This window comes from Heterocephalus glaber, unplaced genomic scaffold (genome assembly GCF_053883595.1).
Source record: "Heterocephalus glaber isolate CG9 unplaced genomic scaffold, H.glaber_assembly_v1.0 deba00001690, whole genome shotgun sequence".
NCBI classification, from domain to species: domain Eukaryota; kingdom Metazoa; phylum Chordata; class Mammalia; order Rodentia; family Bathyergidae; genus Heterocephalus; species Heterocephalus glaber.
Genome location: NW_028258415.1, coordinates 3,965,470 through 4,538,169, shown reverse-complemented (window position 1 = coordinate 4,538,169; position 572,700 = coordinate 3,965,470). Strand labels below are relative to the sequence as shown.

Below are 572,700 nucleotides of genomic sequence, written 5' to 3'. Positions count from 1 at the left end.
CATATTTTCTGAGTCTTTTTTTTTTGTACCAGAGATCGAACTCAGGACCTTGCATTTGTGAGGCAGGTGACAGAACCACTGAGCTAATCCTTAGCCCTTTGTGAGTCTTCTATTAAACATTTTACCAATTAGCAGCAAATCACTGTCTTCAGAGCAACAACAAAAGTGAGTTTTCAACAAATGGCCCGAACAGATGGCAAAACTAGAAAAAAAAAGTCTTCTTTTTTCTATTTAGTTAATCCACCCTTCTTTCTGGAATGGAGTAAGAATGATTTCAAAGATGCACTTTTGGGGCCAGGGATTTAGCTCAGTGGTGCCTGCTGCCACCTGCCCCACAAGCACAAGGTCCCAAATTTGATCTCCGGTACCAAACAAACAAAACAAAAAAACCGCACTTTTGCTGTGCTATGAGATTATTTCGTGCTGTGTATGAACGAATACAAGCTCGCTATTCAGCACAGCAACTCTGCTGTTGTCTTAAAACACAAACAATTCAAGGACAAGTGACCTTGATAGCCTACTATTGTATCTTGAATGTATATTTGGTATTCACAGTCCTAGTCTAAAGTATACATTTGAAGAGAAAAACAGAAAAAGCATGTGAATATAAACTTGGGTATAAATTCTACTCTTATCATTAAACATTGTCTATTTGAAAACATTCCCAGGATATAAGCAGTGATTTATTTGTTTGGGGAGGTAAGCATGGAAATTCTCCTCCTTCTAACTAATCAGTCTCATTCGAATTCTTTGTGTTCAGTAAATTCAAAGCACTGGGGAATACATTTTCCTTCCAATAACTCAATATGTTTTGCATTAGTCCTTAATAAATATATTATGATCTGCTATATACCTCCGTTTGTAGCTCTAGAAATCATTGTGTAGCTTCCTTCTCACCACTTCCAAATAGGCTATTGCTCCCAAGGTGAATAACTGTGTATCTTTTAAAATTAAATTAGTATCCTTTTAAAAAATTAATCATCCTCACTTGTGCACCAACCCAGACAGAGTACTGACCTCCTGTAAGCAGTTTTGAAGGTTATTCAAAGTGGTAGTGACATTTTCAAGTCATTTTTCAAATGGATTCACTTTTGAACTCACTGGATTCTGCTGTTGGTGAAAGAGAAGTATCACAAAAGCATTTATACCATGTGAAAACAGTAATGCCTTTAGTTGGGTTCTAGGTAAAATTATCTAAAACAGTTTGACTGTTGAGCTTCCCAGTAAACTATCAGGTTCTTTTTTTTTTTTTTTTTCCCTTTGCAAGGAGAAGAGGCCAGTGATATTTTAGTGGTACAATACTGACATCCAATGGAGAGACAAATTAAACCTTGTTTATTCCCTTTGAAGAGACAAAAAGAGTTATTTTTTCTATTTCTAAGAAATTTTCCACACTGAAGAATTAATTCAATTTTAGATCACATAGGGTTGTGTCTCTATATTGTCCCTTCAAAACAGCATTGCAGTTTTCTACACAGTTGTATAATACGTCAAAAGGTTTCACTTGTAATCTTTTTGTTGTAATTGATCATTAGAAACTCAGGGCAAGCAAACGTGTGTCTTTGTTCATCTGGCTATGATCATTAAGTTAACAAAAATCATTTACTTATATATATAACTATAGCATGACACTAAAATGAATTTTAAAAGATATGTTGTTAATCCCCTCATGATTTGGCAGGATTAGGCTGAGTCAATGTTGGGTTGATTTCCTAATATTGCATAATGAGGTATGTTTTAACAATGAAGAGAATATGGTAGAGCAATTAGTGCTGGTTAGTAAATCAGAGCCTGTGTGAACAAATGCTTCTAAAAAGCCACTGAGAAGTCTGCAAATGTAGCAGAAAGGTAGAGCATGTCCCAGAATGTTTAAGGATCTGGCTACTGGAAAATAAGTAAAAATAAAAAGACATTGATACTAGTGAAAATCAGAACTTTGAGCCACAGTTTTCTCATGCAATGTGGATATTACTCAGCAGGCTTGAATAGATATTTATTCAAAATCCAGATAATTTTCATGGAGAGATCAAGAGCCATATTGATTTTTTTTTTTTTTTTTGGTATTGGGGATCAAACTCAGGACCTTGTACCTGAGAGGCAGGCAGTGGAACCACTGAGCTAAATCCCCAGCCCGAAAAATATTGAAAAAGGTACCTATGATGGGTATCTTTGTATGCATATGTACTTATATGCACATGTTTTCCATTCGTCATGTCTCCTCATTTATTTTACAATGGAACCACTACTCATTGTGGGGTTCCATGTAGTTCAAGTGGGGAAAATCCTTGTCACTGACAGAAACATGCCTGTGTCTCCATTCTGAGCGACCCATCCCTGCCTATAATTATATGTGCAGGGGCCAGAACAAGGACATAACAGGAGCTATATTTTCAGACCATGGCATGGTTGCTAATCCTATAGGACATGAGCTTTAGACTCAATGGCTCTGCATCCCTGGATCCAGCTCTACCTGGAAGCAGCAGCACTGGATCTATTAGTTGCCAGAGTTGGTCCATCCATTTGTACATGGAAATTAGTTTAAGATAGGTATATCTTTGTTGTTGTTCCTTGAAACAGGAAGAAACCTGAACAATGTGGTAAACCATGTACTGTTGATTGGCATGAAATTTTTTTTTTTTCTTTTTGGTACCGGGGATCAAACTCAGGAACTTGCACTTCCAAGGCAGGCGCCAGAACCACTGAGCTAAATCCCTGGCCTTGGCATAAAATTTTTTAAACAAATCAGGATATACTTCTTTGCAACCACAGAAAGATGCTACCAGAATATATAAGTATTTCTATTTCACAAAGAATCATTTCACAGAATCCTTCCTGAAGGCAAAAGAAGACTTGTGCTCTATTATCTATGCAGGCAAAGAGGTAGAACAAATGAAATAAAAGTGAAACACAATAAGACAAAAATACTGAACTATTCATAGGGTAGAATCTATCAATAGTGGGACTTTACTAGTCAATTTAGTGATCTTGAACAGATCACTTTCTTATGCTTCCGTTTCCTTCTATGTTTGATGAAGGAGATGAACTCCTTAACACAAAACAAACTCATATTGGGTACTGGAGCATCAAGGCTACCAATAGAAACTACGTTTACCAATGTCAGATAATCTGCACAAAGCCAATCAATCAAAACAAAGAATGAGAACTGATAACAAAGAAAACACTAACCAATAGAACACTAAGTACACAATATATGTATGAGACTCTTAATACTCCTACCAATTGAAGGTTTTGAGATTTATTGCTACTTGAAGTACACTAAAAAGGAACTTGAATGAGAATTTTCTCCTTTCACTAGTATAGCAACTCAAGAACTCAATCATGTATTGTGGGAAATTGTAGAATTTAGTTATCTAGTTGTAAGAATTGATCACAAGAAGCTAGTTAACTGAGAAAATTAAGGAGGCATTTCTGGGAACTTCCACAAGTCTGTTTGTTAAAAGAATTCCAGGAAATTTTAAGAGATGTTGTTAAAGTTTTATGGGAGAAAAACAGGTTTTCCTAGTTTTCTTATTAACCATTGTCCAGGATCAGAGAACCATGACCCAATGACTCTACGGGTGGTGAAAGAGATACAATTCACTATGTACATCTGTGATATTTTTGGTGGGCTGGTGGGCTTGATTTCTGCTGAAGTCACTCTGCTTTCTTGATACCATCTGATAAGAAGAGGGCTGCTGTGTGCTCTTAGATGTATGGATTGGTGAATGGAAACAAGGGATGTGTAAATTCGCCTTAGCTTTTATGAGTCACTTAAAGTCACTTGTTATCATCAGATGTTAAAACCAGAAAGACAATAGCCAGAATAACTAAGCTGCTTTCCTACATGTATAAAAGCCTTACTTCTTTCCTTTGTGATTGTCGAACATTTCCAGGAGAATAAACTGCTGTTCATCCTCTAGGCTGTCTCCTTTTCTTTCTTTAAAGCTTGGTGCTCTCCGGAGTCTCTGGTCTCCCTCTATAGAGACCACACACAAGTTGTGCCCGAACAGGGACCTCAAATCCTCTCAGCGGAAGTAAGGTGAAAATAAGGGAGCAATCCACATTCTGTGAGTCAGGGAAGACTTGGGAATTTCTGGGTAACAGTGGGACAGGGGTCTTCACAGTTTGGTGACGCCATTTCAAACCTTAAACTTTTATTAAAGAGGTTTGGATTTAAGATCCATAAGGAGGATCTAAAACGATGTTTGCATACAGTAAACAGATTTTATAATTTGGCTGGATTCAAGGAGGGCTGGTCCAAGGATAAATGGAGTGAAGTGCTTGCTTGTGTTCGAAAGGCTTATAGAAAAGGGATAATGATTGATGGATGACAGGTTTTGGGGAACTGCTATTGCAATGCAGCTTGTTCTTCATTGTGCTGAAGGTTTAACTGCATGAACAGAGTTATTAGATCAGGCTAAATTAGCTCTTAAAGAACAAGGTTTAATTGAGGAAGATGAGAAAAATGCGACAAATGATTTAATTCAAATTATACCTCAGGATAAGGATGATAAATCTGATGAAGAAGGGTTTCCTTGTCCTTTGGCTCCTTTACCTCCCCCTCAAGTTATACCCTTGGCTACTTCTATGCTAATTCCAGCTGAAGATAAAATTAGAAACCTTTGTTCCTCAGCCCAAGGAGCAAAAATGTCTAATAAAACTATGCCCATGCAACAAGATCTTTTAGGACCCATAGATCAGCCTATGCTGTTATTTAAAAACAATAATAAATCTTTAAAAGCCAAATCTAAAAAACAGCCCATGACAAAATCATGTCCTTTCTGAAATCGCAAAAGACAGGAGTTTAATACTGATTTTTCTTCCTCCTCAAAAAGTAGCTCAGGGGAAGATGGCGGTGAAGGCTAGGTGAGGCATTGGCGACTGAAGTGCCCATGTGGGCGGATGCAGAGTGAAGATGGCCTGCCACTGTGGCAGGGGGTAGCAGGTGCCTGGTGTGGAGTGAGCATGATGGGCCAGCACTAGCTGGTGTGGTGGCTGCTGGACGCACTACTCTGCCTGCACCACTCTGCCTGCACCACAAGCTGTCTGCCCGGTTGCGTGCCCTCTTTGGCACCTAGATGTTGGCCTGGAGGCACTGCTGCCATGCAGCCACCATGGTCCTAGCACCGCTCGGCTTCATGGAGCATGAGCCCCCAGCACCCGGGAGGCCCCAGCGCCACCCTGTTAGGGCCTGCGTGGGCTGTGCTGGCCTGGCCTGGCTGTGCTGGTGCTTGGACGGCCGCGTGCTGAGGAAGCTGCTGGTACATGTGGGGCTGTTGCTGGCTGAGGATGAGCATAGCATGCTGGATATAATGGGAGTTCCTGGATCTATAAAAACAGATAATGGACCTGTGTATACTAGTTTAAAATTTAAAAAATTTTTACAAAAATATCATATTAAACATGTTACTGGCATTCTTTATAATCCTCAGGGACAAGCACTTGTAGAACAAGCTCATCATACGTTAAAATTACAATTAAATAAAATAAAAAAGGGGGAATATGGGGAAAAGGAAATTGATTCTTTAGGTGAAGGACAAAATGTAACCTATAAGAAATTTATGAAACAATTAATACAAACACCACATCAACTTTTACATATTACTTTATTTACATTAAATTTTTAAAATATGCCACAAGGAGACATTGAATCTTGGGCTGAAAAACATTTTAAAGAAATTGACTCAGAATCACCTCAACCAGTCTGGGAAAAATTAGATCATGATAATTGGACACCAGGACAAATGCTTGCAAAGGGGAAGGGATATGCTTGTATTTCCACAGATGGTGGAATGACCCAAATCTGACTTCCTGAATGAAAAATTAAATTCTGGAGTCTGTTCAGTTAACCTGGACAATGGGTCTCCAAGAACAAATAGTGCTTAAACCACCTTTAAACAATATTCCAGAAGGATCGGAAGAAGAGGTTGTTCAAAAAATTAGAAAGCTCTCTCTTAAACCAAAGAGAAAAAGAAAGAAAATGTTTCATGCTAAATACCAGCCCAAACTCCCTGATTGGGATATGTTAACTAATCTGGTAACAGAGACTCGAGACTACATGTCATCTATGGGCCCAGCCTCCACCCCCTCAAGCCTAGACGCTCAGTACTTTTCTCCCTTACTATGATATCTCTATTAAATTCATCTACTGCTCAGGTAGGTGTAAGTATGTCGGATTATGATTATTGGGCCCCTCAAAATGGTACTAGTACTACTATAATTAAAGATTGGACAAATGTAAAACCTATAATATATATTCATGATTCCTTTTGGACTCTCCCTCTCTATTCTAACAAAATGTTCTTAGATTCAAGCAAAAACTTTTATAAAGTCCAAGAGGTGAAAAGGGAAACTGATGGATTCCTTTTGTTGGGAATGATAATGTTTACTATATTGACCCATAATTTGGCATTTATTATGATCATTATTTTTAAGTCATTATTTTCTGGAACATAGGCAATATTACCTCAAAAACAATTAGACCTTACTGGTAATGTTTGGATTCAGCTGGCACAATCACTTAATGTCTGAGTTCTGTTTAAATGTAGATGTAAATTTACATTATATATTAGGGAGTTGTCTCATCCCGGTGTGCACTCCCTTGAGTCTGATACAACCTTATACCCTGTCTAAAGACATCCCAGGAAAAAATCTTATGTATGAAGATAGTTACAATTGGGGGACCCCCTCTTATTTTAAACCAAAAAATGCTATTAAGTTATATACACCTCCGATGATTATGTTAAACAATATACAATGTGCTATATATAAAAATTGTATTACCAAATATCTAAGATTATAAAAGTTAAAAAAAAATGACCTGTTACGAGGAACAAAAAATCATATATAATGATGGTCATATACCTTTACCATCAGGATGGTTTTATGCATGTGAAGGAATAACCTTTAATTATATCCCTGCCTACTTGTCTGAGACTCAGTGCTGCCTAAGTCGCTTGGCCATAATATTGCCAGATCGAACTGATTTGATAGTGCCCCAAAGAATTAAATGTTGGTCACCCTAAACTGAACCAGGATGTGATGATGATGTAGGTCTCTTGACAGATGCTCAAGTGATACCTATGATAGTATCTGTGCTTGCTCAGCCTGCCATAGGAATTCATGCAGAAAAGGTGGTACAAAAATTGGCATGCAAGGTGGTCAAAGGTCTAAATGCTACCTCATCTGCCTTGGCATTAATTAATCAGGAGTTACAAGAACACCGACAGGCTATACTAGACAACAGGGCAGCAATAGATTACTTACTCTTGTTCCATCATCAAGGATGTGAGAAAATAAAAAATATGTGTTGGTTTAATATGACTGACAATAGTCCAGGGATTCGAGAAAAAATAAAACAATTAGAAGAATTGACAGAGAAAATACATAATGAAAAATTAGGATGGGATTTGTTTCAATGGTTGCCTAATATGCAATGGCTAAAACAGCTTTTTCTTGTAGTCATAATTGTTATCATATGTTTGTTGTTATTGTGTTGTGGCATACAATGCCTACCTTATTGTATGGGATTGTGCCCCCAAAAAGGAATTACTTATATGTTAAAACAAAAACAGAAACCATCTCTATTCCCTTTATACAATAATTAATGGATTTAAAGATGATGTTTGTCAATAATATTTCCTCTTTTGTTATATGTCTTGCTGTTTTATAAAATTATAGAAGGACCAAACATCTAATTGAGCCGGCATAAGATGTCTACCTTCCTGGCCTTTCAAGATCCCATCTCTTGATCTTCTCAATGTTATAATCAAGAATTTAGCCTAAATAAAATAAAAAAGGGGGAAATTATAGACTTTAGTTATCTAGTTGTAAGAATTGATCACAAGAAGTTAGTTAACAGAAAATTAAGGAGTCATTTCTGTAATTTCCACAAGTCTGTTTGTTAAAAGAATTCCAGGAAACTTTAAGAGATGTTGTAAAAGTTTTATGGGAGAAAAACAGGTTTTCCTAGTTTTCTTATTAACCATTGTCCAGGATCAGAGAACCATGACCCAATGACTCTACAGGTGGTGAAAGAGATACAATTCACTATGTACATCTGTGATGTTTGTGGTGGGCTGGTGGGCTTGATTTCTGCTGAAGTCACTCTGCTTTCTTGATACCATCTGATAAGAGGAGGGCTGCTGTGTGCTCTTAGATGTACAGATTGGTGAATGGAAACAAGGGATGTGTAAATTCGCCTTAGCTTTTATGAGTCACTTAAAGTCACTTGTTATCACCAGATGTTAAAACCAGAAAGACAATAGCCAGAATAACTAAGCTGCTTTCCTACATGTATAAAAGCCTTACTTCTTTCCTTTATGATTGTCGAACATTTCCAGGAGAATAAACTGCTGTTCATCCTCTAGGCTGTCTCCTTTTCTTTCTTTAAAGGTTGGTGCTCTCCAGGGTCTCCAGTCTCCCTCTAGAGAGACCACCCACAACGTATCATCTGTTCCATGTCCTAGGAGATTAGAAGTTACTGGGTTAATATCTGCTCTTGACAAATATTAGGCATCTTAAAAACTAACCAGATTAGTGAGCTGGTGAGAAAGATAAAAATTGGATGCAGTCACTCATGGTCTGATTGAAACAAAAATGAATATGTTCACTTTATAATTGAGTTAGAAATACTTGATGGGGGAACAACAATTTTGGTGGATAATTTGGTAGAAAGAAGGTATGTAAGGAGCCATATAGGCCAAATACAAACTCGGTGAGCAAGCTGCTGAAACTCAGATACACATTCACATAAGAGTGATTTAATTTTGAATGTAACATATCAATACCAGCTGCCAGATTCTTGGTTACTCTCTGCTGTAGTGTCTGAGTTGAATAATCAGGTTGCATTAAGCAGCATATCGTACATTAGGGAATAGTGGTGGTGGTAGTGCTGGGAGATCTTTCTTTTAGTACTGTTTAAGACTTTTTAATATACACATATTGATTTTACTATTATTTTTCTATTTGGTATAATTCTGAATGCAATCTGTCCTATTTTTAAAAGATAGCTCTTTATTTTACTCAAATTAAATATATATTCTATTTTTCTGCTTAGTATAACTATGGATATCTCAGAACACTATTCTGCAGGAACATAAGCTGCATTTATCTACTGCTTTTCCAAGACAAACTATGGTTACATTCTGTGCCACTTATCACTGGATACTTTCATAGTCATCTAAGATGAGGGTCTTTGCAGTGTTTAAACCTGTGGACAGAGATTATTAGGGATTACATCACCTTAATAATCATGAACTGTTTAACAATATGTAAAGATTTACACGGTAATGCTACTAAGAGAATCAAAGATGGAGAAATATGCTATTGTTGCCTAAGACAATAAGCTATTGTTGCATAATGGCTTCCAGAGTAAGGAAAAAGCACTGTGTTCTGATCACTCCCTTCCTCATTTCTACATGCACTGTAAATATTTTATGAATATTCTTTTCCTTACTACAATTGAAAGCACACAGCTGCTCCCCAGGAAACTGAAAGTGTAAATAAGGTATAATAGATAATGTCAAATAGGAAGAAAGGGGGCAAAGGGGAAAGGGAAATGGGAGGTGTAGGGGAAAGGAAAGAAGGGAATGGGATTAATATGAGAAAAAGAAAAAATGGAAACAAAATCTTTGTAAATAGGAAGAGATGGAGGGGTTGAAGGGAGGGCAGGGGAATTGGGAAAAAATAAGAACCAAGATGGATTATGTAAAGGTGCAAATTTCCAATGATGAATATCATTATATTGTGCACCTTAAATGTACCAATATAATTAATAAAGAGAAATGAGAAACATGGATTTATATTAAAAAAAAAAGAAAGATAGCATTCTTTTATTTGAAAATGATTTAGTATTATTACCAAAACCTAATAGAGGTCTTGATAGAGAAGCACTGTAACTATTTCCTAGCAGAGAGAAGAGCTGCAAATATAATTTTATAAAATGGTCATTATTGTATCAGGTTAAATGTTTACATGCAACCATTATCATGTAGTAATTAGAATATGCAAGCTCATTTTGTGCTATGCATGGTATACTCAGCATTTTTCTATGATTTAAATTACAAGTATGCTTCATGGTTTCCAATTTTGAAGGTTGCTTTCCCAGTTGCTGTGTATAAAAGCACACTTTGAGCTGCTATTTGATGCTAATGATACTCTTAGCCTGGGGTATTACCTGGCTCACCTTATAACAAAGAGGAGCAGCCCTGCTAGTTAGGTGCATGCCCTTTCCAGGACTCTTAATTTTTACAAGAGGATGTCAGCCCGCTCCCAGCTTAACAGCCTAATGAAGCACGCTGTACAACACTTAACTCCCTAGTAAAAGCCACTGAGCTCAAGGTCTTTTCCCAGAGTCTACTCTTGACCTTGCTGCCTTTTAGTAGCTTCCAAAAGCTTGGCTGAGATGTGTAATAGTTGTAGAGTACTGCATCAAGATGATAGTATCCATTCACTCAACTAGACCCATACTTTTCAAAGGTTTTTGCAGTAGCAGAATCTTTTGATTTAATGGGATTTTTCAAACAACTCAATTAATAAAATGGATTTTTTAAAAAGGCTACCCCCAGGATTCCCATTTAACCGAGATGAGACCCCTGGAGTCTTCAATGAAACCCAGAGCTATACAATGAAGAATGTGCAAATGATTGCTGTAATTGGGGTTGCAAGACCTAAGGTCTTCAGGGGCTCACTTAGGTAAAAGTAATGAGTCGATGTCAAACATTCACACCCATCACATCTATGTCTATCTACACATATATACCTCATATATATTTACACATGTATATGCAAAAATGATGCATATTTCTCAAAGACATTATTCAGATGTGATTATTCAGATGTGATCTGCTTGTGCTAGTCAAAGAACTTGCTTTTAGGCCTCTATTTTTCAACACCTAAATATTCTAAAATATATCTCTAAATAGCTGCATTGCCTGGAACAGTATCCCATCAGTAAGGCATGTAATTTATTTTACTTAACTGTGTTTGGCATATTGCCAGCCACATGACTTACCTTTATAGGAAAGAGCATCATGTGTTTATTATTAAGATTTCTAAACTAGTGTTTGTCAAGGGCTGATAAATCTACCTCTGTATCAGAAGCCTATGGAATGCAATCCTTAGCCCTTAGACTTGCTAAAACATCATACCTGAGAGTGAAGCCCACAATTCTATTAAAATTTGATGACTAATATAGAAAAACCTTAAATGCATATCACTACATAAACAAAGTCCATCTGGAAAAGTTACATACTGTACAACTCCAACTATTTGACATTCTAGAAAAGGCAAAACTATGGAGATCATGAAAAGATCAGTGGCTTCCAGGGGTCTGATGGGAGGATAAATAGTGCACAATGGAGTTTTAGTGACACTACTCTATGTGACATTATAATGGTAGATACAAGTCATTACACAGTTGTCAAAATCCATCGAATGTACAACACTACAAATGAACCTAATATAATATACTATGTGAACTTTATGTGATAAAAAGTCAAGGTAGGTTCATGTATTATAACAAATATGCCACTGTGGTGCAGGATGTCAATCATGGGAGATGGTCTGTGTGTAAAGAAATGGGGTAAATGGGAATATGGGAATGTCTGTACTTAAATTAGATGAGTACGCTAGCAATATACTTTGGATATTATTAATGCATAATTAAATGACATCCTATAGAGCTAATAGAAACTATTCTCTGAACTTGGTCTTGGACATAGTAATAGTTATGCTTTTATTGAACAACTTAAATCTTTCAGAATACTCCCACTTTTCTAAGTGGTAGTATTTTCTTCTTTGTACAGGCTGCTGATAAACTTAGAACCAAATGTAAGGATTTTTATTTGCAAGTGCATACCAATTCAAGGCTATGAATTGGTATTTTGCTAAACTCACTCCTGGCTCCATTTTACTTTTTCTTTTCTAAAGTTATTTCACTTACTATTCTTCAATTATTTAAATTTCATTTATCTATCTATCTATCATCTATCTATCTATCTATCATCATCATCTACCTGTGTGTGTTTCTGATTCCTTATAACATATTTTAAACAGTTTTGTTGGATAGTAACTGTGATGGTTAATTAATTAGTGGTTAACTTGAGTGGAAACACCCATCTGAGTTGCATCAGCGTGGTTCTGGGCATGGAAGACACACTTGAGGCTTGTTGCAATGGTATGAAAGGAAAACAAGAGGGGAGGATTTCATGCTGATTTCCCTTGGAAGAGCTTCATTGCTGCTGGTTCCACCTGCTTTTCTTTGAAGAAGCTTCAGCTGGTCTCTTTAGTGGAGCTCCGGTCTTCACCTTTGCCAGGCTGGCTGCTGTTCTCTTGGGAGGAGCTCTGATCGTCATCTTTACCATGAGTATCTGCCCCTGGTTCTCAGCACAGGCTCTTTGGCTTCCAGCATCTGCCTTTTAGCCTGCAGACTTTCTAGGTCCCAGCACCAGCTTTCTGGCAAAAACCCTTCAGTCTTCCCTCACAGATTCCTGGGCCTCCTGATAGGGACTTGCCCAGGACATTGCTGTGGGCTTTAGGCCTTCAGCTGGACTTGAAGGGGACATTGGTGTGGGATCCAAGCCCTCAGCTGGATTCTTTGGATCTCTGGCACATGGACAGTTCTCTTGCACTCTTCTACATTTGGCTCTGTGGGTAAATATCGTAAATTACTCTTGTAAATTTCTGTGTCCTGCATTAAATCTGTTCTCTTGCAAACACTGACTAATGCAGTAACTAATTGTATAACCTAAGATATATAATCTTTCTGAGGTCCACTCCCATTTTCAAAGTGGAATACTACTACTCAGCACATAAGTTCATTGGGTAATGAAATGAGATAGTATTTATGAAATGTTAGCAGAGTGCCTGGCATACAGTAAGAACTCAATAACTGTAACTTGGTAGGGAATACTTTATATCTAAAATAATATATATCAGTATCAGAGCTAATAAAAATGATTATGTTTAGGGAACTGATAGCTTCATTTTTTACTTTATAAATATTTTTAATTTGCTGAGCTATTATGAAGTGAATTACCAACATCACATTTCATCTCTTAAATACTAATGGGCATCTTTTAAAAAATAAGGACCCTTACAGTGAAAATAACATCATCACATCTGAAAATTATAATTCCTTCATGTCACTCAGTAGACTCCACTCTCAAATTTTGTCAGTTATCCCCTAAAGATATTTTATAATTTGTTTGTTCAGATAAACAATTTTAAATGGGAGGTAATTAGTGAGTTGCTTTCTATATTATCTAAGCATCATTTGGCCATTTCTAAGCAATTAATTTTATGTGAGTTGGCCAGGGAAGAGGACAAATGTTAGGCAAATGAAAAGGGCAAGAAAAGATCTGGGCAGAGCTGACAGCTATGCAGGATAGAAGCCAGAGCTTTTGGTATTCCTGAAGTTGTACTCTAATGTCACAGGAAGAGGAGTTGTGCTTTTGGAATTTTTTCAGCAAGTAATAAAGCAATAAACAACAATACAAACCTGGGAATGGACACTGTAGGACAAAGAATTCATGACTGTCTCCATAGAAAGAACTGGTCTGATAAATTATGCATATGATTGCACAACTGGAGGATTTTACTTTTCATTTCATGAGGCTCTAGTATAGTGGACATATTCAGTTTGTAAATACATTCAAATGGACAGTATGCTTCCTATGAGGTGAAAAATATGAGAGTGCAGAAGGCAAAGGCATTACTTTTTTGAAAGTTACTAATATTTCTGTGTAATGACTCAATCACAATAAAACTAAAAGAATTAAGCACCAAGAAAATCTATTGATAAGAGATGTGATTGAAACATATGGTAAACATTGAAATTTAAAATATTGTTACAATAAAACATACAATGACACCAATCTCCCTCCAAATACCCTCCTGCCCTGCTTCCAACCACACCAAGATTGTCACTTTCTGAAGCAGCTCTGGATGTCCTCGATCGTGAGTGTCTTTAGTTATCTATTATGGCTACCTTGATGTCCTGAATCCATTCAAAATGTTTACCTTGTAAACTTTATAAAAGTTGTTGTTTTGCAATGTTTGAGGCAAAATCTAATTGGAGTGGTTTTAAGAAAAAGTTGGGGGAATGGAGATGAGAAATTGAAGATAATGTAGAAAACTCATTATGTGGATTTGGTACATGAGAAACTCTCTCTCTCTCTCTCTCTCTCTCTCTCTCTCTCTCTCTCTATATATATATATATGTATTGAGCAAAATAGAAGATAGATAAATAGGAAGTAGAGAGAAGTTCAAATAATTCCCCAAATTGCCTATTCTATTATTTCAAAAATAATTTAACATATATGCTAGTTTGTTTCATTTATGGTACGAGTTTCTCTTCATTGAAAAGAAAGTTTTGTGCTGTTATCTGCTTCTTCTTTGTAAGAGAGAACCTTTTTTGTTCATATCTCCTACTGAGTAACTACTTTGAAGGTAATGACACATAGTGTATTAACTATTGTTATTTTCTTATTTTGTTATACAATTTTGTTTTATTACATTTACCTTTCATGCTCATTTTGACTTTGAGGAAGAGCCAAAAGTTACATAGGTCCCAGATCCAGTGAATAAGGAGGATGAGAGGACACCCAAATGTTTTTAGGAGGCTGACTTTCCCTTGGATGGCACTCAGCAGCAGCATTCACCATACACCCGTATTCAAAATACAGCATCGATGTGTATTTTTTGTCACATTTCATAAAGACACTCACAAAAGAGCACTTTAGAACTGTGTCAGAAGGTGGCAAGAATGATGGGCTGAGTGTGTTTGAAGTGAGGGGTCTATGTTGAGGTAGATTAACAGCAATGAGTCTTTAATAATTTTTAAAAAATTAAACATTAATCATATATTTTAATCATGCCTCATACAAATGAATAAAATTTTAGTAAAAACAATATTGTTCAAATTTTAGACTTCCTATAAAAATGATTTCGCAAAGGATTATTTTTTACTTTTGAAATTGAATGTTAGTTGTTTGATTTTTGAACTGTTGACATGTATTTCTACTTCTTATAGTTTTGTCCTTTGTGAGAGATTCACTCCAATCAGAGATAAGAAACAAGAGTGAAACTGAGCATTTATTGTTTGTCTTTATTTTATTTATTATTTTACTTTAACCTGGGATTTTCTAAATGTACTAGCTAGTTTACCAAGTGGAGTGAATTCCAAAAGATGCCTGATCACTGAAGATAAGACAAAATTTGTAACTGGCAACTTTTTCCCTCTTCTAGCTCCCTATCAAATATTCACACAATCACACTAACACAGTCCCTGTGTAATATTTTTTAGAAGTAATTTAACAACAATCACCTGCATGATTTTATTTACACATTAAACGATTTATTTAGAGTTTAGAAAGGAGGAAACAAGTCACTTATTTTAACTATTTCTTCTTAAGGTCCTTTTCTGTCTACACTGATCAATGTTTTCTCATTTTAAGCATTCTTTCTGAGTTATATCACTTATTATGTTTCAATTATGATAAGTTTTCTTATTCAAGAAACATAATTCAAAAAAATATAATTGCATTCCTTATGTTTATTAGTCTTTTTTCTATACACTAAGAATACAGTGGTAGACAAGAAAGCCAAAAATATCTGTCATCACAAAGCTTGAATTCTAGGGATCACTGAGAAAATAATGAAAATAAACAAATGAGATGTATAAATTATATGCCCTGGGGAAAAATAAGTCAGAAAGGAAGCAAGAGAATTCTGGTGAGGCAAAGGTCCAGACAGAAATCCCAATTATCTAAGGTAGATGGAGAAGGTTCTTCATGTGCTAAGTAATACAATGTAATGGATTAATAGAAGACATAGAGGAAGAGAAGGTTTGTCATTTTTTTAAATCAAAAATCAAATGGAAGCCAGGAGTGGTGGTGCACACCTGTGATCCCAGCACTCTGGGAGGCTGAGATAGGAGGATCTCAGGTTTGAGAGTAATCTGGGCAACTTAGTGAGACCCTATCTCACCTTTCAAAAAAAAAAAAAAGAACTGGGGATGTAGTCAGTAGGAAGGCTGTGGGTTCAATCCCCAGTACTATAAAAAAAAAAAAAAAGTCAGATGGATTAAGCTTGCCAAAGTCACACTGACTTCAACTTCCCTGCTTTGGAATGAGAGGTGACTGATGGTGTCTGAGCTGAGGGAAGTCAGGGTGTGGCTGCCATAGCCAAGCAAGCTGTGACCAGTTAGACTGCAGTAGATGTAGGAGAGAAATGGTCAGATTTGGAACATACTTTGAAAATAGAACAAGCAGAATATGGATATTAAAGACATAGAATGGTCAAGGTTGTCATATGAAAGTTTTTGGACTGAGATGTGAAATGTAAAAAGTTCAAAAGAAGCAGAGTTGGGAGAGAGAGAGAGAGAGAGAGAGAGAGAGAGAGAGAGAGAGAGAGAGAGAGAGAGAGAGAAACTGTGGAGATCCTTAAATATCTACTAAATACCCAAACAGACAGTAGACCAGTCTTAAATATGAGGCTGGAATTCAGAGAGAGAGAGAGAGAGAGAGAGAGAGAGAGAGAGAGAGAGAGAGAGTTCCTGAGTAGAAATGTAAATGTGGGGACTTTCTGCCTGCTATTTCAAGCCATGAGGTAACTAAGTGAGCAGATATAAGTGAAAAAGGAGTCCAGTGATTGAGATCAGACATATTCCACTCTTTGAAGCTTGCAACTATGAGAAAGATACAGCAAAGAAGATGGAGAGGAGTTACTACTGAGATAAGAGTAAAATCAGGAAAACAGGGTGACCTAGAATTCATGTGGAAAAAGTGCTTTAAGAAAGAGTCACCAGCAATATCATGTTGTTGATAGGATAAGCAAAATGATGGCTGGTAATTATCTCTTGACTTTGGAATAATCATTGATGATTTAATAAAAGCTGTTTTGTAATGTTTGAGACAAAAATCATATTGGAATGGTTTCAATAAAGAATTGGGGGTGAATAGAGAAAAGAAATCAATGATAATGAATGCAGACAGCTCTTTTGAGGAGTTTAGCTGTAAGGAACAAAATAGTCCTGGAGGGGGCTGTGAGACCGAGAGAATTTAGAAAAATTTTAAGACGGCATAGATAGCAAGTTCACATACAGGTGAAATCATTCAGGAGAGAGGGGAAAATTTGAGACTTGAGAAAGACTGGAGAGCAGTGGATTGGTAATATTGATAGGGTCAAAGGAGATAGGACTTGGAATACTAGGGAAAGACTTGTCTTTAGTTAAAAGCACAGGCAAATCATTCACAGTAAGAGATGAGGACAAAAATGTGGGAGGTGGAATAGATGTGGTGGGAGAGTGTGGATATAACCTCAGATTGTGTCATTTTATTTAATGAAATAAAGTCACCAGTTAAAAGGATAGGGGAATTGGTGGTGGTGGGTTTGAGGAGAGAGGTATAAGGCATTTATTCAGAAGAATGGATTAGTAAATGAACAAGAAAACATGGCAATATTAGCGTGGCAATATTAGTGACCCCTGTGATGGATGAAAGACAACAGATTTAAAACAGTTGCTACCTGCATGGTTTCTGTGGCTGCCACACTGTGTCATGGGGTTATAGGTAATGGTGGGCTGAGAGCTAGTTTTTGGTTTTATTAACTATCACAAAGCAAGTAAGGAGGGTTGTTCATAAAGACTGGCCATGGAATTTAAGCTGGAAAATTGGGTGGATAATATAAAGATTTGAGAAAAGTGAGGGAGGATGAAAGGGTGAAGCACTGCTTTTTTTGGTGAAATATTGTTTTTTTCTAGGCTTAAGGGATTGCTGGAGTTTAAGTGTATATTAAATAGTTTTATTTTGCTGCTATAGCAAGTTACCACAAAATTCATGGTTTATAAAAACATAGAATTTTTGTTTCACAATCTTGGCTATCAGAAGTGTGAAAGTGCCTCACTGGGCTAAGTCAAGACAATGGCAAGGTTTGGCTTCATTTTGGGAGCTGTAGTGTAGAATACCTCCTCCCCTTTTTCTCTTTTCCATCTTCCAAAGGCTGTTCCTCCATTCCTTGGCTCATGGACTCTTTATCTTCAAAGGCAGCACTGTCCATTTACACCCTCTTCAAGATGCTTTCTTTCTCACTGCTTCTGACTGTTCTGCCTCCCTGTTTCTCATTTAAAGACTCTTGCACCCACCTAGACAATACAAAAAAATGCATATTTTAGGGGTAGCAGATTGGTCATCATAACTCCATTTGCAACTTTAATTCCCCCTCGCCAAGTAACAGACCAGAAATTAAGATACTGACATTCTGGGGCACCATATTCTGCCTAACCTAGAATATTGATAATAGTTACAGGAATAATGGTAGGAGATAGGAGAAGATGTATAGACAGGAACAAGCTTGAAATTGTTATTTAATAATGAGAAGGTAGAAGTTGACAATGTAAGCCAATTTTAATGCAGGAGAGTAACCTAAGGAATAGAGTGATTAGACCATTGAAATGATTATATCTAAAGGTTTATTAAAATTCCCACAATATTATGCCAATACAAACTTGAGAGTTTTAGGGATTCATGAGATAAAATATTTAATGAATGAGGTATAGTCACCCACTGTGGAAGATTTTTTTCCCCATTAAGTTTATTGGTACATTTTCAGTATAAAATACAGTTACATTCATCATTGAGATCTTGTACCGTTACATAAGTCTCTTGGTTCTTATTCTTTTTCCCCTTCCCTTGCCCTCCCTTCACCCCCTCCACCCTTCCCTATTTGCAAAGACCTTGTTTCCATGTTTTTCCTCTTCTCATATTTTTCCTTTCCCTTTTCTTCCCTTCCCCTATCCCTCCCAATTCTCCTGCTCTTTTAGACCTTTTCTTCCTGTTACATAATATCAGTTATACATTTTTAAAATTACAATATTAAGATCTAGGAGACATTACCACAGATTTTACAGAATTTAAAAGGATATAGAAAGCATATTACAAAAATCTGTTTTGAAATAAATTTGACAACTTCTAAGAAGTACCTTGGAAGACAAATTAATGAAACTAACTCTGGAGGAAATATAAACTTTGAATAGCACCTATTAAAGAAAGTATATTCCTAGCTTGAAAACCTATCTATATGACAACAGCAGGCTTATAAACATTTTAACTAATAAATTACATCAAACAAAGCAGAAAAAAGAAGGAACACTTCTTTCCTCATTTTAGGAACTCAACATTGTGCTAATCCTAAAACTGGATAAAGATAATAGAAGTAAAAAGTATGAACATAGATAGAAATTTGTTTAACAAAACAAACTCTTAGAAGTCAGATCTGGCAGAATGTAGAAAGTGGTTTTGTTATAGGGATGGCAGTGTTGTTTCAGCTTTGGAAGATCCAGCCCCAAAAGTCATTATTTTAACAGAGGAAAGGAAAAAGCCATATGATCCTGTCACTAGTTGGAGAAAAAGTATTGGACTAAATTCTACAGCTGTTCATGGTAAAAGCTATCAGGAGACCAGAAGTAGAACAGAAACTTCTCAACAGATTAAAGACATGTACTCTATACTTCTCACGAGAACGCCTTATATAAATGGCGAAGATACAGTGCTTTCTCCTTAAGGTGAGGAACAAGGACAGATATGCTTACTCTTTATCTGTCCATTAAACTTTGAAACCTAGTCCCTACCAAAATAGTCTGACAATAAAATGACACAACTAGGATAGGATTCGCACAGCAGAAGCAAAATTTTTATATGTAGATGAAATGATCATCTACAGAGCAAATACTAAGAAATCTCTAGGAGCCCTAGAGCTTGTACTTGAATTTAGCAGGATTAGAAAACACAAGGTATATATAAAAATTCAGGTCTGTGTATACTTGCTATAAATGAAGAATTGGATATTGAAATTTAAAAGTTATGTAGGAGTACAAAGGACCTAGAAAAATTAAAAACAAAAACAAAAACAGCGTTGGAAGATGTTTAGTACCTAATTTTAAGACTTCTTCTAAAGCTACAGTAATCAAGGCAGTGTTGGTGTAAGGAAAGACATATAGATCATTTGAATAAAACAGAGAATCTAGAAATAGAAGCACACATATATGGTCCACTGTGTTTTGAAAGATTATTTAACATTAGCATTTTATAGAATATAAACTCAATTCAAGAGCCAAGGAAGAGATAGTGTTTTCAGCAAAAGGCACTAGAACACCTGGTATCCGTATATAAAAAATTAACCTCAACCCTTTTTTTCCATACATGAAAATAACTTGAAGGGATCTATGAACCTAAATAAGAAAGCCTAAAAGTATAAAACTTTAAGAAGAAATTATAAGGGAAAATGTTTATGAATTCAGGGTAGGCGAGAACTACCTAGGATACAAAAGACATGATGTATAAAAGAAGAAAATTGATAAGTGAGTTTCCATCAAAATTTAGAACTTTAAATGACATCATTAAAATGAAAAGTAGTCTTTAAACAGACCATATTTACAGTGCATATAATCTATGACCAGAATATATAAAGAATTCTTAGAGCTCATTAATAGACAACCCAATTAAAATGTAGACATAAGAAGATGATAAATAGCCAGTATAGCACAAGGAATGGTGTGCAACTCTAGAATCAGAAAAATACTAATCAGTACAATAATAAGATTGAATTATACACTCATTAGGGAGATGAAGTTCAAAGTTTTAAAAGCCTTGTCATGACTTTTTCTTTTTGTTGGATTCTCCCCCTTTGCGTTTAATTTGTCACACCCAATGGATTCATTCTGCTGGGTTTCCTGGGGTTGTGATCCTCATTGTCTTTTCCTAGGGTATTGTCTAAAATTTTTTGGAGTGCCGGTTTGGTATTCATGAAGTTTCTGAGGTGCTCTTTATCATGAAAGTATCTTATTTCTCCAATTTTGAAAGATAGTTTTTCAGGGTACATCAATGTGGGTTGGAGGCTGTTTTCCTTTAGGGCTTGAAATCCATCACTCCAAGCTCTTCTTGCCTTGAGGCTTTGCATTGAGAAGTCTGCTGTGATTCTGATGGGCTTTCTTTTGTATGTGATTTGTTTTTTCTCTCTCACTGCTTGTAGAATTTTGTTCTTCTGCTGCATTTCTGGAGTCCTAACTATTATATGCCTATGTGTAGATTTTTTTTGATCAAGGCTATTTGGAGTCCTATATGCCTCACTTATCTGTATGTCAAGTTCTTTTGCCCTCCTTGGGAAGTTTTCTGCCATCACTTCTGTGAACAATTTTTTTATGTCATCTGCACTCTCCCCTCTTTCTTCATTGACTCCAATCAGTCTTATGTTATTCTTTTTTGCATCGTCTAGCAGCTGCTGGATTGATTTCTCATGTTCCTTTACAATTTTAAAGCAATTTTTCTTTTTCTGGTCACTAATTGCAATCTTATCTTCTATATGTGAAATTCTATCCTCCCATTGGTTCATTCTGCTGTGCAGACTTTCGATGGAGTTCTTTTAATCTCTTGGAAATCTGTTTGTATCTGTTTTATGGATTCCATTTGTTTCCTATGTTGGGATTCCATCATGTTCCTCAGATCCTCTATTTTTTAATCTGTGTCCTCTCTAGATTTATTAATCATGTCTTGCACCATGAGCAAAATCTTTGCTGTTATCTGAGTAATTATTTCTGATTTCATTTTTCCCAGATCCTCTTTTGTTGCCAATTCAGAGAGTCCAGGTGGTTGAGTATCAGATTGTTCTGTATTCCATTGTTTCCCTTTGTGGTTGCTGTAGGTGATCTGGAAGTTTGTTTTTGAGGCTTGTTTATGTGTTTTCCCATTTCCATGGGGTGGGAGTGTGCTTCTGGCACCCATGCGACTCACCTTCTCTGCCCTAGGAGCTTGGGATGGCAGCGGGGAAGCTTCCTTCTGGGTGCTGGGACTGGCTCACCTTCTCTGCCCTAGGAGCCTGGGATGGAGGTGGGGAGTTTCCTTCCAGGTGCTGGGACTGGCTGAGCTTCTCCGCCCTCGGAAGATTTTATTATTGTTCAGCAAATATGAAACTATTCCCTGTAACTTGCTTTGGCTCATGGAAGATGTAGATAAGTGAAATTACCTTTGTTCAGAACAGAGGCTTGAAGAGGTATCACAAGTTTTGGCTGATCCTGTTGTGCTCCTGCTGACCTCTGCAGTGAGAACTATATGTCAAGGTTGTAGCTGCTCATTCAGTGTGGGTCCTAGAATATGAAGACATGTAGAGTAGACCTGGCAAGTAATCTATAACATGATATAGTATATGTTTCTGGTAAGCTAGGCACAGGTGAATCCCACTCATCCCAGTAAAGATAGAGTCAACTCAAATACCTATGCCTGAAAAGTGAATGTTCTTGCAAACTGAGTTTTGGGGTTGTTTATTATGTAGCATTGTGCAGCAAAAACAAATTCATCAGGGAACAATAGATAACAATAATAGCCAGGGCTAGTAGTGGACTATTCTGAGATAGATTTAAATCTTTCTTTTTTTTGGGGGGGGGGAGAAAGGAGTGAAATCATCTGAAATTCATGATGGGAAATAAGGGCACTTGATTTCACTTACATGTCCAGTAGTACAAGAGAGGTGGGAGGAAAATCAGGTTTCATATGAGGTGTTGCAAGGGATACAAGGCTCACAGAAGATATCTGCATTTTCACTTCAGCAAGAAGATAAGGCACCATTTAGAGGAAAGTTGAGTATACCAGGCAGTTAGCTAATGATTGCCCATAAGTTCCATTGCAGAGAGAAAAGTTTTTTATTTTAATCCCTTTTTTTATTTTCAGACCTTTTTCATTATCTAGTATGGATCTAAGTCAGATGAATCCAGGGATCTCAAGATTAAAAAAAAAAAAGATTATTCTTCATAAACATGGATCTCCTGTAAAGGTTTCCATTTATCCTGAGCTAGAGACTAGAATTAGCCTTAATTTTTCTCTCTCCTTTATCTCTCACATACAATGGACAATCAGGTCCTGTCTATTATACTTTCAAGATATTTCTCAAATGGGTTATTACCTTTCCTTCCTCATAACTTCTGACCTAGTACTTACCTTCATCCTTGCATGATATATTGAAATAATTTTCTGAAGGTTTTTATACCTCTAGTATTACTTGGAATTAATTTGAAATGAACATGGCATTCTGGAATCAGGTATTTTACAGGTTGCATATTGGCTTTGAGATTTACTATGGGACAAGAAAAAAAAAGAAAATTAAAGCTTTATGAGCTTAAACTTTTCTTACCTGTCAAAATAAAACAAAATAAAATCATTTAATTTACTAGGTTACTGCTAAAGTTAAATGAAATAGCACCTAGCTAATTCATGGAACTAAATGATATCCAATTAATGCCAGTTTCCTTTCTTCCACTCATTCAATAATGGAAACTTCATTGTGTGGGGAAAAAAAATCTCAGATTCTACCTGACTATAGAATGGAAAGCAAATTCTCTACCATGACATAAAAGGCCATTAAGGAGATGGCCTTTTTATTTCTTAGCTTGCTGCACTCTTGGGCACCTGTTATGGTAACTCCCTTGGTGCTAAACCCACAAGGCTTAATTTATATTTCTTTTATTTTTATTTTTTTGGTACCAGGGATCAAACTTGGGTCCTTGTGCTTGTGGTTGCAGGTGGCAGAACCACTGAGCTAAATCCCCAGCCCAAAGGCTTAATTTCTAAATAGTATGGTATCTGGGAGATGAGCCAAGGTGGAAATTGCCAGTTGCTCAAAAAAATCCTGGTTTCTTTTTTTGTTACTGAGGAAACTTAAGTAGTTGCAATCAATATCTATGTTTTCTTTTGCCTTGTGCCCTTCAGGGTATATGTTCTCATCCTCTACAGAAAGAGGGACCATGTTTCTGAGTGGTGGGTAGGAGAATGGACACAGAAGTGACAAGTACCCTTCCCAGGACTGGCCCTTACCTGACTTATGAACCCATGCTCACTTTCTCCTCCCTATTTGCAGGCCAGATGCGGATAATTCAGTGGAAGACTCTAAGCTTCTAAGGATGGCAGAACCATGAGATGACAGGAGTTTGGATACCTGAATGATTACACATGTTAACTCCCATCCCAATTTATGTTAGATTGTGATATAAATAAAAAAATTTTTATTTGTGTAATTCATTAAGACTTACTTGTTGATTCTAAACTAACATGGGCCAGGGATGTAGCTCAGTGGCACAATGCCTGCCTGGCAAGCACAAGGCCCTGAGTTTAATTGCAGTACAAATAAATAAATAAAGTAACAACAATTATTTGCTGTTATTTTAACACAGAAACCAAAGGGGGGGGGTGCTGCTCTAATAAAGCCCAAACAATATAATCAGGTGTAGTGGTACATGCTTTTAATCTCAGCACTTTGAAACGCTGAGGCAGGGGGAGTGGAAATCTCAGGCCAGCCTGGACAACTCAGAGACTTAGTGTGCCCCTATCTTAAGAAAGAGAGAAGGAGAGAGAGAGAGAGAGAGAGAGAGAGAGAGAGAGAGAGAGAGAGAGAGAGAGAGAGAGAGAGAGAGGGAGAGGGAGAGGGAGAGAGAGGAAGAAAGAAAGAAAAAGAAAGAAAGACAGACAAGAAGAAAGAAAGACAGAAGGCAAGCAAGAGCCAGGGATATAGCTCAATGCAAAGTTTGTGGTTCAATTCCCACTACCACTAAAGTGAAACAAAACAAAAATGCCAAAAAATATGTTGTTGGTTTAATGGTTTGGCTACCAGCTGTGAAGAGCAGTTGTAATAGTTTGACAGTTGAGTTTCATCTTTTTGTTTTTGTTTTTAGTACCAGGCATTGAACTCATGCTTGAGTTCAACTTGTGCTTGCGAGGCAGGTGGTGGAACCAGTAAGCTAAATCCCCAGCCTGAGTTTCATCTTTTTGAATGGCAAAATATTTGGTTAAAGTGTAACTTGGATAAATAGAAAGGCAGACCACAAGCCTATCAATATTATAACTACAAGAAGAGGCAAGAAAAGAACAGTATTCATGGCTATTAGTTACTATTGGATGAATTTGGCAAGATTTTATGAGAAAGAAAAGAGCTCAGGAAATAGCCTATTTATTAGCAAAAAAAGGGAACTGGAGGACTTTGGAGGCCTTGCTAAGGTGGGTAAGCTAGTTGACTGAACTTCAAAGGACAAGAGACATAAAAGATGAGGTTGTATAAAGCCTCTGAGCACAGATAGTCTAGTGAGACTATTCAGGTGAAGAGAGTTCTTTAGCATCATGGAAAATCAAATTAAAGTCCATTCCCTTCAGGTCTATTGTTCCAGCTGGCATGAAGGTACCATATTAAACTGAGGGAAGAGCTTTGAGGATGAGCAAACCCAGAAATAAAATGAAGTCTAGGAAAGGACTTTGAATGTGGTAGCTGACATATTGACTGGAAGTCAATAAACTAGAAGCCTGATAACTTTTTGAAGAGCTTTTGTTGCCTATGAAACAATGTCAAGGAAAAGAAATTATCTTTGAGTGGTCAAGCAATTAAGCCAAGTTCAAAACTCTAAGCTTACTTAGGAGTAAATGAGATGTGAATGCTGGTTTCCACAAAAGACAGCATTCTCCCCATTGGGGAAAAATGGGAAATGACTCACCCAAGAGGGTAAGTCAGGCACCATAGAGGGTAATAAAAAGGAAGAATTCCTTCCAGGGAGCAGAAGAACCAGGGCCTAATTTGAAACCTCGCCCAACTGCAGCCAAAGAACCAACCACCATATTAGCCCAATGAGACCTCAGAGTCACAATAGCTGGCCCCACCATCTATCTGTCTATCTATCTATCTATCTATCTATCTATCTATCTATCTATCTATCTATCTATCATCTATCTATCTATCATCTATCTATCTATGCTTTGGGGACATATCAAAATAAATTTGTCTTAGTACCCGTGGCACTACCAGAAGTACCATTGTTTGTAGGCTGCACAACTGGAGATTCTAGACCTTTAGCTAGAGGCAGGGTCTGGATGGGAGTTTAGTTGACTCTTGGAAAGGTGGCAAAGAAGACAGCCAATGTGGTCTCTAAGCATTGAGATAAAATGAGATATTCAAAGTTGAAGGGTGTCAAATACTGGCTAGTTGTCTCCAAATCTCTTTTATTTGGCAAATAGTTAATATTACTCTCCAGCCTTTTCAGAGGTTGAGTACTATGACTAAGTTTTGTCCATGAAACTGCCCACTATTCTTGATCCTGACCCCGCACAGGATTTTCTGTCACTTTGTCTTCCAGCCCCTTTGGAGGATCAGGCAGCAGCATTGAGGCCCTAGGAGAGGGCTGAAAAACACCAGGAAGCAGACTGGTCCCTGAATCACTGCACTCAGCATAGCCTCCTTCACTACTCCTATGGTGACACAAACAAGAAAGCAATGCTTATGGTGAACCACTGTTTTTTATAGAAGTTCAGGTAGATTGCAGTTCCCAGTCTCCTACAGAGTTAACCACAGCTGTGACTAAGTTTTTCCAAGTGGAAACTAAATAGATGTGAAGCAGCTGTCCCTGACATAGCAGACTTGATCTTCTGAGATAGGTTGCCCCATCTGCCAGGTGGATTGGAAAGCAACCTCCCCCACAAAGATGGCAGGGCTCATGAAGCAAGGAGCCTTATGGAGCCACTTTCCAACCAGGAGCATCTAAGAGGTAATCTTCTGGGCTGGGGATTTAGCTCAGTGGTTTCGCCGCCTGCTGCACAAGCACAAGGACCCAAGTTCAATCCCCATTAACAACAACAAAAAAAGTAATCTTCTGATTTTATTTGTATACATTTCTAAGGGCATTTATCAACTATACCAAGTAATAAATGGGCCATATTTCTTTCTGCTTCCACATTATTCTGTCACCTTAGAATGCCCTTCTCTGACTTCTCTGTCTGAAAACTCCTGTTCAACCTTCCACCTTCATCTAAAATATTGACAACTCTGAGCCTTTCCCAAATTGTTTTCTTGTCCAGGATAACAGAGTGTTTCTGTATTGTCATCTTTATATTCTTCAGTCATAATGACTGATTTGTATATCAATCTTCTCATCTTGACAGTTGAATCATAGGAAGCAGGAGCTTACTTTGCATTTCTCTCTTTCTACCATTCTTTGCACAGAATAGAGAAGACATGGTTTCCAGATGAATCAAACCTTTTGTGTTGAGACATATATTCTCAGTATTCAAAGTTACTGAAATGTTTTATGAGCACATTGGCTATATAATGAATAAATACTAAACTAAAAATACAGTTTAAAATCAAACCTCATTAAAATAGATTTAGCTTTGGAACAAACAAAACAAATTATGTCTGTTCCTGTCGGTTTCAGTGTATTGAAATCCTAGTAATGTCATGACCCTGATGGAAGGGGATAGAGAATGCTGTCGTGGAGATTTTCCTTCCCACTCACCTCAGGATAAGAAGGGATCTTAATGATTCCTGCACTAATCTATTCATTATTCACCAGCTTGATTGTCTGAGCCTTCATCTCCTCTCTACCAGAGCCAAGTCTCAGGCCTCCCTGCACTGTGGCTGGTTGTGAGCAGCTCAAAGCCTGCCAATTTAGTCTTCACAGAGGTTTCTTTTTTCAAGGTCGTCTCTTAGTAAACACAAATCTTTCTTTCAGCCAATGAACTCCAAATGTGAAAGCAAATCATTTTGGAAAAAAGTAATTATATTTTATCTCACATCCAATATCAACAAAAGAAAACAACTTACACACAAAGCTTGATTTTCATTGGGTTGGTTCATGTACAACTCATATAATTTCCAAAAGTCTTCACTTTTATTTTGTCTTATTTTTTATAAGACAGTGTCTCATGATGTAGTCCAGGTTGCCCTTGAACTTACTATGCCCTCAAACTAGTAGCGATCCTCCTGCCTCAGTCTCCTGGTGCTGAGATTATAGGTGTCTACCACCACACCTGAAGAGTCTTCACTTTTAAAATCTATTGTAATAGTTAACAAAATAGAATATCAAGAATATGAATCAGATGTATTTGCAGTGATTGAATTCTAGAGAGGTTTTATTTTTATTACAGTACACTGTGTGGATGTAGTGGCAGGGATGTATATTCAAAATAAATAGCTCATTTTCTCCAAATAGAAAATGCCTTAAAGTAAATGTTTTCATCAAATCAATTTTTCTATACATCAGAATCTTTTTCTGAATAATATGAGCTGAATTGGTTGCCACAAGGCATTCCAGGCAGAACACAATGTCATGAACTTCACAGTGAGGGCCTCCAAGTTTTACTGTTCTCATTTTTAAATTTTTTGAATAGACTTTCTAAATACATGGAACAAAGCTTTTATGAAGTGTTCTATTTTAGACTAACCTTCAGTGACTCCACAAAAAATTATATATGTATTTTTGAAGATGAATAACCTAACAATATCTGACAATATTTATATCAGTTTTCTTTTTATGAAGCTGTATTCTGTTGCCTCGGTCTTCTGTAATTATGATTAACTTCTTACAAGATATAACTCTTACATTTCTGATGGTATGTTGAAATGTCACCATTTTAAGTAAAAATATATTTAAATCTGAGAAGTTAGCTGGGCCAAAACATATTCTTACAATAAACCATAAAACATATACCTAGAATTACAGTTTCCCAGTTACAGTTATTGGTTTTGTCAGCAACTGAATATATAGAGGATTCAGCAGCACTGAAAAGAAAAAGAGTATAAAACTTGGTAGTAAAGCAATTTGAAGCTAATGAATAAGGCCTCCTTACTTTGGTCTTTCTGTTCCTTCCTCTTTTTCAGATTATAAAGCGATTAACAAGAATGAACCAACCATAGTTGCTTTGCTTGTCTCACACTAACTCATACTGCTCTGGGCAAACTAAAAGATAGCAGTCGTAGAGCCACAGGTTATTATTATTATTTGAAATATGCAAGCAGTGGTGGTGAACCTATGGTACGTGTGTTGCAGTGGGCTGTCTGTTATCACTGAAAGCGCTAAAAGATTTACCATCACTGTGTTTAGTGACTTAAAAATGGTGAGGCAGAAGTCACAATTATACTTAGCATTTGACATGAAACATACTATTTTTGGTTCAAAAGGATCAATATATCAACTCACCTGGATTTTGAATAATATGGTCTATACTTTACATTATATAAAGCAGAAAAGAGAGGAAGGGTCAAGAATTATTATGAAGCCTGTGATAGGAGATAAGAGTCCAGACAGGAACAGGTTAGTATTAAGTTCTATAACCCAATTTTCAATTCCACATTTCTAACTTAATCACTTCTACTAAAGCTTTCAAAATATTTTAATGCATGATCCTTTAATCACAACATTTCTAAGTTTTCTTTTCTCAAATTTCCCCTTATTGTTATGATGGGGAAAGCAGGAACCTTAAACTTAACAAATATTAGACTCTATATCCACCTATCTCCCAAAAGAATCTGACCAGCAACTCATCTATGTTACCCTAGCTAATAACATCACTCTTTACTCAGGAACTCAAGCTACATTTCAGAGTCATCCTTCTCTGCCTTTTCATCTTCCTGAACCTCATCTAGTCATTCCTAGAACTTTGTCTGTCTCTTACATATCTGGTTCCTTCTGTTTCATTCTCACTGCTCACTGGTCAATTCAAGATCTTACTATCTCTATTTTAGAAGTAGCATTCTAGTCAGGGTTTCTATGTATAGTCACTTTAATTTTACCTTTTCTGTTCCCCCAAACGTGTTTCTGAAACACACTTAATCTTTTTTTTTTTTTCTCAGACTTTTTTTTTTTTTACTTAAATTCTTTTATTGGTACATTGTAGGTATACAACACAATTACATTTCTTATTGGGAATTGTACCTTTACATAATGCATCTTGGTTCTTATTTTTTTCACCATTCCTAGCCCTCCCTTCACCCCCTCCACCCCTCCTTATTTACAAAGACTTTATTTCCATTTTTTCCAATTCTCAGTATTTTTCCTTTCTCTTCTTTCCTTTCCCTTGCCCCTCCCACTACCCCTACCCCTTTGGACCTTTTCTTCCTATTTTGCATTATTGATTATTCATTCTAATCATTGGTACATTTTAGGTATACAATATAATGACATTCATCATTGGAAATTTGCACCTTTACATAGTCTCTCTTGGTTCTTATTTTTCACCCTTGCCCAGCCCTCCCTTCAACCCCTCCATTCCTCCCTATTTACAAAGATTTTGTTCCTATTTTTCCATTTCCTCATATTAATCCCATTCCCTTCTATCCTTTCCCCTAGCCCTCCCACTTCCTTCCCCTTTGCCCCTTTTCTTCCTATTTCACATTACCTATTATACATTTTAGTCTCTATTTACACTTTCAGTTTCTCACACCAGAGAAACTATGTGGTATTTATACATGTGTGTCCTATTTATTTCACTTAAGAGAATCGCCTCAATGTGCATCCACTTAGCTATAAATGTCTCTAATTTCTCATTTTTTATGGCTGAGTAGTACTCCAATTTATAAAAAAACCACAGTTTCTTGATCCAGTCTCCAGTTGATAGGGCTTCTGAGCCACCATCCCACTGCTCCTGGTCCAGAGGAAGGGGCTTCTGGGCCACCATCCCTCCCATTGCTCCTGGCCCACAGGTAGGGGCTTCTGGGCCACCATCCCATTGCTCCTGGAGCAGAGGAAGGGGCTTCCTGGCCACCATCCCTCCCACTGCTCCCAGCCCACAGGAAAGGGCTTTTGGGTCACCATCCCTACCGCTGCTCCTGGCCCCTGTCCCACCTCTCTCAGCACAGAGGAGGTAATCTGTGCAGGTGCCAACAGCACGCCCACCATGTTGAAATGAGAAAACACATAAATAAGTCTCAAAACCAGACTTCCAGATCACCTACAGCAACCCCAAAGGGAAATGAGATGGAGCCCTCTGATACTCAACCACCTGGACCCACTGAACTGGCAACAAAAGGGGATCTGGAAAAAAGGAAATCAGAAATAATTTCTCAGATAACAGGAGAAATTGTGCCCTTAGTTCAAGACATGATTAATAAATCTAGAGAGGAGCTGAGGAACATGATGGAATCCCAACATAAGAAACAAATGGAATCCATAAAACAGATGCAAATAGATTTCCAGGACATGAAAAACTCCACTGAAAGTCTACACAGAAGAATGAGCCAATGTGAGGACAGAATTTCAGATATAGAAGATAAGATTGCAATTAGTAACCAGGAAAAGAAAAATTGCTTCAAAATTATAAGGGAACATGAGAAATCAATCCAGCAGCTGCTAGATGATGCAAAAAAGAATAACATAAGACTGATTGGGCTCAATGAAGAAATAGGAGAGAGTGCAGATGACATAAAAAATTTCTTCACAGAAATAATGGCAGAAAACTTCCCAAGCAGGGGAAAAGAACTTGACGTACAGATAAATGAGGCATATAGGAATCCAAATAGCCTTGATTAAAATTTATGTAGGAGTACAAAGGACCTAGAAAAATTAAAAACAAAAACAAAAGCATTGTTGGAAGACGTTTAGTACCTAATTTTAAGACTTCTTCTAAAGCTACAGTAATCAAGGCAGTGTTGGTGTAAGGAAAGACATATAGATCATTTGAATAAAACAGAGAATCTAGAAATAGAAGCACACATATATGGTCCACTGTGTTTTGAAAGATTATTTAACATTAGCATTTTATAGAATATAAACTCAATTCAAGAGCCAAGGAAGAGATAGTGTTTTCAGCAAAAGGCACTAGAACACCTGGTATCCGTATATAAAAAATTAACCTCGACCCTTTTTTTCCATACATGAAAATAACTTGAAGGGATCTATGAACCTAAATAAGAAAGCCTAAAAGTATAAAACTTTAAGAAGAAATTATAAGGGAAAATGTTTATGAATTCAGGGTAGGCGAGAACTACCTAGGATACAAAAGACATGATGTATAAAAGAAGAAAATTGATAAGTGAGTTTCCATCAAAATTTAGAACTTTAAATGACATCATTAAAATGAAAAGTAGTCTTTAAACAGACCATATTTACAGTGCATATAATCTATGACCAGAATATATAAAGAATTCTTAGAGCTCATTAATAGACAACCCAATTAAAATGTAGACATAAGAAGATGATAAATAGCCAGTACAGCACAAGGAATGGTGTGCAACTCTAGAATCAGAAAAATACTAATCAGTACAATAATAAGATTGAATTATACACTCATTAGGGAGATGAAGTTCAAAGTTTTAAAAGCCTTGTCATGACTTTTTCTTTTTGTTGGATTCTCCCCCTTTGTGTTTAATTTGTCACACCCAGTGGATTTATTCTGCTGGGTTTCCTGGGGTTGTGATCCTCATTGTCTTTTCCTAGGATATTGTCTAAAATTTTTTGGAGTGCCAGTTTGGTATTCATGAAGTTCCTGAGGTGCTCTTTATCATGAAAGTATCTTATTTCTCCATCAATTTTGAAAGATAGTTTTTCAGGGTACATCAATGTGGGTTGGAGGCTGTTTTCCTTTAGGGCTTGAAATCCATCACTCCAAGCTCTTCTTGCCTTGAGGCTTTGCATTGAGAAGTCTGCTGTGATTCTGATGGGCTTTCCTTTGTATGTGATTTGTTTCTTTTCTCTCACTGCTTGTAGAATTCTGTTCTTCTGTTGGATTTCTGGAATCCTAACTACTATACGCCTATGTGTAGATTTTTTTTGATTAAGGCTAGCTGAAGTGCTATATGTCTCACTTATCTGTATGTCAAGTTCTTTTCCCCTGCTTGGGAAGTTTTCTGCCATCATTTCTGTGAAGAAATTTTTTATGTCATCTGCACTCTCTCCTGTTTCTTCATTGACTCCAATCAGTCTTATGTTATTCTTCTTTGCATTGTCTAGCAGCTGCTGGATTGATTTCTCGTGTTCCCTTACAATTTTAAAGCAATTTTTCTTTTCCTCCTCACTAATTGCAATCTTAACTTCTGTATGTGAAATTCTATCCTCACATTGGTTCATTCTGCTGCACAGACTTTCGATGGAGTTTTTTTAATCTCTTGGAAATCTGTTTGTATCTGTTTTATGGATTCCATTTGTTTCCTATGTTGGGATTCCATCATGTTCCTCAGATCCTCTATTTTTTTATCTCTGTCCTCTCTAGATTTATTATCAAGTCTTGCACCATGAGCAAAATCTTTGCTGTTATCTGAGTAATTATTTCTGATTTCATTTTTCCCAGATTCTCTTTTGTTGCCAGTTCAGAGAGTCCAGGTGGTTGAGTATCAGATTGTTCCCTCTTGTTTCCCTTTGGGTTTGCTGTAGGTGACCTGGAAGTTTGTTTTTGAGGCTTGTTTATGTGTTTTCTCATTTCCACAGGGGGGGTGCTTTTGGTGTCCACACGGCTCACCTTCTCTGCCCTAGGAGCCTCGGATGGCAGTGGGGTTGCTTCCTTCTGGGTTCTGGGACCGACTCAGCTTCTCTGCCCTAGGAGCCTGGGATGGGGGCAGGGAGCTTCCTTCCGTGTGCTGGGACTGGCTGAGCTTCTCTTCCCTAGGTGCCTGGGATGGAGGTGGGGGTGTTTCCTTCTGGGTGCTGGGACCGGCTCACCTTCTCTGCCCTAGGAGCCTGGGATGGAGGCAGGGGAGCTTCCTTCCAAGTGCTGGGACCAGCTGAGCTTCTCTCTGCTCAGATCTTTATAATTTCCTTTCTTGTACGAGATTTGGATTTGTTATGCTCTTCTTTTTCTAGGAGCTTGAGGTTTTGCATTAGGCTATTTAACTGAGTTCTCTCTGTTGTTCTAATATGGGCATTCACTGCTATGAATTTCCTGTGTAGAACTGCTTTCATTGTGTCCCACAGATTCCTGTATGTTGTACTGGCATTATCATTTACTTGTAGAAACTGTCTAATTTCTTCTTTAATTTTCTCTGTGGCACACTGGTTATTCACGAGAGTGTTATTCGATTTCCATGTGTTTGTGGGTGTTTTGTGGTTTCTTATGTTATTGATCTCCAATTTTATTGCACTATGGTCTGATAATGTACAGGGGATAACTTCAATTCTTTTACATTTACTTTGATTTGCCCTATGAGCTATCATGTGATCTATTTTGGAGAATGACTCGTGTGCAGCTGAAAAGAATGTGTATTCTGATTTTGTGGGATGGAACACTCTATAAATATCTATTAAGTCCATTTGTTCAATAGCTTGTTTCAGTTCTAGAATTTCATTGTTAATTTTTTCCTAGATGATCTATTTTTTTTATTTTAGTTCTTTCATTGCTACATTTTAGGTATACAATTTGTTTACATTTATCATTGGGTGTTTGTACCTGTACATGATATATCTTGGTTCTTATTATTTTCCCCATTACCTGTATGCCCTTCATCCCTCCACCCTTCCCTATTTACATAGATTTCATTTCCACTTCTTTTTTCTTTTCTCATAGTTTTTCCTTTCCCTCTTTTCTTTTCCCCTTCCCCTCCCTTCACTCCTTCATCTTTGGACCTTTTTTCCTATTTCAAATTATCAATTATTCATTTTAATCATTTTAAGCCTTGTTTACACTATCAGTCTCTCACACTAGAGAAACTATTCAGTATTTACACATGTGTGTCCTATTTATTTCACTTAAGAGTATGGCCTCGATATGCATCCATTTAGCTATAAATGACTCTAGTTTTCCATTCTTTATGGCTGAGTAGTACTCCATTTTATAAAAAAACCCCACAGTTTCTTTATCCAGTTTCCTGTTGATGGGCACTTGGGCTGCTTCCAAGCTTTAGCTATTACAAACTGCCACTGTGAACATGGGTGCACATATATCATTGTGCTATGATTCTTTTAGTTCTTTTGGGAAAATACCCAGTGGGGGAATAGCTGGGTCAAATGGGACCTCTAGTCCTAGTTCTTTGAGGTATCTCCATACTGACTTCCACAGTGGTTGCACCAGTCTGCACTCCCACCAACAATGGAGAAGGGTTCCTTTCTCCCCACAACCCTGCCAGCATTGGTTATTTGTTGATTTCTTGATAGCAGCCATTCTTTCTGGGGTGAGGTGTAATCTCAGTGTTGTTTTCATCTGCATCTCTCAAATGACTAGTGATGTTGAACATTTTTTCATATATTTGTTTGCTGCTTTTACTTCTTTGTCTGAGAAATGTCTGTTCATTTCAGATGCCCATTTTTTAATTGGGTCTTTGAATTTGGGAGGTCTGAGTTTTTTCAATTCTTTATATATTCTAGATAGTAGTCCTTTGTCTGAGGTAGAACTGCTAAAGATTTTTCCCATATTGTAGATTGTCTGTTAGCTCTGTTGGTGCTTTCTTTTGCAGTACAGAAGTTTTTAATAAGATGAGATCCCAGTTGTTGATTCTTTTTGCTAGTTCCTGTGCTGCTGAGGTTCTGTTCATGAAGTCTTTTCCTATGGCAATATCTTCAAGAGTTCTACCTAACTTATCTTCCAGCAAGTTTAGTGTTTCTGTCTTAATATTTAGATCTTTAATCCACTTCGATCCTAGTTTAGTGCATGGTGATAGGTATGCGTCCAATTTTAATATTTGGCAGGTTGAAATCCAGTTTTTCCAACACCATTTATTAAAGAGGCTATCTTTCCTCCAATGATAGTGGTTGGCTCCTTTGTCAAAGATGAGGTGGCTGAGCATGTCTGGAGTTGTTTCTGCATCTTCTAATCTATTCCACTGATCCTCAAGTCTGTTCCTTTGCCAGTACCATGCTGATTTTATCACAGTAGCTTTGTAATATAGCTTCAAGTTGGGGATTGTGATACTCCCAGCCATGTCTCTGCTGCTTAGAATTGCTTTAGCTATTCTAGGTCTCTTATGGTTCCAAATGAATTTTTGGATTGTTTTCTCTAGTTCTGTGAAGTATATTGTTGGAATTTCAATTGGCATTGCATTGAATCTATATAGTAGTTTTGGAAGTATGGCCATTTTCACTATATTGGTTCTTCCTACCCAGGAGCAAGGGATGTCTTTCCATTTTGCTGCATCCTCTTTGATCTTTTTTTTGAGAGTGCTGTAGTTTTCAGTGTAGAGGTCTTTTACTTCCTTTGCTAGATTGATTCCCAGATATTTCATTTTTTTTGGATGCTATTGTAAAAGGAATTGTTTCCCTAATTTCTCTCTCAGTGAGTCTGTTATTTGTTTACAAGAAGGCTATTGTTTTTTGCGTGTTGACCTTGTATCCAGCTACTGTACTGAATCTGTCAGTTAAGTCTAGAAGTCTTTTGGTGGAGTTTTTTGGGCCTTCTATGTAAAGTATCATATCGTCAGCAAATAATGACAGTTTAACTTCTTTTCCTATCTTTAGTCCTTTTATTTCTTTCTCTTTTCTAATTCTGTGGCTAATGTTTCCAGAACTATATTGAACAGCAGTGGTGATAGTGGGCATCCTTGTCTTGTTCCCAATTTTAGCGTGAAAGTTTTCAGTCTTTGACCATTTAGTATGATGTTGGCTGTTGGTTTTTCATAGATAGCCTTAATCAGGTTAAGATAAAGATCTTCTATTCCTATTTTCTGTAGGGTTTTTATCATGAATGGGTGTTGGATTTTGTTGAATGCTTTTTCTGCATCTATTGAGATGATCATATGGTTTTTGTTCTTGACTCTGTTAATATAATGTATTACATTTATTGATTTATGAATGTTGAAGCATCCTTGCATCCCTGGGATAAATCCGACTTGTTCAGGGTGTATGATGTTCTTGGTGACCCTTTGTATTTTGTTTGTCAGTATCTTGTTGAGGATTTTTGCATTTATGTACATTAGGGAGATTGGCCTGTAGTTCTCTTTTTGGGTTGTGTCTGTCCCTGGTTTTGGGATGAAAGTAACACTTGCTTCCATTAATGAATTTGGAAGTATTGCTTCCCTTTCAATTTCCTTGAGGAGTTTAAAGAGTAATGGTGTTAGTTCTTCTTTAACTGTCTTGTAAAATTCAGCAGTGAAGCCATCTGGACCTGGGCTTTTCTTTGTTGGTAAATATTTTATTACATTTTCAATTTCATTCATTGTAATTGGGGTGCTTAGAATTTCTATATCTTCTTCATTTAACTTTGACAATTCATATGTATTTAGGAATCTGTCCATTTCTTCTATGTTTTCCATTTTATTGGACTAGAGGTTCTCGAAGTAGGTATTGATGATCCTCTGGAATTCTGTTGGATCTGTTGTGACTTCACCTTTTTCATTCTTGATTACATGGATTTGAGCCTTTTCTTTCTTTTTTTTGATTAGGTTGGCTAAAGGTTTGTCAATTTTATTTATTCTTTCAAAAAACCAACTCTTTGATTCATTGATTTTTTTTTTGTATTGTTCTCTTAGTCTCCCTTGCATTGATTTCTGCTCTGATCTTTATAATTTCCTCTCTTGTACAAGCTTTGGATTCATTATGCTCTTCTTTTTCTAGGAGCTTGAGATTCTGCATTAGGTTATATATCTGAGTTTTCTCTGTTTTCCTAATATGAGCATTCACTGCTATGAATTTCCCACATAGAACTGGTTTTATTGTGTCCCATAGATTCCTGTATGTTGTACTGGCATTTTCATTTACTTGTAGAAACTGTTTAATTTCTTCTTTAATTTCTTCTGTGACCCATTGGTTGTTCAAGAGGGTGTTATTCAATTTCCATTTGTTTGTGGGTGTTTTGTTGTTTCTTATGTTATTGATCTCCAATTTTATTGCACTATGGTCTGATAATATACAGGGGGTAACTTCAATTCTTTTACATTTACTTAGACATATCCTATGAGCTAGTATGTGGTCTATTCTGGAGAATGACCTGTGTGCAGCTGAAAAGAATGTGTATTCAGATTTTGCAGGGTGGAATGCTCTGTAAACATCTATTAAGTCCATTTGTTCATTAGCTTGGTTCAGTTCTAGAATTCCATTGTTAACTTTTTGTCTAGATGATCTGTCTATGTGTGATAGTGGACTATGAGGTACCCCACTACAATTGTGTTAGTGTTTTTTTGGTTTTTCATGTCTATTAATATTTGTTTTGTATAGTTGGGGGCATTTGTATTTGTTGCATATATATTTAGGATTGTCATCTCTTCCTCTTGGATTGTTCCCTTTACAAGGATGTAGTGACCATCTTTGTCTCTCTTAATTAGTTTTGGTTTGAAATCTACTTTGTCTGCAAATAAGATTGCTGCCCCTGCTTTTTTCTGGGTTCCTGTTGCATGGAGAACTGTTTTCCATCCTTTTACTTTCAGTCTATGAGTTTCTTTTTGAGTTAGGTGTGTTTCTTGTATACAGCATATTGTTGCATTTTCCTTTTTAATCCATTCTGCCAGTCTATTTCTTTTGATTGGTGAATTGAGGCCATTCATATTGAGGGTTATAATTAATAGATATTGATTTATCCTTGCCATGATGTTTTACTTTTGTTGGCTCTTTTATTTCTTATTTTTTCCCCTTCCCTTTAGAGCCTTACCTTGCGTGGTGTCTTCTCTCTGTTGGCCCTCATGGAGTTGTGACCTTCATTGTCTTTTTCTAGGATATTGCATAAAATTGTTTGGAGTGCTGGTTTGGTGTTCATGAAATTTCTCAGGTTTTCTTTGTCATGGAAGTATCTAATTTCCCCATTGATTTTGAAAGATAATTTTGCCGGATACCACAGTCTAGGTTGGAAGTTATTTTCTTTTAGGGCTTGAAATACTTCACTCTAGGTTCTCCTTGATTTGAGGGTTTGTGTTGAGAAATCTGCCGTGATTCTGATGGACTTTCCTTTGTAGGTGATTTGTTTCTTTTCTCTAACTGCCTGTAGAATTTTGTTCTTCTGTTGGGTTTCTGGGATCTTGACTATTATATGTCTAGGTGTACATGTTTTTTGATCGTGGCTGGGTGGAGTTCTATATGCCTCACTTATCTGTATGTCCAATTCTCTACCTCTGTCTGGGAAGTTTTCCACTATTACTTCTGTGAACAGATTTTTTATGTCTATTGTACTTTTTCCTGTTTTTTCGTGGACTCCTATCAGTCTTATGTTATTCTTCTTTGCATCATCTAGCAGCTGTTGAATTGATTTCTCATGGTCTCTTACTATCTTTAAGAAACCTCTATTTTCATGGTCCTTAACCATGATCCTGTTTTCTATATCTGATATTCTGTCTTCAGATTCTCTTAGTCTGCTCTGCATGCTTTCAATGGAGTTTTTAATCTCCTGAATATCTATTTGAGTCTGTTTCATGGATTCCATTTCTTTCTTATGTTGGGTGATCATGGTTTGAATTTCTTTCTTATGCTGGGCATTCCTGGCTTCCAGCATGTTTCTGATCTCATCTATTTTCTTATCTGTTTCTGCTCTAGATCCTCTAATCATGTCTTTCACTCTACTCACCATCTCTGTATTTATCTGGGAGATTATTTCTGCTTTGAATTTTTCTAGAGCCTCATGCATCTGGTTTGTTACTTCCTGTGCTGTCAGTTCAGTGTGTCCAGGTGGTTGATTATCACACTTTTCTGCCTCATTTCCCCCAGAATTTCCTTTTTGTGGTGTGGAAGCCTGCATTTGTGCCTTGCTTAAATGTCTTCTCATTTTTGTTTTTGGTACTGTCCTTGGTTTAATTCCTGGGTTGATATTTCAAAATTGCTTAATGCAGGTATCTTTGTTGCTTGTGTTTAAAACCCTGTGGAATGATTGCATTTCAGAGGTGACTTCCAGATATGGCTTGTGTTTATGTTTTGAGGCTCTAATGACTCTGAGGCTATTTTATTTTCCTTATACCAGGAAGGAAAACTGATTAGATCCATCACAGCATGTTAGGCCAAATGATACAAACAGTCATACCATAGCATCAAGCACAGCTTAGAAAATGACAATTTGTGGTAGTTATTAATATATTACATTTAACTATGTGAAGTATAATCCCCTGTGCCTCTGTAGTGTGGGGCCAGGTAGCAGAAGAGCTGGAAGGCCGGGGGTGGGCATGGTGGAACTGGGCCTTGCAGGCACCTGCATGGTTAAGCAGAGTGCCAGATGGAGGTAGGTCTCCAAGCTGCTCCTGGGACCTCTCCGTGGTTTGGCCAGGAACCAGGACACAGCCAAGGAGCTTCACGCTGCTTGGGTGACCCTGGGAGAGGAGCACTGGATGGAGGCAGAGCTCCAAGTCGCTCCTGGGACCTCACCGTCTGTCCAGGCACTTTTAACTAGACTTCATTCTACAATTACTACATGAATGGACTATTGTTTGAAAAACACAGTTTTTGGTCTTTATGTATCCCATGTGTTCCCCAGATTCCATTTATACTTCACCTGGGTGGGAGAGGCTAGCATTTCTAGAAATATGATATCACAGAGACATAGAATTGCACAAAAATAAACTTTCAAAAAGTATTTACAAATGTACATAAAATTTGGTCAATTATGAGAAATTCATTCACAAACATTTGTAGATTTCCTACAATGTGCCCATCATTATTTAAAAGGGTAGCGATGAGCAATGAAAGAACAATAAATTTTTTCTTGCATGCTGTTTTGTATTCTAGTATGTGGATGAAGAACACACAGTGTATTGGGTATGTACTATATCAAACAGGAATAAGTACACTGTAGGAAAATAATGCATAACAAGGAGGCTAGGGAATGCTTGAGGTGTAGATGCTTTGCAGGGAGACACACTGTGCTGAAATGTTATTTGTGTGGAGACATGAAGGAAATGAAGAGGCTGTGGGGTAGGTTAGGGAAGAAAATTCCAGATAAAGAAAATGTCAACTGAAAAGGCCCCAAGGTAGTATTCTAGTTGGTGTTTATAAGGAATATTAAGTTGAATCAGAATCCAGAAAATGATGAGGAGAGTAAGAAAGAGATAAGTACAGTGAGGTTGGTAGGGGCAGGTCATGGACAGTTTTCTCAGATTTTAGGCTTTATTTTGTGAGATGCAGTCATGGAGAGTTTTAACCTAAGCAAGTCCCGGTCTGATTTCCCTCTTCGAGGATTACAGTGGCTCTGTAGAATATAAGTGAGTCATAGGAAGGATAAAATTGTAAACAGGACACTAGTCCTGAAGCTACTGGAATGTATCACATGAGAGGGCTTAGATTGGAAGGAATGATAAACAAGATGAGAAGAATTTGAATTCTGGATGCCTCTTCAAAGTACAGTTGAGAGGATTTGTAGATGATCTATGAACAATACAGTGAGGTTTAACATTGATTCTGAATAACTGGTATGGCAGAGCTATCTTTTGTTAAGTTGGAGAAGATTACTGGAAAAATAGGACAGTGTGTGTGTGTGTGTGTGTGTGTGTGTGTGTGTGTGTGTATGTGCATGAGTTCATGTATGCCCCTGTGTGAGGCTCAAAAGGATTTGGTCTCATCCATAATGAGCTTGTAATGAGAAAATTAAGTCAAGTGATGAAAAGCACAAGCCAAATATGTCAATATTTGTATGTAAGAAACTAATTATGCAATAGGTAATGAAACTGAAACTATACTACGCCCTTAAGGAAATCCAGTTTAATTCAAGGTGATCTTTTATTTACCTGTACAAGAGTGTAAACATTTTTGTGCTTTTATTTTTCTTTTTTCTTTTTTGTATTAAATTCTTTTATTGGTACATTGTAGGTATACAACACAATTACATTTCTCATTGGGAATTGTACCTTTATATAGTGCATCTTGGTTCTTATTTTTTCCCCATTCCTAGCTCTCCCTTCACCCCTCCACCCTTCCCTATTTACAAAGACTTTATTTCAATTTTTTCCATTTCTCATCAGTTTTTCCTTTCCCTTCTTTCCTTTACCCTGTGCCTCCCACTACCCCTACCCCTTTGGACCTTTTATTCCTATTTTACGTTATCGATTATTCATTCTAATCATGGGTACATTTTAGGTATACAATATAATGACATTCATCATTGGAAATTTGCACCTTTACATAATCTCTCTTGGTTCTTATTTTTCACCCTTGCCTAGCCCTCTCTTCAACCCCTCCAGTCCTCCCTATTTACAAAGATTTTGTTCCTATTTTTCCATTTTCTCATATTAATCCCATTCCCTTCTATCCTTTCCCTTAGCCCTCCCACTTCCTTCCCCTTTGCCCCTTTTCTTCCTATTTCGCATGACCTTTTATACATTTAGTCCTTATTTACACTTTCAGTTTCTCACACCAGAGAAACTATTCAGAATTTATTCATGTGTGTCCTATTTATTTCACTTAAGAGTATTGCCTCAATGTGCATCCACTTAGCTATAAATGTCTCTAATTTCTCATTTTTTATGGCTGAGTAGTATTCCATTTTATAAAAAAACCACATTTTCTTTCTTTTTTTTTTGTATTAAATTCTTTTATTGGTACATTGTAGGTATACAACACAATTACATTTCTCATTGGGAATTGTACCTTTATATAGTGCATCTTGGTTCTTATTTTTTCCCCATTCCTAGCTCTCCCTTCACCCCCTCCACCCTTCCCTATTTACAAAGACTTTATTTCAATTTTTTCCATTTCTCATCAGTTTTTCCTTTCCCTTCTTTCCTTTACCCTGATGCCTCCCACTACCGCTACCCGTTTGGACCTTTTATTCCTATTTTACATTATCGATTATTCATTCTAATCATGGGTACATTTTAGGTATACAATATAATGACATTCATCATTGGAAATTTGCACCTTTACATAGTCTCTCTTGGTTCTTGTTTTTCACCTTTGCCCAGCCCTCCCTTCAACCCCTCCCGCCCTCCCTATTTACAAAGATTTTGCTCCTATTTTTCCATTTTCTCATATTAATCCCATTCCCTTCTATCCTTTCCCTTAGCTCTCCCACTTCCTTCCCCTTTGCCTCTTTTCTTCCTATTTCACATTGCCTATTATACATTTAGTCTTTATTTACACTTTCAGTTTCTCACACTAGAGAAACTATTTGGTATTTACACATGTGTGTTCTATTTATTTCATTTAAGAGTATCACCTCAATGTGCATCCACTTAACTATAAATGTCTCTAATTTCTCATTTCTTATGGCTGAGTAGTACTCCATTTTATAAAAAAACCCACATTTTCTTTATCCAGTCTCCAGTTGATGGGCATTTGGGCTGTTTCCAAGTTTTAGCTATTACAGACTGCGCTGCTATGAACATGGTCACACATATATCACTGTGGTATGATTCTTTTAATTCTTTGGGGAAGATCCCCAGCAGTGGAATAGCGGGGTCAAATGGGATTTCCAGTCCTAGGTTTTGAGGTATCTCCATACTGATTTCCACAGTGCTTGCACCAGTCAACACTCCCACCAGCAGTGGAGCAGGGTTCTTCTTTCCCCACAGCCCCGCCAGCATTTGTTATTGGTTGATTTCCTGATAGCAGCCATTCTTTCTGGAGTGAAGTGGAATCTCAGCGTTGTTTTCATTTGCATCTTTCAAATGACCAGTGATGTTGCACATTTTTTCATGTATTTATTTGCTATTTCTACTTCTTTGTCTGAGAAATGTCTGTTCATTTCAGATGCCCATTTGTGGATTGGGTCTTTAAATTTGGGAGGTCTGATGTTTTTAAGTTCTTTATAGATTCGAGATAGTAGACCTTTGTCTGAGGAAGAGCAGGTGAAGATTTTTTCCCACATTGTGGGTTATCTCTTCACACTGCTGGTGGTTTCTCTTGCTGTGCAGAAGCTTTTTAATAAGAAGAGACCCCATTTGTTGATTGTTTGTGCTAGTTCACGGGCAACTGAGGTTTTGTTCATAAAATCTTTTCCTAAACCGATGTCTTCAAGGGTTCTACCTAACCTCTGTTCCAACTGGTTCAGAGTTTCTATTTTAATATTTAGATCTTTAATCCATTTTGATTTTAGTTTAGTGCATGGTGAGAGATACAGGTCTAGTTTTAATCTTTGGCAAGTTGAAGCCCAATTTTTGCAGCACCATTTATTAAAGAGACTATCTTTCCTCCAGTGAGGGTGTTTGGCTCCTTTATCGAAGATGAGATGGCTGAGTGTGTCTGGTGTTGTTTCTGCATCTTCTAATCTGTTCCACTGGTCCTCAAGCCTGTTTCTTTGCCAGTACCATGCTGTTTTTATCACAGTAGCTTTGTAGTAGAGTTGTAGGTTGGGGATTGTGATACCCCCTGCCATGTCTCTGTTACCTAGAATTGCTTTTGCTATTCTGGGTCTCTTCTTCCTCCAAATGAATTTTTGGATTGTTTTCTCGAGGTCTATGAAGTATGTTGCTGGGATCTCAATTGGAATTGCATTCAATCTATATAGCAGTTTTGGAAGTATGGCCATTTTCACTATATTAAACCTTCCTACCCAGGAGCAGGGGATGTCTGTCCATTTTCTGATATCATCTTCAATCTCTCTTTTCAGAGTGCCATAGTTTTCAGTGAAGAGGTCTTTGATTTCTTTTGTTAGGATGATTCCTAGGTATTTCAGTTTTTTGGATGCTATTGTGAAAGGAATTATTTGCCCTATTTCTCTCTCAGTGAGTCTGTCATTTATGTAGAGGAAAGCTATTGATTTTTGTGTGTTGACCTTGTAACCAGCTACTTGACTGAATTTGGTTATTAAGTCTAGAAGACTTTTGGTGGAGTTCTTGAGGTCTTCTATATAGAGTATCATGTCATCTGCAAATAATGACAATTTAACTTCTTCATTTCCTATCTTTATTCCTTTTATTTCTTTCTCTTGTCTAATTGCCGTGGCTAATGTTTCCAGAACTATATTGAACAAGAGTGGTGATAGTGGACATCCTTGTCTTGTTCCTGATTTGAGTGTCAAGGATTTCAGTTTGTGACCATTTAGTATGATATTGGCTGTTGGTTTTTCATAGATGGCTTCTATCAGTTTGAGGTAGAGACCATCTATTCCAATTTTGTGTAGGGTTTTTATCATAAATGCATGTTGGATTTTGTCAAATGCTTTTTCTGCATCTACGGAGATAATCATATGGTTTTTGTCCTTGGCTCTATTGATATAGTGTATTACATTGATTGATTTTCATATATTGAACCATCCCTGCATCCCTGGGATGAATCCCACTTGATCAGGGTGTATGATCTTTTTGATGATCTTCTGCATTCTGTTTGGCAGTATCTTATTAAGGATTTTTGTATCTATGTTCATTAGTGAGATTGGCCTATAGTTCTCTTTTTCAGTTAGGTCTTTCTCTGCTTTGGGGATCAAGGTGATGCTTGCTTCCAGGAATGAATTTGGGAGTATTGCTTCCTTTTCAATTTCATTGAAGAGTTTAACCAGTAGTGGCAGCAGTTCCTCTCTAAATGTCTTGTAGAATTCAGCAGTGAAGCCATCAGGGCCCAGGCTTTTCTTAGTTGATAAGTTTTTAATTACATTTTCAATTTCATTGGTTGATATTGGGTTGTTCAGAAATTTTAGGTCTTCTTCATTCAACTTTGGTAATTCATATGTATCTAGGAATCTGTCCATTTCTTCTGTGTTGTCCATCTTATTGGTGTATAGGTTCTGGAAGTAGGTATTGATGATCATCTGGATTTCTGCTGGGTCTATTGTAGTTTCACCCTTTTCATTCCTAATTGCATGGATTTGGGCCTTTTCTTTCCTTTTTCTGACAAGGTTGACTAAAGGTTTATCAATTTTGTTGATTCTTTCAAAGAATCAACTCTTGGCTTCATTGATTTTTTTGTATCATTCTCTTAGTCTCCGTTGCATTGATTTCTCCTCTGATCTTTATAATTTCTTCCCTTGTATGAGCTTTGGGGTTGTCCTGCTCTTCTTTTTCTAGAAGGTTGAGGTTCAGCATCAGGTTGTTTAATTGGGTCGTTCTGTTTTCCTAATATGCGTATTCACTGCTATGAATTTCCCTCGTAAGACTGCCTTCATTGGGTGCCATAGATTCCGATATGTTGTATGGTCATTGTCATTTAATTGAAGGAACTGTCTGATTTCTTCTTTAATTTCCTCTGTGACCCATTGGTTATTCAGAAGTGTGTTGTTCAATTTACAAGTGCTTTTGAAATTTTTTGTTTCTTTTGCTATGGATCTCCAATTTCATCGCACTATGGTCTGATAATATACAGGGGATAACTTCAATTCCTTTGCACTTACTTAAACATGTTCTATATGTGAGTATGTGGTCTATTTTGGAGAATGACCCATGTGCAGCTGAGAAGAATGTGTATCCTGATTTTGTGGGGTGGACGACTCTGTAAACATCTGTTAAGTTCATTTGTTCAAGAGTTTGATTGAGTTCTAGTATTTCATTACTTATTTTTAGTCTAGTTGATCTATCTATTTGTGACAGTGGGGTGTTGAGGTCCCCCACTACAATTGTATTAGTGTATATATGGCTTTTCCTGTCCATTAGTATTTGTTTTATATAGTTGGGTGCAGTAGTATTTGGTGCATAGATATTTATGATTGTCATCTCTTCCTCTTGGATTCTTCCCTTTACAAGGATGTAGTGTCCTTCTTCATTTCTCTTAATCAGTGTTGGTTTGAAATCTACTTTATCTGCCAAGAGGATAGCTACTCCTGCTTTTTTTCACATTCCTGTCGCATGGAGTATTGTTTTCCACCCTTTAACTTTCAGTCTGTGAGTTTCCTTTTGAATTAAGTGTGTTTCTTATATGCAGCATATTGTTGGATTTTGCTTCTTGACCCATTCTGCCAGTCTATTTCTTTTGATTGGTGAAATGAGGCCATTAATGTTGATGGTTATAACTGAAACGTATTGACTTGTTATTGCCATGACTTTTTCTTTTTGTTGGGTTCTCCCCCTTTACATTTAATTTCTTATCATGCCAGATGGGTTCATTCTGCTTTGCTTCCTGGGGTTGTGAACCTCAATGTGTGTTCCTAGGCTATTGTGTAAAATTCTTTGGAGTGCTGGTTTGGTATTCATGAAGTTCCTAAGGTGCTCTTTGTCATGAAAGTATCATGTTTCTCCATCCATTTTGAAAGATAGTTTTGCAGGGTACATCAATCTGGGTTGGAGGCTGTTTTCTTTTAGGGCTTGGAATATGTCACTCCAAGCTCTTCTTGCCTTGATGGTTTATGTTGAGAAGTCTGCTGTGATTCTGATGGGCTTTCCTTTGTATGTGATTTGTTTCTTTTCTCTGACTGCTTGGAGAACTTTGTTCTTCTGTTGAGTTTCTGGAATCTTAACAATTATATGCCTATTTGTAGATTTTTTTTGATCAAGGCTATTTGGAGTCCTATATGCCTCACTTATCTGTATGTCAAGCTCTTTTCCCCTGCTTGGGAAGTTTTCTGCCATTATTTCTGTGAAGAGATTTTTTGTGTCATCTGCACCCTCTCCTGTTTCTTCATTGAGCCCAATCAGTCTTATGTTATTCTTTTTTGCACCATCTAGCAGCTGCTGGATTGATTTCTCATGTTTCCTTATAATTTTGGAGCAATTTTTCTTTTCCTGGTTACTAATTGCAATCTTATCTTCTATATCTGAAATTCTGTCCTCACATTGGCTCATTCTGCTGTGTAGACTTTCAGTGGAGTTTTTCATGTCCTGGAAATCTATTTGCATCTGTTTTATGGATTCCATTTGTTTCTTATGTTGGGATTCCATCATGTTCCTCAGCTCCTCTCTAGATTTATTAATCATGTCTTACACTAGGGGCACCATTTCTCCTGTTATCTGAGAAATTATTTCTGATTTCCTTTTTTCCAGATCCCCTTTTGTTGCCAGTTTGGTGGGTCCAGGTGTTTGAGTATCACAGTGTTCCATCTCATTTCCCTTTGGGGTTGCTGTAGGTGATCTGGAAGTCTGGTTTTGAGACTTATTTATGTGTTTTCTCATTTCGACTGGTGTGGGGGGCTGTTAGCGCCTGCATGGATTACCTCCTTTGAGCTGGGTGAGGTGAGGGGCCAGGAGCAGCGGTAGGAATGGTGGCCCAAAAGCCCTTTCCTCTGGGCTGGGAGCAGTGGGAGGGATGGTGACTGGGAAGCCCCTCCCTCTGGACCAGGAGCAGTGGGAGGACGGCTCAGAAGCCCCTACCTCTGGGCCGGCAACAGTGGGACTCAGTTCCTTGGTCTGGTGGTCTGGTGTCCTCTGCACCTTGGTAATGTGGAATCAGGTGGCTGCCTGTCTGCAGTGGGGTGATCCGGTGTCTTCCGCCTGGCTCAGGACCTCGGTAGGGCGTGCACAGACCTGCCTGTCTGTAGTGGGGTGATTTGGCGTCTTCTTCGTGACTCAGGACCTCAGTAGGGCGTGCGCAGACCAGCCTGTCTGCAGCGGGCTGATTTGGCGTGTTCCGCGGGACTGATGGAAAACCACATTTTCTTTATCCAGTCTCCAGTTGATGGTGCTTTTATTTTTCCATCGTGAAAACCACTGATTGGTATGTTCAACAAATTTGTGCATACAAAAGAATGGATAAATCACTGATATATAAGGGAATCTACCTTAGGAAAGAATGTTTACTGAATGTTTATTTTATTTTATTTATTTTTTACTGTATAGTGAAGGGTTGTTAACAAAGAATATATATTGGTCATTCTTACAACTACTATTTAACATCAGCAACTTTTCACTGAATTTGATAGATTTTATGTTTGGCCATAACTTCATGCTCATATTTGATTTCTGAAGACCTCCTACAAACACTTCAATAAAAGTCAAATGGACATACTCAAAAAAAAAGAGATGTATAGGAACTGGACATGTTAGTGTGACATTCATATGAGAGTTTTGCAGCTAGAATATGAATTTGAGAAACATCAACATTTGGATGACACTTAAAATCATGAACGTGTTTGAGATCTCTTTGGAGTGAGTGCAGATAGAGAAGTTTGAGGTCTGAGGGTAAGAACATTCTAAAGAGCATGTGAGAGAATGGAATGCAGTGAGAAAATGCCTAAGAAGTGGCTTGTAAAGTTAACACACAAGATATGAAAGAAATTAGTAGTCTGCAGACAAAGGGGAGAATTGTTTTCAAGAAGGAAGGAGATGCAAACTGTGCCAAAATGTTGTTTATAGTATCTAGTGAGATAAGTAACAAGACATCTTCATCAGAAGCGGCAATATGGAGATTACTGTTGACTGTGACAAAGTGACATTTACAGGGTGGTCCAGAACAAAGGCTCTTCTGTGTGGAATGAGTAGGATCCTAGAGGAGACAGATAAATGATTTTACACAGAAAATAAAAATATTGGCAGTTACTTATTGAGTACTCAGAATGCCTGGTTGCCAGCTGATTATGTCCTGAAAATGTTAGTCAAAATAAACTCCTCTTCCTTTAAGCTGTGAATGTTGGGTATTTTGTCTCAGTAAGGAGAAAGTGACTAAGATGCTGAGACACAGTGGTATACACAGAGGTGTGTATCGATCAGGGTCAGCAAACTGTGACCTGCAGCCAAATCTGCTTCCTCGATATTTTTGCAGATAAAGTTTTAATGGAACACAGCCTCAGTCATTTATTTATTGCTTTCTGACTATGATAGCAGTGGCAAAGATTAGTGGCCATATGAACTGAAGAACAGAAAGTATTTACCATCTAGCCCATTACTGAAATATCTACTTGGATGCATAGTTACTTATCATTAGAATGAATGTTTTAAAGGTATAGTTGTGAAGATTTGTCATTATCACAATATTATAGCATTAGTTCCTGAAATTAAAAATATTTTAAAAATCTAAACAGTCATGGAACACTAGTTAAGATTTTTACAAGATAATTATTAAGCCTTTCTGATTAGCTGTGGTCACTTTAAGGCAGGATAAGTTCTTCTGATCATCACAGTCTCTGTCAGTCCTGACTTTCCTTACTTTCAGCTTCTTGTCACTCAATTTGATTACCTTTCAGACCTCAAGGAATTTCAGCTTTGACTCATAGAAAGTGAATTCAAGATGAAGTATGTCTTTCTAAGCAAAGGCCTGAACAGAAAATCAATGAAAGATCAAAGATTAGAATACAGGTTGCTCGCAGATGTCCTAGCATGTGTAAATGATTCTTTTTGTGTATTTTAGCATCATTTTTTATCATCTATCTGAAGATATTTTAGTGAGCAAAATTGGAGCTTCTTGTCTAAGAGCAAAGGAAACTCGGTATTTTTTTAGGAGGGAGAGAGAGATGGATATTTCATTGTACACTACATTTACTGGCAACAGAATGACTTCATGTCAGTAAAACAATTATATAGGGAGTAGGCAAGAATAGGTCTGGATCTAGTTTAACTGGTAGGCAAGTTATAGTTCTAATAAACAATATTGTCTTTGTAATTTTGCCATTATCTGTTACACAGTTTCAGATAAGAAAGTGTAAAGAAAAGGACAAGGAGATAGCATCCTTTCTATAAGGTACCTGAAGGAAAAGTGTTCTTCTGAGATAAGAATGGTTACCAAAAAGAAGGAAACTGAAAGATGCTTGGCTAAGAGCAGTGTTTGAAGTCAATATGGGGTGACCAAACCTCCTGGGATTTGGATCATGGCTGGAGACTTTGCATGACATTCTACTTGATCAACAAAAAGCATCATATTTTGCTGACTCTGGTTCTAAATTAGGGTCCTTATATTCCTTCCTTATATTCTTATATTCTTTCCAGAATATGGGCTGGAAATAAACTGATCCCAGCTGTGAAGATCACAAAGAAGTAGGACACTGTGCTTATGTTTTGTGATGGTGTGTATTTGGCATTTCAGTTGTTGCATCTAAAGTTTAGCAGAAAATGTGACTCTTCCATTGGATCAAATATAAACAGGTGGATATCCTTTAACATCTCTAAATTATAATTTAAAATAATGGACTAAAGTTTCAAATAGCCAGAATTCATGTGTGGCCCAGACATATGAAATATGTTTCTTTTAGAAAATATAAATAATATTTGGGGAGAAAAAGAAGGAAAATATAAGAGTTAATTTATATTTTGTTAAACTTAAATAAGCTCTCTATGTAACTTTTTCAGATTGTGTTAATGGTTGTGCCCTAGATAAAAAGTTAATGAGGTTTTACTTGAAAGCTTTTCAAGAAGTTATAGTTTTTCTTTGTTAAAGAATTTTCAAGCTGCTTCATGATTCTTCCTGATTCCCTACCTTTTTTCCTTCTCCTATTTCCCATTGTGTCATCTTTTTCTTTTTAAATTTCTTTTCACTTCTTTGATAAAGAAAATAGGATATAGAGGGGATTTGGAAAAGTAGCTGATAGAGCAAGACATTTATGGGAATCCAAACCCATTCAACCTAGTCTGGATTTTTTCTCTTCACTGTGTCTTTTATATTATGTTAGATCTTATGATACTTACTGATATTTAATTTTTTTTATCTACTCCTCCTCCTCATCTTGTAAAAGGGTAAATTCACATGGTTCAATCTACTCTAAATTTCATCATTATTGCTTCTCTTCCAAAAATATTTTCAATCATATCCTGAGGCTGGCAATGTAAAAGCTAGAATCCTTAGCCTGTATGTTCTCAAAAATTCAAAATCTGTGTATAGCATCTTGCTGCCACAGATTTCTTAATTCAGTTGTGAGCTCAATTTATGATCTACTTGCTTTAGAAAGGTCCACAGCTCAATGGAGTAACTAGTCTTCCCTTGCCCTGATTGGCACTGTTTGTACACATAAACTATGATATATGGTACACAGTTAACCATATGCTTGTCTTTTGGTGTTGCAGTATTCTGTGACATGTTATTCCAAATGCTGCTACTTCAATCACAATTTAAGCTGAAACTGCTAATGGACACAGGCCATATCTTCAGTGTTTCAGATTTTTCTCTCTTTCTCCATTTATCTTAACATTTACAGAGCAACACTTTAGATTTTTCTTGTCATTTCTTCTAATATTTATTAGCACAGTAGATGTTTGATTATAGTTTGTTGATATTTTTTTGGCAGCAGTTGATTGATCAAGGCTTAGAGAACCCTGTCCAAACTTACATATTCTGGGAATTTGAAACGTTGGAATCTATGACTCCTGATGTTTCTTTTGCTAGTTTATGCCTTTATATGCTTTAAGAGATCATTTACATTTCCCAAGCTTTGTTTGAATCTAGATTCCCAAGCTTAGTTCTTTTTTTTGCTCAGTAATCTTAAGTCAAAGGTATGTGATTGGGAGAGCACCCCTGCCTATGTGCCAAAGAATCCTTTCATACAATATGCAAACTGAAAGAAAAACTATGAAATCACATCTCATACAAACACTGAGGTGCAGGGGAAGGGCTCTGTGGAAAAGTTAATTTTAGACAACCCACTGAATGAGTATTCTGCATGTGACAGAGAGACTGATGCCTGGGGGTCTGGGCACCACGTGGCACTTTGGGATTGCTGTGGAGCTGGCAGAGCCCCAGGGTATGACTGGCAGGGGCTGTCTTGCAGCAGCTGGGAGCACCAGGAGGCAGTTGTGGTGAGCTTGTGGCTGGCAGGAAGATGGCAACGCAGCTGTCAGGGAGGTTCTGTGAGGCAGTAACCTGGCTGGAGCTGCTGTCAGCAATCCCAAGCAGGCATTGACCCTTCTTGGAGATCTGACAAATTGAGGGTTGATACCACCTGATTCTAAAAATAGTCAGCTGGGTCACATGAACTGGCATAACAGAATGTTTCATGTCTGCAACAAACGACCTTCGTCTCCATGAATACACATTTCTGGTTATTTTGTTGGTACTGTGTTTTCCATGGAAACTATAATCAGGAACCTCAAAAGGACAATTTGCAGCCATAGAGAGACCCTTGAATCCATCCCCCATAAATGTCTAATCTTGACCAGGAGAAAGCTAGGGAAGCATCTGTCTCTGTTAATGAAAGTTTAGGACAGCAATGCTTCAAGGTAACTGTCATTTTTATAGAAATAAGATTGTAATCTAATAGTAATGAAAGGTCACCTTTTCTGGCAATCAGAACTTGTGCTTTGTATTGTTTTAATCCAAAGTACAGCCCAATGAGAGAACATTAGGACAGCCAAGGTTAGCCCGGGGTTGCTCTGGAAAGCATACACATGCACACACTCACACATGCACCCTCTTTAATGTCCCCAGTTAATTTATAAAATGTTACAGGAGGAGAGATTGAAACCAGCAGTAGCATTTAAAAGCTGAGAGAAAAGCATAATTTGAGAGTCTTTTGCCTTTATTGTGTTTGCTACTATTTCTACAAGAAATTTTTTTTCAACATTTACTTGTAGCAACATGGTACAGATTAGTAATCCTTATGTTGGGAGTTAGAGAAAACTTTAGACTTTTCCACAGGGTTTAAGGAGGCAGAAATTGTTACTCAGAAAAATAGCAGCAGTGTTATTTTTAAAACAATCATCTTCTTTCCCACATCTCCATTTTCCACCATTTTTTCCTAGTATTCTTAAGTGAATTTGATAGCACCTCTAGACTATTTGAATTTTAAGCTATCTCTTTTTTGATAACACCATTTAACCCCATTTGCAGCAGCAAGGAACTCCTGATATGGTTTACTGATGAAAAATAAAGGTTTTTTGTGGGCATGTAATGGGTAGGGACTTGGGAACTTTCTGCAAAGGAGAGCTGTTTTCTCACTTCTGACTCTGCTGGCAAATAGAGTCACTTTGAATGCCATCTGCTTAATCTAATATTCCTGTACTATACACTTAAGAATAAGATCTAAAATTATAATTTACAAATTATTATGAACTCCTTAAAACTAGACTTTATAAAATTAAATATCTTATTTTTTCCAATACTTTTCACACCACCCAGAAATATAATATAGCTAGAAGCTTTTCTTGCTTTAAATTTAATCTAGCATTTTTATTAGTGTCAGTTGCAGAACTGAACATATACATTTACTTACTATAGTTTATATATACCAATTTTTCAGCTGCTAGATGGATATTGAAAACAATATGAGAACATTTCCAAGATGTTGACTGCTTATATTCATTTCTGTTTTATGCTATTTTATTTTACTCAATGTCTTGGGAAGTCCTAGGCAATGCTCAGTGCTGAGTGATGCCTTAAAATATCACAGGATAATTTTTTCTTCCTAAATGTAAGGATGGAAGATTCCTAACATTACTACACTGGAGAAAGAAGTTACTCCCTGAAAGTAAGTTACAATCATAAAACAGTTCCTTATGATATCTTTTCTGACAAATTTTTAGGAATACAGGAGGTGATCAAAGTATATGGTGAATTTTTATGTTTAAAAATTATTACACTAAAAATCATTGCCATCAATTTCCCTTAAAATACCCCCTCTACTCAAACACACTTATCCCATCATTCTTGGCACTTTCTGAAGTAGTTCCAGAAGTCCTCTTTTGTAAATGTCTCTGTGAGATGTGATTTAAAAGAATAGAGTGAATGGTACTGTTGCGTGCCATCCAATTGAAAGGCAGGTTCTTAAAAACATTACAGTGTGTCCTCATCCATCTTATTTGCTGGATCTGGCACTTTTCAACTTCTGGATCTTTCACAAAGTCAAAATGACTGTGAAAAAGTAAATATTTTGAGTTAATTCAGGACATGGAGGCAGCTCTGAAAGCACACATAAAGACAATCATGAAAGAGGATTTCCAGGACTGCTTCAGAAACTGGTAAGAATGATGGGATAAGTGTGCTAAAGCTATAGAGAGTATTTTGAGAATGATTAATGACAATGTATCTTTTAGTCTAGTAATTTAAAAAAATCTAAACAGTCATCATCTTTTTTGAGCAAACCTCATAGATCAATTGTTTGGATTTTGATTATTTAATTAATATATGTAGTGTGTGTGTGTGTGTGTGTATGTGTGTGTGTGTGTGTGTGTGTGTATTCCTATTTGAACTCAGGATGAGGAACCCAAAGAACATTCAGAACAGTTAACAGAAGTCAAAATCTCATGACCTGGAGTTGGGTGGAATCCCATCTGGGCTTCTTATATGTCTACCCTGAGAGTTCTGGAACTTAACCATCAAGTTTTTTCACCAACAAGACAGAGATCATAGCAGAAGCTTCAGCACTGGGGGGTTATAAGTGGTTAATGAAATAATCCTTGCCTGGACTGGGCCTAGAAGCTCACAGACCATGGCACAAAGACTGGCCAGCAAAAGTGGGGGTATTTCCTTTTCTTCTAAGCCTAACCCTGGTTCCTACCTTAAAGTACCTGGCTTTCATCTTCAGGAATGCCAATTTAATTTTTCTCAGTTGATATGGACTGTTCTTTGGTATTCTTAGAAATAATGGTTTCTATGGAGACAACTCCCTGAGAAACAAAACAAAAGAAAGTAGACACGGTCAATGCAATCATAATAGATATAACAAAATTATTGAAAAAATAAAGTAATAATAAATGGTCTCCAAGAAACTGGCACCAAAATGATTATTTTTCTTGAATCAATTTTCCTAAATGGATTGTTCATCTTTTTTCTTAATTCCTATAGAAGCCTAAAGATGATTTAGTCTCTACTGTAAAATGTAAATAGACTGCATGAGCCAACTTGCAGATTTCTGACTCTCTGTACTGTGATTAAGAAGAAATCTGTTGAGTACTTACTGTGTCTCAGCCTCTGGCCTATGTGTTGAAGACTGAGTGGGAGATGACCTCTTCTGGGGTATGTAGTTATCAGGCAAGTGCTGAAGTCAGATAGGAGTCAGGTAATTATGACTGACATGTATGGCCAGGGGGAAAGACAGGAACACAGCAAGGGAATTTGCCTTGACCAACTGTATGAGAGATAGGTAGCTTCCTCCACTAATGTTTTTGCTGAATTGTTTTTATTTTCAAGAATTACATTTTCAATTCACATATATTACTGATATAAAATATTGGGATCCTCTCCCCATCTTTTCTTTACACATCTTAATAATAACTGTGATTTGGTGAACACTTGCTTTTGATTAATGATATGGTAGGTGCTTTATGAAATTATGATACAAATCTGAAAAGTATTCCCAGCATTATATGGTAGGTACAGGGACTGTTACAGGTACAGAATTGAAGTAATGCTTCCAATGGCACACAGGTACCAAGTGATGGAGCTCAGATATGCCCAGGTCTGGGATCTTCAGCAATAACAAGATTTGTGCTCCTGAGACAATAGCTGCCAGTGAAAGCAAATGTGTTTTTTAGTGTGAAGTCAATGTTTGCACTTGTCTATTGCTATGGTTTAGATCAAGAATGATCCCTGAAACTCTCATGCACTCACAGGTGGGGCTTTGGGGAGGTGAGTGGACCATGGCGTGCTGTGTTCATCTGTGGATTAATCCATGGATAAGTTCAAAAATAAATGTGCTGTTAGGAGGTGGGGCCTGGTAGGATGCAGGTCTTTGGGGGCTGACCTGGAAGGGTGAATCTCCCTCCCAAACTCCTCCCTCTCTCTGCCTCCTGGTCACCTTGACATGAGCAGCTTTACATCCACAATGACCCTCTGCCTTGCTGCTTCTGCCTGGGGCCAGTGGACCATGGATTACACTTTGAGCTAAAATAAACCTGTCCTACTCTTTGCTGTTGGGTGTTTTATCCCAGTGATAAGAAAGTCACTAAGACTTCTGTTATATAAAATGTGTCCGCTCATCTTACATAATGAATCTTATCAAGATTAGATGTTATAGAAAATGTTAGGCACTCAGATAACAACAATGGTTGAACTGATCACTAACCTAGAAGAGGAGAATGTTAGCTCCACATGGGCTCTTTGTCAGATTTAGTCATTTATGTCTGGTTGTCTCAAATAGTTTGTTGAATTAATAAAATGAAAAGTGAGAATAGTTAACCAAAATAAAAGAATTACATTTATCATTGGGGAGTATAAGACACATGGCATTTATTTGTATTTCAAGTTGTTAACATTTCTCAAATTCTTTTGCATCTAATGAGATATATAATTAGACAAAATTGGTAAAATTACAGATTTAAACATTTTTAAAGTCCTGATTAAAAAGAATTTTGATTGGTCAATAACTGATGAAGAATAGTAGGAAGAATAGGAATTTCCTTGATATGTAGTGAAATGTGTTTATCTTATAAGATAGATATGAAGATGGAGTGAAAAGCTGAATTTGCATGGAATGAAGGGCAATAGTTGCAGGGATCAATAGTTTAGTGGGCTTGCCCTTTTCATGCTGAAATAGATTTCTGCACTTTGAGTATTTGTTTCCCTTCATGGAGTAATTTGAAGCTCTGGGGAGGCAGCCAGAAGTGCTGAAGCACTAAGAACAACACGCTTTGCATGGAAAACAAGTAAGGAAAAAATAGCAGCACTGCAAAAGCAAAATATTATCATATCTTTTAAGAAATCAGTTGCTATTAGAAAGTATAAGTTTGTGTCTATATTTATTCAGTAACTGATTCATCCAACAGTTATTTGTGATGTCCTCTATATGTCACTCAATGATTCAGGCCTTTAAAATAAATTGATGAACACATGGAGAAGAGATCATGGACCTTCTCCTCTAGAAGGGGAGCTATATACAGTAAAAGTTGTAAATCAGAAAATTATATACAATTCAAATTATTTGTACAAAAATAAAGAGTAGGCTAAGGAATATTGGGAATAAGGGGCAGTTACAATAGGAGCAGGGTGGTCTGGATAGGCCTCACTGAGATGTGACATTTAAGAAAGAGGGAATCAGCCACACAGATAACGGGGAAGAATGGCCTAGGTTAAGGGCATGAACAGTATGAGAATCTTCAGGTAGGAGGATGTCTGAAAGCTTTGAAATGCTGCAATGGAGAGCCTGCTAACGGCTGCAATGTGAGAGGGTGGAGATCCAGTCACGAACAGCCTTCTGGCCTTCTATGGCCTGAGGTTCTTACTGGGTATGAAATGGGAAGACATTTGCAAGTAGATATTAATAAAAATTACAAATGAAAACAAAAACAAAATAATAAAATATAAGGACAGCCTTTTAATCAAGATACCACAAGATTTGCCCTGTAAGAAAAAAATGGAAAGAATATTTGCAAATGTTTGGAATTAATATAACATGGAAAGTAGCAAAAAAAGAGGAAAATCTTGCACACAGGATTGGCGTGAGGTGAACTACATCTTGAAAGGATCATTCTGTAGAGAAGGGAGACCTGAAGTTTTGAGGGTGAGAGGAGTGAGGGTGGTTTGGACATGAGGGTGTGGTAGATATGTGAGGAGGGGATCAGAGGCTGAGTGTATTTCGGTTTGCTAGTGAAAATTAACAGAAAGAGATTATGAGAAGTGATTTTAAGCTTTTGTCATTACATTGAACTTTGGTAACCATGAAATGTCAACTAGCATGACTACATTACCTCAGTAAAATATTTTACCAAATGGATATATTTTATATAGCTTAATCATCCTAAATTATTAATTTCACCAATGATTTTTTAAAAAAACTTTTTAGTTATAAAGTTAGCTACAGTAAGTCTAGAATTTAAATCCTAGATGTATATTAGTATTAACTCTGGAGAACTTTTTTTTTGTACCAGGGATCGAACTCAGGACCTTGTGCTTGGGAGCCAGGCAGCAGCACCACTGAACTAAATCCTTAGCCCAACTCTGGAGAACTTTTAGTTCCTGTTAGATAGCAGGAGTTACTCAAAGATAATTGATGAACACTTTCTGAAGCCTGGATCTGGGTACTGATTTTTTTTTTGTCTAATCTTCGCCAAGTAATTCTAATATTACTTAAGTTTGCCTATTTATGCTAAGGGAGGAGGAGTAGTGCTCTCCAAAGTGGAAGAAGTGCTTGCTTAATTTGATCTTGAAATTTCAGTAACTTAATTTTAATTATTTCTGAATAAATTAAAGACAAAAACCCAAACACTAAAAATATTTTGTTTTCTCTTAGATCTCATGCCTGGTAAAGGTAGCCATTTATAACAGCTTTTAAACTAGAACTCCCAGGAATTAGCACTTGATCTCAGGAGATATACACATTATTTCTGAAATGATATTGATGCCCAGCCTAGTGTGAGGAAGGAAGTCATGTTAATCACACGGGTTTCAGATCCATTAGAAACACCAAAGAGGGAGAGCAATTCCTTTTTGCCAAATGGAAAATGTCAAAAAATCAGCAGGATAAAAAAAGAATTGGATTTTCATGCTTCTGAGAAGGAGGAAAATAGAAGGAGAGTAAAGACTAAAAACATGACAACTGATTCTCTTAAATTAAGTATATGTTCACCATTCATTCAAATATATCACAATTTTTAATTTTTCATTTCTTTAAAATAAAAATATACTCTTCCTTTTTTTTCTAAATCATGTCTTCTCTCTGTGCTTTTGAAAATATGGAGCTAGGCTTGGTAAACCATGAATTAGTCTTTACTGACAGCTGCTTTAAAATCTTTGAATTCAGATTCAGTCTGTTCTTTTGTGTTGTGAATTGTTTCCACATCCTTCTGTTCACTAGCCAGGTTAAAAGAAGCTATTAAAATAAAAATACAGACAATGATATCATTTTTGAAATACTTTCAGAACATAATTCGTTTTCTACATTAAAATATATAGGATATATAAGTATCTATTGTAGAAATAAGTTAAATCTTTAGCATAACCAGTGTGACGAGGCTTGATAATCTAAGACTTTACTGATAATTTTGAGTCTATTATTATACATACAAGCAAATCTAGTTATATAGAACATACATTTTCTAGAAAATTTGGTTATAAAAATTATTGTGAAAAGAACTATAATTTGTGATTATCTTTGAGAAAAATAGTAATCAGAATGAGTTTATATGTATTCATAATGTAAATATCCAATGACAGACAATAGCACACTGACTTATACAAAAACTTTATCATGGAATACTATTGTTTGGCATTTGGCTTTGAAACATTTGGTATATGAATGAAACATTGGAGAATTCTCCCAATAATACATGTGCTATAAACCATGACCCTCTGTGTTAGCTACTTTTCTCTCATTGCTGAAACAAAATACACAACAGCCAAAGTTAAAAGGAAAAGGGTTTATTCAGCTCACAGTGTGTAGATGTTTCAGTCCATAATCGGCTGCCTCCAAGGCAGGGATGGCAACCAGGCTTTGCAGAGGAGAAACAACAACCCACATACAAGGAAGCAAAGGAAGGGATTTTACAGGGTCTTTCTGCTCCTTTTATCTTACTCAGCCTATCAGGATTAGGGTGGTGCCAAACCAATCACTCTCGTGCAGTGGTTTAGTAATCACACGCTGTTAATCCTAGCATGACACACTCTAGATTCACCCACCTATGATTGTGTGAGGCTTTGGGGGCACATCTAGACCCAAACCATAACCTCCTCTCAGCAATTGTGACTTGCAAGTTATGCTAAGCCACTGCTTTTACTATATTTCTCATATTTATGAGCACTTGGTAAATCACTTTTTAAAAGTTCTGATTCCCTTTGCCTTCCATATATATATATATATATATATCTCAAAGTATACCATATATGTATCACACCATGGTATCTCATAATATTCCATATATCATATTTAAGGCTTTACTTAAAAAATCATCTTTGAGGCAAAAGGCTTCATTACATATATCGATCTTGAAGTAATAACTGAATTTACTTAAAATAAATTGTGCACTTTTGTTTTTTGGTTCCAGCAACCAGCTCTGAATCCTGCCTTGGCCACTTATCTCTCCTGTGCCTCAGTTTTATCACCTGCAAGACTGGGGTAATGATAATGTCTATTAATAATGCTGCTTTGAGGATTAGTTGAGTCAGTATGTATAAAATACTTAGTATGGAGCCTGGTGTGGAGTGAGTGCCATGTGCCATATCTGTAAGTGCCACTGCGACAGGAACCTTGAGGCCTGGGCTGGGATGCCCAATAGAAATCTCAAGACAAGATGAAGTGTGGTGTCTGCTCAGCTATGCACAGAGGCACGTCAATCATTTAAGTAATGTCTGTACAACAAGGTTTGTTTGCTCTAAATTTACCTAGCCTATCTCATCTCCCTTTAAAACTGAGGACACCAAGGTAAGAATAACTAAAGTAATTTTCAGGATTTGCAGGGCCATCCCATTGGCAGCTTTTGACAGTGTCCCATTCCTAACCCCCATGATGATGCCTGAGAAGTCTCCAGTTTTGTCCTAAATCTGCAGTCACTTCAGATTCCAAAAAAAAGCAGAGCCTGATATGAAGTCAAACCAAAGCAGGAGCAATTACCTTGTGGTGAGAACCAAGCCTATAACCCTAAGTACAAGCCATCATCTCATGATGGCAACCCAATTGCAACCCCACCCCCCTCCCAAGAAGGCTTTCCCAGAACCAGTCCTGAATAGTAACTAACCAGAACGAACTTGACCAGGGTTACCTAAGCTACTGGCTATGTTAACCTCTCAGCTATGCACTTCCAAGCCTTGCCTTTGTTCCTCTTTCTTTAAATCCCCAATGCTTCTGTCTACCCCTGGAAGACAGATCTTGAACCTCTTTATCTGTGCTTCCCAGCATGGCCATGCTACTAAAAGCTCCTTTCCTGCCCTTCACCATGTCTCCTTGATTGGTATTATAATAGGATGAGTGGTCTGTTAGGAACCCTGGAGCTGGGGCTTTTGGCCTAAAACTCCATAACACTATTACAACATATTTGCTATTACCACCAGTACTGGTTTGGTATTGTGAAATGTGGTTCACAAAGAGATTGTATCTTTTGACAATAAAGAAAAAAGTTTATTTGATTTCCTAAAGTTTTGGTGTACTTAACATTGATAATCTCCCATCTCCTTTAAGATCTGAATAAATTAATCATAGCAGAGTAGAAAGAAACATGAAATCAATGGACAAATATTAAAAAATCCTGCATGGGTTGAAAACATAGGCTTGCCTCTCCCCCCCATTAGATATTTAGAAAATACCTATCAAAGTAATTCTGAATAGAATATGGTATATACAGAATATCAACAAATACTGGCTGGCATTAAAAAGGATAAAAATAATTTGCAATGCATTACCAGAAATGTTCATAGAATGAAATTCATAAATAAAAATGAGGAGCATTGCGAGAGTTCTTCATTTGGTGACATATCTGATAGTCAGTACAGAAATCTGAGGTTCATATTGAAATTCAAACCTTTTTATAATTTCAATTAAAATTCAAAGGGAGTCTAGTGAATTATATCATTAACCTTTCACTGCTAGAATTCAGAGGATCACATTTTAGGTCAATGTGAATAATGAGTTTGCTAGTCTCATCCAAATGTCCATTTGTACAGCTCCCCAAGCCAGGTATGAGATTATCAAATCATCATGCATTTGGCAGTTTTTGCCAAAAGAAAAGTGCCAAAGGGGTGGGATGGGGTTTCAGGTCAGCACTGCCTTCAGTTGACAACACTGTGTGACAAATTTAGTGAAGACTTCTCCCAATTTAATTTATTGCTCTCAGTATCTGATTCATTCCAAAATTTCTGAAGATGGTTAAATGTTTGTCAAAGAGGGAAGAGAAAGAAGAGATAAAAAGAAAGATTGAGGAAACAGAAATTTCTTAATAAACATTCTGTCAAAGTTACCTAATGTACTTGACTGTATCTATGTTTGCATTTTTTGACTAAAAAATAGAATGCTAGCGCTAACCATTGAGCAAATTCGTATAAGATTTTGACTTTTGAATTCCCCCTCAATCACCCCAAAAAAGAAAGGTTAAAAAAAGGAGATGTGACTGTTTGAGTGACACTTCATGACAGGTTGACATATTCCTAGATGGCACATAAAAACTAAACTGAAGGAAACCATGAGTGGCAAGAAAGGTTGTGAGAACCTGACTCTATCAAAAATCAGTAAAAGTATGTCGCTGACTGTAGAAACCAATAAGGAAGTAAAAGGGAAGAGCTTGGAACCAAGAGTGCTCTTCAACAAGTCAATTCATTTTTTACATGAGTGGAATTAAGATATTTAAGAGGAAATGCAGTCTTCGTACCTCGGTGTAGGAGAGAAATTTTCAGTCCTTAACAGATTTGAGGAAATCTCTTGCTAATTCCAAAAGAAAAGCTGTCTGGGCACTGAAGTATATTGTAAAGCTTTTGTGGACAGGCTGCTGAGAGGGGAAAAGTGTCTTGCCATACTAAGTATTGTTGATGTGGCAGATTGGCTACTGGAAGTTTTGAAATGACTTTTCCTGTTGATTTATATTAGGACAAATGTCACTGTGAGCTAATCCCAGGAAGGCATGGGGTTCTGAATGTCCACATAGAAAACTGAAAGGCTTGAAGACATAACTGATTTTGCCTCTTTCTTTAATGAACGATTGTGCTTTTAGAAAAGAAAGGAAATTGAGAATAAACAAATGGCTGCTGCGGAGAAGGGCAAGGCTTCCTCTACCTGTCATGAGGATGTGAGGATGTGCTTTTAACTTGAATTATATGGAAAGGATAGAGAATAAATATCCAGACACTTGGCAGTCTGATCAATAAGATTTTAATTTTCAAAGTGGAGAAGAAAGAGGGAGAGGAGGAATTATCTGATTCATACAAAAACAAGGCAGAGCAGATAGATGATCGAACTAAGTTTAGATTAGTACTTGCTGTTGTAATTGTTTGAAGATTCTTTCATATATTCATTTGTTTTGTCATCTCCACTCACTTCTTGGGTAAGTTTCTTTTCTTTCTTTGCTTTTTCACTTTTTTTTTTGGTACAGGGGTTCGAACTCAGGACCTTGCACTTGTGAGACAGGCATGGTGCCACTGAGCTAAACCCCCGGCCCTGCTTTTTCACTTTTTTAAATCTTCAGATATAGATTAAGAAATTGGCACCTGAAAGAGAGTAAGAATCCTGATCAAGGTCATACTATTAGTAAAGATTTAGAGTCAGAAGTTTGAATCTTGAGCCCATAGACCTAAGTATTGTTCTCTCTTTCTGATAGATATGTCACAAAAAGCAAAGTAGTAACTGAGAAAGTGCCAAGTAATTCACTAAAATAGAAATTATTAAGGATGTCATGTGATAAATAAATGAAAGTAAAATTTACATAGAAGTGAGATTTTCTAGTCAAATAGAGGAAATGAAAATGACCTGATGAGGTTTTACAAAAATGTGAAAAAAAAACACTTTTTTTTTTTTGGTACCAGGGATCAAACTCTGGACCTTGTGCTTGTGAGGCAGGCAGTGGCACCACTGGGCTAAATCCCTGGCCTAAAAAAAAATCTGACAAATGACATGTAAAGGTATAATGATGGGATTCCCCAATCCTGTATACTTTTTTGAAATACATATTCTTCTAAAAGCATACCATTTTGTCTGCATATAATTGGCTATAGTAATATGCATGAACAAAGGTGGTGTAGGGGAAGTTGGAGTTGGGTGACAGGCAGGGAGAGGTAAAGGCCTTAGTGAAGTTTCTGATGAATCCTGACTGAAAAGAGTTAAACTCCTGTTAGAGAGAGCAATTCAGAGAAACAGAAAGAACTGATACACATCCTTGTTCACTTGGGTGCCAGGGCCCCAATTTGCTCCTCTCCTCCTCCAATTAAGTGCAAAATAGGCAAAGGGGGAAGGGGCTATATTATAAAAATCTCACTTGGTATGTAAAACATACATCACACACCCATATATGAATATATATATTTATATATGTGTTAAACTATTCTCTAACCATGTTAATACACTAACATGTACATGTATCCTTTTTGCTAACTCAGCCTTGAATGTGAGGCTCTGCTATGAATCTCAGAGATCGCATTCTGACAAAACAGAGACCAATGGAAGTTTATCCAAGAATGTGCACATAAGCAATGGAAAGGGACAGTGGCCAAATCAGGGGTCTCAGAGACTCAAATAGCTAACCAAGTTATAACAACTCTCAAAGGGAGAGTCCCTTTCTTACCATATAATAAAAGAGGCTAAGAACAAAGACTCTTGAGCACAGGCTCTGGTCTCCCAACCTTACTCTGACAAAGTAGCTCTCTATCTCCTTATTTCTTCTTTCCAATAAAATGATTTTCTCTCTCCTTCTAAATTTCTATCTCTAATTCTTCATTTATATACCTTAACAAACTTTAAATAAGATCTACCCTCACCAAATGCAACAGTGGCTTAAAAAACAGAAATTTATTTTCTCACAGCCCTAGAAGCTAGAAGTCAAAGATCAAGGAGTTTTCGGGGCTGACCCCTTCTGAGAATTGTGAGGGAGGATATGTTCTGTGTTTCTCCCTAACTTCTGGTAGATTTCTGGCAATCTGTGGTCTTCTTTGGCTTGTACATGGAGAACCCCAGTGTCTAAGTTCAGCTCCAGAAGGTATTCTGTCTTGATTTCTTCATTTGCTAAGAACATCAGTCATGATGACGATGGGGCCTACCTCACCCCTGTAAGACTTCATTTTAAGTAATTATATCTACAATGATGCTATTTCTCAATAAAGTCACATTCTGATGTACTGTCTGGGGTTTAGGTCTTCAATATATGAAATTTTGCAGGAACATAGTTCAAGCTGTAGTAATGATCTTGAATTGCATTTCATTTCTAAGAACACAAAACAAGTAGTAATTGGAACTATGGCTCCATATTTGATTTCAGCCAACAATAAATAGTGATTAGATATGTGAAGATGTTAGATGCAGATGGTGCAACTAAAGAAAAGATGCCAGGCCTAGCATGTCACATGTGAAGTGGAAGGTTTAGGAAGGTAGATTGTAATAGGTAAGAGTAAAGGTATATATGGGATCTTATGCCTTGAAACGTTAAAAGGAGAACTGATTCAAGAGGAATTGACAACAAAAAATAAAAATTTCAATATCGTGAAGAATCTCCAAACTAGGGACTACATGCTCAACTCAGGAGAGAAGGACAGTATTGCTGCTTTTTCTACATGTGAATATGATCAAAATACTTTATACACATTGAAATCCCTTCCCAGTGTGAAACTAACGGGCTATGGGGGAGGAAATGATTATGTACATGTAGAGATCTGCTGAAAGGAAATCCATTAGTCTGTGTAACAAATATGTACTAATAAAAAGGGGTGACAGCATGCTGACAAGGCCATGTTTAATATATGGAGGGCCAGCTAATATTTAGGTTCTGTTGATGTGGAGTAGAATTTGTCAGGTCCCAAACATGGAAATTAGATGCCATGGCAAAAAACTAATATTAAAATCATGTAAGGTATAAATTAAATCAGAAAATCTGTAGCCCTGAATAAAAAGTGGCTTGAGGAAAAAAAAAGTGTCAGAAGTACCAGAAAGGTTTTCCAGGCATGTTAAGAGCAAGGAGAATACAGAAATCTGCATAAGCCTGCTAGTTGGGACAGATGGCATAATGTTAGCAGACAACAGGGGAAAAGCATAACTCCTTCAATCCTGTTGGATTTAGCTACTTTGTTAGAGAAAGCAATCCTTCAGCTAGGAAGGGCAGGGTACTAACTGCCAAGTGGGAATTGGTCTTCAAAAGATGTGATAATTTATAAAGTAGACTTGGTGCTCCAAATAATCCAGTCAAATTATGTCATAGGTTCAAAGGAACTTGGGGAAGAGATGTTTGCATGTCTGCTGTGAATACATTTTGAAGACTTGTGGGAAATGGAAGAGAGTCTAGAAAATTGTGGGCAGAAAATATAATCCTGGAGGACAGAGATTAGCTATACTGCAGATTGATGAAGTGGAAGCAATTCCAGAAAAAAAGATCTATGTATAAGAGTTTCACAAGCTTTGGTGGCCCGTGCCCTGTGGTTCTTCCTGGGGTTCTTAGAAGAAATCAGGGAGAGGCTGAGTACCTGCAGGGAGCTCTCAATCAAACATCAGTGCTTTGCTTTATATTGAAAAGGTTTTGGTTAGGAAGAAAGTTCCCATGAATTAAAAAAAATCAATACTACACCACAATGAGATACTAAACCCTTAATTTGTGAGCACTCAGGAAGCCCTGCAGTGAATATTACCAGCCACAGTGAACTGAAGGAGAATCAACAGAGATTTGCCCTTCCTCCCCTTTTGGTTTGTGTTCTTTCCTCTCCTCTACCTTTCCCTGCTCCCTCTTTTGCTTTCTCCTTCCCTTCTTTCTTTCTTCTTTCTCTTCTTCCTTTCCTTGCTTACTGACATTACCAGGGGATTTTAGACATATGAAGAATTTAATTTCCTGCAAGATGCCCACAATAATTTTTGAGAACCTCTTTTGGAGGACACAGCAGAAGGAGAGGGAGTGTAGATTGCAATATAATTTGGTTAAGCTGTAAGTAGTTTATTAATTGACTGCAAAGGATGAAAATTTAATGGATTGTTAATATAAAAAGATAAATTCTACCCTAGGGAGGAATGGAGAGGTTGAAGGGAGGGCTGGGCAAGGGTGAAAAATAAGAACCAAGAGAGATTATGTAAAGGTGCAAATTTCCAACAATGAATGTCATTATATTGTGTACCTAAAATGTACCAATGATTAGAATGAATAAACAATAATGCAAAATAGGAAGAAAAGGTCCAAAGGGGTACGGGTAGTGGGAGGGGCAGGGGAAAGGAAAGAAGGGAAAGGAAAAATGATGAGAAATGGAAAAAATTGAAATAAAGTCTTTGTAAGTAGGGAAGGGTGGAGGGTGTGAGGGCTAGGAATGGGGAAAAAATAAGAACCAAGATGCATCATGTAAAGGTACAATTCCCAATGAGAAATGTAATTGTGTTGTATACCTAAAAGGTACCAATAAAAGAATTTAAGGAAAAAAAAAAGAAAGATAAATTCTAAATGAAGAGATCTATTCTCTTCATAGTAATACTCAACCTTTTCAATTAATAATTTCATTTCATTTAATAAAACAGACTGATCAAATTTGTACATTACATGAAGCTATGAGGAAAATCAAATTTATTTTTAGATTTTTTTCTTATAAAGAGTCTCAGTGGAGTGAATGAGAATTTATTTATTTTTTAAATTTTATGTTATTGGTATATTTTAGGTATACAATATAATGACATTCATCATTGGAAATTTGCACCTTTGCATAATCTCTCTTGGTTCTTATTTTTTCCCCCTTCCCCTGCCCTCCCTTCATCAACTCCATCCTTTCCTATTTACAAATACTTTGATTCCATTTATTTATTTTCTTATATTAACTCCATTCCCTTCTTTCCTTTCCCCTACCCCTCTCATTTCCCCTTTCCTGGTTGCCCATTTTCTTCCTATTTCACATTATTTATTATACCTTTTAGACCATATTTACACTTTCAGTTTCTCACACTAGAGAACCTATTTGGTATTTACACATGCGTGTCCCATTTGTTTCACTTAAAAGTATCGCCTCAATGTGGATCCATTTAGCAATAAATGTCTCTAATTGTTCATTTTTATGGCTGAGTAGTACTCCATTTTATATAAAAAAAACACATTTTCGTTATCCAGTCTCCAGTTGATGGGCATTTGGGTTGTTTCCAAGTTTTAGCTATTACAAACTGTGCTGCTATGAACATGGGTGCACATATATCACTGTGATAGGATTCTTTTAATTCTTTGGGGAAGATCCCCAGCAGGGGAATAGCTGAGTCAAATGGGACTTACAGTCCTAGTTCTTTGAGGTATCTCCATACTGATTTCCACAGTGATTTGCATCAGTCTACACTCCCATCAGCAGTGGAGCAGGGTTCCTCTTTCCCCACAGCCCTGCCAGCATTTGTTATTGGTTGATTTCTTGATAGCAGCCATTCTTTCTGGAGTGAGGTGGAATCTCAGGATTGTTTTCACTTGCATCTCTCGAATGACCAGTGATGTTGAACATTTTTTCAAATGTTTATTTGCTATTTCTACCTCTTTGTCTGAGAAATAGCTGTTCATTTCAGATGGCCATTTTTGGATTGGGTCTTTAAATTTGGGAGGTCTGATTTTTTTAAGTTCTTTATAGATTCAAGATAGCAGACCTTTGTCTGAGGAACAGCGGGTGAAAATTTTTTCCCACATTGTGGGTTGTCTCTTCACTCTGTTAGTGATTTCTCTTGCTGTGCAGAAGCTTTTTAGTAAGAAGAGATCCAAATTGTTGATTGTGCTATTTCATGGGCAACTGACATTTTCTTCATAAAATCTTTTCCTATACCACCGTCTTCAAGAGTTCTACCTAACCTCTGTTCCAGCCAGTTCAGGGTTACTATTTTAATATTTAGATCTTTAATCCATTTTGATTTTAGTTTAGTGCATGGTGAAAGATATAGGTCTAATTTTAATCTTTGGAAAGTTGAAACCCAATTTATTCAGCACCATTTATTGAAGAGGCTATTTTTCTTCCAGTGAGGGTGCTTGGCTCCTTTGTCAAAGATGAGGTCACTGACTGTGCCTGGAGTTGTTTCTGCATCTCCCAATCTATTCCACTGGTCCTCAGGTCTGTTTCTTTGCCAGTACCATGCTGTCTTTATCAGAGTAAATTGTAGTATAGTTTCAAGTTGGGGGTTGTAATACCCCCTGCCATGCCTCTGTTACCTAGAAGTGCTTTTGCTATTCTGGGTCTCTTCTTGTTCTAAATGAATTTTTGGATTGCTTTCTCAAGGTCTATGAAGTATGCTGCTGGGACTTCAATTGGAATTTCATTGAATCTATATAGCAGTTTTGGAAGTAGGGCCATTTTCACTATGTTGATTATTCCTACCCAGGAGAAAAGGATGTCTTTCTATTTTCTTTTTTTTTTTTTAATTCTTTTATTGGTACATTGTAGGTATACAACACAATTACATTTCTCATTGGGAATTGTACCTTTACATAATACATCTCGGTTCTCATTTTTTCCTGATTCCTAGTCCTCCCTTCACCCCCTCCACCCTTCCCTATTTACAAAGACTTTATTTCAATTTTTTCCATTTCTCATCATTTTTCCTTTCCCTTCTTTCCTTTCCCCTGCCCCTCCCACTACCCCTAGCCCTTTGGACCTTTTCTTCCTATTTTACATTTTCGATTATTCATTCTAATCATTGGTCCATTTTAGGTATACAATATAATGACATTCATCATTGGAAATTTGCACCTTTACATAGTCTCTCTTGGTTCTTATTTTTCACCCTTGCCCAGCCCTCCCTTCAACCCCTCCAGTCCTCCCTATTTACAAAGATTTTGTTCCTATTTTTACATTTGCTCATATTAATCCCATTCCCTTCTATCTTTTCCCCTAGCCCTCCCACTTCCTTCCCCTTTGCCCTTTTTCTTCCTATTTCACATTACCTATTATACATTTAGTCCTTATTTACACTTTCAGTTTCTCACACCAGAGAAACTATTCAGAATTTATTCATGTGTGTCCTATTTATTTCACTTAAGAGTATTGCCTCAATGTGCATCCACTTAGCTATAAATGTCTCTAATTTCTCATTTTTTATGGCTGAGTAGTACTCCATTTTTTTTAAAAAAGCACATTTTCTTTATCCAGTCTCCAGTTGATGGGCATTTGGGTTGTTTCCAAGTTTTAGCTATTACAAACTGTGCTGCTATGAACATGGGTGCACATATATCACTGTGGTATGATTCTTTTAATTCTTTGTGGAAGAACCCCAGCAGGGAAATAGCGGGTCTAATGGGACTTCCAGTCCTAGTTCTTTGAGGTATCTCCATACTGATTTCGACAGTGATTTGCATCAGTCTACACTCCCACCAGCAGTGGAGCAGGGTTCCTCTTTCCCCACAGACCTGCCAGCATTTGTTATTGGATGATTTCATGATAGCAGCCATTCTTTCTGGAGTGAAGTGGAATCTCAGCATTGTTTTCATTTGCATCTCTCCAGTGACCAGTGATGTTGCACATTTTTTCATGTATTTATTTGCTATTTCTACTTCTTTGTCTGAGAAATGTCTGTTCATTTCAGATGCCCATTTTTGGATTGGGTCTTTAAATTTGAGAGGTCTGATCTTTTTAAGTTCTTTATAGATTCGAGATAGTAGACCTTTGTCTGAGGAAGAGCAGGTGAAGATTTTTTCCCACATTGTAGGTTGTCTCTTCATACTGCTGGTATTTTCTCTTGCTGTGCAGAAGCCTTTTAATAAGAAGAGATCCCACTTGTTGATTGTTTGTGCTAGTTCACAGGCAACTGAGGTTTTGTTCATAAAGTCTTTTCCTACACCGATGTCTTCAAGGGTTCTACCTCACCACTGTTCCAACTGGTTCAGTTTCTATTTTAATATTTAGATCTTTAATCCATTTTGATTTTAGTTTAGTGCATGGTGAGAGATACAGGTGTAGTTTTAATCTTTGGCAAGTTGAAGCCCAATTTTTCCAGCACCATTTATTAAAGAGGCTATGTTTCCTCCAGTGAGGGTGTTTGGCTCCTTTATCGAAGATGAGATGGCTGAGTGTGTCTGGTGTTGTTTCTGCATCTTCTAATCTGTTCCACTGGTCCTCAAGTCTGTTCCTTTGCCAGTACTATGCTGTTTTTATCACAGTAGCTTTGTAGTAGAGTTGCAGGTTGAGGATTGTGATACCCCCTGCCGTGACTCTGTTACCTAGAATTGCTTTTGCCATTCTGGGTCTCTTCTTGTTCCAAATGAATTTTTGGATTGTTTTCTCAAGGTCCATGAAGTATGCTGCTGGGATCTCAATTGTAATTGCATTAAATCTATATAGCAGCTTTGGAAGTATGGCCATTTTCACTATATTAATCCTTCCTACCCAGGAGCAGGGAATGTCTGTCCATTTTCTGATATCATCTTCAATCTCTCTTTTCAGAGTGCCGTAGATTTCAGATAAGAGGTCTTTGATTTCTTTCATTAGGATGATTCCTAGGTATTTCAGTTTTTTGGATGCTATTGTGAAAGGAATTATTTGCCCTATTTCCCTCTCAGTGAATCTGTCATTCGTGTAGAGGAAAGCTATTGATTTTTGCGTGTTAACCTTGTAACCAGCTACTTGACTGAATTTGGTTATTAAGTCTAGAAGACTTTTGGTGGAGTTCTTGGGGTCTTCTATATAGAGTATCATGTCATCTGCAAATAATGACAATTTGACTTCTTCATTTCCTATCTTTATTCCTTTTATTTCTTTCTCTTGTCTAATTGGCATGGCCAATGTTTCCAGAACTATATTGAACAAGAGTGGTGATAGTAGACATCCTTGCCTTGTTCCTGATTTTAGTGTGAAGGATTTCAGTTTTTGACCATTTAGTATGATATTGGCTATTGGTTTTTCATAGATGGCTTCTATCAGTTTGAGATAGAGACCATCTATTCCAATTTTTTGTAGGGTTTTTATCATAAATGCATGTTGGATTTTGTCAAATGCTTTTTCTGTGTCTATGGAGATAATCATATGGTTTTTGTCCTTGGCTCTATTGATATAGTGTATTACATTGATTGATTTTCGTATATTGAACCATCCTTGCATCCCTGGGATGAATCCCACTTGATCAGAATGTATGATCTTCTTGATGATCTTCTGCATTCTGTTTGCCAGTATCTTATTAAGGATTTTTGCATCTATGTTCATTAATGAGATTGGCCTCTAGTTCTCCTTTTCAGTTAGGTCTTTCTCTGCTTTGGGGATCAAGGTGATGCTTGCTTCCAGGAATGAATTTGGGAGGATTGCTTCCCTTTCAATTTCATTGAAGAGTTTAAACAGCAGTGGCAGCAGTTCCTCTCTAAATGTCTTGTAGAATTCAGCAGTGAAGCCATCAGGGCCCGGGCTTTTCTTAGTTGATAAGTTTTTAATTACATTTTCAATTTCATTGGTTGATATTGGGTTGTTCAGAATTTTTAGGTCTTCTTCGTTCAACTTTGGTAATTCATATGTATCTAGGAATCTGTCCATTTCTTCTGTGTTGTCCATCTTATTGGTGTATAGGTTCTGGAAGTAGGTATTTATGATCCTCTTGATTTCTTTTGGGTCTGTTCTAATTTCACCCTTTTCATTCCTAGTTGCATGGATTTGGGCCTTTTCTTTCCTTTTTCTGACAAGGTTGGCTAAAGGTTTGTCAATTTTGTTGATTCTTTTGAAGAGCCAACTCTTGGCTTCATTGATTTTTTGTATCATTCTCTTAGTCTCCATTGCATTGATTTCTCCTCTGATCTTTATAATTTCCTCCCTTGTATGAGCTTTGGGGTTGTCCTGCTCTTCTTTTTCTAGAAGCTTGATGTGCAGCATCAGGTTGTTTAATTGGGCTCGTTCTGCTTTCCTAATATGTGCACTCACTGCTGTGAATTTCTCTCATAGGACTGCTTTCAATGTGTCCCATAGATTCCGATATGTTGTATTGTCATTGTCATTTAATTGAAGGAACTGTCTGATTTCTTCTTTAATTTCCTCTGTGACCCATTGGTTATTCAGAAGTTTGTTGTTGAATTTCCACACGTTTATGAAATATTTTGAGTTTCTTTTGCTATGGATCTCCAATTTCATCGCACTATGGTCTGATAATATACAGGGGATAACTTCAATTCCTTTGCACTTACTTAAACATGTTCTATATGTGAGTATGTGGTCTATTTTGGAGAATGACCCATGTGCAGCTGAGAAGAATGTGTATTCTGATTTTGTGGGGTGGAAGACTCTGTAAACATGTTAAGTTCATTTGTTCAAGAGGTTGATTGAGTTCTAGTATTTCATTACTTATTTTTAGTCTAGTTGATCTATCTATTTTTGACAGTGGGGTGTTGAGGTCCCCCACTACAATTGTATTAGTGTGTATATGACTTTTCATGTCCGTTAGTATTTGTTTTATATAGTTGGGTGCATTAGTGTTTGGTGCATAGATATTTATGATTGCCATCTCTTCCTCTTGGATTCTTCCCTTTACAAGGATGTAGTGTCCTTCTTCATTTCTCTTAATCAGTGTTCATTTGAAATCTACTTGATCTGCAAAGAGGATAGCTACTCCTGCTTTTTTTCACATTCCTGTTGCATGGAGTATTGTTTTCCACCCTTTAACTTTCAGTCTACGAGTTTCCTTTTGAATTAAGTGTGTTTCTTGTATGCAGCATATTGTTGGATTTTGCTTCTTGACCCATTCTGCCAGTCTATTTCTTTTGATTGGTGAAATGAGGCCATTAACGCTGATGGTTATAACTGAAACGTATTGACTTGCCATTGCCATGACTTTTTCTTTTTGTTGGGTTCTCCCCCTTTACATTTAATTTCTTGTCATGCCAGATGCATTCATTCTGCTTTGCTTCCTGGGGTTGTGAACCTCAATGTGTGTTCCTAGGCTATTGTGTAAAATTCTTTGGAGTGCTGGTTTGGTATTCATGAAGTTCCTAAGGTGCTCTTTGTCATGAAAGTATCTTATTTCTCCATCCATTTTGAAAGATAGTTTTGCAGGGTACATCAATCTGGGTTGGAGGCTGTTTTCTTTTAGGGCTTGGAATATGTCACTCCAAGCTCTTCTTGCCTTGATGGTTTGTGTTGAGAAGTCTGCTGTGATTCTGATGGGCTTTCCTTTGTATGTGATTTGTTTCTTTTCTCTGACTGCTTGGAGAACTTTATTCTTCTGTTGTGTTTCTGGAATCTTAACAATTATATGCCTTTGTGTAGATTTTTTTTGATCAAGGCTATTTGGAGTCCTATATGCCTCACTTATCTGTATGTCAAGCTCTTTTCCCCTGCTTGGGAAGTTTTCTGCCATTATTTCTGTGAAGAGATTTTTTATGTCATCTGCACTCTCTCCTGTTTCTTCATTGAGCCCAATCAGTCTTATGTTATTCTTCTTTGCATCATCTAGCAGCTGCTGGATTGATTTCTCATGTTTCCTTATAATTTTGAAGCATTTTTTCTTTTCCTGGCCACTAATTGCAATATTATCTTCTATATCTGAAATTCTATCCTCACATTGGCTCATTCTGCTGTGTAGACTTTCAGTGGAGTTTTTGACCTCCTGGAAATCTGTTTGCATCTGCTTTATGGATTCCATTTGTTTCCTATTTTGGTATTCCATCATGTTCCTCAGCTTCTCTCTAGATTTATTAATCATGTCTTGCACTATGGGCACAATCTCTGCTGTTATCTGAGAAATTATTTCTGATTTCATTTTTTCCAGATCCTCTTTCGTTACTAGTTCAGGGAGTCCAGGTGGTTCAGTATCAGTGTGTTCCATCTTATTTCCCTTTTGGGTTGCTGTAGGTGATCTGGAAGTTTGGTTTTGCGACTTGTTTACATGTCTTCTCATTTAGATGGGGTGGGGAGGTGTGTGTGTGATATTGGCGCCCACGTATCTCACCTCCTCTGGGGTGTGAGTGGTGGAACAGCAGCCCGGAGGCACCTTCCTCTGGGCTTGGAGTGGTGGAACCATTCTGCTGTGATTCTGATGGGCTTTCCTTTGTATTTGATTTGTTTCTTTTCTTTATTTGCTTGTACCACTTAGTTCTTCTGTTGGCTTTCTGGAATCTTAATAATTGTATGTGTAGATTTTTTTTGATTAAGGCTAGTTTGAGTCCTATATGCCTCACTTATCTGTATGTCAAGCTCTTTTCCCCTGCTTGGGAAGTTTTCTGCCATCACTTCAGTAAACAGTTTTTTATGTCATCTGAACTCTCTCCTGTTTCTTCATTGACTCCAACCAGTCTTATATTATTCTCTTTGGAATGTCTAGCAGCTGCTGAATTGATTTCTCATGGTCCCTTACAATTTTAAAGCAATTTTTCTTTTCCTGGTCACTAATTGCCATCTTATCTTCTATATCTGAAATTCTGTTCTCACATTGGCTCATTCTGCCATGTTGACTTTCAATGGAGATTTTAATCTGTAAATCTGTTTATATCTGTTTTATGGATTCCATTTGTTTTCTATGTTGGGATTCCATCATGTTCCTAAGCTCCTCTCTAGATTTATTAATCATTTCTTGCACTATGGGCACAATCTCTGCTGTTATCTGAGAAATTATTTCTGATTTCATTTTTTCCAGATCCTCTTTTTTTGACAGTTCTGGGAGTCCAGGTGCTTGAGTATCAGAGTGTTCCATCTCGTTTCCCTTTGAGGTTTCTGAGGGGTTATCTGGAAGTCTGGTTTTGAGGCTTCTTTATGTGCCTTCTCATTTTGACAGAGCAGGGGGGTGGTGCTGGTGCCTGTGTGGTTCACTTGCTCTTTGCTGAGAGCAGTGCTATGGCAGCCTGGAAGCCTCCTCCTCTGTGCTGGGAGTGGTGGTACATTGGCGTGGAAGCCTCCTTTTCAGAAGTGGGAGCAATGACATGTTGGCCCGGAAGTCTCTTCCTCTCTGTTGGGAGTGGTGACATGTTGACCCAGAATCATCTTCCTCTGTGCTGGGAGCAGTGGGACATCAACTTGGAAGCCTCTGTGCTGGGAGCTGTGGCACATTGACCCAGAAGCCTCCTCTTCTGTGCTTGTAGCAGTTTTACATTGACCCAGAAGCCTCCTCCTCTGTTGAGAATTTAAAATGGTATATCAGTCCAGTGTGCCCAAAGGCCACAAGTGCTGAGGATGTGGAGTTGTCACCTACTGCTGATGACAAAGGGAGGCTTCAGCCATATTTCTGGAGAGTTACCAAAAGTTGTAAGCTGCAAGAAGATGCATATGGGCACATGAAGGTCATTTTCATGGCCACACTATAAAACCCAAATGCAGAGACTGTCTATGCCAAGAGAGACTGGAAAGTACCTGCACCAGCTGGAGAAGCAGATGAAAGTGAAGGAGTGCCACGCTACCTACAGTTATGCCAATGTGCACCTGACCATGAGTGACACTTCCATTATGTCCTTGCTGCTCTCAGCTCCTGGCACAAACAAGATAGGGAAATTTGAAAATGGAAACAGGTAGAGTCAGAAGGAAGGACTTTTGTGAATTGGAGATTAGAAAGGGAGCATATATCATTGACTGAGATTCTCATTCATTAATCACATTATATATCTACTTAAGTATATGTGTGTTTTGATCAATAAGTAACTATAACCATAAGTGAAAAATTAAGCATCACCAGGTATTTTAGTTTTGATGAATATAAATACATCTTCTCTTTCTCTCTCTCCATCTCCTGATTTGATACTGTCACATTCCACATATCTCTATTTAATAAGCAAAGCATTTTAAACAGTACCTGAAATTTTGTAAAAGCTCAATAAATAACAATTTTTATAAATAAACATCTTGTTTTATAATATGATGCTTAGATCATATGTGGAACATTATATTCACTCTAAGATGATAATTGATAAACTAGGTTACCCAGAAGAAACTATCCAAAATACTGAGTAAAATTCCAACAATAAAGGATAGTGATAATCCCCAAATGGCTCAAATCTAGTGGATGTGGTGGTGGGGGGCAATGTTGTGGCTCCTAAGAGAAGATGGTTTGGAAGGAATAAGGAGTGAAATCAATCAGACATCTAGGCATTGAGTTGTTATGGGAAAACCAAAAGGAGTGGGTTTAAGAGAGGAGATTAAGAGAGTGGTTAAGAGAGTGGTTAAGAGAGGAGATTATTTTGTGTTACTGTCTTAATTATTTTTTTCATTGCTGAGACAAAATACCCAACACTTACAAGTTAAAGAAGGAGAGGTTTATTTTAGCTCACAGTTTATAGATAGAGGTTTCAGTCCATAGTCAGATGACTCTATGACAGAGCAGTATGACAGAGGGGCAAATGAGAATTAGCATATGGCAAGGCATACAGAAAACAGAGCGCCATCAATGAAGAAGGAGTAATATTTATATATACCCTTTCAGGCCATACCCACAGTGACCTACCTCTTCCCACTAGCTTCACCTTCCAATATCACACCCAGCTATAAACCCATCATGGGACTAATCTGGGATCACACACCCATGATTCAGTACCACACACCCATGATCCAGTGATCTCCCAAAAGCCTCACTTATTTGTACATAAGGCTTTGGGGGGACATCTAGATATAAGACATAATAGATACTGATTATTGACTAAATATATAGTGGTAATGAATTGGGGAAGAACCAAATTCATGAAAAATAAGGGACTGATCATGATAATGGATTTCAGAGTGACAAAGGATAAAATGTAACACTATGGAAGCATGGTTGAAAATTGAATTATTGGCATACATATTATTATTATGCAATGCGTTTTGTTGGGAAATTCAGAGGAACAATGATAAAATATTGTCCTGAAGTACTTCAGTTCAGTAAATAAAAAGATATGTCAACAAATATACACATAGGTTGTCTCCCATGAAGGAAACCTTAATCATATCATGATGAGAGAGAGAAAGAGAGAGTGAGAGATCAAGAAATATTCTCAAGAAAATGAGATGCATGAATTGAATCTGAAAGATGAGTATGTTGAGTATGTGTCCTCAAGAAAACAGATCCTCAAAGAGGATTCCTTAATATTCAGCAAAAGAAAGGCACATTATTGTGAAAAGGTCCAGAAATTCAGTAATATTGGATTATAAGTCAGGGTAATATGAGATATGGAAGTTACAAAGATAGATAGGTCCTAGATCAGAAGAACCTTAATAGGATGCTTTATTTTCTGTCATTTTCTTATACAGAGTAGGAAATCACTGAAAAATTTTAAGCTAGAAAATGAACTCACATTGGTGAAAGTTTATTGATTAATTGGAAAAAAGAAAAAACAAAAATACATAGAAAGTTTTTGAAGCTGGCCCAGTGATTCCCAATAAGGGCTAATGAGTTCTTAAAAGAAAGTAGTAATAAACATAATAGAAGAGAGTCAAAATTAATAGATTTTGGGTTTTTTTCTGGTTCTAAGATTAGCTAGATAGGGATTATGGTGAAGAACATTTAATTTATCAAAATCAATAATTCTAGATATGAATCTCATTTCAGAAAAGGAAGATGGGTTTGGTTATATACATATTCATTTAAGTTGTCTACAGTCACTCAAGTGAAAATGTAGATAGCTGACTATATAGTTTTTGAAGCTCAGAAAACAGTGAATAAGTGATTTAGATTCCAAGCATATAAATAGTAGGTGAATCATTGGCAATGTAAGTTTAAATGTATCATGAAATGTGTTTGTGTACAACATGAAGAAGGAATATACAAAACTTTAGGTTATAGCAACATTAAGTAGCATTCTAGAAAACAAAGAGACAGCAAAAGTCATTAGAAGAAACTTTGAAGAATTAAAAGGAAATATATATATTATGTAATTGAAGCCAAGGAATACAAGGTTCCAGAAGGGTGATTATAATAGAGCCAATTGCAGGAAAGAAGTCCAAACAAGTCCAGCATTAAAAACTAGATTACATTGACTGGTTGCATGAATTGTAATAGTGGAAATTATATTGCAACAAGTAAATCAAGAATGTAAGGTAAGAAAATGGACTCAAAGGGGATTAATTCTTAAAGTCATAATTTTACTAAATAATTAATTTGAAGTAATAATTTACCAATATTTACTAGTTTTATGAAAAGAGATATCTCTTCCCCAGAAAGCAGAGAAAAGAAGAAACACTGAAGTCTGATAGAGCTAAATGTGGGTGGGGGGAAAGAAAATATTACAGATCCCCAATTTTCTCAAGAAAGTGGGAAGCATGGGATGTGGCAATTGTGCAGGTGACTGGAGAACCACAGTCATGCTCTGGCACCTCCACTGAGGTATGCTGAAAGCCCCACACACTTAAAGGGAACCTAACTTGTGATCTTCCTAACCTATCTTTTATTCTGCCCACTTTGACTTAGCGCTAGCTCTACATCCGTATATATAACTATATATGTATTTTTTTCTGGTCGAATTTCTTTCTCATCTTTCAAAATCCAGCAACTCTCTGGCCCTTTTTGCCATGTAATTATCTCCACAATCTGTTAATTGTGCTGTCTCCATTGTCATCATTCCAGGTACAGCTACTCTCATATATTAAGTAGACAATGCAGTGGCCACTAGCAATGACATTTTTTTATGAGCTGAGAAATTATCTTGTTAGCCATGCTATTCCCACAGTCTGGGAGAGACTGGAATGAGCACTCAGGAAATGGTTCATGCATGTAGGAGGAGCTTCCCATCTTACTCTACCTGACTTTCCTTCTTGAAATCTGTATGGGTTGGTCAACATGCAGTAGCCAAGTTCATCTGGGAGTTTGCAAAAAATGCCAACTGTCAGGCCCCAATCCTAAACTAACTCTATTAGAATCTACATTTTAATAAGATCTTTAGGTGATTTGTAGTGACTCATATTTTAAAAACCCTGCTCTCATCAGCATCTGGACAGATTTCTCAAAATGCAAATATAATCTTTTACTTACTCTCCTCTTCAACACATTTTGGTAGTTTCTCTTGCTCTAGGTATCAAGATTAAAATCTTGATCCTGGTCTAGTTTTTTTTTTTTTAAATTATTTTATTGGTACATTTTAGATATACAATATAATGACGTTCCTCATTGGAAATTTGCACCTTTACATAATCTCTCTTAGTTCTTATTTTTCCCCCTTCCCCTGAAATCCCTTCAACCCCTCCATCCCTCCCTATTTACAAAGACTTTCTTTCCTTTTTTTCATTTTCTCATATTAATTCCATTCCATTCTTTCCTTTCCCCTACCCCTCCCACTTCCCCTTCCCCTTTGTCCCTTTTCTTCCTATTTCACATTATCTATTATACATTTTAGTCCTTATTTACACTTGCAGTTTCTTACACTATAGAAACTATTTGGTATTTACACATGTGTGCTGTTTATTTCACTTAAGAGTGGCACCTCAATGTGTATCCATTTAGCTATAAATATCTCTAATTTCTCATTTTTTATGGCTGAGTAGTACTCCATTTTATATAAAAAACCACATTTTCTTTATCCAGTCTCCAGTTGATGGGCATTTGGGCTGCTTCTAAGTTTTAGCTATTACAAATTGTGGTCCTATGAACTTGGGCACACATATATCACTGTGGTATGATTCTTTTAAATCTTTGGGGAAGATACCCAGAAGGGAAATGGCTGGGTCAAATGAGACTTCCAGTCCTAGTTCTTTGAGATATCTCCATACTGATTTCCACAGTAATTTGCACCAGTCTACACTACCACCAGCAGTGGAGCAGGGTTCCTCTTTCCCCACAGTCCCACCAGTATTTATTATTGGTTGATTTCATGATAGTAACCATTCTTTCTGGAATGAGGTGGAATCTCAGCGTTGTTTTCATTTGCATCTAACAAATGACCAGTGATATAGAACATTTTTTTCAAATGTTTATTTGCTATTTCTATTTCTTTGTCTGAGAAATGTCTGTTCATTTCAGATGTCCACTTTCAGGTTGGGACTTTTAATTTGGGAGGTCTGAATTTTTAAGTTCTTTATACATTCTAGATAGTACACCTTTGTCTGAGGAACCGGAGGTAAAGATTTTTTCCGTCATTGCGGGTTGTCTTTTCACACTGCTGGTGTTTTCTCTTGCTGTGCAGAAGGTTTTTAATAAGAAGAGATCCCACTTGTTGATCATTTGTGCTAGTTCATGGGCAACTGAGGTTTTTTTTAAATTCTTAATTCTTTAATTGGTACATTTTAGGTATACAACATGTTTACATTTAGAAAGAAAGCTTCTGCCTAAGAGAAGCAGAAGCTGCACCAGAAAGTGGATTGCTTACCCACCCATTTCAAAAATATTTTATAAAGCAAAGACATGTGGGACAAAACTATAAGACCCAATGGAAATTTACAAGGTGGGCATGAGGTGGGACAAAACTATGACCAATTAATAAGATTACAAGTACAGTCACCCAGGTAAGATTGATTAAATGGGGATAGAATGGGAGGACAAATCACATTCAAGGAATTTCCCATTTAGAATATCAATCACTGCTATCTATCTCTGGGGGAAGTTATACTTCTTTTCCTTTTTATATGGTAACTAGTGAATGTTCCTCAATTTGTCTCCATGTTGCCTAGGTGTGTTGGCTCCTGGAAGGCTGGTGCCTTGAGGGGGGCCCTGTCTAACTGCCTACAAGATATCTAATTAACTTACCTATCTGCAATATTCCCCTCTCTGAAGAAGTAACCCTAACTACTGTGAGGGGGCAAAGTGCAAAGACCAGTCTGGTTACTTATGACTGAAGAGGGTCCTAGTGGTGATCAGCAGTCAGAGTTATTCTACAGAGGGTCTATCTAAAGGCCTTTTATAGGCTCCAGGTGTTGTCATCTTAGGTAGCCTTATAGCTTTAAGTCTGGAGGAGACAAAAGCCAAAGAAACAGTTATGAATACATGGGCTAAATAAGAAGGTCAGCTGGACTGCTATGAATGTAGCCAACAAAGGTTTCCACTGGGAGGAAGTAGTAATAGGCTCCCACAAAAAAGATAAGGAGAAGGTCCAGGGATCTTCAGAATCCAACACAGAAGTCATATTGTATAATTTAGCAGTTATGAGCTGTTTACAAGGTCAATCTGGGAAATCCTGGTAAAAGAAGTCTAGCACATTTTTCATTGGTTCCATTTGTATGACTGCTTGGAGTTTGGCAGCCTCTAGGCAAGAATAAACAAAACTTTTAGGAAATTAGAGCATATGTAATCTAAACATGACCACACTAGAATGAGAGGGCAAGTTGGTGAGAAAGTCACATTTAGAAATTGCAATAATGATTGTAACCTGCTGGCTCTTAGATTCTTTCATTGCTAGAGATTATCTATAAGTCTGATACTTTGTCATAAATCTCTCTAATTTTAGCTGTAAGAAGATGAGACAATTTGAAGAACAAATTTCACTAAGAAATATAAAACTCTAGCTGAGCTCTTATAGATTTACCATAGATTTTTTTCTAATGATCCATAATCATGGTCAGCTATTGGTAGAGCTGGAAACTGCCAGAAGGGGTCAGTGACTCGAGCCCCTTTTTACATCTAGCTTTATTACTATCGCATCATTTTATACCTCTTTTGGTTATTCTTTTCTGCTGGGTGTTTAAGACCAAATTAAAGTGAGATCTGTCAATCAGTATGAACCTCTTGCTATCTATCAAGGTCAGTTAAGTCTCTTCAGGCATTACTTTGGAACTACGTATAGAGCCTCTCAGCTCTTCTGTCAGTGTCAGCCATCAGGATGGGTCATGGCCTTACTTGACCATGTTACTTTCAGTGGAAGAATGGGAGATTTTTTTCCTTTTGGTGACCCTCCTTTGGGACATGGTACATTTGTCCTCTGGTGCCCAGCAATCTCCCTGCTCAGAAGGTTGCATGACTTATCAAAGATGTAGGATCCTGTAGGAAAGGTTCCCTTGTGTCATGGATCTTTGTTGACCTTGAAGGCCAGGGTCAAAATATTGGCTGTTCTCATAGCCCAGTTACCTTTCTAGTTTTGGTCTCCAAACTTTAGTTGTTGAACACCCAGAAGAGAAGATCAATGACATAAGTATTTTAGTAGGAGAAGTGAGCTTAACTATTATAATAGTTAAGATATCAAGCAGTTTTGAAGAATAAACCACAGTTAGAGGGCTGTTATTTTTTTTTACCAATCATGGTTATTTTAGTAGTTGAATCCCTGAAGAATATTAACAGACAATAGTTATGTATTATAGAGAAACTTAACATCAAGAGCCACACATAGTAGTTTACCATGACAATCATGATGACATTGTCTTTGTAACACTTACATGTCTATCTTAGTATGGAATAGTCTTTCAGTCAGACACCTTCATCTGATCACAAGACATTAAATGACATAAAGAAAACTCATTTGTTATCCCTTTGTAGGATGCCATCTAAAGAGAACATACATATTGGCCTATAAATACATTTTAGGAGTTTGTAATGTCTGGCCTCTAATTTTAGTGTGACATTGTTTCAACTGTTTGGTGACTGAGAAAATTCTTATTGTAAATGCATTTTTTCATTACCAAGTAAAGTCTGGTAATATTACCTTGTAAATGGATTGAAAGGCTGTACAGGGTCTCAGAGACAGAAACTGTCACCATGGTGAATGGTCCCCTTGGCAGAACCCTACTTTGCCTTGCTGTGGGTATTTTCCTACCTGATGGAAGGAGTTAATGTGGGAGAATTGCAGAGGGTGTGACACTAATAATCCAGGCACAACAACAAAAAGATTCATTGTATCACTGTATTTTTGGCTGCTCAGGGATGTTTTTTCCCCACCTTGTCTTAAATTACATCCATTCTGTGATTCACAGGCATCTCACTTTCATCTAGTGAGCCATCTGGATCCAACAGTGATATGGCTTTGTTGACAAATGTCACAAAGCCAACTTCATTCTCAGGGACCATCTTGTATTTCTGCTTAGTCACAGCAGATCACAAATGAACATGCTGAAAATCTCAGAATGATCTTGAACAATGAGCTGCCTATCCTGGCCACTTTGGGTTTTCAAGGGTATTCTTTAGCCCATCAGCATCATGAAACTTTCCCCAGTGTACCCACCAGGGACATTTTGAAGGGGATGTATTAGGATCCATGTGCTTAGTTAGCTAGGACATCAAAAAATTTTTCTGAACATTGAATATTTGGAAAATTCTATAAATTGGAGAGAAAAACGGCTTCAGGGCAGCCAGAAATAATAAAATTTTGTTCCTCCTTAACATCATGTAATCAAAAACTTTGTAGTATGTGTGTGAGTGTGAAAAATCCATAAAACTGCTGGAATTCTAGGTCCTTTGAAAAGCTAGGTGCTCATAGCAGCATTCGTACCAGCTAAGATCAGAGGAGGAAGAAATCTGGAGGAGCTATTATTCTTAAGTGACATTATTTGTTCCCAATTAACAGACACAGGGATATGAAAAGGCCCATATGATTTAAGAAGTCTGTGGTATGGAGATTTGCTGAAATAATTGCCCAGCTTGGAAGCTTTATCAGCGCCTCAGATCTTTCTCACTCGAAGAGCACTTTTATAGTATACTTTAAGAGACCACTGTGTAACCTTCACAGTCTCAACATCTACCCAGAAGCACATGATTAAACTCTCAAACATGTATAAAAAGAGCCCTGCTGGATACTTTCTTTCAACCAGTTGGTATTTCAGGCTTCACAATGTAATTTTTTTATAACAGTTTGTATTATGAAAGAAAAGCTGTATAAGTGAAGGACTAAGCAGCAGTGGTTGGAGAATGTGAATATTGCAAATTGCATATCTTCTGGGATTATTAAAAGCATCTCAACAATTCCAAATTCAGTAATGTTTACTGCAAATTCATATACATTCCAAATTATACACCTTGATCAAAATTATATGTTAAATTATAGCCCCAAGATGATATTGTTGAGCATTATTTTCATATAATTTAAGCAGATAAAAGAAATTGATACATAACTTAGTATTATCATTTTTATTAAATACTGGTAGTGTAGGTAGAAATGGCATACTACTGATGCAGAATAGAGGCAACAGTAGAGTGGTTAATCATATAGGGGTTAGAATCTGACTCTGAGTTCCAATCTAGCTTTTTAATTTTTACTAGCTAACTGACCTTAGGAGAGGCATTTCACCTCTGCAAGCCTCTGGATCTCTGGATCTTCAGCTGTACAATGATAATAGTAATATTTTTCTAACTGAGTACAAGATGTTATGGGGAAAGAATCTTTCAAAGCATTTAGACAATATCTGTCAAGTTATCAGTCCTTATCCATTGTTTTTCATAACTTCATTATTATTACTATTATTCTTTGGATATTAATGTTTTATATAAAAATACATAGGTATAAAACTCAGGCCATTTGAATTGGTTTCCTGTTCATCAGGGAGGGGTCATCCAAAACCATGGAAAGCTTAAATTAACATTAGTGTCCAGTAAGCAAGTCTAGGTCACAAAGTGCTTTGCAAGAACATTTTATTTTATTCTAAAGGCATTTGGAACTCTGAGTGAGCACCTGGCTGTAGGCAGGGAACAAATGTCAGGACTGTGGTAGTGACACTAGTTAGTCATAACCACAGAGGAACGGTTAAGGGCCAGTTGCTGTGGGTTCTTTGGATTCCAAGGTAATCAGGTTGATACAAATCAAATTAAGCACCACAGAGGATGCTGAAGGTTGATGCTTAGGTAAAATGTTGTGGTTATGATTACTTGTATCTAAATATTCATTTATATGTCAAATATTTTGTCCTGAGTTTTAAAAATATTTATAATGACATTAGAATCTAAGTAGATAGGTAGGGATTTGTTTGAATACAACTTTTCCCACCAATTACCAAATGACAAATCTGCAATAGTTTTTGTATGTGATCTGTTTCTTTTCTCTAACTGCTTGTAGAACTTTGTTCTTCTGTTGGGTTTCTGGAATCTTAACAATTATATCCCTTAGTGTAGATTTTTTTTTTTTTTTATCAAGGCTAGTTGGAGTCCTATGTGCCTCATTTATCTGTATGTCACGTTCTTTTCCCCTGCTTGGGAAGTTTACTGCCATTACTTCTGTGAACAGATTTTTTTATGTCATCTGCATTCTCTCTTGCTTCTTCATTGACTCCATTCAGCCTTATGTTATTCTTCTTTGCATCATCTAGCAGCTGCTGGATTGAATTCTCATGGTCCCTTACAATTTTAAAGCAATTTTTCTTTTCCTGGTCACTAATTGCAATCTTATCTTCTATATCTGAAATTCTGTCTTCACATTGGCTCATTCTGCTGCATAGACTTTTGATGGAGTTTTTGATCTCCTGGAAATCTATTTGCATCTGTTTTATGGATTCCATTTGTTTCCTATGTTGGGATTCCATCATGTTCCTCAGATCTTCTATTTTTTTTTTCTGTTTCCTCTTTAGATTTATTAGTCATGTCTTGCACTATGAGCACAATCTCTGCTCTTACCTGAGAAATTATTTCTGATTTCATTTTTTCCAGATCCTCTTTTGTTGCCAGTTCAGGGAGTCCAGGTGGTTGAGTATCAGAGTGTTCCATCTCATTTCCCTTTGGGGTTGCCATAGGTGATCTGGAAGTCTGGTTTTGAGGCTTGTTTATGTGTCTTCTCATTTTGATGGGAGGGAAGAGGCTCATCTCCTCTGTGCTGGGAGTGGTGGTACAGCAGCCTGGAAGCCTCCTCCTCTGTGCAAATCTGCTATAGTTTTGCCAGACCATCTAAAACTGAAATTGCAGAAATAAGTATATGATAATGATTACAGATATATTACCTACTTTATGCAGTCTCTTAAGGTTGTTATGAAATATTTTTTATTTTAAAGAATAAACCCAAACTTCAAGAAGTACTAAGTATTTTCAGTAATGTATCTCAATAATATTGGAGACATATGGGACTGATTACTAATGGAAGATGCCTGTAGGTCTCAGAGAGTTTTAGGATAAGGTAATATTATAGAGAGCAAAGTTAGTTAGAAATATAAAGCTTGGTGCCAAACTTCTGTCACTCCCAAATTTCTTCATCTAAGCTAATAAGAGTAAGTTTAGGATCTTTACAAACAAATGCTACTAATAAAGGACAATTGAAAATAGACTTTCAAGACAATATTTTTTTTTCCTTAAATTATTTTATTGGTACATTTTGGGTATATAATATCTTTACATTTATCACTGGGTACTTGTACCTGTACATGATGTATCTTGGTTCTTATTTTTTCCTCATTCCCTGTGCTCCCTTCCTTATTTACAAAGACTTTGTTTCCATTTTTTCCTTTTCTCACATTTTTTCCTTTCCCTTCTTTCCTTTCCCCTTCCCCTCAATAGGAAGAAAAGGTCCAAAGGGGTAGGGGAAGTGGGAAGACAATATTTTTTAAATACTGGCTGGATCTTAAAATGTTCAGGTAACCACCCTACCACCCTTTCCCAAATAAACACAATCAAAAGATTTAGGAGCAAATTGTTCTCATAGAAGCAGTCTACTAATTTTCTGACCCTTGCTAATCATGTAACTAATGAGCTTTATCTATATCCAACCTAAATGTAGCAATTCTAACTGCCAGAACTGCGTATCAGAGTAAAGATTTTACAAAGCTATCCAAAAGAAAATTTTGCATTCTGACTTGAACAAAAGTCATTATAGAGCTTGGGGATCACAATGGACTATCTAGAGAGAGAAAAATAAATCCAGCTCAAGAATGTTTTTAGTGCTTTGTCATGAATTAAACCTGTGCCTGGTAAGGTATGTAAAATCAATATTCCACTGCCTTTTCTCCTCTTTTGAAAAAATTCTTTTTACTCTTTTAATAATTTCAGAGGAAGAAAACAATTTTTAATGAAAATTCACTAAAAGGTTGCTGCTTTTCATATGTCCTCCACTCTTGTGAGTTCTTTATCTTGTTAGACCTGTTCTTTCCTTTGCAGTCCCCAATTCTGCTCCTGGGAAGGTGAGACAAATTCTACCTGCAGTGAAATAGGAAGAGCCAGGGTTTTGGGGAAAAAAATGCAAAAACCCACAGGCCATTCAGGCTACATGCTCTAAGTGAGAGAGCTCAAACTAGTAAGTCCCCAAGTTTTTTCCTAAATGTTTTTAGAGGCTACAAGTAGAATTTATAGCTATAACTTTAAAATCACCTTAGGATTTACCCAGACTTTCAGAGAACATTGAATCAAAACTTTCATAAATGAAAATGACAGAAGTGAACAAGCAAGAAAAATACATTCTCCTCCATGATGACTAACTTCCAAGAGTCTGACAAAAGTAAACTGATGCATCCAACTCAAAAAGAGAAAGTTTTGTAAAAGGTGAATAGAATAATTTTATTCAAAATGGACTGCTTAATTTATAACTGTGTGTATAACTAAAAAAACACATGGCATTTTAATGTATAAACATACAGAGCAATATATGCAAGCCAGGAAAATATTTTATCTAGACGTTGAAAGATAAGTCAACTGTGGTGTTTTGATTATCATATCAAGTTACTAAGTGACTTTAATAATCTTGAAGAGATCATCAGGATGCACAGAAATTTATCAAATTACCTCTCCCTAGACAGAAAATAGTATAATAAAGGCTTGCTTTATTGACCTGACAGCTGAAAGTCAATCCAAGCCTACTCTATACCTGTACATTTAGAGCCAAGCATAACACAAAAAATAAAAGGCCATGTGGTCCTTGCCTACACTGATTAGTTGTTGGAATGTTTTTCTTCTATTTATTTTCAAAATTGCAAGCATATGGATAGATTAAAATTGAACCATTTTGATACATGTATAGATCTGACATTTTTAGGAGAGTAAGCTCAGAGCTGGTTTCAGACTAATTGGCCAAATATGATAAGACAAATTTCAAACTATGCATTTCTATTTCAAATCATTTTATTTTTAATTCTCTACCTATCACTCTCTTTCAAATATCACTTATTCTTTAAAAGCAAACTGATTATAATCCTTTGGGAAAACAGTTCCAAGTAGCAAGCAATAATGAAAGATAGCTTCAGAGTCTTCACTTTGACTCCAAAATGGCTATCCTATAGAGGAAAAGAAATTTAGATTAAAAAATTATAGACAACAATGAAAACAAGAAACTGATTGAGTAGAAATATAATACCTTTCTAAATTCTTTGCTTTATTTTCAGCATTTCATGTAATATGAAGGATGCAAATGCTTCACATGTATTTAGAAAAATTATTTCTACATGCTTTTGGTAAATCACCTACTTCCATTATGCGATGATGTTACTAACTTTCAATGTCTGTTTGCACTAAATCTCTACTACCAAAGGGACTGGAGGGAAGTATAATCAGAATCTTAAGGATTTTCCATTGTACACTTGAGTAATCAAATCTAGATGAATCTTGTTGATTAAAAAAACCCTGTCTTTATTTTAAAATGATAACATTATATACACTGTGCAAAGATTAATTTTAATATAGATATAAAAAGCTTTGTCTTCATGACATAAATATTAAAACAATGAGCATTTTAAGATGACCAGAGAATTATAGAAATCGTAATTAATCTAGGACACATATTGTAGGGGAAAAAAGAGTCTTCATGATGGGAAAGTTAAAGATGAGGTTTTTGTTTTTATCCTAGAAGATATATTGGAAGGTTAAAAGAAGTGCTTTCATGTTTTGTATCCCATTTGAGAAAGTATATTTTTCACATGACATAAAATGACACTTTCTTGTAAAACAGATTAAAATTGAACCCACTAAATTCAATGTCTCTAACTCACACAGAACTCTTAACAACTGAAAATGTCATTTAATAATCCCTCTTCTCCTGGTGACATATTCCAAATCCCTCCTACTAGGCATAGAAAATTGAGAAAGAATTTATAGAAGAAAGATTTTTTTAAAGACCCATGGAATGCTACCCTGTATATTTGACAAGAGATTCCATTAAAAAGTTTGAAGAATTGAAAGTAACTGAAATAGTAACATGTTCTATCTCTTGAAAATAAATGGTCTATTTTAAAAGTCTAGAAAAACTGTTAAAATAATTGTTGATATTAGTGGCATTTTAAGCCTGTTTTGCTTAAAATAAATAAACACCTTCATTATCTAAAGAAACATATTCACTGAAGAGTAAGTAATTTTTGAAAATAATTTAGATATATAAATATTTAAATTAAAAGTTTGGCTTCTACCAATAGACCAGCTTATTCCACTATTATGAGTAGTTTGGTATACTCTGGGGCATTCTTTGGTTTTCTCCCATTTCAACTTATCTGGTTTGTTGTTTTGTATTGTTTTATTTTGTTTTGGTTTTTGGATATTTTTTCTGCTCACACCTTGGTTCCTTAAAAGCTCTGACTAGTGGAAAGTTGTGATTTTGCACACTCAGAGTTAAATTTTCTCACTTTCTGGAATGGATACATGCAAACTATGTTTATTTTAACCTTTTTAACTTCTTTCCCCTTCTCTCAGTGAAGAATGGAGATATCATTCCAACAGATAGAAATAAAATTCACTCCAAGTGCAAAAAAGAGGAGAAGAACAGAAGAAATGGAAAGAGGGATGGAGGGGAGAAAGGAAGGAAAAAGAAAGAAAGAGGGAGGAACAGAGGTGGGGCACCGTGATCAATGTTCCCCTTCATGCTGTTCCTCAGCTTTACACTTAAGAATAACAGATTTGTCCAGATATGGATCATAAATTTAGAAGCTGCACTGAACTGAATTAAAGTAGTAAAAAGCTAGACTAAAATGTGTTCAAAACTTTCTGCATCTTCCTTTTAATCTTGCATTATTGGAAAGTCCATACACAGGTCTTACTAAATCAATAGCCAACATTTACTGAGCACAACGTCCCATATTAAATAAATTAATTTACTCTGCACAATGTTGGAAAGTAGATTTCCTTAGTTTATAAATGAGAAAATTGAGGCTTAAGAAGTCCCATTTACTGTAAGAATTGAAACCAGGAAATTAACCTTCCATCCATCTGCCTCTTCATCTTCACGTACATGAGTGTTGAAACCTTTGTGTCTTCTTTTGCTGTCTACAAAGGGAGGTTAGAACTTTGCATGCTATGCTTATGTGATAGATCTGGGGCAGATAATCAAATCCTGACACTGTCTGTCCCAGTTGCATTTCATAGGTCCCTATAAATAGTCTTCATTTGTTTGCTGCACGTCTTCTCAGAAGCACTCATCCCATTTCTATTCATTTGTCTGATGACCATGACCCCCTATAGATTAAGCTGTCCAAGGACCCTGTATTCTCACTGTTGTGACTGCCACAGACTGCTGTGGAGCTTAGCATTTAGTTGGGGTTCAGGTTATAAACTATTACAACTTACTGTGAGACTAATGTCCTTGATGAAAAGAAAAAAGATGTGTTAATTGTAACCCTCTAACAAAGCCAGTTAACGCTGCAGTTATACAACTATTTTCTGATTGGGTTTGATTTGTCTCTCAGATTAGAGGCACTGAATTCAAAAATACTGAATTAAGTTTGGAGGAAATTTTGTGGCCATCTCTTGTGCCAATGCTTGCCTCAAATTCCATTGCTAACCAAGGCCATGTTAAAAGATTCAGAATGGATTTCCTACTTACTTATATACAGATGAGGGCCTAACTTCACTCAAAGAAACTGATTTTACTAAAGTTACAGTAATGAAATTGAGTACATTATTTAAAATTTAAAATAAGAGGTTTGAAAAAATGGTTCTTTTAATCATTCCTGCCTGTAGTATATAAAATGTATTCTCTTCAGGATGCAAAAACGAAAAAAACCAATCACATCACTTTTTCTGCCAAAGAAACCCTCCATTCGCATCCATTTTCCCCCTTGGCTAACTATCTCAGGTTGGTTGATTGTTCGGACAAAATAACTAGCCGTCTGAGAAATATAATTGTTATTGCACAGAAAACTATTGAATCTCTGTGTGCTAAGTCTAAGCAAAAACATATAATTAAAATGAATGGTACAATTTTGTTAGAATGGATAACGGCAATTGACAGCCACAGACATATATATCTAGACAAACATAAGAAGCAAATTAAGCATGCCATTATTTCAAATTGGAAATTAAAAAAAAATAGATCACTCATAAAGCTATCTGGGAACACAGAAAAATTGGTCATGGTAGAAATTTTAACTGTGTAACGTGATGCAATTAAATATAATTGGACACTCACTCTGAACAGTAAGATGATACACAGGGCAATCAAGAATAGATTCAGAATTGGAAAGGAAAAATTGAAGAAAGCACCATCAACAGTCATATTTTTAAAAATGTAGTCAGGCAGTGCACATTATGACTTTCAAGTAAAATTACTTTAACAGTTTCATTTGGCACATAAATGAAATCTTTTGTTCCCTGAGTCCATATAGTATCTCGGGACTTGCTTAAGTCATTCGTGCTCTGTAGAACAAAGGGCTGTTAAACTCAGGCTTAAAAGGCTCACAATGATATTCTGAAATACATCTATTTTTCATTTATTCAAAACTGCCTCTAATACAGTCCCACTATGCATCATGTAATATGGAACATAAGAATGTGTGATCCTTCTTCCCCTCCAGAAAAAAAAAAGATTGTTCAAAGTGGTATGTTATGAAAAGTTTGTACAGAGTACTAGATAATCTCCCAGAGAGAGCCACTACCTGGAATTCTTAGGGGATCTAGTTTGATTTAAGTCTTGTCAAATGATGAGAAGCTGATAAGAAGAGGAGTAAAAGTCACTCCATAGCTTAAAGATCTACTAAGTGGGAAAAAATGAGGTGGAGTGGACTCATGCTTCTTTGTGTTAAATTGTTCCACAAGGAAATTATAACCCTATTAATGAGTGATCTCAAGAAAAGTACTGCTTATTGAACACATGATAGTTTTGATGTTTCCCTGTTATACAGTCTTAGGTAAGAAAGGAATAGTCTTTCCTCAGAAATCCAGGACTCACATATACACTCCAAACTTATTAAAGATGTGATATGCTAGCTTAGTGCATTTCTGTAAATCCACTATATTTCACATGAGATGAAGAAATTGAAGATGAAAATAAATCCAGTTTTGACATTTTTATAATTGGTTGTGTATCTTCTTTCAAATCCTACATAAACTTTGAGAATAAAGTATGTTTGTTAAAAACTAAGATCCCAAAAACACACTTACTAGTTTTGGATCCAAACTGTCTTTTACACCTTTGGGGAAGTTGAGCAAATTTCTTAATCTTTCTGAGCCTCTGTAAATGGGAATAATAATACAATTACAGTATATTTAAAGGTTGTAGTGAAGTATAAACATAATACTTATTAGTGATTTTCATAGTTTTTGGCGTTGAGTAAACATTCAGTGATTTAGTTGTGAATTTGTTTGTTTTTGGTACCAGAGATCAAACTCAGGACCTCGAGCTTGTGAGGCGGGCACAGTGCCACTGAGCTAAATCCCTGGCCCAATTTAGTTATGATTTTAATTTCTGAAATCAAAGCATAATCAAGAATCACACATAAACACACAGATACACAGGTACATTCAGGGAAGAGGAAGAAGATCTTATTTTGAAAAAAGTAACCAGAATTGGCAAAGGCACAAAGCAGCTCTTATATTCTCATACCAATCTTTATCTTCATCTTTACCATCCTGTATTTCATCTTCTGGATTTTGGTTGAAACAAATGACAGGTTTAGGACATTGTATTTCCTTAATCATGACAGAGTGGCATTCCTAGCCATTCTAATACCTCCTGTTATGTGAGTAGCATAAGAGAAATTATAAGGTGATCCGCTTTAATGTGTTCTACTATCTAAATTGCATGTCTCCTTTTAAAATACATTTCCCCTCAAATTATGGTTATTACAAGCACTTTCTCCCTTTAATGTTTTACTCTTTCTATTGTATATATTTCTCATGATGGAGACATCTGAAGCCTTATCTACAATCTCTCACTCCTCAGCTAATGAGCAAGTCCCTTCCATTCCTCCTTTTCAAAAGTATCTCTTCCTTGTATTTCCACTGCTGCCAATCTAAGCCATACCCTTGTCTCTCATGCATGCCCAGTTACAATGGGAATCCTGTCCTCCAGACTTCTAACCCCACAATCCACTCATCATTTATGGTTGGAACATTCCCTTGTGTCATAACCTGTAATGATACCATTAGCTTAACATGAAGTTAAAATTGCTTTGCACCATGTTGAAAGTGAAAAATTAAAAAGAATAACTAGCACTTGTTTAAAAATATACCCAAGTGGAAAGGCAGGAGTTAGAAAGGGGAGGAAAGGGAGCTCCTGGACATGATAGGTGTATCAGTCATTGTGTTGTTTTAGTTACTTTTCTCTTGTTGCTAAGACAAAAATACCTGAATCCCAAAGTTAAAGAGAAAAAGGTTTATTTAGCTCATACTTTGCAGAGGTTTCAGTCCATAATTAGCTCGTTCTGAGGCAGAGTGGTACATGACAGAAGAGCATTGCAGAAAAGAAACAGCTCATGGCACTCACAGGTAGCAAAAGCAACAAGGAACCTTAACAGAATCTTTCTGCCCCTTTCTTCTTATTTAGGCTACTTAGGGTAGGTAGCACTTTCACCCTTAATCCTACTGCCCTTGAGCCTAGCCTCGCTCCACAAATCAGTTCCAGAAAAAGCCCCACCTGTGACTGCATGAGGCTTTGGAAGGACATCTTAACACAAGCCACAAGGGTCATTAATTTGTCCTCACAGTCAGAAGACTTTAGATTTCCTATGGATGTTTTGAGCAACCAGCCAGCATCATTATATTTCTGACTCTGTGAAAGAAAAATATTCAAAACTTTCATGTATGGAGTCAATGAATTCCTTACATCTCGCAAGTGGTGAATTAGGATAATCAAATGGATCTACATTGCATATTACTTTAAAGGGCTCACACCAAGGACTATCAGTATTCCCCACAGAATTAGGACAGAACATAGCATCTTTAGGTAACATCAAATTACAGCACCAACTCCAGGAACCTCTAAAGCCATTAAAGAATTTCATCTTTACAATTCTGTTTCTCTAGAGCCACTGCCAGTACCAAAATCTGTATCAGTCATTTAGTAGAAAAACAGTTATAATACAAGATATAAAAATATATAAGAATTTATAAGATTGGCTTACAATGGCCACCCACAGAGTCAGATGTGGAAAAGTGAAGAGGGTCAGTCTGCACATTGGAGATCTGAAAGATCCAGCCTAAGGTCTGAACTTCACTGCAGTGACCTGTGGGAGTACATATCAAGAGACTGATGGGTCTGCAGCAGAGGTTGAATGATCTCTACCAGAAGATGAAGAGTCTGTGCTGGAAGCCAGGAGATGACTTCTGAGATGAAGGAGAATACTGGAGCTCTCCTAAGAAACAGAAGCAGATCCATCCTTCATTTCCCCTTTATACCAACCAGGCTACAAGCCGCCCCAGAATGGGTCTTCCACACTCCAGCTTGTGGAATTGCTGAGCCAATTTAGTTGAACTTCTCTTACTCAAGTTGACACAATCAACTATCACAATAGGTCACGGTCATGTGCATTTCATGTGACAATAGTCAGAACAATAACTGAATTTCTCCCTATGAGTAGGAGCAATAAAAATATATATCATCATCAACTGTTGACCATTGCAAGTTCTGATGAGATATAATTAATTTAAAATACTGCTTTCTATTTAAAATTAGTATTTAGCAATATATAAAACAAAACCATCACATTGTTTCAAGTATACACTATCATTGCAAATGACTGCTACTTTAAATAAGAAATCCAATGTATCATACTGTGATTTTTTGTTAACTCTTACACAATTTTCGTAGTTTCACTGATTGCTGAAGAAAAATAATAGCTCTCCCCTCACTAATCATAAGAATATGCTTGACCTTAATTTAACAACTTTTTATTATCTTTATTTGAGCAGGAAATGCCTCTAAAGAAGTCATAAAATTAAGAAGTGTTCATCCTCTGATCAACTCCAAAGGCTCTGTCATGCTTCTTTTGTGTTGCTACTATTGATTTCCCTGCTATTTTTAAGTTTCTTTGTCCTAAAAATGCCCCAGGATGTGAGCACATTTGAACAAAAGAGAGCTTCAGCAAAAATTAAAGGTAAATGAATCTTGAGAACATTATTTGTTTATTTGTTAATCACAATTTCAGTTTTAAGTTAGACTAACCCCAGGTGAAAATCTGGATTCAGTTTGCTCAATTGATTCAGTTCTTTTTTTTAGAGGTTATTAGTTTTTCCAGTTCTCATTTCTTTTGTCCAACTGAAAAACAAAAACATGACCAAAAATTCAACAATGGCTCAGAAACTGTTCTCATACATGTCCCTTTGGTGTAAATGAATCTATTTTATTTAAAAATCCATATAGATAGATAGATAGAGATAAATTATACAAGTAATATAACTATTTGAAGGTATTTATACCATCCCCAAATATTCTGTGACCATTAAAATTACCTGTTTCCAGAGACACAAACAGTTTAGGGATCCTTTATATTTATTAGGTGACACATGCACCAGAAAAAAAAAAAAAGATGATAACATTTGCGTATTTTGACGGAATTTCCTGAATAATGAAATTATATTTTTCTTACTGATCAGGGGTGATATGGGGGAAATAGATGTGACTCCCAACCTGTTAGATGCCTGATATGCCAAATTCATGTTCTCTAAAATCAAAGAATGAATTCTAGGGGCAATGGTGCTTAAGAGTGAGAAGTATTTATTGAGGGATAGAGAGCTCCTACCTGAGAGGGACAGGAGGGGACCTGGAAAGTGGATTGCCTCAGACTTCATTTACAGGAGGGGCTTTATAGAACAAAATCATGAGGTGGGTACAAAATCATGAGTTGAGTACAAGGTGGGACAAAACATGATCAACCAATAAGGTTATAAATATAGTCTCTTAGGTAATGCTGATCCATTGGGGAAGCAGGTCAGGTAGCAAGTGTACATGGAAAGAACAAGGAACTTTCCTGGAAGAGATGGGTCAGGGACCTTTCCTGGAAGGGGTGGGTCAGGAGGTCTTGGTCACCCACCCAAGGTGACTGATGCCTATTTAAAATATCTCATTATTGTTCATCCCTTGGGGAATTATGTAGATGTAATCAATCATTCCATCTTTATCTTAAGGCCTAGCCTTTAATAAATGGGCCTCCAGTCACAGTTGTTCTTACCTTCTTTACTAACTTTTTCAAAGGCCTAGCCCTGTCTGATTCAAAGCTGATCAGTTGTTTACCTCTAGGTCTGTTAGTTATCTGTGGCCAGTGGAGAAGAGTCCACTTTGGGAAGATAGAGGAAGTCTTCTTAAGAATATCTCACACGCTAAGGGTCAGAGCTCTCCCTTCTCCCCCCCATACATTTTTTTCAGTTATATTTCACTTATTGCTGTTATTATTTCCACAGTATTTTTTGTAAATCCCTACAAAGCCTATATGAAATTAGCAGAGCCAAAATAAATAAATGTATAAATACTAAATAGATCAAGGATTCTATTTTTTTACTCTTTTTAAATTAGCAGCAGCATTTATTTCTCCACAGGCCTTTGGCATCATTCCTATTCTTTAAACTCTTCAAAGATTTCTAACAGTGGTTCACTGATCTCATTTGCACATTTTCCCTATATCCTGAGGTATAATTATCCTCCCACCATGAGGATTTAATTCATTTACAGTCTCCTGGGTATTCTTTTACAATCCCCTCTTTCATATTAGGTTTTATTTCCTTCTCACCATGCTAAAGATCAATCTCCTTGATAGAAAATATAGAGACATGATGACACCCAAACTCTGTCTCATCGTGTCTGCCAATAGTGTATATCATAGGCTGCTGAAAACTAGTCTTTGTATTTCATCAGCTTCCTTCACTCGAATATAACAAAAAAGGGGACATCATTGTTCAGAGCAGTTTTTTAAATCCTAAAGTCATTAGGAGCTTTAGATACAATGATACTGCTTTATTGGTATATAGCCCTTTCTTATTGATCTTTAAATGCATTTTCATCCCAATTTATATTTGAATTTTAAACTGTGAAGTGATCAGAGCATACTGTATGTACATTCTTTGGCATCCTTTGGCATATTCTACCTTTCTCAATGGAATCATTTATAATTGAAAAAATAAAGTTATATTTCTGAGGCTCCCTAAGCCACCTTCACAGAATCTCATATCATGAAATCAATACAGTTTCTTTCCTAAATGTTTGGATTTCTGCCTTCAAGGATACATGTCTTCATCTTCTCTGTTATTATAAACAATAAAATGTTTTCTTTTTCTTTTTTCATTTTTTGCAATAAAAAGGAATAGCGCTGAGAAAGGGTAGCTTTCTTCAAAAGGAGTATTAAGAATCATATTTTAGGATTTTGTCCTCAGATTTTCTACCTTGAAAATATAATTGTTAATATGCAGAGTCACTAGCCTAGCTGCAAAACTCACTAAGAGCAAAAGCCAGAATTACAATTTATAAATTTATGACATACATAAATATCAACCACAAAATGTTGTATTAAATGATGAATGTATTATTTCTCTGTACTTCAGTGCATAAGTCCAATTGAAATCTATAATCATGGAATTAAGAAAATAAAAGTAAATTAGAAGATTTTAATTGTTAGAATTTCCTTCCATGAAAGACTAATGCGTCAAAATTAGCAAGGTGAAAATAGCTACTATGGAAAGCTTTTCACATTACTGTTTGAGAGACCCTAAACTTTTGGATATGTTTGGGGAATTTATTAGTTTTATGACATATTTTACTTTTATTTTTTCATGTATTAATTATAAAACATGTTAAAAGTCTAAATTTTATTTTTGAGGAGTTATTTATAGATGAAAAGAATTTAATTTTCAAGCCAATGCTCTAAGGTGAGATGAACAGACACCTGTTGTGGAGAGACTCGAAGACAAAATTTTCAAGGGTCACTGAAAATATTTTCCCTTAAAATGAACTCCGTGGCCTATTTAATTGTAAAAATTCCTATTATAGTGAAGACAATACCAAAGGCAATCCTAATATTAAAAGCATGATCCTCCCAATTCTAGGTTCTCATTTCTAATCATATACACTAGATACTTTTTAGATATCTTAGCTCATTCAATTAGGATAGAGTCTTGTTGATAAGCTATTTATTTTTCTACTAAAACTAAATCCCTCTGGAGTTCTTTCGTTAGACAAGGCGTCATAAACTACCTGCAAAGTCTAATTTTAATCCAAATTTCATATTTTAGTAAAATTTGCTTAAAATCTCTTACTGTATGGAAATATAAAACACATTACCTCTTAGTCCCACACATTCAAAGGCAAATTCACTTACTTCTGTTTTAAGTGTTAGCTTAGCTCTCCAAAATAATGTCCTTTTTCTATTTTCACATTTTTTGTGGCTCCATTTACCCTGATTCCTCTGAATTTCACTTCTACACAAATTAATCCTTTTGGCCTGGAGTATGGGTATCCTTTTTTTCTTGAAGATGAAATTTTCAGCAAGGCATATCAAGAATTTCTTAGAGACTCTATCAACTAAATAAACCCCTAGGATTTCCCAGATATGTCTAAGTTGCTAATGGCTTCTTACTTTTTGTGTTGAGAGTAGATAAATTAGGATACTTGGGCAATAATGTATCATTTTCTTTCCATTTATCCCCATCCATATATTTTTAAGTCAATGTGCACAAAAGACTCTCAAATTTTCATTCAGGTAAATATCTTCCTGAAATACTGTTTTCCTCTCTAAAGAGGTCTTCTTTTAAATATAAAGTGAACATTTATTACCCTAACTCAGTATTTAGCTCCATTCCAACAAGTCTTAGTAAAATTTAAGAGACTATATTTATCACTCAAACTAAATCTATTCTTGCAACTTCAACTGGCTTCTGCTACTACCTGACAAAACTGTCTCATTTTTCTAGTGAGATCTTTTCCTACTCTCTACAATGACTTTGATAAACACACTTTTCAGGACCTCATAACTCTGTCATCTGCTCTCACATCATGAGAAATGAAAAACTTAATAGCTGAGTAAACTTAATTTGAGAGAGGAAGAAATATCTGCCTCTGTGAGTTTTCTCAGCCTCCTTCTTCTTTACAATGTTTGGTAATTTATTAAGTTCAAGGAACTAGATGCAGCTACAGGGTTTATAGTTCAGTAGTCTGATAGAAATACAAATCTATCACCATGTCTCACAATGCTACTATAAAGGTACAATTGGGTTTGAGGTTCTGACAGAATAAAGCCCTAAAAAGATAGGTGAATTAGGATTCTTCAACAATCTGAAATGAATGAACAAACCTTTGAAGAATGAGTAAAGGTTAGTGTGGACAGTGGAGTTGGAAACTCTAGCCAGCATTTGGGTAGGTGTGGGAGGAATAAAGGGGGCTGAAGTTTCCTCTCTGTTTTTCTCCCTAAAAAACTAAAATATTTATTTATTTGTATTTTTAGTTACTATCTGAAGAAAGCAAAGGGAATATATGGAAAATATGACAATTGATTGGAAAGACAGTGAAAGAGTAGATAAGTATGATGTCATAAAGAATCTTAAGTGCCCATGTTTTATTCTAATGAATCATGGAAGTGAGGTTGGCAGGCGAACTGATTGCTGACTGGATTGTGTCCCCCCACATTTTTATGTTGAAGCTCTAGCACCCACAGTTACTGTATTTTGAGATAGGACTTTGAAAGGGAAATTAAGGTTATATGAGGTCATAAAGACAAGGCCCTCATTCAATATGACTGGTGTCTTTCAAAGAAGAGTGAGAGACACCAGGAATGTGTACAGAGAGATAGCCATGTGAGAACATAGAAGATGGCATTTGCAAGCTGAGAAGAGAAATAAAATCTACTGATATATTGACTTTGGACTTCTAGCCTCTGGGACAGTGCAAAATTAATTGCTATTTAAGTTACAAAGTATATGGTACTATATTTCATTATGATAAATCCCTGCCAGACTAATGCAGAGGTCATTTATAATCTCAAAATACATTCTGATCCCAATATGAAGAATAAATTGGGTGAGTGTGGGAGGAAAAATGTGTGTGAGAGAGCTAGAGTTAACCTAGTATAATAAGACAGAAATTGTGTAGGATTGAATTAAGTGGATATTGGAGAGTTGGGGCATATAGATTTTAAAGGGTAGAATGAACTTATCATGACAGATTATTACAAGTAGGAGATAAGGTATGGAAAGACATTGGAGACAATTTTCTCATTTTTATTTGGATAGCTGGGCTATAACATTCATCAAGCTAAGGAATAAAGAAAAAATCTGTAGGAAAGATAATAGGCTTCATTTAGGAAATAAGTTGGTTTAAAATGTGCAAAGATAAAAAAATTTCAATACGTATTGGATTTGTATGTCTAAATATCAATGAAATTTGTGGAGTTATTATATATTGAGGTATATATGATCATATATAATATGATTGTTGGCTACCAAATCCTCCAAGCTTCATCCCTCTCATTCTTCACTGTGTATAAGCACTGTCCTTCTTGGTATTTATAGAAAATGCCAAATGTATTCTTATTAGATTTTTTTCTTGATGTCCACCTCCTTGAAGTTTTTATGCCATATTTTGTAATCCACTTATCCTTTTTACCAGTTTTAAAAATTCTTTGCCACTTTACTTAGATGTACACTGATTCATAACTGTCTATATGTTCACCCTATACTTTCCTCTCTATGACAGTCATACTCCCTTAAGATTGTATTTGTTTTTTATTGCATTGAATTTCCCCTTCTCTAGGTTCTAATTTCCATAAGATTTGGGACTGTGAATATTTTTATAATGTATTTCCAGTATATATAATATTGGCTGATACATGAGAGGCATTCAATGGACAGATAAATAGATGGTAGATAGAATGGCTGAATTTAGCCATTAGAATATAAATGGTAGCTGAAGCCATGGAATGTAGATATTGTATCTAGAAGAAAGAGAATGAAGATAAAAGATAACGCATGGAATTCTAGGCAGCATATATTTCTTTGAGTGAGTGAAGGTAGAAGAATCTCTTTAAGAAAGTTAAGGAAGGTAAAGATATATAAATAAACCACATGAGCACTGTGGAGGAAAAAGAAATGGTCACACATTACAGAGGCTGCAATCAAGATAAGAAATTAATATACTCCACAGAATTTGTTAATCAGATCATGTAAGGAAGAAAAATTAGAGTAGTTACAAAAATGAATGATGTTTACATGTATATTTTTATACTAAACTGTAAGAGTAATTGTAGAAAAAATGAGTGGGGACACAGGAGAGAAGTGAAATTAATGAGAAAAGGAGGAAATAAAATTCAAAACAGTGAAGCAGGATATAGCTTTCCATAGGCAAAAGAATATTTCTTCCACTGTTTGCAAAATGCCTAAACCAACTCCTGTGTATTTCAGGTTAATATACTAAAACAATAAACCCACTGTCCTGAACTGTGACTTTAAAATCTCTTTGAGCCTGATTTACTCTCAAGATGTGATTAAGTCCCCAAGGAAAGCTTAGTTCACAACCAATATTACATAATAAAACACATGTGGAACTGGACAGAATTTTATTCTCATTTTTTAAAAAATCATCACCATTAGGATGACTTCTAACAACTACAGTGTTGGGTTCACACAGTGTTCAAAGGAAATAGCTAAAGACTGTATCTGAAGGCTGAACAAACATACAAAAGTATCTGACCATATCTTCCCACATATAGTAGAAAAACTTTATTTCTGTAAATATTTTCCCATGTTATGCTTAATACAATTTTTGTGTATCATATTTTAAAATGCCCATCAGAACATAGAATACATCTGAATCTCTTCTCTTAATTCACTTCCTTTACCCTGAAATATGTCTACTCCTCTGCTTAAAGAGGCTGCAACTCTTCCCTTGCACAAAAAAGTTACCTTTTAAGGCAAAACTAATTTAACACAAACTCCAATCCATTTTCTTCATTATCTTGAATTGTAACCATAGTCAAGCCCTCCGTGCCTAACATGAATTATCATTTAATCAATGGAAATAAGAATACAGCCGTGGTGAGGAGCATTTAAGAGCAAATAGTAAATACAGGACAGAGTCAAAGAAGGTTCTAAAAGCATAAATTAGTTGGACATTCAAATTGCTTATCTTCTATATCTATCCCCTAATTAGTAGTTACAGTGCTAGGGAAAAGCTCCATGACATAAACTGTTAAAGAAAATAAATGAATCCAGTTCAAAGAAACAGTGGCACTGGGTAATCTTACAATTTACTGGAACTTTAGCAAAATCTTAGATTGATGCAAGAAAAGGCACTGATAGAAATTGGAGCCTAGGATCTAGAGCTGTGGAAAGCAGTCACTGTCTGAAGATCTGAGCAATGAATTGGTGTGTGTGAGTTGTAAAAAGAATGGTTATATTGTTAGGTTCCTTTAAAGCTTATTTTTTTGTGGAACATAGCAAGAAAGGTGTATTTTGATGCTGGGCAACAAAAGGATGGAGTATAACAAAGTTTATTTTCATTTACTTGCCTTGTGACTGACTTTGGGGGCTATTTTTAGTATCAGTGCTTACTTTTGTTTGGGGAAATTCCTCACCATGTACAGCAGTGCCAGGAAACAGTTCCTTAGCGCCTTTAGGAGAGACATCATGGGAGAAAGATCCTATTTCTTGCCCTTATCGTCAAGGGCAAAGGAAACACTGGAGGATTGAATGCTATAGCTTGGGGCTTGTGATGCAGGGATGAAAGATGAAATCTGGCATCTTGGCTAAACAGTTATAATAAAGGGAAGTTCTCTGTACTTCTTACTTCTTTATCTTCTGTACCTGCTCTTGTTTCTGCCAAGTTTTTGGATCTGATGCTGTAAATTTTCTATTGATTGCACTAGCTTTCTGATATGTTTTCTATAAATTTACTTCTTTTTTTTTCTATTTAAGATGGCCCAATTGACAACTTCTTTTCTCATTATAGAGAAGACAAAAACTGTTTCTACATTTCTCCCACATTTTCCTACCTACCTTTTTTCCCCATCCCTTCTCCTAATAGGGATACTTTGAATTTCTGAAGAATAAAATCCCTGGCATCTCCCAGGTACATCATATATTGAGGAAATTTAAACTAAGATCTTACATTATAGGATAAAGAATAATTGGCCCTTTCCTCTGTGGATAGATGCCCTTTCTTTTACAAACATGCTTTTTTTATGATATGTGCCTCAGTGGTTGTGAAAGCCCTTTGCATCTGTATAGAAAAATTTTGTATGGATACTTATATTTTCATCCACATTTTTGTTGTTTTTAAAGAGTTATGTTTTGTTGCTTTTTCTTCAGTGTTCTTCCTTTGTCTAGCTATTCTCTGAAGTCTGAGGCCTTGTTCTGCACCCCCCCCACCCCCCATTCAGGGATGATACAGAAGATGAAATAGGACCTCCAAATGATATAAGGGAAATATTATAATTCTCAACCTGTTAGATGTCTGATATACTGAGTTCATGTTCCCTAAAATCAAAGAATGAATTCTACGAACAATGGAGATTAAAAGTAGGAAATATTTATTGGGAGGATAGGTCCTGAGAGGCAAGAGGGGTCCCGAATGGTAGGCAAGAATCCCAGTTTATCAGAAAGTTTTGTAGAGCAAAAACTACATGGGTACAAGGTGGGTTAAAGCTATGAGCAGCCAATACGATTATCAGTATAGTCATTTAGGTAATAGTGATCCAATGGGGAAACAAGTCATGCAACAAATATGCATGGAAAGAATAAAGACTTTTTCTAAGAAATGATGGTTCTGGAGGCCTTGGTCATCCACCAGGGTGACTGATGTCCATCTAGACTTCCTTATGCCAAGTGTTACCACTTACCTTGTCCTTTGGATGGTATACAGACCTGGTCATTTTGTCTTTATCTTGAGGCCTGGTCTCCAATAGATGTGTCTCTGGCCACAGTTAAAGTATTTTACCTTTATCCTGATTCTCTAGAGGGCCTAGCTCTACCTGGCTCTGTCTGACTCTATCTGACTCTGCCTGACTGCCTATAATATTTCTCGAATTTACACTCTTTACCTTCTCCAGGATGACTTCACATGGCCCTTTTGGTTTCACCCCATCAGTAACTGCCTCCACACCAATTCTGTCTTGAGGTGCATCTTCGCATGTGGAATATCTCTCTATTTGCATTTGGATGTTCTGCTGTCACCTGTGATTCCAATGTTCAAGTTTAAATATGAAATCAATCCCCATTAAAACCTATCTTGTTTACCTCAGTCCTATTATTTATTAATTTCATCATTATCTTCTGTCTAAACTAGTGTTTCTCTTGCTCATCATAGCTCTCCTCAGACCATTTCCAAATTGTTCCTCTCATCTGAGTTTAGAGAGGCACAGAAGGTTACAGGGTCTGGCTGGCACCTTTGATTCTCATTTCTTATTTCTCTTATCTGTCCTGTTTGTCCAGTAAACTCATGTTCCTTGGCTGGCACATTCATCCTATTACTTTTCTGTGAGTCCTGTAAAAAAGATGGATCCCAGTCTTTGAAACTAGACACCCCAACTAGTCACTGCAACAGTCTATAGATACCATTTAGTAGTCTCTCAATTGTAATAAAGCCATTCCCTTATTTACTAAAGTATGGTCTACCATTATGCAGATAACCATTGTGAGAATGCTTGAAATAGTTGTAAGAGCCATACTATGATAGCATGACATTGAATTTATATGCCTTTCTTAACTTTTTTGCAGGCATGGCACCACTAAGCTAAATCCCCAGTCTGCCTCTGTTAACTTTTAATTTTTCCACGTTTTTATTGCACATATCTTCAATGATTCTTAAAATGAACCCTTTAGAATAAGGTTTTCATTTTCTCAAAATCAAAATAAAGGTCTTTCTCCCTTTATATTATCATTTTTTTATTTGTTTTAATTATCATTTTATATATACTTGCCAAAAAGCTGTTACTTAGGTGTCTATAATATTCCCCTGTCCCTTGGCGTCTACAATTTTTACCTTCTCCAGGCTGACTTCACATGGCTCTTTTGGTTTTATCCGATTAATAACTGCCTCCGCACCAACTCTGTCTTTAGCTGCATCTTCTCACGTGGAATGTGAGATGATATATATACTTTATATATACTTGCCAAAATTACCATGTCCAGTTTAATCTTTTTTCTGCATGAATATTTCCCTATAGCATTAGTCTCATATGTCTCCTTCTTCTTGAAACCATTATTTCTAGCCTGTTATAATACTTACTATAACAACTAACACATCTTCTGTTGCTGTTGTTAGTCTACTTTTCATGTTAGCAATTGTCATATTGCAGTATATATGGTAGATATTAACAATAGTCTGATTGACTGATACATGTAGCAAACATTGTATAATATAATAAATACAGACCCTTTGTTCAAACACTTTATTCCTGTTAATCTTTTGCAAAGGGACTGATACAAAAAATTGCATTATAACAAACAAAATCATTATATTCCAAATTGAAATTGCTAGATATAGAAAAAGGTACCAATTTTTATGTTCAAATGAATCACAAGGACAAATCAGCCTAAATAATAAATTGTAAGTTTTGAATGTGCTAGTGCCACTTGACAATGAGCTCCATCAATATAAATTGATCCCATGGGCAGATTTCTTATTAACCATGCCTCACTAGGGCATTGGGTTAAATGCTTAAATAACAGGATAAGAGTCTTGCTGACATTTGAATTCCTGTTTTCCAGGCCCTGCCAGTTTCTCCCTTCCTTCCTAGTAGGAAGAGAAGTCCTTCAAAATGCTATTATTCTACATGTGGTTTCTACACAGGTGAAGTTACAGTTGGTGACTGATTTTTACAGACTCACTCCTTTCCCCTCCTTACAACAGAGATCCTACTTTTAATCACACTACTCTGTTCTTCCTTTACTTCTTTTGCCTTTTCCATTATGCAAGGAGGTCAGCTAGTAATACTCAATATGACTAATTAAAAAGAAAAACACCAAGATAAAGTGCACCAAGGCACTTGGGTAATTCCAGTGAAACCTGTGGATAATAATGACAATTAATGAGTCCTGTAATAATTTTATAAATAGTCATTTGACCGCACTCACAGGAAGTGAATAACAATTTACACTGATGGTGGAGAATCAAATCTTGTGATTCATTTGAGCATTCCTTTTTCCTGCCTTCTGTAGTTGATACTGACTCTGTTTTTTGGCATTTCTGGGATTTCTAGAAGACGCTTCATTTGGGACCATTCTCTAAATGAGAATCCAATATTCCAGTGGATGGAGTGAATAGCATCTTCTTCATGTGGGCTACTTTATTTATTTTTATTTATTTTTATTAAATTCTTTTATTAGTACATTGTAGGTATACAACACAATTACATTTCTCATTGGGAATTGTACCTTTACATAATGCATCTTGGTTCTTATTTTTTCCCCATTCCTAGCCCTCTCTTCACGCCCTCCACCCTTCCCTATTTACAAAGACTTTATTTCCATTTTTTCCATTTCTCATCATTTTTCCTTTCCCTTCTTTCCTTTCCCCTGCCCCTCCCACTATCCCTACCACTTGGGACCTTTTCTTCCTATTTTACATTATCGATTATTCATTCTAATCATTGGTACATTTTAGCTATACCATATAATGACATTCATCATTGGAAATTTGCATCTTTACATAGTCTCTCTTGGTTCTTATTTTTCACCCTTGCCCAGCCCTCCCTTCAACCCCTCCATTCCTCCCTATTTACAAATATTTTTAAAGATGTGGTTAGAGTAAATTTAAGTACCTTGAGGATGGAAAAGGTATCCTAATTCAAACGCAGAAGAAATATAGAAAGATGTTCAAAATAGGATCTTCTAATTTTACAGCTTGCAAGGATACTACAGGTGAACTAATAAAAAAGAAAACCTTAACCAAGTAAGATAAAGACATTTATACAAGGGCTGAACTTATTTGCATCAGAGTTGGGACAAGGATTCAAAATCCCTGGCTTTGTGCTAGTGATCTCACCATGGTGTAGACCTCTGGGAGCTTTGAAAATCCTGAGAAGGGCTACTGCTTGGATTGGGTTATGAAGATCTCTTAGGTTGCAAAGATATCAGAATAGTACAGTTAAAAACAAAGGATCTGAGTGAGTCATTCCCTTCCCTCCATTCAACTGTAAATAGTACCCTGAGGTTATTCATGCTTCCATTGTCTTAAGAAGTACAGAATAAAATAACAAAGTCCTAAATTCACCATGCCTTAGGCCATAGAGCACTGGCACTAATGCGAGATTCAGTGGGAGGTAACAAAAGTCAGAGGTCTCTGACTTTAAATTCTGAGAGCCTGAGTCTCTTTCCTTCTCTATACAAGGCCATCAAAGTGCCATTATTCTGCATGCATCACAGTGACATTTCTCTTGGTGTCTGCACAACTGGATTTGCAGTTGGTGCAATTCTTTTTCTTGTTCCTGCAGCTACCTTCCCCATGATCTTCAATAAAGGTAACAATTAACTACTTACTACTGGGTGTGGGCTTGGCAGTTCTTTCTTCACTCTACACAAGAACCTGGACTACTATTGTCCCATTCAGCTGTAACAAAAGTACTAGCTAGAAGTTAAACTGATTACAAATGGCAGATTACCAAAGAAGGGGCATAAAATTGTACAGGTGAAACAAATAACCAGCAGTACATTAAGACTGATAGGAAGAGGATAATGAAAACAAGACCCAAGGATCATTTTCAAAATCCAGCCAGAACATCTTGCACTGACTTAAAAATAAGCAAACAAAAAAATGCACTTAAACTTTTGGATAGTAATTTGTTCTCTATGAAATGATTCCTTCTTATTGCATATCAAATTTCTTCAATATCATTCTACAATTTTTAAGGATAAAAATACAATTCCTTAGCATGGACTCACGTCTCTGTTCATGTTCAACATTGCCAGTTTCTTCCTTTTTAGGACTTTATGTTTACTATATTTTCTTTTGAGGAAAGTTGACTTCATTTATCTTTTGCTCTTAAAGAAAGTAGAAAATTTCCTTAGGAATATCTTTTCTGATTTTGATAAAATCTGTCTACATTATAGTCCTTAACAACACTGTGACTCTCTTGTAGTGTGAGACCTAAGTAACTCCATTTTAAAATTTGGCCCCATCTTAGAATAAGGTGGCCTAGACATAAATTCTAGTTCCAAAAAAACCCCACTGTTGTGTCCAGATCGCGATGTCCCAAAGACCACCAGGAGACCGTTTCCGATGTAAGCACACGAGGGTCTTTTATTTAAGCTTAAGCAGGGACTCTCAATTGTCACCGACACAGCAGATCGAGATTGAGAGCCCCGAGCCTCGAAACTAGCAGGGTTTTTATTGAGTATACAACAAGCTTTGGTTGTTAGTAGCCAGGTGATTGGTTAATATTAAATACATATGAAGTGTAGGGTTTTGATTGGTTAGGCTTAGGGGGGGTTAAGGGGGTTACGTATAGATTTTTGCAAGGGAGAAGGGGACAAAGGTTAGTGGTCGACTGTCATAAGCTGATGGTTAGCAGATCCACTGACTAATGGTCACATCTATCTTTTGTGGGCAGTTAGCCATTAACTGCTTACCTTATAGATAGTGTGTCCGGAATGTCCTTCCTGAGTACACAGATGGCTGGGTAATAAACTTAGGAATTTTGAGTGGATAAGCACAAATTTGAGAGAACAAAGGAGACAGCTCCAAAATGGAGTCACTCTGGCTCCACATTCCCCCCTTCTCATGGTGTTATAGAGGGCCAATCATGGGCCTCTGGGGGTTAATTCTGTCAAATCAATAGGTATTGGCTGGTATTGGGACCTGAGTACCATTAACTGAACAGCGTTAATTCGCTTTTTAATGAACGAAACTAGTCTATTAAGTATGTAAGGTCCAAAGGTTAATAGTAGCAACGCGATAAGCAAGGGGCCCAACAGGGTAGAAATTAGGGTAGTGAGCCAAGGGGAAGAATTAAACCAAGATTTGAACCAGGTTTGAGATTGTTCTCTTTCTCGTTTACGTTTGGCGATGTCTTCTCTAACTTTAGCCATGGATTTTTTGACTACTCCTGAATGATCTATATAGAAACAGCATTCTTCACCTAGTGCAACACAGAGTCCTCCCTGTTGAAGGAAAATTAAGTCCAGCCCCCTTCGGTTTTGGAGGACTACCTCTGCTAGTGAAGTTAAAGACTCTTGGAGGTGGGAGATGGAGCTTTCTAGCCTTTTAATATCTATATCTATGGCTGTCCTTAAGTCATTATAATATTTATTGTGTATTAGTAGCGATGAAACTCCCGTTCCTGTCCCAGCTAGTCCTAATCTTAAGAGAACGGTCAAAGTAATGGCCGTTACAGGTTCTTGCTTAACTCTGACCTGGGTTTCAGCCAGGCGGCTGGGGATGTCTTTTTCTGAGTGATATAACAACCGGGGGACTAATTGTACAAGTACACAGAAATCTCTTGTTTGTTTTAACACTAGCCCATGTACACAAGGGGTAAGTCCAGAGGAACAGGCCCACCACCTGTCATAAGGGGGAATGAGATATTTAGGCCTAGGTCTAAGGATGGTTTTGTTACAAAGGTGTTGGTGGGAGGCCGGGACACTGTCGACACAAGTTCCTTGCCCAGTTACCGATTGTAGGGTCAGCCTAGCTGTCCCTTTTTGTTGTCATCTACATTGAGTCGGGCTGTCTGACTTAGTGAAATTGTCTAGATAAGCTACTGCTTCATAGTATGGGGGCTTAGTATCATAACATAGCCAGCAGGACTGAGTGAGGTCTGGCCTAGATGTATTTAGGGCTTTAAAGGTGTGAACCATCAGTTCTCAAAGGGGGTCCTGGTCCCGGTTATGATTGACTTTATCAATCTGGGTGATCATTTGAATCAAGGGCGGGGATGTGGAAGCGGAGGTTAAGTCTGATGGCCGTACGGAGGTGTTTGGTTTTGGTGACATAGGCGAGCTTTTTGGGGGAGGGGGCTTAATAGGTCTGAAAGGGGCTATTGGAGCTAGCGCCAAGTTTGGCCCTATCAATTGGGGAGACCCTATGGTGAGCGGCTCTGCCTTCAGTTTTATAGTGAATAACAACCCGGTATCATAACCATCTTGATATAGACGGAGTCCCCAAGTCTGGCCTGTTTTCCATTTAGTGTACCTTTTACCTGAATCCGTGAATGAAAGTCTGACCGGGTTACAGAGGAACCCGGTACAGGGGCCACTAAGAACTAAGAAATTACCACCCTTTTGATTTGTCTGCAGGCCAGGGGGCCCAGGGACTCTTTTTAAAGAAATAAAATCGTCCTTGACAGGCGGGGCCCAGGAGACGGTGCCCGTGGACTCACATCCCCATTTGGCACAATAGAACTGGTCAGGTCCCCCGCACTTGTTTATCTGAGACTGTGTGTGCCTTTTTCCCGGACAAACATAAAAGGGGGTGCTTTGTAGGATGTTTTTATCAAGAGAATGGCTACACCCAGGGTCAAGTCTAGGAGGGGCCATGGGTACTGGAGCCATGGGCAGGGATGTTTTATTAGTATTACATTGGCCTATGCCTTTTTTACATATTGGCTCTCCTCTAGGCCCGATTTTTCAGTTTCCAGTGTTCTAAGTCCCTGTGGCGAGTGAACACAGGTCAAAGTCTAGGTCTGGCCACCAGGTAAGTGGTGGAGCCACTTCGGATGAACTGTTAACAATGTTGCCCGTAGACGTACTAATGATCATCCAGGTTAAATTTAAGGGAGCATATGGGTTTTGTCCTCCTAGTGTCGGTGTCAAAAGTACAGTTACCATAATCACGATCGTCGACGACGTAGCTTGAGTTTGAGGGGATTGTCTTGGTCTCTGGACACCGGCCATGATGGAACGAAGTCTTCTAGGACAGTGTGAGGATCTGCAGGGCGAACGTGGGTGTAGTGTACCCACGAAGCAATCCCGTCGACCTTGAGAGCAGTGGGCGTGGTCAGGACTGTGACGTAGGGTCCTTTCCAACGGGGCTCAAGGTCTTTCTGCCGGTGTCTCCGAACGAAGACCCAGTCTCTAGGTCGGTAGCGATGGGGCTCAGGAGGTGGTCCGGTCTGGTATAAGGCTTCTAACTTAGGCCAGATGTCTTCGTGTACACTTTGGAGGCTTTTTAAAGAAAGTAACAACTTTTGGTCATCAAATTTAACAAGTACATTTGAGTGAAGGTTGGGGATAATGGGAGGGGGAATTTCAAACATGATTTCAAAGGGGGTCAACCCCATTTTATAGGGTGAATTGCGCACCCTATAAAGGGCGAAGGGAAGGAGAGTCACCCAGTCACCGCCAGTCTCTAAGGTTAATTTAGTTAAGGTCTCTTTTAAGGTTCTATTTATCCTTTCTACCTGTCCTGAGCTTTGGGGTCTGTATGCACAATGTAATTTTCAATCTGTCCCCAACACCTGTGCTAAGGTTTGACTCACCTTGGAAATGAAGGCGGGTCCATTATCTGATCCTAGCATTACTGGAAAACCGTACCTTGGCAGGATGTCTTTTAGCAGCTTTTTAGTCACACTTTGCGCTGTCTCGTGTTTGGTAGGAAACGCTTCTGTCCATCCTGAAAAAGTATCTACGAAAACTAACAAGTATTTATAACCGTACTTCCCAGGTTTTACCTCGGTGAAGTCCAATTTTCAATAGGCTCCAGGTCGGTTTTCCCTCAGCCTATTTCCTGGGTTGGCCCTATTGTGGGTGGCATTTGTCAATTGACAGGCTTTGCAGGTAGCAACAATATGTTCAATTGTAGAATTAGCATCACGGATCTTAATTTCAGCATGTCTCAGGAGATCTTGCATTTTCCGAGTGCCCATGTGGGTGGTCCAGTGTATCTTGGAGAGAACTTGTTCTCCCAGTGTTTTAGGCAGGATGACTTTACAATCAGAAGATTTTCACCACCCGTTGAGGCACTGGGGCGTAGGTAATTGTTTTATCCAATTTAAGTCTTTTTCAGTGTACTGGGGTTTTTTTGGTAGGGCTGCACTTCCCGGATCGGGCAGCTGAGTGGCCAGTGTCAGATCAACCTTTAAAGCTATTTTTCGGGCCGTCTGGTCAGCTAGATTATTTTCTCTGGCAATTGGAGTGTCGCCCTTCTGGTGTCCTGGGCAATGGATAATGGCTAATTTTTTCGGTAGCCAGAGGGCTGTTAAGAGGGCAAGGATCTCTTCTTTGTTTTTAATAGTCTTTTCTTCAGCTGTCAAGAGTCCCCTTTTTTTGTAGATGGCCCCATGGACGTGCGCAGTGGCAAAGGCATACCGGCTATCTGTGTATACATTTAACTTTAGGCCCCGTCCTAAAGTCAATGCCTTGGTCAGGGCTACGAGCTCTGCCCGTTGTGCTGAGGTCCCGGTGGGCAATGGTTCTGTCCAAATGACCTCAGTTTCTGTCACCACAGCTGCCCCAGCATACCTGTGGCCCTCACGAACAAAGCTGCTCCCATCAGTGTACCAGGTGTTGTCTGTGTCTGGCCATGGTTGGTCACTCAGATCTGCTCGAATTTCGTGTACCTGGGCCAGGATGTCTGTGCAGTCGTGAAGCGGAGCCTCTAAGTTCGGGTCTGGCAACAGTGTGGCTGGGTTTAAAGCAGCCGGGGCCTGAAAGACAACTCGGGTTGGATTTAGGAGTAAGCTCTGGTAGTGGGTCAGGCGAGCATTACTGAGCCATCGATCCGGAGGCTGTTTTAGGACTCCCTCAATGGCGTGAGGGGTGGTCACGCATAGTTCTTGGCCTAATGTCAACTTGTCAGCGTCTTTGACCATTAGAGCTACTGCTGCAATCATTCTTAGGCACGGGGGCCATCCTGACGCAACTGGATCAAGTCTTTTTGATAAGTACGCCACTGGGCGGCGCCATGGCCCTAGATACTGGATCAGGACGCCCTTAGCGACTCCTTTGTTTTCATCAATGTAAAGGTGGAATGGCTTAGTAATATCAGGCAAGCCCAAGGCTGGTGCCGTCAGCAAGGCTGTTTTAATTTGATCGAAAGATTTTTGTAGCTTTTCTGTCCATTGAAAAGCCTGACTGTCTCTAGTTGCCTCGTAGAGGGGCTTTGTGAGCTCTGCGAACCCTGGTATCCATAGGCGGCAGAAGCCCGCCGATCCCAAGAATTTTCTGACTTTTCGAGGGGAATCTGGTGTGGGTATCTTAAGAATTGTCTCTTTTCTAGCATCCGACAGCCATCTCTGCCCTTTTTTAAGCACGTACCCCAGGTAGCTTACCTCGGGTTTGCAGATCTGGGCCTTTTTAGCGGACACCCGATACCCCAGCTCTCCTATGACCATCAAGAGTCTCTTGGTTTCATTTAAGCAGTCTTCCTGTGTCTCAGCTGTCACAAGAAGGTCATCTACATATTGTAACAGAGTTAGTTGGGGGTTCTGGAGGCGAAACTCACCCAGGTCTTTATGTAAGGCCTCGTCGAAGATGGTGGGAGAGTTTTTGAATCCTTGAGGTAATCGGGTCCACGTCAGCTGTCCGTTGATGTCTTGCTCTGGATCACTCCATTCAAACGCAAAGATGTGTTGGCTTTTAGGTGCCAGTGGAAGGCTAAAAAAAGCATCTTTGAGATCTAAGACCGTGTACCAGCGATGGCTCGGGGGAAGAGAACTCAATAGGGTGTATGGATTAGGCACTGTGGGGTGGATGTCTATAACCCTCTTGTTTACCTCCCGGAGGTCCTGCACTGGCCGATAGTCATTAGAATGAGGTTTTCGTACTGGCAACAAGGGGGTGTTCCAGGCCGATTGGCAGGGTCTGAGAATCCCCTGAGCAAGCAACCTCCTGATGTGTGGAGTTATTTCTTTCTGGGCCTCCAGGGGCATAGGATATTGGCGAACTCGTACCGGATCTGCTCTAGGTTTTATTTTTATAAACACCGGTGCCCTGTGTATAGCTAGCCCCATGTCTCCAGTTTCCGCCCATGCTTGTGGGAACATGGAGAGCCATTGTTCCATATCAGGATCAGGAGGGGCCCTCTTTTGATGTAGTAGATATTTATCTTCCAGGTTTATGGTTAGTACCTGAATGGGCCTTTCCTCTTGATTAAGGACTTTTGTGCCCCCGGGTTGGAAATGAATTTGAGCCCCTAATTTAGTAAGTAAGTCCCTTCCCAATAAGGGGTAGGGGCAGTCTGGTATAACCATAAATGAGTGGGTTACTTGGCCCACTCCCAAGTCTACTGTTCTTTGGGTTGTCCATGAATACTTTTTCATGTCTGTAGCTCCTTGGACCCAGGATGTTTTATCAGAAATATGGCCACACGGTTTGAGTAGGACTGAATGTTGAGCCCCTGTATCCACCAGGAACTCAATAGGTCTCCCCTCCACTTTTAGGGTTACCCTGGGCTCGGGGAGGGGTGCCGAACCCCGTCTCCCCTAATCATTTGATTCATCCGCAGCCAGAATAGGGGTCTTGGGGCGTCCTTCTCGCTGTTTCTTTTTAGGACAGTCCCTGGCCCAGTGTCCGTATTTTTTGCAATAAGCACATTGATTTTTCCCCAACTGGGGGCACTCTCTGTGTCTCTCTTTGTTTTCTCCTTCCATCACAATCTTTTTTAGTCTACGTTTACATTTTTTCTGCTCTCCCACAGTGGCAGCCAGAAGGATCCGAGCTAAGTTTCGGGTCTGGCGGTCATCAGCTTTTTCTCGTTTTTCTTCTGCGGTTTTTTTATTGTTATACACTTTCTCTGCCACTGCCACTAAGTCCTGAATACTCTTTTCTCCTAACCTATCTACTTTCTGTAACTTTCTCTTAATGTCTGGCGCCGCCTGGTTGACAAAATGTATTATTACAGCTGCCTTTGTCTTAACTGCTTCTGGGTCTATAGGAGTGTACCTACGAAAAGCTTCCTGAATTCTTTCTAGGAAAGCAGCAGGGCTTTCATCTAACTTTTGTTGTACATCTCCTACCTTAGCCAAATTGGTGGGCTTTTTCGCCGCTGCTCTGAGACCTCTTAATAAAGTCTGGCGATAGACTCGAAGTCTCTCCTTACCTTCTGCCGTGTTGAAGTCCCAGTTAGGTCGGGACAGAGGAAAAGAAGTGTTGATGGTGTCTGCATTGGTGGTGGGCTGACCACTGTCACCAGGAACCAATTTTCTGGCCTCATTCTGGATTCTCTCTCGTTCCTCAGTGGTGAACAGGACCTGCAGAAGCTGTTGACAGTCATCCCAAGTGGGCTGATGGGTAAACAAAACGGTTTCTAACAGGTTAATTAAATCTCTAGGGTTATCAGAAAAATTGGCGTGTTGTCGGCGCCAATTATAAAGATCACTGGTAGCAAAGGGCCAGTAATGATGAGGCTGGTTTTCATGTTCATCAGGGGGCCTTATTGCTCGCAGCGGGCAGACAGTTGAGTCTGCCGGTCCTGCCGGCGAGGCGGCGCGCCGGTGACGAGTATTTTGGGCGGGACCATCACGGTTGTTGGCGGCGCCCGGGGCGGGCTCCCCAGCCCCGGCTGGGACTGGGTCACCTCCTCCAGCCTGCTGTGGCGGAAGAAAGGGGAGGGAATAGGGGGGAGGAAATATAAGATCTTTCTCGGTCCCTCCCTGGAGGACAGGGTAAAGTGGCGCGGTTGGCTTGGTTTCGGTTTGTTTTTCATCCGCGCGCTTTTTAGGAGCCTTTTCTTTGGCCGTCAGGATTAACTCCGGTTGCTGTTGCTGTGAAGGCAAAAAGAGCTTAACCCATGGGGGCGGGTTAGAAACCAGAAATTTCCAAACGGCGATGTAGGGTATCTGATCGGGGGGGAGGATGGCTTTACGAACTCTGCGAATTATCTGCAAATCAAAAGTTCCCTCGGGGGGCCATCCTACCCCGAGGGAGGGCCACTCTGAGCCACAGAGGGTGATGAACTTAGTCTTCTTAATTTTTAAACTTAAGTTATGAGCGCTCTCCCTAACTTCTTTGAAATGGTCTGTTACAAGGGAAAGAGGGGTAGTCACAGTCTGTCCCATCGTCTCGGTCCAAGTCAGCACAAACAGACACACAAACGCAACAGAGAAGCACAAGGTGAGACAAAACCGTCCTCCGCGCGATTGGAGGCAATGCAAATGGGACGACGGCCTCCTGCCGTGTCGCGGGAGCGACCCGCACCGTCCCTCCAGGAGTCTCACTGACCCGTACTCTTGGGGCACTCCGTCCCCACCAGTGGAATCCGGAACGTCTTTCAGGATCCCGGGTCGGCGGCCCTTGCAGCGCGTCTGCCTAGACCGTCTGCCGACCTTCCCAGAAAATAGGCCCAGACTTTACAGCACAAAAAAAACACTCACCAGCCGGCGTTGACCCTCCGGTACGGGAGTCCTGAAGGTCTTGGGATCCCGGACGAGCCCCCAAATGTTGTGCCCAGATCGCGATGTCCCAAAGACCACCAGGAGACCGTTTCCGATGTAAGCACACGAGGGTCGTTTATTCAAGCTTAAGCAGGGACTCTCAATTGTCACCGACGCAGCGGATCGAGATTGAGAGCCCCGAGCCTCGAAACTAGCAGGGTTTTTATTGAGTATACAACAAGCTTTGGTTGTTAGTAGCCAGGTGATTGGTTAATACTAAATACATATGAAGTGTAGGGTTTTGATTGGTTAGGCTTAGGGGGGGTTAAGGGGGTTACGTATAGATTTTTGCAAGGGAGAAGGGGGCAAAGGTTAGTGGTCGACTGTCATAAGCTGATGGTTAGCAGATCCACTGACTAATGGTCACATCTATCTTTTGTGGGCAGTTAGCCATTAACTGCTTACCTTATAGATAGTGTGTCCGGAATGTCCTTCCTGAGTACACAGATGGCTGGGTAATAAACTTAGGAATTTTGAGTGGATAAGCACAAATTTGAGAGAACAAAGGAGACAGCTCCAAAATGGAGTCACTCTGGCTCCACACCCACAAGATGTACTTTGGCCACTTGCCTGTGATAATGTTCAACAGTCCCCTAACAACTAGCCTAACAACAGCTAATCAATAGCTGCCTCAATGTCCCAGATGCTCTTCTCTATGGTCTACAACAACTAATCAATAGTTACCCCAATACCCCAATATCCCAGATGTTCTTTTCGATGACTTAAACAGCTGTTTACAGTTTGACACAAAAGGCCCAACCAATTAGGTTTACACTTTCAAAACTTGCTAAATGCTAGCCAATCGTGTGATTTGCTTGTGATTTAAAACCCCACGCCCTTTTAAAACCCCATGCCTTGCTGTAACCTCTATAAAAACCCCTGGTGTTTTAGAGTCAGGGCTCTCAATCCTGACCCACTGCTTCGGTGTCGGATGAGAGTCCCTGCTGGAGCTTAAATAAACGACCCTCGTGTGTTTACATCAAAATTGCCTCCTTGGTGGTCTTTGGAGACCTCACTATCTGGACACAACAGTAGCAAGTGTCACAATTACAGTTCCATATTTCTTTTCCAGTTTATTTGACAAATTAAGTATATTTACTTGGTTTCAATTCACATTAGACCACAATGGTATCTGCTTTTACGAACTGTTGCATTGTCCTTTCCTGACACATAATAGGTACTTAGTTTGAATGAATGAATTAAAAAATGAAACAAAATAATTCTAGAGACAAAAAACCCACAGCAGATTTATCCATGGAGAATTCCAGGTAGATACTGTCAAGATCCAACCTGACTCTGGTTTATTCACTGCTTGTCTACTGTTGATACTCAGACAAGACATATTTATGGATTGAATTGATGAATGTTTCTAAGGTTTGAAGGTTTACTATATTTGCACTGTATTTGGCTGTTCACTCTATATGCAACTCTGAAAATATTAGCAAGTTTACTGGCCAGTGGGGAAGTGAAGAATTTTGGGGGAGGTTTACATATGAAATGATCCAGTTTTCCACAGATCTTCTTCAGCTTGAGTAAAGTTAACAGCTATCTGCAAGTTCTAGTTTACATCTTAAGGAGGAATTTGTGCTTAAGGATTAGGAGGCACAATTTAAATTTCTTTTACATATTCTTATTTGTAAAAATTTAAAGAAGCCTTTAATAATTGGTACTGGCACAGCTGTGTGTCCACGTGCAAAAAACAAAGTCGGACCAGTTGTTATAAACAAAATACAAAATAAACTCGAAGTGGATCAGAGACAGGTCTAGGAATGAAACTATAAAACTCAGAACATAGAAGAGTAAATTGTAGTTATCTTAGATTAGTCAATAATGTCTTTGATAAGACAACATAAGCATAAGTAACAAAAATACATAAACTGGACTTCATAAAAATTAAAAATTTTGTAATTTCAAGAACAGCATAAGAAAGTGAAATAATAAGCTGTTCAATGGGAGAAAATATTTCAAAATTATGTATCTTATTAAAATATTCAGAATATACAGATTACTTTTACAATCAATGATAAAAAGCTTAATTATCCAACTGAAATGGAGGATTAATTAAATGTATGGATTAAATTATTAATTAAAAGGATTAAATTAATAGAGGATTAATTAATTAAATGAATAGATTAATTATCCAATTGAAATCGAGGAAGTGTTACTTCAGAGGACATATGTAGGAGTTCAGTAAGCGAGCAAAACATTTTCAGTGTTACGAGTCATTAGAGAAATCAAAGAAACAGCACAATGAGAAACCAATTTATAAGCACAATTGGTCAAAATTAATCAATCAATAACTAGTTTATGAAGGTAGATCCCCCAGAAACTTCTGTGGGGCTTGTAAAATGATGTGAACACTTAGAAAGTTTGGCAGCTTCTCAAACAAAACAAAACTAAATAAACCACGGAGTTATGATCTGACGTGGTAATTTTATTCCAAGGTGTGTACCCAAGAGAATTAAAAATGTATATCTATCCAAAAATTTGTAAACTAATGTTCATACAGCCCTTATGCATACTAACTAAAACGTAGAAATCACTGAATTTTCATCACCTCATGAATGAGTAAATAAAATATGGTGAATTCATATAATTTAATATTATTTAGTCATAATAAATGAGTTACATACTTATAGTTGCTACAAAATAGTTGCCCTTTGAGAATATTATGCTAAATGAAAGAAGCCAGACAAAAACTTTGCACATTAAATCTTTGCTTTTTTCTTTAGTATTGGAAAGTTAACCCATTGAATAATTATTTTTATATGAAACATCTGGAAGAGATAAATTCATAAAGACGTAAAGTGGGTTAATAGTTGCCAGGGGCTGAAGGAACTGGAATAGGTGATAAATGATATTTGGTATATGTTTCTGACTGAGGTGATGGAAATGTTCCAAAATAGAGTGGTGATCATTGTACATCTCTATGAATATAATTGAAAATACTGAATTGTGGACTTTATAAAGGTAAATTTTATGGAATATGACTTATTTCAGTAAAGTTGTTATTTAAAAATGAACAAAAAAACAAATAAAGATTAAAAGAACTAATACCTGTGTGTATTACTTACATTACATTCTAATATTATCTGGAACTGATAGAGAGATGTAATACTTTGGTATAGGCCAAAAAAGTCCTAGATTATATATACAAAGAGTAATTGTTAGATTATTTTTGTTCAATATATTTACATGTATTTCTGAGAAAAAGAGCCAGGCTGCATAGTGATTGCTAGGTATAACTGAATTATAATCTTAGACTGGCTCTATTTAGACATTTTAAATCATGAACTATTGAAAATATACATTCAAGGTATATACATATATCAATGATACTGATATATATATATCACTGATGTGTGTTTATCTGGAAGATTTATCACTCTTAGTAAGAGAAGTTTTGTCAAAAATGGATGTTGACTTTCATCAAGTGTTTTCTGCATCTCTTAATATGACCACGTTTGTATTCCTTTAATCTCATAACATGAATTCCATTAATTGATTTTCTAATGGTAAACAATCTTGCATTAAAATTAAAAATCAGAGGGCTGGGGCATTTGGTTCAGTGGTTCTGCTGCCTGCTTTGCAAGCACAAGGTCTTGAGTTTGATCCCGGTACACACACACACAAAAAATTAAAGGTCAGAAATACTACTGCTAATCATGGAATATTTGTTTTCTTTTTCTCATAGACTTGTGGTGGGTGTCTCAGGGTGTACTGGGGTGCACTAGATGATGCCAGCCAAGAAGTCAAGGGCCACATACTCTACAGCCAGCTACCAACCATAGTCTGATCTCCAAAAGTGCACTTAAAGATCTTCTTTCAGAGATGGTTTTATTTGTACTTCTTAAGGTATATGAGGCCATTGTAACCATTTATTATTGATCTTGCTGTTAATGGACATCTATTCCTTCGTTTCATTTTTATTCAGGGAGACCTAAGGTAATGTTAAGACTTACATTGTCCAAATATGGACATTACTTCTATAAGATGCTCTGATAACACAGGATTTCACAATCAAGTAAAGCTGGGAAATGTTGCTTACCAGAGCCCCCTCTTTTGAAGAAATACAGTGGGTATTTATGCAATACAGTAAAAGGACTGAGAACCCATGCAATAAATATCACTATTTTATATTGCTTGATTACCCCCTCCCCCAAACTGGTTAACATTTGGAGAAGCTAGTATTGTGTAGTAGTGAGGAAATACAATCTTATAGATCTTGATTTGTGACAGATACAGTTAGGACATAGCTTGAAGGAGAAAGAGGTCATGCTCTTAGTTCATTTCTCTTTCTCTGCACTGCTCATACTTTATCTCAGAGTAGCACAAAGAGATATTAAAGAATGAATTTCAGATGATATAGTATGCATATATTTGCAATTAGTAAGAGGACCCAATGAGTTCCAAGCTATGAAATGTTTTCCAGAGGTGATCTTTGGAATACATGAACCTTGAGGGGATGAAAATATTACATTTTTGAATGTTGACTAGAAGAATCAGGCACTTATCAAAAAGAATGGAGAAGGTTGGAGAGTTATGTTCTACTTCTTGTTTTGACCAATTGACCCATTAATAACCACTTGCTAAGCAAATGTTTGAAAGAACATAAATTACTTCTATCTTAATGGAACCTTTAATGCAGAATTAATGTTCAAAAACATTTACATTCTTTACAACACAAAACTACTTTCTTCCTTTCATTCTTTTAACATCCCTGCTTATAAGCATTAAGAAATTGATTATCTTAATCTCACAAGGACAGAAAATTTAAAGGTTGAAAAAGTAACTGATTCCACATTATTGTGGAAATCTTTAAAATGTCAGTTTGCCTACCATGACAAATAATTTTACATACCTCCATGTCTTACCTACTTTCATATCTCACCATTTCACAACAATGCATTTTACTTATTTTTAAATCTATATTATTTAAATATTCTCACATAATAAAAATAGATTTTTTCTATCATGGAAATCTTTTAACCAATGAACTATTACATTAGAAAATCCAGAGTCATGATGAAGATGAAGTAGAGGATTTGTAGCTCAGCTTAGCCATTCTCTCTTTTCTTTTGTAAATCCTTTAATTGGTACATTTTAGGTGTACAACATAATGACATTCATCATTGGAGATATGCACCTTTACATACTCTCTTGGTTCTTATTTTTCCCCCTTCCCCTACCCTCCCTTCAACCCCTTCATCCCCCCATATTTACAAAGATTTTGTTTCTATTTTTTCATTTTCTCATATTGATTTCATTCCCTTCTTTCCTTTCCCCTACCCCTCCCATTTCCCCTTCCCCTTTGCCTCTTTTCTTCCTATTTCACATTATCTATTATACCGTTTAGTCCTTATTTACACTTTCAGTTTCTCACACTAGAGAAACTATTCGGTATTTACACATGTGTGCCTTGTTTATTTCACTTAAGAGTATTGCCTCAATGTGCATCCATTTAGCAATAAATGTCTCTAATTTCTCATTTTTTATGGCTGAGTAGTACTCCATTTTATTAAAAAAAAACACATTTTCTTTATCCAGTCTCCAGTTCATGGGCATTTGGGCTCTTTCCAAGTTTTAGCTATTACAAACTGTGCTGCTATGAACATGGGTGCACATATATCACTGTGATATGATTCTTTTAATTCTTGAGTGGAGATACCCAGCAGAGGAATAGCTGGGTCAAATGGGACTTGCAGTCCTAGTTCTTTGAGGTATCTCCATACTGATTTCCACAGTGGTTGCACCAATCTACACTTCCACCAGCAGTGGAGCAGTGTTCTTCTTTCCCCACAGACTCACCAGCATTTGTTGTTGGTTGATTTCATAATAGCAGCCATTTTTTCTGGAGTGAGGTGGAATCTCAGCATAGTTTTCATTTGCATCTCTCAAATGACCAGTGATGTTGAACATTTTTTCATATGTTTATTTGCCATGTCTACTTCTTTCTATAAGAAATGTCTGTTCATTTCAGATGCCCATTTTCAGATTGGGTCTTTAAATTTGGGAGGTCTGGTTTTTTAATGTTCTTTATAGATTCGGGATAGTACACCTTTGTCTGAGGGACAGCTGGTGAAAATTTTTCCCACATTGTGGGTTGTCTCTTCACACTGCTGGTGGTTTCTCTTGCTGTGCAGAAGCTTTTTAGTAAAGAAATCCCTCTTGTTGATTGTTTGTGCTAGTTCACGGGCAACTGAGGTTTTGTTCATAAAATCTTTTCCTACCCCAATGTCTTGAAGAGTTCTACCTAACCTCTGTTCCAGCCGGTTCAGTGTTTCTGTTTTTATATTTAAATCTTTAATCCATTTCAATTTTAGATTAGTGCATGGTGAGAGATATAGGTCTAGTTTTAGTCTTGGCAAGTTAAAACCCAATTTCTCCAGCACCATTTATTAAAGAGGCTATCTTTCCTCCAGCAAGGTGTTTGACTCCTTTGTCAAAGATGAGGTGGCTGAGTGTGTTTGGAGTTGTTTCTGCATCTCCTAATCTGTTCCACTGGTCTTCTGATCTGTTTCTTTGCCAGAATCATGCTGTTTTTATCACAGTAGCTTTGTAGTATAGTTTCAAGTTGGGGGTTGTAATATCCCCTGCCATATCTCTGTTACCTAGAATTGCTTTTCCTATTCTGGGTCTCTTCTTGTTCCAAATGAATTTTTGGATTGTTTTCTCAAGGTCTATAAAGTATGCTGCTGGGATTTCAATTGGGATTGCATTAAATCTATATAGCAATTTTGGAAGTATAGCCATTTTCACTATGTTGATCCTTCCTACCCAGGAGGAAGGAATGTCTTTCCATTTTCTGATATCCCCTTCAATATCTTTTTTCAAAGTGCTATAATTTTCAGAGAAGAGGTCTTTGATTTCTTTTGTTAGGTTGATTCCTAGATATTTCAGTTTTTTGGTTGCTATTTTGAAAGGAATTGTTTGTCCTATTTCTCTCTCAGTGAATCTGTTGTTCGTGTAGAGGAAAGCTATTGATTTTTGTGTGTTGACCTTGTATCCAGCTACTTTACTGAATTTGGGTATTAAGTCTAGAAGACTTTTGGTGGAGTTCTTGGGGTCTTCTATATAGAGTATCATGTCATCTGCAAATAATGACAATTTGACTTCTTTATTACCTATCATTATTCTTTTTATTTCTTTCTCTTGTCTAATTGCTGTGGCTAATGTTTCCAAAACTATATTGAATAAGAGTGGTGATAGTGGACATCCTTGTCTTGTTCCTGATTTTAGTGTGAAGGATTTCAGTTTTTGACCATTTAGTATGATATTGGCTGTTGGTTTTTCATAGATGGCTTTGATCAGATTGAGGTAGATACCATCTATTCCAATTTTTTGTAGAGTTTTTATCATAAATGCATGTTGGATTTTGTCAAATGCTTTTTCTGCATCTATTGATATTATCACATGGTTTTTGTCCCTGGCTCTATTGATATAGTGTATTACATTGATTGATTTGCGTACGTTGAACCATCCCTGCATGCCTGGGATGAAACTCACTTGGTCAGGTTGTATGATCTTCTTGATGATATTCTGCATTCTGCTTGCCAGTATCTTATTGAGGATTTTTGCATCTATGTTCATTAGTGAGATTGGCCTGTAGTTCTCTTTTTTGGTTGGGTCTTTCTCTGCTTTGGGGATCAAGGTGATGTTTGCTTCTAGGAATGAATTTGGGAATATTGCTTCCCTTTCAATTTCATTGAAGAGTTTAAAGAGTAGTGGCAGTAGTTCCTCTCTAAATGTCTTATAGAATTCAGCAGTGAAGCCATCAGGACCTGAGCTTTTCTTGGTTTGTAAGTTTTTAATTACGTTTTCAATTTCATTGGTTGATATTGGGTTGTTTAGAATTTTTATGTCTTCTTCGTTCAACTTTGGTAATTTATATATATCTAGGAATCTGTCCATTTCTTCTGTGTTGTCCATCTTGTTGGCACATAGGTTCTGGAAGTAGGTATTGATGAGTCTCTGGATTTCTGTTGGGTCTGTTGTAATTTCACCCTTTTCATTCCTAATTGCATGGATTTGGGCCTTTTCTTTCCCTTTTCTGATAAGGTTGGCTAAGGGTTTGTCAATTTTGTTTATTCTTTTGAAGAACCAGCTCTTACCTTCATTGATTTTTTGTATTGTTATCTTAGTCTCCATTGCATCGATTTCTGCCCTGATGTTTATAATTTCCTCCCTTGTATGAGCCTTGAGTTTTTCTTGCTCTTCTCTTTCTAGAATCTTGAGGTTCTGCCTCAGGTTGTTTAATTGGGCATGCTCTGTTTTCCTAATATGATTATTCACTGATACAAATTTCCCTCTAAGACTGCTTTCATTGTGTCCCATAGATTCCGATATGTTGTTTTGTCATTGTCATTCATTTGAAGGAACTGTCTGATTTATTCTTTAATTTCCTCTGTGACCCATTGGTTATTCAGAAGTGTGTTGTTCAATTTCCACATGTTTATGAAGTTTTTGCAGTTTCTTTTGCTGTTGGTCTCCAATGATCTGATAATATACAGGGGAGAACTTCAATTCCTTTGCACTTACCTAAATATGTTCTATGAGCGAGTATGTGATCTATTTTGGTGAATGACCCATGTGCAGCTGAAAATAATGTGTATTCTGATTTTGTGGGGTGGAAGACTCTGTAAGCATCCATTAAGTTCATTTGTTCAAGAGTTCGATTGAGTTCTAGTATTTCATTGCTTATTTTTTATCTAGTTGATCTATCTATTTGTGACAATGGGGTATTGAGGTCCCCCACTACTATTGTATTAGTGCTTATATGGTTTTTCATGTCCATTAGTATTTGTTTTATATAGTTGGGTGCACTAGTGTTTGGTGCATAGATATTTATGATTGTCATCTCTTTCCCTTGGTTTCTTCCCTTTACAAGGATATAGTGTCCTTCTTTGTCTCTCTCAATCAGTGTGGGTTTGAATTCCACTTGGTCTGCAAAGAGGATAGCTATTCCTGCTTTTCTTTGGGTTCCCGTTGCACAGAGTATTGTTTTCCACCCTTTAAGTTTCAGTCTATGAGTTTCTTTTTGAATTAAGTGTGTTTCTTGTATGCAGCATATTGTTGGATCTTGCTTCTTGACCCATTCTGCCAGTCTATTTCTTTTGATTGGTGAGTTAAGACCATTAACATTGATGGTTATAACTGACATGTATTGAGTTATCATTGTCATGACTTTTTCTTTTTGTTTGATTCTCCCCCTTTGCTTTTAATTTCTTGTCATGCCCAGCAGATTCATTCTTCTGGGCTTTCTAGGGTTGTGATCCTCATTATCTTTTGCTGGGATTTTGTTTAAAAATTTTTGGAGTGCTGGTTTGGTATTCATGAAGTTCCTAAAGTGCTCTTTGTCATGAAAGTGTCTTATTTCTCCATCAATTTTGAAAGATAGTTTTGCAGGGTACATTAATCTGAGTCAGAGGCTGTTTTCCTTTAGGGCTTGAAACACATCACTCCAAGCTCTTCTTGCCTTGATGGTTTGTGTTGAGAAGTCTGCTGTGATTCTGATGGGCTTTCTTTTGTAGGTGATTTGTTTCTTTTCTCTGACTGCTTGGAGAACTTTGTTCTTCCGTTGAGTTTCTGGAATCTTAACAATTATATGCCTATGTGTAGGTTGTTTTTTTGATCAAGGCTAGTTGGAGTCCTATATGCCTCACTTATCTGTATGTCAAATTCTTTTCCCCTTTTTGGGAAGTTTTCTGCCATCACTTCTGTAAACAGTTTTTTTATGTCATCTGCACTCTCTACCCTTTCTTCATTGACTCCAATCAGTCTTATGTTATTTTTCTTTGCATCATGTAGCAACTGCTGCATTGATTTCTTGTGGTCCCTTAAAATTTTAAAGAATTTTTTTCTTTTCCTGGTCACTAATTGCAATCTTATCTTCTATATCTGAAATTCTGTCTTCACATTGGCTCATTCTGCTGCATAGACTTTCAATGGAGTTTTTAATCTCTTGGAAATCTGTTTGCATCTCTTTTATGGATTGAATTTGTTTTCTATGTTGAGATTCCATCATAGTCCTCAACTCCTCTATTTTTTTATCTGTATCCTCTGTAGATTTATTAATCATGTCTTGCATTATGGGCACAATCTTTGCTGTTATGTGAGAAATTATTTCTGATTTCATTTTTTCCAGATCCTCTTTCCTTGCTCGTTCAGGGAGTCCAGGTGGTTGAGTATTGGAGTATTCCATCTCATTTCCCTTTGGGGTTGCTTTAGGTGATCTGGAAGTTTGGTTCTGTGGTTTATTTGCCTGTCTTCTCATTTTGATGCATGGCTGCTGGGGGAGGGTGTGGGGTGTGGGGGTGTAGGGTGGGTCTGTGTTCCTGGCTCTTGTGCAGCTCACCTCCTCTGGGTCTGGAGCTGTGGCATGCCTACCCAGAAGCCTTCTGCTGCCTGGGAGCTGTGGTGCATTGATCTGGAATTCTTCTCAGGGCTTGGAGCAGTGGCAAGCCTACCTGGAAGCTTCCTCTACTCTGGGAGCCAGAGCCTGCCTACCTGGAAGCCTCCTTCTGCCTGAAAGCTGTGGTGCACTGATCTGGAGGTCTCCACTGGGCTCGGAGCCATAACATGCCTACCCAGAAGCCTTCTGCTGCCTGGAAGCTCTGGTGTGCCACTGATCTGGAGGTCTCCTCTGGGCTCAGAGCCATGGCACACCTACTGGAAGTCTTCTGCTGCCTGGGAGTCATGGTGCACCACTGATCTTGAGGCCTCCTCAGGGCTCAGAGCTGTGGCACACCTACCCGGAAGCTTCCTCTTGCCATTCTCTTAAACATTTGCCACAAGTCAGCAAAATGCTCCTCAGAACCCTTGAGATTCCATAGGAATATTCTGAAAAACTTTGGAAATGGATGAGAAACTCTTACACTCCATCTACTAGTGGTTCTTTGTAAAGGATTAGAAGTGTTATTTCCCACCCACCCATTCACTCAGCCTCTGTTCTACTCTATTCTCTGTCTCACCTGGCTCCTTCTGTTTCTAGCCTATGCTTGGCTATCCTTATATTTCCTAGGAACAGGGATCCTAGGCCCTTGTAGCTCAGTCTGCTCTAGATCCATAGGTAACTCTAGGTTTCTGCACTATAAAGCTTTTTACATTGCATTAACTCAGAGAAGTTGTGTACATGACTCAGAGAACTTCAGGACAATCAGGAATAAGTGTATTATAGGAAAAAGAATTCAGTTAGATGTTAAAAACATGCCATTTTCCAGTCGAGGGAGGAGAAACATAATTTACGTCTTTTATAACATCTCCTTAATGACCAATTCTAGTTACTTCATCTCCCTGAGAGTACCTCTGTATTTCTCAGAACAAGCCACTTGTTTATTCCTATAGTGTGAATAGCCAACCTCACTTTGGGAAAATTCATCTTCAATTTAAACATATTTTTTTCACTCTATAATTAGCCCCTGAACCTCCACTTTTCCATTGTTCTACCGGAGATATCCTTGATTACAATAATCCATAGTTTCCTTTTCAGAATTTAGAATTATTCTGGCTAAAGCAACAGCAGGGGGCAGGTGGACTTCAGCAGAAGAGTAAGGCTTAATCATTTCCAGCCCTTGCTCTTTTAAAACCTTCACTCCCCAACTCACATGATTTTGTCTCTTGTTTAATCTTGGAAAGAAAGAGAAAACACTTGCAGGAATATAAACATTAACAATACACTAGGTGTTCTCAGAGACAGAATCTACATCTATATTAAAGAATAGAGGTATTTCCAGATGGCTCATAATGTGCTAAGACTTTCTTCAACTCATAGTGCCTTCAACATTTAAAAAAGTTACACAAGGATAATTTTGGCATATTTCAAACCTATAGTAAATCAATTAAAACTATTAGTTTGGTATAGCAACTTAAATATTTTGATAAAATAAAATATTACAAATATATTTAAAAGATGAGGTAACAACTCAATCTGTGTGTCTATTTCTTATGCATGGGAGCACAAAAATGCTCCCATTTTTTTCTATATTATTGCTCTGGTCCAAGCATTTATGCTTTGGGGCCTATTATTGAATGTTGTCAAATGAAATTTATCTCTGATCTATTTTCACTTAATTTCACAAAGAACCTAGGTATAGGAGGAAGGGTAGCTATATTTATTGGAACCCAGATCTGTGCAGATGTTTTAAATATCTTTATACAGTTGGTTATTACATATATCATATAAATGGAGAAATTGAAGTTCTAAGATTCCTGTGACTTAAACTAGGTGAAGGCCACATGGTATAAAAGAATCAGTTTTTGAAATACATATGGCTTTCCTGTGCAGCTGTAAAGATAATTCTTTACTCTCCAGAGAATTTTGTTATTTAAACTATGAAGTTGTTGATGTTAACATTGTTAAATGAAGGCTAACCCTATAATGAAATACAAAAATCACTTTAAAAAGTACCTCCTTATAGAGAGAAGCTGAGCCAGTCCCAGCACCCAGAAGGAAGCTCTCCCGCTGCCATCCCATGCTCCTAGGGCAGAGAAGCTGAGCTGGTCCCAGCACCCAGAAGGAAGCTCCCCCACCACCATCCCAAGCTCGTAAGGTAGAGAAGCTGAGCCAGTCCCAGCCCCCCAAAGGAAGCACCCCCACCACCATCCAAAGCTCCTAGGGAGGAGAAGGTGAGCTGTGTGGGTGCTAGAAGCACCCTCCCCCACCCCCCACCCCCCCCGTGGAAATGAGAAGACATATAAACAAGCCTCAAAAACAGATCACCTACAGCAACCCCAAAGGGAAACGAGATAGAACAATCTGATACTCAAGCACCTGGACTCTCTGAACTGGCAACAAAAGAGGATCTAGGAAAAATGAAATCAGAAATAATTACTCAGATAACAGCAAAGATTGTACTAATGGTGCAAGACATGATTAATAAATCTAGAGAGGACACATAAAAAATAGAGGATCTGAGAAACATGATGGAATCCCAACATAGGAAACAAATGGAATCCATAAAACAGGTACAAACAGATTTCTAGATTAAGAACTCCATCAAAAGTCTGCACAGCAGAATGAACCAATGTGAGGATAGAATTTCAGATATAGAAGAAAAGATTTCAATGGGTGACCAGAAAAAGAAAAATTGCTTTAAAATTGTAAAGGAACACAAGAAATCAATCCAGCAGCTGGTAGATGATGCAAAGAAGAATAACATAAGACTGATTGGAGTCAATGAAGAAAGAGGGGAGAATGCAGATGACATAAAAAAGAACTGTTCACAGAAGTGATGGCAGAAAACTTCCCAAGGAGGGGAAAAGAACTTGACATACAGATAAGTGAGGCATATAGGACTCCAAATAGCCTTGATCAAAAAAAATCTACACATAGGCATATAATAGTTAGGATTCCAGAAATGCAGCAGAAGAACAAAATTCTACAAGCAGTGAGAGAAAAGAAACAAATCACTTACAAAGGAAAGCCCATCAGAATCACAGCAGACTTCTCAGTGCAAACCCTCAAGGCAAGAAGAGCTTGGAATGATGTATTTCAAGCCCTAAAGGAAAACAGCCTCCAACCCACATTGATGTACCCTGCAAAACTATCTTTCAAAATTGATGGAGAAACAAGACATTTTCATGATAAAGAGCACCTCAGGAGCTTCATGAATATCAAACTGGCACTCCAAAAAATTTTAGACAATACCCTAGGAAAAGACAATGTGGCTCATAACCCAAGGAAACCCAGCAGAATGAATCCATTGAGCGTGACAAATTAAACGCAAAGGGGGAGAATCCAACAAACAGAAAAAGTCATGACAAGGCTTTTAAAACTTTGAACTTCATCTCCCTAATGAGTGTATAATTCAATCTTATTATTGTGCTGATTAGTATTTTTCTGATTCTAGAGTTGCACACCATTCCTTGTGCTGTACTGGCTATTTATCATCTTCTTATGTCTACTTTTTAATTGGGTTGTCTATTAATGACCTGTAAGAGTTCTTTATATATTCTGGTCATAGGTTATATGCATTGTAAATTGTTTAAGTACTACTTTTCATTTTAATGATGTCATTTAAAGTTCTAAATTTTGATGGAATCTCATTTATCAATTTTTTCTCTTTTATACATCATGTCTTTTGTATCCTAGGTAGTTCTCACCTACCCTGAATTCATAAACATTTTCCCTTATAATTTCTTCTTAAAGTTTTATACTTTTAGGCTTTCATATTTAGGTTCATAGATGCCTTCAAGTTATTTTCATGTATGGAAATAAAGTGTTGAGGTTAATTTTTTATATATGGATACCAGGTGTTCTAGTGCCATTTGCTGAAAACACTACTTCTTCCTCGGCTCTTGAACTGAGTTTATATTCTATAAAATGCTAATGTTAAATAACCTTTCAAAACTCAGTGGACCATATATGTGTGGTTCAATTTCTAGATTCTCTGTTTTATTCAAATGATCTATATGTCTTTCCTTACACCAACACTGCCTTGATTACTGTAGTTTTAGAGGAAGTCTTAAAATTAGGTACTAAACATCTTCCAACACTGTTTTTTTTTTAACTATTCTAGGTCCTTTGTACTCCTACATAACTTTTAAATTTCAATATTCAATTCTTCATTTATAGCAAGTATACACAGACCTGAAGTTTTATATATACCTTGTGTTTTCTAATCCTGCTAAATTCAAATACAAGTTCTCGGGGCTCATAGAGATTTCTTAGTATTGTCTCTGTAGATGATCATTTCATCTACATATAAAGATTTTGCTTCTCCCTTGCCAATCCTATCCTAATTGTGTCATTTATTGCCAGACTATTTTGGTGGGGCCTAGGTTTCAAAGTTTAATGGACAGATAAAGAGTAAGCATATCTGCCCTTGTTCCCCACCTTAGGGAGAAAGCATTGTATCTTCTCCATTCATATAAGGCCTTCTCGCTGGAAGTATAGATTACATGTCTTTTTTAATTGTATTTTTTATTTTTTATTTTTTAAATATATATATTTATTGGTACATTTTAGGTATAAAATACATTTACATTTATCATTGGATGTTTGTACCAGAACAAGATGCATCTTAGTTTTTATTTTTTCTCCCATTACCTGTGCACCCTTCACCCCCTCCACCCTTCCCTGTCTACACAGAGTTTGAGTCCATTTTTTTTCTCATAATATTTTTCTTTCCCTTCTTCCCTTTCCCCTTTCCCTTCCACCATCCCCAAACTCTTGGACCTTTTCTTATTTCAGATTATCAATTATTAATTTTAATCATTTCCTTCCTTATTTACACTTTCAATTCCTCACACTAGAGGAACTATTCGGTATTTAGACATGTGTCCTATTTATTTCACTTAAGATTATGGCCTCAATATGCATCTATTTAGATATAAATGTCTCTAGTTTCTCATTCTTTATGGCTGAGTAGTAGGAGTGCATGTCTTTAATCTGTTGAGAAGGTTCTGTTCTACTTCTAGTCTCCTGATAGCTTTTACCATGAACAGCTGTACAATTTATTCCAGTGCTTTTTCTCCAACTACTGACAGGATCATATGGCTTTTTCCTTTCCTCTGTTAAAATGATGACTTTTGGGGGTGGATCTTCCAATGCTGAACCAACACTGCCATCCCTATAACAAAACCACTTTCTACATCCTGCCAGATCTGACTTCTAATAGTTTGTTTTGTTAAACAAATTTCTATGTTCATACTTTTTTCTTCTATTATCTTTATCCAGTTTTAGGATTAGCACAATGTTGAGTTCCTAAAATGAGGTGAGAAGCATTCTTTCTTTTTTCTGCTTTAATTGTTTGATATAATTTATCAGTTAAAATGAATATGAGCCTGCTGTTGTCATATAGGTAGGTTTTCAAGCTAGGAATATACTTTCTTTAATAGGTGTTATTCAAAGTTTATATTTCCTCCAGAGTTAGTTTCATTACTTTGTCTTCCAAGGTACTTCTTAGAAGTTGTTAAATTTATTTCAAAACAGATTTTTGAAATATGCTTTCTGTATCCTTTTAAATTCTGTAAAATCTGTGGTAGTCTCCTAGATCTTGATATTGTAATTTCAAAAATGTCTAATTAATATTGTGTAATGGGAAGAAAAGGTCTAAAGGAGTAGGGGAAATGAGAGGGGTAGGGGAAAGGAAAGAAGGGAAAAGGAAAAATATGAGAAAAGGAAAAAAATGGGTATAAAGTCTTTGCAAATAGGGAAGGGTGGAGGGGGTGAAGGGAGGGCACAGGAAGGGGAAAAAAAAGAACCAAGATACTCATGTAATGGTACAAGATCTCAATGATGAATGTAACTGCATTTTATACCTAAAATGTACCAATAAACTTAGTGGGGAAAAAAAAGTACCTCCTCGTTATATTTTAAGCTATATAACTGAATTTTCTATTTCATGTTCAATTCAAAGATATACCTTCAAAATGAATTTGGTATTGATGATGGAAATTTGAGACTTTCAATAAGCACGTTTTTAGGATCCCTATGGTAAAGAATATGACAAAAAACTTTACAATTAAATAGCTATGTTATTATAGATGGACACAATGAAATGTATACAGTTCTTCATTAGACTTCTGAGAATGACTATATCTTTTTAGTTTTAAAATGTAGCATTTTGAATAACTATAGTTTGGAGGTCTTCTAAGGTAGGAGGCCTATGTTGAAAATTGGTTTATTATGATGTATTTATTCTTGCTTCAAGAAGGCAGTTTGTAACTTGCTTCTGTTGATATTATCCTTAATGAGACTTCATAACTATAAGCTTCGCATATTCCAGTGTTTTGATGATTTTAACTTCAAGGATCTAATATCTGATACACAGAAGACATTGTAACATTGCCCCTAAAACTTAATGATCAGCTGCGTCTTACTTTCTCTATTTTTCCACAGGCAGCTAGATCTTAACAGCTGTGTGACTAATAGGACATGACATCTACTTTTGAATATAGAAACGTGGAAGTAAGGCTACTAAGCATTATTGTAAACTGGGTCACAGCCACATAACACATTCTCTGAAAAAACTGAGTGGTGCTGCAATTAATAAATAGCCTAGAAATATGACTGAGCTGAGGGTTTTTTGCTTTGCCCGTTTTTCATTAGACAACAGCAAAGCTTCACAGAAAGAAAAAAGATAATCTAATGACATAATTATCATCATATTCACACAGTATAAGTTGAATAATGAATAGTGGGAGAAAAGATGGAAAATAATATTTTTGGAGTGCTTATTTTTTTAATAGGCATGTGCTGTGCATTCTATATATGTTGCTTTACTTAATACCTGCAGAAAATGCTGTGATTTAACACTATTATCCATATTTCATTGATGAAAAAACCAGTACCTATGAACCAAGAAGGTTTTGAAGGACAAGAATGTCCTTCAGTTCCCCAGAAAGGAGGTTCTGAGATGAAATTTGACATACAAATGGTCATTAGTGTTCTTAATATCAGTACCTTTAGAAGACAAAGCATGAAGTAGGAGTGGGCAGTAGCCAAAATCAAAATGACACAGGTTTGGACCATCTCTTAGGACTTCTGGAGCTGTGATGGCTTCTGCATGTTATCTCAAGTCGAGCTGAGAAGGCCGTTCTTCTATCGTCCACATCAGTCCATCACTGAATGTGGACAGCACAAGACAGGCATAGCCTTGAGTGAGAGTTCTCTGCTCTGAGCTGTCCTCAAGGGGCTGACAGCAGATGGAGGTCACAGCAGCTGAGCCTGTATGTCTTTCACTGAAGGTAAGATCTGGTGGCACATCACAGTGTCCCCAGGTACCCATGGGCTAACAAAATTCACAGGTTTAAGAAAAAAAGTAAGGAGTGACAATTTTTGGATATGCATAATATTCTAATAAAATGTCCAGTTTACCTGTTATAAGCTGAAATTGCACAACTCTCTATATACTTTAAGAGGAAAAAATGACAAAATGTATTTGCTGTCACAAGTATACTGTTTATATAAAGTTAGAGTTAGTCATTTTGTTTTAATTTTTAACTTTCTCTTTTTGGTTTTAAAAAAAATTTTAGTACATGTTTGCAGTACATAATGATTACATTAATTGTGGGGAGTTGGCACATGTACATAACACATCTTAATTCTTTTTACTTCCCCTTCTCTGTGATTCCCTTCCCTTGATCCATTTCTTGGTCCCCTTCCCATTTGTAAAAGACCCATCTCCCTCTTTTTTATTAGCTGTCTTTTATTCTGATCTTTATTTTATTTATTCTTTGGGTTTCTCATATAAGAGAAACCTTGTGATATTTAAGGTTATGTGTCAGATTTAGTTCTCTTAACATTATTTTCTGAAGGTGGGTTACTTTATTTTCTAAGATGAACTGCAAAATTACTTTTCCAAGAAAAAACATGACAAAGAGAAAATACCGCAGGTGGGTAAACCTGGCCAGGGGATGTGGTCACATTGTAAAGAGAGTCCTGCCCATCTAGGATCTAGAGCACTTCCCAGGGAAAGGAGATAAAGATTTAAGAGAGAACTCCTTTGCATTGGATTTCATTTGACATTTTTGTAGCTGTATGTTTGATTATTTTTAAAATGCAAGTATGATCCAGCTATTGTATTTGTTAGGGAAGATCATTTTAGAATGGTTTTAAACTAGGTTTTTCCCTGAATCACATCAAATGCAATACAATTTTTATTAGTACCCTACACAGGATGTAATTTTCTGCCTCCTGTTGAACAGTTTTCTGCATGTACATTCAATATGTTTCAAGTAACTTCCAGGCAAATTTTATTACTGCTAAGTTGACACTTGTATTTCTTCATATTTCTTTACCCTTTCATTCTCTCCTTATTTCTGCTGACCTTAGATCTGTTTCATTCATGAGAGGAGAGGCATTAAGACAAAAGAAAATAGGAAAGGTTTATAATGTTATCCAGAAAAAAATTTCCTGGACAAAAATAAGTGACAGTTTGTAAAGAACACCAAGTAAGGATATACAAATACTTTGGTCTTGTGATTAGTAACTGTCTGTGATTATCACAGCTGGAAGGTAGGTGCTGGGATAGCTTCCATGCTTGGCACTCACTGAAAACCAACCAAAGGATTAAAAAATCCAGTTTTTGACCAATTTAGAAGTGCACTGAGTATACTTTATGGCAATAATGCAAATTTGTGAGAATTAAGAGGACTCTACTGGGTTATCATCCGAGTCATTCTCAGTATGACTTGCAAGTTGAGAGATAATCTACTACTTGTGATAGTTTCCAGAGATATTACTATGTAGGTGATAGCTGGGTCTTCTCTACTTGGCTGTTGCTTCTTGAGATACCCATCTTGATATGATAATTAATGAAGTATGTCCACCTAAAATCCTGAAATTGCATCCCAAAATATTATTCAAAACAGCTTAAACACTATCTCGAGAATGAATCAGAGCCCACATTTTTTAGTCACTTTTTGGTATTAAACAGATGAAGAAAAAAAAGCCCTGGGAGAGAAGTTGATAAAATAATAGTCTGTCTTGATCCTCCATATCTTATTCCTTTGATTTTGATGACTTAGGAAATTTAGTGTCTCGTAGTTGGACCCCTAGATAAGTCACAGAAAGATGGCCAATAGAAAGGAGGAAAATATCATGTACTTCTGGTAAGATACAATGCTGTATAGAGAAAAATGAAAATTGATTGTTAATTTTTTAATTGGAAGGAAATAAGTGATAAATCTGTTACAGTTAGCAAGATAAATCTTTGTAATTAGTGAAGAGACAGAAGATGGGGTAGTTTCCTTTCAAAAATAATAGTTTAGAAAACAAGAATACCCTAGAATGTGTCTACCACAATCACCTCAACAAATAGCTTTGTAGTAGTTAGAATGTTACTAGAAAATTCCTTACTTTGACTAATATTCGTTGCACTCTTTCTTAATGCATTTGACAGTATTTTATGGAAACTTTGTTATAGATTAGATAAAAGTCTAAGAGAGAACACCTTTGCATTGAGTTTCATTTGACATTTTTGTAGCTGCATGTTTGATTATTTTTTAAAATGCAAGGACGATCCAGCTATTGCATTTGTTAGGGAAGATCATTTTAGAATGGTTTTAAACTAGGTTTTTCCCTGAATTACATCAAATACAATACAATTTTTTATTAGTACCCTACACGGTGTGTAATTTTCTACCTCCTGTTGAACAGTTTTCTGCATGTACATTCAATGTGTTTTTATCGGCTCTGTGATGGGGATCTACTTGTCACTGACACTAAAACCTTTTTTACCTTCTTAGAGTTCAGATCCTAGAGCTTGGATATGACCTATTATTCCTATGAAGAAACGCTGAATGATGGAACCCTACTGAGAAAAGTTATCCTTTAAAATTTACAAATATGTCAGAGTCAGGCTCAAGGTATCAACCACTCTGCTGTCATTCTTGCCCTTTCTTTGGGTGTCACTCATTTTACTTATGTACCTAGTCCTTTGTACTTGTTAAAAAAATTCCCATCCTCAATATTTTGCCTTTTTCTGTTATTATTTTAAGTGAATCAGATTTCCTACAGTGCAACACATGTAAGTATAAGCATGTATAATTTTTAATGTTATTTTGAATCTTAACTCTGTAACTCATTATCTATGTGACCTTGACAACATGTTCATCTTCTCTAAGTCTTCCCATTCATTAAAAGGTTATGATGTTAGTATTTATGTCATGGGTTTTTGTATTGAATGAGATGACACATGAGCTTGAGCATCTTTTGACATGTCTATTAACCATTTACATATTCTTTTCTGTGATATACTTGTGCTTGTCTTTTGCCAGTTTTTCAATTGATAAATCAATCCCATTTATAAGTTCCAAGTTGAACTATTTTGGGAAATATTTGAATACTCACCTTTTCTAGGTGACTGGGATGGGCATGCCTGAGGGTACAGGCTTGACTGGTTCTATGGGAATGGAGGAGAAACTGAGGAGAACAGCCCCATTGTGTTAGCAGACTGTGTTGAAGCCTGATTTCCATGGTTGAGGGAATGCATATGTCATTGTGTATCTATGCATCTAGGTATCTATATCCATCTGCACATACTTGTACATGCATATAAAAAGGGGAAGGAATTATAGGCTTCATGGTAGTATGGTAGAAGACTTTTACTGTTAACCAAAAGGAGAGAAAAAGCCTAGAAGCAGAATTGACTCTAAGTCTTAGACATGCCATTTGAAATTATATGTAATCTTATATAATATACATTACTTATACAGCTAACCATTTAAGTGAGTACAATGTATAATGAGTAATTTTGAACTCTTGTCATTTCTTAAAAATAAGAAATTAATGCAATGTAAAATGAATCTGCATTATACAATTTTGTTTTCAATTGTCTTTTCAATGGAAGCAATTATGGAATATGCTTGGTTTAATTTAATGACTTTCCTAGATACACCATTATAACAAAGTGGCATTATAAAGTAATATTACATTTATCATTCATTGTCCTTGCTGTTTATATTTTATTATTCTACTCTGCTTGAATACTGATGTGGAAGAGAATATTATACTTCACTGGTCTAATGTATTAATATTAAGGTGTTTAGAATGTTAGGTCCTTAATATAACAATCTAACATTTTCTACTTTACTTACACACCACACTAAGTTTTGTTAACTCTCTATGAAATTATTTTTTAAATAAGAATATTGCATAATATATGAAACATAAAAATGTAATTTTTGGCAGTAAGGAGGGTTGATAATTTAAATCCTTACAGTCTTGTCAAATATTAGAGTCATTTGGGGTATTTATTTAAATCTAGTCTTTTACCACAAAAGACAGACTTAATTTATATTTAAGAGATTTTTTGAATGTTCAGTAACACACTGAATTTTCATAGTACAAAATTAAGTATTCTAATTCATAGCTTTATTTTTTCATAAATCCAACCAGATAGGAAATATATTACTATCACTAATTTACCCAAGTCAGTGTTTAGATTTGGTAGTTAAATTCCTTTCAATAAGTTTGAAAGTACATATAATATGCTGATAGTGATTGAGACATTTAAAATTATGCATGCTTTGCTTATGAATATTCTACAATATGCAATAAACTTTTATTTTTTAGCATTTTTCATCTGGAGGCCTAAGTTTTAGTCATTTTAGTATATACCTTTAAAGTATACACCTGAAACTCTGTAAATATAAACACATTTAATCTTCCCTTTGGTTATGTGTATTGTACTTTACAGGCAACAAAAAAGTATTAAAAATATGTCATCCCTGAACATATAAACATCTGGCAGACAAGTGAATTTGTGAAAATGTAGTAGATTTTTATTGTCTAGACTTATTTCACATTTATCATTCTAAAATGAACTTACTGCTACTTGTGAATCAATAGTGAAACTAAATTCTAAAAGTGGCCTTAACTTGGAGAAGGCCATATGCAATGAGTTGTGGATGACCATTAAAGAAACCATTTTCCAAATACTGTTTATGACATTGTGCTCACATCCTTTGATTTATCTTCAAGGTAATTTATTTGCTTATAGTCACATTTTTAAAAAATTGATTTTCCAAAATAATCAGCATATACTGTAAACTTTTCCTTCATATCACTCCTGTGAATTCTGTATTTGTTTATGTCCACCATAAGTTAAATTGATATTTGACTATTATTCCTGGGGTTAGTGTACACTTAATTTAAATATCATTGCTGCTGGTATATTGATAGGAAAAAATAAAGCTGAGTTTAAAATTTTGATTAAAGGGCTATTTAAAAAAAATTTAAGAAAATTTGTCTTTAAGAAAATTTGATGTTGTACAAGCACCCAATGATAAAATGTAAATGTATTGTATACCTAAAATGTACTAATAAAAGAATTTAAAAAAAAAAAAAAGAAAATTTGATGTTGAGAGGAGGTGAGCCAATCCCAGTGCCCAGGAGGAGGCTCCCCAGCCACCATTCCACCACTCCCAGGACAGAGGAGGTGAGCCATGTGGGTGCCAACAGCACCCCCCACCCCCATGGAAATGAGAAGACACATAAACAAGTCTCAAAAACAGACATCCAGATCATCTACAGCAACTCCAAAGGGAAACAAGATGGAACACTCTGATACACAACCACCTGGACTCCCTGAGCTAGCAACAAAAGAGGAACTGGAAAAAATGAAATTAGAAATAATTTCTCAGATAACAGCAGAGATTGTGCCCATAGTCCAAGACATGAATAATAAATCTAGAGAGGACACAGATAAAAAAAATAGAGGATCTGAGGAACATGATGGAATCCCAACATAGGAAACAAATGGAATCCATAAAACAGATGCAAACAGATTTCCTAGAGATTAAAAACTCCATTGAAAGTCTATGCAGTAGAATGAACCAGTGTGAGAACAAAATTTGAGATATAGAAGATAAGATTGCAATTAGTGACCAGGAAAAGAAAAATTGCTTTAAAATTGTAAGGGACCATGAGAAATCAATCCAGCAGCTGCTAGACGATGCAAAGAAGAATAACATAAGACTGATTGGAGTCAATGAGGAAATAGGAGAGAGTGCAGATGACATAAAAAAACTGGTCACAGAAGTGATGGCAGAAAACTTCCCAATCGGGGGGAAAGAACTTGACATACAGATAAGTGAGACATACAGGACTCCAACTAGGCTTGATCAAGAAAAATCTACACATAGTCATATACTAGTTAGGATTTCAGAAACCTAACAGAAGAACAAAATTCTACAAGCAGTGAGAGAAAAGAAACATATCACATACAAAAGAAGCCCATCAGGATCACAGCAGAGTTCTCAATGCAAACCCTCAAGGCAAGAAGAGCTTGGAGTGATGTATTTCAAGCCCTAAAGGAAAACAGCCTCCAACCCAGGTTGATGTACCCTGTAAAATTATCTTTCAAAATTGATGGAGAAATAAGATACTTTCATGATAAAGAGCACCTCAGGAACTTCATGAATACCAAACCGGCACTCCAAAAATTTTAGACAATATCCTAGGAAAAGACAGTGAGGAGCACAAGCCCTGGAAGCCCAGCAGAATGAATCCATTGGGCGTGACAAATTAAATGCAAAGGGGGAAAATCCAACAAAAAGAAAAAGTCATGACAAGGCTTTTAAAACTTTGAACTTCATCTCCCTAATGAGTGTATAATTCAATCTTGTTATTGTACTGATTAGTATTTTTCTGATTCTAGAGTTGCACACCATTCCTTGTGCTGTACTGGCTATTTATCATCTTCTTATGTCTACTTTTTAATTGGGTTGTCTATTAATGAGCTGTAAGAGTTCTTTACATATTCTGGTCATAGGTTATATGCATTTTAAATATGGTTTGTTTAAGGACTACTTTTCATTTTAATGATGTCATTTAAAATTCTAAATTTTGATGGAAACTCACTTATCATTTTTTTTCTTTTACACATCACATCTTTTGTATCCTAGGTAGTTCTTGCCTACCCTGAATTTATAAACATTTTCCCTTCTAATTTCTTCTTAAAGTTTTACACTTTTAGTCTGTCATATTTAGGTTCATAGATCCTTTTCAAGCTATTTTTATGTATGGAAATAAAGGGTTGAGGTTAATTTTTATATATGGATACCAGGTGTTCTAGTGCCATTTGCTGAAAACACTAACTTTTCTTCTCCTCTTGAATTGAGTTTATATTTTATAAAATGTTAATGTTAATTAATCTTTCAAAACTCAGTGGACCATATATGTGTGGTTCAATTTCTAGATTCTCTGTTTTATTCCAATGATCTATATGCCTTTCTTTACACCGACACTGCCTTGATTACTGTAGCTTTAGAGGAAGTCTTAAAATTAGGTACTAAACATCTTCCAACACTGTTTTTTTTTTTTTTTTTTTTTTTTTTAACTATTCTAGGTCCATTGTACTCCTACATAACTTCTAAATTTCAATATCCAATTCTTCATTTATAGCAAGTATACACAGACCTGAAGTTTTATATATACCTTGTGTTTTCTAATCCTGCTAAATTAAGATACAAGTTCTCGGGGCTCCTAGAGATTTGTTAGTATTGTCTCTGAAGATGATCATTTCATCTACATATAAAGATTTTGCTTCTCCCTTGCCAATCCTATCCTAATTGTGTCTTTTTATTGGCAGACTACTTTGGTGGGGCCTAGGTTTCAAAGTTTAATGGAGATGAAGAGTAAGCATATCTGCCCTTGTTCCTCACCTGAAGGAGAAAGCATTGTATCTTCTCCATTCATATAAGGTGTTCTCACTGGAAGTATGGAGTCCATGTCTTTAATCTGTTGAGAAGGTTTTGTTCTACTTCTAGTCTCCTGGTAGCTTTTACCATGAACAGCTGTAGAATTTAGTCCAATATTTTTTCTCCAACTAGTGACAGGATCATATGGCTTTTTCCTTTCCTCTGTTAAAATGATGACTTTTGGGGGTGGATCTTCCAGTGCTGAACCAACACTGCCATCCCTATAACAAAACCACTTTCTACATCCTGCCAGATCTGACTTCTAATAGTTTGTTTTGTTAAACAAATTTCTATCTATGTTCATACTTTTTTCTTCTATTATCTTCATCCAGTTTTAGGATTAGCACAATGTTGAGTTCCTAAAATGATGGGAGAAGTGTTCCTTTTTTTTTTTCTGCTTTAAATGTTTGATATAATTTACCGGTTAAAATGAATATGAGCCTGCTGTTGTCATATAGGTAGGTTTTCAAGCTAGGAATATACTTTCTTTAATAGGTGCTATTCAAAGTTTATATTTCCTCCAGAGTTAGTTTCATTACTTTGTCTTCCAAGGTACTTCTTAGAAGTTGTCAAATTTATTTCAAAACAGATTTTTGAAATATGCTTTCTGTATCCTTTTAAATTCTGTAAAATCTGTGGTAGTCTCCTAGATCTTGATATTGTAATTTCAAAAATGTCTAATTGATATTATGTAATAGGAAGAAAAGGTCTAAAGGAGTAGGGGAAATGAGAGGGGTAGGGGAAAGGAAAGAAGGGAAAAGAAAAAATATGAGAAAAGGAAAAAAATGGGTACAAAGTCTTTACAAATAGGGAAGGGTGGAGGGGGTGAAGGGAGGGCATGGGAAGGGGAAAAAAATAAGAACCAAGATACTCATGCAATGGTACAAGATCTCAATGATGAATGTAACTGTATTTTATACCTAAAATGTACCGATGACCTTAATGGGAAAAAAGAAAATTTGATGTCAGTTCTGAAAATTTGGTATTACTTAAAAACAAATCAAGGCACAATATTTTCCCTCTTATAACTAACTTCCACGTGGCTTTGTATGTAATATAATATTATATCAACCTGGCTTAGTTTTTGCATTTAAAATAAATGTTGTAGCTTCAAGGTCTATTTATACCTGCACAGCTAAAAATTGCATAGAACACTTGATTTCTTAAATTGACTTTGGTAATAGTAGATTATTTAATATTACAGCTCTGCTCTTAAGGTGCATCACATTTCTCTATGGTACACAGAATGGTGGGGAATATAGGCATAGGCCAGAATTCACAAGTGGTACCAATCTTTGTGGATACAATTAATAATTTTAAAGGTACTGTGATGCTAAATATGTTTTCTGTATCACTCTTGTTTGAAAAGGATATGGTTCTTAACTGGTCATAGCTAGGCCAGATTAGAGAAATTTGAAGGCCAAAATAATGATATTAGTTAAATATCCTCTGTGTTGTGTAAAGCAAAGATATGTTTCATTTGGATAGAAATCTAGCAAAATTTATAAAATACCATTTATTCCATTAAACTGAATATTCCTTACACATTTTCATCACTATTTCCTACTGTCTGGGTCAATTATCTTCTGATTTCTTTCATGAAAATGTGTGTACTTTTATCAGGACATTAGCATTTTGCATTGAAACTGGCTGATTTTCTCCTGCTTGCTCAACAATGTGATGGCAGAAACTGTACCTATTTTCAGGATATGTAGTAATATGTAAATATTTTGAAGTTTTTTAGATATCCACTAAGCAAATAAATGAAGTTGATAAAATCAAGGTGTCAGTCCAATTTCTCACTAGACTTTGTGAGTGCCTAAAAATAGAAACTGTTTTAGTTGACTAAAAAAGAATATTTAGTATCATATTGCATATTTATAATAAGGAAATATGTAATATTTAATATGGAAATGCAAATATGTAATATGTGCATAGGTCTACCTTACAAAGAATTGTGTTTTTTTGGTACTGGGGAATTGAACTCAGGGCCTTGTGCTTGTAAGGCAGTGTGGTGCTGTTGAGCTAAGTCCCCAGCCCCCAAGGGCTTTTTTAAAATTCAGACTATATTTTCATCATCTTCATTTATTTCTCTGATTAACTAAATTTGATGATATATTTTAAGAGCAGTTTAATTGTATTTTGCTTATTTTATATTCTGCATGTCAAATCAATATAAAATAGATTTACAAAACAAATTGTTGTGTTATTATAATACTGGTCATAAAACAATGAAATATTGTTAAATAATAGGAGACCATAGATGTATACATTTTTATTATGTGTTATCTCATTTCTTAAAAATCATGAGTTTTTTAATTGAAATGTTTTATTTATTTATTGTTTTTCCAGTACTGGGGATCAAACTCAGGATCTTCCACTTGCTAGGAAGGCATGGTGCCACTAAGCTATATCCTTGGCCCAATTGAAATGTTATTTTAATTTCTTTTCAGGTATGGCAATAATTTCATTCTATGATAATTTAATTTGGGAATATCCATTTATTTAAGCAAAAGATATTATAGAAAAAAATTTGAAAGTACAACTTGCATTTTTCTTTACATTCAATTTAATCAAGTTATACTTAAAGTAATTTATTTGAGCAAATATTTATGAAGAACTTGGTTCTGTTTTGGGTGCTGTCACATACAGTGAGTAGCTTGTAGTCCAGGCTTAATATACATAAACATTTCTAAATATTCTTATCACTAGATGACTTATTTGCAGTATCATATTAATCTCTATATTTTTGTGGTTAAATGTATTTATTTATAGTTGTATAAACTTCAGTACTTTTAGTGAAACAATATCAAATGTCTTCAAAGCTTGGTAATGATTATCCTGTGAAATTATCTCACAAGGTTTTGTAGTTAAGTGCTAGCAAGTAACCTCATGAGCTTCTCTAGAAATGACCTCAATGAATTCATTCATACTGTCCAAACTTCTCAAATATGTTTCTTTTTATGTATATTTCTATGTATATATGTTTCTATGTATATTTCTAAAATTGTAGGTTTGCTTTCTAAAAACTAATTTTTATAAAGTTTGCTACAAGAGCAGTGAGATATTTAACAAATCTGAACCACATTAAGATTAAAGTTTTAAATGATTAAAATGAGTATAACCTTAAAAGTTCATGATAGGAACATATATTTTCCCAAGAGATATAAATAAGTGAATCTATGTGAACTTCAATCATCTAAAGTGAGTGTGTTTCATTAGTTTAAAATACTATGTTCATCTTTTTCAAAGTCTTGGTATAATAAAAATGAAATATGGCTCTGGTAGGAAAAGAGACAGAATTATGCTATTTTATTTCAACATTTTCCATTCAAAAAACTCAAGGAAATCAGAAAATTAAAAATAGTTATTTTAATAATGCTCAGGAATATCTAGAAAAAAAATAATTTAGTGAAGTTTGGAAAATAAGTGGCCAAAATTAGAAGGTTAATAAAGAGATTAAAATTACTACAAATTCAAATTCTTGAACTAAAAATACATTGAATGAGGTGAAAAGTAATAGGGAAAAACAACACCAAAATCAAAAGTATCTGTTTATTTGAAGACTGGTTATTAAAAATATGAAGTCAGACCCCGATCCGATGCTCTCCAAGCGTGATGAGCCAGGTGAGACAAGCAGTTTGAAGTTCCACGGCCGTCCCAGGCCCTGTGCACGCCATGGTGAGCTCGCAGGAGTGACTTGAGCCCCACCCTGATCTGACGCTCTCCAAGTGCGACAAGCCAGGTGAGACAAGCAGCTTGAAGCTCTGTGGCCGTCCTGGGCCCTGTGCACCCCACGGTGAGGTCCGCTTAGCTGCAAGGGTGCCTGCAAGGCCCAACCCCCCCTCCCCCGCACCTCTGGCCTTCTGGTTTTCTGCTACCTGGTCCCACACTACAAAGGCATGCACAGGAGATTATAAAGACCCTTGTCCTGAGCACCACAAGATAGAGCAGAAGTTAGTAACAGAAAGAGGGCTTCTCAGGCCCCTCCATGAAAACTGAAGCTCAGCAGAAAAGTAAAGAGAATCTCCACAATAAAGGCACATCAGGCCACTGTACTTGATCTGATGCTGTCTTGCTGAGACTCATTGGTTCATATATGCACACGGATTCCTTCATGGCCTACTGGGACAGCAGAGACATACCCTGAAGGAGGTCCATAATTGTTGCTATTTGCAAAAAAGAAAAAAAATTTTTTTTCTCTTATTTGTAATTCTTAATTTTTACTTTTTTTCTCTTCAAATTTTTACTTTTCTTTCTTTTATCTGTTCTTTTTCTCTCTCTCTCTCACTCATTCTCTTGCTGTCCCACATTGCTCCTCATTTCCCATTTGTTCCTTTCTGCACTGAATTCGGATTTCTCCCTCATTATTCTTTTTTTCTCTTTTTCCTTCTCTTATCATTAGGTTTAAAGGAAAGTAAATTTGGTATCTAGCCTCCCTGTTGCTGTTAGGTTATTTAATTCACATCTTTGTTCTTTCATTCTGCCTTTCTCTCCTTCCTTTAATAACTTCTTAGAGTTTGTGTGATCTTTCTGTGTCTTCTGGCCTCACTGTTAATCTTACCTGTTTTTTCTAACTTTCCCTCTCACCCCAACTCCTTTTAACTCCCCACCCCAAAGGGGAAAGATGCTATATTGAAGAGTTTATTCATTATAAACTTATGTTGGGTTGGTCCTTGGTTTTAATTTAACTCACATAGTTAAATGTGATAGATTAATAACTACCACAAGTTGTCATTTTCTAAGCTGTGCTTGATGCTATGGTATGACTGATTGTATCATTTGGCCTAACATGCTGTGATGGATCTAATCAGTTTTCCTTCCTGGTATAAGGAAAATAAAATAGCCTCAGAGTCATTAGAGTCTCAAAACCCAAACACAAGCTATATCTGGAAGACACCTTTGAAAAACAATTATTCCACAAGGGTTCTAAACACAAGCAACAAAGATACCTACATTAAGCTATTTTGAAATATCAACCCAGGAATTAAACCAAGGACAGTACCAAAAACAAAAATGAGAAGACACTTAAGCAAGGCACAAACTCAGGCTTCCATGCCACAGAAAGGAAATTCTGGGGGAAACAAGGTGGAAAAGTCTGATAAACAACCACTTGGACAACCTGAAATGATAGCACAGGAAGTAACAAAGCAGATGCATGAGGGTCTAGAAAAATTCAAAACAGAAATAATCTCCCAGATAAATACAGAGATGGTGAGCAGAGTGAAAGACATGATTAGAAGCCCTAGAGCAGAAACAGATAAGAAAATAGATGAGCTCAGAAACATGCTGGAAGCCATGAATGCCCAGCATAAGAAAGAAATGGAAAACATGATCACCCAACATAAGAAAGAAATGGAATCCATGTAACAGATTCAAACAGATATTCAGGAGATTAAAAACTCCATTAAAAGCATGCAGAGCAGACTAAGAGAATCTGAAGACAGAATATCAGATATAGAAGACAGGATTGTGGTTAAGGACCATGAAAACAGATTTCTTAAAGATAGTAAGGGACCATAAGAAATCAATCCAACAGCTGCTAGATGATGCAAAGAAGAATAACATAAGACCCATAGGACTCCATGAAAAAACAGGAGAAAGTATAATTGACAAAAAAGCTAATCACAGAAGTAATAGTAGAAAACTTGCCAGACAGAGGTAGAGAATTGGACATACAGATAAGTGACGCATATAGAACTCCAACCAGCCATGACCAAAAAAAATCTACACCTAGACATATAATAGTCAAGATCCCAGAAACCCAACAGAGGAAAAAAATTCTACAGGCAGTTAGAGAAAAGAAACAAATCACCTACAAAGGAAAGCCCATCAGGCTCACAGTAGATTTCTCAACACAAACCCTCAAATCAAGGAGAGCCTGGAGTGAAGTATTTCAAGCCCTAAAAGAAAATAACTTCCAACCTAGACTGTGGTATCCGGCAAAATTATCTTTCAAAATCGATGGTGAAATTAGATACTTCCATGACAAAGAACACCTGAGAAATTTTGTGAACACCAAACCAGCACTCCAAACAATTTTATGCAATATCCTAGAAAAAGACAATGAAGGTCACAACTCCATGAGGCCCAGCAGAGAGAAGGCAACACGCAAGGTAAGACACTAAAGTGAAAAGGGGAAAAATAAGAAATAAAAGAGCCAACAACTGTAAAACATCATGACAAGGATGAGTCAATATCTCTCAATTATAACTATCAATGTTAACGGCCTCAATTCAACAATCAAAAGAAATAGACTGACAGAATGGGTTTAGAAGCAAAACCCAGCAATATGCTGTATACAAGAAACACACCTAATTCAAAAGCAAATTCATAGACTGAAAGTAAAAGGATGGAAAACAGTTCTCCACGTGACAGGAACCCAGAAAAAAGCAGGCATAGCAATCTTATTTGCAGACAAAGTAGATTTCAAACCAAAACTAATTAAGAGAGACAAAAATGGTCACTACATACTTGTGAAGGGAACAAGCCAAGATGAAGAGATGACAGTCCTAAATATATATGCACCAAATACAAATGCCCCCAACTACACAAAACAAATATTAATGGACATGAAAAACCAAATAAGCACTAATGCAATCATAGTGGGGGACGTCAACACCCCTCTACCACAACTAGACAGATCAACTAGAAAAAAAATTAACAATGAAATTCCAGAACTGAACCAAGCTACTGAACAAATGGACTTAATAGATGTTTACAGAGTGTTCCATCCCACAAAATCAGAATACACATTCTTTCAACTGCACACGGATCATTCTCCAAAGTAGATCACATGCTAGCTCACAGGACATATTTAAGTAAATGTAAAAGAATTGAAGTTATCCCCTCTATACTATCAGACCATAGTGCAATACAATTGGAGATCAATAACATAAGAAATCGCAAAACTCCCACAAACACATGGAAATTGAACAACTCCCTCATGGACAACCAATGGGTGACAGAGGAAATTAAAGAAGAAACTAAACAGTTTCTACAAGTAAATGAAAATGCCAGTACAACATACAGGAATCTGTGGGACACAATGAAAGCAGTTCTATGTGGGAAATTCATAGCAATGAATGCCCATATTAGGATAACAGAGAGAACTCAGTTAAATAACCTAATTCAGAACCTCAAGCTCCTACAAAAAGAAGAGCATACCAAACCAAAGCTTGTACAAGAAAGGAAATTATAAAGATCTGAGCCGAAATCAATGCAATGGAGACTAAGAGAATGATAGAAAAAAATCAATGAATCAAAGAGCTGGTTTTTTGAAAGAATAAATAAAATTGATAAACCTTTAGCCAACCTTATCAAAAAAAGGAAAGAAAAGGTACAAATCCATGCAATTTAGAATGAAAAAGGTGAAGCCACAACAAATCCAGCAGAATTCCAGAGAATCATCAATACTTACTTTGAGAACCTGTGTACTCTAATAAAATGGAAAACACAGAAGGAATGGACAGATTCCTGGATACATATGAATTGCCAAAATTAAATGAAGAAGATATAGAAATTCTAAACACCCCAATAACAATGAGTGAAATTGAAAATGTAATAAAAATCTTACCAACAAAGAAAAGCCCAGGTCTTGATGGCTTCACTGTGGAATTTTACAAGACATTTAAAGAAGAACAAATGCCATTACTCTTTAAACTCATCAAGGAAATTGAAAGGGAAGCAAGGCTTCCAAATTCATTAATGGAAGCAAGTGTTACTTTCATCCCAAAACCAGGGAAAGACCCAACCCAAAAAGAGAACTACAGACCAATCTCCCTAATGAACATAGATGCAAAAATCCTCAACAAGATATGGCAAACAGAATACAAAATGTCATCAAGAAGACCATACACCCTGACCAAGTTGCATTTATCCCAGGGATGCAAGGATGCTTCAACATCCATAAATCAGTAAATGTAATATACTATATTAACAGAGTCAAGGACAAAAACCACATGATCATCTCAATAGATGCAGAAAAAGCATTTGACAAAATCCAACACCCATTCATGATAAAAATGCTACAGAAAATTGGAATAGAAGGTCTTTATCTCAACCTGATTAAGGCTATCTATGAAAAACCAACAGCCAACATCATATTAAATGGTCAAAAACTGAAAACTTTCACCTTAAAATCAGGAACAAGACAAGGATGCCCACTATCACTGCTCCTGTTCAATATTGTTCTGGAAACATTAGCCATAGCAATTAGAACAGAGAAAGAAATTAAAGGAATAAAGATAGGAAAGGAAGGAGTGAAACTGTCATTGTTTGCTGATGATATGATACTTTACATAGAAGACCCAAAAAACTCAGTCAAAAGTCTTCTAGACCTAATTGACAGATTCAGTAGAGTAGCTGGATACAAGGTCAACACTCAAAAAACAATAGCCTTCTTATATGCAAATAGCAGACTCATTGAGAGAGAAATTCGGGAAATAATTCCTTTTACAATAGCATCTAAAAAAATGAAATATCTAGGAATCACCATAACAAAGGAAGCAAAAGACCTCTACAATGAAAACTACAGCTCTCTGAAAAAAGAGATTGAAGAAGATATAAGAAAATGGAAAGATATCCCTTGTTCCTGGGTAGAAAGAACCAATATAGTGAAAATGGCCATACTTCTAAAACCACTATATAGATTTAATGCAATGCTGATTGAAATTCCAACGATATACTTCACAGAATAGAGAAAACAATACAAAAATCATTTGGAAGCAGAAAGAAATGTAGAATAGCAAAAGCAATTCTAGGGAACAGAGACATGGCTGTCGGTATCACAATCCCCAACTTGAAAGTACACTATGAAGCTACTGTGATAAAAACAGCATGGTACTGGCAAAGAAACAGACCTGAAGGTCAGTGGAATAGATTAGAAGATACAGAAACAACTCCAGCCATACTCAGCCACCTCATCTTTGACAAAGGAGCCAGCAACCCTCATTGGAGGAAAGATAAATAATAAATCATGTTGGAAAAACTGGATTTCAACCTGCCAAAGATTAAAACTAGACCCATACCTATCACTGCACACTAAACTAAGATCGAAGTGGATCAAAGATCTAAATATTAAGACAGAAACACTAAACTTGCTGGAAGATAAGTTAGGTAGAACTCTTGAAGACATTGGCACAGGAAAAGACTTTATGAACAAATCTTCAGTAGCACGGGAGGTAGCACAAACAATCTACAACTGGGATCTCATCTTATTAAAAAGCTTCTGCACTGCAAGAGAAACTACCAACAGAGCTAAGAGGCAACCACAATGTGGGAAGAAATTTTTAGGAGTTATACCTCAGACAAAGGTCTACTACTGAGAATATATAAAGAACTGAAAAAAACCAGACCCCCCCAAATTCAAAGACCCAATTCAAAAATGGGCATCTGAAATGCACAGACATTTCTTAGACAAAGAAGTAATAATAGCAAATAAATATATGCAAAAATGTTCAACATCACTGATCATTGGAAAGATGCAGGTGAAAACAACACTGAGATTCCACCTCACCCCACAAAGAATGGCTGCTGTCAAGAAATCAACCAATAACAAATGCTGGCGGGGGTGTGGAGAGAAAGGAACACTTCTCCATTGTTCTTGGTAGTGCAGACTGGTGCTACCACTATGGAAATCAGTGTGGAGGTACCTCAAAGAACTAGGACTACAGGTCCCATTTGACCCAGCTATTCCCCTACTGGGAATCTTCCCCAAAGAATTAAAAGTATCATACCACAGTGATATATGTGCATCTATGTTTATAGCGGCAGTTTGTAATAGCTAAAGCTTGGAAACAGACCAAGTGCCCATCGACTGGAGACTGGATAAAGAAGATGTGGTTTTTTAATAAAATGGAGTACTACTCAGCCAGAAAGAATGAGAAACTAGAGACATTTATAGCTAAATGGATGCATATTGAGGCCATACTCTTAAGTGAAATAAATAGGACACAGATGTGTAAATACCAAATAGTTTCTCTAGTGTGAGAAATTGAAAGTGTAAATAAGGATGAAAATTATTAAAACAAATAATTGATAATTTGAAATAGGAAAAGGTCCAAAGGTGTAGGGGTGGTGGGAGGAGAAGGGGAAAGGGAAGAAGAGAAAAGAAAAATTATAAGAAAGAAAATAAAAATGGAATCAAAGTCTATGTAAATAGTGAAGGATGGAGGGGGTGGAGGGGGCACAGGTAATGGGAGAAAAAATAAGAACTAAGATACATTATGTTCTGGTACAAACACTCAATGATAAATGTAAATGTATTTTATACCTAAAATGTACCAAATATATATATAAAATATGCAGTCAAAGGAGAAAAAAAGAAAAAAGAATTAGATGAAGTGTTATGAGATTTATGCAAAAACATCTAAAATATTCAAAGTATTTTTCAAAATGTTAAGAGTTTAAAAAAGAAAAATTATTTAAAGAAATAATAGCACAAAACTTCAAATCTGAGGGAAGGTTTAAATTCCTAGAGGTCAAAGGTTTCCATAAGATTAAATTGAAACAAGACCATATCAGGACATAAAATTGAACTGTCAAAAAAGCAAAGGTTGAGCGAGGCCCACAAAAACAGCAAGAAGAAGAGTCATATTACATAGAAACCATTTCTAATAAGGCTAACAATAGAAGCTTTACAGGCCAGAAGAGAATGGCATGATGCATTTACAATGTTGAAGTAAAAACATCTGGCAACCAAGAATATTTTTCCTGGAAACGTTCAGAAATGAAGAAAAGATAAAGACTTTCCTACACAAAAAGGGCCAAGGAAGTTCATTACCAATAGGGCTGTCTGAATGAATGCAAAAAGAAAGAAAGAAAAGAATTAGATTTATTTTATTATAAGGTGTACATGAAGTAGTCTCCAGGCTAGGTCATATACTAAGCTACAAAACAACTATTAACAAATTTAACAATATTACAATTGTGTCAAGTATCTTTTTGGACCACAATAATATGAAGCTATAAATTAAGAAGAGACAATAAGAATTTGGAGAAATTGACAATATAGGACAACCAATGAGTTAAAGAAGAAATTCAGAGAAATTTGAAATATCTTGATAAAAATGAATGTACACTTGTAATCCCAGAACTCTGAGAGCCTGAGACAGAGGATCACAAATTAGAGCCCAGCCTAGGCCAATTAGCAACTTAGAGAGAACCTGTCTTATAGAAGAAAAAGATATACAGAGCCGGGGATCTACCTAGTGGTTCTGCCATCTGCCTCACAAGAGCAAAGGTCAGGAGTTTGAATCCCAGTAAAAAAAAAACAAACAAAAAACCACACAATATACCTACTTTCAGAAAAGCTGCTCTAAGAGAGAAATTTGTAGCAATAGACACTAAAATAGAAGATCTTAAGTAAACAATCTAATGTTACATTTCAGAGAACTAGCAAAAGAAGAACAAACTAAATTTAAAGGTATTAGAAGAAAACAATGAAGTGTAGAGCAGAAACAAATGAAAGAAATAGCTAAAAACCAATAGAAAATATAAGCAAAATAAGTTGGCTTTTTGAAAAGATAAATAAAATTCACAAAATTTTAGCTAGACTAAGAAAAAAATGATTCAAACAAAATCAGAAAAAAGAGAAAACATTACCACTGATACTACAAAAATATAGAAGCTCATAAGAGACTGAACAGTTTTATGCTGACAAATTCAATAATATAAAAAATGGGTATATTCCCAAATACAACGTATTATGACTGAATCAAGAAAAAAAGTTAAAAATATAAAGACAGAAATAATGGAGATTGAATCAGTAATAAAAAGTGTTTCATCAAAGGAAAATCTAGGACCTTCTGTCTTCATTGCTGAATTTTATTGTGCATTTAAATAAGTAATGACAAAAACCCTTCTCAAAGTTTTCTAAAAACTTGGAGAAACATCTCCATTATTATTTTATGAAGGCAGTATTACCTTGATATCAAGGCCAGACAAGAACACTATAATCAAATGACAATTACAGGCCTATATCCCTGATAATGTATATTGAGAAATTCTTGACTAAATACTACCATAGAAAATTCAACAACACATAAAAAGGATTATTAATCACAATCAAGTGTATTTATCCCAGGGTTGCAAGGAGGGTTCAACATACATACACACAGTTTGGATGTGATTTGGCCCTTCATCTGCTGGAAGCTTGGTCCCCAAGCTTGGCTCCCACCTCCCAGTGGAGTGAACATTGAGAATTAGTTAAATCTTTTAAGAGGCCATGTCTAGAGTACGGTAATTAAGTCATGAGGGCAGTGCCCAAGAAGACATTAATGCTCATGGAATGACAGCTAAAGAAATTTAGTAAAGTGACAGAATATAAATCTTACTTGTCTCAGCTACTTTCTCATCACTTGGACACAATACTCAACACCCATAATTTAAAGAAGGAGAGGTTTATTTTAGATCATAGTTTGTAGAGGTTTCAATCCACAATTGGCTGAGCCCAAGGCAGGGTAGAATGGCAGAAAAGCATGGCAGAAGAGAAACAGCTTGTGATATGGCAGGCAGGAAGCCCAGTGGTATCAAGAGAGGAGCCACACCTCCAGTGACTCACCTCCTCCCTCCAGGCTTCACCTCTCAATATCACACCCAGGTATTAACCTGTCAGTAGGCTAGTCGAGTGATAAGTATCACAAATCCTAATCCAATCACCTCCAAAATGTCCTACCTATAAGGCTTTGGGGGGGATATCTAGAAATAAATCATAAACTGACAAGTCAGTAGCAGTTTTGTACACAAACTTTCTGAAAAAGGAATCAAGAAAACAATTCCATTCATGATAGCTACCAAAAATGAGAAATAATTTTAACCAGGGAAGGAACAGATTTTCTCATTGAAAACTATAAAATGTTGAGGAGAAATTGAAAAGGACACTGATATCCCTTGTGCATGAATTTTAAGAGTTAATGTGAGGACTTCTGGGAAGATGAGAGTGTTGAGCAGTAGAGAGAGGGCCTCAACAAGGTTTTGTGTACAGGCACTGGAACAAAACAATGTGAGGAAGAGAAGGAGGGAAATGGCTCCTAGGAATCCAGGAAGGATCTGAAGTGAGAATTAAAGCCCATGGAGAGAGCAAAGAAAGAGTCCTCAGCAAAGAGAAAGGAGAGTACAGGCAGTGCCTTCTCCCAGAGCCTGGAGTGACTGTTTGGGAAGGACAGCTCAAACCTACAGATGAACCACGACTACTTGGTGACTCCAGAGACCTCCAGGGAGAAAGGCACCAGTGAAGCAGATCGGAGAATACATCAGACTTCATTGCCTGGGAGAGAGAAATCAGCAGGTAGCCATCTTGGAGAGGGGCCAATTGAGCTCAGAACTCAGCACAGCTGTGGGCCAGCTCCACCTAGTAGCTTCCAGTGTCATTGTCAGAGTTCAAGCAGGAGGGAGCCCATGGTGATAGTTGATGGTGCATAGACTGCTGTAGGCTCCACAGGTCTAATTCCAGTCTTGCAGCCAGAAACCAGCCTGAACCCCAGTGAAACTAAATCTGCAGGCTTGCTCAGATTATTTGCTACCCCACCATAAAGCTATGGCTGGCTTGCTGGGATTAATCAACTTGGATCTGTACTCTGCCTAAGTTGTCTACCAGTGACAGCAGAGACATGCTTTGAAGTGGACTTTTTTTTTTTCTCTTATTTTCTTCTTTTTTCCTCATGTTTCCCTTTTCTTTTTGTTTATATTTTGTTTTATTTTCTCTTGATTGTTCTTAATTTTATATGAGTCTGAACACGGTTTCTAGTTTTTTGTTGTTGTTGTGTTCTGTTATTGTATTTAGTTCTTCCTTCTCTCTTTCCCTCCTGTCTTCTTCATTAGTTCCCCAAAGTTTGTGTGATCTTCTTTTGTCCTCTAGCCTTGGTTTAAATCTCTTTCTCTTCTATTAAGCTATCCCCCCACCAGTTCCTTTTAAATTTTATGCCCTGAGGGTAAAAATCACTATATTGAGGGCTTATTTACTGCATACAAATTTTTGGATCATTTTAGATTTTGTTATATAACCACAAATCTATTTCATATAGTTAAAGGCGGCAAATTAATAGTTACTGTAGTGTGTCATTTTCTAGGCTATGTTTGATACTATGTTATTGCTGATTATATCACTTTAGCCAAGGTGACATAATTGTTCTAATCATTTGTTCTTCCTGATACACCAAGACTGAGGTTGCCTAAGGGTCATAAACATGCATAGTGACACTTTTTTTGTTTTGGTACTGGGGATTGAACTTGGGACCTTGTGCTTTTGAAGCAGGGGGTGGAACCACTGAGTTAAATCTCTAGCCCTCTAAGGGTCATAAACAATACTATAAGCCAGTGCCAAAGAATGAGGGGCTAGGCCAAGTAGTCAGCAGCTTCTCATCCCTAATAAATTGAAGAGGTAGGCTCTCGCAATAGATTCAAATACAAAAAGCCAGCTTCACCTGGAAGACACCTCTGAGAAGTAGTCATTTCCTAACAGTCCTAAATACCAGCAACAAATCTACTCATGATAAGCAATTTACAAGCATCAACCTAGGAATTAAACTAAAAATAAAAGCAAAACAAACAAAAAATAAATAAAATGAGGAGACAGTTAAACAAGATGCAACCCCAGACTTCCACCTCACCAAAGGCAAACCCAGGGGGCAATGAGGTGGAACAATCTGATAGCCACCCACCTGGTCTCTCTGAAGTAGTAACAGCAGAAATAACAAATCAGATGGACAAGGCTCTGCAAAAAAATCAAATCAGAAATAACTTCGCAGATAAATACAGAGATAGCAACCATAAAGAAAGATATGCTTAGTGAATCTAGAATAAATACAGTTTTTTTAAAAAAGAGGCACTTAGGAAAATGATGGAAACCATGAGCAATCAGCATAGGAAAGATATGGAATCCATGAAAGAGATTCAAGCAGATATCCAGGAGATTAAAAATTCCATCAAAAGTATATAAAGCAGAATGAGCCAATGTGAGGACAGAATATCAGATATAGAACACAAGATTGTGGTTAATGATCATGAAATGAAAGACTTCTTAAAAATAGCAAGGGACCTTGAGAAATCAATCCAATAGCTTTTAGATGATGCAAAGAAGTGTAACATAGCATTGATCAGAATCAATGTAAAAGCAGGAGATAGCACAAATGACATAAAAAAATCCATTCATGGAAATAATGGCAGAAAAGTTACCAAACAGGGAAAAAGAATGACATACAGATAAACGAGGCATATAGAACATTAGCCATGATAAAAAAAATCTACACTTAGGCATATAATAGTGATGATTCCAGAAATCCAGAACAGAACGGAATATTAAAAGCTGTTAAAGAAAAGAAACAAATCACATATAAAGGAAAGCCTATCAGAATCACAGCAGACTTCTCAACACAAAGCCTCAAGTCAAGAAGACAGTGGAGTGAAGTATTTCAAGCCCTAAAAGAAAACAACCTCCAACCTAGATTGATGTATCCTGCAAAACTATCTTTCAAAATTGATGGAAAAATTAAATACTTCCACAACAAAGAACACCTGAGGAAATTCTTGAACAGCAAACCAGCACTCTGAATGTTCAGAAAGATATTCTAGAAAGTGATAATGAGGATTACAACCCCAATAGAATGAATCTACCAGGCAAGGCAAGAAATTAAATAGAGGAAGAAAAATAAAAGGAGCCAATGGCAGAAAAATAACAAGAATAATAAGTCAATACATATCAGTTATAACCATCAATGTTAATAGTCTCAATTCACTAATCAAAAGAAACAGACTGGCAGAATGGATCAAGAAGCAAGATCCAAGATGCAACAATATGCTGCATACAAGAAACACATTTAATTCAAAATGAAATTAATAGACTGAAAGTCACAGGATGAGAAACAATACTCAATGTGTCAGGAACCTAGAAAAAAAGCAAGAATAGCTACCTATTTGCAAACAAAGTGGACTTCAAGACAAGACTAATTAAGAGAGAAAAGGGAACAATCCAAGAGGAAGAGATAGCAATCATATATTTATATGCAGCAAATAATAATGCACCCAACTATATAAAAGAAATATTAACATACATGAAAAAAATCAAATAAGCACTAATACAATTGTAATGGGGGACCTCAATACCCCACTGTGAAAAATAGATCAACTAGACATAAAGTGACAATGAAACATTTAAACTGAACCAAACTTTTGAATAAATGGGCTTAGTGTATGTCTACAGAGTGTTTCACTTGACAAAATCAGAATACATATTCTTTTCAGCTGCACATAGGACATTCTCCAAAATAGACCACATAGTAGCTCATATAACATGCTTAAGTAATTCCAAAGTAATTGAAATTATTCCATGCATATTATCAGACCATAATGCAATGAAATCGGAAATCAGTGGCAAAAGAAGCTCCAAGAACTTCATAAACACATGAAATTAATTAACATCCTCCTGAACTATTAATGGATCACAGATGAAATTAAAGAAGAAATTAGATAGTTTCTACAATTAAATGATAATGCCAATACAACATACTGAAATTTATGGGACATAACAAAAGCAGTCCTACAAGGGAAATATAAAGTGGTGAATACCCATATCAGGAAAACAGAGTGAGCTGAAATAAACAATGTAATGTTGAACTTCAAGCTTCTAGAAGAAGAACAGCAAGTCAAACACAAAGCTTATACAGAGAGTAAATTATAAATATCAGAGCAGAAATTAATGCAATGGAGACTAAGAAAACAATACCCTTAGCCAACCTTATCAAAAAAGGGAAAGAAAAGACTCAAATCCATGCAATTAGGAATGAAAAGGGTGAAATCACAATGGATTTCCTACAGAAATCATCAACACCTACTTTGAGAACCTGTATTCTAATAAAATGGAAAACATGGAAGAAATGGGCAGATTCCTAGATACATATGAATTACCAAAGCTGAATGAAGAACACATAAAAATTCTAAATAAACCAATATCAGTCAATAAAATTAAAGATGTAATTAAAAACGTACTAACAAATAAAAGGGCCTGATAAATTCACTGTAGAATTTTAAAAGAAATTTAGAGAAGACCTAATGCTTCTCAAACTCTTTAACAAAATTGAAAAGGAAGTAATACTCCCAAATTCATTCCTGGAAGTATTACCCTGATACCAAAACCACAGAAGGATCAAACCAAAAAAGAGAAGTATAGGCCAATCTCCCTAAGGTATATAGATACAAAAATTTTCAATAAGATACTGGTAAATAGAATGCAGCAAATCATCAAGAAGATTATATACACTGACCAAGTAGGATTCATCTCAGGGATGCAAGTATGGTTCAACATACACAAATCAATAAATGTACTACACTGTATTAACAAAACCAAGGACAAAAAATATATGATTATCTCAACAGATACAGAAAAAGCATTTGACAAATTCTAACACCCATTCATGATAAAATACCTATAGAAAATTGGAGTAGATTGTCCTTATCTCAATCTGATGAAAGCCGTCTATGACAAACCAACAGCCAACATCATATTTAATGGTCAAAAACTAAAATCTTTCACTCTAAAATTAAGAACAAGACAAGGATGTCCACTATCACCAATCTTATTTAATATAGCCCTGGAAACATTAGCCAGAGTAAATAGACAAGAGAAAGGGATAAAAGGAATAAAGGTAGGAAAGGAAGAAGATAAATTATCATTATTTTTGCATGACATGATACTCTACATAGTAGACCCTCAAAACTCTACCGAAAGACTTCTAGATTTAATAACCAAATTCAGTAGTGTAGCTGGATACAAAGTCAATGCTCAAAAATCAATAGAATTCCTGTACACAAATAGCAAGCTCACTGAGAGAGAAATTAGGGAAACCACACCTTTCACAATAGCATCAAACAAAATAAAATACCTAGGAATCAACCTAATGAAAGAAGTGAAGGACCCTTACATGGAAAAACTACAGTACTCTGAAAAAGGATATCAAAGAGGATGACAGAAAATGGAAAGATATCTCTTGTTCTTGGGTGGGAAGAATCAGTACAGGGAAAATGCCCACAATATCAATTGTATATCTCTTAAAATTAGAGAAAACAATTCTAAAATTCATTTGGACTTAAAAAAAATTAGAACTGAAAATCTATCAGAAGAAGTCATCCCTTGCTCCTGAGTAGAAAGAATCAATATAGTGAAAATGGCCATACTTCCAAAACTACTATATAGATTCAATGCAATCCCAATTGAAATTCCAACAGCATACTTTACAGAACTTGAGAAAACAATCCAAAAATTCATTTGGAACAAGAAAACACCTAGAATAGCAAAAGCAATTCTAGGAAACAATGACAGGGTAGGGGGTATCAAAATCTCCATCTTGAAACTATACTACAAAGCTACTGTGATAAAAATAGTATGGTACTGGCAAAGAAACAGATCTGAGGATCAGTGGAACAGATTAGAAGATGCAGAAACAACTTCAGACATACTCAGCCACCTCATCTTTGACAAAGGAGCCAAATACCCTTACTGGAAGAAAGATAGCCTCTTTAATAAATGGTGCTGGAAAAAATGGGTTTCAACTTGCCAAAGATTAAAACTAGACCTATATCTCTCACCATGCATTAAACTAAAATTGAAATGGATCAGTAATCTAAACATTAAAACAGAAACACTAAACTGGCTGGAAGAGAGGTTAGGTAGAACTCTTAAAGACATTGGTGTAGGAAAAGATTTCATAAACAAAACCCCAGTCACAAATGAACTAGTACAAAGAATCAACAAGTGGGATCTCTTCCTATTGAAAATCTTCTGCACAGCAAGAGAAACTACCAACAGTGTGAAGAGACACCAACAATGTGGGAAAAATTTTTTTACCAGATGTTCCTCAGACAAAGGATTACTATCTAGAATCTATAAAGAACTTAAAAAAATCAGACCTCACAAATTGAAAGACCCAATACAAAAAATGGGCATCTGAAAAAAAAGAGACATGTCTGACAAAGAAGTAGAAAGACCTTCAGATTTTGAGCCCAGGGAGTCAGTACTGTGGAGCACCCTGAGACCCAGGACCTACCACTGAATAACTCCAGTCCAGGGTATAGTGGTTCACTGGCTTCATAGGTTCACAGCCACAGCCAGAGTCTCTGCTGCCTTGCAAGGAGGGTGACAAGCCCCTGCCCACTCTGGGTGCTGGAGGGTAGGTGAAGAAGTTGCTGGGTCTGCCTTTGTAGATCCTGCCATCACCAGTGGAGCTTCTTGGGCAGACAAGAGCTTTCCTCAAGTGCCCCAGCTGGGCCTGCGCCAGTGTTTTCTGAGCTCCTGGATGGCTCAGTGCTCAACCGAAGGAAGCAGTTTTATATGCACTGTTACACATTCTGGACCAGGCTTGCCTGCTTCCAATGGTCAGGTTAGTGCAGCTTTCCTCATGGGCTGTGGAGTCCTGAACTGGAAGGTGGGCAATGCTCAGAGGATGCTCATTGTGTTTTCATTGAAAGCTGAATAGAATTTTTGGCTGGTAATTTTCTAGATCATTTAAGATAATGGCATCTGCCATTAAAGAATTTAAAATGGGCAACTTTTCACCTAAAGCTGGCACTAGCAAATTGCAACAGACAGTACCAGCTGATGCATCTCCTGATTCTAAGCATCCTATATGCTTTGATAGATTTGATAATGAGTCTTACTTTTACACTGCTTACATAAGTTGTGTTTTCACTGTGTACAGGAGTGGTCAAAAAACAAAGCTGAATGTCCACTGTGTAAATAGCCCTTTGACTCTATTTTCCATTCTGTGAGGGCAGAAGAGGACTTCAAGGAATATGTCCTAAGACCTCCACATAATGGTTCTTTTGCTACCCCCGATGATCAACAATTTCTCTACCGTTCAACTATGACAAGGGAATGACGTGTTTCTGTGTATTCACTTAGTAGTACTTTGAATAAAAGAAGAGCTATTCCTCCAGATATTGGAGTACTATTGGATGGGGTTAGATATTTCAACTAGACATAGAGATGTTGAAATTCCTCAACTTATGAGACAGATTGCAATAAAGAGACATCATACTTCAGATGAGAGATATTTGTGAAAAATTCAAGAACAACATATTATTAATTTTAGATGAACTCTCTATCATGCTGGTGCTTGAGTTAGAAATATTGAAGATGGTGGCTGCTACAGGGATATTTCAGCTGAATTTTTCCATAGAAATCCAGCTTGCCTTCACAGATCAGTCCCTTGGATAAAACGTGAGCTTGGGCTGGGGATTTAGCTCAGTGGTTCCGGCGCCTGCCTCACAAGTGCAAGGTCCCAAGTTCGATCCCCGGTACCAAAAAAAACCCCAAAAAACGTGATCTCATGAATCATTAGTCAATATTGTCCAGGATATCATCATGAGTAATGTTACTTGCTATGACTTGGAGAGTCAACCATTTGTGTCTGATTTAAGACCATTTTTACTTAATTGAACTGAGCATTTTATACATGAATTTATCAGTTTTGCTCTATCTCTTTTTAATATGGCAGCTTTTGACCAGCATGTTAATTATGATTGTCCTGCTCCTGCATATGAAGAAGGCAGCCATTCTGATTCTTCAGTAATAACAATATCTTCAGATGAGACTGAGACCCAAGATCTGGATATTAATGTAGCCACTGTTAGGCACCATGGGATTATGAAACTCCAGGACCAATCATCTTACTCAAGCTCAGAGCAGGTACGTGTTGCCATGACTTTTCTTCTAAATACTTCTGACAGTTTAGATGAAGAACTTGTCACAGAAGGAGGCTCATCTCAAATACAAGGAGTAGAAACCAATGAGGACCTAAATAATGACAGCAATTCTTCAGATAATTGTGTCATTGTTGGGTTTGTTAAATCACTAGCTGAGAGGACCCCAGAACTTGTTGAACTATCCTGTGATTCTGAAGAGTTAGGCTCTTATGAGAAAATGGAGATGATAAAGACTCAAGAAAAAGCGCAATCTTATAGTTCTGGTGGTAGTGATGTTAGTAGATGTTCATCTCGACCTGCTGTCCTTGGAAAAGATGAACAAATAAATAAAGGTCACTGTGATTCTGGTACAAGAATCAAATCAAGGAGAAGAGAAATGATGTACATCATTGTCAGCTCCCAGAGACCTGAGCTCATCTATGAGAGGAGACAGAGTATATTCCCCATATAACCAGAGACCCAGAAAGAGAGGAAGATCTAGAAGTTCAGATTCAAGTGGGCACGATGATCACAGGAATCAGCAAAAGCATCATGGAAAGAAAGAAGCAGGGAGAGCAGCAGACCTAAAGGGAGAAGAGACAAAAAGAGATCAAGAACTAAAGACAACAGTTGGTCACGAAGAAGCCAAATTCTTTCTGTAAGTAGTGAAAGTTCAAGCAGATCAAGGTCTTAGAGGAGCAGTGATTATGGAAAAAGAAGATCACAGAACAGAAATAGAGATCATTATTACTTAAGAAATAATTATGGAAGGAGATATAAATGGGAGTATACTTCTTATAATAAAAAGAAAGATAGGGATGGCCATGAATCTTCTTACAGAAGGAAGACTCTATCCAGAGCCCATTATTCTAGACAATCTTCAAGTCCTGAATTTAGAGTTCAGTCCTTTTCTGAGAGAACAAATGCTAAGAAAAAGAATAATCACAATGAAAGGAAATATTATTATGAAAAGCACAGATTGAGGAGCCTGTCTTGTAATAGGTCAAGGACAGCATCTACAGGACCTGATCAGGTGAGAAATGAAAAGCCTGGGGGGAAGTGAAAATACAAAATATGCCATTTGGAAGGTTCTAAGGAAGCAGATCAACCATCTCGTGAATTTGCTTCTAAAGTAAAAGACAGTCATTACCAAAAATATTAATTAAAATTCAATGGAAGCTACCAAACCGAGAGTGATAGCTTTTCAGACAGCTGATAATGAGACAGAGACACAAAACACAAGAGAAGTAAAAGGAGGACTCGGAGCCTAAGTGTGGAAATAGTTTATGAAAGAAAAGCTACTGATACAACTAAACATCATAAAAAGAAATAAAACACAAGGAGAAGCATAAGAAGCACCAGGGAAATAATATGCATTCCCCAGTTGTTATTACCATTGATAGTGATAGTGATAAGGATTCTGAGGTAAAGGCAGAAAGGGAATGTGACAATAGTGGTACTCAAGACTCTCAAATGAATTTCTGGCTCCTTCCTTAGAACTACTTGAAACTAAAGATATAGTTACAATTGAAGATGAATTTGGTGTCCTGGACAAGGAGAGTGATATTACCACACTTAATAACAACTTGAATAATGCCAGTGAAACTGTAGGTAATATTCCACCCCAGGCAGCTTCAGCTGAACAAACTCTTGATGTAAGAGAAGAGTGTACCTTTGCCTCTCCTTTGGAGAACCAATCCATTAATGTATCTATTCAAACTGAGCCATCGGACCATTTGCCATCTCCACGAACTTCATTATTGTCAGTGTCTCTTGGTAGAGACTGTGATGTCTTAAAATGGCAAAGCACCTCATAGGAATTCAGACAGTATATGAAAGAAAAAGTAAATTGTCACCTAGTACAGTATATTTAAAGATGACTTTTGTTGAGAACTTTTACCCCTTAAGATATTGTAATTTTTTTGTTCCAATTTGTAAAAATCATTATTTGTTCAAAGAATATGTATGTTCTGCCCTCAGAAATATGCACTTTTGAGTAAAGAAAATGATATTGCTAGCAATTTATTTAAAACTTGGGATCTTTTCCTATGCCAATGTCTTCAAGAGTTCTACCTAACTTATCTTCCAGCAAGTTTAGTGTTTCTGTTTTAATATTTATATCTTTAATCCACTTTGATCTTAGTTTACTGCATGGTTATAGATATGAGTCTAGTTTTAATCTTTGGTAGGTTGAAATCCAGTTTTTCCAACACCATTTATTAAATAGGCTATCTTTCCTCTAATGAAGGTGATTGTCAAAGATGAGGTGGCTGAGTAGGTCTGGAGTTATTTGTGCATCTTCTAATCCATTCTACTGATCCTCAGATCTGTTTCTTTGTCAGTATCATGCTGTTTTTATCACAGTAGCTTTGTAGTAGTTTCAAGTTGGGGATTGTGATAACCCCTGCCATGTGTCTGTTGGCTAGAATTGCTTTTGCTATAAATAAGACACACATGTGTAAATACTGAATAGTTTCTCTAGTGTGAGAAACTGAAAGTGTAAATAAGGATTAAGACGATTAAAATGAATAATTGATCATTTGAAATAGGAAGAAGAGGTCCAAAGTGGTAGGGAAAGTGGAAAGGGAAGGGGAAAGCAAGGAAAGGAAAAATTATGTGAAAAGAAAAAAATGGAAACAAAGTCTATGTAAATAGGGAAGGGTGGAGGGGCTGAAGGGCTCACAGGTAATGGGGAAAAAGTTAGAACCAAGATACATCATGTACAGGAACAAGCACCCAATGACAAATGTAAACATATTGTATACCTAAAACATACCAACAAAAGAATTTAAGCAAAAAAGAAAAAAAAACCCATGGGATCTTTTTAAAATAAAAAAAAAAGTAGTACAAAGAACAAATAAACATATGAAAAAATGTTCAACATCACTGGTCATTTGAAAGATGCAAATGAAAACAATGCTGAGATTCCACCTCACTCCAAAAAGAATGGCTGCTGATAGCAGCCAATACCATATGCTGGTGGGGTTGTAAAAGGAACCCTTCTCCACTTTTTGTGGGAATGCAGACTGTTGCAACCATTGTGGACATCAGTATGGAGATACCGCAAAAAAACTAGGATTAGAGGTCCCATTTGATCCAGCTATTCCCTGGGTGTGTATCTTCCAAAAAGAATTAAAAGCATCATACTACAGTGATATATGTGCACCCATGTTTATAGTGGCACAGTTTGTAACAGTTAAAAGTTTGAAACAGTCCAATTGCCCATCAACTGGAGACTGGATAAAGAAGATGTGAGTTTTTAAAAAATAAAATGGGTCAAATGGGACCTCTTGTTCTAGTTCTTTGAGGTAGGTATCTCCATACTGATTTCCACAGTGGTTGCACGAGTCTGCACCCCCACCAAAAATGAAGAAGGGTTCCTTCCCATTTGACCCAGATATTCCCCTGCTGGGTACCTTCCCAAAAGAATTAAAAGAAATATAGCACAGCAACATATGTGCACCCATGTTTATAGCGACATAGTTTGTAATAGCCAAAGTTTGGAAACAGCCCAAGTTCCCATCAACTGGAAACTGGATAAAGAAGATGTGTTTTTTCTTTCTTTTTTTTCTTTTTATAAAATGGAGTACTACTCAGTCACAAAGAACGACAAACTAGAGACATTTATAGTTAAATGGATGCATATTGAGGCCATACTCTTAAGTGAAATAAATAGGACACATGTTTAAATATCGAATAGTTTCTCTACTGTGAGAAACTGAAAGTGTAAATAATGATTAAAATGAATAATTGATAATGGGAAATAGGAAGAAAAGGTCTAAAGTGGTGGGGAAGTGGGAGGGGTAGGGGAAAGGAAAGAGGGGAAAGGAAAGAATGGAAAGGAAAAATTATGAGAAAAGGGAAAAATAGAAACAAAGTCTTTGTAAATAGGGAAGGGTGGAGGGGGTGAAGGGAGGACAGGAAATGAGGAAAAAAATAAGAACCAAGATATATCATGTAAAGGAACAAGTACTCAATGATAAATGTAAATGTATTGTATACCTAAAGTGTACTAATAAAAGAATCTAAGGAAAAAAATAAGATGGAGTATTAGCCATAAAGAATAAGAAACTAAAGATATTTATAGCTAAATGGATGCACATTGAAGCTATACTCTTAAGTGAAATAATAAAAATAGGACACACATGTATATACTGAATAGTTTCTCTGGTGTGAGAAACTGAACATGTAAATAAGGATCAAAATATAATAGATAATTTGAAATAGGAAGAAAAGGTCCAAAGGGGAAGAGGAAGTGGGAGGGATAGGGGAAAGTAAAGAAGGGAAAGGAATAAACATGAGAAAAAAGAAAAAGCAGAAACAAAGTCTTTGTAAATAGGGAGGTGTGGAGGGTATGAAGGCAGGGTAGGGGAATGGAGAAAAAAGTAAGAACCAAGATATATCATGTGAAGGTACAAATTCCCAATGATGCATGTCATTATATTGTATACCTAAAATGTACAAATAAACTTAATGAATAAAAAATATCAAATCAGAAGAAATCATGAGAGAAAAGCTATGTAACATTGCTCTGAGCCAAAAGCAAGGTAACAAAAACAAACTTAGACAATGTGTTTCCAGCAAACTAAAAAGCTGCTACATAGCCAGTATTCACAACAGAATGAAGAGACACATATAGAATGAAATGAAATATCTATAGATCATACATTTGATATAGGGTTAGTTTTCAAAGTAGGTAAAGAATGCAAACAAATCCCCTCATTTTCAATAACATGATTAAAACTCAATTTATGTCAAATTAAATATTTCAGGCACAGCAATACAAATACTACATGCTCTGATTTATATGTGGCACTTAAAACTTGAATTCATAAAAATAGAATATAATGGAAGTGACTTAAGTCTGAAGGTGAGAGGGCTGGGGAGATATTGGTAGAAAGATCCAAAACTCCAATTAAGAGGAATAAGTCTGAGAGATCTACTATGCAATATGGTAACTATGGTTAATATTAACATGTTATTTTTCGGTGTCATTGAGAGTAGATTTTGAGTGTTTTCACAACAAATAAATAGGTGAGATAATGTATATGCTAATTACCTCAGCTCACCCATTGTACTATATATATATATTTTTAAAACATCATGTTGTACATAACAAATATATACAATTTTATACTTTTTAAATTAAGAATTATTAAGTAAAAATAAACTCAGGCAAAGAAACTAAAACAATTAAAATTTGAAAAACTATCAAAAAAGAACCAAAGCATAAAATTATTTAAAGATATCTAAAGCTGTATATAGTGGTGCAGGTAGATAACCCCAGTACTCTTGAGACTGAGGCAGGAGGATCATGAGTTCAAACCTAGCTAGGTGACCAAGTGGGATCTTATTTTATAATAAAAAAGGGGTTGGAGGTGTAGCTTAGTGGGGATGAGGATGAAGGCCTTGGGTTCAATCTCAGAACCAGGTTAAAATATTTCCATAACTCTTCTATGAGAAAAATACTTTTTTCTTTAATGAAAACTAACACTTTAGAAATAACACTAGGAGACAATTCTTCTGTACATAATATAACTTAATTATAAAGTTTATGGAGAAAAGTGGGAGATAATGTTAAGGTATCTCTAAATCCTACTCATACGTATTACAGTGATTTCTATATATAAGAAAACAAAGCCTCACTAGGATTAAAATGTTCATGTAATTGACATGGTTATGTTAAAATCATGTTGGAGAATAAACAAGCAAGGAGAGAATACTTTTGATGAACAAAAATAACTAATAATATAAGCCAAAAGCTGGAGTGGTCAACTAAGTTTTATACAGACATTGTAGCTAATTTGATAGAAGTGGATAAATAGTTTAGGTTATTTAATTTAATACTTGTTAAAAGGGTCAGTTTAAATCAGTTTGGGAAATGGAGAGGAATTTAGAGTTAGTTTTACTTGACATATGAGTAGCAGAGAAACCATCATTATTCTATCTTCAGAAATGAGTAGTGAAAGACATGATAATATTTGGCAGAGCCCTTTTCACAAACAGGTAACTAATACGTGTACTCATAGAGTAATGCTTTTACCATGATGAATAAACACTCATTTGTTTAATAAAATTGATATTTTCAGTAACCATACAGTTGCAGAAAAATATCAAAATGTAGACATTGCCTAAACTAAAAATGTGTTCTAAGCATATGTAGATCAGCTCATAAAATATAACACACAAACAAAATCATTTTGATATGGATGTAGATGTCACAGATAAACGATATTATTTTGGGTACATATTTCAGCCTTAGTACTAGGAAAAGTGATGCTCAGCATAATATTGTCAACATAATGTATTATTTTCTCTATAATTTATTTTCTTCAAAGTTCTTGTTTATTCCTGCAATGTTAACTCTGCAATGTTCATGTTGAAATGTCTGCAATGTTCACGTTGTTCACATCAAAAATACTATTTCAATTGCCCAAATTAACTTCTATTTTCTTGTTTAAATGTGATTTCTGTGCATTAAAATGAAAAACAGCAATTTCTAGAAACTTTTCATTTGTGTTTATCACTTGCTTAATTTACATTCACAATTCTTTTATATTAAATTATTAGATGCAAAATTATTACTTGATAAATTATGTATGGAAAATAAGTATCACTTATAGCAACTGAAATATTTCATTTGGTTAGTCATGCAAATGCTATGTTTAAACTTTCTTCTTTTTTTTCTGTTTAATGCAATAATTTGGTTTCTCTTCTTTATGTAAATCTAAAACAAAAACTGTGTGGCAGAACTCTAGCCTTTGGGTAAATGAATTACTCAGTGTGACTGAGAATGTGCACCAGGTCACTAAATCCAGCCCTCTTTGGTTTCTTCCCAGGAAGATAAACAACAGTAACGAGAATCAATAACCCCCTTCTAGAATTTAACAATGGAAAAAATACAGCATCTCATTTTATAGCTCTATTTTGCCTCTTTCCTTGGGCTTTCTAGGTGCTGCTCATACTTCAGAGTTCCTTAAAAATCCTTGACCTGGTCTGACTGGCTGTATAGGCACTGTTCTTTTTTTTTTTTTTTTTGGTACCAGGGATCAAACTTGGAACTTTGCCCTTGAGAGGCAGGCAGCCAAACCACTGAGCTAAATCCCCAGCCCTAGGCAATGTTCTACTATCAAGAAGGGTTAACAGATTTCTGTGACCTTCCTTGTTTTCCTTGGTTTAATCATGGTATCAGCTTTCTTAAATGCTACCTAAATGCAGTCTTAACATGTTCTGAATGACCAAATTTCCCACGGTGCTCATATTACTGAATCAAATATGGTTTTTGTTTGGTTTCACTGTGAATCCCTGGCTTTCTGTGATTCTGATAGAATAGATCTTAGCAGTTTCTGCCCTTAAAAAACAGCTATAAAGGAAGCTTGGAAACAATGCAATCAGCACCCTTGTTGGAGGATGGAGACAGAGGTCTGCAATAAATCCATACAACTTATTTCTGTAACTTGGAAGCTTTGAAACATGCCAATTTACTTTCTTTTCTGTAGGGTCTAGTTCATTAGACTCCTGCTATAAAACTTCTATTGAAGAAGTTGAATCATAAAGTCAACCAGAAAGAAAGGATTTGTTGATAAGTGGTATAAATGTCATAATGTGAAAAATAAAATACTACTGACAAAGTAAAAGTATTTATTCATTGCTTTTAGAAGTGAAACAGAGCTTGGAAAAGATAAAGATTGACTTCCCAGGAATGATAGATTTCTACACTTGATCTTAGCCAAAAGGCCGAGAAGTGATGTGATGATGGATTTCTATTTTGCAAATTTTGCAATGGTTTGGCAGAGCATGTTTGTTGTATGGGAGACATAATTACTATGTATGTGCTGTTGTGAGGTGTATAATGTATATACAAACATAAGTGTATATGAGTGGATTTATGTGTGGATATGCATGTTTATATTTCAGATACATATACAGACATTTATGCTACATATATGTATACATACACAAATACGTGTTTGGGATAGAATATAATTTGGAAATGAGGAAACTGCTTTCTCTTCTTTATTTTATTTATATATTTATTTATTTGAAGTGCTAGAGATCAAGCCTAGGACCCTATATAAGCTAGGTAAGTACTGTATCACTAAGCTACATCACTAATCCACTCATTCTTATTTAGAAGTTTAAGTGTTTAACACTCACAAGTGTTTAAGATTTGATTTATCGCCCAGCTGAATTATTAAATAAATGAATAAATTAGACAAATGAACAAATGAAAAACTCCTCACATGTACAAATCAACAAGAAACTAACCAAGCATTACTTGTCACTTCCCATCAAGCATTACATTCTTTCTCTTTTCTCCTCATTCCTTCCTCCCTCCAGCAATTCCACCCTCCTTCTTTCCCTATCTCTTTGCTTCTCTTGTTATTAAATGTCATGTCCTTCAGAAAAAAGTGAAAGGAAAAAAGCAATGAGATTTTAATTTTTCATTTTGATTTTCCTGGAAAACTCCAATTCACATTATCCTTTACACTTAAAAGTTTGTGAAAGTTACTACTTCTTTAGGTATCTCATTTCATTTACCCCATTTATTAGAAAATATTTATTTCTCTGTAAAGAATAACTTCTACTCTCTTTTGTGACAGGTTCTTGAGACTGACACATTTTGAAACTTATTACCAAGTCTTCATTTATCATGCCTACACCCACGCTTATGTTAAAAACCTTCACAATTTCTTCATGTATTATGGTTTCATGCTTTTTCAAATTTTTTGATTTCTTTTTAATTCATATTTTTACTAGTATTTTTTAAGAGCCTAATATGACGTGTCAGAGAACTCCAGGTATAGGGAAAATTACAGTGCTTGGAAGAGAGCTGTCCTCTCATTGAGCTTATAAACTAGGAAGAGGAAGCAGAAAAAACGAACAAAGAATAATTTTTAGGACATTTGATGCCAAGTGGTAGAAGAATCAGTCAGGAAAATTAGATGCAACAAAGATAGTGCAGGAGTTTGAAAAGGCTTGTCCAGTAAGACAATGAAGGAAAGAAGAGATGCAGATACCATATCTGGGAAACTGCTCAGTGTGGAGAACAGGTTAGACTGTGGGATATTGAAAGGAGCATGAGAAAGCTCTTGTGCACCAATGGTGAGTTATGGGGGACATTGGTAGGAAAGGTGATCAAAAATTGCTGCGATGGTGTGGATAAGGTTGGGGTTCATGGTTGGGAAATTTGATTCTTATTATGATGGTACTGGGAGGTGGTGTTAAATCTTTAAGAGGTAGGACTCAGTGAGGGTATAGTTTATGTGGAACTCTGAGTTAGTTCTCAAGTTGCTCTGGCCTCTTGTTTTGATCTCTCTCTCTCTCTCTCTCTCTCTCTGTCTCTCTCCTCTCTCTCTCTCCTCTCTCTCCTGTATGCATTCCTGCAATGTTGTGGCTACCATGAGATCCTTTCCTGACCTGAGGTGATGTTAGCACCATGCTATTAAAGCACTAAATTAGCACTAAGTTGTGAGCTAAATTAAGCTTCTTTTCATTAAAAGGTACTTGGCCTCGAGAATTTAATTGAAGTAACAAAAATAGACTAAAATAATTGTTGTGGACTGTTATGGAAATTGGTCTATAGCAGTTCAAGTGTGTAAGTAGAAAAAGGTGCTAGTTTCTTTTGAAAGAAGTGATGCAGACTTCAATTAGGGTATCTGGGCTGGAGGTGATATGGAGGGAGCTCTTGAAGTCTAGGTATTTTTTAAGGTAAGCTGACAGTGATAGGATATGTTGATAAATAAAAACTGAGAAGAAAAAAGGAGTCACTGTTGATTCCAAAGATTTTAAGGTGCCTTTTCTGAAAGTGGATAACCTATTTTTATTAGATAAGGGAAATATGAATTTCACCCAAGAAAGTCCAGGGTTAGGTGTGATTTTTTTCAGCATAAAATAAAGCAGTCAACTCTTATGATCCAAAATTACCATTATTCATGCTTATTATTGGATGTTCTCTTTTTAATGTGCAGTGGTATTACATCAACGTTTGTGAGTGCTCATTATTTTTTATGTTGAATTTACATTGTCACATCTTTTAACCCTTTCAAGCCAGTGTGTGTGTCTGGGGCCAGGTTGTCATTCACCAAATGCATTTCCCATTCTACCCTGCAATCCACACAGATGTAGTTCCCAGCCTCTCCTGTAGTGAAAAGTGGCCATATGACCGAGTTCTGGCCAATGCAGCATGAGCAGAAGTAATGAGCATGACTTCCAAGCTTGCTTTCCCAATCTCTCACTTAGAAAACCTCAATGTTCCTCTTGTTCATGATTCTTCTCAAAATAAGACAATTTGTGGTAGGCTTTGTGTGAACAACACCTCTCTACTCTGCTTGGAGTATATATATTTCATTTTATAATACAACTAAGAATTAAATATTAAAGTAATTTGAAAATTAGTAGCTTAAGAAGGGATATTATTATAAAATAAATTACCATTTGCCACATGGCCTAGACGGGGGTGGATGCTAATGAACCTGTTGAATGTGAGATAGGATATGAGTGACAAAACACAGGTAAAACTGTCACACATGATCACTTGAAAGGCAGATCAAATACTTCCAAGGTGTATTTCTATGGTGAGAGTGCACGATAGAATACTTTTGATTTTGAGTAGGATGTATTAGAAGGAAGAGACAAGTTTAGCCCAGAACTAGTTTGTAGCAAACATAAAAACTCCAAACATTTGAGATTTGAAAAGTTTGAAAAATCTGAATTCTGCTAAAATTTAAATGCTACAACATTGAAAGAAGCTTTCAGTTACAAAGGATCACTATGACTCAGCCATTTAACAGAGTAATATTCAATGGACCCTTTCTATTTAAACTGATGCCTTTATGACATCTGCCAGTAAAGGGAGGAAGGAGCAGGCAAAAGAAAAAGAGATTGAAGGGGAATGTTTGAGAAAGTGATGGAATAAAGCACATATGAAGACTAGAGTTTGAGGATGATCACTGGCATGTGGAACTAATGGCAAATAAATCACGTCTGGATTTAAGGAAAACAAAATAATATAAAAGAACAATAACAACAAAAATCAAGAATACAAAACAAAACAAGCCCTAGAAGGTAGAGATGAGAGCTACCAAAAAAAAAAAAAAATGACCAAGAGAATTCCTTTCCAAAGGCAAAATCAAGTTCTAATCAAGAAAAAATGTTCACCCTGCTGGGTGCCTCTTATCTTCCCAAAAGAAGAATATAATCAATACCATCTTTGAAAACCACTCATCCTATTTCCTAGTGGACATGTTTACTGTGTTGCCCGCGCCCCTGGTCCACGCCTGAACATCTGTCTGTTATGAGAGAAGATCATGAGTGCATGGATTGCCAAACCACAAGGAGCTGCATCTAGCCTTTATGGGAAGGCTGCCACATGACTCATATCTTTCTACTCTGAGCTGAATCAAGTGACCAAACAGAACTTGTTTTATCTTCCTTGGGAAAAGGGTAAATATGTTCTATTTGTTGGAAGAAGAACGAAATGAATGTTTGGTGATTAAAAGGGATGGCTATGACAGAGGATTTCCAGCTATATATAAAATCTATTTCTCTTTCCTCTTGAGATAGAGCTGGACTACATTTTCCAACCACTCTTTAATAAATTCTCCAATTGTGATCAAATTCTTGTCAATGCAATATTTGCTACAGTGTCATAAGTCATTCTAAGGTGTATAATGTTACTGAGTGATTCGGGTTCTCATTTCCACTATCATGCAGGCTGGATGTCCAAAGCCAAGTGTAATAGTGAAACAATGTTTGTATATGAAGACATTAGAGCCCAGAGCAGCTTGGGTTCTTGGACAACAACCTGAAGCAAAATTTCTTCCCTTGTCCATTTTCCTGCCCTGTTGATTGGATTTTATGTGAGTGCTAAATAAGCTTTGTGTTATGCTACTAACTCTCAAAATTCATCTTTTATTACACATGAGCTTAAAAATTATTATTTAAAGTAGTAATAATTGACCAGTTGGGTTTATTTAATTTAAACATGATATTGCATAATGAATTATTTTATTTATGCTGAACCCAGATCAGAATAGTGCCTACAACTTATAACCCCCTCAGTCTTTTCACATACAGTTTTCTAACTAATAAATTCAAGATCAGGGCTCAGACCTCTTAGTAAAATACTTATTAATTACTCATATTCTTTGATCAAACTGGTTCACCAATTTGCTGACTTACTAAACTTCATTATATTGGGTTTCATATTTTGCTTCCTTGTTCATCAAGCTATGAAGAGAAAGAAATGTAGACCAATGACTACTGATATTTAGACAAATGACTTGATCATATTCAGATATTTAGGTTCTCAAAAGTCTGAAGTATCTGAATTATTTTAAACATTAAAATGTGATCTGAAGACCACTACATTAACATCACATACGAATTTGGACACCTTATCTCAGCTCACATTACTGACTCCGATTTCTAGGTAGATGAAACATTGTGCATCTGTGTTTTCTCTGATCTAGTATTTAACATAATGTTTAACATTTAATCCTGAAATGACTGCTACTTTTGACCAAAGTTGGCAAACTTTTGGTCACATATATAGTGAATATTTTAGGTTTTGCATGCCACATACAGTTTGTAGTTGATAATCTTCTTGTTTTTAAAATGTTTTAACACCTCTTAAAACTAAAGTCATTACTATCTTGTATTAGACAATATTTATAGAAAGAACTCTTGGGCATTGGCCATTGATTTGGTGAGATGAATATTTCTCTTCAAGAAGCTTGCATATCATCCTTTAAATGAAGAGCCCCTGATGTGTTTTCCATGGAATTCTAGCCCCAAAGGATGTTGTATAAATCATAACATGTGTTACAATAATATTTGGAAATATTATACACTCTTACCTTCATGGAAATTTATAAAGTTTATCAATATAGTAAACATTAATATGTGAAGATTAAAGATTTCTGTTCAGTTGGCTCTGCTTTTAGCAATACTTCTCAGAATTGGAATAATTTTCTTTATCTCTAGTTTCCCATTAATGTCTTGAAAATCAGTTTTCTGTAAAATGTTTTTAGGAAATTTCAAATGCTTTATTTCAGAACCTTAGAACATTATCCATGAGTAAATATTAAATTCAATGGTTTCTAGTTATAGAATGCACCTTCTTTTTAAACCCAATTTTATAAACTAGGTTGGTATTTTCAGTCTTTAAGAACTTCTTTCTTTTACTTTATTTCTCAATAATGCTATCTAACAGGTTCATGTTGTTCTTTATAAATATGATGATCTACTTAGCATGTTCTCTTAGAGTTCTGAATAAGTACATTCTTTTCAGAGGACTTGAATTTAGTGAGAATGATTCAGTTTCCTGCTATAGTTTCTTTATTCATCCATCTTAGACTTTGGTTTCACTTTTCAGTTCTTATGTCTATTTTTTTACCTTCAGTTCTTTACACAGGAGAAAATGGGTCTCAGAACAGTTACATACTTTAGCTAACCACCTAAAAATAATTGACAGAATTAGAATTTAAAAAATATGTATATATCAGAGGTGATCATTTTATTATTGCCTTGGTATTCAAATTAATTGTGGTTATGCAGCTTGATGTATTTAAATGTATTTAACTTTATAATTATTAACTTTTAATTATGATAACACACTTGGAACATATTCTTTAAAATATGTATTGGGCATCTATAAGCATAAGTACAAACAGTAAATCATTCTGAGGATGTTTGCTATGTTCCAGCTGCTGTTCTGACTGCTTTTATGTTTCTTTTTTCTTTTCTTTCTTTCCTTCCTTTCTGTTTTTTTTTGTTTGGTACCAAGGATCTAACTCAGGATTTTGCACTTGCGAGGCAGGTGGTGGCACCACTGAGCTAAATCCCTGGCCCTGCTTTTATGTTTCTAACTCAGAAAATCTTTACAATAGCTCAGGGGGTGTCTGCTATTATTATTTGCAACATTAAGACCAGGACATGGTAAAATGGTGAAAGGAAACAACAGGCTCACCTGCCTGAGGAACACCACAGGATTAGTGAGTGTAATACCAAGGCATCAGAGGTCCACACTCCATACTAGCTGTACTGTACTTTTCCTAATTGGAAATATTTTAAATGACTTCATAATCCTCAGGGTAGAAATCACACAGAGTTGATACAAGTTGGTTAATTTCAAACAATAGCACAAAATCGTTAATGCATTTATTATTATTTATTTATTTATTTTCTGCCCTGGGATTGAACCCAGGGCCTAGAATGTGCCAGGAAAGCAGTCTAGCACTGAATCATACCCAGACAGCTTGCATTATTATTGTATTTGTGTTGATTGAAGGTAGCTGAGGAAAAAGGTGGTTGGAGTTTGTATTTATTGCACGTGTGTCATCTGTGACAAAGGCATTACATCTTATTATCTACGTCTATTGTTTTAATTCTTTTAGCTCTGCCATGCTTCTGAGATGGAAGTCAACAGTCCTTAGGTCTCAGCTGTAGAAGAAAAAAGATATTCCCTCTTTCAAGACTCAGTTATAGGTTTGCATATGCTTAGTTTTGTCAAAAGGTCAAAAGCTTCTTGGAAAGAACTGTGAGATTTTCAGCTAACATTCTGGCATGGCGCAAGAGAGAATTACAGTGGACATTGAGAGTGTAGTATGTGTACACCTACCTGAAGTATGGAGAGAAAATCACATCTACACTTTCACTCTGTGGAGTGCAGTATGCAGAGAGCTTATTTTAGGTCACTTAGACAAACTGTTAGTCTATAAGTTTTGAACCTCAGGTACCAAGTGAGTTACTATAAATCCATGCCCTCAAAACTCCCCACTGAATATTTCTCTTTGATTATTGTGATCTACCTGCATCAGCCAAAAAAATAAAGGAAAAAAAGGGAAAACATACCAATGTAATATTCCCTCTTCTGACATCACCCTCTCTGTACTTCTGTGTATACTGGCTCACATACCACAATGCCACCTTTTGCTATGAGTCAGAGCAGTTAACTCTCTTCGCAGTTTTTTTGAAAACCCTGTTGATAGTGTTGTAAACATACAGAGATTTTTCATTCTTATACCAAACCCATATGATCTGGAAATGGCCATTGGTAGCCACAAGAATGCCCTCATACTTCTCTTTATCCTTGCCCATTAGTTCCTTCTTCCTCTTTTCAGCTGTGTATTTCAACTACACTGCTAATATATTTCTGGAAGATCATTTAAGTTTAGGTGTCTGAAAAGACTTGTAAATTTTAAAGGAATGAGAATGGAGTCTTAAATAACTGATAATATCCTAGAAATTGTTGCATTTACATAAATATCTGATTATATGGAGATATTTTAATTTCACATTAATTCAAATAAGAGTTTTTGACATAACAATTCTACTTAAGCTTTTACTTGGCAGGGTTTGCACAAACATTTTAAACTTATCATTAGTGATTAGCGTTATTCTTTTTGTCAGTGAGAGAAAAATCTAAAACTCAGGAGACTCAAAGGTCACATACCAAGTCAATAATCTCTTATCCTCTTCAATATGTTGAATTCTTTAATTGGAAGCAATGCACTTTTGTGACACTCAATGCATTGCATACAGCCAGGTTTTTGGTTTTGTTTGATTATAAACAAACAGATTTGTAGGAAGCAATATCGTGAGATCTTTAAACCAGTATCAAAAGGAAACAGGGGAAGTAGTTCAATCATTGTGCCTAGCGATGCTTAAATTCATGTGTTTGGCTGAGCAGGAATATGGTCTTAGCCATAATAAGTGATATAGATGTACAGACATAAAAACTCTTATAGAGAGCAGACAATACTCTTAAATCCAAACATTTTTGAAAATGTATTCTTTGGTTCTATGAGAGAATGACCTTATATCTGTTTGTTTAATTCTTACAAATTGAATTTCAGTTCCCTCCCAGAACAAAGATAAAAGATTATGCATACATTCATTTGAATAAATGCATATTTTGTGGCATATTCTGTATTGTGCATGAAATATACACAAATTAAAAAAAACACTGATTTTCATTGGTATAGGCTAGCATGGAGACACACATGTGGAAAATGATAGTATAAATATGGATGTAATCTAGTATAATCTAAAAATATCCAGTGACCTGCATTAATACTCAGATATTGATGACCATATCCCAAGGGAACTGGGAAAGTTCTAAAACAATTTAAAGAACCAGTTAAGTTTTGTAAAGTTGAAAGACTTAATATTTGTAATTCATTGAGGGAGGGACAAAAAAAAATTATCCCAGGCAGTAGCTCATACAAAGGCCTGGAGATATAAAAATCATAGTGTAGTTGGAGAATTGCAAATGGTTTATCATTACTCAAATTTGGAACATATTTTTTAAAAGACTGCAGAAAAATCAGTCTGGTAGCAAAAATTTCAAATCATTAAGAATGTTGTAAAATATAGAATGGAGCGTGCAGTCTTTTAGTTTATAGGAATATTTGAAGGCTTAAGGTTTTAATGGTGTGGTCCTATTTATAAGCTACAAAGCTTGTCACATTAGCTGTGTGGGGTGTGATTTAGATAGAAGTGGATGCTTTGTTTGAGAGGTTGTATGATAGGAGAGGTTTCGAGAGAATGTAGTGTGTGCCTAAAATTAAGGGTCCATGTTAGGGCTATTTGGAGTCTAGTAGTATTAGGAGAACCTCAAATGGCAGAACACAATTTCTTCTCCTTATTCAGCACCTGTGGTTAAGCTTTCCTAGCCCAAAGTCTTTCTGGCCAAATGATCCAAGGAAAGTATCTACTTATTACTGAGTAAAGAGTTTGGCTTCCCGGCCAGCCTACAGAATTCTTCAAACAAGCCAATTCCATCTTCCTGTGGGGGATTCGAGTCACCTCACTCTCACTGGTATGACAAAGCCTGCACCCTACAGTTTCTGGCTGTTTACTCTGTTCCCAGGTGAGACCTCTTTGTGGATCTTCAGGACCTGCACTGCTTCCCCCAGCTGTGGGTGTATGTGACTCACAAACTAACGCTCATGTCATCTACCCAGTGTTGGATGTTGCATATCCAGCCATCTCTTAAATATCTTAGAATGGAAGTCCTTTCCTCAGTGATAGAATGAATAGAAAGAGCACAAAACAAGTGAATATTGAGAGTAGAAGTTAAAGCCCTGCTGTACAAAATGGTGGCCTTTAGCCACATGTTGCTATTGAACACTTAAAATGTGGCATGTCAAATAGTTAATGTGCTATAAAGGTAAAAAGCCAAATAGATTTTGAAGACTTAACATGAACACAAGATTATAAATTCTTCAATAATAATTTTATTATTTTTTCTCTTTTGATATAATATTTTGGCTATATTATATAGAATATTACAATTAATTTCATCTTTCTGTAATCTTCTAAAGTGGCTATTGCAAAGCTTAAAATACAAATAAGGCTTCCATTTGTGATTTTCATTTTATTTCTATTGGGTCATTTGGTTTAGTGAAAGATAGTTAAGAAAAGTATAACTTTAACATATGGAAGAGAGAAAAAATAAACACTGGTCCACTTAAGTGTGGACATTAAGAAGAAAAGAGAAAAAAAGGAAGAAAAGAGGATTAGGATGAACAGAAACTATACTTTTATTCTTGCATGTGTTCAACTGAAGTGTCAGAAAGATATTTAGATAGAGTTGAACAGGGGTGTCATAGGTTGAAATTTATGGATAAGTGTGGGATGCGAAGTACACATTTGGAATCATTAATTCTGACATCTAAAGCCATTAATAAATATTTGAGAATAGAAATATAGACAAAATGAGGTTAACACTACATAATAGGGTTTGGGAAATGATTAAGTAAGTTGGACTGCTTTACACATTTTCAACACAACTCGAAGAACTTTTGTGGAATTCCTACTATGTGCAAGAATTCAGCAATACATAAGACTTTAAAAATGAAAAACAATAAAATTTTTGGAATGAAATCAATTATTTATATAAAAATTTATTTTCAGGCCCGAAAGAATATATATTTGTCAAGGGAAAATGTGGAAGATAACCATTTTTGTTTGATATTAGCAAATATGGAATGTACATTTAAATACAATAAAAGGTTTTCATTTGTAGAAAGACTTCATTATAAGAAGTAAAATTAAATATAAAATCTTGGAGAGAATCTAAACAAATTTTCATGTAGTTTTTAAGTATCAAGGGATTCATTTTGAGGGTCGGGGATTTAGCTCAGTGGCACCACACCTGCCTTGTAAGTGCAAGGTCCTGAGTTTGATCCCTAGTACCAGAAAAAACAAACAAACAAGAGATTCATTCTTTAACATTGATGTCTCTATGAGATATATAAATTTCTATTAAATTTTGCCTCCATATTTTCACATATAGCTCCATTAAATTTTTCATTTGCTTGAGAAATTTGGAGATATGGAAAATCTAATATTCTTTATAGAGTATCTGTTGAGTTGCAAAGGAATTGAAGACATAAATAGTAGGTGGAAGGAGAATAGCCTAGTCAATACATAACAAAGAAGTATATAGGGAAACAGAATAGGGACTGAATAAGAAAGACTGAGATGGAGCCACTTTGATGGAAATTTTGTCATCAGAAAAAAACAGGGAGTGTACCGAATTTACTTTTGGATTATATATATATATATATATATATATATATATATATATATATATTTAAAGGAAGTAGAAAAAACATTCTTGTTTAATGAAAGATAGAGATGTTTGTTACTTATACATTATTTTTATGTTTCAGCAGAATGACATCTGGGATTGTACTGTCATTTAAATATATCCTCATTTAAAGCCCACAATAACCCAGGAATAACTATTATTTCTGTTTTATAGAAAAAGAAACTGTAGCTCAGGAAAGTTCCACAAATTGTCTAAGGCCACACAGCTAATGAGCGAGGGAACTGGGATGAGGACTCAGATTTTGAAAGCCCACTTTCTTTTTTTTTTTTTTTTTTTTTGTACCGGGGATGGAACTCAGGTCCTTGCGCTTGAGCAGCAGGGGGCAAAACCACTGAGCCAAACCCCTGGCCCTGAAAGCCCACTTTCAAGTGTGGGTGTAATTGTTTACTTTTGCAATTTAGTGGATATGTACAGTGAACAAAGACAAAGGAAAGGAAAACTAAGCAACTATTAATTAAATCCTTGGATTTCAGAAGAGAAACAACATTCCTCTAATGGCCACACCAGCAGTAGTATTCATTCTGAAGTGAGAACCAATGATATGTTATGCATAAACTACATCAGTTATTTTAACAATTTAAATTTTAGTCAATACAGAGTTTTCTCCCTGCTTTTTGCAACCAACTCACTGGGTGACACTGAAAATACAGTTTGGATGGTCAAAAACTAGTTGAAAAGTTTCAGATACAACATATGTGCATACACATATATGCATACATATATATTTAAAATAGGTATATATTCATGGGTAAACTGTGTTCTTACATTTGAGGAAAAAATCCTGTTCACAAGGTTTCAAAACCATTAGCCAGAATTATTTGTGTGGTACCTCCATCAAGCATATGATTAAGGTTATAAAGCCACCAGAACAGAACTTTTAAAATATTATTCTAATATAAATATTTCATATTGTCTGTAATTAAAAATAAATCAGTTGGCATAGTAAATAGATTACATTAAACAATGAGATAGAGAAAAAGCTACATGAATTAAATCAAGATGGGTTTACTAAAATTCAAATAAAATCTTTTATTAGATTAAAAGCTATATTTTTTTTAAGAAAAAATAAAAAGTTTTCTCACTAGTATCTTTTCTTTTTGTACATTTAATTCTCTTTGGATCAATGTAAAATGCAGCAAAATTTTAATTTTGGATGACATTTCATGTATAAATTTTAGGAACTCATATTTGGCAAGCATATATGATATTTTGATGAGGACTTACAATTAAATACTTTTCTAGCCTTTATCAAAGTGGAGTAATCAATAATTCTATTTGTGAGTTGGGAAATTGGGGTACAGAAAATCAGGACAGAAGACAAAAAAAATTATCTTTAAAAGATTTAGGAAGTATTTCAAAATTCTAAAAAGTGATGTCTTTTAAGGCCATAAGAGACAATGAAATTTAAAAATTTCAATAATTACATAATTAATCTGAGTCAATATTTCTAAAGTGAGTAAAGGTTGAAAAATTCTTCTTCCTTTTCTCTTCCTCCTTCCCACCCCCTCATCTTACTCCTTCCTCTGTTTTACTTTGTAATACTGGGGATGGAACTCAATGGCTCTCCTGTCCCCATGCTTTTTATTTATTTACATTTTTTTTGGTTTGAGACAAGGTCTTGCTAAATTGCCCAGGCTGTCCTCAGACTTGAAATACTCCAGCCTCAGTTTCCAGAATAGCTAGAATTACAAGCTTGTGCCACCTATGCCCTTTTTTTTTTTTCTTTTCCACACAAGGTTTTTCTTTGTTGTCCAGGTTGGCCTGGCCTCAACTCATGGACTCAAGCAATCCTTCTCAGTCTCCTGAGTCACTGGAACTACAAGTGCACTCCACCGCAACCGGTACAAGACATTTTTTAAACTCATATTTTTCCTGATTTATTATAGTGCAAAGTATTACAGTCCAGGTTCTCTCCAAGTTATTTTTTGTGTGATTAACTTATATAGTTAAATTTTTTTGTCTTCATTATCAAACTTTAATAAAGAAAATATTTATGTTGATTGAAATAACGGGGAGAAGAGAAGAGTGGTGTTTGGGGAAAGTTTACTCTCAGATACTTGTAGCTGGATCAGTGACACTCTACAGAGAGAAAAATGAGAAAATGCAGAAAATGAAAATGAGTTACATTAATCATTAAGAATATGATGATGAGTTGGAAAATCATGAGTTGTATTAGTTTTACCAGATATGAAAAGTATCTCTTCTATATTTTATATATATTTATTTTCTCTCACTTGGTCAAAAATGTTAATCTTCATTTTAAGAAATGAAAAGAACATAAACTAAAGGAAACCAATAAAGAAATGAACCAAAGGTTAGAGCTCTAAATACAAAATTCCTATTATTTTAAGTGTGGTTCCTGGAGTACCTGGATCACATGCCAACACGAGTAACACCACTGACAGTTTGAGCCCCACAGTTAACAGAACAATCATGGCAGTAAGCATGAATTATATAAACTGATTTCCAAGAAAAATATTACATATCCTGAAAAAGATCAACAGCTTCTGGGGTTGCTAGGAAAACGATTTTAGGAAAATAAACAAAAGTCATAATGAAGTATAAATTCAAGGATAGGTTTTCAAATTAAAAATTCTTAATTTTCTTTTAGAATATCCAATTTGATTTGCTTGCCTAAAACAACAAAAAATAAAAACAAAAGTCTTCAGCTTGATACTGAATTATTACAAGCATAATTTATCAAATTATAAGAAAAATCATTTTATTTATAGGCTATAGAAAAGTTATTGAGGAGAACAGATAGATTGATAGCTAACATTATCAAAGCCAGTTTGATGTACCGTGCCATTGAAATTTTACCTTCATGTATCACTGAAAAGATTAACAAAGCCTTACTATATCATCATTGACAAATGGGATAAAGATCCAACTAGCATGACAACAACCTCCAAATAGGATAGGAACCTATAACTCGAAGTCAAAAGAAAGTCACTTCTCTAGCAATTAATTTTTTGGGTAACATGAGTGAGGAATTGGTTCAAGTTAGAGAATTAGTGATGTTTAAAGAGGCAAGTTTTTGATTATATTTCTTTTTCAAAATAGACATTAAAAACGTAATCTTCTACAATAGTAAATGTACTAATATGTATGAAAAAATCCATGCTTTGAGAAGATTGACGTACACTACAGTAAAGGTACAATGCCTTGGTATACCTGCAAACATATCTTGGTGTCTTCATTTAATACCTTATTGATAAAGTTTTTCATTTCTAGCTTGGATAGTGAAAAAGCATACAAAATACTACATCATGGTCAAGGTGGAATATCTAGATTAATAATATAGTAAGATCCCGGACCCATTTAAAAATCACCTTACACATAACAGTGATATTATGCAGATTTGACTCCTACTTTTCCCCAAAACTTCCTAACAGATTTTATTGGAATGAACTCTAGATTCACTGAGGATTCCATACCCTGTCAGATAAAACAGTAATGTTAATGAATCAATAATATTTCCCCTTGTAAAAGAGGAAAACCATCTAGGCTGCAACTTCACAACTTTTTTTTAGCAATTCAAAAAACCATAAAGGGCAGTAACAATAGAGGAAAATATATGTGGGGTAAATAAAAGAAATAATAATCATTCACAAACTAAGAGTATGGGATTATATAATTTCTTTTCATAGAAAAGCAAAATTGTTTTAAAATTAGCCAGGGGAAAATGTTAGCCCTTAATTTAGATATTAAGTTACTACTAACTTCATTTACGTACACTTCAGTCTTTATCTTTTCCTCAAAATTTTAATTGGCCATTTGCATATCATTAGCATTATTAGTCATACATTGATTTTCTGAAACCTTCTGGCTAACAGAGGAATTGAGCTGTACGACAATCCCCACATTAGAAACTGGATAATGCCACAAGACCCCCCATCTTTTTTTTCTGAAAAGCGTACATAGGGATTGATGCTAATAATTGCCAATGCGTGCATATGTAATAGCTTTCATTTTATGAAAAAGACTGAAGGACATTTATTCAGACAGTCCTGTGTTGAAAATCACAAGTGCATTAAGGGATAAAGTTGTGGGCCTTGTTTTTTCTACTCAAGGATAAAGTATCTTGAGAGGCATGGCCTAGTCCCAGTGCTATCTCACTTTCTGCAGCTCCTGTCTCAGCCATGATGGCAGAGGCTGCCCCAGTCTGTGCAGCAGTTTGGACAGTTCCACATTGTGGTCTCGGTAGTAGTTAGAGAGGAAACTTCTGGACTGCAAAACAAAAAAGGTAAAGAAAGCTTGAAAGAAGTTATTAGTTCATCAAACAGGATTATGTAATCTGCATCTCTTAAGAAATTCTAATACAATACAGGTGTCTAAAAATATTTCTTATTTTTCCTTAACTATTGGTTATTTTTACCTTTTGAAAATTTTGGCACAAGTATAGCTGGTAAATAAAAATAGATTCAGGTTTGTCCTAAGTGGCTTATCTACCACTTCAGCACAGGTTTATTGCAGGATTCATGCTGGCTACACAGAGAGAAAATTGGCCACAGAAATATAACACTAGAGAGAAATGAGGCAGGGATCCGATGAGGACACAAATCTACAGATGTGAACAAAGTGAAAATTCACATAGTTCCTTTAAAAAGAAGCCTATAGAGTAAAAATTTAAAATGAACATCAATAATCATAAACAGAAATGGTGAGTTACAAAAATATAACTTGCCACATTACATAAGAATTTTCTATATTCATTCAGGACAAAATTACTCTTTTTAATTATTAAGAGCTTTCCTATTTCTAAAATATTATAAGGCATGTGAAACTTAGTCATTTTTGGTAATTTCTATACTCCTGGTCAAGATGCAGGATTGACTGTTATTAGGTAAATGGTTTCAAAAAGATAAAATATATCAATGGTTTTAGTTCCATGCCTAACATTTACTCATAAAGATTTCTAGAACACAGAAAGTGTACAATTGGCTTTTCTTTTCTCATGTCACTCATTCATATTATATCTCAATAAATATAGTTCTGTCTCTTTAGTGAAATAGTGGATATGATCCTGTTCCCCCTGTAAGTACAGGTGGCAATGGCTCACCAATGTTTTATCCATCTGATTAAAGTTCCACAATCTTTCCTAAGCCCTCCCCAATATTTTAACATAAACATGTGTCTTTCTCCATAAAATTCCTTTAGCAACTTTTGGGTACACCTGAAAATGGGTTTAAGACAGCTACATTTCATCTTGGACCATTCTCCAGGCTTCTTCTTATGTTTCTTTCCTTAAACCAGATCGTAAACACTTCAAATTTGAGATAAGATGCATACAGCAGTAGTGGGAACATCACGTTAATTTTTTTTGCAGATTAAAGTGATTTCTGAAACGCTTTTGAAATTATTGAGTTCAAAGTTGTACTCTAAGAACCTTCTGGTACTTCTGTCTCCATGGTAACATGTGAACCACTTGCACCATCCCTTTGCTCACCTTGTCTTAGGAGAGATTCTCATGGTATCTGGCAGAGTTGATTGCTGGCTGGGTTCCCAACCTGTCTAACATAACTTCACTTCTACTAAGCCTTCTTTCTTTTGCTTTTTTGTAGTTGAATTTGTCATTGTTTTATGCATCCTATTATAAATCATTGGTCATAAAAATTTATCCATTATATACTAAATCTGGTTTCATAACTATTTGTTCTTTGTATCTCCTCCATTACTTACATTTTACTCATGCATGATGTAAGCATTGGACATATGTGTTGAACATATAATAATTGTGCTTGCACATTTTTCTCAAATCATTTTTTTTTTTTGCTAAACAACTTAAGTGATTTGCACATTTGGAAAGTAATTACTTTTGGTAAATATTTATATTTGATTTATATTCTAAGAGGAAAATTTCTTTTTAAAATTTTATTTTATTAGTACAATTTAGGTGTGCAATATAATGACATTCATGATTGGAAATTTGTATTTTTACATAATCTCTCTTGGTTCTTATTTTTCCCATTCTCCTGCCCTCCCTTCAACCCCTCCATCCCTACCTACTTACAAAGACTTTGTTTCTATTTTCCTATATTACTTCCATTCCCTTCTTTCCTTTCCCCTACCCCTCCCACTTCCCCTTCCCCTTTGCCCCTTTTCTTCCTATTTCACATTATCTATTATACCTTTCAGTCCTTACTTACACTTTCAGTTTCTCACACTAGAGTAACTATTTGGTATTTACACATGTGTGACCTGTTTATTTCACTTAAGAGTGTCATGTCAATGTGCATCCATTTATCTATAAATGTCTCTAACTTCTCATTTTTTGTGGCTGAGTAGTACTCCATTTTATAAAAAATGCACATTTTCTTTATTCAGTCTGCAGTTGATGGGCATTTGGGCTGCTTCAAAGTTTTAGCTATTACATACTGTGCTGCTATGGACATGGGTGCACATGTATCACTGTGGTATGATTCTTTTAATTTGCGGGGGAAGATACCCAGCAGGGGAATAGCTGGGTCAAATGGGACTTCCAGTCCTAGTTCTTTGAGGTATCTCCATACTGATTTCCATAGTGGTTGCACCAGTCTACACTCCCTCCAGCAGTGGAGCAGTGTTCCTCTTTCCCCACAACCCCACCAGCATTTGTTATTGGTTGATTTCATGATAGCAGCCATTCTTTCTGGAGTGAAGTGGAATCTCAGCATTGTTTTCATTTGCATCTCTCAAATGACCAGTGATGTTGAACACTTTTTCATATGTTTATTTGCTATTTCTACTTCTTTGTCTGAGAAATGTCTGTTCATTTCAGATGCCCACTTTTGGATTGGGTCTTTAAATTTGGGAGGTCTGACTTTTTAAAGTTCTTTATAGATTCGAGATAGTAGACCATTGTCTGAGGGAGAGGAGGTGAAGATTTTTTCCCACATTGTGGGTTCTCTCTTCACACTGTTGGTGGTTTCTTTTGACTTGAAGAAGCTTTTTAGTAAGAAGAGATGCCACTTGTTGATTGTTTGTGCTAGTTCACAGGCACCTGAGGTTTTGTTCATAAAATCTTTTCCTACACCAATGTCTTCAAGAGTTCTACCTAACCTCTGTTCCAGCCGATTCCTCGTTTCTATTTTAATACTTAGATCTTTAATCCATTTCTATTTTAGTTTAGTGCATGGTGAGACATATAGGTCTGGTTTTAATCTTTGACAAGTTGAAACCCAATTTTTCCAGCACCTTTTATTAAAGAGGTTACCTTTCCTCCAGTGAGGGTGTTTGGCTCCTTTGTCAAAGATGAGGGGGCTGAGTGTGTCTGAAGTTGTTTCTGCAACTTCTAATCTGTTCCATGGGTCCTCAGGTCTGTTTCTTTGCCAGTACCATTCTGATTTTATCACAGTAACTTTGTAGCATAGTTTCAAGTGTGGGGTTGTAATACCACCTGCCATGTCTCTGTTACCTAGAATTGCTTTTGTTATTCTGGGTCTCTTCTTTTTCCAAGTGAATTTTTGGATTGTTTTCTCAAGGTCCATGAAGTATTTTGCTGGGATTTCAATTGGGATTCCATTGAATCTATATAGCAGTTTTGGAAGTATGGTAATATTCACTATGTTGATCCTTCCTACCCAGGAGCACGGGATGTCTTTTCATTTTCTGATATCATCTTCAATCTCTCTTTTCAGAGTGCTACAGTTTTCAGAGAAGGGGTCTTTGATTTCTTTTGTTAGGTTGATTCCTAGGTATTTCAGTTTTTTGGATGCTATTGTGAAAGGAATTATTTGCCCTATTTCTCTCTCAGTGAGTCTATTGTTTGTGTAGAGGAAAGATATTGATTTCTGTGTGTTGACTTTGTATCCAGGTACTTTACTGAATTTGGTTACTAAGTCTAGAAGACTTTCGGTGGAGTTCTTGGGGTTTTCTGTATAGAGTCTCATGTCATCTGCAAATAATGACAATTTGACTTCTTCATTTCCTATCGTTATTCCTTTTATTCCTTTCTCTTGTCTAATTGCTGTGGCTAATGTTTCCAAAACTATATTGAACAAGAGTGGTTACAGTGGACATCCTTGTCTTTTTCCTGATTTTAGTGTGAAAGATTTCAGTTTTTGATCATTTAGTATGATATTGGTTCTTGGTTTTTCATAGATGGCTTTTATCAGTTTTAGGTAGAGACCATCTTTTCCAATTTTTTGTGGGGTTTTTATCATAAATGCAGGTTGGATTTTGTCAAATGCTTTTTCTGCATCTATTGAGATCATCATATGGTTTTCGTCCTTGGCTCTATCGATACAGTGTATCACATTAATTGATTTGCGTATGTTGAAACATCCCTGCATCCCTGGGATGAATTCCACTTGGTAAGGGTGTATGATCTTCTTCATGATCTTCTACAGTCTATTTGCCAGTATCTTATTAAGGAGTTTTGCATCTATGTTCATTAGTGAGATTGGCCTATAGCTCTTTTTTTCGGTTGGTCTTTCTCTGCTTTGGGGATCAAGGTGATGGTTGCTTCCAGGAATGATTTTGGGAGTATTGCTTCCTTTTCAATTTCATCGAAGAGTTTCAACAGTAGTGGAAGTAGCTCCTCTCTAAATGTCTTGTAGACTTCAGCAGTGAAGCCATCAGGACCTGGACTTTTCTTAGTTGGTAGGTTTTTAATTATGTTTTCAATTTCATTGGTTGATATTGGGTTGTTTAGAATTTTTATGTCTTCGTTCAACTTTGGTAATTCATATGTGTCTAGGAATCTGTCCATTTCTTCTGTGTTGTCCATCTTATAGGCATATAGGTTCTGGAAGTAGGTATTGATGATCCTCTGGATTTCTGCTGGGTCTGTTGTAATTTCATCCTTTTCATTCCTAATTTCATGGATTTGGGCCTTTTCTTTCCTTTTTCTGATAAGGTTGGCTAAGGGTTTGTCAATTTTTTTGATTCTTTCGAAGAACCAACTCTTGGCTTCATTAATTTTTTGTATTGTTTTCTTAGTCTCCATTGAATTGATTTCTGCTCTGATCTTTATAATTTCCTAAGAGGAAAAAAATTTCTAAGAGTATATAACAATCCTTTACCTATTTCTAATATCTTTTAGATATATAAACTATTGATTGAAAATAAAGAGCAGAAAAAGGAAGCAAATTTCTGTTTCAAGCTTTAAATCAGATGTGTGTACAGGTTTTTGGCAGAGTGATTCAGATTAGCAAAATAATACCTCAGGATCCATGGGTGGGTATTTTCGGCCTTTGCTTCTTCCAAGGCATTTTGTCTTTCCTCCTTCCAGTAGTTGACACCAAAAGCCCTTTTGAGGATCAAACCTACAATAGATAAAACATACAATCATTATAAATTGTATAGAGAACTTTAGTGATAGATTTAATTGAATAAAGAAAATGCATTTTGTATGTGCACTTCTTTGATTTAATTTATTTCTAGAGGTATTCAAGTGATTTTAGAGGGGCTAATTGAGATTAAAGAAACTATATGCTTTGTACATTTTAAAGTTGTTCTACTCTAATAAAAAAAAGACTTGTAGGTCTTTGGCCCAATTTATAGATTTAAATTATTGTTTAATATTTTCTTCAGGAAACCATAAAAAAAATCAAGGAACAAACAAGATTACAGCCCATATATAAAAGACTTTTAGAACATTTTGTTCTCTCATGGGTATTATTTCCTGATAGATTTCCTGATAAATTTCTTTGAAATTATTCAATAGTATACATTAAAGAGTTAAAATGTAGGTGCACTCCGCTGAAATAAATATAATTCACTCTTCAAATTTGAAAAAGTATTGTATTCATTTTTACAATTCAAAATGTTGCCAGGCATGGCAGTACATGGCTGTTATCTAGCAGTCAGGAAGCTGAGGCAGGAGGATCACTGTGAGTTTGAGGCCATTCTGAGTTACACAGGAAGTTCAAGCCCAGCCTGAACTACATAGCCAGACTCAAAAAACAAAACAAAACAAAAAACACACACAAAAAAGAGAAAGTTTACTCTTTTCAAAAAAGAATTTAAAAGTGTAAAGGAAGAATTTATTTATTGATTGCAGACAACACAAGACACGGTCAACACAAATGGTTAGGGGAGGAGTAAAGAACTCTTCCTTTCTTTGTTGAAGCTAGATAATCCTATTGGATGATTCAAATCTCTGTGCTAGTAAAGAAATTCTAATGTTGTTTTGCTCCCTTGGCTGCACTTAGTTACAAAAAGAAAGGATGCGTGGCCTAATTATTTTCTTTAAAGTCAAATATATATAAATTTTTGTTTGGGACTAACAAGATAGGAAAAATGAAGGATTTAACCAAATAAGAAAGGACATTTTAAATGTATTGCTGTGAAACTTACTTTATGCATAAAACATCGAAAAGGTTTGCATTTTTGTTGTTCAGCAGATGTTTTAGAAGCATGAAGCATAATTGACTGGGATGTAAAGTTAATTAGTTGCAGAATATTTTGTTGCCCTGGGCCCATTCCTGTAATACCAGTGCACCTGCAATTTGTCTCTGCACATATGTGGACTCATTTAGGGTGAGAGGGAAATTTTCTTCACAGTTCCCTGCCCAGCTTATTATTAAAGACCTGATCCTGGCAGTCCAAGTTGTCCTAGTACATGTTATCAATTAAAATTAAATACATCACTAGTTAAATAGATAAAAGGAAGGCAGCGTCATTTCCAACCTGAACTTTTCAATCTGCTCCTTGCCTATCACAGTCCTTTCTTTAGTTTTCATTAATTTCCCAAGAGGAAAAACAATTCAGCATGCCATGCAAAATGAGATGGGGAAGTCAGCATAACAGTGCCTCTAAACAGCATTTTCTGCCTCAGGATGAGAATATTTAACTGCATTAAGGTGAAATACAGCACTGGCAACAAAGCCAAGATATTTATCTACACCCTGAGAGCAACTCCTTTGCTCTTGGGTAGTGTGGAGGTCGAAGGGTGGACTGCAATCTCCCCTAAACTTCCACAGCAGCTTTTATGAGGCAGAACTTTGGACAATCAGAGGAAGGAGAGGCATCTAGAATAGTGAAATTGATTTTTTAAAGATAGGGTTGTCATAACCTTGAATTCACATTATATATTGTCCTGCCTTCATTTATTACATTGATAACTTTATATACCCTAAATCTAACAAAGGGTATTTGTCTTCTATAAGTTACATCTGTTCATTGTTTTATGGTTTTATTTTAATATGTATGAAATTGTGAAATTAAGACACAAAGCCGTCATCAAATAACAGATAACTTTAGGACATAAGTTGTTGGTATTTAACTTTTATTACACCAAACATGACTATAGTTATTAATTTTTATGATATGTGAGATGTGTTAAAATTCCATGTATTTGTACTTGTTTGTAATTTCTCCTTCAAAAGCATGATTTTACAGGCTTATTGAACCATAAGCAACTATTTGAGGTAAGTAGGATAGAAAGATTATCTAAACTACAGCTGAGAGTCAGGGGAAGGTGTGTCCACATCAGCGCTATTAATGCAAAACTCGTTAGAGGAAGCTTTGTCTATGTAGTCAACAGGGGCATGCCTTGTGTTGTTGTTATTTTCATGTTTGGGTAAAAACTTCATTAGGGTTGTTTTAGTGGCTAAGAAACAACCCAATCTTATTACCGCTTTTCCTGTCCCTCCATTACCCTCTCTAATTGTCTAATTGCTGAGTCTAATCTGCTGTGAACTGGGAAATTATATAATCAGGCTTGTTAGAATTTTGTCTGAAATTTAATAGGCTTTATATCAGACCTTGTGGGAGAGTCTTTTATGAGTAAAGAATATGCCCTTTTGAAGTTTGTTTTGGCCGATTGCAAGTTTAATTTTTTCTTATTTTGCTTCTTTACATTTTCCCTCATTTTCAATGGTCTGGATATATGGTTTTATTTTTCCAAGATGACTGAAACAATATCTCCTAACCCTCATCCTATAGAGTAGGATGACTTTTCCCCTCATCAAGAGATAGAGTCTCAGAGGTCCCGAGTAGCGTGGAACACGCCAAATCAGCCCGCTGCAGACAGGCAGGTCGGCCCACGCCCTACCGAGGTCCCGAGTCCCGTGGAAGATGCCGAATCACCCTGCTGCAGACAGGCAAGTCTGCCCAAGCCCTACTGAGGTCCCAAGTCACACGGAAGATGCTGAATCATGAATCACCCCGCTGCAGTCAGGCAGGTCTGCCTGCCCATGACCTACCGAGATCCTGAGTTGCACGGAAGACGCCGAATCACCCCACTGTAGACAGGCAGGTCTGCCCACACCCTACCGAGGTCCCGAGTTGTGGGGAACACGTCTAATCACCCTGCTGCAGACTGGCAGGTCTGCCCATGCCCTACCAAGGTTCGGAATCACGCGGAAGATGCCGAACCACCCCGCTGCAGACAGGCAGGTCTGCCCATGCCCTACCGAGGTCCCAAGTCACACGGAAGATGCCAAATCACCCCGCTGCAGACAGGCAGGTCTGCCCACGACCTACCAAGGTCCCGAGTCACGTGGAACACATTGCAATTAGTGACCAGGAAAAGAAAAATTGCTTCAAAATTATAAGGGAACATGAGAAATCAATCCAGAAGCTGCTAGATGATGCAAAGAAGAATAACATAAGACTGATTGGGCTCAATGAAGAAACAGGAGAGAGTGCAGATGACATAAAAAATCTCTTCACAGAAATAATGGCAGAAAATTTCCCAAGCAGGGGAAAAGAGCTTGACATACAGATAAGTGAGGTATATAGGACTCCAAATAGCCTTGATCAAAAAAAATCTACACATAGGCATATAATTGTTAAGATTCCAGAAACTCAACAGAAGAACAAAGTTCTCCAAGCAGTCAGAGAAAAGAAACAAATCACATACAAAGGAAAGCCCATCAGAATCACAGCAGACTTCTCAACACAAACCATCAAGGCAAGAAGAGCTTGGAGTGACATATTCCAAGCCCTAAAAGGAAACAGCCTCCAACCCAGATTGATGTACCCTGCAAAACTATCTTTCAAAATGGATGGAGAAATAAGATACTTTCATGACAAAGAGCACCTTAGGAACTTCATGAGTACCAAACCAGCACTCCAAAGAATTTTACACAATATCCTAGGAACAGACATTGAGGATCACAACCACAGGAAGCAAAGCAGAATGAACCCATCTGGCATGATGAGAAATTAAATGTAAAGGGGGAGAACCCAACAAAAAGAAAAAGTCATGGCAATGACAAGTCAATACGTTTCAGTTATAACCATCAAGGTTAATGGTTTCAATTCACCAATCAAAAGAAATAGACTGGCAGAATGGGTCAAGAAGCAAAATCCAACAATGTGCTGCATACAAGAAACACATTTAATTCAAAAGGAAACTCATAGACTGAAAGTTAAAGGGTGGAAAACAATACTCCATGTGACAGGAACCTGAAAAAAAGCAGGAGTAGCTATCCTCTTTGCAGATCAAGTAGATTTCAAACCAACACTGATTAAGAGAGATGAAGAAGGACACTACATCCTTGTAAAGGGAAGAATCCAAGAGGAAGAGATGACAATCATAAATATCTAGGCACCAAACACTAGTGCACCCAACTATATAAAACAAATACTAATGGACATGAAAAGTCATATATGCACTAATACAATTGTAGTGGGGGACCTCAACACCCCATTGTCACAAATAGATAGATCAACTAGACTAAAAATAAGTAATCAAATACTAGAGCTCAATCGAACTCTTGAACAAATGAACTTAACAGATGTTTACAGAGTCTTCCACCCCACAAAATCAGAATACACATTCTTCTCAGCTGCACATGGGTCATTCTCCAAAATAGACCACATACTCACATATAGAACATGTTTAAATTAGTGCAAAGGAATTGAAGTTATCCCCTGTATATTATCAGACCATAGTGTGATGAAATTGGAGATCCATAGCAAAAGAAACTCAAAAACTTTCATAAACACGTGGAAATTGAACAACACACTTCTGAATAATCAATGGGTCACAGAGGAAATTAAAGAAGAAATCAGACAGTTCCTTCAATTAAATGACAATGACAATACAACATATTGGAATCTATGGGACACAATGAAAGCAGTCTTACGAGGGAAATTCATAGCAGTGAAAACACATATTAGGAAAACAGAACGAGCCCAATTAACCTGATGATGCACCTCAAGCTTCTAGAAAAAGAAGAACAGGACAATCCCAGAGCTCATACAAGGGAGGAAATTATAAAGATCAGAGGAGAAATCAGTGCAATGGAGACTAAGAGAACGATACAAAAAAATCAATGAAGCCGAGAGTTGGTTCTTCAAAAGAATAAACAAAATTGACAAACCCTTAGCCAACCTTGTCAGAAAAAGGAAAGAAAAGGCCCAAATCCATGCAATTAGGAATGAAAAGGGTGAAATGACAACAGACCCAGCAGAAATCCAGATGATCATCAATACCTACTTCCAGAACCTATACACCAATAAGATGGACAACACAGAAGAAATGGACAGATTCCTAGATACATATGAATTACCAAAGTTGAATGAAGAAGACCTAAAAATTCTGAACAACCCAATATCAACCAATGAAATTGAAAATGTAATTAAAAACTTATCAACTAAGAAAAGCCTGGGCCCTGATGGCTTCACTGCTGAATTCTACAAGACATTTAGAGAGGAACTGCTGCCACTACTGTTCAAACTCTACAATGAAATTGAAAGGGAAGCAATCCTCCCAAATTCATTCCTGGAAGCAAGCATCACCTTGATCCCCAAAGCAGAGAAAGACCCAACTGAAAAAGAGAACTATAGGCCAATCTCACTAATGAACATAGATGCAAAAATCCTTAATAAGATAATGGCAAACAGAATGCAGAAGATCATCAAGAAGATCATACACCCTGATCAAGTGGGATTCATCCCAGGGATGCAGGGATGGTTCAATATATGCAAATCAATCAATGTAATACACTATATCAATAGAGCCAAGGATAAAAACCATATGATTATCTCCATAGATGCAGAAAAAGCATTTGACAAAATCCAACATGCATTTATGATAAAAACCCTACAAAAATAGGAATAGATGGTCTCTACCTCAAACTGATAGAAGCCATCTATGAAAAACCAACAGCCAATATCATACTAAATGGTCAAAAACTGAAATCCTTCACCCTAAAATCAGGAACAAGACAAGGATGTCCACTATCACCACGTTTGTTCAATATAGTTCTGGAGACGTTAACCACAGCAATTAGACAAGAGAAAGGAATAAAAGGAATAACGATAGGAAATGAAGAAGTCAAATTGTCATTATTTGCAGATGACATGATACTCTATATAGAAGACCTAAAGAACTCCTCCAAAAGTCTTCTAGATTTAATAACCAAATTCAGTCAAGTAGCTGCTTATAAGGTTAACACACAAAAATCAATAGCTTTCCTCTACACAAATGACAGACTTACTGAGAGAGAAATAGGGCAAATAATTCCTTTCACAATAGCATCCAAAAAACTGAAATACCTAGGAATCAACCTAACAGAGGAAATCAAAGACCCCTTCTCTGAAAACTATGGCACTCTGAAAAGAGAGATTGAAGATGATATCAGAAAATGGACAGACATCCCCTGCTCCTGGGTAGGAAGGATTAATATAGTGAAAATGGTCATACTTCCAAAACTGCTATATAGATTTAATGCAATTCCAATTGAGATTCCAGCAGCATACTTCATGGACTCTGAGAAAACAATCCAAAAATTCATTTGGAACAAGAAGAGACCTAGAATAGCAAAAGCAATTCTAGGTAACAGAGACATGGCAGGGGGTATCACAATCCCCAACCTGCAACTCTACTACAAAGCTACTGTGATAAAAACAGCATGGTACTGGCAAAGAAACAGACCTGAGGACCAGTGGGACAGATGAGAAGATGCAGAAACAATGCCAGACACACTCAGCCATCTCATCTCTGATAAAGGAGCCAAACACCCTCACTGGAGGAAAAATAGCCTCTTTAATAAATGGTGCTGGAAAAATTGGGCTTCAACTTGCCAAAGATTAAAACTATGCCTATATCTCTCACCATGCACGAAACTAAAATCAAAATGGATTAAAGATATAAATACTAAAATAGAAACTGAACCAGTTGGAACAGTGGTGAGGTAGAACCCTTGAAGACTTCGGTGTAGGAAAAGATTTTATGAACAAAACCTCAGTTGCCCATGAACTAGCACAAACAATCAACAAGTGGGATCTCTTCTTATTAAAAGGCTTCTGCACAGCAAGAGAAACCACCAGGAGTGTGAAGAGACAACCCACAATGTGGGAAAAAATCTTCACCTGCTTTTCCTCAGACAAAGGTTTACTATCTTGAATCTATAAAGACCTTGAAAAGATCAGACCTCCCAAAGTTAAAGACCCAATCCAAAAATGGGCATCTGAAATGAACAGACATTTCTCAGCCAAAGAAGTAGAAATAGCAAATAAATACATGAAAAAATGTTCAACATCGCTGGTCATTTGAGAGATGCAAATGAAAACAATGCTGAGATTCCACTTCACTCCAGCAAGAATGGCTGCTATCATGAAATCAACCAGTAACAAATGCTGCCAGGGCTGTGGGGAAAGAGGAACCCTGCTTTACTGCTGGTGGGAGTGTAGACTGATGCAACCACTGTGGAAATCAGTATGGAGATACCTCAAAGAACTAGGACTGGAAGTCCCATTTGACCCTGCTATTCCACTGCTGGGGATCTTCCCCAAAGAATTAAAAGAATCATACCACAGTGATATATGTGTGCCCCTGTTCACAGCAGCACAGTTTGTAATAGCTAAAACTTGGAAAGAGCCCAAATGCCCATCAACTGGAGACTGGATAAAGAAAATGTGTTTTTTTTTTTTATAAAATGGAGTACTACTCAGCCATAAAAAATGAGAAATTAGAGACATTTATAGCTAAGTGGATGCACATTGAGGCGATACTCTTAAGTGAAATAAATAGGACACAGATGTGTAAATACCGAATAGTTTCTCTGGTGTGAGAAACTGAAAGTGTAAATAAGAACTAAATGTATAATAGGTAATGTGAAATAGGAAGAAAAGGGGCAAAGGGGAAGGAAGTGGGAGGGCTAGGGGAAAGGATAGAAGGGAATGGGATTAATATGAGAAAATGGAAAAATAGGAGCAAAATCTTTGTAAATATGGAGGAATGGAGGGGTTGAAGGGAGGGTTGGGCGAGGGTGAAAAATAAGAACCAAGAGAGACTATGTAAAGGTGCAAATTTCCAATGATGAATGTCATTATATTGTATACGTAAAATGTACCAATGATTAGAATGTATAATCGATAATGTAAAATAGGAAGAAAAGGTCTAAAGGGGTAAGGGTATTGGGAGGGTCAGGGCAAGGAAAGAAGGGAAAGGAAAAATGATGAGAAATGGAAAAAATGGAAATAAAGTCTTTGTAAATAGGGAAGGGTGGAGGGCATGAATGGGGATGGGGAAAAAATAAGAACCAAGATGCAGTATGTAAAGGTACAATTCCCAATGAGAAATGTAATTGTGTTGTATACCTACAATGTACCAATAAAAGAATTTAATTAAAAAAAAAGAGAGATCGAGTCTCATTTCCTGCCCTTGGATTTGGACTGACTTTAGTGACTGCTATAACCAATAGAAGGCAGTGTGAACAATGCCGTGTGACTTGCAGGTCTAGGTCAAAGACTATGATTCTCTGGGACCACAGGCTCCCTTGACATAGCACTCCCTTTGGAACACAGCTGTTACACTATGAGAAAGCCTGGTATCATATGGCAGAGGCAACACAGGCAGTCCTTTGATTCAGGAGCCAAATATGTAAGTAAAGAAGCTTCCAGACGATTTCAGTCTGCAGTCCTTTGAATCATATTCAGGGAATCAAGTCTTCCCAGTTGTAGCCTCACATGTCATGAACAAAGGCAAACTATCCTTGCTGTATCCTAATTTCTGCCCCATAAAATGCATGAACATAACACAATGGTTGTCATCATATGCCAGTAGGTTTGGCATATGTAAACAATAAAACAATAGAATATTGGAATGTTATATGTGATTGCATTTGATTATAAATAATTTATAAATATAGAATAAAACTTGAATGTACTTCTTTCTAATCCTGCCCCAAATGCTGATCACTTTCAGAGGGAATGATGGTCATTGGTACTTAATTTCTAACTTAAAAATTTCTAAAAGGATGAGACTATGTCTTTTTCACCTTTGTAACTTCAAGTTCTATGACACTTTCTGTCCAAACAGGTATGTAGAAAGTTCAGTTTACCAAACTGATAATGAGAAAAAGCTGACAATAGGAGAACTTATCCTAAGATAATATATCTATGATATTTTATAAGATAAATCATTTCTGGTATTCTAAAGGGAGATGCTACATGAATAATGATATTTCTTTGACTGCTTTTGAGTAGTAAAATGATACACAAATTCATGGCTAGTATTAATGATGTTATACACACACCTACCATTGATAATTTATGATGGTAAATAATGGAAATGAAATGAAGCACGAGAATAGACTCACGTTAGTGCTTCAGAGTAATTATAATGAGGTGTAACTCCCAGAAACTTCTGGACTTCATCCATCACAGTAGCTGGGTCAGATCTCAGCTGCTGTCCATCAACAATTAGCAACTGTGAAGTCAAAAATAGTCACCTTATGAAGAACAAAACTAAATTGAATGGACTGAGCTGCCTCCCTTGACCTGGTATGGCATTAAATTAGGTCAGTTTGAACAGGAAGAAAATGTGCATTACTTAGAACACAGTTAGTTGTTTATGATTCTTGCATCCTTCTACATTAACAATAATTGAAGTTTGGCATAGGCAATTGTTTATGTGTCTGTGTGCATTATTAAGTTAAAGCCCTTAACTTCTTTACTCTATATGAGAAATAAAGATGGACACTCTCTTGATTTTTCCAACTGTAGGATGATTGGATTAACTAGCCAGCTAAATCCCATGAGCTAACCTTGGAGACATGGGCTTAGAAATAATGATCATTCAGATGATGATCCATCTGTTCTTCCAAACCATGACAAGGGATAGGGGAAAATGTTGGTTCCTGACTTTATGACCTTCTTTCATTACCCTAGAATATCAGATTTGCCTGAGGGATGTTTAATAAAAAAGTCAATGCTGAAGTCTACTTGCTGAGGCTTTAACTTTCCCTTGAATGATAATGAACACTTATCTTTCCTGAAATCTTTTGTCTGTTTCTATCCCATATTTCTGGAGCTGTTATAGCACTTCCCATCATGTCAGACTAGTGCATGAGCTCTTTCCATCCTTAGACTGGTGCCATAACACAGACAGCAAGTGGGAATCTGCACATTGAGTTCTGCAAACTGTGTCCAAGGAAGTGTTCTACTAGTCATTGATAATTGCTACCTAAAAATCTTGTGACATCTCTTTTCAGAGAAAGTCTTACTTTGAGGCCAGCTGGTATTAAAAAGAAGATCCCAAGAATGTGTTTCAGAGCCATTTAACACTACTTTAAATAACAGTGAAATTAAACCAGGCATGGTGGTACACACTTGTAATCCCAACACTCAGATACTGAAGTAGGAGGATCCCAAGTTTGACCCCAGCCTAGGCAATTTAGTGACTTAGTGAAACTCTGTCTCAAAATTAAAAGGGTTGGGGATATAGTGGAGTGTGAAGGCTCTAGGATCCATCTCCAGTATGAAAATAATTAGTTGAATTAAAAATGTAGAAATCCACATTTCTTTTTTCATTATCATTGTCTCTGATGATAAATTGCTATCTGTGGAAATGTTGATTCACATTTTCTATTTGTCAGAAAGACACAATCATGATGTAATAAACAGCAAACATTAATTTCAGAGGATTACCTGAGAAGTAGCAAAATAGGTTAACCATCTTTCAATATGGATTGCATACCATCCCGGTACAAGGCATCTCCTCTGCAAAGTTTTTAAGTCAGATGGGGCCCAATGTCCTGTTGTAATAACTTCGTAGAAATTAAACCTCAAGGCAGCTGGATCTTCATGTGATCTCTGGTGCTGCGAACAAAAATGTCAACAGTAAAGTTGTCTTTTTAAATGTTTTGTGGAGGTGTGTGTCTATTTCACAAAATAATGTTAAAAATTAATTCCTTTTAAAAGATGATAATGGATTTGGTAAAAATTGCATGTGTTTCAAATGGGCATTAACACATTAACTTTATTAGGTAAATACTTTAAAGCCTTCTGTATATATCAAGTGATATGAAGATAAGATTGTGATTATATTTATAGCTAAAGTGTTTAGGTTTAAAGCAGAGACAGAATGGAAGGACATTCTTCATGTGTCTGTTTACCAGTGAAATAATATGAAGGAGCAGATAAACCAAGCTGGATGAAAAGAGATTTGGACGGGCGGGAGTGGGTTTAAGTATGATTTGGACTCTTGTTTCATTACAACTTCTCCTGCAAGGTTCTGACACTTCCTCAGTTTCTCTGTGTAGCAGGTGCTCCAGGTATGAGAAAGCAGATGTCTATCCTAATGCTTGTTTAACTGTCATATTTGTGTTGCTGTTGCCCACGATCCTTTTGCTCTTCAACTAATACTGCTAATTTCCAAATGTAGCTTCGCTCCTAATTTCAGTACCAGTTCTGAGTATTTCATACCAAACCATCATTGGTCAAGCAGTAGAGAGCCCAACTCAATGTAAGATGAATTTAACATCAATGAAATTTAACAAGCATCACATTAGGCATCTTTATTAGATTAGGCATCTTTCTAGAACAAAGAACAGAAATATATCCCAGAGACAAAAAGGCATAAGTATGACACACTCTTTGTCTTCAAAGAAATCAAATCCAGTGTAAAAGAGGCCAGAGTAATAGATTGTAACAAAGACATATATTTAAGTAGAGGTATAAGTTTTCCCTTTATGGTAACCAGGCCATGAAAGATTAGTTTTGACTGACACATGAAAAGACCCTTTTCAATGGCCAAAGTTATTGAGCTAAAATGTCATGAGAAAGATTTTGATAATTAGGAAAGAGTAAACAAATGTGGAAACTAAGAAAACCTTATTATATTAGGTAATTCTGAGTGAGGATGGATGAAGTGTGTGGGGTTAAGTGAATTGGTATTGTGTGATATCTAAAAGTAAGTATGAAGAAAATTTAGTGAAGCATAAGGATGGAAATATACTGGGGCCTGATACCATTGTATAGTAATAGGCCGGGTGTGCTAGCTAGAAGCAACATAAAGAAAAGAAATAACAATGATTCAAGCAATGGTGAATGGTTAAAGAGTAACTAGTAGTGGTAGATTGGTGGGAATAATAAAAGTCTTATTATTGGTCATTTATTGACTTGCTGAATATATACAGATTACATAATCTGCTGAATTATGCTAAATATATACAAAAACATAATTCACTCAATAAAATGTATAGAATTACATAACTTAAATAAGAATTAGAAATAATTACATGCATATAGTATAAATAATGCAAAATTTTTTATTATAAGCAGTGAAAATATGGAACTGTAGTTAATCTGTTCTACAGTGACTTATACCAGTTTAGCACCAACTTTTCTTCATTTTCCTGAACCTAAAAAGATTAGCATAAAAATATGACCAGGAAGTCACAAAGGGACATATTTTATGGGAAAAATAGCACTTTAGTTCCTCTGTGAGGTCCATTATAAAAATGTGGGGTAGAAATTACAGTGGCAGGTGACATTTGTAGGAGTTTCTGAATTACACCTGCTGAGCTTTGGATTTATGGTATTTACTGAATAGACAGGACTAGCTAAGGAATAGGCTACATTATTTTGAAATGTGGAGCACTTTGGAACCCTATGCTCAGCAACATGGCAATAAAAAGGACTATCAGAAAAAATAATTCCTCTTAAGCCTGTATTTTCAAAGAATTCATTTGAAAAATTAGGCACAAAGAAGCACTCACTTCATATAGATTTTATTTTATTTAAATGATTTAATCTATGTGAAAATCAGATTTATTTTAATCCACTCTAAGGAATGATAATGCTTTCTGCTAGAAAAATCTTCAACATTTGCTCCAAATATTTGAATTCAAAGCTTTTAATTAAAAACATTAACATCTTAATGCTTTTGGAATCTTTAAAGAATAAATTTACCTTTCATTGAACATGAGTTTTTGTAAAGTGAGAAAAACATATTTTTTGTATCTTGTGGAAAATACTGATTCATGCATCCTGATTAATGAATCTTGTTTCCAGTTCAAGTGTTGCACTGGGATAACCAAATACTTTTAATCCTAATTTGCAGTGTCATATTTTTATCTACCAGTAATGCATATTTTTGAAGAAATTTAGAAAAGAAAAAGAAGCCAAATTTAAAAAAAATATTTGTTATTTTATATTCCTAAAATTCTGTTTTAATCTTTTCATTTACTTTGCAATTGTTTTCTATATGCATTAAATGCACACATATACAAAATGCACTCATGCATTTGGGATTTATATATATATGTATACATATATATGTGTATATATATGTATATGTGTGTGTATATATATATATATATATATGCACTATTATCATCATAGTCCAAGATCACCAATTTTAATTAAGCTATCACTGCTATAAGCAATTTTATGTTTCTGTGGTCAAATTCATCCCACTCACTGCAATGATTTCAATCCACTTACCCTTTTCTCTTTTCAAAATGCTACCTCCCTAAACAATTGCTCTACTTTTCATCAGGTTAACTCCTTCTAGACATCTCTGAGGACAGACCATCATAGTCACTGTGATTTCTCTATGTCAGGGCTTTAAGTTCACCAGCATTTACATCCATCCTGTCTTCTATTCCTCAAATTTCAACCCAGGGTTTCTTAGACAGATGCTCACTAATAGGATCTGGTATAATCTATGAGGTTAGATCAACAAAAGATGGCCTCTTTATTTTCAGTAATCTCTAAATGGAATTCACCTTTTCCTTTAATTGTGAATATGGACAATAAACAAAATAATTCATGAATCTGTGATTTTGCTGCCATTAAAAATGAGTTATTTTTATATCACATGAATGGTTTTTCAGATATATAAAGATGTTAAAATTCTAATAGTGTAAGATTTGCCTTTAGAACTTGTCATTTAATGGCTTAATGAATAAGAATATCACTAGTTTAAAAATATTCTGCAAATTACATTTTATAAGTTGTTTTGTTCTCAATTCTATGTATTTAATTTTGTTTTATGATATATTTCTGTTTATTCAACTATTTACTATAGCCATTCTTTCCTGAAACTTCACAGGGTTGATTGGTCACTTTCTCTCCTGAGCCTTTAATTTTTCTTTTTCTTTGGAATTACTCCATTTTAATTCGAATCATCACCACTATACAAGTTTACAGTGAACTCATTTCAACTCCTATGAAATAAGCCTATGTCTTGTTTTTCCCCTTCAAAATCACACTTTTGGAGTCATTTGCAAAGACTGCTACTATTCCTTTCTCCCTCTTACTTGATCCTCAGCCAGATGTACCTGGCTTTGTTGTTGAGGCCTTCTTTGTCTTTCAATCTAATGAAAATAACTTGAGCTTTGTTTTGCTTGATTGTCTGATTTCTTGGGATTTTGGCAGTGTTATAGCCTGCATTTGTCCTCCTCTTGGAGTTAATGTCTCTGCGAGCCTGGATTTCTTCTACTCTGGCTGTATTTGTTTGTCTCTCTTGCTGCCTCATCCTACTCTGCACTCTAAACTTTCTCCTTTGATGATTTTACTATGTGTGTGACCATGGCTTCATGTTTATGATTCACAAATTTCTGTTTCCACCTCAGATATCATCCCAAAGTGCCAGCTAACTCTGCTGTTCCTTCCCATTAAGGTAGGGATCTATGTGACATGATTGTTATTTCTGAAGCCTTCTATTTCTCACCACACTAGAGACCTCCTGTGTTCTTCTCCAGTGCTTCTTGTTGCATGGGAACATGTGGCCATTACCCAGTCGCCTAGGTTGGAAGGAAACTTGGTTATCCTTGATATTTCCTCACCAACTTCTAATTGATTTCTATCCCTAAACACTCAATAATACCTTTTATTTCCTTCAGTTTCTACTTAGTCTCTGTCTAGTGGATCTCCATTTCTCAGTCTCAGGCCTACTACCATAGCCTTTACTTTGACTTTACTTTTACTTTGACAAATGAGTGACGCTTTGTCCTACTCTGGTCCTTTATTTAAACAGCAAATAATATACAGGCATGACTGAGTTCCTGCCACTAGGTAATTAAATGAATGGGTCACTAAATGAGTAATTGTGTATACATGTAAATTACAATATTCAGAACAAAGAAATGGCAAAAGGAATTTCTAACTTGATTACTTTACTTTTATTTGCATAACTCTTACATGTTGTACCATGATGTTTAATAGTACATAAAATCACAAAATTGTACTATATAGTACAAACAGCAAAAATTACAGTACTGTATAAACAAAGTGTACTGTCCTTAAAAAAAGACATTGAGGGTCTATCAACAAGATGTACCTAACTGTACAAAAAAAAAAAAGATGGGTCATAAGTCTGAGTGGTGGGTTTTAAGTCCAAAGAGTGTGCCTTGGTTGTAAGTCCACAAAGTTGTTAAACAAATAGGTCATTAAATGAGGAAAATCTGTAATGCTTAAAAGGAAATCTGGTCATCACACACTGGTTACCATTTTCAAAGGATTTTTATTGCTCAAAAATTGAATGTAAATGAAAACTACACTGAGGTTCCAGCTTACTACAGAAAAAATGACTATCATCAAGAAATCAAATAATAACAAATCCTGGAGAGGCTGTGGGGAAAAAAACCCTTTTACATTTTTGTTGAGAATGCAAACTAGTAAAACCATTATGGAGATCAGTATGGGGATTTCTCAAAAAACTAAAAATAGAAATTCCATTTGACTCAGCTATTCTTCTACTAGGCATTTTCCTCAAAGTATTAAAGACATCATATTACAGCCCATGCACACTCATGTTTACAGCAGCACAATTAATAATTGCTAAATCTTGCAAGCAGCCTATATCAATCAGCTAATGAATGGATAAAGAAAATGTGTTACTTATACACAACAGAGCACTACTCCACTATAAAGGAGGATAAATTTGAGTCATTTATAGGAGAATGGATGTAGCTTGAATCCATAATGTTAAGCCATTTACCATGTGCTTATTAAAGATGCCCTCCTTAGATACTGACTTTTACTTTTGTTAAATTTTTATATGGCAATATTTTACATGCTTATAATTATTGATACAATCTATTAATTCTTTGATGTATGCTTTTTTGTTTATGATTGGAAGTCCTTGTCCAATTTGGTATGAGTTAAATATTCAACTTTTCTTATGCATTGTTTTGATTTAGTTTACATATTTTTTTCTTTTTCTTTTCTTTTTTTTTTTTGGTACTGGGGATGAAACTCAGGACCTTACACTTGCGAGGCAGATGCTGGAACCACTGAGCTAAATCCCTGGCCCTAGTTTACATATTTTTACACTTGACCCTTCAGTGTGTCTGGGCTTTGTTTTGATGATTTACCATCACCTACATTCAAGCTACAACTGAATGCTTTTAGCAGTATTTTCCTTTTCTCATACCTGATACCATGAATAAGCTCTGTCTGAAGGGTTGATGAGGATGGTGATGATCTTGGCTTTGGGGACAAGAGATGCAGCTCGCTTGGGGGCATCTTCTGAATGGAAGTAATTAGCACTCTTCTCGAATAGAAAGTCATTAGTAATGTTGGATGGAGTAGGGAAAGAGTTCATATACCTGAAGGCAGAGAGAGATAATTAACCTGAGATATTTTTTCTCACCATTTTCTGCTAAGAAGTAGTTTAAATGTTTTTACATTCATTTATACCAGTTTGTAATTATTCTGCTATAAAGCAGTTCAAATAGTGGACATTTCATACATTTTAAATATGATTAAAAAACCCCCAAATATTCTTGTTCTATGACTCATTTTGGGCATAGAAAGGAGTGAAATGAAATGAGTAGGCTGATAAGGAACAAACAGAAAATACTACAGATTTGAAATGATATTCTGTGCTACTGAAAGCCAAATCCAGAAATATTGTTTACTCCTGGCAAACAAAAATTATATCATCTTGCTTAACTGATATTTTAAAATAGAAATGTGCTTGCAAATTTGAATGCAGAAATTCTTAAGGTAAGATTAAAGTTCTCAAGACAGAAAGACATGTAAGTCAAAATAGCTATAAAATACTAAACAGATTAAGGAATAGCTGTTCTCCTTTTTGACTTCTGCATAATTTGTGGTATATGTAGCAATATGAGCATATTATAGTCTATCTAGAGTAATTAAGCAGATATTTCCTGCCAGCTGATCCTGTGGTGCCTTGGTAGGTTTACTCCTCCATATGCTGTCAGAACATTCCTCTGTGCGTAGATTTGGGAATCAATATGTTCTGAGGTTAATTTAGTACAAGGCTTTAATTATGTGTGTAACCCTCCTTATAGCTCATCACTTCTCTAACCCTCAAATGTTCTAGAAATAAATAATGGGAGCAATTAAGAATTCATATAAGACTCTTATTTTCCTCTTTGACATTTGTTATTATGTTTCCCAAATGTGGAGTGCTGAAGAATCTCATCTATATTCCTGCTTAACAATCTATGTTCCATTTGAGCTCACAGATCAGGGAAAATTACTGTTCTGTCTTTAATAGCTTGTGTGCAATTCCAAATCTCTTTTAGACTTTTGAGAGTACTTTAGGGTAGTAATACTCTAGATGTAGAGTGGATACATCTACTCATGACAGGGAGCCAGAGCTGCTTACTGGGATTGCCCTTACCTGACTCTGATGCTAGCTATATATAAAAAGAATAGGTCTTTCAAGGAAAACAGATATACGTGATGATGGCATACAAAGTTACCACAAATGTGCATACTGGGGAACTTTTCCTTAAGTGAAATTTGTTTTACATACCTGGGAACTAAAATTAAAATCAAGACCATATTTTCATGGAAAACAGGGAGAGAAGTAGAACAAAAATCACCAGAGTAAAGATCATGTCCAATATAAAATTTATTCAATTTTATAGAAAATATTATGACTTTAAATTTTTCATAATTTATCAAGTGCTAATTAATATTTCTTTCATGTGTGCATGTGCCTAGAATTGATATGGTTTTGGAAATGCTCTGCTGTTATTTGCATGACAAATATCAGCATACATTGTAACACAACACATACTGTTTATGTGGTTAATGAAGACACATGTCACACAGTATAAAATTAGCAGTGTACTGATTTATTTGTTTCCTCAAACATCACTGTGAAGACAAATTATGTGTTTAATAAAAAATTAGGCACTGTAAAATAATAGTGGGTTTAAGGAGAATTTTAAATATTCTTATGAATAATTCTGATGAAAAATGTCCTATAATGTTATTTATTCAATCATATTAACTTACCAGAAAAACATTATCATTATTGCATTATCCAAATCAAATTATATGCAACACTGATTAAACAAATCATCATTATAAATTAATTTCTAATTCACTGTGGTGGAGTTGAGCATAACAAAATTATACTGTAATTATGCAGATGTCATGTATATATCTATGATTGCCGAGTAGTGGTAGAGCACGTGTTAATAATAAAGTTTATTTTTCATTATTTTTCTTACCAGTCAATTCCTTTGTGATAGTTGTTGCCATTAAAGAATTGAACTTCTTCAAATGTTTTGGGGCTGGGAAGATTGCTGATGATGGAAGGATGCATAAGAAGAAATAAGTAAAGTGCAGTTGTCCCTATTACAGAAAAAGAAGGTAAAGGATATATGATAATAAAAGAAGAGACAAAATATCATATTGTTCAAAAAGCAACATAGAGAAGACAATATTTTTAGTGTCAAAATATTTTCTTTAGCATCCATTAGGTACATTTCATATGGTAACAATCTAATTATTCTTATATTTGTCTATGTGGTTCTATTTACCTAAGTATGAGATTTAATATCAGTATGTAGCCAAAGTTTAGCAGATCCACAGTGATATGATTCAGGTTCTCTTCTGGAGTCAAGTGAGTGGCTAAAGCTTGAAGGTCATGAGGTATCTCTACTTTTATTTCTAGTATTAGGCATGGTATCTGAAACTGGTGAGTTCTCAGCACCATTTAAATTTAGTTCAAGTAAGTGAAGCTGTTCAACAGATGGTAATGTGTTACCCTTTGTATAGCCTTGGAGTAATGATTGGTGATAACTATTGATTAAAAATACATGTGATGGGGCCAGGGACTTAGCTCAGTGGTTCTGCTGCCTGCCTCACAACTGCAAGGTCCCAAGCTCGATCCCTGGTACCAAAACAAAACAAAACAAAAACAGGTGTTACTCTCAATAAAATGAATCCCCCTGTGAAGTTGGGTCAAGTACAAAAGTAATAAAAAGATTATTCGAATATGGGCATGAGTAGCTGAAGGAAAGAAAGGAACAATGGATTTAGATATATGAAAACAACTAGAATGGGTGGCTTCTAGTTAACAGTGTGGCAAAAACTAAGAAGTGCCCTAATGAGAGAGTTATTTACTAACTCAAAAAAACTTTTTGGAGAATAACAATTATAGAATCAAATCATAAAATCTCAAGTTTTGAAAAAATGAAGAAAGAATAGCTTAAGAACTGCTTAAGAACTGAATTAGACCAGTGAGAAAATCACCTCAACTATGCTGGAAAATACAAGTGTAGAAGTTATGAAGGATGAGTGGAGTTTTAAAGAACCAATCTGATTTGTTCTTGAAATAATAAGAATTCAAAAAGTAAAAAATATGACCAAGGAACAAACATTTCCCAGGGAGAGGACATGAACTAGAGACAGCGTAGTAGCTGGAAGGGAGCATGGAATCCAGAGGGGTCTTTTAAATGTTTTTTTCTTTAAGCTGAGGGCTCTGTAAATGTATTTAAATTATGATGAGAAGGTGATACTCTTAAGTGAAATAAATAGGACACACACGTGTAGATACCAAATAGTTTCTCTAGTGTGAGAAACTGAAAGTGTAAATAAGGACTAAAAGGTATAATAGATAATGTGAAAAAGGAAGAAAAGGGGCAAAGGGGAAGGGGAAGTGGGAGGGGTAGGGGAAAGGAAAGAAGGGAATGAGATTAATATGAGATAAGGAAAAAATGGAAACAAAGTCTTTGTAAATAGGGAGGAATGGAGGGGTTGAAGGGAGGGCAGAGGAAGGGGGAAAAAGAAGAACCAAGAGAGATTATGTAAAGGTGCAAATTTCCAATGATGAATATCATTATATTGTATACCTAAAATGTACCAATAAAGTTAATTTAAAAAAATAAATTATGATGAGAATGGAGAGGGTCAAGGAGGGAGTAGGAACTACAAGAGAGCTGAGAAAATTGATAGTTTAATATTCTTAAAATATTGGATACAGACAGATTCAGGGCAGAAACAAAAGATTATTTTAGAATTATTGCTGAATATCCATTAGCTTCCCTCAGAACTACGAAGCAATGTTTAATCGCACCGATGGTTGTGGAATTGTACCCAGTTCTCTCCAGGGATACAGATAGGCAAAGCTTTTATGTTCTGACCCTTATACTTCCATGCTGCTGGGAGCTGGAGGGCATCAGGAGTCCTCCAACAGGGAGGAGAGCAAAAACACTTCCAACCAGGGACAGCTGACATGTGACTTCATATTCATATTATCAGGCTCAAAATCAAGACTTACTACCTCAAAATGTATTTACATTTTATTATCACCTATGTTTTCATCATTTTTATCCAATTTCTTTAATATAAATATCTTGTGAAGGAAGAGAAAAGTCTTCAGATTTTGTCCTATTCTAAGAGGAACCCTCCTTATCCTTTTCTCTTTAGTTTTATGTACCAAAGCAAGCCAGCCAAATCATGAAAAGATAATACTGACAATGGAAACATCAACTTTCCGGAAGTTTTAAGGCCAATGAATGATGCTTTGAGAATTACTGTGGTAAATTAAACTCTCTTAGAAAAATCCTCTTTTGCACTAGTAATAGTGAAATTTGACTCTGAAAGATGAAGGATGCAGAGCTGTTGGAAAGAACACAGGAAGAGTATGGTTTAAACTCTGAGTCCTCTAGATGCAGGGCAACCATCAAGTCTGAGCTTTTGCCCCTTCTTTGCTCTCATTCAATGGCTCATTTTCACCAACAAGAATCCTCCTAATATTCAGAAATATTCTTTCCTTCCCACATCACAGCAATCAAGAGAATAGGAGTTTGAGGAGCACTTTTGCATATCTTGCTTGCTAAAAAGAATGCATGCACAATGTTTAAGTTGTTGAAAGGCAACTACATTTAATGCCAGATTGTTAGTGTTTATCTGTGACACCCTCCAGGGATTTTACAGTCTCTGGCAGTGGTGAAAGCTTTGCCAACTAAAGCAATATGAGAAACAAAATATAACTTCAGATGTCTATGAGTGAATTTAAAAATTATTACAATCATTTTATATTAGAATATTTTGTGGCACATAAAATATTATCATCCAATTGCTTTGTTTTAGCTTGTTTTCTTATTTATCTTGGGAAAGCCAAAACCAGCTAAGAGCTTTATCATTGCCATACTGGTAGGTCAAATATTAAAATCTCAAGGTATAATGTATTGTTTTCATAAGTACAGACAACAAGGAGGGAAAACAGATTCATAGTTACTAACCTGTAATTTCCTAGTAGAACTAAGAAGTAATAATGCTATTGTGCTCCCAACCTTTAAAATGATCTACTTACAGTATTACTGATATCTTCATTGGGGCCAAGCTTATTTACTACTGTGGCTGTTTCTTTTGTGTTATGGTTTGGCCACTCTCTGTTGAAAGGCTTCTAGTCAAAAGTAGTGAATTCAAAATGCAGCAGCTCAATAAAAATTTTAATTAATCAGAACATGAGCAAAGTGTATAAAACTGTCACATACTGAAGAAAGTATAAAATATTCTGATAGAAATTGTCATCTCTGGTGAAATGACTCTCCTTTACTCCATTCTTACACAGTTGTCCTTCAGTGCATGAGAAAATACCAAGGAAAAAGTATCTGCTGAACTTTAGATATATCAAAAATATGTCTAAACCATAGTCAGACTCAGTGATTATTGTTTTGAACCCCCCACACATGTAAAAATATGTGAAAATAATTATGATAGTGGCTCTGAACCAAAATAGGCTGATGTGCATTTAAATCTGTCCAAATCACTTAGAAAAGTGAACTAGAAAGTTAATTAGGGAAAGCTGCCAAAAGCAAAAATTGAAAATCAGATGGAACAATTGTGACAAAATTTTCAGAAATTTGGCATATGTTATGGTTTTGATTTAAAACATTCCCCCAAAGTCTCCCATGTTTGGAAAGTGATTGGATTACTGGGTGCTATACTTGCCAGTGGATTCACCCATTGATGACTTCAGTAGCTGAATGTGCTGCTGGGAAGTGGGGCCTGGTTGGAGATGGGTTACTGGGGTTTGACCTAGAAGGGTGTATTCTTTTTCTTGGCTCCTCCCTTCACTCTCTGCTTCATGGCTGTCAAGGGTTGAGCATGTTTTCTTCTGCCATGACCCTTTGCTATCCTGTTTTTCCCTTGGAGCCAGGTAACCACGGACTTAAACCATCAGCAAAATAAACCTCTTCTAAATTATAGGTGTCATGTATTGTGTCACAGTGAAAGGAAAGTGATGAAGACAAGGTATGTGTTGGAAAGGTTTAAAATCTATTGTTAAAGTGTAATCAATTGTTAAGTCTAATCGATGACAACATTAAGGTCCTCTTGAGGTTTGTGACATAAAGATGCTTAATGAGGAAGAGAAGCAGTTTAATAATGAACTTGCATGAATGCCTAGGGATTTCACAACAAAAAACCTAATCTAATAATTCCATTCAAAGATATGCTGCCTAATACAAAAAAAAATAGCACACAATTCACTATCCTTACCTGTTTTTTGTGGCCCAATTACAAGGAATTTTGGTAAGTGGTCGCAAGTTTTCTCCCTGGACCAGATGTCTTTGTGTCGTTTATCATCACATGGATTCTGCAAGAAGGAAGAGTAACAGATCTTACTATGTGTTGAATGATTGTCTTTATTCCCTAACAATTATTTTAAAGACAAAATCAAATTCTTGTCTGATTCTCTGGAGCTAGAAGTTAGATCCTGTTCTGGTTCTCTGATTTCTAAATCCTTTCCTTATGAAGTGATAGGCACCTCTACTTACCTCCAGGCTGTAGCTCAGTGTGGGATCAATCCTGCTGTCACCTCTCCAGTTGGATGAGCTACTAGGCCCTGAGTTACTGCTCCCTTTGTGGGTTTAGGTTTTATATCTGTAGATCAGAAGTCCTAACTTAGCCTAGTCTTACCAAGGTTTCATAGCTTATTTTCAATTTTAATGTTTTCTGCATTGAAACATCTAAATATTAGAGGCCAAATATTTTGTTATTCTCTATTCAATGTGAGTTTCTCTGATGAATATTTCTTAAAATAGTACTTGACAAATGAGCTGTTTGTAGTTTTGATTCTTTTGACCATTTTGCCAAATATAGGTGCTGGAAAATCAAACTTCTCAATATTTTACTGCAGCACAAAATACATATGTATGCAGTTAAAAATAGAAAAATCTATCAAGAAATGTTTTTCATACTCAAACTTCCAATGTTTGATTAAAGAAGCCAAAAAATAAATCTTCTATTTCATTTTACTTAATTTGTTTAATCTCTTCCTTTACTGTTTTCAAATTTTGTTTTAAAAAGAAGAGATAAAAGGCACTAAAAGAAAAGAAACTGTTATTAAAATCTTTTTCTCAAAATAGTATTGTTATCATATTATTGTCATTTGAGAAGACATCCTACCTACTATGTTATGGAGCCTAGTATCAAACTCTGGGACTCAAGGAGATCCCTTGCCTCAGCCTCCTGAGTAGCTAGTACCACAAGCATGCTCCACTATGCTTAAAATACTATTTTAGCAATTTAAAAAATATGCTTGAGAAAAATTATTTTCTTCAAATAACATTTAACTTTAAAAAAATAATGTTTTAATGCTCTAATGCTTATTTTTCATAGTATCATTTTACAGACTAAATGGAATTGGATCATCTGGATATTTTGTAAAATCAAATGTTGCCCTCTTATACTGATGACACGATGTTAATGGGACCTGATAAGTAACAAAAGGCAAATATTGTGGCTGCCTTGATAAGACACACACAATTCAGAGGGGAGAGGGCAATCATTTGAAATTTCAGGAGTCTGCTGTACCCTGAAGATTCAGAAGTGCAAACATCTATATCACACTGAGACCTCTTGTCCATACCAAAGTGTCAGTGAAAACACCAACTCTTACTGCTAAGAAGAAAGCATAATGCTTGTTTAGGACTTTTTGGATGCTGGAAGCAGCATATTATTGCAGTAGAGAATTGTGCTCTGAGAGATTAATTGAGTGACACAGAAAGCTTTGAATGGAGCCTAGAGCAAAGCCAGAGGTTAGGTAAAGCTCAGGTAGAAGCCACCCTCACACTTGGGTTGTACATCATAGAAGACCTGGGATACTATGGCATCTTTGCCAGGTGGAGTTTCTGGCAAGCCACTGAAGAGAAATCCCATGTATAGAGAAATCCCCTAAGGTTCTGCAGCAAAATATGTCATCTGAAGCAAATAATTCAAACAACAGCTTCAGATATGCTGCTGGGCTCTAGAAGAGTGTTTGTGATCATGTGGTCATAACCACCCATCATGAATTGGTACTGACAAACTCACCAAATCTTCTAAGGTCATTGTAATACAGTAGAGATACACTTGGTATTCTGGGATTGGTCTCGAGCTGACCTTTGCCTATAAGTGGCCTAGGTTCCTATGTCACATGACACCTTTCTTCTAATGCCTCTCCATCAGCTATTTCTATAGTTTTGTGATAGGTTTCCTATAAACTGTTCATAAATAAGGAAAACCCAAGTTGGTTTGTGAATGGGTTGACTCATTTGTTAGTTAAATTCTATGGACCCTAATACACTATTGTCTTACTTGGAGGTGGATAGTAGTTCTAAAATGGTGGTTGATGGAAACCTTCTAACTAGCAGACTTTTGGGCAGTGTACCTGGTCTTTTTTTGTTTTTTCTTTTCTTTCTTTCTTTTTTGAGATAAAGTCTTATTATGTGGTACAGGTTGACCTTGAACTTGCTATGTAGCCCCAAACACATGATCTTTCTGCCTTAGTCTCCCAAGTGCTAGGATTACAAATAAGCATATATCACTATGACTGTTTGTTTGGTAGTCTAGTAGCCAAATGTAAGGATGTGACAGACTAATCAGTAGCGATGAAAACCATAGGACAGGTTGGTCAGGCAACTTGGAAAACCAAGCTAAGATTAGTGCTACTACGTTATAAGGAAAAGGCATGTGGATAGAGTTATAAGAGTTACATAGAGTTTGTTCTTTATTGTACATGAAGGTACACCAGTGGAAACCAAATGGAGAAGTGCTAAACACCAAATGGACAGTGTGATTCAACTAGTTCCGGACACTACCAGGGATGAGTGTCTTTTTCTCACTAACGCAGTGCTGATATAAAAAGCTCATTAGTGAAGCAGTCATGGTCACAAAATGGAAGTGATGCATAAGCCTCCTTCCCTCAACTCTGCTCTAGTTAGTGCTGTGCCTAGATGTTTACCTGACAGAAACAGAGATATTTTCTAAGTCCCAGAAATAGTAGTATCCTGTCACATAGTGTAAAATTGATAATATTAGACAGTTCCATCCTGAAAAGCATAGTGATTCATCAAGGTAAGGCTTGACATGTATTGAAAGTATTAGTTCTCTTTCTCTGCCCACACAGTCTTGGTCATCACAGAGTGATGGGCTCACAGGGTGTCTGACTCATTGACAAGTTATCTCATATAATATTCCTTCAGATAAAGGGAACCACTTTCTGGTAAAGGAAGTGTGGAAGTGGGCATTTGGCTATGCAAGTCACTGGTAGTATCAATATAGTTCACTATATAGAAGCTCCTGTGATAGAAAGACTTCTTAAAATATAGAATTGAGGGTCCAACTTGGATATCTAGTGTATTTAGTGCACTTTTTAAATTAAAAGCTATTTGATGCTGTTTCTCCAAAAGATAGTATAGTTAAGTCTAGGAATGAAGGAGTAGATGTAAGAGTGGGCCTGCTCACCATCATTCTCAATGACCTTCTTAGAGAATTTTTGCTTTTTATCCTCATGACTTTTAAGTTCCATGTGTCTAAGGCATCTAGTTCCTGGGGAGGTACTCTTTTAACAGGGGACATGGTAAGAGGATCACTGATCTGAATGCTGCAGTTGTTGCCTGGGTACTTTGGACTCTTTGTACAAATAGACCAGCAGACATGGAAATGAGTCACCATCCTTGTAGGGGTAACTGAGCTGGATCATCATGAAGAAGTAGAATAGCTGCTATATAGTAAGAACAGGGAGAATTATGTTTAGCACCTAAATAATCAGTAAGGTTACCTGGCATCTCTATACTTAGTTTAACTATAAATGAGAAAGGATCTGATCTGATAATTGCTGAGTAGGAATCAGAGCAGATTCTACCACAGTATGCTCCTTGCTTCGCAAATTAAGTTCTCTCTATTCAGGTGTAAGCCTTTTCTGTTATAATTCCTGGAGAAATTTACAAGAAGAGCATTGAAGGCACAAACTACAACTACTGCTACTATATTTGATCCTCAAACAGTATTTGACTCACCAGGGAAGCCTTGGAGATCACCAAAGCCATGAGCCAAGGGTAAGGAAAATCCAGAATCTGGGACACAGTAAGTAAGCACTGGCATTAGCTTTGGAGCCAAATGCACCAATAAGGTTACAGTTTCCTGACAGTATCTCACCTGTTAAAAGTTTCCCCAGGAATTTTCCTCTCAGAATCCTGAAAAATTTGCCTTGATGGAGTGAATATTATAAGAAATAATTGGAGATGAATGAGCAAAAGGAGTAGATCATAGCAATGTGCTTTTCTCTGCTGAAAAGGTCCTCATTTCTGGCTAATGCAGTTTCTCTACCCTCATGTCCCTCTCCCAACCTCTCAACTGTTAATGGCCTTCAATAGGGCAGAATGAGAATTGTTCTTGGCTGGCTGAGAAGAACCATCTGAAAGGCAAGTTACACTCTACATCCCTTTCCCATTCTCAGGGGCTATTTGTCCTGTGACTAACACACAGATACAAGAGACCTGCTTGCCTCAAGGTGAAGCAATTGTCTGTGACTAGGTCCTTCCCTGAAGAACAACTCAAGGCTAGACTTTGTTCTGACCACAGCCATGCTCAGAGCTTTCACTTTTTCTCTTCTGTTCCTCATTTTCCCTCATTGGTTTTTCCTGAAAGCATTTCCTTGATATATCATTTGCTACTGAGTCACTGTCTCAGACTCTGCTTCTAGATAACACTAACTATGGCAGTGACATTTGCACTCTATGAAATTAAAAAATATTCTTGATCTAAATGCATTTTCTGTCCTTAGCTGCCATTGGAAAATCATGGAAATGCAGTATAAAAAGACTAGCAAAGTATGAAGACAGCTACATCATGTTAGAATTTACTTTGAAAAAGATTAGATTATGTGTTTTAGATTTTTTAAACGAAATTCATCTATAGAAAATGCAACTAGAGGAGTTAATTACAAACCAGTAAACTCAAAGTTTCTTTTCTATTTTATGCAACTGAGATTTTATTTAATCATATCTGGTGTCTACATTTTCTACATTTCTATTTAGTATTCAGTGTTACATCTCCATAGTCCAGCTTTAGCTTTACTTTCTTAATGTGGCAGAAAAGGTTAACATAGTCTCATTTTCTTTGGTTACAATAAAACATCCTTTATTTTCTTAGCATACAGGTTGCCAGCTAGACTGTATTTCACAATGCCTAATGAATCTAGCTTTCTTAGTGTGGATAAATATCTGTTCCATGGAGTGTGAGCAAAATGATATGAAGCATCTTCTTAAGGTAGAGCTACTCTTTGTGGTTTCCCTGGTCCCACTGTCTCAGTGTGTGCCTGAGACTCAGAGGTGGAAATTGTATGTTGAAGAAGCTGATGGTCTGAGGTGCTGAATGTGGAACAGCACTGTCTGCCTTTCCTAGATTGCCTGCCTTCTTTTTGGATAGTCGCATGAGTGAAAATTACATTACCATCTTATTTAGCCCATATGTTTTTGAAAGTAATCGTTACAACATTCCCTGTACTCTACCTCAATATGCTTCCAGATACTTGCCTATTGAGAAGTTAAGAAACTTGTCCTAGAATGTGAATCAGTACACTATTTGCTTCAATGAGAATTTCTTGCTACAAGATGAAAACAAAAAAGCAGCAGAAACAACCAGTATGCTTAGTGAGACAGTCAACATGTAGAGTAGTGTAAGCTCCTGGTCTCATGGTAGAGCAGCAACAAACAGTTCAATCCTGTTTGTGGACCAAATTTGAATAGCACTATTTTAATTCAACAATTGCTCCAGTTACACTGTATTCATTGTCATGGAAATATTCAGATCTGCCACAAAATCTTTGAATAATTTATTTTTTTTGTACACTGTTCATATTTTCTCCTAATTCATAGTCAAGTTTTTGCTGACTCTTCTAACTTAAGCTAATATCTACCATAAGCTTTCCCCTATTTAATTTAGAAAGGCAGCACAGCTCAGTCATTAAGAGCTGGAGCTCAGAAAGAAGCCTGGCTGTGCCTCAAGCAATTTTCCTAAATTCTCTGCAATTTAGTTTCCTTGTCTATAAAATAATGATTGATAGTCTCTACTGCCCATGCTCAAGAGCATTAAGTCAGTTAATACATTTCAAATGATCAAATCCTGCTGTATATAAGAATGTTGGCTCTTTCCTTCCCTTTGCCCAGATTACTCAGACAATTGGAGGAGGAGGAAGAGGTTAATTTTACTATCTTAAGAGCAATCTTCCTGGTCCACCGTCAGAAATGCATCAGCACTTACGGCAGCTTCTCCTTCACAGGAGAGGTTTGTCTCATACAGCTAGAGGAATAGACATTTGAGATATGTGAGTTGCTTCCTAGAGAAATATCTTGGAATTTCTGCAGCAAATTTGGGGATATAGGCTGTCATACCACATGATCCAATGGCCCCTATATTTTCCTGCTTTGATTTATGGATGAATTTCTTGTCTTTTGCATCTCATCCAATCCATAGTTTTAGCACTTCTCATCATTCATTTCTCAACTCAAATACCACCCCATGCAAGAGGCCCTCCCTGGTGACCATAGAAAAAGCTTCCTTCCACTCTTGTTTCAGTTTCCTGTCAAATTTTTTCATTACATTTTAGTATCTGATATTATTTTATTCATGTGTGCATATATTTATAGTAATTTTATATTATATAGTATAGTGGTCATTTATAATAATTCTATCTTAACTAGAATATAAGTTCTCTGAAGAGGAGGTATCTGCCTGTCTTCTTCATTGTTATAGCTAATACATGAGGTACTTAATAAATATCTGTGGAATGAATGACTTCTTGACTGATTCAGGGACAGCACAGTGAATGTTTAATAATAGACAGAATTTGATATATGCCTGGAAACAAATATAATATGAACTATGTAGAGATTTAGATTCTAAAGTCCCTTCCCCTCAAAACATTCAATGTCCCTAGTGTTATCCTTCGTAACAATCCCAGAAGGCAGTTTGTTTTTTTTAAGTTCAGAGTTTATATCGTTATAGGTTCAATTTTAAAAAGGTTTTTTAGAAATGGAAAATAATTAGGCAGTAGCATGAATCAGATTATAGTTTTCCAACTAGTATGTTGCAACATGTTTTGAGCATCAGGTTTACAGAGGTAAGGTAGAGGTTCATAATGGAGGGAGAACATAAGCACTCCTACCCTGGCAAGTACAAGGTATATTTTAATTAATTAATTAATTAATTAATTTGTACTGGGGATCAAACTTGGGACCTGGTGCTTGCAAGGCAGGCAGCAGAACCACTGAGCTAAATCTCCTGCCCTACAAGGTATATTTTAAAAACCACTGGAAAGCAATATATTTGATGATCTTAAGAGTTTACCAGTCTGAACACTTTAACAAATGATAAATTTCAAGGCAAGTTGCTTCTACTTTGAAATTCCTTATATTAGTAACATGGTGAGCAAAAAATGAGACAAGAAAAATTGTAACTGCACTTTTATTTGGGGAAAAAAGGTTACTGATTATGCTTCCATAAGTCCTTATTTTAAAATAGAAAGGAAGCACAAATAGATTAATGTATATCATTGATAATATTATATAATTAACCTGTTACAAAAAGCAATAGAGGGGAAGATATCTATGCTTGGTAGTGTGTGGTAATATTTTTAAAATATAAAATATGAAGCATAAGAGTTTTGGTGCAACTCTCCAGTATAATGTTTAACTTGAACATATTTACTAAATAATTTGTTCTTGTAGAAGAACAACAATGGACAACACAACCAAATGAACAAGTGATCTTTATTATTAAAGTTCTTTGGGTATGTCAACAAAAAGTATGACTGAGGTCTTATTTGTTTTATTTCCTAGTGGTCTTTAATGTCACTGTGTTTTCCACCACCTCCATTACTCAATGAGTAGTAAAATTGAGTAGTAAAATTCCTTTGGATACATTGAATGAGTCCTATCATTAACCACAGGTTAGAAAAACTAGCTGTGTCATTCTTTAGCATTTTGTCTTTTGAAAAGTAGTTATTCGCTTCTCACTTGATTTAAGAATAATTTTATTTTATTAATACACATTAATCCAAGCATATTTTCTTTAGGAAGTATGAACCCAAAAAGATATTATATCTGGGGGTATTATTTATTAATACCATAAGCCAATATATAATATTTCTACTTAAGGGTAAATTTGTTACTGATTATAAAGTCCTTCCTTTTGTATTTCCTAACCTCTCAAACAAAAATATTTATGAATTTTGATGAATTAATCAGACATATCTCATTCATAGGTATTTACAAATAGGACCAGAAAGAGAGGGCCTCCCATGGGGTATAAGATCAAGCCATTTCTTAAGGTGAAAAGGAAGGGTCAAGGCATTCAAGTGTATGTACAGTCTTAATATAAGAACTAAATTCTTCCGCTGGGCTTCTTCTGCCTTTTTATATCTCCCACTGAGCTTGCAGAACAACTGTGAAGTTACAGTTTTAAATTGGTACCTACGTTTCTGTGGCAGGATCATAAACTTCACAGGAATTAAGCACTCTCCCAGAAACATTGTTTCCTAAGCTCCCACCACAAACATGGATCGGGCCATTGGTTTCCACCATTCCATGGCTACAGCGCTGAGTCAGCATGCTGGGCTTCGTGTGCCAGCTTCCAGAAGCCAGTTTTTGTGAGGTGTCAGAATGATCTCTTTAAATCTTTAGCCATTATTTCTGTGTATTATCATATAACTGCTTTATTTGTAAAACAACAACAACAACAACAAAAAAAACTGTTTCACAGCTGTATTTTAGCAACAGGAAGGCAGTTTTGATGACCTATTGTTATTGAATTTCTGCACAAGTCGCTCAGCAAAGGACAGGTAGAAGAAGAGGTTCTCTGTTCCCTTGCTCAAGTGAGGATTTTCCTGTCCTTAGCAAAGGTAGAAGAGCAAACAGACACATTATTTGGTGCCACTCTTGAAAATCAAAGTAGTATCTGAGAGATCTTCCCTTGTTCTTATATGTTCAAGGAGGCCACTTACCTTCTTTATTGCAGTACCAGTGTCTTTCTTATTTAGTTTCTGCTTGCAAAACTGGTGCAATGAAATGCTCACAGAGTTAGGTAAGTTTAATATAAGACTTGAAAAGAAATTTATTTTTCTCTGACACACACAACATGGACAGACGTGCCTCCTATTTTTGGTAAATAATGACCTAATTATATTTAGTTTTGCATCTAGTTGTGCTTTCCCAGATGGAATAAACTATGAAATAAAATTATGTGATTCTTCAATTTTACAATACATTTTGTTCTAAATATTTTATTACTAATAACTCAAGTAATATTACTTCAGTTCTTCCTATAGTTATCTTACAGTCCCTGGCATTTGTTTTCTTTAACTTCACCAAATTGTTTTTCTTCATAACTCAGCTCTTCTGTGCTGAATATTTCTAGTCTTTCCACATGCTGATATCTCTGCTTTCACCTTTTCCTGATATATTTCCTGCTTTGTTAGTTAATCACAACTTTATTAACAGGGTGTTTGTGTCTCCTACTTTATATTCTGAAGATGTTTATTTAAACTTTCCCTACTCTGACTTTCCTTATATTGTCTGAATATTTGAATACCAGCAAACATAATATCTAGCTTTTATTGATCACCTTCTATATTCCAGGCACTTGCTTGACATAGATTATTTCTAATCCTCCAAGCAACCTGGCAAGACAGATATTATTATCCCTTCTTTATAGCAGAGGAAGCTGAGATGCAAGGTGTTTTATTTAGATCTGGATGAAGGTCACACAGCAAGTTATTTTCAGATTTGGAATTAAAAACTGAGATTGTCCCTACAGGTAAATTGCATATATTTTGAGCTTGTGTGGGTGCTTGTGTATGTGTGTGTGTGTGTGTGTGTGTGTGTGTGTGTGTGACTTTTGGCAATGGTTATGATATGAAGGTCAAAGATCTTCCCAGGAAAAAAGCCAAGCACTTCCCTACACTATTATACTGTGTTCTATTTCTATTGTTTTAATTTAAAAGTCAGAAAATTACAAAGCAATTATATATCTTTTTTTCATTCTCCAATCTGATTGTCCCCTGTATTACTGAAACTGCAATAAACAGCAATGTACTGTTTTAAGTATCTAGCACTATAGATATATTAAAACTTTGGAAAGAAATTCAGATTAAAATTTCTTTAGGCATCTGATGGTTAGAGTGCTGGCCTAGTGAAAACACATGTAATGTGGCTCTTGCAGAGGGGAAGGTGATGTAGGTAGTTTTATATGTGGAATATATGAGACAAATTCACTTTTAAGGAGACATAAATTGGGTGTGCAGAAGATTCCCTGAAGCAATCGGCAAAACTTAGGGTGGCAAATACCAGAGAAGTTATGTTACTTAGTAGGGTGCGTGCACCAAGAGTTTTTGCACCTAAAGAAGTAAAAATTGCAAATTTGCTATCAAATTAAAAACAAGGATTTTAAAAAGCATCATACCATCTACCTTATTTTGAAGTCCACATATTTATAGATATGTGAAATGACTTTGGTTTGCATTAGATAAAGTTATTCCAAGCCTATATTCCTTTGTGGCTCTAAAAAAACACTTTGCCCAGCACTTCTCCACCTCCTCCACTTAGGACACTGTGGAATTATCATTCAAGACTGGTTATCCTCATGCAAGTCATATGCCTGTGCCAGATAACCAGGACACAGATAGACATTAATAGTTGAAGCTTTAACAGTGGCAGGTGCTCATGGTAGGAGGATGATTTTGTTAATTACAAACACTACAGAGATCATTGATTTCTTCCTCATTTCCCCTTTGCTTGCATTTCACTCTACTGACCTCTGTTTAGAAATGCTATTAAAAACATTTTTTTAAATTACTATTATTCCTCCCTAAATGGCTGTGTCTTTGGAAACTATTTTCTGCTTATAAATTCAGTCATATAGATGTCTATAAAAATCCTTCTCCAAGTGTTTAGGGTAGTGAATTCCAACTTTTTGCCTTTCAATGTTACTTAAGCTTAATACAATCCATGTGCACTGCTGAGGTATAGGTTAGGCATCTTCATTCCCAATGCTTCCATCAGCAAATCCTCAAGGAAAAACTTGGAAACAGCGTTTTCACCAAGATTCTAATTCAACTCTAGTATTTCTGCTTAACGTAAAACCCATCCAGCCCCTCACCATATTGAAAGAGCTTCTATCCGCAATGAATTATCTCTCCTCAGAAGTCCTGCAGCACCTGGTAGTCTCATTGATTATTGCTCAGACTTTTCTATCAAAGTGCCAGGAACTACAGAAGTATGTAAATCCCAGGATCTGGGGTGGGGCTAGATGGGCAAAGGCCTTGGCTCTTTGTGTCCCTGGTGGTGACAGCCTCAACACTGCTTCTTTAAAGCAGAAGGTTAATTAATAATCTAATTTATCCTGAACACCTATGCATTCCTCACTACATTACCCCTCATCATATTAGTTTTTCTTAGTAAACTAATATTGTGGTATTTCCTATTATCTATTCTCACAATAAAATTTAGAAAGTGTATTTTTGCTCTGTAGTTTTATCTGTGAACGAAGACTGCGTACTCCTACATATAGCACTATTCATTAGTATTTGTGTTTGCTGTGATTGTCCTGGTAGGGATTAGATAGCCAACTCAGTACAAGCAACTAGGTTTTTAAACTCTTATGAATTGGCAGGTCTAACATACTGTCATTCATTCACTGTATGATGTTAAATTTACTAGAAGTTTTTGTAATACACACAAATATCATACAGTTTCCTTATTGTTGTTGCACTCGAATGAAGTGCTTAAATATATTTTGTACGATGCTTTGAAGTCAGAAAATATAAAAGTGATGATTTTATTTTTCAGGGAGCTCTCTACAAGTAGTTTTCCCATGACAACTTCAGTAAGTGGTTTGTGTGATCGAGAATTTGACCCTTGTCAAGAACATGATTGACAGGAAATGGAAAATCCAAGACTTAAGTCACTGTTTTGAGATGTCACAATGACAGCCCTGGATAATCGAAACATTGAAGTGCTTCATTGTAAATTAAAAAACTAAAATATGAGGACTTATTTCCATATTTCAGGAGTATTCCTAAAAAATTCAGAAACATAATATTGTAGAATTAGGAAGGATAAAATATAATAATATATAACTTTAAATTCTGATTAGGAAAAATATTTAAGATGATAATGATAATCTGTCCTCTACTGTGTCACCTATGAAGTGATAAAAATCATACCAGTCATGTCACAGGAAAGGCTAAGAAAGAAATGAATCAGGGTGAAAATTATACAATTATATATAGTACTCTGATTTTCCCATATGGGGCTGATAATTCACAGACAACATTTTTTATTCTCCGTCTCACCTACAGACAAGTTCTACCACTCTTCTTTTGGAAGTCTTGCTCTTCAGGATCACAAGCTGGTCAGGGGCTTCCCTGTCTCATAGGTAGACCACTTTCCTAACTTCCTCTCTTTCCTGTTCTTACAAAAAGGCTTCTTATTGACCACTATTTTCCTTTTGTCATTTTACTCTCATCTTCAGGATGTCTTCCTGGTTGCTTCTTATTGCCAATCAAATCCAAATTATGCTGGCAGTTTTCAAAACTCAGCCTGACTTGATCTGCTCTTCAGTTTATTTCTCATCACATTCTCACTCTTCTCTGAAAAAAAAGTGTACTTCTCCTATTGTTTGTTGTACACCTCTGCTTTTGCTTATTCTGTCTTGATATTTTAATGAGAGACTATTGTACTATGTTAGGGTCTGGATTATGCATAGTGTCATCCCTTAAGGTTTGTATGAGGTGGTATGTATGACAGGGACAAATGTCTGCAATACTGCATGGTAAATGCTGCCATAGAATTACTAACAAGTTGTACAGTTGTAAAGAGAGGAGTAAATATGATAAATTTACAACATCATTTTGTTAACATAACAAGGGCTATAATGGTCTCTAAGTTCCATGAAGACCTTTCTGATTACTATGTACATAGTTAAAAGCGTAGGTTGAGTAAATTCCTACTGAACATGCCATCAGTTTCTTCAGATGTGTGGGTTATCCCTGAAATTTCATTCTACAGAAAGATTTCATTATGGAAGTAGATTGGTTTTGCTAAGTATAAAATTGCCACCATGTTGTTGCTGAAACTGCAATGGAGCAGGTGCAAGAAAAGCTAGTCCTGGCTTTCCTCTAATAAGCCAAGTAACTTAGAACAGCATATTTCACTTCACCAGGTATCACCATTTCTTCTCTAAAATGAATAGATTGGGCTAGATGTCCTAAACTTCTGCTGCTCTTACAATCCATAACTCTGTGTTGACATTCATTCATTGCTTCAACAGACACCTATTAATAGAACCTACAGAGTATATGTCACTAGATCTTATAATTTGTTTATGTCATAGACAATCAAATCTCATCATTTCTAACAGGAGCTGGATCCTTTGACAGCTAGAATCAATAAAAGTGCTAAGCACTTAAGGTTAGTGCATTGTGATTTACTTCCCTGCTTCTTTATACCCTAGAGATATGGGTACCTAGAGGGTGGGTAGTGAGGAACAGCAGCTCTTTGAGCATTCCCCTGGCCACACAGGCATTCAGGAATCCTCATCGTGGTTAGCATGTTTGTTGATAGTTAGACTCTGAAATGACTGAGTGAAGATTGAGACAGAGCTAACCTGACAACCTGAGAGCTTAAAAGCATCAATTAGGGACTGTGCAAGAATTTGACCTTCCAACTACCTCAATATTGTGGGTTTGGTTCCTATAATGGAAGTTTAAAAAAAGAAACCATTCTTCCATGCTTTATAGTGATTATTCTATCAAAGCAATAAAGGACATGAATTAATAAGTACCTATGAGTATAATTTTAAGACTCACACACTAGGGACTGAAGTGATGTGGATACAGTCTAGGAACTGCATTCCATGAGTGTCCACAACTCACTCACCCCTTAGTACTAATCATCCTTAGAAGAGCCAATTTCCCATAAGAGAGAAGCCCAATGCATTTTGTGCCTACTAATCATTGGCAGATACTCAGATTGCACTTCTTAATTAGGTGACAAAGCAGCCTCACATACATGGTAGTTAGTGCTAATGAAAATTTACATAAGAAACCAAAGAGAATTAAATAGATGTGAAGATTATCATTTTGCACTTTATCTTTCTATATGTGGTAATAAAAAAGTGTGAATTGAAAAATCTAAAGAAAAATAATGGGTGATTTATTTTTAAAAACAAAAAACACTTAGCAAGAAGCCATACTTATAAATTCAAAAAGTACCCTAGTGTTTCATTTTGACAATACATAACAATGACGACATAAAATTTGTTTTAATACTCTAGAGTCCTGATGAATAGGCTGTAAAATGTTTACAATTAATGCTGTTTTTTTCTCACACATTTTTAAAGAACTAACTTCATACTGTTTAAAGTAAATAATGATAATGCTATAGCTTTTTGGTTTGTTATTATAGATACGAATGTAAAAGAAGAGATAACCACCAAGAAAGAGAACTCAGAAAGTATTATACAGTTTATTATTATTTACCACTTAGAATTTTTTGGACATAGTTTATAATTGGCAAAGTTTTTCCAATTTGCTGTAATAAGTCAACTGCTCTCAAAATCTCATGTACCTGAATAATTTCCAGTTGAATTTAACTACTCTTCTGTTTTCTATTCCTTGTTTTCCTTTTCAAATACACTTGAGAATATGTGATACTTTGTTTAGTGGAAAATATTTGCAACTTTGTTTAATCTTTTAGTTAAAAAATCGTGTAAATAATAGAAATCACATGACAATAAAAGGAATTATTCAGTTACAAACATTTACTGGAGTGTATTTTAAATACTTTAGCAGTAGATTGTGTTTTTATAATATATCTGAAAATGTCTAGACTTATATAAACAATGTCAATCATAAAATTTTTGAATTCTGTGAATGTTTTTGGTCATTCTTTTATTCACTTACTCATTTATTAATTAATTCACTTATTATTTAATTCTTAATTTACTGCTTAAAAATTTTTATTGAGAATGTAGTAGGAATTTTTCCCCATCTTGCTATTCAAAATTAAAATAGTCAGCACTTCTATGTGTATTGTTTGTATATATATTTCTTATGCCTTCCAAAATGACACAGTTCTCTAAAGAATAATCCCAATTTCTTTTTCTTCTTTTTTTATTACTTTTTTTTCTGTGTTAGAAATCAAACACAGGACTTCTAGGTAACTTGCCACTTCCCCAGTCCCACACATTTGTCTACTAATAATTTTCGTGGATATCCCAAAACAATCACTGCAGTATTTGATAATTTTATATTTAATAAACTTTTAATCAGTGCTTACAATAATCAAGTTGACCAAATCATATTTGAATTGACATACATTTGATTATATTCACTCTTTTAAAAAGAAAACAGTAGACATTCATAGACATTCAAACACTAATACATAGAATTATTTATTTTAAAAATGCAGTGATATCAAAAAGTACAATTCCTCATTTAAAAAACTTATTTTCTAAAGGAAAAGAAAGAATAGAGTTTGGTGCCACTGACTGACTCTTTATATGTCAGCACCCAGTGTGAACTTTGTTAATTTGGCAACTTTTTATTATTATTGCACCATAAATGATAGATGATAGATGTTTTATATGTTTATAAACATGCATGAGAAAAGAATTAGTTTACTGTGAATGACTCATCAATTTTATGAAGACATGTATGCCATGATTTAACCATCATTTATGGGACATGATCCTTTGCCTTTACAAATTTCAACTTTTAATATAACTATATACTCATAATATTCGTATTTCCACCTATTCACCTGTCTAACATGTATACCCAACATGATGACCACACAAGCAACAGTTGGAAGGCGAAATAATTAGAATGTGAGCTAACTATAACAGGCCAAAGAGCTGCTGAACCAGTCATCAGAGTAAGGCCTGACTTACCATAGCAATCAAGTTTAAAACGTGACCATGAAAAAGAACAAGGAGGAATTCCTCCACTGGCTTTGAGAGAAAAATACAGTATTTTATTCTTCTTTGCATGCCCTAGAACAGCTAGTAGTGTGTGTGTGTGTGTGTGTGTGTGTGTGTGTGTATATATATATATATATATATATATATATATATATATATATGTTGGATAATTTTCTGACCATGAAAGAGTGACATGTAATATGCCTTATGGAACAAAGAAAAACAAATGGTTTGAAGAGAGAGACAAAAGATAGTAAAAAACTCTGTTCCACAGTAATTTGTCATTAATGATGATGCTACTTCTCTACTGCTTGTTTAGCAAGGGAACATCTGATCTGCTTTCTGCAGGCAGCTTATTGATTATGTGGGTCGATGTAATCTGATGCATAAAGAACCAAGGAAGTAGGCAGCAGCATTTTGCTAGATAACTGCTAAGAAATAGATAGTTTACGCTGGATGCATCCAAGCTGAGTGGCCCCATGTGAAGTTGAATGATGACCAAAAGCAATCCTAAAACTGACAATGCTGTCACTTCTCAGTCTGTCTACTGTTAGTGAAATATTAGTTATATTTAAAGAAAAGTGATGATATATGAAGAGCTACTAAATCTGTATGGGCACAAGAAAGATCTGCTTTTCCTTTTTTGTATATGTCACATTGCACACATGCATATGAGAATCTAGTTGCATCATCTCAGGTAACAATGGCTATTATTTTCTCTCTCCCTAGATAATCAAACTATTTTATTGCTGGTTACTGCTCATATTGGAAGCAAGTCACAGTTATTAGCTTGGAGAAACATGAACAATAAAATGATACCCTTAATGTAAAATTTCCAACCCAAACCAACAAACAACAAACATCTAAGAAAATAAACAGAAATTGTTGATGTTTAATCCATAAAACAAAAATATTGTTTAAGAAAGAAGGGAGGGCAGGGGATTTAACTCAGTGGTTCTGATGCCTGTCTCACAAGTGCAAGGTCCCGAGTTTGATTCCTGGTATCAAAAAAAAAGAAAAAGAAAGAAAGAAGAGAAAGCAAAAAGTATGAGGAAAGGAAAAAACATTAAAAAAAATTAGACCTCCCAAATTGAAAGACCCAATCCAAAAATGGGCATCTGAAATGAACAGACATTTCTCAGACAAAGAAGTAGAAATAGCAGATAAACATATGAAAAAATGTTCAACATCACTGCTCATTTGAGAGATGCAGGTGAAAACAATGCTGAGATTCCACTTCATGCCAGAAAGAATGGCTGGTATCAAGAAATCAACCAATAACAAATGCTGCTGGGGCTGTGGGGAAAGAGGAACACTGCTCCACTGCTGGTGGGAGTGCCGACTGGTGCAACCACTGTGGAAATCAGTATGGAGATACCTCAAAGAACTAGGACTGGAGGTCCCATTTGACCCAGCTATTCCCCTGGTGGGTATCTTCCCCTAAGAATTAAAAGAATCATACCACAGTGATATATGTGCGCCCATGTTCATAGCAGCACAGTTTGTAATAGCTAAAGCTTGGAAACAGCCCAAATGCCCATCAACTAGAGAATGGATAAAGAAAAAATTTTTTAATAAAATGGAGTGCTACTCAGCCATAAAAAATGAAAAATTAGAGACATTTGTAACTAAATGGATGCACACTGAGGCGATACGCTTAAGTGAAATAAATAGGACACACGTGTGAATGCCAAGTAATTTCTCTAGAGTGAGAAACTGAAAGTGTAAATAAGGACTAAAAGGTGTAATAGATAATGTGAAATAGGAAGAAAAGGGGCAAAGGGGAAGGGGAGGTGGAAGGAGTACGGGAAAGGAAAGAAGGGAATGGAGTTAATATGAGAAAATGGAAAAATGGAAACAAAGTCTTTGTAAATAGGTTAGGATGGAGGGGTTGAAGGGAGGGCAGTGGAATGGGGAAAAAATGAAAACCAAGAGAGATTATGTAAAGGCACATATCTCCAATGATGAATGTCATTATATTGTATACCTAAAATATACCAATAAATAAAATTTTTTAAAAAAGAAAAGGAAAGAACAGAAACGAAGTCTTTAAATGAGGAGGGGTGGAGGGGTTGAAGGGAGGGCAGGGGAATGGGGAAAAATAAGAACCAAGATACATCATGTACAGGTACAAATTCCCAATGTTGAATGTTGCCATATAGTATACCTAAAATGTACCAATAAACTTAATGAGTAATAATTAAAAAAAGAAGAGAATGAGACTATTGAGTAAAGAGCTGTTTGGTTAAATGCCATTTTTAATATGTCCAACAGTGTTGCTAACACAAATTAGACACTCACAAACTGCTGGTTTCCTTCTTTACACGTGAGGAGAGGATGTGAAATGTTACCTGCCAAAGCGGGTCTCTCTGCTCAGGAAAGAGCTCGAAGTACTTGTGGGCCAGTTGCACTGGTGGCAGAGTCTGAAGACGCAGGTTGGTCCAGCTGTGCACAAAGTTGGCCAAGTTCGCAAAGGTGTATAAGCCTAGACGGTCATTCCCATAGTTAGATAAATGAGTCATGAAAATGCTGATCTGAAAGACAGATAAAAATGACCACACAACAGCATATGCTTAAACTCAAAAGTGGCAGTGTAAGTTCCAGGGAGCACTTTGCCTAACTTTGGAATTGTATGATTCAATTTTTTTTTAGGTAGAAAGCCACATATCTAATTTTGAAAGGAAAACAGCACATATATCCACTCTTAAAATTGACATTGACATTAGATTAGTGAAGAACCTGAATTAAATAAGTTCTGATATTAAACAGTTATTCCTGCTTTTTTTCTAATGTAGATGTACATACAAATGGAAATGGAATCAAACTTGAGAAAGCTTCTTTCTTTGTGGTCTCATAAAGTTCTTTTTACTTCAGTTTTGAATATTATCACTATGAAGAAATTATAAACCTTTGAGGAGACAAATATTTAAAAATGTTTAGATATGTTTTAAATGCAGATTTAAACATTATTCAATGTATAAAAATATCATGTAGGGCCCCATTAATTGTATATTTTTTCCTTTGATGTATCAATTAAAAAATAAACATACTTTAAAAAACCATCAGCATTTCTACAGAAACTGATTTCATTTGGTCCCCAAATTTTCCATGATCATTAATCTTTTTATAACTTCTAATATCTCAATTTTAACTCTAAAATTATAGAATTTCTATATTGTTCTTTCAGTATCAGAGACTATAGAAAAGTGAAATCTAGATTGCTCTGTAAAAATCAACCAAAAATTTCAAAGTGATTCCAAAAATTTGAGTACCTTCGTGTTTTAGCAGGAATTAAAAAATAATAAAGAAAGAAAAAATTGTAACATGTTTATCTACATTACTTTATATAAATTGTAAGGGGAAAGTTCATCATTAATAATAATAATTGTTATAATAATATACAACCTCGACATTACTAATAATATTTTGTATTTTATCTTGAATCTCTTATTTTCAAACATAAGCATTTTAGACTCATTTTTCTACTTACTACACAAATCTACAAACATTTCAGAGCAACTCAAGTATTACAATTGAGTACTTAATTAACTTCATTATTATTAAAGTAAGAGTAATATAGCGTTATAAATAATGTTGGAACAAATATAACACCTGAAACTGAAGAGTAAAGTAACATCAAAGTAAAGTCAAGCGTATGTCTCATGGCTATTGTTTTATGTGGATGCTCACTCCTTTTTTAAGTAATTATGTTGCTTGATGCAGTAATTTGGATTATTTGGAAATAAACAAGGGTGTGCAGCAACCATTTTAATATCATTTTCATCACAACTTGGTTAGAATTGTAGTCATGCAAGAAAGGTTACATTCTTGACCTTTTGTCCCCAAACTTGTCATTGGATAACTGGAAATGCCCACAGAAGAGGCCTTTATGTAAAAAACAATAAGAGCATTACCATCTACTGCAATTTAACAAACAATACTCTGGTAAGAAATTAGAAGTTAAAAATACCAGGTTCATTGTTGGAATGCCCTTTTTATTTTGGAAAAGACATTGTCTTTCTGTGTGTCATGCAATAATACTGAAAAGGATTCTCTGAGGAAAAAATTACTAAAATTATCTGTCAGCCCTCACCAGGGTTGAAAGAAGAGAAGAGATGAAGACTTGGACCATTGCCCTCAATGTATCTAAATTACAATAACGCCTAAAAGTTATATAGCACTTTCTATGTGCTAGGCATCATTCTAAGCCTTTTACACATAAAGATAAATGTTCCTGATGCTCTTACAATGTAGATATTGTTGTTGCTCTCTTCAAAGAAGAAGACATTGTGTCACAAAGCACCAAGTAACTTTCTGAGGTCATATCTGGCCAGTGACACACAAGAATTCAAATGTAAGAAGTCAAATTTCCTAGTCCAATACATAGTATGTGCTGACCCAAACATTTTTATATGTAGAATTTTGCATTCATCTTTTTCCTTAAAAAGAAGATGAACATACTTCTATAGAAGACAGTAGAAAAGCTATGGACTCATTATATTGGCAATTTATGGTTTCTACATAATGTAAAATAGAATAAAAAGATAATTTAATTTTGAATTTTTAAATGAAAACTTACTTTAAAACAATAATAGTGTTTGAGAAAATATTACTGATACACTGAAAATTTATCATTAAAGAGCTTATCACTACTGTTGTATTTATTGCCCATTTTTATGGGATATATTTAAAGTTTTATAATTGAAAAATAAAAAATAGAAGACTATTTAAATAATATTATTTACATGGCTTATTTAGGCACAAATTGAAATTAAATCTCTCAAATATTGTCATAATGGTCTTCCTTGAAATTCATATTATCATTTTAAAAAGCTCAGGGTATCTATGCCACTCATTTTATTCATTGGCCAATGTCTCACACACTTTTATCTCAAATAGGAAGTGTGCTTTTGGCCTGACATAATTACAGAGTTTCTAAAACATAACTTGGTATCAATAGTTGATGACCATATAATTGCAATTGCTTTTTGTTTCAGTTTTTGTTTTTTTGTACAGGGGATCCAACTCAGAACCTTGCACTTGTGAGTGCAATTGTTGTCATGAGAACTTCTTCATAATCACTACAAAATAATATACACTTGATCCCAATAAGTATGTATTTATTTCATGTTGCTACTGTAATTAAGAAATAAAATAGTGTAAGTAGTGTGCTTCAAGATAATTATCGTTTCCTAGGACTGAAATTATTATGAAAAAATACTCAGCATCCTGAGTACCTGAAGAAATGTAGTAACATCTAGAAATCTACCACCTGGCCTCTAGTGTTGTTATTTTAAGATAGAATTTTGAGCATCTCTGATAAATTACAGATAAAAATCTACTTTGAGAGTGTAAAGATTATTTAAACATGATAGGTGTGCTATCATTTCATTAGGGTAGTAATGACATTAATAGATTTTTGCAGCAGACTAGTTTTAAGTAATTTTTCAAGATTTTTCTTAGGAGAATAAACCTTGTTTTATGAGGGAAGCATAAAACTTTATGCAGGGCAAATGGTAACATGTCTTTGGAAGAAAGCAGCATCTGGAGGTGCTGTGTGGTTCCCGGTTGACCCATGGTGTTACATTTAAATTTTCCTTTGCTGAAAACAAACACAAGTGCCCTGGCCAGGGCAGTTGCAATCGCTGCTGTATGGGGAAGCCTTACTGGTTAGAAACAAATTAGTGCTGGTATATGGTCAATTGACTGCACTTTAAGAAAAACAATTCTGCAAGCACAGCTTAACCGTGCATATTTGGCTTGCTAAAAGCACCTATTGTGCAGACAGAGCATTTTACTCTTAGTAATTCTGGGGAAATGGCTTGTTTAAAATAAAAACCTATTTCAGAGAGCATGAGGAGACAAATTAAGAATAGATGTGGTTTGAAGCCATTAACCTGATTGCCAGATAGAATATACATAACACCAAATTTGAAAAGATATAACCTACGGAACAGATCCACTTAATGATGTTTCTATGGTCCAAGGAAAAGGGAGTTCTTAGAAAAAGTAATGTCTAAATCTTGATAAGAGAAAATTAGGTAAATATAACTAAACTCTATGGATAATTCTTAACTAAGGGTAAAAGCATGGCCATTACAACAAACAGGATGAACATAAATGAATGAGATTTATGGGATGAACGTAAATAAACGTGGGCAAGTGGCCCTCCTTCAGTCTTTCACTGAAATTGACACAGTTGCTGTTGATAACATTTTATAAAATAACATTTTATTTTTGCCTCTTGGATGAAGTTGCTAATGAAGAAAATATAAGAAGAAGGGAAAGAAAAATGAAATGAAAACCCAAAGCTTCATTTTCTCTAAAATAAAACATCAAAATTCTCTACCGTAAGTTCAAATATTTTATTGCCAATACCAGAATAGTTTTCCTGCTGTTCCTATTTTCATGATGATACGATGTGATTGTAAATTGTAGAATAAATTAAATGAATATATTTTACAGTATTGTTGATTATGATTTAAAACTGTCTTTAAAGATTATATTTTTAGCTAAAATACACATTATATATTTGAACATTTAGGTGTGTTATATTGCTTAAATCAATCATTTTCAGAGTAGTCAGACCTGTGCTGTGGCTCATAGGACAAAGCACAGTAACAAATACAGAGAGAAGCAATAGCTGTGCTGAGCAGGAGGGTATCCACCCTGCTGTAAACCAGCTTGCTCTGTCCTCATGTCATAACACAGTATTTTTCAAGATAAGAATTAAATATTAGCAGTCAGTTTCCACTTTTGCCTCTGTGGCTCTGACACTGTGCTCCTTTTCAGAATGAGTCCATTGTGTTTAAAAATATGTCCATTAGCTTGTTAAATTATTGATTAGGCTTTTAGTTCTCATAAAATGGGAAGATAGATGAATATAGAGAAATGTGTCCCTGATGGCTCATCTGATGGGCTCTGGACTGAGCTCAAATTTTTCATATAAAAGGTAATTTGAATCTTTCTTTTATTTTCATATGGCTGGAACCACATTAGAAATAGAAACAGTAAGACCATACTCAACATCACCAATTTGAATGCAATACTACTTCTTCATTTGAGTATAGAGGATATAATTGTTGGTCAACAATACGTGGGTAAATGCTTACATCCATGTTCTTAGATACCAAAAATATAAAATTTAACCAAGCCTAATATATTATTCTTTCACTCAATCTAAAGTTTGCCATTACTTTATAATCCACTTTTGGAGTAACAAAATTGCTTTTCAAAAATGAAATGTATATTGTAATGATTGGTCAATGGTTGATATTTTCTTAACATATGTTAATTAACTTATAAAACTTTACAAAGTGGTTTTATGTTCATTTTTCTTCTATTGCTTGAATAGATACTAAGAGACTATCCTATTTCAGAGAAAATGAAATAAGAAAAAGGTTCAAGTGACCTGTCAGAGGAATCCTAGCAAACCCAGCATTTAATGTAGCCCACAAGTGTATAGCTAAACATTGATGAAGAAAGTAGATCTCATGTTGAGTGTTCTTACCACAATAAAATAAAAATTTTAAAAACAGGGGTTAAGGCATATGAGTCCAAAAGCAATGCTCTTTCATATATTATGGTTCTGCCAAAATGTGGGAAAATGCTTGTCAAATTTTCTTCTCCTATTTTTTGCTTCCTTTCTATCATTTTAATTATCTATTAGACTTTATTTGTAATAATGTTATAACTGTCAATAAGTCAATATGATTTTTTCTAAAATTTATTCAATAGAATATAAAATGTCATTTACATGTTTTTCAACTTTGGAAATGGAAATAAAATTTTTATTTCAATATCTATATTTAAACATATCCATACATTTCAGGTGACTGCTGATTCTTAGCCCTTCAAGATAATCAATATTGAAGAGAAAAAGATTATTTCATTTAGGAATATTTTGCTTCTCTTGCAGCCTTTAAAATAAGCATCAGTGTTTTCCATGATGGAACACAGCAACATCAGTGTTATAGAACCAGAAAGTAACTTCAATTTTCCAGTCTCAAAGAAACACATTTAGAGAGATCTTTCAAGATGTATTCCTCTAAAAGCCATTCTTAAAAGGAGAAAGGAGGGCCGAGGATTTGGCTCAGTGGTTCCGCAGCCTGCCTTGCAAACACAAGGTCCTGAGTTCGATCCCTGGTACCAAAAAAAAGGGGGGAGGGGGAGAAAGGAATGGAGAACAGGAGGAGAAGGCAAAGAAAGGAAGGAAGGGAGAGAGGAGGGAAAAAGGAATGAGGCGAAGGAGGGAAAGAGAGGGAAGGGGAAAGAAAAGAAGAAAGGTGTGAGGGAGGGAGAGAGGGTGGGAAGGGAGAAGTGAGGCAAAGGAAAGCTCCAAAATCAAATCATTTGTCTGAAGATCAGATGGATAGGAAAAAGTAGATTGCTAAAAATGATTCAGTGCATGGATTTAAAGCCTCACTCAGAATTAAATCCAGCTATTGATCTCCTGTTCAGCCTACTTCCTTTCCCTACTCTTTTGCTCCATGTGACTTTCAGTGTGGTTTCATATAAGATGTGCAACACCACAAGCATTTATAATTAATTACTGTTTCTAGTTGATGTCTTAACATCCCATACCCTTGACTATTGAAAAGAAGTCTTTCTTGAGTACGTGAAAAACTAAGCCTTTAGTTTTAATTTGGAGCACATTTAATGAAGAGAATAATGTAAAGATTTTTTTTTTAAATCAAGAGACTGATTAAAATATCCCACAAGATTTATCTACTGCATAAATCTGAAAACATAGAAAATGACTTTGGGTTGCTATAATAATTAAGATTGTTTTAGGCTGCTCACAAAGAAACAATGCAAACTTGACATCTGGAATCCAATCCAAATGGGTAGGTACAGTAAGCGAATTTACAGGTTTGTTATGATGCTTAAAAGAGTTGGGGATATGTAAAAACGTTTTGTAAATGAAAAATATTGCATGGTGGATATCATCACTATGCACCTTCAATTAAAGTGAATTTAGAAGCCAGTGGGTCCCCTTAACCATGGTTTTGCTTTGCAAAGGTTATCTAAGTCACCAGTGGTTCCAAAATATTCAATGGAAAATTCCAGGAATGAACAATCCATAAGCTTTAGATAAGTTTTACTAAAGTATATTATCATGATTCATCTATTTTATTATTTCTCATTGCTATTATTGTCATGCTATGCTTAATTTATAAATCATACTTTCTTACAGGTATGCATATGTATCAAGCAACATAGCACATAAAAGGTTTGGTATTATCTAAGGTTCCCCTGGGAATCTTGGAATGTATCCCCAAGGAAAGGGGGAGCCTACTGTAGTTTACATATCAAATACCATTGGTATGATTTGATTTATATATCCTAATAATATTTTTGTAGGCAAAGCCAGTGGGTTTTTGTTTTTCTGAAATTATCTGTATATACCATGGCCTTTGATAATTAATATAGTTATTAGTTGAACCAGAAAATATTAAACACATATATACCAAGGTGAAAAAGATCAACTTTCATACTTAATATAGGAAGCTCTTTTGTAATTTCATGCTATTCCTTAGTAAGTTCAAGCTTTATGCATTAGAATCACCACTGACCACTACAGTTAAAAAATCAATATAGGAGGAGGTTGTTTAAATGGAATTCTTTGTTTCATTTAAAAAGTGCAATGTGTATAGTTTTAGCAGGGTAATGCAAAGAACTAACATCTTGCTGTGCCTCTCCCCTCGCACTCTCAAATGTTTCCCATCCCTTTGCCCTTCAGAAGCCTCACCATCTGTTAGGCATCGATTGGGGCATTTATTGCTTATTCTCTCACTACTGCAGTAAAATGTAAGCTCTTCGAATACAAGGACTCTGCTACTCTTCTCTACTGCTGTGTCCTCAATGGTTTATAAAGTGCCTGGCACATAATAGGTGTACAACAAATATTTATTAGACAAACAAAGGTATCCTCAGTAACATACATTTCTTTGCCAGTAGAAAATGTAGAGTAATTTAATTGCTTTCCAATTATTCTCCAAATTCAAAAGACATGAGGAGGAAAACAAAACATTCTATCTTTCAACCCTGAAAACAGCTGGCATTTAATAGGATAAGATGAATTGCTAAATTACATTTTTTATTTGTGTTTTCCATTTCTATGATCAGACTAAATACAGCAGAAGTTCCATTCTGCATCTGATTATTTACCAGCGTCTCAGTTTTTCAGTCATAATATTTGGTTAGTGAATTATTAACAAATCAGAACTGTTTTGATTCAAGACCGACTAGAGTGTAAACACTGATCTTCCTGAATAGAGAAGTTGGGCAGTGACTTCATCAAAGCAGCAGTAAATAGGGCAGCTGTTCTAACAGAGAACAGAAGGCTCCTGATATATTTCAGTGAGCAGGAGCACTACTTTCCATTTTTCATGTACATTAACAGAGGCTTAAGTCATTAAAAGGCAACACATGTTTGCAAGCATATTGTTATTGAATATATTTGTGTTTTGTTTTTCTTTAGTAGTCAAGTCAGAACTGTATGTCATAATTGCCTTTTAGAATACCATGATTTTGAACAAAAACCTCCCAGTTTTACTCAATGGGAGACAACAAAAATTGCTTTCTAGCTGAGCTACTTAACATTAGCCTTTAGAGGGAGAGGGAGAGAGAGAGAGAGAGAGAGAGAGAGAGAGAGAGAGAGAGAGAGAGAGATCAAACTTCCTTTTCAATCATTTTGCAATGATGTCACATAAGTTGTTGAAGTGCAAAGTCATAACCCCAGGAATAATCATGGACAGTTTAGCCACTGGATGGAGAAATTATGTCCATTAGCAGTAAGTATAAGCTTTTCTAACAGCCTCAAATAGAGGTCAACTATTTATTTAGTGGAAAAAATATTATCTTTATTTATTTTACAGTCAAACTATTGACAAGAATTTATTAAGTCCTTACTATCTGCTTAGCAGTCTATTAGAAATTGGAGACAGTAGTGAGCAAATTATGTATGATACTTACTAAAAGGAGCTTAGGTGTGAATGGGGATGCAGAAAATAAAGCAAGAAGAAATATAAATTTCATCACTCTGTTGATGCCTTGCAACGGCTGCGGGCAGGGAATGGCTCTAAGATGGGCAGAAGGTTTCTTCAACATAGAAACTCTGAAACTGAGAGCTGAAGGACAGTAGGGACACTTCAGATAGAGGTCAAGGTGGCATGGAATTGAGGTGTGTGTTGGGCAGAGGAAAAGCCTGTGTGAAAGGTAGTTGGTAACAATGTGCCCTAGAAACTAAAAGTCATAAAATGTGATTCAAGCAAGTAAGCAAGGTAGCATGAAAAAGGAAGAAAGCAGTTCATGGAGATCTTTTAAAGTTTTGAGGTGTTTAGACTTTAATCCCAAGAATAATGGGGACCACTAAGACCCACTGATAGATTTTTGAGCAGCAGAGGATATTTTGCATGTGGCTACATCCTGACTGGCTTGGGAAGAAGAAGAGGGAAGACTGGAGGTTGGAGTCATTTAGGTGGCTGTTGCAGGCACGTGATTGAAAGGTAATGATTACCTGATCTGTGACAACGGCAAAGCAAAGAAAGTAAACATATCCAAAGAAGAAGATATTGAATCTTTAGTGATCTGTATTTGGTTAGATATCAGAGATTAAAGAAAAAGAAAAATCAAAGATTATATTCAAGTTTTCAATTGAGGTAATCAATGCTGTAAAAATTTCACCTTAGTAAAGAAAATGCAGAACTGAATAGAACAAAACACTGAGCTAGGGCCGGGGATTTAGTTCAGTGATTCCACTGCCTGCCTCGCAAGTGCAAGGTCCCGAGTTCAATCCCTAGTACCAAAAAAACCCAAAACACTGAGCTAAACCAAAACTTCAAGACTTGCTATGAAGAACCAAACAGACACCTAACAAGGCATGCCCAGAAGTACAATGTAGCTGCTCTGCAGCCTCCAGTGAGCCCACATGGGCTAGTCCAGACTCTGATCTGCACGTTATTCCTCAGCATTGTACCAATTAGAAGCCAACTTAGGTCCAGAGGGAGCAGACAGTCTAATTCTAGAATTGAAGATTTGCCAAATAAATAGAATGGTAGAATAATGGCATCTTGGAAATGATTGGAAGACAGACGTTAAAATTATCTCTCAATGTGTTTTCTCTAAAGTAGTAACATTTTGATCTTCTAAAATAAAATTTACAATATTACAGTCAACTCACTTTATGACTACTGGTTGGTAATATCAAAAAAATATGTTTACTTATTGAAATGCATATCTTGAAGTTTCTACCAAAGAGCATTATACAGCATTGACAGTTATCTGGTCATTTAAAAAAAATTCTGCAGAACACACATTCCATGCAATTGTGCAAATGTCAAGGATCCATTCTGATAAGTGTCAACAATGAAGAGAGAGATATGCAGTATGTTCCTTTCAGAGAAGAAAAAAATCAAGATTGTCTTACACTTATGCTAACACTTTCCTCTCTTTTTTTTCAGAATTAGGATGAAGGAAGCAAGCAGGATCTCGGGAAAGGGAAAAAATGGATTCTTAGGCTAAAATTCAAATTGAAATTATATAGGAGATTTTGTTTTTTTATTTGACTGGCTGGTTGGCTGGTTGATTGTTGTTTAGCTTTCTTCTTTTTTTTTTTTTTGGTACCGGGGATTGAACTCGGGTCCTTGCACTTGTGCAACAGGCGGTGAAACCACCTAGCTAAATCCCTGGCCTTTAGCTTTCTTCTTGATCAAACAAGAAGATCAAGAAGAACACATGAAATTCATCATATCAAGATCATACTAGAACACATGAAATTCTTGTAGGTCAAGGTGACACCAGGGAGAATATAGTGGCTTGAGTTATTTGGAACCTTAGTGTAAACAGGAGAACTTCCATCAAAATGAGGGTTTTCAAAAACAAAGAGGGCCGAGGATTTAGCTCAGTGGTTCTGCCACCTGCCTGGCAAGCATAAGGACGCAAGTTCTATCCCCAGATCCCCAGTACCAAAAAAAAAACCAGTACAAAAACCAAGAGCCTTTGTGAATAATAGGTTTCAGTAAGGGCTGAGGAAGGAGGTAAAGAGTCTGTGTCTGGTTGTGTCATGAGATATGAGCACCAAATATCATGACTATGTCTCCCAAAGAACTAACCCAGACCTCCATGAGATGTGCAGCTGTTGAATGTCTGCCACACTGGGAGCATCTTTAATGAACTGATAGCAATTAGTGAATCAGTGATTTATGAATGGACTCAACATAGTGGAGTAAAAAAAAAATCAGTGAGGGCCAGGGATTTAGCTCAGTGGTTCCGCTACCTGCCTCACAAGCGCAAGGTCCCTAGTTCAATTCCCAGCACCAAAAAAAAAAAAAAAAAAAAAAAAAAAAAATCAGTGAATTTGAAGGGACATAAAGAGACACTTTCCAAATTAAAGCACAAAGAGTAAACAAATAATGAAAAGCAGTAAAACAGAAGGAAACATTTCAATAGTGTGAGCAAAATATATATAGCATAGGCACAGTATCAGAATAAAAAAAGAGAATAGAGCAGAAGAAAATTTAAAGTAATAATAGCTGATAAATTTCTATAATTGATAATAGATTCTGTATTGTGGACCCATTAAGCTCAGAGAACACCAAGAAGGATAAATACAAAATGAACATACAAAAACAAACAAACAACAGATAACCACACCTAGAGGAAGAAAAATAACTTCCTTATCTACATTATCTACACATGAAGATGAGAATTACAGTGGATTGCTCATGAGAAGCAAGGCAGGCAAAGTAGAGTAGTAGAATAAAATATTTAACTTGTTAAAGGATTAAAATCTAGTATTCTATATGCAAACAAATATCCTTCATATCTGAAGAAGACGTTCACAAATAAAAACTCATGGATCCTTTGCCAGTAGATTTATCTCCCCGGATCATTTAAAAGAAGTTCTTTAGGCAAAATAAAACATGATGAAGTTCAAGAACCTGAGTAAGCATAAGGAAAAGAAAATTATTAAAATCATAAAATTAAATTAACTCTTTTATGTTGTATTATCTAAGAGATAACTCTATACAGCAATGATAGTAATGAATTAAGTAGCCATTTTAAATGGATAAGTGAAATAAATGACAGTCACATCACAAAAAATGACAAAAAAGAATTCAGAATACTATGTATTTGTGTTGTAATGTATCTGCCCCACAAGTGAAGCACTACAGTGTTATTTGAAAGTAATCTTAGGTTAGGTAAAATAAATTGTAAGCTCTATGTCAATCACTGGTAATGATGAGGATGATAATGATGGTAATGAAAAGATGTATAAAGATATATTAAAAGAGAAGATAAAATAGAATCATATAAAAAAACAGATATGAAAAGAGGGAAAAAAACAAAAGCAACAAATAAAAAATAATTACAAGATAGTAGATACTAATATAGCCATATCAATTATCAAATTAATTGTAAATGATATAAATTCACCAATGAAAAAACATAAGTTGCCAGAATGGATTAAAAAAAGAAACAAAACCCCACTACATATTGTGTAGAAGATACTCACTATAAATGTAAAGATTCAGGTTAAAAGTAAAAGGATAAGGAAAGATACAACATCTAATACCAATCAAAAAGAGCACTACTTCAAAAAAAGATTTCACAGTAAGAAAAAGATTATTATGAATAAAAAATACATATACTTTCTTCAAATTGACATGACTTTGGACACTTCTATTCACACACTTGTACTCACCAATAAAAGATACTCAATTGTACACTTAATCACATACATATGTTTACACACACATAGACTCTAAGCTCCTGGGAAAATAAGCAGAGGTATTCAGCTTTGGAAAATAGAACTTTGATTTGAAAGTTTGAAAGTCACAGTCTGAAATTTAAAATTCCTATAATATTCTTATAACTGCAAGTGGCTAAAGAGTTTTGAATTCTTGCTAAGATATTTGCATGGGATTCCTTTACTTTGTGGAGAACAAATGTCAAAGTAGTAAAGGTATGAATTCTCAACTAACTTCTGTAATGTTATCTTTTCCAATGAGGATCCCCAATTGTCCTCAATGATATGGCACTATTAAAATTATTTTCCCTAAAAACCTGACAAAAGCAACATTTGTACATTAAGACTTGCATTAAAATGAATCAGGTAGCTAACATGAATTTGATTGAAGGCCAATTCTAATGTGTGATATCACATGGTTTTACATTGTATATACATGATCTAAATACTAAAATTATTTTTCTCAATTTTACCATTTTTTTCACTTCATTTCCCTTTTTCTTTTCTTTTTTCTTCTCTCTTGTATACTGATATAAACAGGGGTTTTGCAGGCCTCAGTCTTTTTTTTTATATTAAGTTTATTGGTACATTTTAGGTGTAAAATACAGTTACATTCATCGTTGGGATCTTGTACCTTTACATGATGTATCTTAGTTCTTATTTTTTCCCCATTTCCCTGCCCTCCCTTCACCCCCTCCACCCTCTCCTCAGTCTTTTTATTGTACTAGTAAAATGATGTACAAATTTCAAGTTGCTAAAATTTGGTCATATGCCAAGAAGCTTTTTAATACATAAATGGCATTGTGAACAAAAGCTTTCCTGTCAAGTGTCCATCTCGCAATACCCAACAGCCCCATCCTTGCTTATGTGTCACAGTGTTCTTTGAGATTTGAGTGTTTAACGTGTGTCGCATCCTGACAGCCTAACATTACAGATTGCAGTCTGCTATTATAGATCAAGAAGTATAGACCATTCACGGTTGTTGGACCTCCTAGAACACTTGGACCTAGTAACTCAACAAACAGCTGCAGTAACGCAAAAGGATTGCTGAAACCTAGATTTTGTGTTGACAGAGTACTAATTACAATAATGACAAATTGTCTCAGAATCCAGTGCTTTTCATATTCATGACTCTTCTGCTCTTGAAACAAAGTAATTTGTGTGTCTGAAAATTGTTCCTGTGCTTTAATTTGGTATCCTAATAGATATCTTATATATTTCTTTCATCTAAAATAGATGATAGATATTTTTAGTAATATTTCTTCCATAAAAGGTAAAACAGGAAAATGAGAAGGACATTTTTCTCTTGTGTATTCCTAGAGCATTTTGAACATGCTGTGTGCTGTTGCTTACGGTATTTTTATTAAATATTTCTTCCACTGGACTGAGAATATCTGGTTCTGAGAAAAATTTTATCAATTTCTTGGACTCTATATAGCTCTTGGCATAAAAGACAGCAAGTACCATACACTTAGAAACATGTAAAGGGCAACAATGAAGTTGTAACCGAGGAACTTGGGTTTATAAATAAAGAAAGAACAGCAAGGGGCACAATGATAGAAATCACATTCACATTAAGATAATTGGGAGTGGTGAAGTCAGTGCTGAGCTGGAAAGTTCATGGTTTTCTTTCTACCCTTTAGCAAATGGTCATTGCTATTTTTTCCAAGATATTTAATGTAAATCCTAAATGAACTTACATTTTTGAAAAAAATGAACAGTGTACTTGCCAGACAAAACATGTTTGCACGTTAAATTTTTGTCTTCGGTAGAGAGATTGTCAACCTTTAACAAAATTATTTGTTAAGCATATGAATGGCTAGGAGTCGGGCATTGCTGTCTTATTTGTAGAGAGATGGTGAAACTTGTAATTGCCCCACTTCTTCATTCTAGGAACTGAAAAGAACAGAATGAACACCAAAGTCTTTAAAGTACAGACACAGTTTCTGGACTCGCTGGAAAGGACAGATGGATAAAGAAAACACTTTCCAGTAGCTGTTTGTTATTCACCTGTGAGTTATTCACCATTTCTTGTGGAGACTACAATTGCCAATTCATGGTGGAGAAGTAAGCATTTGTGACACAAACAGATTGTAAACACGAAGTAACAAAAAATAGGGTGTACACCATTGAGTATTACCTAATTTCTTTTTTTTTTTCCCCTCAGTACCGGGAATTGAACTCAGGACCTTTCACTTGCACTCAGGACATTGCACTTGCAAGCCAGGGACAGCACCACTGAGCTAAATCCCCAGCTGAGTATTACCTAATTTCTGAAGTACTGCAAACATTAAATAATTTTTATGTTTAGTTTATGATTTTTCTCATTACCATGTAGATTTTGATAGAAATAATAATTGATTTTTAAAATATTCATTTCTTCTATTCTTAGAATTGTTAGGGTTTAGTTCTAGAATGTCCACCAAAAGTCTTAAGTATGGAAGGTGAGTGGATCATGGGGGTGCTATATTCAATAGTGCATTCATTCATGGATGAGTTCACAGCAGTTAATAGGTGGGGCCTGGTTGGAGGTAGGTCACTGGGGCCGTAACCTGAAAGGGTATGTTCTTGTCCCTGACTTCTCCCTTCTGTCTCTGCTTCCTGGCCTCTATGACCTGAGCAGTTTTCTTCCACCAGACCCTACCACACTATGCCCTTCCTGTCTTGGAGCTGGAGATTGTGGCCTGAACCAGGTGAAACCATGAGCAAAAATGAATCTCTTCTTCAGGTTTGGAGGGAGGGGTATTTTTTCTTAGGAATGTAAAAGATTAATATACAAATGTTGCTTCATTCAATAAGAAAATGAGGAACATATGAAGAAGGAGAGAGAAACTGCAGCTACAAGATAGTGAATATTACATGTTTCCTTATTTCCTATCCAAGTGAATATTATGTTTCCTTATTTCCTATTCAGCTTGTTAGCAAATAATAATAAAAAAAAACCCTCAAAGTTTTGAGTATTTGGGAATGAGAATAGAAGGCTTAATTTTATGGTTTTTTTTTTTTTTTTTTTTGATACTGGGGATCGAACTCTGGACCTTGGGCTTTCGAGGCAGGAGCTGGAGCCACTGAGCTAAATCCTCAGCAAGGCTTAATTTTATGAATCCCTTTCAAACAATGGAATTCACAGGAGAATGGAGAAGACTGGAAAAGGTAAACATTTTCTTAGTGAACTTGTAGAATCATCTATCAGATAGCCCATTGTAGCTTTGAGAGATGCCTAATAGCAACTACTACATTGTAAATTATACTTTCTGCATTGTGATAATGACAATGCAGCAATGAAGGAGAAAATCCCTAAAGGCCAATATCCCTAAAAGAGCTAAAATCTTATTCTCAAAGAATCTGAATTCAGAATTAGTTTTTATATGAGAAATCAGGTGACTTATGAAGAAATCCTTTCAAGAATACATGGGCCTAATATAGAGTTCTCTGAAAAACAGCAGGAAACTATTTTTGTTTCTTTGTTTACTGTAAAAATTAAAATACCTTAAAAACCAAACATGATTTTTTTTAATTTAGAGAAAGAAATATGACAAATAGAAACCAGCAGACATGTCACAATTTAGTTTGGAATGTGTCATGAGTCTTGCAGAGGAAGATTACAAAACTGAACAAGAGTTCAGAGCTTAAGTGTCAAAACTGTTTAAGAAGACGTCTGCCTGGACATATATCTATAAGGTTTACTGCAGAGTTTCAGATTAACAAGGATAAATTGACATTCAGCTGCAGCTACACAGAAGAGGCTCTATGATTAAAAGTTACAAGCACTACTGGTCTGCTTTTGGCACAAAAACAAACAGGCATCCATGCATGGATCCACTTAATAATTACTCTATGAAATCCCAAACTATCTAGTTTAAATTAATTCGGCATTTAAAATCCTTCAAATGTTAGTAAATGCATCTGTTCTGCTGGAACACATTCAATTCATTTATTAAAATAATGAGCTCAATTTCCCTGTGGAACCTAACTTTTTCACCTTTGGACTACCAGTAAGCAAAGGATGGAGATATTCTTTAAGTCTGTGAATTTTCCACTTTGCTGTCAGAAGATGCTTTTAGGTTTTTCATTATTGCTTTTTGGATGCCAAAAGAGACATTGATTCTTTTTCTCTAATTGGTTGCCTGGGTCCTAGTAAGACTTCTAATCCTGAAGCTTACATACTGATAACCCTGCCCTCCACTTTATGCATTTTTCCAGTAAGCAACATAGAAGTCATTAGGCTTTATCTATTCTACAGTAAAATTAAACTTTACCAGTGATCGGCAGTACAGGCAGAAGTAATGCACTTGAGAGGTATAATCACTTCAGTTTTAACCTGTTCATTGAGGATGGCTAGAGCTTAAAAGCATTTATTTACCTAGTCACTGGATGAGGAGGGTAGCTGAAGGTTAAAAATGTCAAATCAATCACTGACACAAAATTACTTCTATATATTAGTCTTGCAACCATCCTATAATACTCACTTGGTGACAAATTGTGAAGTTACTAAAACTTACAGAGATTGCATAACCTACTCACAATTAGGCTTAAGAATTTTTATTCTAATGCCCAGTCTCTTAAACCTAGTTCTATGAATACAGTATCAGTTTCTGGTTTCTCTATATTAATCCACAAAGTATTTCTTATATTTCATACAAATTTCTTCCTTTAACTTCTTTATTTTTATTGGCATTGTTACTGCTTCCCTGATGAGGCTGATGAATAGCTCCTTTCCCTGGCCCTAAGAAATACAGTACTGTATCATTTCCTCTGAAGAGACCACAGAACCCCATGATGAGTGTTGGATTTTATGTCTCAAACTTATTCCAATTTGTTTTTCCTCATCCATACTTTTGGTACTTTAGGGGATAAGAACCACTAATATATTTCCATTTCAGCTTCAGCCTTACTTTGCTTTATTTCTTGTTTTGTTTTTTAATATTACCTCTACTTCCAATTTTTCATCCACACATTGCAGCTAAGCTCTCATCTATATTTAGGCACACTGAATATTATCCTACTTTCTCAAATGACTTCCTCAACAGTATAAAAAAAGGCAAATCTACATTTTTAAATTAACTTTCATAGATTCTGTATCTTAAAAAAAATCACATTTGAGCAAAAGAAAAGCTACCACTTTACTACTAAATTGAATACTTCATAATCTTCACTTTGGAAAATGGGGCCATTTTTTCAGACTATCCTCCCCATGTACTTGTGAATATCTCATTTTAGTACATCTCGTTTTGAATGGATTTTGGTCCCACTTAACTCCAGATAGGTGATGAATACACAAATTACATAATGGTTATTACTTATCAAATATTAAGGGGAAGTCAAACAAAGAAGTGAGGACTAGCCTGAAGATGACCTTGAAGAATGTATTAACTCAAATAATAAGAATCTCATGATTGTAAAGTGAATTCTGAGCTTGAACAGTGGCAGAGATAATAAAACTTGTTTTCACATTAGGTAATAAAATGTTTGAGATTAAGTTGTACTTGGAACAAAGCACAAAGCTCAAGAGAGGTACAGCAAAATTGATAATCCTCATGGAGATTTACAAAGACCTTTAGAAAATGTCATAGCAAACACCAATCATAAGCTTCTTTCAGAAATGTTATATGCTGTTTCCAAATGTAATGGTGCACCTCCCAAGGAGGTAGTCTGGGGTGGGATGGGGAACAGAACTTGATCCTCAATGGCACTATGTCTAATTTCTGACCTCATCATTTTCTAGTTGCTGGGCTGGGAGAATTTATTTAACCTTGAGACCCTCAGTGTTTCCATCTGTAAGTTGGTGCTATTAGTGGTAACATCATGAGGTTTCACCATGACAAGGAAAATGTTTGGCCTATAGTGAATTAAAAAACTGTTTTTGAATGTACAATACATTCATGTGGTAGAGTGGACTTGGGCCGGAGAAACCTGGACGTTGCCATCTTCCTCTCCTCTTCTGCTCCTCCTCTTCCTTCTTTTTTTAGGAATTTTATGCTTCATGTCACCCAAAATCATTTACTATTGTACCCATGGAGAGGCTTTTTTAAAAATCATTTTAACATCTGTACAAATTTTGAACAGTTAACAATGAAAACCTCTGGTTTTTAAAATCTCATGCCATTTACTTTTGTAAATTCAATATCTGTACCATTTTGCAGGCTGTAGTTTGGAGGTAAAATGTTTACAATTCTAACACAGTTATATTTAATTGAGAAGACTGTAAGTAAAATAAGAGAATATAAATGAAGCATTAGGGCAACTTTAATGAAACAATAGCTAGAGGTCAGGGGCATTTTGTTAAAGCTTCTTTAACACACAAAGCCTTGTGTAAATTACCTTACAGGTAATTAGAATTGGACTCCTTTGTGGAAAATGTTGTAGGACAAGCTTTCCAACCACTTTTCCTCAAGAATCATCACCATCCATATTTTGACTACACTGCAGAAAATTTCTCCCCACAGAAATAATAGTTGTTATTTCAATCTTAGTACTGTATGAGAAGCAGTGTTAAGAGAGGTTAGAGATTTCTGTATCTTCTTTCTCGATATTTCCAAAGAAATCTCACTTTATCCTGTCAGTCTCTTCTGTTTCTTCAGAATTGAGGTGACTAGCCTGGCCCACTGAGGTTAAACTTCTGTGTTCTTAGTGCTGCTCTCATTTCTCCTCAGGGATCTTTTCCTACTGTCTCTCCTTTCTCCCATCCTAAGATACAAGCTGCAAATTGATTCTTCCTACTTTTCACTATCACTTTGCCTATAATCATCTAGTCTCTTTATTTTAAAATTGGCTCCAATTCACTTCTGCTCTGCATCATTATGCAAACTTTCTACTATCACTTCCTTACTGAATTCTCTCAATTCCTTAATTCTTTTTCACCAGGGGTTGACTCATTAGTACCTTTGTATTTAGCTTTGAATTTGCCTTCTATATTGGAACTCTCTCCTTTTTGGAAAGTCACTAATAACTATCCTGCTTCTTCTTTTTGTAATTCCTTCCTTTCCATTTGCATTTTCATTACTCTAATTTAGAGGCTTTTATGTCTTTTTAGCTCTGTTGTAAGAGCAACAGAGGTTTCTGACTTCCATCTTTGTCCTTCATTCAGTATTAACCAAGCATTTTTTTACACTAATGCATATCTCTGCCTTTCTCTAGTGGGAATGTCCCTTACTTTCAAACTATTGATTGTAGTTGAAGGTGCTTCGTCAGTTCATGAACCCCTTGATGGTCTGACCCCAACCTTGGGCCTCAGGTCTTAATTCTAATGCAGTCACATGCCATCTCCTTTCTTCAAACACAGCATTTCTTTCCCTCTAACTTTGAACATACTCTTTGTGCACATCTTTCCAACTTTTTGGAAATTCTGTTTTCCTCAACCCTACTGAGACAGGAGATTAGGGCATGGAAAAACTGGTTGGGAAATAGGTACGATCTGTTAATTACAAAATCCCAGGACACATGCACAATTCCCAAAGCCTGATCATGGATTTCTTGTGAGAACTCCAGCAGGTTTTCTATGAGATGGCCTAGATTTGAAGTCAGCCTGAGGAGTGTGTGTTACAAGAAGAGACAGTCACCATTAAGTGCTATCTTGTTTCTTCTTGGTAGTCCAATAGTCTGCGCTTATGCTGTAGGGTGTACTTCTGTTCCTAGTTTTACTTATCCCAAACTTGCTCTGTAGAACCTGTTGCTTTTCCTACCTTAATAAAACTTTGCTATCATTTATGCTTGTCTTGAACAATTCTTTGCTTAGGACAGAAAGAACCTAGAAACTACTTCCAGAAGGAGACTCCACCCAGAACTCCATGAAAATAATTGTAGGGTTTCACTCTTTTTTTTACTGTCTGCATTATGCATACTATTTTATGGCTTTATTTTATTATGTGAAATACATAAAATTATCATTGTGTCATCGCTGTCCAGGGGCCATGCTCATCTCTGTATCTTTCCATTTTTGTATATGTGCTACCTAAGTGAGCACTAAAATTTTCATTTTGTAGGGCAAAATGGTTAACTAGAAACGGTTTTACTTGCTATATCATAAAAAATTTCCCCAATAGATTAAAAATTATTGAAGGTATAGATTTTTATCCATTTTTGTAAAGTCCTATATATACTGAAATTTATAAGCACCCAATATTTATTTACTGATTTTTGATAATAAATACAATGTATATAATTTATACTTGGAATATATTGTGAATAATTTGTTTTGTGTTCTCAGGCTGCTTATATTTTTCTACAGTTTGTAACATTTTATAGTTGAAATATAGTACATGTACAAAAAATGAATACAATTTATTTATATCAAATCTTGGTAACTAGTTGGGCAAATTGTCCCACTTTATTATATTTTAAAAGACATAGACCCTTATCCTTTTGCATATGAATCATACAAAAGAATTATTATGCTTAGCAGCCTTGGGCAGGAGTTTAGGGTGTGGCCAGCCATCTGAGCATGATCTGTCAATCATCCAGATCTAGTACACACCCGCTCAAGCCTTGCATCTAGGACCAATCAGAAAGCACTATCTTCAGTTCTTCTGGCATGAAATCAGGAGGTTTTTGTTTTGGTTTTGGTACTGGGGATCGAACTCAGGCCCTTGCGTTTGCGCAGCAGGAGGCGAAACCAATGAGCTAAATCCTCAGCCCCCTAATCAGGAGGTTTTTGATAGACCAGCCTAGACACGATGTCAGAATGGGAGATACAAAAGACACTGACCATTAACCTCTTGGTCACTGTGTTCTCTCTCTTTCAATGGTTCACTCTCATTCTGTTGAGCATGCATGTTGCTGTCTTTTGTACATTTCCTCTCCAGTTCTTTGTTTAGGACAACAAGAACTTAGGAAGAATTTCTAAAAGGAATCCATAAAATCCAAGAGCCCCACTAATAGCCAATAATCCTGACCACTAAGAAATCTGTTTAATATCCTTCCCACTGAAGTTCTACTATAATGCAACATATTTCACATACATTATGCCTCTCAAATTATTAAAGTGTGTTTTTATTGTCATAGAAATGGGTGTGTTAGAAATACGAAGGCCTCACACATGGATTAGACATACTCAAATCATATCTCTGTTTCCTGATTTTCAAAATAATCATGTTTGCCTGATAACTTTGCACTAAGAATCTAATATCTTGTGTTTAAAAATCCAACAAAACAATGAATAAGAAGTAATTCCAATACAAAAGAACTGTTGAATGTTATAGTCACATTCACAACTACTAATATGAAATATTTAGAGAATGAGAAGCTTTGATATTATTTGACCATGACAACTATGAGCATTTGTCCCTGTGGTATGGCTATAACTTAGTCCTTGACATAATTTATCTGTATTTCTTTAAGTAAAACCCGAGAAAAAAACTGTAATGTGGTTTTCTTTCTTTTTTTTCCCCTCATTAACTTAACTGGTATATTTTAGGTATAAAATACAATTACATTCATCATTGGGATCTTGTACCATTACATGAGTCTCTTGGTTCTTATTTTTTTCCCCTTCCCTTGCCCTCCCTTCACCCCCTCCACCCTTCCCTATTTGCAAAGACCTTGTTTCCATTTTTTTCCTCTTCTCATATTTTTTCTTTTCCCTTTTTTCCCTTCCTCCACCCCTCCCAATTCCCCTGCTCTTTTAGACCTTTTCTTCCTGTTACACAATATCAGTTATACATTTTTTAAATTATAATATTAAGATCTAGGAGACATTACCACAGATTTTACAGAACTTAAAAGGATATAGAAAGCATATTACAAAAATCTTTTTTGAAATAAATTTGACAACTTCTAAGAAGTAACTTAGAAGACAAATTAATGAAACTAACTCTGGAGGAAATATAAAATTTGAATAGCTCTTATTAAAGAAAGTATATTCCTAGCTTGAAAAGCTACCTATATGACAACAGCAAGCTCATAAATATTTTAACCAATAAATTATATCAAACATTTAAAGCAGAAAAAAGAAGGAACACTTTTCCTCTCATTTTAGGAACTCAGCATTGTGCTAATCCTAAAACTGGATAAAGAAAATAGAAGAAAAAAGTATGAACATAGATAGAAATTTGTTTAACAAAACAAACTCTTAGAGGTCAGATCTGGCAGTATGTAGAAAGTGGTTTTATTATAAGGATGGCAGTGTTGGTTTGGCATTGGAAGATCCACTCCCAAAAGTCATCATTTTAACAGAGGAAAGGAGAAAGCCATATGATCCTGTCACTAGTTGGAGAAAGAGTATTGGACTAAATTCTACAGCTGTTCATGGGAAAAGCTATCAGGAGACTAGAAGTAGAACAAAACCTTCTCAACAGATCAAAGAAAGGTACTCCATACTTCCAACAAAAACTCCTATGATTGGAGAAGATACAATGCTTTCTCCTTAAGGTGGGGAACAAGGGCAGATATGCTTACTCTTTATCTGTCCATTAAACTTTGAAACATAGGTTTAAAGCAAAATAGTCTGGAAATAAAATGACACAACTAGGATAGGATTGGCATGGCAGAAGCAAAATCTTTACATGTAGATGAAATGATCATCTACAGAGAAAATACTAAGAAATCTCTAGGAGCCCCTAGAACTTGTACTTGAATTTAGCAGGATTAGAAAACACAAGGTATATATAAAAATTCAGGTCTATGTATACTTGCTGTAAATGAAGAACTGAATATTGAAATTTAAAAGTTAGGTAGGAGTACAAAGGACCCAGAAAAGCCAAAAACAAAAACAAAAACAGTGTTGGAAGGCGTTTAGCACCTAATTTTATGACTGCTTCTAAACCTACAGTAATCAAGGTAGTGTTGGTGTAAGGAAAGACATATAGATCATTGAAATAAAACAGAGAATCTAGAAATAGAACCACACATATATGGTCCACTGAGTTTTGAAAGATTATTTAACATTAGCATTTTATAGAATATAAACTTGATTCAAGAGCCGAGGAAGAGATAGTGTCTTCAGCAAATGGCACTAGAATACCTGGTATCCGTATATAAAAAATTAACCTCAACCTTTTTTTTCCATATATGAAAATAACTTGAAGGAATCTATGAACCTAAATAAGAAAGCCTAAAAGTATAAAAGTTTAAGAAGAAATTATAAGGGAAAATATTTATGAATTCAGGGTAGGCAAGCACTACCTAGGATACAAAAAACATGATGTATAAAAGAAAAAAATTGATAAATGAGACTCCATCAAAATTTAGAACTTTAAATGACATCATTAAAATGAAAAGTAGTCCTTAAACAGACCATATTTACAATGCATATGACCAGAATATATAAACAATTCTTAGAGTTCATTAATAGACAACCCAATTAAAATGTAGACATAAGAAGATGATAAATAGCCAGTATAGCACAAGTGTGCACTTGTAGAATCAGAAAAATACTAATCAGTAAAATAATAAGATTGAATTATACACTCATTAGGGAGATGAAGTCAAAAGTTTTAAAGCCTTGTCATGACTTTTTCTTTTTGTTGGATTCTCCCCCTTTGAGTTTAATCTGTCACGCCCAATGGATTCATTCTGCTGGGTTTCCTGGGGTTGTGATCCTCATTGTCTTTTCCTAGGGTATTGTCTAAAATTTTTTGGAGTGCCGGTTTGGTATTCATGAAGTTCCTGAGGTGCTCTTTATCATGAAAGTATCTTATTTCTCCATCAATTTTAAAAGATAGTTTTGCAGGGTACATCAATCTGGGTTGGGGGCTGTTTTCTTTTAGGGCTTGAAATACATCACTCCAAGCTCTTCTTGCCTTGAGGGTTTGCATTGAGAACTCTGCTGTGATTCTGATGGGCTTCTTTTGTATGTGATTTGTTTCTTTTCTCTCACTGCTTGTAGAATTTTGTTCTTCTGCTGCATTTCTGGAATCCTAACTATTATATGCCTATGTGTAGATTTTTTTTGATTAAGGCTAGCTGAAGTCCTATATGCCTCACTTATCTGTATGTCAAGTTCTTTCCCCCTGATTGGGAAGTTTTCTGCCATCACTTCTGTGAACAGTTTTTTTATGTCATCTGCACTCTCTCTTCTTTCTTCGTTGACTCCAATCAGTCTTATGTTATTTTTCTTTGCATCGTCTAGCAGCTGCTGGATTGATTTCTCATGTTCCCTTACAATTTTAAAGCAATTTTTCTTTTCCTCCTCACTAATTGCAATCTTTTCTTCTATATCTGAAATTCCATCCTCATATTGGTTCATTCTGCTGAGCAGGTTTTCCATGGAGTTTTTAATCTCTTGGAAATCTGTTTGTATCTGTTTTATGGATCCCATTTGTTTCCTATGTTGGGATTCTTTCATGTTCTTCAGATCCTCTATTTTTTTATCTGTGTCCTCTCTAGATTTATTAGTCATGTCTTGCACCATGAGCAAAATCTTTGCTGTTATCTGAGTAATTATTCCTGATTTCATTTTTCCCAGATCCTCTTTTGTTGCCAGTTCAGAGAGTCCAGGTGGTTGAGTATCAGTGTGTTCCATCTCATTTCCCTTTGGGGTTGCTGTAGGTGATCTGGAAGTCTGTTTTTGAGGCTTGTTTATGTGTCTTCTCATTTCCTTGGGGGGGGTGTTTCTGGTGCCCACTTGGCTCACCTTCTCTGCCCTAGGAGCTTGGGATGGCAGTGGGGGAGCTTCCTTCTGGGTGCTGGGACTGGCTGAGCTTCTCTGCCCTAGGAGCCTGGGATGGAGGCGGGGAGCTTCCTTCCAGGTGCTGGGACCGGCTCACCTTCTTGGCCCTAGGAGCCTGGGATGGAGGCGGGGGATCTTCCTTCCAGTGCTGGGACTGGCTGAGTTTCACTGCCCTAGGAGCCTGGGATGGAGGTGGGGTAGCTCCCTTCTGGGTGCTGTGACCAGCTCACCTTCTTGGCCCTAGGAGCCTGAGATGGCAGTGGGGAGCTTCCTTCCGGGTGCTGGGACTGGCTGAGCTTCTCTATCCTACGAGCCTGGGATGGAGGCAGAGAGCTTCCTTCTGGGTGCTGGGATCAGCTGAGCTTCACTGCTCTAGGAGCCTGTGATGGAGGTGGGGGAGCTTCCTTCTGGGTGCTGGGACCGGCTCACCTTCTTGGCCCTAGGAGCCTGGGATGGAGGCGGGGGATCTTCCTTCCAGTGCTGGGACTGGCTGAGCTTCAGTAATGTGGTTTTCAATCATAACATTTTTTTGAGTGGGAGTGAGCATTGTTAAAATTATTTACTTTTGAAAAAATACTGGATACTTGAAGAACACACACAATTTTGGAAATTAACCCATTCTGTACATGAATTATTCTAATTTCATGCAAGTTATTTGCAAGAAAATGCAAGCACATAACTATTTTTCTTGTGTTTTTTCTCAGGGTCACTGTATTGTTTAAAATATGCTTTTACAAATCATTTTAAAATATGGCTATATTCCTTCTGTTATATATATAAGTCAACAGTGTACTGTTAGCTCAAGGACGTGTTTATCTCTTTATTAGAATTATTTGGAGTCCACTTTTTAGAGCAGTTTAGGATTGACAATATGCCTGATGAGCAGGTAAGATTTCCACACCTGTACAGCTTCCTCTGTTATCAACATCCCCACCAGTGTGGTGTACTGTGTTGTGAGTGATGGATTCACACAAATACACTACCACCCAGAGTCCACACTTTACATTAGGATTCCCTAGTGAGACTGTGCATTATGTGAGTTTGAACAGATGCATGATCACGTTTCCACCATTATAGTACCATACAAAAGAGTTTTACTGTCCTAAAAGTCCTCTGCACTCTGCCTGTTCATTTTTTCCCTACTCTGTAGCCTCACAACACTGTCTCCACAGTTTTGCCTTTTCCAGAATGTCAGTCACATAGTTGGAATCACATAGCACGTAGCTTTTTCAAATTGGCTTCTGTCACTCAGTTATGTACATTTTAGTTTGTTATATGTCTTTTGAAGGCTTGATAACTCATTGATTTTTAAATGATTTTCTACTGTCTGGTTGTACCACAGTATATTTATCCATTCACCTACTTAAGGGCATACTAGTTGCTTATAAATTTTGATAATTAGGAATACAATTGCTATAAACATTAGTGGACCAGAATTTTCAAATTTTTAGGTAAATATCAAGAGTTGTGATTACAGGATCTTATGGTAAGAGTATGCCTAGTTTAGTTTTATAAGAAATCACTAGACTATTTTTGAAACTGGCTGACCCTTTTGCATTTCCATCAGCATTAAATACGTGTTCCTGTTACTCCACCCTCTTGCCAGCATCAAATATTCAATATTGTCAGTGGTTTAGATTTTGGTCATTCTTATAGGTATATAGTGGTTTCTCATCATTATTTTAATTGGTATACATGGAATATCTTTTAACATGCTTATTCACCATCTATATATTTATATATCTTCTTTGGTGAGGTGTTTGCTAATGCTTTTGGTCTATTTTTAAATTTTTTTGTTTTCTCTTTTGTTGTTATTATTGAGGTTTTTTTTTTTTTTTTTTTTTTGTACCAGGGATTGAGCTCAGGTCCTTGCGCTTGCGCAGCAGGCAGCGAAACCACTGAGCTAAGTCCCCAGCCCTATTATTGAGTTTTAATATCTTGTTATTTTGAACAACCTGTGACTTATCCTTTTGAAAATGTCTTTTGCTGAGCAGAAACTTTCAGTTTTCACTAAGTACAGCCTATCAATTATTGCTTTCAAGGATTGTGCCTTTGGGGTTTCAATTAAAATTAAAATGCAAGGTCATTTTCTCATGTTATTTTCTATGAATTTTATAGATCTGTGTTTTACATTTAGGTCTATTATCTATTTTTGCATTAATTTTTGTGAAAGGTGTAATGTATGTATCTAGATTTAAATACATTATTTAGTCCTTTGTTTTTGCATATGAGTGTACCAGTCAAAAACTTACTTTTTGTCTGTTGCATCACCCTTATCTCCTCTGTCAAACTTCAGTTAATTATACTTATGTGGATTGATTTCTGGCTCCTCTGTTTTGTTACATTGATTTACTTGTGCATTCTTTCATATATAGCATACTATCTTTATCACTGTAGCTTGGTAGTAAGTCCTGAAGTTGAGTAGTGTCAGTGCTTTAATATTTTTCTTCTTCAATATTGTATTTGATCTTTTGAGTCTTTTTTCCACCTAGAAAAATTTTAGGATCACTTTTTGCTTTCTACAAAAAGACTTCTGGATATTTTGCTTGGGATCATGCTGAATCTAAGCTGTGAAGAATGAGTATTTTAGATAAATTATTATCTCTTGGATCAATTAAGAAAAGAGAAATAAGTTTTTATTTTACTTATTCTTCTCTGACGTTCTTCCTTTCCTTATATTGATTCAAGCTTATTACCCACACAATTGTTGTTCTTTAAATAATCATTTTCCAACATTTCTTGCAAGGTAGATCTACTGACAAAATAGTCCCTTAATTTTTATTTGCTTGAGATAGTCTGTATTTCTTCCTCACTTTGAATAGACAATTTTTTAGGATTCAGGATGTTAGGTTGGTGAGCTTTTCTTTGAACACTAAATATTGCACCCTACATTCTTGCTTATATGTTTTCTGAGAAATCAGATATAATTTTTATCATTGTTCTTCCATAGGTAAGGTATTCTTTTTCCCACAAAGCTTCTCTCAGGGCTTTTTAGTGTTGGAATTTTTTGGAAGTTTTTTTTTTAACTCAGGCACTGATATTTTTATTACTTTATAAAAGATTTTCAAAATTGACTTGCTAGATCAAAAAGCATATTTTAAAATATTTATAGATATTTAGAGAGGAACTACTGCCACTACAGTTTAAACTCTTCAATGAAACTGAAAGGGAAGCAATACTCCCAAATTCATTCCTGGAAGCAAGCATCACTTTGATCCTCAAAGCAGAGAAAGACGCAACCAAAAAAGAGAACTATAGGCCAATCTCATTAATGAACATAGATGCAAAACTCCTTAGTAATATACTGGCAAATAGAATGCAGAAGATCGTCAAGAAGATCATACACCCTGACTAAGTGAGATTCATCCCAGGGATGCAGGGATGGTTCAACATATGCAAATCAATTAATGTAATACACTATATCAATAGAGCCAAGGACAAAAACCATATGATTATCTCCATAGATGCAGAAAAAGCATTTGACAAAATCCAACATGCATTTAAAAAACCCTACAAAAAATTGGACTAGATGGTCTCTACCTCAATCTGATCAAAGCCATCTATGAAAAAGCAACAACTAATATCATACTAAATGAACACAAATTGAAATCCTTCACACTAAAATCAGGAACAAGACAAGGATGTCCACTGTAACCACTCTTGTTCAATATAGTTTTGGAAATATTAGCCATGGCAATTAGGCAAGAGAAAGAAATAAAAGGAATAAAGATGGGAAATGAAGAAGTGAAATTGTCATTATTTGCAGATGACATGAGACTCTATATAGAAGACCCCAAGAACTCCACCAAAAGTCTTCTAGACTTAATAACCAAATTCAGTCAAGTAGCTGGATACAAGGTCAACACATAAAAATCAATAACTTTCTTCTACACAAACAATAGACTCACTGAGACAGAAATAAGGCAAGCAATTCCTTTCATAATAGCATCCAAAAAACTGAAATACCTAGGAACCAACTTAATGAAAGACATCAAAGACCTCTTCTCTAAAACTATAGCACTCTGAAAAGAGAGATTGAAGATGATATCAGAAAATGGACAGACATCCCCTGCTCCTGGGTAGGAAGGATCAAGATAGTGAAAATGGTTATACTTTCAAAACTGCTATATAGATTCAATGCAATCCCAATTGAAATCCCAGTAGCATACTTCATGGACCATGAGAAAACAATCCAAAAATTCATTTGGAACAAGAAGAGACCCAGAATAGCAAAAGCAATTCTAGGTAACAGAGACATGGTAGGGAGTATCACAATCCCCAACTTGCAACTATACTACAAAGGTACTGTGATAAAAACAGCATGGTACTGGCAAAGAAGCAGACCTGAGGACCAGAGGAACAAATTAGAAGATGCAGAAACAAGTGCAGACACACTAAGCCATCTCATCTTCGATAAAGGAGCCAAACACCCTCACTGGAGGAAAGATAGCCTCTTTAATCAATGGTGCTGGAAAAATTGGGTTTCAACTTCCCAAAGACTAAAACTAGACCTATACCTCTCACCATGCACTAAACTAAAATCAAAATGGATTAAAGATCTAAGTATTAAAATAGAAATGCTGAATATTCTGGAACAGAGGTTAGGTAGAACTCTTGAAGACATTGGTGTAGGAAAAGATTTTATGAACAAAACCTCAGTTGCCCATGAACTAGCACAAACAATCAAAAAGTGGGATCTCTTCTTATTAAAAGCTTCTGCACAGCAAGAGAAACCACCAACAGTGTGAAGAGAGAACCCACAATGTGGGAAAAAATCTTCACCTGCTCTTCCTCAGACAAAGTTCTACTATCTTGAATCTATAAAGAACTGAAAAAGATCAGACCTCCCAAATTTAAAGACACAATCCGAAAATGGGCATCTGAAATGCACAGACATTTCTCAGACAAAGAAGTAGAAATAGCAAATAAACATATGAAAAAATGTTCAACATCACTGGTCATTCGAGAGATGCAAATGAAACCAGTGGTGTGATTCCACTTCACTCCAGAAAGAATGGCTGCTATCATGAAATCAACCAATAACAAATGCTGGTGGGGCTGTGGGGAAAGAGGAACCCTGCTCCACTGCTGGAGGGAGTGTATATTGATGCAACCACTGTGGAAATCAGTATGGAGATACTTCAAAGAACTAGGGCTGTAAGTCCCATTTGACTCAGCTATTCCCCTGCTGGGTATCTTCCCCAAAGAATTAAAAGAATCATACCACAGTGATATATGTGCACCCATGTCCATAGCAGCACAGTTTGTAATAGATAAAACTTGGAAACAGCCCAAATGTCCAACAACTGGAGACTGGATAAAGAAAATGTGGGGTTTTTTTCTGTTTTTTTTTAATAAAATGAAGTACTGCTCAGCCATAAAAAAAAAAACAAAAAAACTAGAGACATTTATAGCACATTGAGGCAATACTCTTAAGTGAAATAAATAGGACTCACATGTGTAAATAACAAATAGTTTCTCTAGCGTGAGAAACTGCAAGTGTAAATAAGGACTAAAAGGTATAATAGATAATGTGAAATAGGAAGAAAAGGGGCAAATGGGAAGGGGAAGTGGGAGGGGTAGAGGAAAGGAAAGAAGGGAATGGAATTAATATAAGAAAATGAAAAAATAGAAACAAAGTCTTTGTAAACAGGGAGGGAAAGGATGGAGGCATTGAAGGGAGGGCAGGGGAAGGGGGAAAAAATAAGAAGCAAGAGAGATTATGTAGAGGTGCAAATTTTCAATGATGATTGTCATTATATTGCATACCTAAAGTGCACCAATAAAATAAAATAAAAAAAAGTTTATAGATATTTTGAGAAAGCCTTAGAAGGTAGCGATTTCTTTTTTTTTTCCATTAATTTTATTGCTACATTTTAGGTATACAATATGTTGACATTCATTGTTGGGAGTTTGTACTGTTACATAATATATCTTGGTTCTTATTTTGGAATTTTTTGGTAATTTTACTATGATATGGCCAATTGTAGGGTGTTTTTGTTTATTTGTTTGTTTTTATTTTTGTGACTTTGTTGTGGAGTTTGATCCTACTTGGAGTGCTTTGAATTTCATGGATCTCTGTTTTGGTGCCTGACATAATTTGAAGAAATTCTCCTTCATTATTGCTTCAAGTATTTCTTTTGTTTCTTCCTATTGGTATTACAATTATGCATAAATTATTCCTTTTGCAATTGTTTCACACTTTGCAGCTATTCTGTTGTTTTTCAGTCTCATTTCTCTTTGCTTATCAGTTTTTGAGGTTTCTGTTGAGGTATCTTCAGGCTCAGAGATTCTTGCCTTAGCTGTGTCTAGTTTATTAGTAAGATCATCAGAGGCATGCTTCATCTCAGTTACATCTCAGTGTTTTTGGTCTCTATCATTTCATTTTGTGTTTTATTCAAATTTCCCTCTCTTACAGTACATTATATCTGATTATATTGCCCATATGTTTTTGCAAATCTACTTTACGAATTAGATTCCTAGCACATTAGTCATAGTTGTTTTAAATTCCTGTTTTGGTTATTCCAACATCACTGCCATATGTCAATCAAGTTCTTATGCTTGATTTATGTTTTTAAATTGTGTTTCTACCTCTTAGTATGCCTTCCAAGTTTTCCCCTTATAGCTAGACATGATAGCTGGGTAAAAGAAACTACTTTAAATAGGTCTTCAGTGATATAGTGCTAAGAAAAGTTGAGGTCAAGAGAACCATTCTATAATCTATGTGTTAATCAAGTTTCAGTCTCTCAGTGAGCCCGTGGCTCTGCAGACTTTAACAGATAACTTAGGAGGGGCACAACAGCTAAAAGGAGCTGGAGCTGCATATTTTTTCTCTCCCACATGGAAGGCTAGAGGGATCTATAATTAATATTCTGTTTCTTTCATGTAGAAAGCTGTAGCATACTGGAATTGTGTCCTTCCTTTCCCTTGAGGTTAGTTGGGCTCTGATAAAACCACTGCAAGGTAAGCTCTGAATACATAAATATTTTCTATTGAGGGAAGGCTTTGCTAAGAAGAACAGAATTCTGTGGCATATTTCAAAATAGGTACATTTCCCTTTTCACCATGATTAGCAGAGGGGATTTTTCTCCAGTAGTTATTGTGAAAGCCTCATCCATCACTTGGGTATAAACCTCAGAAGAGAGAGAGATTGTGTGTGTGTGTGTGGGGGGGTGAGTGTTCCCCTATGATTGGTCTCCCTGGAGAGTTTGACTCTTAGAATTATCTATACTAAGCCCTAAGCAATTTGTCAATGGCAACAGTCCCTCCATTCCTCTTGATAGTTTTTCTTGTCATGGCTTCATTAATCTGAAGTGAACTTTGCTCTGTAATATTAAATGGAAAATTTCAGAAATAATAAATTTACAAGTTTTAAATATTGAGCCATGCTGAGTAGCAGGATGAAATCTCCCACTGCCCTGCTTTGTGATGCCTGGGCCAGGAATCATTCTTTTTCATAGCATTTCCATGCTTTAAATACCACCTTCCCAGTAGTCATTCAGCAGTTACCTGTTACAGTACCAGATTTACTGTCTCAGTATCAGTGTTTGTGTTCAGGCAACCTATACATAGTAGCCTTGTGCGACATCATACTGACTGTCATTCACCTCCCTTCATCTCATTGTGAAGACTTTGCAATCTCTCACATTATTACAATAAAAAGTTGGGGGTAAGAGTACAAAGAAGACATTTTGAGAGAGAGAGAGAGGGCAGAGGAAAAGAAAGAGAACATCTACTTTTACTATAGCATGTTGTTATAATAGTTTTAATCTATTACTAGTTTTTAATCACTTTTTGTGCTTTACTTATAAATCACATTTCATCATGGGTATGTATGTATATGGGAAAAGCATGTATATGGTTTGTTATTGTTCGTGGTTTCAGGCACCCACAGGGGTCTTGAAACATCTTCATGGATAAAGGAAAGCCCCTTCATAGTTGAGGTTTTCCTACCCCACCCCTGATTGCAGTAAATGTTACTCCATGAAATTTTCTGCTCCATTAATTCATGATAAAGAAAAAGAGAAATAAAGAAAAAGTGTGATATATTCTGTCTTTGAAGTTGAGGAATTGTGTTTACACCTCTGGCTTTCCATTTCAACTCTCTAGTATTTAAAAAATCTCTAGGTTATTGATGGATACAGGAATTTTCATTTAAGTTAAAGAAATAAAGGTAGAAGCCAATAAAATAAAATAAATTTCTGCAGTTTGGTTTAGGGTTCCTTTGGGGCTGGCATTATATAATCTTAATATATTCATATTTTTATAAAATATTACTCCTGCTGTCATATGCCTCATAATAATTGTGATTTAAATATGAAAAGTTTTGCCCTTTCCTTAATATCTACTTATTAGAAAAAATTAGGGGAAAACATACATCAATTCATAAGATTCTGTCTCTTTCTATATGAATTTAACCCGAATAACAATACTGTTAAACCATCAAACAACTTCTGTTTCTCACTCAAACAATGCAAAATTTCATCGTTACACATATCATATATTTCTCATTTGCTGTATCTCTCAAGACTTAATAATTACAGGGCCAGGGATTTAGCTCAGTGGTTCCACTGCCTGCCTCGAAAGTGCAAGGACCCAAGTTTGATCCCCAGTACCGCACCCCCCCCCCCCGCACAAAGACAATAATTACAAAACATGTTTAGAAATTTGAAACACGAGGGAGATAATCAAAGTGAAGAACTGGAAAACTTCACAGAATATTCTTCCTCTTTTTTTTTAGATATACACAGGTTATTTTAGTATTGTTTATTGCTATTATTCTCATTAATAACCTAATATTACCAAAACATTTTAGTATCAATGACATAGGTTCATTCTAGGTACTTATGTTATTGGATTGATTAAAGGTCATACAAATATAGATAACACATAAATATGTCTATATAATTAGAATTTACTTTTGATAATCTTTATTCAATTGCTTTGTTGCATATATACTAGAAACAGATGAACATTAAAAGAAAATTTTTAGAATGACTCTGATGGTATTTTTGAGACATTTGAAAATAGGATATCAGATACCATTTAGGTAACTTGTAGAGATTTTTAAATAAGAAATGTATGTATAAAATATCAACAGCAGTTTTACTAAACATTCAAAATTCCAAATAGACTGATAGGTATATTATACTTATATAGCTCTCATTGATTACTGTAGGTAACACATATGGTTTAGAAATTTTTTCATATAATCAACTAATTTTATAATTTGTTATTTGGACCCAATCATTCAATCCACAAGTGTCTTAGTTACTTTCCTGTTTCTGGGATAAAATACCCAACACTCAGAATTTAAAAGAGAAAAGGTTTATTTGGCTCACAATTTGTAGAGCTTTCAGCCCATGGTTGGTTTCAAAGCAGGGCAGCATGGCAGAGAGGCATGCCAGAGGAGAATCAGTTCCTGACAAGGCAGCAGGGAGAAGAATGGGATCAAAGGAGGAGGAGGGATATATACACTTCCAGCCATGCTGCCAGTGACCCATCTCATGCTACCAGGCTTTACTCCCAAGATCACACACAGTTGTAAACCCATCAGTGGACTAATCCAGTGATGAGTACCACATACCAGAGATCCAATCACTGCCCTAAACCCTCATCTACAACCACATGAGGCTTTGGGGAGATATCTAGATACAAACCATAACAACAGGTAATTAGATATTGTGATGAACCTAAAATGGAGTATTTCCCTCCTTGATACTGAAAATTACTGAATTATTATTAGATTATTGGGTTAAATTTTTTACATAGACTGAATAAAGAAAAATAAACAGGCTAGAATAATTTGTTTGAGATGATTTCTTTATGTTTCCATGTCCCAAATATAGTGGAAAGATAAAAGTTTTCTTTGGTTTTCTTCTCCCAAATGAATCTATGGTATATGTATAGCCTCAACCTAATTAATATACTACCCTATAAAATTACTACATTATGTATTCACTGGACCACTTCACTGCTAATTGGTACAAATAAAACTTGTTAAGTAGAGATTCATCTTGGATAAGATTGTACAAATAATATTTAGCTTCTTAAATTCATTGTGTGCTACACTAATTGAACCTGTATAATATGTTAATAGGGATTTCATATGAATTTATCAGCTGTACAAAGAAGACATACTCTATTTTTTCATCAGGATATTTTTATAAGTATAGTTTTATTTGATATTGCTTTCGATCGTGATGCTACTTTTTAAAAATCTAAGTTATAAAAAGCTGCAAAGACTAGTGAAATTGAGATATAAAATGACATTTTATCTGCTCTTATGACTTTGTTTTCCTTTTTCAAACTGATTTCATACAGATTTTTTAAAATTCTATTTACTTTTATGATTTAAGGTGCTTCTAAGATATTTAATACCCATTTTGAAGCCCTACTATGTGTAAACACACCTTACAATGAATTCTATTCATTATTCAGTCAGTTCATTAATAATGTTTTCAAATCAACCATTTCCAAATTAATTTTGAATGGTGAATGGCACCATTACAATTCTGATCTTTTCCATTTACTTCCATTAAAAATTCATTTTGATTAATCACAGAATTTCATATCAGCTGTTTTTTTACTTTAAAAATTTACTCCTGGCATTTTAATAAATTATCCTGTAGTCTATGCTGGAAGATAACTGAAATTTTTTGCTCAACAGCCCTGTCTTTGACACATGTTCATTTATTACTGTTTCTTCCATCAACTGACTCACTTGAGGTTAATTCTGATGAAGTGCTTTCAAACAAGGACCACTATTGGTTTACATTAACACAGAAATGGTGGAAAGGCAGCTTTCAAAATGGAGAAATTACAAAAAGAAAAATCATCAATTTTGAGATCAATTTTTCTATGAGTCATAATATAATTAAGTATAAAATATGAAACGGAACAGTATTATTCTCAGTAGACACTGATATTTTGCTTCATTTAGGAACTGTGTAAGAAGAAGTAAAAGGAGGCAGAAGGATTAAAAAGAAGTTAGACTTGCAATGATATTTAGGAAGAAAAATTATGCTGAAAAGCTTGAGTTAGGAAGAAACAGATTTAATCATATATCTGGAGTTGGATGATAAAAGTCCCTTTGACTATTATGTTTGTACTACAATTTTTCTGTCATGTTATTACCTCCAGCAGCATTACTTGTTATGAAAGGAGATATTTGGGGGACATTATTCTACAGATAAGCATTCTTTAGTAACACATTCTTCAGTAACATACCTTTCACTATAAATGTAATCTCAGATCTCCGTACTGTAAATAAATGGTGTGGTTAACCCATCCTGTCTTTCTAACTTAGTCAATTTCTCATGCATAATTCAGACACAAGGTATGCAACATAACTGTTTAGTTTCTCATACATTTATTGAAGCACAATAAAATCATTTGCTTTTTTCATTTTGTTTTAGATCTTTCAGTTTTATGGTGAAAATATATGGTTTTATGCACCTTTACTCAGAAGCACGCTTATGATCAACTTGCACTTGAACTATCTAGGACACTATCTTTGCTATTATGGTGCATTGATTTTTCACAATTAAACTTGTTTGTCAAGACTAGAATAAGTCTTTAGCATATTTTATAAAATTTTGCTTTCAATAAATAAAAGCAATAGCTCTTAGCATTCTTTTAGTGATTCATGATTCTATTTTCTTTGAAACTGCATCTTAATTTTACAGAAGAATATGAAGTCAGCTTAATCTAGTGGGGAAGTGCACTAGAATAAATGAAAAGGAACTAATTTTTCTCCATACAACCTTAACCAGCTAAGAAACATTGATAAATCATTCAGTCCTCCTTATTCTCAAAGTGTTTTAAACTCTGGGAAATAAAGTAGAAGCAATGAATATATGTCCTTGCTCTTTTAATTGTTGTTTTACTTCAAAGTCATCTTGTACTTGTCCTTGGAGTCATTGTAACTGAGAAAAAAAAATCAGGCTAAAATTAAGAGTAGCAGAGAGCAACCCTCACAATGGGGTCCTGAGATGCACCAAAGGTCCAACCTCCAGCATAGACTTACCCATTCGATGCCTTGGATTCTCTACTCATTAAAAAATGTTAAATAATACAACTCTCTCATCATGGTCTTGTGAAGATGTAAATAATACATGTAAATGACTTAGACTAATTCCTGGTCTATAAGAAGGTTCTCAGTAAATGTTATGGATATTAATTTTATGCAATTAACACATTTATAAGCATTAATCCCATTGATGCATCAACAATGAATGTAATATATGAACCTAGCACTTAAACTGCTCACCACCTAAACAGTGGACAGACAAGTTAATGGATTTTTTAAAAATATGGTAAGTTTTCAGTTAGAAGTTTACACAAGACAATGCTGAAACTAGGTCAGACACAGCTAACTATCTGGATCAGAGTGGTTAGGAACTTCTCAAAGAGGAGGTTGTACTTAAAATGAGTGTGGAAGGGGAACACGACAGACAAAGTGAGTAAGTAAGGGAGAAGAAAGAGCACAAGTACTGATTTATAGAAATGAGAAACATTGGCTCTTTGGGGAAGAAGCCAGTCTCCGTATTACTGAATCTTGCAGCCCTGCTAATGATGTGAGAAAAAGCTGACCAGAGTCAAGCTGAGAAGAGACTTCTGTACTATCTTAAAAGGTTTAGACTTTCTCTTAAAGAAGAGTCACGAAATAACTTTGAGTGAAGTAATTTGAAAACACTCTTGTTTGACAAAAGGTATTTCTGCAGTCGTGTAAAAGTGAATAATACTGGTAAGAAATTGCACCTTGAGACCATAAAGCTAAATGAAATAAGTCAGATACACAAGTTTAAATGCTGCATGTTTTCTCTTGTATTAGAAACCCAAAATATAAATACAGAGCAAATAAAAGATAGATAATAGGAAGTATGGAGACAGATCTTTCACAAAAGGGAAGGGGACTAAGGGATGGGCAAAAGAGAAGTGAGTAAGGGCTTGAAAAAAAATGAAGACGTATTTTATACATGCACCACCCCCCACAAAGAATGTAATCATTATGCATGGCAAACATGCACTGATAACAATTAAAACTAAGAAAAGAAATAGTCAACAGCAGGAAAATGATCAGGCAAATAATAACAAACTCTCCTTTTAGTATATATATATAATAATTGATAGAGAAATTTAGTTCTGATGTTGAGGGAAATCCTTAGTCAGGATACAAATAATAAATTCTATTATGTACATGCTTAAAAAGAATTTTCTAGTATTTCCAAATGTTGCTTATGACAAAGTATAGGTGATTATATTATCTTTTATTTTTGTTCATTTTTGCATTTTAGTAAGTAGAAATTTATTACTTTATTTCCCAAAAAAGTATATTTTAACATTTTAAATCATATCAATTGAATTAAATTCTGATGAGCTATTGGTATATAGAATACCTTTCTGGTGTTGTAAGAAGTACACTGACATACTTTTTAATTATGTAGAGTTTGTTAAATACAAAATATATCGTTTTCCATTTGGGGTACAATATTTAAAGTCATTTTATTGGCTAGCAGGTACAAGATGTTGCAGTTTAAATTATGAATTATATTTGAGTTATAGACAATTATTTTTTATGTTAGGAAAGGTTAGAGTTTTTTTTTTTCATTTGTCTTGGAAGGGGACCAAAAAAAAGAGCAAAATTTTAAATAAGATGTTAACATATGCACACAATGGGAAACTTGCAAGTCTGTTTTTCTTCCAGTGATAAAGTGTTGCTCATAAGCCTGTACTATTACTATTCTGAAACAATTTTAACAAGCTTCTAGTTTTATGATTATAGTAAATAAATTAAATCACACATAATATATATAATATATTTCATTAACTACTATCAAATTTGTACTAGTATTATTAATTTTAATGATAAAGGCAATTGTTACAAAAATAATGCTTGGAATAAAACAATTTTTTCACCTCAGTATTATGCCTTCCACCATATCCTAATCAAAATAGTATGATGATTTGATCTATAATAGAAATAATTATATATATATTATTTTCAAAATTCATTTATTAAAAATTTATTCCATTTTATTCATGGAAATTCTTAAATAAAAATAAAATAAACAATTACTAAAATAGTAAAAATTTGATATTTTAATGTAATCATTAAGAAGGTGGTGAATAAACCTTTTGAAGATGGGAATTGTAAGGTAATTCATTATATGTGTGCTGACTTCATGTCAGAGTTTGAAGCTTAAAAAATACCTCAACTGCCAAGATATGTTAGAAAGCTAAGGGCTGGGGATTTAGCTCAGTGGTTCCAGTGCCTGCCTTGCAAGCATGAAGTCCTGAGTTCAATCCCCGGTACCCACCCCCCAAAAAAAGAAAGCTAAATTGTGAATTTACATTAATTCAATGATCATTCAAGAATTTTTGAATCAAGACATTAATTTCCTTTGGTAAATCCTTACTCATTAGTAAAGACAATTTTATGGTTTTGTCTGAAATTAAATTTTATTGATATGAGTAGCAAGATGTCATTTGAAAACCAGAACAGCTACTAATATTCATTTGAAATGTAGATTGTAGTTTTAATTTTGACTTATGTAGATCTCCTCTTGTTGGCATAAAGAATTATTCCAGGATAGATAATTCTTTGACTATTGTTAAACAGATGATATTTAGAATTGCATTTATTAGCTTATCTTGTCTGTTAAACACTTATGAGTGGCTCTTTATTGTTTAAAATAGCAAAGGAGCAAGAAAGATGAGCTGGAAAAAAGACACAATAAGACCTCTGAACACTGTGGAAATATGGTCATGGGTACAGATTCTGTCTTGGGATCCTTTCAATATATCAGATCATGTTTTCTTCAGATCCACTCAGAAGCTTGGGGAAGGAATAGGGCGAAAATTAAAAGGTATCCAATGAGGCATAAATATAGTATGTGAGCAAAAATGAAAAGCTTGCCTCATTTATCCATGTCTTTATTTTCTCAGAATTGCTATTTCAGGAAATGGACATCTCTATTAGAAGAAAACAGAGGGCATAAAACATCATCATGTTTCAATATTAAGACAATCATTCAAGGGAGGGAGTTGTGTATGTCTGTGTGTGTATCATGACTTGTTCTCTGTCCTACAGAAAATGAGATCATTTTCCTTGTAATTGCTAACAAGAAAGAGCAGTGCTTGAATAATGTTCCTAAAAATGCAGACAGAATTTATGTCATTTAAATATATTTTTTTGCTCCTCAGACATATTATTCAGTTCTATAACTTTATATGTATCCAGATGCCAATGAATCTTATTGTTACATAGCTCCTGAACTGGAGACTCACCTAGACAAATAACTAATGTACTGGATACTTGAAATTTATTTCAAAACCAATATACCAATAAATGTGCCCTTGCCAGCCCCTTTCTTGAACTGTGCTCCCCTAATTAATTTACTTTAGGCTAAAATATTTGTGCCAACACTGACTGCTCATTCTTCCACAGTTCATGTCTAACTCATAAGGAATTAAAACATATCATGTAATCAAATATTTCTCGTTGGGTACACTATTACTATCTAGTCCAAGCATTACTTTTTGCTTTCCAGTATCTTTTTTCCATACTTGCTGACTACAAACAGTTCTCTATTCTGCAGCCAGTTTACTTTAGAACAATTTCCATGTCAAAAATCTCTCCAAACCCTTCCAGTGGTTCATATCACACATATATAAAGTCCTTACAAAATGTTACATAAAGAATAAAATGTTACAAAGATAAAATTCAAAATCTTTTCCATTTAGTCCTAAAACTTGTTGATTTTTACCTCCAACCACTTCTTTTGCTCAGTGTGCCTCAACAAACCAGAGTTCTGAAGGTTTCTTAAACATGCTACACAAGTCCTTCCCCAGAGCCCACACCATTTCCACATCTTGTCCACTGGGAACAGACTTCTGTCACTGCCCACATTAACGATCACCTCAGTTTATTTATCCGCATGTGGAACATCACTTTATCACTGAGACCTGATTTCTAATCCACATATCCATAGGCTAGAAGTCAGTTTCTTTTATTATTTTTTAAATGCATGTTTACTTGTTTCCTTGCTTTTTTTCCCTCTCTCTCTCTCCACTAGAACATAATCTCATAAATGTTGGGGTCTTTTACTCATTCCTTTATTCCTAGGCCCTGAAGTACTACCTGAAAAAAAGTCACTTGATTAAAAACTTGTGTAATGGATGTATAATATAGCAGAGAAAACTGAATGATCAAATATTTTATTCCTCTTAAGTATTTGTGGCTCTTCCATAGAAAAATTCAAGAAAATATTGTGGGTATTGGACATCTTTTCCTTTAAATGCTACAGGAGGACTGTAATGCTAACCAATGAGGATTTTAGGTCACCCTTTCAAGGTCTCCTGACATAATTTTATGATCAAATTCATTACAATAAAGCATGGATTTGTTATAGCACTTTAAAGATTATGTGAATTATTGTTTTTACAGTCCCTGTTTCTTTTCAAGACTTTAACTATCTAGTGCTAACATTTACCTATTTTGAGAAAGGACATAAAGAAGGGTTAGGAGAATCTACAACATAAAATAAAAGCAGGTGAGAAAGGGACTTTTATAAGCATTAGATGCAGCAGGTGTAGCCAATTGCTAATATATAGGTTAATACCTATTGTATAGCTTGCTACCAGTGGACATAAATTTGGTTCAAAGCTTTTTAAGCCAGAGGGAAAAGAAGAACTAGTTACTTGTGCAAACTCCTATTTTGTAAGAATAAAAAAGAGATCAAATGCTCAGGAAAATGTAACTATTTCTTTTTTTATTTTTATTTTCATTTTTTTGTTACTAGGGATCCAACTCAGGACCTTGGGTTTGTGAGCCAGGTGGTGGCACCACTGAGCTAAATCCCTGGCAACTATTCCTGATACTAATTTTTTTGAAGAGTTCTCCTGAGCATCATCTAGAGATGGTGCTACCAAGATAATGTGATGTGTTCCATAAAACCACTTCTTATGAAGCCTGTAAAAACATATGCACAATTTAGCTTTAAAACATCCACAATGGGCATGGTGGGAGTGAGAAGCATTGTTGGAGATTTCAGTGATCTGGGAACACATCTGTGTTCTCCTCTACCCAAATCCTCAGGTAAGAGTATCTTGAGAAATGAAGAGATGTGAAAGACTTTACATTATTTGCCCCAGATATAAATATTTGATAGATACTGGGTCAGGATGAATTTTTCCTTGTATGTACAATACAGTGCAACTTTTTCAGGTCTGCAGTTAGACCCAAACCTAGGTGCCTGGAAGGCAGTGTGGAAACAGGTAAAGTAAGCAAGAATGCTTGCAAATCTCTTCTCAAAGAAGAGTGTGGGCTGTTCCTTCAGAAGTAGTCATCAGTCTCTTAAACATTCATTTTGCGTTCTGATTAATTTGTAGAAAAAAGTATATTCGAATCTGTTCTTTTGGGGAAGACTAATGTGTTTCATCCTTGGGGTGATTACTATCAATATACTGAAATAATTTTCAATGTCACATAAAATAGTTTCTTTTTAAAAGAATTATTTTTTGCATTTGCTTTTAATTGAAAAATAACTGAGTATATGCAAAAGTTGATCTTGTAGAAACAGAGTGGAGAGATGATTGCTAGAGGCTGAAGAAAGGAGAGAAAGGGAAAGCAATGTTAATCAAAGGGTAGAAAGTTTCACTTTGCCTGGAAGTCAAGATTTAGTGACCTATTTCACTGCATGGAGACCACATTAATAACAATGTATTATAGATCTGAAAATTGCTAAAATGGTTTTTAACATTCTTATCACAAAAATGATAAATGGGTGAGGTGATGATATACTAATTACTTTCATTGAATCTTGGTATATTATATACATAGGTCAAACCATCACGTTGAACACTACCATTTATTGTTATTTCTAATTTATGTAGCCACTCTTATTGAGTAAAAATAGCTGTAAATCCAGTCTATTTAAAATGATATAGTTTTATGAATCAAGGTCCAAAAAAGGGTTATATGTCCCATACATTGTTTAAGTGGAGATTTTCAATGTTTTGTGAAGAAGCTTACAGTTGACTCCGACTTTCTTAGTAATATCATAAGTTCATTATAAGTATTAAGAAATTAATGTACTCATACAACTTAACCCATATTCCAATTTTTGGCCCAAGAGTAACAAACCAAGGAAAGAACAATAAAATTATAACTCTAAAAATAATAATTAATACCACTTATATCCTTTCAAAATCATACTTTTATGTTAAATGTTAACAGTGTGATCTTAAATCCTCTTTATCCTTCTAAGATGAGAGGATTATTTTGATATGTTTCCAAATGTAATTGATTAAGGTGTTTGATTCTACATTATTGTCATTGGTGGTATAACTTTCTGAAAAATTTTGAGAGAAGTCATTTTTCCCCAAATTACAATTTTTTCCCATACTGGTGCTTTTCAAACTATAATATATGTAATAAAATGTCTTGAAATGTTGACTTATGATATTCATAGATATCCAGACTACAAGATTTTTGTTCAAGTTCTAACTAAAATCATTGCTATCCTTAGAAAAAACACTGGCCTGTGGCAAAATAAAAATGAACTTTGTTTTGTAATATTTGATCATTACCATATTCCATTTCTCTTGTTTTTAAAGCATGGCTTTCAAGGATATGAATTTTTTCTGTACACTTAGGAATATTTTTCTATCTAATAATCAACTTTTTAGTTTACTACAGTGCTAGTTCCCTGGACAATATGGAAAACATGAAAACAGTAACAAATTCATGCCCAAGAAGAAAGCACTACAATTTTATTTTTATTTATTTTGCATTTCAATATAATATATATGATGTAGTACTGCATTGATGTAGTAGAAATGAATTTGGTTTATATATAAATAAATATTTATCAACATTTTAAGAATATTTGCTCAAAATCATTTTTATTGATATGTCCTAAAATTTTAGATATCACTGCATTAAAAAGAATTACTTTTCATTACCCACAGGCAGAGAAATAATAAACATATTTGATAGTCCTTAAGTATATTAAATGCAAGCTGGAGACTCTGTGAACTATGGGGAACATTCTACTGTTTATTAAGGTAGCTTGATACCTTTCAGACTAGTGACTTTCTTCTAGATTTACATGGAACTTCAACAGTCTTGATCCAGCCTAAATTCAAATTTTTAATTTTCTCATGTGAAAGTGGAAGTTGCAGGAAACTGAATTGGGAACTACTTGAATTTCCAATTCCTATTTTTGATCACTGTCTTTTGAAAAGCAAGAACAGCTGTTTGTTTTTCTTTGAAGTAGTTTTTAAAGTTTTTCTCATTCCCTTTTTTACCAGGCAGAGCATAGTAGCTTTCACTCAAGACAGTTTCAGATGGAAGTGGGAGGATTTCTATGTCTACTTCTAAAATTTCTCTTTCATTACTCAACATCTGATCTTTATTTACCTGCAAATTATTAGACTGGGACTGTCTTTACCTAATTTTTAAGACACAGAAGCAACTGTATATAACATTGCATAGAGAAGGTGCTAGCTATAAACCATTAGGGAAGAGAGAGCCTTCAAAGAGCCCATGAGAAGACCCCTGGAAGGCAAATGTTCTCAGCAATTATGAAGTGGCTTGGTCTGGGCCTCTCTGCTCTGTCCCCCGTGAAGGAAGCTGTCAACCCACAGAAGCCTGTAAAGACTGGACAAAGCCATGATACTAGGGACAATGAGCCAGCTGTACTTGAATTTCGTTTTATTTTTCACATTTTTCTCCTTTCCACCCACTTAAACCAGGTAGGATGCAACGAGGTTAGTCAGCTGAATTAGAACTAAGTGAAGATAATTATGCTAGATATTAAATTCATTCTTCTTCATTAACTGTCAAAATGTGCAAAAGACGACAGTTCTCCTTTACATGAGTCCAAAAAAGTGTTTTGATTGGGGAGTAACAGTCTTAACTGATTCTTTTCTGTTTTCTTTAACATAGAAAATATCTCATTAAAGACACTGAATGTGCTAGTATAATGTTTGTGTATTTTTGAAGTATAAATTCATTTTAAAATAGATTTCATTGGTTGTTAATTGAAATCTATCCTTTTTGTCATTATAATGACATTAAGTCAGTGGATAGGATAGTACTATTACTTTTCTGCAGTCTAATATTATAATTACAGGAATAATGAACTTAATTTGCTTATTGCAAAGAAAAGAAATTAAAAAGGAAGAGGAGGAAGAAGGAAAAGATAGGAAAGTGGGGAAGGAAGAAAAAAAATGAAAGAAGGAAAGCAAGAAAATTTTTAAAAATGCAGGGTCAGTGGCAGATAGCTTATCTAGCATCTGGCATGTACAAGGCCCTGGGTTCAATTTCCGACATCATTATATATGTAAAATATGAATTCACAGTTGCAATATTCCCATTTGTTACATGATTTTCAAATCAATTTGGAAAGGTTAATTTTCAGAAGTTCTGAGATCTTTGATTTTCCAAAAACAGTCCAGCAAGAAGGAAAGATACAAACTTGGATTTTGATACCATTATCCCATTTATGAGGAATGCATTAACAAAAGTTATTCCTATGCTCTTTAAGATTAGGACAGTTTTCTGAATGCTCTATCAAGGGGCTGAAACTTATGTTATGGTTTGATAAAAGAAAAATATACTTCCTTGAGCAAGGTCACCATTTTGGTGGAACAGCTTACCTATTAAGAAGGAAGAACACTATCTTCCTTTTTAAAGCTGGGCATTGAGTTCCTCATCTACCTAAGTGCCCCTATGCATATTCCATTAAAAACCTACACAATGTAACTCCAAGCCCTTATCCAGCTTCCTTCTCCCTGTCACTCTTCTGCCTCTCGCTTTTTACTTTTTATTCTCACTCTTCTCTTTGTTACATATGGCTGCAGCTCATCTGCTTCCTGCTAGCATGAAATATCCATCTCTTTCAACGACAGAAAAACTCTTAAATTCTCTGACCAGCTCAAATGTAAAATTGTCCTCATAGACTTCTGTGTTTCTTTCAGATAGGGGGAATCCAAATTTTCTATTGTATGATGATTTCTCCTATAGTTTGGGAGAACTGTTTCCTTAATTTTTGAAAATATTTCTCTAGTATACTAGAAGTACTTAGTAGATATTTATTGACTGAATCATGGCTCCTATAGCTTTGAGGCAAGCATAGAATTTTTGAGAGGCATTTATATCTCTAGAATTAAATGAATTCATTCAACCTGGAAGTTGATGAAGTTCAGCTATTGCAGCTAAAATCGTTCTCCCACAAAAAAAGACAGATTCTCCCATGCTATATTATTGTTTTGACAGCAGCCTGCCTTGGAGAGACAGTAAAACACACTGATAAAAGAGTGGAGTTTGGTACTCAAATTCTTGAGCTCAAATTGTAGCTTTAATATTCTCCAGCTATGTGATAGTGGAGACAATAGTACCCACATTATTTAGTTGTTAAATGAGTTAATACATATACAACATTTGGATGGTTGAAAATAGTGAGCCTTTGATAAATACTAGTTATTACAAATAAATAGAACAAAGACATTTACCAAATTAAATTATGGGCATCAGTAATTGAGTATTGAAGATAGTTTGACTATCACAGGACTTTGCAAATTTTACCTTCATATCCCAGATTTATACAAGTTCTTCTCAGGGCTAAGTGCCGGATATCTTTTTCTAATTTTAGATGGGCATTAACATCACCCATTAGGTAAGGTAAAATGAAATATTATTTTAAGTTAAACATGGTACAAACTTTATGAGACTTTAGGTATATGCCATTTCTCCTAAAAATTATAGTTTTCTGTGTATGCCACAACCAATAACAATCAGTGCAGAATTGATCTCCTTTGCACATTAAAATGTTAAATACTTGGTCAAAGGTCACTTCTAAAGCTCACAAAGGTATCTGCAGAAATATAATATGTAGTCATATAAACAAATATGTTAAGAATTTTTCTGCCTTCAGAGCAGTATCCTCCCTTGACTCCCCACCCCAACAAGGAGGTTGCGGTACTCAGGCATTAGATCATGGTAGGAAGGTAGGGTAGGAATTTGGGGAAGGCAAACAGATGCTCACCACTTCAATGTTTCAGAGAGGGATAAATGCAGTGAAAAATATAATGCAGTTAAGCGATAAAGAGCGCCTGGAAAATGTCAGGCAACTCCTCCTTGAGGAGGTGACCTCTGACCTGAAACATGAGAGAGAGAAGAAATCGGCCTTGCAAATTCCTAGAAGCAGCTCATACCAAGCCAAGTGATGGTAACACAAAAGCCCAGAGGGGCAAACATCTCAGCATGTTTGAAGGACTGTAGGAAAAAAAGATGATGTGGTTGATGCACAGTACACGAAGGGCAGAGTGCAGCTGATATAGGCAGAGGGTAGAGCAGGGGCCCAGGTCTGGAGTTTAAATTCAATTCTAAGATTAAACAAGAAGCCAGTGGAGGGCTTTAAGAATAGTCCCGGTATGCTTTACCTTACATTTATCAATATCATTCTCACTGCTCTAGGGATTACAGATTTTATGTGGCCAGCATGGTAGTTTTTTGGGAGACAGAGAGAGAAGGGGGCATAAAGTCCAGCCTGGGGTTTTCTGTTTGGTTTGTGAGTTTGCTGCAGTGATGGCAAGAGCAGCATTAATTGGCATAATTTTTGGAAGCAGAGTTGATCTCACTTAGTTGTGGATTTATTTATCCAGCAGATATACAATACCATGTATTATAACATAGCTTGTAAAAGAAATGTCTTCTGGTTTTACTGGAAGGTTGCCTGCTTTATAGAAAGTTATTTTCTAAGCCATAATAATGGAGCCAGTGATTTCTCATGCTGTAAGTTACTGTCATGGTTCTTGCTTACAGATAGACTTATTTTTCAAAAGTTAAATCACTAAAGATTCAGGAGCCATTATACATGATGACACACTTTTTTTTTTTTTAGGAGGCATTCAGACAAAGAATAGCGGCTGTTTTAAATTTAGAGTGGTGTGATGTGTTTAAGTTTCTTTTTTATTTCTCAAAATATCTCATAATTCCTAAATTTGTTGTGTTGATGAGCATAGTATCAGCCCATGTAGAAATTTCTGCCAATGGAGATTTGATTGCTGGAGCAAGTTGCTTAAATGAACTACAGAATGGGCTTCTGAAAAGAAATTACAGGAGGAAGGCAATTTCCAAGTCACATCTTTTATTCATATTTGATTTCAGTGTGTACCTGTGTGTGAAAGAGAATTTAAGTGGATATAATAACAGCTTCAAGAAGGCACAAAATTCCGTTACTTACATTTTATATTTTGAATGACATTATTGAATACCTTCAATTGTGTTAAAAGTGACAACTATAAATCATTGGAACATTTCATGCTTGAAATCTTATCTTTTATACTGTTTAAGCTAGCAATTTTCATATAGTGCTAGAGAAGGTTGGAAGTCATCATCAACTTTCCGTTTACAAGAACATGACCTTTTCTTTACTTCTAAATCTCTTGGCTGCTTCTCCAGTTTAGTTAATGTTCTCACAGAGAGGTAATTGAACACTGACTGTTCTGTTAGTGTGAAGTTCCATGGAGACAGATCTATAGGATCAATGACTATAGACCTGAAGAGCATCCTCTCCTCTTGCCCAGGTAATGAAATCCAGTCTAGAGTTTTCTATTTAGTTTGTGGGGTTTGGTTTTTCTTATTTCTATTTAGCTCAATGCAGTCATATAAATCATTTGTAAATTTGTAACAACTGGGAAGGTTTTCCAGTTTTCATATCATTAATATGTAAATAATAAACATAGAGGTTGCTATAATTTTATTTATTCTTTATTTGAGCAAGATTCCCACCAGTCAATTTTAATTGTAAAATATTAATGAAGTACAAAATTAATGTTTCCAGACAACTTATAAATACAAAAATTAAAAGAACTTATAACTAGTAATACAACCCAAACAAAAGCCTTCAGGAAAAACCTCTGTGGCACTTTTGTAGACAACTCAATCAAATAAAAAAAAATAGTCTTGACCAACCAAGCAAACACTGCTTTTGATGACTCAATTTGTTCACTGGAATAAAAAATAATGATAGAAAGCTTATCATTTAAAAAGAGCTCAGAAAGCACAATAAACTGACATTCTACCAAGAACATTTTTGGAAGCAAAGCATATAATGAACTAAAAACAATTGTGGAAGAGGATGTCTTTATCACCTGATTTATGTGTTGGTGTTGGAGAAACAATCAGGCAAAGCTCACCCTGGAAATAAACCCAGAGCTCATGGGCTTTTAACATACCTCACAAAGCACTTGATAATGATGTATGCTTCTACTTTTTCAAATGAGATTTAAATTCAAATTATTAACATTTTTCTGAGATCGAAATATTTGCTTTTTAGCATATTTCTTTATTATTCAGTCTGTGTAAATAATAAGAGAACCAACATTATTTCCCTTTCTTTACAGTAATTCTGAAGCACATAGAAATTCCATGACATTTTCTTCATTTTATTTCTTCAGAAATAAAATAAAACCAGGTTTTCTGAGTGTGTGTTATTGGATTATGCAGTAATATTCCTGCTGCTCATTTTATTTTAGAAGAAAGGAAGGAATAGCTTCTCATTTCATCCCTCCTCCCTCCCCCATTCTTTTTCCTTTTCCTTTCCTTCTTTTCCCCGCACCTTTCCTCTCACCTTGTTTTGTCTCCCTTCCTCTCCTTTCTGTCTCCTGTTTTTCGTTTCCTTTTTCTTTCCTTCTGACACAGTATTAGTTCATGGGAAAGAACATGTGGTAGACACATTCAGTTATAATGGCATAATTTTCTTTTACTGACTTATTCAACCCATTGACCCATTAGTACCTGCCTGGAGATACCTACAGTATGGGAGAAGAATATGCTGAATAAGCATAAAGGTAGGGCTGTGAGCTGTGTTATGCACATGACTCCATGTGTGTATATAGCAGTGACATTCAACCAAAACTTTTGAAGGAGCCTCACGGAGAGAGATAAGTTGATGTGAAATTTGATGGATAAATAGCGAGGTTAAGGAGGGGAAAATACCATAAGTATAGAAAGCTATACATATTGTTAGGAAGAAAAAAAATAACAATTATTATTTGATTCTTTCACACCCTTGCTTAAGTAATTTTTTTCTCCACAACAGAATAGTACTCATGCTGTCAACATGACACACAAAAACTGTAATAATCTTACCTTATGTATTCTTACTTTATCCTACTCCTACACTCCTGCAAAACAAAAACTTTACAGTGCCCAAATCTTCCGTGATGGTAACTCAGTACATCTCTTACATTTGATTAAAAAATTTCCACTGTCCACCCCAACCATGCTTCTTCATTGACCTGCTGGGCTCTTGTTTTGCTCAGCTCAGCTCAAATATTAACTCCTCTGGAGAGCACTGTCTGGCATTTCTTGATTGAGTTAGACACACATATTCTACAATGAACTCACAAAGAATATCTCATTGGGGAAAGAAAAAAATGAAGTAAGTGAAAAATAAAATGACTGATATACTAGTGAAGGTTGGCACTCTAAGAACTGAGAGCATTTTAGCAATTGATTATAATTTAAGCACCAGATTTTTGTTATTATATCAACACTTTTATATTTAGGATTACGTAAATCACAATGAAAACTTAAAAAGATAAGTATTGAATCAAGCTAACTTTAGTGATAGAGCCTTTTGAATCGTTACTGATGGGACTATATATGGATAGAAGTTACAGGAATTTAAATTTCTCAATGAATTCAGCAAATTCAGCATTTATATAAATACTCTATATCATTATCAGTATATACATTATTACTACAAAAACAGAGGGAGAGAAAGGAACTCATATTTTCAGTCTGACTATTTCTGACTCTGAGGATTAGCCAGAGGAAAAGGAAGTAGGAATAAAATAAGTGAAATAAGGTAAAGTGGTCAAAAATAATATTTCTATTCACCATTCTTTAAAACATTTTAAAGTCAATAGTAAGAAAAAGAAGCAACATATATTGGCATATGTAGCTGTTATATAATTTGTGGTAGAGGTAATACAATTGAGAATTTTGGAATCTGTGGAGGATTGAAAACAAAGAAAGCACACATTTCCAATTTTAATACAGATTCCTCACTCCTCCTACTGTACTTTCCCACCAACTTAATAGTTATTTGAACACTGATGGGGGAAGGGTATTCTTTCTTTTGCTTTTTCTTTTTCCTGATTATGGTTCCAAATTATTCTTAAATGTCACGAGCATTATGGGCTTAATACTTTTTCATTACAAGCCTCAAAATAGAAGAAAAAAAGTCTTACCTGTTCATTAACAGCCACTTAAACAAGAGGTTGTACATTTTACTGTTGAAAATTTAATTATGCTAAAGAATTATTCCATTACCTTTCATTCCATGCTTTTGGAAAAACTAAATTATCTAGACACACTACATGAAATAGACATCCTCAATAAAATATTGATGCTTACATTTTTTTTTTATGAAAGCAAAATTAAAAAAAAAAACCCAATGCAATCTTATGGAATTGTTCATGGACTGGAAATATATCGGGATGCAAATTATATTCCGCCAGGACCCTGAAGTAGCTATTCCATTAAAAAGATGTATGTCTACACAATAATAGTGATCTTTCTTTTGTTTGAGGGAAAGACAGAGTTCATGTTTAGGAGGCAAAAATATGTTATTCTTTTGTGGTGGGACACTTTACATTCTGACATACTAATTTCTTTGGAAATTCTCTTGTGGAAAATTAAACAAAACCCATACTACTAGACAATTAAGAGAAGGTAAAATTTCCCTACCAGCTCCACATCCTTCCACTAACTCTGATTCTGATTTTTCAGTGCATACAGAAGGAATAGTATCATACATAGTGAGACCACATATTTCTGCTGACTCCAGATTTTACAAATTTCCTGCTGAGTGTGAATCATTGTTGAAGTAGTGATTCATGTCCTTTTGTAAAGGTTAGTCCTGCAAATCTTTAAGGAAATAAAAAAATATAAAAAAAGAAAGAGGTGACTGTAGGTGTTTCAGTGAGTGGAAATAGAATTTTCCACAGTCTATAGACTCTACAGGGGTTCATTCTTTTCACAATAGGTGGCTGTTCTCTCAGGCTCTGAGTCCCAGAGCTCCCAATAACACTAATTGCTTCAAAGTTCCTGTCTAGGAAAAAGGCAGATTTCACTTGATAGACAAGTTACAAGTTAATTTCTACAAAACTAAATTATGCTGGAACACTAGCTAAAATATTCCTATGATTCTGTTACCAATATTAATACATAATTTTATAAAGGAAAATACTGTGGTGGAGTACATAACTGCTTTGGTCTTTTCTGTAAAACACACTGTTCATAGGAAATTTAAGTCAAACTCATAAATAAATACTCAAATACCTTCTCATTAGTAGTCATTAATGCTTTATAATTTGCTACTGAATTGGTATATGGCTTTCATTTTATTTTATTGCATTAAGCATAGCATGGATTTCTATAAATTATCTTATATATTTGGTCCTGTATTACCTCAGCAATAAAAAGAACCCCCTAAAATTTGGTTCAAATTATTTCATGTTGATGTTTTTCTATGCCTTGCTGCTGTCTTTTCTTTAATCTGTCTGAGTCAGCACTAATCTATAATGTACTGTGCCTGCTATTAAATCCCTGCTATTAAATCTTGAACTCCAAGATTGATATACAAGAAAGAAAGCTCATTAACCAGCAGAGGCATATGAAAGTTCAAAAACAACACGAAGAAGTCTATCATTACACTTCCATTATACCCGACTGTCAATTTCAAGTACAACACTGTTGCAGGCACATAATTTTTTTCTTCATCTGAATTTACAAGTGACTGATAGAACTGGTAAGAATTAGTATGCTTAGCTACTGCTTTGAAATTAGAAAAATGTAGTAAATATCCTGGCTCCAATACTGCCATTTTAAAGCACTCAAGAATCTAAGGCTTTTTAACCATATCTGTTAAGAAAATCTAGAAAATACTGTTTTCATATTGCTCTTTGAGTAGCACAAAATTAAAATGAGTGAGAGAAAAAATCCAATGGAGTAGAACATGATCATTTTAAGATTATAGTTACTGATGACAGTATCTAATAAGATTCTAGATTTTTTTTATTATTGTCAGTTGTTGCATATTTTATAGGGTAGTGTCTCAACTTGAGTGATGGTGGGCTACCTGGTATAAGCTGTTTCACCTCAGACATGATTAAATTATATTTCTTCCTGTCTGAACAAAGACTGTATTGAAAATACAGGAAGGATTTGGCACCAGGGAAATACATGTTAGTATTTGACAAGTGTGAGCAGTGCAGGAAAATATCACTATGAGATGAGGTCAGGATAAGAATCTAAGAAAAATACCAGGAAGTTATCTGAATGTTAAGTGGACAGATGTCGAAGTATTCTTTTGAAATGTCATTCAAATGGCCCTGGGATCATATAATTTTCCATTGTTATGCTTATTTGGGCAAAGCAAATGAGTATAACAACACCATTCCTTGCCATTTGCTGAATCAAAAGATCTAATACTCAGTAGCAACAGGAGTTTATATGTGACTCAAGAAGTAAATGCAATTCACATTTTCTGTTTAGGATAATTAGAAAATAATGACATATTGTGAAATATGTAAAACTGTTAAAACAGGCTATATCTCTGAATGTCAGCTAGAGTAAAAATTTAAATTAAGAAATTTTGAAAACGCATAAAGAAAAATTCTATGGGCTTTTGAACACAGACAGAACACAGGTCTATTCTGGTGAGGGAAATACTGACCAGATTCAAATAATATGAATCCTTATATTGGAAGCTGAACAAGAAAAGAAACTCTGCTCATCTTGGTATAGTATATACCTTTTCTACTGCAGAGTTATAAAAGTTATAAACCAGAAAGGAAAAAAAAAAAGAAAAAGAAAAAGAAAAAGAAAGAAAAAAGCACACATACATGGGACTTTTCCAGGTTATTTAATTTAATCCCCTTTCTTTAGGCAGATGAATTCCCAAAGTGATAAGAAAGAACTATCTACAGTGATTGTTGATTCTATTTTAAAGCACTCTAGAGAGGAACATATCAGGATATTCCTTCCATAGTGTTTCTAGTTTTTATTAGACTCATTGCATTCTTAGATACAAACAAATTCAGAAACTACCAATCAAAAATTCATACCCCAGTGGTTCTCTTAAATATAAAAATAATATTTTCACTCTTGTAGTCTTATATATATTGATGACGTACTATCTTTTCTTCTGAAGTTAAAATCATAAAAATCTAAATTTATAATGCCGATTTATAATTAAAATTAAACTTATTTTGTATTTTTATGTTTTAAATTTTAAGAGATACAACTAATGTCCTATTGTAAAAGCATATAGTAACCATAGATTCTTAATATCTTAGAATCAATGGAGTCCACATTCTTATAAGACTTTTGTTTGGACAATTTCAATGACATGAAGCTTAATATATCCTAATGCAGCACATATAATTTCCTGATGGATTTAATTATCCTCATTTAATATTTATCTTTACATAATTCTGGGGTTACATAGGTACCATTATTGTCTTTGAAAATATTTTTTCCATTATTCTCTGTCAAATTTTACTTTGCTACATTTAATTTATCATTCTAATGTAAAAAATCCTGGATATTATACTACATTATCATGTGGTATACTAACTTTCTTTTTTTAACTCAAATATCCTTTTCTAAACACAATTGCACAAATACTTCCCTATGAAGAGTTTTTTTATTCATTAATTATTGGTACATTTTAGGTATACATTATGATCACATTCAAATGTCAGCTTTGTCCTGCTATGTCCTTATTCATTCACTGACCTACTAAAAATTCAAAACTGAGGACAGCAATCTAGCAATCATTTTATAAATCTACACAGACAATTATCATCCAAGATAAATGCCATAATATGCAACATCTATAACATCTATAATATAAAAGTATGGATTGTTAAGGTGAAAAGGAAATAAAATTAGATTAATATTTTAGAATTCATGCTAACACTAGTGATCTCCTGTTTTACTTATATAAATTTTTATCAACATTACTTTTCCATCTTCAGTGTCAGTTTTAACAGCTGGTGGAGAAAATGGTCATCTCTGTATGATATTTTGGGATGTTGATTGCTTACCACATAACAGAAAATCCCAAGGGATTTTGACTGATCCCAAAATAAGACAGTCACAGACTTTTCTTTTTGGAAACAGCTTTGCTAAATGCAAATATTCTTTTGAGTCAACATATTAATTCATATCAATAACATGTCTTCGCTTCAGTGAGCTTATGGTTATTTCCCTCAGCATGGTTTTGGCGCAGTTACTCTGATAAACAATTATGTGATGATTGGAAAAATGAATAGAACACAGAAGGCTGATGTTAGGCTTATTATTCCCTTTTCTGATTTTTCTTCCCTGTCACAATTCTTTGCTTGATTTTTTAAGCCATCAGACTTTTAATAATAATGAGCTGAACAGCCTTAATAGGTCTTAACATTAGTAAGGTATGTATTGATTATAGCCCATCACCTACAGTGCCTCTCTTGATAAAAGGATATGTGTACAACAGAACCTCAAACTTATTATTTTTTTATTTATCACTTCCTTCTTTCAGTCTTCACTGTTGTATTTCACTACCTCTAATTGGCTCACCACATTTGTTTCCTCAACTAATATGATGGTGAGTCATGTATGTCAATTTGACAGAGACATAGGATGTCCACATATTTGGTCTATGAGGCGGTGATGACATATGAATCACTGTGGTACATGTACATAGTTTAAAGAATCACTTGAAGCCCTTTCAGGGCCAAAATGATGAATAAGAGGACATTTCCTCTTGCCTGGCTATGCTGAAGTTGAGGCATTGTATTTTTTTTCTACCTTCCCATTGTAAGTGAAATCTTAGCTCTTCCTGGATCTTGAACCTGACATCATTGAACTGGAACTACAGCTTATCAGTTTCCATGGTTCTCAGGTCTCTAGTCTCTCGTTGGAATCACACCACTGGATTTTCTGGTCTAAATCTTTAAAACAATTCTCTCTGTCACTGTCTCTATCTCCTATTGTTTCTGTTTCTATGGAGAACATTGTCCATAGAACATTGTCATAAAACACTGTCTTTTAGGTTCTGTTTATATAACCCTGCAACTAAGCTCCATTTGACTTGAGCTCTATCAGATGCTACTATGTAGCCTTTCTCCCTGGAGAGCTGAGTAATATCTATTTATATTTCTTATAACCCTGTCCTTGTTTTAAACAAAATTGTTCCTTAATCACACACCTTTGTGATGACAGTTTGCCTAATTCAAACATCACTAGCACTGATCTTTCTACTTCTTCTTATGGTTTCTCTCTTTTAGTCATGTACCTCATTTTGAATTCACCATTAACAATGCTAAAGCAAGTAGAATTCGCAATTAGATATGACAGCTCCTGAAACTCCCCTTTCACTGTTCTATATTTGTGCAGAAATGATAAGCCTTTTTTTATTCATTAAGTTTGTTGATATATTTTAGCTATGCGTTATGATCACATTCATCACTGACATTTTGTACCTGTACATAATATATCATGGTTCTTGTTTTTTTCCCATTCTGCTTCCCTCCCTTCCACCCCTCTACCCCTCCCTATTTGCAAAAGCTTTATTTCTGTTTTTTTTCCTATTTTTTCTCATTCTCCCCCCACCCTGTTCCCCCTTCTTTTTGAAATTTTTCTTCCTATTTCACATTATCTATTATACATTTGGGTCCTCATTTACACTTTAAGTTTATCACATCAGAGAAACAATTTGATATTTATACATGTGTGTCCTACTATTTCACTGAAGAGTATGGCCTCAAGGTGCATCCATTTAGCTATAAATATCTCTAGTTTCTTATTCTTTATGGCTAAGTAATATTCCATTTTGGAAAGAAAAACCCACATCTTCTTTATCCAGTCACCAGTTGTTGGGCATTTGGGCTGTTTCCAAGATTTGGCTATTACAAACTGTGCCATTATAGACATAGGTGCACACATATCGCTGTGGTATGATGCTTTTAATTCTTTTGGGAAGATACCTAGTCCCAGAACAGTTGGGTCAAATGAGACTTCTAATCCTAGTTTTTTGAGGAATCTCCATACTGATTTACACAGTGGCTGCACCAGTCAACACTCGCACCAACAATGGAGAAGCGTTCTTTCTCTTCACAGCCCCATCAGCAATTATTATTGGTTGATTTCTTGATAGCAGCCATTCTTTCTGGAGTGAGGTGGAATCTCAGCATTGTTTCCATTTACATCTCTCAAATGACCAGTGATGTTAAACACTTTTTAATATAATTACTTGCTGCTTCTACTTCTTCATCTGAAAAATATCTATTCATTTCAAATGCCCATTTTTGGATTGGGTCTTTAAATTCTGGGATGGAATTTTTTTACAATTCTCTATATATTCTGGATAATATACTTTTGTCTGAGGAACCCTGATAAAAATTTTTCCACATTGTGGGTTGTCTCTTCACTCTGTTGGTGGTTACTTTTGCTGTGTAGAAACTTTTTAATAAGATGAGATCCTAGTTGTTGATTCTTTGTAGTAGTTCATGTATGACTGGGGTTTTGCTCATAAAGTCTTTTTCTATACCCATGTCTTCAAGAATTCTACCTAGCCTATCCTCTAGCAGGTTTAGTGTTTCTGTTTTAATATTTAGATCTTTGATCCATTTCAATTTTAGTTTAGTGCATGGTGAGGGATATGGGCCTAGTTTTAAGCTTTGGGAAATTGAAACCCAGTTTTTCCAGCACCATTTATTTATTTATTTATTTACTTTTTTTTTTTTTTTTGGTACCAGGGATTGAACTCAGGACCTTGTGTTTGCGAGGCAGGGTGTGAACCACTGAGCTAAATCCCCAGCCCATCCAGCACCACTTATTAAATAGGATGTCTTTCTTTCAGGGAGGGTATTTGGCTCCTTTGTCAAAAATGAGGTAGCTCAGTATGTATGGAGTTGTTTTTGCATCTTCTAATCTGTTCCATTGATCCTCAAGTCTGTTTCTTTACAGTACCATGCTGTTTTATCACAGTAGCTTTGTAGTATAGTTTCAAGTTGGGGACTAAGATACACCCTACCTTGTCTGTGTTGCCTAGAATTGCTCTTGCTATTCTAGGTATCTTCTTCTTCCAAATGAATTTTTCGATTGTTTTTTCTAGTTCTGTGAAATATGTTATTGGAATTTCAATTGGGATTGCACTGAATCTATATAGCAGTTTTGGAAGTATGGGCATTTTCACTAAATTGGTTCTTCCTAACAAAGAACAAGGTATATCTTTCCATTATCTGATATCATCTTCAATATCTTTTTTCACTGTGCTATAGTTCTCAGAGTAGAGGTTTTTTACTTGCTTCGTTAGATTGATTCCTAGGTATTGCATTTTTTTGATATTATTGTGAAAGGAGTCCAGTTCCTCTTGCAATGAGTCTATTGTTCCTGTACAGGAAGAATATTGATTTTTGAGTGTTTATTTTGTATCCAGCTACTCTATTGAATTTGGTTATTAAGTCTAGAAGACTTTTGGTGGAGTTCTTGGGGTCTTCTATATAGAGTATCATGTCATCTGCAAATAATGACAATTTAACTTCTTAATTTTCTGTCTTTATTCCTTTTATTTCTTTCTCTTGTTTAATTACTGTGGCTAATGTTTCCAGAACTATATTGAACAGGACTGGTGATAGTAGATATCTTTGTCATGTTCCTGATTTTAGTGTGAAGGATTTCAGTTTTTTGTGGTTTTTTTTTGTTAAATTCTTTTATTGGTACATTTTAGGTAGATAACACAATTACATTTCTCATTGGGAACTGTACCTTTACATGATGCATCTTGGTTCTTATTTTTTACCCCATTCCTAGCCTTCCCTTCACCCCCTCCACCCCTCCCTATTTATAAAGACTTTATTTCCATTTTTTCCATTTCTCAGCATTTTTCCTTTCCCTTCTTTCCTTTCCCCTGCCCCTCCCACTACCCCTACCCCTTTGGACCTTTTCTTCCTATTTTGCATTATTGATTATTCATTCTAATCATTGGTACATTTTAGGTATACAATATAATGACATTCATCATTGGAAATTTGCACCTTTACATAATCTCTCTTGGTTCTTATTTTTCACCCTTGCCCAGCCCTCCCTTCAACCCCTCCATTCCTCCCTATTTACAAAGATTTTGTTCCTATTTTTCCATATTCTCATATTAACCCCATTCCCTTCTATCCTTTCCCCTATCCCTCCCACTTCCTTCCCCTTTGTCACTTTTCTTCCTATTTCACATTACCTGTTATACATTTTAGTTCTTATTTACACTTTCTGTTTCTCACATCAAGGATTTCAGTTTTTGCACATTTAGTATGATGTTAGCTGTTGGCTTTTCATAGATACTTTTATTAGATTGAGATAAAGACAATCTATTCCAATTTTCTATAGGGTTTTGTCATGAATGGGTGTTGGATTTCATTGAACTCTTTTCTACATTTATTGAGATGATCATATGGTTTTTGTCCTGGGCTCTGTTAACATAGTGTACCACATTTATTGATTCACATATGTTGAACCATCCCTGCATTCCTGGGATGAATTCTACTTGTTCAAGGTGTATGATCTTCTTGATGATCTTCTCCATTCTGTTTGACAGTATCTTATTGAGGAATTTTGCATCTGTGTTCTCTAGGGAGATTGGCCTGTAGTTCTCTTTTTTGGTTGGGTCTTTCTCTGCTTTTGGATCTCTGCACCTTGAATCAAGGTGATGCTTGCTTCCAGAATTTAATTTGGGAGTATTGCTTCCCTTTCAATTTCATTGAAGAGTTTAAGCAGTAGTGGCAATAGCTCTTCTCTAAATTTCTTGTATAATTTAGCAGTGAAGCCATCAGAACATTTTCTTCATTGGTAAGTTTTAATTATGTTTTCAATTTCATTGACTGATAGTGGGTTGTTTAGAATTTTTATATCTTCTTCATTCATCTTTGGTAATTCATATGTATGTAGAAATCTGTCTATTTCTTCTGTTTTCCATCTTATTGAAGTATAGGTTCCCAAAGTAAATATTGATGATCTTCTGAATTTCTGCTGGATCTGTTGTAAGTTTACCCTTTTTATTCCTAATTGCCTAGATTTGGGTCTTATCTTTATTTATTTTGGTAAGTGTGGATAAGTGTTTGTCATTTTTTTATTCTTTCAAAGAACCAACTATTTGATTTTTTTTTTGTATCATTCTCTTAATCTCCAGTCCATTGATTTCTGCTCTGATCTTTATAATTTCTTCCCTTGTACAAGTTTTGGATTTGTCTTGGTGTTCTTTTTCTAGAATCTTGAGGTTCAGCATTAGGTTCTTTATTTGAGCTTGCTCTGTTTTCCTAATATAGGTATTCACTGCTATGAATTTCCCTTGTAGAACTGCTTTCATTGTGTCCCATAAATTCTGATATGTTGTATTGGCATTGTCATTTAATTGTAGAAACTGTCTAATTTCTTACTTAATTATCTTTGTGACTCATTGATTGTTCAGGAGGGTGTTGCTCAATTTCCATGTGTTTATTAAGTTCTTGTGATTTCTTTTGCTATTGATCTCTAATTTCATTGTGCTAAGATCTGATAATATACAGGGGATAATTTCAATTCCTTTGCATTTACATAAACATGTTCTATGAGCTAAAGTGGTCTGTTTTGGAGAATGACCCATGTGCAGCTGAGAAGAATGTGTATTCTGATTTTGTGGAGTGGGGCTCTCTGTAAACATCTATTAAGTCCATTTGCTCAAGAGTTTATTGAGTTCTAGTATTTCATTGTTGATTTTTTGTCTAGTTGATCTATGTATTTGTGATAGAGGGGTATTGAGATTTCTCATTACAATTGTATTAGTGCTTATTTGACTTTTCATGTCTGTTAGTATTAGTTTTATATAGTTGGGTCCATTAGTTTTAGGTGCATATATATTTATGATTGTCATTTCTTCTTAGATTGTTGTTCCCTTTTTGTAGTGACTTTTTTTTTGTCTTTCTTAATTAGACTTAGTTTGAAATCCACACTGTCTACAAATAGGGTAGCTACCATGGCTTTTTGGGGGGCTCCTGTTGCATGGAGTATTGCTTTCCATCCTTTTACTTTCAGTCTGTGAATTTCTTTTTAATTAAGTGTGTTTCTTGTATGCAGTGTATTGTTGGATCTTGCTTCTTTACCTATTCTGCCAGCTGATTTCTTTTGGTGAAATGAGACCATTAACATTGATGGTTAAAACTGATATGGTTGATTTATCTTTGTCATGATCTTTTCCTGTTGTTGGATTCCCCCCCCCCCCCGCGCCCTTTGCATTTAATTTCCTGCCTTGCCTGATGGATTCAGTCTGTTGGTCTTCATGGAGTTGTGACCCTCATTGTTTTTTCCTGTGATATCATTTAGAATTGTTTTGAGTGGTGGTTTGGCATTCATAAACTTCCTCAAGCATTCTTTGTTGTGAAAGTATCTTATTTCTCCCTCACTTTTGAAAGATAGTTTTGCAGGGTACATCAATCTGGGTTGGAGGTTGTTTTATTTTAGGGCTTGAAATACTTCACTCCAGTCTCTCCTTGACTTGAAGGTTTGTGTTGAGATGTCTGCCATGATTGTAATGGGTTTTCCTTTGTATATGATTTGTTTCTTTTCTATAACTGCTTTTAATATTTTGTTTTTGTGTTGAATTTCTAGGATCTTGACTATTATATATCTAGGTGTATATATTTTTTGATCATGGCTAGTTGACATTCTATATACCTCACTTACTTTATGTCAAATTCTTTTTCTCTGTTTGGAAAATTTTCTGTGATTACTTCTGTGAAAAATTTATTTATGTTTTTCCTGGCATCTTCTTCTCCTTCACTGACTCTGATCAATGTTACATTATTATTTTTTGCATCATCTAGTAGTTGTTGGATTGAATTCTCATGATCTCTTACTATTTTTAAGAATCTTTCTTTTCATGTTCACTAACCACCACCATCCTGTCTTCTATATCTGAAATTCTGTCCTCACATTTATTTTTTCTGCTGCAGAAACTTTCAATGGAATTTTTAATTTCTTGGATATCTGCTTGAATGTATTTTGTTTTTCAGTTCTTTCCCATGATGGGCATTCATGGTTTCTGTCATTTTTCTCAGTTCCTCTTCTTTTTAAAATCTGTATCTGCACTAGAGTTATTAATCATATCTCTCATTATGGTTGCCATCTCTGTTATCTTAGGAATTATTTTTGATTTAATTTTTTCCAGAGCCTTTTTCATCTGTTTTGTTACCTCCCTTGTTACCAGTTCAGGGAGCCCAGGTGGTTGACTTTTGGATTGTTCCATCTTCTTGTTCCCTAGATTTGCCTTTGGTGATCTGGAAGTCTGGGTTTGCATCTTGTTTAGGTATCTTCTCATTTCTATCTTTTTGGTTGTTGATTTTGTTTTTGATTTCCTGGGTTGATGCTTGCATTTTACTTATTGCAAGTATCTTTATTGCTTGCATTTAGAACCCTTAGGGAATAGCTACTTCTTAGATTGCCTTTTAGGTATAGCTGGCCTTTGGGTTTTGAGTCTGTAATGGCCCTTAGGCAATCTCAGTCTTGGTATATCAGGAAGGATGAATGACTAGAACAATCATGTCACCTTGTTAAAGTAGTGCAATCAGCATCAACAATAGCATCAAACACAGCCTAGAGACTGATAAACTGTGATAACTTTTAATCTGCCAACTTCCACCCCATGAACTAGACTTGTAGTTATATATCAAAATCTAGAACCAACCAGAGATATGTTTGCAGTAAATAAACCCTTCAATATAGCAAATTTGCCCTCTGGGGAGAAACTTAGAAGGAGTTAGGGGGTGAATAGAGAAATGGAGAGGGAAAGATTAGAAGTAAGGTTAGAGGACACAGGTAGATCATGCAAACTTTGTGAAACTGGTGAGGACAGGAGGAAAAGAGAGAAAGAAGGAACAACAACAAAAAAATAGAACAAACATAGCAAAAGAGAAACTTGAAAGTGTATTCACATTCCTATAAAAACAAGAATGATTGAGAAAACCCAAGACAGGACAAAAGCAGGAACAAGAAAAGTGAGAAAAGAAGAAGAAGGAAAAGGAGAAGGAGAAGAAGAAGGAGAAGAAGACCAAAAAAGAAAAGAAAAAAGTGTTCCTTTCAAGGCGTCTCTATTGTCACCTGTGGACAACATGGAGAGTGTACAGATCTGTGTCAATTGATCTCTGCTACCCGGCCATAGTGTACTGAAATTCAAGCTGGTTTCTGGCTGTGAGGCTGGAATTGAGCTCTCTGACCCTCCTTCAGGTTTGAACTCTGCATAGTTTTAACTGCACATTGGAGCTGCCCTTCCCCCACAGCAAGTCTGGGTTCAAGTAGGAGATGCTGACCCCAACAACACACCAGTCACTGCTGTCCATTGCATCTTTATTGGAGTCTCTCTTTTACTCTCTCAGTGGGCTTCAATTCTCAACAAGCCTTGGAGAGGCCCTCTCTCTGCTGCTTACCACTGTGCCATCTTCCTGAGCTCAGAACAATGGCCTTTCTTCTCTCTGTCACCAAGGTCTGGATCCTAGGGGTGGTGGGCTCCTTGGGGCAAGGGTCAGGCCACATCATGCTGCTCTCCTCCTCCAAGCCTTTGTTTTGGAGACAGGGTCTCACTCTCTAGTCCAGGCTGTCTTTGAATTTACTATATAGCCCAAGCTGGCCTCAGAGGTGATCCTCCTGCCTTAGCCTCAGGAGTGCTGGGACTAGAGTTGTGTGCCATCACTCCCAGGAATTATAACCCTATTTAGTGTGTTTTAGAGTGGGCCATTTTGTATTGTTAATTCAGAAGTGCTAAAGATGGACTACTACAAGCAAAATAAAATTATTTAAAGGACTGCATTTAAATCTTAAAATGATGATCTATGAAGTATATTGTTTTACAATATTTACAGAGATTTAAATCCATGCCTTTAATGGCAGGTGGTTAGATAGCCATCTAAGTAGTAAAATCTTACAGTGATCAAACATGAGACAAGAAGTTTAGGGGAGTCAGTAGTCTGTTTTCTAATGGTTCTTGATTTCCTCTTAGGAGATGCTAGGCAAAATATGGGATCAAAAACATAGCTCCAGAATAAAAATGACCTGTTGTAGTGGCACTCATATATGCTGTGATTAAATTCTCAGTGAAGGAAGGGGTAAAAAAAGATATCCATAAAATTGTTTTTCTTAACATTCACATGCACACCTCAATTTTCAAAATTATTTTTATAATGCTCTTGGCATCTTTAAAAACATATACAAACAATGTGAAGTTTACAATGTCTTCCAAAAAACTGGAATATCTTGGATTGGAGTTTGATACTGTGAGACACATTGAGGATTTTTTTTACCTCAGCTAGTTTAGGAGAACAAACAAATAAGAGAAATAAAGATTCTTGCTAAACATTATAAAACATCTAAGGTCCTGTTCCAAGATTGTGCCACTGCAACACTCCAATCCAACAGACTTCCCTTTTTACTTTTATGCTGCAATTTGAGAAGGTTTTTAAGTTATTCTCATTCTTATAAAACATAAAGCATTTTTACCCTACTTCCCTAATCCTCCAATCTGATTTATACATTTAAAATTTTTTTATATATTGTAGGCTTCTATTTAACTTTCCATGAATTTAAATTATTATATATACCTTCACAAAATTTATTTTGAACATACCTGGTGCTTCACCACAGAAAAATTTAGCTATAATTTTATTTAGAATAGCCATCTTTTCCTCTACATGTGAAGATTTCTTACATTAAGCAAGAAGAGCATAGCATAAATCCCATTATCTCACATTTTCTGTGTGCATTGGGGTGTAAATGAAAATATGCTTCTTTAAGACCTCAAAAATGAAGTCATTATGGGAAAAAAATCCAAAAACTGAAATAATCCTAATATTAGCTAATGATTATACATTCCCACACTGGTATTTCTTTGCATGTAGAATTGCAAATTTTGAAAAACGGAAGGACACAATTATAGAAAAAAAGCTACCTTAACTATTTTTAACCCCAAATAAAATTAGTAAAAATTAAAAAAAAATAAACCTGAGATTCCTCAGGCATCCAAACATAATACATATGTAGTCAACATTTTCAAAGAATCTCAGCACTGTACATATTTTTAGAGACTGGAGCAGGGGTATACTGATAGCTCAGACCAGAAGCAAATTCTACTTGTGGACAAAATATGTGCCATTAGTCAAATTATTGGTTAGAGTACTTCATATATTGGTAGATTTTTACTATAATAAGAATGGAAACCAAAAATGGGTTGCAGGATTACATTTAATTTTTTATATTCCACACATGCTTAACAAATCTGTTTTTTTTGCTTCAATATCACAAGGGTATCAAAGTTTTTGAAGCCACAATCTCATTTCTCTCTGCTAGGGCTAGAATTAATAGCTAGTCTTTTGAAGAAGTTGTAAAGCAGTTTTAAGAGGGAAATTTATAGCATTTATTATCTATATTAAAAATAAAAGGGGCCGAGGTTTTAGCTCAGTGGTGCTGTGCCTGTCTCACAAGTGAAAAGTCCTAAATTCAACCCCTTGTACTAAAAAAAAAAAAAAAAAAAAAATAAAAAATTTTTCATATAACCTAGCTTCACACATCAAGAAAGTAGAAAAGAAGAACAAACTAAGCTCAAAGTCAGCAGAAAGAATTAAAAATAAAGATTGGAGCAGAAATAAAAGAAACAGATACTAGAAAAACAATAGAAAAGATCAATGAAATTAAGAGTAGGATTTTTGAAAAGACAAAAATCAATAAACCTTTAACTAGAATAAGATAAAAAGAGAGAATTTTCAAATAAATAAAATAAGAAATAGAAGAAGAAACATAACAACTGATACCACAGAAATTCAAATGATCACAGGAAAGTCCTCTTAGTGATTATATGCCAACAATTTGTTAACCTAGAAGAAAGAGATAAATTCCTGGAACAAAAATCTACCAAGAAAGAATCATGACACAGCAGAAAATCTAAACAGACTAATAATGAGAAAAAAGACTAAATCAGTAGTTAAATGTCTTTTTACACAGAGAGGATCAGGACTTGGTGATTTTACTTGTGAATTTTACCAAATATATGAAGAAGAATAAACACTAATCCTTCTCAAATTCCTCCAAAAGATTAAAGAGGAAGCAAACTGCCAAATACATTTTATAAGGTCAAAATAGCCCTACTACTAAAGACAGATAAGGACATAATAATAATAACAACAAATTATAGGCCAATGTCACTCACGAATTTTGATGCAAAAATGCTCAACAAAAATTACTATCCAACCAAATTCAACCATATACAGAAGAATCCTTTTTTATATGGTCAAGATTTATCCCAGAGATTAAAGGGTGGTTCAACACATGTGAATCATTAAATGTGAAATACCACAGAATACCATGATACACCATTAATAGTGACATAACACAATGAATGAAGGCAAAAGTTATAAAATCACTCAATAGATGCATAAAAAGCATTTAACAAAAATCCAACACATCACATGTTAAAATTCTCAACAAATTAGGGATAGAAAATATGGATGTCAATATAATAAAAGTAACATATGATAAACCCACAAATAACATTGTACTGAATGAAAAGTTAAAATTTTTCCCTCTGAGATAAAGAATAAAATGAATATGTCCCCACTTTCCATTGCTATCCTTAATAGTACTTATTGTACTATATTTTATCAAAATTGGAAAGAAGTTAAATTGCCACATTTACAGACAACATAAGTAATTTTACATAGAAAGTCTGTGTATCATAAACACACAATTTTTGTCAACTATACCTTAATAAAGCTGAGAAAAAACAAAGAGCTAGCTTTCAAAAAATGCAAGACTTTGCATCTCCTTTTTTGCTAGAAATAAGCTTGGCATCAACCACAGTACTAAGTAAAAGTCATATCTTTGTAATCAGATGTACCAAAAAATAAGTCTGCATAGAAATCAAATTTTACATGAAAAAACATTTGAAATGTAAATTTAAATCCACTATCAGTAAAGATGTCCGCTGTCCATAAAGTAAAGAAAGTTAATTTAGTTTTAAAAAGTGAAAAAACATTTGAAAACATTGATGTTATTGTAGGATGCATAAATAGAATACATACTGGGTTTAGAAGGACTGTAAGGAAAAGTTCACCTCCTTTGATACTTTTATCCAGTTCCTGGGGTCCTCCTGGGTACTCTTTGTAGAATATAGTATGGGTAAACAACCCACAGGTCTGTCGAGGGAGGACCTGATGAAAAAGGGAGGTAAGAACAACACATTGGCATGATTTAATTGAGAACTTCACTACTGTCTCATAAATTCAATGTCTGCAAATATGAATTCCTACTGGAGTTTCATGGATCTATGGCCTAAATCATAATGAAATGAGGAGTTGATGTTAGTATAATTCTGTAAATTATAAAGGAAATTTGTAAAAGGAAGTTACCAAACCATAGATATAAGAATTAAGACTAAGGAACTTTTACCCAGTTACATAAATCTAAACTATCATCTAATTTACATTAAAAATTTAATATAAAAAAACTTTGGGTTAACCTAATTCAAAAATAAAGAGCCTCCATGGTAACATTTTTCATTCCATTAGACCATTGCTTTCCTTCTGACATTGAGACTTGTGTTGTCTTCAGGTTCTGGGATTTGAAATAATCAATTTTCAACAGCCTTTCCACATTTTTTTGGTTTTTACTACACTCTGAATTCAAATTTTATCACAGTTATAGTCTAATCATCAAATGATTATTTCTGATATATTTTATGGTTAATTCTGTTATAAACTGGAATGCTTAACAGAGAAAACAAATGATTTGTTTCATTGTATAACTTATTTTGAAAAATAAACCACTTAAAATCTAATGGAAAAATGCATCCAATTGTCCAGAGTAGCTATAATTCTATTTATTTCTTCACTCAATTTTCATAATAGTTTATGTTAAATTCAAGGTAATAGAATGTATGTAATATAAAGGAATGTTTTCATTTCATAATATGTTGAATGGTCATACAACCTAATAAGGAAAAAATTGTGTACTGTCACTCTTACATTAAATTATGAATTAATTTTTTAATATCTCTCAGATTTCTTTGCACATTAGGGTCAATATTTGCACTACCAGTATCTTCATTTCAATTTTAGTTTTCTTTCCTTCCTCTGGAACCAATTTACAATAAAATAGTTAAAGTTTCATGGTAAATGAGTGTTAAGAACCAACTCTGAGTAGGCATGTGTACCTTTTCTTTCATTTTAGATAGGATTTTGATGGATAGACATGATTGGGAGACAAGATGGGGCAAAAGATAATTCTAGCAGCAATATGAGTAATGGATTGAAATAGGGTAAATATTTAAAAGTGGGAGAAATTTTGCAAACCTTTTTTCTGATTTTGACATCTAATGAAAAGAATATCATTTGAGGTACTGGAAAAGGGGATAGACATTTCAAGAGAGGCTATTTTGGATCAAAGTGAATGCTACCATTTTTTTATTCTAATGAATAATTGTAAATTCCCAACTGAATTCATTTGGTTTTATTATCATTTATAACAACCAATGTAACATTCTTAAATCAGATTATCATTTTTTTAATGAATATGTACCATCTTTCTTAGAGTACACAAGAAAAAGATAATGAAAAAGATCAGTACTGGACCAGGGATTTAGCTCAGTGATGCTGTCGCCTGCCCCCCAGGCACAAGGACCTGAGTTCCATCCCAGGTACCAAAAAAAAAAAAAAAAGATCAGTATCAGTATCGTAAACATTTTAAGTCTTTTAAGTCAAAATAAACTGAGTGGATAGATTTAGCTCTCAGAATCTATTTGTTCTATTTTGTCTGTTGATAGTGCAGCAATTTGAAAGGTGCTTTCTTGATCCGTGGAACCACATTCTGCCTTCAATTCTCTGTAAAACCAGTGAAACAAACAGTACTGAGAAATGCCTCAGAGGAAGGATGTAGGATCCCTGGACAAAATTTCAGTCCTGAAACTTCAGTAGATAAGCTATGCAAAATTCATTCTCAGTATTTCCAGCTTGTGTTAGACTTGTTAAGTCATTCCATAGCTTCAGAGGCAAGGCTATAGCCAAATGACATGTTAATGTGTGAGCAGTCACAATGGTGGTGTGTTGGGAATTTCTGATACTCTTGCAGAAGAGGTTTGACATTGCATCCCTATAAATAATGGCAATCTGAAGTCATTCCACATGAAGATACTAAGAGCCAAACACAGCAACAGTCCTCACCATGATGCTATTGTGGATGAAGCCCTTTCTGTACCGTGCGGGTTTTAAATGTGGATATTCTTCAGTGCTGGTGACCTGAATACCCCAGACCTTCTTCCAAGCTGCATACAGCTGAATATGAACAGGGTAGACCCCTGAGTGATGAGGGGCCACAGCATAGCCCATGTTGACAGGTATTCTGTGTTCCTGAAAGAGGCCAGAAAAACATCATGATATTGTGTGGTCAGTTGATTCAGTCAAAATTGTTTCCACTGTTCTCTGTTTAGGATACATTGAATTCTATGCTGAGTTTGAGAATTAAAAAAAGAAAATTAGCAAGATGAATTTTTAAAATCTTTCTGCAGTTCATGATCTTACAGAGCTCTGATGCTATAATAGATGTAGTAATTACATTGGGCATGTGGTATGTAAGAGAGATTAATTCTGAATTTTGAATACAGGAATTTTGGGGGGGAAGATAGGAAATGAATTTGGCTCTTTCTCAGATAGATATAGTAAATGAAAAAAAATTTAAAATGTATACTTTAAGCAAGTATCCAAAGATGGAGGATGGCAGAGCAGAGTGAGAGAGAGAGAGGGAATGAAGAAAGGAGGGAGGCAAGGAAGAAGGGAAGGATGGGGAGGAGAGAGAGAGAGAGAGAGAGAGAGAGAGAGAGAGAGAGAGAGAGAGAGAGAGAGAGAGAGAGAGATAAAGGTGTTGAAGAAAACCAGAAATGTAAGTATGAACTATAAGGATGACTTTTTCTAAGTAAACAAAGGGATTTGGAATCAATTCTATTTCAAGAGTCGAAGCATGAAGGGCTAAGATCTGCTCTATGTTTTCAGAAAGTTCTTGTGACTTGTTAAGGTGAGCTGTACGGGAGGATCTGAGTCAAGAGCACTGTTAGGAAGCTGTTTCTCGGATGTAGATTAAGGGAAAGTGGGTAACAACATCAGATGATTGGTGGTCAGATTAAAAGACAGGCATTATTAGCACATAAGATCCAGTGATGTTTTAAATACAGAACATAAAGGAAAAATAAAGGTTAAGATTCTGCTCTTGGTTTGAGACTTTAGTAACTCTATTTTTATAAAACAAGCTCTTTGCTAGAAGATATTTACCTTGAGTAAACAGTCAACTCTGAAGGAAAATAAATACAAATTTAAAACAAGAACATGAAAACAATGTCAAAGAACGGTATTATATTGCTAGGTTCATGAAACAGATTTGCAACTTTCTAATTTCTGCTTCTTTATATCCTTTTTAAATGATTATTTGCTTTATAAAGACTCCTGGTAGGATTGAATCTCATCAATTGAGGTTATAAATGACAGCATACAGTCATATGAAAACTGATGGAATCAATAAACAGAATACCAAGTGTTGACTTAACAATTGCCACTTATATTTTCTATTACATGGTACACAGCATAGAGAAAGAATTCAGTTTGGTGTAATAAACAAGCAGTAAATGGATCACACATCCACAGTGTTTAAGTCATATGCTACACTCACCTTAGAAGATGGGCTTTAAATAATTAAGAAGTTTTCCTCATTCTTCTCTTCATAGAATGACCCTCATTGTAGGGACAAATTCACTTCTCTTTCATCAAGACTATGTGTTTACTAACATCTATTATAATAAATGACTCTGTAGAAAGACTGAATTATGAAATCAATGTTGTAAAATGAGCTGGAGTCTTTTGCGAGGCACTAGGGAAAACTCATTTTTTATGTGTGCAGTAGAAAAATACTTCTTCCAAGAGCTGATAGTTTCTCCTTCCTTTCTTTTTAAATTTTTTATATTTTTCCCATTAAGTTTATTGGTACATTTTCAGTATAAAATACAGTTACATTCATCATTAGGATCTTGTGCCATTACATGAGTATCTTGGTTCTTTTTTTTCTCCCCCTTCCCTTGTCCTCCCTTCACCCCCTCCACTCTTCCCTATCCGCAAAGACTTTGTTTCCATTTTTTTCCTTTTCTCATATTTTTTCTTTCCCCTTCTTTCCTTTCCCCTACACCTCCCACTTCCCCTGCAACTTTAGACCTTTTCTTCCTGCTACACAATATCAATTAGAGACGTTTTTGAAATTACAATATCAAGATCTAGGAGACATTAGCACAGATTTTACAGAATTTAAAAGGGTATAGAAAGCATATTTCAAAAATCTATTTTGAAATAAATTTGACAACTTCTAAGAAGTATCTTGGAAGATAAATTAATGAATTCTAAAACTGGATAAAGATAATAGAAGAAAAAAGTATGAACATAGATAGAAATTTGTTTAACAAAACAAACTTTTAGAAGTCAGATCTGGCAGTATGTAGAAAGTGGTTTTGTTATAGGAATGGCAGTGTTGGTTCAGCATTGGAAGATCCACTTCCAAAAGTCATCATTTTAACAGAGGAAAGGAAAAAGCCATATGATCCTGTCACTAGTTGGAGAAACAGTATTGGACTAAATTCTACAGCTGTTCATGGGAAAAGCTATCAGGAGACTAGAAGTAGAACAGAACTTTCTCAACAGACTAAAGACATGTACTCCATACTTCCAGTGAGAATGCCTTATATGAATGGAGAAGATAAAATGTTTTCTCCTTAAGGTGGGGAATAAGGGCAGATATGCTTACTCTTTATCTGTCCATTAAACTTTGAAAGCTAGGCCCCACCAAAATAGTCTGGCAATAAAATGACACAATTAGGATAGGATTAGCAAGGTAGAAGCAAAATCTTTATATGTAGATGAAATGATCATCTACAGAGAAAATACTAAGAAATCTCTAGGAGCCCCTAGAACTTGTATTTGAGTTTAGTAGGATTAGAAAACACAAGGTATATATAAAAATTCAGGTCTGTGTATACTTGCTATAAATGAAGAACTGGATATTGAAATTTAAAAGTTATATAGGAGTACAAAGGACCTAGAAAAGTTAAAAACAAAAACAAAAACAGAAACAGTGTTGGAAGATGTTTAGTACCTAATTTTAAGACTTCTAAAGCTACAGTAATCAAGATAGTGTTGGTGTAAGGAAAGACATATAGATCATTTGAATAAAACAGAGAATCTAGAAATAGAACCACACATATATGGTCCACTGAGTTTTGAAAGATTATTTAGCATTAGCATTTTATAGAATATAAACTCAATTCAATAGCCGAGGAAGAGATAGTGTTTTCAGCAAATGGCATTAGAACACCTGTTATCCATATATAAAAAATTAACCTCAACACTTTATTTCCATACATGAAAATAACTTGAAGACATCTATGAACCTAAATAAGAAAGCCTAAAAGTATAAAACTTTAAGAAGAAATTATAAGGGAAAATATTTATGAATTCAGGGTAGGCAAGAACTACCTAGGATACAAAAAACATGATGTATAAAAGAAAAAAATTGATAAATGAGATTCCATCAAAATTTAGAACTTTAAATGACATCATTAAAATGAAAAGTAGTCCTTAAACAGACCATATTTACAATGCATATAACCTATGACCAGAATATATAGAGAATTCTTAGAGCTCATTAATAGACAACCCAATTAAAATGTAGACATAAGAAGATGATAAATAGCCAGTATAGCACAAGGAATGGTGTGCAACTCTAGAATCAGAAAAATACTAATCAGGGCAATAACAAGATTGAATTATACACTCATTAGGGAGATGAAGTTCAAAGTTTTAAAAGCCTTGTCATGACTTTTTCTTTTTGTTGGATTCTCCCCCTTTGTGTTTAATTTGTCATGCCCAATGGATTCATTCTGCTGGGTTTCCTGGGGTTGTGATCCTCATTGTCTTTTCCTAGGGTATTGTCTAAAATTTTTTGGAGTGCCGGTTTGGTATTCATGAAGTTCCTGAGGTGCTCTTTATCATGCAAGTATCTTATTCCTCCATCAAGTTTGAAAGATAGTTTTGCAGGGTACATCAATCTTGGTTGGAGGCTGTTTTCCTTTAGGGCTTGAAATACATCACTCCAAGCTCTTCTTGGCTTGAGGCTTTGCTTTGAGAAGTTTGCTATGATTCTGATGGAGTTTCCTTTGTATGTGATTTGTTTCTTTTCTCTCACTGCTTGTAGAATTTTGTTCTTCTGTTAGATTTCTGGAATCCTAACTATTATATGCCTATGTGTAGATTTTTTTTGATCAAGACTATTTGGAATCCTATATGCCTCACTTATCTGTATGTCAAGATCTTTTCCCCTCCTTGGGAAGTTTTCTGCCATCACTTCTGTGGACAGTTTTTTATGTCATGTGCCCTCTCTCCTCTTTCTTCATTGACTCCAATCAGTCTTATGTTATTCTTCTTTGCATCATGTAGCAGCTGCTGGATTGACTTCTCATGTTCCTTTACAATTTTAAAGCAATTTTTCTTTTCCTCCTCACTAATTGCAATCTTTTCTTCTATATCTGAAATTATATCCTCATATTGGTTCATTCTGTTGTGCAGACTTTTGATGGAGTTTTTAATCTCTTGGAAATCTGTTTGTATCTGTTTTATGGATTCCATTTGTTTCCTATGTTGGGATTCCATCATGTTCCTCAGATCCTCTATTTTTTCATCTGTGTCTTCTCTAGATTTATTAATCATATCTTGCACCATGAGCAAAATCTTTGCTGTTATCTGAGTAATTATTTCTGATTTCATTTTTCCCAGATCCTCTTTTGTTTCCAGTTCAGAGAGTCCAGGTGGTTGAGTATCAGATTGTTCCATCTCGTTTCCCTTTGAGGTTGCTGTAGGTGATCCAGAAGCCTGTTTTTGAGGCTTGTTTATGTGTCTTCTCATTTTCACGGGGGGCGGGGGGGGGTGCTTCTGGTGCCCATGCGGCTCACCTTCTCTGCCCTAGGAGCTTGGGATGGTGGTGGGGAAACTTCCTTCTGGTCCTGGGACTGGCTCACCTTCTCTGGCCTAGGAGCTTGGGATGGTGGCAGGGGACCTTCCTTCCAGGTCTTCTCCTTCCTTTCTTCCTTACTCCCTTCCTTCCTCCTTTCCTTCCTCCCTCTTTTCCTCCCTCCCTTCTTTCCTTCCTTCCTTCTTTTTTCAGTACAAAACAAGATTGATAAAGTCCACTAACAAGTAGTTGGAAGCTACTAAAGAGCTCAGGCAACTGGTATAACCCTGACCCAACACTGGGAGCCATGTACCACCCTGGGAGAAGCCTTAGGTCAGTCCAGTTTCTTCTTGCTGTCCAGTGAATGATCCCAGTGTCCATGAGGATGAGCAATTTTTCAGTAGCCCAGGTGTTGCCAGTCTCTGGATACACTGCATGAGATAGAGACGAACTTCCCCATAAAGGAAACCTATAGTCAAGGGCATTCAATCCCCTCTGTCTGGAAAATATAATTTTCTGACTGTTGCCTTGAATGTATTTTTGATTCAAAACAAATGGGAAAAATAACTATTTTACTCTTACTACTCTATTTAGTGATACACATTGACCTTTTTTATGTCTTATCCTATAATTTGAAGAATAAAATAAATAGCAGTGTGTGAATCCTAATAGTGTTAATAATAATTTGTTAGTCTTCATTTTTATCACTGTAAAATGTTTTATTCCAAATTTAGGGCCAAAAATGCTGGGTGAGTATGTTAGTATTCTAGAAATAAAGAGAAGAAAAATAAAGTCAGTTAAAGGAATTGAAATATCAAACTAAAACTGTATCTCTTCAAAAAGAAGACATTTCACTTTTGACAGGTAGTAAAATGAATTGCAGAACTTTTTATGAAAAAGCAGAAGGTAAAAAGCAATTGATTTGGTGAGTGGGAAGGAAGGGTCAGTAAAAAGATTTTATACTTATTGATTTCTGGGGGCTTGATCTATCCTGTTTATAAGGTCATCTTATCACATTGGCAACTGGAGCTCAATCAAAATAGTAAATCACACTAGGTAATTATGAGTTTATATTTTTCCAGTCTAAATGATAACATAAAGTGAAAAGTAATTCCCTAGTCACTCTTTTCCTGTTATCAAGGGGCTTACTGAACTAGAAACCTTCATTCTTTCCTGTCCAGAGCTTAAATCTCATGTCACAGAGACTTGGCCAACTGAAAAATGAACTAAACATCCAATTTCTACAAGACCACAAAAATTATGAAATTTGAAAGGGTTTTCAATGTAAATATAACAGCAATTGAAACTCTATAAAACAGACATAAATGACAGAGAAAATAAATTCAAATGTAGCTTTTTATATATTAGAACAACTTTCTGCTATAGGATTCAGGAATTCTGTCATATTATAATAGAATATGCCAGCAAAAATATTTAAAGTGGAGTTTGCCTTAATCTCATATTTCCAAAATTCCTAGTTAAGTAGAGAATAAGATATTGTGATAAATTCTGACTGTATATAAAAATGGTCACCACTTTTAAAGAAACTACTATGTAGAAAAAATAATAAAGCACTGAAGCTGTAACAGCTACTAAATTGATATCATTTACTTTATTTTATTTTTAAAAAATCATTCCAACTGACCATATGTATTTGTAATTCCTTGGTGCCTACTCTTGTTAAGTGTTTTTACACTTACATATAATGTGAATCTCAAAATAATCCTGTTGGGAGGCCTGGATGTTACTATAACGTGGAAACTGAAGCTTACAGAAAACATGACTTGTTCATGTTAGCAAAGATTAGAACTAGTATTTTACCCACGCTTTCTAAAGTCAGTCTTTGATTTTGCTTTTCCACTAAAATGTTTTAACTATGACTAAAAGGAATTGATTTTCCTATACATTTATGAACTAGAATCCTATCCACTGTTTTTCTTTTAACTGGGAGAGATTGGAAAGCAAAGAAGTGCATTTCTGACTCTTTTGTAGCTATCATTTGTCACACAAATGAATTCCAACCTATTAGATTTGCTAGGATGCATCTCTGAGGGCTGTTGGGAGGCAGAAACCAAATTCTGACAGCACCTGGCTCCTGTTGCTGAAGAGTAAGATCTTGAAAGCAAGAAACTTTTCTGCACCATCTTTGGTGTCCACTTGTAGGGCAGCAGTGAAAACTATTGCTCCTCTGAGCTCCACTTGCAGACTCGGAAATGGCAGTGGCCTGGGGAACCAGTTCTGTATGGCTCTGAGTCCCTGCAGAAGTACAACCTACAAGACTCTCCACCAGCTCTTCCAGAGTCTTTGGAAGTACTTAAGTCACTGAATAAAAATTCCCTTTGTTTAAAATAATATTTTTATCTTGGAAACCTAATTGACAGAGCTAGTCTCTGCCCCTTTCTAATAAATATATAAGATATAAGAGGTTCAGGTGAGATGTTTAGTTATTTTAATTCTAGGAAAACAGGATGCATTTAGCAAAGTACTACCCAATATTTCTCTAATAAAACTAATTGATATGTGGTGAACACCTATTCATCTTACAGGATCCTCTCATGTTATAAATACAATTGTTAAATTTCATGCACTGAACAGCAGCCAGTGAATAAGAAACAGTAAGTAAACAGGAGACTACTGTCTATTTAAATAATAAATATCAAACATGGATAAAAACTATTACGTTCAACTCACTTGAAATAATTATGTTTGAATTCATGACTGCTGTCAAGTGCTTTGTTAAATACTAAGGGTACACCCAGTATAAGACATGGCTGATGCCCTAATAAAATTTGTAATCTGGAGACAACTGTAGAATCAATTGGAAAAACGCATCTGAATTCTTGTTGAATTTTGACCAGAGTATTTGATTCTTTTTTAAATTGTCATTTTTATTTTTACCTTGTGTATATTCTGCTGGTGGAAAAAAACCATCATTGACATGAATATCAAAGGAGACTGAAAATCATTTCCAACTAACATTAGCTATTGAAGTTAAAATAGGGAATTTTGTTGTAGAGGTCTGTGACTTTAATCTTCCTTGAGATTTTACTAGTAATCAGATAAAGGCAATTCAATGTAATAAATTATGTCTAAGAAGCATTTGATAAGAATGGGATATAGATAATTACTATTTGTGCCACAGCTGACAGCTCTAGCGGTATAGCTGGATGTTCAGTTTTTGGCTCAATGACATTATATTGGTGAATTTTTTTTATGTTCAACAATAATCAAAAGGAACTTATTTTGGAAGATAAAGTACTAGTGCTCCCCACAAGGTGCTTTTCTTATAATTTCCAAATAACAATTAATAAATGCAAACTTTAGAGTTAAAAGGATCCTGGGCCGGGGATTTTAGCTCAGTGGTTCTGCCACCTGCCTTGCAAGCGGGAAGTCCCGAGTTCAATCCCTGGTACCCCCCCCCCAAAATTAAAAGGATCCCAAATAATGTGAAACTATCAGAAAATGCTGAAAGAAATAAACTACTCAAGGTGAATGGTTATTATAGAAAAAGTGAATATCTTCAGTCTTTGTTTTAAGTGGAATTTCTATACCTGATAATAAATAAGGATAAGATTAAAAAGATAGAGGCCTGGGATTTAGCTCAGTGGTTCTTCCACCTGCCTCGCAAGCTGAAGGTCCCTCATTCGATCCCGGTACAAAAAAAAAAAGATACCACTATTAAATTTCATATATTTCCAATAAATATATACTAAAATATGCATATTAAAATAAAATTCAATTACTAGTACTCTTAAATCTTAAAAAGAAGATAATTGGTAAATATTCATATATTTAAATGTACATTAACCTGTAAAATGATTTTCAAATAATCATTTCCATTTTGATATATATCTGCTTTTTGACATCAAAATTTTTTTTTAAAATATGGGCAACTAGGAACATAGCTCTGTGGTAGAACATTTACCTAACACAATGCCCTGGGTTTGGTCTATGGTATCGAAAGTAATAATAATGATAACATATTCATATAATTCACTCTAATAAACTCATTACATGGTTTCCTGTTATGTTCAGAGTAAAGCTCAAACTATTTTACTTTGCCTTCCAAATCTGGGTAATTATTTTCTTTGGGAAACATTCTCTGATGTTCCTTCCACCAAAGTCTGAATTTGTTCTGATGATATTTGCTTTCATAGTCTTCCAAGAATATTGAATATCATGACCACTGAAACTTAACCTCTTTATGTATATATTCTTTCCCTTTTACATCATCATCAGAGGAATCTATCAGATTGCATGGAATGTAATAGGCATGAAATACATTATTTATTCTCCCAAATAGTATCATAGAACTCCAACTCCGGAGATAGCTTGGCTGGGTTTGAATCATGCTTTGCCTCTTGTTAATTCTATGACATTAAAAGATTCACTTAACTTTTCTGTTCTTCAGATTCTTCATCTAGGAAATAAAGCCAATAATATTAGGGAGTTAACTCATGAGGTGTATAAATGAGTTAATATTTACAATGCTTCAAATAGTATCTATAAGTTACAAGCTCTACTGAAGTTTCTACTTATTTAGGAAAACTACATAGATCATTTTAGGGAAAATATCAATTTGGGAAATTCTACGCCTAGGACTATGACCAAGGACAAAAATTGAAGCCAAGGACTATGAGTAAAGAGTGAAGCAGAGAGATTTGCAGTTACAAAAACAAAAAAACTGTCAGTTTCTAAGTCCCATAGTGCTATGGCAGGGGGTGAAGTCAGAGATAATATGAACCTGTCTGCTACCATTACTGCCTCTTTCACCTGCTCCATATCCTAGAGGCAAAGGGTATGGCTAGTTCAAGGATTTGATCTGCTGCTTCCAGCTGAGTTTGGCAAGTAAAGACTCCTGGTAAGAGACCAAAGAGAGAAACACTGAAGCTAGAATACTTATTTTCTTTGCTCCTTCCACACAAAATCATCTTGTGCTATTGGACTCCTTCAATCAAAGATTATACAACTGTCAAAATGCTCCCACTTCCAACAAACATCACTCTTTTTGTAGATGTGACCTATTATTTCCTTTGCCTCTTCAGGCTTCAGAATTTACAACTCCCTGCCTACACCTACAGTGACTGATCCCAGGATATTACTTGCCCCTCTACCTCACTTATACCTTTGGAAATTGCTGTTTCATTAAATCTAGTTCAACTGTCATTGTCATTTCTAATCTTTTAGCACTGGATAGGCTATAACTAGTTATTACAAAACCTCTTTCAGGTCTTGGGAGCACAGGTTAACACTCTGGTGAAACCATATCATTTAAGTAACATAAAGGAGAAGGACAGAGTCTCCTGAAAGAGCACTGCTCTTATGGATGAAATGGTGATCCAGTACCATGTAGCACTCACTCCTTTGCAAAAGTAACATCCTAATAAATGAACAAAGGAAAATTCAGGCATCATGCAGAAATAGAAAGAACCATAGGAGAACAGAACAACAGCCTGGTGTTGAATTTTGTGGCTAGATAACGTGGTAAATAATTTTCAGAAGAGCTGATACACTGCAGAGGGCTGGAGGGGAGAAATGAGGATGCAAAACACTGAATCTATGGGCACACAGGGGCCATTCTCTGAGTCTCACAAAAATAACTGGGCAGAAGCTTGAAGACTGAATTGAGTTGTCTATACAGAGAGGGGAAAGAAGCAAACAAATGACTTTCCTCTATTACCACAACTCTATTTATACTCCAGGAAACATGGCTTAGGAGAGCAGTCGTTAATATAATTGGGAAGGTTTTCTATCTCCAGTACTTAGCACAGTGCCCTATATATTGTTAGTAGTTAATACATGTATTTCAAGGAAAGAATACAATTTTATTTAATAAATAATCACAGTTGTTTAATAAATTAATGTAAAAGGGAAATAAATGAAAAGATGGGTATAAATGAATGCACTTGTAGTAAAGAGATTAGGCATTAAATAATACCTCATTGAACTTAACGGTATTGAATTATTTCTAACTTCTGGGGAGTGAAACAAGTTCTAAAGAGAATAGATATCATTATCTACTTTTCCTTTTAATAAGGAGTTGGGATCATATTGTTATCTTTGAAAACTATCCCAGAATCACTGAGTTTTCCACTGTGTTTGGGGGCCTGAAATGGTCTCCTGCCCTCATAAGTGATAAAAACAATGATTGTGTGTCCAAAGAAATTGTCTGAGTCAGTCTTGCCATTTTCTGGACTGAAGACTAGTAAATGGTGACAAGTCTCTGGAGAGTTCTTTGTTACAAATGGATTTTTCTTTGGAAAAAGAAATAGCACAACAATGGCACTGTGTTGAACTTTCTGATCCTAAGTGGAATTATTTTCAGGAACTGAGACACAGCTTTTAATATTCTGGATCCTGCCGAAGGTCTACTTGGCATGTAGCTCAGGAAAACTAAGCAAGTATCCACTCAAACTGTGCCAAATATCTCATTTCAGCTACTTTGGCACTTGGGTTGCTTTTTGTACTAAGCGGTCTCTCTCTCTCTCTCTGTCTCTCTCTCTGTACCAGGGATTGAACTCAGAACTTTGTGCTTGTGAGGCAAGCACAGTGCTACTGAGCTAACTCCCTGGCCCTCATTTTTTAAATAATGAAAATGTACAATGTACTAGGGTTCATTGTTTCTCTTTATTCAACACGTATTCATTATGTATCCTGTATCCGGGATATAAAAGCAACCATTTTAGGTACATAGGATACAGCAGTGACAAACAAAACAATGCTTGTCATCAGGGAAGTTGCATTTTAGTGAGGTGAGACCAAGATTACACAAAACAAGTGGGTAATAATAAATAGGTATAATAGGAGATCATAAGAACTGTGGAGAAAAATAAAGTAGAGATAGGGAAAGAAAGGAAGGCCAGAAGTAAGTAATATTAAGTAGAGTAGTCAGAAAGGGTTTCACAGAGGTGATAATCTGAACCAAGATCTAGGGATTGAACTATAGCTCAACTTGTACACAGATAATTTGGGAAAGATCACTTCAGACAAAGGGAATAATATATATGCTGTTATGAGTTAAAAGCATGTCTGGCATCTTTAAGGAAGAAGAAGGATTCTACTGTTTTTGGAACAGAGTTACTGGGTGGATTAGCAAGAGTCAGGACTGCTGCAAATAGCATTGCAAGTTACTGAGCAAGTACAGGGTCACAGTACACATTTGCTTTTCCAGAAGCTAAACAATACAGCATTGCTGAGGAGAAAGAAGAGATGAAGACTTTTTAGCTCCATATATATTACTAAAGGATGTTGGTATTTACTCTGAGTGACATGAGGAGCTCCTAGAAATTTCTCAGCAAATACACGATACTACTCAGCCTATCATTTAAAAAATTATTCTAACTGCTATGTAGACAGTTGACTGAAAGATTGCGAGGAGGAATTAAGGAGGTGAGAAATACACAAGTGAGACACTAGATGAGAGATAATGACAGCTTGGACCATGCAAGAACAAAGTAGCTGGGGAGGAACAGTTTTGTTTTGGATATTTTATGGAGGTGGGACCAACAGAATTTAAATATAGATTGAACATGGTACATGAAAGAAAGCAGACAGCTGGAGGAAAGAATTCCATCCGGTGAGGTAGGGAAAGTCAAAACCAGGGCAGGTTTTAGAGAGAAATATAAGTGTACACATTATATTTGAGATTAAACATCTAATCCTATATGTCAAATAAGAAGTCCAATTTAAGTTAAATGTTTTCATAGAGAGAGAACTCAGATGGAGACCTAAATGTAGTAAGCTTGCAACATGTAGATTTTAGTATGAGGCCAGGAAGAAGAGAAGAAAACAAGAAAATATACTGAGAAAGAAGATTGAAAGTGATGTGGAAAAATATTGGGAATCTGCAACAAAATGTGAACCTATCAAAGAAACTATTTCAGAAAGGAAGCTGAAGACAATATGTCAGGTACCACTGCCAGGTCAAGTTAAATAAGGACTTAGACTTGTCTATTGGGTTTAACACTTGATATCGACTGACTAGCTGGATCACAGCATGGTCAGGGACAAGCTCATCAGAGTGGATTTAATATCACATGGTTTCTCACATATGAGAAACCCAGAGTGAAAAAAAAGAGCAACATAAAAGACAAATAATAGGAAGTGGGAAGATATGTCATTCTCAAAGGGGAAGGGGACCCAGAGATGAAAAAAATAGGGGAGGGAGGGCAAGAATAAGGGATGAAAATAAAAAAGGAATTGGGATGTGTTATGTACATGTACCAACTCCACACAAGGAATGTAAACATTATGTAGTACACACATGTACTAATAAACTAAAATTTTAAAAAAGAGAGACAATAAGAGCTGCTGAGTGGAGATAATGAGTATAATAAATGTTTCAAGAAATTTTGGTGTAAAAAGAGTCCAGAAATGATGTAGCTAGAAGAAAAAAATGACACAAAATAGATGATTATTTAAAGATAGAAAAATTAACAGTATATTTGTAGGGAGTTAAAAATAATTTGGAAGTGGGACAAATTGCTGGAATGATGATCTTGAATGGTTAAGAAGGCATTGGACTAAGTGTAGAGTTTGTCATTTCCATTACATAATTTGTTCATAATTTCGAGAAAGCACCAGCCGATGTGTTCTCATATGATGCCAGTCCTCAAATGTTTATGATAATCAATCATACCTTTATATGTAATATTATGTACTAAATGGTTCTGATCATTTAAGTTCTGGCTAATATTGCAATTACTTTATCTCTTCTGTACAGATCTTTACATCTCAAAATAAAATCATAACTATTATTTCAGTTCCACTTTGTTATTATCATGTCAAAGTGGCAGGTGAAGTAATAGGAACATGTTAATGTTCTTATGATTGATTTTTTTTTTCAGTCAAGTGGAAAGCATAATTGCCCACTGAGAAGGGCTGGGACAATCTGTGTAGTAGTTAGGGGAGAGAGAAGGTCTGAGGCAGTGGCCTACGAAAGTAGGATTATCAACAAAATAAGTATGGTAGTGTAATGTCTTGGCAACACTGAGGGTTCACCTGAAGTCTGTGATCAAGTTTTAAAGTGAGAACAATTAAGTAGGGTCCCAGGCAGGCTCAGGTTCAGGATGCAGGGGTAGATCAGGTGAAGATTTGGACTCAGCCCTGATAATGGCTTTCCAGGGGAGTATGATGAAATGGGAGGTAAAAGGAAGTTCAGGGAGTGCGCAAGGCAGTTTCTGGCCATTTGCTGGTGAAACAAGTTGGATAAGGAGGAGAGCAGGGGCCCATGGGAAGTGAGGGGCAGCAGAGATATGGTGGTATCAGATTCTAGGAATTCTTTGTAAATTAGACATGTTGAAGAGGATTAGCTGTCCTATTTGAAGCTGGCTACAATGCACTTCATTTTCTGACTTTGAACACATTTCCAAACTTTTTTGGATACCTCCAGTGATATATAGCTCATGGGTTTAAATTATTAATTTTAAAGCATCACTTACAGAAAGAGGAGATTTGCATAAGCTATTACTTCTTCTTAGCAATGGGATACCTTCCTAATATTATTTTTGAGTCAAGCTGAGATTTCCTTTAGGAGGCATTTCCCCCCCCTGAATGTCAGCTTACCACATTTACGGGAAAAGGTTTTAAACATTTGGCCTTCAGATGAGCCATCTCTCTGGTTGTCACTTCTCACCCCACCCCCAAATACAAGATGTTGTTACATTTTGTCCTTCTATGATATCCTGTGTCTGCTTCAAGTTAAAATAATTCACATCTGTGATTGTTTGCAGTTTTGTGAAAATTTTTTACTATGTGAAGCAGGTTAAACTTCATTACACAAGGTAAGTTTCTATTATTAGTTGGTACTTATATATTCAAAAGAATTAACAATAATTATCTTCAATTGAATAAAAAGCTATAAAGATTATTAAATTATTTTTCTATAGACATGTTCACATGTTTCAAACTAAAATCACAATGAATTATTACATTTCCATTTGTTATCATCATGTTGAAATATTATTATCTTGGGAATAAAGCATTGATATAGTTCTCACCAAAATTAGTTCATATCAGCACTCCAATCCTATTATTATGAGCAAGCTTTAAATCTCCTTCCTGTCAAAATGGAAACAATTTCTCATATTCTCATATTGCTCAAGTTAGTGCAGAAATGACCACAGGGTACTGAAGTGTCAGTAATAGGTAATCAGGGGATGAACAGAATGGTTAGCTACAATAGATAAAGTATAAAAGATGCTATCAAGCTAAAGGAATTTTTCAAACTTGAAAAGATGAGACAAAGAGAAAAGGAAAGGCCATTCAGATGTAGGCAGGATCACCAAATTACCATCTAATAATTGATTGATAATTAGGCATAGAATGTCTCTATCAACACTTCTTAAAGAATATTGGGCCATTATGTTTCAGGGTATTCTTCTTTGTTACATAGTCCTGTGGAATGTTTACCAGTCCTAGAAAGTGGGGGCAATTTGTATGGAGGCAAATCTCAAAATAACTTAAGTGAAAAACTATAAATATTAGAGTATTTTATTAGATAGGGATAGGATTTAACCCCTGTACCAGAAAAACAACAACACCTACTGGAAGAAAAAGAGAAGGTTGTTGTTCCTGCCCCCCCCACCCCAGCAATGGGAAATCTGGAGATGTAGTTGCTAAATTTGGTTCAAAAACTAGCTCTCTGATTATCTTGGCCTTCTCTTCATAGTTTGAAGACGGATATCTTAGCTCTAGCCCAAGGATCATATATTCGGTATCAGAAAGGAGCAAAGCACAGCGAGGCTAGTAACACCTTTATCTAACCTTCTTCCTGAATCTTTCCTGAAAACACCGCATCACAACTTCTGCCTACATCTGATTGGCCAAAACTGTTACATGCTCACTAACTGAAATAAAAGCTGAGAAATTCAGTGTGCATTAGTTGAACACTCTGATTCCATAAGCAAATTTTGGCCTCATTTAGTAAAGAAAGTGTAAAAATAGCCATTGCATACGCATTTTGACATGGTGAACAAGGCCTAAGGATATTGGAACCCTGAAACAAGAATACAGGAAATAAGAAGATCCTCAAATGTTTTTAAGCAACCTACTTTCTAACCTTAACCTTATATATAAATGACATACAAAGATAATTATTTTAGGGGATTATTGGAGAACAACAAATGAGGTCTAAATCTATGTCATATTTTATGCTGAATGAGCTCCTTTTAGAGATTAATCAAGAAGAATTATTGAAAATGAATTTACATACTGAAAATTTCATATATTTAAGGGGATATTAGGTCACTAATATTCAGTAAGGAAGAAATATATAATAATTAGGTATTAGTAAAATACTGTTCATCATTTCAATTTGATATTATTTTTTGGATCATTATGAGTGAGGGCCAAGGTTTTGCAGATGTTTGCCAGAAACTTACTGACTCTGTCACATATTTTTCCTGTTTGATTTTTTACAACCTATTAAAATGTAAAATATATTCTTAGCACACCAAACATATAAGACAGACTGCACACCAGATCCTTCAGGCAGTAGTTTGTTGCTCACTGATCGATACTTGGAGCACATTATTATGAGTGTTGTCTTATGTTCTATCTGTTTGGGTGTTCCTCTTATGACTTATGCAAATGGTCATTTTTCACATGTATCATCCCAAAGGCATGTCCTGCTTTTAAATTTTCTTCCTTTGAAGATTAGCCACTGTGTTTTTTGTGGCTCTACTGTGTTATGTACATTTAATTCAAGAACCTGAAATGTCCTTTTACCACACCTACTTTATCTACTACATAAGTAAAAATTCTTAAATGTACATACCATCTTACTCATTTTTGCATCCCTGAGGTCAAGAAAAATATTTATCAGGGAATACCTATTCATTAATTGTCTTTTGAAAAAAGGAAGAAAGGGAAGAAAAGAGAGAAGCTAACAAAATAGAAGAGATGAAGAAATTGTGAGAGGAGGGAGTAACTTTTCACACTGGATATGTATAACATATTTAATCTTCAATAGAAAGCAATAATTTCAAAGTTTCAAGTGGTTGCAAGCACATTAACCAGTTCTCTTTCATTTATTTGTTTACAAATACAACTTTTATCACCTGTGTTTCTTTTTGTTGGAATGTTAGGTATGATATTAGTCTTTCATTAGTAAAAATTTGTGACCACCTTCAATATTGACTTGTGGGTAGTTGGAGGAATAAAAAGTCAATTAGAATGTTTTGTTTCTGTTTCCAAGTTGAATATTACATAACCCTGAAACTGTCACTTAGTTCTCTTATACATCTTTTTTTTTTAATGGTACACAGGGATCAAACTTGGGACCTTGTGCTTGCGAGGCAGGTGATGGCACCACTGAGCTAAATCCCCTGCCCAACATCTTAATCTCTTACTACAAAAGGAATGATCATATGCTTCTTGAAGAAATACAAAGAACATAGCTTTTTCTTTAGTATTTGTTCATGTTCTGTTGTTCTGTATGATTTAAACAAAATTTAACAGGTGAAGGAAATACTACTTTTCTTCAGAGCAAATAAATTAGATATCACCAATTACTTCAACCAGTTTTCAGCTTATGTCAAGGGGTGGGAACTGCTGTTGCAATCATTTCATGTATCAGCACTTGAAAAGAATTGAAACCTCTCTAGTGAATCTTTAAAATATGACTTTAGAGAGAACCAAAGAAATGATTTTCAGAGTTTTTCACTTACCAAAAATAATGGCAATGAAATATCTGAAAAAGACAAATGGAAGCCTTGACAGATTTATATTAATGGATCTAGGGTGCTAGTAATTGTTCATTTTCTTCAATTGCTGCTTTCCAATATTTAAGTACATTTTATATATGTCATTTATTCCTTTGAGGTTAAGCCTGTTCAAAAATAAAGTGCTGCTTGAGAGGAAAAAAGATGCTTCAGTTCAAAGAGGAATTTGTGGAATGGGTGTGGGTTTCCTGTTGTCCTTTGCTAGGAAAATCAAAGGGATAAATATGTATTGTAGAGATTTTCTCTCGAAGGAAAATTCTTTCATCTATCTGACAATTCCAGATCAACAAGTCAAGGACTTACCATAATATAAACATGACAAGAAAAGGCATTTTTCTCTAAATCTATTGCTAAGAAGCATGAATATTAATAGCTAATGAAAAACCAGTTCTAATTTGTAGGCAAAAAGTTCATGCTATCCTTCATGTTGTAAATTTCATGAGAACCTTGGAAATTTCTTGAATAAGCTTCCCAAGAACATTATTATACAATATTATCCTACTTGTAAAAAGGATTTTTAAAAAAGCTTATGTATTGTCAATGAGTAGATGAAAGGAGAAGTCCAAATGTTTTCTCTTATTGTTCAATATATGTTGTGGCTCTTTTTTTTGATACTGGGGATCAAACTCAAGTCCTTGTGCTTGCACAACAGGCAGTGAAACCACTGAGCTAAATCCTCGGCCCTGTTCAATATATGTTATGGTTTGTGTTTAGGTCCCCCCCAAAGCCTCATGCCAATTAGGTGGGAATTTCTTGTTCAGAGGTAGTTTAATCTGGAATGTGTGATGGTGGGGTTATTAAGCCACTACATGTGAGCAATTAGTTTGGCACCGCCCTAGTCCCAATAAATAAAAGGGACAGAAAGATGCTGGTAACTCTCTTGATACCTTTGCTGCCTTCTGTGCACCGTGTTGTTTCTCCTCTGTGATGCTTGTTTGCCATCGCAGCCTCAGAGCCAGGTGATTATGGACTAAAACCTCTATGAATTGTAAGCCAAATAAATCCCTTCCCCTCTAAATTTGGGTGTTGGGTATTTTGTCTCAACAATGAGAGAAAAGTAACTAATACAGTATATAAACACTATGCCATGTATACACTTTAGGGCTTTATATCGATATCTTAAGAGTTATGCAATACCACATGTTTTTTTTCAATAAAGAAATGCCTGTAAGTTCTTCACTGATGAAAACCTTTAGTGTTTGTCAAAACTCTCATGTGGTGCTTAAAAACCATTTATTAATTTAAAAGCAGTAAGTCGTGTATTTTGGGATGCTGTCTGCTCAGAAGGTTAAAACAATAAATCACTCAAATGATGAAACTTTCCATTGACTAATGTATAACTCACAATATATGATAAAATACATAACACAGTACAGTATTCCATGTTGATATAGCATAAATATAAGGCTGAATTTGCATGCATATAATCCTACAATGTTGAATGAAACAAAAGTATATTAATATTAAAAAATAAAATATTGTGATAGCAATATTTTATTATTGTGATAATAAAATTGGAATAGTTGATAGGTAAATTCTATGTATGAAAAACAGTTTTGTATAATATATGATATGAGTAATTTATGCATATTTAACATAAAGACCAAAACTAATTAATAGGCATAATGATGAATAGCTATCTCCACTGATCACATGGATATATAAAATATTTTAGACTGTTATAAAATGCCATCTGTAAATAAGTGTTCTAGATGCAGTAACAAAATCATTTAATTGCTCATATAAATAAGCTTCCAAGTTACTGGCTGATGTTCTATAATCTTCCCACTGATTTTATTATTTTCTTTCTTCCTAAGGTCATTTAACTCATCATAGGTTTCCAATAAATAGAATCAACTATATTCAAGATCATGCACATATTTCATTTTCTAAACATTTAATCAATTTTCACTGCTCTGTCTTCTAGGGAAATGCCATTAATATTTGATTGTATTATTTTTCCCTTTTTTAAACTTAAAAATACTTCTTTGCTTACTCTGTTCTATGACTTGAAATACTATTGCAAAAATAAACAAATTTAATGAACAAAATATTTTCGAAACCACTGTTGGTTTTATTTGAATATCCAGTCTAGGAATTCTAGTGCATCTGAGAAAATGATCAAAAATTTTACCTAATTTCTATTGCAGGGCTTAAATGTAAAAGGAGGCTAACAAACTTAGCACAGGAAATTAAAATCATGGATTACAGATTGAGCTATGTTATAGGTGGATCAAAAATGTTTCTCAAAAGGTTCATGTATTCAGAAGTGGAACTTTTGGAAGGTGATTAGATCATGAGTCTGTAAATAACATTAATAGACTAAATCATTGATGAGTTATTAGCTTGATGGGCTGTTTAGCTGTGGGGCTAGTTGAAGTCTAAAAGTCACGAGGGCATAACCTGGATGGGTCTGACTTGTCCCTTTGCTGCCTCCTCTCTCTACTTTCTGCCCCTTCACCATATTTCTTCCATCCAACAGGCATGGAGGCAACAGAGCAGGTGATCATGAATGGAATGCTCTGAAACCATGAGCCAAAATCAATCTTTCTGCCTTTAGGTTGTTTTTTGGGGTGTTTTGTAACAACAATGAAATCTGTATTTTTTCACCCCTTTTTTAGTACTGGAAAGTTTAACTTTGGAATTAATAACAAAATGTTGTGTTTAAAAGATATAATTCAATCCTGACTTTCCTAATATTTTCTTTAAAGTGCAAGCATGATGTGGAAAATGGGAAGGAAGGAAATTCTTTACCAAATTCCAGAACCACAGAATCTCAATGAAGGTAGATCAGAAATAATTTATAGGTAGAGTAGGGGAACCATGAGGTCAAAGCCAGAATCAGTAAATTAGGGAAAAGAGAACACCACAATTACACCAACAATGAAGATTGATGGTAGCCATCAAGGACTAGCAACATGAAGAAGACACCATGAAGAGTTTCAAGAACCAGTCATTAAAAATATTAGATGGGCACTTACAATCTCTGAATCAAGGTGACAGGTGCCAGGGTCTTGTGGCCTATTTTCAAGTAGCATTGAGGTCTTTAGACAAAATATCTCAAGATCTGTATTACATGTTAACATGATCACCATAGTTTCTATGTTGGGAATGGACTCAAGACCAAGAATGGAAACAGAAATCCTTGAAGAAACTATTGTCATAAATTGGCCAAAATAAAGATGGTAGAAGCTGGGCACAGTGAAGCATGCCTGTAATTCTGGCACTCTGGGACTTGATTGCAAGTTCAAGTGCAGCCTGAGCAACTTAATGACTCAGTGAAAACCTGTCTCAAAATAAAAATTAAAAAAGTGCAAAAACTGAGTTTAATCCCCAGTACCACACACACACACACACACACACACACACACACACACACGATGATAGAATGTAGTCTTCTAGAATGGTAGTGTGTGGAGTTCTGTAGACCTCCCTGTGAACCAACTGTAACTCATGCAAATTATTTTTAAGCAACTACTAAAATCTCTTTCAAAAGACGGGACATTTAGAAGATGAAAGGAATTCAAAATGAAAATCTACCAAAATTGATTTGAAAAAGTAGGGGTTGAACCATGACTTTCTCCCTTCCCTACTATTCCCAGTTTAGAGTGACAGAGTCCTTAGCCCAAGCAGGCAGCCAAGACTCCAGGGGTCCCTGTCTCCCTAGCTCCAGTCTATGGCTACAGTTTCTGCTTGGAGTGGCAGCTTGCCCCTAGCTCTCATGCCCCTAGATTTATGTGTAAAAGCTCTTTCTAATCAAGAGCAGTAGGAAATCCAGAACTTTCTTCCTTACAGTCCCCTCTCATATGGCAAGATCTGTAATTCAGGAGCAGCAGGCCAAATATACCAAGGCTTTCAAATGCCCTTCCCTCATATCAATTCTAGAGTAATGAGTCCACACTGAAAGACAAGTTGAGAAGATCAGAAACTATTGTCCTATTCCAGGACCCATTCCATTTATGTAGGTTTACTTTGACTGAAGCAGGCCATTGCAGCCAACACTGTTATCTCTGGAGCCGAGACTTTGTCCAAGTGCAGAAGCAGGTCATAAAAAGAGAGCGCTCCAAATTCTTCACTGGGAAACTGGCAGTTTTTGGAGAGAGTGTGAAGTTCAAGCCTAGGAACACTCTCAAAGACAATGGAGATTGTGATGGACAGCAATTAAGGAGGTGGCTACTGTTACCTAATTACAATTAACAACAAGCTAATTGTAGACTAAACAGACAAGAGGGTAGTGAGGAGGAGCATTCCTGAGATGAGACTCTGACAAGCTGACCACGAAGAGTATTTCTGCAAAGATCACTTTTTACTAGAAGACAATGGGGAGCAATCTGTACCCAAAGGCACTGTCTAAACAATAGACCAAGTAACCAGTAATTAGTGGAGGCTCAAATCTGGTTAACTTTATGCCAGAGGCAGGGAGGGTATTAGAAAGACACCCAATGAACCCTGCCACCACTGCAGTCTTTGCCAAGTGATTGTCCTCCTTCTGAGGAGCATTGTTAAGATGCACACTGAAGGGAAAAAGTCCTCACTTGTATTGTAGAGGCATATAATTAAACAGAGAAGTAAATGACAAAACACAATCTACTCTGCAGATAAAAAGAGGGAATCAGTATCAAGAGTGCTATAAATATTATCTAAAATGTTCAGTTTCAAAAAAAATCACAAGACATAAAAAGAAACAGGACAGTGTGATCAATAGAACATGAGGCAAGCAATAGGAACTGCCTTCAAAGAGAGCAAGCGTCCAACTTAGCAAAGATTTTAATTGCACTAGAAGAACTAATAATGTAATAACTAATAATGTAAATCATGCCTAAAGACAAAGTATTATACAAATATTTTGTCAAACGAGGAATATCAATAAAAGATAGAAAGTATACAAAGAACTAAGTAGGAATTTTGGAGTTGAAAAGCACAACAATTTAGATGGAAAGAAAATTACTAGAAGGCTGTAAAGGAGATTTGAGTGGCAAAGGAATATTTGATAAACTTGAAGATACATTAATAGAGATTGTGAAATCTGCAGAACAGAGAAAAAAAGAATTAGATCATAAAAAAAGACAAGAAACTAAAAATTTGAAGACACTGTTAAGTAATGTGGAATATGAACATTAGAAAGAGAGAAATATATCCAATGATATTTGAAGAAATAATGACTGAAAACTTCCTAAATTTGATAAAAATCATTAATCTACAAATTAAAAGAGCTCAGTAAACTTTCAATTAAATAAACACAAAAAAACCAGACATATCATAGTAAAAATGTTGAAAGCCAAAGATAATTTTAAAAAACCCTAGGAAATAGTTGGAAAAAAACCAACTAATCACAGTGAAGAGAAACACAAGATCAAAAATTAAATTCTCTTCAGAAAGTATGGAGGCCAGGAAGAAGGGAGAAATTATATTCAAGGTGACTTAGAGAATATAGTAATAACATTGGATGTGGTGGCACAGGTCTGTAATTTCAGAGTTTGAAAGGCTGAAGAAGGAAGATCATAAATTCAAAGTCAACTTTGACTAAGATAGCAAGACCCTGCTTCAACAAGCAAACAGAAAAGAATAATCAATAATCATCTTCTAAAAACCTATCTTTTAAAATTGAAGGTAAAATAAACAGTTCAAAATATACCAAATTGGAGAATTCATTGTCATGTTTTATAAGGAATAATAAAGGAAGTTCTTTAAGCTAAAAGCAAATACCCTACAGAGAAATGTGAATTTACATGAAGAAACAAAGAATGATGGTAAAGATAATTATGTAATTATAGAATACAGCTGATTTTAAAAGTATTTGTATAAAACCATTTTTATATATGTATAATTAGGCCTATACTGTACAGAATGTAATGTATTCCATAGCTACATAAAAGAGGCAGAAAAGCTATATCAAAGCCAGGAAAAAACTAACAAATGGTAACTCAAATTATACAAACAATGGAGAGTAGGGAAGTGGGATGTAAGGTTAACATTTAAACTTTATACATTTATTCTGTTTTTTCAAATTTGGGTTTTAAAATGCAAAATTATATGACGTATTAATTATAACAATAAACCACTGGATTGTAACATGTAAATATTACATGCATACCAATAATAGCAGAAAAAGAGAGAGATCGTTAATGCAAAAGTAATGTTTCCATATCTTTCTAGATTATGCGAGTATAAATTTGAAGTAGAGTGGCACACATCTCTAATCCCATCTACATGAAGAAATTTTTCAAATCTATCACTGAAATGTCTTTCTTGAGAAGTGGAAAAAAAGGAAAGAATTAAATATAACACAATCAAGAATAAAGAATTAATAAATGTTCAAACAGAAAATTAATATCAGAGAGAACAGAAAGCAATAGAGAAAAGTCAGTGCAATAAAAATTTTGGTTTTTGAAGAGATAATCAAAATTGACCAACCTCTGGATAGACTGAAGGAGAGGAAAAATAAGAGGATGCTCAAAATGATAAAATTATCAGTGAAAATGGAGACAACATTATAAACCTTATAAAATTGAAGGTGCCATAAAAGGATATTTTAAATGCTTTATGATAAAAATTTAGACAGATGAAAAGGATTATTCATAGAAACACACTAACTACCAGAAACTATTTAAGTAGAAATTAAAAAATCTGAACAGATTTACAACAAACTGATTAATTTAGTAATTTAAAAATTTCTGTCAAATATAGGACCAGGGAGGCTTCATTGGTGAGCTCCCCTGTGCATATAATGATGAATTAATACCAATCATTCACGTATTATTAACCCCAAATGGAAGAAGAGACAGTACTATTAACTAATTCTGAAGCCAGTATTATTCTGACAACAAAATTAGACAAATATATTATCAAAAAATAAAACTATATATCAGTATATTTGAGTATCATGGATTGCTTAATGATGGGTACATGTGTGAGTAGTGTGTTGTTAGGGGATTCTATTGTTTTGTAAACATCATAGTGTGCATTATACAAGCTAAGATGGCTGGAACACACTTGATGACACTCTCCTCATATACGCACACTGTCAGTGGTCAAAATGTTGCACATTACTGTAGATGCAAAATACTCATATTCCGGAAAGTATAAAAAAATACATCATAACCAAGTGAGTTTATTCCAGGAATGCAAAGTTGATTTAACATCTGAAAATCAATTAATGGAACACACTATATCAAGGAAAAAGAGGAAAAATTCATGATTAATGAAACAAATAAAAAAGCTTGTAGCAAAGCCAATGCTCTTTCATGGTAAATATAACTGAGTAAGAACAGGCAGAAACCCCAACAACTTGGTAATGAGTATATATTAACATCTCACATTTGACATTATATTTAATGGTAAAAGACTGAATATGTCCTCCTACAATAGGAAGAAGACAGAAATATTTGCATTTGCCATTGTCATTCTTTTGTGCTGAAGGTTCTTTCCAGCCAGGACAATTGTGAAACAAAAGGAACTGAAATTATCCAGATTGGAAAAGCGGAAGTGAAACCTTCTCTACATGCAAATGATATATTCTTGTACATAAACAATAACAAGGAATACTAAAATCTCTAAAAATAAGGAGTCTAGCAAATTTTAAGGTTCTAAGATCTTCTATCTATCCATCTATCAATCATCTATCTATCTATTTATCTATCATCTATCTACATGTCAATTATAGTTCTTAACACAAAAGAGACCAATGGGAAAATAAAAGTCAGAAACAATTCTAGAGATCGAAGGTGTAGATGAATGAAGAGTGTGTGCTTAGCATGTGAGAGACCTTGGGTTCAATCCCCAACATTGAATTAAAAAAAAGAATTCTACTCATGACAGCATCAAAGCTGTAATATATAAGAATATATTTAATAAAAATGTAAAACAAATTTTGAAAATTATAAACTATAAAATATTTTAATTTTTTAAAATAATGAAATCCAAAATTAATGGAAAGACAGGTTCATGGAACAGAAACCTTAATATTATCAACAAGGTGATATTTCCTAAACTGATCTAGAGATGCTATCACTGTCAAAATTCCACTGGCTATTGGGCAGAAATTTACAAACTAATCTTAAAATTTAAATCAGTCAGAGTAGTTAAAATAATCTTGAAAATAAGGAACAAATTTATACCCCCTAGGATGGCTTAATAGTAGAGTCTCACTCATTTTTAGGGTGGTAATAATAAGAGGAGTTGGTGAAAGTGTGCAGCAATCAGAACTTGCCTGCATTGCTGGTGCAACTGAAAAAGGTGCACACACTATGGAACCAGGGTGACAGCTCTTCAAAATATTAAGCAGACTTACTGCATGAACTAGCACCTCCTCTCCTGAGTAGATACTAGAGAGAAATGGAAAGATGTACCCACACAAAAATTTGTACATAAATCTTTATACCAGCAATGTAAACAATGGCCAAAGATGGAAACCAACCAGTGTCCATTAATTGATGAATGGATGAATAAAATATGATACAGCCATACAAGAATATTATTTGGCAATAAAAAAGAGTGAGGTACTAATAAATTCTATAACATGTATGAACTTCAAAAACAACATGCTAAGTAAAAAGAAAAACCCAGTCTCAAATGATCGTATATTAGATGATGCCATTTATGTGAAATGTCTAGAATAAGCAAATTTATAGCAACAAAAGTATAATAGTGACTTTCCAGGACTGGGGAATTGGGGAGTGACTGCAAATGAGTATAGAGTTTCTTTTGGAGATTAAGGAAATGTTCTAAAATTGTGATGAAGTTTGTAAATCTGTAAGTACAATAAAACCTATTGAATTTTAGAATCTACAAGGGTACATAGTATACTATGCTAGCATCAGTATCAATAAAGCTTCTAAAAGGTTGTATAATGGTCACTTGGATAAGTAGATAGTGGTGTAGGTGACGAGAATTCATTTCTTCCAAATATTTCCAAGGCAAATGATTTGACGAGTAGCATTAGATGAATGGAATATTTTTGGCCTGAAAAGATGTAATTGCTTTAAGATGGAGGACAAAGATTAGATTTTAATTTATATTCAAATATTTTTGAGATTAATAAAAGAATGAATGTGTTGTACAGGATTCTATAGATTTCTCATTTTTGTTTATTTACAAGTGATAGGCAGTTACGTATAATGACTTCCAATGATTTCTACCTTCTTGTATTTACTTTCTTGTTTAACTTCCCTTCTTTTGATTATGGACTAGACCTAGTGATTTGCTTCTCATGAATAGTGTACGACAAAAGTGATGGAATATCATTTTTGATATTCGATACTAGGTTATGAACTACTCTCTCTGTCTCTGCTTCTCTCTGTCTCTCCTGTCTTTCTGTCTCTATCCCCACTCTCTCAGTCTCTGTCTCTGTCTCTCTCTGTCTCTCTCTGTCTCACTTTCTCTTTTCTCCCCCCCCGGTCTCTCTCTCTTTCTCTGTCTTTGTTTCTCCTCTGTCTCTCTGTCTCTCTTTCTCTCTGATACTATTGCTGTCTCTATCTCTCTCTTTTTCAGTTTTATCCCTGATGACACCAACTGTCATGTGGGGATCTGCCCTCTGGATTGTCCAATTGACCATTCCAGAGATCCAGACAACAGCTGGTGGAAAATGAGATGCTCAGTCAGTCCCACAGCTTGTGAAGAATAGTATTGCTAATACCCAGGTGAGCCTGGCAGCAGATCCACCCTCCAGGTGAGCCTGGAAATGACTACACTTCACCTGACACATTAATTGAAGTCCTTTAAGAGATCCTGAACTGTAGGATCCAGTTGTAGTCCTGCCCAACTTCCTGAGCTACACAAACTGTACATAATTAATGTGAATTTTACATATTCAAGGCTTGGGTAATTTCCTATAAAGTAATAAAATATAATTAATGTATTCAATTTTTGAATTCATTTACATAGATATTTGTATTTCTGAATATATAGTCCACAAGATTTCTTAAGATCTCATACCATTGCCAAAATGTTTATTATTTTCTTGTAGTAAGAACATTTAACATGATATTTACCTTCTTGACAAATTTTTGAGAGCATAATATGCTATAGTTGACTACAGGTACAATGTTGTTTAGCAGATCTCTAGAATATATTCATCTTGCTACACTGAAACTTTATGTGGCATGATTAATAACTCCTCATTTTGCCCTCCTTCCAGCCCCTGCCAATCACCATTCCACTCTCTGGTTCTTTGAACTTGAATATTAAAAACACCACATGTAAGTGAAATCATGCAGCATTTGTCTTTCTCTGGCTGGTTTATTTAACAGCATAGTAGTGTTTTTAAGGTTCATCTACACTGTCATACATTGCACAATTTCCCTCTCTCTTTGCCTTGATGCTTCTGGTTTTATCGTTATTTAACATGACTAATAATGCATGTAGGTGTGAATCTACTCTTTGAGTGTAAAGGCTAGGTTATTTATTGTTCAAAATACATTATTCGATGCATTGTGAACTGTTAAATGAATCACAGTAATTCTGTTCATAGTTTAATTTTAGTGTAAATATTATTAGCTCTTCTAAATTCATTAGCTTTATACTCTATTTGTTTTAATCATCAATCTTTTCATAGTTTGTGCTTGTTTTACAGCACAATACTGCTTCCTGCATAATCCAGTCAGCAGGGAGGCATTGCAGACAGTGGTATGCGAGTCTCTCAGGTTCATCTCATTGTGTCATTAATTCCACTGTCATGCTCCTTCTATTTCTCTTTAGTATGACATCGACATAGCTGATTGAGTGCGCACTCCATTATGACATTTTAGAATTTCCTGTAGTTGTGCTTCAACATGTTTGTGCTTTTATAAGAACAATTTAAATGTCAACATACTTCATGAATATTGTATCTGATTATGAAAAGTCACATAGATTTCACAAATAGGTATAACTTTTTAATTTGAAGTGAGAAATTTGTCCCTTTATTGCATCTTCTTAATAGTCAAGAGGATATATTACTATTTGATGAACTATGAAGAAAATTTATATCACTATTGAAAAATTCAGCACTGAAAACAAAATGGCCTCAACCAGGCCTGGGATTTAGCTCAGTGGCTCTGGCACTTGCCTTGCAAGTGTAAGGTCCTAAGTTCAATCCCTGGTACAAAAGAACAAGTCCTCAACCCTTCAGGATGTTTTATGTTCTGCAAATATTAATGGACTGAAAAGGCTAACTGGTTTGGAATCTTTAATGGGTATACATGTAAAATTTAATTTGAACAAAAATTTTTTTTTACTGTTTTCATAAATCTATTGTAGGATAAAAACTATATTTATATTCAGGTTCATGCTACAGACCTTATTTTTTGTGTGATTGAAATAGAGATACAGGCTAAATCTGGAATCATTTGATCACTTTTTCATTAACTGCTTTGATGTTGGATGATGTTTCAGTTTTCTTCATCTTTTTGTCTGCTGTCATCTTTGAAACTTTGTTTATATTTATTGATATGCTCCAAGCAATTTAATAATGGTAATGATCTATGACATATTAAATGTAAAAGAACTAAAACATATTTTTCTGCACTCTCCTACCATAGTAAGGTGTACTGTTGCTGCCAAACCTGGACTGACTCTACTTATCATTAGATTAATGCCTTCTATACAAACACACACATATATACAGCATGGATAGTCATGGGTTAAGCACACATGAGCATATTCAGACTCCCATTACTTATATTTGTGGTCACGAATTAAGCATATGTATATATGTAAACATCTGGATTATGCACAGGCATGTACATACCCCCATACATATTCACACTGCATATATGTGTGTGCACAGATTAAGCAATGACCATGCTTTACGTTAATACAGCCTCTTCCCAAATGATGAGCAGGTGAAGAAACAGTCTTATAATCTGCTACTTTTATGATTTTGAAAAATTTTACCTCAGCAGATGAACTCCATACAGAAAGAATTCAGAGAAATTCCATAAATAAGAGGACGCCAATTCGGGTTTTTGAACTATTTAAAAATACTAATATCAAGCTTATTACTCTGTCACTTGAACCATTTTTTGATTTCTTATGAGAATAATTGTGCTTTTGAACCTGATAATCCCTCTGTTTCTCAAGGTCATACCACAAAATAGGAAGGACAGGATACAACTAAAACCACACAAAACAAAAATCAGGGATTTAAATACTTTTGATTTTATCCATATAAATTCTCATTTAGATTAAAAATCACTTCCCATAATTCCTTCAGCTGCAACAAGATAAGTATTTCAAGATGTTCACTCCAAATTTGTGGACTTATGTTCTGAATGATCAGAGAATAGTAAAGCTTGAATTGATCAGTGGCATTATGTGGCCCACTGCTTTTGGTTGGCAGATGAGTTGGTGTAAATTAATTATCTAAAACTTTGTAGAGTAGAGAATGAGAATGGAAAAAGGAGTCATTCTTATTTTAGAGGAGGAAAGTGAGGCATGAAGACATTAAGTAAGTGACCAACTTGATTAGAATACATTATTAGCTTTCGGGACTAATATTTAGCCTGCCAGTATCTCATGTAGTGCCTTCCACTACCCTATCTTATACTGCTGATGGCTTTAAAGTGTCACCTGTAGGTGAAGAGATAATAATTTAATAAGGAAGAAATGTATTTCTTGGCTCTCTGGTCAGGACACATATTGTCATGTTATGTTGTCAGTAAAGGTGGGGTTCTGAATGTCACTGCTGGAGAAATCCTGAGCTTAACTCTAAAAAGAAAAGGACAATGTCATTTCAGTATGTGTGTTTAACAGACTTCATTTTAGTTGTAATATTTTGACTATGCAACATATAATAAGATCTTTTTTTACAAAATATATTTGCAGGCTAAAGTCTAGCTTCTAGCCACGCTGACTAAACACATGTAATTGCTCTGAATGGACTCTAAATAGCTTTCAACATTTCATTACAAAGCAATTACATGTGAATCTTTCCCAGAGCTCTCAGCATGGTTTTGAAAAAAGAAATTACACAAACAGGTGAAATCAGCCATTATGAAATATAATCTACAAGCCTGGAAAGCAACTTTTCAGAGTGTTAGTGTAGTGAGGGAGGCTTAAACCAAGTGATAAACAAGTTTTGTTTTCAAGATTGCCACTCAGAAAAAATTTAGCATGCTGAAAGTAAGTTCAGTGTTGAAAAGAGAAGAGTTACTTCATTTTATAATGCTATAAAGCACTGCAGAACTTATTAGATGTTCCATAGAGGTTAAATGAAGATCAACTTCTCGTAAATTCATATTTTAAAAATATACATTTGTCTATGTAAAGCAAGACATAACCGAACACGTGTCTGTATTTAAGAAGGACACAGTTGTCTAAAATTAACCGAATGCTTACTGTGTACCAAGTGCTTTTCTGATCACATTACAGGTATCCTCAAAGAAATTCTGCAGAGAAGTTGTTTCTGCTATCCTTATTTTTTTTCATAGAGCAAATTCAGATACAAGGAATCTAAGAAATTTGTTCAAGATCAAGCAGTCATTGATGGGAGGTCAGGATTCAAACAAGGTATTCTGATGCCTGGACAAAAGATCTCAACTTCTTTTAATTTGATCATATATTTACTATTAAGGATTCTATATGGAGATATGACTCTGTCCTGGAAATTTAGAGATGGAAAGAAGGGTGAGCCAATAACACAATAGCTGGGCACGACTTTATAAAGCATCGAGTATTCTTTTGGCCTTAGTGCCGTGCTTGCAAATATGGCATTTAAAAAAAAATGGAGATACCAGCAATGGCACAGTATGAATGGATTGTGTGTATGACAGGAATTCCTAACTGGGGTCCAGGGTTTTCAGGAGACTCACTACCCCTTGCTTTCCTACTATGTAAAGATGTACATCTGAGTGGTTTCTTTGGACAAGATTTCTGCTTTTCATTGCAATTTTTTTAAAGGGATACATGGCTTCATTAATGTCTACAGGAGGGATGGGCAAATTTTCAGTAAAGAGCCAGATAGAATATTGTAGGTGTTTTGGGCCACAGGGTCTGTTTTTCAATACTCATTCTGCTGTTGCTGTGGGAAAGTACCTACAGACAGGACAAAGAGAGTGTGGCGATGTCCCAGTAAAACTTTACTATGGACTTTGAAACTTGAAATTCATATAGTTTTTATGTCACAAACTATTACTTTTCCTTTGATTGTTTTGCAGTCATTTTAAAATGTAGAAAAAGAAAATAAATGAGCAAACAAACTAAACACAAAAACACTTTTTAAGCTCAGGGATCATAGAAAACTGGGAGCAGTCCAACGTGCATTGTCAGAGAAAGTTTTTAAGAGGCAAATTCTAAAACTTCTTTTTAATCTACTTCAAGAAACTCTGGAAATGCAGCCCAGTAATAAGTGTTAAAAAAACCTTCTAGGTGAAATGATACTAACATTTGAGGGAAATTTCTCTAAAGTCATTGCTCTAATGATTTAATCCATCTACTCATTGTTGCAACAAATGACTTTTGAGAGGTTAATTTTGTAGGAATAAAATGGAGAAACTATTATTTTTCTTTGCATAGATGATAGAATAATCCTCTAATGAAACAAGAAATGGAAATTTTTGAAAATGACTTACATTACCTCTCTCCACATATATATCTTAGTACATGTGACATACTTTCATATTCTATTCTGTTCTATTTCTATAATATCCAACTCAATAAATTTATTTTTATCATCCACTAATGGATCACAACTGTAGTTACAAAATACCATGAAAATATGCTCACCAGTGCAAATTCCTTGTTGAGAATCATCTGCTCCACCAAAGATGACTCATTGTGGAACAGGTGGGGCTGCATGTGGCTCCACATGTGAGGAAACCACCAGAACTCATCCACAGACCGAAGCAAAAGGTCATCACCTTCATCTTCCTCTTCAGTTCCTGTAAAACATAGTTAAACATGGCTTTCTTGAAAATGTATGACTTCAACAGTTATCGTCAGATTTAATTTTTCATGTTACTGATACACAGGCTCAGTTGTGTGTTTATTAATTTTAAAAGATCACAGTCTAAATTTTATCAGAGAGTATAGGCATTTGGGCACTGAGTAGTAGATTTCACTGTCCGTGGCTGGAGACAGTTAATTTAGAATTTAAGAGAAATTTTACCTAATTTTAAATGATTTATTGTTTAAATTGTCTCTTATTGTACATATCTGACCAGTGATAGCAAGTCATTTTTCTCTTAAAAATTTCTTACGTGAATCTAAAATTGAGCGTATAATTTAACTGATAAATTTTTTGATGTTTATGATTACAAAAAAGTGTGTTTATTGAAGAAGTGTGCAAAGCAGAAAGAATATTTTATAAAACCAAAAAAAACCCAAAATAAAACAACTCATAAAACCATCTCTAGAAGTATCCATTGGAATCTTTTGTGTATCTTTCTTTAAAAAATATATCTATTTATTTTTTAATAATTTTGCTTCCTTGTATTTAACATAATACATATAAAATGTCCCATTTTAGTATAACTATTTCAGAAAAATTTAACAACGAATCTTTTAGTTGTTTATAATAGAAATCTGACTTGACAATTTAAAACTAGTATTTTTTCTCATGTATTGGAAAAATCATTAATGGCACCCAACACAAAACCATTGTTTTGCCACAAGTTAAAAAATAAAGAAAAAACCCAACAACTTATTTCTAAGAGAATTCATTATATTGCAGCTATCCAAAAATATTTTCATTGTATAAAATCTTACAGTTTTTGTACAGTTTTATAATATTCAGTTCAATCTTAAAATATTTTTAATCAATCATAATAATCAATTCCCATTTGGTCTCCAAAAATGAAACTAGATAATTAAAGTAAAATGACAAGTTGGGTCATAGTGTGAAGCATATTTATTTGGTTTATTTTTTCATAACTGTTTTACGAGTAGGTGCTTAATTTTATATTTTTTACTAAAATTAAGGAAATAAATAGTAAAGATATTTTAATGATTTTTAGACTGTTTAATTTACATCTTCCATAAAAAGGACTTTGTTGTACATGGAAGTAGTATCACAAAATAGGTAACACATATATTTGATGTCAATACTTGGAATGGAGTCTCTACTTATGTCACTTAATTAATGTGATCTTGAGAAATTAACTTCTTTGCATCTTAGGGTCCCAGCTAAGAATGGAGGTATAAATACATAAGATCTTAGTAAAAAAAAGGCAATGAGATAAATTTATCAAAGCACTTATTACTATTTTGTGGCTTGCAGATCAAAGGATTTATAAATATTATGATCTTAAAAGTAAATTCAACTGGTTTATGCTTGCTGAGTTTTTAATTTATATTTTTACACATTCTAAATATCTTTAAATTATAGATTATAATTTTTTTGAAGTCAGGCACTGGATCTTATTAACTTTCACAAAAACATGCTACTTCCCCAGAGCAGTGAATAAATGAATAATTTTATCCATCTTATGTTTACATAGTCAACGGACTTTAGCAGCTTACTAAAGCTCCTGAAGCAGGTGCCAGCATGTGTGTCCTTTACATATATTCATTGTTCCAGGGACAGAGTTCTTAATTCACACTCCCAAAAGTTATATGTACTACCAGATTTAAGTAAGGTTTTGGCACCAGTGAATACTACCACACAGAGAAAGAAATAGAAGTTTTGAAAGTAGTACAGTTTTATGAATATGAAGAGACAGCATTCTTAATTTTTGTTAAAGTTATCTTAAAGCATTAGTATTATGGATTCATAATTCTTTGACTTTTGTGAATGTTATGAATATCAAATATTGAAATTCAAATGTAGAAGAGTTTTTTATTTCCTCAAATAAAGACTTTATGCTGCAGAAGTCTCTCATGGCCATAATTTAGCCAACCAAGTTATAGATTAGAGTTACTTTATGTCACATATGATGAAGGAATTGGTAGTTCATTCTCTACCACAACCCCTGGAATTAGTGTGCTGTTCTTTGAATATAGAATGTTTGAGAAATGTTGCCATTCTCTTTTAACACCACTCTCATTATTGCAAGTGGCAAGAAGCACATAATATACACTTGACCAGAGAGAAGGTCAATTACTCAATTTAAAGAAAATTTTTCCAACTACTGATATAAACAGATGCATGATTGATCATAAAATCTGAGTAATTTTTATATCAGACATTATATTAGTTTGCAAACACTCTCCACACAGCTGAGAGTGACATTTACAGCCTGTTTTCTATTACCACTTTCTAATGTCATGGGTTAATTTCTGTCAGCCTTTCTCCTATTTTATGCTGGTCATATAGTTCAAAGCCACATGAGGCAGAGCCTTGACACTGGAAATAACTTAATGAAAAATGTGATACCAAGTCATGCCAAGGGAATTCTGAAGAATTTTAATAGTTTTCAAATGAAACTGTTGTAGTTTTGACCAACTCTAATTACATATTTAACTATATTTAATGTAAGTTTAAATTACACTAAGCCCCTGACTTAATGAACATTCGAGTTGTGAAGTTTCACAGATACAAATAGACCTCAAATTAGGAACATTTGTAGATGTAAACAAATCGCAGAAGTAGCTTATGTGTCTGTCAGGTGTTGTCACAGTTGTGCTGCTATGTGTTTTACTGTGCTTAAAAGTAAAAACAGTTTATTTATAGAATTTGTATATGTGTTTGGTTTTTTTATGGTTTGCATTGTATATTTGTGTCAAAGGTGTGTAAGACTCACTTTGTCTGACTTAGGAATGAACCCAACTTACGACATTCACCTAGAACGGAACTCTAAGTCCGGGACTTGCTTTTATGTGTAAAAATGTAACTTGTAGTTCATAGATGATCATATTAACACAAGTCAACATATTGAAGTTCTGTTCTCAAACTGAGCCTTTTCTTTCATTCTTTGGTGTTGTTTTCTGAATTTTATTTACTCTAGTTTGAATTTGGAAGGTAAAATTGCTTTAAGTGTAGTGTCAAAAATAAACACTGCTACTTCCTACGATGTAAGGATGCTGTGATGTCTGTGCTTGAGGCCTCTTCTGTGCTGAGCACTCTTCCGTTGGCAGTAGCTTTTCTTGTTTTGTTTTTGTTTGTTTGTTTGTCTGTTTTTAAGCCTTTTCTTTCTAACCTTATCTACAGTTATAGAACATGCCTTGATTTGAAGTAAAATATATGAGGAGTTACTTCCTTTGTTTTAATTTCTGGAGGATCTGAGTTGGGAGATAATACTGTTTCTGAAATTTCTTTAAGTCTGCCAAAATAAGAGTGTGTTTGTATGTGTATATTTGATCCAGAGCCCAGTTCATATTAAGCATATGCTTTACCTGTGACCTACATCCCCATCACAAAATAAGAAAAAATTTAGCAAGATCTGAACTATAGGTTAATAGTCTTAATTGTACAGTTATAACATTAAACTAAGTTATATAAAATTCCAGTGCCTGGATTCTCTTATACAAATATGTACCTTATATTTGCTCATTATATGTGAAATATTGAAATTCCTAAATGGTAATATTTCTTAATGTTCTTTGCATACTGAATTTGGTATGATCCCATACAAATGAGTCTAAAATTCATTTTAACTGTAACACTAAACAATAGAATTTATATGATGAACATTCATTCAAAGATTTATAGTTTCAAAATTAGAAAATAGAGTCATATAAACTACTGCTGACATTTTTGATAAAATTTTATTCATAGATGTATAAATGCTTTTCTTATTAACAATAAATAAAGCACTTACCAATATTTGGCACTGTTCCAAGTGAGAGAAATATTATTACTGTATTATCCCTATCTTGTAGATGTGGAGACTGAAGTACAAACAGGTTAGTAGGTTGTGTTCACATAGTTAATAAAATGTCAAGAGTCTTTATTTTTTTGTGGTACTGAGGATCAAAACTAGGTTCTCAAGCAGATTAAACAAGAACTCTATGACTGAGCTACATTCTTAGCCCTTTTTATAAATAAATTAATTAGTTAATTTGATACAAAGTCTAGATTTTAGCACAAGCTTCCTGTTTCCAATATCCAGTCTTTTAATCCATGTTTTATATAGAGAAGCCAAAATAAACAAAAAGTAAAGGAGAACATATGTTATATTTTTCATGTTTCTAAGTTTATGATTTCATATAAACTGCTATTTTTTGTAAAATTTACTCCCCTGGAAAAGATTATTGTAAAGCCAATTTGCAAACATATTCATACATTAATTATTGGTGGGATCATGTTCAGTTTCTTTTGAATTACTAGAAGACCAATGATTATCATCAGAAATTGTGTCCCATGACAAATAAAGCATGTAGCCTCCCCTTGCCTAGAAAGCAGCTTAATGTTGTAATTTCACTATTTTCTAAAAGGGCTTTTATTGTGCAATTTCAAACATGTTGTAAATATTTCCAAACTAAAATCTTTCACTTTAAACTCCTTGCTTTTATTTTTTTCCCCTTTTAATCAGCATTGCATCCTTCTTTCAATTTAGTACCCATGAATGAATGATTTTTAGGGAAGGCTTAGTAATATGCCCCTTTGGGGTAAGATTGCTTTTAGCATGTGAAGGACAGAGAAGCTGAACAGGGAAGAATACATGATAAATACAAATAACTGAAGCAGGCTAAGATATGCGGAATCAATCATTATTACACTGGACATGTGTGATTAAATGTCTTCAGAACAATGAAGCTCATCAATCAGAATCCTTGTACATTGGGAAATCAGATCATCCTGGGAGAGAACTGAGGCAGTCATTGTAATAAGGCCATCTCCTCAGGGTTACATATCACAGCCAAGCACACACAAGGAGAGCACTTCCTTGATTTGCAATCTTTTTTTCTACAATATTAAATCTTCATATAGAAGTTTGACTTGACAGGGTTGCTGCATGCTTTTCTGATAGTGAGTGTCACTGTTGTGTAATTCATCCCTGCACAAAAGCTTGATTTGCCCAAGTGTGTTAATATCCACTCAACATAATATAATTGCACTCTTGAAAATTGTTGAAAATTGTTATATATGCTTTTCAATGTTCTGCAGATAAAATAGCATAACAGTTAAATAAAAGTTATATGTTAGTCTGAAGGAAATTAAACTTACAGGATTTGCAAGTTTATATATACTGCTTATTCTCTGAAGTGCAGTATAACCAAACAACTGCATAGGCTGGTTCTTCCATCACTTTTGCTAGGGTAGTTCCAACACAGAGTCAATAAGATCTGTTAGAAAGATGTAACTAAAATATGTCTTTTTGTACCCTGCTTCAACAGCTATACCAGTAATATTGACTGGTTTGTTGCTTATTTCTTAGTGGATGTGCACTGTGTACTTGTTCAGGATTATAAAGGAGAAATGGGAAACCTTTTAACTTTTATAAGCATTAACTCTGTAAATGTCTGGCAGGTCTAATAGGTCTGAATATGAGGAGTAAGTAAAAGCTGTGGTGGTTATACAGACATATTCAGCCAAAAGAATGCCTTTAGTTATATCATTCAGTTATTTCAGACAAAAATGGTATTGTGTATGAATCCCAAATAATATCATAATTTTTTTCCTTGCATGAGTAGACACAGCCTTTACAGTTATTTGGTTTATAACTTTGCAGTCAGAACTTCTTAGACCTGAACTCATTTCTTAAGGGGGCTTTTGAAGACGATTTACAAAACTATTTTCAAAATTGTAAGCTGGAATTGCTTTGCCTGTGCAGGCATGATGACCCAAATCTTTTTCTGCAAAATATCTTTTTAAAATATGTAATCATTTGATTTATCAACTAACTAATTTGCCTTCTATTATTTTAGACAGATTTACATGTTTCAAAGCAGGAGAAAAAAGCATCAGGAAAAGCCAATAAGACATTACTCCTTCAATACTTTAATAAACCATGCTGAGCTTTTACATTAAACTGCTGCATTTCTGATAATTAAATACTACCTTTTCATGGAATATTTTAAATGAGTCAATAAGCGGTATATATATGTATAGTGAAGAGTATGAAATGTTTCCATTAAGATGCTGTGAAGAAACAACAGTGCAGTATCCTACAGAAAGCATTTATCTCACAGCATAAATGCACAAGTAGGTGCAGACCACGTGTGTTCCTGTAATAGAGGGCCTAGCACATAGTTTAGTACTGTTACTGCCATAATTTTAAAGCATGCATATTTATGAACATAGATCCATACTAGGGCTATAGAGTCCTAATATTTGGAAAATAAAAGTCAAAATTTGGAGGAAAGGGTATAAAGAGGTGAAAAATACCAGAACACAGAGTAAAACATGAATAGCAATTTCATTTTGAGAATTTGTTGAAAAGCTGAGACTGTACAGAAATGTAATAGCTAGATAGAAATGGAGAGAAATGCAAGACTGATTGTGAGGTTGTTATTGGGCCAAATTATTGAAATTATTGATAATATTTTTAAAGAAATATCATAGAAGAGAAGATAAACTAATATGACCCTTAGGTTCTATTAAATTATTTTGAGATGATTGCTTTCCAACACAAGATTTTTTTCCAAAGGAAAAATTATATGTACAAAAGAATCCACTACTTTGACTATTTGAAAATTTAAAACACTTTAATTAATAGTATTAGTATCAGTATTATTGTCATCATGATCATTACTATGCTATGTTACCACTTAGACTCTGCTGATGAAAAGGGTCCATACTCATACTTAGAACAATAATTACAGTTTTTTTACTGAGCTAATAAAGGCAATTCACTTTCTCTTTTGGCCTTGATTTTAATAGTATTTGCCAGAGTAAACGAATTCGTTGACTTTAGATTTGGCCACTCATATAATGCACACCAATTTTTCTCATAATCAGTCTGGATATTCTATTTTCCCTGCTTATGGAACATTTAAAATCTTAACTCCTATTTATGTGTAGCTGCCTGAGAACACAAAGCTCCTTCTTACCTGTATGGTAAAACTTCCCTGAAAATCCAAGGTTGAAGGTAAAATTTGCAACCTGAGTGCGCAGTAAATTTTGAGTCTCTAGTAATGCCTGAAATAAATAAGAAATTAACATGATTTTAGAAAATAAATTTGAAGAACTGGGATGCCTCTTTTCCAAATGTGTGTGCATGGATGAAACAATAATATAGGCTTTGTTGCTTTTTGGGTGTTTGATGGGCACTGTTATATAGTATTCATATTCCAAGTATTATAATTACTATAGTTATTATTTTTATTGAAGGCTACCAAATTATAAAACAGTTAAGTCCTAAGCATATTATGTATTACTGAGAGGTAATTCTCTAACTGCACAGTACTGAAATCATTTTGCATTTCTATGTGAGTCATTTCTTGATTTTTAGATTATTGTAATACCTTTCCTTGGGAAAAAAATTTCAGAATTGTTGAACGTAGACAAATTCCCTATCTGTTAGTAAGAAATAGAAAGGAATGTTTGTTTGAACTACAATTTAATGTTTTATTTAATTGTGCTATCCTATCCATCATTTTAAGGCATAATTACTGAGATGAAGGCTTCAGTTTTTACTTTTTAAACTAAAGAGTAAACTTATATTTTATAAGGGATTTCTTACAAATATAGAGGTAAGGAGAAAGAAAGAATATATAACAACAAGTACCCTTTATGTTATTAGCTCTGTAAAAACATAGCCTCTAAAAATAACAAATATTTTCCTAAGTTCTAGATTTGGATTTATGTTATGATAATTTGTAGACAGGACAAGAATACATTGATAATAATTAGTCAGTATTAGTCAAGTAAAATTTCTGCCAATCCTCTAGTAACTATTATTCTTATATCAACATATGTAGCATAATTCAGAACTCTCATATCTGTGGGCTTTTTGTTTTCGTATTGGCCTGCTTATTAATCCAGAATGCTTTTAACATTTTTAAAATGGATTTTTAAAGTGGATTCACCTTGTTCAAATGGAAATGAGAAGCTAATTTCAAACTAGAGATAGTAGTTAGACTGATATTTCGGTTACTGCTATCTGTTGAGGTGAACAAAGCTTCAGAGGTTCAGATAATTTCTTTTTTTATTAGCCATGGTAGCTAAACATTTGCTCAAAAAATTTGTGAAACTATTCTTTTGTCTTCAAAATTAGTTTACTTTGAAAGAAAGAAATGAACAAATACCTAAAAGATTGATAAACTATATAGTTCTTGGTTATCCAAAGCTGTAATTATAAAGTGTAAGCAAGGCCAATCTTTTTCAAATATTAGCACTTATATAGACAACGAAAAAAAATATACTCATTGGTTTGACTCACTTTTAAGTCTTTGAAATGTCTATTAAATATTAAATGAGAGTGGGGTTAAAAACAGCCCATATGAAATTATTTGCACTTACTGGTAAACATAGCCTTAAAATAAGACCACACATGTTTCTTCTTAGTGAGTTGCTTTTTCTGCCCTTTTATTTAAGGTACAGCCCTTGAGGACCCGTATCTTGAAATACATATTCCCCTCCTTCACTTAAACCCTGTTTACTCGGTTTTCCTTGAGTTCTTTAACTCATTCTTTATTCTGTGTTTATTTATACAGTATACATTCTTAATATTGTGAATGGGTAGTGTTGGGTTTAATAAAGATGGCTCATATGATGTTGGACTTTACTGCCTAGAGGAGAGAGGTATAAAATAGTCATGTAAACGTGTAATTGCAACTCTTGATAAGTGTGGCAAAGAAATCTTGATCGTCCTGTGATAGACATAAACGGGATTTTAGACTGGGGGCGGAGCCTCTACATTCATTGCTTTCTTAGGAGCAGGGGAAGATCAAACGGTGGAATTTTTTCCTGATCAACTTCCCACAACCTTAGATAAACCCTCATTATCTTCCTCTTGTTTTTTGAAAAACCTATGTCATTTCCAATTCCCACTTGCCATTTCTTCCATTCTCAGCTTCCCCTTCTCCCGCTGAAGTCACCTTAACCTCCCAAAGGCAGTCAGTGCTCTGTAACACTGGGTCTGAGAGGCAATGAATTAATGTTTCAAATTTTGTAAGTCATTTCACTTCTCTGGTCTTTCCCTTTGCAAGTAGGATACTGAATATTTACTTCATATTATTGTTGTGAAAATACATGGCGTAGATCATGCATATTATTTAGTTAAGTCTCTGTGCATAGTAAGAGTTGCATAAATACTGGTTTTCCTCCCTAGATATATCGTCCTCTTCACATCAGTTAGGAATCCTTGATGCTTCCACATTTGTAATTGAGCAATCTAATTTCCTCTCCCCGCAAAACCACCATGTACTGAGGTTAAAGTGAACTTTCTTCCATCTCTCACATTCCTTCACACATTTTCTCACTCTGTTCCCTTTGCCTAGAAAGCTTTCCTTGACCCCTTTCCCATTTCCCAAAACTACCCATTTTTATAATCTTTGCCCCAATGCCATCTTTTTGTGCAAAGCTTTTTCTGATGCTTTAAAGATTTTCCTTTTCTCATTTCTCAAATAAGATTTCTAATTTATTTTCTGAAGACTACCCGGATTATTTTCTTTTCTGTTACATGTGTTCTGAATATTACTACTCTCTGTAGTCTCTAAATACCTTCAGGTTGATCAAACCTTACTCATTTATATGTATCTCATGTTGCTAAATGTATCATGCACATGTGAAAGCTATGCAACATATGACAAAAGCACATGTTAATACATAGTAGTAAATATAATTAGTCTCACTTATTTTTATTAGTAACATTTTTCCAATAGTAAAATGATAAATGTGATTCATAGGCTGCAATTGTTAATTGTGATGTTTCAGCTTGACTTGAGTAAAAACCATTTATTGACTTAGTAATTTCCAGATATGCCTATGGATGGGTGACATGTGGACCAGCAAACTGAGGGGGAAAGACTCACCTAGATACGGTGGCACCAACCAATAGGCTTATAGCTTGGACAGAATAAAATGGAAAAGAAGGAAGCTTTTGGACATTAGTCTCATTTCTTTAGCTTTCCAGAACAGATTCCAGTGTACACTCTTTGGTCTTCTAACACAGACTCACACTTGTGATTACAATGTGTTTCCAGGTCTTTAACCTTTGACTGCTACTGGATCCTCTGGCTCTAGAGTGCACCAAGGGCCATTTTGCACTCTTCCATCTTTGATTCTACAAATGGCCACTCATATTGTTCCCCATAAGGAATGCAAACATTATGTATTACACACACATATTAAATATAAAAAAGCTTCAGAAATAAAAGAAAGAAGAATAGATGAATACCTCAGATGCTAGCACTGAACAAAAATATAAGGGTCTTTTGTGGAGAGAAAGTTTTAGAGTGTCTGGCTCCTACTAAAATTGTACTCAACTGAATGAAAACCTATCGAGTCAAAAGACACCTTGATGTTTCAGAGCCATTGTTTTGTTTGTTTGTTTTGTTTTGGTCATTTCATCCATCTCTTTCCATCCCATCTTTTTTTTTTTTTCTCAGTCCCTAGGGAGCCAGGCACGTTTAGCTCAGTCTCTGAACCCTTTTCCCTTCTCATGCCATTGTTCCCTCATTTGTTCGTTCATTCATTCCTTAGCTCAGTTTTGATTGAGCTAATATATTTAATGTAATTAAATATAATTTGATGCTTCCACATTTAATATTTGTTTAATATAATATTTAATATAATGATTTTAATATAATTATTTATTTAAATCTCCCAATGACTCCTTTATTAACTCTATCTTACAGATGGAGAAAATAAGGAATCACGAAGTACCTGATACACAAAACTTTTCAGTTTGCTGTTTTCATGGACCTTTCAGTCTTTTCAGGCACATGGATGATACATCTAGCAAATCAATGGAATTGTTATTTAATTGCTAACTTTCTTAGCTTCCAAAAATAATCTCATCATATGCTATTGTTGAAACCAACACAGAACCATATATTTTGACAGCATAGGATATGATATTAATGAAATCCTCTCAGAAACAGTGGCCATTTAGTTGAGGTCTGAAGAACAGAAGGTCCCATGGGGACCTGAGACGACTACTTCAGACAGAAAAGAACTTGATGTCTTCTTAATACACAACCTTATACTTCATTTCACATTAGATATGATTGAAAGTTAAATTAACTCTTCTGGCTACCATAAGAAAACAGGAGGATGATTTAGAAAACCACAGAATTCCAGTAAAAGATAATGGAACCACGGCTGCTGTTGGTGGTACTAGGAATGGAAGGAAGCAAATGGTGTGATTTGATGGTCTGATGCAGGAAGTGAGAAAGAATGTGATATCATGAATTGTTGAGGTTTCTGACATTTAGTGAGGTGGGGAAATTTGGGAAGTTTTCAGGGAAAAAATCATTTTGTCCTCTGTTATCTTAAAAATTACTTCTCACAGCAGCATGACTCTGTTGTTGGAGCCTCTGTATCATCCTTAGTAGAAAATACAGAGCTTAAAGTCATTGCTTTTAACTCTTTGTTATCCAAGATTGGAGGGTAAAGTTCAGAAACTAAGTGATGACATAATGCGTTTGTGGGTTAGAGGAGGGGTCTCATAGTACAAGGAATGCATGTTAAGTATTGGAATGTGACATTGATACTGATTGAAGATACTGGAAAAGAGAGGGAAAATATTGAAAATAGTTTTAACATCAAAAAATAATATTAACTTGTATCTTTACCTGAAGAATCCACATTTTTGCTTGATTTTAAATGAACATGAGTAAGGTTATATAAACCATTAAATCTGAAGTGCTGTCATAGTACTGTAAACTTTATTTGACTATTTCAGCAAAACAATCCATGTGTGTTTGTCTCTCTTCCTGGTGGGGTTTGTCTCAGGCCCTAAACTTTGTACTGTAGAGGGACCTGTGTATCTCAATGTTCACAGAATTCCCAGCCCCTGGGATCTGTCCATCTGAAAATTTCCAGTCAGAAATATGGGCTCTTTTCTCATAATTTCTCCTTTCCCTTCTTTCCTTTCCCTTTCCCCTCTCACTTCCCCTATCCCTTTGGACCTTTTCTTCCTATTTCAAATTATCAATTATTCATTTTAATCATTTAAATCCTTATTTACAGGCTCTGCTTCTACTTTCTGTCTGGCACTCTCTTTATCTTTCTGAGACTGACCAAGATTTTTCTTTACATATGGTGAGATACTCCTTAGTTCTTGTCAGCCCCAACATCTCCCTTGGTTTTCTTCCAAGTAGATTATCTGAAATTATGACTCTGTCCTTTTGCTTCCATGATTCCCATATGTATTAGTCATGTCTCCATTCCCTAAGACAATCAGTTTTCAGAGAAGATAGTTTGATTTTGGTTTGTGATTTCAGAGGGTTCATTTCAAGGTCTCTTGGCCCTGTGTATTTGGCCTGTTGTGCCAGTGTATGATGGTGAGAGAGATTGGTGGAGAAGGTCTGTTTACCTTATGGAAGCTAGGAAGGAAAGGCACAAGAAGGTGCCAGGAATCCCATATTGCTCCAAGGGCATTCCCCCATTCTACACTTTCTGCCACTAGGTCCCATCTTGGAAAGGTTCTACCACCTCCCAGAAGATCATCCTAAGGGTCAGGATATTAATGTATGGGACTTTGGGGGACAGTCCAGACCCAAGCTATTGGACCACACTCTGCTTAACTTATTAGAATTTCAAATTAAACAAGGAAATTAGAATCAAATGTGAGTTCATGATGATCCTTTCAATAGTATTATTTACCTCACTGATATCCTTTTTTATCATTTGGTTCTTCTAAGCCTAGTCTTCAATTCTATTAATCTACTCTATCTATAAGTTTTGTTTCCATGACTATTCATCATGACCTATGAGATTTTTTTCAAAAGATAAAAGAAAAATATAAACTGTAACTTCAGTGTTTATTGTTTATGTGGTATGACCATTTCCCTAGAATCTTTTTATAAAGCAATAACAAGTATGTCTCATTTCCTTAGGCCAAAGTATTTAACTAAATGATACAGTAATAGGGAGATAGAACTAGCTTAGGATTTTTCTGTGGGTAGTGAAATGAATCTAGTCATCACAATCTTGTGGAATAACAGGAAAACAAACTGGAAAATAAACACACAAATACACACACAATACAAACAAAATAACAAAATCTAAACTTTACTGAGTGAGACTGAGAGTCAAATGGTTTATAACTCAAAATATTCCCAGAGCTTTGCATAAAGATATATACTGTACTGGGTCCAAGTTCTCTTTGTGTTAGGTTGGAACTTTAAAGTGTGATCTGAATCACTCTGCATAATTTCAGTTCCCATAGGACGACCCTTTGATGGAAATGTCTGTGTACTGCTTGTGCAAGCCTCTGAGCAGGTAGAGATTCAGCTATCACTTTCAGAGCAGGTTTGGGTGTGGAAAGTGTTGAAATTTGGGCTGCCTTCCATACTCATTCATCATACATGTCTTGTTTCACTGCATTAAAGGATAACCAGTGAGACAAACTTCCTTACCACAAGGAATACTTTCCAAAATGTGACCAGTGGGTCACTAGGTCTGTGAAATTTAATAATTTTGAGCAGAAATAATTCCACATTGAAAATATTTTGGAAACTATATTATACATCACATGGTAGGTTTTTCCAATGCAGTTCTTTCGTAGACTAAGTCTTGTGCTTGATTTACATTAGCTTTTCTCTCAAACTGTCAGTCAACAGTATCTAGAATGATGTGGCCAAGTGTGTGGTATATTCATTTAGGAAACAAAACCTCATTTGGCGAATAGGGGTGTTTTCTGGGGCTATGGCATCTTTTATGGGATCTAGTTTTTATTTATTTATTATTTGCTCATAGCAAAACACAGTAGCTATGATTTTATAGGAAGTGTGATTGTACCTATGCGTTCAGTCATACAATCACATTAGCTCTCTGCAAGTGATGTGCACGAAGAAGTGTTTCCCATTATTCCAGGATGTACTATCCCTAAAGAGTTTCAGATCAAAATTGATGCTTTAATATTATGGTACACTAATAATATATTTAGAAATGACAATTACAACTTTGGTAAATATTACACTTTTTAGAGCATCATTTTCTCTGTGAGTAATTATTTAAAAACAACTATTAAATTGTTTACATTAACAATATCACTTTTTATTTAAGGCTAAAACTAATCTTAAATATTCTTGGCTTATTTTATAGGCCTTTTTGCCTTAAAGTATGTAAACCTTCAGAGCAGCCACCTCTTTAATCAAGGTCAAATATTGGTATTCATCCTTAGAACTGCTGCTTTTGCTTGTGGATGCTATCTGCATTTCTTAATTTCCCTCCTGTCTTCTTTTAGTACAAAACCAAGTTGGGCTTACAATAATACCTGTCACAACAGAGATATTCAACAATTATCGGCTAATTGCTTTCTGTCACTTCATCTTTAGAAATACTCCTTCCTCACACACTAATTAGGAGTCTCTTTAATGCTAAGGTCTTCAGTTTCAACTGTATTGTTTTATTTAATCAAATGTTTCATTGTAATAATTCTCTAAAATTTTTTCAGCAAAAAAATATACCTAGTGTGATTAAAAAATGGATTGTCTTCAATTGTGCTGTAGTGGCTACCTTGAAGTCATGAGTTGTGGCAAAAAGTCCACCTTTCATGGTCTTTTGGGCTTTGGAGAAGAGCCGGAAGTCGCACTGTGCCAGATCCAGTTAAGAAGTTGGATGAGGACATAGTGTAATGTTTTCTTGCTTGTGCCTTTCCACTGATGGCACTTGGCAGTAACATCCACCATAGTTTTGATCACACCTCCGAAAGCTACTCATAAAAGAGGACTTTCAGAGCTGCTTCAGAAAGTGGCAAGAATGATGAAATGTGTGTCCAAAGTGAGGGGAATATTTTGAGGGTAATTAATGGTAATGTGTCCTTTACTGCAACAATTTTTTAAAATTTAGACATTTACTGTATATTTGAATTATACCCCATAGTTTCTGTTCTCATTTTTATAAAACGTCTGATCTTACATGGCTGCATTGAGCAAACTTCTGAACTTTGTGACATTTTCAGGGTCTTGGCTGTGAAGTGATTTTCTACAGAGATTTTCTGCCTAACTTTGGCAGCAGCGTTTTTCCTACAATAATTCTATAAACCATGTCCTGGAGCCACAGCAGAATTCTGTACCTGGTAGGTATAAAGGATTCTAATTTCAAATTCTATATCCTACAGCTGTTTTATTCAAGATGAAAAATAAACACATACTTTCATAAATATATTCTGTTCCTGCCTCATAAAAATAAGGAATACATTGCTAATGATGGTGGTGATCCTCATCTGGAGTAAAGGTGAAATTGATTGATCTGCAACAAGTGATTTGAGCAAACATAAGTCATGGGTTTAGCTGGATATTTACATAGATTTTAATAGATTTAGGCTAAGTAGCAGGCTGATAAATGTATGTTCTGTGTACCACAGTGATTAGATCTGAATTCCTTCAAAATGAGAATGGCATCTAATTTTAAGTATATGTATATATGTTGGGATTATGGACAAATAGAAAACATTTATTAGAAAATTTGTTATTTATTATTAGGATCTACTATTGACATAGTATAATAGAATTAATACTAAAAGTATTTTATTAAAAATATTTACATATAGTTTGGATAAAAGAAGTGTTAAATAAAAAATGTCAAGCAATCCCCTGTGATAACTTAGAAAACAAAGAAGTTATCATTATAATAGAATTAAAAATATAACTCATTAGATAATTTATAATTTCTCAATTATAATAGCATAAATTCAGTAATTAACACAAAGAGCATCTTAGCAGCTCAATTCAAGCATTTATTTATTGGACCAGTTCTATCTTCCAAGCAGTGTCCTAGGTCCTTCTAATGCACTGTGTGTCTTAAAATACGTTCATCTATATATGATTGTATCTTCTCATATACACCTTACATATGAAAATGTGCCTTAAGTTTATTTTTATAGTACTAAAATTTTCAGGTTTATTTTACCATAACTGAGTAAATGTGGACTAGTTCAAATTTTCATAATCAACTCCAAACCTTTTTTGATTTTTTTTTCACAATTCCAAGTTGAGTATTTTGTAATATAAACATATACACTTAAATGTGTATACCAAGAGACATTTCCAAAGTTTAAGCATGAAATCATGAGTTAATTTGTATATATTTGAGGCATTAAGGTTTATTGTTTAAGCACAAATATGGTAGAATTTTCTCATTACAATGCCAGAAGATAAAGATAACGTGTGTTTCTAGGTTTTATTATAAAGCTGAAAATCATTTGGATACATATGGAACCATAATTAGTTACAAAAACCATAACAAAAGTTCATAGTAAAGCATAATATCTTAAGATAGACTTTTCCTGAAATTGGTAGGCAAATCATCTAGAAAATCTCTCCATCTGACAAAATCTTAAGAGTCTCAAAAATAAAAGAAATCCTGTGAGATCTTGCTGTCACCTCCTCTAGCTCAACCTTTTTTAAAGCCTAATTGCAATTTGCATTTATAACAGAACAGACCTGGCATCTTCTGACCCACTAGTCTACCAACTCTGGTTCCCTTAGGTGAAAGGAAACTAGTGAGAAACTCAAAGAAAACAGCAAGTTCAAATGCATTAATGTAATAGTTTCTGCCATTGCTTTCATTTCCCAACAAAAGAAGGCAGCAGTCAAAATATTTTTATGTGAACAGTATCTTAAGGTGACATCATCTACCTCTCACTTTATCTTTTCATAAAAGTTTTTTTTACTGCAATTTAAATTTAAGAAAGCATCTCAAATCAGTGAAATGTTGCTGTACTTCTGTATTGAAGAAACACTTAAGCAGGTAACGTAGTCTAGCTATTCTAGGAAATGGAGATTCAGCTTTGAACTAAAGAAAGTCCTCTGGTTGGTTGTTTATTTTCCAATGTGTGAGGCAGACAATGTACAAGGACATTGCTAGAGGAGATTGGTTGAAAGTAATAGGAAGCTACTGGAGAATTTTGAGCAGAGACGTGTCATTCATAATTCATACCTTAAATATTGGGTCAAAGTATGAACTGACCCAGGTCAGAGGAGGACAACTGTGGAAGACACAAACATTGGAAGAGAGAAAAATTAAATGTTTTGGAATTTGGAGTAAAGTAGAGAGAGGTCTTAATTGGAATATACTTTAAAGACAAAGGCTCTAGGACTCTAAATATCAAATTATGGATTGAATGCAGCTTGTAAGAGAAATGAATGTGATGTGTGGTGCCTCCTGGATTTTTTGAGAATTGGAGTATCAGTTGAACATTGGAAACTTCCTGCTATCTTCCTGAAGTATCCATTAAATTCCTAATCTATTAAATCTTTGTGACCTGAAACATTATTGTTTCTATGTGTCTGTGTCATAGAAACTCAAGAAGCTCAAGAAGTGTTTAGGAAATATTTTGGGGAAAATTATCAAGTAAAAATATTACTTGGATGATTTTCTATTCAATAAGCACATTAGTTCTAGGTTAATCATACAAGAAATATATTGAAAATTGTCTGATTTTATAATTACCATTCTTTTAAATTAAATAATGTGATCCAGATAAAAAAATTACAAACAGTATTTAACATCACTCATTGAATACTGAAGTTAAAAACTTCTCATTACTGATTATAGTCCATTTGGTATTAGAAATAATTATGAAGCATTAGGATATGTAGAAAAAAGACTCTTTATACTTCTCTAAAGCCAGAAGTGTAGTTCTTTAATAAGATCTTAAATAATATTTTACCCAGAAGCTATTCTACCAGCTCCAGGGATATTGTATTAACTGATTTCTTAGTTTGTCAAAGTAAATATCTCTCACTTTAGAACATGAATGAGATAAAATCTCTTAAAACATCTCATATTACACATTATTTTCCACTAATTTCTACAACTATCTTTAGAGACTTTGAGTCATCCTTATCCTTTCTAATTGCCACATCTATTAAGCAAGGCAGATATTTACCTACAATATCCTTGTTAATTACTAACATATCCCACATTTACATAATATACTATTTGGGGCAATTTCTGTGGCAACATTTCATGGCTAATAGAAAGCAATTTGCTTTCCTTTATTAAGTGCATTAAAACTTCGTGCCCTAGACATCACTGATGGTAAACATTTGATTGTGCTCAAATTTAATTCACTGAGGCATTTTGCTGTGCTATATTAAGTTTATTTATGTGCTGTGTTCTGCATTGTTAGCTGCTAATGAGACTTCAACTCTTATTGCTCTAAGGCCTGAACACTAACCTCATTTTAATGAGTTCATTATTTGCTGTCTTCTGAAAGGAAGACAACAAATTTTCCTTTTAATTAAAGGTCAAAACACCTCTGGTGAAGGAAAGGGAAGAGGTTATCAAACCATAGGAGAAGCTGAGTGATAGCTCTTTCACATTTTTAGCTAAGCAAAGGTAGGAGACTGGGCTAGGCAGTAGTTTTTCAAAAATATAGACAGTCAATCTCTGGAGAACAAAATGCATCTAAACTTAAGACAAATAAAAACATGGCAACATGCTAACTAATGAGCCTAAGACTTTGCAAAAAATTGAAAGTCAGCCAAAGTAATTAAAGAGGCTTTACTCCTAACCAAAGGGCCATGTGGATCAATACCACTACAGGACCAAGTTTCCTCTTTTGCATGACAAATGAGTTACGGGGAGAGAATAGATGCCATATTAATTGAGCCAAGAAAAAACAATTCAAATATTTTATTACAGAAAGTGAACCAAAGACTAATCAGTATTTTTGGGAAAGTACTTTTCATAAAGTAAAAGATATTTGAATCCAGTTGGAACATGTATATTCAGATGACAGAAACTGCTAAAAATGTGGCATTCTGAGGAATATCAGTTGTTTACTTTTGCAGGCAATGTATACCTCTAACCAGAAAAAAAAAGTGAAATTTCAGTAACATGTATAGTCTTGTCATAACAGACTATGAAAAACTGGCCACTTATGTACAGTTTAATGCAAATAAAATCAAGTAATTTGAGCATAATAGTTAAATAGAAGTGTTTAAGCTTAGCAAATAGTGTGGCTACCTTAAAAGCCAAAGCATTTTCATTTTGCTCTGAAGATACAGCTATTCCATATATGGGTTATTTGTATCTTATATACTTTTTCCTAATTAAGTTTTACTATTTATTTTCATGGTACCAGAATCAAACCCAATAGGGTCTCATGAATGCTAGGAAAGCATTCTAATACTGAGCTATATTCCCAACTCAAGGTTTAAATTTTTAATAATATATATATATATTTTTTTAAATGCCTGTAAAACCTTTACATTTACATGTGAAATTTACCATAAACTTTTTTTGTGTTTCTAGTGATGTTCCTGGCTTAGCACAAATGATCAATAAGTTTTTTCAATAAATTATTTACAGAAAAATTGTAAAGATAGTACAGCATTCTCATTTACCCATTACTTACTGCATTATTTATTAGTGTGATACATTTGTAAAATTAGTAAACCAGTATGGCTACATTATTAACTAAAACCCTTACTTTTTTATCAATTTTTCCTTAATGTCCTTTTTCTGCCCTAGGATCCCACAGTACATTAGAATATCACAGTACATTTAGTTGTTACACTTACTCAGACTGCTATTGTCTGTGAGTTTCAATATGTGAGAGAACTATTTTAAAGCAGTTCTGAGTTTACAGACAAATTTAGCAGGAAATACATAGTTCCTATGTACTTCCTTCTTTCTGGGCTCATGCAAATTTCCCTATTGCTAACATTTTCCATTAGTGGTGCTTGTTGATTATAATTGTGAATTGATTTTGATACATTAACTAAAATCCATGGGTTATATTAGGGTTTATTTATTGTGCTATATACTTCATGGGTCTGGACAACCATAGAATATCATGTACCCACCATAGTTACCTCTTATAAATCATACAGAATGTAGACACTAGAATATAGCTGGACTGTAGATCAGTTTCACTGCCCTAAAAATCTATCCATCCACTTAGTCCTCTTTACCCTGGTGACCATAGACCTTTTCACTATCTTTAGAATTTTGCTCTTTCTAGAATGTAATTCAGTTGGAATTATATAGTTATGTAGTTTTGTAGAACTGACTTTTTTCACTTAGCAATGTTCATTCAGTTTCCTCCATCTTTTTTTTTGTAGCTTTATGGGTCATTGGATTTTATTGCTAAAGAATACTCAATTGTCTGGGAGGATCATGGTTTCTTTTGTATCCATGGACCCACTAAAGCGCATCTTGGTTGCCTCCCAGTTTTTAGTAATTCTAAATAAACCTCTGTCTATGCTTATGTGTAAGTATTTGTGTAGACATAAATTTTCAACTTTTTTGAGAAAATATCAAGGAGTATATTGGTGAATATTATAATATGTTGTTTAGTTTTGTAAGAAACTAAAAAACTCTCTTCCAAATAAAGAAAAGTAATTGTTCCTAAATTTAAGAGAAGTGATGTTCTGTTAAACAGAAAAAAAAAATAGGGCTGTCTAAAAGAGAGGATGGAAGGGAGGATATCAAGGAAGCAAGTAAATGCAAATACTTAATGGATCCAACTAAAGGAAAAGTTCACACTAAAGTTGGTCTGAGGAGCTTTCAGTAAGTAAACAAGTTTCAGTAAATCCATATGTTTCAAACAAATTTTTGTAAAAACTGTATTGTTGACCTATGTTAAAAAAAGAAAAAGTCTTGTAAACAGTGAGAATATGCTGGACTGAATTATATGCTGTCACCATTTTTTAAAATAGTGTTTTCCTTTCTACCTTCTCTATTTTTTGGTGAGAACTAGATTGTATGAAGTGACATAAAAGAATTTGAATATCTGGCTGTGAAAATATGCTTTATTTTCACATGTCTTCTAAAGTAACACTATCAAATCTATACTTTGTGCATTTGAATGATTTCTACACATGTAATAACTTTGCATTAGCAGAAGTTTACTCAAATGTTAATCAACGACAGCTAGTGAATACTAGTATTTATCTAAGGCACTAAAATATGTTATTAAAGTCCATTTTAAACAACTAATGAACAAAATATTGCAATACTTTAGAGATTTTTACCTATTAACTAGTAATGTTGAGTACTAATAAATATGCTCATATGCTAAAAGTTACCAGAAAATATTTTAAAATGTATAAAACATAGTTTCAATCCTTAAGGGTAATCCATAGGAAGGGAAACATGTGCCTAAGTCATTACAGTGAAAACAACAGAGAATGTTTTAAGTATTTTATCAGCAGAATGCTATGAAAGTTCAAATGAAGCTTCACATTATTGCTTTGTGCAAGACACCAGGCCTAATATAAAAATCTTAGTCCCTAGGGTCTAAGATAAAGATGTCCTAAGAGCAGAATGTTCTAAGGTAGGTAGGAGAATTCATGTACTTAAGGGTTGCTTTTTTTTTTGAAGAGGACTTGTACTTCCAGTTGTTTACATTAGAATCTTTAAAATTAATCTGAAAATTTTAGAATAATCTGGCAAATGTGGACAGATGGATCATGGCTATTTAGATAGGGGTTGGATATGCAAAGGAAGACAAGTAAAGAGGTTGTCAATATCTATTTGGACCTTAAGAGTGTAGGTGGTGGTAGTAATGGACAGAAAAGAGAATGTAAATAGGATGGTCTTGGAGAAAAAGAATCATAGGATTTGTCAAAGACAGGAAATAGAAAGGTTTGAAACCTCAGTATCTGAAAGATTGGGAGCCCAGTAGAAAGAAAAAGAAATTACAGTCACAGGCAAAAACTGATATAAATGGCCACACTAATGATGAGTTACTAGGTAATATTTGAACTGAGTTAAAAGAATAAGAAAATGAATCAGACATAATAATTTTCCATAAATTACATATATATGCAGATATATACAACCATTTATAGAAGGACAAAAATAAATTAGTTGTAAGTAGAATTGAAAAAATAAGATTTACTCCTACATTTAGAAACATTATTTAAAGTTAAGTATGGGGCTGAGGATTTAGTTCAGTGGTTCCACTGCTTGTCTCACTTGTCTCACAAGTACAAGTTCCAGAGTTCAATCCCCGGTAGCAAAAATAAATAAATAAATAAACAAACAAATACATAAATAAAGTTAAGAATGAACGCTTAATTTTACATTAATATGGAAGTAAATGCTAATTTCATAACAAAAAATCCATTCTCATTTGTAATGCTGCTTTAATGATCTAGATCTTTGACCTCACAACTATCAGTAAATATTTTGTGAATGTCTCCCAAGAATATTTATTTGTATGTCATATACATATACTCTTATAATGTACCGAGCACAGTAGAAGTGAGCAAAAGAACGTTATTTTCCCTACTTTATTAACAGCATAACACCATGCCAGTACAAACAAAAATTATTTTAAAAATTATTAAATTATTTCATTAAATAATTATTAAATTATTAATTATTTCAGTTAAATTATTAACTGAAAGGAATATGGATGAGTGTGACAGAGCTGATTGGACACTGTGGCTTGAAAGCTGGGATGTGATTTGACTGAAAACGTGTACCCTAGGAAGTGGGTAAACCCACAGCCAGGCCATTTCCTTGCATTCTGCTCTAGAGATAAACATTTCTTTGTGCTTGAGTTATTAGTACCACATTTCACTATCAATCTTTTTGCAGGAAGAGTTTTCATACTTCTATTTGCTTCTTGCATGAGGGTTAATTTAATCAAACTAGATCCTCAAGTCTGTAAATACTTCTAGATTGCTTAATAAACTACAATGTGTGGTAATTAACTGAAACTCATGACCTCAGAGAGGTTGCTCCCCTTAACCCTACTTTGTGTGCCACTCTCACACTCTCATTTTGCTCTCCAGGATGCTGTGTGTGTTCTAAACAGGCTTCATCCCTACAAATATATCTTAGATGAATACTTTTCTTAGTTTTAGATGAATATTAGATTAGTTAACATCCTAATAGGTTTTTTGTGTATCCCAAAGGATTGGCATAAAGTTACTCACATATCCAAACCTTGCTGGGGTAACATTTGTCAAAAGTACTTATAGGAGTCGGTGTTACCTTGCAGTTAAAAACTCTGGGACTAGAGTCAAAATACATGAGTTAGAGATTAGCTGTACCACTTACCCTTCTTATTCCTTCAGCTTCTCAGCTTCTTAATCTGTTGAATGAGGATATAATTATACATAATTCATAAACTTGTTAGAAGCAATAATGGAACACATTATACTCCTATAAGAGCCTATATATGAATAATGTGTTACATAATAAGATTTCAATAAATATGAATCATTATTATTAGGCAAGCAATTTATCTGAAGAAATGTAGTTTCCAGAATGTGTAAAACAATATTAGTTCCAAGTAAGCAATTGTCCATATATACTTAGTTTATTTAGCGTTACCTTAAGTCTTTTTGGTTTTTATCAGTCTTTTAATATGAAAACTTTCAGAGTAAAGGGACTCTGTGTCAGTCATAGTTTAATTTCCATTCTAGGTTTATAAAGATTCCTTCCTCAATATCGATAGAATACATTTTAAAAAATCTGATCCAGTTATTTTTTATTTATTTTTTAAAGACTGACCTAATCATTTTTCCTGGAAGAAAACTCTTGGTAAAAGATCAAGTATAATTGGCATTTCAGATGTGTCAGGAAGCTCTGTTTCTTCATTTCATGCTATTGCATATTTTTAAAAACTTTTACTTGACTAAAAATGCTTTCCTATTTTTACATAGGAAAATAGAGTGTTTGGTTTGTTGAAGTAATGTTGATGGTCAATTGTGAACTCTTTCAATACATTCATGAAGTCTCCCCCACTGCAGAGGGCAACCTTGACCACCCTAGTTAATAATGTAGTTTCCTTGAGCTTCACTCAATAATTCTGACCCTGCTGTACACTTCTTGTTTTAGGACTTAAAACCTTAAAGCCTCTAATTTATTCATTACATATATTAATTTTCTTCCTGCTACTTACTAGAATTCAGATAAAAAAACTTTTTTCTTTGTACTTGATATATCCCCAGAGGATAAAATAGCACCTGGAACATATAGTGTCAAATAAGTATGTATGGAATGAAAGATAGCAGTGCTTAGAACTGGTAGAAATAAAATATTAGGAGTTAGAGGCTCAATTTTCAGGTTCTTAAGGGAAGAAATTTCCAATATACCTGCAATTACCATCAGTTGGCTGAGATGAATAAAAAATCATGTTCAAATATAAAACATGTTTTCCTTAGTTATTAAGCCATTATAAATGGCTAAGTATTTGAACTTTTGGGGTTACACAATCAAATGATACAAGAATAATTATTTAAAGAACAATTTTTAATTTGAAAACACTTAGAACTTGTGAAAAATTCAATCCCTAGGGTTTGTAAGAGAATTAATGGTTTTCATTTGTCCTGTTAATTAATCAACAAGGAAGGAATAGCTAGGTATTTGTGATTAACTACCAGGTGAATGGAGAAAGCCATGAAATCTTCATAGATGTCTTTAAAAACAGAAGAAAAAAATCCCTAAATTATTTCAACATGTCTTTAAAATTCAATCCCTAGGGTTTGTAAGAGAGTTAATAGTTTTCATTTGTCCTGTTAATTAATCAACAAGGAAGGAATAGCTAGGTATTCATGATTAGCTAACCGGTTGAATGGAGAAAACCATGAAACGTTCATAGCTGTCTTAAAAAAACAGAATAAAAAAATTCCTAAATTATTTCAATATGTCTTCAAAATTCTATAACAGGTCATTGAAATGGGAACAGAAATATAAATTTAGAGATTGAAATATTGGTTGAACTGGGTGTTTTAATTCACACAATTTCCCCCAAAAGCTTAAGAAGCATTTAGTTATTAATTTTTACTTGTTCTAATTTTACTTATACCTGAAAGAAATTTATGCAGTTATAAACTGTCCATTCAATGATATAGTGTCATAAAGTCAGAGCTCTTATCACTTTCATAGGAATTAGAAACATGGAATCATTATATAAAATATTTATAATGAAATGTTGATACATATTTTGATTTGAAGAAGCAATTAAATTAATAATAATCTTCACTATTGATGTATTTCTAGTGAAATCCTACATGTGAGCTACTTCTGCAATTTGTTCACATCTAGGAATATTCATAATCCCAGGTCCATTCGTATCTTCATCTCTCTTCTCTTTCCTCTGTTCTCCCTCCAAACTAGAGGTACTTGCTTTCTGAATCAGCCCCAGTCAGAAAAGGTGATCATCTTAGAATCAAATAAACATTCCTCATTTTTATTACAACAAACTCCTTAGGTTATTTAAACAAGACCAATATTAAAAATCCAATTTTCATTTGGTATGCATCTCTCCAAAATTTAAATTGAGAACTCAAATTACTTGCTAGTGAGCTTCTCTTCATTCTGGCTAAATTAGAAAATGACTCTGGAGAATTCCTCTTTCATGTGTTTATAGGTGGCTTCATAGAGCAAAATAAAAAAGAAAGTCATGTTCAGAAGAAATAATCACTTGATTTTACTCCAGTGAATTCTTAAAAATTGATGCGGCTACAAGGTGTTCTATTGAACAGGCACTTCAGATACCCAGCAGACAGCTACCTGCCCTGGTCATGCCACACTTAGTTATGTAAATGTTATATCATGGACAAAGTCATCCATACCTTTTTCACCTCATAATGGTTCCCCTCAGATCAAGGTTAATGATATAACTTGTTTAGAAAAGAAGATTCATTCCCAACTTCTGCTCCTTTGCTTATGTGGGGTAATTTCTATTTTTATCACAACGCTATTACAAAAACTATCCTACCTAGTCCATTTACAAATTCAAATCTTCCATGATGTTTTTTCCTGGTTCTTCAATACAAGAGAATTTCCTTTTTCATAATATTTTATTTTCCTAGCATGTTTAGACATCAGTAGAGATCAAGGAGTTTAAAAAAGGGAGGAAAGTGAGACATGCCACCTATGTTTCTAAAGGAAAATTTATCTGTCAAATGAGTGATAATGTTATTAAAAGTTCATAAATCCAGCTTGACTGATTGTGAAATGTATCACTGTTTTAATTGTTCAGTAATAAATTCTTTTTAGTAAAGTGGAAAATAAAACTACCACACTGTTGTCCAAGTAATATGATGTTTTGTTATTGTTGTTTGTTTGTTTGTTTGATAGTGTCTCACAGTGTTGCCAAGCTGGCCTACTCTTGACCTCAAGTGACCCTCTTCCCTTAGCTACTTGAGTAGCTGGAACAAGTGGGTGTCCACACATGAGGCTTTGTCTAAGTAATTTCAATGTGTAAACATAAATATTACATCAAAGTAAAGCTATGTTAATTAGTCAGTTGTGGATACTAGTTTTTGTGGAGCTTTGAATAATTTCCTACAAGACAGCAAGGCCATGGACATAAGGAACTGAATTTTATTTTCATATTTCACATATATGCAAACAGGTGCAATGCCTTAACCAGAGTACAGGCATTGGGCTGAAGTCAACTTTCAATTTGAATTTTTAATGCAGAGAGAAACATGACTCCCTGTGAAATTATTCTTTAAGTGATGGTCTTTGTTGCCCATTTTAATTGTAAAAAAGCTGATTTCAGCACACATATACTATCTCCTGATTCTAGAGGCTTTAAACTAGAATGTTTTGAAGAACAATAAAGGATGTGTTGGAAATGTCACACCATAGAGGAAATTATATGTGTTCTATGATACATAAGTGAACATAGTATATTGTGATACTTGTCAATATTTTCCTACACTGATTATAACTTTTAAGTGTGTGAAGAAGGGTCAGGGATGTAGCTCAGTGGCACTGCACCTGCCTTCCAAGCTCAAGGTCCTGAGTTTGATTCCTAGTACCCCCCAAAAAAGTGTGAAAGAATGGAATCAATCTGATTTGGACTGGATTCCTATGCTTGGAAGACTTAGGGCTTAATCATTTCTATCAGTAGTTCTTATCCCTTGCCTGCTTTTCTCTCATGTCTACTGATCTCAGAATTCTTGCTGTTGTCCACAAAATTTAGTTTTTGATTTGCAAAATGTAAGAACAGGGCTATACATTCCAATATTATCTCTGTGTATGCCCAAAGTGACTTTTCTATACCTACATACTTTTGTGGAGATCAGCTTTTTTCCCCCATGTTGTGGATATGATAGAGGCTTTTAAAAATCTGATTTAATGGTTGAAAATGGATTCCCCAAAGTATAGAGATGTGGAGGTCATGGTTCATACTGTGCAACCCCATTAACTATTCCCTGAGTAGTAGATACTCTGGAGTAGCAGATACTTCACATCCTATTGAAGGCCTCAGGGAAAACATTGTTTCTAAAAAAAGTAGGCCCTGGGTGAGAATTAAAAGCAGACTTATAACATAAGTGCTAGAATTCAGGCTTTTAAGCCTCATTGCTTTCAGATACATCATCAAAGTGACATTGCTGGAAGAGGAAATTTTGTGGTCTGACTACAGTTTTGCCATCAGAGAGCTTTCTTTTTTTAAGTTATCTGCAAACATCATCACCATTTTGTGGTCTTGCCTCTGTTTACCTACAAAGCGGGCTCATGGCATATTACATTTTAGCCTTTGGTTGAGATTCTCTTGGTGGTAAAGAAATCTCTTTTAGGCTTTAAGTTTAAATTTGGCTTGCCCTTCCCTGAGCAGTCAGCTACTCCATAATAGGCCTCATAACAAGGCATGATTTATTCTCCTCTCTCCTGTGTAGCTAAAATTTTGGGTCAAGTCAAGAATTTATCTTGTTTATCTACTATTATAATTACAAAAGACTGAGAAAAATAAGCTTCATGAAGACAGGGTCAATACCTATTTTGTTTACTTCTAAGTCTCCAATGCTGAGCAGTTTTCAGGTTATATTAAGTTCTTAAGATGAATTTGTTAATGATCATGTAGATTTATATAATTTTGATTTAAGTTTCTCATCAAACAGATCACTTGTTCATTTTTTGCAAATGTGCTACATTTTGGTTAACAACAGATCACGTACATACTGTGGTCCACTATCAGTCACATTAAAGCTTAGCTCTAGCACATAGCATCATGTTTAACAGATAGTAGTGATAATAGTATAAATGACTATGTTATTGTTTTAAATATTTTCTATATTATGCTGTTCATTGTTCTTTTAAATTATTCTTTTAAAGTATTTATTAAATTGGTTGACTGTAAAATAGCATGCTGAGCTTTGCTGGCAGCAACCTCATGGATCCTCTGCTTATTGGCATCAGAGGCCACATGCACTGTACCAGTAGGGTTGTGACCTGTACCAGTTATGACCTGTCAACTCACACTTGACACACTTCACACACTGATGAAATAGCCTAATGATACATTGCTGAGAATGTACCTCCATTAGTAAGCAACACCTGATTGTGCTTCCATAGAAATTAATAGGAAGCAGAGATATTATCTGTTGAACATGTATTATACCTTGTTCTAAAAGTATTAACATTACATACACATTAACCAATTCAATCTGTGATAGCTGGGTACAAGTTAGTTTTACTTCATTTTAAAGATAATGAAGCTGAGACTCAGAGAAGTTAAGTATATTTCCCCAAAGAGAAATAGTGTGTGAGGGACAAAGACTGGATGTAATCATAGGTGGTCTTGTTTCAGAGGCTTTGTAAGGTCTCTGGATTTAGTATGAACATTTGGCTTTTCCCTCACCTCTTAATTCTGCCATCTGTAAAGCAGTACTAAGACTTGAAACTCTACAATGGTTTCTTGGGGGAATGATTAATGCACGATATAGGAAGTTTTGAAAATTGATTTTTGTCACACACAGTGATCAATAAAAACTAGCAATTAATATTATCATGATAAATTTTAAAGCTTATCATAATTACTACCTAGACATTCATTTATTCCAGAAACTCTTCCTGGACTCTTGATTTTTTGAAATGTAAAATATTTGGCATGTAATAAATTCTGAGTGGCCCTTCTCTCTTTCCTTTTATATTTCAGAATAACTTTCCAGACAGAAGTAAGGAAAGGAATATTATGGTAAGAGCTCTTACGTGGTATATAATACTTCTTAATCCCAATGGAATATTTAGTAAGCCTGTAACTGATAGATTTGGAAGGTGGAGGTGATTGATGAAAATACCTATTGTTATGAATAAAGTCTCTTCTTGGTAATCATAATTTAAATGACAATGTTAACATGTTTTAAGAATATCTTTAAAAAATCAGTATACACTTCTGAGTCTTTATTTTTTTTTTTGGTATCAGGGATCAAACTCGGGTCCTTGAACTTGCGAGGCAGGCAGTGGAACCACTGAGCTAAATCCACAGCCCACACTTCTGATTCTTTTATCAATAGTCATGAAAGCCTGTGATTCTATATTGTAATCTGATATGCTAGAATTTAAAATAATAAATTTTTTATTAAGAGCTATATTTTATCAGTTTAGTTCACTTCTAAAATATCACAGCAACCATATGATCTGACATTAGGAAGGACTGATTTTACTATTAAGCCAATTCAAGAGAATGACAAATGAAGGTAAAGTTAATTGACATAAATTATAGACAATGGGAAAAAAATCAAGTATCTTCATGTCAACATATTTACCTGACTTCCTAGTAATTTCAGCTCTCATTTCCCTTATATAATGCCTCATGGGAATATCTATTTCTTAAAACTGTGCTAAAAATCAAATATTTCAAATAATGAATAGATAGCTGATGATTACTAATCTTCGGGTTATAAAAAGATTTGGAGATGTCTTCAGTTCCTTACCACGTACACATGTGCATAGTCCCAAGTGGATTGCTCATCATTTTTTTAAATAAAGTAAACTACTTGGGGAAAATTTCAATGATCTGTTTTAACTGATAGTTTTCTGTATTCCTGGGTATGACTCTGAAATTTATGCAAATTTTGTAATTCTTCTCTGAGAATTTTCTGCACTTTCAAGCTCTGTCAGTCATTTAAGATCTATGTCTTCGCTGAAGCTGCCATTGAAATCCTCTACCTATTATAATCTTTGTTGAGCTTAGCAGATTTGGGCTGTGATAACAAAATACTATAATTGGGGTGGCTTATGAACAACATAAATTTGTTTCTTATGGTTCTGGATGAGAAAACCAAGAACAAGGCAACAGAATATTTGGTGTCCAACAAAGGTATTCTATCTGGTTCTTAGATGTCACCTTGTAATTGTGCCCTAACATGGTGGAAAGGGTGAAGGAACTCCTTTGTGCTTCTGAAGGCACTAATCCTATTCATGAAGGCTCAACTTTCAGGTACTAATTATCTCCCCAAGAACACCACCTCCTAATATCACCTTCAGTGTTAGGACTTCACCTTTTTTTTTCAGTACTGGGGATTGAACCAATCTCATGCTTGGCACTGTGCTACATCCTCAGCCCTTTTTAATATTTTATTTTCATTGACTCCAGTCAGTCTTATGTTATTCTTCTTTGGATCGTCTAGCAGCTGCTGGATTGATTTCTTGTGATCCCTTACTATTTTAAAGAAATTTTTATTTTCCTGGTCACTATTTGCAATCTTATCTTCTATATCTGAAATTCTGTTTTCACATTGGCTCATTCTGCTGAGTAGACTTTCAATGAAGTTTTTAATCTCCTGGAAATCTGTTTGCATCTGTTTTATGGATTTCATTTGTTTCCTATGTTGGTATTCCATCATGTTCCTCAGCTCCTCTATTTTTTTTTTAATCTGTGTTCACTCTAGATTTACTAATCATGTCTTGCACTAGGGGCACAATCTCTGCTGTTGTCTGAGAAATTATTTCTGATTTCATTTTTTCCAGATCCTCTTTTGTTGCCAGTTCAGGGAGTCCAGGTGGTTGAGTAACAGCTTGTTCCATCTCTTTTCCCTTTGGGGTTGCTTTAGGAGATCTGGAAATCTGGTTTTGAGACTTATTTACGTGTCTTCTCATTCAGATGGGGTGAGGAGAGGTGGTGTGCTGCTGGCACCCGCGTGGCTTACCTCCTCGTCTCTGGGGGGTGGTGGTATTGTGGCCTGAAAAGCTCAGCTACTTGACACTGGGGGCCTCTGCTCCTCTCTTTAATATTTTATTTTGTGACAAGGTCTCACTAAGTTGACTGAGTTAAACTCTAATTTAAATCCTCCTGCCTCAGCCTCCCAAGTACTTGGGGTTGCAGATGTATACTACCATATCCAGATAGGATTTCAACATATACTGTATATTTTCCATTATTCCAGGTTTGTATCAACATTATGCTATATTTGATTAAAACCAATAAATTAAATGTTTTTCTTATATCATCTTGTAATATTAGTACTTATTTTAGACTCAAAATATGTATTGCTTCCTAATTATCAAAATAATAAATATGTAAAATCTTTTTAAAAAATGTAGCAAAAGTACAATCTTCCAAAGAGCAAAAATTGGTTTTTAATCCCTATGAGATGTGGAGGGATTATGTAGATGGCTTTTGAAGCTGGTACTTGGTAGTTCTTCATTGCCCAACTCCTAAGCTTTGGATGCACTATGTACAATGAATGCAATAGAAGGCTTTCTGACCATAGCTCCAACAAACCATGTCTATTTATCATTCTGCAAGTAAAGCAGGTTCAGTGCATAGAGTTGGTATAAATATATCTTCATCTTGCTGCTTGTCACACCTACCACTCCTTCTCAATCAACCTCAAATCACAGTACAATTTGAACATATAACAGAAACTTATTTTAATCTACCAGATGTATCAGTTCAGTGAGTTGGACATGACACATGTAGTGTTTCTTTAGTACTTAATATTTCATCCTTTTTAGGGGGTAATTGGACAAAAGTTATCAGGGTTGTCTCTACATTAGAGGTAGGATATAAAGTGGAAAATAATTCAACTTCTTTCACAGGAAAATTAGCTTGGTTACAGGTTAATTTTCTGGTGATCACACTGGAATATAGTTGAATTTGCAAGGCTATTTTTCAGCCTTAACATAATGAAAGAATTTTAGTTCTAATTTTATTTTATTTTTCCCCCATTAAGTTTATTGGTACATTTTAGGTAATAAAATACTGTTACATTCATCATTGGGATCTTGTACCATTACATGAGTCTCTTGGTTCTTATTTTTTTCCCCTTCCCTTGCCCTCCCTTCACCCCCTCCACCCTTCCCTATTTGCAAGACCTTGTTTCCATTTATTTCTCTTCTCATATTTTTTCCTTTCCCTTTTTTCCCTTCCCCTGCCCCTCCCAATTCCCCTGCTCTTTTAGATCTTTTCTTCCTATTACACAATATGTTATACATTTTTTAAATTATAATATTAAGATCTAGGAGACATTACCACAGATTTTACAGAATTTAAAAGGATATAGAAAGGATATTACAAAAATCTCTTGTGAAATAAATTTGACAACTTCTAAGAAGTAACTTGGAAGACAAATTAATGAAACTAACTCTGGAGGAAATATAAAATTTGAATAGCACCTATTAAAGAAAGTAGATTCCTAGCCTGAAAACCTACCTATATGACAATAGTAGGCTCATAAACATTTTAACTGATAAATTATATCAAACAACTAAAACAGAAAAAAGAAGGAACACTTCTCCCCTCATTTTAGGAACTCAACATTGATCTAATCCTAAAACTGGATAAAGATAATAGAAGAAAAAAGTATGAACATAGATAGAAATTTGTTTAACAAAACAAACTCTTAGAAGTCAGATCTGGCAGGATGTAGAAAGTGGTTTTGTTATAGGGATGGCAGTGTTGGTTCAGCACTGGAAGATCCACCCCCAAAAGTCATCATTTTAACAGAGGAAAGGAAAAAGCAATATGATCCTGTCACTAGTTGGAGAAAAAGCATTGGACTAAATCCTACAGCTGTTCATGGTAAAAGCTATCAGGAGATTAGAAGTAGAACAGAAACTTCTCAACAGATTAAAGACATATACTCCATACTTCCAGCGAGAACACCTTATATGAATGGAGAAGATATAATGCTTTCTCCTTAAGGTGGGGAACAAGGGCAGATATGCTTACTCTTTATCTGTCCATTAAACTTTGAAACCTAGGCCCGACCAAAATAGTCTGGCAATAAAATGACACAACTAGGATAGGACTGGCACAGCAGAAGCAAAATCTTTATATGTAGATGAAATGATCATCTACAGAGAAAATACTAAGAAATCTCTAGGAGCCCCTAGAACTTATACTTGAATTTAGCAGGATTAGAAAACACAAGGTATATATAAAAATTCAGGTCTGTGTATACTTGCTATAAATGAAGAATTGGATATTGAAATTTAAAAGTTATATAGGAGTACAAAGGAACTAGAAAAGTTAAAGACAAAAACAAAAACAAAAACAATGTTGGAAGACGTTTAGTACCTAATTTCAAGACTTCTTCTAAAGCTACAGTAATCAAGGCAATGTTGGTATAAGGAAAGACATATAGATCATTTGAATAAAACAGAGAATCTAGGAATAGAACCAAACATATATGGTCCACTGAGTTTTGAAAGATTATTTAACATTAGCATTTTATAGAATATAAACTCAATTCAAGAGCTGAGGAAGAGATAGTGTTTTCAGCAAACACCACTAGAACACCTGGTGTCCATATATAAAAAAATTAACCTCAACCCTTTTTTTCCATACATGAAAATAACTTGAAGGGATCTATGAACCTAAATAAGAAAGCCTAAAAGTATAAAACTTTAAGAAGAAATTATAAGGGAAAATATTTATGAATTCAGGGTAGGCAAGAACTACCTAGGATACAAAAAACATGATGTATAAAAGAAAAAAACTGGTAAATGAGATTCCACCAATATTCAGAACTTTAAATGACATCATTAAAATGAAAAGTAGTCCTTAAACAGACCATATTTACAATGCATATAACCCATGACCAGAATATATAAAGAACTCTTAGAGCTCATTAATAGACAACCCAATTAAAATGTAGACATAAGAAGATGATAAATAGCCAGTATAGCACAAGGAATTGTGTGCAACTCTAGAATCAGAAAAATACTAATCAGTACAATAATAAGACTGAATTATACACTCATTAGGGAGATGAAGTTCAAAGTTTTAAAAGCCTTGTCATGACTTTTTCTTTTTGTTGGACTCTCCCCCTTTGTGTTTAATTTGTCACGCCCAATGGATTCATTCTGCTGGGTTTTCTGGGTTTGTGATTCTCATTGTCTTTTCCTAGGATATTGTCTAAAATATTTTGGAGTTCCGGTTTGGTATTCATGAAGTTCCTGAGGTGCTCTTTATCATGAAAGTATCTTATTTCTCCATCAAGTTTGAAAGATAGTTTTGCAGGGTACATCAATCTGGATTGGAGGCTGTTTTCCTTTAGGGCTTGAAATACATCACTCCAAGCTCTTCTTGACTTGAGACTTTGCATTGAGAACTCTGCTGTGATTCTGATGGGCTTTCCTTTGTATGTGATTTGTTTCTTTTCTCTCACTGCTTGTAGAATTTTGTTCTTCTGTTAGATTTCTGGAATCCTAACTATTATATGCCTATGTGTAGATTTTTTTTTGATCAAGACTATTTGGAGTCCTATATGCCTCACTTATCTGTATGTCAAGTTCTTTTCCCCTCCTTGGGAAGTTTTCTGCCATCACTTCTGTGAACAGTTTTTTATGTCACGTGCCCTCTCTCCTCTTTCTTCATTGACTCCAATCAGTCTTATGTTATTCTTCTTTGCATCATCTAGCAGCTGCTGGATTGATTTCTCATGTTCCCTTACAATTTTAAAGTAATTTTTCTTTTCCTCCTCACTAATTGCAATCTTTTCTTCTATATCTGAAATTATATCCTCACATTGGTTCATTCTGCTGCACAGACTTTCCAAGGAGTTTTTAATCTCTTGGAAATCTGTTTGTATCTGTTGTATGGATTCCATTTGTTTCCTATGTTGGGATTCCATCATGTTCCTCAGATCCTCTATTTTTTTTTAATCTGTATCCTCTCTAGATTTATTAATCATGTCTTGCACCATGAACAAAATCTTTGCTGTTATCTGAGTAATTATTTCTGATTTCATTTTTCCCAGATCCTCTTTTGTTGCCAGTTCAGTGAGTCCAGGTGGTTGAGTATCAGTGTGTTCCATCTCATTTCCCTTTGGGGTTGCTGTAGGTGATCTGGAAGTCTGTTTTTGAGGATTGTTTATGTGTCTTCTCATTTCCTTGGGGGGGGAGAGTGCTTCTGGTGCCCACTTGGCTCACCTTCTCTGCCCTAGGAGCTTGGGATGGCAGCGGGGGAGTTTCCTTCCAGGTGCTGGGACAGGTTGAGTTTCTCTGTCCTAGGAGCTTGGGATGGCAGTGGGGGAGCTTCCTTCTTGGTGCTGGGACTGGCTGAGCTTCACTGCCCTAGGAGCCTGGGATGGAGGCGGGGAGCTTCCTTCTGGGTCTCCTAATTTTAACAAGGACTTGATTCTTTACTTTTAAATTCCTCACATTGAGCCAAATTGTTGAAATTGAATTCCTTAATGATTTTAATTTGCCATTAGCTCTATAAACATTTATTTATTGAATGCCTTTTATGGCTTTGCCATTTTATTGCTAAAAATAATAATTTGTTCATCACTCCTTTCTATGGTTTACTAAATATTTATGGAGCATGCATTCTGCTTTAGGCATTCGTAATACTTAGAGAAGTATGCAAACATATGGCCTTTCTTCCACATTTGCATTACAATGGAAGAGATACTCTATAAACATAATAAGTAAATAATAAATTACTCTAGAGTTTGGTGAAGTGAGGAGTCTGGGGTCTTGGGATAGTGCAGCTTCCACTTAAAATGGCACAGTCATGGCAGGCAAGTGAGACTTGAGCAAATAAAATATAGCACATGGGAGGAAAGTGAGACTTGAGCAAAGCTGTGAAGGTGGTGAGGTAACGAACAGCCAACGTCTCTGGTAGAAGGAGCAATTAGCACAGATGTCCTAGTGCAAGAGCATATTTGAATGGCTAAGGGACAGCTAGGAGGCCAGTATGAGTGTCCTAGATGGTGGAAGAAAGAGTAGTGACAGATGTCTTTGTTCTTATCAAGTTTATAAGTGCACAAAAGGCCATCAACAGACGAAAGGATAAAAATGTGTAAGTATACTACTAATAAAAAATATAAAGTATAGAACAGGATTTACTATATTTAATGTAATCTCACTATGAATGGGGCTTTGGGGTAAAACTGAAAACTTCACAGAGAAGTTGTCAAGAATTCAGTGAACTCCACAAGTGCAGCACACTTTTGCTGAGTAAGAGCGAGGATGAAGAGAAGTGGAGAAAGAAAAATTGTGTATGGAAGACCTGGAGGGATGACAGAGACAAAAGCATATTTAAAGAACTGCAAGTGGGCCAGGGATTTAGCTCAGTGGTCCTGGTGCCTGCCTCACAAGCACAAGGTCCTGAATTCGATCCCCCGGTACCAAAAATAAATAAATAAATAAACAAACAAACAAATAAATAAATAAATAAATAGCTGCAAGATATTCTATATTACTGATGGAGAATGGATTGTATGGACTTTCTGTAACAAAGAAAAGGATTTGAATTTTATCCTCCAAATAATAGGGCACCATGGAATGTGCTTAGGCAGAGGAATGGTAACAATCACTCAGATAACATTTCCTGCAGACTGACTGAAGTTTAAGCAACCTGCAGACAGTTAGAAGTCCACAGTTATAATCTAAAGGCAGCATGACTTAGGGAACAAGCAGTAGGAAGAGCTATCAACATACTAAAATATGCAGTTAGGACAATATACAAGAAAAGTCAGGGGAAGTAAATTTAACTTTCAAGTTATCCTTTTAAGTACATAGAAAGGTAGGAATGAATACCTAGGCAGAAGAATACATTCATGGGAAAGTGTGATGGTATTATGTTGAGACAGGCTACATTTAAAGGACTTGAGGGATATTCAAACAAAGGTGTTCAAAAGTCATATATTTATAAATAGTTTATAAGTAGACAGTGGGAATGGTTATGTGTCTGGTTAAGTTGAAACTATGAATTTGGACAAGTTTTCAAGAGCGAATTTACAAAATTAGTAGAGTAGAAGACTAGGTATAGGCAGCACCTTGGGAACACTTGGAGCTTTGGCACAGATGGAGGAAAAGAGGCAGCAAAGGTGACTGCTAAGAAACAGCCAGAAAAAAATGAGGTCATAATAACGATGAAAATAATGGATGTGACCCAAAACTTCACAACTTTGAGATTTTTATTTGCTACATGCTCTTTATGCTGGTTGAGGAATTTAGCATCACAGTTTAATTCCTTTATGGAATGAACTGCTGTAGTTTTCCATTTTACAGTTCAGAAAACGGGGATGCTGATCATTAAATTAAGCTTCTTCAGATACACAACACTGCTAGAACTGCATATGGACTAACCAACTTAATTCTCACTATCACACTGTAGAAATTCCTATTATTACCAGCCCATTTTATGTCTAGGACAATTCAAACACAAGTTTCAGAAGCAGTCATCCTACAGGCATTCTGGCTCCACATTAAAAAGGGTCAGCCCCTGTTTTGCTGTTTTTATGAAACAGTGATGAAAACATGTGCAATAACTTTCTCAATGTAGATATGAGTGGAGAATAACAATTTCAGCAGCATGATGGAGGCAAGGACACAGACAATACAGTATTGAAAAGTTAAATGAGAAGCCTGTGTAGATAATCCTTTCAAGAGTGAAGAGGCAAAAGCCGATGAACCCAGAGCTAGAGAGATGCGTGGACTGAGAACAAAGATATTTTAAAATTAGTCTGGTTGGTTTTTGACTCTGTTCAGAAGGAAAGCTTGGTGGATTGAAAATTCCAACAGAAAGAGGCAGTGTTGAAAAAAGATAGAAGGAAGTTTCCAGAGAAGGTGCAAAGAAATAGAGTGTAAAGCATAGCTAAAAATCTGTCACACAAAAACAAACACAAAACAAAACAGTGCATGGCCTCTCAGCAGCTCAGATCTTAATGACAACAGGAAGGCTGCCTATGGTATGGTCAGAAAAGGGAAGCATTTTCATCTGTTTCTGTGGATAGAAATGTGCTTGTGGAAAAGACTATCTGGAGTGGCTCCTCTCTGGGCTTTGTTAATTTTCCATAAGTTTCTATATCTTTTTTTTTTTTTTTTTTTGGTACCAGGGATCGAACTGGGGTCCTTGAGCTTGAGAGCCAGGTGGCAGAACCACTGAGCTAAATCCCTGGCCCAAGGTTCTATGTCTTGAGTAAAAGCTGGCTCTGTTTCTGAGCTGAACTTGGGATTTGTATGGTCCAGGGGATGTTGCAGTACAATTTACTTTTAAAACCCCTGCAGAATAGACAGTAAATTCTTTTTATTTCCTTTTTAACTAAATTAGAAGTCTAGAGAATGACCTAGAGCTTGGTGAGTCTTTTGGAGACACTAGAGAAGTTCTCAATTGATCACAAGGAGAGTCAGAGACATGGTAATCTTTGATACATCTTTCTGGACAGAGATGATGAAGTGATTAAAGGTCTGCCCTTTTATTAACTTTCTTAACTGTAAAATTTTTTATTAGGATACATGAAATAAAATTAAAGAAGGATAAAAACCCCTGTTATGTCATAATAATTGTATCATTCATTTTTCCATTATTTCCACAAAGTTACTCCTAACTTTTTTCCTAGGCTTTTTAGATGAGATAATTTTGAGATTTGTCAATGAGTAGATTGGTGGACTGATTCTGGGCCTATAATTTAATATATTAGGAGATTTTAATTCTACTTAGATCATAATTTATTCAATAATTTTCCCAGATTTCAACTAAAAATTTAAGTGGTAATCTTGCCTAGAAGTTGTGTTTGTGTCTACTTAATTCTTTTTCTGTATCTGGCAAGGATAAAGGACAGTTATATTATGATTATCTTTTAAAGACAGAAGACACAACATTGTAGGGTTTACAGATGGCTAACTTAATAATACAGTATTGGGCTAACAAAAATGTCACACAGGCATGCTTATCACAGTGGTTTTCTTTTAATCATGCACCAAACCTTCACACACACTGGCACTCACACATAGATATCAGAACACTGAGCTTTCTGTGGCTGGTAGACTTTGTCTATTATCCCTCCCATACATATCTCAGAGCTTCTAATGTTTTGAGATGAGGTCACAGCAGTTTCTTTGATTTTCCAGTTCTTTACTAAATAATTTACTAGAGTAACCTTGCAATAAGAATTCCTAAGGGTAAAAATCCTCATAAAATTCACTGAATTAAGCATTCACTTGCTAATGAAGATGTTATTCTCACTATGTGAGTCACTTATGTAGGACAATGTTGCTAATATACTATTCGTTTTACAAATTTTGAGAATTATTCATTGAAAATACGTAAATGAACAAGAAATGAATTTCAACTAGGGGAAGAATTGAAACTGGATTGTCATCTCCAGAATTATTAAAATAAATATATTAAAATCAAACTAATATTAACTATTTAAGATACAATCCTATAGTATCTTTTCTTTATTTTCTTCCCTTTACCCTACACAATGACAAATTATTATTTTGTATCAAAATATAGAAAGATACATTGTATTTTTAAACTTAAAAAGTAATATAATTTAATTTTTTATAAATTGGCTTGTTGAGAGTATGAAGGATCTATCACTTTTAAAATGCATATAATATATGGTGTCTCAGAATCTTAATACCTATAGTAAATAAGACATGAATGCATGATAAGAATTTTTACATTTTTTTTCAAATGGCTCCCAATGGCTTTGACCTTACTATTTTTCAAATAAAACACAATGCTTTTTCAAATTACTTTAAGTGAACTTGCTAGACATTTTGTTCTATTAGCAACAAGGAACAAATTATTATTTAAGAACATTTTTAACTATTCTGTAACAGTTTGATTAAATACATTGTTGTACTGTATCACTGATTCAGAACCAAATATAACAAAAATGATAGTCAATGAATCCAATGTTCCTGATTTTTTCACATTAATGATAATTTAATTTTCTTATGCAACATGTTTCTGTTTCTTTTTTTCTCACCATTACCCCAATTTTGAACAGGTAACAAATAGAAAAGAAAAGAGGAAAAATAATACAGACATTCAGATTATTTATGTTCAGTTTGAATTCAGAAGGTTAGCTCTCCAGCATAATGGGCTTATCCTTCTATATGGCTTATCTTATCCTACTGTCTGACTCACTTGTCTTTTGAATGGTTTCTGTTCATCACTATGTTACATATCTACTGATACACTAAACAATTACCTTCACTTCACTTCATAACTGTCATGCCATTCTGCCGCTTATCTATTTTTCTGCAGTTTGAGAAGTCTTACCACTTATCTCTTCAGATCCTCCATTCAAGTATATTTTTTAACCTTTCATTAAATTTCATGCACCATCAAACTTTCTTCTTTTACAACAGTTTCAGATTAACAATGAGGCATCCCTTTTTTCCCTGAAGTCACCAAAATTTGCTTCTTTGAAATGATTGACACTTTTATGAACTGACATTTCTTTCAAACTCCACTGCTATAAACTTAGACACCCATTTTAAGTGAATAATTTAATGTGTTAGAGAAGTAGCAGCATCAGGAAATAATAAACAGTAAAAATATATTTCTGTAATGTCTATTTATCGCAGAATCATAAGTAATATAGTATCTATTTAGTTACATAAAATATTTTATCTCTCTGAAGAACTTTAGAACTCACTTTGTTTTATATATTCAGTACAACTTCCTGAAACAAATTAACTTTACATAGAACCCAACCAATAAAAACAGAAGTAAGAACATATTTAATGCATTGAAATTACTTTATCATCTATATGGATTAGGGTAATTTTTCAGGTATGAAATTATAAAAATTAGTTTGTTAATTTAATACAAAAACATAAGAATTTATGAAAGAATTTGCAAATAGAATATATGAATGACAAAATGAAGGAAAATAAGTGTGTGTGTGTGTGTGTGTGTGTATGTATTTGAGTACTTTTTTATGTGTGTGACAGGGGTCAAATAGATAATGTGAATGGATTCAATGACTGCCTAGAATGAGTACCAGAGTTTTAGAACTGCTCCATAATTTCAGAAAAAAAAAAGTAAAACAAAAAGTAAAAATTAGCAACAATTGATTCCAAGCTTCAGGGATAACATAATAAAACAAAAAATACCATCAGTTTACAATCTACATATGGTGCCTGTTAAAGCCCAGTATTTCTGAGACCATTTTTTACAACGAGCAAAACTTCTTGTTTTTACAGTTTTCTGTGATATATTGGAGCTTTCACTTATAAATGGCTGGTTTCCTGATGGGAAATTGAATTAGCATCTTACGTTATGGTTTAATGTCACTCTGAATCAACTGTGTTATTACTTGATAGTTACTAAGTAAAAGTATCATCACAACACCATTGCTCCATTGCATAAGTGACATCTTTTACTGGAATTACTTCACCCGAATTAGGTAAAATAAATAATATTGGACTCTTTGTTTGCTCTGTTTTTTCATATAAAAATTTCATTTAATGTTTTTTTAATTCCATCATTAGTTTTGCTAATTATATTAGCTTTACTAACTTATTGACCACATTATCAAATGACTGTACTTCTATTAGGTAACTTCTTTTAGTGTATCTGAATTATTTTTGCTTTTGGTATTTATTTTTTGAAGTCTACATGAACAAAGACTGTTTTACCCTGAGGATAGGGAGGGTACTTTTTTTATGACTTCTGTCTTTCCAAAAGATGGTACATTACTCTTTTCTCTTGCATTAACTTAGCTAGCCCTAGCAGAACTTTTATATAATTTTTATTAGTAAAAAAAGTTGCAGAATATATATTTTTATTATTATTTTGTTCACATTTATCTGTTTCCATCTTTGCATGACTTCGAACAAGGTATATCTCTAGTATTCTCATTCTTTATATGGCAGTGACTCACTGCATTATATTCCAATATAGAATATTTACTAAGTTTCCTAATCATATCTTTCACTCCCATAAATTTTACTTCTCTCTTTAACGTTTTTAATTTCCACACTATTTTGTATGGCCATTAAATACACATCTGGCCTGGAATTCTTTCCTGAGTCACAGTCCACTGGACAGTTGCCTAATGAACTTCTCAAATCAAATGACTTGTAAGTTAAATATATCCAAAATTTAATTATTTTCCATCCGAAAAATCATCCCTTCTTCCAGTTTTCTATTTTCTTCTAATACTACAATCATTTCTACTGCTTTAGTTAAGACTTAAAAATTCAAAGTTATACTCATCTCCCTACTGTGATTTCAAAAATTTTCCCCACGATCCATTTATGTATATTCTCATGTCCTTTATTTCAGACTTTTATCAACACAATCCTAGATAACTGTCAATAAAAAATCATAAAGAATCACTCTTAGTGGGTAGCTTCTTTATGAGGATTGTGATGAAAGGTAGTCTGTCTTTTGTATATCGTTAATACTATTTATTATATTCTTCCTTTGGTATATTAATGATGCAGTATTCTTCAAACTGGACTTAAGAGTAGTTCACATTATTTATTCTGCTACCAACCTACCGCAGTGTGAAGTCTTAACTGTTTATTGAATGAATGACTCATTTAATGAAATCATTGTTATAATTAATTTATCCTAACTCTTCACAGGGCCATAGGATATCCAGACATTTGGTCAAACTGTATTCTGTGAGGACGTTTTTGAATAAAATTATCATTTGAATCTGTTGACTGAGTAAAGTAAATTGTACTTCCTAATGTGAATAGGCTTCATTCCATCAATTGAGGACCCTAAAAGAACAGTGACTGAGTGAGTGGAAACTTCTGCCTGACTGATGGACCTGAGACATAAAATTCTTCTTGTCCTAAATCTCAATTGTAAACACTGCCTCTTTTTTGAGTTTTAGAATCTCACAGCTCTGAGACTAGAACTCATAATAGTAGCCTTCCAACATCTCTAGTTTGCCAAATGAAAATCTTGAGACTTCTCAGCCTACCTAATCATGTAAGCCAATTACTTATGTTTTTTGTGCCTTTTTCTCCCACCCTCCCTGTCCCTAAACCATATCTATAAATTGGCAGTTAGATACAGATATAGATATAAATATATACATTTATTTCTCTGGAGATTCCTAATATATATTTTGTACTGAAAGTGTTTCTAGAGGAAGAAACCTTAAGGATGAATTTTCTAAATCAGTGCTGAGTTTTCTGGCCTTTGCTGTCTAATTGAATTAAATTTAAAGGCATTAAAGAGACTGTACATTTAGTAGCAAGAACAGAGCTGATACTCCACTGTATAATATATCAAAAAAGATACATAGCGTATTTCTGTTGGATACTGCTCATCAATGGTTTACAAGAAACCCATGTAACTTGCTAACTATGAAGAACACACAAACATTTTTTTGGCAAACTGGCAAATATAATGAGAGTGGTGGATTGTTGCTAATGTCTCTGGATGAAGCAGGAAGGAGGAGAATTAACTCAGTGATTCAAGTCTCTACCCTATATATTACAGCTACAACAATGACCTGAATGCCCTTGGAATAGCCCCTCTTTCTGTCAGGAGAGTTGCAGGACTGCTTGTTCAGTTGACTGAAACATGACCTCAAAAACTGTCACAGTATCAGTGGGCTATAAGTGCTGGATAGAAATGCATAATTAGAATGGGAATGTGTAATCCTTAGCAGAATATGCACAATGATTTATTGATGTGTGGAATAAAAATTTTATGGCAAGAGGACCAAATTGAAGCCACTAAAAGGGCCTCTATTTGAAGAAATTAGTAAAGGAAAAGAAGTACCACATTTGTGGATGATCTGCAGATATTAATGCCACCATCAAGGAATTGAAAGAGGCAGGGATAGCGACTCTCATCATATACTCATTCATCTTGCTCATTTGGCCTGTGTAGAGAACAGATGGACCTGGGAGAATGGCAATGTATTGTCCTAAGCTTAGCCAAGTGGTGACTCAAATTGCAGCTGCTTTATCCAATGTAGTTTTATTGCTTAGGTAAATTAACACCACCCTTGATACTTAGTATGCAATTATTGGTCTGGAAAATGCCTATTTCTACGGCTTTATCAATAAGGTCAGTTGCAAGCTTCCATCTGACAAGCCGATCAGTATATCTGCACTGTCTTCTCTGTGGATATATCAACTCTCCAGCTTTATGTCCTAATTTAGTCCATAAGGATCTTGATCATGCTTTCCTTCCCATTACATTGGTCCATTACAGTAATGGCATTATGTTGATTGGGGCTAATAAGCAAAAGGAAGTAACTATTCTAGATTTGTTGGAAGACATTTTTATGTCAGAGGGTGAATAAATCCAACAAAGTTTGCTAGGACTCCTACATTACTAAGAATTTTAAAGATCTATTGTTGTGGGACATGTTGAAAAACTGGTAACTTTGTTAGCACAAAGGGTGAGTTGTCACATCAATTCTTCTTTACTTATGTGTACTATTCTAATGGATTTAGTGAGTGATGTGAAAAGATTCTGATTTTGAGTGGGGTTCAGAGCAAAAGAAGGCCCAGCAATAATCTCTACCTTCTACACAGCCTCTGTCACTTAGGTCCTATGTACATCAGATTAATAGTGTTGCCAATAGTGATGGTAGATAAGGCTGCTGTTGGAGCCTTTGGCAGGACCCATAAGGTTATGGAAGAATAATTATTTAGAATTTTGGAGCAATGTCCTATTATCCTTTGTAGATAACTACTCTTCTTCTGAAAAACAGCTCTTGGCTTCCAACTGGAGAAAGGACTAGATTCGAATGCATAACCATTTGCCACTGAATTACTTGCAATGTGAGGTTCCTGTCATGAGCTGGTTGTTACAAGACATATTGAACTATAAAGTTGAGTGAGTACAATACCACTTCAACATCAAATAGATGTGATATGTAAAATATTTTGGCTGGAGCAGGCCTTGAAGGCTTAGGTAAATTACATGAAAAAGTTGCTTAAATGTCTATGGTCCTCACTTCCATTACAGTGCTTTTTCTCTCCAGGTTTGTACCTATAACTTCATAGAGAATTCCCTATATTCTGCTGACAGAGAAAAAGACTTGTTAGTGTTGTATAGATGGTTATGCAGGAATCACATGAAAGTGGAGTGCTGGAGCAGTATAACCCCTTTCGAAGGCATCCTTGAAGGACAGTGATGAAGAGAAACCTTCTAGTGGACAGAACTTCAAACAGTAAACCTAGTTCACTTTTCTTAGAAGAAGAAAATGTCAAATGGTAACACACAAATTCACGATCTGTAGCCAAATGTTTGGGTAGATGGCCAGGGAAATGGAAAGAGTATACAGTACGGTGGTACCTAGGCTCACTGACTCAAGACACTCAAGGATTTTGGTCATAAACCAAACTGAATGAGAGCCAAATCAAATTTCCTCATAAGATCGACATTGAACCATAGAATTTAATTCAGTTCTCATTCAATTCAGTTTGTGACCAGAATCGTGGAAAGAATCAAATTCATGAACCAAGGCACCACAGTAATCCGTTTCAGAATTCTGGCAAAAATGAAGATGGTGGTGTTCATGTGGGAAAGATGGCCATGGCTGTCCACATCACCCAATTCAGAGTTTGCAAACAAAAACAAAATTTTGCCAAACACTTCTGTTTGGGAGCTAAACTGTTCTCAAACAAAAGTGTTTGAATGAACTGAGGTTCCACTGTAATTAGAAAATTGATGACCAAGAAATTTAGAGAAGAAATACATGGAAAGGCCTCTCTGAATGTAAAAAAATCTGAAGATATTTGTATCTGATATGAAAGCTTATAAAAGTATTACCTCTTGGGCTGGGGATTTAGCTCAGTGGTTCCTCAGCCTGCCTTGCAAGCACAAGGACCCGAGTTTGATCCCAGGTACCAAAAAAAAAAAAAAAAAAAGTATGACCTCTGGAGAGAATTTTAATAGTAAAGTAGACATGATTATCCATTCTGTGAGTACCAGTCTCCTCCCCCATCTACTTCTAACCTTGCCTAATGGGCTAATGAACAAAGTGGCCATGGTGGCAGGAATAATGTTATGTATGGCTCTAGCAACATGAATGTATGTAGGCTCTTCCCAACTAACCTGGCTATGGCTACTGTCAAGTGCACAAGATGCCAAAACAGAGATAAAACTGAGTATTTGATAATAGTGTTTTTCCTAAACCAACCTGGCCATGCTTAGTGGCAGGTTTATTACATTAGACCTCTTGTATCTAAGAAGGGGCAGCACTCTGATCTTACTAGACCAATCAATCTGGACATGGATTTGCTTTCTTGCTTACAAATCTCCTCACAAAACTAACATCCATGGACATCTGGCATGTCTTATCCATGTCACCACAATCCATCAATCATTGCTTCTGAGTATTTCACTTAACAGCAATGAAGTGCAGAAATGTAGTTCCCATGGAATTCACCATCTCACCATACTCTCCATCATACTGAAGTCATTGGTTTGATAACTGGTGGAATAGCTGTATTTACATTACCAGCTAGGTGAAAATACAGTAAGTTCTCAACTTAAAAACTAGTTTCATTCCAGGAGAATGTCCCTAAGTCAGATTTGTTTCTAATGTAACAAAGTGAGTCTTATACAGTACACCTGTGTCTCATATATAGTACACCTGTGAAAGTTCTCATGAATGTTCATAAGTCAGGGACTTACTGTACTTTGCAACTGGGACAAAGTTGTCCAGACAGTTACACACACTATAAATCAGTGTCTAATGTAAGTTGCTGTTCATGTTCTGGCCAGAATAAATACGTAAATCTGGAGTCTAGGGGAAGAAATGAAAGTTGCATCTTTCATTAATATGCTTTAAAATCCACTAGCAAAATTTTTTCTTCCTGTTGACACATTATGTGTCCTAGAGACCTTAAATCCAAAGAGAGGAATGTCTCCATCAGAATACACAACAATGACTGCACTGAACAAGAAGTTAAAATGGCCACTCAGCCACTTTGGAGTTTTTAGGCCCTAGACTCAACATGCAATAATGAGAGTTCTACTGGATAACTATACTTGACTTCAGGGGAAGTAAGGAAAAACATGTGTCTTAGACACATAGACCATAGAGTATCTCAATATTATCATGCTCTGAGATTAAAATCAATGGAAAACTACAACCAATCCAAGAAAGAAACAGCATCTTCACTAATTAAGATCTGAATCATAGCACCAGATAAAGAAGTAGAAGGAGAAATAATAGAAGGTGTAATTCTAGCTACAATTATGAACACGTTACAGTAAGGATTGTACTGGTCATGGATATTTCTTCCTTATTTTGTTATTAAAGTGCGTATATTTACAATTAGGAAATAGCTTTTCTATGACTAACAAACATCAGGATTTATAGTGTTCTTCTAATAAATTTCATTGTTCAATTAGTTACTTGATGTTTAACTATAAAATAGCTTCATTTAAAATTAAGCCATTCAGAATGAATTTTTTAAAGTTGTAAAAACATTTGTTAATTATTGAGAAAGCAAGTTCGTTTTATAAAAACCTCAATTTTTATGAAAAATAATGGATGAAATGCTAAATAGAATTTTCTTTTTACTTTTGGATCCTACTATATTCAAATAAAATTCATAGCAATTCTTATTTTATTTTTACATTTTCCTCCTTTGTTTTTATCCACCAAATGTTTCAGTCAAATAAAAATCCATGCTGTAGGTAATTTTTCTTTTGAAACATTATTATATACAATACTCTTCCTCACAGATTTTCTTTGTACCATTCTTTCTCTATGTAATCACACGTGGATTCCAAATATCATCTTCTGACATATGACAATAGATCCTTTCCTTACTTGAAAGGCAGTTTGGGCAACATCATGTATGGATTTGCTTTTCCTTGCTACCCAATTTAATTCCTTTCAAATCGTTTTATTTTCTGAAGAAATGTGAATCAAAACATTCAGATGGTAAAATCCCAATCTAGGGTAACAATATTCTAGCTATCATGGAATGTCTTGGTTACTTAGGAATGATAGGGCAATAACTTATACAAACATTATATATAACAATGATTCTTATTTTTGGATTAAAATAAGCAAAGAAAGTATTTGCAGTGTGCAATAACTTAGCTTATTTCTAATTGCTTGCACACACAACATAATAGAGTTAATTGAATTCATTCTAAAAATTAAAAATATTTTTCTGACAAAAAAGAGAAGAAAACCTTAGTACTTGTCAATTAATAAGGATATGATGTAATCATTATTAATATGGTACGTAGTAATGTAAATATGTGCAATTAAACAACATTCATATCTCTCTCTTTTTTTTTTGGTACCAGGCCAGGGACCAAACTCAGGATCTTGCACTTGCAAAGCAGGTGGCAGAACCACTGAGCTAAATTCCCTGCCCCATACATATCGTTTAAAATGTAGTTATTTGCTGTTACAATGTTGTTGATACAAGTACATGTCATTAAACACGGTACCAAAATATTTTAAATTTATGATTATAAATTAAATTACTCTTAATAATGATAATTTACTCTGTAAAGTAAAAATGATAGCCATAGAGAACAATAATCTATCTGACACTGATTTCTAAATGTCCTTAAGGTAAAAAACAATATTTTTATGTGTGCATGTACAGTAGAAATTTTGTCCCATTAATGAATATGATGTGTAGCTGACAGATTTCTTAGAAGATAAGAGATAAAATAGTACAAAAAGAGGGTATTTTAATTTTAAATTAGTTTGTGGATTACCTTTTCCACATAAACAACATAGGAGCAGGTGCCTTTAAAAGTTTTTACCATATGTAATTTAAATTGATGATGTTTTCCTTTCCAAGGAATCTCAATTGCACTATTTTGACTTTAACTTATTTAGTCACAAATAAAAATAAAAACTTAATTACCCAGAGTATGTGTATAATTATTGCATTAAAAATGACTTGTCAGTGATCTCAAGATAGACTATAAATCTCCTTTTCTCAATTGGTATAGAGAAAAATTGCTTACAACCTTCAGGAAAGGAAATGAAGTGGTGTATATGGCAGATATGTATCATTTAATTATATTTTTATGAAGATTGTAAAATTCAGACTATTTAGAAGGTAAATTGTAGGGCTAAGATACTAAAGCACTTACAAAAATATTGTTTATTGTCTGTGCACAATAAAAATATTAATGAATACAATGAATAAATAAAATTTACCATAATATAATAACTTTGAACTTTTAAAATTCATCTTTCATTTCAGGAAGTTGTGTCAATACTACTTTTATTGCAATGAATATATTTTAATGAAAACTCAAATTTTATTTTTATGTAACAATAAGTATTACAGACAAACTCTTTCCATTCTTTATTTTTGGCTCTCATCAAAACCATTTGTTTCTTTTCATCTAAATATTCATTTACTCAGCATAATTCTTGTTCTCACTCAGTATTCCTCTTGCATCCTACATCACCAGCAATGTAGTTGTAAATAACTTAAGCTAAAGAAAGATTTCGCTCCTATACAATGGCTAGCTTTTATTTCACTATGTTTAAAAACATATTTTAGATATTTATGCCAAATATATAATTCTGAGCAAATTACTAACTTTACTCAATGGACCTGTTAAATTCCTCTTCCTAGGTGAATTTTTAAAAACTCCATAAAATGGAAATTCCTATAAAGGAGTATATGTTCATGTGAACTTAAAGCAGCTGACCTATGATCTAGTCTCTCATTTTCTTGAAGGTATCTCAGGAAAAAAGAGAAGAAGGCAAATGGCCTAATGTAAACTTGCCACTTGGATCTCTAGGTAAATTAATTAGGGAAGAGAGAGCTCATCTCTAACATGCCCTGAGAATGATATGTTGCAGAAGACTGTATATTGTAATTAGAACTCCACTTGTATGAGGCCTGACCTCTTGGAGAATTATGAAACATTCCGTATATAAGATAATCAAATTTTCTGATTTGAATTAGGGATCTCACAAACTTTCCTAAAGGATGTCAGTATACTGAGCAGAGTGGTCTGTACACATTGGGGGGAATGGTTTTATATTCTCTACTTCACCTGATCATTCTGATTGCCTGTATCCTTGACATTATTTAGTGAGTATGATCCTAAGCAAAATATCACTACTTTAGCTCTGCAAAATCAAAGCTGTGTTTCCCTTGCCACTCTTTTGGAACATCAACTATCCATTGGATGGCATATAGGTCAAACCTAACTTAATTTTCTAAAATATAACAAATACATATTTGAATTTACTAAAACACATTGGTTTGGGTTCATGTAGTGCTCTTAAAGAAAAATGCCTTAGAAGAATATGATATATAAGTGAAATGATAGAGGATTTGAATTTTCAATAAAATATACTGGAACTATAGCTTTTCCATGTTTGTTCTCCAAAACATGCACCTGTATGCACATATAAACATTTGCACATATATTGTCTTAGAGCCTCATTTCTTTAAGTAAAAAATATTTTATGCAAATATGTGCATATAATTTTTTGTTTATTTTCATTTTTTATTTTTTTTCTAGTACCAAGGATCAAACTCAGGACCTTGCACTTGCAAGGCAGGTGTAGTACCACTGAGCTAAATCCCTAGCCCTAAATTTTGATTTTTAAATAATCTCAATTTTAAGACAGAAGTTGCAATATTGATGCTCTTTACCATCTCTCTGAGTTACTTTTTTTTTCTCTATGCCAGCCACATTAAAGTCCTGATGGAGAATTTTGTCAATCTTCACTCAACCTTCACCATGCTGGGTTTTTCTTTTTCTTTTTTTTTTTTAATCCAGAGTTTCATCTCGTGTAGCTTCATGTGCTGCTTTAGAGATGGTGGAGGGTACTATAAGGCATAGGCGCTTACAGAAAAAGACAAGCTAAAAGATTTTATGAAAGAATTTATATAAGGCTTGATGACTTTTTATTTCAACGGATTCTTTGTGAATTCTTTTGGTAGTTTTATGGAAGATGTATTTCAAAAAGAACCAAAGTAGAATTAAGTAAAAGCATTGGGATGCTGTTACAGTTTCAGAAGAGTGAGAGGATGGATCCTTAGGTAACCAGCACCATCTTCATCAATATTAACAATAATACAAACAATAAAAGGAACTAACATATGTTCATGATTGATGTGCACAATTTGTGATAAACAAAAGACCAGGTTTGTTTCATGTTTCACTGTCCCTTTAAAATGTGCACTATAGGAATTGTTTTCCCTACACTACAGGAAAACTTGAGTGGTTTCATGACTGTTGGGCACAATCTTGGAGAGTAGAAGTTTTGCTTCCTCCTAAGTTCAACTGCTTAGAAATTAAAAGTAGCCAGACTAAGGTATTAGTGACATTAATTGCAGATCAATCTTTCTTTAAAGCAAGACTTCTCCCTCCTTCTCTTCCTTTCAAGGCTACAATGCTTTGAAGAAGGAGGTGTTATTGGCTGCTATTCACTGTACTGACTCCTGTACTCTTCCCAAATGGGGCTATCCTTTAACTATTAGCCTAGGTCAAAGGAAGGATGCTAGGGAAAGTTTATTCCTTCTATGTTGGGATGTTTGCATGGATTCTTTGGAGGATCCCAATGCTGTGGATCCTCAGGTAATCTTGGGTTGTGTTTCTGCCTGCTTTATAGGATGGCATTTTGTTTCCCATGTTGACCACTCCATGTCAGTGAACCTCATAAGTGGGAAATTTCACACATCTGATGGAGCCTTCAGAAGCCTCTCAGAAGCTCCTCTTGGACAGGACTTACTTCTGCTCTCTTCAACACACACGAATCCTTTATCATCTGGGCTAGGAGATGAAATCCTACTCGTCTTTAGTTTCTTCATTAAAAATGTCTATCACTTCATGTGTTGATTTCTTGATTTCTGGGTGAGAACAACATGTCTCAGCACTGTATGCAACACATGTCAAACTCCGGAGTGATCTTCTTGAAGGGCAATCACAGAATAGTTGAGGCAAAAAAGAGAGAAACCCCTATTCAAACTTCAGGTGAAGGGACTGGGGATTCACAGAATTTCTTTTTGAAGGATTTTTCACAAACTGCTCTCTTTATCATCTTTACAGTCACATAGGCAGTGAGTAATTTAAAGCCTGATACAGTTTATGATGATTTATTCATATTGTGATTTGATTTTGTAATTTCTTTTCTATTGTACCTCAGTATTTTTCTGGAGACTTAAATTTTAAATCATATTACAGCAACAATTTGAGCACTTAACTCATTTGACAAGCACTTGAAAGAGCTTTGCTATGTCAGCTCACAGACACCTTCCAATAACCCAGAACAGAAGAAATTATTTTCTGAATGATTCATAATAAGGCAGTGATAATGAAGGAAAATTGGAAAGTATAAATTCAAATATATAGGTGATGTAATTAGTAAAAAGTGTTCACTAGATCTTGGAGATAATGGAGTTGGATATGAATCAGGATTCTTAGCATGAATGCCTCATTGGATCAACTTGTTTTCAAAAATAATAATAATAAATACAGGTTGAGAACTCTTCAGAAGGCAGAGAGATGATAGTATAATTTGGAAAAAGACTGCCAGTGAATGGTGAATAACAGATGGTTTAGTATTAAAATCTGAATCTCGGGCAGGAAATGTGGGTATAAATTTAAATTTGGAACAGTTTAGCCTACCTGAGGTTATTGAAGCTCCGTGTATTGGTCACAGTCACAAATAAGAAAATGCAGAATAAAAATTAAAACAGGCTTCATTGGAGCCATAGGAAGCAACAGGCATTCAGGAGGGACTATTAAAAGGTAATAATATAAATGAAGGAGTGAAGAAGAGCAGTAAGAAGCTATCATGAAAGAAGAAGACTGTTATGTGTCTGAATTTGGGAAAATAGAAAGTTTCAAGATAGCATCACTAGATGAAGTGGTGTCAATGTTAATATAATAAGATTTGAAAAGAATTAATTGGGAATAGGAGTTAGAAAGTATTTGGAGCATTTAGCAAAAATAGTTTTATTACAAAAATATAGTGGAAGCCAGATGACATTGGTAAGAATTGAATATTGTATTAGTTAAAATCCTCACAGGAAATATGCTGCACTAAAATTATTGTAACTGAAGGAGAATTTAATAAAAGGACGATTTACAAAAATGAGGGCAGGGAGTAGCAAAATCACAAAGGATAATAGATTAGCTTAGAGACCAGAAGCAGGACTCCATTACCACTTACATACCTCAGGTCACATGGAGGAATGTTTAGCGGAATTGGCAGAAAAAGAATTCTTCATAGAGACCACCAACTGAAAGAGGTAAGAGCTTCTGTCAAGACACTTTGTCCAAAGTAGCAATCCCACAAAGAAGTGGATATTTACATCCATTTTCTTTTGGCCAAGCTTCCATTATGTGTTTGCCATTGGCAAAGCCCAATAGGAAGCTATAGTGCCAGAAGTTGGTTGATGTCATCTATATAAGCATATGTAAGATATCTAGCACAACAGTGATGAAAGGAAGCTTTAAAATCAAGAGTAGACTATGATTTAAAGAAGTTTCAATAAGGAGGAGAGGAAAGAGATTAGGTGCAATGAGAAAGAAATGTAAGACCAAAGAAGGGTTTTTAGGATGGACAAGCACTGAGGTTCTTAGTAAGCTGTGAAGAAGAATACATTAGAGGAGGAAAGGTTGGCAGTGCAGTAGCAGGAGCTTTTTATTAGTAGAACAAAATTACAGAAGAGACAGAGGTGGGATGGTGACACAAGATGAAGAACTGGTTTGACAAGAATAAGGGTGGCTCATTTTTTGATATGTTAAGGAAAAAGTAAGGATCTGTACGCACTTAGATAAATATTTATTGCATATTTCAGAAATATTATGTTAAAGAGATCATCTGGGTGACCTTTATTTCCTTCATAAGTATAAGGGCAATACAAAATGTACTTCTTGTTATCTTTGAGAATAATGAATGAGAAGAAATATAGGTTAATATATTCCAAAACCTCAACTGGGTTCAGGTACTTACCTACTGTGATTGACTCAGGAAAGCTCATTTACTCATGTACAGTGGCCAAGAACACAGATCTTAATATTGGTTTAATTCAGAGTCTTGATGTATATATGTGGTGGGAGAAACAACTATGTTAGTTTGTCTGCTATGATAACACAATACCCAAGAGAAGGTTTTTCTCACAGTTCTGTAGACGGGAAAGTGAAAAATCAAGCTGCAGGCAACTGAAGAGGGCTTTTTGCTTTGTCTTTACATAGTGAAAGTGGAAAACCCACTTCCCAAGTTCTTTTTTGAGTAGCATTAATCTGAAACATTTTCTTTCAGGTCTCACCTCCCAATACTTCATGACAGATTCTGTTTCCAACACATAGATTTGATGGAACATATTCAGATCACCACAAGAGTGAGTATGGACTAAAAAATCTCAGTGAGGTACATAAAAAATAACTAGACATGAATTGAGAGATGGTTTGAGAAATCTTGGATTCAAAAAGGTTTTAGAGGATGGGAAAATGGAATCTCTAAGGCAGATAAATTTCAGATGCTGGATCTAAAATTAGCCAGACATGGAAATATTTGAACTGATAATTTCAGAGAATTGAGTTTAAGTGAGTAGCTCTTAAACAGATTTAAGCTTAAAAATGACCAAGCCATCTAAAATTGCAATCAGATAAATCCATTTATGATTTGGACCCCAGGTTGGACCGAAAATTTCCCTCCATTGGATCTCAAGTTAGAATTAAAATTATCTCCTCCTGTAACTCTGAAAAGATTTGCAGGTGCTCCTTAGATGTTGACTTATAAGTTGACATGTAAAATAAAAATGGGAACTGAAATGAGATGGAAGACCATGAGAGATATTAACGTTTTCAGTGTTTGATTTAGAAGATGACAATGGAAATGGTTGAGGTCCATGGACCAAATCGGCCAGATGTTCAAGCTAAGAATTATAAAATCTAAATGTGCACGATGGTAGAGAAGTGATATTGGAGAAGCAGAAATAGGTTAGGAGAAGGGCATATTTGCCTATTGGACCACTTACAGTATGTTTAGTTACACAGAGAGCTACGGAGAAAATAGTGTCCCCGATAGAGCATAAAGGATGTTTCATTTAAATATTTTTCTTTTAAAAAATCAAAGACGAATATATTTTACCATTGTGTGATTTATATTGCTACTACTTTTTCATGTTATTCAGTGAAAATGGACTGTGAAGAAGGATTATTCCTGTGTGAAAATTCATAAGATACAGTATTGAAAACAAGAATTTTGAGTGCTATTATATGGAGTCAGGACATTTACAGACATGGAATAAGAATTACTGGCCCACCAGAAGACATCAAGGAATTTTCTTAACACATAGAAAGTGATAAAATCAAAATATAATATGGTCACAAAAGTAGTGTCTCTTTGAATGAATATTATAATTTTTTATTGTTATCACAGAGCCACTAATAAATTCTTAATGGTATTTGCAGATTGTCTTGCTCAGAAGGAATAAATTGTAAAGGAAACTGCTAATGTGAACTTAATTCCGACCTACACAAAAATGCTCATTTGTAACGTCACCTTGACAGAAACAATAAGTCACAGCATTGGCATTATGGAACAAAGAAAGGAGGGAATTTTGATAGACAAGTCAGATTTGGTGCAAAATAGTGAAAATAGGAGAATTTTATTATTATGGTGAGAAATTCTAAATGAAATGTCAACTTGGAAAGGATAATCAGGGTATGGTAATAAAGTAGCTATGATCATAAAATTTAAAGTCATCACATTAATGTTTTTAAAGAGAGGCAAGAGAAATAAATTGAATTTGGTGGAGAATTCTCTGGAGATCTGTAATTTAAAAGATCTGTATAAGACAAAATGCAAATGTTACTAGAGATGAACATAAAATGGTGTTATGCTGTGTTGAGAATCCTGCTACAGTGAGGGGAGTATTAGGTCTCACACATGAATTTAGAAGTGGTAGATAATTAAGAAGGGGTTACAAAAACCTTTAGAAATCTTGCTATTATGTTCCATAAGGAGTGGTTAAATAACTGCACCCATTGTCATCAGGTGAGTTGGTTCTTTCTCCTGCAATGCCAGCATCCCAACTTTATTGTTTCTTGCCTCTCTATCCCTATGTAATACCTCATGTGTAGCTTGTTCATTTTTCAGTGCTAAAATAGTTTAATTTTCAGAAATTAAAACAATCACAGTTAAAATAAATGAAAGTTTGATTCCCATCTGATAAATTCAATCTCTCCAGCTCAGATTTAACTTGGTAGTGGGGGAGGGGAGAGAGGTCTGCTCATGTATTATTCCTCCACCTGCTGCTTTAATACTTCCTCAAACAGGCTGCTTTTGGCTCCTCCAAGGTCCAGAAGGATATATTAATGGGAAAGAGAAAAGGTCTGGCTTGACTAACAGAGGTCATTTGTTGAGATCAATTCATCACTTTTGTAGAACTTTTATGGGATGCATCAAGCCTGTGCCATTCGCTCTGAAAGTACAGCCTGCTCCCACTAACACCTTCTTGTCTCTCTGCTCTTACAGAAATCCCCCAACCAATTTCATCTCCTGGGATTGTTCCTAGTAAGAATGAGGTGCCAGTTTTCTCTTTTAACTTCAATGAGCTCTGTTCACATTCTCCCAAGAAGTCTTTCTCCATACACACTCATGGGCATCCTGGACTCCTTCATATGGTTTACAGTGTGCAGGTTTAGATGGAAGCTGCCTTCCTCTCTCCACATAGAAGGGAGAAGAGAGAAGATGCACAAGTCAGAATCTCATGAATAAATTGTCACTTTGAAACTCCTTTTGATTTTTCTCTTCTCTTTTATAATCTAGATGTAAGAAAGCAGACAATAGACCACAAGTAATCCAACACCTACTCCCTTTAGACTGTGTCAGGATTTAATGACCATTGTTCTCATGAAATGAAATGTCTCAGGGAACATTTTGTTACATCTATTACCCTGAAGAAGGCTTATACTCTGGGAAGAAGAATTAAGACAACTGGTGATAGAAGATTCAAGGTGAGATAAGAAAGGAATCCCATCCATTAACATGTGATGAGTTCTTCACCTCTGGACATTTTCAAATAGCATTTGGAACCATTTATGACTCTATGGAATCAAGTCAAGTGTATACGATGTTCTGAAAGACAACAATGATCTCCTGATGCTATCTTTGTGATAGTCCCTCAGAGTATTACATGTTATCACAGTCACATTTATTTTTAAGTCTTCTAGTCAAATGCTGCTTTCTTGGAAGACCATATGGTTGTTGTTTTAAATTTGACCTTATTTAAAAGTTTGATCATATTTTCACCAGCTTTCTGATTCTTGCCTCTGTAAATGTTGCTAATTTTGTAAACAAATGTATTTTTTTGAATTTGTATTTCCTTGATTACTCATGAAGTATTGCATATTTTTTCAAATTATCTTTATTACTTATATTTTATCTTATTTTTTCCTCAATACTATATTTATCAATTCATTGATAGGGTTTTAATGGGCCTAATGTTGCAGATATGCCAATTAAGTTTATTTTTATTGCAAAATGTTATCAATGTTTAAATAGTGAAATATACCTTCAATTTTTATAAAACATATCTTAGTCATATTAAATAATATATTTCCTCTTATATTTTTATATTCTTACTTTTAATATTCAATATTAATTTGCTTATAATTTATTTACTACAATGTAGGGAGTAGGAGTTATAATTTGATTCCCCCAAAGCAATTTTATTTATTTAATAAAACAGAATTTATTCATTATTAGAATTGCCACATTCATCTTTTATTAAGTTATAAGAGTCATTAGTGACAATGTTGTAGAAAAATTGCACAACACAAACCAATAATAGCAGCATGTCTTTTGGGGTAGCATTTCAGCAAGGTTTATCAATCATTTAGAAATTGTATTTGTCATGTGATAGGAAATACATTTCAAAGATCTAGTTTAGGATTAATTAAAATTACAAAAAGATTATTCTCAATATATTAGTTGTAGAATTACTTAAAAATTCTGACAGTTGTGAGCAACTTAAAGGTAATATTCAAAGATATTAATTGTACTTTGATATGAATATATAATTACAATGTAAATTTAAGACCCAATATTATGCAATGCATTGTGATCTGGTGAAAAACAGAGGCCCACTAATGCCCTCCTCACAAGCTCTCTTCTTTACTTTGCTCCAGTGGTAAAGTCTCCAGTCAGAAATTCTCCCTGTGACCATGCTCAGTTCTTGTTTGTTCTTCAGCAGCAGGTTTCAGATCCTAGCCAGTTCATGACATTATTTACACAAGTAACTACATTCTCCTGCAAGATCCAGGGCACTACAAAGCTTGGTGATTGTTTTTTCACAATTACTAGCACTTGTTTTCTGCTTTTCACATCACATAATGAACTACTGCATGGTCAAACTTCTTTTTTCTTTTCTTTTTGCATATTTTTATTAAGTTGTACACAGCTTGTTTTATCCACAAATTTGTACCTCCCCTCGTAGATTACCCTGTCCTTGATTGTGGCGATATCAGTCTGTCCTAGCATGTTTTGCCTCATTTCCCTCCCTCAGACTGTGAGTGTATTTGATCAATAAATTGTCATCTCGCTCATCTGTCCAGTGTCAGGAATTCTGTATTTGGCTCTGCTTACAACCCAAAGGCAGGCATGCTTCACTTAGCAATGGATTAAGGAGGAGGCAAATAAATAATAATAGAATATATAACAATGAATACATTTTTACAATGATTTGGATCACATTTGAAGTGCTTATATTATAGTAAATAAAAATACTCATAATTCAAACTTCTGTTAATTCTGTATCATAATCAGAAAAATACACTAAAATATTCACTTTTATGTTTTTTTAAATTTTTAATAATTGAATATTTAATTGCATATTTATGTAGTATAAATATGAAATTTCAATTTATACACACATTGCATAATGATCAAATCAGGTCAATTAGTAGATCCATCATTTCCAATGTTTGTCATTTCTTTGTGGTGATAGTATTCACAATACTCTCTTCTAACATATGAGTGAGCAGCCAAGAAAATGTACTACTCCAATCTCTTATAGGGAACATCATTGATTGATGACCCAAGCATGCCCCATGGATCCAACACTATCTTTACACCAAATGTTTTCCCAGCTTTGTGCAACCTGATTATGATAATGGCAGTGGTGACAATTAAGTGCTATTCCTGTGAGACACATCTCTTTCAAAGGATGTCTATTTTAAGGCCATCTCAGGATCCTGGTTTAGACTCTCGTAGAACTGCAATGCAGTCTGAAACCCTTCTTCCCTGTATTCATTCCTCCCCTGTTTTTTTGCAGAAGTCAGATCAACATTCCAATTTGGAAGCTCTTTCTGCCTCCACCCCCCATGAATCACATGTCTAATGCAAATCTGGCTCATGCTCCTCCAGACACCCAATTTAACACATGACCTTTGGGTGTTTGGTTTATTGGCTGTTTTAACTTTTCTCTTAATTTTTCAAAGACTATTACTTTAAGATGCAGAAAATAGTGAAATTACAACCCATGATTTTGTCATTTTAGTTGCTTGCAACTTTCATTTATTTACTACAAATTTAATATCATCCCATTAAGTGATAGGCCTAACACATTAAGAGCCTTAAAGATTTTGGGTAGAAATAAGACTTTGCATAACTCAGTGAAAATGTGGAAAAAGAAAATTTCACAATTTTAGTACATTATGTGAATCACAAGAACAGAGAACAAATGCTACTGTAAAAAAAGCAATGGTCATAGTCCAAACTATGCGTAAAATCTATATGGTCATAGGTTTGGAACTGGTTCTTCAAGGCTAGATAAAAGAGAAATACTATGAATGACAAAGATTGTATGGTCAAGGAAGTAGAAATTATAGAAGAGGCAAGCAGAAAGACTGTGTGATACATTTGAAGAGTAATGAATAACTCACTGTGGAAGTATAATTTGTACTCACAATTACATGTGAAAATTAAAATACATTCCATGTTATTTAAAATATAATGCCTTTTTTAGTGAAACATTTAATCATCTGACTTTTATTTTATATGTGTATCTATCCAAACTATGGATACCCACATATGGTTGTATGCATTAGGATTGTTTAAAGATAATTAATAAATCATTTAAATGTGGTTATAAAAGTACCATGTTGATTTCTTTTCTTTTGTTTTTGCTCAGTACCTCCTCTGTCAGCTGCATAACAAGTATGCTTGCAAAAAGATCTAATTCATTCTATGAAAGTCAATTATAGAATTCTGCTTACAATGAAAAATGTCATTACCAATAAGGATACAGAAAGATAATTAGAGCATAACTTGGATTTATCTTGTACCACTGTGTGCAGGACAAGATAATTGGGATGCTAAGCTTTTGAGTAGTTATCTTTGGAAAAAATTCAAATAAATGATTATTTAGCCTTCTTTCTTTGATTTTTTTTATTATGGCATGGTAGTTTTAACAGGTAATAGATAAAGAAGAATTTTCTAAAAATATTAATGGTGTTTTTATTGTAAAGTTTTTACTTCTCAAAAGAAAGATATTTTCATCTGGCTAGAAAATTTTCTCTAAGTTGACTACTACAGTATATGTTTTTAATAGACCTTTGCTTGTAATAGATATTTGCAATGCCAGTTTAAAAGATAATCTCATTTTCCTATTTATCTTTTTAAAAATAGAGAACATCTCTTGTCATAATAATTTTAACTCTAAATTGTTATTAAAATAGTAATTTGGTTTTAAACATAGATTTAATAGTTATATTTTTAAAATCATCAATATAATTGTAGGGAAGTATAAATATTATAATCAAAACAGTATAAATATTCTAAAAAACCTAATAATAGCAAATAAGTATAATTTATTAGGTAATTTAAAATAAATGATTTCACATACTCATTTCAACAGACTGTGGAAAATAAGAATCTTTAGGTATTCTCCATTTGTGAGTGAATATTCTGCAAAAAAGTATCAATTTAACAAGCTATATAATAGACAACTGTTAAAACCAAAATTTTAAGCCAGATCACTTTCTAGTTTGTGAATTTTCCCTAAATTTAGATAATCAACATAAAATCGTCTTTTAATGGTACAGGAGGAATTTACCTTCTAAGTGCCTGACATTTAAAGATAATATTAAAGGGCTGGGGATTTAGCTCAGTGGTTTCGCCTCCTGCTGCACAAGTGCAAGGACCAGAGTTTGATCCCCGGTACAAAAAAAAAAAAAAAAAAAAAAAGTATTAAAAGTAAAGATATTAAAACCAAATCATAATTAAGTAGTTAGAAAAATTATCAAACACTGTATCTGTGTTCAATAGGGAATAAAATTATATAATATCCTTTATACTTATTTTCATACTGATATTTTACCAGCAAATAAAATAGTGAAACATAAAGCAAAAGTTAATTAAAATATAAGAATAAAATTTTTAAACTATATGACAAGAAAAACATTGTAAATGTTAATTTTCTTGATAAAGGGTGTTGTATTTTAAGGGAGAAAGAATTAGATAGGAAAATACAAATTTTTATGCTACAAGAGTTTTCAGAAAAGAGAAACCTAGTTATTTAATTAAGATCAATGGGGCTGTAATTTTCAGGCTGTTTCTCTTTTGTAAGACAGTGTCTGTTAATGACCCTTCCAGAGAGAAAGGAAGATGGGGAAAAGAGAGTAATCTGTAACACAATGAGCATTACTAAAGACTAGGGACCCAAGGAAATAGAGTCAAGGTCAGTCAAGTCAAGGTCAGTAAGCAAATACACCAACAGGAATAAAAGAGTGGATTTTAATTGACCATATGATTATTAATTTGAATGGTCACATATGAACAGAATTTTGAATTATACAAATGGCTGCTAATTTGTGATCAAAATTTGAGTCTATAAATCCAAAGCAAACTAAAAGAGAGATAGTTTTATGCTTTGAAATTGCTGTCTACATATCACATAAATCCCTAGTAGAATTTTTGGTTATTCTTATTCTATTGCTGTGTACACGATATGTATGAGTGTTCTCTGTGATCAGGGACGTTTTGCTCTGTATCTCCAAGGTATAAATTTAGTACCTGGACTATCACAAATGTTCAATAAATAATTTTGGAATGAATGAATAAATGTTGGTTTGAATATCTCTCAATAAATAGCTAATACTAAAGCCCACAGTTCGGATGCTAGTAATACAAGTAAATTCTGGTCATCATTATTGATTCAAGAATTCAAATGATTTAATTCCTCAATATTCTGCCTGCCTCAGTAGCCTTTGTGAATTCTATTGTGAAGCAACATATGAATATGGCAAGCAGAGTGGGAAGAGTGCCTTGTGGATCAAAGAGGTCAGCACATGTAAAATTTTGAGGTAAGTTTTTATGTTAAACATATATTTTAAATTTGATTGCATCAGAAGCTAAACTAGCAAGATGAAGATGAAAATAGAATACAAAACATAATACACCTAGAACGCACTAAATATTTTATGAGTCTAGATTCAAGTACAGTGGCTGACATGTATTACCTGTTCAATTACTATTTGTTGAGTGACTAAAGGAACTTAAGTGGAGTTTTGAATTACTCATCCACTAGACTGTAAACTTTGTAATAAATTTTACAAAGGCCAATAACCTTTCTGATTCTCCCGTAGTTGTTATTTTCCTAGCTTTAGTCTTTTAAATGTAGTTATTGGCTAGGAAAATCATTACAGTTAGATTTATTCTTGATTTTAGAGGCAACAGGACAAGATAAACTAGGGAAATGGTAAGGTAATAGAAACAAAACAAAACAATAGAAAACAAACAGAAACATCTCTCCAAAGAAGGAATGATGAACACCATCAAAAGGGTAAAAAGGCTAAATCTTCCCCATCATCTAAGTAAAAGATCAGGGAACCTACCTAGCACCATGGGTTGAACATTTAACAAATTAAAAAGCCCTGAAGCATCACATGTCTAATATTAATAGTGTATATTCATGTAATGATATATGATCTTTTATCTTTAAAGTGTTAAAAGATCTGTAATTAAACATGTAAGTTTTTAACGTGATTTTTTTCCTTTTTGAAAATTAATTTATAAAATGTAGTATGGGAATATGGTAACAGCAACTCCCCTTTTTGAGTTTCCCATCAAAATAAACTAATTACTTTATAGAAACTAAAAATCTCAACCACATTTAAAATTCAAGTAGATGAACAGGCATTCCAATGAAACCCACAAAATGAATAGGCTGGACCAAAATACAATGGAACCTCAAGTTAAGACTGGCTTGACATGCGAAAAACTTGGGTTAATTAGGTTAATGGAAGATTTATCTGCCTCTTGTTATCTGTAGTGTGTACCCAGGCAAACATCCAGATCTCAGTTGTATTGACTAACAACCAACTTGAGTTACAACCAGCCTTTGGGGACCAATCAAGTTTGTAAGTCAAGGGTCCACTGTACCTACACTTGTAGGTACTACAGGTAAAAGATTCATGTAGCTTCAGCTTGTATAGAGGAGAAAGCCATAGGGTATGTGAGACACCTGAGAATCTAACATACCCAGTGGAGGAAAGCTGTGTGTGCTAATTTTAGAACACCTACTGAAGGTGGAAATGTTTTTAATGTGTTTCCTTAAGCAAGTGTGTTGAAAGAACTCATTGCAAAGTTCATAGTAGCTAGAAAGATCTCTGTGTATGAACCTTGGAAATAGCAGAAGCATGCTACAAGGAAAAACTTTACAAGAAAAAAAGTTAGAGGGGGAAAAGGCATGTTAATAGTAGAGTACAAGTTGAACAAGAAATTAAAACAGGATAAATAACATAGAAGTTGCTTATATAACCATATGTACACATAATATGCATAATATAAGAGGACTGAAGATATTCATATAAACTTGTGTCAAATGTAAATGGCTCACCTCATTTGGTAAAAAAAAAAATCCACACTGTCTAATAATGTTAAACTCAGCCCTATGCTGTTTGCATATCTATGCTGCTATGGATCAATCTCCTGTTTCCAATATTAAGAAAAAATTAATCTAGAGAAAAGTATGTAGTGCATAATAATACTATTTGCATAAGAAAAAAAGAGCCACAGGAATAACACACAGACAAACATATTTGGGTGTGTCTCATATCTCCTTTGTCCCACTCTGAAAGATTTTCAATGTCTCTGAGAAATATAGGAAAGCTCGGGTAACTTAGTTGCCACATCTCATGATGCCAACACATATGTAAACAATATTAATATGCAATTACATATGTGTACATGTACTTACATTTAAAAAGATAGAATAAGAAATCAGAAATAGTTTTGAAAAGGCCTCCAAACTGAAATTGATGGAATAAAATGGAAGGGGGAGATAAAAAAGATAAAAAATTGATGATTTCTTGGTGCACTTTTCTTTAAAAACATACAACTGTTTTTGATTTTTAAAATGATTTTTTCACAATCAATCTATAAATATTAAAAACAAAATTTTAAAATGTTCATAAATACACATCCATTAGCAGTATAATCATACAATAATGCACAATCCTAGTTACTTTTAAATAAGTTTTCTATACAGTATATGTACATGTCTTAAGAACAACAGGAACTGCAACTGTTGTTAGTAATCACAGCAGTGTTATTCTCACAATGTGATTTTGGTGTCTAGAGACACGGCAAACAAGTTAAATGAGTGATTAGTTGTCCTCAGTGCCAATGAGTACCCCTCAGCAGGAGAGTAAGAAGGAATAAATGTGAGAATGAAACTCTGTGTTCTTGTTTGGGTGGAAGTACCAAGCATGATGCGGAGACTGATAATACTGTAGATTTTATACCAAAGCAGAGAGCTTTCCTACCACATGGCTGTGGCCATGAAATGCCATGTCCTTTGGCAGGAGCCAGGATCTTTGGCAACATGGCTGAACCTGTCCTCAGCCAGAAAATGAACAGGTCAAAACTGGAATACTGTGTTGGTAAAATGATAAAATGGCTTGGTTCCCTACAAAGTAAACATGATTTAAGCATCAATAATGTTCAAATAATCAATAAATTATTCAATGGATTTAAATAATGGCTATACATTTTTAAAGTTAGTATCTCACAGAGATAATAAAAACAAAAGACTCTAAAATAACACTTTTAAAACATATAATTAATTTTAAGTACCACATCTTTCCCAAAGAAATTCATCAGTTTATTGAAGGAAAACTCAAACAGGTTTTTAAAATCCTGAATATTAAATATGAGTGTAATGCAAATCCATTCAAGGTGAATTCTGATATCCCTGTGCTGACAGGATAGCTAATGACATTCTGTGAGAAGGATTATCTCCAAGTAAAACTGTATCTTTGAAATATGAATGTAAAGAAAGAAAAGATTAAATGTCTTGTTTTGAAGTTAATTTAATCACAGACCTTTAATATCTTTCTCCTGTTCATTCCAAGAATGTTACCGATTATCATAACCAGAATTTGGTGTGTTGCATTTATTTCTTCTTGACACCTTACATTATGTACTCATGAGATGTCTGAGTCCCCGTCTACGGGTTTGAATTTTCTCAAACTACAAACGGGAAAGAATGTATTTCTAACATATTTGTGAAAGTAACTTGAGAAATAAAAACAAGATGGTACCTTATTTTTCCTTATGAAGCAATGGCTTTTTGTAAAAACTTTTAGTCAGCCTTTATTCATTGTCATCAACCATTTATCAAGTGAATATTATATGTCAACTTTTAAGGGACATGCTGGAGAAAGAATGGTCTGCTTACTGAATTTATTTAATAGTTTTATAGTACTCATTATATGCTGGGCATCTTTACAACTGGCATATTTGTGATCTGAGCTCAGAGATTAGCCTGAGATTCAATGTCAGTGGTTCCCAAACTTTTCCCATTCCTGGTACTTTTTAAGATGAAACAAATATCTTAGAGTTTTCTTATTGTATATATTGATCAAATAAGCAATAATAGTATTAAGGTTGTTATATGTATATGTATATATATAAATATATATCAAACTTAGTAGTACAGGAAGTGTCTTGGAGATGTTGATGTGTTTCTCTCAAAATATCTCTCAGGTAGGCAGAGACACTGTGGCACCCTTAGGAGTCTACTGTGTGCCCCAGCTGCCCAGGTACCTGGCCCTCACAGATCAGAGTTTCAGCACTACACATGCTGCATGAATATACTAAACAGTCCTTGCTCTCTGTCTGAACTCTGACGACAAAGATAATGGAAATGTCCTGTCACTTTAAATTTTGTTTTTAAAAAATCATAGAATTTATAAAATGTAACTTTAAGAATTAAAAATGAATTTGTACAGCACACCTGCCTCGTAAGTGCAAGATCCTGAGTTCAATCCCTGGTACAAAAAAAAAATGAATTTGTACTTAATACTTACCTCAGTGTTTGGGTCTCAATCATGGTCTTAATACACCAACTGCTTCTAAGATTTGACGGAAATCATTAGAAATACTTTACTATGAGCTAACTGTCCATTTTCAGAATATTGAACATATTTAGTTAACACTAATATATTTTTGAATTTTATCATATTTTGATGAGTTCAGAAAATAATACATCCAGCTCATAACTGTACAATACTGTAAGTTATATACATGTCTTCATCATGAGTCATATTTGTTCCAGAAAAATGAAGTTCAGAACTATTTATGGAAGTTATACAAAAGAAGGAGGATAGAACATAAGAAAATGGTTTTTCAGAAATTAGAGAGCTGGAATAAAATCCTGAATCATCTAAGGAATAACAGTGTGACCTTGGAAAAGCTATTTAATGTTTCTTGGTACCTCACTGCCCTTATCTGTAAATGGAGCACACAGCGTAACATTCAACTTGTATTTTGCTATTCTGATTTAAATAAGATACCAAAATTTTTAATGGTTGGCATGCATTGATAATGAGACAAATATTGAACAAATAAAATAATGAATGAGTATAACTAAAAAGTTGACTGTGTAAAGTGTTAGCTGAAAAAAATAATAAAATTTCTATGTAATTTCAGAGTGAGGAAAAGTTCCATACTGATTGACAAATCAACTAATGTACCAACTTTTTAGCATAGCTTGAAAAGTTATTTTCAATTTTTTAAATGATAACTAAAAACATATTATATATGCCTCATTTAAAACTTTGTATATTTTGATAAAATCAAAATAATAATTTATGTATTTATTACTTTTTGTTTACAATTTCTCATGTCCAGTAGTTTGAAAGACACAATTTAAAGCACTGGAGGAGATGGTATTGGATCTTAAATTACAGAATAAAATATAAATATTGGGGGCTGATTTTTCCAGCAGTATGCTGGTGTAGATATTCTGTAGAGACTGCCACTTAAAACTGCAAAAAGATATGGGATAAATTCTAATGGATATATGTGTTTCACATTGTTGCATTCACTAAATTGACAGAAGAGTGAAGATTCAGGAGCAATAAACACTCGTGAGCAACACATACACACATACGTGCAACAGGCACACAATACATGCACAGACACAACTGTACTTAAAGCATGAGCAAAGAGCTATAAGGAGGAAGCACTGAAGAGGGAAGGGTTTGCCAAGCATGTTTGCCATGAGGACCAATTCCCACACTAGTGTTCTAAAGGGAAAGAAAGTCTCAGAACAACAACAAAGTAGGGGATAGATTCTACAAGTACATAGAAGCCCAGCTCAAGAGCTAAAATTGCAACTACTAATACAATAGTAGGACAAAACTTAAATTCTCTGCAATGAAAAACATTTCCAAGCTTCAGCCCTCTATATTTTCATAAAGTAAACACAAAATCAAGTGAACAACTATGTAGGAGGAAGATAAAATAAGTAAAAGTCCTCAGGAAGGAAAGAGCAAACCAACAACAGATTTACACCACCAACCATTGGAGAAATTAGATCAATAATTAAATATAATTATATATGAAATAAAAAGTGAAAAAGAAAAGCAGCCAAGACAGTTTCAAAGAAATGGGTAATAAAGATATCCAGTAATCATGGAATTTCAACTTAGATTAAAATGAGTACCATTTTTACCCCACACATGGGGAAAGAGTTTAGATTTGGCAGTATTAAGTTTTGGCAAAAATGTGAAGCAATGGGAACTTTTCTACTCTCCTCATGAGAATGTAAATTAGCAGAGTCGTTTTGTAAAACAATTTTGCATTATTTATGAGGCTGAACACGTGCATACTCAACAACTTGGCAATTCTACTCCTAGAAAATTCAAATGAGGTCTAATAAGAATAATCCTCATAAATGAGACTTCAAGTTTTTACATTCTCATTGTAACCATGAAGGGACTTAATTCTATCAACCAAAGGGGGAATAAACTTTCCATAGCAAAAGGGAAACAAGGAAATTTGCACAGGTGGGTAGAAGAATTTGGAAGCACAAGACAATCCTCTTAAAAGTTTTAAATTCAAAATTGTGCTAGCTATGTTGTATAAAACCAAACCAAAACCTTCATCAAGTAATTTAACAAAGACCCATTGTTGGTATAGCCCCTCCTTCCTGCCATGAGACCTGTAGAAGTCAATGTACACCTCTAGAGGAAATCCATTCAGTGAAGTCATTTGGTAATTTTCATACAAATGGCCCGTGAGAGGCAGGATCATGTGTGTAGGCATAAAGATGGTGCATGGGCCCCCTTTCTCAAGGGTGATCTTGTTCTTGCTATTGCTGACAGTCTGAGCTCACAGAAATAAAGACCAAAACTGACCAACTGGTTCTCCACAGTCCTCCAGAGCTCATTGCTCTGGAGTAGACACTGAGTCATTCCTGCAGGAGAGGATCTTACAGGGTTTGCCTTTCTTCTCCACAGAGCTTTAGTTTTGTTTTGTTTTAGTATAAAGTGGATACTTAGCAGCAATCAAGGATGTGATAGATCTTTTCTAGTGGAGGAAAAAGTTGATGTGGGAGAGAGAAAGGAGAAAAGTGCAGTCAAGGCCATGAACAATGAATTACCTTTTGGGCTGCTAAAGATAGAAATGCCAAAGGATCAGGGGTAATGGACAGTTGTGGTGGATGTGTAGGTGCCCTGATCAGGTTGTTTCACCAGGAGGTGCACAGCCGCTGGAGTGTTAGCTGCAAATGGTCCATATCTATTCCTTTCTCTGGAGAACCACCTACAATCTATGCTAAACCAGAGCCTTAGAACCAGGCAGTGATGCTGAGCTGCCCCCAGACACTCCCTTGCCTACTAGGCCAATGTTTGTGAAGGAACTTCTGTCAGAGTTGCTCAATGGAAATGTCTGAAGCCAGTGAGATCTGAGTTTCCTTTCTTCCTCAGCCTTAACCCTGCTCCATTCCACTTCCCTCCTGCCCTGTTCCTCATTCTCCCTCAGTAAATATCACGAACAGAAGGCCTCTTCTCAGGCTCTGCTTCTCATCAACTCAGAGTCACATATTTTGAAGAGAAACATTGTCTATGTCCTTGTTTTCTATATGTTCTCTTTATTGAAATCTGTTGAGTACTTGGGTTGCGTTCATGAGATTCTTTTGCCCTTTATTAAAGGAAAGCCATATGCCTCACTTGAATTGAGTATTATTGTAGTATATTTTCCCAAGTGAAAAAAACCTTAGAGTAAATGTGAAAGTAGAAAAAGGGACAAGTCACAATATTGATTTCAGGGTAGCAGTCTTTAATCATTAATCAAGACGCTATGAACATGGCAGACTCTATTGCTCCTTTTATCCAGGGGTTAGGAGAGGGAGAGAGAGAGAAAGAGAGAGATTTCATTAAGGGTGATTTCTATTAAGCCTGTGCTTTAGTTTATGTGGGAAAGTTCTTTATTGACAAAGCTGAAAAATGGGATTGTGGAAGGAATGACAATTGTTTACAAAACACCTTTCATCACTGATTTTCTTTTTCACAAACAATTCATTAACTTAGTGGAAGGGCCTCTGATAGTAAGTCCAAGAGAAAATTGACATAAAATATTAACTTAAAATTATTTCCTTTTCGGGGAAAACCACTTTCCAGTCCCCCTTCCCTCTCTCTTAGACAGAAGCTTTCTTTCTCTCAATAAATTTTTCCTATTCTTTTTTAGGGGGGTACCAGGGATTGAACTCGGGTCCTTGTGCTTTCGCAGCAGGCGGCAAAACCACTGAGCTAAATCCCCAGCCTAGTTTTTCCTATTCTTAAAAAAAATTATTTATTTTTCACAAATATATTTCAGATTGTTTCAAAGTTCATCCCAAGTGCATAACTTAAAATGCAATTGAAGCACAATGGGTGATGTTCATTCTTGTAAAGTTAATTGACATATTTCTCAATGACTCTAATATTTTGCTAAATGCAAAATATCAAGACAAAAGCTATTGGAAAATATTAATATGATTTTGTTTCAGATACAGTTGTAAGATAATTAAAAGTATTTTGTCAGTCAATTACCCAATAAATTACTTTTTATATTTTATAAAATAGTTAATATTTTTAAATCATTCACAAAATAAATTATATACTAAATATCTAATTCATATATTAATAGTATATATACACTTTTACTGAATAACAATTAGTGTAATTATGTATTTTTGTGTTTTTACATTGTTGTTCTATATTATTCTCCAAAGTGAGGCAGTATTTACCAAAAGAAAATTTTATAAATTATAAATTTTAAGTTATTCCTTGTCTTGCTCCATGAATAATAGCATAGAATTACTATTTTAAATTAATAAAATATTATATCTATTTATCTTATAAGATATTTTAAAACTAGATAATTAAATACAATCAATTTTATTTTGGCTTTGATTTTTGTGTGTGTGAACAATTTTAAAGACGCATTTTAATCTATTTCAGGGTAATATTAATACTATTACTGAAAATATTTTTAAATGTAGCAATTTAAATTTTGCAAGCAAATAAGTTTGACAGTAAGAAATGCCCTTGTTAATTAGGTTTCATGATAGATCTGTTGAAGAAATTAATTAAGCCACATCCATAATTCCACAATTTTGATAGGTTTATATGTATCTATTCAATTATTTATGTCTTTATCATTTATTAATCCTTCTTTAAGTTGTAATAAAATTGACAATATTTTGATTTCCTCAAAACCTTCTGAGGAATTGTGTGAGGTTAAAGGAGATACCCTTATGTAAAATCATAATATGCAAAGTAATTATCTAACAAGTAGAAAATATTCTTTTATCTTCTTTCCTGAAACTTAGTAAAGGACAGATTTTAATGACAGAAAAGCATCCTGCTATACAATGAGGAGTTTATAAGTTTTTGCCTGACTAAAAATAGAAAGAATATTTGATTTCATAGATCTTTAAAAGATTTTTTTTCAAATGAGAACTTCTGTGTGAGTTTCAAGCATCTTTTTTTGGAGTCAGTTAAATGAATTTAATCATATTTTCAAAAGGTAACTTCCACTCTAAATTTCCTACTTATATAAACAAGATATTTAGTGTGTATTTTCATGGAAAGGACGATAACTGATGCTAAATTTTTGTACTCTGTAAACTCATTAAAAATCTCAAATTAACTTCCTATGATGTTCATTTCAAATAAAATATTTTAACTATACTAATTTAATTCCTGTTCAGAGTTTGCAAGTTTGAATTTTGATCAAATGTAGTGCCAACTCAGTCTAGGGTTTGGACTTTATAGGAAAAGTAAAGAGAATTAACTATAAAATTTTCACTTACTACATTTCTTAGAGTTATGTGAGAGCATGAACTGCAAAAGATTGCCATATGTAAGTCATATGATGATTTTTCATGCAGTATATTAAGCAGAATCAGGTTTATAGAAAAAAACATAATTTTTAAATAAAGAAGGTCTTCAACGTGGTTATTATGCTTTTACCAAATGGATTATCAACTATGTTCAATTATTTTTGTTGATAGTAATATTTGGAACCATTTGATTGATAACAGAATTTGTTGCCTGATATTTAGAGCCTATATATTCTTCAACACCAACATTTTAAAAGTTGTATTAGTTTTGAAACCACAGATGAAAATTTGTCATCATAACAAAATTTGAGTTGATGAGAACTAATGTGTAACATTGGCAAATTGTTAAAGGGGTATAAAAGAGAAAGTGGAAAGTGAGCCCTATAAGATGTTGGGACCTCAAGTGCATCTTCTAGCAGATTAGGTATAGGAAGGAGTACTTAGCCAAATTGAAAATACTGTCGTTGATTAATTGAAAACTATATTCCTGCTATGAAAATCTTTTTGTATTTCTGTGGTTACACATAAGCCAATTATTTGGTAGACCCCTGCATTAGGATCTTCATGTTATTCAGGTCGAAGAAGTAACATCAAAGATCTTTTTGTGTTGAGATATCATCTTTTTAAGAGAATCAGCAGTCTGATTGTTTTCCTCTAATGCATTTGTGGAGTAACTGGACAGTTAGATTTAAACCAGGCTGGAGTTTTGCTATGTTACTTACATGTAGAAATTGAAATTGAAGGTTTATAGAAGGGATTAAACACATTAAACAAATTGATATTTGGAAATGAGAATGTGTGGCTAATGAGGGATAGTGAAATAAAAATAATCAGTGTTCAGGTACTGCAGAAAAAGAGGTAAAGATATTAAATTGAAAAGTTTAAATGTAGGCCATGTAAAACATATATTCTGTCCTATATTTGTTAATTCCATGCAAAATTATCAATTTGTAGGATTGTAGGAGCATTATAGCTCATTATGGAACTTCTAGTCTATTACCCTCATTTCACAGATGAAGACCTGGTGACATTAATGAGAAGATCTTGCTTAATATTCTTTCAGAGGTAGGACTAAAAGTAGATTTTTCAGGTTATTCTTGGATCCTTGCTTTTTTCTATCCTTCACCTAGTTTTATTTCAATATATTGCTTTCATGATATGTATTCTTACCAATTCCCGTAGAGTTCAAATTTTTCCTCTTCTGAGAATAAAATGAAGTGATTTCTTAACATTTTATTCTTCTATGTAGAAATATTATTTTTCTATGTAGAAAAGACCTTAATGGTAATAGTTGGGTTTGTTCCATCCCAGGGTCAGTGTTCTGGGGAATCACAGTCCTTCAACATCTATAGATATTTGCCACCATTGAAATTTCTCTGAAAGCATAAATTACAAATATCTCAAAGTGACCTTCCAACTTCATGTAAACAGTTCAGAGTCACTTTAATCAGTCATAAATTACACCTGCTTACTTAGCATATATTTATGTATTGTTTTGAAAATGAAACACCATACACATGAACACATGCACACACACACACACATTCTGAATGTCAGTTTTTAATGAAATTAAATACTTCAAAATCTGGTCAGAAATATCAATAGTAGTTACACTGAGTTATAACATCCTGGCTGTGATCTTGAAGTATGATTTTAGTTTTGCAAAAAAACCTCATTTTATGAGAAACATTGTTTTCCTCTTCAATAAACAATCTAGGGAAATTACAGTTTGTAATATTTTTATTATACTTGGGTGTTGCATTCATGAATCTTAGCAGTTACTACTGGGAGGAAACATGCATAGTTCATGAGTATCATAAACCAATCAAAGTGTTAATTTGCAAGTGTCCCACTAAAAGAACAATTATTAGTCACATTTTAAAGTATATAAGATGTTTCACTACATTAATTTCTTATGACTTTAGGAATAAGTAGATTATACATGTTTTGTGAGATAGAATCTTTTCTAGAAATAAATCATCAGATTAAAAAGTGGAAAATTGTCTCCTGGAGTGACATGCTGCATTTTATGTAGATTGTTGGTTTTTTGGTCAAATTGTTTTATTTATGAACTTATTTAAATGTGAATATACTTTTATAACTTTAAGCTAAACAAGTTTATAGGTAGAATTCATTTTAAATTTGCAAGATTTTACTGATCTGGAATTGTTCATTGCCTTTTTATCTATATTAACTTATTTTTCCATGACAGTAGATTATTGCTTATATTTTCTAGTTTTGTTAAATTCTTACATTTATGGTTTTGTTTATTTGAAATGTATTCACAACCATAGTTAAAATTTCAGAGGATCTTTATCTAGTTTTACTTCAATTCAAATAATTCAAATGTACTTGTAAATTATACATGAAAACTGATCCTTTAGCTTCCCACACATTGATGAATAGGCTTGATATTTGCATGAATCTAAATGGTAACACTTCATTTCTCCAGACTTTCTTTTAAAATTGGCAGGTGGTATATGATAGCACAGGCCTGTAATCCCAGAACTCTGGGAGGCTATAGCTGAATAATCACAAATTTGAGTCCAGTCTGGGCAACTGAGTGACTTAGGTAGACACTTTCTCAAAAATTAAAATATAAAATAAAAAAATAGAATAAGAAATTGTGTGTGGTTGTTCCACAAGCCAGTACCAGCAGCTAATTAGATTTTCAACAGCATTTTACCCTATGAAAGTTTCCCCCAGCCCTTTCAGAAAACAAATAGTAAAAATATATAGATGAAAAGTTTCATCCTATTAATTCGTGAAGGTGTGGTATTGCATCCACCTATCCTTTAGTTAATAAATTTATTTAACTCATATGCTGCAAACACTAGAAACATTGTACAATATTAGTAGTTTCCTTCCATTTCAATTATTCCATATTAAGTTCCAAGCTAGAAAACACTCTTTAAGAGAGAACAGTAGTTACTTTTGGAACTTTGTTGTGATTCCTAATATGAAAGAGCCTCACAATAAATGTTGACATTTAACATGTATGGAAAGCAAGTTAATAGGAAAATCAACAATATTTTGAATGAAAATTTCACTGTATTGTTTAAACAAAATCCAATTTTTATAAGGAAATAAGACTTTCTTATTCCATAATAGAGCCCAATGGAAAAATACAATGGCCAGCATGTGCTGAACCATGGGAAAGTGAAAACCCCAGCAAATTAGTAGAGCAAAGTGTATTGAACAAAAGTAAAACTAAATGAGAAGCACATTTCTCTTAGCTGCAATGATCAGTGGATATAGCTGAAACAGGCACTTTATAAAGAAATCTAGACCATAACCTATTGATCAACATTTTAACCACTCATAAAAATTCAGAGTGAAATTTCAGGAAAAATAATTGATGTACTTAAATTAGATGGTCATATTCTTTTAAGTTGATAATTGTTACAAGATTATAGTTTATTAATTCTCTGGAGCCTAATGCCATCAGATTGCTGAGCTTCTTCATCTAGTTTACTTTAGTTCACTAAAAGTATATATTTCCTCATATATATCCTTTTATTTGCAGTACACTTTCTTGGGTAATTCTCACTGACTACTGAATTTTAAGCACTCTGTATTCTTGCGTACTGTACTTTGCACCTGGACACTTGAATGAGGAACTTTCAAAATGATGCTCACAGATATGGATAGTTTCCTTGAAATATAAATTACTTATGCTGTATAAAAACTTGTTATATTAACTACTATATTAACATTTAGTTTTCCTATGAGAAAAAGTAATACAAAATGATAGCTAAAGAATATGGAGCTGAGCCAGGCATGGTGGTATACATCTGTAATTCCAGTGCTCTGGGAAGCTGAGGCAAGGGGACTGCAAGCTTGAGCTCAATCTGGGTAACTTAACAACTTGGTGAGACCCTCATCTTAATATATTAAATAAAAAATAAAAGAAGGCTGGGCCGGGGATTTAGGTCAGGGTTGCCGCCGCCTGCCTCGCAAGCGCAAGGTCCAGAGTTTGATCCCTGCCCCCCCCAAAAAAAAAAATTAAAGAAGACTGGAGATAGCTCAGCATGAAAGGCCAAAGGGACTGGGTTCAATTCCCAGTACTACGAAACAAAAACAACAACAACACAACACAAAAAGAACATGAATTTAGATGTCCTCCTAAAACTTCCTTTGAACGTCTAGTATCCTAAACACACCCTACTGGTTCTCCAGCTTCCCATACACACACAGTTATGACAATAATACTGCTTTTTCTTATAGTGCCTCTTCTTACGCTGAACACCTAAATTGATGTTCAGTTATTGGTTAGTTATTCCAATCTATTTTATATATTTAGAAATATAATTAAACAAAATTGCTATGGCTCTTAAGAAACAGTTTTGCCTTTACTGGTTACCCACTGAATTCTTCTACATGTTAATAGATCACTATGAAGGAGGAAAAGCACAAAATATATTAAAAATTTTTAAATGTATATTTTGCAGTAAATAAATATTGACAATATAGAAAACACTATCTAAAAGATGTGAAATAATATAAGAAGATAAGACATAATGGGCTTATTTTTATTATAAGAATCACAAGAGAACTACACACAAAACCTCCTGAACTCCTAAATCTATTCTGTCACAAACTTGCATATGAGTTGTACTAAATAAGGAAGAAATATCAGATATAAAGTAGTTAAAATATTTCTTTGCTTTGTATACTTATTTAAGGAAGTATTTTTAAAACTGGTCCTTGGTTTTATTCTAGCAGTAATACAAGTTCTGTTTCACACACTGATGCAAAATACGTTTCTAAATTTTAGAGAATCTAATATTTCCTTCTGACATACTAATGCGGTGCCTGCAGCATACTTCTCCCAAAGAATGTCAATGTTAGAGAATGACCACTGTTCTGTGAGTCTTATGTGTAGACCTGACAGTTACATATCAAAAATTCCCTCATCTGTTACTATTATCCTGAAACTTTAGGCCCTTTCTTTTTGATATGGTCTCTGCCTTCTGCTAATCATTTTATAAAATTCAGAAACTCTAAGATCCACCTTTTGATTTGGAGAGTTTTTGCTTATTCCATCATGGTTATGCCACCCATTGTAAAGTTGGCACAGTCATGAATAAATAGGAAGTTGCTTTTTGTGGCTGTGTTATTGACCTGTATAAATCCTTTTATTGCTGATGTATTTGGGTGCAACATCTACCTACCCCTGAATTTAAGTTGTCATTCATAGCGATTCTCAAGTTCAAACAGATTTTCTAGTCTTGCCTTACTTATTATTTTGCAGGTTAGTATGGGGGATGGTAATGCCTACTTTGAGTCTGTACCTTAATTAGAATTGGTGCAGGGTAATATTTAATTTAGACTCTATAGGTTAATGAGAAACAAGAGAGAGGTAATAAATAAGTGCTAGGATGGCATCAAGTAAAGGCCAGCAGGATGTACAAATGAGAATCAGTGATGCCAAGAGAAATTATTAGCAAGCTGGATAAAATAATCTCAGTACAGCAGACAGCAACATATACACATCTCTCTTGTTCCTCCCATGGTGGGCAACTTTTAATCTAAGTAACAACACCATCCATCACATTAAACAAAAATTGCTAATTTTAGCATTGACCATTAGGTAACTTTTTCTATATAAAATATGAATTGCTTTCTGCTTATAATTGCGCAGAAGTTACACTCATGAGTTTACATAATTTTAGATTTTCAAGCTTCTTCTAGTAGTTTAAAAATGATTTAAATTATCACTATGTTTTATAATTTTTTTTCAAAGGGACAGGTAAAATATTCAAATTTGAAAAACACTATTAGGGTCATGAATTGCAATTAATAGTAAATTGGATTAAGATTATACAATTGCTTTGTACTTTTCAAAATAGTAAAGCAACTCTGATAGGACTCAAAATTAGTTATAACTGGGTCAGGTTGATGGTGATGTTTGCCAAGCTAACTTAGTTTCAAAAGACTGTTGATTTGCCTTGGAGGTTCTCTCCAATTTAATTTAAGTTTTGCAACCAGGGAACAGCTCAAATGATTTGTAGTTTCATAAAGCATCCTGAAGGGCCATTTCATTGGCCATAGGAAATAAACTTGGAATCAGATTCTTTCTCCCTGTCTGTGATGGAAGGCCTCTCTTACAATGTGCCATACAACTTTTATTGGAATTTGTTGTATTGCCATAAAACCAAACTCTTTACTATATTTCTAGTCATGGTCAGTGAATAAATATTTATACTATGATTTAAGCATAGTTTATTCAGTCTCAAGACCATGATCCTTCATATTAATATGAACTTCTTATTTCCAAAGACTAACTGATTTTCTTTTAAGAAATTTAAAGTACAAAAAAAGAAATCTATGCAGTCTGTGTATGCTTCTGGTCAGAGACCTCAATTTGGAAAGCTTGCTGTAGTAGCTCCTAATAAAAATAGCAATAACAAATTCTGGTAAGAAAAAATTGCATCATTTTGATGATTCTTCCCCTTGTTTGTACTTTTTACCTTCTCCCTCTCTCACGTACACATTGCAAACTCGCTCCATATTGTATAACCGTTACAGAAATTAAAATTTTATTTAACTGGAATTAGTGCTTCTTATTGATCACACATTTCAAACATCATTTTTATCCCTGAGGTCCTTAAATAAAAATAGTCTTGTCTTAAATTTTCATGGTAGTGTAAATGTAGTTGCAATTGCCTTAAGTGAGTTTAATTTAATTTCCCTGGTTTATTATATTTTCTTGCACACATACGCATTTGTTTATAAAGCACCTTTACTAAAAATAACTAGCAATAAATTAATCCTCATTAAATATTAATTCAGACTTAACAGCTAGACTCAAATTTAGCATGTTCTCATTCTTTTTTTTTTTGGTACAGGGGATCAAACTTGGGTCCTTGAGCTTGCGCAGCAGGTGGCGAAACCACTGAGCTAAATCCCTGGCCCATAGCAAGTTCTCATTCTTAAAGTTGCTGTTATTTATAAGAATTAGGACAAATAACATTTTCATATTGGTGATTTGATGAACAATGCATTATAAACTGTTGGTCATCAAAGTGTGGGAAAATATACAGCAAAAAACATCTAAGAGTTATCCACTGCTTTGGAGGAGACAGCGTGTCACCTCACATTCAATTTATATTAGTATATATTATCAATAGAGGATCTAGACAATGTAGCTGTTAATATTTTTCTTTAATGTATTGCCAAATGGGAAGAATATTAGTGTACTGTCGTATTGTCGTTATACCGAGAAGATTTATGTATATAAGTAATCCAGCACTATACAATCCCAGAGGTTGATGGTTCCTCTACCTATAAGATAGACTATTTTTTTTCTTGGATAAATGATCCTTGATTAGCAAATATATCAATGCAGGTTCAAAGCTCTGGTCATCTCAGCCTGTGAAAGGGCATAGTTGGAAGGGAAGGGAGATAGCTGAACAATTGTCTGAATTTGTTTTGGTAAGAGATTACCTCAAACATGCAGCCCAAGATCAACATTAAACAACTAAAACAAGGAAAGGAATAGAGAGAGAAGAGAAGAAAAGGGGGAAGAGGAGTAAGATAAGAACAAACAGAAGGAGAAGGAGGGCAGGGGAAAGAGAGGGGAAAGGAAGAAAAAAAGCGTTTTAGTGATATACCTATCCATGAGGGACCTGAAGAAAAATGCAACCTGAAATGTTTCAAATATAGGGTTGGCTGACGGTTTTTAAAAAGTTGAAACTACAGTATTAAATTTTAATGCTTGTTATGTGGTGTTGCTATGTAGCCTCTTCTATCATCACAAACTTTCATCAAAATTTGTTATGTTTTTTTTTTCTTTTTTGGTACCGGGAATCGAACTCGGGTCCTTGTGCTTTCTAGGCAGGCACTGGAACGACTGAGCTAAATCCCTGGCCCAAAATTTGTTATAAGTAAGTGTGCTGCCTATGTGTTAACTTGGGGAAATCAAGGGAAACAATGTATAAGGGCAAAAGGAGGCAGGGTTCTTGGCTTTATTTCTATGTCACTCTCTCACAGTGTGGTTTTGAATAAATTCTGCAGTTTTCAGTCTCATTTTTCCTCATCTCTTACAGAGGTAATCAAGGCCACCTTAATATTATTAATATGATCTGGAAGGCACAGAAACTGCCTATTGAAATGCTTATTAAGTTGCACTTCATATGTTCAAAAACTATTTTTCACATTATTAATAATAGGAATATACCTGCCTCGCAAGCGCAAGGACCCGAGTTCAATCCCCGGTACCAAAAAAAAAAAAAAATAGGAATATAATTATGTGATGTATTTCTAAGTTTTTCCCATCTTTTTTTCTTGGTTGATTAATAAATACATGTTTACAAATTGACAAATATTTTGTTTGGACTGTTTTGTGGTGCATCAAGTGCACTTGCTCAAAATTAAAGCTTAGGCTTGTTTATGTCATTAAATCACCTTTCATCACATTTCCTAGTTTCATAAAGTGAACTCATTATATTTATGTCTCACTTCTTTGTTCTGTAGATTCAATTCAGCAAGTTTGACCTTCAAGAATCTCAGATTTGTCTCTTCCTCCTAGTTCTTAATGTGACCACTCTGAATAAACCCCCTTTACTTAGTGAAAAAGCACTTTGGCTTCCCTGGTACTATGATTTTCACAGGAGATGGGTATAATTTTTAGTTTCCACATCATGTACCTTTTAAAAGTTTCTCCCAAGGATTCTATTCTGATTCCCTTCCTCAGGTTTGTAAAAGCAAACCTCAGTATATTAACAGACACTGCTCTGACTTTTAATCCTTTCCTATAAAGATTTCAAAATCCTTCTTCATTATCCCCCTTCCCTATTAGAGTTTGCATGTAGCTCCTTTTTTCTTCTTTGTCTTTGAACATCTTTTGAACAATCAGATGAACATTTATCATTGCCATGAAACTGACCAATCTTTGTTAACATTATTTCATCTCTAGCTATTTTTCAACAGTGATATATTTAATTGTACCATTTATTACTCCAACTCTCATCTCAGTTATGCTCCCCAAATATATGACATTTTACAAGTCTCTCTTAGTGTCATCAACAGCCTTTGAGCAATCTGAGTTAAAAATTCTAGAATCATTTCAAAATATTACTTTTCCTTTCTTTCGGTTCACCACTTCTACCCTCCATCTAAGTAGTAAGCAAGTCTTGAAACCTTTCAGTTAAGGGGTGTCCTCTGTATCTATCCTTTCCTGCCTATTCTCATAGACACAGGTCTCCTTCAAGTCCTTATGACTGGCTTCGTGACTGCTTGCAACAACTCCCTGAACCACGTCTCTGAGGACAAATCTGTCTCAGTTCCTCTCATCTATCCTATACTGATATTTTTCTAAGAAGGAATTTTGGCCAATTTCCTGCTTAAAAAAGAAAACAACAAAGCAACAACAAAACATTTAACAATTCTTCATTTAATGAAAAACGAAGCCTAACATCTTAATGTGCCTAAGAAACAGTACACATAATACCCAAAGCTGTTCAGTCTGCCCTAACATTTCTGCACAAAAAGACAGCTATACCACCAGACAAATATCCTTCAGACTTTTGTAAGTAATGTAGTCTTTTCAGCCTCAACAAACTTCTAATCGGTGGTACTTTTTTCATCATTTATATCAAGTTTACATATATAAGTCAAGCGTTTGTATAGGACAGCTATTTAATAAGACTGAAATTCTGAAAATAGAAAAATTGTTTTGTAGAACGGCAGTTTTTCTGCAAATTTCTTAAGTTCCAACACCATTTAAAATTCAATAGATCCTAGGAAACTAGATGATAGATCTTTTGCAAAATAGGAGAGAGATCAAGAGTTGGAGTGAGGGGAGAGGAAGGGAAAGTAAAAAGAATTAAGATGTGTTATGTACATGTGCCAACACTCCATGAGGAAGGTAATCTTCATGTATCCAAAGGTGTGCTAATAAAAATGAAAGTATTATATAACACCAGAAAGTAAATCAAGTTGGGATTTAAAGATATTGAATGTATGGAGATTTAAAACACTAAGAATCTACTTTAAGAAAATTAAAACAAATATTACAACATTTTACTAAAATCTGTTTTTCAGACTCATTCATAAGTTTTTATATAACTGGTGTTTAAGACAAAACACTTTTATTAATGTATTGCTTGATTATTTGAGTAAAAACATAGTCAACAACAAGCAAACTGTGTAGCATTAGAAAATAGACTTTAGGAAAAGAATTTAATTCAGAAGATCTTTCTGTCTTGGATTACATGGCAATTCAAGAAAACACTAGTTATATGGAGATAAATTTTATAAATTTTGAAAAAATTATTTTTATAAATGAGATTAAATATATAAACATAACTGTGCATTTATGATACATGGATTTGTATGGTTTATGCACTGTTTAGTGCCTGCTTATAATTTATAAAGTTAATGAACTAAGTTATATCTATTTCTGAGGTGAAACCTCACTATAGTATGCTAACAAAAAGCAAAATGTTCCACAAATTTGGAAAAGGAGGAAATTTTGAATTGTGTTTTCTAAAATTTCCATGAGCTAGGATCCTATCTTTGGAGTGGAGTCATATCTACATACTAGGTCATTTAAATTTTTAAAAAATATTTGATTTAGCAAAAACATATGGAGAAAAATTCCCACCTGCAAAATAATACTGAACGAAAAAATTCAAGACCATAAGTCAATTGAGGGACATGATAGTATATCTCAAAGGAATTAAGACTGCATGCAATCAGACTTCTGGAATTCAAAACAAACAATTCTGGTTGTTGTTGGTTATTTGACCTTGAACAAATTAGCTGTTTCCTCTTTATAAAATGGGGGTATAAGAAACATCTAAGACTTTTTTTTTGAAGATTAGATGTGTTAAATTTCATAGAAAATAAATAGTGCTTTGCACAGAATAGGTACTGGAAAGTTTTTATCAGCATTGCTTTTTTATCTATTGCTTTGCTGTTCCAATTTGCATTTTTACAGTCATTTTGACTCAGTACTATGATATCCTTATCATTTCATTTCTCTTTTACTGAAATAATCTAGTCATAGCACATAAACTAAAGCTATATTTAAGTCACTAAAATATCTGGGAAAAATTTCAAAATCTTAAAAGCTGGTCATTTTTGTTCTAGAAGAGTGCTGCAGACAGCTTCCAGGGCAGAGGAGGATTCTGTGTCTGTGTGTCACAGCTCCCAGAGCAGAGGAGGCTTCCTGGTCAAAGTGCCACAGCTCCCAGTGCAGAGGAGGCTTCCTGGTCAAAGTGCAACAGCTCTCAGTGCAGAGGAGGCTTCCAGATCAATGTGTCACAGCTTCCAGTGCAGAGTAGGAGGCTTCCAGGACAACCTACCACTGCTGCCAGCAAAAAGGAGGTGAGCTGGGTGTGTGCCAGCAGCACCCCCCCTTGAAATAAGAAGGCATGTAAACAAGCCTCAGAACCAGACTTTAAGATCACATACAGCAACCCTAAAGGGAAATGAGATGGACCACTCTGATATTCAACCTCGTGGACTCTGTGAACTAGCAAAGAAAGACGATCTGGAAAAAATGAAATCAGAAATAATTTCTCACATAACAGGAGACATTGTGCCCATAGTGCAAGGCATGATTAATAAATCTAGAGAGGAGCTAAAAATTAAAAAAAATTAAAAAATAGAGGAGCTGAGAAACATGATGGAATCCCAACATAGGAAAAAAATGGAATCCATAAAACAGATGCAAACAGATTACCAGGAGATTAAAATCTCCACTGAAAATCTATGCAGCAGAATGAGCCAATGCAAAGACAGAATTTCAGATATAGAAGATAAGATTGCAGTTAGTGACCAGGAAAAGAAAAGTTTCTTTAAAAATGTAAGGGACCATGATAAATCAATCCAGCAACTACTAGATAATGCAAAGAGGAATAACATAAGATTGATTGGAGTCAATGAAAAAACAGGAGAGAGTGCAGATGACATAAAAAAACTGCTCACAGAAGTGATGGCAGAAAACTTCCCAAGCAGGGGGAAAGAACTTGACATACAGATAAGTGAGGCATATAGGACTCCAAATAGCCTTGATCAAAAAAAAAATGTACACATGGGCATATAATTGTTAAGATTACAGAAAGCCAACAGAAGAACAAAGTTCTACAAGCACTTAGAGAAAAGAAACAAATCACATACAAAAGAAAGCCCATCAGAATCACAGCAGACTTCTCAACACAAAACCTCAAGGCAAGAAGAACTTGGAGTGATGTATTTCAAGCCCAACAGGAAAACAACCTCCAACCCAGACTGATGTACCCTGCAAAACTATCTTTCAAAATTGAGGATGAAATAAGATACTTTCATGACAAAGAGCACCTTAGGAACTTCATGAATATGAAACCAGCACTCCAAAAATTTTAGACAAAATCCTAGGAAAAGACAATGAAGATCACAACCCCAGGAAGCCCAGCAGAATGAATCCAAGATATTAAAAGCAAAAGGGGAGAATCCAACAAAAAGAAAATGTCATGACAATGATAAGTCAATATGTTTCAGTTATAACCATCAATGTTAATGGTCTCAATTCACCAATAAAAAGAAATAGCCTGGCAGAATGGGTCAAGAAGCAAGATCCAACAATATGCTGCATACAAGAAACACATTTAATTCAAAAAGAAACTCATAGACTGAAAGATAAAGGGTGGAAAACAATGCTCCATGCAACAGGAACCCGAAAAAAAGCAGGAGTAGCTATCCTCTTTGCAGATCAAGTGGATTTCAAACCAACACTGATTAAGAGAGAAAAAGAAGGGCACTACATCCTTGTAAAGGGAACAATACAAGAGGAAGAGATGACAATCATAAGTATCTATGTACCAAACACTAGTGCATCCAACTATATAAAACAAATACTAATGGACATGAAAAATCATATAAACACTAAAACAATAGTAGTGGGGGATCTCAATACCCCATTGTCACAAATAGATGCATCAACTAGAGAAAAAACAAGTAACAAAATACTAGAACTCAATGCAACTCTTGAACAAATGAATGTAACAGATATTTAGAGAGTGTTCCACCCCACAAAATCAGAATAAACATTCTTTCCAGCTGCACATGGGTTGTTCTCCAAAATAGACCATATATTCGCTCATAGAACATATTTACGTAAGTGTAAAGGAATTGACATAATTCCTGGTATATTATCAGACCACATTGCATTGAAATTGGAGATCAATATCAAAAGAAACTGGAAAAATTTCATAAACACATGGAACTTGAACAACACACTTCTGAATAACTAATGGGTCACAGAGGAAATTAAAGAATAAATCAGACAGTTCCTTCAATTAAATTACAATGACAATGCAACGCACCAGAATCTATGGGACACAATGAAAGCAGTCTTTTGAGGGAAATTCAGAGCAGTGAATACTCATATTAGGAAAGCAGAATGAGCCCAATTAAACAACCTGATGCTGAACCTCAAGCTTCTAGAAAAAGAAGAGCAGGACAAACCCAAAGCCCATAGAAAGGAGGAAATTATAAAGATCAGGGTAGAAATCAATGCAATGGAGACTAAGAAAGCAATACAAAAAATCAATGAAGCTAAGAGTTGGTTCTTCAAAAGAATAAACCAAATTAACAAAACCTTAACCAACCTTATAAGAAAAAGGAAAGAAAAGGCCCAAATCCATGCAATTAGGAAAGAAAACGATAAAATTATAATGGACCCAACAGAAATCCAGAGAATCATCAATATCTACTTTGAGAACCTATAAGCCAATAAGATGGAAAATACAGAAGAAATGGACAGATTCCTAGATGCATATCAATTACCAAAGTTGAATGAAGACCTAAAAATTATAAATAACCCAATATCAACCAATAAAATTGAAAACCTAATTAAAAACTTACCAAAAAAGAGAAGCCAGGGTCCTAATGGCTTCACCTCTAAATTCTGCAAGACATTTAGAGAGGAACTACTGCCACTATTCTTTAAACTCTTCAATGTAATTGAAAGGGAAACAATACTCCCAAATTCATTCCTGGAAGTAAGCATCACCTTGATCCCCAATGCAGAGAAAGATCCAACCGAAAAAGAGAAGCACAGGTCAATCTCACTAATGAACACAGATGCAAAAATCCTTACTAAGATACTGGCAAATAGAATACAGATCATCAAGAAGATCAAACAGCCTGACCAAGTGGGCTTCATCCCAGGGATGCAGGGATGGTTCAACATACGCAAATCAGTCAGTGTAATACACTGTTTCAATAGAGCCAAGGACAAAAACGATATGATTGTCTCAATAGATGCAGAAAAAGCATTTGACAAAATCCAACATGCATTTATGGTAAAAACCCTACAAAAAAATTGGAATAGACAGTCTCTACCTCAATATGATAAAAGCCATCTGTGAAAAACCAACAGCCAATATCATACTAAATGGTCAAAAACTGAAATCCTTCACCCTAAAATCAGGAACAAGACAAGGATGTCCACTATCACCACTCCTGTTCAATATAGTTTAGGAAACATCAGTCATGGCAATTAGACAAGTGAAAGAAATAAAAGGAATAAAGATAAAAATGAAGAAGTCAAATTGTCATTATTTGCAGATGACATGATACTCTACATAGAAGACTCCAAGAACTCCACCAAAGGTCAACACACAAAAATCAATAGCTTTCCTCTACATAAACAACAGACTCACTGAGAGAGAAATAGGACAAACAATGCCTTTCACAATAGCATCCAAAAAACTGAAATACCTAGGAATCAACCTAACGAAAGAAATCAAAGACCTCATCCCTGAAAACCATAGCACTTTGAAAAGCGAGATTGAAGACGATATCAGAAAATGGAAAGACATCTTTTGCTCCTGGTTAGAAAGGATCAAGATAGTGAAAATGGCCATACTGCCAAAACTGCTATATCAATTCAGTGCAATCCCAATTGAAATCCCAGCAGCATACTTCATGGATCTTGAGAAATCAATCCAAAAACTCACTTGGAAAAAGAAGAGACCCAGAATAGCAAAAGCAATTCTAGGGAACAGAGACATAGCAGGGGGTATTACAACCCCAACGTGAAACTATACTACAAAGTTACTGTGATAAAAAGAGCATGGTACTGGCAAAGAAACAGACCTGAGGACCAGTGGAACAGATTAGAAGATGCACAAACAACTCCAGACACACTCAGCCATCTCATCTTCGACAAAGGAACCAAACACCCTCACTGGAGGAAAGATAGCCTCTTTAATAAATGGTGCTGGAAAGATTAAAAGATTAAAACTAGACCTATTTCTCTCACCACACACTAAACTAAAATAGAAATGGATGCAAGATGTCAATATTAAAACAGAAACGCTGAACCAGGTTGAACAGAGGTTAGGTAGAACTCTTGAAAACATTGGTGTAGGAAAAGATTTTTATGAACAAAACCTCAGTTGCCCGTGAACTAGCACAAACAATCAACAAGTAGGATCTCTTCTTACTAAAAAGCTTCTGCACAGCAAGAGAAACCACCAGCAGTGTGAAGAGACAACCCACAATATGAGAAAAAATTTTCACCAGCTGTCCCTCAGACAAAGGTCTACTATTTGGAATCTATAAAGAACTTTTAAAAATCAGACCTCCCAAATTTAAAGACCCAATCCAAAAATGGGCATCTGAGATGAACAGACATTTCTCAAACAAAGAAGTAGAAATGGCAAATAAACGTGAAAAAATGCTCAACATTCAAGAGATGCAAATGAAAACATGGCTGAGATTCCATCTCACCCCGGAAAGAATGGCTGCTTTCAAGAAATCAATCAATAACAAATGCTGGCAGGGCTGTGGGGAAAGAGGAACCCTGCTCCACTGCTGGTGGGAGTGTAGACTGGTGCAACCACTGTGAAAATCAGTATGGAGATACCTCAAAGAACTAGGACTAGAAGTCCCATTTGACCCAGCTATTTCCCTGCTCGGTATCTTTCCCAAAGAATTAAAAGAATCATACCACAGTGATATATGTGCACCGATGTCCATAGAAGCATAATTTGTAATAGTTAAAACTTGGAAACAGCCCAAATGCCCCTTCACTGGAGACTAGATAAAGAAAATGTGTTTTTTTTTATAAAATTGAGTACTACTCAGCCATAAAAAATGAGAAATTAGAGACATTTATTGCTAAATGGATGCACATTGAGGCGATACTCTTAAGTTAAATAAATAGGACACACGTGTAAATACCAAATAGTTTCTCTGGTGTGAGAAACAGAAAGTGTGAATAAGGACTAAAATTTATAATAAATTATGTGAAATAGGAAGAAAAGGGGCAAAGAGGAAGGGGAATTGGAAGGTATAGGGGTAAGCAATGAAGGGAATGAAATTAATATGAGAAAATGAAAAAAGGAAACAAAGTCTTTGTAAATAGGGAGGTATGGAGGCTTTGAAGGGAGAGGAGGGGAAGGGGGACAAATAAGAACCAAGAGAGTATATAAAGATGCAAATTTCTAATAATGAATGTCATTATATTGTACCTAAAATGTACCAATAAAAGTATATACAGTTAAAAAAAAAAGAGTGCTGCAGTTTATAATAAACACAAACCACCTGAATATTTCAATTGAGTCCTGCATGAATCAGCATCCTAATTCAGCCATAAGACTTGACTGAGTGATTTTACAAGCAAATTGTTTATTTGTGAATTTAGTGTTTAATAGCTAAGCACATTCCTACAGAGAAAGAGGACAGCATTCAGATATGAGATTAATATTTGCTTACCTGCTTGATGTCTTTCCTGGGAATGAAATGATATGATGGTATCACTGCCGCAGGACTCAAAAGAAACTATAGGATGTTAAGGATTAATGGAACTAGCAAATAAATGTGTGTGTTGTGTGTGTGTGTGTGTGTGTGTGTGTGTGTGTGTGTATTTTTAAGTTTTGGGATCATGAAAGGGCACCAGGAACTCAACATGGATAATACACAATGACAGTCTATCTCATGTTCTGTTAATGGAAGATCATTAGCACACGAAAATCAAGAAAATCTTTGCATTTATTTTTAAAAAATCCAGTACTTAGTTTCCAATATTTACATTTCTCCTCACTTAGTCTAGATAAATAATATATTTATCTTTCCATAGCTATCTGTCTACCTGGTCTATGACTTTCATGAACAGGACATTTTAAAGCTAATTGAACAATGTTAGTGATATCAAATCAAATGACTATGCAAGTGTCTATCCTTGCACTTGCATTTGAATGGTACAGCAACTTCAATAATACTTTGTCAATAGAATTGCAGGATATTTGATAATTTTCATTGCTGCAACAAAAAGTTTTCAAGGTAATCATTACATGACTGCTTATTAAGTTTGGAGGATCTAAATATCATAGTAAGATATTATAACTTATTTCTATATACAATTTTCCAGTTTGGGAAATAAATTTTGTTTTCTGTTAAATTTCATCACTTTGTAGTGACTTTTAATAACATAGTTTAACTTTGTGCCATACAATTATTTTTTTATTTTTACATTTTAAGACATTTAAAATCAATATGTACTTTTCTATATAAGAACACAAAGGTTTGAACCGATTTTTCTTGCTTTGAGGTAAAATCAACAATGTTTGAATGTAGCATTTTCAAAACCAGTCTCAATTTCAAGGTCTCTTTCAATTTTATTTCTTTTCAGTAATAGTGGTAGAAAATGAAATTGTTCTCTACGGGAGCTCCAAACCTCATATTTTTGAGAAAGTGGAACACCAAGAAAGGCCTAGAATTAAATTATATAACCTTAGCAGGTAGCAAAAATTAATTGTGTTGATTTATTATTAAAAATTAAATGGCTTCATAGAAGCAGAACAGATAAGTAGCTTAGATTGTGGAAGGCGTTTTGAAGTTCCTCCACACACAAAATTAGATTTATTAAGTCCAATAACCAAGAATTCAGGCTCTTTCTAACATTACATCACAATGAACACAAAATTAAGCCATTTTTAATGTGATGAATAAATGTCAAAAAGTAAAGTGGAACAACTAACTTCATGTCTAAGGATCAAAATAAGGAAACTGGTCTTTGATCATACCAAAAAAATGGCAAAGTGAGACTCGACCATAGCCAAAGTGAATATATCAGAAATTGATCAGGAAGGATGTTAAGTAGGATGTAGAATAAGAAATAATATTTAACCAAATATATAAAAGTTACATTTTGTCCTATTGGTCACAGAACCTCATCCACACACTTCCAGACATCCAGAGCATCCCTTCTCAACACTGCCTTTATCTTCTTAAGAAAAAAGGTGTTACTGTATCAGCACATGTGTGGCCATACTTGGGTGCAATGTTTTACAGTGACAATTATAAAGCACTTTGGCCTTACAAAAGCTTGTGAGCCCAGCATGAATACCGATGTGATATACCAAAGATAGGCATAGGAAAAGGTCAAAGTTGGAAACAAAATTATTAACAGATAGAATTCAGTGAGTTTTCCTTATAATTCTCTACTAAGGAAAATTTTCATGTAGACCATTTGTCTTTTCATCCACATTTCCTAATCTATCAATACACAATGTTTGATCAAAGTTTCTTACTTTAGATTGGGTGGACTCACAAAGTTCTTCCTGAATCATTTAATGTTCCTTAAAATTTTTAACTAATGATAAATGAGAAGATATTCTAAAGACACTTAAGTTATAATAATTTGTAAAACTTTCATAATATTGTTTCTAGGACTCATATAACTTTACTGAGTTAGCTCTCCCTAAAACATCAATGTAGAAACTAACTCTTGTCTTAAGAGTTATTCCAATAAAGCCCTAAAAATTTGTTGTTTTAAGGGCTGGTTCTCTTATATTTTCTCAAATATTATATTTCCACTTTTTCTATACTTCTCATATAAAATATTTTCTTTATTGTTTATCTCCTATAGTTACTAATATACTTTAGTAATAAATAGTTATTTTGTTATACAGATCATTTGAGAGAATTAATTTATATTTCAAGGTGAGTGATACCTGGTTGTTAAACAACCCTTTCTTCCTTCATTCTCAAAAAAGTTCCTAGGCCTTTTCTTCATATGTACAATTTAGAAGGATGAAAGTTTGTTGGCCTCAAGAGAAACAATTTTCAGTAGGGACTTTCTTACATTTCAAATTGGAAATAAGAACTTTATTAAAGAGAGAACAATTTACTATATTTAGTGTGACTTATTACACTTAATTTTTTCACTGTGAAAACAGAAAATTTCTTTGTATTTTGAGAGGTCAAGTATTCAGTCATCTTTAAGCATCATCAAAACTAATTGCAATCAAATGAATTGAGGAATTTAAAGGCTAATTTTAAATTTAAAATAACTGAATTCCATGAATTAAATATCAATTAAGTTATTTAAATAAAATAAGGTTTTACTATTAGAAATAGTTGTAGTTTAATATTTCTGCCATGAATATTTTAATGCAGGCAATAACAAGAAACAAATGGCAAAGATCCATCTTAGGTATGTGATAGAAATTGTTTTGGGGACTGTGTAAATTTAAGAGTCTGCGCAGTAGTAGGAATAACGTATTGCTTTTCCTCACAGTAGTATTTCACATCCACATTTACACACACGCACACACTATGTTACAGTGAATTTCCTCTATCCAAGTGGCACATGTTCCAAGCCTCCAGTGCATGCCAGAAACCAAGGATAGTAATGAACCCTATAAGTAAGTACTTATCACACCCTATGACTATAACTTTGGCATTTTGAGGTCTGACAGGGAAACTAGAATAAATCATGGTTTTCTTGTGTGATTTGGGAGACAAAATGATGATTTGATGATTTAGCTCTGGGTGAAACAGCGGGGGCAGCATGAGATTTCATCGCACTACTCAAAACACTGTGATTTAAATTTATGAGTTATTTATGGGGTTTTTCATTTAATATTTTCAGACTGTAGGTTACCACCTGTGATGAAAATCACAAACAGTGAAACCACTGAGTGAGTCTGCCTGACTTTCCTTTAGTGTCGGTCCCATATAGGATTCACGAGAACAAGAAGTACTTAAAATATTTAATGTATAGGTAAATTAGTACATAAAAATAAAGTGAAATAAATTCTTTTAAAGTAGTATTTTTAAAAGATTTGTAATTGGCTACATTGAAACAAATTTTTGGAATATTTCTTTGTTAAGAATACATGAAATAGTCCAAAAATTATATTAATCTACTTTTATGGTAATCTAAGATAACCAAATGTTGAGACAATGATAATATGTGTGAAAATGACTATAGAATCATTTATACCTTGACTCTTATACATGCAGTGTTGTGTATAGTGATTTATTCTGGAATATCCAATTGAAAATGAGCATGGGAAAACCAGTTATTGGACTCTTCATTTATTGAGTTCATGACCCTTTGTAAAATGGGCAGTAATTAAACACTGTATATTAATACTGCAAAATAGATTTTTAAAACAAATGTTGTTATTCATGAATAGAAAATATTTGCCTAGATTTGTAACTTTTACAGGTATAGACATTCTTAAGAAAGCAAAACTTTTGCTTATTTTAAATTCACATACATCTGATGTTTTGTTCATAGGAACATTCCTTTAAACAGAAAAACAGATGCAGCAAATATGTGCTGAGACTCTCATAATGCAATGTGAATATCAAATATATTTTATAAAGTCTCATTTTTAAAAGTTATTTGAAAGCAAATAAAAAGCACTTCTATTATACTTCATTAGTAATATACACATTTGGTTTGCAAAATAAGAAAAAGATGCTTGACAAAGTGTGCCTGGTCATTTCAATTACTATATCTTTACAAATTCCAAGAAAGTTGAGATTTATGGTTCTAAAAATTTATTGTATTATGAATGGAATATTTTTATGTATATATTTTCTATCAATTCTATTTCACTATCTTTTATTAAAATTCTTTTATCATCATAATATTTAACTATAACAATACATTTTAAGTTCAAAAAATGTCTATAACATGTTTAAGTATTAGGAATGTCTTGACATCAGCAAATATTAAATAAAATTTCACTCTGGACTTCAACTATTTTTGGTTTTGTGTTTTGACATTTAAATAAGTAGAGCATCTATTGATCATTTAAACATATGTGCTAAAGGCCGTGCGAGGTGGCGCACACCTGTAATCCCAGAATTCTGGAGGCAGAGCCAGGAGGATCACTGTGAGTTCAAAGCCAGCCTAGGCTACATAGTGAGTTCAAGACCAGCCTGAACTACATAGTGAGACCCTGTCTTAAAAAAAACATGTGCTATGATTTGATGCAGATATTAAATTCATACATTTGTAATCACATTAAATGGATCATAACAGGTTAAATACATCCTGCACACTATGATTAGACACAATTGAAATAAGAGCTTCTGTGTTAGATTGTAGTATCTTACCAATTAATAAAGGATTTATATAGGTTTATTTTTTAATAAAAGGGAAACACCTCATGGTGAATACTTTCATATTTTGTTATATGAACTTACTGTATCAGCTAAATTAAACTAGGTAACATGATCTCAATTTAAACAAAATCAATAAACCAGTTTAAATTTACTGAACTGCATAAAATCTATTATGTCATCAATTAAAAGAAATATCCAAGGTCTGAGATTTTAACTGTGAAAAGAAATAATAGAATCAATTAAAGATAGAAATCAAATTATTTTTAAAAATAAAAGGAAAGTTTTTATTTGAAACAGAATTTTAAAACTGGAAGAGTATCTTCCCATCATGCAAATCCAGCAACAACAAAAAAACCCCTCTTTTTCTATGTTTTACAATAAAAAAGACCATCTGCTTTAAAAAATGATTCTAGATCTTACATGCATTGCAAATTTTGAAAAATCAGCTGGTAGTTTTTTTTTCCTTTAAGAGTATAATCAGTGTTGTGTCTTGTGTCATTAAAAAATACATGTAGGTCTGGTTTTCTTTGAGTTTATTCTATAGAGTTTGTGAAGAGGCTTTATAACTTGGAAAATTGCTGTCATTCACTGATTTTTTTGAAAAGTCATAGCTGGTATCTCTCTGAATGCTGATTTTCTATTATATTCTGGAGGCTTGATTATATTTACTACTATAAAATTAGATTTTCAGACTACATTAAAAACAGCATCAACAAAATCAGTATATATATATTTTTATGAGACACAGCTAAGTCCATTGTGGACAGAGTGGTTGGTAGTAAAAGATATGTGTGATTTAAGGCAAAAGGATTAAAATGACCCTTAATATTAAACAGAAGAAAATCTTAGTGAAAAAATGCTTCAAATATGAGTCATTTCATAATGATAATGCTAGAGGTTTTAATTCTTTAGGAAGATACAGTAATTCTAAACTTCTGAAAATACTCAAGAGTTTTAAAATATGTAAATTACAAATAAAAAGTATTAGTAAAAGTTGTGGTAAATTTACCATAGTCAATATGGATGTTGATGCATATTAAATAAAAATTGACAGATTGACACACAAAATTTTAGAAAAATAATAAAGAGTTTTAGCAACACAAGTCTTATGTAAGGATAATAATTAGATCTCTGAACTCCCAGACTGATGATACTATTCAAACACATAAAAGTAAATTGAAAGAAAATAAATGCTATATTGAGCCACAACATAACTCAATAATTTAGTAAACATTGGCTATGAAGATAATGTTGCATTACATATATTAGTTTTAAAAAATAATTAAAACCATTTATACATTAGCAAATTTTATGAAAAGATTAATAATTGATTAAAGTATCAAAGAAGAAATCACAATAAAAATTAGTGCTCATAACTGAAGGATAATAACTGATACTTTTAAATAGGTGTACTTTGCTAAAATTGTAATCTTATATGACTGCAAATGTTATATTAGAAGAAAAGATGACATTCACAACATCATTGGATAATTTAAGAGGACTTGAAAAGAACATGAAAGTGAAATAAAAATTGTAAAATAAAATAATGTAAAAAGACAACAGTCAACATTAAAATAGAAATCAGATATCATAGAACAAATTTTAAAAAAGGAAATTAGTCAATTTATCCCAGATACATAAACCAAGAAAATGGACGAGAGAAAACAAAAATAAATGAATTTTGAATTAATAATGTGAAATAATCAAAAGCTAGAGAATTATAAAATATAATCAATGTCTAATGTGGTATGAATAACTTAAAACAATTTGCAAGAGTGCAATGGGACCATTTTATAAAACTATAAACTGAAAAATAATGCACAAAAAAATTTTAATCCAAATGAACAGAGTTCAATCAAAATAAGAAAAGTAGTAATTTAAGAAGGTCCCAAAATAAAATTTTCAGACTCATATAATTAGAAATCATTTAAATGACAAATAAGGACAGTATTATTTATATAAACACTTAGAGATAACAAAGCATACATGTAAAAATGACCCTAACTAATGAATGAAGTATTAATTATAGTCTACAACTATAAAAATTAAATATTTTATCATTCAAATGATACTATTAAATGATGTGAAAACAATCTAATAACCAAGAGAAGATATTTGCAAAAGTATCATTAACATAGCATTAAATTCCATTCTACCTAAAACACTTCTACAAATTAGTATTAAAACAATTCAAAATTAAAATGGGAAGGCAGATAAAAGCTTTCTTTGCAAATATGTGAAAAAGGAATTTTTATAAAGTATAAAAGAATCAACCTTGTAATCAGGAAAAAGCAAAAAGCATCTCTTATACAATTGTACAGCTACCAAGTGTAAAAATTTAAGTCTGACAGTATCATCAACATTGGAAAAGATTAAAATTTAATCAATGTAGATTAACATCAAGAATAACAATAAGGGATAAAACAATGAGGACATAATTTGTATGGTAGGTCTCTACGTAAATTTAAATAAAAAGTGTGAAAATCTGAATAACTTATTGTTTAAGCATACATTCACATACAATGCCAGTATAAAGAAAACAAAGAAAATAACACATTCAGAATTAATGATACTTGTTGCCTCTCCAGTAGAAAAGATGATATGTGATTTGAATAATGGTAGTACTATTTTCTATTCTAAATTTGGTAGTATTTGCAAAGTTGTTCTTATTGTTATCTATTAAGTTCTACATATTTTACATACTCTTTAAAATGTAAGAAATATTTCAAAATTATAATGACAAAGAATACATCAGCGAAATAGTTGCATTTATTTAAGGGGAAAAGTGATGGTTGAAATCATCAACTGTAGCAACATAATATAGAACGATTGGCAGAGTAGACATAAAGTATGATGAGTTGATTGAAAACAAAATGTACTATGACTGATCCATTTTACCCTATCTTTTCAAAGATAATACTAGTAATGTATTCTTGCTCCCTCAGAATTACATAAGCAGGTTGCTATTTCCCATGGCAGTTTAAATATTTTTATTTCTCCCAGGAGTATAAAAGGACCAATTATTCATTTTGTTGTTTTGTTCTTTAGTCATTATTTAGATATGAAACCATATTGTGGTATCTTGATAATTGTCCTAACCTAACACAAAGGCTTTAGCTGAAAAGGGTTATTATAATTTGGGCCAATTAATTTGTTAATTTATTACTCTTTGTGTCATCATAAAGATAACAAAAGCTAGAAAATTAATTGAAAAAATGCCCCCAGCACTTTTAAGGGAGTAGCCATAAGATTTAAGGTCTCTAATAAGGAGTTACCTCTTTTACCTTGCTGAGATTTAGTCAGCTTGGTTGCTTTTACCAAAATAACTTGTAATATTTTCTCTTTCCCATGGTGACAATTACTATAACTTGAGTAATAAAATGAAATTTCATGGACTTTAATTGGCTTCTTCCCCTGGTGTTTCTAGAGATTGCTCTCTGCTTAGTAATTATCTTATATTGTAAACTACCCAAAGTGAACAGTAATGGTTGTATTACATCCATTACTCTCTAGCCTGTTTCACGTGCAAATGAATTCAGAGAATGCCCAATCTTTAAATTAAATCTAATTTGCATAAAAAATATTAAAATATTCTGGGTACTAAAACTTCATGTGGTCACAGGCCACATTTTGAAGTACATGTTTTAGTGCTACAGATGTAACTCAGTGATCAACTGTGTGCTTCACATTCACAAGGTCCTGGTTTTGATCCCCAGCACAGAAAGAAAAATATATATATACCTTTCTAAAAGTAATAGTAATTCCTTGATACTCAGGAAAGAGATTTACATGAAATCATGCATAGGATAGCCTTGTTTTTAACACAACCAGACATGTTCAAAATGAACATCCTCACCAAGAGAATAAACACATGAAAACTAAGGAAAACTCTTTCAGTTGACCATAATTTCTAGACAGAATAATTATAAGTGAGGATGTAGACATCTAGTTTTATGGAGATTTAACCCCTATTCTACTCTCTAAATTGCTGGGATATTTATGGCATAGTGTCATTTGGTACATTCCAAGTAATATTGAGAGGAAGTCTTTTTGAAATTCTTGTTCAAAGGGTCATAAATATGAAGGGAAATATAGTTCAAAGTGCCAATTTCCAGATGAATGAATATTTCCTCTGTTTCAAGTTCTGTTTTGTTCTCAGCCAGACATTTCTTTATTTTTATTTCTCTGAGGACTTCAGTACACTGAACTTTCACACTTTCTTCCTATGACCATTGAAAGGTTTACAAGAGCCTGTCAGGATAGTTACTATCTTAGTGCATGAAACAATTTTCCTCTATGAAACCAGTTTGTCACAGGTTTAGTCCAGGATACATCAAGTGTTTCATTTATTTCCCCTCTTGTTTCATTCATTCCCATTTAGTAATTGCCACTAAAGTATTGCAAGTATTAACGCTGATAATTTCAAAGTACACACTGCCACACTGAAAGTGTCAAAAAATATCTAGATTTTCTTCCTCAAAAGCCATCATAATATAGATCTTAAACTATTAACATCCTCATGCTTTAGATTTAAGTGTTTGTCTTTCCAGTCCTTTCTCACCTGCCCAGTTCTGTAAATGTTGATTAACACTGGCAAAAACAATAATGATATGAATGAATATGCACCTCTTCTTTAATCTTCCATAGAATATATGTTTGAGTCTTGTCAACTCTACTTCTGCATCAACTCTCATGATCTCCTTTTTCATGCTGAATACCATTGAGCTGAGAAGTCTATCTTACTGGTCAGGTGCTGTTCCACTCTTATCCCATTCAATGACCATGGAATACTACAAATTGGGTTGTTTTGCATGGAAATTACTATATATATATATATATATATATATATATACACACACACACACACACACACACACACACATACATATATATGTTATGCTCAAAGATAACTAATAATGAATTACTGCTGATAACTAATAATGAACAGATAACTAATAATGAATTACATAGCAACCTGCTTATGTAATTCTGAGGGAGCAAGAATACACTACTATTATTATCTTTGAAAAGATAGGGTAAAATAGATCGGTCATAGACAGTACATTTTGTTTACTATATATATATACACACACACACACACATATATATATATATATATATATATATATATATATATATGTGTATGTTGTACTCAAAGATAACTAATAGTGAATTACTGCTGGAGCCAGTACTCAAACTATGACCAAGCCATTGTTGATTGTTTTCTAAAAGAAAATTGTAGATATTCAAGACAGATAATTTTGAATTTTTTTCTTTTCTGTTACTTACCAGTCAGATCCTTGAAATTTTCTTAGTGTTGTTGAACTTCATTTTATTCATTCAGAAAATGCACAAAATATTACCTCTTTATTGTTGTATGTCTGTGTATGATTACTGCTTGGCTATCTACTAATGTGCTAAATAAATACTATATATGTTCTAAACTTTTAAAATCACTAATATGGTTATGTGGTTGAAATAGATTACTTACCTGTATCTTCAAAAACCACATTTCTGGTTCAAATATAGTCTCTTCTTTAATATCAATTCTAATCACATTATTTCTTAGTTTAAAACTATTTAGCAACTAAAATAGTTCCCTAGTTTCAACAGAACAAAGCCAAGTTTCTACAAGGAATTCTACAATCAACTTCTACAGCACTTAGACCTTCTTATTTCCTTTATCATCTTATTCAATTATCAGTTATCATCTTATTCAATTAGATAATGTACCCTTCTTAAATCAGATTCTGATATTTTCACTTAAGTCTTCACTTGGGCTGAGTCAGTGGCCTAGAAGGTACTCTAACTCTGCATGCTAGTGTTCTCCCTGGCCATCATAAGCTCTCAAATACTGTCTCCTCCCTGAAGCATTCCCTGTTTACTCCAGGAAGAAACATTTTTACTCTGTTTTTGTTCCTGGTGTTCAACAATTTTGTCATAGCATATATTTCATTCTGCCTGGTCATGCAGGTCATTGTGAATATGTCTTGCCTATATTACCAAAATTATGAACAGAATACTATACATTATATGTAAACTCTCTAATAAATAATGATATACAGAGTCCTGATACGAATAATACATGATTTTGGTATCAAATTAAATTATAAGTTTTGGTGAGGGCACTGCTAGTATATTTTTTCACTTTTTTCATTTTTATTTAAAAGTGTATCTTTACATAAGTTTGGCAATTATTTTAATGTGGAGAAAGCTTTATTTGCTTCCATGTAGGAATCTTTTTTGGATCAGATATATTTTCTTTTCATTTACAGAGTGAAATGTATGTTACCACTTGAATTAAATCAGAAGGAAAATGGTGGATACTTACACTAGTATTTTAAATAAAAAAAAGAAAAATTATAGTTAAGTATATGGTATAGTGACTCTTCTCTTTCAATAAGTTTGAGGTTATCCAGGATCACTAAAAACTGTAAAAATACCTGATATAAACTTTGTCTTTTCAACTAAGGTAAACTCTACTTACAAAAATATTTTAATTGAGACAATGATTCTACAGGGTTTATGTAGAAAAAGGACTGTTCTTATTACAGTACCTGCTCTATTTTTGAGCCAATTAAAGACCTTCAAATAGTACATCTAATCCTCATAGGTCGGCACTAAAGATTCTGTAAGGTTTTAAGTACAATCTCTCCTTGATCATGGAGACCTAAAGAGTCCTAAATCAAGGTGTTGGGGCTGTAGTATCAAGCTTATCTCACCAGTTTCTTTCTCACTCAAAGTTCTTGTGACTAACCTACCGCCAGGTTTCCTTCCATAAGCCCTTTGCTGAAACCTATGTTGGTTGTGTTGTCAAATCCCACTCTTTCTATAGTATTGAGCCACTGTCTTTTGTGCTGTTTCTCAGGGAGGAGTCATCTGACCACCAACCTGACTTCCAGGTATAGGTACCTTCACTCTATAGCCAGATATTTCTGATAAATGTTAACTATAAACATCCTGGGGCACTGCTTAGTTCTTATTATCTACTGGCTGACTTCATGCTGGGTCATCTGCCTAGAATCTATTAGATACCTTTGAGAAATGCTTGCTCAGCTGCCAGACTGGATCATCTTCCCAATTCTTCAACTTAGATTCCTCTATATTGCTAAATCTACACTGGTTGATATGTATCAAATCTACATTTCATGTACCACATGTCATCTCTTCCGTTTAAATTCTACTTTTCTCTGTTAAGTCATAGATATGGAAAAATTTACAACATATAACAATTTACAAAATATAAGAAATCTATTTTACTTATTGTAAAATGCAGAAAACTAATCTTGGTGATTACCATTGTACCTTCTCATCTTCTGTACTGATATTCATAATGCCTATAATTCTAAGATCATAACCTTAGAACTCATTGCCTTTTAAAATCTTTCTCCTCTAACCCTAGCTCAAATTAGTAACCAAGATTTTTAAAATGTTCTTTATTTATAGAAACCTGTTCCTTGTTTACTGTCACAATCCTTGAAGTAGTTCTGAAATGGAATTTTACATATATATATATATATATATTTATAATATTAATAACATAACCTTTTTCAAATAACTTTATCATGTCATTTCCTGCTTTAAAAATGAGGAAAAGCTTCCAAACAGCTAAGGGTAGTGATCAAATCCTATTTCTTTGTGTTTCAAGATCCTCTACTATTTCGTTTCTTTAGATTGTATTAATATCTTTGTTTTAGTCATCAGATTTACCCAATTTATTATTTTCTTCCATTGTAGCTTTGAAAATATAATTTTAACTCAGGAAATATATAGTAAAATAAAATCATGAAACATTCAAATTACACTATTTCTATAGTGCCTATATCTAGATGAAGTTGTAGTACCAACCTAAACACAGATCCATGAGAAACTATTTGATTGCAAATCAAAGCAATTAGCCTGCCAGTCACTTACTTTGGGACTTCAATTGTCAAATATTTTCTAATCAGGTCTACGGTTGCTTTTACATACTTTAGTCCATAATCAAGTGCATGAGAAAAATGGTCTTATTGACTAATTTTGTAGTTGACTCCGATGTAAAATACTACATGAAAGAGAAGATCCATTATTCAGTAGCTCGGTCATCACCATCTGCTGGGGTCATTAAAGGCTGTGTCACACACTCAAAAGAAGTAGGATTTGAAATATCTTTTGTAAAATCCTTCCAAATCTCCCAATCTATGACAATACCATATATGTTAATAAAAGGTGAAACATTGTCCGTAGATGTTGGGATAATTGGGTGGTGCAAGAAGACTTTTTAAATTATTACTCATGACATTCATCATTGGGAATTTGTACCTTTGCATGATATATCTTGGCTCTTATTTTTTCCCATTTCCCTGCCCTTTCTTCAACCCCTCCACCTCTCTCTATTTACAAAGTCTTTGTTTCCATTTTCTTCCTTTTCTTGTATTTATTACTTTCTGTTCTTTCCTTTCCCCTACTCTTCTCACTTTCCCTTCACCTTTGGACAGCCCAATTGTCCATCAACTGGAGACTTGATAAAGAAAATGTGATAATTTTTATACGATGGAGTACTACTCAGCCATAACGAATGAGAAACTAGAGACATTTATAGCTCAATGGATGCACACTGAGGCCATACTTTTATGTGAAATAGATAGAACACACATGTGTAAATACTGAATAGTTTCTCTACTGAGAGAAAATGAAAGTGTAAATAAGGATCAAAATGTGTAATAGATAATGTGAAATAGGACTTTTTACAACAGAGTTTTAATAATCAAGATAATCCCTTCTTATATTAGCATTTCTAAAAGTGCATTATTGCTGAACTGGTAGCACTTTTGTAATGAGAATCTATGGAGAAAGTAGAAAGATAGTGGCTAGCTTAGGTCAGGCAGAACCATATCGTAGGAAGAATGGGCTTTCAAGTTCAATTATAAATTTAAGTTCTGTTCACAGTATGAAAATTGTGTGACTTTAAAATGTGTATTCTTGAATAATATGATCTAGCATTCCAATCTCAAAGTAGAAAATTTAGTTCAAGTGAAAATATGATAATGTGTATGTGTATTGTTTTGATAGCTTGAAATGGTGTTTAGATTAGGCTGTGTCTGTATTTATTGTTTAATACTCACTCCCAGTTATTTCAGTCTAATTGTGAGAGTTTTGCAGGGAGAGTTCAATCACATTATAACCAAAAATTGTCATACATAACACTCCTGTTTTACTCAGTTTGTCCTATTAAGAAAAGGAATTTCTCTACCCTGTATTTCAGAATAACAGAAAAATATCAATAGCTATGTAACACTCTTACTCTTGAGGAGTAGGGTAGAGTTTGGAAGAGAACGAGTTTAACCCTTTCTACTTGTGTTTGACTTAATTTTGTACTACAAGAACTTGAATGCAAGAAAAAAGAATATGAGACTCTCCAGAACTTTTCTACAAATTAAAATGCTTCCTAATAAAGTAATACTGATCTAAAAAATAGAACAAAAACTTCAATGCAAGAGATGATGGCTAGAATTTTTATTCTTGCAAAACAATATTTTCTATTCTTATAAATAATCCAAGAGGTAAATAGATTTCAGTTCCAATCAAATTAGTCAATAGTTCTGAGAGAAATATTTGAGTTACAAATGCTCCTCAATTACAATGGAGTTATGTCCCAATAACCCATTGCAAGGTGGAAATACTATAGAACAAAATGCATTTAATATATCTAACCTACCAAGCATCATAGTTAAGCCAGCCTAACTTAAACATGCTTGGAATATTCAGCTCATAGTTAAAGTCACTTGATACAAAGCCTCTTTTATAATAAAGTGTTGAACTCTAATGTAATTTATTGAACACTGTACTGAAAGTTAAAACAATGATTGTATAGGTGTGCTGTTGGACAACCTTAAAATGAACATCTCATAAGTCAAACTATCATATGTCAAGGACTGTCTGTATAAGATTCTAAGAAAAGAGAAAAAGAGCCAGAAAATGAAATGATTTAAAGCAACAATAGAAAAAAATTTTTCAAATCCAGAAAATACATAAATATCCTGATAAAGTAAGATTGATGGTATCCAACAGGATTCAATCCAAATAAGCCAATATTGAGGTATATTAGAATAAAAAGTCAAATATTTGAAAAAGAAAAGATACTCCTGAAATCACCCAAAGAACATATTACACATACATATGTTATAATAAGGCTATCAGTAGACTTTCCAACAACAACTTTCAGGCCAGGACAGAGTAAAAGAATGTCTAAGTGCTGAAGGAAACAAATAAATGTTGCCAACCAAAAATGCTATACTCTGCAAGCTGGTCTCCAAAAATTCAGGAAAGATAGTGAATTTCTCAGGTACATAAAAGCCTGGAGATTTCATCACCATGAGACCTACATTTTTAAAGTTTTTTCAGATGTATATGAAAAGAATTATATTTATAGTTATAAATATAGAATTATAATACATATTAAAAGAATTATATTAAAAGAAGCTAAAGAGAGTTCTTCTAGTTAAGAGAAAAGATGGCTGATTATAAGCAGGAAAATACATGGAAGTGTAAAACTCGTTGGTGAAAGTGAGTACATAGGCAAATTCATTGGCGTCTAATACTCTGTGTTGAATGCAAATTGCTTATATCTTTAGTATGAATGTTAAAAGATAAAAACGTAAAAATAACACCTAAAATAACTTGTCAAGGGATATGCTAATTGTTAGAAAAATGTATATCAAAACTTTAAGGAGATAGCTATCACTTCACCCTTGTTAAAATGACTAATATTTTAAAGAAATGAAAGTAACAGGTATTGACCAAGATGTAGAAGTAATGGAATCCTTGCACATTGTTGGTAGGAATGTAAATTAGACAGTCATTATGAAAATAATATGAAAGTTCTTAAAAAAAGAATTACTGGATGCTCCACAAATTTCTTTTTAAATATATATATTAATATATATGAATTTATATATGAAATGAAATCAATATGTTGAATGCACTTATTTGTGCTCTTGTTTGTTTCAGTAATATTCACAATAGCCAAGATATTGCATCAAAATAAGTGTGCATCAATGGATGAGAGAATGGAGAAAAGACACACCACACACACACACACGCACACACACATTTCATTTATCCTTTTAAAAGATGAAAATTTTGTCATTCTGCACAACATGAGTAAAACCTAGCATACATTATTTTAAGTGCAATAAGCCAGGTACAGAAAGACAAATATTCTATCTCATCTTTGTGAAGCATCCCAAAATTTTTAATTCATAAGAGCAGAGAATAGAATAGTTGAAACTAGGGACAGAGAGTCTAGAAGTGGGGAAATGTCCATCAAAAGATATAAAACCTCATTTAGATAGGAGGAATGAGTTCAAGATATCCGTTGTTTTACATGGTGACTATAGTTCATAGAAATGCATAGCATTCTTGAACATTGCTAATAGAGTGAATTTGAAGTGCTCTCACCAAAAAAGTCAAAAAAGATAAATTTGAGGTAATGCATATTTTAATTAAATTTAGCCATTCTACAATGTATACATGTTTCAAAATATGTTTTTCATGACAAGTTTATGCAATTTTTATTTGTCAATTTAAAAATAAAAACAACAACAAAAAAGAAATTAGTTCTATGGGAGATCTAGAAACAACCAAAAAGACAATGAAGAGTACTTTCTTCAAAGTGGAGTTAATCTATGTGTATGTACATTAATAAATATTTTATATTATTAATATAATACATAACATTGATGACAAACATTTTAGAGCTTTTAATGATACAAACATCCCACTGCGACACACTTGTCATAAGTTCACCACCACTGGCATATATCCTGTATGCATGTGTTCAAGTATATGAACACAGTAATACATATCCATATCTAAATCTATATCTAAATCTATATCTATATCTATATCTATATCTATATCTGTATGTCTATATGTCTACATGTCTATTTATGTATATATTCAATTATCTCTACACATGTGATATTGCTGAAGCCCTCATTAAAAAATTTATTCTATTATCTTGTTCAGGGTTATGCAAGATTAGAAGCTGTCGATGATCTCTGAATATTTTATCAGTATTGAAGAACAGCTATTTGTTTTGCTACCAAGAAAAAGTGCTGATGTTAAATTTGAACTGGTCAATTGCATTTAGAATTATAGAGAATCTTTTGATTCACATAGTTCCTGGGATTAAAATATGAAAATCCTATCCTTTTAGGACTTTTGGCTGGGAACCAAGCACTCTGGAAACTTTTTGAAGCATATGACTTCTTTTCAAATTAATGAATTTATAATTAAAGTAAAACTAGTATTTATATTAATTTTAAGGAATGCTAAATACAAAAAAATTTAACTGTGTCACTCACTCCCTTTGTAGGAGTCCTGAAATGTAACACTTGGGTCATAATGAAACAGTTCTTTCCTTTGTTGGCTCATTAGAAACAAATTTGCTGGTCCACATGCACTATAAAGATTTTTTTTTAAAAAGAACTTATTTTACAGGTTTTGATCATGTTGTCTTACAGTGGCCATAAAGTTTTAAGGTGGGGACAAAAAAAGCTATTATGGTGAAGGAACATCCAGGTTTCACTTTTGGAAGATAAACACTTTAATACCAAAAAATAAAACAAAGATAAACAGATCATAAAAATCTTGATTCTTTCATAATCCCAATTTGTGTCCTATTATTTTTGTTTATGTTCACTAAAATTCTTTACACACAGAGTGATTTTGGTTATATAGAGCACAATATATATAGGAAGATCATATGAGAATGTGGAACTGAGGTTTAAAATGAAAATTATTCTCTGAATTATCTTTCTGATTTAGTAAATGTATGTTGTCTTTTTATGTGTGTATGTGTGTGTGTGTGTGTGTGTGTATGTGTGTGTGTGTGTGTTTAAGGGAGTTTCTATGTTGTCCCAAGTTGGTCTCAAATTTGAAGTTCAAGACTCCTGTTGCTGTAGTCTCCCAAGTAGCAGGGACTATTCAGAAACCTCATCCTACATAGCTTCATATTTAGTTTTTTCTTTTCATAAAAGCAATCACAAGATGAATCTATAATGCAGTCAATTGGTGTTATGCAGCTAGAAGGGCAGGCAGTAACACTGTTGGGTTGTTCTGATATAATAAATGAATAGAGATAACAATGAGAGTCTTCTAGGTCAAGTTCCTATAAAATTGTATTTGTTAGTATTTATATTCACTAGTCTATGAACATCTCATACAAACAAATGTTTTATCTGTTTGAAGTTCCAGAGAGATCTTGGGCTGCTTCCCAATTTTTTATTTCAACCATCACGTGCAAACCCAACTTGAACAGGGTAATCAGTTCAAAGACAGAGCTCTGTGATTATTAGTCTCTGGCTATAAACTGCAGCAAAGGTTAAAATAACAGAAGCTGTTCCAAGTCTATGTAGCTAAGATGAGCAAAGCTATAACAAGAGCCAAAGAGAATAAATGTAATTACTTTTGAGGATATGTTAGTTCAGTACCTTCTGAATCTTGGATTCTTGTGTGTATCTGTGTGTCATTATCTATGTCTACCTGTGTGAAATGGTTTTAATTTTTTTAAATTTTATTTTAAACCTATTACATTGTAAAATTTCAGTGATTTAAGAATGTCAAATATTTAAAATTATATTTTATCACTACCACAAAGTGAAGGAACAATAAATCTGATGTTATTCACAAATGTTCTTACCTTTACATCTTTGGCATTCATCCTTGTTCCCTCCTTCCCCACAAATATATCATCAATGTCCACGAGGATGTACCTGTCCAAGGACAATGTCAGTCTCTTCCTTGACAAGAAGGAGATGGCATCTATGAAGATGAGCTTGTGCAGCCAGAAGTTTAAGTTGTTGCCAAAGAGAACTCGCTGAATTCCATCGTGAAGGCCCAGATCCTGAATTACTGTTGAGTAAAGTATTTTACTGGACAAGAATGAAGGGGATTTTTCTGTCTGTAGTTCAGTTAAAAGCACAGGTTGGTAGGTTGAATGGTTATATTCGAAAATAGTCCAGTCTGCCCCAGGAAGAGGGCCTTTCTCAACCTTGGGGGCTTTGGTAATATGCAGTAAAGGAGACTGAGGGTTGATGAAACAGTCCTTTAGAGCTAGGTTATTGAAGAGATATAATGGAAATCCTTTTAACTGTGTACTTGGTAAGGTGTTCTCATTGGCTTTATGAAAACCAATTATACTAACACTGTATTCCACACAGTATTTTTCTAAAAGCTCTCGGTTCCATGAGTCCATGCTGACATACTTTAGAATATTTTCATAAATAACTAAAGTATATTTCCCTTTGCCTTTATCTGTAAGAGGAGGTATATCCCCCTTGCCTGGGGCAATGACCATGTGGTACTGGAATTGGCTGGACTCCAAGATAGCTATGATATCTTGACCAAGTTGAGAATATTGGCTCTCCACAAAGAGGAGGACCATAGGGTCAGTTTTAGATGTATCAATAGGTTTAAATGTTTTTAGCTCCATTGACCGATAAGGTAGAATTTTAATGTCAGCACATTCTGCTTCTGCAGTGGTTTCAATAAGTGTCATTTCCTGTTTGTAGCCAGAGTAGAGAAAATAGGCAGAAATGACAATGCTCACCAGGCAAAAGGTAGCTAAGAGCACAATCAATGTTCGGAAACTTCTCCGAAGCTTCACAATAAGATTCATTTTTTAAAATGATGTTTTGGAAGCTTTTATTCCAACTTCTTTTCCTAAAGTCCCATTGTGAATGAAATATGAGATGGTGAAAATACCGCTTCCAGAAAGTTCATGTAACCATTGCAAAGCATGTAAAATGTTTGAAAGGATCACAAATCAGTTAAAGCTGGAAGGCAGTGGGCCAGAAGGGTAAAGGTCGGAGAGATTTTGAATAGGTCCAATACCAAGAATTGCTGCAGAATCCTTTAAGCATTATCTGAAAAAGAGAAATGTGAAAATTAACACAAAAAAAGAAATGTTGATATATATATATATATGTGCTGATATCTAAGCTTCATATCTATCAACAATAATATTAGTCAATTAAGTACTAGATATGCTTTTTATTATCTGGATTTGGAGTATTCCAAAGTTTTACAGCGTATAGAACCATATTTCATTTTGTCCAAATATCCATCTGTATATAAGAACACATATTGAGATCTTTCTTCAACCAGTCACCTTAACATGAAGATACACATAAGAAATTTAGATTTAATTTAAATTTTAATTATCATAAAACTTGGTTCTCCAGGACTCATAGAAAATTAGGCACTTGTTTGAGAAGTAAAACATGCTTTTTAAGTATTTGTTCAAGTTTCCAGTGCCAAATTGAATGAATGATTTTTTTTTTAGTGAATAATTTTTATTTTACATTTATAGCAGTTACAAGTTTTTCCTTTTATAATCCAGCCTTCATCTCTGGATCAGAGAAGGCTGCTTGGTTTAATGGCCCAAATAAGCAGAGAGGAATGGCCTCCCCTTTCCTCAAGGCAAAGCAAGAGAGAGATTGTAGAAAAAGGAACAGAACAGGAAAGGGCACCGTGAGGTCCCTCTCATGACACCAAGTGCAGAAAGCACAGACCAGAAGAAAATCGTGGCCTGTATTTCTCAAGGCACATTCCTTAACTTGGCTTACTCCAGATATCACAATGAAAACTGAGTTTTCCACTGTTGATTTTTAATTCAGCAATGAAAAGTTCAATTTCCTATTCTCTCTTTAGTTCAAAGGAAAAAGGATGTAGAAAGCATTAAAAAACACATGGGAAACTTCATCAAACTCCTTCATCATAAGAAGAGGTAATTTTTCCATTTTTATTAGTTTTTTAAATATAAATGACATTGAATTTAGGGAATTTCTTTCTATAGAAAGTTTTTTCATCAACTTCAAAACTGTGTTTGAGTCCTTCAAGAATTTTTTATTTTGCAATTGCTAAATTAGTGTCCCTGGAAAAGCACCCCAATAGTTTCTGCTATCAATCTGACACGTACAGAAGAGCTTTATCATGACACACTACATCACAGAGAATCACACTAACCTGTTTTGTAATGAGCAATGTGTTCTACCACGCTGCAAGTATTTTACAGGTTTTTATATTTTATTTTTTCAATTTGGTTATCTGAGTGATTAATGACCATTAATGACAATTGAAATAATATTAGATTAATATTAGATAGTGTTAAACATCCCATTCTTATGCTGCTATTTCTATTGTGTGTTTCTAGGCTGTAAAATAAGATTTTCCTAATAATCAAAATTAAACAGACAATGTTAAGTTGTAATAATGTTTATTTTTACCTTAGATTTGGAAAAATATTTTTAAAACATTCCCCAAAATTTACAATTTGAATTTTCAAAATTTCTACCCTAAATTTGAAATATTTCATTTTTTCAAGTTCAAAATATGTAAACGTACCTAATCATTCCACTGTGAAATTCATTGTGTTAATTTGAAAATATTCCTAGTTGATTTTATGTTCATTTTAAAGGAAAAATTAGTTATGTATGTTAGGAACTTATTAATCCTCTGTTTTGAATAAAATTCTTTTAAGATAATTTTTTGCTTTCCAAATGTATTTGAAATGTTTCAAAAATCTTTCTTTTTCTTTTTTTCCTGAGGTAGAGTCTTCCTATGTATTTTAGGCTAGCCTTGAACTCACTGAGTAGCCCAGGCTGACCTCATGGTAACCCTCCTGTCTCACCCTCCAGGGTGCTGGGATCATAGGCATGCACCAAAGTGACCTGCCAAAAGTGTTTTCTTTTTAAAAAATCAAACTGCATTTTACTAAAATGAAATACAGCAATCAAAAGGCTTTAGTATGGTATAAAATATTTAAGCCAACTCTACTGTACCTTCCACTTTAGTGTACAGTTGAAAATGTTCTTAAATAAATGTTTGAATAAACATTAAATTAATAGCACGTGTGTGTATATAACATCGATAGAAATTTGGAATTTGTCAAAGTTGTTTATCCAGTTGTGTATTATTTCGTAGGCTTCTCTAAGTTCATACATATGATTTTAAAAGAATTTGATGCTGGGAAAATAAAAGGAGGTTGGAGAGAAGGGGAAAAAAGAATTGAAATGTGCTATGTACATTTCCTGGAATGAATATAATCATTATGTACCGCAATCATGTATTAATAGAAGTCAAAAATTTTAAAAATGTAAAAGAAAAAGTGTGCCTAATGGAACACAGAACCAGCTCCTCTTCCAGCCCCAATAACAAATAGTCCTAGAAGAGCAGACATCTTTTCAATTCATATATAATAGGTGGGAAGTTTCAGTATTTTGAGACTAAAATTATTAAGGAGAATGAAAGAAAAAGTAAATGTATGCTAAGGTAACACTTTGTTATCTTTACCTATGCTGACATCAAAAATATGATCTTCATTTTTGAAAACAAAAAAAGATGAGATGTCAATTTTGCATATTAAAAGAGCTCCTCTTAATATGCCATAGTGGAAAAAAATTCTTTTAAAAACATATGGTACTAAAATCTGCCAACCTAAAGAATAAATAAAATTTAAATGTGACATTTGTTTCACATTAATGTGAGAAGAATGATAGATGTGTATCACCACAACAGTAGACCCTGGTATTCTCTGCCCCTGTGAGTTTTAATCAAAGACATGAGCCTTCCCTCTCAATCTCCTAAGTTTTCCTCCTTTAACAAAAATTGGCCAGTGGAGGGAAGGAAGCCTGGAATAAGAAGGGTGGGACATCAACAGTGTTTAGCAGATCCCACGCCTGAGATAAGGGGTGGTTGCTCACACTGCTTGTAATGTCAAAGACATGCAGTTTGACTTGACAACATTTGTTAGCTAATATTGTGTCTCTTAAAAAAGAAAAAAGGAAAAAAATAAGGCAGGGAGGGGGGCTGAGGGTACCAACCAATAAGAGCATTTCAAATTGTCAGTATAAGTCAAGCAAGACAACTGAGATCAGTTTTCAAAGGATGTACACTGCTAACTTAGTCAGATAAAATTAAGAAAATTTATTTCAGGTTAATGGTGAAGACATTAAAAAGTCACTCCAGGCCCAGGGATTTAGATCAGTGGTTTTGCTGCCTGCTGTACAAATGCAAGGAGCCGAGTTCGAACCCCAGTACCCCCCAAAAAAAGTCACTCCAATAGTTTAAAAATATATGGACTCTAACATGTTAAAATCCTAAGCAGCGTACTTTGGCCCCAACAATCTAAATCTGATTTTCATAAATCTATTGCTAAACTTTTGAAAAGAGAGACTCACTTGTTACTTGTCATGACTACCTTTCCAAACTGAGTTGCAGGATCTCCCTTCACCACAGATGCTGTGAAATAAGGAAGATTTTTGGGTGCCATTTTTCTCATTCTCACTTTCTTCCCCACTGTAAAGGGGACTGAACCCAGGACCTTCACCCTGATCTATAACCCCACCTCCTATTTATTTATTTATTTATTTGACGGTGTCTTGCTAAGTTGCCCTAGCTGCCCTCCAACTTTCAATCCTCCTGCCTCAGCTTCCCAGAGTGCTGGGATTACAGTTGCATGCCACCATATTTGGCTGTTTTTTCTTTCTCTGTTTCCAAACATGGCTCTCCACATTGGCATTAATGGAATACATAGCTCCCAGATTGTTTTATAATTAGATAATATGTATATATTATTGTTTTGTGTATCTCTTTTAGTTCTTTGACTTATTTTCAAACTGTTCTGAGGTTCTCTATATTTGTTAAAGTACAGTTGCAAAATGCTCTAAGACCGTGTACATTTCTAGTCATCTCTGGAAGGAGTACAGAAGTTAGTAAACAAAGCAGTCATAAGTACTATTATAGATAATTAATGCTACATTTTGCACATTAAATATATGTGTTTTATGTGTTTATTCTTTGAAGGGTTTGTTTGCTTGTTTGTTTGTTTTGCAACAAGATCTCACTAGGCAGTTCAGGGTGTCCTTGAACTTGCTATGTAGCCCAGGGTTGTAGCCCAGGGAGGCCTGGAACTCATGCCAATCCTCCTGCCTCAGCCTAGCGAGTGCTGAGATTACAGGCACACACCACCACACCTAGCTTTAAAGGTGGTTTAATGAGATGTACAGATCACCAAATTTGAGTTGAAATTTTTAAAAAATAACAGTAACAACAATATTATATCAGAATTTACTTTCCAGCCTCTATACTGTTTGTTTCCATCATCCTGATTGCTCATTATTAGTTTATTTTTAAAATGAAGAAATTTCGTTCTAGAAGGCTTAAAAAAGAGACTAAGATTGTGACACTAAATATTTGTGATACTAAGATTCTGTGTTGCACAACCTGCTCTATTGAGAAAAACTTACTATTAAGTTAGATGTAGCCAAAATGTTATCAGTTAATAGAATTAAATAATTTAGTCCCAATATCAGCAAGTTTTATTTCAATGTTAAAAGTTTGGCCATTCAAAGCTAGAAATGTCTGCCAAAAATGAAGAAAAAATAATGATGTGAATTGCATCAACAAAAAGAAGTTGTGAGTTTTATTACAACAATTTCCAATAATTTGACCAGTTTTTACTTTTACTGATATGTAGAGGAAAACATATTTGATCATGTACCTTGTTTCTACATGTTTCATTTGTTTCTGTTAGCTTTTGGGAATTACATAAAAATAAGCTCATATTTCACATTCATGAAGAGGTGTTTTTAAAATTAAAACAGAGTTATATAAACCTTTAACTCTTTGTTCTCATATACTGACAATCCCTTGGGATGAGTTCCCCAATTTATGACCATAAATTAAAAATATTTTACAAAAGAGATGAAGCATTTTTCCAACTATAGGTCATTATCATCTAAATGAAAATGAACAGAATAAATATACTGACATAGTTCAGTTTCAGTAAAGGTAATTATTGCTTTATAAAACTTTTTGTTTATTAGTTGTTTGTGTATTTGTGTATTGGGTGCGTTGGTCCTAATGTCAGATTATTTCTTATTCGTGGTCACAGGCAAGACTTTGTAAAGCTCTGCTCAGGAGGAAAAAGTTAATTTGAAATATTTAGTCTGATTTTAAGTGTTGTAAATATAGAAGAAGTTTTACCTACAGATCAGTGTAGTCACTTACAGTTCCGAGTGGTTTCTGAAAGTATCCCATATCTATTCAACACATTGAGACTACTGGTTGGAATCATTTGCTTGGCCCTTGGAGTTCCTCTCAGCTTCCAGACCCCAATATATGTGCTGTTACTGTTACAGCAACCATACCCAACCTCATAAGTCACAACGTTTTTACAACATGAAGGTACAAAGTAATGAATAACTGTTGCATTTAATCAAAATCAAAGTAGCATGCTACTTTATGAGTTCCGGAAAATCGATCTTTTCTACTCCTAAAAATAACCAGTTGATTATCACCTTACTTTTATACACTTTATATTTTCTTGATTTTAGTGACATAATATAAATTTATTTTAGTCGCCAAAGTGTATATTTTTACCAATGCAAACTCCTAAAAGTGTCATTTCAAACATAATGATAACATTATTACCTGGATATTATATTGTAACATAATATTATACTAGGTACATAGCTCTGAGCTATCAGCTATGTTCACACTTCAAAGGATTATGAAGGCAAGTCAGTAAATAGAAGAGTAAATGTCAGGTGATTTCTTTTATCACCATTTTCTGCAAATACATAAAATGCCTATTTATCATTTTTTAAGGTTTTGTTTTCAGAGAAACAACATGCTTTTTTTAAAAGAAGGAGTGTATTTTTATTAAAATCAAACTGAGAATATGTATATATTCATCTTGCTTATCAGAAAAACATTAGGATTTCAAGAGTAAGGACATGAACATTTCTTTTACTTTGCAACATAAAATTGAGATATAGTAGTAGAAATGCTATTTGTGGCCTACCTAAGAGGTATAGTGATCATTATTTGAAACTGTGCATTTATAAATTTATTATTAGCTCTACTTCTGATGTACATTTATTTTTACAATTAAAATTTCATTATTGAATTTTACTCATTATTTTTACTCATTATTGAATTTTACTCAAAATCAGATATCCACAGTGTATGAGCCAGAATTAAGTAGAATGAAACAATTTTGGAAGGCCTGTATCTGAGTGAAGACAATTCTCTTAGTATCTTGAGATAACTCTGTGATAAATCTGTTGCATTTGTCTCATTTTGGATAGACTTTGGAGTAGTATTAACAGGGAACATTCAGAGTCTAAGAAGAACCAGACAGACTCTAAAATTCGGGCAGGCTTGGATTTACTCCTGTTTTTTTCCTTCCTGTAAGAAGTAAAGGCATTCATCCAGCATCCATTCAACAAATCAATGTATGGACATTTCTTAGGCACCTATTATTTGCCAGGTAAATGTGCAAATTCAACTGTATCTTATATTAGTATCAAAAAGTCCTAAATTATTTTGTTTTAATCTAGTCTTCATTTCTTCTCTGTACTGTTTCCCTTTCATTTCCAGAAAGTCTTTTTGTCCCATTGACAACGAATGTTTTTAAAGTTACTGATTTAAAGCTTGTGCTAATGGATTTAATGTGAAGAGTGTAGGCATTAATCACCCAAACTGTGTAACAATGTTTCCACTTCCTATCTCTATTTTCTTTTCTCTCCCTATAAACAATTTATATGGAAGCTTCAAAGGATTACTCAGGGAATACAGAATCATGGTGCATTCTTTTTTAGATATAATCTGATTAACAATTTTCTTTTGAAAATAGGCTCTTTTTCTGTTAATAATGTCATCTATGAAGATAATACTAAAATATAAAAAAATTTTTAAAACTCACACCAGTGCTTTTCATCCTTAACAAAATTTGTGCATATTTCACACTATGAAAGCATAATGAAACTCTTCAACACAAGAAAATTAGAAAGAATGTTACACAACAAAATGTCATGTTTTCATGGTCCTTCCTCTATACATAATTTGTTTTTATGTAGATGTGGTCACAATCCAATTTTTATCTTATTTTGTTACTTAACAATTATGACATAAATAATTATTTTATAGCCATAATAGTTTTTCATTTCTAGTCCCTCAACTTAGTACATTTTGATGATTTCAGCAACTTTCTAAGCTTGGTTACTTAATCTTGGTAACCTACTTCCCTAACAATATGCTTTACAAAATAAACAGAGAGTGAGGGTTGAGGTTGCTCAAAATCACCTAGAAAACCAAGCCAGCTCCCTTGCAGTCATGTTTCTCAAACCTTGGGATTTTTCACCCCACTTTTTTGCTTCCTAGTGCCAAGGAAAATATGTGTCCCTTTCAAAGTCAGCCTTCTCCTTTTGTATCAATATCGTTTCTAGAACTTCAAACATCATCTTCTGGGGATTTTGTTCAAAACTAGGGGTCATGACTTGTTAGTAAATGGCCATAAATAGTAACTTTATGTATTTTGCTTGATAATTACACTATTTTGATATCTGCATGCCTTTAGTGTCTATCACCTATCCATTACTCTTTGTCCATTGCCTTGGGCCTATGTTTATTTGAGATTCCAGGTATAATCTTTTCAACAAGTTTAACGCATGTTCATCTTCAAATACTTTCATAACCCATTCAGCCCATGTCCAATAAACCAAATGCCTCAACTTTACACTTCACATTTAGAGTCAAACATTTTGAAAGAGCTGTTTTCTCTTCTAAGATTCTTTCATTCTGTTATTACTGCACTTTGCATTTCAACCGACTGCAGTTCTGGAATGACCAGCATTATCTCTCTTATCTAATCCTGATTAACTCTAATTCAATTTTAGAAATTGGCTTAGAATATACCAACTCTGGAAAATGTCCCCAACTGTGCAGAAGCCAGTTTACCCAGTGAGGGTAACCCCATGTGTCCTTGTTATGTAATCATGCCCAGTTCAACTGGCTAATTATCTGTGCATTTCCACGAAGGCAGGACTGAGATCTACTCAGAAGAGAATCAACACTGTAGACTGTTATGTTGTGCACAAGATAATCATGGAAAATCAATTAACTTGTTCATATCTTTCATATATTTACCTTCTTCCTTCACCCCAAGGTACAATTCAGATATTGTCTTCTAAAAATCCTGGAGAGAATAGTGGAAGATGGCAGAAGAGGCTTGACCTTTAGTTTTCTTATTGCAAAGGTGAAAAACCTCTGAAATGTTTATAAAATTTCCATGTAAGTTATCATGGAAGATTTGGAAGTATGCTCATCAAATCACCTCTGTCTTATACTTTAACAAATCATTCAAATTTTCAGCAAAAACAATGTACTGTTTTTATAAAAAGAAAGAGGGGTGTTTGATAACTAATTTTTTAAACTTTAAAATTCTATAATCTTGTAAATAATAAGCTTTCCCTATTTTGATACTTAATCTTAATTGTCAACTTGATTGAATTGGGAAACTCCTAGGTGATTTAGTAGAGCACAAGGCTGAGAGTGTTGATGAGGGTGTTTCCAGAGATAGCTGGCACACAGGTAGCAAACTAAATGGGAGAAACCTGGCCTGAGTGTGTCTGGCACTATCCAATAGGCTGGAGGCCTGGGTGCCACAAAAGCAGAATGAAGCTCATTATAAGTTCTTTCTCTTTGTCTCCTGGCTGACATGAGGTGAGGAAACTCTTCCCATGTTATTATGCCTCCCTCCAATCCCCAAGTAATGAAGCCAGGGGACTGTGGATTGAAACTTAAATCTTCCCTCTTTTGTTACTTTTCTCAGATATCTTGTCACACCAATGGAAAGTCAGATAGGTATTCCTTGATTTTCTTTTTTCCTCTAAAGAATGTGCTGACACCCTTACAGTTTTATTTAATTGATCTGTGTGTCTTTTCAAGAAGATTATGGGTACATTTTCAATAGTCTAACCTATGTTGTAAATTTTTCTTTCACAATAAACTGCTTTGCTATCCCTCAAGAATAACCCAGTACTAAACTAGAAACAGAGAAAATATGTAATAATCTTCACTAATGTAAATTGATGTTGTATGATATAGCATTTGTAATAATTCCATTGAAAGAATGATCTCAAGATTTAAGCCCAAGTTTTTGAAAACTGGAAAATTAATCGCACTAAATTGTGTCTAAGTTAACTTATTACGACTATTACGACACTATTACGACACATCAATTGTTTCTTGTGAGTCCAAATTTGCCATAAAATTTTAGATATCTATAAACACACACACACACACACACTTCTTTAAAAACACTGAATACTTGGAATAAAAGAGATGGGGCTGGATCTCCAAAAATTTATGTTTTGTTTGCCTAAGAGACAGGTCCTAACATCTCTGAATAACTTCTCTGCAGAAAGTAGCAAACACAAATCCATTCATTTGCCTGGATTCATTTGCAAATTTTGCTCAAGACATTGGTGCACACCAAGCATTGGGCATAAAGGAAGCTGTAGAGCTGCAGGCCCACTTGTTTGTCAGTGGTGTATTCCAAGGACAGCATCCCGGCACAGACATGTTTCAGGATTTGGGGGCAGTGAGATTAGTGGTAGGCAGGAAGTCCAGGACCTACTACTTCTCTCTCGCAAGCGAGACCTTGAAAGGCACTAACACAATTATGTGTATGATAATGAAAGAGAGAGACAATAACAGGTAGGCTGTTTATTAATGAGATTCCATTTGTGTACACATGGAGGTCTGGAGAAATCTGGATTAAATTAATATTAGAATATTTATCCCCAGAGCTTATTTATTGTTTCAATTTTATATTTGGATATGTATACAAAATAACATCTATCATCTTAAATGATTTTAAGTATACTTGTTATTTTTAAATCTCAGTTTATTTTTAATATAACAATAAACATTTTGCTCCTTCTAATTCAATTATTAATTTTCTACTTATGTTTTCTAGAAGGCTTTTTCTAAGAAACTGTTCATCTTTTGTCCTGAGTATTTTGGAGAAAAGAATACATTTTTCACTAGACAGAGTCTGGTGATCTTTATCACTTATGTAATTCAAGTTCTCCAGCTTTGTTCTTTACGTTTTAGCAATTCAAATAAGTAGCCAATTTTGTATAATAAAATTCAAAGTAATTATGTTTCTAGAAGGTAATAAATTATAAATAATTTATCTTTGTAAAGTTGTAAAATACAACAATAGTGAAAAACAATTGAAGTTACAAAAATGTGAAATATAAAAATGAGTAATTTATTTTTAATTAATTCAAAAATTAATGAAAATAACAGGCTATAAAATAAGTTGATAAATCATGTTTGTGTTTATTTTATAGTATGAGGAAATTATGACATATCTATTGATTTATAGCATTTTTTTGAATGGAGAAAATAACATTTGCTTTTTTCAATGCATACATATTTATTGCTAAAGAATATTTGGGTTTTCTAACTTTCTGAACACTAGAGGGCGATATGTTCTTGCTTTTATTGCAAAAATAGACCAACAGCACCTATTCTCTGTTGACAGCTAACCAACCAAAAGAAAGTGCTAACTGGGAGAGTGCAGAGAGCAAGGGTTACTCTGCCTACAGGACAATTCTCATAGGGTTAACATCAGGGAGAGGTCGGGGAATCTGAGTGTTAAACCCCAACGATGCCACAATTCGGCATTAAATATATCTCAGTCAATTATCTTCCTTACATTTCTAACAAAACCCCAATATTATACTATTTGTGTGTGGGTTCTCTGCTTCTGAATTTTAGTTTTTGGCTTCTATATATATATTCACTTTTTCTTGCTATTGTGCACAAGATACGAGTAATTGCTAATTTTGTGAACATTTTTGCTTCTAAATCTTTTAAGAAAACAAAAGTATAATATCTGCAATTCAAATGATTATGAGGCCAATTTCATCACATTTTCATTCCAAATTACAATTTATTTACTATTCATTTATTTTGTTTCTTAGGTAAATAAAAGATATGTATTTTTGTGAAATAGCTTTACCATTCAATTTTCCATTTCTCTGTTATATGAACATGCCACATGCCTGAGTAATAATTTTATTTACCAAAAAGGGATATGAATTCTAAAGATATGAATAAATTTAAATGTTCAATTTAAAGTAAAATGCATTAAGAATAGAGAATCAAAATCAAATAAATCATAAAATAGATAAATAAGAAAAACGTTGACAATATGGTTTAGATTGTCAATTTACTACATTATGAAGTAGATATATGAAACATAAGAGCAATGTATAAAATAAGTTGAAATTGTCATTATAATTTCCACATGTAATGACACTGATTTATTTGCAAAGGAGGCATTATGGATACTAAATTTGTCTTTTTTGGTTATATCTTAAGAGTGGCAACATTATGTGCTTCCATTATAATTTATCATTAACTTGAGAATCTGATAAATACCTATTCATATGCAGCTGCTTTGCAGATGATTTGAAAGATAATGGATCATTAGGAGGTTGTGCATTCAATGAAATATACTCAAATTAATCATCTTGAGTAAAATGAACAAACGTATAATAGACTTTATTTCTATTCATGTTTTGAATTTTTCTTTCAAGTTGCCTTTCTTAAATTAGTCACTCAAGATTTGTTAAAGAAAAGAATTTTTCAGGACTAAGAAATCTTGTTCAATAACTATCACAGAACTTTTCATAAACAAGTACTGAATAACATGATAATATAAGACACAAATACTAATTTAGATGCAAACATCAAGGTGTTTAATAATGCAATCTAAATAAATAATCAGCAATTAGATTTGGTCACACCATTCTACTCAACTTATAGTTAAGACCACATGTACACACTCTGTGAAAACATAAAAGTCCATTTTGAAAAGTGGCCAGAAAGCTAAAATTGCTTAGCCAACAGTACCTGTGTTAGGACCTGGGCAGTTCTTCAAGTGTCATCCCTAGAAATGCCCAGAAAACATGTATGTGGATGAAGACACCTAGCCAAAAGCGAACTTGCTCTGGAGTTGCTTCTTCCCTTCTCTAGCTTGTGATTAAGTCTAGTAGGGATATATTAGATACATTTTAGACTACATGTCCATGACTTGGCTGCAAAGGCGGTTTAGAAAGAATCATTTAATATTGTTGTTTTTTGAGGCGGAAATTTACAAGATGATAGATAACCTTTACAAACATAGGAAGAAAGTTCAAATTGCTGGGAAGAATAAATAAATAAGAATAAAAATAAGACAGCAGTGAGTCAATCTAGATGAACTTGGCTACATAATATGGTAATAATAAAGCCTTAATGAATTAACAATAAAATTAGCTTAAATGAAATAAGAAAAATAGTATAAAAGAATTTGTGAAATAAATGTTTGACAAAAGACAAGTCAGAAACATTCTATTTAAAAAGGAAATAAGCTATATAAATAATAGGAAAATTAGATTTTAAAGTATAAAGAATTGTCAAAGATACAGAGATTATTTTATATGAACAGAATGCTGAAAGTTAGGCAGATATTAAAATTTAAAGTTTAATCCATCTAATATCATAAACTCAAGTGTATAAAGCAGAAATAGAACTATAAGGAGACATTTCTAGAGTTCCAATTATGGAGAAATAATTTATAGCACTTCTCCAGATCCATTAGTACATAGATAGAACAGATTTAAGGATAAAGAAGACCTAAACGTGACTAACAAACTTGGCCTAAAGTACGTATTTAAAATGTGATACTCAACAGCTGTAGTGTACACATTGAATTAGGATATTAATAAAAGTTTATCATAAAAGTTGCCCCAGAGCAAGTAATAATAAAAAGAGCCAAAAATTTCATAGAGCATATACTATAACCGTAAAACAATGTATTTAGAAATCAATAACAAAAATACTAGAAAATTACATATTTGAAACTTATGGAACCTAATTAAAACATAATTTTAAATAACTTTGGGTCAAAAAATATGGAGACTTAGAATCAGATAACTTTAAAGAAAATAAATAAGCTAATGATGTACAGCATTACTCTCAAGCAGATAGATAAAAGATATAAAATAATGAAAAGAATGTGGAAAGAGGAAAAGAAAATAATCAGACAAAAACTGAAATGAAAACAAAACCAAAAGCAGACTCCTTTAAAAGGCAAACCAATTTGACAAGCCTATACTGACATTAAGATAAAATGAGAGGTACCGTGCACAATTATACAGATCAGAAAGATAACTATATTTGTTTCAGACATTACAAAAGATAGAGAATTGATGAATTCACAAAAAACATTCTAATTTTAAATGCACTTAGTGTGTGAAGTTTCTAGAAAATTTCACTTCATAAAATCTTAAAAGAAGATTTAAGAAAGCCTCAAAATGAATAGTGCAAAATAAAATAAGAACGAAAAATAAAAGAATTGAATAGTCAAAAGTATTACCATAAAGAAAATTCCAGTAATTGATTCCACGAGAAAATCCAATCAAATCTTCAAAGAGTAAATAATTCTAACTTAACATAATCTGTTTTCAGAGAAATGGCAACAGAGTAGTAGCTGTCAGCATTTTATCAGCCTAAGGTAGTCTGGATAGTAATAACAGATGAGGGAGCAATACCAAAGAGAAACTTATAGTGTAATTAAGAAATACAATATGTAAAACTTTGAAACAAAGTATGTAGAAACTAAATGAAATAGTATTGAGAGTAACTGCTCTGGGCTCAATTGTGATGCACCTTCTTCATATTTTGAGGTCCTAACTCAGAATATGAGCTTATTTGGTAACAGGGTTATTAGAGATGTATTTAGTTAACATGGAGTTGTACTTTAGCAGGATATGTCCCTCACCTGGTATGACTGGTATCCTGATCAAATGGAGACACTGTGAGACAAGCACACAGGGAGATTTCCACGTGAAGAGTGGAGTGACACTGCCACAAACCAAGGAACTGCAAGGAATCAGGAGAGAGGGCTGAACAGCTCTTTCCCTAGCACATTTAGAGGAAGTATGGACCTGTTGGCACTTTGATCTCAGATTTATAGCTTCCAAAACAAAGAAATCAAATTTCTGTTGTTTAAGCCACTCAGTTTGGGGTGCTTTGTTGTGGCAGGGCAAACTAAAAGAGTAGCTATGGATTGGTAGGATGGTTGAGTATGAGAAAATCAATCAGTGGTCCTAAAAGTGTGGTAGAGACAGATGCCCACCAAGAATTCCTGCTGCTATACTATAGGTTCCTGATACCTTAATTCCTAACTCATCCTACTGGGACCTCACAGCCTCTCTCAGAATGCCATTTATCTTCAGCCTTTATAGTAGCCACAAGATACCTGGAACTCCAGAGACTTTCCTCATCCATTTATATAATTGTTTTGTGATTAAATTTCCTACCCTCTCCTAAAATGTAGTGTTTCTCAGAATCCGTAGTCAATCATCAGCAAAATGTTTGCCCTAAATAACATTTTCCTCATCTTCTCAGCTCTAACTGAAATCTCATTTCCTTGAAGGATCTCAGAGCTCTCTGATGCTATCTTTTCTCTCCCACTTCTGCTATTGTTTTCATGTACTTATTTCTCATTGTCACCTTTGGAATATTATTCTTTCCTAGTCTCAAAAATTCTCTGACTTTTCATTTATCAATCCATACTACTCACTTCTATTCCTTATCACAATCATCAATCTGACCTTCCCCTTTTGAAATAGTTTTGGAAAATGTTATCTTTCAGAAGCCATTTTTTAAAACACTACTCATGTAATAATTGTTGGTAATAAAGTGTATGTATAGATGTTCTTTCCAACATTATACTTTCAGTTTTTAAGACTCCTCTCTAATTTCTTTTATCTTTACCCCATCATTGCACTGCATCCCATAGGCTTCAGTCCTGTTTAGATTTACTGATTCATAATATTGATTTCACTTACTTTACTATCCAATCATAATTTCATATTTTTAAAATCTTACTTCACCCATTATCCCAACTTCTACAGTACTTAAAACTCTCAGCATCTGCAAGTCATTTATCCTTTGGATTTTCACTTGCTTCTGGACTCTATCCCTCCCTTCCCAGTTTAAATTCAATTATCAATCATTATATTATTTTAATTTTTTTGTACCAGGGATTGAACTCAGGACCTTGTGCTTCCAAGGCAGGTGTGGTCTCACTGAGCTAAATCCCCGGGCCTATTTTAATTTAATTTCATATACTCCAAAATCTTATTCACTTCTTTTATTTCATTACACATACATGTTGAAAAAACAGTAAGTTATTCACTTCACCATATCTATCCTTGCAGCCCTGAAGATGGATGATCCATAGCCTCAAATGGGCTGCCAACATCATTTGATTTTTTTTTGGTTTATTCACTCTTTCCTGTTCTAAATGACTGTTTTATTACACTTCCTCCATTTCCAAATTTGTAACATTTCTTTCCTTTTCATGAATTTCATGATCTTGTTTTCCATTTCATGGCTAACACAACAGTAAGCAGAAAAGAATTCCAAAAACACCGCTACCAAATACACTCCTTTTGCTCTCTTTTGGTTGAATTATGCATCCTAACCTTGCATAATTGTGCACTAGTTCTCATCCATTATCCCCACTTTTTGAAAATACTATTCAATAATATCCTTTTCTGTTTCATGCAACTGTAATGTTTTCCTTCACCAAAATAGTAACATCAGCATACAAGCATTCTGTTACTTCTATCATACTTCACTTACCCTACAATCCACCACTCCATTTCTGAAAAGAGAAAACTTTACAGCAAAACTCTGAAACGCCATGCACAATTTTCTTTGGAGTTTACTTCAACCACCTTACACTCACCAATTCATTAAAATATCTCTATATATGGGCCAGGGATTTAGCTCAGTGGTTCCGATGCCTGCCTCACAAGCGCAAGGTCCCGAGTTTGATCCCTGGTACCAAAAAAAGAAAAAGAAATCTCTATATAAATATCACTAGAATTTAATTATCAATCCTTGCTCTTCTTTCTTTGCCTACACCAGCATTTTACTCTACCAATAGTTCTCTCACCTACAGAAAAAATACATTTACTTAGTTTTCAGGAATCATAATTTTTTGTTTTTTCTATGACTTTTCAGTCACATATTTTATATTCTTCGCATTCTTTACCCTATAAGTATGAATTTTCTAAGGATTTATTCCTTGAACCTTTTCTTTTCCTGTTTACATTCACTTCCTTGATGCTCTCTCGTGATCTCACGGTTTTAAATGCTATCTATAAGCTGACTACAAAATTTACATCAAACAGTTCCTATTTATTTATTTAACCACTTAATTTGTATTTCCACTTAAAAATATAATGGGTGTCTCAAACATCAATATGATGTCTTGATATTTTTCTTAACTTTAAACTGATTCTTCCCATTTCTCCCTATAAATAAATAATAGCTCCATATTATTTTTGCCTACAGAAAAACATGCTCAGGCACATACTCTTTTGGTTTGGTCACTGACTCCTCTCTTTCCCAGAATCTGAGCATAACTCCCTTCCAGCAATCACTTTAGTTCAAATTACCATTGCTCCTGGACTGGACTGTTGAAATATCTTCTTAATTGATACTCACTTCAGCTCTTGCCTCATAGCATTTCTTTTTCACTACAGTGGCCCAAAGTATCATTTTATAATACCTCTGATTCACTCCCCATTCCCAAGAAAATTGTTGGTCCTCATTTTCCTCAGAGTACAGCCAAATGCACAGAATGGTCCATGTGGTTCTGCCTGATATCCTACCACTTCTCTTTCACTGAGTCCTTTCCAACCTCTGATGGAATTCTCACTATTCTTTTCCTGTGCTATGTTCTTCATAAACCTGCCTCTGTGTTCTTCTGCACTTACTGTTTCTTCTGCTTAGAACACTTGTCATTCATAGATCAACACTGCGTGGCATCATTTATTGTAGCCTTATATTCAAATTAATATCCTCAGTATAGCTACTTCTGACCCCTCACTGCAAAATACAAGGTCTCTTCCGACATTTATTCACATCTCTCTGGCTTCATGTGTGTGTGTGTGTGTGTGTGTGTGTGTGTGTGTGATTGGAGCCATCTATTCTGCTGTCAAATAATATTAAATTTTTTCTTGTCTATCTCTTCCATTAAAACATAAGCTTTTTTAAGCAAGGATTTGTAATGCTTTCTTCTTATCATCTGTGTCTATATTTCATCTTATAAGGAAGTATAGTATGTTTGCTCTACTATAGGTTCTACATCCTTGGATTCAACCAACTACATATTGAAAATATTGGAAGAAGTTCCAGAAAGTTCTAAAAATCAAAACAAATTAGCTGTTTATTAATCACTTTGGTGTCCACATGAATGAAGTGCCATGTAGGCACATTCTACTTGTTATGGTTTAGATCTAGTATGTAACCCAAAACTCTCATGCACACAGAAGAGAGGATTATGGAAGATGACTGCACCATGGTGGCACTATAGCTTAGTGTGGAGGAAAAGTATCTCCCTCCCCGCTGCTCTCTTCTTTCTCTGCTTCCTGGTTGCCATGATTTGAACAAATTTTCCTCCACCTGGAACCAGATTCTGCTTTGGAGCCTGCTAACCATGGACAGAAAATGTGAGCCAATAGAAACTTTTCTGCCTTTCAGCTGTGAGTGTCTATTATTGTGTCTCAGGGACAAGTGACTAGGACTCTGCTGTAGCATCCTGCCACTTTACATATTCTTAGTCCTTCTCTAGAACCCATGGTTTGAATATTGTTTGCCCGGAATCTTGTTCCTGAATTATGTACTTAAGGCAATAATGGCTGTGTGTATTCTAAAAATGAACAGAATTTATGACTATTATTATTTTGCAAACAATACATGTAGCAACTATTAAGTTAGCTTTTATACTGTATTAGTTGTTATAAATTATCTAGAGATGATTTAAGGTATGTGGGAGGATCTTCATCGGTTATATGCAAATTTTACTTCATTTCATATAAGATATTTGAGCATCTATGGATTTTGGCCATAGGGAGTTATGCAACAAATCCCCTTAGGGTAATAAGGGGCAAGTGCAGGAAGTTGAATTGAAAAAGTAAGTAGGTAGCAGAAGATAAAAATACCTTATTTAAAATGTTGAGTGTAAATTGTCTTTAAGACATAAAAAGTATTAAAATACTTTAATTTGAAGACTAACATGGTAAATGTTATATTTTAGAAAATTGTCTTTTGAGTGATTGAGAGGATGATTGGAATCATGAGGCAGGAAACCAGTTAAGAATTAATTACAATAGTCTAGATGAGAATTTAAGAAAATGGAAGTGAGGATTAAAAAGACAAAATAATCTCATATGGAGACCAAAAGTTCCAAAATAGCCAACTTAATATTGAAAGAGAACAAAGTCATCAGATCAAGCCTAGCAAACTTCAGGACTCACGATGCAGGTGCAGCAACTGAGCCACTGCAGTGTTAGCAAAGAACAGATGAATAGATCAACAGAATAGAACAGTGAGCCCCAAAACAAATTTACTCAAACACAGGGAACTAATCTCTGACAAAGGAGCAAAGACAATTCAATGGTGGTGACAATGTGAAAAGACAGGGCCACTTGGAAGCCAGTTGGGCTGTTTCTCACAATGTTAAACAGTCTTATCCAGAAATCAAAATCCTTGTTATTTCATCAGATGAATTAAAAACTTGCATCCACACAAAAGCCTGTGTATGAATATTTTATAGCAGCTTCACTCGTAGTTTATACCTGGAAGCTACAAGACATTCTTCAGTAGGTGAACAAATAAATGCACTTCAGCACATCTGTACAATAGCACCAAAAATGATCTATCAAGCCACAAAATACATAGAAGAATATAAAATGCACAGTAACAAGTGAAAAATCTAATCTGAAAGATACAGCATGCTTTATGACTCTGATTATGTGATATTCTCAAAAAAGCAACATTATGGAGGCCCTGAAGGATCAGTGATTGCTAGGAGTTTGGTGTGAGAGAGGGATGAGTAGGCATACCATAACAGATGTTTAGGGCAGTGAAACTATTTGAGATTATAATGATAGATGCAGTTTGCCACTTGTCAAAACCCATAAACTTTAAGCTGGGCATTTAGCTTAGTGGTGCTGTTGCCTGCCTTGCAAGCGCAAGGTCCTGAATTCGATTCCTGGTACCAAAAAAACCCAAAAAACAAAAACCCATAGGATATTTTAACACTAAAGATAAACCCCAATATAACTTATGGACTTTGGGTAACATGGGTGTGTCAATGTCCATTCTTTAATTTTAAGGGATCTTAGTGGCATGAGGAGCTGTATTGGGTGGGAAAGGGTCTATGAGAACTCCATAGTTTCTGGTTAGTTTTCCTGGGGAATTCAAGCTACTCTGAAAAGGGAAGTCCATTAAAGAAAAGAGCAAACTCTTTTATGGTATTTTTATATAACTTTCTAGCTTTTACAAATTTGTATCTCTATCTGTGTAGCCCAGTAGGGTGAATTTAAGAACAGTTTTAGAGCCACAGTAATTTATTCAAGAGCAGTTGTTTTCTTCATTTGTATTTCCTAAACAATATTAATATGTCCAATTAATAAAACAAAATGGAACTCCTAATATATTACTTCTCGGCAATTCCACCACACTCCAAAGCTACTCTGAAATTTCTCCCATGACAACTCTTCCTTTCTTCCAAATGTTTCACTCTTTTTCCTCTCCTCCTCTTCCCACCTCTTTCGTCCCATAACCTGCTGCACTGATCAATTCACTTCAAAGTCCGAAAGCAAGATTTCTTTCCTTTTACAGGGAAATGGGAAGGGTGAATGTTTTATACTCTTTGTTAGATAAGATTGTGCATACTCCCATATGAATTATTTTTGTTCATTCGCGTAAGACATAAGTATCACAAATGCTATGACTTAGTGACTGATAGAATTTAGAGAAGGAAAAAATGTACAACCCAAAGACTTAAGAAGGTCACAGTCATCACAGTCATTCATTAATATTAACTAAATGTTCAAATTGTGGCTGCACTCAACCTAACAAGTACTACCTCTGTTCATCAAAGCCAAAGACAGTCTCTCTTGTGACATATTTGAGTAAAAGGGCAGTTGTAGTACAATGTGTTAAGTGTAATGTACAGAAGGTACATAATTATATGGAAGCAAAGAAGATATGTAAAGGGAAAATGGGTAACATATCTGTAAAGCCTGTGAGATATTCAAAAGAAAGTGTCCACTAGCCTTTTAAATATACGTGAAAGATATTGATCATCTGTGCTGGGGTTGTAAGTTAAAAGGAGATGAAACCATGGTATGGAGATCATGAAGGAACAGTGTGTGCATAGGATAACGGGAAGTGCCCTTAGGAAGCCACTCTGCAGGAACTATGGTCAGTGAGAGATCTGTGGCAGCTACCAACAAAGGATAAAAACTTTTCTCTTCAAGTATTGAATATTGTTATTAAATCAGGAAGCAGAATTGAAAGTTGACCTTGAAGTTAGGAGAATACTGGTGGTCTTAGAAAAAATCAATGTAGAGGGGCAGGGAAGTCAGATCAAAGATTAAAGTGAGTTGAGGAGGAAGTGTTGGTGAATAAGATAGGTACTACAAGTAAAATGTAAAAGGAAGGGGAAAATGTTAATGAGAATATAAAACTTGTTGGTATGAGGGGCACATGTTTATTAGCCAAGTGAGGACTTTACCCTGTGGATAAGCATTATGAGATTTCAGAGAGGGGACAAATTATTATGGACTGAAGTCACCAGAAGAGGATTTAGAGATGGTTATAAATTGCTTTAGTCTTTGAAGAATGAGAGGCTTTGGGATTTTGGGGAAGAAAAAGAGATTTGAAACAGAAGATGAATCCATGATTCAGGACCATGTTCAATACATTTATTATTTATTTATTTGTTGCTTTTCTCTTTACATTTAAGTTATTAAATTTATAACCCACAGCAATAAAATGATTGCCATCAACTAATAATTGCTCCAGTTTAGTTCAAAATTATTATTACTTAGCATTGATTTGCCTCCTTGTTGTCTCAGAAAACAATCATGGAAGTAGTTATCTATGAGTCTTAAAATGCTCTCTTGACTCTTGTATTTGACAGGCAAGGAGGCTCTAAGATACAGAGATCACTGAATGGAGCCAACATGGAGACATTTACTTCTTGATTTCTGAATGAATAAAGGAGAGAAGAAAAGAACTTTACCTAATACTTAATATTGAAGTTTAATTTCAAGAAATTGTGTCTTTATTAAAATATAAATTATAAAAGCAATAAAAATTTATATATATTAATTTTGTTATATAAATTTAATGTTATTAATAGTATAGTTATAATCACAGGTTATAATAATACTCAAAGTCACCTAGAAGCTGTATTTTTAATATTTTAATTATTTTTTATGATTTTGGATAAGTTATCACTATAAATGGAATTAGCCAGCATCATAATTAATGAAATATTTCTCTGTCTTAAAATTAATTTCAACAATCACTTTTCTACCACTGAGTTTCTTATCTGGAGACACATAAAGTATTCAATACATAAATCCCCAGAGAAAATTTAGACTATTTGGGGGCAATATAATTGGGATCTATTATCTAGTTTACAAGAATTTCTAGGAAATTTTTTGCATTATATTATCTCACTGTCATGAAATTGTGTAATGTTCTATATTTTTGTGTTTGAGTGGATGGTAATGAATAAACTCAAAATGAACACTTTCATCTACAAAAAGGTATACATTACTGTTGTCAAAATTATTATTGAAAGAACACCAAAAAATGAATATATAGAGAAATCAATGCTCAAAGAAATTAATAGACCAATCCTTGATAATATAAATGCACATTTCTGATCAATTCTACATCTCTTCCTCTATTGCCACTGTTCTCCTTTGCCTCCCTAAATATCAAGATGTAGAAATTTTATTGCCTTGCACTAGACTATCAAATAGTGTCACTGAAATAGGAAATACTAATGTTTTCTTTTGATCTTTTCTGAATATCTATTTTATATATGTCACAGTTACTATATCTCTTATATTTATCTTTTACTTATTTTACTTGAAAGCATTCCTTTTTGTTTTTGTTTCTGGTTTTCTTTTTGTTTTCTTTAAGACAGGGTCTCACTTTACAGTTCAGGGTGATTTTGAACTCATGCTCACTCTGTACCCTAGGCTGGGTGTGAACTCAAAGTGACCCTCCTGTCTCACTAGGCTTCCTGATTGTTGGGGTTACAGGTGTAAGTCACAAAGCCTGGAACAAAACATTTTAATTTTCATACAACCCAGTTGAGTAATTGTTATCAAAGGAGACAAGCTCAATTCAGCTTCATTTGTATGACTGCTATTTTTCAACTGAATGCTTCCTATTTTGTTATTCTAACCTTTAGATACTATACAATAAAACATCAGTTTAGCCTTCTGCTGGAAATAACATGGGTGATCACATGTAAATATGTTCCATATGAAATTTCACCCTCCCACCCAAGACCAACATAGGGTGCATGATTCTCAAAGTTTGGAAAAGCATGACTAAAACAGATGAGGAGAGATTTGGAGTGATTTAAAGCATTCTGCTACTTGTGAGAGGCAACATCTCTTGAAATGTTCCTACTTTAATACTTGATGACTAGAATGTAGAATTATTACAAAATTCCTTATGAATGTGCTAAAGGAATACTGAACACTAATTCACATAGCAAGCCTATCTGGCAGAAAATAATGAAAAGATATGAAATGTTAAGCATTGAATTTATCTTCAAAATATCTTTGAGAAAAAAGAATATGAACAATTCAAGTAATCTTGTTTTACACAAGGAACTATGAGATCAATTTAAAATATGCCCACAACTTTATGGTGAAACTCATGATATAGTTTATACCACTTTACTCTCCAAGTCAATAATAGTAATCTGTAATTTAAAGAAGTTCTGTATCTTTTCCAAAGGCTTTTTGTGAAAGAGATTACTGGCCTGAGCAGGACAGAGATAGCTAGGAAGGAATCTGTAGATTCATTGTGCAGCTACAAAGGGTGTGAACAAACTTTCAAATGAACACTCTATCACCTAATACCTTGATTCAGCAAGTCATTTGGAGATCAGACCAACTAAGCAATGTTTGTATTTGTTTTTTCCAGCTTCAGTTTCTGAATCTCTGCCTTTTTGCTTTCAAGATAAACTATTAGTGACTTCTCCTCCTAACAGGTTTTCCTCTGGTTTATGGTTTGCTTTCTTTTTGAGACCTGGATATTGTTTAATTTTCAAGACCACAACAAATTAGATCAAAATGTTGATCAATGAAGTTTGATCCTTTACATTAGATTTAATATTATTAACATTCAAAAATCCAGTGCAAAAAGTTGAGTTAGTTCATTATCTTCAAGCGAAGGGTAGTTTGGAAAGGGTAGAAATAATCCATCAATCATTCAGGGATTACTTTAAAGTAGTACAAAATATTATATTGTAGACCAAAATCATAATGCTGATCCATACAAGTCAAATCTAATTCTGTTACCAACTTTGTACTAGAAACTTTGTGCTGTCCATTCACATATTCTAACAATTTGAAGAAGTAGATTCTATTACCCCATTTGCTATTCAAGAGCCTGAGGCAAAGGATAATTAACTTCCTCAAGGTTAAACTACAGCTGAAGGCAAAGCTACTTATAGTTCAGATCTAATGGAATCCAGAGTTACCACAACACCTCTCTTCTGAAACAATACACATGTATTCACATGTCTGTAAACATTCTTCAGTAGAATTTACAATTACCAATGGATTCAAATAATTTCTATGCATTTTAACTAATAGAAGTTCACAGAAACTGGAATTATTCTCTTTATTTACGCCTCTGTTTTTAGACATTTTCTTTATTAGACTGGCTTTAATGAATAGGAAAAACAATACATTTAATTTTTTAAAATCAAGCCTTCATATATTTAAAAAATTTATCACTTTATTTTTCTCATGAAGTACACTTTACAAAGACTTCTTTTGTGACAATTTCCTTTTGTTCTCTAGGTACATGTTGTACAATACTTTTCTGCTGTGTAATTTGTCTAATTGTTCTTTAATTTTATTGACCTATCTTATAACCAACTCTTAGAGCTGGTGTCATGTGGGCAGAGTGGTCACTCTGAGCCTTTTTATTCATGCTTCTTACAGTCACAAGATGAAAACCAACAAGAAACCTTGCTAGCCACCATGTACCTCTTAATAAAGGAAAGGGAAGCTCTCCTTCAATACACTCTGGACACTGTAGCACTCCAACTGGTGTTAGTTGCTCTGGCTGACTGCAACCTCACTGATGTGCACTTTGTTACTACTGATAATGCATAGAAAAAACTTTGCAATATCCTTCACATTTTAGTCTATCTGGATTCTAGAATACCATATAAGTTTCTTTTTTACCAAAAAAAAAAATCCTTCAGCATATACAGGTAACTATACTGGTGCTTTGCAGTCTTTTTATTTCAATATCACTGATCTTCAAGTGCTGCTTACATGACATGGATGCCAGATGTGTCCTCACTTTTTCCCTAAATCACACCCGTGCTCTCTGCCTCCTATTGGTTAAACACTAGGTAAGCTAGGTAAGCATTCCTGCCATCAGACAGCGTGGCTCAGTGGGTCTGTGGACATTCACACACACACACACACACACACACACACACACACACACACCACACAGAGGAATCAACACACAGAGCAACTACAGAGAGAGAGAGAGAGATTTCTGAGTACTGTGGTAGACCTGTGTGGGTGTGGGATAGAGGACTCCTGGTGCACCTAGTGGAAAAGGGAGTCAGAGAAGACTGCTCTTACTATGAGGCATCAGGCACCTGAAGCTGAGGATCTAGCAAATGATTTCAGATCTGTGTAAACCAGGATCACCCATAACTGTTTCCTTGATGTTAATACTATGATTTTATTAATGTACTCTAAGTTGATGTTAGTAGTGTATTAACTTTATCAAACTTTTGGTTCTTAATGAGTTTGAAGTACTTTTCTAACTGGGAAAATTTAAAAAATATATACATACTCAACAATTTCATTCATCTTGCCGAGTTTCATTCTCTTATACTACTCATCACTTGAGCCTACTGAGTGATATTTTGCAACACTCCTTCTCAGTCTCATCAATTTGTGAGACTGAGAGAGGGGACTAGCTCCTCTCAGCTTTAATTTTATTAAAACAGTCACATTGGGCTTCAGGTGATAGGAAAGAAACAAAATAATTTAAAAACAAAACAAAATAATAAAGTCTTACTACTTTTAAATTCTTAGAACTGTGAAGAGTGGAAGTAAATTTTTGATTTAAATTACCAAAAACTGATTGGTCTTTCTACTTTCCAAGAAAGTAACACAAAATTTTGTGCCATATCTTAAACTCCACCAAACAACTTCACAAAAGTGTGAAGACTAATCAGTACACAGAGCCAAAATTCACCCTGGTGGCTTATACTGCCATGTTGTCCTATGAGATAACAGTGTTCAATTTGACATGGAACTCTTAAATAGATCTCCAGAGTGTCAATCTTTCAGAAAAGCATTCCATGACCAACCCTGTACTTTTCACTTACACACTTTAACTCACCACCTAATTTATTCACCTTCAAAATACTCAGAGCCTCTATCCTTGGACATGCATTTGTTTACTGTCTGTTTCCTCCTACCACAATTTATGCCTCCTAAGAACTATTTTGTTTGCCCAGGTACCTTGAAATTGTGTCTAGCACGTATTAAAAATAATACTTTTTGTCATGATTACTGTAAACATTATTGTGCAAAAATAAAAAGCTATTTTCTCTGTTGCAGTGAAAAATATGTCCAGACAGGAATAGAGTAATGTAAGAACTGAATTCAATTCAACTTGAACTGATCGATTTTTTAGCATTATTTCTGTGCTTATTAAGAAAATGACTTATTCTTTGGAAAGCAACTTTACAAACTGAGATATTAAGTACAATAGTACTTTCAATAAATTATTAAGTATAACTTACAATTGATTACATGTATTCTATTTTACTTAGTAGAGCATCTGAAATTTCAACTAGATTGACATAAAGATTAGTGAAAGATTGGTTGAGAAATAAATCAAATTCAAGCTTTATTCTAATTATTCACTTGCAGTCTAGAGTAATGGATAGAATTAGGATTTTGATATGCATTTACAGGAGCATATGCATCTCTGCATCTGTTTCTTTTCTTTATTAATCTTTAGTTTTGCTATATTTATTTCTGAGGTTTAAATGTAGGCGTGAAAGACTATGCGGTGCATCAAGAACTCTTTTGAGATGTCTGATGAAATATGACAAATTCTGTGGATCAGCAGTCTACAATTGAATTTCTGATTCAGGAATGGAGTCAAGCCAAAGCATCTAAATGTGCAAAAGAGCTTTCCCTTCTCTCTTTTTCTTCCATTAGTATGGCAGTTGGCCTTTGGGCTGCATATGAATGTTATTATGTTTTAAATACTAAGTAAAAAATGATTTATGGGGATTTTGTAAGAATTATTTACATCATTATTGTTTTATATTTACCTTTCAGCTGCACTTGTTGCATGGAAAAGATGCCTCTGAGAATGAAGGGGGAGTATATGAAAAGGCGTCAAAGGTCTGTGCGCACATATTTAGTAAATTGAAGTTGAATCATAGGTGAGAAATCATCCCCTATGTCCAGAATGACATCACTCTGTGATATGAATTTTAATGTTCCTTTATTGGTGAATGTAAGTTAACCCATTTCCCTCATGTATTGCCCTCATTTACTCTGCATTTGAAGAAGGACATTATATGAAAAATTGCTACCATATTCAATATGAGTGGTTTCCTTACCAGTGTTGAAGGGAACATTAATGCTGAAGTACAATAATGATTAGAGAAAAGGAAGGAGGGAGACAGAGAAGGGAGGAAAGAAAGAAGGTGGGAGGAAAGGAAGAAGGTAGGAAGAAAGAAAAAGGAGAGAAGGAAGTGGAGACAAACAGGGATAGAGAGAGGTAGAGAAGAGAGAGAGGGAGGGAGAGAGATGGAGGAGAGAGAGAAAAAGTGGGGGGAAATCAGGAAATAAAACATGGAGAAAAAGGAGAAAAGTAAGGAAAGAGGAAGAGAAGGGAAGGAAAAGTAGCAAAAAAGTGAACAAAAGAAGTAAATGAAGAAAGATTAAAGAATTATTTTTACCTTACTTTTTGCTTAAACTTATTAAACCTGGCCAGCTGACTTTTGAAGTTGTATGTGGTTATAGTTGAAGAGAGATAAAGAATGTGCTTGTTGCAAGTTGCTCTCTATATTGGACTCTCCAAATGTTTAAATTAGTAATTTTAAAGAAGAATAAAAATAGAGTTTGGGTTTAGTTGTCTCATTTCTACTACTTAATAATTTTACCATTTTGGTTTCTCAAATAACCTGAGCACAACAAATTATATTTTCCAGCATTCATTCCTTGTCACTTTTAACCCTTTATGTTTCTTAGATACTTCTTTAATTTTAGCCGATTGATCACAATTTTTCATTTAGTGTCTGTAAAAATATTTTAAGTATCTCTCTTGAAAAATATTTCTAAGGTTGTAGATCTATGGGTGGATACATACATATATATATTATATATACACACATTACTTGAATCACTAGAAAGTCATTATTTAGATTGCTATTATGTAGGTTAGTTTGCTATAACTTATTTCATAATCCAAATTAGGTGGCCACTCACAAATACGATAAATAGTTATACCTGCAAACACTTTGCCAAGTAAGAAAGAAGAATATCTTATTATTCATATTTCAAAAAAATTTGTTTGTCTAGAAATGTCAAATGCCATTGATGAGTGAAATTCATTATCAGATTATTTTGGGCTTTGGTGAAATTTATTATAAATTCAATATTGTTTTTAAAAAATTATTGGATTTATCAGCTCTAAAATGTGATAGCATTCCTTAGAAAACTGAGATAAAGAAAGCTTGGAAATAGGGTTGTGTGTATATGAGAGCTGTTTTGCCAGTGACACCTCTAACTGCTGAAGCTTGCTGAAAATAACTGAGAGGAAGAGTGTATTTAACACCGTGTAACGGTGGAGCTGCAAGTTTCCTGAAGTGTTAAAGAAAAGGCTGGTTGACTATTGCATCATGATGGCTGGGGACAGGAGACTTGTCTGACACCTGACCCATTTCTCTCACTTTCTGAACTTAAAATAAATCAACAGGCATCATGCTTTATTTTTCCCAGTCATTTTGAATACATAACGAATGTGAGTTTACCTTCCCTTGTGTTGCCTAGCTTCACAAGATATATACTAAAATAGTGCTTAGTATGTCTTCTCCTACTGCACATTTTACCAGGCCACTTGCTTCAGGAAAAGCTTCACATTTCTCAGCTTTGGCATGTAACCACATGTGGCACTTGAGGTCTCTCTGTCCTTTCCAAGATGATGGTTACATTATGCTTCTTATTATTTTCTTCTCCTGAGTATATATTGATTTTATAGGAGTTTCTTCTAGTTTATATATTTTCATTAGAGAGGCCTTTCATAAAGACAAAACCTTTGTACTTTTAAAATTTTGCTCTACTCAGAAAATGTATATGTTCTGTAAACATTCCACAGTTTGTTTGGAGAAAGAAAGTAACATTTCATGTTAGACTTAAAACGTAATGCATTATCAATGACTTTCAGCCCAGAAAGAATTAGCCTTCTGAGTATGCAGCTTCTTGGTCTCAGCTTCTAGCCAAGGTTGATATTCTACCTTTATTTTATAAGTTTCCCCAGCTGCTTTCCAAATCTGAGGAGGCAGCACCAGCCAGAATCTTCTAGTTTGAACACAGTATGCTAAATGCTCCTCTGTTCTCTATGAGTGGTTGCTACTAAATGAAACATAAAAAGTTTGATCTTTGCATTTTCTTATCAAAGGCTCCTTTTCTACTCAGACAGAAAATACAAGGGGATCATATATATATATATATATATATATATATATATATATATATATATATGATCTTAAGTAAAGCTATTGTATGGATTCAAAACATTTATTCAACATCTTTAAGAACTAATATTGGCTTGGGATTGAATTAAGAAACAATTTTTTTAAAAAATCTAATTACCATGCACATTTTTGAGAGAACAGGTATAAAACAGATATAACAGTTTTAATACTCAGATAAAATATGGAATATTATTCTTTCCTGAATCTATATAAGTGTATATTTCTATTTTATGAATGATAAAATTTCAAAATATGATAATATGATTTTAATGTCTATATTCAGATATATTCCACATTAATTTACTGAAGGGAGAGCATAAGGAAATTATTATAAGGTCTTACTTTTCATCAAAGATGATATCTGGCTTTCTAAATGACATCTATATTTTCCCTTTAAGGTTCATTTTCACACTATATAATTAATAAGTTCTACACACTGCAATTTTCTCAAAGAGCCTTCTATGCAATCTTAGTGGTGGCCAGTTGCCATTCAAATAGAGTTAAAAAAGACTATTGGGCTCAGTGTTCAATTTCCAAAAATCTCCCCCCTTAGTTTATTTTCAACATCTATCAATGTAAATGCTATGTAATATTGATCATTAGGCACTCAGAGGATTCTTTCTTTAAAAAATGACAACACTCATGCACTTTAAAAATCCCATTTATATATTGAGATAAATGTAAATGCCACACATATTCTGCTCATTAATCACTTATTCTTTCACACATTCTTGCTGAAAACACACTGTTCTGGTCAGTAGACTTTATATTCTGTATAACACCTGCTTCATGAAAAAACATGACCCATGGAACACTTTCTTGGCATCTGGATATAGCTAATTGGCACACTTTTGATAAAAAATTAAAATTATTCTTTTGATATGAAAAGAAATCTTTTAAATCTTTGTAGGGAAAACTCATTGTCTCCTAGTTTTGAAGAAATTCATCCAATTATAGTAACTTGTCTTCATCAATTTCTTCTGGTAGAAAGAAACTCACAAGATTTTAACTATTAAGGTGATAAGAAATTGGATAACTAAAATCTTTCTGAGTTATAGAAATGGAGCAATACTGATGTGCAATTAACTTTAAACATTTATGATTTTAAACTAATTAAAATATTCTGATAGAGAGCTTTGTGAAAGCAAGAAAAGTGAGTTTGAAAGAGATGATAAACTGTTGAAACTTTTTTGAGAACTATATGAAAATTCACAGTATAACTATCATAATAAAGAAAACAGGTCATCACTTCAATGTATCATCATAACAGTGAAAATACTGTGTCTTATTAACAAGGACAAATTACAAGGAAAATGAGGCTTACATTTCCTTTATATTTAACTTCTTCTGACACATTATTGGAAAAGATGATTAAAGCTGTATTTAAATAACATGTCTCACTTTACAACTTATTCTGTGCCTGAGAAATTTGGAAGTATATACAGGTATATCACATCACAGTTGCTATCCTTCTGGGAATCTATGTTTATGGCATATATCATATATTATTCTAAGAATTTATTTTTCTTTCCTAACAGGATCTGGGCAGAAAGTATTTATTTCTTTATAAGCAATTTATGACTGTGTTATACAATTTCAAATGTCTGTGACAGCTGTTTCTCAAAGCAGACCATTAGAAGACAGCATGCCTATAAATCTCAGGTCCTGGGGAGAGGAATTCTCATCTCGGGTATTTTGAATGCCACATTTTCAGTAAACATTTATAACACCACGGTTAGCTTTGAATATTGAGTTTGTAAAATTGGCAATTTCAACATGAAAACTCTAAAATATTAATGAAGTGAGTTTTTTTTTCCTGTACAAATATTCTGGCTGTTCACAATATTTCAAGTTCTATCTGGTTTTCTTAGGCACGATTGTAAATTCCATTTATAGTACAAACATAACTTTTACAAAGCGTAATGACAGGTAAGTACTCACTTGCCTTAAAGTGAGATTGAATTTGGTTTAAAAATATTATCTGGTTCTACAGAAATCTTTCACAAATAAAACTTTATTGTGTTCAACTTGTTTACGTAGCTAAGCAACATATATCCATTTATTGCACACACCTCGATTTCAGCAAATTAAGCAGTAACTTACCTAAAGAAGCATCTCAATATTTTTCTTTTGCTAACTTGAATTTATCCCGAGTTAGAAGATGAAATATCCAGTATTCAGGCTCACTTGGCTCCAGGTTAATTAGGAGGAGCTTTCAGTTCGTGAAATCTGCCCCTACAATATTCCGAGAGCGTTTTTTTTTAGCTCCAGTCCTAGTATCTGAACTCTTCCAGCAGTCTTTTTATTTATACACACATTGTCCTTTTCAAAACATGCAGCCAGCTGGAATGATTCAAACCTCTGTTCAGCACACCGTTAAAATGCAGCTTCCTTCTTGGACATGAGAATTACACCAGGGAGCAGGCCGGGTACAGCAAAAAGGCTGTGAGAACTATTTAATCACTGGAATACCAGCTGCTCCGGCTCTGCCTGGCTCCTGCGCTGTGCCTGCTGTTTAGCTGGAGTCCGTCTTTCCCTCCCTCTCTCTTTCTCTCCTATCCACAGAACTGTAAAGGCACCTCTGCCGGATTATGATTGGCAGAAGCAGCCAATTCCTCCAGCTAATCATCCTCAAGACTTTCATGGACCTGGAGCTGCCGTGATGTCATTCAGGCCGAGGATGTTACACATGAATTAGTTCCACCAGAAGCCAGTTCAGCCGTGGGTTGCATTCCTTTCCTTTCACACCACCGTGATTGATCAGAGGCTCCTGGAGGATTTGCATAATTTTTCATTGTATAGTCGGACTATGCATTTCCTATGAAATTTCAGAATAAAATTTCACTTTGTAGCTATGACTTAGGAGAGTCTTAGGAGAATATTGGGTTAAAAATAAAAAGTTCAAGATGGGATTCTCTGCTGTTAAATGTGTACCAAACACGTGAATTTTCAAACAAGCAACAAGCAATAGGAAACTTGGAGATACATGTTCTTGAAATTAATAATATTTTAAGAATAAATATTAGAAGCAATGAGTGTGTGTGTGTGTGTGTGTGTGTGTGTGTGTGTTGTGTGTGTGTGTGTTAGTCATGGTCTTATTAATTGAGGTAAATTCTTAATTGTGGAAAAGTTCTTTTAACTCTGATAAAATATTTTTTTCTGATAAAATATTTTAATGCAATGTAGCATGATTACTTGCTCTTTGTTCTCTATTAACTTGGGCAAACTCATAATGAGATAATAAAGTTCTTTTATATACTTTTTGAAAAGTACTATTTCATCAGAATACTTACCTGATCATCTAGATCATATGGTTCCCAGGGCTTTTTTTGTTTCATTATCTTCTTCAGTCCCCATTTTTTAATGTAGCAGAACAAGAAATGCTAATGAGAATTTGGTCCAAGACCACTTATTATGAAATAGAGAACAGAACTGCAAAGTTTTCTCATCTCCAGGTACCCTACTGGAATATATATCTTTTGTTGTGCACAATTCTGCTTGAAATATTGAGGCAACTTCCATGAAACTGTCTGTTTGACTGCAAGTATGGTGAGAAAGAGTCCTCAAAACTCAGCATTTTTGGATGATATGGTCTTTTGGATGAATAACTTCTATGCACTCAGTATTCCCTGCATTATTACACTGCACAAGGTTTTGGCGGTCAGTAAGTTGCAGACATAAGCTTCAAAGAGGATAGAAAAAGACATCTGGCAACTTAGAATATCTACCAGTTATTTTAAAACAAGAAGTACAATCTGGTACATCATAGATTGTGGGTCCATTATTTTTTCAAGTGTACAGTTTAAAAATACTTTAAATGAAGAAAAAAAAAGAGCCCAGGAGTTTCTTGCTAAGAACATTTATAGAACATAATGCATTTGAGGATGAAGTCTGAATTTTCATGATACACATGAAAATCTATAAAGGATAAATACAGTGTAACTAAATATATCAACAACTTGATAATAAAACAATTATTAGAACAGTAACATGCCAAGAAATAACTGCTGATAAATAAATTTTAAATTCTAATTTAATTTTCCATTTATGTGTTTTTTATAGATGTATAATGCCTTTTAATTCAATCAAATTATTTATTATAATCTCAGATTTCTTTAAGTGAAAAGGAACATTATTACAAAATAGTTCATGTCTTCATTCTATTCGGATACTTCTACTTTATGAATCAGTCAAAAATGCCACTTTACAGAGTCATCTGAGTGAATTGATTTAAATGACAACACAGTGATTCTGATCACAAAACCATCACATGAAAACATGGGAGCAAGTACACATTCTTAGCACAGATGAAAGCTGCAGTGGGTGTTAGTTGATGACAAAGGAAAGTTGTTGATCAGTTTTTTTCACTAGTGGTAATCTAGAAACAAAGTTTTTATGTGAAGAAATATAAAGCTATTATCTGGACCAAAATGAATAATATAATGAAATTATCTTGTCAATAAAAAATGTAAAACACAACACTAATGGGAGATTTTAAATATAAAAAACATTAGTAAGTAAATACTAACTTTTAGAAACAAAAATCCAGACATAGGAAATAAAAGTTTATTGTTAGAAAAAAAAGAGAACTTTACTGTCTTTTTCTCATTGTTAAGGCAACCAAACACTTTTCATATTCCTGGGGAAAGTTAGAGAAATTCACTGACTAAACAATAAAAACAAAATAATTTCAAAACTGTATGGAATATTTTTAATATAAATTTATCTTTTATATTGTATTGTCCAATGATTAAAAACACATTTGTGAAATTATTATACATTACCATTTTTAATCTATCATCTTGGAGAAATGAAATATATGACTCAGCATTTTGGGAAGGGCATTTGATTTGCAAGAGAGTAGATGGGGAAAATTATTTGGTCAGTGTGTGTGTTTGTTTCCCCTTTGGATCACTTGATCTGTGTTCCACAATTTATGGGCCTTGTACTTAAGAGAGACATAGCATCTATTCTATTCATTTGTAACAGGAAACATTATGGAAAGCATTTCCCCTTCTGCTTCTAGTTGAGCACTAAGGGCAAGAAAAAAGATACTCTATTTTCCTTTTGACACCCCATGAAAAGTAATATGATTTGTCCTTTATCCACTGACAAGTCTGGATTTGAGCTGAGGTGTCAGTGGATCTTTTTCACTTTGAATTGAACTTCTTGAACTAATAAGTATTTAGAGTACCACGTGTTTGTGTCCAATTGCTCTCCTGCTTCAGCAAAAGTTAAAGTAGTGATTGTCTACTATAAAAAATTTGTTTTGAAATGAATTTATCTTAAATACTATCTTTAAATATTCAGTGACGTTTCCCTGTAAATACAAAAGATCTATTTGTCAAATGCATGGTTTTAAAAATGAAAAATTGAAAAACATTGGAAATATGTTCTACTACACACCAATAATGTATATAAATTATTAAAAGAATGCCATATATAGATTGTTCACAACATATTATTTACAATATTTATACCAATACCTTTTTATTCAATAGAGAAAAACCACAAAACAGAACACGTATTTATTCAAATATTGAAAATTTTTTGGTTTATATGACTTTCTTTCACAGTGAAAGTGTGAGAATAGTCAGAAATATTCCAAGATATCAGCAGAATTCAATAAATTTAACAACTTCATAAATTTCTATCCATCATATTTTCCCAATGTTTGCTTATTATTCCTAAAGACAGGTTGGGTTTTTTGGTTTTGGGTTTTTTTTTTGGTACCGGGGATTGAACTCAGGACCTTGTGCTTGCAAGGCAGGCATTGGCACCACTAAGCTAAATCCCTGGCCCAATGACAGGTTTTAAATGGATGAATCTAAAATGAATAGAAATTTAAGTGGAAAATGTCAAAATTATTTTAAATTATCTCATGATTTCTATTTTTAAAAAACTTTTCACATGCATGTACAGATTATAAACAAAAGACATTTATATCTTTACACATACATTTTGTTCTTTGTAAGTTTCATATTTCTTCAGTTCTACTTCAAAAATAATTTTGGATGAATAAAACTAATTGAATTTACAGTTCTCATAATTTTGATTGAATATAGTTTATTTAATTTCAAGTTTACAACAATAAAGTTTTGCATACAGGAAGATATTATTATGGTAGCACTTTCTGTCTCTTTCTTTTGTAATCATTTTTGTCTTTTTTTAAACATGAGTAACTGTCCTGTTGTCCCAACTAACACAAAAGACACTTAGTAATTCTTTTTTTAATAAATGAGTGAATAAAAAGAGCTGCCATGTGAATGATTTACCTCTTCAGGGCATTGCTTCTAACTGGGATGTGAGTGACTGATATAAAAACTTTTATAGATAAAGCATAAAGTTGGTTTTGCTTCATTGAGGTGATAATATATGGTGAGGTAAATTAGTGCCAAGAAACATGTTTCATAGTTAGCAGCTCACTCACAGACATAAATGTTCTTATTAGCAAGACCTCTTGTTAGAAAGTGAGAGGGGGCAATGAGAAACATGGGTTGGAAGAAAAAATCTTTTTGACAGTGTCACTGTGGTGCACTGTGTGAGCAAGAGAGAAACCAGCATGTTAATGCTTCAAATAAATCCTTTGAAGACCTAAGGCTTGAAAGGGCAAGTGAGAGAACAAACAGGCTAAACAGCCCAATTCCAGTTTGGCTCACAGTTGCCCAAAGGAACACAATTTTTAATAAATAGCAGCTGTTGGCCAAAGTATCATTGCATCTCCAGAATTTCTGTTGTGTATTGAGAGTGTGGAGGACAGTCAAAAATAAATTTACAATCATTCTCTGGTTTGTTCTTGCTGTGAAAATTTTCGGTAAATTTTTCTTTTGGAGGCTTTGCAAAAAAGACAAAAGTTCATAAAGTTCATTAATTAGGCCAGAGTTCCGGTGGAAGTTTCACATCAGATGAGTATTGTTAATACTGCAAACTGCTTCAATACTTATGGTACAGTTACAGTAGAAAGATTTATTTTGAAGATTTCTTCACTTCTCTTTCTTTTCTGTGTAAATTGCATTTTCTGAAATTTTATTATGGTTTAATGGCAATTTCCTCTGGGGTTAGGCTTTACAAGTCAAGTTATTTTATATTTTCTAATTTAAAGTTCTAAATGTTCAAAGTGAGAAAGCTACTCCTAGGCCCGAATCCCAACATTACAGTAATAAATTTGATAAAAACCTTTCTGTCAAATAGGATATTTTGTTTCATCTGTTAGCAAATTCTTTTTATCTTAGGTATCCCAATATCATTTGTTTTCCATCTATTCCATTCCTACAGGGAAAGGCTTCTCATTTATGAGTTACTCTAGCTAATGCTCTGATCAGCTTAGGAAATCTTAATTTTTCACCAAGCCTTAGTAAATCTGTTTCTGTCAGGTTAGCTTGAACGCCTCTCTCTAACATTACTCTGGAGTAATTCACTGGACGCGCTCACTCTTCCTATTATTGCTTTCAGCATAGTTGTGTGTGTGTGTGTGTGTGTGTGTGTGTGTGTGTGTGTGTTCTGAGCTCATGATGTGGGATGTGTGGTGAACAGTAGTATAAGAATATGATTCTTTAGAGCTTACCATTAATAACTGATAGTCTCTTCATGTTTGAGAGACACTGCAAGTAAATGTGGCTTCTAATGAAGAGAATCAGGCTGTACTACAGGCTTGAGGGCGCAGTGTGCCTTCTACAATCAGCTACTAGTCAATAAAGCACTGCACAGTTACCACTGCCTGTTTTATACAGACACTTACATAATAATCATTATGAAGTCTTTGTTCTTTGAAGACAGAGTTGAAGTGGGTTTTTTTAGAGTTAATAACCTCAATAGTTGGAGCATACCATGGCATAAAGTGATGCTCATACTTTTAAAAATAAATTTATGAAAGAAAGAGAATGAATAAATGAATGAATGAATGTTGGCAACTGAGGCAGCAAGTAAGGAGAAGGGTGAATTAACAGTTCTCATTCAAATATATTTTTAGTGAAATTGTTGCTCTAATTATGTATTCTACAAGTAGAAAAAACAACTTATTTCAAAATGAAGATGCAAAGATGTATTATAAAGCAATGTTTTTTCCTTTTGGATAGAAAACCCAGATTAATTTTCCCTGTTAGAATCAATGTTACTTAAATCTCTTTAATAATACAAATAAAATGACTTTAATAAGAATATAGTTTTCTGCTTAAAATTTTAAAATTATTTTATATATAACCTTGATATGGTTTATATTTATTGAATCAGAAAAATGATACTATAATACCTGAATACTCTTTCATGTAAACTGATTTTTTTCTTATTATAGGAAGAATCTTTTTATTTTAGGACTTTAATTGAGGTTTCCCTTTGCGAATAGAAACTATCATATGTAAAATCATTGTAAGGTAGTTTAAAATAAGTGCATTACCCTAGGAACAGAGATATTTAATAAAAAATAATTAAATATAATAATAAATCCAGTAAAATGAATTTTTACATGGTAAACATACTAAATAATAAGAATGATATACTTATTTTTCTAGCTCAGGTTTTTGTATTAGCTAGAGGGTGAGAAAGAGGGCAATAATTAAATTAAAAACAAAGAAAAGCATTTGATGATCACAGAAGTATATCAAAATATACTTATCATCGTGCTAAAATCTTCAGTATTTTAGGTTCCCATAGAGGGCAATATTGTATAAAAGATAGTGAACCATGAATCTGCCAATTCATCTCTGTTGATATCCTTTAAAGAAAACTGCTGTTACCATAAATTTGATGTTGCACATCCCCTTAAACTCTGACTAATACATAAAATGATGCACACAGAAACACAGAGCTCAATCTCATCATAGGCCAAGAAAATTAATTTGGTATCCTCCTTACTGGTAGATTACTTGAAAGAATAGCCTCTCTTTTCACCTATAACTGGACTCAGTAACCAAATCTCAGATAGTAGATTGCATTTTATCATATAACTAATACACACACACATATATATGTGCATATAATTATTTGATCTAGTAAACATTATAAAATGGCGCCTCTTTAATGCCTGGAAAAGAAAAGACAACTCAGATAACTGATAAAATGAAGAATAGAAAGTTATACTTAGCTATAGACCTCAGAGTTGTTTTTATCATTAAATCTTCATGTACTCACTTACCTTCCTATCTCTCTTTTTTACTTGAGAAATGGTTGCTTCTCTATCAGCCATTCTTCTCAGAGATGTTAAGAATATAACAAGTAGGATTTGCTCTCCATTGGCCTTAATAGTAAATGCTAATTTGCACTGAGAATATACTGAAGGTAAAAGAGAGAGATGGTGAATTTGATAATATTGTTAAAACGTGACATTATTTTAATATCCAATACTCTCTAGATTTTAACACATATGGTGATATGGAATATGGAGTTATAAAACTAATAGAAAAATCTATCTTTATGTATTTGATGCATGTCTACCTTTAGAGAAAAAGATTATGTATCATTTGTGGATGTTATTTTCAAGATCATTGTGATAATACTGCATAGGACATGTTTTAAATTTTACTAAATGAATGGTAATGAATAAAGCTATGGATCACATTTTCAGCCCATTAGTCATAAGAAATAGATAACTAGACCTTCTATTTAGGGTATTGATTTGTATGTGAAGGTCAAGTCAAAGTAAATGAACTCTTTAGTTCAAATTAAATCATGCTAATTTTTAAAATAATATTCACTATTTATCAACTACAACTTTTCCTGACTAAATATTTAACATTTCTCAATCTGGCAAAGTAACTAGAAGAGGTGATCAAAATATATGGTGAATATTTAAATTTTAAAAATGTATTATAATGAATATCTTTAAGAGATGTGTTAAAAATATAGTTAATGTTGCTACTGCATGCTATCCATTGGAAAAACAACCTCATAAAATCATTACAGTGTGTTTTTATCTGCCTTATTCACTGGATCTGGCACTGATCAACTTTTGACACTTCCCTAAAGTCAAAATGATCATGAAAGGTAAAAATTTTGAATTGATTCAAGACATCCAGGAGCCATGAAGGTTCTGGTAAAGACATGAAAAAGAATTTCCAGAACTTCATCAGAAAGTAGCAAGGATGATGGGATAAACAAGTGCAAATAAAGGGGGAGTATTTTAAAAATGGAAACAATGGCAATGAGTCTTTTACTATAATATTTTAAAAAATTTAATCCTTTACCAAATTATTTGATCATATCTTGTATACAAAAATACTCTGAACTGAACCAATATTAATATCTGTGTTCCTGTCCATTATTTATGTGTGAATGAGATCTCCTGAGTGTCAAGCCAATTGGGTCTTTGGAACATAGTTATTTGCTATTCTATTCACTCATTTTTCTCAAAGATAGTCAAACAGTTCTTGTGCACATTTTTAATTAAAGAAGAACCATATTTGGAACAATCTGGCTTATATAGATATCTCAGATTTCCAGATTACCCTGGAAGTGGTTATTTCTTCAGAATGAATCATTATTTCATCTTTGTCTTGATGTGGATTATTAAGGTGAGGTTCAGAAAAGGCTTCTTGCTGGACCTGATATTCTCAGCCACAGATGTCAGCAAGAGTAGAGATTGATTTCAACGTGCCTACTTTGATAATATGTTCACCATATTTTAATAAGTGTCCTCCAAAGGCTCACATGTTAAAACATTTGTCACCAACTTATTGGTGACTATTAGGGGTGGTAGAATCTTTAAGAAATGAGACCTGGTGGGAGGAAGTTAGGTCTTTGGGGTTCTATCTTTGAAGGAGATGCTGAGAACCTATGCTTTTCCATTTTATTTTGGCTTCGTGGCCATCCTATCAAGATGTAGTATGACACCATAGACCCACAGCAAAAAGGCCAAAGGGCCATGGACTAAAATATTGAAACTATGAGGCAAAATAACCCCTTTTATTTCTTCACTTGCTCAGCTAGATAATTTGTCACAGTGACAAAGTTAATTAATGTACCATTCAATACTAAAATTATGGTATCTTTCAATCACTTAAAAAATAACTTGTTTGCCGGGGATTTAGCTCAGTTATTCCGCTGCCTGCCTTGCAAGCTCAAGGACCTGAGTTCGATCCCCGGTACCAAAAAAAAATAAAAAAAATAATAATAACTTGTTTACATATGGCAATCCCATTGATTATTTTACTTGAACCTTGTCATTTACTATTATATTTGAGTCTTTCAATGATCTTTAGTTAATGAAATAGTATCTACATTGCACACATTGGAACATTGAGACACAAGCAGGAGCCCTTAGATCAACAAGAGAATTCACCTCAGCAACTAGCTTTGTGGTCTTTCCACTATGCCCTAGTTTCTTTAATGAATCTAGGTAATGTTCTTCCACTTCATTCTATGAGCTGAGTAATGGTTGGAAGCCCTGTCCTCTGTAATGTACCTAGTAAAATGTAGATGGGCTAGGAAACATGCATTCAATCTTTCTATTGGATATTTATCAGTGATTCGGCAGCATGCAAATTTCCACAAATACATTGTATACAAAAGCTTATCCATTACAAGAACTGTTTTAAAGATCAGTAGGAAGGATTTGAGTTAAGCTCTGTAAATATGAGGGAGTACAGGTGATTGAAATTTTAGGCCTTGAAGTTTCCTAATAAAAGGAAAACTTGTCAGTATGTACTTTCTGTAGATACAATTATACAATTCATATAAAAGTATAGAATTTCTTTTTCTGGTTTGAACAAGAATGATGACCATTTAATTTCTCAGGGCAACATTATAATAACACAATGTAGTTCACTGGTGGTCAAATTTTCATTGACCTATGACACACACACATACACAATTAAAATTGAGTTTTCATAAAGCATATTTTAAAATAGCAATGCAAAAAATATTTAATTTCCTTTTCATTAATTAATTAATCCATTCATTCATTTCCCCAATTTCATTCTTTTCCATTCCATTCTATTTTGAAATGCTAACCTGAATTAATAATTACAACTGAACAAAATAACCTATGAACTGCATTTCATATAATACAAGCCTACATTCATTATATACAGTATAATTATACATTATATACAGTAGCATATATTAAAAATTATATCTATGATATGATACTGGGAACTTTTATCTAATTTTTCCATTTAGTTGGCCATATATTTAATCTTACCAGAACTTTGCTATTATTTCACAAAATGATTGTCAAAAGACTATAAAATTATTTTGGAGCATATAAAACCAAAGAAGATCAGGTCATCTTAAAAATAAATACAGAATTGGATCTTTCAGCAGTATTAGTCTCTTCATGTAGCCAATATCAGAATAACTAACATATTAATTCCTTTTAGGACCTTAATTGTTTGAAATGATATATTTTTAGATGAACATCTAGAAATCCCAAATTTCCAATTGAAAAAAGAAAAGAAGTTGCTATGAAACCATGAAGTATAGCATTTGGAGTTTCCTTTTTTGTTGATTATTTGTGAAGAAATTTCATCATATGTGTTTTACTACTATCTCTCTGCCACCTGGTAGGGCAAAAATGAATTTATGGTACTCATTTACTTTTGTGATGTCTACACTGAGGGTAGTCTTAATTCTTTTTTTTTTTTTTTTTTTTTTTTGGTACCGGGGATCGAACTTGGGACCTCTTGCTTGTGAGGCGGGTGGCAGCACCACTGAGCTAAATCCCGGGCCCAGGTAGTCTTAATTCTAAAGAAAAAAAGGGGGAAAGAAACCAAAACACAAAAAATATTACCTTTGTGAAATGTACAACAATAATTTGAGAAAAACAATCATTGCTTTAAAATATAGAAGGATAAAGGTAACAGAGTACATCAATGTCCTTAATTATCTCCTACCAGTATCAATGCTCTCTTTATGTGAATTTTTAGTCAGTACTAGAGAGAGGTTTACTGTATTTCTCCAGCCCTTCACTTGTGGTTCTGTTCCATAATTTGCTCTCACCCTTAGAATAAGGAGAAGGTGGCATTATGTTAGATCCAACCTAATACCTGAGAGGGATCATGTGCTTCTACCTGCTCTGTTGCAATTCCATCATCATTGTGAGATGGACACGCTAGTGCACATGGATAGTCTGCCAAGCCAAAGTGTCACAGTCAAGCACAGTTTAGAAGAGGACTTGCAGCTGGCCTGTGGCTGTACAACCAGGCCTACTGAACACCAGCAGAGTTTTCCCCATATCAGCTGACACAAACAGACCTGCTAATGCATGAGTTTCTCAGGGGATCAGAGACAGAAGAAGACTATGTGAATGAATGAAAAAATCAATGGAACTTTATTTATATTTGAATATTGTCCTCATTATGTAAATAATAGTAGAATACTAAATGTATTAATATACTTTAATATTATAATTGTTTGCAGTTACAAAGTTTCAGATAAGCATTTAAAAAATAAATATGTAACAATTTTAAAGATAAATGTTTACTTAAGCTGCTAAAATTTGGATAGTTTGTTGCAAAGCATTATTTAAATGACATACAAAGTTGCTTCTTTCTACATGAAAAACCTTTGTTAAAAGATATCATTCTACTCAGTATGTAGGTATGTGAATTGATGCAGGGAAATAATAATCATATTTTCTTATTCCTAGAATGTATTATATGACTTTCAAAACAATGTTATTTCTATAACTTTTTTTTAAGTTTGTGAGTACATTTCAAGAGTTTCTTCAGTCTGTTCAGATCTGCTGGTTTATATTAAGCAAATGCCATCTGTATTTCTTAATAAATTAGACATTTTACTGAAAAGGTAAAGATGAAGTTCAGTGCAGAAATGTTACAGATATTAGTTGGGACTTTTTTCTCCAGAAATTATACTAAATCACAGCTACATTTTTCAAGAAAAGAAAAGGAAAACGTTTTTTATTTGTGAAAGAAGATATTTTGACAGACAACATTTGTGAAAAGATTAGAGAGCCATCAAGTTTTTTATAAAGCTGCAACTGTGAAGAAAAGTAGATTTAATTATAATAAAATACATTCATAACTAAAGATGCTCTACATGATTTTTCATGTTGGGATAATTTAGTCTTCTTACCATGAGGATAGATTAATATTTCATTGACTCACACTTACAAGATCACTTTACTTTGCCCATACATAAATGCAAAACAAAGAAACAAATATCTCATGTTTTAAATTTCAATGATAAAGTTATTAGTTTGCTATTTTGTATTTCTGTTGAAATTAACTAGACATATATTAATATGTCTGTGTAAGAATTATGTAGACAATGGCTAGTACAATCAAAACACTAAATTTGAATACTAAGAAGTGAGAATAATACCTCTCCTAATAATAATATCAAGCATAATATTGACCACAAAAATAATAACATGCAATTAATGCCACCAAGAAATAGCAGTAACTAATAGCAGTAAACATTATTTTTAACCCTTGTTGAAGTTATGTAATAGGCATGGGATTCTTCTTTCATGAGAATACATTTACATTGTTAAGCAAAATGTAAGCTAAGTTCAGATATATCTTGTGTGCATCTTATTAGAGTGCATGGGTTATGTAAATGTAGGTGTTAATACTCTGTAATTGGTTGAAAGATAAAAATAATAGTAATAAAAAATGAAAAGAAGAAGCAAAATGAGAATAGAATACAAATAAAACAGCAATTTCATGGTAATGATTATAGCAAACATTGAGTGAGCTTGGTGTCTTGTCAGCAATTTACTTTTATTAACTCAATCCCTATGGAAAACCTGGCTCCTAAGACATAACAGGAGAAACTGAAGACAGAGTTAAGTATCTACTTTGACAAAACTTGTAGGATTGGTGGCATATGAATTGGATTTGTCCAGCACCTGAGACCATGATTTCAACTCCAGACCACAAAAATAATGACAAGAAGTACCACTGTTTTGTTAAATGTCAAGATCCTTCTGTTTTTCAATCTATACTTTTTCAAAGAACCACTAAATCTTCCAATACTTATATTTCAAATTATCTAAATTTTGAAACTTAGAGGAATATCATAGTGGAAAAACAAAGTAAAATGTTAAATTATTACTAAGATAACTTTAGAGACAATTCATTAAAAAGGAAAAGGCCTGCCAAGGGACAATCCATAAATGAAACAAGTCAATGCCAAATTAAATGGACTGCTAGAATGAGACTTAAGAATGTATACAATGATATGAGAAACCTACAAGTCATGTTGCCTATACTCCTGGGTTTGACATGGTAATTATTTAATTTCTGTTTTCAGGCTTCCTGCCTATATGACTTGGCATTTGCAGATTTTTAAATTTTTCTGAAACAGTATAATTATTAATCATTGGGTATGTTAGAATGGGTTTGATTGAAGCCCATTTCTCACTTCCTGCTACCTTCTCCTTGTATTGCAAGGGACACATGTGCAAAGCATAGAGTTCTTACTTTATCATGTGGTTGAATATGAAAGTCACTAATAATATATCTCATTTCTTGGAATTTTTCAGTCTCAATATCCATCTCTTTTTCCATGTCAGTTTTCAAGATATTTCCTGATAAAAGTGAGTGTGCTTTCACACTAGATGTCAACAATATACCTCCTGGGAAGTTGGTCCCCAAGGCTGACACTGTCAGGAAGTCACCAGAACATCCTTCCCTGGGACTAGTGGGAGATAAAAGTGGTATTTCTATGAATCCAAAATATATGTGGGTGAGAAAACAGAGGAGCTCTAACAAAGAATTTAAATAGAACTTATATAATGTAGTTCAAATATTCTTCTATGGCTTGCAATATGTTTTATGGCATAACTAGCAATGATATTACCATTTTAAAATGCCTTTTCATTTTGTAATAGTCCATGTCTGTTTCAATTCGTTTAGTTTAGTTGGAATCAGTCCACAATGATGATTTATAGTGCCGAGCTCCAGAAAGGCACTTACACAATGAACGAAGTATGAGTTTTCATTTAGATCATTACTTCCTCTCAATTAATATTTATCCTTTCCAGCTCTACATTTTCTTTCAATATGTACGAAAAATGAAATGAGATGTTAGTATTGGCCCCATAGAAGAAAAATATTACAAAAGGCTAAATGATAACATTTGAAGGTAGCACATTGAGAATTTAATATAAATTATAAAGTTTAAATACAATAATAGTTTGAATTTTTTTCTTCTAATAACTTATTGTAAATCTAATTAAAACTTAATATTCACAGAGGAGTAAAGCTGCCAACAGCACAGAGGAGGTGAAACTTACAGGCTGCCTTACAACCACCCCAAGTGGAGAGGAGCAGAGCTGCTCCCATCACAGAGGAGGTAAGCTTTCCAGGCCACTGTACCACTGCCCCAAGCACCAAGGAGGTAAGCCATGTGGGTGCCAGGAGCACACAACCTAGCCTCCTCCACTGAAATGAGAAGACACATAAACAAGTCTGAAAACCAGACTTCCAGATCACCTAAAGCAACACCAAAAGGAAACGAGATGGAACAATCTGATACTCAACAACCTTACCTCGCTGAACGGGCAACAAAAGATTTGGAAAAAATGAAATCAGAAATAATTTCTCAGATACCAGAAGAGATTGTATCCATAGCATAAGACATGATTAATAAATCTAGAGAGGACACAGATAAAAAAATAGAAAAGCCAAGGAACATGATGGAATCCCAACATAGGAAACAAATGGAATCCATAAAACAGATGCAAACAGATTTCCAGGAGATTAAAATCTCCACTGAAAGTTTACACAGCAGAATGACCCAATGTGAAGAAAGAATTTCAGATATAGAAGATAAGATTGCAATTAGTGACCAGGAAAAGAAAAGTTTCTTTAAAATTGTAAGGGACCATGAGAAATCAATCCAGCAGCTGCTAGATGATGCAAAGAAGAATAACATAAGACTGATCAGAGTTAAGGAAGAAACAGGAGAGAGTGCAGATGACATAATAAACTATTCACAGAAGTGATGACAGAAAACTTCCCAAAAAGGGGAAAAGAACTTCACATACAGATAAGTGAAGCATATAGGATTCCAACTGGCCCGGATAAAAAAAAATCTACACATAGGCATATAGTAGTTAGGATTCCAGAAACCCAATAAAAGAACAAAATTCTATGAGCAGTTAGAGAAAAGAAACAAATCATATACAAAGGAAAGCCCATCAGAATCATAGCAGATTTCTCAATGCAAACTCTCAAGGCAAGAAGAGCTTGGAATGATGTATTTCAAGCCCTAAATGAAAACAGCCTCCAACCCAGATGGACGTACCCTGCAAAACTATCTTTCAAAATTGATGGAGAAATAAGATACTTCATGACCAAGAGCACCTTAGGAACCTCATGAATACCAAATCACACTCCAAAATATTTTAGACAATGTCCTAGGAAAAGACAATGAGGATTACAAGCCCAGGAAGACCACCAGAATGAACCCATCGGGCACAACAAGAAATTAAATGCAAAGGGGGAGAATCCAACAAAAAGAAAAAGTCATGACAAAGAGAAGTCAATAAGTATCCATTATAACCATCAATGTTAATGGTGTCAATTCACCAATGAAAAGAAATAGACTGGCAGAATGGGTCAAGAAGCAAGATCCAGCAATATGGTGCATACAAGAAACACACTTAATTCAAAAAGAAACTCATGGACTGAAAGTTAAAAGGTGGAAAACAATAACCCATGCAACAGGAACCCAACAAAAAACAGGAGTAGCTATCCTGTTTGCCAATCAAATGGATTTCAAACCAACACTGATTAAGAGAGACAAAGAAGGACATTGCATCCTTGTAAAGGGAACGATCTAAGAGGAAGACATGACAATCATAAATATATACACACCAAACACTATTGCCCTCAACTATATAAAACAAATCCTAATGGACACGAAAAATCAAATAAGCACTACTACAATAGTAGCCGGGGACCTCAATAACCCACTGTCACAAATAGATATTTCAACTAGACAAAAAATAAGCAAGAAAATACTAGAATTCAATCAAACTCTTGAACAAATGAATTTAACATATGTTTACAGAGTGTCCTACCCCACAAAATCAGAATAAACATTCTTTTCAGCTGCACATGGGTTGTTCTACAAAATTGACCACATACTTGCTCATAGAACATGTTTAAGTAAGTCCAAAAAAATTGAAGTTATCCCCTGTATATTATCAGACCATAGTGTGATAAAGTTAGAGATCAATAGTAAAAGAAACTCCAAAAATTTCATAAACACATGGAAATTGAACAACACAATTTTGAATAACCAATGGGTCACAGAGGAAATTAAAGAAGAAATCAGACAATTCTACAATTAAGTGACAATGAGAATATAACATATGAGAATCTATGGAACACAATGAAAGCAGTCTTACCAGCAAAATTCATAGCAGTGAATATTCATATTAGGAAAACAGAGTGAGGCCAATTAAACACCCTGATGCTGAACCTCAAGTTTCTAGAGAAAGAAGAGCAGGAAAACCCAAAGCTCATACAAGGGAGGAAATTAAAAAGATCAGAGCAGAAATCAATGCAAGGGAGACTAAGAGAATGATAAAAAAATCAATGAAGCCAAGAGTTGGTTCTTCGAAAGAATAAACAAATTGACAAACCTTATCCAACTTTATCAGAAAAAGGAAAGAAAAGGCCCCAATTCATGCAATTAAGAATGAAAAGGGTAAAATTACAATGGACCCAGCAGAAATCCAGAGGATCATCAATACCCACTTCAAAAAACTATTTGCCAATAAGATGGAAAACACAGAAGAAATGGACAGATTCCTAGATACATATAAATTATCAAAGTTGAACAAAGAAGATCTTAAAACTCTAAACAACCCAATATCAATCAATGGAGTTGAAAACATAATTAAAAACTTACTAACTAAGAAAAGCCCAGGTCCTGATGGCTTCACTGCTGAATTCTACAACATATTTAGAGAGGAAGTACTGCCACTACTCTTTAAACTCTTCAATGAAATTGAAAGGAAAGTAATAACTCCTAATTCATTCCTAGAAGCATGCATCACCTTGATCCCCAAAGCAGAGAAAGACCCAACTGAAAAAGAAGACTATAGGCCAATCTCACTAATGAACATAGATGCAAAAATCCTTAAGAAGATACTGGCAAATAGAATATGGAAGATCATCAAGAAGATCATACACTCTGACCTAGTGGGCTTCATTCCAGGGATGCAGGGATGATTAAATATATGCAAATCAATAAATGTAATACACTATATTAACAGAGCCAAGGACAAAAACCATATGATGATCTCCATAGATGCAAAAAAAGCATTTGACAAAATCCAACATGCATTTATGGTAAAAACCGTACAAAAATTGGAATAGGTGGTCTCTACCTGAATGTGATAAAAGTCATCTATGAAAAGCCAATAGCCAATATCATACTAAGTAGTTGAAAACTGAAATCCTTCACACTAAAATCAGGAACAAGACAAGGATGTCCACTATCGCCACTGCTAGTCAAATTGTCATTATTTGTAGATGATATGGTAAGCCACATAGAAGACCCCAAGAACTCCACCAAAAGTCTTCTAGACTTAATAACCAAATTCAGTAGAGTAGCTGGATACAAGGTCAACACACAAAAATCAATAGCTTTCCTCCACATGAACAACAGACTCACTGAGACAGAAGTAGGGCACACGATTGCTTTTACAGTAGCATATAAAAAACTGAAATACCTAGGAATCAACCTAATGAAAGAAATCAAATACCTCTTCTCTGAAAACTATAGTACTCTGAAAAGAGATTGAAGATGATATTAGAAAATGGGAAGACATCCCTTGCTCCTATGTAGGAAGAATCAACATAGTGAAAATGGCCATACTTCCAAACTGCTATTTGGATTCAATGCAATCCCAATTGAAATTCCAGCAGCATACTTCATGGACCTTGAGAAAATAACCCAAAAATTTATTTGGAACAAGAGACCCAGGATAGCAAAACAATTCTAGGTATCAGAGACATGGCAGTGGGTATCACAATCCCCAACTTGAAACTATACTACAAAGCTACTGTGATTTAAAACAAACAAACAAACAAACAAAAAAACCCAGCATGGTACTGGCAAAGAAACAGACCTGAGGACCAGTGGAACAGATTAGAAGATGAAGAAACAACTCCAAACACACTCAGCCACCTCATCTTCAACAAAGGAGCCAAACACCCTCCCTGGAGGAAAGATACTCTCTTTAATAAATGGTGTTGGAAAAATTGTGTTTCAACTTGCCAAAGATTAAAACTAGACCTATATCTCTCACCATGCACTAAATTAAAATCGAAATGGATGAAAGATCTAAATATTAAAAGAGAAATACTGAGCCGGGTGGAACAGAGGTTAGGTAGAACTCTTGAAGACATTGTTCTATTATGAACAAAACCTCAGTTGCCTGTGAACTAGCACAAACAACAAGTGGCATCTCTTCTTATTAAAAACCATCTGTACAGCAAGAGAAATTACCAAAAATGTGAAGAGACAATCTGCAATGTGGGAAAAAATTTTCATCTGCTGTTCCTCAGACAAAGCTCTACTATCTAAAATCTATAAATAACTTAAAAAAATCAGACCTCCCAAATTTAAAGACCCAATCCAAAAATGAGCATCTGAAATGAACAGACATTTCTCAGACAAAGAATTAGAAGTAACAAAGAAGCATATGAAAAATGTTCAACATCACTGCTTTTCGGAGAGATGCAACTGAAAACAATGCTGAGATTTCACCTCACTCCAGAAAGAATGGCTATTATCATGAAATCAACCAATAACAAATGCAGCTGGGACTGTGAGAAAAGAGGAACACTTCTCCACTGCTGGTGGGAGTGTAGACTGGTGCAACCACTGTGGAAATCAGCATAAAGATACCTCAATGAACTAGGACTAAAAGTCCCATTTGACCCAGCTATTCCTTTGCTGGGTATCTTCCCAAAAGAATTAAAAGAATCATACCACGGTGATATATGTGCACCCATGCTCATAGCAGCACAATTTGTGTTAGCTAAAACTTGGAAGCAGCCCAATTGCCCATCAAATGGAGACTGGATAAAGAATTTTTTTTTTTTTTTTTATAAAATGAAGTGCTGCTCAGTCATAAAAAATGAGAAATTAGAGACTTTTATAGCAAAATGGATGCACATTGAGGCAATACTCTTAAGTGAAATAAATAGGATCCACATGAGTAAATTCCTAACAGTTTCTCTAGTGTGAGAAACTGAAAGTGTAAATAAGGACTAAAAGGTATAATAGATAATATGAAATAAGAAGAAAAGGGGCAAAGGGGAAGGGTAAATGGGAGGGGTAAGGGAAAGGAAAGAAGGTAATGGAATAAATTTGAGAAAATGAAGAAATGGAAACAAAACCTTTGTAAACAGGGAGGTGTGGAGCGGTTGAAGGGAAGGCAGGAAAATGGGGAAAAATTAAGAACAAAGAGAGATTATGTAAAGGTGCAAATTTCCAATGATGAATGTCATTACATTGTATACCTTAAATGTACCAATAAAATTAATTTTTAAAAAACTCAATATTCATGAAAGAGTATTTGATTTTGCAATTAAAAGTGTAAATTTTGGAAGATCAAAGAATCATGATAAAAACAACACTTTACTAAATCTGTTGATAGATTTGAAATGTATCTGAAATTAATTGAGGTACATATGTAATTAATTATTAATACCAAACAACCTTTGATACATTTTGAATGCAAGAGACACAAAAGAAAGCATAATTTTCATTTCTAAATATTTATGTATGTACATAAACCAAGTAATTGAACCACTTTGTTTTTGTACAAAAGTTGATGGTTAACATTGTACATATGCATTCACACAGAGATTTCAGCTTAGCAATATATGCTTTCTTTGCTGCCTGTAATCAGTCAAATTTTAGAATTCTTTTGGGTTTTTGAAGAACTATTATTTTGTAAATCAGTCAGTCTTAATGTCCTGTAGTGATCGTCAGCATTTTAATGAATGAGTTGTCTACGTTTTTAAAAAGTTTTTCTAATATATTTAAAAAATTTGAATAAAGTTTCTGAAAAATGAAATGTTAAAAAAAAATCCTCATTTTCAAGGTTTCTTATAATTAACTACAAAGTTTGCAAACAGAAAAAAACGTTAAAATTAAGCTCTATTAGTGTAAAAGTGGTCTGGAATAAATTAAATTCTGTATTCTCAAATGTTAAAGTTAATTCTTAAATTATATAATGGTGCTTTGTAATACCTTAAATTGTAAAAAGAGCTTGACTTTTCAATTTCATTCGATGAATCTATATTTGAAATTTTAATGGGATAATATTGTGATCACTTAACTTTAAAACTAAAGTTGTTGAACAGAAAAGTACTGTGAAAAAGGTATATAAAAAAGGTATCTTCTGTTGGAGATTTCGCTCAGTGACACTGTGCCTGCCTGGCAAGCGCAAAGTTCTGAGTTTGATCCCCAGTTCTGAAAAAACACACACAAAAAAACCCCTTTCCCTCTATATATTATATGCTTCAGTTAAAAATAGGGCAGTGAGAATATTTTTTCAATTAAAAATAAGCTGGTAAGGAAGAATGTGTCGGGAGCAATACTACATAATTTTAGGGAAAAATCATTTGGTTAGCCTAGTTCTCCTGCCTACAGCCCAGCTATGGTATTCCAAGACATAATTCCATTTTGGCCTCTGGTCACAACTGAGACCTCAATGATCCGATGATGCTGTGATTCTCCAGGACGATTACATCAGCTGAAGACATTCTGGGAGGAACAAAATCTTCATCTACTCAGTTCCTCATTGTTCTTGGATTGTTACATCTTGTTTACATCGATGTACTGAACTCTCTGCAAGTCATTTGTTACATTTGTTTCTCCCAGTGTACTGAATAAAAGGTGCGATAAACTGGGGGCTTTCCTCTTTGCTGCCCAGAGCAGCAGTGATTAAACCCATAGCTCAGCTTCTTCTCAAAGGCTCATTTTTCTACCTTTCCTGTAATTCACTTTGTGCTGCCGTGGCTCACAGGAGACTAGGACTTACTGCAGAAGTTCTAGTAACATCCCCTTTCCCTGTTCCCTACAAGAATGCATTAAATGTATGATCAATTAGAATATTAAAAATAATATATTAATTATAATATTAAATTGAGGATGAGTGCAGGTAATTTTTTTTTACTTAAATTCTTTTATTGGTACATTTTAGTTATACAATACATTTACATTTATCATTGGGTGCTTGTACCTATACATGATGTATCTTGGTTCTTATTTTTCCCCATTACCTGTGTGCCCTTCACCCCTCCACCCTTCTATATTTACATAGACTTTGTTTCCATTTTTTTTTCTTTTCTCATAATTTTTCTTTTCCATTCTTTCCTTTCCCCATCTCCTCCCACCACCCCTAACCCTTTGGACCTTTTCCTATTTCAAAGTATCAGTTATTAGCTATTAATCCTTTTAATCCTTATTTACACTCTCAGTTTCTCATACTAGAGAAACTATTCAGTATTTACACGTGTGTCCTATTTATTTCACTTAAGAGTGGCCTCAATCAATATGCATCCATTTAGCTATAAATGACCCTAGTTTCTCGTTCCTTATGGCTGAGTAGTACTCCATTTTATAAAAGCACAGTTTGTAATAGCTAAAGCTTGGAAACAGCCCAGGTGCATGTAATTTTTTAAAAGACATAAAAATTTAAAAACTAAAACTAGTGTGTTCTTCAGAAAAATACTTGACATTTATTAGAGCTAGTACAAAGGAACTAATTAAATTTTGTGACTATGTATCAATAATGATAATTTTGCTGTTATTTTAATGAGTTTGAAAAGGTTTCCCAAAAATGTGCTTTAATGTACATATGTCTGTTAATTTTAATGGTTTTTTTGAAAAGAATTTTATTTTTAAAGATCATTTCTAAGTAAGTTGTTTTTATGTCGACAAATTTAGAAAATGAATTTGTTGATAAATAAATATATATTTCAAATGGCATCATTTTAATTATTTTTAAAACATCCATGTCCTTGTTAAGTACAGCAGGATGGATATGAAATGATATCTGTGATGTATAGGAAATACCTAAGTTGTATTTTAGGGAAATCTTGGGGTCTCTCACATTTTGCTGAAAGTGCACAAAATAATATTTTCTTAAATAAAATTGTCACCAAGTTCTACCTATTTTCTTTGGTCTTCTCTGCAATCTGTCTCAGAACAAAATTGTTTTCCATTAGAATTAACCATATCCATATACATGGACAATATATACATGGACAATATACATGGACCAATATACATGGACAATAACCATGTCCATTTATATGAATCATTCTTAGTCAAGTAAACTTGAGGTTGTATATCATGCAATCTCTTCTGTGTTTGATATATGGGATTAGGAATATACTGTGGAAGAGTAGAGCCCTAATCTAATGATTCAGAAGACTTGGTTTCCTTGGTATGATTTTGTAACAACCTGGACTTTGGATCTTAATATCTTTCAAAGTTTCCCAAAGACACAAAACCTTCTACAAGTAGTTCTTTATAATAGGGAATTTTTATTTTACTAGTATGTGAAATTTTTGCCAGTAAAAGTTGTAAAACCATTAAAGTGATTTGATGGCAGATAATATTAATTTATTTATTTTAATTTTTAAACTTGTTTGAAATCCTTACCCTTATATTTCTAACAATCCCAAACTATTAAATCATAACTTATCCAGTGCTAAGCAAGTTCTCCCCCAGCCTCACATAGAGATTGCAAATGGCTCTTGAATATTCAAACTTCGCCCTCTTCTATGAGACAAGACAATGACTCCATTCAAGTAGTGTTAGATGAGTAAAAAATTCATGTTTGTCTTACCTACTGGTTAGTTTGGTAGTATTTTGGGAAAACTAGCACTTGAAATTACTTAGAGATAAAAGGTACAGTTATAGGTGTGTAGTGATGTTGTAGACCTACAACCCTAAAATAATTTTGATCATGAACTAAAATAATTTTCAAACACTATTTACTTTCTTGGACGTTTTTGGTTTGATATCTACTCTTTATTATACATTTCAATAGTTGGGATAGATATAATTTGTTATACATTTTAAATATGGTTCATCCTCAGCATTTGTAGGTTTCATATTTATGTCACAAAACAAAGGTGGGCTTTAAATTATTTTTTTGTCAATCAAACTTTGAAGAATTAAGTGAAGTTTAGAGAAGTAATCCAAATGAAATTTAGTGCTTAATATGGTGGGGATTGTTTAGAATCTGATTTTTTTGTAAGTAGAACCAAAAGTACTAACTAGCAAACTAGATGCACAATATGAGCAAAAAGAGAAAAATAAAGAATTATCCTTGGGTTTTTAACTTGACCAACTGGAGAATAGCATTTGCCTTGATTGAGGTGAGAAAGTCTGGGATTATGGTTGGATTTGAGGAGAAAACAAGTACTTCTCTTTTGAATGTGTTCTATGTCACCTGGCTTTTGGACCCAGAAATAGAGGTTTCAAGAAGCTTGTGGGGGGCGGGGCAAACAGCTAGAATTCAGAGAAATTGGCTAGGGAGATAAAGTTTGTGAGGTTTCTGCACCTAGATAGTGAATAAATTGAGAGCATGATTAAGATCAGTACTCATGAGAAGATTTACAGAAAAAAATATTCAAGGACTAAGCCTCATCATGCTCCACAGCTTCCATGTTGTAGAAAAAGAGCAGACTAAGAAAGAGCAGCCTGTAATTTAAGAACTGGAGTGTGGTTTACTGGAAGTAAAGTAAAGCTTGTATGTCATAGAAGATGGAATGATTAAATATTAAACAACTGCTGATGGGTCAATGAAAATGAAGATTTAAGATGCACTGCAGGTCATATGTACCACTAAAAACAACATTTATGTCCAGTAATAGCAATTCACATTGCACTTGAAAGTCTAGAAGTTTTATTTGAGACAGTAAGGACAGATAATAGTTTGCTAAGGATACAAAACAAGTATTGCCTAATAGGAGTAGAAATAAGATAAATTTTATTATCTCAAGGTTGGACTAACACAGCATATATGTAGACTGATAGGAAAGCTCTATTCAAGAAGGCAAATTATGATAGAGCAGAGAACAAGAAAATTAGTGGAATAATGTAATATAAGACAGACGAGAGGGGATTAATGGAGGCCTGAAACTTCAACATCAGCCTAGGTAGTTTCTCTGTGGTGACAGAAGGGAAAGTAGTGTATAGTGGAGCAGTAAATAGTAAATAAGATGGCTAGTGACCACAGATGTCCTCTTCTGATACATTCTGTTTCCTAGATGAAATAAGAAAAAAGACTGAGAAGGAACAGAGGGAGAAAATATAGACCTTTGAGGTGACAGGCAAAGGGAAAGGCACCAACCAGTCTTTTAGTGTGATGCTAGAAAAATGTAAGTATCAGCCAGTTCAAGTGAACATAGTGTGAGAATTTTTACCTGCTACTTTCTGCTGCATTTGAGCAGATAAAAATTAAGAAGAGAGATACAGTCAGATTTAGCATTTTGCCAAAGGTTTACAATTAAAGGGAGGAGAGATAAGGGATTTAGAGTATTTTTAAGAAGTTATTAGAATTACTAGACTTCAAATCTAGGGCAGAGCATGAAGTCTTGAGAGAAATGTGAGAGAGCGAAAAGTTCCCAACATTAATTTGTACATCCTAGAATATCAAAATAAGAAATGCTAGAATGAGTGAGATGGGAGAAAAAGGAGATGGTAGTCAGAGAGGGAGATGTATCCAAGTGGAAAATATTAAAGTGTGGCAGGCAGAGAAATGAACCCTAAATTTGTCCATGTCAAAATGTTAAGATCTGTGAATATGAGTCCTTACACAGCTAAGATTGGAATAAAAAGCTAATTAACTGGGGCTGGGGATTTAGCTCAGTGGTTCTTCCAGCTGCTTCACAAGTGCAAGGTCCTGAGTTTGATCCCTGGTACCAAAATAACCCAAAAAAGCTAATTAACTGAATTTATGAGAGGGAGACTATCCTGTCTTAACTGAGTGGTTCCAATGTACTCACCAGGGATCTTACGAGGAAAAGAGGAGGGTGGTACTACTCTGCCACAAAGAAGGATAAATGTGAGTGATTTGTAGGAAAATGGATGACCTGGAGAACATAATACTAAATGAAATAAATCAGATGAGCGAGCTTATTTATCACACAGTTTGTCTTATATGAGAAAGTCAAAATATAAATAAAGAGCATGATGAAAAATAATAGGAAACCAGAAGAGAAATCTTTTGGAAAGGCAAAGGTACCAAAAGAGGAAAGGAGTTGGAGAAAGAAGTGGAAAGGGAATAAAGAAAATAAGATGTTCCCTGGAACCCGGAAGGAAGCTCCCCCACTGCCATCCCAAGCTCCTAGGGCAGAGAAGGTGAGCTGGTCCCAGCACCTGGAAGAAAGCTTTCCTGCCGCCATCCCAAGCTCCTAAGGCAGAGAAGCTGAGCCAGTCCCAGCACCCAGAAGGAAGCTCCCCCACCGCCATCCCAAGAGAAAAATGAAAACAGAAATAATCACTCAGATAACAGCAAAGATTTTGCTCATGGTGCAAGACATGATTAATAAATCTAGAGAGGACACAGATAAAAAAAATAGAGGAGCTGAGGAACATGATGGAATCCCAACATAGGAAACAAGTGAAATCCATAAAACAGATGCAAACAGATTTCCAGGAGATTAAAAACTCCATCGAAAGCCTGCTCAGCAGAATGAACCAATATGAGGATAGAATTTCAGATATAGAAGAAAAGTTTGCAATTAGTGACCAGGAAAAGAAAAATTGCTTTAAAATTGTAAAGGAACACAAGAAATCAATCCAGCAGCTTCTAGATGATGCAAAGAAGAATAACATAAGACTGACTGGAGTCAATGAAGAAAGAGGAGAGAGTAGAAATGACATAAAAAAAGCTGTTCACAGAAGTGATGGCAGAAAACTTCTCAAGGAGGGGAAAAGAACTTGACATACAGATAAGTGAGGCATATAGGACTCCAACTAGCCTTGATCAAAAAAAATCTACACATAGGCATATAATAGTTAGGATTCCAGAAATCCAACAGAAGAACAAAATTCTACAAGCAGTGAGAGAAAAGAAACAAATCACATACAAAGGAAAGCCCATCAGAATCACAGCAGACTTCTCAATGCAAATCCTCTAGGCAAGAAGAGCCTGGAGTGATGTATTTCAAGCCCTAAAGGAAAATAGCCTCCAACTGAGATTGATGTACCCTGCAAAACTATCTTTCAAAATTGATGGAGAAATAAGATACTTTCATGATAAAGAGCACCTCATTAACTTCATGAATATCAAACCAGCACTCCAAAAAATTTTAGACAATACCCTAGGAAAAGATAATGAGGATCACAACCCCAGGAAACCCAGCAGAATGAATCCACTGGGCATGACAAATTAAATGCAAAGGGGGAGAATCCAACAAAAAGAAAAAGTTATGATAAGGCTTTTAAAACTTTTAACTTCATCTCCCTAATGAGTATATAATTCAATCTTATTGTACTGATTAGTATTTTTCTGATTCTAGAGTTGCACACAATTCCTTGTGCTATACTGACTATTTATCATCTTCTTATGTCTACATTTTAATTGGGTTGTCTATTAATGAGCTGTAAGAGTTCTTCATATGTTCTGGTCATAGGTTATATGCATGGTAAATATGGTCTGTTTAAGGACTACTTTTCATTTTAATGATGTCATTTAAAGTTCTAAATATTGATGGAATCTCATTTATCAATTTTTTTTTCTTTTATACATCATGTTTTTTGTATCCTAGTTAGTTCTTGCCTACCCTGAATTCATAAATATTTTCCCTTATAATTTCTTCTTAAAGTTTTATACTTTTAGGCTTTCTTATTTAGGTTCATAGATCCCTTCAAGTTATTTTCATGTATGGAAAAAAAGGGTTGAGGTTAATTTTTTATATATGGATACCAGGTGTTCTAGTGCCATTTGCTGAAAACACCATCTCTTCCTTGGCTCTTGAATTGAGTTTATATTCTATAAAATGCTAATGTTAAATAATCTTTCAAAACAGAGTGGACCATATATGTGTGGTTCTATTTCTAGATTCTCTGTTTTATTCAAATGATCTATATGTCTTTCCTTACACCAACATTGCCTTGATTACTGTAGCTTTAGAAGAAGTCTTAAAATTAGGTACTAAATGTCTTCCAACACTGTTGTTTTGGTTTTTAAAAACTTTTCTAGGCCTTTGTACTCCTATATAACGTTTAAATTTCAATATCCAATTCTTCATTTATAGCAAGTATACACAAACATGAATTTTTATATATACCTTGTGTTTTCTAATTCTGCTAAATTCAAATACAAGTTCTAGGGTCTCCTAGAGATTTCTTAGTATTTTCTCTGTAGATGATCATTTCATCTACATATAAAGATTTTGCTTCTACCTTGCCAATCCTATCCTAATTTTGTCATTCTATTGCCAGACTATTTTGGTGGGGCCTAGCTTTCAAAGTTTAATGGACAGATAAAGAGTAAGCATATTTGCCCTTGTTCCCCACTTTAAGGAGAAAGGATTGTATCTTCTCCATTCATATAAGGCATTCTCACTGGAAGTATGGAGTACATGTCTTTAATCTGTTGAGAAGATTCTGTTCTACTTCTAGTCTCCTGATAGCTTTTACCATGAACAGCTGTGGAATTTAGTCCAATACTTTTTCTCCAACTACTGACAGGATCATAGGGCTTTTTCCTTTCCTCTGTTAAAATGATGACTGTTGGGGGTGGATCTTCCAGTGCTGAACCAACACTGCCATCCCTATAACAAAACCACTTTCTACATCCTGCCAGATATGACTTCTAATAATTTGTTTTGTTAAACAAATTTCTATCTATGTTCATACTTTTTTCTTCTATTATCTTTATCCAGTTTTAGGATTAGCATCATGTTGAGTTCCTAAAATGAGGTGAGAAGTGTTCCTTCTTTTTTCTGCTTTAATTGTTTGATATAATTTATCAGTTAAAATGTATATGAGCCTGCTGTTGTCATATACGTAGTTTTTCAAGCTAGGAATCTACTTTCTTTAATAGGTGCTATTCAAATTTTATATTTCCTCCAGAGTTAGTTTCATTAATTTGTCTTCCAAGGTACTTCTTAGAAGTTGTCAAATTTATTTCAAAACAGATTTTTGAAATATACTTTCTATATCCTTTTAAATTCTGTAAAATCTTTGGTAATGTCTCCTAGATTTTGATATTGTAATTTTAAAAATGTGTAATTTATATTGTGTAATAGGAAGTAAAGGTCTAAAGGAGCAGGGGAAGTGGGAGGGGTAGAGGAAAGGAAAAATGGGAAAAGAAAAATATGAGAAAAGAAAAAAAATGGAAACAAAGCCTTTGCAAATAGGGAAGGGTGGAGGGAGTGAAGGAAGGACAAGAGAAGGGGGGAAAAAAAAGAACCAAGATACTCATGTAAAGGTGCAAGATCCCAATGATGAATGTAACTGTATTTTATCCCAAAAATGTACCAACAAACTAATGGGAAAAAAAAAGAAAATAACATGTTATGTGCATACACCAACTTCACCATAAGGAATGTAATAATTAGGTACTGCAATCATGGACTAATACAAATAAAAAGACTCCATCTGCTTTTAGTATTTTGAAGATGAAGTGGTTTATAAGTGAAGGAATGCAAGTGGCACCTTGAAATTTGAAAGTACAAGAAAAAGAGTCTGAGAGCCTCTTGGAGCAACATAGCCATACTGTCACCTTGATTTATACTCAGTGAATTCCACTTCTCTGATCTAGAGCTAAGAGGTAAATGTATGTGCATTGGTTAAACTGCCCATCTTGTGAGCATTCGTTGCAGCAGCAACAGGAAATGAATGCTGGAGGAGTTCTAGCCATTTAGAAGGACAAAGGCTTAAGATGTGAACATGGAAGTGAGAAGCTCATACACAGGTTAAGACAAAGTTATTTGAGAAAAAGAGTTCAAAAACCTAGAAGCCAGGAGTGGAGGAAATTCATATTCACAATGAAAGACTTTTGAGTCAGGACAGGCCTGTTAGAAGGAGAAAGAATGACCTCTGAGAAGTGGTCTTTGCATCAATGTCTCTCCCGTAGTCCATCTGGCATTTTGACTCTGGGTGCATCCAACAAGATAATCCTTACCAGTATCCCAGCTACTGATTTCTTTAGGCCATTCTTACAGAATTGCTAATAGTTTTTTCTTTTGTAAGCCATTCACCAATAACAATTTAAAATACACCAGATGTGATTGAATGTGAAATTTTCTAAGTGGCATGTATTATGTCATCATTTCCATTTCTTCTAAAACACTGTTTTTTTAAGACTGAATAGGTATGTTCCACCATCTATTCATGAATAATGTAATATTCTAAGATTTACCCAATTTGTAGATTCCACTTTTCAGTCTGAAAGGGGTGTCAGAAAAGCCATGAACATACACCTGTAATCATGAAATGATGAAGTCACACATGGAGTCTGAAGTTGTGTATATCATCCTTGGGGCACAAAGTCCATAGATATATCATCCACCTCTTCATTTCTGAAAGGAAGTAGAGTACAGGGGGAAGGAAGTACACTTTTTAAATATATCTAGACTATATAGTGAAAATCATTAGTTTCATATGAGCCTTCCAGATGTTTGAAGATTTTTAAAATGAAATGTCCTATTGCTTGGAAACTGCTTTATGCTCTGTTTTTTGATCTTTAGAGGAGGTTTTTGCTATTATATATAGCTTTTTAAATTTTTTGAAATTTTTTTTGAATAGACAAAAAGTATATAAACTTATATACAATATGTTCCAACTATATATACTCTGAGAATAGGTAAATTGACATAATGTATATAGGCATTGCTGCACACACATTTTTTAATATGAGAACACGAAATCAACTTGAGTAGTTTTCAAGAATGCTATTAACTCTTCTCATCATGTTGTATAGTAGATTTCTTGAACTTATTTATTCTATCTAACTGAAAATTTGTATTCCTTTGCCAACATCTTCTCAACCCTCTTCAGCCCCAGGTAATTATTGTTTAATGGGATTGAATTTTTTACATTCCACATAAAAGTGACATCATTCAGTATTTATCTTTCTGCACCTGGATTATTTCAACAGGAAAAGGATTTGCAGCATTGCATAATTAATATTTCCATCGATTTCTTAAAGAAAAAACTTATTTAGGCCATAAATCAGAATTTTGAGTGTGTTTCTAAATATGTCAATATAGCATTGAAGGTTGGAACTAGATGCTCTGGATTTGATTTTCAAATGTTAAAGTTGGTTAAGAGAAGATTTTCCCTACACAAAATGTAAAAGGAGGACTCAGGATTTTTTGTTTTGTTTTGTTTTGTTTGGTACTGGGGATCAAACTCAGGTCCTTGCGCTTGTGAGGCAGGCAGCAGAACCAATGAGCTAAATCCCTGGAAGGACTCAGGATTTTGATGGAAGAAAGCCAGGTGCATTATCGTTGAAATAACACCAATTTGACTTAGAAAAACAAAAGCTACTATTTTGGATAAAGGTACAGAATGAGATAACTATAATAAAGAATTGTGTTTTCATCTAATTGTAATGCTTTTTACAATTAATTTTTTAAATTTTGTAACATTTCAAAAAATTGTTATGTGAATTTAGTTTTAAGGAATTGAAGAAAGATGATTTTTTTCTACATTTGAAGTTACTCTTGAAATGGAGCAGCATAACTTCTTTTGCAATGGTATAGATATCCAACATGAATCGTACCAAAAAGGAAAGCTGCCAGCCCTATTGGTTCAATCCTCTCTGCTAAATCTTCAAAGATTTGTATTTTATAAGAGCAAAAGCAAAATCAAATAATGTTGAGATGAAATCTGAATTTAATCACTATACAGCATGTATATCAGTAATAATAATGAGTGTTCAAACCTCAACCATGCTTCTATTACAAAAGACAACTGTCAGACATAAACTGAGGTTCCAACAGAAAGGATTTCCCTAAATGTCACAATCTGAAGGATATGACACCTATGAGAAAGAAACCTTTACCAAATAATTTGTATGCTCATAAATATTTAGAAAAATCAATGTTAAAATTCATATTACACAAAAGATCTGATATTTAGACAATGAAGGAAATCAATCAGTGAAAACTTCATATTAGATATTTCCATAATGAAATACAAAAGTATCACAAGGTAATCATAGAAATAATGTCTTGCATTAAATACGATGGCTTTAAGGCATCGTGATTATAGAATATCTGATTATATACCTTACCTTTTCAAGACATAGCCCTACTTTTTACAATAAGAACAAGGTGGAAAGTATTCTGTACATGAGAAATGATAAAGACTACCAGCAAAATTGTATTTGATATTATAAGAAATGTTTCTTAGGGAGAAAAATTAGATAGTAGTCATATTTATGCAAGGTAACAATTTGATGAAGCATGTCATTAGCATAAAAACAGTTGTATGTCACCTAGAATGTTCATATATCTAATGATACATCAAAAATATAGTTTCTAGAAAGTTTATGCTCATGTAGGACTTTAATAAATGTTTTTGAAAAGGACATGCCAGGTTTATTGTGACCCTTCTTAGTAATATACATGTTTAAGATCATGTTGATTCAACTTTTTCCTTTTGTGTCATGTAATTACTAATAACTTATAGAATTGAAGATTGCTAAATATCTGTTGAAGTTAGTTGATCTCTAGTCATAAGTCCTAAAAAGGGAAAAACTAGAATTTTTCTAGGAGCGTATATTACCTCATTCTTTGGAAATTTCAGTATAGTCAAAAGTCTGTTCCTATTCTGCACTCAATAGAACCAGGACAAAAGCCAGCAGGAAAAGGGCAGAGCTAAGGGAAATTCTTGAGAATTGAAGCCACTGAACTAAGCTAACTAAATCTTACTCTATTTCTGGGCTTTTAATTATACAAACCAATATATTTCCCTTTCATTAAGAGAGATTGAAAGAAGTTTTCTGAGCCGAAAGGGAAAATTGTGATGTTTTCATATATTTTAAAAGCCCTTCCAGCTTTTACACATTTCTCCTCTTCCTGATGAACTTCAACCCTCCTGCTAAGTTTGAACTCAACTGTAATAACCTATATTGAGCCCTTCATGATCTCTCCTGTCAGCAGTAATTAATTCCTCCTCTGGCTTCTACTGTATTGGGTGGCACTGATTTAACTGTGTCTTGCATTTTACTTAGCTATTTTTCAAGAGAATTTTCTCACTGGCTTTGTGATCAGAACAATGAGGTTCAAATGTCAATTCCTCCAATTACAAGTTGGAAGTTCATTCAACTTGTTTGACTTTGAGTTTCTTTATATCTGTAAAATAGCCATAATAAAAACTAAATCATAGGGGCCGGGGATTTAGCTCAGTGGTTCCGGCTCCTGCCTTGCAAGCGAAAGGTCCCGAGTTTGATCCCTGGTACCAAAAAAGAAAAGAAAAGAAAAGAAAAAAACCTAAATCATAGGATTAAATGGGATGAAATGAGAGAACATGTATTAAGGGTTGATTTGTGTCTCCCACAAAAAATATGGGTTGAAATTCTAACTTTCAATACCTCAGAATGAGATTTTACTTGAAAATAGGACTGTTACAGATATTATGTATTTTAAGATGACAACACACACGAGTAGAGTGGACCTCTAAGCCAATATGACTAGCATCACTATAGGGAGACAGTCATATGGAGAGGGATAAGTAGAGAGAGCACTATGTGCCAAGGAAGGCAGAAACTGGAGATAAGCAACAACAAGCCAAGGACCAGCAAAGATTGTTGGCAAAACACTAAAAGCAAGGAAGAGGCAAGGAAGGATTCTACAGAGAGCATGGTCTTGGTAACACTTTGATTTTGTACTTTTCACCTTTAAAACTATGTGTTAGTTCTTTTTTGCTCATATATTTCCAATTGACAAATAATAATTCATCATATTTATGGGCTAAACAGAGATAATGGTGCACATGTAAACAAGGTGTAAATTATTAAATTAGTATAATTAACATTACCATAAACTTTAAACAATTATAATTTCTTTGTGTTGGGAAATTTTAAACCACTCTGTTCTGGTTTTTATAAATTATTTGATAAGTTGTTGTAAACTATAGCAACTCCATTGTGCTACAGTATAGTAAAAACTTACTCTTCCTACATAGAGTTATTGTGGTACCTGTTATTCAGCCAGCCTCTTCTCTCCACCCCTCTCTTCTCATAGCTTCTGGTAATCACTATGTCCTCTCTACTTATATGAAATCAACATTTTCAGTTAGCACATTTTAACAGGAACAGATAGTATTTATCTTGCTGTACTTGGCTTATTTAAACCATTCAAACTGTGGTACCTTGTTAAGGTCACCAAGAAACTAGTAATATGCAACATATTGCTTGTTGTATCTGAAACTTACCAGATATGGAATAAGGAGAAAGTAAATGTTAAAAGACCTCATTTATGTCTGTATGGCTTTCAGTACAAAGACACACGTAGTAAATACCAAGACTATATATATATGTATATCTTATTTATATATATGACATATATTGTAATACACTTTACATATACTGGCATAATATATTTATTTTCCATATATTTCTATAACAGTTTTTAGTACATGATAATATCAATATTTTCCTCTCAAAGGGTACATGAAATTTTGCTCTTTTGTCAAAACTGATATAAAAAATATCTTGCCTATTATATTTTATAATATTATAAAGATGACAGTAATGTTTTTCCTCCATGATGCTATGCCTTTTCTCCATACAGTAAAGTTGGCTTTCTTGAATATTAAGAAGTTTGTTTTATAAATGGGCCAGTAAGTACCAAATTTAAAAATAGTTAAAACTAAGTTAATGAAGTCAGTTTAAATATAGCACTCAAAGTCCTCATAGCTGACTAGATCAGAAATTATTGAACATTCATGAATTATGGAAGAACAATTTAAATGTACTAAATCATGCCTAAAATGCCTTATGTATTTATTCTGTGTACTCATAGCTTATTACGAGCTGGGAGTATTGAAGAGACTCTTTTCAGGAGAACTCACACCATGCTACACAGTGGTCTTCTTACCTTTGAACTCAGACTCAGACTGGAGCTGACACCACCAGATCTCATGGGCTCCAGCTTGCTGACTGCAGATCATGGGACTTCTCAGCCACTATAAACCCATGAGCCAATTCCTTACAATAAATCTCTTTATATCTGATTTATATATTTCAATCTATATTCTATTGGTTCTATTTTTCAGGAGAACCCATACTAACACATATTATATGCATATTTTTATCATATCTCCTTATTACTTCAATGTATTCAAATAGAAAGAAAGCTTTTAGTCTTCATTACCCAAGTGAACAAAGCTATATTCACTATTGAATGGTGGTGTATTTTCTGGACACAAAAGATGTAAACTCTGAATGTCCTATAAATCTTGGAATTTGAAACTATACAAAACATATACACTTGTGACCCAAATGGTGTTTATCATGTACCATTTTGTCCAAAGCACCAAACTGTATACAGAAGTGTCTTAAGCCATAATAACTGATACATCAAACGTCATATTGCATAGTGTTGACTGGAGCCTTGAATGCTTTCCATGTAGTGTATGAGGTCTACTCTGTGTGCAGTGATATCTTAAGTAAAATACACGAGAAACATGTACTCTCAACTATTGCACCTTGAATATGCTGTCATTTCAGCTTCTACCTATTGAATACATGGGCACTGGAAATACTAATATGTTTATTTTCTTTTCTTTGAACAATTGTTTGTGAAGCTATACCAGCAGGGGTCTTTATTAAATCATTTTTTCCTTTCACCCAGTGTCATAGTTTTAAGGGCTTATCTTTAGGCATGCATATATATTCAGAAAAACAGGTTGAGCATTATTTTATTATTGACTTCTAAACCTTTGCAATTTCCACGACTGATTAGCTTAGCTGGACAGATTCTTATGTAAATATAAACAGGTTTGTGTTCAGTCTGTCTATGAAAATGATTTCTATCCCCTTTGTTCCTTCCTTTCCTTCATCATTGTATCTGCTTACACAAGCTTCCCATTAGTATATGTCCAGGTATTAAACAGGAATATGGCAAAACTATGACTAGATATGCATAAATTAACAGAATTACTGCTAGAACTCTTTCAAGTGTAAACAAACCTACTTCAGTTCTGTCCATAAAACTCTCATGGAAAACTGGTTCTTATGCTACCAAAAGACATAAAGTTTAATGGTTTCTGAATTATTCAAAATTTGAATGTACAGACAAACCACTATAAAGGAGACCATAATACTAATGAGACTTTTACAAGTGCTATGGTAGAGTTATCCATTTAAAATTATTTTGGTACAGATATTGTTCGGGATAATGAGTAAAGTCTCTCAATGACAAGTTGTTTGGTAGGTCTTTGAAATGACTTGGAATTAGAGAGATGGTATGACTATCATAGCTTCTATTAAATAGCCATAGAAATTGTTTCTGGCTTAGGATTTATATATTTAGCAGGACTCCATAAGATGAATTTATACTAATCAATCAATGTATGTATTTGGCTATTTGTTCACTAGTTAGCTATTACTTTCTGCTAATCTGGGAAACTTAGAAGAGAGGTTAAACAGGATGGAATAAATAAGGCTGAATGTCGATTGTGATACAAAATAATAAGCTCTAGACAATGAATAACTTAAAAAATGAGACTATCAATATTATTTCCTTAAAAAGTCAAATTTCAGAGAGGAAGGGGCTTCTGAGCTGCCATTCAACTGCTCCCAGCCCAGAGGAAGGGGGTTCAGGGCCACCTTTCCCTGCTCCCAGCCTAGAGGAAGGGGCTTCCAGGCCACTGTTCCACCACTCCAAGCCCAGAGGAAGTGAGCCACGTGGGCACCAATAGCACACACCCCAACCCCTGTCAAAATAAGAACACAGGTAAACAAGTCTCAAAACCAGACTTACAGATCACCTACAGCAACCCCAAACTGAAATGAGATGGAACAATCTAATACCCAACCACCTTGACTCCCTGAACTGACAACAAAAGAGGATCTGGAAAAAAATGAAATCAGAAATAATTTCTCATATAACAGAAGAGATTGTGCCCATAGTGCAAGACATGATTAATAAATCTAGAGAGGACACAGATAAAAAAGTAGAGGAGCTGAGGAACATGATGGAATCCCAACATAGGAAACAAATAGAATCCATGAAACAGATGCAAACAGATTTCCAAGAGATTAAAAACTCCATTGAAAGGTTACACAGTAGAATGAGCCAATGTGAGGACAGAATTTCAGATATAGAAAATAAGATAGCAATTAGTGACCAGGAAAAGAAATATTGCTTCAAAATTATAAGGGAACATGAGAAATCAATTCATCCGCTAATAGATGATGGAAAGAAGAATAACATAAGACTGAGTTGGAGTCAATAAAGAAACAGAAGAGAGTGCTGAAGACAAAAAAAACTGTTCACAAGAGTGATGGCAGAAAACTTCTCAAGGAGGGGAAAAGAACTTGACATACAGATAAGTGAGGCATATACGACTCCAACTAGCCTTGATCAAAAAAATCTACACATAGGCATATAATTGTTAAGATTCTAGAAACCAAACAGAAGAACAAAATTCTACAAGCAGTTAGAGAAAATAAACAAATCACATACAAAGGAAAGCCCATAAGAATAACAGCAGACTTCTCAATGAAAACCCTCAAGGGAAGAAGAGCTTGGCGTGATGTATTCCAAGCCCTAAAGGAAAACAGCCTCCAACCCAGATTGCTGTACCCTGCAAAACTATCTTTCAAAATTGATGGAGAAATAAGATACTTTCATGACAAAGAGCACCTTAGGAACTTCATGAATACCAAACCAGCATTCCAAAAAATTTTAGGCAATATCCTAGGACAAGACAATGAGGATCAGAACCCAAGAAGCACAGCAGAATGAATCCATCAGATGCAACAAGAAATTAAATGCAAAGGGGGAGAATCCAACAAAAAGAAAAAGTCATGACAAGGAGAAGTCAATATGTATCAATTATAACTGTCAATGTTAATGGTCTCAACTCATCAATCAAAAGAAATAGACTGGCAAGAATGGGTGAAAAAGAAAAATCCAACAATATACTGCATACAAGAAACACACTTAATTCAAAAAGAAACTCATAGATTGCAAATTAAAGAGTGGAAAACAATACTCCACATGATGGGAACCTGAAAAAAAGCAGGAGTAGCTATGTTCTGTGCAGATCAAGTGGATTTCAAACCAACACTGATTAAGAAAGATAAAGAAGGACACTACATCCTTGTAAAGGGAACAATCCAACAGGAAGAGATGATAATCAAATATCTAGGCACCAAACACTAGTGCCCTTAATTATATAAATCAAATACTAACAGACATGAAAAGTCATATATGCACTAATCTAATAGTATTGGGGGAACTCTATACCCCACTGTCACAAATAGATACACCAACTAGACAAAAAATAAGTAATGAAATACTAGAACTTAATTGAACTCTTAAAAAAATGAACTTAACAGATGTTTACAGAGTGTTCCACCCCACAAAATCAGAATACACATCATTTTCAGGGATATGCATGTCATTCTCCAAAAGAGACCACATACTCACTCATAGGACATGTTTAAGTAAGTGCAAAGGAATTGAATTTATCCCCTGTATATTATCAGACGACAATGTGATGAAATTGGAGATAAATAGCAAAAAAACCTCAAAAAATTTCATAAGCACATGGAAATTGAACAACACACTTCTGAATAACCAATGGGTCACAGAGGAAATTAAAGAAGAAATCAGACAGTTCCCTCAATTAAATTACAGTGACAATATAACATATCAGAATCTATGGGACACAATGAAAGTAGTCTTATGAGGGAAATTCATAGCAGTGAATACTTATATTAGGAAAACAGAATGAGCCCAGTTAAACAACCTGATGCTGAACCTCAAGATTCTAGAAAAAGAAGAGCAAGACAAACCCAAAGCTCATACAAGGGAGGAAATTATAAAGATCAGAGGAGAAATCAGTGCAATGAATTCTAAGAGAATGATACAAAAATTCAATGAAGCCAAGAATTGATTCTTGGAAACAATGAACAAAATGGACAAACCCTTACCCAACCTTATCATAAAAGGGAAAGAAAAGGCCTGAATCCATGCAATTAGGAATGAAAAGGGTGAAATTACAACACACTCAGCAGAAATCCAGAGGATCATCAATACCTAGTTCCACAACCTATACACAAATAAGAAGGAAAACGCAGAAGAAATGGAGAGATTACTAGATATGTATGAATTACCAAAGTTGTACGAAGAAGACCTAAAAATTCTAAACAATGCAATATCAACCAATGAAATTGAAAAAAGAATTAAAAAGTTACCAACTAAGAAAAGCCCAGGTCCTGATGGATTCACTGCTGAATTCTCCAAGACATTTAGAGAGGAACTACTACCACTACTCTTTAAACATTTCAAAGAAATTGAAAGGGAAGCAATAATCCCAAATTCATTCTTGGAAGCAAGCATCACCTGGATCCCCAAAGCAGAGAAAGACCCAACTGAAAAAGAGGACTATAGGCCAATCTCACTAATGAACATAGATGCAAAAATCCTTAATAAGATACTGGCAAATAAAGTGCAGAAGATCATCAAGAAGATCATACACCCTGACCAAGTGGGCTTCATCTCAGGGATGAAGGGATAGTTCAACATATGCAAATCAATCAATGTAATACACTATATCAATAGCGCCAATAGGGGCCGGGGATTTAGCTCAGTGTTGCCACCGCCTGCTTCAATAGAGCCAATGACAAAAACTGTATGATTATCTCCATAGATGCAGAAAAAGCATTTGACAAAATCCAAAGTGCATTTATAATAAAAAACCTACAAAAAATCGGAATAGATGGTCTCTACCTCAATCTGATAAAAGCCATCTATAAAAAACTAACAGCCAATATAATTCTAAATGGTCAAAAACTGAAATCCTTCATACTAAAATCAGGAGCAAGACAAGGATGCCCACTATCACCACTCTTGTTTAATATAATTTTGGAAACTTTAGCCATGGAAATTAGAAAAGAGAAAGAAATAAAAGGAATAAAGATAGGAAATGAAGAAGTCAAATTGTCACTGTTTGTGGATGATGTGGTACTCCACATAGAAGACCCCAAGAACTCCACCAAAAGTCTTCTAGACTTAATAACCAAATTCAGTAGAGTAGCTGGATACAAGGTCAAAACACAAAAATTGATAGCTTTCCTCTACATAAACAACAGACTCACTGAGATAGAAATAAGGCAAACAATTCCTTTCCCAATAGCATCCAAAACAAACTGAAATACCTAGGAATCAACCTAATGAAAGAAATCAAATACCTCTTCTCTGAAAACTGTAGCACTCTGAAAAGAGAGATTGAAGATGATATTAGAAAAAATAGAAAGACATCCCCTGCTCCTGGGTAGGAAGAATCAACATAGTGAAAATGGCCATACTTCCAAAACTGCTATATAGAGTCAATGCAATCCCAATTGAAAATTCAGCAGCATACTTCATGGACCTTGAGAAAATAATCCAAAAATTTATTTGGAACAAGAAGAGACCCAGAATAGCAAAAGCAATTCTAGGTAACAGAGACATGGCAGGGGGTATCACAATCCCTAACTTGAAACTATACTACAAAGCTGCTGTGATAAAAGCAGCATGGTACTGCCAAAGAAACAGACCTGAGGATCAGTGAATAGATTAGAAGATGTAGAAACAACTCCAGACACACTCAGCCACCTCATCTTCATTAAAGGAGCCAAACACCCTCACTGGAGGAAAGATACCCTCTTTAATAAATGGTGGTGGAAAAATTGCATTTCAACTTGCCAAAGATTAAAACTGGCCCTATATCTCTCAGCATGCACTAAACTAAAGCTGAAATGGATGAAAGATCTAAATATTAAAAGAGAAATAGTGAACTGGGTGGAACAGAGGTTAGGTGGAACTCTTGAAGACATTTTTCTGGGAAAATTTTATGAACAAAACCTCAGTTGCCCGTGAACTATCACAACAATCAACAAGTAGGATCTCTTCTTATTAAAAAGCTTCTGCATAGCAAGAGAAATGACCAGCAGTGTGAACAGACAATACCCAATGTGGGAAAAAAATCTTCACCTGCTGTTCCTCAGACAAAGGTCTACTATCTAGAATCTATAAAGAACTTTAAAAAAGGAAACCTCCAAAATTTAAAGTCCCAGTCTGAAAATGGGCATCTGAAATGAACAGACATTTCTCAAAGAAGTAGAAATAGCAAATTAACATATGAAAAAATGATCAACATCAGTGGTAATTAGAGAAATGCAAATGAAAACAGCACTGAGATTCCACCTCACTCCAGAAAGAATGGCTGATATCATGAAGTCAACCAACAACAAATGCTGGCAGGGTTGTGGGGAAAGAGGAACCCTGCTCCACTGCTGGTGGGAGTGTAGATTGGTGTAACCACTATGGAAATCAGTATGGAGACACCTCAAAGAACTATGACTGGAAGTCCCACCTGACCCAGCAATTCCTCTGTTGTGTATCTTCCTCAGAGAATTAAAAGAATCATACCACAGTGATATATGTGCACCCATGTTCATAGCAGCACAGTTTGTAATAGCTAAACCTTGGAAGCAGCCCAAATGCCCATCAACTGGAGACTCGATAATGAAAATGTGATTTTTTTATAAAATAGAGTTCTACTCAGCCATAAAAAATGAGAAATTAGAGACATTCATAGCTAAGTGGATGCACATTGAGGTGATACTCTTAAGTGAAATGAAAAGGAAACATGTGCAAATACTTAATGGTTTCTCAAGTGTGAGAAACTCAAAGTGTAAATAAGGACTAAAAGATATAATAGATAATGTGAAATAGGAAGAAAAAGGGCAAAGGGGAAGGGGAAGTGGGAAGGCTAGGGGAAAGGAAAGAAGGGAATGGAATTAGTATGAGAAAATGAAAAAATGGAAACAAAGTCTTTGTAAATAGGGAGGGATGGTGGGGTTGAAGGGAGAGCAGAGGAAAGGAGAAAATAAGAACCAAGAGAGATTATGTAAAGGTGCAAATTTCCAATGATAAATGTCATTATATTGTATACCTAAAATGCACCAATAAAATAATATTTTAAAAACACAATTTGATTCAATTCTAGTAATTCTTTGCTTATTTTTTGTCTAGTTGACCTATCTATTTGTGACAATGGGTTATTTAGATCGCCCACTACTCTTGTATCAGTGCTTATTTGATTTTTCATGTCCTTTAGTATTTGCTTTATATAGTTGTGTGCACTAGTGTTTGGTGTGTATATATTTATGATTGTCATCTCTTCCTCGTAGATTGTTCCCTTTACAAGGATGTAGTGCTCCTCTTTGTCTCTCTTAATCAGTGTTGGTTTGAAATCCACTTGATAGGAAAATTTTTTGGGTTCCTATTGCATGGGGTATTATTTTCCAGCCTTTAACTTTTAGTCTATGAGTTTCTTTTTGAACTAAATGTGTTTCTTGTATGCAGCATATTGTTGGATCTTGCTTCTTGAGCCATTCTGCCATCTATTTCTTTTCAATGGTGAATTGACACCATTAACATTGATGGTTATAATGCATACATATTGACTTCTCCTTCTCATGACTTATTCTTTTTGTTTGATTCTCCTCCTTCACATTTAATTTCTTGTTGTGCCCAGTGGATTCATTCTTCTGAGATTCCTGGTGTTGTGATCCTCATCTTTTCCTAGGACATTGTCTAAAATTTTCTGAAGTTCGGTTTGGTATTCATGAAGTTCCTAAGGTGCTCTTTGTCATGAAAGCATCTAATTTCTCCATTAATTTTGACAGATAGTTTTGCAGGGTATATCAATCTGGGTTGAAGGCTGTTTTCCTTTAGGGCTTGAAATAAGTCATTCCAAGCTCTTCTCACTTATCTGTATGTCAAGTTCTTTTCCCCTGCTTGGGAAGTTTTCTGCCATCACTTCTGGGAGCACTCTCTCCTCTTTCTTCATCAATGTTTTCTGCACTCTCCTGTTTCTTCATTGGCTGTGCTCAGTCTTATGTTATTCTTCCTTGCAATGTCTAGTAGCTGCTGGATTGATTTCTTGTGGTCCCTTACTATTTTAAAGAAATTTTTCTTTTCCTGGTCACTAATGGCTATCTTATTTTCTATATCTGAAATTTTGTCTTCTCACTGGTTCATTCTGCTGTGTAAACTTTCAGTGGAGTTTTTAATCTCCTGGAAATCTGTTTGCATCTGTTTTATGGATTCCATTTGTTTCCTATGTTGGGATTCCATCACGCTCCTCAGCTCCTTTATTTTTAAAAACTGTGTTCTCTAGATTTATTGATCATGTCTTGCACTATAGGCACCATCTCTTCTGTTATCCTAGAAATTATTTCTGATTTCATTTTTTCCAGATCCTTTTTGTTGCCAGTTCAGGGAGTCAAGGTGTTTGAGTATTAGATTGTTCCATCTCATTTCCCTTTGGGTTTGCTTTTGGTGATCTGAGAGCCTGGTGTTGAGGGTTGTTTGTGTGTCTTCTCCTTTCTTTTTTTTTTTTTTTTTGGCCTAATAGGGTTTTTAAAAATTAATTTTATTGGTATATTTTAGGTATACAATATAATGACCTTCATCACTGGAAATTTTCCCTTTACATAATCTCTCTTGGTTCTTATTTCAACAGGGGTGGGAGTGTGCTGCTGGCACCTGCACAGCTCACCTCCTTAACACTGAGGACAGCTCACCTCCTCTGCGAAGTGTGAGGCTGTGCTCTGTGGCAGTGGAGATGGTGGTATGGTGGCCCAGAAGGCTCTTCCTCAGTGCTGGTTATGGCTGTACTCCTCAGCACTGGTGGAAGTTGTATGGGCAGATCTGATCTTTCTTTAGAACTGCTTTACTCAGTATCCTTCCGGAGTTTGCTCATGTTCACTTCCCAGTGAGGACTTCCCTAACATTCTGCCTCAACTCCAGCTTTTTGTACCTCTCATTATCCCCTTCTCCACCTGCCCAAAGTTTCACCATACTTCTAACAGATAATATCATTGGCTTATATACCTGTCTTAAAGGATAATCCATTTCATAGATCTAGATATCTACAAAATACAATACAAGTAGTTTGCCTGGAGTTGTGCAAAGCAGTGCACCTACCATGTCACCTGATATGATCTGAAGATTAGCCAGATGAAAACTTGGATTCAGACTGAACCACTTTTACAGAGTATATTTTTAAAAAGCAGCACAAAAAATATCTATGATATCAAGGATATATGGGAAGGAGTGTAACACTCACTGACTTCTTACTTCCTTTCAGAAATGTAAATGGACTTCAGTTCATATTGAAAGTCTTAAAAGAGAGAGGAATCTAAATATCAGAAGAACTCAAATCTGGGGCCTCTCTCTATATATATATGAAATTCTGCAAAACAAAATGTGAACCAATTTGAAAAACAAAACAAAACAAAGATGTAAGAGGTTTGATGAAGAGATGAGGCCAGTCTTGCCTACAACTTCTTCTAGATATCTATTAAAATAATCATGGAAAATTGAAAGAACAAAGACCTGAAGCAACATGTGAAACAAAGGTTAAGGGTAGAATATTTGTCAATTTAGGAGGAATTATTTCGAACCATAAAGGTGTTGGGAGTATAAGGAGAACCACATTCAAGATGATTACAAATGCAGGAATTTGCAACAGGATGGGCAAACCCCACAGATCCTGGAGTGATATCAGGTTTGTACACTGCATGAAAATGTCTTTCTGAAGCAGATAATTTCTTCCTTTCTTCTTGATTTTCTTCCAATTTTGCTTTCTGTACTCAGCCAGTAACCATAATAAAGGAAGACAATAGGTATTAATACAATTGGTTCTGGTGTATGTTACCCTTCAGAAAATAGGGGGGATAAACAAAGAATCAGAGAGCCAGTGGATAGTAAATCCGAAGGGAATGTGATTTTTAAGTATATGCCAGATATGAGTAAAGATATGAAAGGTGCATGCAGTAGGTTGTTTAGGCCACATGCCCTCCTCCCCAAAGGATGAGATTCTTGAGTAGGAAGACCTACAATATCAAAACAAATAATCAGTTATTACAGTTTTGGATGAAGTGTCTCTTTTTAATATGAACATTGTACAAATAGCTATAAATTGCTGATTAAATAATAAGCCATTCTCAAGTAAGATTATGTAGTATATAATAAAATTTTAATATCATATGCACTAAAATTCTAGAAGAAATTAACAAAATCTTTCAACTAGAATTGTGAAAAGGTAGCATGGAAACTACTAACTTTTGAAGTCATTGTAATTAGAATACAAATCAAGCACACATTTGATTTGTTTAAGCACAGGGACCTGGGTTCAATCCCTGGTACCACAAAAATAATAATAATAATAAATTGACATCTCCTTACCTTTCCATGGGTTAAATGCCCATTCACAAATTGCTGGAATAGGAAATTTCAGATAAAATCCCACCTCTTGACCTCTTTTTAACCATTAATTTTCTAGGTTTGGTATCTAAGGGCAAAGGTGGGTCTCAAGAACATTATCAGAGGGTGGAATTCAATTATGGATTACATAGTAGAGGCATTTGTACAAATATCTGAGAATTACAGTCAAGGTGACACTTCACATTTTCTTTGTTTTTGGAGAATTATTGTGTATGTTTAAGGTACACAACATAATGTTATGGGATACACATAGGTAGGAAAATGTCACTAGTTGTGAAGCAAATTACAGTATTCCTTGGCTCACATGGATCTGGGGCACAAGGACAGGTAAAGTCAACTCACTTAGTAGGAATCCGGTGCACAGGGTATTGCTACAGTGCTCCTGTTGGACATCAGCTCTCTAGATGTGTTCAGCCTACATTTCTACTGTCCCTTATCCTCTGACCTAAATCTTTCTTCACAGTTTTGGTTTCCTTTCCTGAGCTTGATGTTTTGTTATTTTTTTCCTGAAAGTGTAAAAGTTTGAATGTTCCATATCTTTATTCCAAGAGGACCCAGCAATACCGAGGTGCTCCCTCATCCCATAGTGCTCCCTTTTCTGTCCTTGAACCTCCATCTTGCACCAATGCACTGAGTCCATCTAGGCAGCATAACTGTGTGGGGTTGGGAGAAACAGACCAGTGCTCGTGGTTCTTACCACACCAAGACATCTTAGCATGTGAGAGGGGCCAGTATTGTTCAGTCCAAAGGATTTGGCAATAGCTTCTGCAACTTTAGGAAACATATTTAAGGGCTAGGAAAGACTTTCTGTGCCTTACATTGCACCTGCTTGCCTTTCTTGTTGGAGGGAGTCTTTCTAGATGATCAGAGTGCTTCTCAGGCACTTGAGGGAAGGTGTGCTGTACTGCCAAGTAATTATTTTCTTCCTCCCAGAAAACTCCAGTGAATCACATGGCTTTAATATTGTTGGACTAATTTCAGTGTCTAAATGTCTTTCTGTTTTTGGAATAGATAAGGAAGCTGCTCTGAGGCACAGTGATGAGAATGGGAATCTATAACCCAGTTAGGTAAGTGAGGGGAATACATGTTATTATACCAAATAGGTGCATTCCTTTGTTCCCTCTTGCAATACAAAGAAAGAATGCATTTTCATGTTTGTTTTCCTGTGCATATGTGTGTTTGTTTATAAGTGCATACCCATAGTCAGAATATATAACAGCTTTTGCCAAATGTGACTCATCATTTTATAAGTTACATATTTAATGCTGAGCAATAACCATGGTACATCCAGGACCTAAGAAAAAACTAGGTAACAAGTGAATAAATATTTTAAAGTTATTACCTTACAAATGATGGAAAGATAGGGACTCCAGGGAAACAGTATCTCACAGACTCTGCCCATAGCAGAAATGAGAATTTTTTTTTTTTACAATTCAAAAGCACATATAGAATATATTTATGATGAAAGTATAACAAAAGAAAAAAGTTGAAAAACTGAAAATGGTGAAAAATTTGTTAAGCTGCATAACAAAATGAAAATTTGGTGAAATTAATTGGTGTATTTTCTATTTTTAAAAACAGATAATTAAGGAAGGACTAGATAACTGGAAATAATAGAAAAAGTAAGGTTTCATTGTAGAAATATTACATATGACATATAAGAAATAAGTATGACACAAAGGGTTAAAGCTGGAACTCTTAAAAGTATATAAAATGTAATCCAGCTGCTGTTGCTTGCCTGTAGTCCCAGCACTCTGGGAAGCTGAGGCAGGAGGATCATAAATTTGAGTGCACCCTGAGCAATTCAGTGACTTAATGAGACTCTGTCTCAAAATAAAAATTTTAAAAAGGGCTGGGAATATAGCTCATTTGGAAGACCCTGGGTTCAGTAACCAGTTTCAAGAAAAATAAGTATATGAAATGTAAATTTGATCTCCAACACTGAAAACAACAACAAAAATTATAAATGTAAATGTATTGTATCTCTAAAATGTACCAATAAAAGAATGTAAGCAAAAAAGTTAAAATGTCAAGTATTAAAATCTATAAAATGTAGTTAGTTATATTTATTCTTATAAAATGCATATAGTATGAAAAAGTTTAATATATGTGTACCTTTTATATGTGTGTAAACAATATTCAACGCATAATTTAAAAAAGTTATGGAAAGAATATTTGCATAAAATAAAGTCAAATGACAAACAGTTTTTAAATATGCAAATTCATCAATATGTCTGGAGAATTCAAATTATAGCTGAAATTGCCATATCACTTTGTATAGATAAGCCTCTAAATTTTAAAATAGGTTACATTTGTTGTTGATGGGAATACAGAGAAAAAGTTTATTTCAATCACTGCTACTGAAAGAGATGTATTGGCCTTCAGAGAAATAATCTAGTATATTGTGACAAAATAATAATAATAATCACAATAATAATAAAAAGCCTCACAGATTCTTTGACCCAACAATTCTAATCCTGAGAATTTTTTCATACAATTAAAATAAGGACATCCATTTAAGGCTTTATTTTTGCAATGCTGTTAGTAATGACAAAAATACTGGAAACAAAGTGAATGTCAGTTAATGGAATAGTGTCTGAAAAATTATGATTTAGCCAACTAAAAAGGAAATGTTTGCTATAAACATGTAATGTGATTCCACTTATATGATTATGTTATTGACTACACTTAATAAATAAAATTATTTATGTCTACAAATTATACTAGACACTATATATATGTGTGTGTATGTATGCATATATAATTCTAACAGCATTATGAAATGAGTACTGTGAATAACTTTTGTTTTACAATACAAACATTTTAATACTTTCTGATATGACAAAGACTAAGCTACTTTTTTCTTTAAAAAAAATCACTACTTCATAACTACTTCAGAATCATATAAAAATGGCCTTTATTAATTCCAGTGTGGTTCCATAGCATAAAAGTGATTCTTGTGTGTACTAAATTGTAAAAAATATTTCATTTCTGGTTTTCTGCTCACAATGGGTAGTACACATTTTATATAAGTGAGTGTGTGTATTACAGTATAATGCATTCATCTATTTATAATGTATATAAAGAGAAAAATAACATTCTTCTACTTATGGCTTTTTTTCAGCCTTTCAGATACCTTGGTGAAGACCCAGTGAATGGAGCAAAAGTCTATCTCTTCCACTGATCTTTGCAGCTGTATTTGTATAAAGTCCTTTATGTCTTGGTATTGCAAAGACTGCTGGTGAACTTTCAAAAATTAAATCTGTGACTGTGTCTTCTTAGTAGCATATGCAAAACTTTCCAGGGGATTAAATAAAAAAGATTATTACTAATTTGAGTTTGTATTAACTTTGTAGTTTTTGGTTTTAGAATTTCTGATTGCATTTTATGAATCTTTTAGGGTTTCTTAAGTAAAGTAGTATGTTTTTTCATTGGATGTCTTATTTGCCTATACTATTTGTTGTTTTCTAGTTTGCTTTAAATAACAATTTTCAAATAGCAAAGAATAATTTTTTTATTTTAACATTTTTTAAGAAAGAGAAAGTTAATGATGGTGAAGGGTTTAATGACTACAAGGAATGACTTTCATTGGTTCTTTAGCTGTTTTTCATAACATAATTATGTTCACTGACATGAAATGCATAACATCACTTGAAACAATAAGGCTAAAAGTCAGTGTTTTAGTTCCTCATTCCTTAGAAAAATGTTGCTGAGGGGCTGGGGATTTAGCTCAGTGCTGCCACCTGCCTTGGTCTTGCAGGGTCCTGAGTTCTATCCCGGGTAACAAAAGAAAAGAAAAAATATATATTTTGCTGAAACTGAAGTGGTGCATATGTTATATTTTTTCTCTCTAAACTAGTATGGAGTAAGTTCATATGTTACAAAAAGTAACTTATTCATGTTAAATATTAATGTACTTAGAAGATAACTTTAAAGTAGCTGAAAACTAAGCTTAGATTTTTGTTGAATATCAGTGTTCTATGGAATTGATTTTTAAAACTGATTCATGTTTTTCAGTGGCAGGTAAACATAGATATTCGTCATGTAAATATGATATTTTGAAATATGTATACATTGAAGAATGGATAAAGCTATTTAGCAAAAATGATTTCCCATAGTTATCATGTTTTTGTATTGAGAACACTTAAAGCGACTTCTTTTAGTAATTTTGAAGGATAAAATAGATTATTTTTACCTAGATTCACTATGTGGTATAATAGATCTCTTGAATTTATTCCTCTTATGTGACTGATATTTTGTATATCTAACATTTCCCTGACATCCCCTCTAATCCCTAATAACCACCATGCTACTCTAGCCTATGAGTTCACCAATTTTACTTTCCATGTATAAATAAGATATTCTGCTATGTGTCTTTCATTTAAACATTGTTGCAAATAATAAGGTTTCCTTTTTTTTAAAGAATGAGGAGTGTTACACTGCGTTTTCATACACACAGTGTTTATTTGATGGAAACATCTTGCTTGATTTCATATTATAAGTATTGTGTGCAGTTCTGCTATGAACATGGATGTGTAGATTTCTCCTTGGACATATTGATATCTATGGTAATTTTGTTTCTATTTTTCTGAATAACATTCATAAATTATTCCATGATGGCTGGGCTCATCGACATTCTCAAGAAATATATACAATGCTCTCTCTGTTTCACATTGTTTCATACCATATCTAATACTTTTGTTAATTGCCTCTTAAGTAGTTTGCTTTTGTCATTCTAAATGTGTTTTTTTTTCTTTGAACTGTTAACTGGACTACTGATATCTAAATTTCTGATTCTCTTGAAAAACAATATCTTCAAACACTGGGTGATCATTCTAACATGCTGCAGCTGCAGTGAGCTCTCACTGAGTGGCTTAGGACATAAAGTTGCCACTTTACCACATCCACTCCAGACTTCCATGCATTTACAATACCTACATTGTCACTCCAGGCAAATGCATTTATTGGGTGTTGAGTGAGTCAGAGATACAGACGTTGTCTTACTCTAAGTTACTATATGACTGCATCACCTGGTGGTGCTGCTATTGACTTTTTCAGTTCTCCAGCTTGATTCATAAATAGGAACTTTCCTGCCTGGCCAGAGGTGTTTCTAGATCTTTGTAGCTCTACATGGTCTTCTGCAACCACCCTTGGTCTCTCAGACTGGAAACAAGTGCCTTATCCTCCTGCTATCCACGTGCTTCGCAGACTTATCTCTTGTTGAGAGGGCCCTAGGGTCCCCTGACAGATAGGCAGACCTAAATAGCCTGTACCTATCCCTGACATCTGCAACCCTATTTTCACTTATGCTCTTATTTTCTCTCAAGGTCTTTCAGTTAAGAATAAAAGGTATAAAGCTAAAAAGAAAATATTTGTATATATTTGAACTTACAATTTCTTGCTTCCTCTTCATCATGAGAGTTTATGCTGAATTTCTGCTGCATCATTTATCATGAGGCCACATAGATGGGAAGGAAAAGGGAATCTCTCACCTACTACCATAATTTGACTTATTGTGATCACACTGGAAGATAAAGGCTTCATGCAAAGATGTCTAATGAGAAATTATATAATTAAAAACCTTTATTATATATATTTTGGAGACTTACAGTAATTACACAGGTAGAGTATGTTTGCATTAGAGATGTAGGGAAGCTTGCTAATTTGCCTGTTTTAAGCATATTTCCTTAAAATTCTTCCGGGCATGCTTTCACAAAAGTACATTTTCATTTCTTTCTTTAATAAACTTTTTATATTGGGATAATTTAGGATTTGCAAATAAGTTGTAAAAATAATGAAGATTTTTTCATTTATTGCTTCACCATTTTCAACTTTTTCTGATTTCATCACCTTACATCACCATGGCACATTTTCAAAATTAAAAACAATTATATTACTAACTGTGTCTCTTCCCTCTCAAAAATGCCATGTTTAAGACTTATCCTCTGGTACCTGTTACTGAGACCTCATTTGGAAACATAATTTTTGCAGATGTAATCAAGTTACAATAAATTTTGATGGGATTAAGGTGATTTTTCCTTGTGAGAAGAAAATGTGAGTACAAAGACACAGGAAGGAATGCCAGGGGGGACAGAAGCCCAGGATGGGGTGAAGTGGCCCAGGATGCCCGGCACAGTCAGCAACCAACAGAAAGAGAGAACAGACCCACTGAGACATTGCCTCACATTTTTATCATCCCAAACTATAACATAAATATGTTTCTCTTCTTTTAAGATACTTAGTACATGAGCAAAATGCTGAAAAAATCAGTTTTCTATGGAGGTGGCTACCTAGGTTGTAGACAACTGCTTTCTCTCTGTCTTCTCACGTCACCTTTCCTCTGAGCACATGTGGAGAGAGATCCCTAGTATATCTTCTTATAAAAGCACCAATGCATGTGTTAAGGTCTGGTTCTCATAATGTCATTTAACTTTAATCCCCTCTGTGAAGAACCTATTTCCAAATACAGCTACATGATGGGTGATGGCTTCAGCTCATAAATTTGGAAGGGACACAGTTCAGCCTGTACCATTACTGCATCTAGCTCCCCAAGTCTCCTGTTGTTCTTTCATGTAAAATTCATTCACCCCATGACAACGACCCTAAAAAGTCTCATCCCAACACCAGTTTTAAAGTCCAGAGTCTCACCTTATGTAGAGGTGAGTCAAGGTACAATTCATCCTGAGGAAAAATAATTCTCCAGCTGTGAACCTGTGAAAGCAGACAAGTTTTACACTTCTGTAATACAAGGATAGGACAGGCATAGAATATACATCACTATTCCCAAAGGAAGAAATAAGAAAGAAAGAAAGAGTGATGAGTCCCAACCAAGTTCAAAACCTTGCAAGGCACATTCCACCAGGTTTTAAGCCTTGATGATAATCCTCCTTGTGTAGTCACTGGGAGGGCAACTTTGCTCTCAGAGCCCTAGGTAGTAGCTTCATCCCTTCAGCTTTCCCTGGTCTCCCTGCCCCACAGGTGCTGGGGTGGAGAAGTCTGGAACATTGAAGCTGTGAAACTGCTCCCATCCCCTGAAACTAAGTGAAATGTCTTTCTGTTAGACCTTCATGATCTCTGAATCATCTTGGGGTCAGTCTTATCTTTTCTTGAAGAATAAGACATGTTCATAGTCAAATATCTTTATTTTTCCAATATAAAGAACCAAAAAGTCAAATAATCTTTTTTAAAAATGTCCCATCTCTTCTCCCTTTGGTCCAAGATGATAGTGCCTCTGTTGGTGAAATTCAATCTCTCATACTGGCTTTTGCAGAGGTGACCATTTAAAGTCATGGATAGCCTCTCCATGAAGGTGCTCTCCCCCCATACTCTTGATATTCTCAACACAATAGTGTGAATTTTTTGAGTTTTGCATAGACTGAGATTTTTCCAAATCTTCATGGCCCTCTTTCTTTTTACTTAATGATTTCTTTAATTTCTCCTCTTCCTATCACATTCCACTAGAAGCAATAGGAAGAAGCCAGGTGGTTCTTTTGCTTACAATTTCATCTAATTGGCCAAGGCTATTGTTCAAAAGCTCCACCTTCCCCAAAACATGAGGACACAATTGTGCCAAGTGTGTTTTCATTTTTAATGAATTTTTAAAGTAACATCTCTCCAATAATATGTTCCCTGTTTCCATCTGAGATTTCACCAGAGTTGCCTTTAGCATCCTCTTTCTCTTCCCATAGCCTCTTTAAGGCAATACCTTTTTTTATAGCATATATATCAAAACTGTTCTAGCTTCTACTCATTACTTTCCTGGCCATTTCCAAATTTTTAGGCTTTGATAAAACAGCACCCCACTTCTCAGTATTAAAATCTGTATGAATCTCCGTGAATTGGCAACAAAATGCCATAGAACGGATAACTTAAATGACAGAAATTTGCTTTCTGGAGCTAGAATTGCTATGACTGTGTTGCTAGTAAATTTGGTTTCTAGTTAGGGTTCTTTCTGATCTCTCACAGTGGCTTCCTGGGGGTTTTGGAACTTGCTCACGAAGATGCTGTAGGTGTATTAATTTTCTGTAGTAAACCACTTCCTGCTGTAAACACCTAAAGAGCAGTTAGTCTGATGTCTGATTTTAAAGCCTCTGGTATCCTTGAATTCAGGAGAATTACATTACTCTAGAAAGAATTACATTTTGGGGAGTGGGGCAAGAGTGCCTTAGACTTTCATTTTCTCCTTTTAAAGTGGAGAAATACAAAGAATGAAAAATATTGGTAAGAAATTTATTGATCATATACCAAAGAGTATAAAAGAAATTACTCAATAAGATTTATCCCTAGGAGACAAAGTAATAGAAAGACAAACATAAGTCTCCAAATAAAGAGAATAGGAAAAATTATTTAAAAATTTTCAAAAAAAATCAATAACAGTTAATTTAAAACATGGAAATGGAAAGCAATGCAAAATAAAATGTAAGGTGAAAAAGGAGAAATGCCTCCAGAAAACTCAGGCACATGAAGAGAAAAAAATAACATAACGAATGTAGAAAATGGCACACACCTCAAACAAACTGTAGACATAAGAGACTAATAGCCCACGTCCACTTTACATATCTTAGAGTGAATTTGGATTTTGTGGTTCCTTATCACAAACTGTTATTATTATCAGCAATGAAGAGACTTCCAAACTATTTTAATTTCCTATTTTAGGTAGAAACCACCTATAGAACTTTTCTGAGAGGACCAGAAGTTTTATATTTCTACTACAAAATGTTCCTTTCACCTCACAAAACTACTCTGTGGGATCTCTCTCTTGTCTCTGTCTCTCTTTCTGTTTGTCTCTCTGTCTCTGTCTGTCCATCTGTCTGTCGGTCTCGCTCTCCTTTCCCTTGGTCCCTCCTCCAGTCCCTATTATACCTCTAATATATCTGCTAGAGATTTCCACTTGGATGACCTAATAATCTATGATAACACAGTTATTGCATATAGTTAAAAGAATGAAAAGAGAGGAAAAGCAGAGGCAGATGTATATATGATATGTAAACATGACAATGAATTATATGTTGGAAACTATATGAGAAGAACACCTATGCTGAGAGAGGAGAGATAAAACTTCATTTCACTAGATAGTCAAGAAATAAGATTTTGGAGGGTGATATGGTTTGTATACACATGCCCCAGGGGCTTGGTCTGCAGCTTGGCACTATTGGGAAGTAGTAGAAACTTTAAGAGGTGGGGCCTAGTGAGGGGTTTTCAAATAATTGGGGTCTTGCCCTTGAAGGGCATCCATTCTCTCCTTCTTTCTCTCTTTTACTCCTTGGTTATGAGGTAAATATTCTTGCTCTGCCATGCAATTGTGCCATGGTGTGCAGGGTTGCCATAGGCTAAAAGCAACAGGGCCAATTAGGCATGCACTGGTCCAAAACTAGGAACTAAAATAATCCTTTTCTAACTGTAATGCATTTAATACAGTGATGGGAAGCTGAGTAACATAGGAGCCATCACAATTTGATGAGGAAAAGAAAATCTATACCAATTCCTGCCCCATCCATCCCCATGGCACCATATTCCACTGTAAAGAATTACAGCAGTCGTATAAGAAAACAATATAACCTAGACAGAATATTTTAAATGTTTAAGTGATAGTGCTATGGGGCCATCCTGAACAGAGAGAAGAAAGCTGCAGTTTTGGATTCAGATGATGCTTAGATGTAGAGTGATCATGATCTTTTCTTTACCTGTAGGAATGACTCTTCAAGTTGCTTTAGTATCCGAAGACAGCCTGTCACTCACTCACCTGCGGTTTCCACTGGATTGAGATTTGGATTGAATAAAACAGTGGAAGAAGCCAGAAATTTTACAAAAATTTCCTTGTAAAATAGAACTTTTTTGAGAGTTTCAAAGTATTTATTACATTCTTTTCCCCCAGTAAACATAGATAATGGGAGGTCTCAAAATCTCACTCCTGATTGTGACCCATTGCGGCAGGTGACTCATTACAGATGCAGTTATTCTCAAACTGATGGCCCAGGAGCGCAGATCTCAGCCTTGGAATCCCGGAACGCTCTCGTTATTCTCACGAGTATCGAGGGTTCTTTTCTGGTCCCATCTTCCTTTCCACTAAGAACTTCTGTCCTTAATGACTCCATAGGACTCACTGAAACAAGAAGAAATTCTCTTGGTTACACATATGAGCCAGAAGAAGGAAGATACTGATCTCAGAGAGTGGAAATGTGCAAAAGAATCAACATGTCTCTGTACCTTCATACACTTAGAGAACTCCTCTTAGCATAGGACAACATGACCTTTGATGTATAGTCTGCCAAATACTTGTCCCAGAAAATTATTATTTCATAAGATGAATACAGAACAAATGGGAGGAAAGAAAACAGTTTCAGGTTATCTATCCCCCAATAAAAGACCAAATCCTTCTTTGTGATTTTGCTCTGATTCTCCAAATTTCTCTGCAGACAATGCCAGTGTTTATAAATTGTCCCTAAGTAGTTGCTGTTCCCTAAAATCTTGAAGTCAATAGACATCAAAGAGTTCACAACTTTCATCTTACTTCCACAGCAAAGAGAAAACAATAATGTTTTTGTGTTAGCTAATTAAAAGTATTATAGCTAATGTTGTCTATATAAGCACCAGTGCTTTTAGCTCTGTTAGTTGATAAGAAAATATGTAATTATGCTCTCCCCCTCTAGCCCAAGCTGCTATTTATCTATAAGAAAAATCAATCTCTTGTATTAGAGGTAATGGTGGGCATAACAGGAAAATCTCACCAGAATGCCCATATTTTAGTAGCTCACCCAACTCCCTATATTTTGGTTCACGTAATTAGTACAAAAACCAGTCGATAGTCGAGAGAACTAACACTCAAATTTGGGGAATGTGCTCTTCATAGCACAAGCTGTGTGCAGCATCAGCACTGAGAATAGTGTAGGAGGGTACATAACATCCAGTGCCCCAGGATTTCCCAGCATCTATGAGGACACAGAGAATCCCAAGAAATGCCTTGCAAAGGGAAAACTGCGTCAAAGAGGTAAGAGCCCTGTCATGTTCCGAACTCCTAGAAAGGACAGCTGTACTCATTTTTCCATTCCTTGCCCAGGTACAAGAAGCCCTAGGTCATAAATGGACGTCTCTTTGGGGCTGGGGATTTAGCTCAGTGTTTCCACTGCCTGCCTCACAAGCACAAGGACCCAGGTTCAATCCCTGGTACCACAAAAATAATAATAATAATAAATTGACATCTCCTTACCTTTCCATGGGTTAAATGCCCATTCACAAATTGCTGGAATAGGAAGTTTCAGATAAAATCCCACCTCTTGACCTCTTTTTAACCATTAATTTTCAAGGTTTGGTATCTAAGGGCAAAAATGGGTCTCAAGAACATTATCAGAGGGTGGAATTCAATTATGGATTACATAGTAGAGGCATTTGTACAAATATCTGAGAATTACAGTGAACTCATGTAAGTTTTGTGGCAATTTACTTAAATTACCCAACAGCATTAAATTATGTATTCTCATAATATATGCAACATGATCAAAATATATGGTAAATGTTTAAACAAATATTACAGAAAAGACTCACTGCCATTAAACATTCTCAAAATGCCTTCCCTTTCTTCCAACATGCCTATCACTCATTGTTGCCAATTTTGGAAGCAGTTTTAAATATTTTTGTGTCTTTATGAGGTGTGATCAAAAATATATGAATGCTGCTACTGTGCTGTCCAAAAGACAAGCAGGCCTGTACAATATTAGGGTGTGCAGGATCTGACACCACGGCACATGGAACTTTTCCTCAACATTAAAATTCCATTTTGTAAATATTCTGAATTGATTCAGAACATCAAGTCAGCCAGACAGCTCAACTAGAGACATGAAGCAGGACTTCCAGAACTGCTTCAGAAAATGGAAAGAATAAGTGTGTTCAAAGTGTGTGCATGTGGGGGGATTTTGAGAGTGATTAATGACAATGTAACTTTTATTGTAATTTTTTAAAAAGTAAGTGCTGGGTGTAATGGCACATGCCTGTTATCCCAGCACTCAGGAGGCTGAGGTAGGAGGATCATCTTAAGTTTGAGGCCAGTCTGAGCTATATAGTGAGTTCAAGGTCAGCTTGAACTATATAGCAAGATCTTATCTCAAATAAAAAGTAAGTGTTCACCATATTTTTTATCATATCTCATTTTATCATTTCCGGAAATGGCAGTTTGGGACTAAACATTCTGGTTGTGCTCACCTAAAGCTATCACATAATTTAGTTGTGTTTGGGAATGCGACAAATTCAGCTATAGAATATCATTCTTCCCTGGAGTTTAAAAACAAAAAATTTTTCCCAAGTCCAAACATGTATTCAGATAGTCACTTTTTGTTTGGTATCTGGAATCAAACTCAGGGCCTTGCACTTGCGAGGCAGCTGGCAGAACCACTGAATTAAATTCTTGGCCCCAACTCACTTATTTTTAATACCTCAATGCAGCACAATAGACTCTTTCAGGTAAGCCATGTTAATTTTACATGAGGGAAACCTGGGGTGAGTGTCTACAGGACATGTTCATGAAGAAAAAGTTGTGGGAGGCCAGAGATCCCCAGTATATGGGGTCTTCCCTTCCTGTGATGTCACAAGAGTCCTCAAACAGGGAAAAGCGAGCACAGCTAACTTTCGACAAAGAGGCAAGTTCCATAACACATAGCCTGTGGGGATTGTGATCATGGGCTGGGGTTGTATCTCAGTGACAAAGAACAATTTCCATGTTGAGGGCCCTGAGCCAAAAGAAAAGAACAATGTCCCTGTTATCTGCAGGAGTTTTAGGCAAGAAGTATGCAAAATGTCAGCCAGGAAAAATGGATTTTCAATATCCTTGGGACTTTAACGCGATGACCTCATCTTCACAAAGTTCTTCTTCCCTCTTCTCGATCACAAAGATAAATTTATAGACATTTTCTGGAGAACAGCCATATTTTCTTCCACTTTCTAACATAAATAATTCTGGCTTAGTCACTGACTCATTTAAGAGGGAATTTTGATGAAAATAAACCCATGTATAGATGACAAAAGAGAAACATTTCAACCAGCAAGAGTTAATGAGGGCTCAGAACCAAACCTTTGCTTGAAAACAAATTTCTTTAGAAAGAAAGATCACAGCCCTAAAGCTAAGCATAGAGAAAGGAGAGTCATGTGCAGAGCAGGAAGAGCCTGCTGAATTCATTGGGCCTTGCATGGAGCCTGGAATGCCCGGTTACCCAGCACATAGTCTAGGGAAATGACTAGAATTGCCAGCTATGGCCAAAAGAATCCAGAGGTGAGGGGCCAAATATGCTTACCTGGCTCTTTCAGATGGCCCGTTTTTATCCCATTGCCATCTTTGTCCTCAAAAGTGGTATTATGTGGAGAGCAGGCCTGAATTGGAGCAAGACTAAAACAAAGCATCTTTGGTCAGAGTCCATTGTCTGAAACTTGTTCACATATCCTCAGATCACATAGGGTTCCTCATCTCTCTATAAGGTCCTGTTACTCTCAGTCAGCAAGTTGCTTCCTCATGCTTACAAGTACACCAACAAAAAACTTCCCAATCCAGTCCCGTTCTATGTCTGCTTTTATATTCAAGATTGTGATTTCTAAAACATCTCAGCCTTCAGACACTGAATCTCAGAGATCAGAGAAGTGCAGACACTGTTTTCTTGTTTCCCACAGTATAACAGACATCCTCCCTCTCCCTACATACACACATTCTGTCACTAGAGTTACCCTGTGCTGCAAGGCCTCCATGGTACTTACAATTTTCAATGTAAGGGTCTATCTCAAGGGACAAAACAGTATAAGTGACAAAGAAATAATACACATAGTATCACAATTAAGACAAAGAACCAAGGAGAACCATTTGGGTATACATTGGTCCCTGGTTCAATCTCTGCCATTGGGATGGAAGAGAGCATGAAATTCTCTACCCCAGTTACTTTTCATCTCCTAGGTGACCACAGTGATGAGGTCACAAGTGCTGACACAATGGGACTGGTGAAGATCTGGATGGGGATTGGGTAAGCTTCATTCCATCTGTACAAGGGACAGTGATGACTTCCATAGCTTTACCAAACTTAGAATACTAGAACGAATGACCAAGAGGGCACAGTAGCACAGAGCTACTCAGGAAGAGCATCTGGCTGCAATGGAACAACATCCACATGTACAAATGGAAGGACCTATTTCTCTTGACTTCTCAGCCTTGGAGTTGCTCTTATTCAGCAGAGTAACACCTCACTGGGACAACCAAGAAAGAACATATTGTCCCCACAAAAGATTTTATGCTCTTTCTTAGAATTTCTGACATTTTCTCATACTTACTCATATTGGGAATACTGTATTTGTCCAACAGATTGTAAGAATATGTTGGTAGTCAGGTGTGTCAATAGGGAGAAAACAGTTTATCTTCCAAGATGGAAATTATGATGCTTAGTTACTTTTTCATTGCTGAATCAAAATAATTATGCCCAAAGTTAAAGGAGTAAAGGTTTATTTTGACTCACAGTTTTAGCCAAATGGAGTTTTCAGTCTCTAATCAGCTGGCTCCAAGACAGGGTGGCATGGCTGAGGTGCATAGCAGAACAAGCAGGAAAGAGGAAAAGACAACTAGCACCAGCAGCAGCAAGCAACTAACAACAAGCAGCAACTCTCTTTCTGTTCCTTACATCTTACCAGGCTGCACAACCTTAGGGTGGGCAGCGCTCACACCCAGGGCAAGGCAGCCTTCACCCTAGCATTACACCATGAATCAATCCCAGCAACACACACCTTAGACCCATCCAGCTCCACAAAGCCCACTGATGCCCTCATGAGGCTTTGGGGGACACCTAGATACAAGGTAGAGCAGGTGCCTTCTAATCTAAGCAGGGTATCAGTCTGTGGTTTTCTGTGAACATCACCAGAACATGCTCCCTTTTCCTTGGTAACAATTAGGGAACCAGAAGAGGAAGTGAAAGATGGCAGAGATGAAGCCATAACATCACCTGGTTGTCAGCTTCCTGTTGTCATAACTGAGTGCCACCAACTGGGTAATATATACAGCATAAAGATTTTGAAAGGCTGGAAAACTCCAAGTTGAGAAGCCATATTTCTGGAGTTTTTGCACTGCAGAAGGGAAGAAAGCAAGATAACATTATGTATGTATGTATGTGTGTCTGTATGTAGCAGTACTAGGGATTTAACCCAGGGCCTTCAGACTGAGCTACATTTGCCACCTTTTTGATTTTTAATTTTTATTTTAAGACTGGGTCTTGTTAAGTTACGGTATTTACACGTGTGTCCTATTTATTTCACTTAAGATTATTGCCTTGATATGCATCCATTTAGCTATAAATGTCTCTAATTTCTCATTTTTTATGGCTGAGTAGTACTCCATTTTATAAAAAAAACCCACATTTTCTTTTTTTATTATGCTCTTAAAGTGCTTTCTCTTTTTATTAAATATACTTTGGAACATTTGTAACATTTTGTAAATAATTCTTTTAAAAATATTATTAGGAATATGATCATTAGCATTTCCTTTACTCACATCAGTTAACTATTATCATAATTTATTAATGTAGCATAATACATTAGAATAATAATTTATGGTTCTTTTGAGTTATATTGATGTTAAGCTAAGATTTCCTATGTGCCTGTCAGCACAACACTCTCCACTACGAGACTGCTTCAATGTGACCATGTTGAGTGTTTTCCACACATGTCTCCATAGCTGAGCTCCTCAGCATGATTCCTGCGAAGCGGCCACAAGGTAGAGAAGCCACTGTGTTCAATCAATGCATTGATGGATGAGCCAGCCCGGAGAGAGCCCTTGTACAGTTTCTGGTTCTTGCCAACATATTTTCCCAGCTATAAGATGCCCCGGGGGGGGCGGGGATTCAGCTCAGTGGGACAGTGCCTGCCTTGCAAGTGCAAGGTCCTGAGTTTGATCCATGATACCACACACTCACACACACACACACACACACACACACACACAAAGTAGGGAATGATAAAGACAAAAATCATTAAAAAAAAGCCCAGGCACCTCATCGTGTAATTATATTAGCTTATATATTTTATTTAATGAACAAAGGTATGCAAAAATTGTCTTAATCTTTCTCTATAGGTCACTTTAATTTTCTATTTTAAGTAACACTGGAGATTACAGTCTTTTTATTTAATACAGAATTATAAAAATATCATCTACATTTTTCTCTGTAGGTCATTTTAACTTTCTATTTGGGCTAACACATTCAGATGAGTTAGAAAGCAGCATATTGAAGGACCCGCCCCCCCGCCAGCAACCCAAACTCTGGCCAGAGTTGGCCATCTGCCACCATTCTCCGTGGACCCACAGGCCCCAGCCACCCAAGCCCTTCTCATTGCGTTCCTAGTGTCACATTCCAGCCCCTGCAGCTGGGTGTTTTCCTGAGGCCAAGCTAAAGCACTGGTTTCCCAGAGTCTCAGCATGGCCACTGGCGCTGCACTCGCCCTTTCCCAGTCCACCTGGGGGACATGCAGGGCTCTGGACTGGAGACGGCTGTGGGGAGCCTCCACAGTCCTAAGTGGGGACCCAGGAAGGCGAGGGCAGTTCCAGAGGAGTAGCGAAGATCCAACCCTCTGACAAAAATCTTTACTGAAAAAGAGATTCGTAGTTGCAAGACTGATAATGACTCCAAGGGCTAAATTAAGTCCTCCACAGCCTCCTGGATCTTGGACACTAAATTCCCTCCCTCTGACCATATTTCCAGATTCTTGTTACCTTTGTGAGACATCTGAACACAGGCGAGGGTTAGCACCTCAATTAAAACACCGGGCAATAGATGGTCCCACCTGGTTTGGACAGCAGAGGTGATCCCTTAGGATTTTTTTTTTTACCCTTTCAGTCTCTAAATAACTTGATTATATTTCCATATATTGATTTCCCTGTTCCATGTAAAGCATTATTTAACTGCTACTCCAGAAGATGAGCATTCTGGCCTACTAAAGTGGGAGGATTGAAAGTTCCAGCCCAGTCTGTGCAATGTAGTGACGGAGACCCAGCCTCGAAACACAAAATCAAAACAAAACAAAAGGTCCAGGGATGTAGCTCAGTGTGAAGGCTCTGGATTTAATACTGGCCAAGTCAAGCTGATCTACAATTATGGAAACCACAGAGCAACTGGCTGGGGGAACCCCACATTTTCTTTATTCAGTTTCCAATTGATGGGCAATTGGGCTGCTTCCAAGTTTTACCTATTACAAATTGTGCTGCTATGAACATGGGTGCACATATATTATTGTGGTATGATTCTTTTAATTCTTTTGGGAAGATACCCAGTAGGGAAATACATGGGTCAAATGGGACTTCAAGTCCTACTTCTTTGAGGTATCTCCGTACTGATTTCCACAGTGGTTGCACCAGTCAACACTCCCACCAGGAGTGGAGCAGTGTTCCTCTTTCCCCACAGCCCTGTCAGGATATGATATTGATTAATTTCATGATAGCAGCCATTCTTTCTAGAGTGAGGTGGAATCTCAGCATTGTTTTCATTTGCATCTCTCGAATAACCAGTGATGCTGAACATTTTTTCATATGTTTATTTGATATTTCTACTTCTTTGTCAGAGAAATATCTGTTCATTTCAGATGCCCATTTTTGGACTGGGATTTAAATTTGGGAGGTCTGATTTTTAAAAATTCTCTATATAGTCTACATAGTAGACCTTTGTCTGAGGAACAGCAGGTGAAGATCTTTTCTCACATTGTGGGTTGCCTCTTCCCACTGTTGGTGGTTTCCCTTGCTGTGCAGAAGCTTTTTAATAAGAAGAGATCCCACTTGATTGTTTGTATTAGTTCATGGGAAACTGAGGTAGTGTACCAATCACTACATGTTATTGAAAATAATATCAATGATGATTATAATAATCATGATGTTTTATTCAATTTTTAAATTGTTTCTGTACTATAAATTCTATCCATATTAAGACACTAACAGAAGTTGTAAAACTATAGTAGTGTTCAAAAGAATTTTCATTCAATATTACCTTCACAGCAAAAATAGCAATTGTGATCAGTAAAACTTTTCAGTAAATGATAGATTTTTAAATACACATTTACATTTGTGACTTGTTGCTGTGTCAAAACATAAACTACAACAAAGTGACAATTATTTCCAGGATATAGCAAACAAAGACTAAGTTTGCTGAGAATCTCAGAAGAGTTTGGATTAATGATATAGCTTCATAAATGAGCTCCATATTTGATGTCATTTTTAGAACTTTACTTAGATATGTAATACATTTTCTATATCAAAATATAATATAGATTCATGTTTGAGATTCAACATAGTGATATCAAATATTATCTTTGTCACACTTTATCATTTCACGGGACTTTGAAATTTACCATGCAAATAATTTTTTGTAGCCTTCAGAACTGTCACCAGCAATCTAGTATTCTGAATAAAATGCACATGTTATTTGTACATAAATGACTATAGTAACAGTCATATATGGATGAGTTTGAATTTATTTTCCTTTGATGCAATTTAGAAGAAGGAACATAGTAGCTTCATGTCAAAAATATATTGTGCTTCAATTTTTCATATGTAGTCATGGTAGACTTGAAGAATTGAAAAGAACATATAGAAGAATGTTAAGTTCTATTTTCCGTTGAAATGTAAAAGCTCATAAAATGTTGGCATTGCTGTTTGAATAATTTTTTTTATTCTTTTCACCTAAAGTCCATGGTCTTTTCATTAATCCATTATATTTTCATTTTCTTTTGATATGGAAAGTGTGTATAGATGAGATTAAAACAGCAGAGAAATTATTACTCTTAATAGTAATAAATGCATGTAACCTTTAACTTTCAAAGGTGTAGTGTTAAAAACGTTTTTTATTATTTAATGAGTACCTACTACGTGCTGGCCATTCTAGTACCAGCACTGCGTCTTCTATCACATTATTCATTCTAGAAAAAATATTTCCTATTGGACTATGACTCAAGTTAAGTCTAAGATAGGTTTAAGTATTAAGCTAAGAGCTAAATCTCAGTTTGCCTAAAACAAAATGTATACTTCATTATGTAATCCTTTGTTGTATATATACATATATATATAAATATATATTTTTCTTTTTTAGTAATCTTATATGGTGCTATTAATGATTTCACATGTATGCCATTGAGATGTACACATAACGATTGTCTTGGTATTATTTTGTAAAATAATACAATTAAAAGCAAGAAAATTTATGTTCTGAAACTTTAAGGTCAGAATAGGAACATTTCTTTCTACTACTTTAAAAAATAAAATCAACTTTATGCTCCAACCTGATTACCCTCTTAAAAATATAGTGTAATATTTTCAGCACATATGAACAAGGAAGATGAAGCAGTATAAACTCCAGCCACTTGGTGACTATTCCAGAATTCAAGTACTGAAAAATGAAGCTTAATGCCAGATAAGATGTCACTAAGTCAGAGTTATGAGTATAGTCAGGTAAAATTCTTGACAATTACTTATAAATTTCAGTGTTTGGAAAACAATTTCCTGGGCAGATGTTTTTGCATTGCCCTAAACGTCCCCATCTGTATCAAATGTTGAACATGTCTCTAGTTTATGCTCCACTGCATTAATCATATCCAGTCTTTCAAGATGATTACCTTATAACATTAACATACAAATAAACAGTGATCACTGTGTTATTATAAACTTATTTATATTTCTTACACTTGAGAAAAACCAAATCTGTCTTCATTACTTGGTCTGGTACCTTGTTTTAAAAATGAATTTATCGTGACTCTGCTGGCCTTGAGAATTCAATATTAATTGAGATTGGACTATTAGAAAATTATCTCAGAAAAACATCATTTGATGTTAATTCTCTTAAATTTGTAACATTATAAATGAGGCTGTTGGGCCATACACTTGTTTAAACCAATGACATGAGTTATCAACCTATCTTCTTTCTCAAATTTTATTTAAACTTCTCTTTCAACCAATTATTAACTATTTAGAAGTTGATTCCAGGCTATGGTTTCTTTGGATTTTTTTTTTTAAGTTTTATACTCATTTTATTAGGGTACCATTCATAATTCAAAACAATTAAAATGAGAAGAATATAAATTAATTATTCAATTTTATTTATTATGACCAGCTGTTGTGAAAAATTCACCATAAAGATTATTGATTGTTTTAATAAGATAGAAAACATACATTTAACATATTCTTTTTACCTATGGGTCAGAATAATGAAGTAGTAGGAGCCTTCCCAACTACAGAAGAAATTAAGACTGAAAGGGTAAATACTAGTTAGGAAAGATTGGCAAATAATCTTCAATCTTAAATGATTTTAAACTCATCCTCTTTAATATCATTTTCACCAGCATTAATTTAGAGCAAAATAATTTAACACAAGAAATATTGAAGTTGTCCTATATAATGACATTTTTGTAAGCTGAATGTTTTCAAACTAATCTAAATGTTTCCAAAAAATTTTGTAACCTCCCTAAGAACGAAAAGTTTTGTTGAATCTCCTATTTTAGCATGTTGATAAATAAAATGAATTCCATTAAAATAAAATATCAATATTTATAGCTGCTTAAGTAGTTTCCAGCTTTTTGTAATTTATTTGAGTAAAGAAAAAAAAAACAACCACCAGAATAATAAACAACTCACTTTTTCAATCTCGGGTCAAATTCCTTAAGTTTTTTTTCTTTGTTTTTCTGCTTGCTTATTTGTTTTTTACAGACCATATGCTTTTCACCATAAATCCTATTTACCATATCTTTCAAACATATTGAAATTTTTTCACCACTGCCGTCTCATTGTTTTGATCTAAACTCATTGTGATTTTGCCTAGATTATTGGGATGCTATTAAAATGGATTACTCTATTTCTGTTCTATAGAAATCAAGATATTCTCAATTCAGCAACAGAAGAGTCTTTTAATAATGAAAATAAGATCATGCTACTTTCTTAGCTGAAAACCCAATAATATACCCACATACTACACAAATTAAAAGCTAAAACTTATAATATATGAATCTATGTCCTTTGTGATCTGTACCTTTGCATCTCCTAAATCAATGGCCTCATCTCCATCCTCATTCCTGCTTCCCAAATTACTCTGCTCTGGCTCTTCCAAGAATTCACTAGATGTGCTCTTGCTGGAGGTTTATGCACTTGGTTTTGTCTTTGCTGGAAAGTGTTTGTCTCAGATATACAAATAGAGTGTGTGTTAGTCAGCATAGACTCCAAAGAAACAATAAGATATTGCTTTAAGAGAAAATTTATTATGAGAATAATGCAAACACACTTATGAAAGCCAAGTCCCCGAAACTACAGCCTGCATGTTAGAGAACCAGGAACATCAGTGATAAAATTCAGTACAAGGCCAAAGGCCTGAGAAACAGGATGGGGATAGTAAGTACACGTCCCATGGTCAGTCCACGGCCAAAGAACCAGGAGTGACAGTTTTCAAGGGCTAAAGAGGATGGATACTCCAGCTCAAACACAGAGAACGAATTCATTTTTTTCCCACCGTGTTTGTTTTAGCCAGCCTTTCAACTGATTGGACGGTGCTTGCTTATATTTATGAGGATTCAATGTTAATCCCTAGAGATTCGATGAACCTACAGATTCAAATGTTCATCTCTTGCAGAAACACCATCATAGAAGCCAGCAAAAACTGTTTAACCAGCAATGTGGGCATTTCTTAGCCTAGTCAGGTTGACATAGAATTAACCATCATGCATCTTGCCTCTTCAAAATCCTTGTTCAAGTGTTATTTATGCAGTTGCTCTTCTGTTTAAAACAGCTACACTACACATTCCATATCCATGTATTCCTGTACCTTCTAGTATAATACCTCTTAAAACATCATGTAACACAGTTGTATTTGTTGTGTCTCCCTGCCAATATAACATAAGTTTTTATACTACTGAATGCCCATAGAAAAGTACGTGTCTCCTAGCAGTTACTCAATAGATGACTGTTAAATAAAGTATGGCTGATGAATAAGATTTGAGAATACAACATAATCAAGATTTACAAGGTAAATAAATGTTTTAGGAAAAGGTTTACAAAGTTGCATACATGACAAATCTGCAAATATGTTTTTGAGAATCAGTAAGAATGAAGTAGTATGCTACGTACAAAGCACAGAAATAAGTGACCCCAATCTTTCACAAAAGTTAATATTGGTTTCTTTGTTTAATATGTACAGTAAAGCAGAAAGCAATGCAATTGATACATAAGATAATATACCAGTTAAAAAGAACTAGAGACAAGATTTAGAAATTTCTATTAATCCTTAGATCCTCAGAACAGTGTTTACTTATGAAGGGTATTTATGTATTTATAAACATAAAACTATAGTCAGAATTTAAGTTGTAAATTATAAAGTGGTGCAGCAGAATCTACTTGTTTTTCAAACTTGAGGGCATCAAAAAGAATTAAATTTGGAAGAAGGAAATGATTTCCTATTCTTACATAGAAGCTATGAATTTCAAAATTACAAAATACTGTGAAATTTCAATTTTTAATGAACTTAACTAAGCTTTCAAGGGACTCTCTGTGCAGACAGTGAAAACTAAATCTCTTACTGGTGGTTTAATACCCTTTCAAGATTTTTTTTTCAGGACCAAGGATTATACCCCAACACCTTGGGCATGCTAGGCAAGTGTTCCACCACTGAGCCATATCCTCAGCCCTCAAGAATCATTTAATTCAAATCTCTGCTAAAGATAATTTGCATTCTATTTCCCTTCTCCCAAAGAGTAACTTAATTAGACTAAATGCTGTGGTATGTGTTACATGTCACTGTGCAGAAGGACTTCATGAGTCATCTGGTCTCTGGGTCTTCAATCCTTGTTACTGCCATGTGCATGTCTCATCAGCCTGTTGGCATTTCTCACTTTTACCACAGCCAATGATCACCACATTTTTTTCTCCTGGCCATACACAAACTGACTCTTTTAGTGAGTTGGCACTCAAAGAGCCACTGACTTTCCCACATGAGTTTTAAGTCCTGCAGCAGGATGTAGGAGAAGGTTCCTCAGCACTTGACATAAGCATTTCAAAAGCTCATGTTCATTAATTTTGTCCTGAATGTTCATAAAAGGTATTCTGGATCAGAGACAGATTTCTTATTCATTATGAATTAATGATCTTACAATAAATAATAACCACATTGGCTTGCCTGACTCGGGGCTTATCCTTGATATGAGAAAGCCAAGCTAGCTGTCCTACATGTGTAACTCCACAAGCTTTAGGTAATAGTGGAGAGTAAGTCATGTTCTCTGTTTAAATAGGGAGAAAAATCTATCTCCTCATTCTCCAAAAGAAGAGGAGGAAAAAAGCAATGTGTTTCTTTGAGATAAATGGAAAGAAATCTAGATTTACTGCCTAATGTTTTGAAATGCAAACAAATCTTTCTAAAGCCCAAATAAACCCTTGATATTTGTGGCTTGTGGAACCCAGGTAAGGCTCCTATCTTTCCAAACTTTGGTCTGAACTGCAGTACTAGAATGGGATGTACCCTTTTGGCCTTCTGCAAGCAAAGTAATTAACTAGATAAGAGGCCACAGACCTAATTCTTACTGTGTCTAAATAATGAAATGCTCCCACAGAAGACAAAAAAATATTATTTATCTTTATGTTGTTTATATGTCCCTGGGTCACAAAACCAGCACTTGTTATAACTAGCAGACATCCAGGAAGTTGAATTTCCAATGACTCATTGATTTGTAGCAGTCTGGTACCCTGCTCAAAGTGAAGCCTCCTTAGGAAGTCACATGCCAGAAAGTGAAGGGTGAGGCCCACATTTTTCATTTTTTTCCCCAAATTCATGTACTGCTCATTGTAGGAAGGGGCCAATTCCATTTCTACACTTTTGTTCTCTAATTAGTCTTCCTTGCAGCTAGTGAAATACTGAGTTTCTTTAGGAGCAGAAATTAGCTTGTAAACACAAGTGGTTCCTCAGACTATGATGGGTTCGCATCCGAATAAAGCCATTGTAATTTCTTTTCCAGTATGGAGGAATGAACTCAGGACCTTGCGCTTGCAAGGCAGGTGTGATGCCACTGAACTAAATCCCTGGCTCCAAACCCATTATATATTAAAGAGATCCCATCAAAAATACAATTAACACACCTGACCTCCTAAACGCCACGGCTCAACAACACAGCCCACTGTGGGATATTATTACCCTTGTGATTACCTGGATGACTGAGAGCTGCAGCTCCCTGCCTCTGCCTACTGTCATATAACAAATGGCTATCCTAAGAAAAGATCAAAATTTAAATTTCAAAGTAGAGTCTACTATCTGTGTATTACTTTCTCACCATCAAAAGGTTGAAAAATCTCAAGTGAAATATTATAAATTGGAAACTGTCTGTGCATTCTTCATTTCCAATATTTATAAGAGAAACTATTTGTTCTTAATATCTCAACTATCATTGTGAAATGTCAAAAGTATCTCTCCTTTAAAAGGGCAGATTCTTAATTGAAGGTCTTAATTTTAAGCACCTACTTTGTGCTATAGCTTTGGTAAATAAAAATCACTGCCCTCATCTAAATATATTCTAGGCATGAAACAGAGAAAATAAACTGCATAAATAAATAAAAGCATATAATATGATAAATAATATGTGAAATGAAAGACAAAATGGTAATGCGGAATGGGACACTGAGGTGATTAAACTAGTATACTCATAAACAACCTCACTGAAGTGGGCATTTTACCTGAAGAGAAAGAAGGGAGCAGGAGAGAATCATTTCTCAGTGGCTTTATGTTACCGATGCACCAAGTCACCCAGATAAACATGCAGGCTGCTCTCCCAAAATACAATAAACTGAGCAGCTTATAAACAGAAAACATTTCTTATATTTCTGGAGCCAGAGAAGTTCAATATCAAGTTGGTAACAGATTTTTAGAACATTCCTCATAGATGCCATGTTCTAGCTGTGTCCTCACATGGGAGAAGGAACAAGCTAGCTCCACGGGGTATCTTTTCAATGCTCACTAACCCAGCTGTCTTCACTTGGCCCTCCTGACTCACTGCATCTGGAATACCCCATCTCTGATGACCATCATGTGGGGATTAGGATTTCCATTTTTTAAATTTTGGGTAAACATGAACACAGCCTATAGCGTCGCCTACCTAGGTAAAGAAAGTTTATATCAATTTTTGAACTTTAGAATAACATAGGAAAGACTGATGCAAAATTTGACCCAAGTGATAGCAGTTTAAATACTGCATAAGTTACATCACCCGGCAGCCTTTTACATTATCTAGAATCTCCAGGAGAAATAGCAAGAACTGCTCCCTTCTAAAGGATATAAGAGATGTAGTAGACCTAAATTCAAAAATTATATGAGAGAAGATGAGTAAGAAGGGAACATAGAAGGTGGTGGAGAATCACCTTTCATTACAGGTGCAAGAGTTTCATTTGGTATTTTAAACTAGAGCAGTAGCGACAGCTGGTTCTCTCAAAGCATGGTTGGCCTGGGAGAGATTTACCTGGCAAAGCCAGAACAGCTGGCTATACCATACTACTCAAGCTTGAAGTTATTCAACTTTAGCTAAGTTTATTGAATCTTTCAATAAAGAGAAAATACAAGTTAATAGAATCTTCATAGTTTAAAAGAAAAAGTCATGTAGGAGAGCCTTCAAGGTTTTGGAATCTGGACTCACATGGTTTAGTAATATCTCTGACAGAGGAGGCTAGGGGAGTATGTTTACATACTTTTTCAATTTAGGCTAAAAGCAAAAAGATTATTTGAACTTGGAGAAAGTTGGCTATGTAAAATTTGTGGACCTGGTACAGTAAGCATGTGCAAATATATAAGGAGTTTTCTGTTGGTGTAGGTATGCAATCTACAGTGCTGATAGAAAAAAATATTTGCCCAGATGAGTAAATTGTTTAGAAATATTTAGACTCAGTAGAGTGAATAGTAACGAATTACATAATTTATTCTCCCAAACAGTGTTCAGTGATAAAGTACAATTTTCAAAAGTTTAAAATGTGACTCTTATCCATAAAGAAAATGAGTGTGGATTATTTTATTCAACTCATTGCTCAGTGAGTAAATATTTTAAAGAATCAGAATAAATAGTAAATTTTGAAAGGCCTTTTTAAAAAAAGAAGATTATAACAATATTACTAGGTTACATCCCCAGTGGTTAATATTCATAGCCCCTGAAGTTCTTACTTGAACCAAAGGTAACATGCAAATCCACAGTGATTGAAAACTAAGAAAACAGGAACAACAGTAAATTCACTAAAAGAAATAAATATTCCACAATTTTTAACTACCATAATACTGTTTTGATTTTAATAAAGATTTATCCATTTTGGCCAGATATAATATCAAAAGGCACTCAATTTAAAAACAAGTGTCCAATTATTTTTGGTCCTGAATATTTCTGTAAATACAGTTAAAGAAATTGCATAACTATGAAAATCTCCTTGAGAACAAATTGAACAACTATTAAGGCCATAACAATTTTTATTTAGGACGTTCAATAAAAAACGCTAGATTGAACATTTTAAAACATCTATTTCATTTCACCTGTAATGCCTGCTTTTTAATTAGTACCTGGTTGAAGCGTATAAAGAGTACATGCCTTATGAGTACTTGGTAATTGTATAAACACACCTCAATTATTTGTATATGTCCTTGTCCTTCCTCCATCCCCTCCCCCCATCTCTTGGTGTCCTTCTTATTTTAAATGAGCCATCTCCTTGTTTCCTACTGTCTATATTTTATTCTGCTTTTTAATTCACTTATACTTTGGGTTTCTCAAGTAAGACAACTGTATGATATTTAAGCTGTCTATCTGGATTCATTTCACTTAACACTGTGCATTCAAAGTGCATCCATTTTCTTACAAATGACCCACTTTTATCCTTTTTTGTAGCACTGTAGTACTTCATTGTATGTGAACACCTCATTGTCTTCATCCATTCTTCTGTTGGTGGACGTATTCCGTCTTATTGAATGTTGGGAACAATGCTACATAATTCTAGGGAAAAATCATTTGAGTAGGCCTAGTTCTCCTGTCTACAGGCCAGCAATAACACTCCAAGACATACTTCCATTTTGGCCTCAGGTCACAAGGAAGATCTCAATGATCCCATGATGCTGTAATGCTCCAGGACAAGACCACACCTGTGGGAGACGCCCTGGGAAGAACCAAATCTTCATCTGTGTAGCTCCTGGGAGGAACTAAATCTTCATCTGCATAGTTCCTCATTGTTCTTAGATTTCCGCCGCCCCCCCCCCCAGTCTTTTGTTACACCTTGTTCATCCCAATATGATACTGAAATCTACATTATTCATTTGTTACATTTGTTTCTTTGGATGTACTAAATAAAAGGTGCTGCAAGCTAGGGGTTTTTGTCTTTGCTGCCCAGAGCAGCACTGATCAGACCCAAAGCTCAGCTTCTTCTCAGTCTCATTTTTCTACCTTTCCTGTAATTCGCCGTGTGCTGCCGTGGCTCACAGGAGACCAGGACTCACTACAGAGGTTCTGGTAACGTCCCCTTCCCCTGTCCCCTACAATTGAAGATAGAATGGCTGTCATCAAGAAATCAGATAGTAGCTGCTGACTTTGAATTTCTGTCTTCTGAAGGTTCCTAGAAGGTTGTGGATTGCCAGGAAATGAGGGCAAGGTCCTGTAGGCATAAAACAGGTACCAGCCCATTTCACTTGAGTTTTTCTTACACATTATATTGTCTTTAAATAGAAATCCAATCTCTGTTATTTAATGTCAAAGTTGCCACTTCTGGCAGTGAGATTTGTTTCCAAATAGAGCCCTGTGTTTTGGCTGTACAATTGATCCTGGTTAAATAGGGGCAGGGGATGAGACCAATTATTATTAAATTTATACAATTGCATTGCTGTAAGAAATAAGAAAGATCAACAAAGTATTTGTTACTTATATCTGAAATTTTGATAAAATGTTAACCTAAATTGCTTCAGTGGGTGGAACACAGACTTTCACCAGGAAAGGAATAGTAGGTACAATAGCGGCAAAGAAGTCAGTCCTGTGCTCAGCTGTTATGCCAAAACTTCTTTCCTTTTCTCTCCCCTTCTCAGTCTGAAAAACTTTTAGGTAGAAAAAAATGGCAAAATATTAAAAGGAGAAATTCAATATGATTGACTCAGTTGTATAAGGAAACTAAGAAGTTAACTTAATGATTAACTTCCCATTGAAGTCATAGTTGAACTTGAATGTTTCTTTTAGCTGCCTGCAGGTATGTAGCTTTGTAAAAGATTGGATTTGTAACTGGCTGTGAGTTTTTAAGACAATGTTTGGGGCTAAATGAAATAGCAAATTCCCACAGCCAGACGGGTTAATGTATGTGTCTAGAACACTGAAGTATGTTTAATACATTGTTTTTCTCCACTATGGTTTGTTTGCTTCATTGTACCTGACTTATTTTGGAAGAAAAAAAGGAACATAGAACCTCTGAATAAGAAGCTCACTAGTGCTCACTAGAATTTTTGATACTATATGACTAAGCTAATCTTTTAAACCTCTCATAAACCTCAAATCAAAACGTAACAAAAGCCCCCAAATTTGGCAGTTTATCCCCATAATATTTCAACACTTTATGTAAAATTAATTATGTACATTATGTATGTATTATATGCATACATTAATTACATACATACTTATTAAAATTAATTCCATACATACATTTATGTTTCTGTATACAATGTAGACTTGGTAACCAGGTGTAGTAAAACAGAGAGATGGTTCTTCCAAAATCATGCTACTTATTTGTGGTTAATGTTATTTTATCTCCCTACCCCACTATCATCCATTTATTTGGACAGCATAGAATGACAGAATTTTAAAATTACAACTACCTCATAAAAGCCAATGATTTTCTTTTGTAAACGAAGAATAAGACCCAAGAGTTTATATGACTCACTCAAGGTCTTACAACTACTGCATAGGAACTCCTAACCCCTAATCCTTAATCTAATTCCGATGCTCTTGGCATTGTATCATCCCACTTAAACATATCATGCTGATGTAATGAAAAGATTAAATTTACAACCTCATTCAGACACATTTCTACAGGGTATCTTGTCATCATATAATTTGAATTTGTTTTAGCAGTTTATGATAATTAATGTACAAAAAAACTGTACATATTTAATGGTTACAATCTGATGTTTGGCCATATATATCCACCCATAAAAAGGTCACTGTAATCAGGCAATAGACATTCCCAGAGGCTCCAAAAGTTTTTGCCTTTTTCTTTCCTTTCTGCGATAAGAATATTTAACATGAGTTTCAATCACTTCAAAAAATTTGGGTGCACAGTTTTAGGTCCAAAGTACTGTATTGTTTGCAGTACTGGGGATCAAACTTAGAACCTTGCACTTATGAGGCAGGTGGCAGCACCACTGAGCTAAATCCCCAGCCCAAAAGTACTGTATTGTTAACAATATGCCACAATTTGAATCTGAACTGTCCATAAAGAACCATGTGTTAATGATTAGTCCCCAGCCTGTGGTGCTGTGGGAGGAATAGAGCACAGCCTTCTAACACCCCACAAATGCTGTGTTGCATGATTCTTTAAAACTTACTTATCTTCCATAACTGAAACACTGTATCTATATACACTGAAAAACAGCTCCTCATTTCTGCCTCCCCCCCCCACCCAGAACTACCATTTACCACTGTGTTATCTGTATTTGAGTTTGACTATTTTATATAAATAGAATAATGCAGTACTATCTCTTATATAATGAAATCATGAAGTGGTTGTCCCTCTTTTGGGCTTTTTCCATATCTTGGCTATTGGGAATAATATAATAATGAACATGGGAGCACAAAATGTTTTCAAGATCCTAATTTCAATTCTTTTGAGTGCATGCCTAGAAATGAGATGGCTGAGTGTATGGTATTTATACTTTTTAATTTTTGATAATTCTCCTTATGTCTTCTATAGTGACTATTCCTGATGCTGAGCTATTGATAGTCTTTTCTTGTGTTTGCTGACCATTATTATGATCTCGCTTCAGAAATACATATTAAAGATATTTTTCTATTTTTAATTGAATTACTTTTGTTGCGGTTTCTATTGAGATGTAGGAGTTTCTAATGTATACTGAATATAAATTCCCCCATCAGGTGTATATTTGCAAATGTTTTCTGCCATTCTCTGTACTGTCTTTTTACAATGATGGTTGTTTTCATTGTACAGAATTTTGCTTTAGTTTGATGTACTCTAACTTACCTAATTTTGTTTTTCTTGCTTGTTGGTTTGGTGTCAGATCCAGGAAAGTGCCATGCTTATTGTCATGAAGCTTGTCTCTTATATTTTCCCGTGGGATACTACTTTTACAGGTCTTACCTTTAAATCTTCAATCCATTTAGAGTTGACTTTTCCATAAAAGCTGAAAGAGTCCAGTCTCATTCTTTTACATGCAAATATCTAGTTTGCCAACAGCTTTCATTGAAAAGATGCCTTTGCCACATTCTGTGTTATTGGCATCTTCATAGTTCATTGACTGAATATAAATTTGCTTACTCCTAGAGTCTCTATTTTGTTTCACTGTTTTATATGACGTATTTGTTGTGGTACCACATTATCATACTGTATTAATTATTGCAGCTTTCTAATGTATTTTGACATCAGGAAGTGTTATATCACTAGCTTTGTTCTTCTCACTCGGGATTGCTTAGATTATTCAAGGCCCTTTATGTTGATATATGAATTGTAGGATGTGTTTTTTTCTGTTTCTATAAAAACTGCCCCTGGGATTTTGATGGGAACTTCTTAGAATCTATACGTTGGTTTGGATAAGAAGAAATTTTATAGCAATATTGTCTTCTGGTCCATGAACACAGGATAGTTTTCTCTTATTTGTTGTTGTTGGGGGTTTTTTTGGTCTTCTTTGATTCTTTTCATTAATGTTTTGTAATTTTTATGTTACAGTCTTTTGTCTCACTAATTAAGTATATTGTATACCCTTAGTTATTTTATTCATTTTGGGGATATTGTGAATGGGATCTGATCTCCTTTTTGGATATTTCACTGTGTGTGTAAAGAAATACAACTGAATTTATATGTTAACTATAGTCTTCAGATTTACATAACTGTTGATCAGTTCTAATAATCATGTGTGTGTCTGTATGTGTGTGTAGCTATTAGGATTATTCACATGTAAGATCATGTCATCTGAAGAGATGCTCTTACTTTCTTTCTTACTTTATACTTTTCCCTCTTTTCATTTGCCTGATGGCTCTTGTGAGGCATTCTTGCTTTGATCTTAAGGACTCTTTGTTTTTCTCTGTTCAGTACAACAGTTAACTGTAGACTTGTCATATATGACCTTTATTATATTGAGGTAAATTCCTCTTATAACTAGTTCATTGATTTTTTGTTTATTGTGAAAGGATATTAAATTTTACTAATTTTTCCTGCATCAAATGAGTATGTGGTTTTAATCTTTGATTCTGTCAGTGTTATGCTTCACATAAACTGATTTGCATATATTGAATCCTATTTGCACCCTATGAATAATTTCCACTTGGTCATTATATTTGATCTTCTGAATATGCTATTAGATTCAGTTTGCTAGTATTTTGCTAAATAGATTTGCAGACTTTTATATTTATATCCATTAAGACTACTGGACTATTGTTTTCTTCTCTTGTAAAGTGCTTTTCTAATTTTGATTCCAGAGTATATATGAGCTCATAATATAAGTTTGGAAGTATTCTTATTTCTGTAATTTCCTGTAAGAATCTTCAAATGGTTAGTGCTAATTCTTTTTAAATGTTTGATAAAATTCTCCAATGCATTATCTGGTTCTGAATGCGCTTTGTTAGGAAGTTTTTGATTATTGACTGGAATTCTTTATTCATTATTGGCCTGATCATGTTTTCTATTTCTTCATAATTTGTTTTTGGTAGGTTGTATGTTTCTTGGAATTTATCCTTATCTTCTAGGTCATCGATTTTGTGGCATATAACTGTTCATAATAGGCTTTTACGCTCTTTTTACTACCATAGTATCAAATGTAATGTTTTCTCTTCATATCTTATGTTATTTCCATTTTCTCTCTTTTTTCCTGAGGAAGCCTAATTAAGGGTTTGTCGATAATCTTTTTCTAATAAAACTATTAGCTTCAGTGATATTTTATCATTCTTTTTCTATTCTTTATTTTGTTCATTTCTGCTCCAATCATTGTTACTTCCCTCCTAATACTAACATTGGTTTTAACTTGTTCTTCTTTTACTGCTTCCGTGAGGTGTAAACTTAGGTTGCTTATTTGAGATTTTTTTAACTAATGTATATACTTACCACTAAATTTCCATTTTCATATTGCTTTTGCAATATCCTATAAATTTTGATATGTTGTGTCTTTATTCCAATTAGCTTTGAAATATTCTCTAATTGCCTTTTTTACTTCGAGAACAGAAATATCTATAATTATTTCAGAGGAAAGATGGTAAGAAAAGGGGAAGATGCTATACAAAGATGACTCGCTTGGGCAATTTTCTGTTGTAACAACATACTTGAGACTGGGTAATTTATAAAGAATAAAAGTTTACTTGGCTCATGGTTCTGGAGACTGGGAAGTCCAAGAACAAGGCACAAGTAAATAAAAGCCACCTGTTAAGGACTTTCTAGCTGCATTGCAATGAGGCAGTGAACATCCTATGTCAAGAGAGCAAAAGTACACTGGTTAAGGCCTCTCATTCTCTTTTGTAAAGTCTCTAAGGCCATCATTGGGGCCCTACTCTTATTATCTCATCTAATTCTGATTACCTTTATGTACCATTAACATGTGAATTTAGAGATTAAGTTCTCAATCCCATGAACTTTTGAGGGACACATTAAAATCTTATCAATGACATCAACAAATGTTTCGGCATTTTGACTCATCCAAAGGGGGGAAATAAGTTTTGGCTAAGATTGCAAACTACAATATTGTTTCCTCCATTAAATAAAGTACACTGAACTCTCCATCATACTCTAGGAACATGCCCAGACAAAAGGATGGATATAATGTGTAGATTTTGGATCCAGAAATACTGGATATAGAGGCTACATAGTAATTCAAGGAGACAATTCCCCACTAGTCTCTCATGTTTCTGCATATCTAGCAAGAGAAGCCACTGAATACCTTTGTTCTGAACCATCTTTCCAGACAGTTTGAAGTAAACACTCTTAGAAGACACTAATAATTTCTTCCTCTAGTTCAAAGGGTGAGCCTACGTATTCCCAATTACATTCCAGATCAATATTAATCTCCTGTGAGTATAAGAATCATTTGGTCCTTCTCTTAGTGTTGCTTTGTGAGAACACTGTTTGGGGAATTATATAAAATAAGCCCATTAGGTAATGTTGTTGGTAGGAGTGAAAACCACTTTGTTTGACCCAATAATCTCTTATTTTTTTTCCAGAATTTATGAAACTGAAGCAGACTAATTTGTAACCTTACAGGTAAAAATCTCAGCCCATTCGGATTAAATTGTTTTACCTTTTTAAAGTTGATATTGAAAGACTTCATGCTCCAAATAATAATACATGTGTTTAAAATAAATTCTATAAAAAAAAATCACATTTTCTTTTTTTTTGGTGGGGGGATACCAGGGATCAAACTCAGGTCCTTCTGCTTCTAATACAGGCAAAAACACATTTTCTTTATCCAGTCTCCAGTTGATGGGCAATTGGGTTGCTTCCAAGATTTAGCTATCACGAATTGTGTAGTTAAATGGATGCACATTGAGGCGATACTCTTAAGTGAAATAAATAGGACACACATGTGTAAATACCAAATAGTTTCTCTAGTGTGAGAAACTGAAAGTATAAATAAAGACTAAAAGGTATAATAGATAATGTGAAATAGGAGGAAAAGTTGCAAGGGGGAAGGGGAAGTGGGAGAGGTAGGACAAAAGAAAGGAATGCAATTAAAATGAGAAAAAGAAAATGGAACAAGGTCTTTGTAGATAGGGAGGGGGGAGGGGTTGAAGGGAGGGCAGGGGAATGGGGAAAAAATAAGAATCAAGATGAATTATGTAAAGGTGCAAATTTCCAATAATGAATGTCATTATATTGTATACCTTAAATGTACCAATAAAATTAATTTTTAAAAATGAATAAATAAATTCTATAGATCATCAAAGTTGCACCTCCTTCTCCAAAATTGTAAAGGTACTTTATAAGAAGACAATATTCTAACATGGACTGTAATAGAATACGAATATAACGAAGAGCCTCTTCAGAACTGGATAATGTAGCAAAACAAATTCAGAGAATAGAGACTTCTCATTTTATCAACATTGGGAATGCAATATCTCCAAATCTCTCTCAAATAAAATTCTTAAAATTCATAATATCTTTGTAATACTTTTATTCTGTACTTAACTGTGTAGTAAGAATATAATATATTTATGTACTTAAATATCATCATAAAATTACTTAGGTATAGATTAAATAAAACATATATTCTATTATAAAATAAATACAGTTGTATGCATGCGTGATGTATACGTGATTTCATTCGATAATATAAATTATGTCATTCAAATTAGATATACGATGTATGTGTACCTCAAATAGATATTACAATATGCATGTATTATGTAAAAGATTAGATGAAAGTTTTTACAAGTATGAAATTTGTCCTGTTGTGAGGTCCCACATATTTCAGTGCCTGAAAAGGCAACTAAGAAATATATTCTCATTGGTTACACTAAACATTGCTAATTATCAGTTGCTCTTAATTAAAGTTACAACCAGCCTCCAACAAAAATTGATGTACCCTGCAAAAATATCTTTAAAAATTGATGGAGAAATAAGATACATTCATGACAAAGAACACCTTAGGAACTTCATGAATACCCAACCAGCACTCTAAAAAAATTTAGACTATATCCTATGAAAAGACAAGGAGGATCACAACCCCAGGAAGCAAGGCAGAATGAATCCATTGGGCGTGACAAGAAACTAAATACAAAGGGGGAGAATCCAACAAAAAGAAAAAATTATCACAAGGATAAGTCAATAAGTATGAGTTATAATCATCAATGTTAATGCTCTCAATTCACCAATCAAAAGAAATAGACTGAGAGAATGGGTTGAGAAGCAAGATGTAACATGTGCTGCATACAAGAAACACACTTAAATTAAAAAAAAAAAAAAAAAAACAACTCATAGACTGAAAGTTAAAGGGTAGAAAACAATAGTCCATGCAACGGGAACCTGAAAAAAAGCAGGAATAGATATCCTCTTTGCAGATTAAGTGGATTTCAAACCAACACTGTTTAAGAGAGACAAAGAAAGACACTACACTCTTATAAAGAGAACAATCCAAGAGGAAGAGATGACAATCATAAATATCTATGCACCAAACACTAGCACGCCCAACTATATAAAAAAATACTAATGGACATGAAAAATCAAATGAGCACTAACACAATAGTAGTGGGGGACCTCAATACCCTACTGTCACAAAAAATAAACAACAAAATACTAGAACCCAATCAAATTCTTGACCAAATGAAATTAACAGATATTTACAGAGTGTTCCACCTCACAAAATCAGAATACACATTCTTTTTAGCTGTACATGGGTCATTCTCCAAAATAGACCAGATACTCACTCATAGAACATATTTAAGTAAGTGCAAAGGAATTGAACTTATCCCCTGTATATTTTCAGACCACAGTGTGATGAAATTGGAGATCAATAGCAAAAGAAATTGCAAAAATTTCATAAGCACATGGAAATTGAACACCACATTTCTGAATAATCAATGGGTCACAGAGGATATTAAAGAAGAAAAAAGACAGTTCTACAATTAAATGAAAATGAAAATACAATATATCAGAATCTATGGGACACAATGAAAACAGTCTTAAGAGGGAAATTAATACCAGTGAATACTCATATAAGGAAAACAGAGCAAGCCCAATTAAACAACCTGATCCTGAACCTCAAGCTTCCAGAAAAAGAAGAGCAGGACAAATCCAAAGCTCATACAAGGGAAGAAATTATAAAGATCAGAGCAAAAAATCACTGCAATGGATTCTAACAAAATGATGCAATAATTCAATGAAGCCAAGAGTTGGTTCTTTGAAACAATGAACAAAATTGACAAACCTTTAGCCAACTTTATCAAAAAAAGTAAAGAAAAGCCCCAAATCCATCCAATTAGGAATGAAAAGGGTGAAATTACAATGGACCCATCAGAAAACCAGAGGTTCATTAATACCTACCTCATGAACCTCTATGCCAATAAGATGGAAAACACAGAAGAAATGGACAGATTCCTAGGTACATATGAATTACCAAAGTTGAACGAAGAAGACCTAAAAATTCTAAACAACCCATTATCAATCAATGAAATTGAAAACATAATTAAAAACTTATCAACTGAGAAAAGGCCAGTTCCTGATGGCTTTACTGTTGAATTCTACAACACATTTAGAGAGGAACTGCTGCTACTATTATTTAAACTCCTCAATGAAATTAAAAGGGAAGCAAAACTCCCAAATTCATTTCAAGAAGGAAGCATCACCTTGATCCCCAAAACAGAGAAGACCCAACAAAAAAAGAGAACAATAGGCCAATCTCACTAATGAACATGGATGCAAAAATCCTTACTAAGATACTGGCAAATAGAATGCAGAAGTTCATCAAGAAGATCATAGAGCCTGACCAAGTGGGACTCATCCCAGGGATGCAGGGATGGATTAACATATATAAATCAATTAATGTAATACACTATATTAACAGAGTCAATGACAAAAGCCATATGATCATCTCAAGAGATGTAAAAAAAGGATTTGACAAAATCCAACATGTATTTATTATAAAAACGCTACAAAAAGTGGAATAGATGGTCTCTACCTCAGTCTGATAAAAACCATCTATGAAAAACCAACAGCCAATCAACAAAGAACTAGGACTGAAAGTCCCGTTTGACCCCACTATTCCACTGCTGGGGATCTTCCCCAAAGAATTAAAAGAATCATACCACAGTGATATATGTGCAACCATGTTCATAGCAGCACAGTTTGTAATAGCTAAAACTTAGAAACAGCCCAAATGCCCATCAACTGGAGATGGATAAAGAAAATGTGGATTTTTTATAAAATGGAGTACTACTCAGCCATAAAAAATGAGAAGTTACAGACATTTATAGCTAAGTGGATGCACATTGAGGCAATACTCTTAAGTGAAATAAATAGGACACACATGTGTAAATACCAAATAGTTTCTCTGGTGTGAGAAACTGAAAGTGTAAATAAGGACTAAATGTGTAATAGGTAATGTGAAATAGAAAGAAAAGGGGCAAAGGGGAAGGAAGTGGGAGGGATAGGGGAAAGGATAGAAGGGAATGGGATTAATATGAGAAAATGAAAAATAGGAACAAAATCTTTGTAAATAGTGAGGACTGGAGGGGTTGAAGGGAGGGCTGGGCAAGGGTGAAAAATAAGAACCAAGAGAGACTATGTAAAGGTGCAAATTTCCAATGATGAATGTCATTATATTTTATACCTAAAATGTACCAATGATTAGAATGAATAATTGATAATGTAAAATAGGAAGAAAAGGTCCAAATGGGTAGGGGTAATGGGAGGGGCAGGGGAAAGGAAAGAAGGGAGAGGAAAAATGCTGAGAAATGGAAAAAATGGAAATAAAGTCTTTGTAAATAGGGAAGGGTGGAGGGGGTGAAGGGAGGGTTAGGAATGGGGATAAAATAAGAACCAAGATGCATTATGTAAAGGTACAATTCTCAATGAGAAATGTAATTGTGTTGTATAGCTACAATGTACCAATAAAAGAATTTAATACAAAAAAAAAAAAAAGAAAGAAAAACCAACAGCCAATATCATACTGAATGGTCAAAAACTGAAATCCTTCACACTAAAATCAGGAACAAGACAAGGATGTCCACTATCACCATTCCTTTTCAATATAGTTCTGGAAACATTAGCCATAGCAATTAGAAAAGAGTGAGAAATAAAAGGAATAAAGATAGGAAAGGAAGAAGTGAAACTGTCATTATTTCCTGACAATATGATACCTTACATAGAAGACCCAAAAAACTCTGCCAAAAGATTTCCAGACTTAATTGACAGATTCAGTAGAGTAGCTTGATACAAAAACAACACTCAAACAATAGCATTCTTATACACAAATAACAGATTCATTGAGAGAGAAATTAGGGAAACAATTCCTTTTACAGTAGTGTCCAAAAAAATGAAATATCTAGGGATCAGTCTAACAAAGGAAGCAAAATACCTATACATTGAAAAGTACAGCACTCTGTGAAAAGAGATCCAAGAGGATATAAGAAAATGGAAAGTCATCCCTTGTTCCTGGGTAGGAAGAAACAATATAGTGAAAATAGCCGTACTTCCAAAGCTACTATATAGATTTAATGCAATGCTGATTGAAATTCCAACAATATACTTCACAGAACTAGAGAAAACAATCCAAAAATTCATTTGGAACCAGAAGAGACCTAGAATAACAAAAAGAATTCTACACAACAGAGACATGGCAGGGGGTATCACAATCTCCAAATTGAAACTATACTGCAAAGCTACTGTGATAAAAACAGCATGGTACTGGCAAAGAAACAGACCCAAGCAAGGATAAGTGGAATAGATTAGAAGATGCAGAAATAACTCCAGACATACTCGGCCACCTCATCCTTGACAAAGGAGCAACCCACCCTCATTGGAGGGAAGATAGCCTATTTAATAAATGTTGTTGGAAAAACTGGATTTCCACCTGCCAAAGGTAAAACTACACCCATATCTATCACCATGCACTAAACTAAGATCGAAAGGGATTAAAGATCTAAATATTAAAACTGAAACACTAAACTTCCTGGAAAATAAATTAGGTAGAACTCTTGAAGACATTGGCATAGGAAAAGACTTCATGAACAAAACCTCAGGAGCACAGAAACTAGTACAAAGAATCAACAACTGGGATCTCACCTTATTTAAAAGCTTCTTCACTGCACGAGAAACCACCAACAGAGCTAAGAGACAACCTACATTTTGGGAAAAAATTTTACCAGCTGTACTTCAGACAAAGGACTACTATCTAGAATATATAAAGAACTTTGTAAAATCAGACCTCCCAAATTTAAAGATCTAATCTGAAAATGGGCATCTGAAATGAACAGACATTTCTCAGACAAAGAAGTAGAAATAGCAAATAAACATATGAAAAAATGTTCAACATCACTGCTCATTCGAAAGATACAGATGAAAACAACACTGAGAATACACCTCACCCCAGAATGAACGACTGCTACCATGAAATCAACCAATAACAAATGCTAGTGGGGCTGTGGGGAAAGAGGAGCCCTGCTCCACTGCTGGTGGGAGTGTCGACTGGCGCAACCACTGTGCAAATCAGTATGGAGTTACTTCAAAGAACTAGGACTGCAAGTCCCATTTGACCCAGCTATTCCCTTGCTGGGTATCTTCCCAAAGAATTAAAAGAATCATACCACAGTTATATATGTGCACCCATGTTGATAGCAGCACAGTTTGTAATAGCTAAAACTTGGAAACAGCCCAAATGCCCATCAACTGGAGAGTGCATCAAGAAAATGTTGGGTTTTTTTTTAATAAAATGGAGTCCTACTCAGCCATAAAAAATGAGAAATTAGAGCCATTTATTGCTAAATGGATGCACATTGAGGCAATATTCTTAAGTGAAATAAATAGGACACACATGTGTAAATACCTAATAGTTTCTCTAGTGTAGGAAACTGAAAGTGTAAATAAGGACTAAAAGGTATAAGAGATAATGTGAAATAGGAAGAAAAGGGGCAAAGGGTAAGAGGAAGTTGGAGGGGTAGGGGAAAGGAAAGAAGGGAATGGAGTTAATATGAGGAAATGAAAAAGTGGAAACAAAGTCTTTGTAAATAGGCAGTGATGGAGGGGTTGAAGGGCGGGCAGGGGAAGAGTGAAAAATAAGAACCAAGAGAAATTACGTAAAGGCCCATACTTCCGGTGATGAATGTGTTTATATTGTATATCTACAATGTACCAATAAAATAAAATTTTTTTTAAAAGATGTTAATTTTCTTCAATATAGGTCTCGCCATAACTTGGTCTTAAATACCCAACAGAAAAGTATAACTGAAGATAAATTTATATGAGTTCAACAAGAGTTTTAATTTTTTTTAGCTAAAATCATTTTTAAAAAATATTAGATTTTTGGCTGGGATTTAGCTCAGTGGTTCTACTGCCTGCCTTGCAAGGGCAAGTTCCCAAGTTTGATCCCTGATATCAAAAAACAAAACAAACAAATATTAGATTTTTAATCTTTTCGTAGCTAAAACTAAGAGAAATCATTAAAAAAATCTGACATAATCTCCTTTTAGTGGAGGATCTATGATTCAATAAGTTACACACACTACTTTACTTCTTTAAAGACAGTTTCTAAACATGCCTGTTCCCCAAGCTCCCCTTTTTATTTTTAGTGCTTTGATCTTGACTATGCATGCTGTAATCTCTTTTAAAAGTTTTCTTTTGCTTATTCTTGCCTACCGACTGCCAAACTCCAAGTGATCATACAGATAGTATCAACGACAAATATGCTAGATGCTTCTTTACCAGTATCCAACAGATACAGTTTATAAAGAGGGTTTTTATTGCTAATTTATACCATTGTTTTCATTTAAGGCCTGTTAAATTAGCTCACTAGAAGGGTCCCCTCACTGTAGTCTTCCCTACATCAACCCTTCTCACCTCGAAGCAGTTGGATGAAGCCTGTGCCCCTTCTCCCCTAACTGTAGTTGTGGATAGCCCTTTTAAAAAGAGTTTATTGTAAACAACTAAGCCAGTTAAACACACTTTAGGTCCTCACAGTATATAGGGACAAGTCATTGGTGGGTGTGTTTGCTTTTCCCAAAAAACACACTTACATTAAACAAAAATAAAGGGAGATATGTCAAGACCAATTCTACATAATTTGGGGGAAAAATCATTTCACAATTAAAGTTATGATTATGCCTAGTTCTCCTCCCTACAGGCCAGCTATGGTATATCAAGACAACTCCATTTTGTCCTCTGGCCACAGCTAATACTTCAATGGTCCAGTGATGCTGTGATGCTACAGGGCAAGATTATACCAGCTGAAGACAGCCTGGGGAGGAATAAAATCTTCATCTGAATAGTTCCTCATTGTTCTAGGATTTCCACCTCCACTGCCCTTTGAGTCACCTTTTACATTTGTTACTCTCCCTGATGAATTGAACTCTGCCGTGAGTCATCAGTTACATTTGTTTCTCCTGATGTACTGAATAAAGGTGTGGCAAGCTCCGGCCTTTTGTCTTTGCTGACCATAGTAGCATTGAGCAGGCCCAAAGCTCAGCTTCTTCTCTAAGTCTTATTTTTCTACCTTTTCTATTTAACAAATTAATTCACCTTGTGCTGTCATGGCTCACAGAAGACTAGGACTTACTGCACAAGATCTAGTAACTAGTAATATCCCCTTCCCTGTTCCCTAAAGACAATTTAATATATTTCTTTGGAAAAGAACAACTTATTATGAAACCTCAAATTTATGAGTAACCTAGAATATCTGGAAATCTCCTGACAAAAGAAATAAAGAATTCTTTATCATTGTAAAGAAAATGATTATCAGATAAAAATATGGCCATTTTCAGCTAAAGCTTGGAAGCAGCCCAAGTGCCCATCAACTGGAAACTGGATAAAGAAAATGTGTTTTTTTTATAAAATGGAGTACTACTCAGCCATAAAAAATGAAAAACTAGAGTCATTTATAGTTAAATGGATGCATATCAAGGCCATACTCTTAAGTGAAATAAATAGGACACACATGTGTAAATACTGAATAGTTTCACTAGTGTGAGAAACTGAAAGTGTAAATAAGGGTTAAAATGATTAAAATGAATAATTGATAATTTGAAATAGGAAAAAAGGTCCAAAGATGAAGGAGTGAAGGGAGGGGAAGGGGAAAGGAAAAGAGGGAAAGGAAAAACTATGAGAAAAGAAAAAAAATGGAAATGAAATCTATGTAAACAGGGAAGGGCAGAGGGGGTGAAGGGCACACAGGTAATGGGGAAAAAATAAGAACCAAGATATATCATGTACAGGTACAAACACCCAATGATAAATGTAAACGAATTGTATACCTAAAATGTACCAATCAAAGAACAACAACAAAAAATATGGCCATTTTCACTATGTTGATTCTTCCTACCCAGGAGCAAGGGATGTCTTTCCATTTTCTGATATCCTCTTCAATCTCTCTTTTCAGAGTGCTGTAGTTTTTAGAGTAGATGTCTTTGATTTATTTTGTTAGGTTGATTCCTAGGTATTTCAAGTTTTTGGATGCTATTGTGAAAATAATTGATTGCCCCATTTCTCTAGCTAAATGGATGCACATTGAGGTAATATTCTTGAATGAAATAAATAGGACACACGTGTAAATACCAAATAGTTTCTCTAGTGTGAGAAATTGAAAGTGTAAATAAGGACTAAAAGGTATAATAGATAATGTGAAATAGGAAGAAAAGGTGCAAAGGGGAAGAGGAAGTGGGAGGAGTAGGGGAAAAGAAAGAAGGGAATGGAATTACTATGAGAAAAAGAAAAAATGGAAACAAAAACTTTTGTAAATAGGGAGGGATGGAGTGGTTGAAAGGAGGGCAAGGGAATGGAGAAAAAATAAGAACCAAGAGAGATTATGTAAAAGTGCAAATATCCAATGATGAATGTCATTATATTATATACCTTAAATGTACCAATAAAATTAATTTTAAAAAATAAAGATAATTTCTCTAGGTTAAGACAAGTGTGTGAAGATTCAGGAAAAAGTGTGTGCAGAGAGAGAAGAAAAGAGACTGTATAGTGGTATAGTGAGCAACTCCAGGGGCAGAGAGAGACTGGCAGTGTTTTGGGCATGAGCATGCTTCTTTCTCACTTTTTTTTCTACACAGGTTTGCTAAGAATTTTTTTTATGTAAAAATGATACTTAAATATAAATTCCCTGTAGAATATGTTATACACTACTTTAATGCATATACAATAAAGATCCATGATATATCTCAGAATTTTAGGTAAATATTGTCCTAATGATTTTTAATATTACAACTCAGAGAAAAACATTATTATTGTCTAGCTATAAATAGATGAAATATGAGAATTTCTATTTATTACAAGACACAGAGAGAGAGAGAGAAACAGGGAGCCACCAAATATTTTAAACTGGAGCAACTTGAATGTAAAATAAACTGAATACTAACCTCTCGATAATACTATAAAAAATCTGGGGTATATTTTAGATTCCACTTTCAGATAATGAGATGAAAGTTTAACTCCAGCCATTAAAAATTAATGAAATATTTTCTCAGAAAAGTATTAGAAATTCGACAGAAAATTCCTCTACTTATATATGTCTGTGTCATTATGATCACCGTGCATCAAGAAAAGTATGATGGAACCACAAATGGATAATAAAAATGAGCTGCTATATATGGGAAGAAAGATTGGGTAGGAAATGATGAAATGAGGAACTAATTTAAAATGAAGAATTAAAATCAGAAGGAGGGAGAACAGAATTTTGTAATTAATGGCTGTGAAGCCATGAGTAAGGAAACCTCTGAATTATTCATCAACTCCCAAATGCAGGAAAATAAGGTCCTATATTAAATGACTATGTTCTTACTGGCTAGACACTGTTCTCTCTCTTCTAGCAACAAGGTACATTCATTTCTTCCTTTTGGAGAGCAATGTCTTTGCCACTGTGTCAATTTATTGCATTAGTTGTAACACAAACACGGAGAGTTTCACATTCGAGTCTTTCCAGCAAAAGGTATCCAACAGGATTTGAAACAAGTTAACTCAATGAACAACATGCCAATAACTTTTGGAAAAGATGAATTTACTTTTACTTGGGAAATTAAGCAGGGCGATCATAATTTCATAATTTTGAAGAAACTGCATTAGACTGAAGCCAGTGGAGAGAATGTCAAATTGGGTGACACAAAGAAAATCAGATCTATTTCAGGGATTTGTATGTACATGAGCCAATAAATTCTCCTTTTTATGCTTAAAATACCTGAACTAATTCTTTGTTACTTCCAACAGAAATATTTTGAACTAATAAAAGTACACTGACATCCAAATAATAATATTTGAAATAATTAGAGAAATTGCCTACTTATTGTTTATATTTAATAGAGCAGGTGTAATATCTATAACACTATTCATGAGGTAGTGGTAACAAAAATATAAAAGGAATTAAAAATAAGATGAATTCCTGTGTAACGCCAATCATATATTATTCCAAATTTTAAAAGTAAAAAGCTTAGTGTAGGACCACAAAGAACAGCCACATATGTCATAAATTTTGCTAATGATATAACTGGTTTTAGATTAACTGCTTGGTTTGGTTTTAATGCTTATTCACCTGTTACATGAAAAATTATTAATGTATTTGTAATATAATTTAGAATAATCTATTCTAAAATAATAGCTTATGTAGAATTAAGAGGAAGCATATTGGTAAACATACCATATTGCACTGATAATGTTTTAATAATTTCTCCTTTAAATAAAATGTGTAATTTATGGATTATATTACAATAATGTCTAAGAATTCAGAGTGCTTGTGATTGGCAGATCTTTACCAGTTTAACAGGTATGCAAACATTTTCTACTTGAAGTTTTTGCATATATCCTTCCACACAAGATAATTTTGTCTATAGAATGATATTTCAATTGTATAGAAACGGTTGGATTGACATGAAATATGCCCTCTTTCAAAATCACACTATTTTTTCTCACTGGGTTCTGAAACAATAAATTATTTCAATCAAGCTGTTACATTTTCTTTATACAATTCCATTCCAAGCAGCATTATTCTATTAAAACATTTTTTATCCACTAATGGCTTACTATGTGCTAGGTTCCGTGCTTGGCTCTAAATATGGGAATAATCTAGAAATCTGAAAAATGTTGTGTCTGGATGCAGATGTATAAATATTTTAAAAATGTGTTCTTGTGAAGATAAATAAACAATGTGATTGGAAGATATTTTGGGAGGTAGAAATATCCAATAGAGTAAATGATCACAGCATTCATCTACAGGAGGGAATATTTGAGCTGAGAACTGAAAGGTAAGAAAGAGCCATTAGAAGATCTGAAAAAAACTCCAGGAAAAGCCAGGCAAAGTTTCTCCAAACAGATAATTACCAGGAAAAACTGATTTTCTAATTGTATAATTTTTAATCCTTCTTTTCTGATACAGCCCAGTAAATTTTTTTTACCCAAAATATAAATCCTTCAGGTACATATTTTTAAAACTAATTTTTAATAAACTTTCCTACAGTAAAACTGCTATTTCCTGTGATTTGATGCTCTGGTTCAATTAATGAAGCTGAGATTGCATTAGCCTTTTTAGCAGTCAGATTGCATTATTGATTCATATTAATGAAGCACCATTTTCAGTACAATTTTTACAATAATTTTTACCAGGTAATTAGTTTCATCAACACAGCTCCTTTACTCTGCTCTCTTGGGAATATCTAAAATAAGGAATAGGAACTTTTGCAACAGGGTTATATTAATAGTTATAATTAATAGCAAACAACTCTAATTCAGTTGCTGTTATATGAGTATGGCAAATTCTTTCCTTTTACACTGTGCAACCGAATGCTTGATTCTCAATTTGGCCAGAGAATCATAGTCACTGGAGATAAGGAATCATCCTGTCAAATTCTCTACTTTATGACTTTCAGAGATGATTCATTCCTTGCTATCCCTGTAATTGTTCTTTTAGCACTGCTGGGACACACCATAACCACAGTCTTAATTGTAAGCAGTTCTGCCTTGCTGCATTATATGATCCATTTATTATTAAAATGAGCTCTCACTCATTTTATAGAATGGAGGATAAATTTTTCATTTTTTAATTTGATAAGTGTTATCATTTTGTCTTCCTTGCATTCCTTAAAGACACCTCCATCTTCATGATTTCACCTTTCCACGGAGGGTTGTTTCTAGTAACACACTCAAATTCCATCTCAACCATTCCCCAAATTTCTCTCTCTTTAGCTCTTCCCATGGCTTTGTTTTTCTATAAATTATTTCCTGTGAGTAAGCTGTCCTGGAATTGAACATTGAGACTGACATTAACTAATATCCATTGCCAGATATCTTTACAGAGAATGATTTATCCTCCAGTCTCTTCATTTATTATTGCTTTGCAGAGCCCATTTCAAGACTTCAGCCTTGTGCACTGTACCTCGCCTTTGGAATTGAGTCTCCTCTCAGTCATGTGCTGGTGTTTGTAAGTGGATGAGTTCACTTTGGAACTTTTTCCAGAATTACTGGGACTAAATCCAGTTGCCTCAATCAATAACTATTTGTGTTTGGATATACCTTAGCCAACAGGAAGGTAAATCTAAAGTTATAATAAAAAATATTTATGAACCTGCCTTCTAATATATTCAGATATTTGTGTGTCTGTTTCATTTGACAAATACTTGGACTTCACTATGGGCTAGCTCCAGCGGACTGTGACATTACTACCTCCTCACTTCATATTCCTTCCTGATGTGCCCTGTCACTCAGCCCTTGGCCTAGGAAATGATGTCTCAGGAAAAAATGAAGAGAAGGAAAAGGAGAAAGATAATTGCAAATGTAATTGTATTTTATACCTAAAATGTACCAATAAACTTAATGGAAAAAAAAAATTGCAAATAATAAGTCATGACATTCTTAAAGTTATTTTATAGACTAAGCTTCTTTATATCTTCACTTTCTTTTTTCTGTATACTACCATAATTTAAAATTTTAATAATGTCCTTTACTATGTATTTTTTTTTGGTTAAATTCTTTTATTGGCACATTTTAGGCATACAATACATTTACATTTATTACTGGTTGTTTGTACCTGTACATGATGTATCTTGGTTCTTATTTTTTCCTGTGTGCCCTTCACCCCCTCCACCCTTCCCTATTTACATAGGCTTCATTTCCATTTATTTTCTTTTCTCATAATTTTTCCTTTCCCTTCTTTCCTTTCCCCTTCCCCTCCCACCTCCGCTACCCCTTTGGGCCTTTTCTTCCTATTTCAAATTATCAGTTATTCATTTTAATCATTTTAATCCTTATTTACATTTTCATTTTCTCACACTAGAGAAACTATTTGGTATTTACACATATGTGTCCTATGTATTTCACTTAAGATTATCACCTCAATATGTATTCTTGATTTTATATTTGTTTCTATAAAAATCTTGAAATCAAAGTAACAGTTATGGTAATAATGACTTTAAAAATAAATCTCTTGTTCATTTACTTTTAATCCTATTTTTTTTTCTTAAATTCTTTTATTGGCACATTTTAGGTTTACAATTCATTTACACTTATCATTGGGTGTTTGTACCTGTACATGATGTATCTTGGTTCTTATTTTTTCCCCATTACCTGTGCACCCTTCACCCCCTCTACCCTTCCCTATTTACATAGTTAATCCTATTTTTTAAACTTATACAAAGACATAAAAATTGTTCACATATATCCATAGAGTAACTTGATCTTTCAATACATATTTAGCATTTAATATATATTTAATATTTAAATCAGGTTAAACATATCTATTTTCTCAAATATTTATCATTACTTTGAAAATTTTAAAATTCTTATAGCTTTCAAAATATACATTATTGTTATGTGTATTTGGCCTTCTTTACAGTAGTATTCTGTAACTCCCTGCTCTTATCTAATTGTAACTTAGTACCCTTTGGTTAGCCTTTCCAAATTTCTGCCCCCTTGTATTCTCCCTAACCACTTATTATTAGTTGATCCTAAATAAATCAAAATATCCGCGTTGGTGACAAATGTGACTTTTGATTTATTTTGTTTGTTTAATCCTATACTATTGCAATTTGCTTTATGTGAAGTGCATAGATTTATGTTTATTACTTGGAAAATTGTTCATTTTAGAATTGGGCAGTTATTAGGCCAATGAGTTTCGGAAATCCTTTGTATTTAACATCCCTTCTAGTTTAATTGAAAATATAAAACAAATTAAATGACTCAATATTATCCTGTATTTATTATATTGGCACCCAACATTTATTAAATAGGCTAAATACAATGCCAGGACACTTACTCCATCACTGTCAGTATTTTGCACTTAATTATGAGAAATTACAAGAAAATTACATATAATTTTTCACACATTGTATTTAGATATATCACATAGTGCTTTATATACTTCAAATTGTTTATTATACAGTGCAGAAAACAAAAACAGACTTGTTAGATTTTAAAATCATTTCAAATACTACAAATAAATGTCAGTAGCAGAAAATAATTTTCACCTGATTTGTAATGACTTCATATCAGTCAAATAGTTTTTGTCTGCAATAGAGATAATGTCTATGTTAGAGCAATGCTTCCAATCTTTTAGAGGTGTTTAGTTACAAATTAGATTTTTTTTATGTAAAAGAGGTGGTACCCAAGACTGAAACCAAATGGAATTCATAGTAAGGTGACTCCACTGTGTTTTAACATCCCTTTAGATGTGCTAGTATTTTTGTTTTAAAATACATAGTTTGTTAGAATAAAAACATGACACTACATTCAACTCAGCATCCAAGTTTTCTGAAAAGTCACTTCCTGGTTGTAGAATGAAAGTTGCATGTTCCTTTCTTATGATAAATTCTATCCTTTTTAATCACTACTTATTTGAACCTAGAGTTCAGAGAGGGTCTAGAAAGTGAAAACTATATTAACATGATATGACCAAATGTAGAAGAAATGGAATGTATTTTCTAATACCAAAAATCAAATTGGGTGAGATTGACAGAAGAAATGAGCCAGTCTCACTTAACAAACAATATCAAATGTTTACGGAATGAGCCATAGATGAATTTATCAATGGAATCATCATTAATTAAGAATTTAAGAAATTCAAAAGACATTCCATGTTCCATTGCACCTATTTACACATAATTTATAGGACAACTCCAATATAGATATCTCTACTACCATTTCCATATTACCTCTTTAGGGAATTTGTTCAAATTTTGACAGTTTTATTAGAAAATTCTTATATACAATAATTATTTTGTATGTACCAATCTTTTTCTCAGTGGCCTAATCTCTATCATCAGAAGTTCTACAAAATTATTCTCATTTTTTTTTCTATAGACTAAGTCAAAAACTATATGAAAGTAATTGATTTCTTCTCTTATTTCATTTTTCTTTCTTTCTTTCTTTCTTTCTTTTTTTTTTTTTGGTACTGGCGATCAAACTCAGGTCTTTGCGCTTGTGGGGTGGGCTGCGGAACCACTGAACTAAATCCCTGGCCTTCTTTTCTTACTTCTAAAACACAGTTTATTTACATGTTCAATATGTTCCAAAGGCTTCTATGGTTCTCTTTAAATCTCGTCATTGTAATAAACAGATTTGTCAGCATGTTTTGTACATCTTTTAAATTGAAAACAATGATTTCTATATAATCTGAAGGGTATAGAATAGAAACACAATAGGCATTCTATGTGTTTTACACACATTCTATGTGTGTAAAAATTTCTTTCAATGTATGTAAAACTTTAACTTTAGGCAATCACATTATAAATTATCTCAAAATGTTAATTAGAGCTCATAATCATTAATTTTAATGACCATTATAATATATAGAAATATATATAGATAGAATAAGAATAGCAAGATAATCATTTTCCACATTGTTTTACTTTCTTGCTATTTTACCCTTAACTAATAACGTTAGCTATAGAGCTGCAAATGATTTGTTTCAACATTTATTCCAAAATGAAGACCTATATCCTCCTTTAATAGGGTAGAAAGTTAATTATTCTTTGAAGATAAAAATTAGAATGCAATTGAGGAATAGTGTCATATGGATGCATTTTTTTATAGGTATGGCATAAAATAAAGGGAATAAAGAGGAACTTCTATGACGTTGGGACAAGTGTGTTCTTCAGCTTACTGATACTTCTGGTCATGCAGAAGCCATATATGTGGGCTGAGCTTAAAGATCACACTTAGAGCTGTCCTCTAAGCCCTGAACATGTAACTTCCAGAAATCTATGCCTTTCTTGTTAAAATATAATCTTCCTCATAATAATATCAATAATAAAAATAATTGTCTTCAATGGTATTTACAGACAACTAGACACAATTTTCTTTTTTTTGACTCAATTTTCTACGGTATTATATTATTTGATATTAAATTTCTGACTTTATTTGAAAGTAGAAAGTTATTCTGGTGCACTTGTCTTCCATTTGTGGAAATATTATCACCTTAATAGCTGGGTGTGGTGGTAAGCACCTGTAATCCCAGCATCAGAGAGACTGAGGCAGAAATATTCCAGCAAATTCAAAACTAGCCTGGACTACACAGTGAGACCCTGTTTCCAAAAAACCAAAAAAAAAATTATCACCTTAAGACTGATATTTTTATTGTGTTAGCTTTATAGTTTTCATGAACGTTCATTAGAGGCCTTCCCTCAATGGTTAAATTCTAAATTCCCTAGCTACTTGTTCCCTCTCCTTCATCCTTTGTTAATACTTAGCACTGGATTAATACCTAGTAAAGGATAGTATCAGCTCTTTCAAGAAAGGCATAAAGTTACCACACCCAGGCTATGTCTTCAGATTTTAAGTAATAAAATATAATTATTTTAGTTGATGCAGTGGTAATCTAATTTTGGAATGCTAACTCCTACTAGCCAATCTCATCAGATAAAAAGACTAATTTTAGTATCAACAGATTTTGAAAAATATAAGTACTGAGGTATTATAAAATTTTTAAAAAGATTGACATAAATTCTTTGCTGAGCATCACTAATTCAAACCCTGTAACTTATCCAGTTTATTACCACACATACAAAGCAAGATTTGGGGCATAATGATTCAATGTTGTTTATGTACATGAAACCTCATAAGGGTGAAAAAGCTGAATTCCTATTTACAAAAGTGAATATTCAATATTGTATATTCATTTAGAAAAAATTTTCTGTGTATTTCTATCTACCTTTCAAATCTTCTTTTGATAAACATTAATTATAATTACACTGTGAAATGTTTCAAAATCCTTCAAATTTACCTTTTGTTGTGTGTAATTATGTTCATCACATAGGTAGAGCATAATTTGCAACATCCTAAAGGTTTGGTACCCACTTAGAAATGTGGAATATGTAGGAGATATTAGCAAAATCATCTACGACATTTTTCAAAGCACACATTTTTAAAATTTCCAGATATTGATATACAAGAATATCATTATCTTTAGGAATGCAGAAAATTAATATTTTGGAAAATCATACAGAGATTATTCAGATTATCTTTCCTCTTGGAAACTAGTTACCTCAGTTCAGTTACAAAGTATTGAATGACCACAAGATCTACAATTTGAATGGGGAGAAAAAAGAACAAAGAAAATGAAGAAAGGACAGAAAGGGAGAAGGGAAAGGAAGGGGAAGATTAAAAGAGGAAAGAAGGAAAAAACATGGAATATACATGAAAGGAATAAGAAGGAGAAAATAAAGCCATCAACCTGTTCTTCCATGTTTAGAATATTTCAGTCATTAACAAAAATGTTTTATAACAGGAATACTAAAAAAAAGAAAAGACTTAAAAAATAAATGCAGTACATCTTGTCCTTAAGAAGTATGTTTTAGTCTCTGAGGTTACTACACGAAAATTTATTTAATGTAAAATTCTTCCTTTATATTACAGTGCACATTAACAAGGCAGCTCTAGGTAAAAATCAGAAGCATTTTAATTTCCTAGGAAACATCTTAAAGTTGTTCTGATAATGCAGCTAAAAATGTAGAAACTATTATTTCTTGAATGATCTGAGTGAGACATACAAGACCTGAAAAAACAATAGAAATATTCATGAATACCTAAATTGCCAATTTAGACTCTGCATCTATGAAATAATGTCATTAAACAAAATAAAAATTTTGTGAATATGTTCGCTGATAGCCAGAAATTCCTGTCATGCCAATGCTTCTGTCATTATCTCTAAAAGTGTTTTTTTTTTATTTTTACAGCATTTAAAGCATACTTGAAAAACAGAAGAAACACTGGACATTTAAATATACACCCGAAACAGCTTCCAGCTTTAAATCGAGTAACCACTTGTATTAGTTCAAGGTCTGTACTGTTAATATTTAATTTGGCATTTGCAGAGGAGATATGCTGAGCTTTGCAGTGTCTATTTAGGTAAAGGAGTCAGCAAACCACTGACAGACACCTACATCTGGGCTATATTTCTCTCTTTATTTCAGATAAGTTCTCTTAGACCAAATTATAACAAAAATAGATCATACATTTTATTATTTAGGTTATATTTTCCTTACTTTTATAAGTATTTTACTTCTACTATATGAAAATTATGATGATATCTTAATAGCAAATATTCCAGAGGAAATTTCATTTATTTCATTTATTAAGGTAAAATTTGTTCATTATTTCCAAGCAGTAACTTATAATAACTAAAATGACTACACAAAACATGCAAAAGAGAAAACATAAAGAGCGGGATTTGTAAATTTATTAATAGTTCAAACCTGAGAATGGAAGCTTTGATGTATATTAAATTTTAATATTAATGTGTTATCGACTGGGGATTTAGCTCAGTGACACAGTGCCTGCCTTACAAGTGCAAGGTCCAGAGTTCAATCCCCGGTACCAAAATAATAATAATAATAATATTAATGTGTTATCTGAGATCTATGTTGCAAACTTAGCTTAGAAAGTGAGTTTAAAGTGTTTAAATCATCTTCATGATGAATATTGAGCTTAGATAAATATAGAAAATATGTTTTTCATTTTAAAGAAAATATTGTTAAAAAGAAATACTGAAAGCATTGAAACTTCCCAGTTTTGGGGAGGGTAAGGCCAGAGATCACGAATTCAAGGTCATTCTGAAACACAGCCAGACTAAGTCTCAGTTTCAAAACAATGAAACTTAGAAGAGAATGAGCATAATTCATAGCGCAATTGTAAAGGAACAAAAAACATATAGAAACAGCTAATATCAAATTTACCCAAGAGTTGGCCTATGATACAATTTTTTAAAAAACTTTGTGTGTGTTACATTTCTAAGTTTTAAAAGTTTTAACTGAAAAATAACAATTGCATTATTTATAGTGTATGATGTTATGATTTGCTAATGTTATACATTGTGGGATAAACTCAAATTTTTTTTGGTACTGGGGATCGAACTCAGGACCTTGTACTTGCAAGGCAGGTGGAGGAACCACTGAGCTAAATCATCAGCCCAAACTCAATTGTTTAATATTTGTATCACCTCCTTTACTTATTTCTATGGTAAGAACATTTAATGTCTACTACTTTATCAATTTTGAATTGTGCCACACAGTATCATTAATTATGCTAGTTATCCTATGCAATAAATACTAAACCATATTCATTCAAAAAAATTTCATTTATATACTCTACAAATTATGTTTTTTCAGTAATTGTAAGTGGTTTGTTCCCATACCCCATATTTCATATAATTAAAAATATCGAAGTGAATTAGGTGGACTGCAGATAAGCTTTACATGAACTATAAGAAAATATTGAGGCATTCATGTAAGAAACGAAAGTGTATTTTAGCTCATCATTACAATAGCTATACGAATTGTCAATTTCTGTCTCTATTATAAAATTATAATGGTTTACATTTTCCTTCTTTTTTAAACTCCAGGTATTTCATTACTAAGGAGAGGATGAGTATGTAAGACTTAAAGAAACAATATGATCTTTAATATTTGATACTCAAACGAAATTTATATCAATCATTTCAATGCATGATATTCTTACTTTATTTAAATGGGTAGTTTATATTTACTGAGTTTTAAATATGAGATATAACCTGAATTTGATTAAGAGTTGGCAGAAGCAGGCACCTCTGAAGTCCCAGCACTTGGGAGGCTGGGCCACAGGTCATGAACTCAAGCGCAGCCTAGGCTACACAGCCAGATCATTTATCATTTAAAAAAAAATAACTCCCTTAGGGAATGTACTTTAATAAAAATTTAACGAGGGAAAATTTCAAATTCTTTTGCTAAAGAACATTCTAGTCTTACCAAAGAAGAGTCTGGATAGAAGCCTGGATTCTGAAAGACAGCTGCCTGGGTTCAAATTCAACAACATTCTTCAGCAGTCTGTAGCTGGGAAGCTTCTTTAGCCTCTGCAGTTTATAAATGAAGAGGATTAGGCACATTGAATGCATTGAATGCACTGCATATAGGAGAGAGAGAGAGAGAGAGAGAGAGAGAGACAGAGAGAGAGAGAGATTGTGTGTTCATGTCTATATATTTCTGTGTCCTTATGTATGTATATAAAGAACAGGGTAGGTAGAAGAAAAAGTATTAGGAATCCTTTCCCCATTTTATTAATGTATCAGAAGATAATAATGAGCTAAACATGAAAATGTGAAAAACCTATCCAGTGATTCTTTCTGGATATGTAAACACAAAAGCAGTGACAATTTCTATGCAGTAAGATAAAAACCCATTACATGTGCATGAATGTCTGCATTTTACACAGAAGATTGCTTATAGTGATGTGTGTTTCAGGAGCTTTAAGAACCTTTAAAGAATTTCGATTTTTTTTTTTTTTGGTACTGGAGATCGAACTCAAGACCTTGCACTTGCAAGGCAGGCACTGGAAACACTGAGCTAAATCCTCAGCCCTCAATATTTTTAAGTAGTGTTGAACAACAACAAAAAAAATGACAAAATATTTGGGTTTTGTTGTCAAGAATAACAACAAAGAAAAAGTTTTGTTTGCTCTTTGTTTAGTCAAAATTATACTAGGTTTTGACTAAAAGTATTATGGAGAATACTACGAAAATTTTAGTTAGAAAATGTTTGTATGTTTTCAAAGTGTTTTTCATATTACACCGTAAAAAAAGTTTTTAAAAATCAAACTATTTATTCTCTTTTAAGTAACCATTACTTGTTTTGAACTGTATTTTGGGAGGCATTAAAATTTCATTGGTGAGTTTCAACAGCATTTAATAGTATCTATATATGTTTAAATAACAATATAAAAGGATACGGTGATTTTTTTATTAAATAATATATTTCTTTAAAGTTAGCTTTATATTATTCTTTGACTCTTTTGAATAATAGCACTTGTTTAAAAAGCATCAATACTTTGGGAGGTAAAGTGTTGCAATACATCATATACTAATTTAAGCCACAATAAATATGTGTATATTTTTGGAAATCTTTTTATGACAATATTTAAATCCTAGAGAAAATATTATAAAATATATAGATACTAGTTGTCTTATTTTACAATGGTGTGTATCTTTAATAATCTTTTAGCTGATAAAATTTATAAAAGAAAAGCTCAGCAGCTTAAATGTATTAAGTTATTTATATACCAAAAAGCCAAGTGACAGTGACTGGAACCACATAATTGATGAGTTAAATGAGTTTTATGTCTACAAAACAATTTTATAGCTGAGTAACCCAAATTTATTAGCCATATCCAGATGGAGTAGAAAATCAATATATTGCTGTTTATGTATCAAGTCAGAGAAAATTATTAGGGATGATTTCAGCCATGGATAGTTAGTAGGAGATCGTGGTTAAATTTTGAGGCTATAATTCAAGGAAATTTGGATAGCTACAAAGCTAGTATAGCTGAATTGTTTTTTGATTTAAAAAAATGTACAACTATTTAATTAAGCAAATACACTTCTGGAAAAAAATATTTTTTCAAGCTTATTAGAAAGCAAGGCATCATATTCATGAAAATTGTTTAAAAAATCTAAGTAGATATTTTAATACAACTAAAATAGAAATGAGCTACTGGTAAGTATCTTAAAAATGATTCTGTTTTAAAACTATTTTATCATGTTGGAAAGATTTTTTGCTTTTAGTAGGAGAAAACAATAAATGGTTTTAATGGAAATAATGTCAGACATATTTATTATCAGTTATGATATATAGAAAAATATAATTATGGAATACCAGAAGATATTAAAAGCATATAAAAAGATATTTAAAATATATCTTTTCATAGATTAAAAATGTACATTATCATCCTTTCTGGGGGCTTTTACTTCTGCATTAAATAATGTTAGATGGAGTATATAGGCTTAGCCCTAAAACCCTAAATTACTTTAAACAGGACACCTAAGTCCACAAAACTTATATATAATCAAGTGTAACCATACTTTCTATCTTCAATGAGAACATTATAGTCAAGAAATACCTCAACTTATGACTATTACTCTAGCAAGATAACAAAGAAACTGGACATAATTTCATATACATTTGGAGAAGTCTTGAAACTCCTAGATCCATGACAACAGGCTATATTATGTATAGCACTACATGCAATTTTTTCAAATTAATTTTATCGGTACATTTAAGGTATACAATATAATGACATGCATCATTGGAAATTTGCACCTTTACATAATCCATCTAGGTTCTTATTTTTTCTCCATTCCCCTGCCCTCCCTTCAACCCCTCCACCCCTCCCTATCCACAAAGACT

General features: G+C 34.7%; 2 protein-coding genes, 1 long non-coding RNA gene, 1 other non-coding gene and 2 pseudogenes across 6 annotated transcripts; 1 reads left to right on the top strand and 5 right to left on the bottom strand.

Moving 5' to 3' along the window:
* Positions 1 to 112,277: 112,277 nt before the first annotated feature.
* LOC147821801 (uncharacterized) lies at positions 112,278 to 116,680 on the bottom strand. Its single transcript, XM_087199235.1, has 2 exons — positions 115,649 to 116,680; positions 112,278 to 114,148 (listed from the first exon to the last, which is right to left on the bottom strand). Exons 1-2 carry the CDS (start codon positions 116,604 to 116,606, stop codon positions 112,554 to 112,556), a joined length of 2,553 nt encoding a protein of 850 aa, XP_087055361.1. The 5' UTR covers positions 116,607 to 116,680; the 3' UTR covers positions 112,278 to 112,553.
* Positions 116,681 to 155,306: 38,626 nt separating this feature from the next.
* On the top strand, positions 155,307 to 164,867 carry LOC101713472 (E3 ubiquitin-protein ligase Topors pseudogene; annotated as a pseudogene).
* A 5,537-nt stretch (positions 164,868 to 170,404) lies between these two features.
* On the bottom strand, positions 170,405 to 170,549 carry LOC147821800 (U2 spliceosomal RNA; annotated as a pseudogene).
* A 12,601-nt stretch (positions 170,550 to 183,150) lies between these two features.
* On the bottom strand, positions 183,151 to 472,189 carry LOC101703600 (N-deacetylase and N-sulfotransferase 4). 3 transcript variants are annotated; one of them, XM_087199297.1, is made up of 14 exons: positions 471,878 to 472,189; positions 439,682 to 440,906; positions 340,092 to 340,179; positions 332,946 to 333,100; positions 300,711 to 300,896; positions 298,575 to 298,703; positions 231,408 to 231,590; positions 213,313 to 213,409; positions 209,031 to 209,154; positions 206,969 to 207,143; positions 201,235 to 201,405; positions 199,905 to 200,014; positions 190,568 to 190,670; positions 183,151 to 185,652 (listed from the first exon to the last, which is right to left on the bottom strand). In XM_087199297.1, exons 2-14 carry the CDS (start codon positions 440,657 to 440,659, stop codon positions 185,533 to 185,535), a joined length of 2,619 nt encoding a protein of 872 aa, XP_087055423.1. In that variant the 5' UTR covers positions 440,660 to 440,906; positions 471,878 to 472,189; the 3' UTR covers positions 183,151 to 185,532. The 3 variants fall into 3 exon arrangements, with proteins under 3 accessions (XP_087055423.1, XP_087055424.1, XP_087055425.1); XM_087199298.1 differs by lacking the exons at positions 300,711 to 300,896; positions 471,878 to 472,189 and having other exon boundaries at positions 185,352 to 185,652; positions 439,682 to 440,830; XM_087199299.1 differs by lacking the exons at positions 340,092 to 340,179; positions 471,878 to 472,189 and having other exon boundaries at positions 185,352 to 185,652; positions 439,682 to 439,790.
* Positions 251,668 to 251,771, bottom strand: LOC147821799 (U6 spliceosomal RNA). Its single transcript, XR_015446553.1, has one exon. It is a non-coding gene; the product is annotated as a U6 spliceosomal RNA (small nuclear RNA).
* A 53,855-nt stretch (positions 472,190 to 526,044) lies between the features above and the next one.
* Positions 526,045 to 530,137, bottom strand: LOC101703978 (uncharacterized). Its single transcript, XR_206302.3, has 3 exons — positions 529,933 to 530,137; positions 529,479 to 529,570; positions 526,045 to 526,300 (listed from the first exon to the last, which is right to left on the bottom strand). It is a non-coding gene; the product is annotated as an uncharacterized LOC101703978 (long non-coding RNA).
* Positions 530,138 to 572,700: the final 42,563 nt, after the last annotated feature.

Coding starts and splice junctions, on each gene's coding strand:
- LOC101703600 (XM_087199297.1), bottom strand. CDS start 440,659: ATGAATCTTATTGTGAAGCTTCGGAGAAGTTTCCGAACATTGATTGTG. Junction 340,180..439,681: donor TGAATGCCAAAGATGTAAAG/GTAAGAACATTT, acceptor TATTTATTTCAG/GCATTACTAGAGACTCAAAA. Junction 185,653..190,567: donor ACCCACCCATGGATCCTGAG/GTATTATTTTGC, acceptor TTTGTTTTGCAG/TCCAGAAGTTTCCTCTCTAA.
- LOC147821801 (XM_087199235.1), bottom strand. CDS start 116,606: ATGGGACAGACTGTGACTACCCCTCTTTCCCTTGTAACAGACCATTTC. Junction 114,149..115,648: donor GGACTTCAACACGGCAGAAG/GTAAGGAGAGAC, acceptor GGAGTGATCCAG/AGCAAGACATCAACGGACAG.